Source organism: Gambusia affinis, linkage group LG04, assembly GCF_019740435.1.
Source record: "Gambusia affinis linkage group LG04, SWU_Gaff_1.0, whole genome shotgun sequence".
Lineage (NCBI taxonomy): Eukaryota > Metazoa > Chordata > Actinopteri > Cyprinodontiformes > Poeciliidae > Gambusia > Gambusia affinis.
Window position 1 is genome coordinate 11,871,521 of NC_057871.1, and position 576,716 is coordinate 12,448,236.

Genomic DNA, 576,716 nt, shown 5'->3' on the forward strand with positions numbered 1-576,716 from the left:
CTAGAAAGTCTGAATCCTGGTTTTAAGTCGGCATCTGAAAAAAAAAAAAAAAATTCTAATGACGGATTATTCACAATGGCATACCGATGTGCTTTTCTTTCTTCTTGTGAAAAAATAAAAATAAAATAGAGCATGTATGACCAACATGTTATAATATCTTCAAGGAAATCTCACAAATTAAATACATCTCGCTTTTGATTTCTTAACTGTTTTGTTTCTTACTTAGACCCTGTTGTCTGACATTGGCTTCCTCCATTCAGTGTGCTAAACATGACTAGTAAATAAAGAAGACAGCTAAAAAGCTCATTTTAGGGAAAAGGGTAATGTGGGCATTAGCCACATTAGCAATGTTTGTGCTAATGTTAGTCACTGCCTTCTGATTTTTACTTTTGCAAATGTGAAAATCAGATGTTTACTTCATGGCAATTGGTTACTAGAAAACGCGCTAATTATTGACGTTGCATTGCTACATTTTCTAAATATTTGCCATAACCACTAAAGGTTTTCTTTTGGACCTGTTGTCCCCAAGAGTCAATCTCGGATAAGCAAAGGACAATGAAAAGTGTTTGATGAAAATAACGTGTTTGAATAACTTACCATATTGGGTTTCTGTGCTTATTAGCTCTGTGTGAGTTAATTTATCCCTGAGGAAATAACTGAATGTGCTAAAATGTGTTCCGAGTGTCATTCCATGTGACTACGTGTGCTACTTAACCTGTTGAATTTAACACAACTTTTACACATAATATATATGTCGTATACATATTTAGTTCGTCAGAGATGGGCTACTGTTGGAAGCTAACGGTCAAATGTGAACATGTTGGAATCACAGCGCCAACCAGTGGCCTGGCATGACAACTACAATGTGTCTTGACTGCCGTCTAAACGTAGGACTTCTCCCCACTCATCATCTGAAAATATCAGCCGTTTGCAGACAGCGGTCTTGTGTAAATACTGCCTAGGTGACACAATGTCAATTTGAAAGCCGATTTTAAAAGCAGCTAATTAATTTACTCTGTGGTTCTGTTAAAACATGGGTTGTATGCCGTACCACCAAGACAGTAAAAATGTCATATTCACTTCCAGATCTCTCTTGCAGCCAAGGGTGTGACACTGTCATAATGCTTCAGTGCCAAACACTTTCACTCTCATGCTTAGCTCTGCAGCCAGGGAAACTCTTTAAAAATACATGTTGGTGTCAGTGGAGTTTTCAGTGGGTCCTGATCTTCCTGCAAGTGTTTTTTTTTTTTCTTGCCTCTCACCTTCACATTTGTCACCAAAACACTTGGCTCTCTTCACTGGGAAGCTTTTGAGCAACGATTCGAACTGAAACACAGCAACAACAGCTACAGCAGGAGCTCCAATTTGTGAACAGTAGATGACGACCTTTGAGATGCGGCTAACTGTCAACACATTACGGTCAGCGGTGCCGTTGAGAAGGATGTGACGGGAGATGAAAATGAGAGGCCCTGTTACAGCAGTCCGGGGGAGTAATGATGCTGCTGCAAATCACAGTTTCTCCCACAGGGGTTTCTGCTGTCATTGTGAGGCAGAATATCTGGATATTATGAATAAACTGAGCAAAATTTGGTCTGCAGTTTATTACTTGCCACTCATAGCTGCTTATAAGGGAACATGGTTTATAGGATAGATTTTCTGTAAGACTAACAACCACTTTCCTAAAAACAGGACAAAATTACATGTTCCTACTGATCAGGGACTCTAAACATAGACTAAAGCAGGCTTTAGAAATAAAAGGAACATACATGCACACACTTAACCCCAACAGTCATGTTGTTGGACTCAATAGAACTCCAGGCCAGGATTCAAACCAAGGACATTCTCCTTGCAATGCAACAAACTGCACCACAATTCTTCAAATATGTAATATTTCATTATATTGTAATTTAGAACGTGCAGATGACCCCACATCAGTATGTGATTATAAACTGGATTAAAGAGACGCTATACTGCATTGCTAATGCGTTTCTACAACTAGGCAAGTTGTTGTTTTTAATTTTTGGAATAAAAGGAGGTGGCTCAGTTGTGATCAGAGGGTGAGAGGCATTTAAATTTATAAATATCCACTACTGAGGAAATAACTGAACATATGGATGATGGGGAATTCAACATAAAGACGAAGTACATATTTTCATTTCAACACTTTTTACACAAATCAACAGTAAAAATATCAATCTTTATTCTTTGAGATAGCATATCAAAGATAAAACCTTAACCTGAAATAGCATGACAAATTACACTGGAACTATACAACAGTAAACAAAGAGTTATTCAGTTACTTTTCTATAAGATACAATAGTTCTGTTAGCATTTGCTATGGAAAATAGTTCTGCTCAGGCTTGCAAAGTTGACGGAGAATGGCAGGTAAACTGGGCCTAGAAAACATCACTCGAGAATAAAAGTCATCAAAAATATTACATTTTAGCTGCTGCTGAAATGTATTTGCATCAAATTATTTGCAAGTGTTATTTTAAAATTTCATAGGCACATTTTTTTTTTCCACACACAAATGTAACAGAAATCCTGAATGAAAGTTTCATGAATTGGTAGGAATGTTTCCTCTTGCCAAAATAATTTCATAATCGACAGTGCAGTCCGACAAATATGATAAAACGTGCTATAGGAAAAACCATGACAACATTTTAAACCTAAAGTTATTATTAACTATCATTTATGGCCTATTACAAACTTCAGGAGTTAAAGTTGAATTATACGTACTACATTAAACAACAATTAGATAGCTACTCATAATTCAGCTCTATATGCAGTATGTGCTTCTCTTTAGAACAAAAACAAATGTATTTGGTTTACGGTCAGAAGAATGAACAAAACAACTGCATTGGACAAATGCACCTTATCTTATACAATTAATATTAGAACATTAACATAAGCCATAAAAATACAACAGTAAACAAGCAATGGAAAATGTAACACAGCTGATAACACAATACTATCGGAAATGCATTGACAAAGACAGTCTGGTTTGGCAATAAAGGGATTTGGAACATCCTAACATCATAAGGAGCTGCTCCACACTACTGTTGCATTCCGGATTTGTTTCACAGTGCAGAGGTGTCGACTATATCTTTACCCATAACAATGTAAACCTAACCTAACCCTAGTCCTATTTAACCTCAGTAACAATACAATACTATATACCACAGCACAAAACAGACCAGGCAAGTGGCACGGAAATATTTCTAGCTCAGAGCGCGGCCAGAATCGTCACACGTTGTACTTCATTTAAAATGATGCTGTTTCAACTGATCAGATGGCTTTCTGTCAGAGTTTGACTGAGGGTATATCTGCTCCCCGGAAGGAGTTTTTCCTTTAGTCGCTCCATGAACTGAAACTTTTAGTTTTAACTGTTTTACATCGCCATGTATTGCAGCAAGGATTTTTACTCGAAAATTTAATTATAGAGGAAAGAAGAAAAAAAATGACAGAAAATGTATCTTGTCCATCTGTGTGCTAAGAATGCTCTTCACAGCATCAGTGTGTATGCATGTTCTGTATAGATTTGGGCTTGTTCATGTAAACAAAGCATGTCTGAGTATATGCATTGTGCCTGATATAAACCGGTGCCACAGTTGACATCTACATCTCATGGGACAGGGCTTCATGTTGAGCAGCCACCCCATTGGCCTGTAGGGCAGAGGGCTGCTCCTCCAGCTGACCGTTGGCCTTTGGTTGAACCGCCAAATGGTCAGACGTCTGAGAGATGACATGGCCGTTGGATTCGTTTAGCCGACGGACGCGGTACGTCTCGTAGTGGATGCTCCCTGTGATGTCCTTGATGTTCTGCATGTGAGTCCTGCAAATGAGTAGGGATTATTTTAGCAGGTGAAAGTCTTTGTTTTTATTAGACAACATTTTGTTCTCCAGCTACAGTTCTGATGTGTTTACACACTCATACTGGGTGTGAAGGTCATATTGGGCTTTTAACACTTTAGAACTGCTCATTTCTTTTCCTACACAAAACGCCTGAGTGTTTCTTGGGTAAATAAAACAGCAACACTTTCAATCATTTTAACAATTTGAATAATCTGAATTGATTTGAGATATAATTCTGGCATAATTTCAGATGTATATTAAGCAACAACTGTTATGAGAGTTGGTGCACCCATTTAAATGGCAGAGATCAAGTTTTTAGGCAGCTCTGTTCAAATTTAAATAATCTAGCTGTTGTTTTGAAGTGAAAATGAAGAATTTGGACATCATCCTCCATTATTCCATCATCTATGTGTAATGCATCTCTACCTCTCTCAAATCCTTCAAACATACATGTTGTAACCAAACATCTGACAGAAAAACCATTTCTCCGACTGGGATTTGATTTGTCCATTTTAGTCGTGCTTGGATGATTTTGTTTATGCCAGGTTTTAAAAGAAGCCTCTTCTTGTCAGCAGCCTCTCAGTCGGTCCTGAGCACTTTCCAGTTTATGCTAGGTTTCACAATGACGTTCCTGGATTGTTCCTAAACATTCCCATCAATTACCTTCCATCAGTGTTTGGGTCAGATGAATAAAACTTGAACAAAGTTCGGTGTTCCAACAAGAAAAGGATCACACTAATGTCAAAACTGGTATTTAATTAATCAAACAGGTCAGTCTTAGGCTTCTGAAAAGACCACAATGTTAGCCTTAATGTTTGAGCAATGCTTCAAAGGCAGCCGGTCAATTTAAACAAACTCTAACTTGGTAAACAGGACTGGTCAACTATTTATCCAGAATTATGTCGACAGCTTGTTGGTGGAAACAAAATCATTATGCAACTTGCAAAGGAAACTATACAAGATATTTGTTTTGTTTATGCATAAGTTTGAGCCTGGGTTTAATAAAACCCAAGAGAAATTCTAATTCATGCACACATTTGTAGGTTTTTCTTTTTTACATTCATTCAAGTTGTTTGTTGCACAAAAATCAACTTGAAAAAACAAAAACGGTTAAACTATATTATTTAAAGCTCCAAATTAAACCTAAGACTGAAACTGTACCTGCTCTTTCACTTACCTAAATGATGCAGGCAACAACTTAAGAAAACCAATTCATGGACAAATCCTGAGATGTAACATTATACTAGCAGGCAATCGAAACATTTTAAAAAATTGAATTTCTTTTGATTCTTGCTGGAAGTAAAGCTTTATCGTTTCAGGAGAGTACCTACAATTACCTGAGCCCACAAAACATCTGAGTGTTTCTGACCTGGCAGGAGACTCAGCCCTGAACTCATTTTCATTTAAACCTTCATGAAAAGTCATGAAAAGAAAATAATAGCTGGCATGGATTCCCACCTGATGAGTAGATCTCGCAGGTAAGCAAACTCACAATGTGCAATGTTCTCAACTGCAAAGAGAGATAAAAAAAAATAATAGTGATAGGTGATTAAAACAATTCCGAATGTTGAAAATCCCTAAAACACCACAAGATGGCAGTGTTGGTCACAAGAAACAGAGGAAAATCACTGCTACCCTGAAATCTTCAGCAATTTTCTTAAACCAAGATAACATACTCCTCAATGGAGAGCGTTTAATAATTCCCATGTCTCCTCCACACTGGAGAACTTTAAAATGAGACGTTTTAACACACTCTCCATGACAAGTCACTAGTGCCTCCCTTTAGGGCCAACACATGTTGGAATTAGAGATTGTGTCAGAAGTTGAAAATGAAAAAAAAGGAGAGCACCATTTATGAAAAGCTTTGAAATACTGAGCAGGAAATTAAATTTGCTTTCAAAGGAGGAGAGGGGAGGAACTGCTCGGCCTGTGAGCTCTGATTAGAGGCATCAGGGGAATGTGCAACCCTAACTTGGCTGGCATCTATGCTGCTCTAGTCCTGCTTTAATCTACCACATTTAAACTTCAATAATATAAACAATTTCTCCCTTTTGAATGATATATGAAGACTTCAACTACCAAATCTTTCTGAAATCTCCAGTAGGTTCAACTCTCCCACAGGTTTCAGCTATTGCTTTATCTGCCTCCGTTCAGCTTCCTTGAAGTGTTGAGAGAATCTAAAATGTAATTAATTTGTCAGAAATGTCTTTGCTCAAAAAGGGAGACGCTCGTTTCCGACATGAAAAATCTTTAAAGAATTGTTCAGGATTTTTTAAGTGAGGTTATGTTAAAAGGTTAGAGAAAGTTCATATCTTGCCTGGAGTGAATGTTTAGTCTCAAACATTTTATAGCAATTACAGTGAACACTAATTTAAGGACATTTGCTGAAATTATGTTTGTATTAAACAGTTATTCACACAGAATCTAAAAGAAAATGCACCTCTGTCCATTAAACGTCTTTATTATATAATTTACATTTGGCTTTCTAAAGAAATAAATAAGTGAAATATAATGCTAATTAGTGTGTTTTGGCTTAAAAACACACTTTGGTGCAGCTACACGGATCTTAACACCACCTTAAGCTTCTCAAAGTTTATTCACAGGTTTTTACCCCACTACTAAAATCTGTGTTTAAACCAAATTGTGTTAATGTAAACTGTCTCAAGATGAATAGGTGACAATGGCTAGTTTAAACAGAATATCTTGATTATTATTCCTTAAGCAAACTACACTCAATCGGTTTTACGATAGAAACTCTTGAAGAGTTTGTGGGAAAGGCTGAATGTCAGACATTAAACTTCTTTTCAACAGAGTATTTCTTAAATAAATAATAAATAACTTTCAGCATAAACTCTGATTACTCTGACCAGAAATTGCTTACATATTTAGATCTCTTTACATTTCACTCAGGAATATCACCTCCTTCCTCTACTTCCTGTGTAAAAATTATTATTATTTTTTTTAAATCACCATTCAGTACAGACATGACAGTAGCTCAAAGGTTTTTAAAATTGCTTTAATATAAACAACTGTGTTGTTTTTGAGGGGGATGTTATTAGCTTTAGCCTTTAGCTAACATGGATTTACACTAAATTCAGACACCAATTATCCTCTTAGAACGTTTTAACAAACCCTCACTTCAAAATTCACACATTTTCCCTTTAATCCAATATAATTGTGACAAATACTTTCTCTTCAATTTATATACATTTCTGCCTATACGGTAGCTTGTGACTTGTATCCTATTCACGAAGCAACTTGCATTTCTAGTATGCCTCTGTTCAGCATCTGCACATTTTAATGTATTAAGCTGTATTAGAGAACCAGATGCTATGTTTCTGTGAACCAAGTAATGTAAAAAACATGTGTAAATCAGAGTTTTTGAAAACCCATAAAAAGAGCTTCATTTAAATGTGGGGAAATGCCAGTTCAGGACACACTCCCATCTAAATTGACAATGTCAGACAAAAAAATGTAAAACAACCACACACCAAATTACAAGTGCACTTGTTTTTAATAACTTTACTGCTGTTCTTTGTTCACATGATCTTAAAAAGGAGGAAAGTCTCTTGTTTTTCTTTTCAGAGAAACCCATGTAATCTGTCTGTAGTATCTGTGCAACAAATGGCTAGACAGCTCAGCCACATGTAAAAGCTGCAATATGTTATTTTCCACAGTTTAAAATACTTCAGAAAGAGTATAGACCATGGGTTTCTTTGTAGAGCAGCTTCACCACGTTGGTGAGCGCTGTGGTAAGTGACTAAGAAGAATGTGAGTCGCTATGCTATTTATTTCAATAAAATAGCAGTTATAACATGTGAGTGGGGTAAACAGGTCTAATCAAACAGAAAGGTGCTAATTCTTTAACTAACATGTTTTTTTTCTCTGTCGGAAGCTTAGCCAAACAGTATGGTGGGTCCGGTTGCCTTGGAGTGTCATGTCAAATTTCCTTGACAAAAGGAAAATTAAATCAACACTTTCAATGCGATCATCCAGGACCGGCATCCAAGACTGGTCAAGGAAGTCCCCTCAGTTATTTGCAATTCCACGATCGCAGAAATTCACACAGAAATCAGCAAATCCCCATAATTGTAATGCTAATGCATAATTTTGAGTTTATGGCAGATATTTTCAAATATGGTCAAATACATTGCTACACTAGACTACTGAATCAGACTTACTTGACGTCAAGTAGATATTAATATGTCAAGTAACAAAAATCAAGATATTCTTTAAAGAAAAAAAAGATTTGTTTCCAATCTGTGCGCTTGTTATTTTTTTCCTCATCTTTTTTCCTCTTTTATATACATATCCTGCAAGAGGTAAAAAAATAAAAAATCCTGTGTGTACCGAGAGGGACTCATGTTCTATTACCTTCAATGGTGCCCCATTTTGTTTTTCTTCCCAGAAGCCTCTTCCCATTCACCTGGTACTCCTGGTCACTGCCCACCACAGCAAAAGGGATCATCTCCTGATTTGGGCCAGAACACACACCGATTAAATTTTTTATACTTGTCAAGGTTTGTATTTAGTTTTTTTCCCCGCATAAAAACAGACAGTAGGCCAAAACCATCATGTTTCAGGTAAGTTTTATCCATCTGAATTTAAACTCACCCTGATTTTGTCATTGATCATTCTGTCCTCCGCATCTTCATCAAACTCTTTCTGCGGATAGACGTCGATCCCGTTGGCTCGCAGTTCTTCCCTGATCTACACGCAGCAAGAGAGAAAAACACAAAGTTAGATCTGCTAAAGTTTCACAATATATTATGGACAAGCTATTTAATATCAGCTGAGATTTTAATCATCAGTGAGCACAAGTCTTTCATCTGAAAGAGACTGCACACATGGTTGCATCTTTATTTTCTCGTATGTGATGCAGCTCAAAAGGTAGGAAACATCTAAGCACATTCAAACATTTCTCACCGTCTGTTTAAAGCTGTCCCTCTCCTCCAGGGTCAGTGTGTCAGCCTTGGCGATGACCGGGACGATGTTGACCACTTTGCTGAGACGCCTCATGAATTCCACATCCAAAGGTCTAAGGCTGCAGGATGATTATAGAGAAACTTGAGTGTGAATAATTTCCCGTTTCCCTCTGTCGTACAAAGTAAAGATTCACTTTAAAAGGATTTGACGTAATGAAACAAAACAACCGCAAGGGGGCAGTAAATGTATTTCCTAAAGCTATCCGCTCTGATACAACTCTCAGTCACATTGAGGAATATGCCTCAAAACCTGTTTTAACAGCAGCTTTTATCGTTGATAATATCAATGTGTTTTATTAGATTTTGAAATTGTAAAATGGAAGCAAAATATGATTTTTTTTTTTTAACATTTGACAAAAGTCTGAGAAGTGTCATGTGGATTTATCTTAACCACTCCCAGTCAGAGGACTTACATCACACCTGCAAGTTTTTGTCTATCAATTTTATCTTGTCACAGATTTATTCTTCCATGGGTCCATGCTCCATCTCTTTGTCCAGGAACAAGGGTGCATTAAAGGTGATGTGTTTGTTATCTGACCATTTGGATGACTGAATGCAGTTGATTGTATTTGGAGTCATTTGTCAGTGGTTGAATACATCTGCACACCACACTTTTCTGATCATTTGAGAAAGTTTTTTCTTTTTTTGGCTTCACAACTTAAAAAAAAAAAAAAATATATATATATATATATATATATATATATATATATATATATATATATATATATATATATATATATATATATATATATATATATATATATATATATATATATATATATATATGTCTGTTTATCACATAAAATTCCAATTAAACACACTGAAGTTTGAGATTGTTAAAGGATAAAATGTGAAAATATTTAAGAACTATGAATCCTTCTGCAAGCCACAGTTGATAGGAACGTTATGCTCTTAGGCTTGTTAGATTTTCTATGTTTTATTTTTTTAATTTCATCTCAGCTTTGCCTGCAGCTGATCCTTCACACAGACTCCCTTCATGCAGTCTGCTCTGCCCTTCAATTAGCCTCGGCTGAGCCGAGCCAGCCTGCCTCAAACTCCCAGGGGCGGATTGTAGGGCAGGCCTGACTCGCTCTCCACACAGACCGATGGGCATATCAGCCTTGAAACATGATGAAACACTGGTGAACATGTGTTCCACAAAGCATGGAAAGCAGAGAAAGGAAACAGAGCAGCACAAAGTTAAAGAGAGATGAGTGATGCAGTCCATCAATGCCCTGGGGAAAGAAAGATACAAACACAAAGACAAAAAGGATGAAACATCTAAATCAAAAGATGAGTACAGGAGGATTCAGGTTGGTGGGAAGTGATCAGTCAGTTGATTCTGAGTCCAATTATTGTATTGTAATGGCTGAAAACAAGTAGAAACAAAAATAAACAAGCACACACGACATGACTGAGCATTTCCGAATCCTTTTAACGGCACACGTCATTTTTCCATAACATGTGTCAGGGCAAGAAATATAAACAAAACAATGTGCATGCAGGATCCCTTTACATGTGTCCTCTTGTATGCATGCAATAACTCAGTGGCTGCAGTGATGAAAGAAATGGTAGACAGGTTGAAAACAGCTCAGTGATCACACTAAGTGTAAAGAAAATGACTTGAAAGCAAACCACCATCCTCCTCTACTGTAACTGATCAGAAGGCAGTTCTAAGCTGACAGGAATCAGAGAGCAAACACTGAAATTGAAGTAAAAGCTGCTCTGCTTGGAGGGGGGTTCTGTTGAGGCTTTCATTGAAAATAGTATTTGATGCCAAGACTGTTGTATTTCTGCTTCAGTAGCCCCATATCTTTCATCTGAAATCTATACATGCAACTTTGCAGCAGATTCCTCTCAGACTACTTCTCTACAAGTTAGGATTTTCTAAATCTGAAGAAGTTTAAGATACTAAGCACACTCCATGTCTTAAGGAGAAGGAGTTTTAAAGTAGCTCATTCTAGTTCATCTCCTGGCTCGGTATTCAAAAGCTTCCAAGAATCTCTTGGACCATATCTGTGTCAGCGATTTAATGCTACCAAAGGTTTTGTATTTAATGGGTCAGCTGCACTGTGAAGCATGCATGTCCTCCTTTATTTCTCTTCTGGCCAGACTTGCTGCAATATCTAGACACTAGACAGCTGTGTTTCAGCCTTGAAATGATTCGTCGATATATTCTAAACTAGAGCGATACATTTGACAAGATCTGGAAACTTTTTTTTTTTTTTATCCTGAGCACTTTTAACACTTTTAAATCCAAACAATTTCATCTGTCACATAGGTCATCTATATTCACTTCTGGGACTGTCACCCTGAACAGAAAATAATCTTATTTCCTTTTCTACTAACCCGCCACCCCTTTTTGATATTTCTGCATATTGAACAAGATGACATCCAGCTCAACAACATTTGGGATGAGCTCAAAGAAATGCAAATGCAAAAAATCTTAAATGTTATGGTGAAATTGTAGCTGGTAACAGTAGTTTGTGAGTCAGATGCTTTAAACCTGGACACAATGAATCCAAGCATACATGGCCTCCCCAAAGCCTTGATCTCAATCATTTAATCTTTATGGGCGATGATCAAAAGCAGAGTCCATGCCAGAAAACTAACCAACTTGAAAGAGCTCTACTATTTATGATAAGGAATGTTGTAAAGTAGCTGAAAAAGTCAGAACCTTGTTCACAGACACAAAAATGTGTTGCCAAAGAACATTCAACCAATGGGTGTAATGTATGTGACCCTGCAAGTAGAATTCGAGTCTTTGTGGATTTTTGTGCGTTAAAATAAAATTGTGAACCCAATTGGTGTTTTTCTTAAATTACTTAAGACCACTTGCTGAATCAAATTAACAGTTCAAATGCATTTCAGCCCAAAAAATTAAAATTAGATTCCTGCTCATAACTAAAAATGTCACTGTATTTTCAGTGGGGTGTGGGTTTCTTGTTAGACATAATTTACAAATCTTTAAAGTAAATAAAATGTACCACCCATTCAGAAGACATTTTCATAATGCCATAATAACTTGGAAGGCAGTCCATATTCATAACAAATGAGTAATGACACCCACACAATACCACAACTGTGCCCCACATGACAGCTCTACCTAAACTCCTCTTACCAAACACACGGTCCCAGAAGCAGCAGCTGTGGCATCATGGCTCATTGCTGAGGGGTTCTGTCAAGAATACGTACATGTTTCCCCCACAGCTGCAAAAAGAATCTGTTTTGTAAGCGAACAACTGTGGAGCTCTTGGTGCATAACAGGGAAGCAGCATTGGATGGGTCTGTCTTAGTTACTGACTGAAAAGTATATTGTTATAACAATACTTTCAGATTTTATTTTATTTTATTTTTCTTAAACTCTGCTCCCACAGACGACGGAAAGAGATTTTCTTTGACCACAGTCTAGTAAAACAGCATCTGCTCATAATTTTTAAACCACCCGGTTTTGCATAGTTCTTTTTAATCAGAGACTTTTAAACAGAGAAATGGTCAAAAGGGTCTTGTTAACATTTTTTTTTAAAAGAAAAAGCTCAGGGAGGGATTATTTTCCCATGAAATCATAAGAGTGGTGGATGAAACTGAGAAACTGACAGGGCTGCGGACACACAGGCGGTCAGAGGAGATTCCGAAGAGGCCTGAGTCATCTCAGAGGTCATTTGAGGGAAATGTGAACCAATTGGTGGATGTGGGTGTGGGATGGGGGGCTGAAAGCGGAGCCAATCGTTTTAGGAGGCAATCTTACCAGTGCCCTGTGGGAGGTATGAAGTATATGCAGCAGTGAACCCTCGAGTCTGGGATCCTTTTCTTCCTGTTGATGTTGATTTCCTCCTGCAGGTAGGCTTCATACTGGTCATTGATGAACTTCATGATGGGCTGCCAGCTGAAGTACGAGTGTAAAAATGAGTTGTTTAGCTGGCAAACATGAAAACATCTTGCTATAATGTTTATTTACATTCTTCAAAACTTAAGATGTCGGAAATGATCTCACTGGACTTATTTCAAGCAGTTCTTAAAGATTGGCAACAAGATTCCATGAAACTGTGTCACTGTTTTTATATTGTTTTTATGGTTTTATACTTGTGTATATGTATTACTTGTTTTTTCTTGTAACCAGGTTGTTATGTATTGCAAATCTTTTTGCCCAGGTCCCTCTTGAAAATGAGATCTAGATCTCAACAGGGTTTACCTGGTTAAATAAAGGAAAATGAAAAAAAAAAAAACCTGAAAAATGCTTTCCAAGTTACATTTGGTGGCTTTGAAATATTTCACTAAGATTTAGGCCAACACAAAGTTCTATTTCACAGAACAGTATAAAATGAACTGTTCCGCAAAGGCCTTACTGGTTTGTTAAAGAACAAGAGAGAATAAACAGCATGATGAAGATCAGGGAAAACAGCACAGAAAATTGTGGAAAACTTTAAAGCAAGGTTAGGTCATAAAGCAATCTCACAAGAGAACTACAAACCCACTAATACTTGACTGTCCAACTAAACTGACCAGGAAAGGAGAGCTTAAATCAGGGAAGCAGCCAATAAATCAATGGTGACACTGGAGGATCTGTAGAAATCCAGAGCTCATGTGGGAGAATCTGTTAAAACAACTATGTGGCGTCTACCCCACAGATCTGACCTTACACAGACAAATGTTAAGTAGAAATCAGTTGGAAGTAGCAAACATGTGGAAGAAGAAGCTTAACTGAGATGAGACTGACATTCAAGATTTTAGCCAAAGTGCAAAGAGCTAAGTCGGATGGAAAACTGTGAAACATGGTGTTGGACTGATCATGCTGTGGGGCATTTTTATTCAGCAGAGACATGGAAGATGGTCAGAATTAATGAAGAAATTAATTACATTTTCCAAGGGTTTTAAACTTCCACTCTTGAATAAAGGCTGAAAATGGGGGAGAGTTTCACGTTCCAGCAGAACGACGACTATGAACTACAAAAGGCATGTTGAGATAAAAGAACAGGCTTTTGGTGGAATGGCCCAGTCGCTAATTTATGTTGGTCTATATCATAAAATCCCAAATTAAATAACCTGAGGCTTGTTGCTGCAGCATCAAAAGTGTGATAAAGTATTTTAATAACATTTATTTTTATTTGATGGAACGTGCAGTAATGAGTAACCAAACATAGTCATGGAGGGAACTGACTTCACTCACCAGTTTTCGTTGTTGATTTGATCTCCAAAACCAGGAGTGTCAATAACCGTCAGCTTCATCCTCACTCCCTTCTCCTCAATGTCTAAACAAAAACAAAACAATTTCCTTGTCAGGGAATAATTATGTTGATGAAAACACAATAGCCCATATGGAGAAAAGAAAAACACACTGCATAATTAATAGGACCATATGTGCATTGTAAATGCTGTGGGCTGTTAAACTTGAATATAGGCCAACCGTGACTGATGGATTTAATTTCAACCGTCTTGGGGATCCTCTCCTCCGGGTTGGACTGCACCGATTTATTACGGCTCACCTTGGATTTGAACAGTGTGTTCATCAAGGTGGATTTCCCCAGGCCGCTTTGCCCTGAAAAACAAAAACACAAACAAGCAAGAAAGTCAGATTCCCATCTGTTTTTTTGTTTTCTCTTTCACAAGGATGCAAATGCATTCCCTTAAATTCAACTTTTTGTATGCTTAACCCAAAAAGCCTGGACAAATCATTAGATCAGAGGTATGGGGTGTAGCGTGTGGGTGTGTGTGTGTGTGTCTGCATATTTAAGAGGACGAGGATCGCAAGCTTGAAGCTGCAAGGTCATAAAAGCAACCTGTGGGAGCTTGGAGGAGAGATGTTTTCTACAGACCACACACAACAGAATCATCACCCACCAAGGGATGGATATGATGAATAAAACCTGGCTGTCTTTGTGATACATTGTTAACTCAACAGAAATTCCACATCTTGAAGGGAGGAAGAGAAGCACTTTAACATGGTTCAGTTTTTCTAGTCATTTTCACGCTGTAGTTGAGGAACCACAAAGAATGAGACTAGTAGTGTAAGAAATATTTGTTTTTAATCCAGGGAACTGACATTGAGGGAATTTGTCCCTGAATGCTCCCTCAGCCCAGTGCAGATGGTTAGAAGAACCTTAGCTAAAACAGCATCACTGTTGGACAGCGTCTCCCATCTAATGCACGAAGCTGTTACTGAAATGGAGAGACTACTGCATTGTTGTTGCACAAAGCAGCTTTATCGCAGATCTTCCCGGCCAGCAGCTGTTAGACTTTATAACCATCACTGCTCACCACAAACTCGATATGTCTTTAGAGCTTTGCTGTTATTTTCTACATCCCATTTTGCAGTTTTTTTCACTTCTTGTGTCTACATATACATGAATAGACAAACAAAACTGGTATCTGAAAACAAGATGAGAAGATGTCTCCTTGTTTGCATTTTTTTTTTAAATATAATAAAGGTTTCATAAAACTTCAGATGTATTTTAAGCAATCATATTTAACTAATTTGAAATAATACAGTTCAGGTTCAAACAACCAGATGCTGACAAAAAAAAAAAGCCTTATAATAGCGACACACCCTAATTTAGCATTAAACACGGTTATGGTAACAGATCCAGTGTATGTCAATCTTGAAAAACTCTTAGAAAAGTAAAAGGCCTCATGCAAAAAAAAATGAATTTAAAAACAAAATCTTTATAAAGAAAAAATTAAAATACGAAACATGAAGATGTAAATTTCTTATAACCATTTCTCTTCCTTCTTTAAAAGAAAACACAGCATGCACAGGCAAAACCCGTATTGAGGCTGCAATATTTCTGCTTAACATGTGGTTCAACAGGAAGTAAGCCTCTCGAAATATAAAAAAACTGAATTCCACAATAAGGTTACCCCAAACTAACATTAAGCTTACTTACTGAAGAATAAAGAAAAAAAGGCATTGCACAAATTATTCTCCTCGTCAACTTCTCCTCATGTGTCCAGCCATATATTTCTAAAATGTTTGCCCTGCGTAACAGGCAACCCAATATATGGGAGGTTGTTTTAAGTCAATAATTTCTTAATATTAATGAAAAAGCGCCAGTTCCACTAGCAGATTATTTTCCTTATAACACGGGAAAAAATCTGCCAGTGGAACAAGTACTTTTTAAAATCAATATTAAGGAATTATTGACCTAAAATAATCTTCTTTATCTTGCTGAAAGTTATTTTTTCACTCATTTCATGTGTACTAAGATACATACACACTTAAGACTAGACCAAAACTACTTGGTAAGATTTTGTGTTTTTGCAGTGTTCGTGCAATCATGTACCAAATACAAAGGTTTTAGTGGAGTGCAAAATTATGCCTTAGGAATGTAGCTTTGTTTAAAATGAACTTTTACACAAACTCAGCCTTTTTCCTCCTCTTTGTCATCAGGCCCTGTGGGAGTCAACTGTCATGTGGAGCTTTGCCAACTTAGTAGGTCTTCTGTTGCACCCAGGGTGACACTTGTCCTTTTACACCAACTTCACATTCAGGCCACTCGGTGAATTCGTCCTCCAGCACATGCTCACATTTCCGTAGCCTCTGTCACAGACACACTCACACTGGAGCGTATTAGCTGAAGTCAGCAAGCAGAAGGTGGGGCGGTGTGGGGGGGTTCAGAAAATACTCTGTCTGAATGCCACAAGACTACAGGAGCAAGACGAAGACCACAGCTGTTCTAACCTTTAAAATGACCCGACTCTGACTCCCTGAAAAACCTTTGCTTCTATCCTCGGTCCATTCTTCACAGGACTTGTCATACTTTAATTAACACTCTGGTGTTATCACAATACCAAGCATCACTCTCAAGCATCTACAGGTAACGGAGCACAAGAATTGAGTCATTTTTCCCAGGATTCTTTGAACCAAACACAAATGGCAAGTAAGAACCAGCCTGACTGTGAGAAACTGGACTCCCATGATGCACTTAGGTACGTATCTGCTAACACTTGGTCCAAGGAATCTGACACTATAACTGTTGCGTTGTACATTTGCTCACTCTATAAGAATTCGACGTGGAATCACAAAGTTACTGTCGGTTCTTTTTTCCATCTACTGCTGCATAAATCATATTTTCAGCAGTTGCACAACATTTTATTTCACCACATAAGTTTTGAATTTTCCTTCAGGTGTCAGAGCGCTGCAAGTGTGTACATGCCAGCTGTTTATAGGGTTGTGTAGTCTGCGTACCACATGCAATATAAATTGAAATTATGCCAAAAATCACTTAATTACATTGATGTAATCACATTGATGTCAGTAATACATGCAAATTCTTTGTGTGTGATTACTTAAAACCCCCCCAAAAAAAAAACCAAACTGCATCATTTTTGACTGGACCAGTAGTACTATAAACACCCTCCATGGTGTTCTGGTTCTCCTCTCTGCATCTTTTTTTCCCTCTTTTTTTACTAGTACACAAACTGTGTTTTCTTCCTTGGAAAAACACAGTTTATGTTGCAGATCCTTGCTTGTCATGCCAAGAGATTCCTTTTGGAGCCGATGCTTCACCAACATGTGAGCACAAACTGCTGCCCTCCAGGGAAAGCTGATTGCATTCAATAGAAAGTCTCAGCGTCAACAAAATCAAAGCATAAAAAAACATGATTGTGTTGCCAACTCACTCGCTAAGTTAACTTTGAACCTTATGGATGTCCCATCATTGCATATGGGCAATATATTTCTAGACAAAGATTACATCAGAGGGACTCCACGCATGCAACCAAGCATGGGTGGATCAAAACTGTGGTCTATAACATTGCTTTCAAAACGTTGTGTATTAGTTTCCTATTTCAAAGTCCAACAAGTTAAAACCCGTCATTGTTAAATGAGCGTTTTGCAGATTTTGAGTGGAATTGGGAGAGAGGGCAAAATCCCCCAAGATGTCCACTTATCAAAAACAGAAATCTTAAGGTTTGTTCCCCCAAAACCTCTGGGCCCAAAGCCACTGCCTTGGTAAACATTTAGCAAAAGTCTGGGTCAGTGTGTACAACAGGAACAAGTTAACTCAGGGTATACTGACTTGGGTTTTGGTATACATTCTGCCTGGAAAACCTTTAGTTATTGCCTTTCAATGAATGTGGCTCTAAGATGTGGCACTGACTGTTTCGGAATATCCCTTAACAGAAATGGCAATCTGTTATTTTCATTTTCAGCAGGATATGAAAATGGGTAAAAATTTTCATATCCTGCTCATGCCTCAATGGGTAAATAGGCTGTCATAAAATTAAGACTGACTGAATGACAGATATGGATGTATACAAATGCAATGTGGGGATAAGGTTATCAAAAGTGGACGAGATGCAGTTTTCTTTTCCCACTTGTCATTTTACATCTCAAAGCTTTAATTAATTTTATTGGGATTTTTATTTTTTTTTTATATTTAGCTGAAATAACACCCTGAAGTAAAATCCAGTACAATATGCTGCCTTTAAAAGTCACCAAACTAGTATATACTCCGAGTTAGAAAAAAATAAAAAATACAGCTGCTCTGTGAAGACCTTAAGGTTTTCTAAAGAATGTAAGTGAAGAAACAGCTGCAAGAAGACCATTGGCTACAAGTACTTTTGCAGGACTCTGTATGAGAACAGACAATTTCAAATGCTTTTAAATGCAGTAAAGTAATTGTTAGATGACTACTGCTGTTCCCAAAGTATTTTTTGGCCATTGCATTTTTTATTTTTTATTTTTTTGCCTCCAATGACAAAGAAACAGAAGGTAAATGAAATTTGTTTCAAACACAATAAATTTAGACTGGCAAAAATTGAAAACAGTACCAACATTTTTAACTTGTGCTCTTTCTTGCCATTAGCAGACAACTGTTTATGAAAATTGACACAAATAGATGCATACACAGACTTGATGGAGCGGCTTGATTCATATTGTCTTACAGTCACAGTCAGTATAAGAGCTGCTGATGCGAACACTTCAACTTGTCAGACTAATTGTCCCTCTGAGGCCCATAGTTTCTTTTCATCCACTCAAGCTGCTTTGTTTATTTGGTACACCATGAATACAAAAACAAAAAGAAATCATGTGGATGAAGGGGCCAGGCTGGCAGTTCCTCTAAGAAATACTTAGAAAAACACATTAGAAAATGTTCAAAGACAGTAATGAGAAAAATAATTATGTAATTTCTGACTATGGTTTCGCATGTCTCTTTACTGAGCTACCAGTTCTTACTGTTACTGCATAAAATGGATGTTTTATATGTTATATTGTTTTTTTCTTAATGAGGGTAAACACCACACATTTGGGAGTAATAAAAGCGTCAAGCTCTCTTAGATCCATCTGTGTCAGTTTAGATTTCAGATCAGTCTCTTGTAACATGCAAACATAATCAAATTTAGAGTCTAGTTTCTGCTTGTGCTTGATAAAAATCTAAACAATCAGCGATTACATCATTTCACAAACCAGAGCAAAATCTACTTTTTTCCCTTAAATTTATCTTCTTTTTCCATAGACAATCCATGTCAAAATTTTGTGGCTGATTTCTGATCGCTGGTTTTTGTCGGTGTTAGACTTGCCAGTATCAATTTCTTTAAAACAATCTGATTCATATTTAAGAATCATAATGAATAGAAATGTGTTTTTGTGATTAGTATTAATATTTATATTAGGGCCAGAGGTGATGTCAGAAAGTAAAGACCAAATATTTATGGAACTGACATTTCAAATAATTGTAGCATGTTTAGCATGAATGTTCGCAAATAGCTCACCATAGCCTGGAGAAAAAGCGTAGGCCAGTTTCCAGGATCAATGTATACCACACCTTTAAAAAGGAGCTAATCTCTTGAAACCACAATACTTTTCATAAAACACTTTTCTTATGGTTTACATTTGGATTAGGGCTAGATTGATGCCACCCGCGGCCACTCTCATTTCTGCTGTTTATACAGAAGTAGGTCAGCTGTTTGCAAAGTCATGCCATGGGAAGTAAAGGAGCACCTCCCATTCGTGTTATTAAGATAAGGCTTTTCTGAAATGCAATGGACATGCTAAGAAGACAGAACTACATATTTAGTGAGCAGGAATGAAGGCTAGGCAAGTAAGCCGATAGCCTGGCTAAAGTAAACAAGCTAATTACCCAGTTTTAGCTTGTTAGAAGAGCAGAGCAGCAATTTGCAAATTTACTAAAAACTTGCACTAAATTCAGTGGGTGTTTAGTCCATGTTTTACTTCAGTCTTCCATAATTGCTCATCACTCAACCAGAAGTAAGCTTACAGAGAAATGTAAATGTGCATCACTACTTGTGATGGAAGTTGAAATCAGATTTTCATTTTGGAAGTTTTTTTCTTACAGAAGAAAAAAACTTCCATAATTTGTTAAATCATTGTCACGAGAAAATAAAGCAGACCGACAATAAAATTGTTACTTTCTTGTTGTAAATAATGAAAACCTGATCGTTTCTATGCATCTTTGTGTGACATTTTTAGGTTAAAGCCATGATACCTTGGAACTCTCTTACAAAATGTAGGTTTACCCTGATAACTCATAAAGATCTCTGCAGACTGGAGATGGATCCGTTAACTCAGAAATTTCTAAAATGCCTCCAACATTTCCAAATCCTCTTCCTTCCACAATAGACATAGGTTGAAAGTTAAAAACAACTGACTAGGCTGGCTGCACTCTGTTCAGTTTTCCTGTTTTCTGCTGAAAATCTTACTCTCTATCAGAAGATACTGAGGCTACTGCTCACATGTCCTCATGTGTAAAAATACAGTTTCCTTTTTAAACAACTTGAATTCATCTTAATCCCGACACCGACAGTAAAAACGGGCAACTTTCAGTCTTCTTGCCTCAGTAACAGCAAGCAAACTGAAGAGTGTTGTGTCACCACAACCTGTTAGTTTAGATATGATGCGTTTTCTGATCTGACGTTTTTTTTTTTTTTACTTTCGATCACTCAGTGGCTGATGTGGATTGGCTGAACTGAAAATAATCAGGTTTTGGTGTGATTTTTTTTTTTTGTGCCTCTGTTTTATCTGGCATTTACGTTTATGCTTGTATTAAATGTTTACAACTCACCTACAACCATGAGGTTGAGCTCAAAGCCTTGTTTCATGGCCTTCCTCCTCATCTGCTCCAGGATGGCATCGATGCCAACGTAGCTGAAGTCTCCTCCATGGCTCTTCTCCCCCTTGCCTTGCGGATTGGGATGATGGGGCTTGGCAGACTCGGACATGTTGCTGTGGCTCAGGCTGACCTCTGACCCTGAGGAAAGGCAAAAAGAAACAGGAGTTATTCAAAAGGAACTGTTCCAAGATGCGAATACAAGTGAAACTGAGATGAAGGGTAAAGGCGTCTGAACACTAAGCAGTTCATTTCCTGGGTGAAACAAGACTTCAAATCATACACTGCTGCACCTATGCATTATCCAAAGGACAAAGCTTTTCTTTTTGTCCAGAACTTTTCAATTAAACTTAACCAAAATAAAAAAGCAACAACATAGCTCCACTGCAAAACAGTAAATGTACATGTTTTTGAAACAATGGGTGCAGAAGTTTGAATTCCAGTGGAAAAACTCCAGCACTGCTTTGCACGAGTCTAAAAGAAGCAAGACAAACCAGATAAAACGTGGTTTGGACACAAAACAGTCACTACAAATCAGAACTTACCTCAATTTAGAGGAGGACTGCTGAAATGAAAAATGAAAATGAAGACAGTCTGCCAAGGCAACGCTGCAACAAGCAGACTAAAACACAGCTCGGCTCTGCCAAACTGTGCTAGTGCATGCTTGCAGAAATCGAGTCACTCCTCTCGGAGGAGGAGGCAACAGTTTCCTGTGCTCTAACAGAAACTTTTGGTGGTGTCTGTCTGAGGTTTGAAGTCACAAACCACAGACACATGTTTAAAGCTGAATGGCAGCTTTAAACATATTCAGTCTACAGGTGATTATCGTCGATTCTTCTGGTTGACAAAATCACAAAAGAGAGTTCAGTTTAAACAGTGCACAGTTACAAGCTTTACTTTTAAGAGTGGAAAACACTTTGACAACACTATGTTGTATTTGTCAAATTGGGGGAGGAGAAGCACCTCCTTAATTCAAAAATCACCACAGATTCATAACTAGATTTAAGTTTGCCCTTTGACTGAGCTGTTCAAAAATATAATGATACTTTGGTCTAAACCAGTGGTCGCAAACTGCATTCCTCGAGAGCCAGAATCCTGCAACCTTTAGCTGTGTCCGTGTCCTACACATTTAAATTAAACAGTGAAACTGCCTCACTAGCATGAAGTCAAGCTGTACAGAGCTCTACTAATGAGCTAATATTTGAGCTAGGTGTGCTGAAGCAGAGAGACATCTAAAAATTTCAGGATCCTGCCCTTCAGGACTGGAGTTTGAAACCACTGGACTAAACCATTGCAACTCTGGTTGTAATCTATTTGCTGGAAAACAAAGTCTCTAACAAGTTCTCTTCTCAAGGCAAACTTTATATATTTCTCTGTACAATTACTTTTTTCTTGCAACTCTTCCACTAAAGCTAGATTTACAGCCAGTGCGTGAAAATCTGCATATCCTCCAGAGTTATAATGGAGGATCTTGGCTGCTTCTCTTATCAATGCTCTCCTTACCCGGTCAGACAGTTTAGATGACCTAAACACATCTAAGGGTTTGTAGTTGTGCTATACACTCTCCATTTTCAGACAATGCATTGAGCAGAGCTCTTTGAGATGTTTAAAGCTTTGGATCTCGTTTTGTGACGTATTTCTGCTTTAAAATTCTCCACAACTTTGTCACTAACCTGTATTGTCTTTTTTGTGTTACAACTTTTTATTTCCGAGGTGTCATAAAAAGCAGCACCAGATGCATGCTGTTCGTTTCAGAGAGTTGTTTCTAAAAATACTTTCTACATATTTATGTTTAATCTTCCCATGCATTCATTTTTTGCAGGAACAAAAAAATTACACTACACTGGCGTTTAGGGTTTAACCAGAAGGAAAACATTTGCAAAGCGCTGCACACGCAATGTTTCTGAGGAACATTTGTAATGACCAGTTGATGCAGCACTTACAGTATGGGGGTGTTTTTAAGTTTTTTTCTTACTGAAAAGACAGAGGGCTAATAATACATTTCTAACGACTATGTTCGTCTGTCTCCTCATTAAACACCATAAATCTGCATGTGTCCTGTGATCATAGACTCTTCTACCTCAGACTTCTACATGGATTTCAAATGAGTACTTCTGAAAATCTCCGTCTCTTCCAAGACTCACAGAATAACTGGAGTTTAGATTAGAAGGAAGAGCGCCACACCTTCAAAAGTCGCCGTCAGTCCTGCTAAATTTCAATACTTTGACAGCTTAATGGTTAGCTGATGCACTTTGATACCACAAACTGCTCACCTAAAATGTAAGAGCCCCACTCAGTCAGTAATTAATCTCTATAGAAGTTTTCTTTCCACTCTCTCAAGATGCAATTTCCCTCGCAGGACATTAATTCAAGTAAAAAAAAAATAAAATAAAAAAAAGCAAACATGACATTTCTGGAGAACTGTGTAATCTATAATGATTACACAGTTCAGCCTTCGGTTAGCACAGCATCACAGTGAGCACAGGTTGATTTAGAGCAGCAGTGCTTAAGAAACCCAACACATGTCTTGGATGTTGTACAATATTCCTAAGGTATCTGGATCTGTTCATAATCTTTCCATGCAATATCACAAGGTATCATTTGGCTAACCCTGTACATGCACTGTTTCATACTGAACCCAGAAGGCATTGGAAGCCTCTTGAACAATAAATGATGCAGATAAGCTCTAATGACATACAAGTCTGAAGCCAAGCTGCTTTTTGGGCTCCACGACCCTAGAACTTGTACAAACAGAAAACATACTTTAGTAGAGGAAAATACACAGTAAAGGCATGGTACTCTGCAACAAAATTGACTTCCCCTTCATAGGCAGGCACTAGTACTTTCAGAGGCTGCATCTCTTCCAAGAGACTGCAATCTTCAGCTTCCCCCTACCTGTAAAAACCTCTTACAACAAAATATTTGTTTATAAGCGATTTCGTCATTAAATCTGCAACTCAACATTATGCCATTGATGAGGCCAGTGAAAACTATCTATATTTTCTTCTCAGAAAACTCCAATAAACTTTCGGCTCATGATAGAGGTACAGCATCAGTTAAATCCAAACCGTGCTCACGTGGGAACAATTTAACTGATGCACCAAAAAGGAACAACGTGTCAGCCATGAGAAACTGAAACTCGGCATGGCAAACCAACAAGAAAAAACAGTACAAACAATAGCATCAGTGTATCAATGAGTCCCTTCAGGAACTGAATATGGTCTCTAATGAGTAATCTCTTTAAAATATAATAAGAAAAACTGGCCAGTTGACTAGTTTGGTATTTTTAGCTACCAAAATGTAATAGAAGTAACCAGTAGGCATGGGCCAGTTACAGATATTAAGACATATACTGTACTATTATACAGTATATATATATGTTGTATATTTTCAGTTCTTTTAGATGAGATTTTATAGAAAGAGATGCTGTGATGCACATATTCTCTCTTTTTCTTGTTTATGTGTTGCTGGTCAGCTGGCTAAAAGGCAGCAACTACAATTTACTGACTGACAAAGATAGATTTACTATTAAGAAGTCGTACTGTCTAAATAAAATGGCCTTTGACAATACCTTTTACTAAGTTTATCCAGTTTTTCCTTCCAGATTAGGGCTGAATTGCTACCTCAGTTCAAGGGTTCTGTAAACATTGTGACCTCATCTCATTTGAGTCAAATTAAATGAAAGGCAGATTTTTTAAAACCACATGTTATCCAACTGAGGGACAGCTACACAAAAAGGGAAAATGTTGTAAAAATTATGATGGGTTTTTATTTTTGCATCATAACTGTAATAATGTCGTACTAAATAACAGCAGTTACCAAAAACTACTGCTTTTGTATTTCAAATAAGTCAGATCCTTTTCTACATTTTGTTTAAAATTTTTTTGAATGCCATATCTTGAAACCGTTATATTTTCACTCAGAGTTGCCAAGCAGTTTGAACTTTGTACCATCCCATGATTACTGCAAGAACATGCTACACAACACTAAGCAAATTATTTTATATTTTTTTTACCACAACATGCAACGGGAACATGTAGAGTTTAGCTGGGTTTGTCAGCTTGGTTTGAATGAATGAAGTGGATGAATTTTCTTTGCATGGACGGATAAATCCCATCAAAGAGATAACTCCGGGGGCTGGTCATTTATTTTTAAATGCAGATACTTTGGAGGTGGGTTTCAGGATTTAATCGCTCACATTGGTGAGGATGAAGTTTGCTCATAGGGTTGCATGGTTGTCCAAAAGATTGCATGACAAGTCTTCATGTTAAATAAAAATGAGTTCCTGGTGTGTGTTTTATCTTGGCTTCCTGTTTGTCACTGAAGACCTGACAGCAGAAAAACCACAAACTTCACATCCGCAGTTAGGCAGCTCAGAAGTTAGCAGCTGAACACAGGAATTCGTTTATTTTCTACTTTTAGAAGCACCTAGAATAGCAGGTGCAATGTGTTCTTCAGGAACATACTGAATGATGATACTGAAGTCAAGTTTAGTGCTTCTTAATATGTTTTATTAGTTGATTTTGGATGGAGTGGTGAGGAAGTAAAAGACAATGGTAAAATGCTGCCTCTGGCTAATATTGTGCGTTTTTGTGGGGGTTTTTTTGTCTGAAATAAATATAGATAATAGGGGATTTGACAACAAACTTGCCCAAGAAGACAAAATGTCTGAATCTAATTGCTCATATGTTTAGGTAATGATTTTAAAACCACATTATTCCCAAAAATGCTCCAATAGCAATACTTATGTTTTCTTTTTTTTCCAAACTACCTAGTCAGATGTAGCTCTATTATACTGGAACATTGTTTTGTCAGATGAAGGCACATCTTTGGTTGGTTGCCTAGGTGAAGACATCAACACACCATGCAGCACCCCATCCTACCAGATGTCACAGCAGGAACCATCTGGTCCACATGGACGAAAAAAAAATATGGACCAGTGAAATGCTAGGATAACTACAGACAGCTACAGCTTGACCTAGAGTGGGCAGAGGTTTGGTCTGATAAACCACAGATAAGATGTGGTGAGCTCAATTTTTAACTAAATATATAACCCAGCCTAGTTTTAGAATCCAGGCTTGGGCTCCACGCTTTGGCCAATTACTGAGAAAGACTCTCAACATCCAATTGGTGGAGCAGATTTCATCCTGCAAGATATTTTTCCTAAATCATTTCTTAAAGTTTGTTCAGTTATTTTCCCATAATCATTAAGCAGATTGAATGGTTCCAACATTCTCAGGTGTACCCTAATTTCTGGACTACAGAGCGCACCTGATTATAAGCCGCACCCAGTACATTTTTAAAGAAAAAAAAACATTTTGTACATACATAAGCTGCACCTGTCTATAAGCTGCATGTGCTTACATTGAACACGGCATGCAGAAAGAATGTTCAAAGTTTTAATAATATACCTTAGTTTTTCTTTCCAAACAGTGCCTGTGACGCGGCAGTAACACAGCAGCAACACGGTAGAGTCTCACCATCGATTCATTCATGCCAAGTTTACGTGCAGCAGCTCCGTTTCCTTCTTTATCGGCCAGCTCGATTGCTTTTAACTTGAAAGCTGCGTCATGTGCATTTGTTCTTGCATTTTCCATGATGAGGGTCTGTTCATGCTACTTTTATTCATGTGCGAAGTTACATTTAACTTGCATCTTCCTCGACACATATATTCCGCCCGTCTCACTCTTACCTTTTCTGCTCGAGCGCCCTTGGCGGCCGTTAGAAAAAATGCATAAATTAGCCGCATCATTGTATACGCCACAGGGTTGGAAGTGTGAGACAAAAGTCGCGGCTTATAGTCTGGAAATTACGGTTTTTATACTTTATTTCCTTTTATTGGAAAGTTCACAAGTTACTCCCAGTCATAGACAGTAATGAGCTGCTCTGAATCACTATGTGAAATTAAAGTCATATAATGACAGATTTTGATGTTTTTAAATACCCAAGTTATCTGCTGTGAGTTTTTATATTTTTCTGAAGGGCTGTCTCCCAGTATCAACATATCCAAAGTTTTAAAAATTTTAATCTCGACAGCCTCCAAGATTTTTTGCCAAAGTATTTTAAATTGGGTTGTGTGGAGCACAGAGTAACTCTGCAATGCTCTATGACTACCACTTGCTGCCCAGCTTACTGAAGGAACACCTAAAAGACAAAAATAGGTAACTAGTTACAACAAAACCAGAGTAACCAGTTAATAACATTGCTACCAACTGTGCCACTTTACAGCCCAAATCATAGGGCTTAAAATATTTAAACAAGTATTTAAATATTTGTTTAAATGTTAAATCCCATAAAACTATGGTGTTTTATTCAAGGTTATACCATGAAATCTCATACTTGCCCATGTCTACTTTAAAGTTAAGGTTAGCACAGTACAGTTTGAACTGAGCGCTGGATTATGATGAACGTCATAAACATAATGCAATTGTTGAGTCTGGCAATGCCTTTTGGAGTAACCATATTTAAGTGACTGTCACTGAGTGATCAATAATAAACTGGAGATCAGTTCCACTCACAATGACAAGCAGAACACAAGATCAGCAATAACAAGCTTAAAAGGATTACACAGATTTTATTACATTAAACGGCATGACGGTTAGCATTATGGTGGAGCTACACTGATATTAACTGCACTAGCCTCTCATTTCTTGTCCTACCTACTGCATCTGTACTTTTAAAGCCAAATAAATACTTGGGTTCACATTCCACTGTACGGCATATGAGGCCAATGATGGCTATACGTGGCCCTAAAACAAAAAGAAACTTTCAAAGGAGTCTCAGGAATGCCACCAGACACTGTCACTTGTGATGGCCTTTGGAGAATGCAGCCTTTGGCTTAATGTGGAGCACAGCAGATGGTCTCACACACCCCTAAAAGACTGAAAAAATGTGAGGAGACAAGGAGTGGGGTCATCACATGGGGGGAATCACTGAGATAAAGAGCACTGCCAGAGATAAGTGTTAAAATACCAGAAACAAGCCGCCTGAGCGCAGCTGTGATCAATGGTTGTAAGCGGAGACTGATTAAATGAAAAAAGCAAAGTCCAACACAGCAGGGAGGACACTGTTCTGCTGTGTGCCATTGTGAAAACCCACTGACCACAGCTATAACTCAAAGCTTGAACATTTCTGAGAAACATGGAAGGGAAACTAGGAGGATCCCACCACAAGACCAGCTAGCAGCTGCTGCAGTGGATGGGGTATAGGGAAAAGGACAAACAGAGTCCATAGTGCAGTAAATCTGGAAGCCACTAATCGCTAAGTGGTAAGGGGGTTGACTGGTTCAAATACTTTCATTCTGAATGTGACAAAGCAATTCATGAGGGAATTAGAAGCGTTTCACAGCTGACCGTTGACTTCAACGACCAAAGTTCCTCTTCAGGTCGTGATATTTTAATGTTAATTTAGAAATGAAGGGTGAATTCCCTCACTTAAGAGGTTTCACAGACAGTAACGTTTCCTTTTTTAATGGAAATGTTATTATAATTAAAATATATCTAGCTTTCAGGTACATTTTTTTAGTGGTCAGTAAGTCACTTCAAGTGAATCATTTGGAAATTCAAAAAGCAGAAATTTTGCAATTCTTTAACCTGCTAATACTAACTCTAATTTGTTGATTTAAAATAATAATAAATAACAAAATAGTGCAACTTTTTTTGATTTTTGCAGAAAATATAAAGCCTTACTTTTCTACAGAGGAACTTTGCTGCAATACATTAATCTTGCTGTTATCTGCTGACATCTAATGCAATGTAAATGAACATCAGGCATCCTTCTATAAAAATTTAATAGGCTTTCAAAAAGGCTTCTTATTCTTTTTTTCTCTGACTTCATTTTCATGTACCTTACTGAAAACAGCTGACACATCATCTTCTCTCTGCAATAACATCCACACTGAGAAGTGTTGTCAGCGCAACTGAGTACAACTAGGAATGGCGTGTTGACTGCTTAGAAAAAAAAAAGGTTGATTTCTAATTTCCAAACAAATAATTACTAATCAGGATATGAAGTCATGCACAAAATAATCTAATTTTCTAGAAAACACTGCGAGAAACAATGTTATAATTCCAAAATATCAAGATCAAGTCTAGTTGATCAGAAATAAAATGTACAGGATGTAACCTGATCATTCAAAACAAGAGACAAACTAAAATTAAAAATAACCATGTTGAATTTCTCCACATGCCAGAAACTATATTTTTTATTTCCAGTCATAATTTCAAGAACCAAATCTGACAGATGACCTATAATTACTTAATCACGCTGCCACAACGCTGAAGAAGAGACCACCATAACTATACCTCCCCCAGCGCCGACAAGCTGTCAGCCCTGAAAGAACATGACATGTCCGACTTCCTCCCAGCCATGACATACATGTAGAGCAGAAAGCACTCTCTCCTGTGGGCATCCACACAGACAAACAGAGCAAGACATGTACGCAGAAATGTGTCACCCTTCACTGAACAACAAAAAAATAACCATAAAAAGAAGTACTATGTTAAAGGCGAGGTATAAATGTAACCACGTTCCAGAGAGGAGGAACTTTAGAAAAAGGAGTAATGTAAAAAGCAGCATTTGCAGACAGTCACGTTGTTCACAGTTAAACATGTTCACACCTCGCCTCTTTGCAGCTCGACTGCCTGCAGGCAAATTCTTTGGTCAGAAACACCAAAAGTGTGATGATCGTCCACAACAGCAACAAAACACTAAGCATTTACAGATGTTGTTGTACCATTCAAGATTTCAGGTTTGAAAATGGACATGTCAACCACACCCTATACAGTTTCTAAAAAAACAACTTCTGTGTCTGGAGTTTGGTTAAAAGGAAAGGAGACCGGCCCTGAACAATCATGTTGATGTTTTCAATCACTTGTGATTGAGTTACTCTTTATCGGAAGCTTTATCTGATTAGCAATGCTTTAAACAATAACTAGGAGGATTGAAGTACTTTGGTTATGTAAATCAATGCTTTAAATTACAAATATTTATATCCAATATGATGCAGTTGCAGCACTGATGCAGCAGAACGTCTGTTGGGTATAACACATGTAAGCTCATTAACAAATTCATTAAAGAAGCAGCCTTTGTTTGGAAAATGGTAGAAACTGTTATTAGCGAACCGTTAGTACTGTAAAAATCGAGCCCCATTGAATTTCACAGACAGTAACAGACAGTAGAAACCAACCTTTTTTTTCTAAGCAGTCAACACGCCATACCTAGTTGTACTCGGTCGCGCTGACAACACTTCTCAGTGTGGATGTTATTGCAGAGAGAAGACGATGTGCCAGGCACCGTTTCGTCACTCTAAGATTGAGGTGTGATTTTCACACCATTTCTCAGTTGGCGCCTCCAGGTTTCAAAACCCACTTCAACCATTTGACTGATGGAAACATTACAAAGCTGTCAGAGTGAAAAATACTATCTGAAATAATACATAGAGACAGCTGATCTGCAGAACATGACAAAGTCTAAGCACTGGACAGTCAGGTGCTGATCAGTGGTAGTTTATACTTTTGAAATGTTTCTTCAGTATTTCTACATAATGTTTTTTCCACTTGAAGTCATCCGTTTTGTGATCATGCAGTACAATCCTGCCAATCAAAAATTTAAGAAATCATAATTTCCTTATCTGGGCCTCTGTAAATTTAATTAAAAGAATATAATTTTAGTGACCAAAGAGCTTTAACTCTGCAGGATGCAGTGAAAACAATTCTAATATCCTTTGCCTCATCATTCTGGAATTTTACTCAATTAATTATTATAATCCAAACACAACCTGGAAAATTATTGGGCGCAATATATATGTTTTTTCCTTCTGCACTTTAGGAATTGGACAGGAAGTATAACAATGTGATATTAGCTAGCCCCAGGCAATTAGTTGAGCCATCTCCTGGGGTAGCATCCCATCTTAACAGAGTTGTTGTTCATAACTTGCAAATGATTTTAAAATAAAGTTGCCTAAATCAGCGTGACGAGTGACGCTGCTTACTTTCTGCATGACAGCAGTCTTTCCTAACCAAAGAGTTTACTAAGAGGCAAATTTCTCCTTTTTTTTGGTTAAAAAGCATTTGGTTCTTTCTAGCCTTCTGAATAAGCAGTTCTTAGCAATGAGAGGGGGAGGGGCAGTGCTGCAACCCCAGTTACTCCAAAGTTTTCTCTGGAATTGCAATAAAAGGACTTTAACCGTGTAAATAACTCAACAGTAGCAGTTTTGAATCTGGTTACACCGTGATACTCGTCCATGTCCAGACATAATAAACTCAGTTTGTTAGGACAGGTCTTCTCCGACCTCCTTACACTGACAAAAAAACTTTAGGAAAGAAAACTTATTCTGATCTAAGACTTCTGGGTGTAGTATCCAACAATGCAACTATTCAGGAAAGAGAGGGCAAGTCAGAGAGGTAGACCATGTGACACAGTGAACATGTGGGTGATGGATGATACTTCGAAAGTCTGAAAGCTGAACATAAATCAAAGGTCAGTTCCTATTTTCTGATTAATAACAGATCTGAAAATCTAAAAATAAAACAAGATTGATTTTTTTTTTCTTCTCCCCCATGAAATTATTGTTGAGAGCATCAAAATTAAGCTGCATCAAAACAGCTTGGCTTCACTGATCTGGGCCAAAACTGAGCCTGGAAACTCAAGGGATTGTGGTAAGAGTTGAAGCCACAGAAGAATGACAGACAAATCACTAATAGAGTGAGAAGAGGCTATTTTGATTGGCCAGCTGGGACGGTCAAGCTTCATTTTGGAAGCTTGACCATCTATGCATGTTGCAGAGCAGAGGACACAGTGGGTGGGGGAAAAAAGAAAGAAAAGAAGAGGGGAGGAGGAATGGGAGTGCTGACCCCCCAAACTCTCTCCAATGACTGAACAATGAGAGAGCAGGGGAGAAGATATTCCACTAAGTATAAGGCTGTCAAACAAAATTACGGTCTTTCCACACACCTCCTCCAAAACACGCTCAAGCTTCACCTTTCTGCTTCAGAACTTCAGTCCAAGCACAACACAGCAAAGAACACCTGGCAAAATGAGAAACAAGCAGCCTCAACACATACTCTTCAAGCCCAACACTTTTTTTCTTTCTTCATGAAACCATTCCCAAGTTTGAGCACAAGACAGAAAGAACAGAGCAAACATGAAAAGTGACAACTCACCCAACCCTTTCCTCTCCTTCTATTTCCTTCTCTCCCACTCTCTTCCTTTCTGAATCACAGCTCCAGCTTATGAGGCCAAACTGCTTCTGCTGCTGCTGCTCCCTGGCCACGCCCACATAGTGTCACGTGACCGCCATCCCAAGGCATTCGTCAGCCACACCCCTCATTCAGAGAAAGTCAGTGGAGAACTTTGGGGTAACAGGAGAGCTTTCCCAATCCACATGGGAGCGAGAAAACTCACTTGAGAAGGAAAAGATGTGTTTATGTCACAACTGAAAATGCAAATAGATTTCAACCTGTGTGTGTGCGATTGATTCTCTTTCTCTCCTGTGTTTGTCCATCTGCTCCTTCCCTCCCACTGCTTTGTTTAGCAGAGGAGGGTATTAAATTTTACAAACTGTGAGTGCACAAGCTGAGGAGATTTGGTCAGCTCTCTTCTTCACTAGCTCTCGGTCTCTGGGAGGCACAAACACAGCATCCCTCCAGCTCTGACTAACACATGATTAAACCCATGACTAACTCAAAACTCTTCTATATTTAGAAATTTAAAGAGATCATTTGTAAAAGAGGCTATACTTTAGCTTGGATTAGTGTAAAAACGGGGGGCAAATAAGACAGCTTAGCATGATAAGAAGTCTCATTAAACAAATAAAGCCGACCAAATATACACACCTTTAATGTTACAGTATTCCAAGTTGTGAAAGGCTATTTTATATCCAGATGTGGTGAGAAAAAATATACAATTAATTTTATTTTAGCCTCTAGCATTACATTCTTCAACATCAAATGGATTTGAGATGCTTTATTAGACTAGAATATTGTATTCTGACTAAATTCTTCAAAATTTAGTTCTATCAAAAGAAAAAATAGAGCTTTTTTTGATTGTACCCACAGCACTGAAAAAAATACATACTTTAATTCACCCTCACTTTGATGTACTCTAATCAAAAATGAAATACTTTACTTTGTTGAATGAAAAAGAAAAGATGTGATTGTGGATTTCTATACTTCAGTCACAGATTTCATCTTTGCATGTGGCCACAAATTGCTTATAGTTTTATATTAAAGCATGTTAGGCTCACACAATACACATGGAAATTATTTTCCACAGAACTAGAATCTATTCCTTTAAGAAAGGATATCCTAAAAGCTAAACAACACCAGCTAGACTGAGTGAAGCTGTGTCGAATTTAACATTGGCAGCAAAACAAATGAAACTGCTTCCAAATGTTCCCTGGAAATTTGAATCACTCCTGCATCCTGTGACCCCTGCAGCCCCCAACTGCAAGATTGCAATGTCAAAAGGAAAAAGAAATATAGTCTGGGAATAAACTTAATGACTATAATGAAAGACGGGTTGAGATTATTGATGAGTTTGAGTGACATGGATAACTCAGTGATTTATTTGTTCCTGTGTTGATATGGGTTGATACTTTTTCCCTTCAGCACACTGGCTGAAGGTCGAAAAGACGTTTATAACGTTCAGCAAAAAGGCTTCCTTCCTGCCACGGCTGGATTTCAGTCTTGGTCTTGGTTGTGGTTTTGTTGTGAAAGTCAAAGTAGAAAATTGTGTTTATTGGGCAGCCTACTTTTGGCAACTTTAAAAGGTATGTGCATTAATTGTCCTTATAGACATAATGAAATTAATTTAAAAAATCTCAGAAAATGTGTTGAATCCGATCTGAAAGGACAAAGGTTTGTCTACGTGGAAGGTCACTTAAGAATCTTACAAAAATCGAATCTGTGTTCTGCAGTCAAAGTTATGCAAACTTTTTTCAAGGACACAACTCAACAGTTACAACCTCTTGGCTACAGAGAAGATATCTGATCTGTTTTTGCATTAACTTATTGGTGTTTTATGAGTAAGCGGGGATTTTTCTTCAAACATTTCTTCTTCTTTTTTGTTTAAATTGGCTTTGGTGTCTCTTGAGAGAAATCTTAAATGTTTTCCCCAACATGCATCAACAGAGTAGCCCTTTTGAAATGACAGCATATTGCTGCATATCTCCTCTTATCAAAGGAAATGTTCCCATAAAGTTGTCTCCGCTCAGTAAGCAATGTTCTCCAGATGAAACCCATGACACACCAGTGTCTCAAGCTGCCATTTTCTCTTGTGGGATCCTGAGATCAAATGAGAAGTCTGTATGATGTGACAAACTTTGGAAAAAAAGAGAAAAACTAGCATTTGCCAAAGCAAGGGAATGGATAGTGTGTGGATGTGCATGCATGCAAGTGACCTTGTCCATTTCCATTCAACACAAGCAAGCTAAAGTGTTAAAATAAACAAGACACGCTCCTGACAAATACGCTTTTATATTTACCTTGTTCTTGTGTCTTAAGAGAAAAATGTGAGGATTTTTTACCTTAATCCCAGAGAGGTTGTTTAGAAAAGCAACCAATCATGAAATCCTTTGGGCTAACATATCGGGGTCTCCAATCACATGCTCCAAGTCAGATAACAAGAGAAAAGGCACAAAAGAAGAGTTTATGGTGAGTTGCATGGAGCTAAATACAGGGAAATTCAAGAGGAAAACCTGTTAGAGGCTGTGAAATATTGGACAGCAGTGGAGGTTTACACTCCAGCAGGACAAAGGACCTAAACATAGTGCCGCTATTAATGTGTACAATGATTTTTATCCAATCTGCCTTTCGATCTGTAAAGGTATCTACATAACAATCCCCATCAAAAAATTACAACTTTTTCAGTAATTGTGGAAAAAGTTGGTTTTGCAAAGTGTTGCCTGGAGGGGTGGGAGAGGTCGGGTGAGTAGAAATACACACAGACTTCTAGAATTAGATAAATAATAAATATCCTTGCACTCCCCAACATGCACTACCTTCGATCCATCACATAAAAATCCTAATACAATTGTTTTGAAGTGTTTTGCTTGTAAGAAAACAAGAAGCGAAAAAGTTCTTGGGAGTATGAGTCTTTGTGGGAGACACTGTTTGACCGGTGCGCTATTGGGTCAGTGGGAGAGATCTGCGATTGGTCCAGGTCAGGGATGATTGGTGAGGGTCGATGGTGGAGAACATAAGGAGACGATTAAAAGAGTCACTTTTGTAACTAAGCAGCTCAAACGACTCTGGGACATGTTCTCATAAAGAAAGGGGGAGAACAGAAAGAGAAGGAAAAGAAGGACATTGAGGAAAAGAGGAGACAGGAAGAAAGAGATAAATAGGGAGGACGGGGGTGGGCAGAAAATTATTGCTCGAAAAGGAGAAACGGAAAAGAGGAGGAACATCTGGCTTGGCCTGGATATCTACAGGGAAGATAGTTCTGTTACCGTCTTCCTGTTGTGTGTTTTGTGCCGCTGTTGCTCCACTCCCCTGTGGTGCAAATGGAGACAGCATGTGTGACGAGTGAGGACTCCCCACTGTGGGCCCCCAGGACTCAGCAGCCTCCGTCCCTATCTGACATCACTCCCACATGTTACCAATACACTTAAATTAAAGTACACACGCACATCCTGAGCTTCTTAATACCAATATACACTTTTGTAAAAAAAAGTATTCACTCTCCTTGAACTTCTCCTTGTTACCTCGTTACTTGATAAACTATTAAAAAGTAGTGAAATTATGTTGTGTTTTTTTCATAAATACAAATGTAAAGGTCTGCCGTGTATTTTTCAACAGCGTTATTGAAAAGGTTGTTGATTTTTTTTCCGTTCTGAAAAGTGAACTTCTGACTGATTCTCAAGTCTTGCTATCTCTAACAAGTTTTTCTTCCAGAATTGTTTTGTAATGAGTTGCATCCATCTTTCCTGGACCTACTAAAGAGTAGCATCCCCACACCATGATGCTACCACCACCACACCACTCTTACATGTTGTCCAGTCAATAGTTTCCCCAACATAAGATATGCATCATGGGCCACTTGGTTGCTTGTAGTGTGCATTTGCAGACTGTAATTTGTGCAATATTTTTGAAAACTACAAATATTAATTACAATAACATGCTGCTGAGGACAATTACATCAAATTTTGATAAAACACATGCTATTTGGTAGCAGAGTGACAAAAAAATGAAAAATGTAAGCTAATCAAAACTCTGGGTTTTCTTTTTCACTTGCTGATTTTATGAACTTTAGATATGGTTACCCCAAAGTGGACAAAAAAACTGGGCAGATTTTATGGTTTTCATTGATAGAACAGTGTTTGCTTATGACATTTATCTGTGAGCTCTAAGCCGCCAAAGTTTTCTTCATTTGTATTAAGTGGAAACATCCTTCCAGGACTCAGACAGAGTCTGAGAGAAACTGTAGCCTTAACCAGCCAACTACAATAAGTTTAAATCATGTGTTCTTTAAAATAACACCACAAAGACAGTGAATTGAGAGACTGTTTCTCCAAAAAATGACAGAAACTAAGCAGCAGAGTCTCATAGGAGGGAATACTGCAACTAAATTATGACAGTGGAAAAAAGGGAAAAGCATTCATTAATTTCCCTTATCCACATCTTTACAAGAGTTATGAGGATCGGACATGTTTGGCTTCAACCAGCCAGTGTCCGATTTCAGTTTAGTGAAACAACGCATGAAAGCCTTTGAGATAAACGTTAACAACCAAACTTGATACTCACCAAGCGTGAAATCTGTGTGGTTGCTGTATATTTCCCTGCAAGTAGAAGTCATCGCTCCTGTGAGCCTTTTTCTGTTTCACCTCTTGCTTGGATGGGGATTCAAAGGTCCAACTTCACACTTTATTAGATTAGCAGCTGTTAGTAAGTTTTCTTTGCAACAACAAGATCTAATTGAAGAAACAACCCCTTCCAGGACTCACACACACTTAGATCTATCTCATGATCTTCTCGAGGCAAAGCCTTCCCTAATGAACAATAAACAGAGCGACTCCATGGGCTCTGCCTTCTGGGGAATCCCTGGATCTGCAGGGGCAGGGGACGACTCAAAGCCAGTAAGAGGGAAGGAAAAAAAAAAAAAGCGGAAGCAGCTCTGTAATTAAACTATTTATGTAGTTGCTGCATGTCTTCCAGAAACATCTAACCGAGTTATGATGCTAATTATCTTTAATGGAAACCCCACGAAGACATGCAGGGAGGCAAATTACGGCCAACGGAGAAGTTCTGCTTTCAGGGATCAGTGAGCATCACTTTTACTCTTTTTACCTCCAGAATTTCCGGCTGCCAGTGGTTGTTCCTTTGAAACAGTGTGCCCCCTGTATCCTTTCAGTGTTGAATTCCTCATCCTTGCCTGCCTCCTGTTCTCCTGAGTGATGTTGATGTGTTCAGTCTGCTGAGTAGCATCACCGAGCTTTTCATGCCATCCAGACTGTAGGTGAAAGTTCACTAGACATTTATCTGAGCTCCACCGACACGTCTATGTTTCAAACAGATTATGGCGTTCCCTTTTAGGAAAGAGAACCTAAAAGCTTCTTTTGAATTATCCAAATCCCTAAATTGTCAGCGTAAATCTCTGTGACAACATAAGATCACCCTTCTGAACTGTGCTTTTGAATGTTTAGGCAAGAGTAGCTTCTAAGATGTCATAAGAGGAATTACTTTTTAATGCACAGTCCTGCAGTCTGTTGGCTAAGTACCGTATGTAGTTCACTCTTCAAAGTCTGATTTAAACTGCGCATATTAATTCATCACTGAAAGTACTTGTCCACAACATGATAAAGATTTTAAAAGCTTTTTCATATAACTTTGCAATGTGCATTCAGTCTACATCATACATTTAGATAGTGACTTCTGAAGCTGCTCGCTGTTTTCTGTACCTGTTTACTTCTTGTGCGTTTGTAGTGGAGGGGAGGGCTGCTGTTGGATGAATAATACTTGGCTTTAAAAAAAGTACTAGCTCCACTGGCAGATTATTTTACTTTTAATAAGACATTTTCCCCATAATCTGACAGTGGAACTGCTACTTTTCATCAATATTAAGGAACTATTTACTTAAAACAAGCTCAGTCTAAAGCTCGCTAAAAGGTTACTTGTATGTAGTTTTCTCTCATTTCACCATTCACCAGATATTTGCACCACAAACTAAGCCAAAATTAATTGGTAAGATTTTGTGTTTTTGCAGTGAATGCACCAAAATACATAAGGACAATGTGCATGAGGACTGCGACACAGAGCTCGACCCTGGGGAGATTAAGTTGTAAACCATGCCCCTTTGGTTCCACACTCCCAGCTATATGATTTAAATACTCACATGGCCCTTTATCTCAGCTGATTGTCTTATAAGATGTGAAAGGACAAGTGGTCCATTACAGGCGGCTTGCAGGTGTGTACAGTATAATGCAGAAATACAATTTTAAAAAGGCTTTTGAGGTTTTGAATTGACTGTGATGTCAGAGGGAGCTACATTAACCATTCAAGGTACAATGTGATTAAATGTTTTTATTAGTTTATTGCTGCAATATTTGTGTAGCCCTTGGTTAAATATCTTAGCAGCTCAGTGTTATTGCTGGGTTTGAGACTTTCAAATTTTATTTATGCTCAGAAATCTGTGATTACTGATTATCAAATTGTGTGACTTGAGTATAAGACGTGCAGTAAAAGTGCAAATTTTCCAACTAAGTTGACGCAAAGCAGATACTCATTGGGCCACAGGCGTCTCCATTGTATTCAGTGCAGAAAATGTATAACTATAAGTTCCATTCATATTTTTTCCAATGACTAGAGTTAGATACAGAAATTAAAAAACAAAAGCTGCTGAATCTCTGCTCTCATATTCATCTCAACAGATGCCAGGAATGTGACATGTTTGACCATCTGTCCATGCAGACATTGTACGGTGGCTCTTTTTGAAGCATGTTGTCTGTGAGCTAACAAGTGTGTGAAACGTCATTAGCAAAGAATGATAAGGCTGATTATTACAGAAAATGTATATTTCCTTGTTCTTCTAAATCATATCTGCTTACTCAATTCAAAAGATTTGCATATTCATCATTTGAAGTCAGAAGGAAACCTAACAAAAGGTTTTCTTTAAATACTAAAAATGGCAAACAACAAAGCACAGCTATGCAATGTCTGTTTTTGTTTTGATAACTGACAGAACTAAAGATTCTGTCTCATCAATTTGACTGTGAATATAAAAGACATGATTTCCCCATTAGTTTCTTGGACAAAAGAACCTCTAATCTTTGAATAAACAAAGAGGATCCAAATGGAGCTGGATCACATAATTGAAGATAAGCTTTATCTTAGCTTGCTTTATACAGCCTGAAACCCATATCTACTATCTGCCTTTCATCTTATGACAAGATTGGAGTTTTGTTATGTGTGTAATTGCCAAAAACAAGCCTTTAAGTAAAACCTCCTGTGGAGTTCAGTGTTAGGCCAAAAGAAATATATTCATACAAATGTGAGGGAAGAGAAATTGAATCTGCTAAAGAAGAAGTCGGTATCTGCATTGGGGTGCTCAGCATACACAGGAAGCTGATGTTTGCAGCAGCTGTGGGACATGGCATGATGACTGAATAGGACAAAGGTCTTTCTGCAGTGGTGGGAAACTTCTTTAACCCTTGACTTCCCCCAGATGCTCAAAGTAAACTTCAACTTCCGAAAACCTTATCTGGGAGTGCGGAACTGTGTGTGTATACGTGCATGGATGGGTGTGTGTGAGTCTATTTGTGTGGGGTTGTATGGTCACCCTCCCAGTGCTCAGTTACAATCCCTCCCCCTTTCAGATAAAGACATTTATTACAAATATTCTCAAGCTTTGGTAGTTTCTGCAGACTTCAAAGCAGTGTTAAATATAAGTATATGGAGGAAATAATATGCAAGAGTGTTAAAAAAAAAATCTCATTCCATGAGAGGGGCATGTAATCTCTGTTCTGATACATTTCTCCTGAAGTTACACTCTTGTGGTCCATGTTTCAGTTCCAGGTGCTTCATCAGGCTGCAGCCATAAGGCAGACTACTGTGATACAAGAGATAACGTGTCATTTTAAATTAAAGTGTAAAAAGGAAGGAAATGTGGTTTTGTCCCGTTTATCCTGTTATTGGATGTTATCTATCAAACACTGCCTCCTGGTGGAGGAGAAACACAAGACCAAAATTCAGTTCTGGATATTTGGAAGGGACTGTCGCTGCTCTCACTACAGGGCATTTTTAAACAACATGGATGTAAGAGACTGACTTCCAGAGCGCTCAACCAGACACACTGTCTTTAACAATCTGTGCTTCCCTGCAAAAGCAGGTCTATGCCCTTTATTAGGAACACTCTACTAGTACTGAACTGGACCATCTTTTGCTTTTATAACTGCCTTAATAAGATTAACAAGGTATTGGAATCATTCCTGTGAGATTTTGGTCCTAATTGACATGACAGCATCACACATTTCCTTCACATTTGTCAGCAATTGATCCATGATGATAATCTCTTGTTCCACACATTCAAAGAACCAGTTTAAGATGATCTGAGCTTTTTGGCATGGTGATCATTCTGGAAATAGTAATCACAAAATGGGCACTCTATGGGATGGACGTGGTCAGGAATCAAAAATTCAGCCCATTTGGCACCACAAACCATGTCACAGTTAAAGATAATTAAGTACCATTCCTCTCCCATTCTGGTGCTCGGTTTGAACCTCACCAAGTCGCCTTCACCATATCAATGTGCATAAATAAACTGATTTTTCTACTTGTATTGGAGGACAATTGAACAATTCTACCCAATGAAGAGTCCAACATTAATATACTACGGTCAGACAACATGGGATGCCTACAGACGTCTGGTAAGGAACGTTTTTAATACACAACATTGCTTTTGTGGTTTTATTATGTCTAGCAATCAAAAGTAATTGAACAAGTAAACCTAAACTTCTGTAGCCAGGTTATGTTTTTTAAATACTACAAATAGTTCAATATGTCAAAATGGGTGACTATTACAGTCATATTCATTAAAATCATCCTGTTAAATCTAGATGCTGACTTCTTTCTCTCGCTGCAGCAGTTCTCCCTCATAAGGACCAAGACAAAAATCTCTGCTTCCTCTACTTTGCCTCTCACTTCTTTCTTTCCAGGGTAATTAGCCGACAGGTCATGCTGAGTAATGGTCTGGGATCAGTCCAGAGTAATTACACTGGGAGAGGATTGACCTCGGATATGCCTCTGCCTGAGGGTGCATGTATGGCTGAATGCATGTGTGAGTGTGTGTGGGAGGGCTTGTTGATGAGAGACAATGAAAATCAGCCAAAAAAATCCAAAGATAACGAGAGTGTGTTTGCGTACTCCTTTTTTGACTTGCGGACAAGCAGAGACAAATCACTCTCTGTGGATCCCTCCCCCTCAGTCTCAGAAGGTCAATCCAAATTAAAGACAAATGATTTCACTTGCTCCTTTGACCAGAACAGTTACACCTTAATTGTAAGACAAATGTAGCTGAAGACAGTGTGTTTATTTGGACAGTTTGAAGCCATTTTCCAGCTCTACTTAAAGAATCTGCTGGTCTGACGTGACAATATCTCTTTTGTTCTTGATCAGAACAACAGGAAGACATGACACAATAGCACTACCACTCTTTAAATGCACATCTTCCCAAAAAATATTCTTGGCTTCAGTCTTGTTATTTTTACCCTTGGGCCACTGCTATAAAAGTGGTTGTTTCCCTAGAGTCATGACTAAAGACGAAACTAAATGAGGATGTGATCACAATGATAACCCACCAATCCTCAGATAAGGATGCAGTTTATGGTTGAATGCTGCTCCTGCTGACCTCACTGCTCTCTAGTAGCTGTAAAAATGGAGGAAGTTCATCTTTAATGTTAACATGAAAGCAACTCTCTGTTTCTAAGCCTCAATCAGCCAGTCTCAACCCAGACTTGAGTGTAATTACCTTGTCTTTTTTTGTATGTTTGTAGATTCCTGAACCTACAAGGCTTCATGAAGGGTGATAGCTGGAAAAAGCCAAAACAAAGTGCCCTTAATGGAATAGTATCTATGTCAAACTACTACTACAATTCTGTTCTATGTTTGCTGACGGCATGCTTTCTTATAAAAAGATCTGCGTCTTCCTCCAAAGTAACCATCAGTTTATCTTATCATGCTGCTTATTTTAATGCAAATTTTCTTTCTCTACTTCGGCTAACACTCATCGCTTTCTGCAACAATGCTACCATTTCTGACCAATATCAGCTCTGTTTTAATAGAATAGACACAACTGACCTTCATTATCTGGAGTCAGGATATTGGCAGTCACTGAGTTGCACAGCCTGGACTGGACTTGTTCCCACGCATCCCTAAGATCCTCCATCCAACGGCAATTTGGGGAATTTGTTGGGCCTAAGGTGTTGATCTGGTGTTGAGACTAAAGGTTAGGGATTCTTTCAGGTTCCTTGAGCTGATCCTGAGCAGTCCATGAGTCTCATTGGTCTTTTTGCATGGGACACAAATCATATCTGGACAAATAACAATACCTTCCAGTTACTTCACTAGATGCAGTCAAGCTCATTCCAATTGGATCTTGTTTGATAAGACACACTTCACTTTGACAAGACGTCTAATTATTTTAATAATTGTGAGTTTATATGGAATGAAGTCTCATCATTAGCCACACTATAAAAATAGATCCTTCTGGATGTTGGCAATGGATGCAAGGATTACTGGCATGGCTATTCCTCCCCGCCATGCTGAACAGGAACAGGGAGGTTCAGAAAACAGATGGAGGGATTTCTTGCCATTGCTTTAAAATGTGTCTCTATAATTCATCTAAGTAAAAGTCCCTTCCCATTTTGAGATAGGACTTTTCTAAGGCTTCAACTCGCGTCAGCTCTGCATTTTACTCAGAAATTACTATAATTCTTGCCTCACTCTTGTTAAGTACCACGACCCATTGGAAGAGAGCTTTTGGTCTCACTCCCTAAAAGACAAATAACTACATCTGTCTTTCTGTAACTGAAGTTGAGGATGTGGTTTCAAAAGATGATCAATTGCTTTTTACTGGAAAGAAGTAAGACTAAATTCTTGAGCCTAAATGACCTATTTGCCCAGCAGTAAGCAACCATCAGTAACAGTTCACACAAAATGGTTGCGTGCCCATAAAAATTTATAAGGATCACCTTTTGTATAAATATCCTGATGTTCCAAACAGTACAGAGCACCAGGAGCTGGGAAGCTGATGGACTAATATTATAATATCACAAGACCCAAGAGAGAGGATATACCCTGCAGTGAGGTCACACTGCAGGGGAAACAATCCCAGTTGAAAGAACAAGGAAGGAAGCAGAGTGGACTCTGTGTGCACTTGCTTGTGATGTCATTTTGCCGTGGAAAAACTGAATGGGCAGGAAGGGAGCTTATGGAGCAGCCAAGAAATCCCAATTGATATTCACATAAAAATAACAAGATGGGCGTGCTGTGGTGGCGTAGGGGGTGGCGTGACCCACGTTTGGAGGCCTTGAGTCCTCGACGCGGCCGTTGCTGGTTCGATTCCCAGACCCGACGACATTTGCCGCATGTCTTCCCCCCTCTCCTTCCCCTTTTCCTGTCAGCCTACTGTCATATAAGGGACACTAGAGCCCACAAAAAGACCCCCTGGAGGGGAAAAAAAAACAATAATAAAAAAATTAAAAAATAACAAGATTAACCCAACACATTAAACGTATCAGCGAAAAGTAATAGAGAAATAGATTTCTCACAATCCTTTGCAAAAGTATTATTTATATTCAGCCCCCTTTACTAAGGCACCACCTAAAAGTGACCGTATAAGTAAATAGTCAGTATAAATCGAGCTGATCTGTGAAGGCCATGGAGGTTTGTTAGAGGTCAGTAGTGAACAAAGAGCATCATGACAACAGCAGACAGGTCAGCTCTAAAGCTCCAGTTATGACCTGTCTGCTGTTGTCCAGACATTCATAGCAGTTCTAATGTCAAAGAAAATACAAGCTTTTGACATCTCTGAAAACCCAACAAGACACAGCAGTCTGTCTAAATTCAGAGTCGAAGCTCTGAGATCATTAATAAGAGAAGCCGCCTTGTGACACATGGTAACTCTGGAGGAGCTACAGAGATTAACAGCTCAAGAGTGAAATTCTGAGGGAAGTGCTGAACTTCAAAAATTTTGCCTTTATAAAAGAGAGACAGGCGAAAAGCAATAAGAAGGTCTGTTCGTTTTGCCACAAGCCATGCAGGAAATGGCAAGTGTGGGAAAAATTTAAACCACAACAGTTTGTTTTGTTTTGTTTTGTTTTTTTGGTGAGTTTTCAGCCCGCTGTCTTTGACTGCAAAAGCTAATTCTGCACATCACCCTGAACACATCATCCCCAAGTAAAACATAGTGATGGTAGCATCAGCAAAATAATTAGATCTTGCAGAAGACTAGAGATTCTGCACAATAAGCCAACAGCCAGCTACAAAGCAATGGTTCAGATGAAACTGTATTTATGTTTCCATCCTGTCTGACTGAGTTTAGCTGCTTTACAAATAAGAAAGCTAAACATTTCAGTCACAAGCTGAGAGCTAAAACAGACATAGCCTAAGGTTACTGCCATGACTGCAGTGAAAGGGGATTCTTCAAAATGGACAAATACAATTGCACGCCACACTTTTCAGAATATTTTTTAAAATCAAAATGAAAGTATTTGTTTCATGCCTGAAAAATGCTTGGGTTACATTTTTTAGCCGTTAGGACTCCCAGTCTGGTCACTACTAATTTCGACTCCTGACTGGGCCCCTCCCTCTGGACCAGTAAGTAGCTAGAGCCTAAATAATCTCTGACAGCGCTATGTCAAACCCTCAGCAAAGACAGAGGTAAGAGATTTATAGTTGCTTGCAAAAGACAGCAAACAGGCAGAACACAACATGACATATTGCAGCACTGGCGAACACGGACAGACTCAGACATTGGCGCATTGTTCACAGTCTGAAGAAAAAACATCTGCTAAATGATAAAGTGGGCTATTTCATCTGGAAACACATAATAGTGTGACCCAGCCAAGAGTACAAAACATTAAGTGGCCTAAAATCAGAAAAAGATTATATATTATCAAAAAGTAAGTACAAAAATACCTGAGTAATGCATTTAATAGCAATGCATCTCAAAAAGACCTAGTTTTCCTCTAGTAGCTACAGTCATTTATTTCACATGTTACTTTTGGCAGTGATGAAGATGATTGAACAATATTGAAATGGTCTGGTGAATATCTTTCCTATTTTATATAGTAGAAAGTACATTGTTATTCCCTCATCAAAAACAGGGAATAACATTTACTGTGTTGCCTTGATTATTTCATGCATGAGTTTCCAGTGTTTAGTTTATCATACAAACTTCTTCTCAGTTCAATACTCCTAAAAGCTGTTTCAAACAGCATAAAGGAGGAGCACTGTTTAGATAAGATACTGAAGGAAGAATGCTTGAAAGAGCAGGAGTTTCTGAAAGAAACAGGACAATTTCAAGGAGTCAATCATAATAGAAATGAAATCATATAGACAACAATTTAATATATTTTTTGCTGTTTTTATATTGAATGATTCCAGAAGAAGTGCTGGAATCAATGAGGCTCAGATTGAGCAACAAACACTTGCTGGGTTTGATGTAAAGCAAAGAATGAATGTTTGAAGAAATGCATCAGGTCCATTGTTAGGTATGTGCAACAGTTTTTGAGGAGTTATAGAGCAAAAATAGTATTTCTTAAGATACTTGGTCTGAATTTTATTTATTTATTTACTTCAAATCAAATTTCAGATTGTTCAGATCTTTACTAGTACCGTCAACGCTTGTGTCCACATCTGTATATCTTACACACTCGACCCAATAAATCTATGAACTTAATTAACTTTTATTGCCAAAATAATTTAACATGCATAAGTGTCACAAAAATATATATAGGTCATATAAACTTGCCTATGTGTTATTAAAATGAGGCACACATATCTGTAAGCCATGTAATTGCACTCAAAACTTTTCCGCACTGGAATACATGCAGTAGTGTGGTTTTGAGAAGGAATGATCCATTGTACTCTGCATGTAATTGGATCATGTTGTCATACAGAATCAAACAGAACTAATCCAACCCAGAGGGGAAAACGTTTTCGTTCTCAGTTACATACATGTATAATTTCACTTCTATCATAACTCTAATTAAGAGCTCAACTGCCACGCCAAACTGGTTTTGCCATGTGAGGTTTTCCTCACATAACAAAAATCCCCCAAGCTTTAATATTCCATGAACAAAAGAAATGAATAACCACAAATACAGACAGTCAGTCTGCCTTCTCTTACTGCTGACAGATGGTTCTCCAAGGACACGGTTTCTTGTATTACTGGCAGACAGGCAGACATCCGATTAATCAGACAAGCTGCTCCTGTTGTTGGCTCGTTTCTTGGTGCGATATCTAATACTAGTTCACTCAGTTATAGAATAGTGTGAATGGATGTGGACCTACAGCTATTGTCTTAAGGGGAAAGTTCAAAGAAACTTCACTGGGGAAAAAGCAATGCAGTTAAACCAGCTGCATCCTAATAAATCTGCTGGATATATTAAGGACGCGGCCCTCTGTCTCCAATGCTGAACTATAGTTTCATTCACGCCGAGCTTACATGCAGCAGCTCTATTTCCCTCCTGTACTTCTAGATCGATAGCCTTCAACTTTAAAGCATCATATGAGTTTGAAAACATTTCTCCGTTGTGCCTGCTGCTGGCATGTGTTTTTCTAAATGAAAATTTGCACTTCCTTCTTTGACTTCTAATGATTCACTTCGTACTAAAGAACCCCCTGACGGTTGAAGAAATATCCACAGAAATTAGCACCGGGCTATAAGCTGCATGGTTCAAAGCGCAGAGAAAAGTAACGGCTTAGAGTCCGAAAAAATATGGTAACTTATGGGATAAAAATAAAACAAAAAGTAAAAACTGCTTTCAGGGGTTTGATTCCCAGCCTGGCGACATTTGCCATTTGTCTTCCTCCTCCTTCATTACCCTCCTTACTGTCAAACAACTTTCAAATAAAGGCCACTAGAGCCAACAAAACCTTAAAAAACTGCTTTCAGATGACATGTTCTAGCCATGGTCTAAGAAATTTAAGGTCATACTTTTTCACGTGTTAAGTAGGGAGTGATATTGAATGTGGGGCAGGACTAGTTGTAAAGGTTTTCAAGAACAGTTCTTTGAAAAGGTACTCATGCCCTCAAAGGTTTTCTTAAGTTTTCAATGTGACATACCAGCAGAAAGGAGAGGACAACAGTTTGAAGCTGCATTTACACTGATAAAAGTTCAAGTATAGGTCTTCTGCATTAATGCTTCATTATAAATAATGGTGTTTCTGTCACAGATAAATAATTGACCAGATGTAAATACTGACAATGAAGTTTTTCCAAACGTTTCTAAGTTTAGGACTTACTCCAAATGTCTAAAATGTTTCCAAGTTTCTTTTTATTGTAACTTTTTTCTTATTTAGAAAGAAAATTTTGCTAAAAACACAGTTGTACAGTCATCTGCAAGGCAATTAAAGAAAATTGCTTCTGGTTAAGACAGAAATCCTGCTTGGAGTTGTATTTGGTAAGACAGAACTGGACAGTAAAACAGAATATGACTAAAGCAAGCATGTGTTGTACTGAGATAAAGCTGCACAGACTTACTGTCAGGGTTAGGAGACTTGCGTCCAGCGTGGCTGGGAGAGGAGCAGCGGAAGGTGGTGACGATGGTGTTGTGGTGTGGGTTGGGGTGGTGAGGGTGGTGCACAGCTGGGTGGTGGCCATTGTTCTCTGGGGGAGCTTTAGTGATGTTGATTTCAGGCTTACGCACATCACCAAGACTCAGCGACTCAAACTTGCGTGTGTGATTCTGCTCAGGAGCTCGGATGATCCCGTTGTTGTTATTGTTGCCCTCGTTGCGGCGGATCACTGGGGAATCAGTCAGGGTCTTGGCAAATGTGACCTCCCTCCTGTGGCCCATCTCTGGGGTCCTGGAGTGTCCCAAGACTTCGGGGCGCTTCAGCACACTATTGCTGACAAAGCGCGAGGAGGCAGGGCTGGTGATGTTGTCCACCTGCTTGCTAGGGGAGGAGATGTCAATGGAGAGCTCAGAACGGCGTGACACAGGTTCAGGGGTCCTGGAGCCACCGCCACCCATGATGGACCGTGGTTGGGAGTAGTTGAGGTTGTTGTTGTTGGTAGCGGGGGAGGCACTGCCAAGGTCCCGGTAGTAGATACTGGTGGGAGACATGGCGTTACGGAGCGGGGAGTTGGTGGCTCGGCGAGAGCCGGGTGAAGAATGGGACGAAGTGTCAACATCCTCAACCTCAAAGGACCTCTTAAGGGCTGCATGGAGAAAACAAAGAAATAACTATATAGTAATTGGCATGTATTTTCCTTTTCTTAACATGATCAAATATATCATTTTCCCTTTTAAAGTAAAATTCCTGTTCCTTTTCTAGTGGTATTTTACAGTGTTGTCAGACAGTGATTATTAGACTGTCTGTTAAGTTATAATCAGTAGTTCTTCCTTTAGCTGCATTTGACTGTTACTGCATGATATCAGTGAGTTTAAAAGTAAATAAAGAGCTGGGAGACTATCAGCCTGGAGGGAATTTAAGGGTAGCCAGGTGTGGCTGTCAAAGAAAGCATTCCCTGAAATTAGAGCACAAGATATAAGTTGTTTTTTTGTTTTGTTTGTTGTTTTAAAGCTAAAATGTCACCATGAGACCTACAGTAAAGACTTGTTACTGTGGATATGAAGGCTCACACCTCTACAATCAGAAAGAGACAAACACTTCCTTAGGTGATGTGGAAGGAAGAAACCTTTGATCCCTAAAAAAAATGCAATTCCCGACTGAAGATTCACAAAGTAAACAGAAACAAAAAACAGGGTTTCTGCAGTTTTTTGCACAGATGAGTCCAAATTGGAGATCAGAGGGCATGTTTTGCTCAAATCAAATATAACATTGAAAATAATCTCATAGCAAATGTAAAGCATGCCATGGTTTGGGGATGCTCTGCTGCAGGAGGACCTACTCAGCTCACCAAGGTAGAATCTACCATAAATTTTATTGTTCAACAGAGAGGGGTTTAGGAAATTTTAGGACAATCTCAAGAATTGAAACGTGCAAAATGACATTGATCCAAAATTTCTAATTTGATCCACCAAAGAGTGGATGAAAATTATGAAATACAAAACCCTGGGTTTAGTCAAGACCTTGGTGCATTTCCTTTGAGAAGCTGGGGTGACTTGAAACAGACAGTACATACAAAAAAAAAGAGAGATAAAGAACAATGCCAGAACTAAATAAAAAAATGAACTAAGTGGCTTCCTATTTTTTCCACTTGATAGCATTTTCCCATTAGGAATTAGCTAAAATGTCAAATAATTAATATGTGAGGTTTGACCAGAAATAATTAAATCATGCTCTGATTTTATTTCACCCATAAACACATCCAGGCTTTCATTGCATTTTACAGTTTATTCTGTGCATTGTTGTGACATGACTTGGTTGCTGTGTGTGTGGTGCAATATAATATTTACTTCCACACTTTTACATGGAACAGCTTAAGGTGTTTCCCTCCATGTTCTAATGCAGACAGTCAGCCAAATATCATCCACCTCCAGTCGTAAGAACAAAGAATTTCCATGACTCCATGTTTTTACTTTAATGCATCTTCCCTGCTCTTGGTTTATGCGAGGAAATGGCTGCACTGTCCAAGACGCAAACAAAGAGGGATGGAAATACCCCCTGGGAAGATTTCACTGGGCTGAAAGTCAGCTTGAATCTGACTTCCATTGAAAAGTAGAGGACCACAGCCAGTGGCCAAGAGCTGGCATCGTAATTATATACAAGTTAGACCACTCACACACACACCCCCTAAGAAAGTTTCCTTCAGTTCAAAACACAGTGCTGATTATCTGATCTGTTTCTGGCCTGCGGTGCGCCTATACAACACATGTGCTCATGTTTACTTGTAGAGTTGCGTTCAAAATGCTTGTGAAAACTATGTATGTATAATGAGAATATGTTTATTTTTAAACACTTCTACACCCACAGGGAGGGAAGTTTGCCCCAACCTCTTAGTTTTAAACCAAAAGTGTCTTTGTTGGTTAAGAACTAGACACAATAACATTTCAACTGTCTCCCCACAAATTAATAGGGGAAACTAATCTGATTTTCAGATATGACACAGTTTTTTCCTTTAGTTTTTTTTTTTTTTTTTTTTTTTACATAATTTACACACTCTACTGCAAGCAATAAAATAATCGAGCTCTCCTTAGACCAGAACACAAACAGCTGCATAAAAAGCACAGGCAACAAAAAATACTACCCCGAAATGAAACAAGTTTTTTTTTTTTTCTTTTTTTTTTTACAAATATAACTTCATTACATGCCCTAATTTGAGAATATAATAAATATAATAAAGAGAGAGGAGGATGACCCAGTTGCCTAAGTTAACTCTAAATGGTTGCAGGTTTGAATCTCAGCAGGGGACGCTGCATGGAGCTTAGATACACTCGTTAAGTCTCTGTGGGTTTTCTCAGAGTTCTCCAATTACCTCCCTTGCTCCAAAAACTGGTCTGCTGAATTTAAATTTCCCTTCATTGTGATGATGTGAAGACAATTTTTTCATTTGTGATGCAAGGTTTATCCCACCTTTTGCCCACTGAACACATGAATAATGTTCTGGTCTCACAAGCATTTTTAAATCAGGTGATTATTGATCAATCACTTGATTAATAAAGATAAAAGAGCAAAATCGCGAAGATGTTGAAATTGAACTCCAATTGCTTTTATTCAGGTGCACTAATTAGCAGTTTCTGAAAAAAGAAATAAGAATAATTCCAGAGGAGTGAGAGATTCCTTTAAAATGAAAAATAAAAAGAATAAAAATACAAAAACAAGAGTCTAACTTGAAAGCAGAAAAAAGCTTCTAAAAGATACCAGTGACTTTTTGAAAAGGTCACAATATGTAGTGGGAAAGTGAGACATGTTCTTTTACACAATGCTTTTACTAGCATTGCAGGTAAAACCATTCGAGCGTTACTAATAGGGCGCTGAGGGCCTCAGGTGTTACTGCACTACGTACAACCTCCAACGTGGTTGTTCTGGGTTCAATTCCTGGTCTCCTCCCCCTCTCTATACACCATATTTCCTGTAAATTGACTGTTCAATAAAGTTCCAGGAACATATTTTAGAAAAAAAGAAATCATTCATGAATACAGTAACGCTCATTTTGTCACGCTTACATTTCTTTATTAACTTGAGGGGAATCCATTCCTTGTCCAAGAACTTTATAATCTTACAATTTCATTTTTGTGAAAATGTTGCCAGTCAAGCCTAATAATAAATGTGCAGCTTGTATTTAAGCCCACACTGCCACTGCACTGTGTCTGTCTAACTCATTGCTTTCCATTTTGTTACGTGATTGCTATGGGGGAATCCAAGGTTGTGGCTACGTTTAGCTCTCACCAGACAATAAGCTTTTCTGCCAAAGTTGGTCAGCAAATTATATAAAATGGCTAAAACACTGCAACATATGAATTAGGCAAAAAATTAGCAATCTGTGGCCACACTGAGCTTTTCCTTAGTTTACCAAAACTTAAAGATATAATCTGGGACTCATTATATCTTTAATATAAAGATATAGAATAATGTTAGAATAATGCAGCATTTCTAATGTAAATATCTAAAGCAATGGCAGAGCAATCTTTGAAAATTAAATAAAAATAATCTTACTCTTTGAATATACATAAAAAATTTTTATTAAAACTGTGTTGTATCTTATTGATTTTAAATAAAAAAGGCAATCAATAATTATTCCTACTGCTGCTGCATCACGTATTGGATATAATATATAACATATTAAAGTTATGGTAAAGTTATCTTTTCCACCTTCAGTCGAAATGAAAATTAGTCTCTATGGCTCAATCTTACATGACAATAATAGACATATCTAATGTGCATTGGTCCTTTTTTAAATAAATTATAATGATATAGACTTTTAGACATTTCAAATAAACATCTACTAAATTTTGTAGTAATCTATCAGCAAAAACACAACATTATAATGTTTTGTGATTTTGTGTAACAGAGTATAATTTAACTAATATTATCAGGCCAACTCTTGAACCAAGTTGCTCAGGTTGCTAGCCTGCTGTCAGCTGCTTGACAGCCAGAGTGTTCCTGTCATTTTATAGACATTACTGGATCATATTAACTATACATATAAATAGTTTGTATCTCTGTATTGTTGAGACATCAAGATTTTAGTCTGGAGCACATGAGTCAAGTGCTGAATATGCATTTAAAACAGGAAGCGATTAGGAAACCAGTGATTTTTACAAGAAAATTACAAAATAGGGAAGAAAGGCAATGAAGGTCTAAGTGAGAATAAACCCACAGCTATATCATTAGCTGGAGAAAACATGGGGTCAAGCCACTAATAAACCATGTGAACAACTTACACTATGTGACAGCGCTATTAAACAATTTAACAAAACAACCCTCAGAAAGCCAATTCAGTAGATTATTTAATAAAGAATGTGCATAACAAGCAGCCAATGCAATTTTCTTAAATGGCCGGGTATACTTCACTGCCTATATCCTTGAGAAAATTTGGTTTTGTAGCCACATGCAATAAGTCAACTGATTAGGACTGTAACTCTGTGTTATATAAAACCATTTCATGCATAGTGGGGCTTTAGATGCTGTCAGTTCTCACAGAGTAGAAAAATCTGTGGTCGCACACAGAAAAACACAAGCAACCCTCCCCACTGACAGGACAAGGCCAAACAATAAACGATGAAGTTTCAAGCTATGGTATTTTTCTGGGTAAGAAAAACCATTAATGGTGCACTGTCAAAAAACACTTTCCTCCACTGATGGTGATGGGTGTGAGTGCTGCTCAGGAGCAGCGCAGCTCACTCTGTCAGGTTTACTGCATGATTATCTACAGGACTGGGCAATATGAAAGAGTAATAGATATAGGTGTTCAGTGAAGTAAAAAAAAATAAAATACACAAAGAAGAAGCTTGATCAGAGTTTGTCCAACACTCAGGAACCTGACAACTAAAAGAAAAACACACATCCTCTCATGCTAAATTACTCAGATGCAGATGCAGATGCAGATATGTTTAGCTGTCTTATTTGCTGGTTTGCAGCTTTTTATGCCTCCAGTTACAACAACTTGGTAAACTGCAGCAGCAACTGGCAGGAGGTTCTTAAAGAGACAGACTATGATGACATTTTTGATGTAAGAACAGAAATGAACATAGTTAATTGGCTGTACTATAAAATGACACAATATGCCTATACCATCCCACTTTAAGTTTCAGGAAATATTCAGTCTCTCATTAATATCCAGACATCAAACAAACTTAATTAGTTCCTGTAGATGAAACATTTTCCCAACTACTTTTCTGCACCATCATCATCTTATATAGTTAGTATGTATTATAATCTAATTATGGGCGCAACGATTCATCTGTGCTGATTTCCTTAATTTTGAGAGATCGAACTAAACCAATCAGATCATAAGTCACATCATCAAACAATGAAAGCAATAGACATTGCTTAGCTCCAACTAAATGAAAATTAAGTTTCCTTCCAAAACACATACAGCTATGAAAAAAATTAAGAGACCACTAAAACTGATTAATTTCTCTGATTTTGCATATTATAGGTATATGTGTGAGTAAAATGAACATTGTTCTTTTATTCTATGAACTACTGACAGTATGTCTCTGAAACACCAAGCTCCACATTTGCAGAAAATGAGAAATGGTCAAAATAACAAAAAAGATGCAATGCTTTCAGACCTCGAATAAAGCAAATAAAACAATTTCATATTCATTTGGAAACAACAATACTGATGTTTTGGTTTGGTGGAATAACCAGGAGGTTTTCAATGGGGGTCAGTGCAGTGGGCTCTTACTTTTTTCCAGAACTGTGTATCGAATTTAGTGCAACACATTAGAACATTTGTGAACATAAGAGACTGGACTCAACTTCTTTATTTATTTATTAACTTTTTAATTAGCATAAAGAAGCATAGAAGTTGGCCCATTGCTGAAAAATGTACTTGTATTACTTTTCTGTCAATTCATAATGATGCTCCGCTTCATTTGGTCTGTCACGTTATATTTTGTTTTCTGACAATACGTGTAGAAGTTGAAGAGGCACAAATACTTTTGCAAGTACTGAGTCAGAGCGCTTCTCATTGTTGAACCCTAACCAGCTTTGTGAGTATAGTTCGCGTCATCAGGCCGTGACGTCAAGCACAGCAGGCCGAGCAGCAGCTGGAGGTACTGACAGCAGCAGAAACAGGAAAGGAAGGCCGAGAGAAGGAAGGATGACAGAATACAAGAGGAAAATAGGACAAAGGGAACAGATGCACCACACAAACAAAGCAGGGAAAAGAGTAGGACAAATGTCCGATGTGCCACATGCAGGTGTTTTAACATGCTGAAGTGAAGGCAAAGCTGCGTTTGTTTCTGTTACTGACGTTACTCTCTAGGATAATCAACAACAGATGACAGGCTTATTTGGCGAGCATTTACCCACCGCCCTATTTTTGACAGCCTAACAACCACTCTTGTAAAAACACAAATAAGACAGACTTGAACCCAGCGAGTTCATACCAAGTGGAAAGATTGTGGACAGTATCTGACAGATGCTGGCGCTCACTATAAAAGGCCAGGATAAACACTGGGATTGAGAAAAATAGAGAAAATAAATGACAAACCTTCAAAATCCGAAATAATTCCCTCCAAGTGCGGGTTTACTCCAGACATTTTTTTTTAAAACTTTCACAAAAATCGTTTTATTCCTTGAAGTGGCTCCCTCTTGATTCTACAGAAACTCAAAAATAGACCCAATACAAAACACGACTCAGCCCACAGCTCTCAGTGAAGGGAGCAGCGTTCCCACTAAGTTTGCTCTGTTGCTGCATACGCACGTCAGAGTGAGGGGAAAAGGCGAGCCTCCTCACTTCTCCTCCTCCCTGTAGCAACACACAAACACACACACGCCCATATACGCATCCCCCATGCACACGCACACACTCCCCTCCTCTAGTGTCCTATGCATGAGTGTGTCCCCTGCCCCCCACACACTCCTACGTGCACACACAGGCATTCATGTAGACAGACGCCCTAACAACCTGAGACTCTTTTCAACTTAACAGGTTTTCAGTTCTGATTTCTTTATCAAGCTTTTAAACAGCAAAAGAGCAAAAGCAACTGGAATTAATTACAATCAGAAAAGACACCAGGTTACATGTGTTGATTTTCAGCCGACCGTCGTGGACAATCGAGCAAAACTGATGGAGGAAGAGAATAACTTCTGTCACAGTTGACTCAAAGCAAACAGTCAGAGGTACATTTCCCATTTTAGCAGCTGCACAAGTCGAATAAAAACAAAGAGGCAGTAAGGACTGAAAACAAAGCAATCAGAGTCAAATTCAAAGAAGCAAAGTTTCATGGGGAATTTGTTGTTGTTGTTAAACCCTATTCCAGATTCTGACATGGACCCCGAAGCATTTTCACCTATGACAGATATTTTACCTGCAGCGTACAAATCAGATAAAGAATGCAAGGAAAGTCAGATAGAGGCAAGGGTTCATCATCACATGTTTGAGTCAGGAAATAGCCATGATAAAACAGCAACGAGGGTAATGTTGTCTTAATGTAATAAAGTGATATGCTTGTACAGTAGAACTACAAATCTAATGAAATATACTGTGTAGTAGACACTTGCTTTTTTTAATGGTTCAGCATCACCTTATAAATTTTTAACAGACATTGATCAATTTGTGGTAATTTATACTGGATTATGGATAACACTTTATCTGAAGGGATGTGCATAAAACTGATATGACACTGTCATAAACATGACACTGATGAACATGAAGGAGAGTTCATGAATGTTTACAACTTTTGTCATGTCAGTCTTATGCACACCCCTTCAATTAAAGTGTTACCGGATTACATTAACTGATTAGACTTGAGAAATATATTTTCTTACTTCTTCCCACTGATGCCAGCTTGAAAAGACACTGGACTACAGTTGGGGGTAACTGCTTCGACTGGACCGGTTCTAAAGATCTGCTTAGCAATCATTGTTGGAAGTGAAAGTGGACGTTTTTCAGCTCTTTGGAAAATACAAAGTTGGTGCTTCAGCAATTTCAGTCAACCCCTGTCCTCTTCTTTACAAAACGCCTTCATGTGGTTTTTTTTTGTTACGAAACCTGAAACCTACAGTCTCCTCACATCTCAGAAGAAATGTGAACAAAAATTACACTGATATAAATACATATAGTCTTGCCATTCCCAAAATTAGCCACACTGAGCAATGCTCCGCTCTGCAAACTAGCATCTTTGTTGCTGGATTGTTGTAATCTTGTAAAACGATGAAAATAGCAAAACAAAGAAATAAACTGACTGTGGCATTTTGCTTTTGGAGAGTGAACTACGCTCATCAGGTACATCATTAGGTACACCTGGTTAAATATTTGTTGATATGAGCAGTGGCTCAGTCAATCACATGACAGCATCTCAAAGCATTTAGGTAGAAGTGATGAAGGGGACGATGAACCCGAGCGTCCCTGTGAAGAAAGAACCACATCCAAACAACTTTGAACGTGGCATAGTTATTGGTGCCAGACGGGTCAGTCAGAGTAATTCAGAAGCTGCTGACAGAGTCTCATTTAGTTAGTCTGTAGATGATTCTTCCATGAACCTGTCCTCTGTGACTCAGTTTAAAAAAGGGGGCGGATTCTGAGTTTGCTGTGGACATCTGACGATGTAACCCAATACTGCAGCATGTTTTTGGCAGAGACACCGATGAAAAGCTTGTGCTTGATGTGCCGCCATGGTTTCATAGCTTGTCCTTGAAACTGTTTCTGCAGGTGTAATGATAGATTCTTGAAGTGAAAAATGAAACATTGTTAAAACTGTGTTGATTGAATAATTAGAATTATGAGATATCAAAAGTTTTCAACAAATCCCAATTTAACACACTGCTATGTTCATTATCCACACATCAAATGAAGTAGAGGTACAATCATTGAATAGTTTTCCACAATCTCCTGATTGTCATCAGACAAACAGGAGATTTGTGAAGAAAACATATTGATGCCTGGTTACATTTCAATGGTGAAAGTCTTCAAAAAGTGTTTAAAATATGTGTGTGCACCACAGGGAACTGATATTTCCCTTTCTACACACTCAACAGACATTTGTAACACAATGGATGTCATGACCCAGATCACATCTAGTTTTTCAGTGTGAACGGCGTCAGCTAAAAGGCTCTAAACAGAGTCTGGAAAATTCACTGAGAATCCCACCTGAATGAAAAGCACCGTTCTTAGGGTCATAAACAGAATAGTAAGCACCCCGGAGGCCCCCTGACCCTAACACCTCAGAGGTCACTGAGAATACAGAATAATGCTGTGTGTTTCTGAGCCAGTCAGCTTTCCTAATGCAGCTTCTCTGAAGGTGTGTCTGGACAAAGAACAGTGCATGGCACATGGAGCGTACGGGTTCATTAAACCCAGCAAAAATGACTTCACCAAGTCAAATTCTTGACATCTGTGACCCCTGGGAGATGCAGACGAAGGGTAGATGGTCAAGGAATTTAAATGCAGAAGAGCTACCAAAATACTTTGTAAAGTGTAAACCATTTTGGAAACAATGACACCACAGAAGACAGCTTCCAGTATCGTTGCTCATTGACTGATCTGCCTTCCTGTGGGATTTAACATAGCAACTTGCACCATTACATAGACGAGTGCTGGACTGAACCTGGGATGTTAAACCAACAACCACAAACCCTCCACACTTCCTTCTTGCACTTCATGTTGTTGCGCACCATTATTTTTAATACCTATAAACTTCTTCATTCTCTTGGCAGGTTATTGCAGCCAAGAGCTTTACTGATTGTACATGGTCCCAGCTGCACCACAACAAAGTTATTTTTTAAATGGACATCTTTCACTCGGTTTCCTCAGAAGGCTAATATCATCACATTTTACAGCCAGATTACTGAAAGCTCTTGAAAGTATGTGAGCTAAATAAATTACAATCATCCTTTCCAAAACAGACAAAACCCATTTCTCACAGAGAGAGCCTTACGTTGTTCTTGTATTCCAAAAAAAATAAAATTCTCTTACTTGCAAAAATGAAAAGTAAAGTACAAAATTAAGGAAAATAACACTAAAATAATGTTGTCAAAATAATAATGGTTTAATGTTCCTGACCAGCAACAGCTTCAATAATATGCTACATTAGGAATAATGCAAACCCTAAGGACAGGCCCTCTCAAGACTGTCTTTTGCTGCAAGAGCAACGCTGAAATAAAACTGTACACAATGGCAGTGACACTTCTAAAAGACTATAAAACTGGAAAAAAGGCATATCATTTATTATCTTAGCTTTGGACATGGTAAATAATCCATTTCAGACATGAATCGCAGAGAATCATAAATCTTTGCTCGTGTTGTCATAATGTGCGTCTCCTCAGTCTCCTCCAACCAGAAAACAGAGGACTCTTGTGTTCCTTATTTGTACATTTGAATATATTTTCTTAGATATTTTCATGGTTCTTCTTCTTTGAGTTGAAGTTCAGCTCTTTCTGTGTTAATTAGTTTTGTCTCTCGGTTTCCTAGCTTTCCCCAGATGCACCACATTTCTTCTGATTAGTTCATCTTGTTCTTTTGTCACTGTCCACCCTCACCTCATGTTTTTAAACTCTGAATTTGTATTATTCAGTGCTGGATTCTTCCATTTCAGGCCTGCTTCTTATTTCATGCTCCCTGTCCTTGTTACCCAATGCTAAGACCGTTACGTATTTCACTTTTTTGAAATACATCTTCTAAAATGAATCTTTCTAGCCAATGTTCATCCTTTTCTCCTGCCAAAGAAAGCATGTCTAATTTCAGAACATCGAGTCCTTACACATACAATATTGATTTAAAAAATATATAAATTTTTAACAGCATTTTTAAAATGTATGTTGTCAGAAGGTGCAAATGCAGCAAAAGAGAGTTTTGAGAGGGTCTGTGCCTCTTGAACCTCCAGCCAAACAAAGCAGACAGATGATGGAGATTTGTTTCTCTCAAAATAGAGTTCTTACTTTCTTTTACGCAACTGAAATTGCATAAAGAGTAAAGACTCAAGAAAATACGCATAAAATATGTTTTTATTACATGAAATAAAAACTGTTTTTATGCGTTTCTTTGGAAATGAATTTGATTTAAATTAAATTAAACTCTGGTCTTGATGTGAATGTGGCTGATTGAATGCAATTAAATCTTAGTCAGACCAGTATTACGTCAGGTGCACAGAGATGATTCTATGTTGTCATTTGATTGTAAATAACTGAGCTGAACTGAGCCGAAACAAAAATCCGATGCACCACTAAGCACCGAAATGATGTGAACAGTTGTTTCTGTCTGGCCAGCAGGTGTCACTGTCAAATTTCTAAGCTTTGCAAAACAAGAATTATGCAGTTATCATTTTCAAATTAGAAGCTGCTTTAGTCACTCTTTGTAATGCAGTGCAAGCTACATTAGTTGGCCCCTCTTATTTTCTGCCTGTCATGTGTAATCTTTACATACATGACAAGCATGCAGATCAAATCCAAATAATTTAATTTTTGAGAGTTTTTGCTGCACACTTTCGACTTAAATGAACAGAACTGTTATGCCTGTGATGCTTACCATATGTTATGCTTTGTGTTTGATTATATATGCGTAGGAGAATGCACCAGAGGGGAGCGCTTTTATTTTCACAAGCCAGTGCAATGTTCTGTAAAGCATATGCTTCCATACCACAAGTCTCTGTTGTAGTGAGCTAAAACAGCCTCTTAGGCATTTGTTCCTGTTTGTGCGTGCGTGCGCATTTACTCTGTGAGTAACTGTACTTTAATGTGAGCCTGTACACATGTGTGGTTTCTTAACTGTGACTGGAAACGGGCGTGTTTGCATGTTTGTTCCCTTGAAATAGCCCAGTAAACACTGAGGTCTTTGGATTCATTTAAAGGTTACATTTGTTTACCCAGAAACATTCAGAAACAATCAAAGTGTTTTAAAAGTTTTCTTTTGTTTGTTTGTTGTTGTTTTTTTAACCTCCAATCTACGGCAAGTCTTTCAGGAAATTACTATTAAAATATTTCTGCTCAAGATTTCTAGAAAAAAGAGGTATTGAGTGAACACATTGCAAACCATTATTTCCATTAGCATTAACATGGACAAAATACTGGTTATTGGAAATTTAAGAAATAAAATCAGTTGTGTCAGGGGCATCAGTGGCCATGTAGGCTTCAATCGTTCTTTAATAAATTATATTTTAATGTTAATTCCAATAAAAAAATACACTTTATTTTGCAGATCCAAATAACCCTTTCAGATTGCTCGTACAAGACTGCCAAAACTCATTTTGAAATAAATTCCTGCACTCATCAATGAAGCAATAACTTCATTGATATTTGCATCAATAACGATTAGCTATTTTTCTTTTAATTTTACCTTAAAAGTCAAAATTATTAAAAATCATAGGCACTTTCATACCAAACAACTCTAAGGTCTCTCCAAGGACTTTACAAACGGAAAAACTTTGTCTCTTATTTCTTTGTTGCTCTTTATGTAAAACTGACCATAGGAGCACATTTATGAGCTTTCTCTGCCTCCTCTTAACCAACCTTTGTTCCCAACATCACCTGTCAGTAGCTCTCCCCAGCAGGATGCCTGTAGGTGGAGCTTCCCCTGTCAGCTTCCTTCAGTCACTGCACTGGCTGTTTTACCGGTTCCCTAATTTATCACGACTGAATAATGATCAGAGGAACAATGTGAAGAGAGATATGAGGAGGGCAGTAGGAGGAGGACTATAGGGCGTTTACTCATTGAGGATATCCTGTACACTTCATTTATGGAACATGGAGAGCTGAGTGATTTCCTTAATTTCCTCTGACTTCAGGTTCATGTGTGTTTATCAGTGTGGGTGGAGTTAGGAGGCCAAAAGCTTTAAGGTGTGAGGCTCAGGGCGGCTACAGCACATCAACTTTAATAAAAAATTATCTCTGTGAAGTTGTCCTTGGTTTTATTTTCACTTTGGGTTTGAGTATTTTCCCGGTTCTGTGTTTCAGTTCAATTTACTTCCACTTTTTTCTAACCTAGATTGAGCTAAAAAGTCATTTTTAGTTAGCAGAACCTTAATAAGTGAAATGAGTTTTAAGGGTTTTTTTTATTTATTTTATTTTATGTGAAGATTTTCTTCGCTTTTAATATCCCAGCATGCAGAGTGATTTTCCTCCCATTTGTCTGCAGATTTAATAAATGGTCATTTAAATCCCACCACATTTTCTTCAGGTTTCACTGCTGGGCTTGCAGAATCAGTTCCAGGCAAAGTGCTAACCCAAAAACCATATGAGCTTTACCATAACTATTCGTAAGACAAGAGAGTGTCTCCCCAATATTTGTGCTTCAATCTTTCTATTACCCTTAATGTGAATGAAAAGGCATTTATTGCCAAGACCTGTGGTTGCATTTTAAAAAAAATCTATGGCATGTAAAACTCTTTAAAAGTTTTACATTTTGTTACAGCACAATTAAAATCACCTGTGTATTTTATCGGGGTAGACCATTGCAAATTAATTGACCAAATAAAAATATTAGATGTGTTTCATGTATTTTGCATTCAGTTGATTTTTCTACTCTGATGCCTCCAAATGAAATATAGTGCAACTAATTGCCTTCATAATTCACATAATTAGTCAATGGATGTAATTTTTAAATGTTTGGTAAAACATGGTGGAAGTATCATGCTGTGGGGAGACTTTTCTTCAGCACGGATGGATAAGCTGGTCAGCGTTAACGGGAAGAAACACAGGCTGGACTAATCTTGAAATCCAATTTTTTTACTCATGCAGACATTTTTTGCTAAGACATCCTTATTAATTTATTACTAAAAATATAATTTTCTAAAAACAGAGATTAGTAAGTAACTTGGGGTTAATTGTCTCGCATAGACAGGGTCTTCTGCTAGGGGAGGATGTTTGATTTGAGCCAACACTTTGCAATTGGAAAATGACTATATTTCCCACTGAGCCACAGCTACTGTGTACTTGATACTGAGCTGCAACCTAAACAAACAACTGCGGCCGGAATGGTCATAAATGGTCATAAATTGCAGGACCCAAATGCATGAAGGATGGAAAGAGATTAAAATAAGAAAAACTAAAATCTTACAAAACGTGAGAGACAAAGGGAAACAGTCTGGTGGCATACAGGATGTTAACAAGTAGATCTGACTGACTGGGACAAATTTATGTAGGAAAGTTAATGGCAGAACAAGAAGCTGGTGGTTGATTATAAACTGGGTGCAGCTGTGAGGGAAAACAAGTAGTTGAAGTTGAACTAAGGAAATGGGAGAAATGGCTGTTAAATGTGGGAAACATGCAAACATCTAAATACACTCACATAGATGAATCCCAAACCCAAACACACCAGAATCTACAGGAAGGGTTTGGATCAAAGCCTGTTCATGTGTTTTCAAATGTCCCAGTCAAAGTTCAGACGTAAACCCCATTGAGAATCCGTGGCAGGTCTAGGAAATTGCTGGTGATAAATTATCTGTTTTTATTCTAAGTGAACTTGAGCTATTCAGCAGAGAGTAATCAAACATTTCAGTGTCTTGGTGCAAACACCATCTTATGTCATGTCTCCAAACAGATGTGAGCTGGTTTGAACTAACTTATTTCCTCCACTGGAATGTATTAATTTGTTTTGAAAATAATAACCAATCTAATTTTAGATCTAACACTGAATCCTGGGTTGAATCATTCCCTCACTTATGTTCAACAGACCACGCAAATACTGTAATTGCTCTCCTCAATAAGTTCCTGTTTTATTGGCCAGACTTCAAACAACAAATATCCCTCATCTTTTTTATCTTCTGCACTGTCAATGAGCAGTTTCAACAAGTCAATGTGGTGGCCACATGTGACCCCAGTGTCAGAGCATTCATCGTATTGAATGTATTAAATTAATCTTCAACGGATTTCAAAAGGAAACAGAGAGGAGACTTTGCTTTAGATGGCTAAGACACAGAGACATGCTCAATAAAAGCATATAATAACCCATTTATACCACACAGTCTTAGTTCTTCTGTCTGGAAAACTTCAGATGAGATGGGGCTTCTTCTGTAGCTGTTGTCAAGACAACAAGCTCAAACAGAAGTCCACAGCTCAGCCTGAAAAACCAGGAAGAAACATTGGCTGAGTGCAGCTTCCGCAAATAAAAAGAAGAAAGAGGCGAAACAATGCCAAACTACTGTGTTTTCTGATGGAGGAAAAAAGAAAAGGCTCCATAATTCAGTTCTCCACCTTCATCTCCTATCAGTGTCAGCCTACTACATTCCTCCCCACCCCATAAACAAAAATATATCTCTGTCTGCAGAATGTAAATCATGCACATGGATATTCCATGAACATATAGATAAGGAGCTGCGTGAGAGAGAATTACAACACTGCAACAGTGCCACCCAGTGGAAATAAAAGTGTCTGCAGAGGCTTGGGACAAAGTCACCTATTAGGCCCACAGTTCTCACTGGCCGTCAAATAAAGTCAGAATGAAGCCAACCCTCGATGAACAAACAGTCAATCTGGTTAATACTAAATCAAATACTAAATGGGAATTCCCTAAAAGTACACATGAACTCACATGTTATATCGTTTTCTCAAACCAGAAAGGACTCTAATGGTCTCTACAAACACCAGGAACCATTTTCCTACGATTCGCACTGATGCACACCATTAAGTTTCATTTAAACTCTACAGTAGCAATTAGACAGCAGGGGCAGAAAGCTGAGAAATGTCTCACCTAAAGCCTGACCTGCACCCTAAACCCTAAACCTAAGAAAAGCAACACATGATTTGTGCTGTGAGTGACAAAAAATAGCAAATGCAGGTCTTTAGGTAAAGTCTGATGCTCTCTAACTCAGGAGTTTTGAGCTGGTTTAAAATCTCACATGAGCATTACTCCACTTCCACATAACTTAAAATAACTAAGGCTGGCCAGAAGTAATCTGACAAGAGAAGTCATCATCATCCCCCTCATTTAAGTGTCCAGGCTTGTGATTATGGAATAAATATTTCATTCTGTGAATCTATCTGTGGACTCCAGTTGTGTGTGGGGTTCATCTGTGATTTCAAGGCTGACAATCAAAGTGGCACTTTGGCCCTGGGAGATTAGGACTTGTCATTTCGGGAAGTTAACTCTGACAGCACATCACATGCATCGGCCAGAAATATTCTGGGTGATTTTAAAGTGAGCCAACTGTAACTATGGCTGCCCACTGAATCACACAGAGGGAGAAGGATAAACTGACACACATACACATGTCTCATAACAGCTGCCTCAAAACAAGATAAAAATAAAAAAAATCACAAAAAGGAAGGCATCTAGAGCTAAGCTTGTATATGTCTGAGAAGTTTCCTCCTCTGTTGTAAAAGAGCAAAAAAAGTATAGAAAAAGTAAAAACTTACCAGCTATTCTGTCTCGGTCCATAACTCAACGGCTACCTCAGATAGCCGCATGTAACCTCTCGCTTTTTCTCTCCTTCCTCCCCTCCCTCTTTTCTTTTTGCATGAAGACTTCCCCTTTCTCCCGACTTAGTCATTCTGTCCCCGTCTTTCCACCCACCCTCCCTCTCTCCTCCTCCCCTTTCCTCCGTCTGTCTCTGTTGCTCTCATGTCCTCCAACTTTTAATGTTTTCAGCCTGTCAGAATAAAACAAGTGAACAGAACAGACATCCGCCACCATGTGTGAATCATATGGAGTCGCTCTTTCACTTGTTTAGTTCCTTCTATACCCAAGCTACTCTTCTTCTCCCTTTCCCCTTTTGCCTCTTGTGCCGTGCTGACAGTGAAGAATTTTTTTTTAAAAGCTCTTTTGGTCAGCGAGAAAACAGACAGCACACTCCAGTGCTATGTTGTAATTGCTCTAATGACTTTATTAAAAGGATCCACAAACCCACATGAAGGCTACATTTCAAACACAGCGAGACTGCTGAAATGGACAAGAGAGAACTTTCAACACGCAGCGGATATAAGCACTTCAGTCCGAGAGTCTCATGCATCAAGTGCACCTTCTTCTTCACAGCGCTCTAATAATAGGATCACTCATTCTTAGGTGTGTTGATCTCGCGCCCATATCTGTGAACTTCTCTCAGCTCAGTGCTTAAAGATTTGACTTAAGTGTATAAGTAAATAATGAGAGAGCTTCTTAAACCTTTTCCTCAAACATACACATCTTCAGTGCCTTGCAAAAGTATTCCTACTTTTTCACATTTTGTCAAGTTACAATGACACATTTCAACTTGTTTTATTGGAATTTTACCTAATATATCAGAAAAAATGGTTATATTCAGTAAATCTGAATTGGAGTTTCAAATGACTAAAAATGCCAATTCCTCTCCTTTGTGTTCGTCTGTCATATAATAATAATATAATAATATTGATAATGTTCTGATATTTCTGCTTGAAACGTGTTAAGTTGTGGAAAACTGCGAAGAGTGTGAACACAAACACACATCCCATCCAACTCCCCACATGCTGCTCTTACAAGGTCAAGGACCACTTAGGGAGCTTTTTGACAAGAAAGTCAAAGAGACAATGCCCAGACGCAAACAGACACACACAGATACGCAAATGTTTCTGTCGGGTCAAGCGATCATCCAAGAAAAACAACTCACTGACTTCCTCTTCCTCTTTCTTGCAAAGAACAATCTCTCTCAACACCCTGACCTCAAGATTTACAATTAGCTACCAATTCACTTTGAGCAAAAATAATCAGACTCACACAGTCACAGAATGGTACAGACCTCAAAAATGTTTATGGACATCGAAGAATCCAAGTTAGAACACAGACAAGTTCTGGTTCTGTCCATATTCTGAGCATCACGTCTAAGATAAATAAACATAGTATGGCTGGCAGATCCTACTGCTGAAACCAAGACTGTAGCCCAGCCTTGGAACCCTCAATACTGCATAATGTCGTACTAGTGCATTGGTTGCACAGTTTCCTGGACATTGCAAACTTTTAATTATCCTGTATTGCATGCTACATTTCAAGTCAAGTGGCTATGAGCAGAGTATTATGGTATGCCAAGGTTTTACAAAGTTATGTCTTCAAAGCCACAAACATATTCCCTCATACGTCTGCTATATGGTTAAAAGTGATTTAAATAAGATGCCCGAGAAAGAGCTGAGGGGTCCAGAAATTTCTCTGACTGTGTGTAGCAGCAGCACAGTCACTCTCCCACCAGGGGCTGCACACCATCAGCTGGCTGAAAAATAACTGCTGCTTCCTCACTTACCAAGAGTAATTTGGCCTTTTAGAAACCCTCACAGATTAATGCGGTGTTAAATCAATAGGCACCACAGAGAGCTCTTATGTTTTTAATCAAGTAAAGCACTTTGATCCATCCTGTTTCTGAACTGTAATATAAAATTAACTTGACTTGACTATCAATTTAAGATTGTTTTAAAGCTATAAGGACCACATCTGCTAAAAGGAAGCCCAATTAATTCACCAACTGATATGGATGTATTATTTTATGAAGAGCAGGATGGCAGAAAAGAACAACATTTTACCCATCCATCCATTTCCTTACTCCCTTATCCCATTGGGGTCAGGTCAGATGCTGGTGCTTATCTCCAGCTGTCAACGGGCAGAAGGTGGGGTACACCCTGGACAGGCCGCCAGTCCATCACAGGCAATATTTTATATGCAAGTTTAATAAAGAAAGATGTCCTTATCCAGACTGAAGGTAAGAGCTGATTGGGTTTGAATAGTGGAGGGTGGGAAGAAAGGTGGAATGTAGTATGAAGAAGTTAATTTACAAAATGTTTTCACCATGTGTTCTGCAACGGATATCAGAATGTCAGTGTCGTTATGAATATATGCTGCAGAAGTAATTAAACAAAACTATTAACATGCTTCTGGATATTCATAAACCACAAAAAAAGTGCTTCAAAGAAAGTCTGAAAAGGTAGAGAAACACCTGACCTGCCGCACTGGGAAGTTGTGCTTTCCATTGGCACCATTAACAAATCCTAGTAATACTCACTGCTACAACTAATTCTTCTTGTCTTTCATTTTGTCCACTCTGCATTTAGCCACAGTGAACAGTCACAATGGCATTCTCTACATTTTTTCAGTGTCTGGTTATGCTGACGAGATTCAAGTTCAATTTATTTTAACCGTCCTGTTGTCCTCGGGTCAAAATGACCCGCCACTGTGTTAAAACTCCCCAGAGACCCACTAACATTTAGTGGATCTTTTTCTACTAAAAGATCCACTAAATGTTATTTTAGGACAACCGGAGGGTTAAAGCCTTTTACATATCTTCAGCAGAGGTGACAAGAAGTGTGGAGAATGCACATCTGTGCACGTTATGCAGCAGTCAGAGGGAATGAGAGTTTTAGTAAATACCAGATAACTTTTATAATTAAACCATGGATTTACCAAGACTTTCGATTAACAAAACTGTGGCAAGTAAATAAAATTTTTTAAAATGAGACTAAGTTTCCTGACAATCTTTGCATGTGCAGTTTTACCGTTACACATAAATTATTTGGAGTTAGTCTCATTGGAAAAATCAGTCCTCATCATCTCCATTTATGTCATCATTTTTTCTGTGATGTATATTGATGCATTCTTAGTATAGCTATGAAAGAAGCTACAGCAGGTTTCTATAAATTACCTTAAGCTAAATTTAGTCTGTAATGTTGCTATGCTTATAACCAAACAACAAAATAAAACGTATTTTTCTGCTGAGCACATCGTAGGAAAGCAGGAGGTTTACAGGGTGACATGTGTGCACTTTTAAAAATAGACACGTCTCTTTTGGCCACTGGCTTTTTCTGCCCTGTGATAATTTTGCAGACATATAGGGCAGCAGCTAATCACTGAGTTTAAAAGAACAAACAGGAAGCACACAGCATCAGTGCATGTTTTAGATGACTCAGTCTCATTTGCATGGCACACAGGAAGACACAGGTTCTTAGCACTACATGCACTAGATAGCACTGGACAGTTCAATTGTACATATAAAACATATATTGTTTCGTGTGTTTTTGTGTATAAAAAGAACTGCTGATTCATTCATTAATCTATTCACTTCATAACTAATTTCATACAAACTAGTATAGTGGTACCTGCAGGTCATAGTAGCACAATAATACATGGAACTATCAGAAAGTCTATTGATTTGAAGAAATAAACATCTACTTGGTTTAAAAATTCTAACAATTCCTTGTTACTGCTAGTGATAAAAATGATTTTATTTGAACATTTTAGGATTATGTAAATTCTGCAGTTCATGCAGTGTGTGGTATACACGAGACTTGAGACTGATTTCTCGTTGCTTTTTTTTTCTTTCTTAAATTGGGTTTTCTCTAAAAATTTGAAATCCAGCATCCAAAGATTTTCTCTTGAATCTTCCTGCTGGGTGGTCAAGGATGTTTCTGTTAGAAGCAGAGATGACATTTGCAAGTGTGTGAAAGTGGAGTAACTATAATCGATGGTTTTATTCATGTATGTTGGACACAAATGATTTGGAGTTGATATTTTAAAATTCGCCTTATTTGGGTTATCAACATTGTTTGTATTTCAGTGTATTCAAATATAAGTTGATTCTTTAAAGGTTCTCATTGGCATAAAAACTGGAGCAAATTAAAATAGAAAAGAGCTTCTCTGAATGTAACTTTCCAATTCAAACACCACAGATAATATAATACTCTATTTTAGATTGGAGATTCTAATTTACTAAAAATCTGCTTTACTTTCGCTCCACCTCAGCTGCTGTCTTCATGAATACTAATCTGGATTTATACGAATTAAAGATGCCAAGAGAGTTACCACAAGTAAAATATTAACTTTCAATAAAATAACCTTGTTTTAAAATCCTGCAGCCTTCCCAGAGGTTATAAGGTTGTAGCTCTAATGAGAAAACTGGTTACATGCTCCTGTGCTTTTATGTCATCTGATTCAGAAAATGTTTTTTTGTTTTTTTTCCAACACCTTTAATCACTGTAACCTACAACCTACTGCTCAGTTACAGCTGAGCCTTAGAAAAACTCTCACACACAATACAACGGCACAGAGAGGTAGATACATGCTGCAAGGATAAAGGTATCCAAGATGATTCCACGCATATCAGAGTTCATCCTACACACACACTCAGCCTCCTACTTGCCCTACCTTAGATCCACAAATACCAAACACACTCTATGTTTCCACTCGATGAGGCAGATGCTCACAAGGCTCAGACGGACACGTGTGCTTGTTCACTCATGCGAAACAAAGTCAACCCCCATGCTGAACCAAAACGGAGGGGAAAAAAAAGGCTCCCACATTGACCAGGAGGGGATGGCGTGCCTTGGGGTGGGCATTAATGTAAGCTGTCACTTCAGAGCATGACCTGTGGCAGAGCACGTGACACACACTAGCTAAATTTAGTTACATAATGGTTGGACAAAGGACTCACCAGCATGCCAGCCAACGCTAAAGAGTTGCCTGCAGGGGAGCGCTGCACAATGATGGAGAATGAACAGTGTGAGGAAGGATAAGAGACAAAACGAGAATAGCAGGAATGCATGGTGGAGAGGCAGAAAGAGATGCATAAACGGAAAGACCAAAGGATAAGGTGATGGCTTGAAGCATCCATGCCAACAGAGGTGAAAATATGCCTAGTGGCCAAATGTCGAAGAAAACCTTGAAACATCAATTAAGAGCCATCCTACAGGATTGTCCACTGATTTAGTTGTGACTTTTGTGTGCAGCTACATTTTAAAAAGAAGAAGAAGAAGAAAAGAAAGAACTCATAGTTAAATTTGAATGAAATATTCCTGCTGGTAACTTCACGAAAGGCACCTGCAACTATTTCTCAAGCGAGTTTGAGGATAGCTCTAAGTTTTGAAACAAGCAATTATCAAAAGACAGACATTCACACTGCGCTGAAAACACTCACTTGATCTATGTATATATGTATATAAATACTACTCAACAGCATTCCTAACTAAGCACATACAGATGCAGAATTTCCCTGAAGTCTTTCATCCAAACATAGCAGCAGATATTTAAAAATCCTTTCTGCATGCACAAGACAGTAGGAGGGGACAACAGGGTGATGTGCTGCAGCAAACCACAGAAAGATGACTTCACCAGAGAGACACGTAGCTCTCATCTTCCTCCTGGTTCCTCGCAATCACACAGAGGATGAGAGGAAGATGCTGTCCGTGACACAGGAGTCCCTTCCTGCAGCTGCAGCACTCAGCACACAACCTGAGGCATGTACAGGGAAAATGCAGCTCACCCATCATTGAAAGGCATGTTTAAAAGTGGACCTCACACACTAATGCTAACACTCCCTTCTCCCTTTCTCTTCTATCATCAATGTATGAAGATGCAATGATTTTGTAAATTGCATCCCAGTATCAATTTTCTACAGCCAGTGAAAGTGTTTCAAAAACAACTAGAGCCCAAACAACCCTGAAGATTTTACATTTAATTTTAATGTTTTACTTTTTTCTTCCAAGATAATTTCTTATCCGGTATTCCAAGGAAAGCAGGATCATTCTAATCCTCGCAGACTGAAAGATTTATGGATTTAAAAAGCAGGGTAACAGTGAAAGTTTTCACTTTTGTAATATGCTTTTGAGTTGCTGTTAACGGCTCAAGGATCCAGTTGGGAAAAGGGTTAATGTAAGTTCAAGCCACACAACTTCGGCATTACTTCCTGTTTTTACATCTCTTACATCTCAGCTTCCTTGAGATCAGAACTTTTATAAAGTACAGTCACTTTAACTGCGTTTAATAATGAAGCTTTACTGCCCAACCAGGAAAGATTTAATTTATGCAAAGCTCAGAGCATGAAGGTGTGAAACTATTTTTGGAACAATCCTTCATTTCTTCTTCAGTACATGTTTTTCTGTTCCTGAAAATTCCAGATAGAATAAATTTTCTGCACTTAATTTCTGTGAGAATCTCTCTGCAATCAATCACTCCCTTTTGTGCTGGTAAAAAAAAAAAAAAAAAAACACCTGCCCTGGTGTGACCCACTAACACTTGCCAGGCACTTTTAATGAAAATAATAACAAATGGAAATCTTTGACATTTTCAACCATTTTCCATGACATAGAGGGGGAGAACTGATTTCTGACAGATTATTTTCGTTGACAGAAAATAACCAGTGACACCACCAGTTCTCGTCTTCACTACTGACTAAAAGATCCTGATTAACTGCCCTCGTCAATAACGTTCTCTCAGAGTAGCAACAAAGTATAAGCAGAATGATAAAGAACTTTAAAAGAGACACAGTGTAGGTGGTGGATTTAGAAGAGGATTTGTTAGAGGATAAAGTATTTATTTAGGAAAAAGTAACAATGTGACAAAATGAACTAGCTAGGCTAGTTCATGCTAGGCTAGCTAGGCTATGAATGCTATGAACTATACCTTTGAATAAGTTCAAAGCCTTATCTCAAAGGATTGAATGGCAGGTTTAAATAGTAAACCTACAATTAAAGAATGGCCTATATAAAGGCTCACAAAATGATCAGAAATTCTAGTGTATAACAGATGTCTCAATGACGATAATAGTTTAACTTAAAACTTCAGACAGAAGTTATTACAAAACGAACAAATCAAAAAACAAATCGTGGGGATTCAGAAAGATTGGCAGCACGTGACACAGTGCTTGTGCTCAGGGAGCAACGTGCTTTTCCAGCTTACAAAAAAAACCTCATTCATTCAAGCAATAACTCACACAGGCTCCTCTCTTATTTAAATCCCATTCTCGGGTCATTTAGGCTGTCAGAGGCAGTAAAAGTGCTGGTAGTGCAGTCTGTGTGTCTGTCTTTTCCTGCCTCACTGTGGTAACACTGATGGCTATTTCCTTCTCAGCATAAGGTAACCATTAGAAGTGAAAGAGGATTGGCAGCAGCCTCAATAAAATGGGATATCCTAAAAAGGTTTTAGATGTCTTTCAGGAAATAAAAGGTTTCTTGTTGCAGCTGATAAATAGGTGGATTCTGTGGATATTGCATAAGAAATTCATCATGCAGATTTACTGTTCAGAATTATTTTAGCAGCCCTGAAAGCAGTAATTGGAATAGCCTCGAATATTGTCTACACAACGATATGCAAGATGTGTTGATATAACAATAATGAGGTTTGTGTAATAATGAGCTCTACAAATTATATACTGGATCTCCAATTTTTGAACAGCAATGGCAATAATTTAGCCCATTATAATTTATGTTTAAGAACTACAATTGAGGATTGTTAATAGCGGTGATCAGTACATATATTGCACTGGTAACATCCATTCATGTGAGAGAGTAGTTGCTGTGAAAAGGGTTTTAATAATTTATATTAAGGACGAAACCTTTGAGAAGTTCACATTATAATCTGTCTCCAGTATTTTATATTAGCAATTGGCATAGTTAGCATTAAAACCATAATCATCCTTTGTGTATTCAATGGAGAATGTTGATTTTTTTTTTTCTTTGTTACCTTAAAAGGCTGTTTTATTACCTTATTACAGAGGTTGAAGGCTTCAAATAATAAAACTGAGCAAATGTGTTGCAATATGTACAGCTTTTTTAGTCCCTGCTGTATAAGAAACTCAATGTTCTGAAATAACAGAGTTTAGTGACAGATATGAGTCAGCTTGCTGTTCTTTAAAAGTTGTGTGGTAAAGAGTTTTTAAAATTGTACATGAGAGTGCCGCAGTTTTATTTGCTAGTATCACTAAACCAGTTGTGAAATGGTAAGTCCTTATGCTTTCATGAGTCTACTTTATGACATTTTATACTTCAGCTTCCACTGTATTTTGCTAGAAAGGCAAAGTAATTTTTTTTTCTGCAACAGTTCAACCTGAAATTCAACCTGCCACAGTTCTTGATGTTTCAGCTCGAAACGGCAATCATCCAGTTCTGCCTCACATCATCAATAACTGCCTGGTTTGAGTCGTCCACCTCAAAGAACCGTGCCAAGCTGCAGCGAGTAAAGCGAACAGCAGAGTGGATTACTGGCTCCACTCTTGCTTCTCCGCACTTACAGCTCCAGGGCCATGAAGGATTATGGCAAACTCATAATCATTGACTCTCACTCTGGGCATTACCCTTTAACTTTTTCCATCCTCCTGAAGGCAAACTGAAAACTGTGACAAACAAACGTCTACACTGCGTTGTATTGCTGCACCGCTTTGTATTGCATGGATGTTAACATTTTCAGGTAAAGTTGTTTAAAATATCTAAAAGCATCTAAAACTGCCTGTTAGGTTTTCACTGCTCTTAGAATTTCTCAAAGTTTTTTCACCACTACATTAAATCGTTTTACAACAAGTAAAGGAACTATTGCTGGAAGCAGTTTCACAGAACCTCACATCAGCAAATCTAAACTATTCATTTCTGATTTGTAGTGCTTCCACACTACAAATCAGAATCCCCCATTAACATTTCAAGTGGGTCCAGCGTCTTACCAAGGACGGGCCATGTGGAGGTTTAGAGTTATTTCCTTTCCTTCTGGTCTAAAGCCAAAACCAACCCAAACTACAACCAAAATCCTGCCCATCTAATTGACGGGAAGCATTACAAAGCATAATGGTGTGATTACTATTGACAATGGCGACTTGAGGAGTGTTTACACTGAAAGAGAAAAACCATTGGCCCGAGAAAAACCTACAACTCAAAACTCGATCTTTATAGCAGGTATAATGTAAAACTTAATAACAATATTACTAGATGAGCATTTAAATATTGAACTCTTCTACCAAAGCTAAATGTGAATTATAGAGCTAGAGTTCTACAACACAAGCAGCCCCACCTGTTGTAAAACCTTGAAACCTTGAGTTTGAACTTTTGACCAACAAGAATTGCCACAATGAAGCTGAATCTGCTCCTTTCACTCTCTGGTCTCCACCTCATTTATCCACAACTGCATGTATTCATCTCATCTACAAAGTTGCTTTTCATTACAAAAATAAATGTAATCTTATTTCTTAGTCGTCTCGCAAGTACCCACTGTTACTCCAATGGCACATACCACAAAAGAACTCCTCAGCCTCCTCACAATTCAGTGACAAAGCACTCTGTGCGGAACTGCTCCAGTCTTGTTTTATGCAGCAGTAAAACATTATTTGTTTTTAAATCAACTATTCTGTCTCGCATTACTAGAGAGATCTCTCTATTCCAGTGGAACTGGAAGACAAGAGACCTAATAAGCACTCAGAAAAAGCTCTCGCCACTGAGGCCAAAGCTGTAATTTCCAGGACAGTGATGCCAAACCACATGAAAATTTATTACATCTCTCTTTCGACTACATTTCAGCAGTTTGAGCTTAATATAAAAAATCTTAAGGAGAAATAAATTTGTTGTGTTTTTAATTTCTCTCACAGAAGGTGTGACATCCCACTACATGCACGCTCAGTATGAGGGATTGCTGCAAAGTGAACGACGCAATGCAAGCGGCTGTCTGCTGTCGCTACATGCTCATCCAGGAAGAGAGACTACCGCGCAGTCAGAAACAGGAGTGTGACTAAGATTTTTATCATCATTTTTTCAGAATTATAATTTTCAGCATCATTGTTTACAAAGATGATTTACAATACGATGCATGTCTCACTTCAGTGACGTAAAAGTCGGATAAAATGTGACATGACTGTTCAGATTGGAGATGCTTTGAAAACAAAAGACATCACTGGTGGTTTTTGTGTATTTTCTGGGGTGAAACCATCGTAAAGGGCCATTCAGGCTGCCATTTAAAAGTGAGATATGGGTTGCATTTGTGTGAACATAGCCTAAGTGTTGAACCCTTTCATAAAAACGATATTCACTGATGACTGAGGCCTCTTTCAGAAGGATGAAGCTGCTTGCCAGTTGCCACAGACATAAAAGGGTTCAACAATCATTTCAGGTCCACATCAGTCGAACATTTTGGACATCCATGGTGGCCCACCTTGCAACTTATAAGACTTCTTGAACCAGCTCCAATCTTCTTGAAGCCAGATACAAATATCTCAAATACCTCAAAGGTTTCATTTGCAGCAGCGACAAATAAAATTAGAACACAAACACTGCTGCTTGTCCTACATCTGATATCAAGCTTGTATCGCAGTGACGCTCTAAATACAGTGACCTTATGCTTTTCTGATGGCATCTGCTCCAACATCAGGTGTTTCCTAAATGAACATGAGGCCAAATCATTTACAGCTGACTTGCTGCTCATCATGATAAGCAGCAGTGACATGGCTCACCCTTGTTGTTCACAGGGGGCTTTGTTAAGCATAACATCATCACCGTCATCAACGGCCGCCTCTATTTATAACCAAACTCTTACACAGTGGCAGATGATGTCATGATCGCATGCGTGGATGTGCATACACAAATGCAGGGGGTATATGAGACAGCTCATCAGCGGGAGAGAGGTCTCCTTTGTTGGAGCGTGCATTATAGAGGTATGGGTCAACGTTTCAGAGCCCTGAGCTACGCTTACTCAGATCGGAATCACAGCTGTGAGGACAGATAACCGGGAGACACAACCCCGAGAGACAGAACAGAAACCATATGTCGCTTCAGCCAGTGATGGGAGGGAACGCATTAGGCTATTAGCTTATCTCAGAGCAGAAAGTCAACCGAGAGAAAAACTTTCGCTCAGTAGTTGGGTTTTAATGCAGCCCTGGGGTGGGGCAACAGAATCAGCTTTTCTTCTTAGCACCTATGACTGATAAAAGTGGTTTTATACTTCGGCTCAAGGTCTTTGGGGAGATAAGGGTCAGAATACGCAGCGAGCCGGGCCGCTCCGCACTGAGGTGATGAAGAAAATAGACAATGAACGACAGTTTCATTATCACAGGGGGTTGTAGAGAATGCACTGGCAGACCGGGCCAAAGTGTGACTCAGACATTAGGGAATCCAGCTTAGCTATCACTGAAGAGGCATTGTTAAGCAGAAATAAAGAGCAGTATTGACTCCCCTCATCTGCTCGTTCTCTTGAGGACGCGATGGGGAGGTTTAGTGGGAGGATGAATGATGAGCCTCTGACTACAGTTATAAGGTTTTATGCATTTACACAAAGTTTTTGATACTGTACCGAGACATTCTTCAAAGTAAGTTGGAATATATTGGTCATCATAGCATTTAATGTCAAATGACTCAGAAACAATCTCTCAAACAGAATGTTACTAATAATATTTTTATTTTGCTGGGCAAATAGAATGACATCAGATTTAAAATATTAGGTTTTCTGTTGTGGGACAAACAGGAGAAAGACTCTTTTAGTCTTTTGCAGCTTCTAACATGCATCCCCAATGGATGATGATGCCGTCACCATGTGTCATGAGCCGCAATTGTACTGACCATTTAACTGTGCAATTTGTATTTTTCAACTGTGTATTTTTCCAAAATACATTAGCTTAATGTAAAAATGGCAATTAAAAAAAAAAAATTTGTTAAAACAAGACTGTAGGATGAATTGATCTTCTGGCTGTATCAAAATTGGTTTATTTCGCAAAACTGCAATGAGAATTATGTTTTTTTGATTCACGAGTCTCACGATCAACAACCGGATGTTGCCACTGGCTCAACCCACAAAGAAGAAGACAACAGGAAGTAGGTGGAGGATCACGGTGTAGCATATTTTTTCAATGACTTATCGCATGAACACTCATGTATGGTTTTAATTACAACACCACAATTGTGAAATTGTGTTTTTTCGACATTAGCGTAATATTGACAAAGTTTTGCACAAATTTGTAATGCAAATGCAGCTACTGTGAGGCTGGGCTGTTTAGGGTTTTCTGAAATACATAGAGTGAATAAATGACACGCTTGTATGCTCTATTTACTTCTGAAGAAAGCTAGAATTTATTTAGGGGAATAACAGAAATAGGAGTCAGAACACAAATATATGTTAGATTTTTAAGATTTTATTGGGAAAGCAAATTTAAATACTGCTTCATGTTGGTAACAAAAAGGTTCAAGGGGTATGAACACTTTTGCAAGACACTGTTTAACATAAAGTGTGCAGCTTCACATGAAATCCTGCAGGCTCAGTCGTGGCTGTTATTCCTTCACCACTCTAACATGTTTAGTCCAAACTAAAGTAAGAAATTAGGATCTTAAAAAAGGCAATGCCAAATTGAGAAAAAAATACATTTAAACTCAAACTAATAAGAACAAGCAGCAACAGAGAAGCCTGCTTTAGAAAAAAAGAAAACCCAGCCAAGAAAATATATAGCGCATCTCACTGAAATCTTTCATGCGTAGGAAGAAAAATGGGAATAAAGGCAGGAAAGTAAGAGTGCATTTACTCCCCTGGGTCTGCCTGCTCATGCTCTTTACTCAAGGGTCACATTACATGAAACTGCACAAGAACACGGGCGCATCCAGTTCATTAAGTCCAACAGGCTTCAGGTCTCTGTGGACTTTGCTGCATAAAAACAGCAAATAATTGTTAGAGGTAAAAGGTAAAAATAAGACTTCTTCCACTTTCAGATGGTCCTGGTAGTTTCTGGTCAGATATATGACATTTTAAACAGAGATTAACCATATTTTCAGGATACAACTGAAACAACGTGTTTTCTCTTTGCCAATTTTAGGTGAGTTACCCAAACCTTTACCATTTGGTGAATAAGTTAAATTGACTCTTTTCTTTAGTTTGTTTGTCTACTTTTCTTATTTCAAATTCAGAACTGATTTACTGTTATTTTAAATTCAATCCAATTTTTTAAATCTGTAAACTCCACACTGATCAAATTTTTTTTCTCGGGGTAAGCCAGTCCAATCATAAAAAAATAAAATTAAATTAAAAAAACAATTCAAATTGAGTTCTTCCTCAGTTCAGCCATGAAATTCACCGGCTTGACCAATAATGTGACACCTTGAGGTCATAATGGGATAATGTTTCTGAACTGCAATCTGTGAAAGGCAGCATGTAGCATGTGGTTGCCAGGTCTTGTGCTTTCTCCCCCACAAGGAATAGATCAAAAAGCAGAGTGGCCTCTCATTTCAAAGGTTTGTTTTATCCAGTGAGACAAGATACCCATCCTGCTGGAAACGTGTGTAGATGTGGGCAGTTTTCTGGGGAAAATTCTTGCCAAACATCAAGACAGAAAACTGCTCCCATCATGCATCAGATGTGATGCAGCAGCCAGACCACCCACATGGCCAACAACTCAAGAGTGAGAAAAAAAATCTCAGCCTCTCTGAGAGTGTTTGTACGGTGATACTTTGTCATAGAAGGTGTAGCAGTGAAACTCTCCAGACAGAAACTGGACGTTGGTGATAAGACACTGTAAAGAGGACAGCATGCCACCTTTACTGACCGCTACCAAAATACCAAAATGGGAAAATATCCAAGCTCTAACATTAGCGAAATGCTTTGAGAAATATGAAATTGGAACAACACAGACGTACAGTTACTCACCAGAACCACTTGCTTTAGGACAAGGGACACGCTTTTTGTTGATTTGAACTAACGTCATTTGGAAATTAAAATTAGTTTTTTGTTCTTATTTTGTTGGTTGCTTTATTATTAGCGGTGGAAGTGTTTTAATACTGGTTTATCCAGGGCAGAATGGCCATAATGTCTCCATTCAACAACAACAACAAAAAAAGAGGTTGTGAGATTTTATTTTCTCTTAATGTTTATGAATATACCAAAAAAAAAAAAAAAAACATGCTTGTGTGCTTTCAAATGGCCTCTGTTGGGGGTTGGAACTCCTGCTTTATGTGAAGGAAATCCAAAGGCTGACATGAGAAGACAGTTTTTGGGGGGATAATCTTGACTACATGCTCAAGCCTATTTTATATTACCACTAGGATTATTCTGCAGAATTAGAAAGCCTAAGAGCAACATTTTGTTTGTGTGACCCACATTTATGTGTTTGCATGTCCCCAGAACCAGAAATAGAGCTGTCACTGCTGCTGTGTGAAAAGGTCTGCTGAGCCTGCAAGGATTTATTCTGACATCATGTGAATATTTTTGTGCTTTCCAAACGAACACATACACTGTGAATTTATTTCATTTGATTTAATCTGTCTGATTCCTGCTCTGTTGGAGAGATCCAGCACTGTTATAACACTTAAAAAGCTGAATTAGATTCAGTTTCCTTATATTTCTTCTCTGTGGCTGAACCATGACTGCCTGGTGAAATGACGTCACACTCAACAGTTTTATTTCCAAAGCCATAAGAATGAGGCTAACTCAAAAGTAAAGGAAGGTAAAAGTAAAAGTAAAGGAAGGTGAGACAATGGTCTAAGTTAGCATTGGATTTGTTTGTTAAATAAATCAAATAAGGAACAATAAAGGCCTGGTCACATTTTTCTCATTGTGATTTTTTTTTTTTTTTTTTTTTTTGTCAAAAAGTGGAGCAGCAAAGAGGTAACTTGACCCACAGTTTTGACTTGAGGAGCCATAGCTTCACTTCCCCCCTTTGATCCTTAATATTCACAATAGTGTGTGAAAGCTTTTAAAGCTCAGAAGTTTCACCTTGTTGCTTTAATAAATCATTGCGCTCATCTGGCTGTCACAAAAACAAAAGAGGAGCATATTTTCTAATAAAGACTTGAAACTTTGCTTCTACATCATTTCTGGGGACCAACAGCTGCCTCTTTTACAAGGGTCTGATCTGGTTATTTTTAAAGGAATCACGCACAGAGAACCATCCCTTGATTTATGGAAAAGTGGCAACAAGACAGTCAATGGAGAGAAAAAAGAGCCGTAAGAAGTCCCATTTTCTACTTGTCTAAAGGAGTCCTTATGCAAGTTCTGCTCTGGTCTAATCGACAGAATTAAAGTTTCGGGTTCTCACTGTGAAACATGGTGGTGGCGGCATCATGCAGTGGGTGCTTTACTTTGGCAGGGAAGCTGGTCCAAGCTGATGGTGCTAAATACAGGGCAAGGCTTGAGACTTGTTCACCTTCCATCCAGAGAATTACCCTGAATGTACAGGAATGGATTAGAATACTCCAGAATTAAATCCAATTAATAAACTGTAGCTGCTCATCTAAACTGACTGAGTTTGACCTATTTTGAAAAGGAGAATCTGCAAAACATCTTGAGATTGCAAAGCGTATAGTGTAGTGCAGTGAAAATGTGGTTCTACAACGCTCTGATACAGGAAGGCGTAATACAAATGCATACCGATTTTTATTTTAGATTTTTTTCATCTCTGAAAAATGAAAACCACGAATCCTTCCTTCACACTACGCAGCTGCCTTTATGTCCGTCTATCACACACAATACAACATATGGACGCCTGCGGTTGTAATGTGTCAAAATGAGGAAATCTTTATGGCACATGAATGCTTTTGCAAGTCACTTCCAACTCCTGAACTCTCACAATGTTGCTCGTATAATATCCATGTAACCTGATATTATGAGAAATCAGACATTTAAAAAGTGAAGCCAAACGGACACACAGGCACGCATCATGACTCAAGAGCGCAGCCCGAAGGAGTCGATGCGTTCAAACAGAAGGTCAGGAAGAAAAGGATAGAAGATGATGATGATGATGATGATGACACTCAGGATGACACATAAGACCGCAGAAGCCAAGAGACCCAGAAGGGGTTTCCTGAGGGTCATACACTCATCTGTAAAACAAATTAGCCCAAAACAGCAGAGGTGATGACGTCTAAAAGAGTGTGACAAGTTGGAACCAAGAAACAGAATAGCTCAAGAGAAGAAAAAAAAATAAAGGTTAAGAAGAAAATAAAGGTTAAGAAGAGCGTCAGCAGTAATTTGTGCACATTATGAGTTTTCATAGACATCTCCTATGTGATGTACATTATTTTACTTAAATTTCTGTATTTAATTTAAATTAAAAACACATTTAAATTGGAGTATTATTTACAACGCATTTTATCCAATCATATCAGATCTACTATATTATCAGAAGATTAAAGGCAAATTGAGTCATAATCATTCAATATAGCCTACATCAATTAACAATCAACATAAATACCTGAAGGCACATAATTAATGACTTTCTGCTATATGTTGTCACGAAGTCCTAAGATGAAAAGTTTCTGATAATATTTGTACCTGAATTGGCGGTCTTCTTCATGTTTCCGGTGAGTTACCTTCTCGTAGTCGTCTGAAAAAGCGGCGTCTTTGTCTCCAGAGGAAAACTTTGGACTGTCCCTTTCCTCTGGTTCCTTCAACCCAAAAGCCAGGAGGACTTCACTGTTATACTTCTCTGTTCTGGCTCAGCTGATCCAAGTGCGTAATGACGTCCTTCGACTGCAGGCTAACGCAGATGTAAATAGGATGCGTACTTCAGAGTGAAGCTGGCTGTTTTGGGACCGCGATGAAAGGAAAAAAATCAGAGCGCATGACGAGGAGAGGGAGAGCGCAGCTGACGCGCTTTTACGCACGGATCGCAGTCGGACACAGCTCTGGAGCGGAGCAGCTGAAAACTGCTTCCATGGTCACTCCTGTACATCCTGAATTATAAGCCCGCTATAGTGCGTGTCACATTTACCGTTTTACCTTTACTAGTAAAATAAATCCATCTTTCATATTATAAAAATTTAACTTTTTTTAATATAACAGTTTTGTGGAGGGATATTTCTCCTCTTTGGCAATACGGGTTTTATCAAAATAATAGGCTCTCCATTTATTCCACCACTTTTATTGCGTTGGACACCAGCATTTTACCTACTAGACAGAGAAAATGATTTTTGATTACACGTCTTTTTATTATATCTCTTTGGTTTCTCTTCTACAATCTTAATTTGAATCTGATTTTATTGACATAGGACTATGTACACCGATCTCACAAACTGTACATCTGCACCAGCCACGGGTTAATTTCTATTTTCAATCATTAAGGCAAACCTAACAGAAACAATGTATAAAATATACATGTAAAATTATAAAAATCACAAACATCTAACTCACACACTGCAAAAATATATGAAGTTGTCATATGCATTGCAGATTCAGTTTTATTTTTCTTAGATATTGTGATTTTTTTTGCTGCAGAACATCAAGTACAATCAAGAGTTTCTTTCAGCAGTCAATCAATCTTCATAAACAGAAAAAGTATGAAGCGTTAAGGAGCTTTAAAACTAACTGGAAGCAGTTTTTCTTCCTTACTGGTCCAGAAAGAGCTCACATGGTGTCTCTACATGCTGTAGATCTATGGGCTGAGATGGCCATGGAAGAGGATTATTTTCATGCCTAATTAACCAATTCTGAGCTGATTTGGTTGGACAATTTGGATTGTAAAAAAACAAAAATGAAAAATATATTTCCAGTTTTTAGAGCAACATACTTTAATTTATTCCAAATCTGGTATTTCAAATAGTTCATGATGCTATGTAATCTAACAAAGTTTGCAGAACAAACAGGCCCACAGTACCACAGATCCTCCATTATGCCTAGCAGGCATGAGGGGCTTTTCCACATATTGTTGCCTTAATTCAAATTAAACCTACTTGGAGTGTTTTACTGTAAAGCTTAATCTGTGTCCCATGACATGATAGCACATGGTTCTAGTTGGTCCTGGTTGGGTTGAGAAAATTTCCCACTTACTCTTTTAATTTTGGTAAATTTGTAACTTTCCTAAGGAAGGTGGAATCTACTTGTAAATCAAAATTAAGATAATTAGTTTAAAGAATGTGGTAATTTTTTTGTTTGTTTTAAACATATATTTCTTCTGTCCCCTGCTGAATCCTCCTAGGGTTTACAATTTCCAGTGTGAGATTATGCTGCTGAATTAAAGATGGATTCATTTTACGACTTTTTACATATCTTTGCCATGTGGGATCCACATTTTTAAAGTGTAATCTCAGATTTACAGACTTGCATGTCGATTGTGAAACGTGTTCCACAATCGTTTTCACCAATGTCTGATTTTATGAATGAATGTGTTGCTGTGAAATCACTGTGAAATGCTGCCCTCTTCTGGTTGAAGTCGAAATGTGTTTGGACTGTACTTAACTGGCTCTTATCTCAAGCATAACTCAAATGGAACCTCAAACAAATCTCAGATTTATCTTTTGGTTTGATTTGGTTGTTTTTTGTTTTTCTTTTTTTATACTCTTGTTTTCAAAGACTTTCAAATTACAGAGTGTATGTGGTTTGTCATTACAAGAACTGTTAAAGTGATCTCCTTCATAAAAACATTGTTTAATTCAAAACTTTTATTTAACTCGACGTAGAAATTATATGTTGTATTAATTTCTATTAACAACAACAAGATGACAACAAATATCTCTTCTCAAGTTGGCTTCAGTAGCCTGTACTTGTTTAAGTTGTCAACAGAGATGAAGATAAGATCAACAAAATGATGTTAGCAGGTCATTTTGTGGTATGGTAAAAACATGCAAGGGAAAATTTTGTGATTTTATCTGATTTATTTTCACAGTTACATCAACTGGGTGGAAATTGAAATAAACTGAGACTGTAAGGTTAGTCAGTCTCAAACCTTTTGGCCATGAATATACGAGAGCTTTGGACATTTTATCAAATGGCTGCAGCCTAAATGAAACTTTATCCAGTTCTTGCTTTAAGTCAGTGACTTGTAGTCAGGGAGCGCAGGTGAGGCAGTGTCTCTTCTGTTATCATGGCGAGTAAAATGCAAACACTGTAAAGAGAAAATGAATTTGTCCACTTGACTGTTCTAGAAATTTATTACCCACATGATGGTCAAAATCAATGAATTTACAATTTGTGCTCTGACTGGAGTCAGAAATCAGCTAAATAAAATGACAAAACCAAACACACAACAATGTAAATGAAATTAAAAACTCAAGTAAAAACAGATCAAATAAATACCAACAAAATTTTAGTAAAATCAAGTGTCAGTTGGGTTGAAGGCCAGTGAGTAAAAATAGATTTTTAGATGTTTTTTTTAAAAAAAAGAACAGTCATTGACTTTGTCGACTCTTTACTGTCACATGAAATCAGTCGATCTGTCAGGCTGAAAGGTAAAAGTGTCTTGCAGGAGAGGTAGAAAGACAGGATGCAGCTCTCTGCTGGCAAGGCTCTGCTTTAGACTATAACCTTGACATTTTGTGGCAGAGTGTACATCAAAAAGAAAGGAAACCTACTTCTAAACTAGAGCAAGCTCAATCAGTTAGTGGCATTTTATATGGAGCACGTAACCCAGTCTTTGACCACAAGGCATAGCCTCATACACAAAAACTAACTTCACAATAAGAGTGGTGTAAATATACTCACAAACATCTGCTTTCACAATCTTGACTGGTGCAGGTTTTAGACAGTAAGAGCGAACGCAGAAAGGAAACATATACATGTTCTCTGCTGCCATAGATTTGCTTTATTACTTTAAATATGTTAATAATTTGTTGCTCAAAGCTTAAAGTAATCAATGCATAGAAAGAAACCAAAACAAATGAGTTCTGTGTAATAATGCTAAATAACAATTCAAAAATGCTGAAAGGGAGGTGGGGAAAGCAAAGACTTAGCTGAAATCTATCAAATCAGTACTTATATAGCACTTTATCATGTTCAGAGTCATTCATTCACACGCTGATGTCAGTTAAAAATGATGTGTTCAATACTTATTCCTACTTAGACATCATCAGTGTCTAAGTTTGGGAAAATACATAATTTAGAAACACAAAATTAAAACAACAAATTGAACTAAAATCTGAAATAATCAAGTATCCATCCTTTTTTTTTTTTTTTTTACTTAATCCTGGTAAGGGTTAGGTGGTGAAGGTCTTCAGTAACCTGTCTGCACCACTTCCTGGGATTAAAGTTGGGCACATCTTTGACCCAACTTTAAGGACATCAGTCCATCACACGTCCCACATGTAACCATTCGCATACATCTACAACGGGTAGCGTACAATGTTTTTATTTCCATCTAAAGCTACCAAAACAAGGTCATAAACATCTCAACCAGTGAATCCTTTAACCTCTAGTTGATTTGTTTTGAGTGTATGCAAACGGTGATGAACAGTTTACTTAGACCGGCGGTGGGCAATCCTGGTCTCCCTGGTCCAACACGCTTGAATCCAACAGCTGAATCACCTCCCAAGTGCAGTCAGGTTCTCCAGAGTCCTGCTAATGACCTCATTATTTGACTCAGGTGTGTTGAAGTAGAGAAACATCTAAAAGTTTCAGGAGACCGGCCCTTGAGGCCTGGAGTTGCCCAACCCTGACTTAGACAAACTCAATTATCTCAGCATCACTGCAAACAGATGCCATGAAATAACCAGCTTCATTTTTAACTCCGTTCAAAATTACAACCATGTGAATGTTTCACAATTTCAACTAATGAATCTCTGTCCTAAATTATCCAGGTCAACAATACAGCTAACTCTGGAGTTTTAAATATGTATTATGTATTTTACAGGCACCTGGTGTCATTTTGTTACCTTCTGTTGTAAAAATTCTGTGTATATCAAAGATAACTGAAAAGAAATCGGACTTAAAAATCTGACACTTTAAAAATTGCGTCTGTCTTTTTGAGAAGCTCCTGCTCTGACACTCTGCTTTCAGCATATTATCACAACTATGCTCCGCCATCATACCATTTACAACCATTCTTAACAGTGTTAGATGGAGAAGTTTGTATGATGAGTTCAGCAGATTATCAGTTCCTAGTGCTGCTGCCACTAGTCTGGAGGAGCGGAGTGGGGGATACCAGGAGAAGAGTTGCTCTGTGAGGTGGAAGGTCGGCTGGAGACTGCAGCTCCAAGGTGGAGATTTCTGTAACTAGACGGCACTCCCAAATGGTTGCCATGGGAGATTCAAGGATTTCTCACACACATAAAAGAATGAAAGCAACACTTCAGATATGCTTTTGATGAGGGAAAAGCATTATAACGTGAAATAAAGCCGCCCCCTGCTGCATAAAGCTCACAAAACATTGTGATTGGTTGTTGTTCTCCATGTGGGTCATCTCCCAGCTTCTGATGAAAGCAGTTCTTTATTCTGGCCCAGAAAACAGCAGGTAGTGTCAGGGAAGCATCATTTCTCTCTGCCACAGCCTTTGCCTACTTTACACTGGAAATGTTTTGGTGTAAAAGCACTGTTAGAGTTTCCAATTTATCTAAACTGCCTATTTCTGGACTGTGAGAGAAAATCAGAGTTCAGAGGGAGAGCACTCATGCATGCAGATTGTATGCAAACTCCACACAGAAAGACCCTGAATGGCACTCAACTCAAAGTTCATAGTTACAAAAGAACAAGAAGAGCCCACAAACCTCAAAAGGGTAACTCTCACAGATCAGCGGTTTGGTGAAGTTAAACAGCTGAACAAACAGGCTTTTTTAATAAAATGTTTATTTTTTTTTAGGTTATTGCATTTCAGTCCTCCAGGGATTCCAACACACCTAATAAGAGTAAGTAGTCAAAGCAATCATACAATGTATTCTGGTCTCTGAGGCAAAACATTTACAAATGGGCAAAAAGAAAATATTTTGTTTCATAAAAATGAAAAGTTAGAAAACAGAAATAAAAAGTTGTGTGTGTTGCAAACAAAGACAGTGAAGTTGCTTCGTTGCATGGTTCAGTGCCACCAAACGTCTCTTCTGGTGAGAAAAACATGCCTTTAAGATGACAGCAGTTCAGCGACGCTTGTGGTTTCCTTCTGTTCACATCTGATACACTCATTACCAAACTCAGAGTGGACCTTCAAATACCAGATTCTGAGAAAAATCTTCTTTTGTCGTTCACTTTTTCAATTCTCTAATTAAATTGTGGCTTAAAGCCAAAAATAGCTACATGACAAAAATAATTTTCTACATATCTGACATTTTAACAACAGACATGTAAACCACTATTATATCTAGCAGTTAGATCTGCTGTGTCAATATGTGCAACCATCTGGTCTCATTATTGTGTCTGACTCTTGTTCTCTCTTACTTGCACTGTAGATCATAGATTTGACGACTAGCTTTGAAAAAAATAAAACATTTAAAATTTCTTTTGAGTATTAACAGATGCGAACTGAAGGAAATACGGAAAAAATGTCCCTGTGTGGGATTTTTCGATTGAATTTTTCTGCTTTATTTTTTAGAAAACTCAAAAGTTTACAAGTTAATTAAACAGTTGAAAACCAAACATAGATTAGTTCAGTCGTATTACAATTTTCAAATGTTGAAAGAAAACTTAAAGCTTAAAAAAAAAGAAGTAAATCTTGAAAAGGAAGTCCAGCACAATAAAAACCTACTGCCTGAATTTCTAAGCAGCAGCTTGGCCTCGTGCGTTCCTGCTCATGATTTCATACACATTATCAGTGGAGACTTTCTGGTCGCCTCCCGCTCTTCTCCTTATGCACCATTGTTTCACCTGTAAGCAAACAATTCACAGAGGAAATCTTTATTACACTATCATTGGTGCGGATGTAAAAAAAAGAAAAATAATAATAATAATCAAAGAGTTCTGAAAATGCAACTTAATTGAGGGACAAATTTTGAATAAATGGGAAAAGAAACGTTCACTTTGAGGTAAAGAAACAAAAAAAAAGTATCAATACCGTTTAACTTTTCCTCTTTTGTCTCATTATAACATCAACTTCATAAAATTGTAGACTTTATGTAATAAACTAACACAAAGTAGTATTTAGCTCTGAAGTTAAGGAAAAATTATATGTATTTTTCACAATGCATGGAATAAAACAGTCTAATCTCCCGGAGCTGCTGCCTAGAGGATGGATGGGAACGAACAGCATCAAGTGGGAGGTGGAAGTATTTATACAGGCGGAGCGGACAGCCTGATCACAGCGCTGCTGCAGCTGATGCTCAGTTTAGCTTTATGGACGAACCAGACAATAAAATTACCGCCAAATTCCGTCGCTAACATGGACACAAAAGTTATAGTCGTGCAATGAGTTCATCTATTAAACTGACTGACAACAAATACATAAACTAAAAAATGGTGCAGAGACATTTTAGAAGCATCTCTGCTGCTTTATTATTAAAGGGAATATAATTTCAGATCTTTGTAGAATTTTTCCCAGGTTAATTTAAAAAAAAATTAGTTAATGTTAGAGGGTCATTTTCTAAACTACAGAAAAGTCATTGTAAGGGTACACAAATTGAAAATTTGGGCCGATGCCGAAATCCGATATTAATTCTGCTGTTATGGCAACATTTACCTGTATTTTACTTTATCAAATATTTTTATTAAATTACTTAATTAATTGTCAGAATAATCAATAGATTACTCGACTCTAAAAATAATTCTTCACAACAGTCCTGTTGTTTAGATCATTATCTTTTTTGAATTAAAAGAAAATTGAAAAAAAGTCTCTTAATTTCCCCTCTTCAGAATTATTCACACTAATGTTTTATGTATCACATGCAACTACATTTGTTGGGGTTGTATGACAAAATGTGAAAAAGTTAAAGGGCTAAAAGACTGTCGCAAGCGGATACAAGTTAGTGGTATTTTCATTGTGGGGGCTGTAGTTTGATACGTAATGCCTCTTATATAACCGAAAGCAGCACACGCAAGACGGACAGCAATGGAAAAAAAATGTAGCTGGAGTAAAAAGAGAGAAAGCTGCAGGCATATTTTCAATGTAAACAGAACAGTGGTGGTTTAGATGTTATCTATATTTGAGTTTGGGGGTGCTTGCCGTGTTCCCAGCAGTGAGAAGGTTTCAGAAATCGCTCTAACCCATTTCTGTGACAGAAATAGGTTAGAGTGATCATATCTGCTGATAAACATTTAGAATCAGTGTTGCATTTTAAAGGTTGCACAGGCTGATCAGCCACAAAGTGTTGAGCAAAGAGGTACATTTACCCTCGGAGTGATCAGCAAGAAGAAGATCCACATGGCCAGCACACTGATGACGCAGATTAAAATTATAAACAACATCAAGGTTGTCCTTGGCACAACGAAGGTGGAATCTTTGGTGGGAGGCATCATGGGACATGACTTTGTTTCTGTGTGAAATAGAGGCAGACATTAGCAACAGAAACCACTAAATTCTCTTGACTATTTAATTTCACGAGCTAATACTGCAGTGCCACTCCAACGAGAAATGGAAATTAATCTAAATCTTCTTCTTTTGTTTTTACTGCATTTCTAATTTAGATGTGTTAGCAACAAGTGTTTTTTTTTTTTTTTTGTAGAAATAGATGGTTTTATTTAAAAAAGTGACTTGAACAACCTGCAGATAATCTTTTTCCTTCCATTTCTCCTTGTCTTTATTGGAAATTTTTATACGAGTACCGTAATTCTGTCAAGCTTGAAATGTTTATTAAAGAGCAGCGACTTCTTTGTAATAACGTTTTTGGGGGTTGGCGGTCAAGTTTAGGAAACATAAAACAAGACAAAATTCTCCCACCATTAACCATAAATTTTATCTGCTTAGTTCTGGGAAAATTATAAAAGTATTTCAGAGTGAATCTGTGCAAACACAAAGCGGATGCTCCACATCAGCTTGAAGTTGCAAAGTATCCATAAACGTTATGAGGTGGTCAGTTTGTTCACTTGCCTAAAATTTGCAGAAAATAAACACAGTTGTGCTGTGTCCGAAACTTTCTGTCAGTGCTGCACCATCACTGTGCTGCAACATTTTCATAGAGGAGCTGCTGTGTTGCAGCTCAGGTTGGAAGTTACAATTTACACTAAAAGAAAAATGACAGGAGTCTGCACTGGCCGCTTAATGACATTTCAAATTAAATGCTCATGGTTTCCATCTTCTTCTACAAGATAGTACGTCATCTGATTGAACACTAGTCCTTAATTTTTTTACTTTCAATTAAGCCGAAATACAGAGTACTTCCCCAAAAATGTTACTGGAAAAACTGTGAAAACAGTTTATAGGATTAAATCAAGTTTTGGTTTGTGTTTTTTGTCCTTTTGACTTTTTTTTGTTCTTCATTTAAACTCTTGGTTGGTCTAATCTAGGGGTCTCAAACTCCAGTCCTTGAGGGCCGCAGTCCTGCAGTTTTTAGATGTGCCACAGGTACAAAACACTGGAATGAAATGGCTTAATTACCTCCTATTTGTGTATATCAGTTCTCCAGAGCCTTAATTATTCTATTCAGTGTGGTGCAGCAGAGGCACATCTAAAAGTTGCAGGACTGCGGCCCTCGAGGTCTGGAGTTTGAGACCCCTGGTCTAATCTATAGCCCGGGTTTATCCTCATAAATCCGAGCTATTTTTCTATTAAATTATAAGTTTTTGTTTTCAATTTTGGACTCGGTGTACCTTACAACTGTAGCTTTTGGAAATAGTCTTGTATCTGCAAAATGACAATGAAGACTTTTGCTCTGTGGGCTGATGGGTAGAGGACAAGAAATATGAACTGAAACTGAAACTCATCAGCATAAATGAACTTATTGGAATTTGTTTCACATTTAGACCAGAGGTGTAAATGTAAATACACGACTAAATATATAAAACCTACATAAAAAAAAAAAGAGAAAAAAAACAAACCTGTTATGAAAACTCCATAGATGCTGCAACTGACAAAGACTTTATCTGTTTTTTTGAAGACACATTTGTAGATACCCTCGTCATTCACGGTCAGGTTGCTGATAGTAAAGGTCATGGTAGATCGGTCTGTCTGGATCCTGCGTTCATACTTTCCTCTTGGCATAGCCTCACTCTGAGATGTGAAAGGAAAGAACAGGACCTCATCCTTCTCATGGAACAAATACAGATAATTGTATCCGTCGATTTTGTCTGGACATTCATCAGGGGAGCATGTCAAATTGATGCTTCCACCAGGCTCTTGAGAAATAACGGTGCTCTCTACCGTGAAACAGAAAAATTGTCTCATTAGATGGTCAGTGTTCCAACACTGAAAGCGGCTAAAACGAACTTGAAAATGAAAGCTGAACCTACCTGAATAAGCAGAAAGACAGACCAACAGTATAGTGCAAGACAGTAGCGCCATTGTGGACCAGCACTTGCTTTTACAACAACTCTTTCACAAGCTGTTGTATATAAACCGCTCCACTGCGGTGCGTCACAGCAAACAGCACTTCCCCTCCAGTTTGATGTGGGCAGAGGTTGCGCATCTTGTCACTGAATGTATTTTGCATTCCAGCATCACCTTTACTAGAGGGGACTTTTGTGTCACAAAGGATCAACAAGGGGAATAATAAGCATATTCTGTTATTAGAAAATTATTACTGGGACCTTCAGTATCCATTGAGCAATTTTAGAAATTTAAATAATGTCTAAATGCTTTAAATGTAGATTTCCTATGTATTTAGTCTAAAAGTCAAAAGTTTTGACTTTTAGACCTGTTTTTTACCAAGATTTAATACCTCAAAAAATAAAGCACGTTAAAAAGCAGCCTTGATGTGAGGAACACAGAATGAATAATGGAGTGTTTCCCTAACTCATCCCATCTCATGTTCTATTCATCTCACGTTTTCTACGATTCAGGTTTCTGGGTTGAGATGATCATCGGTGAAGGTTGATTTTGCGTCTAGTGAACCGTTTCCGTGTTGATTTGATACGTTTTGGATCACTATCCTGTTGAAAGATGATGATTCATTTTCGGTCCAATGCTGGCTCCACCAATTCTGATTAAAAATGTGTTTGGTTTGAAAAAGTTAATAATCATGTGTACAGTGAGCATCCACTTACATGGGGACTTTGTTAGTGTATATTAACAAGGTTTCCAACATCTCTGAAGGAGACACAGGCCTGAAGCATTGGAGACCTTCCATCATACTTAACAGCTCTCAAACAACTGGTTAGTTAATTTTCATCCTTTCACCTCCCTGTTCACTGTGGATTGTGGCTAGATAATTACAGGTCCTCATGCAGCTAATGATCAATAGCTAAAAAAAAAATCATAGCTATATAGTCTAAGGCCATTTTTATGCAACACTGCCATCTGGTGAGGTTTTTAGAAATAGCATTTATTTAAAACAATTTACAACCCTTTCAGTGAAATACCAATCACTCAGTACCAGCTTTAGAAAAGTACAGAGATGGATTTGAGAGGTTTCTATGCATCAGGTGCTGAAAACCTAAAACTCCCCTTTTTACCTTACCAGTTCAGTTTTTACTGAACTGGTAAGGTTCAGTAAAAACCTTACCAGGTTAGCTAGCTAGTTGAATAAACTAGCTAACACTGTGGTGATCCACACTTGTGATCAGTGATCTAGAGTTAATTCACAAAGAAGAAAAGAAAAATGCAAGACATTTTCAACAATGAAATTCAATGAGTTTCATTAAAACCAAACTGGGTATGAATTTATACTCTGAAATTAGGGGCATCATCTACGGCATCATCGGCATAAACAGGAAAGCTTAACATGTGTGCTATATATTAATAAATAAAACAATACAAAATATCTGTAATGCCTGTAGGCTAAGGTTGACATAAGTGCAGAGAGTTTGCGGATGATATATACATTTAATGACATTTAATGACAAAATGAAGCAAAGGAAAAGTACATGTATCCTTCTGCAGGGCCGCCTGCAGAATACTTTTGGAGGGTTCACACAAAACTCACTGCATCTAACCCACATGAGCACAACCACATGTCTAACATGCATCATGTGCATGTGGCACAAAACCAGCACAATGCACCCACACAAATAAAAATGCATGCAACACCATACAAGGCCCAATCCGCATAACATAACACACTCACACGCACTTGCATGGCCTACTTTTAAAAAAAACAAACAATTTACACTAACTGATAAAGATAGGTAAGGAAAGCCTACCCACGTGATAAACAGGAGGTGGAGGATAGAGAATCCCAGATTCAGGTGGCGTGCCTGAGACTTCCAGAGGAGGATGAGGTGAAGTAACAATGTTTGCTTAATTTCTACTCTTTTTGGCAAAGTTTTTACTAGCTTTAACAGTTTAACCCTGCAGCAGTTTTAGCTCGACACTTAGGAAGAGGGTGGCAGATGTCACGTTCAGTCAACCAGGTGACCCGTCAACTCTTCAGTTCCCGAAACAAAAAGAAAAGTAAACTGACCAATAACATTTAGGTCAAGTACACAAGTACATGCATGTGCGCACTCCCACAGATGCACAAAGATGTGGGTTATATACAGTAGGTCTGGAAAAAAAAAAAAAAAACACCTTTTTTCTCACCACATTTTCTTTGATGCAACAAAAATACATCATCTGGCTGAGGTATAGAGCCATGCTTCCCATGGAGACAGGCAGAAAATTGGACCAATCTCAGGTCACTGAATTTAGGGTGCAAAGACAGAACAACATACAAACATAGGGTAACATTGGAGAATCCCTTGGAATATTTGGAAGGACAGAAAAATGTTTATACCCAACTTGTATAAACTTGCTGTAACTTTTCTGACAAACCTCACCAGCTTCAGTTCTTTGAAAGGGTATTTTCTATAGTAGGCAGTGGCAGCTGGTAGGGCTTTTTTTCTAACTACAAAATAAACATAAAATATTAGTAATAATAATATATCCAAACATATACTCACACCAGTGTATTTACATGAATGAAAACGTTATAATGTCATATTTTTGCTTCGCCCCATCAAGAGACAAAATTTCTCATAGACTGTGGTTGAAATCATGGGTTGGTTTGACAAGATACTTCTCCATAGAGAGCATGAGACGATCCATTTCATAGCAACAATGCAAATTCACAGTTTTTCTACAAAAACTATTATTATATACAGGACCTCTTAAGGTGTGTTCTCAATATAGCACTGATTAAAAACACTGTAAAATACCTACACCGCATATTTAGCTTCCATCTCACCTCATAAGCCATACCTGTCTTAATCCATGTTGAGTCAGATGATCCTGATGTTTGCAAAAAAGAAGGCAGGTAGCCCCGGCTCCAGACGAGTTTAACAGGGGGTGCATAGACTTATTTTGGGAGGGCAAAATGAATCTACCGTAGCTGAACGTAGAAAACAACATCCGTAGCCAACAGGCTACTAGTTAACAAGCTTAAGGTGCTGTATTGTTATTAGCTAGTCATCTTTTAGCTAACAGTACTAACCGCAGGTACTAAACTAACCGACTCAACTTAGTCGGTTAGTTTTGGGGAAAAACTGTGCAAAGTTCTTTGCGTTTTCCTGGTTTGCTGCCATGATTCTAACACACACCTGAGTAGCTCTGCATAGCAGCAGCAGGTCTCCTTCACTGCCGCACAGGTGTAAACCCAGGTGTGTTGGACCAGGGAGACGTCTAAGAGTTGCAGGACACCCGCCCTCGAGGACCAGGAGTGCCCCCCTGCGCTAGTAGGCAAAAATTTTCATGCCCCAGGGCGGAAATACGTCACCAATCTACTCTTGCAGGTAGGGGTTACTTGTGACGTCAAGTAATCCCTAAAGTCAAATAGCAACTTTGAATTTGAAGAAAATTGCAACTGATGCCCTAGGCGCCCCCTACTGGCCTTACCGTAGTAGGTGAAATCATCTCACGACAGAGCGACCACCTGCCTTAAAACCAGCACTGTGAGAAGTTTCATTTTGAAGTGAAAAAAAAAAAAAAACTAAGATAAAATAAAATAAAAATAGAATCAAAGAGTGACATAAGCATGATTATACTATATGGTTAAAAAAAAGAAAGCACATTCACAAACCTCTGCCCTGTTTCACTTTTCCTTTTGATCCAGACATTGTGTAGTAAACATCGATTAAGACAATATTCAAAATGTATGTGTCGGCATCACAATGTCATTCATTTAGCTACTTGTTCATTGGATTTAAGGATTCACATACCAAAGCCTGTTTAATAGGTATTGTCCACAAGATGGCGCAGAGCAAATCATCATCATGATAGTGTCAAAGTGCGATCACGTCAGACACCTCAAAACAGGAGATGGGCAAGATTAAATAGATCTTTGATGTGTGCATTCATCAGACAAAAGGAGATGAACGGGAGGTTATCTTTCATCAGAAATACAGGTGTTTTCTTGTCTTTTCAATGTCCCACATGCCACTGCTCATCCAGAAAGTTTTCCACAGATAATCTGGCCCATGCTGGTGACCTTCTTTTCCGTCTTCCTGTTGATGTGGTGTGCTGAACAACAACCCCATTTTTAATCTAGTGAAGGATTTTTCTTTACAAAGCTTTCTATAGACCTGGAGCAGAAAACCTTTAAACTTGATTTTTATTATGTCCACAATATGGAACTCCTTTGGTGCTGTTCTCTGCACTTTGTCTAGAATGCAACTTCTGTACCTTTCTAAAGCAGAAGAAGATGATTTTATTATAGTCTGAATGATGGCCCAGTTCAGATCTGATCAGGATATAACGAGGCTAACCACAGATTAAAATCCATCCTGAGTCATCAGATCACAGTTACAAACTTTATGTGCAAATAAATATACACACAGCAACATCACAAAATGTGTAGGTGAATGTCAGCTGAGTAAACAAGATGATTTATTAAAACGTTTTCCATCCAACATACTAGTTTAAGAGGAGGGATTGCTGTAATATAATTGATATGATGCAGTCACCTGAGTGTGTCCTCAAATAGAAAACCTTTTTACCAATTGGCAGAATAAACTGAACTACAATGTTTTATGAATAGAAGTGAAGTGAAATGTCTATAAGATTTTATTAAATGTACTTAATATTTATGTATTTAGACTGCATCTTTTTATCTCAAGTTCTTTAAGATTAAATTTGTTGTGAATTTGCACTGTTTACATAAATCAAATTGAACAAACGTATAACGTCAGATACATTAAATCACTCTTTAAAAGAGAAAGCAGAAACTGCAGTTTCAGTATGAGTCGTTGCAAGTTCTAGCTTGTGTTGTACATTAAAACAGTCTGGAATGTCATGAGGTGGCACAAACAAGGGCAGAGGCAGGAGCAGGGTAGCCCATTGAAATAACAAAGTAATTAAAATGATTATTGTTATTATTATATTTGGTACAATATGCCTAATGTGCTTAAAAGAAAGTTAGGTTCAACAAGCATATTCCGAAAATTACATTTTCCTTCAATCACCATTACAAAATTTCAAAACTACAATTAGGTTTCGCTATTACTGAGAATCTTAAGACATGAAAACCTGCAGATAATGTGAGATGGATGTGGCTTCATGGGGATAACTTGATTTCCTTGGGTGTTTCTGTTTATTCAGTTCTTTTTAGTAAGAGCACAGTCTCTTTGGTAGGACTGTATGGTATCTTGATCTGCCCTCAATATGTATACAGAGGAGTGAAATCATTTTCAATGCAAATCTTTTGCTTTATCACGCACACAAGTACACGTTTGTTTGTCTTTTCAAATGATTCTTCTTGCTGTAGTGGCCTTTATTGGATAATGAATTGACAGGAAAATGGGTCGAGAGAGTGGAGGAAGACATTTGGCAAAGATGAACAGGCCAGGACACGTTGACTGAGTAGAGTATTGATGCCTCTGTATATGGGTCAAGCACCCCACCCCTGCTCTTTTTATTAAGAATGTTTTGGCTCTATTGAGCTTTATTTGACTATAGACCTGGTTATTTGACTCAGGTGTGTCTAAACAGAGACACATCGAAAAACTGCAGGACACCAGTTAAAAGTTTAATTTGACAAATAAGCTTCATCAGAATACATTTCCTAATTGTCGAATGTAGTTGTAGATCGTTGCCTGCTTCATGGGTGGGAAGTAACTGTATGCTCTACAAAAACTACAACAATAGAAGGTTGTCATGTGCTTTTCCAAGTTTGCCTATGTTCATCCTGAACCTATTTCTGTTTTAAACAACGGATGATATCCTGAAATCTTTAACAAGTCCCTTTTTTCCTCTGCCAAAAACTCTGAAACTGGGTTAGGTTGACCAGTCCGGCAAAGAAAATGTCAAGAAAACACTCTTGACATGCTTTGAAACTGAAGTGCACAAGGACCTTGATGCACACTGTCAAGCATTTCAGCCACATTTAGTTGTGTCTACTATCTTCTACTCTTTAAATCAAATAAATTCATCCAGTTTTAGATTTTGAACCTAAATGTGAGTTTGTGAAAGACACACTTACAGCAGTAAGTTATGTTAGCATTTTATTAATATTGTCAAACCTCCAAGAGTTGAATAAACTAGAGTTTTTAGGTTAGCACTTAAAAAAACTGAAAGAAGAAAAAGAGAGAATTAGGAATTATTTCCCAGAATGCTTAGCGGCATGTTTTTGTATCCTGTGATGTGTGTTACATTGATCTGACTCGTGTTATTAACCAAATGTTTTTTTAATTGCTTGAGGATAATGTCCTGTTCATACTAAATGTTTCAGAGCTGAATTTATTGTGATGTTTCATAAAATTCCTTATCAGATCAGAATTTTTGTTCATGCAATTTGAAACAAGAATTTAAATTATTCTTAAGTAAAATAAGTTGTTATTTTAACTTCATATTGTGAGTAAAATAATAGAGAAATGTGGCTCTTTAACCAGGCAACGGCAGTTTTTTTTTTCTTTTCTTCCATATTGTGAAATAAATATTTGGTTTAAATTGCTGCATTAGGTTAAAACTCAATTCAGAATTTATGTTTACATAAATGTCTCTTGTTAAATCAACTTTATGAACTTTAATTTCTGTCAAAACCGAAATAATTTTTTTGTCAACTTAAATTGCATATTCAAGGCAGCAGGGGGCCTTTCATTTTCAAGTCAAACCACCTTCAAATGTTTTACAGTGCACTTCTGATCTTAAATATTTCAAAATCAGCCAGTTGTCAGGCACTAATGTTGACAGTCCAGCACTTGTAGGCAATAAATTCCCGAAAGAAAGAAATGTTTCACAGTCTGGAGTTTATTTAAGAAAGAAAGCCAAAGACGTATCAGTCAGATATGATTCATCAGGAGGAGATATTAGATGTTACAGAAACATATATTTTAGAAGCAAGCAAGTGAAAGTAATTGACTAAGTTTCTAAAGCAAAACAAAAACTGTGCAAGTGTAGGAAATTCCTTAGCAGACATCTGGGATACTGGAGGAAATGTGACAGGAAACAAAACTCATAACAAAGAAGGATCTATCTACTGTACAAAAAGCAAAACCTTAAGGAAAATGAGAAAATCAGGGTGGTAATTAGAATAAACTGGAAACAAATTAAAATAGCCAGAGAAGAAACGGGTAAAAAATAAAAAAATTAAAAACATGAAAAGAACTAAGATTATTCTTACACAAGACAACTCAAAGTACAGAATCATAAAACGTGACAACAGATTGTCCAACTGCAAACAGATCATAACCATATCAATGGCCTATAGCAAGTACAGGCTTTTTATCACTTATACTTATGTACAGATGATAAAATAAACATGAACATAAACCTTTATGTTTACAGTAAGATCCGTATTTTAAAATGTAATAAAGCTCAAAGTCCTTAACTTATTTCCAATTCAGTGTTTCTGAAGAACTTTTAGAAAGTTCTGAAGAAGTTTTAGAAAGTTCTTCAGAAAAATTGCACGTTCTATATATTAAAACATGGATAAACATATTCTTCTTTTTTTATTACAATTGATCAAGAAGGAATGTTTGGCTGTTAAAAAGTGCTTCTCTCTGCACAAGCTCAAACGTGTACTGTGGGAACTAAAAAAACCGCTAAAGATTAAGCTTTTCTGAGAATCAGTGAGATCATTTCTTGCCTAATCAGAGCTTCACATCTGTGTTTAATTTCCTCTGCATTTCTTGCTTTTTCTCAGAAACGTGAGGTTTTATGTCAGACAGTTTTTTTTACTGGATAACTTGTTGATATGAAACCAAAAATAATAAGTCAGCGTCCTGCCTCCTCAGCTGCTGGTCAGTCACCATCTATGGTTGTGGTTTTATCAATATAAAATAAATAAATAAAAAACTTTGCAGTGTTTGGGACTAATAATAAATTTGGTTTTGCTGTAGGAAGAAAGGTCTGTCCTGACAATGGTTTGTTCATGTAAAGTCTGAAAACACAAAACAGGTCATATCTTTATGTCTCAGTGACACATTAAAGCTGAGGTCTTCCTGATATGAGTGATGTAGCGTCTGCAAACAAAAGGACCTTTTGGAAAACAGGTCACATAAAGACAGTGAGTTTAAAAAACAAGTTCATATATGGATTTAGTCTTTCTGAAATCACAAGTAGACAATATGGCCCAGGACCCAAACAAGGTGCCCATGTATAGATTGAAAAACCTGTGACATTATTGATTTTGTCACTCCAACTGTCTAAATTTTGATTCACTAACTCTATATTAAATTTTGGGCTGACTCGGCATTATGATTGGCATCCTTTATTCATGTGTCTGAAATCAAGCCATTAAGATAAGCTAAAGTTTCGAGAAAAAAAAATACCATAGCACATTGTTAGCACATACTGACATTTTAGTTTTTCAAACATCAAAATTTATTAATCATTTACACAACAGACATTACACATAAACAGTGAAAGCTGTACAGGCATGAGGCCCGGTAATTACAAGGAGACCATTTCCATGAAAGAGAAAGTAAGGAAAGAAAAGAAACCAAAAGGGTCATTCTGATTACAGGATACGATAGATGCCAAATTATCAGAGTATTTGGAGAGCATTGGGAAAATCCAGAAACATACTTTAATCAAAAATAGCACAAACAGACCAAAACATGTTTAAAGAAATAAGAAGTTTACCGGTCACATGTGAAAGCACAAGATACAGCTTTTGTCAGCATAATAATTAGACGGGATTTTTAGCACATCCTGGTAATAAGAGCTCAAAAGAGAACTGCATAAAACCTACCAAAACCATCAAAATGGAATATAAAAAAATATATATTTTTCATCAACAAAAGTTTTAAATTCATTTTAATCACACTCAAACATAAACAATACAGTAGATATTAAATCATGTTATGCAGCAATGATTGAAGCTTGATGGTCACTGACCTGTTGTATAAACAAGATAAAGTTATGAAAACATACCATAAAAAATCAGTCCACATGATTTATTAGCCAAGAAAACAACTGAAACCTTGATTTTTTTGGTTGTTTTCTTTAGAAACTGTTAATCATTAGTGTACAAGATTACTGATAAACTTGAAGAGGTGAACAAAAGTATGTCAGAGGGCTGTGTTCATAACTAGAACACAACACTGTGAACCTGCTGCATCCTCCCTATTACTGTAAAAACATCTGTACAATAACTCAACACCGGTTGTGTCTCCTCTTTAAAGAATGTAGTACAAAGATTGGAACCAAACCAACAATGGAGAAAAGATATCAAATTGATTTAAGGTTACATAAGTGCAGTTTCACATTACTCTATACAAAAGACAATCCTTTTGGCTTTAGGGGGGAAGAGGATTTTTTTCTATAAAGATAATGGGCCATCATCTGATGTCTTTTCGGGAGAAAGAAAAAGGAAATGAAATCTGGTCCTAAGCACAATTCACACAAACAAAAGCCAAGCTTTCACCAAAGACTGACATGAACTTTTCTTTGATTCAATAGTGATTCACTCCATAAAACCTTAACAAGCACATCAGTCATTTTCAAAGAATTGGTACACAAATTTTTTCAAGGAACACTAAACAGTGTTGGCACAGTTTTATAGTTCACATGAAGCAGCAGCTGCAGACAAAATAAATTTCACAGAAGAAAAACAATTTCTGATTTGCAGGTTACAATCCTAGTTTTTGTCTAATAGTACTCGGCTCATCTTTCTGAATGACGTATTACCTCATGTAGGAGAAGACTTTGCTGCACAGTTGGTTATAGAGATGCATTCTTAAAAACTAAAAACTTGTTTCAGTGGGTTCCATTTTTAGGAGAAACAAAATTGCCAAAGCTTGTAAAAAATATTACAAAATTGAAAGGACTTCTCATCTAAAAGCACAGACTCTCAAACACATGCAAAATGTCTAAGAGCACTGTCACTGTAAAATACACATAACCTGATTCAGTGCTTTCCTCTTACATAACATCACAAAAATGTTGACAGAAAACAAAGAAACTTCTGCTGAGCTGCCAAAGGCTATAGAGTGTGGGCCAAACTCAGACGTATCTGCCTTCTCATATTTCCGTGAACATCCGCCACTTCTCTGGTTGGACCAAGTCCTCCTGTAATAACTATAATCCAGCGTCCCATTTTATGTTGTTTTAACATGTCTGGACCTAAATTTGTACCCTCTTCCTTTCAGCTTCTTCTCTGCTCCAACTGGCCCATCTTGTTTTCAGACTTGATTTAATCTCTCTTTAACAATATTTCTTCTGCATTCAGATTAATTGGGAATTTACTAGTGAATCACAGTGCAAGTTATCCCTGACTATGCAGAGTTTTACATTGTAAGAAAGTTATGTCATGAATGTGGCGGTTAGCAAAGAAGAAAATGCTAATTTTAGAGCTTGGTAGAAAGTGAATGCAGCTTGTTGGGTCTCCTGAAAGAAAAAGAAGGAGATTTAAGAAATTTACTAAAAACTGGGTAGAAATAAACAGTATTCTCAGTTACAGTTTAAAAGTTTAAGTATTACCTTAGGCCTTGATGGCTTCGATGTCCTCACAGTAAGGAGGAGGTGGATCTGCAGAGAGGCATATTATTTAAACCAGTGTAAATGTTGTGTGAAATTATATAAACCAAATACATTCAAGTGATTCTTATAACATTGGCATGCTTACCGATTTCTGGATCTGAATGGGGAACCATGGCATGTGCCCCTAAAAGAAAGGGCAAAATTTTGTAAGAATATGCAGTTGTAGAAAATAGATGTGAGCCCACCACCACTTAAAGTTTTAGGTAAACAAGAACATACAGATCCCCCAGCACCTGAAGCCTGAGCACAGAGAAAATAGTCCTTATGGAATATCATGATACACACTGTAAAGGTTAAGCACTTACAATCTTACCTGTTAATAACTCTAAACCTCAGCTACCATTACCACAGATACTCCTTCCTGCATTAGTTTTTTTAAAGAATCTGCATCTAAATTTGCTCCAGTGGGGGGGGCGTTAACACCAAGATGAAATAAATTAAAATTCAAAAGAGTCTGAGAATAGATGGAATGAACACTTTTACAAACAGCAGTACCTCTTTCTTAGGGAAAAGCAGGTGCTATGGTTTGAATGAGGTATTTTCTGTTGCAAAAGAGCTCAAAATATTTAAAAACAAAATCTGTTTTTAAATAGATCTGCTCATTAAAAACAAAACAAATCTGTTTTTATATTGGTCTGCTTATTTAAAACAAAAACAAATCTGTTTTTATAATTTAAGTGCTCAAATATCATGCAAGACGAGGCAAAAATTTTACGACGTAGCTACTAGTAACTGATTCACAAAATTATATTGTAACACTTTACAGTAAAAAGACTGCAACGTTTTCTTCCACTAGTACTAGAGTGTTTTTCACAATAATGTAGGAAATGTTATTTAACTTGTCTGCCATCAAATCCAAGAACCTAAAACTCACAAAACACATTTTTGATCCTAACCTTTAGCTTGTATTGCACCAAACCCTCCAGACATTGTTTTGACTCATCCAAGCCACAAGTGCCTACATTTTCTCCTAAAAGGAGAAACATGACCTGTTCCCAGGTTATGTTTCACACAGAAAAATTGATATTTGTAAATAACTGTCCAATGCCAAAGCAAAACCCAAGTTAGCATAAACATTGTTAGCATAAACTTTATAAGCCATTAGCCATTAGCTTCAGCTGAGTGATCTTCTGAAAATAAGACTGTTACAACTTTCAACAGAATCTTACTTTAAAAAGACCTGAAGTATTAGTACAGGTAAAAATACTGGATTTAGTCCAAGGATAGAAGAGATTACTGGTTAATGATGAACATGATTCACGCAAAGTTCCCAGATGGTGCAACAGGACTGGAATGTCAGCATGATTTAACCTTGACTGGAAAAGTCCCCTAACGTGCTTAGCTATTCTTTACAATAGTGTGCAACTAGTTGAATCCGAACGACATGCAACATTAGACGACTCAACAGGTCTCAATGCAGACTAATCTAAAGAGCTGACAGAAGTATTAACAGAAATAAGTACAGAAAGGACCTCCATCTTTAACTTAGTGTTAGCCATTTATGCCCATTTGGAAAAGAATAGTAAGAGCTGTAACAGTTTGTCCAAAGATGGACGTACCCATAAGAGGAACGGTTGAGGGCCTCCGGTTTTTTTCTGTCAGAAATTTGAAAAAAGGCAAAATATCACTCAGAGCAAAATCTACCATTTTGATAACTTTAGCCAACCTTTAACAACAAAAAACTTTTTTACGGTAAAATGAAGTATGAGAACGTTCCTGGCCCTTAAGCTGCTTCATACTGAGTGACAACAGGAGGTACTTTCCTAACCTGAATGGTCACTTTTCAGCCGTTATGCAAGTTGTTCCAGCCGTCAATCTTTCCTCATAGTTCTGTTATTGTTTGTGAGAAGGAAGTGATGAAATGTTACCGCTGCTGAGCACATCGGCTTTAAAGAGTGCAACAAAAATTTGCTGCGTTTGTATCAGGCCCAATAACATGTAGCCTCTTTAACTCTGATTGAACTACTTTTTGCCTATTTTAACAGACTCTTGTTTCATAAGTTGGCACAAGAAGAAAAAGTGGCCATAAATTACCTCTGGGCTTGTCTTTTAAGCTGCTACCAATGTCATATTATTATTATATTTAAAAATTGCAAATTGCATTTGGATAGTGAGTACAAGGTATATGGTAAACTTAAGTTAAAATTGTGACAATGAATACTCAAAAATATGTTTCAATAAATATAAAAGAGTTCCGATAAACTCTGTTCCAAATAACACAAAGGTGATCTGGCAACAGACTTGAAAGAAACTCAACAAAATGAATTGCTACAGTTGTCAGACGACATCCTGAGTTTTGCCTCTTAAGATCTACTTAAGCAACATCTGTGGGAGTATTGATGCAACTTTATCAGTCATGGAAAGAAAGAGATTTGCTGGGTTTAGTTGTAAAGACTTTTATTCTTATATATAAAAGTGTGTGTAAAAGCTAAATAAAAACTAAGCCTTAATGATAGTACAATTAAATATTTTAAATATGGTTTCTTTTATCTTTAACTGAAGCCAGACATTATTATTTTTGGGCGTGTGCAAAATCAGACAGTCATCTACTACTGAAGTTTTCTTGTCCCCTTACCTGATTTAAGATTTAGTGGAAATGGTGGTTCTTATTCACAATAATCAGACAGGAGACAGACACAGACAAAATGGGGGAAGACATGCAGGAAAGGAACCAAGGTGAGGACTGGAACCCCAAATTAATAGCCCCAATATATGAGGCACCCATCCCACCAATACCTCACACACTGCCCCAAAAACAGGACTGTAAAAGTTCTACCAAACTTCTTTAGATGTCATTTATCTTTATTTCAAACCTGAATCCAAAAATTAAACATATACTCACTTTGGGAACGTCTTCTGCAGATAAACAGTAGCAGCAACAGCAACCCCACAATCAGCGACCCGATGACCACGACTGGAGCAATTATTGTCGAATGTGACTTTGGTGGTTCCGGTTCTGAAAGGAGCAGTAAAGCATTATTGATTTTAAATGCTGAATTATGACATAAAACAGAAAAAGGTTTCAAGTACATGTTAAATAAGGTATGCTGCTTATGGTGCTTCACCCCAAACAAATAAAGATGGAGGGCAGCTAACAGCTGAATTACTGCAAACAGTTGAATAACAAATACTAATTTGTATGGCAGATCTCAAAATTTAGATTACAGTTTAGATAGCATCTATTTTCAGAAAAGCTTTTCCATTAGGAAGAGATAGAACAGTTTTTCCATAAAGTGTTACCCTGTCTCATCTTGCATGTGCTGTCTTGCTTCACCTTTATGGCAAATGTTTGTAGTTTGGACTGGCAGATTTGTCTGATCAGGACAAGTATCAGCATGTCTATTTACGTATTTGTGTCTGAAGAGACAAGCATTTGCGAACAAAATGAAACCATCTTGCAGCTTTAATGAGAAACTAATTCAGCACAGTAAGACCTCCAAGTTTTGTAGTTGAACATTTACAGAACATTTGTCTTCATATGGCCCACAGCTCCTTCGCTGTTGAGTTTTCCGTTGGAAGGTTAAACCTTGCCTCAACCTCCCACAAGGCAAAGAAAAACATGTGTGGTTGATCCTGGATTGAGCAATATTTAACCGAAATGTGTTTGTTACAGCTCTGCAAAACATACTTGTGTACTTAGCAAAACATACCTGTCAATTGTGAGCTTACTGCCACTGAGTCCACTCTGTCGCCGCTGGCATTGTAGACCACACATTTGTACTCGGAGAAGGTGGATCCTCTCATCAGAGGCAGCTTGCTGGAGAGTTCAAAAAGACCGTCCTCCATCTGGTTCTCTTCTGGCGTTGCGCTTTTCGTCCACTCCGTTTTGTTTTCATCAAACCAGCGCAGTTCACCTTTTGGGTAGCCACCAGTAGCCTTACAAGTCAGAGTCTTGTGAGCATTTGGAATCTCTTTCTCATCACTGCTGTTTGCAGTTGGGGGATGATATTTGGCTGCAAAAGCAAAGTAAAAACCAAAAAATGATATTGGACACTGATAACCCAGCCAAATAAAATTTATAAAATCTGAATGACATTTGAGTACAATCGTCTTCAACAAGTTCACATAGCTCTAAAATTTTAACACAAAACACAGCTTACAAAGAGTGTCACCCAACTGAAGAAAAATTTCTCCAAAATTACTAATGATATAGAAAAATACAGTTATATCTAAAAAAAAAATCTGAATATTGTATAAAAAAAAAAGTTCAAAATATTTTGTCACTCATTTCAGAAAGTGAATTTGATTTAGGTTAACAACACAAAAAGTGGATTTTTAAAGCCTTTTATATTTGCTATTTTTATTATTTTGGCTTACAGAAAATGAAACCAAAACTTCTTAAAATTTGAATAATACATAATATTCCAAAATTTACTTTTAAACAAGATGTCCAGGCTTCTGAAACTAATGTTTATTTCCATGCACATAATGCTTGGTTGGGTCTCCTTTTGCATAAACTACTGCGTCATTGCGACATGGCACGGAAAAGAGCCTGTGGCATTGCGTAGGTGGAAAGCAAGACCAACTATGCTGCTCACTTGACTACACCCCGTTGGTTCTCCACAGCGTTCAGGTAAGGCCAGTTTGTGGACCAATCAAGAATAGCAACACTTAGCCATTAAAGCAGCTTTTGGTACCTTTAGCAGAGTGGACAGGTACCAGGTTCTGTTGGAAAATAAAATCAGCATCTCCATAAAACTGGTCTGTAGGTAGAAGGATGAAGTGCTCTAAAATATCTCAGTAGATTTCTGTGCTGACTGAACTTCAGTCAACACAGCTGGTGTTGGTGGCAAACCAAACCATCACTGAATATGGAAACTTTACACTGGACTTCAGGAACTGTGAATTCTTTACTTATTCTCCAGACTCTGGGATCTTGATTTCCAAATGAAATGCTACATTATTTCTGTCTGAAAAGAGGACTTTAGACCACAGAGCAACAGTCCAGTTTTCTTTTTCTTAGCCCAGAAGAAGAAAGGTTAGACGTTTTAAATGTCGCCTCTTGTGTCTGGTTCAGGAGTGACCTGACACAAGAAATGCTACATTTGTGGTCCATTTAGAAGATTTTTCGATGCTAGTTGAGCTGGATGTGCTGACCCCAGCCTTAATCCACCTTCCCCAATTTGTGAATGGATATTGCTTGACAATTCTCTTATGGCTGTGGTTATCTCTGATTCACTGTTTCCAAACACATTTTTACTTCCACTTAACTTTTGGTAACCTAGTTACAGATTCCCTAGCTGTGGGTTTTGTGGGTTAACCTCTTTGTGGACGGTGTCATTAACTGTCCTCTGGACGTTTGTCCAGTCAGCAGTATTTCTCATGACAGAGAACTGACCCAGAGTGGGAAAACATTTTTGTTATTTGTAAAAGATAATTATCAAAACTAGAAGGCATAAAGGCTTGAAATATTTCACTGTTTGTAATGAATCTATCTAAAGTATGAGATCCAGTGTCCCAACAATATTCAGATTTTCTAAATACCTGGATTGGCTTCTTAAAATAGTAATTTGTTATTGTCACCTGTCACTTTGAGGTTTACAGATGTTGGCTTCATGCTGTTACCACTGTCTGTCACCACCTGGCATGTATATTCTCCCTCGTCTTTCACTTTAGTGTCGGTGATGACCAAAGATACGGTCCTGTTGTTCAAGGCAACCTCATAGCCGGGCTGGAATTTATTTTCTTTGCCAGCTCTCTTATCAAGAACTGATAAGAACTGATCATCGCCTTTCTTTTTCCAGACAACCATAAGGATCGTTAAATCGGGTATGTCTTGTGTGGTTTCAACCTTACAGGTCAGCACAGACTGATGGCCGACCTGACCAGTGATTGTTTTCTCACATACCACCATGATGAAGGCTGCAGACAGAAAAAAGCAAAAATGAAACAGAAAGTTGTATTAATCATCTGAAGCATTTCATTTTGAAACAAAAATGTTAAACAAATTAATCTTTTATTTGGTTAAACTTACATGATGCATGTCCATAATAGCAAGAGAAGCAAAAGATCAAAAAGAGGAGAACACAGGAGGCCATGTCTTTTTACCTGAAATAAAATAACCAAATCAATTAAGTTTGTTCTTAAAAATTAATCAAGCTGAGAATTGGATGTGCAAAGGGTGTGAAAAGGCACCTGCCAGACATATGTTGCCCTCACAACATGAAGGACATGAAGATAAGATTACGACTAAAATAAATCTATGGTTCATGTCTACGGATTGTAAAAATTTTGAGACTGAGGAAAGCACTGAAACTGACCAACTCAGGAGACGCTACACCAAGATGTCAAGAAATACGGTTTCAAAACCACAAAAATTTCCAGTCATGTTATTTATCTTACTGAGGTGAAGGACTGACTATCGTATTTTCGAGGTGAAGGAACGACTAGCGTTTTTTCAGGTTTTATGAGGCAAAGTAAAACAGTGTTTCTCTTCTCCAAACTGCTGTGCACTGTTGGACAGCAGACTGAAAGACTGCTACCACACTTTTGTCTCAAGGAGAAATCGACTTGACTCACCAACACTAGAATAGAGCACATCACCCCAGTTCTCAAGTCCTTACCCTGGCTTCCAGTAGATCAGACTTTAAAATAATTGTGTTTGTTTCTAAATCACTGAATGGCTTAGCACCAAAACGCATTAAAGACCCGGCTCACTCAGATTCAAAAATGACATCTGGTTACCAGTCCAGGAGAAGGTTCAACTGCTGGAACAGTCGGCTTGGGCAGAGGTCCCAGACACACATGTAGCTACTCTTTAAATGTTCTCTTCAAAAGTTTTAAAAATCCTTTCTGCATCCAACAGCCCAGGAGGGGAACAATTCACGTGGATGTCTCTGTCGAAGGCTCCACAGACAAGGTTTTAGGATTCAGGTCTTGGTTTATGGCGAAGTCAGTTCTTATCTGATCAACTCTGAGTTTACTGCAAGGCGATGTGGTTTGGAAGTGTCTCCAGAACAAGGAGCGATTAGGGATGCGATCTGGTCAGTTCATCTGGGTCAATGAAATCCCAACTTCATTTTGGTGTGAATGATACAATCATATTTTTAACAAGGTCACCAAACCATGAGAATCTCATCCTGCCATAACCTTTCATGAGAACGATAAATCTTAAGCAGAAAAGGAAAAAAATTCTTCTTAAGATTTTAGACAAGATTATAGTGTTTTTGATACCATGACAGATTTAACTAACCTCAGGGAGAGAAAAACAAACCTCTCAATATGCACAAAGAAACATCATGACTTGAGACATATCAAGTGAAATCTGTAATTTTTAAAAAAGTGTTCCAGATATGTTTCTTTGAGACCTCGCAGAAATAAATCTACCATCAAAACTCAGATCTGTACTTTGTCACTGAGTTATGACTATCAAAATAGGCAACTGCAGATGACGGACATTTCCCACCACTACACAAAATAAACCAAAAGCTTTTTAGGTTTGCTGCCTCATTTCCATGAAGGAACTTGCTTGAATGGTGGAAAGAGCCCATAAAGAGTTACTGGACCAATGCGAAGCAAAGGAACGCTGTTTTTTGTTTTATACCAACATGAGTCTTTTGTGAAGGATTTTAAATTTGTCAAAAGCAAGGACAAATCCTGCCTTCTAAACATCTTGCAACAAGCATCGACAGGCCAAGTCGCAAGCCTTTATTCAGTTCTTTGTTTTCACAGTGTTTTTTTCTCAAACATCCCTTTATCACGCATACCAAGGTGCACTTGATATCCATCGGTTCATAGACCGCATATTTTTTTTTGTCCCCCTGAGACAAAACATGAGTTGAAGAAATGGGTTGTCATAAGATGGAGGAGAAAAATGTCTGTAACCGAATTAGAAGATGCGCCTGACTTTTATTGTTGTTTACTGAGATAAAATTATGGGACTCAGCTGGTTCTTAGTAGTAGTTTAGCTAAACAATATTTTATGAGCCTTTAAACCACTGTCACAACAATATCTAACTGGAAATGCAGCTCACAGTTGATATTCCTGTGCGAAACGTGCTGAGAACAGAACATGCAATGTATTTCCAGTTGGAGGAACTTTGATATGCTGAATAAAAAAATAGCAATACTAGTAAAATAGCATTCCCTTATAGTGCTGTATAAGAATGTATACTTTTATTTCAAACATTTACTGTGACCTGAAAACCTTACATGTTCAGTTCTCTGTATGTTTCACACAGGAAAAGCGCACTGTCTTCTCCCTCCATTCCCTTTGTAAATAATTATAGGCTTCTCTGTAAAGAAAACAGAAAAGAAACAACAAGCAACCAATAAGGTAGAAGTCCACTTGGTCTGTCTCAGATTACACTCAGCGACTGAGATCAAACTAATCTGGAATTTTACTGAACGAAGACGCCAGGAGACCGGAGGAGGTTAAATGCATATGAAGTTCTAACAAAACCCTCACACCAGAAACACAAAACTTAGCATAAAAATATAGTGTTCTGAAAAGAAAGGGTATAAATAAAGAGGATGTTTCTGCAGAAACATTGTCATTCATTGCATCATAATTCACCAGAAGAATGCCAGGATGTTTATTTTTACATTCAAAGAGAATTTTCTCTCAAACAAAAAGAAATTCCAGAACTGGGTCAAATTTGCAGAGCCTTGCTGAGAAATGCACGGTCAGGCTGGATTTGGACCGCATAGTGTCCCTCATCAGTTTTAAACTCAGGTTCAACAAAAAGTATGCTTTGACAAAAGATTCATGCAGTAAATATCAACCTTCCCTATCAAGTTCTATGCGAACCGGTCTGACTAGCTTTGCACAAACAAGGTCGTTTTATCTGACAAGTTCATCTGTTAGAAGAGTCATTCTGAAAGAGAAAGTTCTCTTGCATTTTTCCATCCTCACGAGTTTAATTAAACGGGGTGTGTAAGTGGGGAGGCATTTTTTATTATTTCCACTGGCTGGATTTGACCTGGTAGCTTACTTCTGTGATTTACATTTCAACATGTCAACGCCACACAATTGAATTTAAACCTCCGAAAAGATCACAGCTACATAGAAAAACAGTCAGGATCACAAATTGTATATCTTAAAGGGAGGACAGAAACCACACAATCAAGGAGGGAATGTCACTATTTCAGTAGCTAGAGCCAACATTTTTGCTCTTAATGAGAACCATTAAAACAAAGCACCCTCTTCTCCTCACATTCCAGTGGTGTAATGCATTACTGCTGTTTAGCATTATACGTCAATGTCCCACCGTCACAAATGGAGGAGAGACAAGCCCCTATGTGCAAGCAAAAGTATTCACAAGCATATTGTAATTTTTCTAAGGCTGGAGTGTGAGAACACTCCTCCTACTTGACTGCCCACGTTAAGAGGTCAAGAATGAGCAGCTGCTTATACAGAGTGATATTTGAATGAGGAAAATCCTGACGCAGCCTGGGACATGCCAAGATTGGAGCTTTCTCTTGAGAACATACATCTGGACATTCCCCATTGTCTCTTTGGAGTTATCTGATTTCTTTCACACATCCGGCATAATCAGGAGGTCGTTCACACTCTGGAGGTTGGAAAAATAAATGATCTGACTGCAGCACAAAGAATGGCTATACTTTTTTTTTTTTCCCCTCCCCTTCATGGGGTATTTTTGTGGGCTCTAATGTCACTTATTTGAAAGTAGGCTGACAGAAAAGGGGAAAGGAGAGGAGGGAAGACATGCGGTAAATGTTGACAGTTTACCGCATGTCACAGAGTTATGACTATCAATAAAGGCAACTGCAGATGACTTTATTGATAGTCGCGGCTGTCCAACCCACAAAAGCTATGTCAAGGACTCCAAACGTGGGTCGTGCCATCCCCTACGCCACCACCGTACCCCCAGAATGGCTAAACTTTTAACAATTGGAGTCCTACCTACTAGAACAGGGGTGCCCAAAGTCGGTCCTGGAGGGCCGGCATCCTGCAGGTTTTAGTTCTCTCCCTGGTGGCACCAACAACCTTTTCAGCATGTCAGTGTTCTTCTTAGGCCTTCTAATGAGCCATCATTTGATCCAGGTGAGTTAAACCAGGGAGAGAACTAAAAGATGCAGGATGCCGGCCCTCGAGGACCCACTTTGGGCATCCCTGTACTAGAACATGTTTAGTATATTTAATATAAGAGAAATGGTGGCCAAATTACATCCTCAATCCTTCAATTTTCTTCGCCTAATTTTTACATGACTATCAGGCGAGAGATGTATTACAGCCTGCAGAGGATGTCAGTCCATAACAGACAGTGCAGACAGTGTTTGCACTGAGGAACAAAACCTTTTCACACAAAGAACCAGAAGAATCTAGAAACAGCGCAAAACTACTTTTACATGGTCAGACGAAACTGGAAAACAAACTAAAAAGAATTTTGCCTTATTATTAACAGATCTAAATTGGAAATGCACCCAAAAAGTCATATAAGCTTTAATAAAAAAAATAGAATAAAGAAAAACCCATGAATTGTGATTGATTTCCTCAACACTTTTATACGACTTAGATAATTCTTAGGCATTAAAAAATGAAATATTTTCTCCCATTCAGGTGGAAAACATGTAGCTAGACTGAAATATATATGTCACCAATATTTTCTCCCATTCAGGTGGAAAACATGTAGCTAGACTGAAATATATATGTCACCAATTAAAAGTTACGTAACGTATCTCTATTTTACTTTTCTGACTATCATTCATAGACCCTTTCTATTACCCTTTCTATTGCATTTCAAGTAGTCAAACTGTAGCTCACAAAATTTAACAAATCAGAAAAACATTTCTTTATTTAAAAAAAAACAACTAACAAATAATATCAAGATTTACGACCCCCTGTAAATCAGTCCATCTGCTTATAAACACTCTGGAGCAACAAACTGCAAGCAGCTGTGGACACCTGGTTGACCAGCAGGTAGGACTTTGTGACGCATTAGTCTAACGAAGTTCCTTTTATGTAAGTATATCAGCAACAAATAGTGTCATACATGTAGAGTAGATTTTTTTTCCCAGCATGGAAAATTTTTTCTGAAGTTATCTTTCATTTCCACGACAAGGTTCAACGATCAGAGAATAGTATGCAAAAGCTGGCGACCAAACATTTGCCCTTTTTCCCCCCTTTATTGCGTTTGTGCTAATTACAAAATTATAATCTAAATGCTGTAATTGCTCTAGAAAGGTGAACTTAATTAAAAAGAGTGAAATACATTTTTTGTTTACTTCATTAAAATGTGAATCGAAACCTCAATTTTACTGTAAAAATAGGTGGTATGTTTTTTGCTTTTTTGCATTTAAAGGCTGACAGGAAGAAAGTTTCCACATTACAAACGACACAACTCCAACCAGCAGTCGATGCAAAGCATTCAACATTTGAATTTAACATTTGAATACATTTGAAATTGAGAATAGGAGCTTCTTTGTTCTATTAAAATGCACTACAAGCTTATAAATGACGCCTTCAAACAAGTGACCTTCTTTAATAAATAGTCACTTTATATCAAAAGAAAAACCGAAACGGAATTTTTAGTCGTCAGGCTGATTTCTTTTATCCGAATAAAAAGCGAAGGTAAAAATGTACAGCTTGTGAAGGGCTTAGGTGACACGAGGTCAGTTTCACTCTCAAACTTTAGATCACAAAATCGCCGACGGTTAAAGACTCGGGTTAAACTAAACGACACGTTGTTTACGACGGCTTTTCTTTCCCTCGACACTTCAGCCACCTCACACGGTGTACCTCAGCGTAGGGTCAAATGTATGGACCATATGACACATAGCACAGCAGTGTATCATTAAAAAATAATATATAAAGTCTAATATACTTACCACAAGCTCCTCTGTCAACCCGTGAGTTCTACATGAATGGTAATGACACGGCAGCTGCAGCTACTAGACTATGCTCTTTTTACTTTCACTTTCAGTATGAGTCAAATTCAACAAGGAGGATGGGCTTGTCTATATCCCTTAATATAATACAATACCGCAGATGGAAAATGTTTGCTTGAGGTCGTATTTACGTAAACAGGCCTGTTCACACTGGCGTCACCACAAGATGCTGTCGGGGTGGAATGACCACCTGTATCAATTTATCTGGGCAGACTAAGCGGACCTATTATGCTTCATTTAAAAAGTTAGGATAGGTTTGTGAGCTATAAAAAGCATGTTCATTACAGTTTTTGCAACAAATCACTCAGATAATAAGATTTGACTGCTTTCAGAATGCGCTGTTTTAGATAAAGCATCTTGTCACTTTATAATAAATTTCCAAATGAGCTCCCTAACTCAACATTTGCATTCATACTTTTTCTTATACAATTGCAATTTAAAATGGCTGCAAACCGATGCACAATTGTACAACACTCAGACCCAGATGAAGAACTGGGGCCTCCTGCGCAGCCATCAAGAATGCATTTTCTGAATGGTAAGTCAAGAACAAAACACTTGTCTTTTGCAACAACCATTGTACAGCGCATCCAGCGGTAAAACCAGCAGACCAAAGTGATGGTGCACCGCTTGGGCTGCTAGGAGAGGGGCTGGGCTTGGCTGGCATTGCTTACAGAAAGGATAACCCATTGCCCATCCATTGTGACTTAATCAGGAGGTCAAGTCAACTTATCATCAACTAAGTCAACTTATTACCAGAAAACAGCTGGGTGTTTTGTTTTTTTTTTACAAATAGAAATGCAAAAATGTGCAAAAAGATTTTAAGTAGCACATTTCACCCACAGAGTGGTCTCTGCTTCTCCCTGTGTTCAAAGAGAGATCCAGAGTCTTGGAGCCTCTGAAGAAAAGGTTCTGTTTCCTTTTGTTTTCAGTTTAGTATGGTCCTTAGGGAACTACTGGGAATAAACGGAGGTCCTCCAAGAATCTTGAAACACAACAAAACATACAGGAAGCAAACATTGTAGGCCACATTTTGTCAGAAGCTTGATAGATGAATTCTGGAAAACCTGCAACCGGTCTGGGGAGATTCTGGGTTTGGCACGTGAAGTGTTTTACCATAAACCAATTGTGGCAAAACAAAAGCACGAGTTATCATTTACTGCTCAGGCGAGAGACAATGGAACCAAGTTAGTCAACATTTTACCTCACCTTATCTTCTTAGCAATGGCTGAACATAACAACACAGTTTTAGACTGGAATGAAAAGAAGTAAACCATCCAGTTTATTTTTTTTTAATCCCTGCCATTCTCGATTCTTCTCTTCTGCACTCATACTGCTCAGAGGCAGTATGAGTGCAGTTTTCTTTAATATTTTTTGTCAAGCCCACCTTCCCATCCATCGTACTCCAGTTGTGGCCTTGAAATACATCCACAGGTGTTCTCCCAATTAACTCAAACGTGTCAGTTAATCTATTAGTGGTTTCTAAAGACCTGGCATTATTGTCTGGGCTTTCTTTGTTTAAAGAGATCATAATTATTTTTTTATATAAGCTTCTCAATTTGAAGACATTCATGAATAAATAGTTATTCTTTCTCTCGTTATTGTGGCACTTAGCAAATATAAATAAGTTTTGATGATCCTAAATGACCTAACACAATAAGTTTTGTCTGATTTAACTTAAGACAGTGGAAAGTATGTAGTTTCAACTGTTTACACCAAAACGTGGGAATTTTTCTCCACTTTCAGACTTGTCATTAAGGCAGATTGTTTTGGCTTTCTGTACAATCCACCACAAAAAAAAAAAAAGATCCTCCTGATTGGACATAATCTATTTGAAACCAAAACATGAGCAGAATCCCTCAAGCAGACAGAAACATACAGCTGGTCCAGTTCACGGTCAAAACTGATCTTTAATCTTCAGTTCCACTTGTGCCATTTCTTCATTTCAGATTTCTGCAGTGACTTACATCCAGCATGACCACTTTAAGGATGCAAATAGACATGTCTCACATAAGAAATGCTTAAAGAAAACACATCACAGGAGAAAAACATCATGTATCTAAAATGTTTGGTTAACTTTTTTTTTCCCTTCTTCGATGACAGCTGCTGGACACAGCGGTCATGCACACGGGTGCTATGGACTGAATACTGTCACATGAAATGTACAAAACGATTGTTCCAAACTTCCACTGAGCAGGAATAATGAAATATATCAGGGTAAAAGGGTGAACGAAAGGCCGGGCTGTCATAAGGTCACTTTTCAAATCTAAGATACACTTAGAAGTCAGGACCAAGAACATCAACAAAACTGGGTGTTTCAGGTAAGTAGCGGTGTGGCCCAGTTCAGAGTGAACTTACATGTAAAACATGGGACGGTGGGGCTTCAATAATCCAGGGTTAGTGGCTGCAATTTTAATGGAAAGAAAATCTGTTTTCATACATGGGATGAAAAGTACCTCCATCTTTTAGAGTAAAATTTATGTGGCTTCAGTGTGAGATCAATACTATTTTCAGTACAAATTCTTCAACTTCATGCAACAACCGTACAACAAATTATTGTAATAAAAAAAAACCAAACAAACAAAAAAACTTAAGAGGTGAAATTAATTTTAAAAATCTTCACAGTAAAGTTTTTTCTCACATCCATACAGACCAGACAAGCATGCAAGATGGGAGAAAGAAATAAAACGGTACAAACAGCAGTTACTGTGTTCAAGCATATGATCGAATCGCCCAGAGCTTGTGCTGCTGAAGTAACACTAGAGTTTTACGATGGGCTGTTGTTGTAAGCAGAATGAGCCTCGCACCCTGCTTGGCCGCTCTAATTTCAGGGGCAAAGGCCGATTTCCAACCATAAAAAATAGGAGTACATAAAGTGCTTCTGTTAAAATAAACAATAAAAACAGTACAAAAACAGCTTTCCAAAAACAGGTATCAAAACAATGCACTTGGGGATATGGAGGAGGTGGGTGTCTGCTGGACTTTAGATGTTTCCTGAAATATGAGCCGATTTTTGTTTTGAAGAGAAAACAAAAAAGATGAGTTCAGGGATGAGAGGAGGTCAGGAGGAGAAGTTGTGTGGCGTTTAACCCAGGATGAGGCTGGACTTGCCCCCCGGGGGATTTCGACGGCCAAGTGGTCCACCTGCGGCGGGCTCCTCAGCCTGCGGGGCCTCCTCCTGTGGCTCTGGAGCCGGATTTGGTTCTGCAGCGATGTTTTCTGAAAATGGACAGATGCGTCATGTTTGTAGAAAGAAAAGAAGATAATGACACCTTTAATCTGATCACACCGAACACACCCTTCTGGATTCATGCCTGGTTCTATCTGATAATATTCATGGAAATCTAAATATGCCTCTTCTGTTTAACGCTTCTTGAGACTAAACTAACTTGAATGATTTCTTTGCAATCTCTGGGAACAGAAAAAAAAATCCCTAGCTAACTTTTAAAAAGCACTGATTGATATGCTTAAAGCCTTTCTTTAGCGACCTAGCTGGGAAAATCCACAATGTCTTTCATGAAGTGGATGTTACAGAATGGAATGAGGAAAGAACCTGCTTACCATTATCACACACAGAATTATCTCCATCCTAAAAAAAGACAAGACAGAGAGAGATAGAAGGTCAGTATACTTTTTTTAGCCTTTTTTTTTTAGCAGCCCTCAACTGCTAAAAAAAACGCAACAAGTCTGAGAAAGCTGTATACACTGTGACACCTCGGTGTTTTTTACAGTCTATAAATAATTCCCCTGAACGAACAGGCGCAAAAAAAATGACACATCATCAGTACAAGCGTGTTCTCGGAGTACGTAAAAACTTAAATGTCAAACACCCGCCTACAGTGGATCACAAAAGTGTAAACGCCTCTTAAAATGTCAAGTTTAATAATTGACACTAATCGTTTGACATATTTTTCCACCTCTAATTTGACGTGGGGTAGGCAAGCAGATGCCTTTGTTTCAGTCTATTCATTTTTTAGTAAATTCTAGGTTTGCAAAGTAATATTTTGTTTTATTTTCTTAGTGTAATGCTGTTAATTTACCAACATAAAGTGTAACTGAACATGTATTCTGTACAGTTGAGCTAAAAATGAAATAATCTATCAGGTTGTAAATCTGAAGAAATAAAAAACTGCAATAACCTGATGTTACATGAATGTAAACATTAAAACTGATACTTTGTTGAAGTACCTTTTGATTCAGGTTCCGTCTTGTTTATTGTCACGCCGATCAATCAACCATCAATCAACCATCAATCTGATTAACCAGAAATAAACCTCAGCTGTTCAAGTAAGGTTTTTCTGATATTAGCACCCTGTAGCTAATGCCATTAGTAGCAGAGAGAATCACATCACTTTACCTATGACTTTATTAATAAATACTTAGTATTCTGTCACCCTAAATCTCTTCATTCTGTCCCACTCCCACTTTCATTGAAATTGTCTAGGGTTATTACGCATGTTTTAAACTTTCTTTACCTGGGGAGTGACTCTGTAAACATAAGGGATTTATAAAGCAGACACCAAACTGGAAAAACTACTACACTCACCCTCAAAATAAAAAGGAAATAATAGGGTCAGTTATTTGAGGCTTTCCACATCTATTCAATCTCTACAAACATGTTGGGTAAGTCAAAACTTTGATAGTCAGGTTTCCATACAATATTCTGATAATATGGCTATTTTACTGCAGGGGCTAAAATAAAAAAATTTAGAGCACCACTAAATAAAATACCCTAATCTTCCAACTGTGTTAAGGTGTGATAAAACCAGACCCGAACCTTTGGGACCACAATTCATGTCTGCCACAAACGACACTGAGCATCGATAAAGAAAACTTTGTCCTATACTGAAACATGAGATTGACACCATGTTGCTCTGGCGCGCCTTTTCTTTAGCTGCATCAGCTGACATTGTGTCACATTAAAGATGAAACTAAAGAGCCTGGTTTTTGCATGCTTACTTTTAAGCAGAATATCACATTCAGTGAAATATATTAACTTTACTTGATAATAATGCTTAAAATATGTGGTGATTGACTTTTTAATGTTTCCTAAAGTCTATTTTTACAAAACATTTGTGTCTTAAAGCCACAGAGACGAATACTCAACCTGCTGATGTCCCGTTCAAAGGTAAACATTTAGAAATGGAGTGAAAAATATTTACTGCTGTTTTGTTAAAAGAATATAAAATACTTTTTTTCAGTACACTCATCATAAATTTATTCATAAGGTTTAACATAATCATTTACCAAGTTGTTTTTTTTGGCAGCCATTTTTAACGTCTAAATGGTCATGGTTATTGCAATCCACAGTGTGAGAACACTATCAGTTCTACTACTACAACTAGTACAATAAACCTGTGTCACTATGAATGCTTTGTTTTAGATAACAATGACAGTTCCCTTTTAAGATCTCACCAACTATGAAAGTAGCAGTGGATCCTTTTGGCAGTTTCGTTGTTTTCTGTCTGAACATGAACGTTCATATGACTGCAAGCATCAATTAATGTGTCAAACAGCAAGGGGGGTTTTTCAAAGTGTGAGAGAGCAAATAGACAACTGCCCCCCCACCCCACTGATCCCACCCACCCACATGATCACAGCGATTTCTGGACATTTTTTGCTGTGTCGTTGCTGTTTCCATCCATGTTTCACTAATGTTGTGGGGTTTACCCACTTTAGCTACAAGTATCGCCACATTATTTGATGCTTCAGTTGCATTTTCATTCACAGAACTGAAAGTATAAACTACTTTCTGTTGTGACTGAAGTTTATTTATCTTCCTGTAAAAAAAAAATTTAATCCAGGGTCTTTGCTGACAACACCGTGGCACTGGATCTGGATTTGAGCATCTTCAGATCCAGACCATGAAAATACAACCTTCATGGTCACACTTCCATCTTTTTTTTTTTTTTATCTTGCATGGTCTAAACCGTCTCCTTACTCCCCACAGCTTTAGGTACAAACATTTTTCAATTTCAATTTCTTTTTTCAATTTTTTCTCTGGCATAGATTTGGTGAAGTTGACTAAATGTTTGCATGCAGCAGATTAATATCACCCAGCCAGCCTTACTTCAGTGATTCTCTAGGTGGACTGCTTCACTACAGGAACATATTGCAAAGTAACAATGGAAACAAAATATGTTGCACTGAAAGAAAATGGAAGCAAAAACTTGAGATCAATAAAACAAATGCAAAAGAAACAATGCAGCAACCTCATGCAAAATTAAACAAACAACAAACAAAATTCGTACAGGAGATCCAAAGTTTGTTTTTTCTGTTACATATAAATCAACAGGCCAATAAAAGAGTTTACAGCTACAATTAGTTCAAAGTCCATGAGATGTCACTAAGGATACTTAGGAACAACACTTGTGCCTGTTAGCGTGTCACTACTGTGACTAGAAATAAAGTACTCAACTCAACTAGCAGAATGTTCGATAGCTGTAACTCTAACAGATAAGGTCGTATTAGCCTGCAGCAGATTAATATCACCCAGCCAGCCTTACTTCAGTGATTCTCTAGGTGGACTGCTCGTCACTACAGGAACATATTGCAAAGTAACAAAAGAAAAACGCTGGAAACAAAATATGTTGCACTGAAAGAAAATGGAAGCAAAAACTTGAGATCAATAAAACAAATGCAAAGAAACAATGCAGCAACCTCATGCAAAATTAAACAAACAACAAACAAAATTCTGTAACCAGATAAAATGTTACAGCCACAGGAAATAAAATGTTAAAGAAAAATGTTGCAATTAGCAGAAAAACGGCAAATACAAAAACCAGGAAAAGCAGAAGAAAATAGAAGAAAGAGAAGGTGTGTTGTACTTCATGGGTTCTTCAAACACGTCTAGACCAATTTTGTAGAACGGTAGAATATTTATTCCAGGCTTCCCATAGAATTTATCCTTTGTTGTAAAGCTGGCAGGATTTCATTTTTACAATTTTTTGTTATTGCTTCTATTTCCTGTAGTTGCAGCATTTTTCTTGTTTTTTTGTTGATTGTAGGTTTTTGCTTAATTTTTCTATGATTGCAGATTTTTCTTTGCAAAGAAAATGTTATATTTGTCTTTGGCGTTTGTGTGTTTTGGAGATTGCATTGTCCATGTGTGTGCAGCGTGTTTCGCTGTCTGTACACTTGGGGCCCCTTCAACTTTATGCAAAGTTCCGTGAGTTGCTTGCTCACAGGAACAATTGTTTAGCTTTCTCCCTCAGAAGAGCAGGGCTCTCCAGAGCGTCAACTCAGGCAGTCTGGAAATGAAGGAGTTTTACAGTAAATTGTCTGTGCTGTTCAACTGAGAACAGCACAGACAATGTGTGCAATTATATCAATCTACCATTTTATGGCCACAGCCACACTTCAGCAACTTTTTGGCCTGTCTCTCTAAAAGTGCTTCTTCCTTCACTGATTGTATGATTTATTTCTTTACATTATCTTCTCATCCAAGTGCTATAGAAAACTGTGAACCTCATCCAACTTCCAAAAACTGCTTTTTGTACAGTTTTAATCTCCCTGGAAAATTTGGCTTTCGTATCCTGACACTCCCTGGTTGCCTCTGGGGCAGGTTAGTGGGTTGTTGGTTGGTTGACTTCAACACTCTCAGGTCATCCAAGTTGAAAAGCCACCCGATTCTCAGACTAATGTTTATGGTGAAAGAGGATCAGAATGGTCAGTTTACTTCCTTCCTTATGTGGAAGTTCTCACTTCCTTATTTTTGCCCCAGACAAACTCATGATCGGCGTTAAATTCTTACTGTGGCAGGAGCCTCTCCAACGTGATTGGCGCCGTGGTTGACGCCTCTTCTCAGGGGGGCCGACGGCTCTCCGCACAGAACACCTGTGGGTTTTCCTCCTGAAAGAGCGGAAAGAGATGAAAGAGATAAGAGCCGTCATGTCAAACGCCGTCTGATGGATGCTTGTTATAGCTGGGAAGTCTCGTTCGCAGATGAACGTTATCAGAGTTGTTTACATTTTCTGACAGATCCAACAGCTTCTCAAACGTTTACAACGCTGAACACTGAATAACATGCTGACAGCCGTTAACCTTTCACAAACATAAAAACATAAGTTTGCTTTGTGTTTCTTGTTCCATAAGCCAACATTTTTAAAAGTAAAAACAATATCTAAATAAATAAAACTCCACAAAATTAAGTCAATATAAATAAATAAATAAATCAATAATGCAAGTTGCATGTAAAAATATTTATTACCAGCTATCAGTAGTTAACACTAAAAGGGAAAAAAAATGAATCACTGTTTCCTTCTACTAATCTCCAATTTGCTTTATCTGTTCAACTGTAAACTTTATATTTGATCTACATAGAAGCTACATCTGGTCTGATGTTCTTCTTCCTGGAGGGGGGCATTGGCTGAGATAATGCTACATCCTGATCAGCTCTATCTGAAGAAAAAAAAACCCCATCAGAATATATCTGGTTACCACCCTCAGTCTTTCAAGCATGGTGTTGGCAGCATGGATGTTTTTGTTGCAGCAGGAACTGGTTGACTGGTCTGCATTGGCTGTGAGAAGACAGCAGCCAAATTAAGATAAATTCTCAAAGAAAACCTCTTTAAGAGAGCATTCAAACTGAGCATGACAGGATCAGCAGAGAAGAATGGTATAAAACATCCAAAAAGGTGTGGCTAACTTGTGGAGACATATTCAGTAAGACTGTTGTTGCTACCAAATGTGCAATTGTATCAATCGACAGCTGCACCTACCATTTTAAAATGTTCATATTCTTTATGAAATTTTGAAAACCTGTTTTTAACTTTTCATTATCACCAATTTTGAGTGGATTTGTTTTTAAGTTAGGTCTTTCAGAACAATATAGTACTAAAAACATGAAAATATCTAAGTACTATAAATAATTAATCCACAGTGGTTAAAGTACATGGATGAATGAAGCTATTTACATGTATGTAGCAAAAGTAGGAAATAATGAAATGGCAATGTGTAAATACAAAATAAGAGTATGACTTGGCAAAATGATCCGATGCCATTATGACTTGATCAAACCTGAAGAGTTTGTAGCTGTAGGTATTTATTGGAAATGGATAACCACATTTATTTACAGTAAATTACAAAGTGAGTATGAACAGATGCATGGTCTGCAGAGAAGGTCAGTCAGTTACACTAAACACTTGGGCATTAAAACACTAAAACTGCAACCACATGCTCAGCAACCAAAATTCAGTTCTCACAGTCTGACTCAACCAAATTCCTAAAAGGTTAAGCTTTGCTTCGGGTGTTCTAGCTGTGTCTGAGGCTACTCTTGTTTTTTTGTGAATACTGAGAGTTGAGGGCAGCAAAGGGGAAAGTACAGCCCACAAACTCAAAACTCTGAAGTTGAAAGTTATGACCCAACATTGTGACCTTCATTTTGTTCTTTGTCACGTCTCACTTCCATCCTAATACGCTTTGGAAACCTTTGGTTGTTTTTTTTTATTATTAAAAATTCCACTTTCTCACTAGCTGTCATTACAATCAGTATGTTCACAATGCTTATTTTAAACCGAGACAGAGGAGCACTCATTTCCTGTAGTGTAGGTTTTTTCTCAGACTTCTATTAAAGAACTGAGTACTGATCGCACCAGAACCAATCTGTCAATCAATATAAGCCTTTGAAAACTGATTTAGTCCTGATCCAATGTTGGAGGTCTACAAAGGACTTCCCCATTGAACAGAGGTATACCACAATAATTTAGAATATTGCAAAAAACTTCACTAATTAATGAAACTGGTGTAGATTAATTATACAGAAAGTGAAATACTTCAAGCCTTGGTTGGGGGTTCTTTAGCATGAATTAACTTTTTCCGCTCGATCCCAGGACCTTCAGCTTCAAATAAACCGCAACATTTACATTCATCTGAAAATATGACTTACCGTAGATTACTGAGCAACAGTCCAGTTATTTCTATCTTTAGCTTGGAAGGCTGACTTTGTAACTGTCTTCATGTGTATCTGACTCCGGTCTTGGTCCTTTCCTTGTGAAGCTTCCCAAATTCTTGAGCGGATTTTGCTTGGTAATTCTCTGAGGTTATTCCTGTATCTGGTACACTTATTCCAACCACATCTCACAATGTTCTAATTTTATTGCCTACCAAGCTTTGGGTTTTTATTATCCTTAAGTCATAATCAGCAAAATTACAGGAAACAAAGAATTGAAATATTTCACCTTATGTGTAACAAGTTTATATCATATACGAGTGTCATTTTCTGAAATGAGCAACAAAAATATATCAAACTTTTTTACAATATTAAAATTTTTTAAGGTATACCTGCACTTATGATCATATATTTATAATCAGGGAAAAATTTAATTAAACACACAAAGGTTAGTAAATGTAGCCTTAATACATGTGTGTTGGGTGAATATATCTGTCATTTTTCAATCCAACCTATACCTTAGACAATTTTAGTGTCGGCTAAAGTATCCTAGTTCTGAAAAACAAGAACAAATCTAACAGATTAAAAAAATTCCTTTTGACGTCACTTATTCAAGTTTCAATGTACTTCCTATTTTAGATAGAAAAACAGAAGTAAAAGAAGGAATTGAAAAACTTTCTCAGTAAAGTAAATACAGCTAGACCTAAAGGGTACAGCTAAGTGTAAGAGGTTTGAGAAGAAAGGAAATGAAAGATATGTATGAAAGTTTCAGTGTGCACGCAGCCTATCAGAAAATATTCTTTAAATAACCCACGGAAATGTTGTTGTGTTCCTCTATCACACTTTGTACTTGATGCTATATACTACGGCTTTCTAAGGAGAGAACCAGACTGAGGTGTCTGTATTTTAAATTATTCTAAAATGTTAATTGGAAGTGTGTAATGCAATATTAACCCTTTCAAAAGAGAGATAAACTGCGGTGGCTGTACTGATGAAACAAAGACATTTAGTAACTTTAAGGTCAGTTTTATGACTCATTATTTGGTGAAAGGTACTAGAGTGGTTTCATCAGAAGCGAGCAAAAGTAAGATTGTTAACAGAGATCTGACATTATCAAAAAGATCTTTAAACAAACATTCACATGCACTAGAGCAACATTTATAACCATTAAAGGAAATGAAGAAGTTATTTTAATTTGCCTGTATTTAGAAGGGGATTTCTAGCAGTTCAAAAAGTTAAAAAAATAAATACTGCAGAACATGAAGTAATATATAAAAAAAACAATCTACTTGTCTACTTAGTATTATATACCAGAATGCTAATGTCTTCTCAGACTTCAAGTACAGTTTGTTTATTTCTCTGAATTAAAAAGGCACCAACTGTTGAGGAATAAAAAGCTAATCAGGTTTAAAGTTCAAATTTTTAAAATTAAAATCAGACCGCTTGAATTAGAATAGCCGAATGTCAAACAAACAACTGCAGGCATAAGGCATGTTTATTTTGCTCAACAGTTGTAAGAAAATTGTAAAAAGGGATCGGCTCATCAAGTAGAATGATGAGCTTTAGACCTTTGAATGGGAAGTTTAAGAACCTTTACTCTAATGGAAACTAAAGTGAAGTGCCCCCTCTGGTGAGTAAAGAATTTACAAAAAGTGGATTTTGGATTTCTCTGGAGAACCTTTACTTTTCTTTTACAGCTGCAGCACTTTCTCTTCATCATTAATTTCCTGAACAAATAGACTGAACAATAAACCACTTCTTACTGACTCTTATGTACATGTGATAAGAGCCAGTCTTATTGTGCTACACTGATATCCGGTATTTATTTTTAAAGGCTTGGCTCTCTGCGGTACATCACAGGTCAGTGATATTGTCTCTGAATTCAAAAGTATGGGAAACACATTGGGAGTGGAAATCCCACTGGGAAAAAACAGGAAACTGAAGTCAAAGTATAGAGAGCTTTCAGTAAGCTAAAACTGATTAAAAACAAATTTTTACGACTCAACAGTCTTGTCATGTTGTACATTCAAAGTCAGTTGGCTAAAAAGCTAGACTTCAAGGACTGATGAGGGAAATGATAAAGACCTGGGCTCTTGAGTCAGACTGAATGAGAATCAGATAGCTGTCAACTGGCATATCTGAAGGAAAAAAATGGATTTTCAAAAGTTATTAGTTGTCATCTTGTCCAAACATCTGTTGTTTTCCGTATTTTTATAGGGTGATGTTAATATGTTTTAATTTCATTTTAGTTTGAATTTATAATATTCTAAATGTGACATAGTTATAAACGTATCTTTAAATGTCTGGGTGTTTTTTGTCTTTCACGAATGTTTACAGAATTTTTCATTCTGAATTTTTGCAACAAAACATAGAGGCTAAGATATGTATGTTAGCACATTTATGTTCATTTTTAATTTAGCTTTAAATGGAAATTTGCATACTGTATGCAGACTGTCTCTAAGCCATGAGATAGCAGCTCAACGAGAAATATTTTAATGATTTAATATCATGAGACCTTATATAACGTGATCTTGTTACACCCCAATTATATCCTAAACTCAGGACATTGTTCAGTCACGTGAACTTGTTAGGCAACACAAATACTCGAGTTATGTCTTAGGTCATGATACCCCTTGCTTGGAGGCTGAAAATAAAAACCTCATAATTTTTGATAACATTTCCACTTACCTTAGATTTTTTTTGAAAGTCCACAATGAAAAAAGCTGGGTTTTTTTTTTTTTCCTACAATCACAGCAAACTTTATTTATTCAGTCTCAGATATAAAAAAAAAAAAGGCTAATGCTTTAGCAGAAATTGACATAATACAAAGCTGAAAATTAGTACAACACACAAAAAGCACTAGGAAAGTAAGTAAGATAGTACCTGGTGGGTTGTTCCTTCGATTAGCGTAAGGGTCTTCCGGCTCTGCGAACACACTGGACGCCATCTTGTTTTTTCTGACGGGAGGTTTCTCCTCATCTGCCCCAAGTGAAATGTTGGAGCCGCCACCAGGAGGGCGCAAAACCCTGGAAACACATTAAAGTCACTACTACCAAACTCTGGGTTTTTCTTTTTTATTTTCCAATTTTGTCATTTTCTATTTTTGAGATTTCCATTTATTTCAGAGACATTACATAAAAACAGTAAATGCTACATGCAATACAAACAACTTAGCCTTTTAGACAAATATAGGTGTGTTTGAAGAAAAAGCATGATGGCTTTTATTGAGGCCATTGATTTAGTTTTAGATTTTCTTTTGGTCAGTCTTTAAACTGTAATGATGAAACATGGAGCTCTGACTTCCACCTCTGATTTGCTGACGAATGCTAAGTGTTAGTGACATAATGTCCAATCTTCAAGTTCGACCCGTGGGGATTTTATTGATTGATGATAATGCCGGGGTTTTCGCTGTTTTTGGGGCACCAATAAGCATCCTTGAGAATACAGTTCCCGTATTCTCAAACCTAAAGCTTGACAGTTTTGGGGCAAGGAGAGAATTCATCTATTAAACTCATCAAAGATGAATACATAAACTAAAGGCTGGAGTTGAGACATTTTTTATAAGCGTATTTGTGAGCTTGCCTCTTTATTTTTAAACCGAATAAAATTTCAGATCTTTGTATAACTTTTCTTCAGGTTAGCTTAGAAAGCTGTTATTGTTACAGGTTAATTTTCTAAAATGGAAAAAAGTAACTTTTAGGGATGCTCATATGTTAAAAATTGGACTGATATTGATATCCAGTAATAACTATGCTGTTATTCAAGATTTACCAATATTTTATTTTATCAATTTTTTATATCCGATTACTTGATTAACCGTAAGAATAATCGATAGATCACTCGATTACTAAAATATTCATTTACAACAGCCCTAGACGATACTTGTTTAGATAATATTATGTGCCGTATTACATAAAAAACAAGACATTATTTAACATTATGGATGACTGTACAATCAAGTTCAATCAGACCAAGTGGTGTTGACAACAATGACTAAAAAAGATTCCATTGACACATTTGGTTTGCTATTTGGTTTCTACCTGCAAATGTCATTGTTTCTATAGTACTAAAGAATAATGAAAGCGTTTCAAAGGCTTGAAATGAAATGAAATCAAAAACATCAAATCCATATGAAGAGTCTATATTTAAAGTATAACCTCTTCATAACTTTGTTCTGGCATCCTGGATTTTCAACCCCTCCAGGTCTTGACTGGTGACTCCTCCAGGTCTTGACTGACGTCAAACCATTCTTGTTGTCCATTATTAATTCCCCAACTTTAAGAGAATGGATTACATCCTCTTTGTAGGGTATTCATCCGGGAAGACCACCGGTTCAAAATGTCAAGGTTGTAATCATTACCACTTTTGCCTTAAGATACAGTACTCCATCCTGCTGAATCATCCCTAAATCTTGCCTGGACTCGTAGAAAAAGTTCCTCTTGGAGTACATTTTGATCTGCCATTTGTTTGTGGCAGTAGCTTTAGGCAGTTTTGTGAGAAGGCCCTTGCATCAGAACCAAACTCACACATGGAGTGTATCAGGATGTTTCATTCTTGGCACAAAACAGGGTGCATGAGAACGCTCACATTTTTTTCACTGCACAAATGATTTTCTACAATAATCAAAAGTAGATTTCATAGGAGAAACTAACTTTGCATCTGTCTTTTCTGGTATCCGTCCTAATAGTCCCTGGATTTTCAGTCTGTTTTTCTTAAATAAAAGAGACTTCTTTGCTGCCACAAAACCTCTACCTTAAATTTCGGGTTTTACTGTGTGTGGCTACATGTTCATGTAAAACAGAACAAATGGATTTTAATACGAGGTGTGAATGCCTATATTTGTGTTAAGTGTTAGCCTACATTTGTCTTCCTTTCAATCACATCTGACACTTTTCTGTATCAATCAGTTTACCATTAGAACAGAAAATGTTGAGCTTTCATAGAATCACATGTGTTTTTAATTTGATTATTAGGAGAAATAAAGTCAGCTGAGCTCATTGTTTGAAGAGAAAACAGGAAATGGTCACTTTAGTTTGACCTTTTTTTAGCTGACATGACTAAAAATTGCAAAAGCTCGACACAAACAATTTACTGTAATTTTCCATTTTACATGTGGCATCCACATATCCTGTTTCACCTGACTGTTTTTAGTGTTTTAAACAAAAACATTTTTTGAATATAAAGCATTTGATCACACTCCTAAATGGTTTTGAATTATACTGATTTGATTGTATAATTCTTTGACCAGTTTGTCATGTGAAATGGCTTGAGAAAAGATTGATTGTGAATTGTAAATCTACAGGCCACATATACTTTGGTTTACCTCTCTAATTACGTCGTTACAAAGTGCTAACTTGTTCACGTATTTTCAGGGGGAAAACATTAAACATCAACAATCGTTAAACGTAAATTTTTCAGTGCTCAATATTGCTGTAGCGTAAGCAGATTTCTAATAATCCAGATTAATTCAAATCCCACATGTGAAAGAAAATGCACACGTGTCAGGTGTGGCCAGCTGTAATATGGCCCTTGTTATCATCAGGCAACATGCTGGGCAGACTGATTCTACATCAGCTGTCGTCTTGACAACTGATCTGAAATGTGCCGAGACCCCACCCTAATGGAGTGACCGATCTGGTGTATGAAATCTTTCTCAGACTGTAAACACGACAGCTCTCTCTCTCTCTCACACACACACACACAGACTCGCGGAAATGTAAAAGGACTGTAGAGATTGGCACCGAGATGTTAGCTGGGTAGCATTTTTTTTTTTTTTTTACAAAAGGGATGGTCCAAGCATGCTAACTTGCTAGCTATGATTAATAATGCGAATGTTCCATCATGAAATGCCAAACTGCAGGTTTGATCTATCGCATTTTAAACATATTAAACGGTTAGTTAGACATAAAAAGAAGCCGTTCAGAAAAATTCTATATTTTCATTAATTACACGTTGGACCGTTGGTAAAGTACGGATGCTTAACGTGTGGGCTAAAGCCGTCCCATCGGTCCGAATGAAGCCTTTTATTTACCTGGAACTGTTTTTAGCACCGGGCTCCATCCCCTGAAATGTCGTGGTAGTCGTCATTTCTGCACAAAAACGCCGTACGCTTGTAATAAACCTGTCAGGAGTCACGCAAACTGAACTTGTTTAAACAATGCTTCACCACCTCATCATCGCCCGAACAAGCTAACGTTTCCGAAGCATCAGCATCCACCTGCCTGCAGTCTAGCAGGAAACCTAGCCTGAAGACGGCGCCTAACTTCCGGCTAAGCCTTCAAAATAAAACCTAATATACGAGCTTTGTGGTGTTGCGTTTATTGGCATCAAATAAGTGTAAATGACATAAATGTGTAATAGTATTGTTATATCCTTTTGTCTAATTCTCTTTGAAACTTATTTAAAATCTGTAAAGTGTCAGAGCTTCTGAGTTGTCTTTACAGTTCTGATCTGCTGATACCCTAAGTGTTGCAAAGCCTCAGTCATTTTGGAAGAGTTCACTTAGGTTATGAATAATTTAACTTAACAGAATAATATATGAGGCTTAATGATTTTCTAGCGACCAGAGAACGTTCTCCAAAGGTTATCTAAAGTTTCAACATTGTATCTTTTTTGGGAGTTATTAGGGAACAATCATTAAATGTAATATTTTCTAAATGTTCTCTGCAACTTCACAATGTAACTTTAACAAAACATTTAGAAAATGTTATTTGATGGGTAGTTTCAACATTGACAGTGAAACCTTTTGAAAACTTTCAGACATTTTCTAAAAGCCCCTCAAAGGCAATTCTTTGATGAACCAACTTTCACTGAATTTATGACTGCAAATTTTTAGGGCGTTCCTGCAGGTTTTGGACAGCTACAGAGTGTTTACCCATCTTCCTTCACAAAAGGGCTTAAGCAGTTCAGTAAGATTGGGTAGTCATAATCAGTTAATCTAAGGTTTACTGATTAAAAACCTCATGTTTATAATCTGTAAACCAGATTTACTGGGGATATGGTCTAATCCCATATTCCCAGATTTGGATGTGGGGTTAAACTGGGGCGTTCATGACCAATACTTGTCCCATCAACAGATTTGCCAGGCAGTTGTTAATCTTTCCAGCTCCTTCAGTGTGCTGCCACAAGCCTTTTGGCACCATGCTGGATTCTGCTCTCATCTAACTCATCAATTGAGGTGGACAGCCATGTCCTGTTTGATTTGCATTTGAAATGATGGTACTCTGAAAGATGTTCAAGCTTGCAATATTGTGTTACAACCTAATGTTCCTTTGAACCTCTCCATGTTTTCCCCAACTCTCCTGCTGTTTTTGCTCTGTAAAGTTTCTGTGAGGCATGCACAGATCGTGTTTTGAATTTAAATTGCACAAAGATGGACTGTTTATTCATGAGTTGACCTGTGATGTTCCAAGGCCAAGCATCCTATCAAAATGGAGCGAGTATAACTTGCTCAATTTGAATACACTGAAGATCATGTTAACAGGATGGGAGAAATTCAAAGGGTATGAATACTACTGCAAGACAATAGGAAACTGAACACCAAACATTTTATTAAAAAAGTCAATTTATTTCAATAATACACTTTAAAACAACAGATGTCAGCAAATTTAAAACACGGGCTTACTCAACAACAATATTCTATCCAAATCAAAACCCCTGTTGTATGTATAAAAAACAATTACTTTCAGCTCTTGGGGAGAAGAAAAAAAAAATAAAAGAAAAGAAAAAAGGAGAAAATAACTTGACAAGCTGTTGATATCGCCACACTGCACAGTTCAGAGATGCTTACATATTAAGTGTCAGTGCGATGCAGGTGTATGTCAACTCTCCCTGCTGCCTTTCAGCATTTTGTACAAGTATCCCATGATATAAACACTGGTGATGAGCATATGAAGACTGGGTATAACAAAGGTGTTCAGGGACAAAAAGGGAGGTAGGGATGTTCACAGGAAACAGTCTTTAAAGAGCCGATCCTCCAGTTTGTTGTTGGAACACGTCAATTGTATCTTCATCTTCCATTTCTAGCTGTAAGGGAAATAGAAAAGAAAGTCAGTCTAGAGTCTCTGGGTAAAATGGAACAGCAGCTTTCACAAAATGAGGTCTTTACTAAGAAATGTATTAATAATTAAGCATTAATGTGAATGTATAAATTTACATGAGGTTGTCATAGCATGAAATCAAAAACTTCTACTGAGATAATAAACGAGTTAAATAAACTTACTCTTTTATATAGTTGGAATCTGTCTACTATATATATAAAAAATCCTGTTCACTTATTTCACCTGAATGTCCACATATCTATTGCGCAATATATGTAGTGTTTGTCTCCATATAAACTGCATTGATAACTCGATTCATAATATAAGGAATCATCTTATTGTTCATCAAGTTCAACAATAATAGCATAAACTTCAGTTTTTTTGGGGGGGGTTTTGCACAATATTATCAAAAAGAAAACTCAAATGTTCTAAGTTGCAACGGCATTCATAGCTGAACATATTTGAAAAAATACATTTAAAATGACTGTGGCTTGTTGTACTAAAAGGGAACTAAAAGCATTCAGAAGGAGGCTTAATGTTGGTCACACCAGCAACATTACGTACGTTGATGGCTGACAAAAGTTTACAGTCAGCAAAACCTTTTACTTGTGTGCACCAGTGCCCTGACCAGAACTAAGTGGTTCAGTTTTGCTAAATCTGGTCTTTTACTCTTATGATAACTTAGTGTTCATAATATAGATGGTCTGAAATTTAACCTGAATACTAAGTTGTACAAGTTACACAACTTTGGTTTCATAAAAAACACTGCAAGCAAACTGAAATTCAGTGGTATTTGTGGTTGGCACTCATCACCTCGCAGGAATAAAAGTTCTTTATCTGAACCTCAGTTGACTCCTGTGGTTTTTCTGCAGGGGAGAGGCGTCGTTTTCATGCTTCAAAAACACGTTGGAGACTAATCTGAAGTTTTGCTTTTGGTCTTAAAATGTTTCAGGGTTTTTTTTTGTGTCTTTTGAGTATAAAAAGTAGATTAAGAGCTATACAGAAATTAAGACAATCATTGGTGTGATACAGCTCCTGGTTTTAAAATAAACAACTGATTTTAAAAGGAAAAAAAAATAAATGAATGTTTTTAATATTTTTGTCTTTTGACAGTGGTGCTTTATTTTATTCACACTACACCCAAGTTTATTTAAAAGCAGAGTAAGACTACATGAATAACCAATATGAGAGCAACAAGGCTTGAAAAGTCTCTGTTCACACTCCTCTTGTTTCACCACTACTCAACAGTATTGTATAATAACATAAGCCCATGCAACTTAAACAGAATCTACATGAGAATGGAAAATTGTTATCGGTGGACTAGTGTTCTTCCCACAGGGCAGAGTTGCAGTGATTTGTGTTGTAACATTGTCTGGGTTTCAGTTTTACTGAACAGCCTTAGAAATAGGATTGGGCAATAAAAGCATTAATAATAAAACATCAATAAATAGTAATAGTCCACAAGCTGAAAAACAAATCGCCTAGTAACAAAAAGTCAGAATGCAAGCTAAACAACAACGTGTTGGCTTACCTGCGAAGGTGTGTCTGTTTCATTAATAGGCTGACCGTCAAATCGAAATCTTATTTGTCTCATTGACAGACCCTAAAAGGACAGAAACGTATAAATAATACAAGAACAGGAATTGAGTACATACATTCAGATCAGATTAAATGTTTTATTTACAGCACATTTTAAAACTTTTCTTCTGGGAAAAGTGCTTTACAAATTATGATACAGTACAAAGTAGGATGGACAAGTGGGAGTAGGCGTCATCTAGTAACAAATTCCAACTCCAGCCAGTGTCAACGTGATCTTGAATATACATTTAATGAAATGAGTAATATTAAAAACAAACAAAAGATCAAATATTTGCTCTTCTGTGGATCTCAGCAGTTGTGTGGTAGTGGTTACAAAATAATATTTTACCATACTTTGACTCTTATAGCTTAACTTTAGAGTGATAAAATGTGTGCACTTTTTTTTTTAATTCTCTCATTTTCTGGTCAGAGGTTTAGTTGTATTTTCAGCAGCTCGTAGTCATCTCCATCTCAATAACTTAAAAGTGTAAAAAATCTATTGCAGCAATTCAACTCAAAACAGAAAACTCAGGTTAGTCATTACAAAAAGTAAAATAACTGAAATGTTTATTATTGACTGAATCTGGAAGATAAAACCGTATCTCCCATCTGAGTGAACTCTTTGCTCATACTATGTCACACTCGTTCCATGGTCTACCGCTTACATTTCATATTGATTTCAAGTTTATTACTACTTTGTGAGAAAGATTCATGGTGTAATATCCATACTGGAACATTTCAATCAATTCCAAGCCGCGTTAAAGAAGTAGATCACCAGATAAAATGAAGATATGAAAGGGGAGTACTGACACCATCCACTAAGGTGGGCTTTGTTTAGCAAGCTAGCTGTTAGCAGCTTTCCTAACAAATAGAGGGATTGAAAAAGAAGGACAAAAAAAAAAAGGGTGAACCACAGTCTTGAAATGCTTGTTCGAGGGAGAATCACAAGGCAACTGGAGTCGGTGCTTTAAGAGGTACAACACATACAGATATCTACGACATGAACTACAACTGTGACATTCCTTATGTTAAGCCATTCTGGAACCACAGAATGTGGACTGGACTGTTCTCAGTGGTCCAAAAATAATTTTTCAGATGAAAGTAAAGTTTGTATTTCATTTGAAAACAACTGTTTTTGAGTCTGGAGGAAGCGTGGACAATGGGCAATTTGAGGAACCATGTCATCTGCTAGAGTTGGCGCAGTGCATTTTATCAACTGTGAAGCCAGAACGGTCTAAATCCCAACCGGAACTGCACAAATAGTTTTTATTCTGGTTAATATATTTAATATAATGAATATAATTCAGTTAATATAATGTTATTTGGATTCATATTCTAGAAGTGTGTCCGGAACACTCACTACTTGCATTTAAGCCAAATTTTAAACCATTTTAACATATCAGTAACTTTATTTATTGAGAGCAAAAGCATGTTTGTAGAGACGTCTCACCTGCCGTTCACAGTAAGCTTTCATCAGCTTGCTGAGAGGAGTGTGCCTTTTAATCTTGAACTGCACAACCGAGCCATCCTGCCCTGCCACCTTCAGGTTGATGTGCTCATTGTTCTCAGTCTTTACTCCTTCCTGAGGAGACAGAGGAAACAAGTTAACATGGAGTCGAGCAACACTTAAAACCTCCAAACCACCAGAAACGAGGCCCATCTGGATCGACCATCGTCAGTTTGAAACTATATCTGGAGTCTCCAACCCCAGCTAATGTCCTGCAGGTTTTAAATGCAACCCTGCTCCAGCACACCTGAATCAAATTAATGGCTGGTTACCAGGCCCTCGCCAAACTTGATGGCATGCTGAAGAGGTAATGTAATCATTTGATTCAACTATGTTGGAGTAGGGATGGATCTAGAACCTACAGGAAAGTAGCTCAATGTCATCTGTCGACTGATCACTAAGATATTAATCACTCTTAACATTTAGTCTTCCATTGAACGTCATTTAAAAAACAGCTAACTTGACTCATACTCGAACATATAAGATGTCTTTCGGACATTAGCTTTTTGTCCCAACTAGTCATTCCAGCTACAACCGGCTAACTAGCATTTCAACTAGATTCTTGTTAAACCCCTTAGTCACGAAAGCACTAAATTAATTACTTGGTATTGACAAATGTTCCCCAGCAAGACAGTATCTAAACGAAGCACAAAAACTATTCCTTTCATTCTGCCAGGTACTCAGAATCTTTAGCCGCGTTAGCTTATTATGCTAATTTTAACCGCAAGCTTGCTAGCTAAAACAGTAGCTTCGAGTTTGCCTGTTTGTTTCAATTTCTTTACAGGAAAACTGTTAAGACAAAATCATTTATACATCACGTATGCATGTAGCAAAAAAATATACAAAAGCCACTCCGTCCTCACCTTTGGCTTCTCGTCTGCCATCGTTGTTGCTGCTGTTTGTGCTACTTCGGCTAGCCGTTGTGCGCCCGATCTTCAGCGCATGCGCTGTATTGCACTGACGGGTCATGCTCACCATATGCTCCAGCTTTGTGGTGAATCAGAAGAGCCGACTCTCATGGAATGAATTCATATACAACTGTAAGTGGCTCACCTTTATTTTTTCTTTACAGTTAAAATGTATGATCTAATAAAGCACTATGAACCTTCTCGGTACATTTGTTTGCAGAGTTATTTTGTTCATTCTTCGTGCTCGTATTTTGTGAAACGGGTGCAGATCTTTTATACACAGGATTATTTTCCATTTGGGGATTCTTAATTAGAATTTTAATTTAGACAAAGCTCAGTTATAACATATTCAACAATACTGTAAAAAAATCAAGGCAAATCAGACAAAGAGTATAATACAAATAGATTCATCTCTTTTATTGTTTCCATGCACAGAAAAAGCTTCTCAAAAATATGCAATGACAATTCAACAACCCCAAATAAATACTTTTAAAATAAATATGTAAAGAAAGTTGTATATACCACTGACGGATTTAATGTTTTTAAATACCATCCAACTCCCAAAAAACCTATTCATTTTATTGTTTCAGGACATAAATAACAAAAGAGCAAGACATTTCTAATTCGAAGCTCCCACACACACTGATCTAATTCCTTAGCTGAGTTTCCACATCATTTAACAGCAGCGGTAAAATGTACAATATTCATGCCGTTGTATTGATTTTAAACAGTATGATCATTTTGCTTGCGATTCTAGCAGCTCCTTATTTCCTGTAAGCAGATCCTCTTCAGGGTTGGTTAAAAACGCAAACATGTCAGAACATCTGGTGAAAATAAGGGTCACCGAACCCCATTTCTGTCAGGTGAGAATGCAGAATAACGGCACAGTTTGTTTGGGTTTTTGTCTGGAATGTTAACAGATATGATTCTTCCATCCACAAATTAATCAAATGCATAATGAAAATACTGAAAATCATAGTAGTGTAAAACCCCTGAAGTCAAGTCTCTGTTAAAACGTTCAAATAAACCACTGTTTGTCTCTGGAACTTTAGTCACCTGCATTAATCACACATAACGCCAGAGTTTAACTGGAAATATCAAAATTGAGAAATTTTTTGTCTTTTTTGTTGTTCAGTACAGTCAGATGACACAAACAGGTTTAAATATTAAAAATAAATTCAAAGAAAAATATTAATTTAATTATAATTAATGACCGAGTTAAACACCATTACCAACATTCAGATAATAGGTCACACTGGTTTGTAATCACAGGTCGAACTTTGAAGCCGTCTTCACTGGACCATCTTATACCCGTGATGGTTTATTCAAGTTTTTAATTTAACTAAGCCTTCTTAATTTCAAGTCTTTTTTAGCTTTGCGCTAACACACAAAACTGCAAAAGACACATCTTTAAATAATGGAAAAATGTAACTATAGAGCCCCCCATCGATCAGCAGGTGGAAAGTCATTTACCTCCCCCACTTCTGTGAAGGACTGCTCTCCCAGCGTAAACATCAGTTTGTATCTCATCCGAACTTTTTCCTGAGAGACAGAAAAGCATAAACAGGCTCATGTTACAGTGTCTGGCAAACATTTGTATTCCTTGAGAATTTTCCCATCTTGTCACATTACAAGCACAGACTTTGGTGGATTTTACAGGGATTTTATTTGATGTATCAACACAAAGTAGAGCATTACTTAAAAGTGGAAGGAAATCCCCCATAAAATACACTCAAGTTTGTGATTCTAATGTGAAAAAAAAAGTTCAAGCGATGCGTGTGAAATCTACCTTCAGAGGATTGGCAAGCAGCACGACCTGAGAGATGGCAGCAGGAGGAAGAATTGGATTGAAAGGGGCCAGCTCTGCTCCGGAGGGCGGCTGCAGCTTCACCTTCATCGTCTACAGATGTTGTCAGAAGAGAAAGCCAGGCGCTCAAATTTGAGAAGTTTCATTACCCCTTCTCCCCGCCAAAAAAACTATAAGTAGCAACATAAACATATCGGCCGTTACCCGGGGTACAGCAGCCTGGAAAACTATGTTCCTAACAGGCTGTGGGGCGGTGTTGAGCATCGACGCCACCATCACCAGAACGTCGGGCCTGCCGGGGGGACAGTCCGAGGCAAAATGGAGCAGGACACGGACTCCATTTTTGTCATACGCCGTCACAGGACAGAGCGTACCTAAAAACACCAGACAGACAGATGTCAGTCAAAAACTGAGAGTTTTACCTTTTGGAGGACATTTGTCTCTTTCATCTCCCAAAATCTGAAAATCCTCAATTTAGATTAAACATTTCATGCAGCAGCTGATTAATAGCAATATGTGGAATAAATAAATTGATTTTATGATGTGGTGATTTATTCTCTCTTTTTTTTTGTTACAGCATGAACAAAGATATGCAAGACAAATAAAATCCACTCATAAACAGCTTTAGAAGGCAGTGCTGCAAAATTGTTCTAAATGCAATAAACGGTGCTTGTTTAAAAAAAAAAAATTACTCTGCTTTCAAATCACAATTACAGTAAAATACAGTAAAATAAGGTCTACTTGAGGAAAATAAAACCACATTTTCCTTTATCGATTTGTCAATTGCCTATTTTCACCACTAGGTGGTAGTAAAATGTAATATTTTGATTTTCAAAGAAACACTCTCGTTCCAAGAAACACTTTTAATAAATTTACCGTTTACTGTAGAAATCTCTTAATCAACTGGACATTTTGTTACAGTAAGATGTTCACAGATTACAAAAAATTCAATGGAATCTAAGATGTCAAATTATGCTGATTAAGGGTAAAAATAATTTTTTTCATGAATAGCTACAGAAGTTTTAACATGATACAGGAGGTATACAAGTTACCTCTGGACTATGACTGCTTCATTATGGAAAATATTAAAATCAGGATTATTTTTGGTCAACATGGTTATTATCAAATCTATTAAAATTGGGAATCAAATTTTGGACTAGAAAAGAGAACATTCTACCAATTAGAAAACACTCAAAGCATTTATTTGTATCTTTTTAAAAGCTGCCATCCTGGGTGACAGGAAACTGTTATTACTGCGAGACCGTCGCATTTCATTATTAGCACAGAGCACGTGTGTAGAGATCAAATGTTTTAGTTCTTAAAATACATTTGCGGTCTTCCACAACTGAATCCAAACGTCAGCAACTACTGGCACAAAACCAACAGAAATCACAGGGTTCTTTTGAACAAACTCACTTGGTTTGATGGCCTCCAGAGGAACAAAAACAGCAGCCAGGGAAACCTCGCATCCTTTGCTTGGACTTGCCTGGCTCATGGGCTGAACGGGAGACAAGGAGCGCAGCAGAGGGCTGTCGTCTGGGTGACTTCGCAGGGCTGGAGGAGTAGACCACCCTTGCATCCCGGTCATCATCGCTGAAGTCGACGTTCCACTGTGACTGGAAGAAAACAAAAGCAGCGGTCAAAAAATCTGGGGAAAAAGAAAATCATCATTTTGGAAAAGTTAAGAGTCATCAAGAGGTGTTGCAAATGAGGAAAAAGAGAAGTACTTTCCTTTATAAACTTTTTTCTGTTTAAAACGTATTGATTTCTTTTTCACATTCACACAAAAATGGAAATTAAGCTTGCAGTTAAATTAACTTATTAACTAGCACACTTAACATCTCAGTATAAAATATCTTTCTTTTAATGTGCACTGTGGAAGATTTACCCATCATTGTTTTATGGAGCCCCCTAGGGAACATGGGGAATTTTTTTTCTTTTGCGTTACCTCGCAATACTGTACTGATCAGTTATGCGGCATAATTGAACACTGTAAGTCTTTCTTACGGTGGCCGCCGTACTTTCTGATTTAATATAAGGTTATGTAAGGTTTTTCCATGAATGTTAATATCTCGTTGTGAAATATCTGAAGTTTTATATCTTTCTTTAGGATACAAAGGCACCACAAACCTATGATATAAACAGAAACAGTTACCTCGCAAAAGGTTTTGCGAGGTAACGCAAAAGAAAAAAAATTCCCCACGTCCCCTAGGGGGCTCCGTATTGTTTAGATTATTACATTAAGAAATGGAAATATTATTTATTTCGAACTTTTCTTTTCTATACAACAGAAAATTGTGAGTAAAGGTGTAAAGATGTAGACTACAATAGTTTCACATTGTGACTTTTACAACAAGATTTTTTTTTGAAACCAGCTACAATAACACAGCCTTGAAAAGGTATTCATGAACTTTTCAGCATATTGTCATGTTACAAGGACAAATTCTGTCACTTTATGCAATAGGCCAACACAAGTAACAAAGACAAAATAATAATTTGATAACTAGTGTGCAATATTTTGCTGCCCTAGACTTTTTATTATTTTTTTACCAGTGTCAGAGTAAAGGGGGATGAATACAAATGCTATAAAAATTTTTCAAATTTTTGTGTTAAAAATTCTGCAAAACACAAATCATTTTGCTTCTACTTTAAAAAAATGCTTTACTTTATGTTGGTCTGCCAGATAAAGTCTCACGTAAAACACCTTGAGGTTGTGATTGTAGACAAATATATATGCAATGACCACCAGAGGAAATGGGCCTTTATTTTATAGCAGAAATGTTATTAAAACTGAGAAAATATCTGCAAATGCCAGCAAGGATGTAAACCTTTGTTGATTTTGTGGGGAGCTGTGATGGTTATAGAGTCTAATAGCTGCTGGCAGGAAGAATCTATCAGACTGTCACTAAAAAAGCTCTTTAATGTTGCATTTCTCCTGCTAACTCCCTACTATCTTATCTCTCCAACACATGTCTTCTATGTCTTAATCCTAGCAGAACTGAAAGACAGGTGAGCACCGTTTCCAGAGCTGAAACAAGGACAGAGCTCGCACATCATTTAAAAGTGTGACATTTGAATCGAATGGTACTCACTTATCACTCCTGCCCAGATCCAGCATGGCGAGGTCTTGTAAATTGTGACTGAGAGAGGATACAGCGGGCTGGAAGACCCCAGGTAAGACATCCTGACGGCCAGTAGAGAAGGCTGATGTGGTCACACTGTGTGACGGTGAAGGACCTGCCGGCGCCACGGCGGTCAGCGCCGAGCCGAGCGGTGGTGGGAATATGACCGACGCTGGCAAATCTGAACCCGTAGCAGCTGGAGGCATGAAAAAGGCGGGGGCAGGGAAGTTGGACGTAGAGGAAGTTGTGGTTGTTCTGGTTGAATTCACTGGGGCTAGTGTTGTACAGAGGGCTTGTTGAAACAGCGAAGGTGCTGAAAGTGCATCAAAGGCAGGAGGCAAACTGGAGTCGAAAAGAGCCAAATCTTGACCGGAGTCCTGGAATACATTTCATTGTAATCAGAGCTACCTTCAGCAAGGTAAACGGTAAAATGCTCCAGTTGTTGTAGTCTTAAATTAAATACCTGTGAAGGTGGTAAATGATTACTCTGATTTGAGGTGCTTGATTCATTGACTACAGGCCCAGGATCATTAAGGCCTGTGAATTTACACAAATTTCATTCTTAAGACGAAAGAGATCATCAAACAAATACTTAAAAAGAAGACTTAAACTGAAGATTTGTACCTAAAGATAGCAGCTCCTCGTCCAGCAGGGAGAAGGCAGCAGAGGGTGCAGCTGCCGACTTGGACTGAAGCTCGGTGGTCGTCGATCCGCAAATCAAGTCGCCCGAAAAAACCAGGGAAGATGCTTGAGGTTCGTGCTTGGGCTGAGAAGGACTCTTGGTGTCAAGACCCACCAGGTCAATAAGGATCTCTGACTTGTTTGTGCCAGCAGAGCCTAAGAAGTAAAAATAAATAAATAAATAAGATATATCAAGATTTGAACAAGAAAGGCATTTGTTCGAATCAAATCTTGCTCCCATTAACTTTAAAGAGTAATGTCTGCTTTACATACACATAGAGCAGACGCAGAGTAGTGCTAAAAGCAAATAAAAAGAGTTTCAGAGAATTTTAAGCAGTGGTGTCTGAGAAAAAGGGCTAAATGCAGAGTTCCTTGATGTTTTCCTTTTAAAATTACATCCATTTCCTGACTCAGTCCTTTTCAGTCCAATTTTTATTAATTTGTGGTAGATATTCCCACTGCAGTCAGGTTAAATAAAAAAAAGAAACAGTGAGAAAGAGCAAAAAGAAGTAAAAAGGTTTCTTCTTCTATTCAATGCTGTGCAAACTGGCAAAGAAACCAAACAAAATTAAAAAGACATTTTGAATGCAAGAGCCAAAATTTTAAAAAAGCAGAATTTAATATACAGAGTTCACAGTTTGTACTTTGTATGTTTCAGAATGTTTCTGGACAACAACTCTGCTTTTGACATCATGAAGAGTCTGACCTTGCCTGCAGAAGTTTTCTGGCATTTCATCAACTTGTAAACTTGCTGTTTTTTGTTAATTTGGCACAACAAAGTGAAGACAAAGCTAACACACGCAGCACTAAATCAGAGCGAGTCATTAGTTATTTGATCGGTGCATCAGCAGTATTTAGAGTTTTCAGATCTTTTGGTTCCCATCAACTCCTCTATGCAAACTTTACCTTGTGTGGCTGGAGTCTGAGTCCCTTGTGCAAAGTCAGAGTCTCCGCTGATGGACTGGCCTTCAACTATCTTCTTATAGGAATTAATTGCACTGGAGAGGTCATCATTGGCCTGCAAGATCTCTCCTGGTGTGTTTTTTTGAAAAGATTAAAGCGACAGTCAGGATGATACAAAGCAAAACTCTTGGTTCAATGTATTTCTGGTAAGTTAAAAAAAAAAAAAAACAGATCAAAAACAAGAGAATGAAACCAGCTTTACCCAAGCTGCCGTCATCATCCTCGGTCTCAGTAGCCAGTTTAAAAACTGTTTGTCTGAGCTTGTCACAGTCATTGTATAATTCCTGAAAACAATGAGACATAAAGTATAGATTCTTAACACTAAAAGGGACATTTTAAAACACAGAAAAGCAACACTTTTCCTCTCTTCAGTAAATCTTTATTTTCTATATATATAGAATAAAAATGACATTTCTTTGATATATAGATTTAACTCAGATGTTGTTCAGCATTATGGACGTTACAACAGAGCTTCCAGAAAGGTTAATAATGTCAAAGAAAGAACTTCAAAGAACTCTCATCACAAAACACAGACCCTTATAAGCTCCTTATCTTCCTCAGTGGAGTCTTCTGGGCTGAAGTGAGCGAGCATTTCATTAAGGAGTTTCACACTGTTGCTGACGGCCTCCAGAGTGCTTTTTTGCTTCGTGGCTCGCTGTGATCGCACCTCGTCCTGTGACACGCAAATGGGATGCGTTTCTATAAACTGCAATTAATCTTAAAATGACACCTTTGGCTGAAACAGTCAAATATGTGAGGATGAAAGTAGCTCAGATTAAATCTGAGATAAAGCCCACCTCCTTCACCATGTTCTTGATGAGCCGATTCGCCTCTTGAAGATCTTCGGGCTTTTTGCTTTTCAGAAGTTCTGCTAATCTCTGCAGAGGAATTAGAAAAAGCTTTAATCAGCCAGACTCTCCTCCCACAGACGCAGCAGGCAGAAGTAAGATTATCATCTCCCACAAACAACAACAAAAAAATACTGAAAGTACTAGCAAGCCTAATCCGTGGATCAATTGTTGTCAGCACGAGCTAAACACAGTTTGTGTTGTTTACATCAATAATAAACCTAAATCCTGCTCATGGACAAACTCCACAATATTTTTATGTTATATTCTTGTACAGTACATTTCTATTTACCTTATTTTTTTAATCCATTTTTAACACCTTTTCATTTTTGTATCTCAATGCTGCTGAATGCTCCTGAATTTCAACAGCGTGGAACAATAAAGGAAACTTCTATTCTATTTAAATTGGGCATTCTTCAGTCTGAGGCTATAGCAGAGAATCTTAGGTATTCACACAAACACATAATGTGTTAAACTGACCTTGCTCTTTTTCTCATCGTCAAATACAGGATTCTTGGGACGTGGAGAAGGTGAGGGGATTAATGTGGCATTCAGGGAGACTTCAGGGTCAACTACAACAATACCTAAACGAAAAATTTAAAGAAGCTCACGCGATTAGAAAAAGATTTCAAACTCGTACCTGTTGCAATATTTGTTTATTGGAGCCACAGCGATACCTTACCCTGGGATTTCAGCATCTGATAGGCTTCACAGATCTTCGCTTCATCAGGAAGAGACACAGTCCAAGTATACAGCATTTCTATGACCTTCATCTTCACTTTATCTGAAACTCTGTCTCCTAGGTACTGGAAACCAAAGGCTATTATTAGTTCAGCTTAGAATTACACAAAATATTAATGCAGATAATATCATCACGACCAAGGCTGCACAACATCAGGAATAAGCACAGTTGCAAAACTGTTAAAGTTGTTCATGTGGTATTTGTTGGGGCATGTGGCAGGAATGATGATGCAGTGCAGGATTGTGGTGTGTTTAACTCAAGCAGAGAGTGAAATGTCAGAAATGTTGTCTGTTTTTCAAGGTGCCGAAAGAGCATATCAATGCATATTGTTTATTGGCCCTAACTGCATTAGCAGATGTCGATATCAGCACCAATTTTTCTATTGACGCAGCCGTGATCTTTGAGGATCTTGATCACCAACATCTATGCCTACATTCCCACAGCAGGCGGATGCGGCCCAAATCCATTTTTTTGCATATATGCGACCAATACAGCGTACCTTTTCCATGGCAGTGTGGTCGGCCCAATTCTGATCATTTCATTCCCGCAAAAATCTGATTTGTGCCACTTCCATTCTCAGCACTAAATCAGATACATATTCAATTGTTTTCAATGCGGCTATAGTTCGAACAGTCATGTTGCATTTCATCTAACCTTGACGTCATTGACGTGAGACAAGTGTTATAATAATTCTGCACCAGAAGAAGCAAGACGCAGGAAATCTGGACATAAACAGCTGAAAATTATAATTATAAGTTCTAGTTCCGACAACACGTCCAAACAGATTTCTCTATAGAAGTTGCAGTCAATGCCCTACGAAAGGTTGTTGCCATGTGTTGTATTTTTTTTCATATCTTCCTTCTTATAATCTTGTGACATTCCAACTTTAAAATCTATCAATCCATCAGTGGCATCCATTACTATTTCCAAAAACACAGAGCTGCTGTGGGATGGCAATGCCTTGGGGTCGTAAACCTCTCAGACAGATGTTAAAAATCAGATTTCAGCAAAAGATCAGAAATGAGCATCAAGACCTGCTATGTAAACACAGCCATTGTCAGGTGTAGGCATCGAGGACAGCAGAAGCTCATACAAACTGCCAAACACAATATTAGCAAGCAGAATTTTAATTCTTGGTGCCTGAAATTCAAAAGCCAACCAAATATTACATCAAAGGAGTTCTTTGCTGTTTCAATACTGCACACATTGAGGCGATGACAACTGCAACTCGATATATTGTGCAGCCCTGATCATCACGATTTCTGAAGACATGAGTGTTAATGTTACTTACTTTGGGTGAGACCACTTTTATCAACTCGTTTAAAAACTTAAATTTTCCAACTTCATTATGAAATCGCCGTCCACAGTTTTTCATACATGCTTCAAGAACCTGTGAAAGAATCCCAGCACCATTAGCTTCATGCTGTAGGACGTAACAAAAAGGGTGGAAAAAAAACAAAAAAAAACACTGAAGCGTTGTAGCTGCCCACCGTTAGTGCTTGCATTGCCTCCCACTCCTGAGGGGACTGAATCTTGTGTGCCAGCAGTCTGACAGATATCTGAGGACTGAAAAATATCAAATAAAGTAAGAATGCAAAAAGAATTTTCAATACCAGAACTCACAAAACAGCATGTATGCTTACAAAAGGAGAGGTCACATAAAATCTGATTCAATGGCTATGCAAAGAGATATTGAGAAAAATGAAGAAATGTGACAATACCCTTCGAGCTCTTTATTAATTTGATCACAGAAACCCATTATGTACTCCCAGTCTTCCTGTCTGTTAGAGGGATTGGTAGCTTTATCTGAAAAAGAGAAAATACAACTCAAAGGCTGAAACGCATTTCACCTCAGCCCCTTATTTTTAGTCCATAATAATATGTTTCTAAAGTTTGGTGTCTCACTTGTTTCTATGGGGTTGGGACCAAGGTAAATGGCCTTCGAGGCCTAAAAGCTGATTTCTCAAGGGTGCATTTGGCGTGTAAACTGGTCAATATTCTCCAAATTATCATATTTTAATGACACAAGAATAACCACAATGATATCCGTATGTAATTTTATAGTAATATAATAATATAGTCTGAATTTCCTTGATATGTCAGTGTTTTGTATCACAGCAGATTGTTGACAAAAATCACAAGGATAAAAAATATTTCTCTGTTACACAGTCAGAACGTGTAGACTGACTCAAGCTAATAATCTTGTTTTGTTTTTTTTAGCTCTGCTCAAAAAGTTGGGGGGAAAATTATAATGGCTACTAGATGTAATCTGATTCATTAAAGTACAAAGCATTTCAAAACCACATATGTGACTGGTTTTGAAATTATTTGTACTTCATGTGACTGTTATATGCTTGCATAAGGTATAGTGACTGTTTATGCCTGCAGACTAACAGTCACTATACCTTATGTATTAAGATTTGTAAACTGGGAACCTTATTATGGAGTACTGCAATAACGTTTACCATGGATATGCTGATGACTCACAACTTTATGTTTCTGTGTCAACGCATGACAACAGTCACTAAGTGTGTCCATAATGAGTGGAAGGGTTCAGAAATTCCACCAGCTTAATGCAGAAGAGAGAGGAGCTATTGTTTTTGGTCACAGGACTCAACTGGATTCAATGAAGCCAAAAACCATGGAGCATGCATAAATGCACTGGCCTAGTTATGGACTGAAATCGAAATTTGAAAACTCTACAACAACAAAAAAAAGGTCAAACTACATCCACTGACTGTCTTACAAGTATCACCAATGAGGCAAATATTTGCATTCTAAATTTCAGAGCTGCTTGTCAGGAACTAAACACCTGGACCCCTCAGGTTCATAGATGTGGTATGTCAACAATTCCCAGGACCAGAAGTAAACAGGAGGAGCAGAATTGAGTTTCCACATTCCTCAAATAGGAAACAAACTCCCTGAAAACCTTAGATGTGTAGAAACGGCTATCTCCTTTAAATCAGAACTGAAAACAATAACTATTGTTTATTGCAGCTTTTCTATAAAAATACAGTTTTGGGGTTATTTTTTAATGACACCTGAGCCATTGGCATGAAAGAATAATTGTTCCATCATCAAGTTCTCTTGTTTTTACTTTTCTGTCATATCTAAAGATTTTAGAGCAAATAAATTCTAACATCAGAGAAAAATAACTAAACTAAACACAAAATAGAGGTTTTCATATGGTAATTTACTTTATCAGGCGAAAAAGTTATTTGCTTTCCTTGATAAATCTCTACACCATTAATAAATGAAATTTTTATCCAAAATATATTTCTTTAAGTACTGAAGTTATCTTGGTTTGATATTATACTTCATATGCCGATCTGAAACATGTAAGTGAGAAATATACAAATAAAAACAGAAGAAATGCAGAAACAGGGTAAGCACTTTTGTACAGCATTGTTTTTGTTTTTAATGAGCTTCTCAAAATATACTAATATGCTTTCAATGTGTTTCTCATCTTTAGTAAAATTGTACAACCTCTGTTCTTCTTTGAAGGACTGAATAAGCATACAAATAAAGTTGCCTCATTTATGGTTTGATATTTGGAAAAATCTAAAAACCACAAATATTTTTGTTCATATCTTTGCAATTCACTCTCAAAAATATCTAAATTCATTGTAAATATATTTCAATGTGTCAATGGGGTAGACATATAAGCATGTCCTTTCATAAGCATCATATAAAACACTAAATATCAATATTATACAGATGTATATAGGCGGGTACGAGGTATTAAAGGCAGGACTCGACCAAAAACAACCATACAGATGCACTCTCCCATATTTACACTTAACTGGTAGCAATAATGTCATAACTTTGTCATACCTTGACTAAACGCAGAAATAAAGCTACAACTTACACCCTTTGAAGAACACCCAGGGACCCTGTCGTGTCTATTTTACACAGTCATCCTGCTTTTTGGTACAATATCAAGAGCTGTTAGAACTTTATCTGGTTAAGATCGACGATATTCAAAATTTAAAAAAAAAAGTCAAATGTCATACCGAGTCGTTCTGGGATAACACACTCATCACATTTTGCAGCAACATCCATTTAATGCTGAATTAATATGCAAAAGCAGGCAACAGACGAGAATTTAGCTTGTGACACTTATCATCTGCTGTTAGCTGGGTTAGCATCTGATGACAACACAGAGCACTTAGCGTGCTAATATTCAGCTACGGTCATGTCACGGGAATAGAACAATTCATTCGGATAGATGTGGAAATAGAGCACATACATGCACACCAGTAGCCTTAATATCAGGCTTGAGAAAAAATTACGAACTATGTACTCACTAAGCCAAGACTCCAATGACTCTCCATCATCCGCCATATTTGTTCTCTCGAAGAGAAACAACGCGTGACTCCTGCTGCTTTCACGTGCCTACAAAAGAAATGGACTTTGGAGTTACTCTTGATATGCAGCTCATGTCATCGTAATCATGTCTGTGATTGTCATGTATTCTTTGGGCGGGTGAACTCCTAATTTGGCGTCGAATTATACACACTTTAACTGATTTCATTTTACACACTTGAGGAACTGTTGTATTTTTGTATTGTGAAGGTTTCATGTCATGTACGAAACAGCGACAGCGAAGGGTTATTTAAAGCTGTCATTTCTAAATTTAATGAAATGTTGTAAATTATCAATATATTAGAATCTGTGCTTAGAGAGAGAGAGAGAGAGAGAGAGAGAGAGAGAGAGAGAGAGAGAGAGAGAGAGAGAGAGAGATGTAATGTTAGTCCCTCATTGAAAACATACTGGAGTGTTGCTTTGATTCTTTCATGTACATTTGAGAATTCTTAATCTCCCTTGGCAGTCATTCGGGGTTGCCTAAACGCTTGATCTCACATTTAGTAAGAACATAGTTGCATTTTCACAAAACTCCTCGTTGGAGCTGCAGTCTCTAGCTGAGATTCCGTCCAGAGCAGCGATTATTAAACACCCTGTGAAACTGCAAGTCTGCTGAGCTTATTATTACTAACTACTTCACAGTCCAGGAATCCCAAAAAAGGTTGTGATGAAGGCAGTGTCAGAAAAAGTAAGAACTTCTCAAAGAGACAGACACTCAATTTCAGGGCTGTAAATGTAGTAACTTTTACATCCCTGGCTGAAGTTTTCCAAAATTTGAGCCCATTTTGGAAAATTGGCTCAAAATGGACCAATGGTCAAACTCTATTTAAGTCATATTTGACATAGACAATATTTTATGTTCTCATGTATAACAATTGTTGTCATATAGCAATGTCTTGTATTGTTATACATGACATTTAGAACAATACCATGTGCTATGAATGACATTGATTTGTGTCATTTCCCTGTTGTAGCCAGCCTGCTGGAAAAGGGCGATTTTAAAAACAAAGTTTGGAAAACTTTGTGTTCTTCACTTCTTTCATACTTCACTGCAGAAATAGCAGAGAGAATCAATCAGAAAGAGAGAAACTCAATCTCTTTCAGAGTGTTATCCAACAACATCAGAAGCCAAAATTAAAACATAAAAAACTCAAAATTATAACATAAAAATCTCAAAAAGAAAATACAAAATACAAAAGAAAAAAAATATATACATACCCCAGAATTTGAGGACAGTGTGCTCCATTCACACCATGACTGTAAAAACAAAGTTGACCTTCTGTTAAATCCTTTCTTTTAACAGTTAAACTATCAATTACCTCAGAAAATCCTTGAAACTAAAACAACATTTAATTAACAGGTTGGCTTTGATACCAGGAGTCACTGCATTCAGTGGGTCTGCTCATCTTCCTATCATGCACACCTGTCTCTGTCAAAGAGACATAGTTTAATAAATTACATCAGACCATCTGCCAGAATAAAGAAACTTCATTTTAAAACAACAACAATCTCTCAGTGTAATAACAGTTTATTATGTTATTACATTTTATTATGTTATTACATTTTGACAAGATAAATAGGCTACAGAAAGTTAAAATAGAAGCTTTTTCCGGTTTGGTGTGAAAGATATTCAGTGACTGAATTTCGTATTTTCATTTAATGAAGTCTAACTCACATCCTTACATTGGCTCCCTGTAGTTCTCATAGAACTACAGGGAGCCATCACATAAGCCTGTTACATTTCCATTATAAAGTCAAGAACATTTATTAAGCCCTTCCTTGCAGTTTGATAAGTGATGCTATATTTAGTCATGAATCCATCCATCCATTCATCTGTCCAATCAATCAGTCCTCGGGGTGTCTTTACTGCCCTGTAATGTATACACTCAAACATAGTCATTTTAACCAAAGTTTTAGCTGCTTTGAGACTTGCAGTTTCTTTCCTCAAAGTGCTTTTTTGAGTTGTGATCAAATAAAAATGATTCCCAACACCAGTGCAAAGCCATGACCCATGTGGACTCATTTTGGCTGAAGATCAAATATCCATTTTGTTATAATCCTACATGGGGTCTGCAACAGAGGCTCTGGCAACGGCACCCCTAATAATTGACTAGGGTCTTTGTGTACTATGTTTACCAATGTGAGAATATAGATTTTCTGTCCTGGGGCCACACCAGAACCATTTAACTGGGCTGTCCAATGATTTTCATGTGGAGAATCAAGTGGACTCATGTTAAATCAGTCACTGTATTCTGTCAACTACAGCTACTTTGTGTTGCTTCTCCTTTCCTTCACTGCATCACACCATGACTGGAAAGATGTGCAAGTGCTGAGATTGTGAATATGTGTCCCATAATTCCTATTGTGGCATTGTGAAGTAGCTTCTGTGTATATTGTCTGTGCTGCTCGTTGGAGCATTGCATCAGGTGAGCTCAGTCATGTTGATTGTACTGTCAACCAAAAAAACCTTTGCCTTTTGTGCAGTCCAAAAACTCAGATCTTGGTGACTGAGTCAGAAGGGTTATTTACTTTTCTTGTTGTTTTTCTTTTACTACACTGTCTCAGAATTATTTGAACATTAAATTTTTCACTGACTGTCATGTTACAACATCAATATATGACGAGTAGGGAGTGAGAATGTGTTGCACAACCAGAAACATGACATGACACTTTTACTGGAATTTTACACACTAGACCATCACAATAGCACTTAAAAATGAAGCAAAAGTAAACTGATACATGGTTTTGTTGGCTTAGCTATTTGGCTGAAAGTCAACCAAGAAAAACATTCCTACTGAGACAGGCAGGTAGATAGTTTGAAAGTAAAGTGAAAGAGTTATTTTTGCAACAAAAAACATCAAGCAGGCTGTTTCTTTTACCACCTCAGGGACCCTCTGATAAAAAGAAGAAAAATAACAATCATTCCTCTCGACAAAGTTGGCTCAGTCCATCTAAAATGCTAACAGTCAGAGTTTGATTTAACCTTCAGAGAATGAAACATCCTCATCCTTTACGCATGAAATACTTTTTTGTACTAGAGTGGCAAAAAAGCACGATAGTGTCCATTAAACGTTTGAGTGGCTGAACCATTTATAAGAAAACCCCAAGATCACAAAAGATCCAAAGAGCCGTATCCTGTAAGCATTTAAGTAGAATCGTATTTGGTTTCTTCAAACTGAAATCTCCAGCGTTGTGCATTCTACAGTCGTCGACATTTGACTTACAGGTACCTTTCTATCTATCCGCAGAATAAAGTCAATTGAGTAATCTTCAATACTTTTTAACATATTACTCAGCAGGATTTCATACCTAGAGCATCTTTTTCTTTAAATAATCTCATTTAAATTCAAATATGTTGAGTTAGCCTTTGAAAAGCTTACAAACCCATGACAAGATAAGTTGGGCTTTTTCAAATTCAGAGATCTAAAACAATAAAAGTTTAGTTTTATTTAATGTGTGTGTCATAATGACCGTGTGTTGTGATTTTTTCCCTTCTCCCACCTTCTTCTTTCAGCAGCTCTTGGGCACCTTGGGCAGGTGCTCCATGGTGAGAAGCATCTACAGTTAATCTTCTTATGAGAAACAACAAGAAAAAGCTTCTGTATTTCAATTAAAGGTGTAAAGTTATGGAATAAGTTACATGAAGATTTAAAACAAAGCAATAGTTTAACACAATTCAAAAGAAAGTACAAAGAGGTAATTTTCAATAGATACACACATGGGGACAGAAAGCAATAAGGTGTGTATTGAAGATAACAACTTGGTGTAAGGGTTTAGAAAGATAAACCAGCATAAAATGGGAAAATGTATAGGTAAATATTAGTAACTGTTACTTCTGACTGCCACTTTGATTTTGATTTTTTTTTAATGACAGTAGGACTCTAAAGTCTCAAGTGTTTAGGGGTAGGAGTTTATAAGTTCTCACTTCTTCCTACCCCATTTTGAGCATGATATGTTAACTGAAACTAAAAATCTGTATTTTCTCTTCTTTCTTATGCACTTATTGTTACTGTGCACTATTTTATTTTTATATTTGTATCATGTTCGAATAAATTTCATTTCATTTCATTTCATGAGTGGCTGGTTAAAAAGAATCACAATTCCCTTGCTTCATTGCCTTGGTAACACTGAACTGTGACTGGATGAAGAGGTAAAAAACAAGTATTGATGTGCTGATTAAAGTGTTCACAGTGTATGAAGCAGTCAAGGGCTTCAGATGTCACTTAAATGCTTCAGTCGTGATCAAACTTTGACCTGGCGGCCACAGTCAAGATGCATACTTCATCTTTAATAAGCAATTTTTCTGCAAGCTGATATTGTTATAGCAGTGGGCCAAAACACCTGAAGTCTCATTGATAGTTCTGTTGAACCACCATTAAAAAACGATGCTGATTTTCATTTAATAATTAGTAGTATATTTTCATTATTACTTTTGTCTGTGTCAAGTTATTTCAGTGACCATTGGAGGCTTTACCTTCATTAGCAGAAGGGTACCAGGAATTTTATGTCTTGTGGGTTAAAGCTAAAAGGCTTCCCAAGCAGAGAACTCAATTGTGACCTGACAGAAAAAGAGACATTTTCAAAAAGAAAATAAACTCAAAAAAACATTAAAAGTTATAACACACAAGTCAAGCCAGCTGGAAGTCTCATATTGAGAACTAAGTGGTGGCACAAATTCTCTCCACATTACTGGATAATCACAGCGTTAGTGTAGAACTCAGGCTTTAAAAGTGACACACTGAGAATGAAATTAGATTACTCAGAAACTCTTCAAAAAGGTGTTGATTTTCCCACATTTTTCTGTTCCATTTTTCTGTTATGCTGAGTGCATATTCACTTGTAGCTGACAGTTTGTGTCCGACTAAAAAAATGACTGAAATGGTTTCAGACTCTGGAATTGGGACATGCAATCCAAAGATGACACACTTTTTATCCTTTACAGGAAGGAAGAACTATATCTGTCAACACTATTCCTCTGTTGAGAGGAATAGTTTTTCTGTCAGGTGATTTCAAATGAAAAGTAAACTAACTTTAATTATCTTTTAAAATGTATGTTTCCTGAATTGCATTTTTATTTTATAAATTTTTTCCCTGTATTAGCCACCTAAATCTTTAAACCGCAATGATAAAAGTGTTTGAAAAAAGTAGCTGAAAACAACCTATAAATTAACTCAAACCAGAAAGCAGCCAATTGGTCTGTTTTTCAGCTGTCAAAATAAACAGATAAACAAATATGTACATCAGACTTTCTAGTTTTCTATTTGTTGGAAGATTGCATCCTTTACAAACAACTTTGTAAAGCTGTTTTCCTTCAACTTTACAAATATAGGCTGTTTTATATTGCACTATTACAAAAAAATCACTAAATGTGTCATGACAAAATGTTCAAGAGGTATGTGAAGTGTTTCAGGGAAAGATGGTGTAATGTAAGCAGGAGGCAGACTTTTCCATTCACAAGCACTAAAGCACCAGGAAATACACAAAAAGCAGAACTTGACAGAAAAATTTGATGCTGTCAGAGATCACAGCATCAAACTTTGAACAAATGGTTCGCACTTGTCATACATGTGAACAATTTGATCGTAGAAGTAGAAAGGAGTTCCTGAGATATCTACAGAACTTCACTGGCTCAAGTCTGAGTCCTAAATCTTTGAAATGAAAGGTGAGTGGCTCCTACTCCTCAAAACTGCCTCAGGTACTAAACATAAAGAGTAAACATTCATTACATGCTTTCCATATGGAAATGACAGCAGTGTTTACAAGCAATTCCAAGACAGAGTAAACAAATGTGAAGGTACCCAACATAAAAAGGAAAACACTACTTTTCATTCATATGATTGCCTCAAAGTACCGTACAAAATGTGAATAGGGCAAAAACTGTCTGATATCCTCATTATGTACATCTTACTCTGAAGAGTCCCCCTCTTGCATAAATTATTCTCCTAGCACAATTTCTGAAATGAGGGTTCCTCTGCAGCATGTTGCCATGCTTCCACATTGTTCTCTTTCCTGCAGAAACAAAATACATAATCAGCCTTAATGACTTAAAGAGAACAAAATGTCAAAAGGTTGGGATAAAATAGGAACAAGTGGGTTAAATATGGCAGAGGGATAATTTGACCAAAAGCATCTTTTTCGTCATTAAAATAAATAGGAGGCATAATAACCAACTATTACAACAATCGTTTATAGGCATATTTTTTTCTGATAGGCCACTAGACAAAGTGGTGGTGAAGCTTTATTAACTAATTTCCTTCTGAAATTTTCTTGTTTGAAATGTGTCTTCTAATTAGAATATGCCTCCCTTTCAGTGTTTATGCAGAATTATGTAATATTTATTATGTAAAATAGAAACATAGATAATGCAATAGTTGAGAGAAGTAACATGGTCTTCTACCAAAGCCCAGAGAAGAGCTGGATGTGCCTTCAAACAAAAAAATGTTGTGCCACGTCTTCATTCAGTTCTTCCAGTTTTTGAGATTCTTTGATGCTAATAAAATATTTTTCTCTGCATATTCAGTTTGCTTTTCTGCTCAGTCTCACGGCAAATAGAAACTAACTCCAAACACACTGAGTCGTCATAGTTTTCTAAATAAATGGGGTTCAGTTATTGCATTTTTCACATCTCTGAAATATTCTGATTACACCCTCTAAATTCAAACATGGACGGTGTGATCACAATTTCATAGAAAACAATTTTTGGCTTAATTGTGGACAACCAATGACGTTGCCTTGACTAATTTCTTTCACTAAAATATTATGACTCCCTCACAATCCTGCAAGGATAAACATGCTAGACAATGGATGAATAGATAAACTTCTAAAAACTGTTTTGCTTCAGTAGTGTATTCAATTTGAGCATCACCTTCAAAGGCAAATATGCTTTATACCAGATTCCACCTCAAATTTGTTATTATTAAAAATCCACCCACAGTCAGAAAATTATGTTGAGTTATGTAAATGTAAGCACTTGCCAGCTTAGCCTTCACAGATTCTTTAAAATAAATTTACTATTTTAAAAAATGACAGTTTAAATGACACAAGGTGTTCAAAGCATTTTTTTCCCACAAGCAATACACCAACCCTTGTGCTCCATGCTGTTGTGGTGATTTATTTCTGACATAAAGGGATTGATGACTAAACCATAAAATAGAAATGACATTCCCTACTGGTTTTACAGATTTCCAGTGAAAGCAGAACATGAGCTCAGAAACAAGCCTCTAGCTTTTCTGGACTGCAAAATTAGGCTTGTGGGTTGGGTGATGCAAACATTAACTTAACAAAAACCTTGAATTAAAAATTTAGTACCTACTGCGTTAAATTTCTATATGTAATGTGTTCTGTTTAAAAACAAAAGCTAATTCTGAATTTGGTGGTAACCATTTATCTCAAGAAAAATGGAAAGATTCACTAAGAAGTGCTTTTTCTTAACTTACAATATTTGGGAAAGTTTTTTACTTGTGCTAACATCACTAGTACGTTTCACCTTTTACTTTTCTGAATGGTAATTGTCTTCTGAAGAGCATCTAGAGCAGCAAGAGTCACCAAGCTACTTGGAAAGGAAAAGGAAAAGAAAGACATCGATAAGCTACTTTTATCTTACCGCCATAGAGATGTAATATTATTTTCATCTCGTTGAATATTTCTCTCACTTGTAAGCTTTTGAATTTGTGCACTCAGAAAATATGTTTGGCTTGAAAATGAGATGCTTCTAAGGTCAGAGTAAAATTGTATGAATACAGATATTTTCGAAAAAAATGTCAAGATAATAATCACCAAAACTTAAATATTTATTGAAATGTAATTGAGTGTATTGAAGTCAGTTACTCAGTTTGGCCCTGTTTAAACTTACAACAACAAATGCCTGCTGTCATAAGGACGTACTGCTCTGTCTAGATATATTGTTACTGATAAAGTTTATAGAGTGTCTTACAAAGTACTTATACATATTAAACATTTTCACATGTTGCTAAGATACAATTTCAATATATCACTTTGTAGAGCCACCTTTTGCTGCAATTACAGTTACCAGACATCTGGAGTACTTCTCCACTGGCTTCGAAATGAAATAATTCGCCAATTGTCTGAGAAAATTGCTCAAGTAGCCACAATGTATGGAAAGTGTAAGCAAACTGCAATTTTAGAATAGAATAGAATAGAATAGAATAGAAGTACTTTATTCATCCCAGCAGGGAAATTACTTCGCAGTTGCAGCATAGAAACAAGACACAGTAACAACTACCACTGAGTAGTAGTTGTAGATAAAATAAATAAAATATAAAATATAAAATGCTATAAATTGTAAAATGTTGTAAAATATAAAATGCAACTTAAGAGCAGTCCTTGCAGAAATTCAAAAAATGCCCATATGTATATGTAAATATATGTACAGCAAGTGTGCTACAGTGCAGTTGTGCAAAATTGGGCTGATTAGTGCAGAACAATGATTCAGCCTATTTGCAGCTTTAATTGGTGTGAAAGGTGATTCTAGAAAGTACTGATAAAGGAACGCTGCACTTTTAAAAATTTGTTTATAAAATGTTTTTGAAAGTCTCAGTTACACAGTATGTTGAGCAGATTGGAAAATAAATTCCAAATCAAATGCAGTGAACTTTGAATAGAATAGAATCGATTCTGCAACCTTTCTTCTAAACACTCCAGGAGGCTCTGGGGAAGGTGTTTGTTGTTACTCAAAATGGCCTTCAATTTCTTCAGCAGCACTCTTGCTACAGATCCTACGTTCTCCAGCCACCTGCCCAGCACTGAGCTTACACTTTTAACCAGCTTCTCCATCGTCTTACAGTTCTTGTCTGTGAGGCCGCCACCCAAACACACTGCTCCATGAAAAGGTGCACCAGCTAACACTGCATGGTGGAACATAAACGAGAACTCTAAACACGCATAAAATGTCCATACAGAATGTCCATAGAAAGAACCACAGAGTCTGGTCCTTCCTGTAGAGGGCGTCCATGTTCAGGGAACTCTAGAGTCTGGTTATATGTTCATGTCTTAGTAAAGCTGAGACTGCTATGAGTGATCTACACTTTCCACAGATGCTGCCACACATATGGATAAAAACCACGACAGGAAGGTCCAGTATATACAAGCAGTGGTGCCAAATATGGGAAGCAGTGGGTGTGAACCCTGAACCCCTATAAACAGCAGATTCAGGGGGACTCTTTAGCTTTGTCCGTCCGATCTGCCTCTAAATTCTGACTCACTTAATCTTTCAATTCTGGGCAGATATTTGTAGATGTGCACCATCTCAATATAATCAGTGTTTGTTGTGAGACAAAATTCCAATTATCATGAACATTTTTTCAAACCAATTTAGCTCTGTATTATGCCATCCACATAGTGTGTATCCTGTTTTGTGGCCACTAAATATACATTTGGCGTTGGTTTTATTACTTTTGTTTTCTTTTTTTCATATTTATAGATCCTCTGGGCTCAGAGCATCTGTGCACACTGAAGGTAGACAACTTTCTTGTCAGGGATTACATCTGCTTTTGTGTAGCAGGTTCGCAGCTTGTGTGTTGACAAATGGTGCATTTGCTGCAGCATCACTGATGGAGCAATGCTCAGCACCTTTCTCACATCATTCCTTTCATTGTCTGTCATCTCAATGCAGAGGCTTTCAAATGACCATATTATACAGCTATTAAATATGTGAGTAAAGGACTAGATTGGATTAAAGGACTTCATACTAGTGTGTTTATGAGATAATCTTCCAGTATGTTCATTTCATCCGTATGTACAACCACTTCTCTTCTGTTTGTAGATGCTGGCTCAGAGATTTGACTGCGGTTATGCCTGAGAACATGGACCAAGGTGTTTTATCACAATCAGTTTTCAATGAAGTGTTGTTTTGTCAGTATGCAGCAGCACCTCACTGATTGCTTCAGTTTTTTTAATCTGCCTTTACACTTTTTGCAGTGACCTTGTGTCTCTTGTATCTGACTCAGCTCACTTCTTCTTTTTTTTTTTTTTTTTTGGTAAATTTGATCTCCTCCTTCTCTGCTCTATTCCTCACATCCTGCTCAGTCTCATCTCATTCTCAGGAGTAGCATTGATAGTGATGTTGCTAGCTGCTGTGTGGGTTCCTGCAATGTCCTCAGATGGTTTACACTCACACTTTAGCTGAAAGACCTCACTTAGTGACTAGATTCCACAGGATAAGCTTTTAAAACCGTTTCCTCCTCATGGGATGTTGAGCACACAACAGATATTATCCTTCTTCTGACTTTAGCTGTCACTAGAAAGCTTTTACCAATCAGAATGATTGTTTTTTTTTTATTTCCAGGAAGAGTCCTTTAAATGTCATGAGCAGATTGATGTTGTAGCTTTACTCAAATTGCTGGAATCCAAACACATGTATTTGTTTTATTCTTTATTTTTAGTGACCTCCAGGTTGCTAACCTGTAGTTTGTATTTCATCACTTTTGCGATTAAATGAGCCTGCAGCAGGCCATTCAAAGCAACTTTCAGTCTGTCCATTCTCATCAGTGATATTTTTCTGCATCCGGGTTTAATGGGGGATGCTGGGAAAATATCAATGTTTTTACACTGAACTCTTATTTTGCTGCTGGATGCTTTTTTGTGAAACAACATTCACTTTTCTAGCATTCAAAGCTGCCTAAATCATGTGCTCCTTTTTCTTTTTTAGGAAGAGCAAGGGGGAAATAAAGTACAGATTAAGAGTTACCTAGAACCAGCTCTGTTCTGGTTAGCTGCTAATACCTGCTATAAACCAGTAACAAGGGTTTAAATCAGTCTATCTACAAACAGAAAACCAGCGCAGAGATGTCAGACCATTTTCTGTGGCTGGTCCAGAGCCCTTTTATCACACCATTAAAGTAATCAGCTACTGGAAATAACAGCATGTACCAATTTTACTGTCTTGTCAAATGGTGGCTAAAAATTGGAGTCCTTGAACACTGTGTTTTTACAGAAGCCTGTGAAGGCGGCCAGGGTTATTTTTAAAATTACATTGAGAAGGAAATAATACATTTCACCAAGAGAAAACCAAACATAATAAAAAGTAGAACTTGCATATTTTCTAAGTGTAATACCTTACTACCAAACACACATACTGTAGTATATCTGTAGTATATCTGTTGAATTGATTCCACAAGGAATTAAAGTTGTGGGTGCATTGAGGTAATACTGAGGTGTGCCTAATATCACAGTGGGAGGTGAATAAATTTAATATTTTATAAGAGGCTTCAGAAGAGTCAGCAGGGTAGATCTGAGTGGGTGCAGTCAGATTTTTTGTTTCATTTAAAGAAATTAAATAACTGGGGTTTTTTATGGGACATTGCTGCTGAGCATTCAGAGCACAATTTGTCAGTAATGTGAGCTGCACAAATTGATTTTAATTACCTTCAAGCATACTGGCATCTTATGCTAGCATGAGATGATTTTAAATCAGCATCCCAGTGGACTGTAAAAATCACATGTTTGTGTGTTTTTTTGTCTGTGTGTTGCTTTGGTGGCATGGGGAAGCTCTCCATTAGCTAAATTGCTCTGCATTATTTTGAGTACTGAACTCTCTCTGGCCCTGAACTCTCTCTGGCCCTAAACTCTCTCTGGCCCCGCTCTTTCCTGTTTTCTGTTTGTCTGGTTTTATCAAGACAGTTGCATTTGGATCTTGCAATGAAAGAAGCTGCTACCAGCATAATGAGCTTCAGGTCTCAGAGTTTTCTAAGTGAATAGGTCCTGCTTATGTACTGAGGTTATTTTCTTATAGACATTATATCCCGACCTTACATTGAAACCCAGAATCTTGGACTTTGTTCATTTCCAATTAGCTGTGAATTCAAGAGGAGCAGCAGAGGATGCAGTATAATCCCATGAAGAAAAACAAAATGATGACCTTTAGGCTGTTTGGACCTCAAGTTTTTGTTATTCCTCTTCTGATTCTTGATTTTTTCTTATTTCTTGTCAATTTAGTTTACTGTTTGTGTCAGTTCATTTATTCTCATCAGCTCCGTCACATAAACCAGTTCATGTAGCGGATCAAGTGGCCAGGGGCAAAACAAAATCTGTTATTCTATTATCATAGTAAAATATTATAATAAAAATAGACGATGCATTGTAATAGATATATAGCTAAGTAACAAATTTGCTCCAAAAAAATGACTCTCCCTCAGTCTCTCCTGCGGTGCTGCACTGCAATTTCATTTGGCAGAGACCTGTGTTCGATTGTGGCCTCTAAAAGAGAAAAATTAGAACAGTTGTTTATTTCTTTTTATTAGGTTCAGGGTTCATTCCCCGTTTTCTTTCTCTCTGCCTGCCACCTCTCGCTCCTTTCCCAGGTGTTTTCAATCATGTAATCTCTCCTTTGCTCTCCCTCACTCTTTGCTGCATTCACTCATTTCTAACAGTTCTGACCGTTCACTACTTCTTTGACAGTGTATATACTGTTCCCTCTCTCCAATGTTGTTCACTGGCTGTTTCTTCTCATTCTTCATTATGAATGTATGTTTCATAGCATTTGGATTGCTAGGACTCCTTTGTTACTCAGCTGCATTATGGCAATTTGTTCCCTTTAAAATAATGACATCAGTGGAGATTCATCAACTGATTTTCAAACGTTTTATATTTCCTTGAGCCATGATGTTAAGATTAGATTGAAAATTGTCTGATTTCTTTACTGCCTTTTCTGTCAAGAAAACCCTAAATTTGTTCATGATAGATGTGTAAGACAAAAGAGTGAAGACTTTTTATAGGAACTGTAAATGTGTGTCTGAGTGACTGACTATGTCACATGAGCCATTTTCCACAACCCTGAAACCCACAAGTTTCAGGGTTGTATTTTCTTCAGGAGCTTCTGTGCAGAACAACACATTTTGAAGTTTACAGATCTTCAGTCACTGTCAGCCTGCCACAAGGAGATGACGCACCTCGCTAAAAGGGTTCTATTCTATTTCTGTGACAGTTCCTTTTTAAAACTAAATGTCTCCAAAATGAAAGATCTCTGCATAGACTTTCAAGCTAATCCTCTCATCACTGACATCAATGTTTAAAGGGAAGCTTAATATTGATAAAGACAGAAAAAAACAGCACATTAAAGACTACACTACCTCTGCACAGTGTGTGCAAAAATGGTGATGACCATTTTCTATTGACATGCAATCAAATATTTACTTTTTTCCATATCTCTTGGTTTAGTAACCTTAGAGAAGAAGAATCAACAAAGTGAAAGTTCCTGGTAAAATTATCTCCACCATCCTACCTGATCTGACAAATTGTATTGAAGGACGTCACACAAAATGCTGAATACGTTTTCTTTAGCACTTCCTGCCTTTCTGATCACCCTCTGCATTGTGAATCTAAGCTCCTACCATCTGGTAACAGATTCAGATGGAAAAACTCTCATTACTCAGACAATTATTTAGTTAAAATGAAAAGGGACTGTCAACATTTCCTTTATATTTTTAGAGTTAATTAAAATTCAAGCCAGACACTTTACTTTTAGTTTCTTGTGTGTGTGTGTGTGTGTTTACTCTCAATTAGAGAGTAAACACATGTTGAGAATGATTATGGCTGTGATTTTGCTTTCATTGCTTTTACCGCACTTCAAGACGAAATTTCCTTGTTTTCTACAGGGACAATTACGAAGTGAAGCATACAAACAGCTATTCTAAGAAGGTTTCAAGTGTTTGCTAGACAAAGTAAGTAAACATACAACATCATGACCATCAAGAAACATGATGCAGGCCTGAACAAATGGCTTAGAAGGTTAGGGTATTAAATAATACCTGAGCATCTCACAGGGCAGTGATCAATACGTCACACAAAAATGGAAAGAGAATGGCACAAATGCAAAACAAAGACATGGTTGTCAACCTAAACTGCATTGTTGGACAAGGAGAGCATTAATTAGATGCTATAATGCATCCAAGAGATCCATTATAGCATCAAACCTTTATGGCGCAGATGGGAAACTGCCATCAAGACAATTATTAATTTAGGAGTCCACAAATTCTCTTTTGGGAAGGAGAAAGCCATTGTTGAAAGAAAGCCATATGAAAGGGTCATGATTTGTCACTGCAAACTGGGTCCACATGCAGAGGCGTCGAGTACATGGTGATCTTTCAATGGGAAAAAAAATTGATTAACAAGAACTTGCACACAGCTAGGAGGACACCAAACGGAGAAATAAAAAGCAAATGGGTACATGGAGGAACAGTACCAGAAATAATCAGGAGGAACCAGCAGTGAGGGCAAGAGAAGTGTTTAAAGTCTGTGAAGGTGAATGCTGGATGATTAACTGACAGGTTGCAAGAGTGAAAGGAGAAAGCAGAAGTCAGACAGAGGATAGAGAGAGAGAAGAAGAAAGAGAGAGAGAGACACCAGTGGGCGAGGGAGAAACAGGAGAGCTGTAAAACTAGACACAAGTAACACAAGTAAACTGGAACAACTGTTTGAACTTCCTGGAAGGAGGCATCAGCTGAGATAATCCTGCCAACCATGAAAGGCTATCCATCTCCTGCTACTAACTTTTTACTTTTCATAAACATAGAAGGTACTCCTACATCAGCTCTTCTGTTCTGTCTGCTCTTCAAAATGAAGAATTCATTGCCACTGAAAACTAACTTATTCCTATTCAAACATCCCTGGAGCCGAAATCTTCATTCTGCAGCTCATTGTGTCGAGTCTTATTCTGTTCCTGTTGTCAGGATGTGTAAATTATTCTGACAAGAGATTGTTCAAGCAAAATGATCATGTCAGCAGTGGCAAGCATCAGTCTTTTTAACATAACGGCAATCCCACAGGATGTAGGGCAATTAGTTGAGTGCAGGTACTTTACTGACACCCACACACTCTTACACAGAAACACATTTGCAAACCTTTTCTTTCCACTAAGAAAGTGGAAAGACATCAGATTTCCCCTAAATCTGATGTCTGACCGGATCTCAAGAATAAAACAGATCCATTGTTAAGTCCAAATGATGTTGATCATTTCTAGATTTAACGAAGTTAAAACAGCGCCCTCTTGCGGTGCAGACAGGTCTGAAAATTGTTGCGGATGAGACAGCGAGAAACTTTTTTTGTATGAGCCATCAAATAAACATAAGTTAGAAAAAAAATACATACATAAATAAATAAATAAATAAATAAATAAATAAATAAATAATAATAATAATAATAATAATAATAATAATAATAATAATAATAATAATAATAATAATAATAATTACAATAAACAAATTTTGAGTATTTTCTATAATTTTATTTTCCATTAAATAACACTTAATGGAAATATATCGCTTTTTTATTATGGTGTGTGCCAACCTTTTTGTAAAGTTGATGCAGTGTCCGCGACCTGCTTCAACCTTGCTTTAGAGCAACCTAACAACACACATACTGGATCAAATGCATGCCTGGGAAACTGCAGCTCTCCGCACACACACACACACACACACACACACACACACACACGCACACACACCCACACACACACACACGCACACACACCCACACACACACACGCACACACAGCATGGTCAGGTGTAACCAGCAGCGTAATAATTTTCTCCCTTGGTGACTGACACCACGGGAGTCTCTTTAACATCAGAGACTTATTAAATCCATGTAGCGAGCTCAGAGCAGAGCGGAGTCAGACTCTCTGAAGCTGCTCATCGATGAGATGCGTTTTCAATCCATATCTGTGAGGGAAGCGCGCTCCGGAGCGCACGCACTCCGCACACCACGTTCAGACTGGGAAAGCTTCCACAGACGCATCTGGAATCAGGACCAGAAAGGATTTCCGCTGTGGTCCGGTTCAGGTCCATTTACCTGAGAAATAGTCCGCTTTACAAGAGAAATACGAAGAGAAAATAAAATCCTTACTTGAGGTTACATTTTAAGAAATGGATTTTTTGAACGTTTCTTATTTTTCTAGTGGACACTCAAATTTAACAAGAGGTAAGTTAATTGTTTGATTGATTGTAACATTAATTTTATTTTTAGTTCTATCAATACGGCAAGGATTACTGTCAATAAGTAGTTAAAGTAATGGCATGAGACAACATATAATAACAGTAATAACTAAACTCTAATTTTTATTTAATTAAAAAATGTTGCATAAATTGTGTAACTTGTTTTGTCGGTGTTGATCTATTTTAATTAAAGCCACAAGCATGAAAAAGAAAACATAGAAAGATTTAAGTAAGATTTTCCTACATGGTTCAGAGTAATAATATCTTATTAAATTTGATATATAAAGATTGGGTTTATTTTTCTTTCTTTAGAAAAAAAAACTAAGACTAAAAGGTCTTATGAGATAGCTTCTACAATTGTGCAAGAGTATTCTGAATAAAACATAAAATTAAATCATACAAACATGTGGACAAATTTATTGCAACCGTTTAACATGAGAAATTCTATCATGTTTATGAAATAACTATGTGGAATAAAATCACCAGAGGCACAAATGCCAGCACTTCTTCTGTCAGTACTTTGTACAAGTTGTTTGGCCAAAAGGACAAACCTTGCGAACCTTGTGAAGCACTGGTGCTTCACAAGGTTGATGCATAGAGAGAAAAGGATGTCCGTTTTTCTTTGTGTAGTCTCTAAATAGTCCATAGTCATCAAATCCTTCTTTTGCCTCTTCAACTCACCCTACAGGATTTCTAAGATATTTAAATATGATAGCTGACATGTCCATAGAAATACATCTCATGCTTTGGATACCATTTCTTACATGATTTAACAATATTTTTATTTCATCAACAAGCCCAGTCTTAAACCTCATCTGTTCAAGTTCAAGTCCCAGAAGAGTTTTGCAAAACCCATTTTTACATGTGATGGTAGGAAAGTACAGATATTTTCCTGATATTAAAAATCAAATCAAGTCAAAGTTTATTTGTAAAGCACCTTTCATCAACAAGGCATTTCAAAGTGCCTTAATGCTTTATCACCAAACATTAGGTTGATACGTAGATGGCATACAATGATTAGGGATATTGGTGACTGCATTTAGCTTAGTTGCAAATTGCTTTCAGAAATTGGTCTGTGTTATGTCATGTTCATACACTAGGGACATAGTTGGCCATATAATACTAACTTGAATTCCTGTCCAACTCAAAAAAATTATAGATTAAAAGACTGCTTCAGCTTATTGTTCAGGATAACTGTAATTATTATTATTTTCTTTTTCAATCATTGTTTACCATTGATTTTTTTTCTCTCAATATTTTGTTTTCTGCGGTTGTGTTTTCTGGTGTGACATTACTTTCAGTGACTGTTGAATCGCACAGAATTTTATTACTCTGTTCCAATGAGTCAGTAAATGTACTTACTGCTATAAAATAATGACTTTCAGACGATGATAGAGTAGTTTTCTTAGCATGTTTGAATTGATGGTCATTGTTTTGTTCCAGCTGAAGATGATGCCCCTCACTGCGGTGCCAGTCTGCCTGTCATCTTTGGAATCATCTGTTTCCTGGGCATCATCGGGAACTGCATCGTCATTTACACAATTCTGAAGAAGACCAAGTGTCGTGCCAAGCAAACAGTCCCAGACATATTCATCTTAAACTTGTCAATCGTCGATCTCATGTTTCTTCTTGGCATGCCGTTCCTCATCCACCAGTTGCTGGGCAACGGTACGTGGCACTTCGGTGCGGCCATGTGCACGGTCATCACTGCCCTCGACTCCAACAGCCAGATTGTCAGCACTTACATCCTCACTGCAATGACCCTTGACCGCTACTTGGCGACTGTTCATCCGATCCGCTTCAATCACATCCGAACACCATACGTAGCTGTACTGGTCATCGGACTGGTGTGGGTACTGTCCATGTTCACAATCATCCCTGTGTGGATGTACACTGGTCTGATGCCTCTGCCGGACGGACTGGTTGCCTGTGCTCTCCTTCTCCCAGATTTGGTCAATGACACGTACTGGTTTACACTTTACCAGTTTTTCTTGGCTTTTGCAATCCCTTTGGTCATCATCTGCTGGGGGTTCTTCAAGATCCTACAACACATGTCCGCCAGCGTGGCACCGCTGCCCCCACGCAGTTTAAGGGTGCGGACCAGGAAGGTGACGCGGATGGCGGTGGCCATCTGCCTCGCTTTCTTTACCTGCTGGGCTCCTTACTACATCCTGCAGCTCATCCATCTCGGGGTGCAGAACCCAAGCATAGCTTTCTCATATGCGTACAACATTGCCATCAGCATGGGTTACGCAAACAGCTGCATCAACCCATTTCTCTACATTGTTCTCAGTGAGACCTTCAAGAGACATTTCCTCCGGGCGGTGCGTCCAATCAACAGGAAGTTCAGAGTAAACCCGAGCACCACAGACAGTGTTAGCATGAGGATTGTACCTGAAGGCGCTCAGGAGGAGCAGGGCTCCAGGGAGATGTTGCCCTCCAATGATCCCCCACAGTGATAAATCTGTAAATATCACTGATAAATCTGTTTAATCCCAGATTTCTCAAAAAAGGGGCTTGTTCAGCAACCGCATTGTCTAAATATACTAATTTTTTGTTCAATTTGATCTATATTCGCATGAAAGAAAACAATAAAAATAGAAAATACAGAATAACACTAACATGCAGATACAGTCAGAGGTATAAAAGATAAAACCCGCTGCAGGTCTGGGGGTCAAAGGAGAAGTGAAAATTCTCAAAGGACTCGGTAAAGGGTGTTCCAGTTGTAAAGGGTGTTCCAGTTGTAAAGGGTGTTCCAGTTGTACACACACAAACAGGTGTACCTCAAATTCGAATATCATTAAATGGTTCATCCACTCAAAATGTGTGGATTTGTATTTTAGGTGTGTATTTCTGTTGGTTTGGTGGCTGCAGGAAGCCCAGTGTCCAGTTTCTCAGAGAATATAAGTTTTGCTAATGACCACAAAGGCTTTCAGTTATTCCTGTTGCTTGTGAAGCAGAAGTTTTTCATTTGAAAGGCTTCAATGTAGAACTCTGTGACACTTGTGCAGTATCGACTTTCTTTGGCACACCTATCTTGTGGTGTCAGTCTGTGTTTTCGCATGAATGTGTAAGCCATAATGTAACATTTCTGTCATTTTTGGTCCTTTCAGTTTTTCCTGAACCTTTGAATTTTAACGCTGCATTTAACCTTGAATTTTTCTCATGTCATTCCACATTATTTGAAACAGAAAGAATCCAAATAGTTTCTCATGACCACAATTATTAAATGACAATGCAAGCATTATGCTAAATTCTAATGCACAACTGATGCCCAATTTATCATGGGAGCAGCACTGAGAGGTTTGTTTGAGCAACAGATTAAAAAATTATGTCCCAGGTTGCTTTTGAGGTTTGATTATTCTTGTGTTCCTAAGTCTCTTTCTTTGATTAGACAGGTCTTGTTTCTATTACTTTAGTTCAGTCCTTCTTACTGTTTCTGGTTATGTTTATTTCTTGTCTCTAATTAGTCCTTGTTACTCTGCCTTCTGCTCCATCTCCTCACACATGCAACACATTTCTAATCAGCCATCTGTTCCTCGTTTAGTAATCAACCTCCCCAGTACATTTACAACTCATTCTCAGTCCCTCCTGTCTGGCTCCTCCTGTTGTGTCCAATCAGATCCTGTTATACCACACTAAATCCCTGTTTTATATGGAGTTACATTTGTTTCACAATTATTCAAGCAAAAATAAAAAGTTTCAAACAAAAAATAACTTACAAGTTTTTGTTTGAGATTAATTTTTTTTTGTGATGCTCCCTTTTTGTGCATGAACTCAATGAGCTTTGCTTGCGGTTCTCACATGAACATCCTGGGCGTAAAAGTCAAGAGATGTAAGATGTCTGCTGACTGAAGCGACAGACTCCGAGCTTTCCCTTCTCAGAACCACTCCGCCATTTGCTTGCCACTTTAGCAGAAAGCGAATTGTAAGTGATCTTCACAATATTACATTGTTTAACAGCTACTAAAGTGTCCATAATTTATTCAGAGATTAACATCTCATGCAGCTTATGAGGACAGTCTTGTGTGCCGGGATCCCTGGTAGCATATTGTGCTAGCTAATGTTAGCACTAGGTAAAGTGCATAAACTAGGCTTGTGTAATATTTACCTTGTGTTTATGTTGAATTTGTTAACCAGAGTGGCATTAAGTGTGGAAAATACCAAATGTATGTGGAGGAAATATGTGTTAAAAACTGTTGTGTAATCCTGCGTGTGTGTGAGTGTGTGTTAACTAGCATTGAAGCTAAAGTGGGAAAACATGGCGGGTCGCTGCACCAATATTATGAGGTTCACGTTAATGTGCACCACATGTCAAGTGACTGTACAGATTATTTATTTACCAAGCACATAATGGATGAGGGGAGGCAATGTAACTCTTAAATATATATTTATTTCCAGATGCAAAATGAAAAACCAAGCTGGTAGATCACAGGCCGAAGGAGGACATTCACATGTTTTCTGTCCTTTTTATTATTTAGAGTTTATGTGTCTTGTACTTAGTTTTATTTAGAAGTAGATGTATTATGCCTTTTGCTGTGTTATGTTAGAAAATTGTATAGTTTCTAGACAATGACTGGTGATGTATAATATACTATCAACTTTCATCAAAATTAACAAATCTTTGTATTGCTCCGTCAAGAACACAAGTAGTAAATATTATTGATGTTGACATGGTTTATGTTTAACAGGTGATCTTGTTTGTACTTTTGGGAAACTGTTTATGTGCGTTTCAACAACTAGATTTATGTTTATGTGTTGATGTGTGTTAATATCAGATGTATTGTGTTTTCTTGTGTGTATTTCAGCTCAATGTATCAGAACTGGTGTGTAATACAGACTGTACTATTTTTGCAATTTATATAGCTGCTTAAGTATGAACAGAGTCACCTGTTCATAGTGGTGCAATACCTCTTGTTAAAGGTAAGAGCTTTTGATTTCCAATCATGTATAATTATTGATTTCAAATTATTGATGATTTGTGTTTTTAATCAGTTATTGTTCATTTATGTGTGTTGTAATTGCATAAATAATATGAGGGTCAAAGTTGAAATGGACGTTATTAAAAAAGGAACTCCTGTCATCCATCACAAAGTTTCTCCAGTAAACTTTGGGAAGGAGGGCGGGTCTTTCTATTAGTACGGCCCATTTGACCTTTTATATTCTCAGATTTTCTTGTCTTATACAGCACAATCAGTGAAGGTGGTATTTTGTAGTATTATTTGAATAATAAGCTAAAGTTTTTATTGTGCTTTGTCTTTATAGTTGTTATTATCTATATATTTTGTGCTTTTTAAAACATGGCAAATTTTTCTCCACTGAAACCCCCAAAATTGACGGACCCGGAGTGGAAGGCCGACCAGGACGCAGCCCAGCTGGCGTGCATAAGTATAGTAGTTGGTAACTAATTTTAAAAAGTATTGTGTTTGGAAGCTTGTGTATGAGGTTGTGTAGTGTTAAGTAGTTCGAATTACGGTAATTCTTTTTGGATATAAAAACATACCTGTGAAGTTTTAGTTTACAGAATACCATAAATTTCGCCTGGAGTGGGGAAATGTGAACTACGAATGTAAAATGGAGGGGAGGGGGGCAATACGGGATATTTACGGGAAAATAGCAATATTGGAGATAAGGTGGGTAAAGTAAAACCCTAGTTTCCAGGCCAATACAGGAGACTTAACAGGTAAATATTAAAAAGCTATAAATTATGGTGGTCAGAAAACTAAGAGCGGGGAAGGAAGACAACCTAAGAGCAGAGTGGAGTTGTGTGGGTGATATAAATGGTGTGTTTTGATTGTTAGGCGCATGTGGTTTATATTGAAAGTCAGTGGATTGTGTTGAGGATTGTTGCGGTGCGTTTCGTTTAGTGTGGCGCGATTTGAACCGTGTGGAGCGTTCCATGTTTCGAGCGCGTCCAACCCTCCATACATTTGAATGTAAACCTGTCGACCAAAACATTTCGTTCCGAACAAAACGTTTCGAAAGTCACATGCGCTTGGTATCAACGCAACTTTAAATGTGTCTCATGTACGACTTTTGGATATTGCATAAAGATACAATTACAATATTTTGTTGAAGGCATTCATGAGTTGCTGCTCTGCCCCTAAACATCACCAACACAATAAAGCGAATACAAATAGTGATATCTAATAAATTATTTCAGTTTTGGTAGAATTGTGACAAAACGTGAAGCGATATTAGAATTATTAAATTGTTGTAGATGATGAATAATATTTCTAAATAGTTTATATTGTTTTAACTTTATATTGTTCTCCATTAGAGCCAAAGCGCTGAGCAACAATTACGTTGTGCCGCGCAATTGTGGGACAGCGCAAAGATGTGCCCCTTTGTGCAGCTACTCAAAATAATCAAACCTAAATCTGCTGATTCAACCCCGTTTTCTTTCTTTTTTTTTTTGTGAGAATGAAATTACTCCAGAGACGCCTTTCATGCGCTCCGGCACACAGCCCAGTGCTTTACATATTTATGAGGAAAAGTACTATTTACATTTAAGTGACATTTTCATGTCTTTTATTTATTTTTAATTTTTTTTGTCTGCATGTTATGTTATTGTCTGAGGGCAAATGCGGTTCAGTTTCATCATTTACGTTTAAACAATAAAATAATAAAATCGGGTTTGATGCTTCTTGGTCTAAATAACTGAATGCCGTCAAATTTAAGTGTATTTAGGTGAATTTTGATTCTTTATAGTTTGATATTGTCTACAGAAAAAGTTTGGGTGGCTGCCACACATTTTCACTGGCGTGAAAATTTACGTATATTTGTGCTTAAAATATGGCACTGGACATTTTTTTGTGCTCACGCACGCTTTATGCATGAGGCCCAAGATGTTTCCATCCCTGAAATCATGATGCATAGAATCACACATCTAAGTCTAAACTATGATACAGAAAGTAAACACAATAAAGACATGATTTATCTGTGGCACTGTTCATTAAAATGGCAGATTTCTGATGTTTTAAAATGAAAAACAGTAGGTACACGTAATGATATTGTATTAGCAATTAGGTAATGCATTCAGCAAGTAGTTTTACTTTTAATACTTTAGTATTTTTAAAAAGCCAGTACTTTTTTACTTTTACTCAAGTAAAAATGTTGATGTGGTACTTTTACTTAAGTACATTTATGTCTGTGTATTTGTACTTTTACTTAAGCAAATTTTTTTGAGTACTTTCTCCCCCACTGCCTATTATCATGTGATAATTATTCATAGGATGATAACTGTCAGCTTTTGTAAAAGACATGGGAAACATGCTTCCCTTTAAGAGCCAAAGAAGTCAGTTCTTTTGCCTCTGCTTTCACGCAGACAGACTCACTGAAGGTATTCAACATCCTCAGCTTTCTCAAGAGGATTTGAACATGAAGATTTGTTTGGCTTTCATGTCTGGGGTGGACAGCCAAGCCAAGCGCAGAATTTATTTTGAAAGCACTTCAAATCGACAGACCAAAATCCCTGAAAAGACGCTGCACAAAATGAATAAAAACAAATAGAACAGGAGCAAACTCAAAAGATGATACGAAACAAATAGAACAGGAACTCTATCACGATGGGTCAAACGCCGATTAGAAATAGATGAGTTTAAGAAGCTCATTTTAAAAATACACAGTGAAAAGCCGTTCAAATGTGCAGTGGCAGCAAGTTCCAAAACCTGAGAACTGCCAACGGAAGAAGCTTTGTGCCCCGTTAGCTTTCACAGCCTCCTTGGCGTATCCAGAAAAGGCTGGACCGCTGACCTGAGTAATGGGGAGGAGCAGTGCAATTGCTGAAGCACAAAGAGGCAGCGTGGTGCAAAGCCATTTAGTGTTTTAAAACAAATAAAGGAGCCCTAAAATGAACAGGCAGTGTGTGCAGTGAGATAAAACAGGAGTGAAGTGAACCAGAACAGCTGCTGGCAGAAATAAAGAGTCTATTGAGGAAGTGCAAGCGTAATACAAATCCATGGCCTTAGAAGCGACTATCAGACAATTACCTGTTTTTATTTTCTCTCATTTTTAATCAATTGCACACTTTACTGTTTACTGTTACTCTGCAGGGGATCAGGGAGCTTTCTTATTTTTCCGCAGTTCACATCCACATTTTTGTAAAAGCACAACATTTAGCTTTTTTTCTATCCTGGAATCACTTTATATATTGAAGGCATTTGGGTGCCAGGAGCCCGTGTAATGGCGCTGATTCTCCAGACTCTGAGGCGATCCAGGTCAGAGACTTCTTCAGATTTCTAGCAAGACTGACTGCCAGTATCATCACCATCCACAAGGAATCTTTGAATGTACTTACATAACATGACATTCATTTGCCCTTTGAGATAAATGAAGTATTTTTGGAATTGAGCAGAAGGACTCACAACAGGTGAGACATGGACAGTCACCAGTTGCAGTACTCCACCAAGCTCAGTCAGAGCTCAAATTTCTGACAAAGAGTTTTTAATTGTAAAAATGATCAAAATGGGTCAATTAATGTGAGGAGTGGAAATACTACAATCATGAGAAAACTGAACGACTGCAAATATATCAAAGGAGAGATGCAAAGAAGCAACATGCATCGACTGTATGAAGATGAGTGTTTCTTATTAGAGTTCACACTGAGAGGCTGATTTATTCTGACTGATGAGTGTCTTTCTTGCTGCAATGTTACAGACGTCCAGATCACTCGTGTCTAACCTCCACTGATTGCAGGTTTCTGGGAAATTGCAAATAATTGCTGGATGAAATCCAGTGACTTTGATTTCATTAATTAAAAAGATGCATCAATAAACTCTGATGAAGGTCAGCTCAAAGCTCAGCTAGATGTTTGGGTTTTTAACCCTGAATCTCAGGATCAGAGCTGTGAGCATGTGCAGCCAAAGACACAAGATTGTTAAAGTGGTGAAGCCAAGATGGAAAAGGCATATGATCCATCGTTTTTCCTTCAGTGATACAAAAAACGACATCGACATAAACTGTTCATTCTGCCAATTTTACGAAGAACATCTGTCATTTATTCTGGTCATGCAATTTCTCATGTATTTTCTGGCAAGATATTTGTACGTTTATTTCCTAAACAATTCTTGTTGAATTTTCCCCTTACTTATATAAATGTGTTGTTTGGATTCTTCTCTTATCCCACTAATAAAACGAAACATTTTGATATTATCAATATAATTTTATTAGTCGCCAAACATCATATACATGAGACTAAATTCTCAAATCAGAAACCTCACTTTTCAGCCTCTACAGAGGAATTCAAACAATATATTAGATCTCTCCAGTATTCAAAAAATAGAAAAGCCATCAAGACAATGGATGTGTGCTCCCACTTTAATATCTTAAGTTAACTTTTTATTTATCTATTTGCTTTTCGATTCGTTTGTGCTTACTATATAACACCTTGGCATTATTGTCTTGTCTGTTTTGTTACTCATTTGTGTTGTTAATTTTGCTGTTTTGTAAACCTCTTTATTACCAATAAAGACAAAATAAAGACAGAAAAGGCTTAAAAGTAGAGACATGATTTGTTTGCAACAATTACATTTTTGTACTTGCCAAAAACGGATATTCTGCCAGGAGGTTTGCACATTGAGAATGTAATGAACACCACCATTAAGCTGTTATAATTTTAAATGTAGAAAGAGATCACAGAAGATGGCAGGAGAAACGACCGGAATGAAGATGGATAGATTCACCGAGAGCTGCCAAAAACCTGCGTTCAGGCTGGATCTTTGTCCCCAACACCTGCAGAGCTGCCTGCATTTAACAGCGGAGAACGCCGTGTGATAACAAGTTTCCACTGCTGAATTATTTTTATCCGACAGCAGGAGAATCAAACATTTCAAAAACCTTGACATTTTGTAGAAGCAACAGCTAGAATTAATGTGATCTCACTGTCGCTGAAAAGGGTATATTGTGTTTAATTTCAGTGTGTGATCTGACGCTAATTATCTGCCGACCACAAAGGTCTAATTCGCCTCTGTTGTAAAAAAAAAAGAAAAAAACCCAAATGGACTGAAAACACCTACACAGCGCTCCAGTAAGCAAAACTTTCAATTTAATTTTTGTTCTTAATCAAAATCACAGAACAACTTTTTGCCCCCCACAATTTTAAACAGCAGTAAAAGCAGAAGACAGCGTCCAGCTGAAATTGGGCTCAGCAAGAAACCGACAGCCTCTTCACCCCGTGGCCGGCTTGGTCTGTCAGCACCGACAGGGCAAAATTAAAACAGGAGTTTGGAGTCACATTTTCTCCTTGAAATATTGAAACTGCTTTTAGGGTTAAAAACAAGAAAAGAAAAAAGAAAACATTCTGCACTCACATTCTGCTTCGCTCTGTGCTAAATCGCTCCAGTTCATTCGAAGTCTCATGAGGAAAAAGAAAAGAAAAAAGAGGTGCATGCAGAGAAGAATTCATTCAGGAATGTTTATGGCCTCACAAAACGTCACCATGCAGAGACGTTTGACTCCATTACATGTTCAGGCACCGGAGCTGAAAAAAAAGGTGCTTTGTAAAAGGAAAGTGAAACAAAACAACAGCGGAGTATTACATGTGTCACAAAAAACACCATTTTTAAACAAATCCCATCTGTGCTATGTGTTTAGTGCAGCAATGAACAGTCTCCCCTTTTTTTAAACACGTCTTCATGAGTGTTGATTAATTCTGAGAAAACTGTCCACAGCTGTGTGGGGAAATGTTCATGTTGTGGGTTTAAGAGAGCAAAGAACGTGCAGCGAGTGCACATAATCAGCAAACAATAATATTAAACATTATTTATAACCTAAAACTAAATGCAATACTTCTCACATCACTTTTTTCTTATTTAAAACTAAAGCAGCAAAAAGTCCAACAAACTAACACACTGAACTACATAATAATAATAAATGAAGAGTATTAGATAAAAGATCATGGCTTGTATGTGTCATTATGCTGTTTGTTCCTTTCTTGGAGGTACATGAAAGTGACACTAAATGAATTAATTACTTTGATGTTTTATTTTTAAATACAATACTGACAACCAGCAGTGATAATTATTTGCCTCGTCTACCTACCATATAACCACCTAAGGCAAAGGTATATTTGTTTTGTGTATTTTAAGCTTATTACACAGACCAGTCAAAACAAGGCATTGGTTCCCAGTAAAATTGAAGTAAAGGTCCAGACCTTCTGTAGTTGCATTAATGATTAATTTTTATCCAGGATTTAATTTGCAGGACCAGAATTTTTTCTCCCTTTTTTTTTTGTTTTAGATTTTCTTGCAAAATATTATCAAACCTTAAAATTTAATCTGGGAGCTCGTGATTTAATTTCGAGCTCCTCGAAAAAAAAAAAAAATTTCAATTCACACATTATCAAGAATCTAGACAGACTGGATATAACATCTTTATGGAAATGAACTACTAACCTTACTGCTATCAGTGAATCGAGGAACAAGATAAAAAGTACAGTAAAATAACAAGTTTACTGAACCTTTGCACATAAAGCAGAGATAAATTAATTACATGATGCACTTGAAGCAAAGACATAAAAAAGATTCTGAGAAATGAATGCAACCATGTGGGCGTCTTTTTACAGCAGATTTGTTGTTCTTAAAACAGGAAGAATATGATTTTATTCTACTTAAAATATTCTTTGATTTGCCGGCCCACATACTGGGAATTTCTCCCCCTGACACAAAGTGTAATTCTTAGAGTTCATGATGTAAGACTATGACGATTTCTTCTTTTCTGAAGAAAACATGGCTTTTAATTAAAAGTAGAAGTTTACAAAAACTTACGGCACACCTGAAGTCCAGCGAAGTCGATTGTCTTAAGATTAATGCTTAATACTAACTAATAGTGTCCACCAGCGTTTAAAATTAAGTCTCAGAACAAATGTAGCCGTTCTGTGAAGGTTGCAGAGGTTTGTTAGAAAACATTTGTGAACTTTATCAAGACGATCAAGAAACGGCAAAAGACGGGTCAGGAAGAAAGTTCAGGAGAAAGTTGAAGCAGGGTATTGTTATAAAACAATATCTCAATCTCTTATCTGAAAGTGGAAAGAGTAGGACTACTGCAGAATCAGTAAAACATGACCGTCGACCTGAAGTGACAGGCTGAGGCCGGGGAGGGGGAACATTAATCAGAGTGCCCAAAAAGCCCAAGGTAACTCTGGAGGAGTTGCACAGATCCACTCAGGAAGGAGAATCTGAGCAGGAGAACCATCAGTCATCATAGCTGAGGCGTACCGTCCTTCAGCAGGGACAGAACGCCTCTGGATAATGCATGCTGGATAATGCATTATCGTTATTAAATAACGATAATTTAATAAGATAGAGGTAATGGGGCTAATTACCGGATAATGCTGGAAATAACCAACAAAACACCAGAGAACTGGAAGAAGTTCACATTTCAGCAACAACCACAGGTACAGTGAAAAGGGTTAATTAAAGTCATATATGCTGGTACTTCTCTAAACAATCTGCAACTTTCTGAAATGAGGTCTTCCATTTTATTTTTTAATGAATTAAATAATTTTCTCTCAATCTCATGATCACTGTCCAATTCCAATTTTTTGGAATCAAACTGAGGTAGAAGAGCCAATGGTCTTTTTAACAACAGATGAATTGCACTTAAATATGCATATCAATACACATTTTCTACCTATTAATGCTCACAATAAGTTTAAAGAAATAAGTTTAGTTAGGAAAGCTTTGCATAAATTTAATCTGGACAAGATTAGAAAGAGTGCTCTTCTTTTCTCATGCCCTGATGATTGGAATAAGAGAAAGAGGCCTGGAGAAGAGAGCAGCGCCGACAACCGCACGTCTCATGTTGTTTTTTTAAAATGTGCAAATAGGATTTTGACATTTTGACTGAGAATGTCAAATCTAAGAATCCCTTTCATCACACGCAGCTTGCAAAGATCGGAGCCAAATCCCTCCAAACACTCTCAAAAGACGAGCCGGAAACTCTGGTTTAATCGTGTATTTTCAGTAACGTTTACATCGTTGCAGTAGTATTTTCATAAATCCGTTTATCAAAGATGTACAAAATTTTACAAAAATAAATCTTTTTCACAATCTTTAAAAAATAAACACAATGGTACCACTGCCTAACTGACCAAATTGATGATTAATCACCACAACAGTATCACAATAAAATGACTAAATATATATATATAAAAGACAAAATGATCAGATTTTAAGAGCCCTTGTGTTCTGCAGATTAAGAAACAATCATACCAGTAAAGAATCTAAAATGACACCATTTCAGATGTTTGTTCATTTGTCATCATGTTTCAACAATCATCACACTGTGTGTAACATTACATACTGATTTATTTAGACAAAGTTATAACTATTGCAATAATCTTATTTTCAAGGTTCAGAGTTAGGAATCAGATTCTACAAACTATTTAATACAAACTCCAAAATAAATTTGTTTACACCAAACCACCACGTAATAAACAAGAATTTAAAGTAATTCACATGAAACAACTTCATGTATTTAATGACGTTTGTTTTTTTGTTTTTTTTTATTTATTTTTTTAATTGGACACAAACTTTTAAGATATCAAAAGACACCTTTCATTCTGAAAGTTCAAGCCAAGCAAATTCAAAGACTTATTTTAAAATATGAAAACTAAAAATAAATGCTCGTGCAAAGATGTTTGCAGTCTCATCGACTGCAGCAGCTACAATTGAACCTGGATATTGATCATAATCACACAGAAAGAGACAGGAGGTTTCATAGTGGCAGGAAAAAATACCCAATCTTCAGATTCCTTCTCTTTACGTTTTTGGGTCAGGGTTAAGGTTTTTTAAAACGTTGAAAAAAATCTTAAAATCACATTTTAAGAATTAAAGTAATTCACTTTTAAGAAAGGTGAATTTTTCAGTAAATTCAATCTACAGCTTTTAAGGAAAAAATACATCATAAAACCCAACTGGGCCCAGAGTAATAAAATAATTGCATAATTCACCTAATAACTCTCACCCCTTTGTTCTCTTCTGCTTTTTCTGGCAGAGCAGAATTTGTAATTCAATCAGTTAAAGTGAGTCATTCCAGGATTATTATGTTGTAATTTGGCAAATGTGTGGCAGGTCTTTAGTGTTTTTTTGTTTTTGTGAGATGTTTTGTTTTTTTTGTTTTTTACCTTTGAAACTATTCAAATGACTTTTCAACGTGTTCTTAGAGAGATTTTGTTTATTTGAGGATAAAAACTCGCTGTGCCTCAAACTCCAGCTGTAAATCAGATGCTGTAAATCAGTTCCTTATCATTTAATAAATTCTGTAGGTTGGAGCATTATATATTGATTTAGGAGATATTTCAGCCTACTTCATATTGTCACATCAGCATGTTCAAGAGATTTCAATCAAAGTTAATTCAAGTTATAACAAAGGGAACAATCTCTTTTTTACATAGAGCCAAGTTGGTTTGGATAACTTTACTTATTAAATAAAACTATAATTGGTTTTTGGAGAAAAAAAAAGATGGTTAACATATTTTCTGTTTGAAATAAAAACTGCTATCTGGCATTAAGTTGTCAGGTGAGGAGCTTCCAGGTAGAAAATGTTAGAATTGCAGACACGTCTACAGCAGCGTTTGACACTGATGCCGTGCAGCTACAAATCACTATAACATTCACTTAGTTCTTTGTTTTCCTTTTGTTGTGTTAGCTGACTTTAAATATTCTCTTCTCCTCATAAACACAATCTTCATGTCCTACTTTCCAACCAAGCAGGTTGATATCAGGAAAGGAGAAATTAGACGACACAAAAAAGAAAGAAAGAAAGAAAAACTCGTCTTTTTCTTGAGATAAATTCCAGTCAGAGTGAGAAACTAATCCTTCATTATGCAGGATTCACAAAACACTTCCTCACAAGATTTTTCAAAAATACTTTTCAGAGTGGAACATTTGAAAAAGTGCCTACTGCTTATATTCTCTTTTTTTAAAAAAACCCAAAAAAACAAAGACATTAAGTTCCACTTTGCAAATGCACTTTTTGGCTTTTTGTGCTAGAAATAAAATTAGTGCCTTTTTTATGTTGTGTGTTTTTACTGTTTCTATTTCGATTAAACTTCAAATGTACGTTATAAATGTTCTAAACTGAGAGGCAAGGGTAAACAGTAAAAAAAAAAAAAAAAACACATAAAAACATGAACGCTAAATGTCTTGAGTGAAAATTTAGCCCAACACTGTTTGGCAATGCTCCAGATATTCTTTAAAATCCTGATTCTGTTGGCTGATCGCAAGTATTACAGGATTTCTGGTGGCAATCTAATAGACAAGGATGGAAGTAATTAGGTTGAGGAAAAAGTTTTGTTCAGTATTGATCAGTTTTGTTCTGTTTTCTTCTTTTATTGCATGGTTGAAATAAATCAAACTGGAAAATGGTAAGAGTTTTCTTTCCAAACAGAAATTTGCCATTTTACAAAGTATTTTTAAATAACACTTGTGGTGTGCACATGTGAAGTGAATATGTAGAGCAGGGCAGAAAAACAGATTTTTATTTTGGGTCATATCAAGAACATGAATGTCCTTCAGGGGCTGGTTACAGCAGAATACATCGACAAACCATCCGCTAACCAACTGTTAAAATATGAATAAAAATCTGTATGTTTGAGTAGACAGATAAAAAATTATTTCATTTTATTTGATTAATAAAATATTTAAGCACAAAGCTACATCTTAAAAACTATCTATGTGGTCTTTTGTGTTCAGAGGGCCAAATAAAAATCTGCGGCGGACCTTCAGTTTGATAATATTAACAATAATGTCAACAAAAACCTTGAGCTTTTTTCCTGTGTTTGTTCCTCTTATCCTAAAACATAAAGACTTTTTTATTAAAAAAACCCCCCCAAAACTAAAAAAAACAACATTTTTTGAAAATCCTTTTTGATGCGACAATATCGCTACTTGACAGCTGCCCACTTTGGAGTGCAAAGTGATTTTTATGCATAGCTTTGTCCCATTTCTGCTCTGTCTAAGCCTAAAGAATATTAGACTGAGATAAAACGTTAAGCTTTCCAAAATAATAATAAAAAAAATCAGCTACACCCTTGGTTATGTTTTGGCTCCTCTTTGGAGTTTTAATGTATTAAAATAAATGTAAAATTAATTTCTTGAGTAGGGTAACCAGTGTCTAAATAGAAACATTTGGGCAACACTACTGATGACATATTTTCAGCTAATTAAAATATGCCAGAAAATTTCCCAGGTAAATGCAGGAAAAAGTTGTCCGGCATCAAACATCAAAGTTGTCCGAGTTGGCAGCAGCACCGTTGCGCTTACACTGAATGCAAAACACTGTTATTAGTATTCAAAACAGAGATTTAAACATATTTCTTCTTCCTTTAAATGTAAAACCATAGAGGTGATTACTGCTGATGACTGAACCAGTTGCCCGAGGGCTGCAGTGCAAATCTACCAGGGTTTTTGCTACTTTGATGAAGTACAGGAGGAAGCTGCACAAACCGATGGAAGCAGTTTTGTAAAATTATGTGTACCAATGCGAATTTCTTCTTTTAGGATTTGGCTTGGGCTAAAACAGGTTTGATATTGTTTTTTTTTTTTTTAAACTGTTGCAATATTTCCAGCCATTTACTTAGTTTGTATGCAGCAAAACTAAATGCAAAATCATGTGAAAATAGTGAATGGAATGATTTATACAGAAACATTAAATAAACTTTAACGTCTTAGGTTTTGGTGTCAAATCTCGTCTCCGTTTCTCTCAGTTGAGATGCTGACAGTTTTCTTTTGCAGAATGCAATAAAACAAAATTATTTAAGCTATTTCAGAGGAATATTCACTGGAATATTTAGTGGAATAAGGTTCGAAGAGGCACATTTTCTACCACCATAAATAAGATCAGCAGCAAACAAAGAACCAGTATAGCTACATTTCTGCATTTTGAGCAAAGACGGGAAAAAAAAACTCCCGTCTCGTCCAGGTGCTTCACCACCGTACTCCCACAGATAAATGTATGCATCAAAAGATTTTAGAGTTCAAGCAAAACACTGAATTATGAACAAAAAAAACATCATGAAGGGGAAACAGAAAAAAAGCAGCAGCTTAAGTCCTGAAAAAAATATAGTGTTTTGTTTTATAAAAAAAACATTCTTAGTTACATCATATATTAATATCTTTCTTCACAGTAGGCAATTGCTGAAGGTTAAAGCACTGAATAATCACACCCGCATTGTTAACCATATGGAGATGATTCGATGCATAAAGGTTTCATCAAACAATATTTAACAATAATCACAACCTCAAAGCACTGCTGTTAATCAAGTAGAGAAAATACATTCTTATAAATGAATCGTCATTGTGCCCTGATGACAAAACCATTCGAGTTAAAAATGGAGTGATGTCTTTCAACATTCATACTGCATTAGTAGGAAATAAATCCTGTACCTGCGACTCCAGGATGATAGACGAAAATAAATCATTATATCTGCATTTGTGTTGCTTAGGCACTTCTTTTAAATCATAAAAACATAATGTATATATATTACTGATAAAATGAGTTCCCACTGATATGTCTTAATGGGGAGGCCACAGGTTTTCCAGCTCAAGTTCATGTTTCCCAGCTTTATTGTGCAAACTACTTGAGTTGTTTATTTTCCGGGAACACTAAATCACTTCATTGTAAGTAAAGCTCTATTGCTTTGATCAAAAAGATGGTGAGTCGTTTGCTCTCCGTCGGCAGAAGACTCCGTGTCTCTGGGTCAGAAGCTGGACTCGGGGACAGTCTTCTTGCGGCCCAGTGAGTTTGTGCTGTAGCGATTCCTCTGCAGAGTGCTGTAAGACTGTTTGTCTGTGGTCAGACGTTGTGCTGGCGTTGTGGGCATCCCATTACGATGTAAGGACGCTGTCCTGCGTATGCTTTGCTCTGCTTTGGTGGGGATGTTCGAGGAGCTCTGCGAGCGTCTAATGTCAGCTGTGGGGCGTCCTAACTTTCCGTTTGCCAGTTCATCAATCCGACGGCCTGAACTATTTGATTTGCTTCCTTCCACTCCAGTTCTTCCTCCAGCTGCTCCATTAGGTATTGACGTCCTGGACGAAGTCCTCCTGCCTTTCTCCTCACCACCTTTTTTTTCTGACTCGCCATCCTTGGACTTTTTAGAGTTCTTATCCTTCTTTAAGAAGTTGCCTTTTAGAAACGAGAAGAGACTGTCTTGACTCTTGGGCACTTCATCTTTTATTGTCTTTGACTTGTCTGCTTCAGAGCTGTGGTGATCCTTATTCGCTTTGTCTCCCTTTTGTCTTCTTAGAGTTCCATCCTGAAGGCTCGATGTGCTGTAACTATGACGGACTCCGGCGCTGGAACTCAGTTTTCTCTCTGAATCTTGTGAAGATTTAGCAGAGCTCTCCCTCTTGCCCTCCTTCCTCCTGGAAAGGGTGTTGCTACCAGAGCTAGCGCTCATATTCCCTGAGCTCTCTTCTTTTGCCACGTTTTCCTTTTTCCGTCTCAGACTGGCCGTCTTCCCAGATGTCTTTTCTGACGTTCGTTCTGACGGTTTTCTCTGACCCTCTGGAACCTGGGAATAATGTGGCTCTTCTTCCATCTTACCAACACAACTCATACTACCAACTGTTGCAGATCGAACACTGGCTGCCCGGCCTACAGAGGGTTTTTTGCTGCTACGTGACTCATTCATCAGGGTTACTATTGAATCCTTCGTGCAGCGGGGTCGTCGACCAGACTCTAAGTACTCCACTAGTTCTGCAGGGTCGGGGTCTTGCGTTGGAGGAGACACTTGCTCAGGTTTTCGTCTCTCTTTTGAACCAAGGGACCAGCGCAAAGGAAGCTTTTTGCTCAGGCTCTCTTTTGGCTTGGAGGGAACTCTCATACTTACGCTGCGTCCCTGAAGCCCTCGCACAAACGGGCGGCTTTCAAAACCACCTGATGATGATGAAAACAGGAATGTGGTGCAGAGTTAATAATCAAAAGCAAGACCTTGAAAAAAAAAAAAAAGCAATTACTAGGAGAGTGTCACTTACCCCTTTCTTCTTCAAAATCTTTGTTGTGGAACAGGGGAGGCTCTGCAGAGTCTGATAAAGAAGAGATGATGTTGGAGGAAGGAGACACCAAATTGCCTCTCTTGCTCTCCCCTGTTAGTCTGATTAGCCAGTGGTCCGACACTGATGAACTTATGGATCCTAAGATCAAAGAAATAACAACCAAAATGATTATTACAATGATAATGTACAGCAAAAATAAAGAAAAATCTGTAAAGAAAAAAAAACATTACACCCAAACAGAAACTCTGAAAAAGCCCAAGACCAGTTAGAGGACAACTTAATTATGACCAGTTTTCTCTGTGTTGGTCAGGCCTTTGGCAGCAGCATTTTGAATATGTACAATACTCATTTCAACATTTAAAGATGCTTTTGATGAAGGGAAAACGTTATTACATCAATGCATATCCAAGTCATTATGTCCCATCCTACAATTTTAATTGGTCTCTCTAATTTCTCCCTAGATGTGAGTGTGTGTGTGAATGGTTGTGTGTCCTGTCTGTTTCTGTTGCCCTGCGACAGACTGCCGACCTGCCCAGGGTGAACCCCGCCTCTCGCCTGGAATGTTAGCTGGAGATAGGCACCAGAACCCCTCCTGACCCCACTAGGGGCAAGAGTATTCAGAAAATGGATATAGAATAATTTTTTGCCTTGAAATTAAAGTCAAAAGCATTTTGAAAGACATCACTGCTTCCATAGAGATCAAAGAGGGAACGTAGCAGCTAGAGGCTGGCAAGAAAATACTCTTTACTGACTTGTGTTTGACAAGTTTGAATATCTTGATAAAAACATACTTTACCAGATTCACTCAGGGGTCAGATGTTGCACTGCTCAAAGCAACAGGGAAAAATGAAAAAGGTTGATGCAAGATCCCTTTGCTGAATTAAAGCTATCTTTCTGCATTTAAAGCATTCCATGACAGTGCAGGTATGTGATTGGTTGTAGTTTAGCTTCATTTTTTCTGCTGTTTGACAACAGCTGCTGATCCTTGTTTCCTTGTTCGATGATGATCTGCAGTGACCTAAAGCTCTAAGTAAACTGTGGTTCTGGACAGCGGCTATTTGGCTTTAGCTTGTGGTCTGAAGACATTTTCTCTGCCTGCTTACCCGGCGTATTTGAATAAATGTTTCACCAACCCTTTATTCAGCAGTTGCCATACTGGACCAGTTAATTTCCTCTTTTATTACTAGATTATTCTCAAGGCTTTCTGTCACAAACTTTCCCCCTAATGCATTCGCCTGTTTAATTAGTGCAGTTTATCATAGAAAACTTTTGTTCATTTTAAGTGCATTTTGTAACAATTTGCAAAAGATTTTCAAGGTTCTTGAATGTTTTCACATTACAGTCACAAATCTCAAAGCATTTGGTTAGAATTTATAAGATGAACCAAAAAAAGAAAAAAATGCCAAAAAGTGCTAAAATCAATCTCTATTGGAGTTTAAGAAACCAGTATCTGAATATAACTTCTGGGCCATAAAGTCGGTATTTTGGGTTGTTAATACTGAGTCCATTTGTGACTCATATGAATGATTTCGTGCAGTTGCATTCACTAACCTGTGTCTGTGTTAATGAACAGATTTGTAATACATGTGTCTGTTGTGAAGGTGTTAATTATTGTGTGAATTAGTTTTACTCCAAGTATACTGGACTTAGTACATTTTAATTTCAGATGTCGTAACTATTGTTTTGCATTTGTGAAAAATAAAATTTACAATAACAGAACTCCTGCAATATTTTACTCTCTGACTTCAATGTCACAGTTACAAGGTATATTTGCATCAACTACACCTCCATAGTTCAGATGCCAACAAGCTGCAGCAGCTCACACACAGCAGTTTTAATCGGGGAAGTTCCATGGACACATACTGTTCAGGGTCAAATTGACCCGCTGATTAAATTCAAGACAAATGAGTCATGCAGAGAGTATTTATGTTTTCCTCCACTTCTGCTGAGTGTCACTCAGTGTGGGTGGAGTTTATCCACGGGAACAGAAAAGATTCCCATCAAAAGTTGTATGAAATCCTGCTTTCTCGCAGTTTCCTAGTGAAGTAAAGAGAATAGTGAGAAAGTGGGTTTGTGGGCGTCCACATGCGCATGTATATATGTGGTGCCGTGCGTTTGTTTCTAATACCCTGTGGGGACCATTTTCCTGACACATACTACGTTGTGGGGACCAACTGCTCTTTGTAGGGACTGAAGCCTGGTCCCCACAAGGGGAAACGCTGTTTTTGGGTCAGGGGTCAGATTTGGGAGTAAGGTGTGATTTGAGTTTCGGTTAGGGTTAGGTATGTAATGGATAGAGTTAGGGTAAAGGTAAGGTTTAGGCTGTAGAAATGAATGGAAGTCAATGGAAAGTCCCCACAAAGATAGCTGCGCAAACATGTGTGTGTTTGTGGTGAAATATGGTTGATAGCTGCAAGGAAACGTATAGAACTGGACATTTTTTTTAAACTTTTATAACCTTCAACTTGACTGCCGGGTCAAATTGACCTGAACAGTATCTATGTAAAAAATAGACGCAGGGAGGGTTACAAATGTGTAAAATGAATAAATTTTCAATTTATTTGTAGAGTGCACCTAATAAGACAAATAGAAAAAGTTTCATGCAAAAAAATACTTCCATAACAGAAGGGTTAAATAGTGTTATTAATCAAATGTAAACCATTTTTATCTGAATAGTATCAAATTACACCATCCGAAAAGAAGTACTCATCGAATGCAGAGATAGCTATTTATTAATACTTTAAAGGTTTGTTAATGGGTAATGCTGTCACCACTTTCATGTGGCCCAAAATGAAAATGAGTTTGACAGGCTTTCACACGGGTGGAGATTACTGAATGACCCAATCTTAATCCCACTGTTATAATATGCTACTGTGTTTTTACTCTTCAGAAAAACTTAATCCTATTGACATTAAAGGAGTGGTGTCAAATAAAATTGTCATTTTAAGGCAACACATGTAAACCCCTCTTCTGAGTTCAATATTATTACAGTAAAAAGACGACATGTAATTTATCAGTAAAATTAAGCTGTTCTTGTTAGTAAGGCATAATGTTTGACAAACAAGACAACCTGACTTTAATGGTTTTACATGCATAACATACAAATGCTTTATGAACCTGTGTAATCTGCCATTTCCGATGGTGTGTTAGCTTATGAGTGTGTGCTCATAAGCTAACACACTCCTACTTAATTTAGTCCTTGGTTGTTATTGCGGGATCACTATATTCCTCTATTAGTCATTTTACAAAATACCTTTCAGAATCATTTGTGCTTTCTAAAGCTGCATGCCAAAGCTGCACGCCAGACAAACATGCCATTATGAAGCTGTGCACTTGCTTGAAAACTCATTGTTCAAACAAAAACATAGCACTGCCAGAAATACCTCCTGCTGACTTGCAACCTTCAACAAAGAACATTCTTAGAGAAAAGGCTGCAGGAAAATGTTGAGAAGTTGTTGGCAACAAATTAAATACCATTCAGACTAAATCATAAAATGCTTTTCACTGTTCAAATTTGTTAATCAGTGATTTAATATCCATTCCTCAATCTCTTCAGCGGCTGACTTGGATTTTTTTTTAGATTGTTTGTAAATGATATTTTATTCTTGTTAGGTCTAAAACTTTTTCCATCCCTGCGAGGAAAAATATTTCCATTTTTACAGTCAAAGTAGCAAACAGGTTAAATTTGGTCATTTACAAGGAGGACACAAGAGTCAGCAGACATCTCAGAGTCTTTTATAACAGCTGGAGTTTTTAACTCGGGGGAGGAAACTGAGAGGAGGCTTCCATTTTCCTGAAATGGAAGCCTCCTCTCACAGAGATGGTGACCAGCTCTGTGAACCCGATCTACCCGCCTGCAGAGTTACGTCAACTAAATGTTAAGTTCCTCTATGAAGAGCCCAAAATGCATCATTTTATTTCCTCTGTCATTTCGACTTGAAAGCACTTGCTGCAAACCGAACAGAAATTCCTGGGTACCAAACCACTTTCTATGGATGGAAGCAATAATTATATTAATCGGCACCAACTGTTTAAATAAAAATATCTTAAAGTAGCTTTAGACAAAAAAAGTGACACGGATTATAAAAGACTTTATGCTTTGGTGGCAGCACTCACATCAGTGCAGTTTGACTTAATTGACTTTAGCATAATAAAGCAGCTTCTGGTTTTCCTTTTTGTTCCACTTAAACGTTTCAGATCATCAAAAACTAATATAACCTCAAGAAATACAAGAACCGTTTTCAAATTATGATTTCATCATTAAAGGTAAAATGATAAAAACACTATTTGAAAAAGTAAGTGCTCCCTTACAGCAACCGCCAGCATAGAGTGTTTGTAACTACACAGTATGTCATGTTGTAATTTTGTCTTCACTGTACAGTATATTGTTATTAATTCAGTTTTTTTTTTGTTCTGTTATTTTTACTTTTGTGTGTATCTGCATGCCTTGATCGCCTGTCACTTTGCTGCTGTTGCATTTTGATTATTTCTATTCTAGTTTTCCTCCAACAGTCATGAACCAAGCTTACATACATCAGTCTGTTGCACAACTGTCTGTAAACCTTTCCAGTTTTAACAAGTTTTTCTTTGCTGAAGCTGAATGATTCAGGTCACTATGGTTTAAGAAATTAAATGTCACATGGAATAATTATTTACCAATTCATTTTAAATACACAAAGATGTGGATGAATAAATACGAATGAAACAGAGTTCAAATGAAGTCAGGATTCAGTATATGACAGAGATCTATGTTATGTTAATTTATGTTAACAGTGATGAATTTTGGATTTCTCATTATCTTGCATGAAGGTGAAATGATGGAGTGAAAATTTTAATTAAAATATGTTAAGTAAAAGGACAAATGCCTTTGAGGTTATGAAGAAAAATCTAATTAAATTGAACAATCAAACTTGAAGCACCAGCGGGAAAACAAGAAAATACAAAATACAAATTATGTGAGACATGATCCCCTAAAAAAGCGTTTTAATGAAGACATTTTAGTTTCCTATTAATTTATTTCAGCACCAACATGGAAATCTGGTTTCTGTCATCTCCACTGACATGTTCAAAAAGTAAAACAATAAGGACATTGATTTTAAAGTTCAGACAGACAGTGATGTTCAATTCAACTAAAATGGAAGATTTATTCACGTTCACTGTGAAACAGCCGGGCATTCTGAGCTAAATTCACATTTTATGATTAAACTTACCGGTATAAATGTAGCCAATAATTGTGTTGTCATGTTGCATTTACATGCTGGTCTTGGCGAACTTGTAAGCATCTGTTAAATCTTCTCTTTGAAAAACTGATCTCATTCAGACATTCTCCTTCTGTAGCTTATTGAAAGGCAGTCTGACGGGTCTATTTGTATATTGTGGCAATTTTGAATGCACTGTAGTCAGTATTATCCAAACAGCTTTTCTGTTTCCACCTCTCTTCCTGTTAAGAGTTTAGGTGTCATCCTCAATAGCTCAGTCCACAACATAAACCACCTTTTTCCTAACCCATCTCACTTTGTCTGTCAGTGATAATCATAACTCTCTCCTTTTTGCCTTTGATGGTTCAAAATTCAGCAGCTCACATTATAATCACAACCCCGTCTTTCCACCACAGCAGCTGCATTCGCTTCTGGTCAGAATGTGATTCAACAAAGTTTTCAAAACCTATTCACAACCTGGCCCTTCCTCACTACCTCATCTCTCGTTCCTTCAGTCCGTCCTCTCCCATTCGCCTCAGAGCCTCCCAGCTGTCTCAGTACCATGGGGAGTCGAGCATTCAGCCACTCTGATTCGTATTATCTCCCTCTGCTTAAATTCAGACTCAAAACTCACTTAACAAAATCACATTAAGTACAAAAAAAAAGAAAGAAAAGAAATTACAGTGTCTTTTAAATTAGTAAAGACCTGTTTGCACAGTGACAATTATACTGAAATTAATCAATACAGACAGAGATGAAAACACAGCATCTGATCTCTTCTTGGTGGAAAACCTTTGGAAGCAAAGTACTTTTTGAACAAGAATAAAAATGTTCTCATTTCTGAGTGTGTTGATAACCTGAAATCACAATTATCTACAGCTAGAAGCAGGTCAATATATTTGCTGCTGATAAAGGACTGCTGCAAAGTCATTAATTAAAGGCTATCCTCACCTGGGTTTTCGTTTGTCTGATTGCCATTATATGATTATTAAAGCTCTGGGATAAATAAAGAGACCACTTAAAATGATCAGTTTCTTTGATTTTACTTTTTATATGTATATGTTTGAGTGAAATTAACATTGTTCTTTTATTCTATGAACTTCTGACAACATGTCTCAGAAATTCTAAGCAAAAATTTTGTATTTATTTGCAGAAAATGAGAAATGGTTAAAATAACAAAAAAGGTGCAGTGCTTTCAGACCTCAAATAATACAAAAAAACAAGAAACAAACAATTTATTTAGAAACAACAGTACTAATGTTTTAACTCAAGAAGAGTTCAGAAATCAATGTTTGGTGGAATAACCAGGAGGTTTTCAATGGGGTTCAGTGCAGTGGACTCTTAGTTTTTTCTGTAGCTGTAGATTAAGATTGTATAATCAGAAAACGTGTCCAGATATTCCCATTGCAGCAAACTCATCTTCAAATCAGAACGCAAGGAGCTGAAAGAAACTTCTAAAACCCCTAAAATGTCATCACAGGCAAATTAATATTAAAGTGCATAGTTCTACGATCAGGAAGAGGCTGCACAAGTTTTATTGAATGTGTGCAAGGAGGAAAATTTGAAGACTTGCCAGAGAACCTAGAGAGATCTGTTCAACATTGCATTAAATCATGGAAGTTACATATTGTCACCTTCTTAAAAAAATGGCCATGGCTAAGAACAAAATCATAATATCCCCCTATTTTATGAAAACAGAGGGATTTTGCTGTTTTTTCAATTCTGCTGATGTCGTACAAACAGAGTAAAAAATCTACTCCACCATCATTTGTGTTGCTGGTCGTGTTATACTGGAGCCTTTCTTTGAATTTAGTTTGATTTTACAGTGTTGCAATAATATTGACAAGCTTTACATATATTCACAACCCCCTGTCCTCACCAAAAAATCCTAAAATAAATCAAATTTGAAACATACCGTCCATTTCTTTTCAACCTACATGAATCAATATTTTGTAAAATCGTTTTCTGTGCAATTACAGCTGCAGGTGTAATTGCACCTGCTGCAATTACACCTGCAGCTGTGTAATTGCTGCAGGTGTAAGACAGTAGTCTCCCAACTACGAACAGTCAGAGAATGTTTTATTTTGACTCCAAGGGGAGCGTTTACATGCAGCAATTTCTCTGCTTCCTTTTCTAACTACTGCAGAGATTCCATCTGTGTTTAATTTATTTTCTCGGTTTATATCCAGCTGTTCTGTGAAGACCTCAGAGAGCGGTCAGCCAGAGTCCAGCCTAACAAGGTCAAACAGACCTTGTTAGTACACAAACAGCATCACAAAGAGCAAGGAACGGAGCAGACAGATCACAGTTGTAAAACAATAGAGCCATGGTCTGAAACAAGAGAGATCTGTCTGAACAATTATTCAAAAAAAGAAATGAAGAAGATGTAATAATATGCGATGATTAATACAGGCTGAGACGGGAGAAAAACAGAAAAAGAAAAAAATCAGCAAAGTGGCTTCTCAAAAAATAAATAAATAAATGCGGAAAGAAGCCAAAGTAATGTTTTCAGTTTGCCTCGACATTAAGAAAAACACACAAAACTTGGTGACAGTTTTTTCTGTGGTAAGAAAATACTGAACCCTGAAGACAACATCACAGGAGGCACAGAGAAAATTGACTGATGTATGAAACTAAACACGAAGCAATCCTGGAAGACAAACATGACAGAGGCTGCAAATGACTCAAGAGTGGAGTGGAGGTTCAGCTTATAGCAAGACAACATCGTAAGTCAGAACGACAACTGACTGGCGTAAACTGAAGCATAATTATTGTTAGTGACTCAGTTAAAACCCAGACGCAGTTTCAACTGAGCTCTTTCAGGTCCGCAGCATCTAGGCTGTTTAAGCTCAAAGTATCTTGCAAAAACAACAAAAAAAGGGTAAAAATACTCCATCTCAGGAGCTGGTGGACAAACACCACAAGCTCTTTGACTTGTTAACAAAAGGTGGATCTACAAATGGGGACAGCTGGATACATAGCAACTCCAACCATTCAAGTTTTCATTAAAATAAAAGTAAGTTATCTACAAATAATTAGAAAAACGTTAATCATTTCCTTGGGCTTTGGAGCTATGAAATATTTTTCACTGGCCTATTTGAAAAGGTTTTAATAAATTACATTAAGGTTTGTAATGTCATTGTGACTAAATATGAAAACCTTCAAAGGGTGTAAAAAATATTGTTGTCAACCATAAGCATAAAAAAGAAGAAGGTTGTACTATCGTAGCAAACAGCAATCCCAATTATAGGAGTTAGATTCATTTTTCTGTGGCAGTGAAATGTTTATTACTATATTTGTCAAGACAGAACTGTTGAGAGCTTTTTGTCAGATTCAGGATTCACAGTACAGATTCATCTACTGAAGGGAAACATATGATCATCTGTGACGGTTGTGACAAGCATACTGAGCTCTTTTTGGAGTTGACCCATGATTGTGTCTTTTTAAACACATTGTGAATCAATGAAGATTGATTCTAAGCATTGCTTTTACAAATGGATGTGCAATTTTATCACCGAGAGATTGAAAATGGCCAGTTGGTCTCTTGCCATATTTTGACCAGGCAGCGGCATCATCTGCATCACCTTCTCTTTTCGTTTTGTTTAACATCGTGTCATTTTAGAAAGAAAAAATTATATTTGGGTAACATTTGATAAGATTAAAATCAGTCGACAACCAAATCTGTATAGAATGTCTATAAGTGAACTTTAAAAGCTTTGACAGGTACAATATCATCACAGCTAGATTCTGCAAAAACATATGCTTTAGTTTAGCAATATTTGTTAATTTTTATGATCTGAAGTCAGCATTTCAGTGATTTGTGCAACCGCCTGTTTGTGGTTACATATCAGAATCAGCAGAGCTGCTTCAAGTGGCCGTGGTCAAACTCAGTTCTGTGAAGCATCTTCTGCTCAGACAGATTTCTCTTTTAGAGGAGACATGCTTTGGAACAAATTACCTGCTCACTTGAACTTGGAAAGTTTCGTGCTTAAGGACTTACGAAGTTCTGGTTGGCAAAACAACAAATGTTCACTCATGTTTAATGTTACAACTTTTAGTAAATATTTTCTTGCTCTTGTTGATGAAAATCTTAAAAGCGTTTCTTTTTGTCCTCGCTCCTATGAACAGTTGTAAACAGCATAATGTCAGAGCGTTGTTGTGATGAGTAAGAACTTCTTAAAGAGACAGAGGCCCAATGTCAAAGCGTCAAATTTCTTTTCTGTTAGTTTTGATATGTACAGCACTTCTAGAACAGCTGAGAAAATTTCTGAGTTTGTCATCCTCAGAGCATATTAACATTGTCGGAAAACATACCTCGAACAGAGCTACTGGCCGACCACAGAGGAATAACGTTGCGTCTCTGGTAGAAAAGGATGTAAGCTCCCTTGGTACACACTTCGTCCTCTGGCACCAAATCCACGCTGCTGTCATCGTAGCTGTACCACTGGCCATCCACAGAGTTCCTACAGTAAGCTGGATCAGAACATAACATGCATTTATAAAGGCCTCATTAAGTGGAAACTTTAAATCCTAAATGGATGCTCTTTTAATTCTCTGTAGCCTCCAGATGCATGGAGAAAGAAAATGATTTTCACAGTCTTTGCTCTGCCGTTGTGCATGTCAACAAGCAATTTGAAACTAGCAGCATAAAAACTGGAGTGGCAAGTTAATCGCTGTATTAAATCCTTCTTCTGTTTCAATCTTTTTACCTGCTCTGCATTAGCAGGAAGAATCTGCTGTTATTCTCCTGATGAGGCAACCCAAGCTTTAGAAACAGAAAGGACTGTATTCGTCTCTTTCACTGAGACACATACAACACCTCACAATTACTGGAGGCCTTACCCTTAACGTGTAGCTAGGGAAAACAGGGTGTTCAAGATTCACTGCTCTTGTTTAACAATAAACTAGTCAAAACAACATTTTACCAGCCAGCTCTTGAGCAACAACTTATAGAAGTAAAAACCATGAGGAAATAGTCTCATGAGGTCACAGAGACACTTTGAATTGCTTTAGCAGAGTTGAAGGTCCTGAAAATGCGTAACAGTAAACCTTCAGGGCTGAGCTAAAGTAAGTGCAGAAGGACTTAACGCCTTGGTTTCATCATGATGAATATGTTTTAATAAAACCAAAACAGAAGTAAACAAACTCCCCCAAAGGTTGCAGCCAAAGGGCTGGTGTAGGTGAAAAACAAGAGCTCTGCTGTACCTACAGCAGCAAAATGGATTTCTGCTAAAAAGTAATAAATGGGTAGAAGCAGAAGCCAGATACCACTGAGGTTTTTATTTTTTAGACAGACCAGGAGTGACACTTTTGTTAGCAGCTTGTTTAAGCTGATTTGACTTGAATTGTTTTGTTGTTGTAATGTTTTTGTTATGATCTTAACTTAAAATAGGGTTTTGCAGGTGTTTAGCAGATACATTATGTGGTATCTTTACATTTGGAAACTTTGCAATCATCAAATTTGATCAAAACATGCTTAATGTAAGCAAACAAGACCACTGAGTCACCCTGAGCAGTGGTGGTATTTGCAGCCTGCTCACTCTCTGCTGTGAGAGTGAAAATGAACAGAAAACGTCTGAGGACGATAATGACCCTCTGTTGTTTCTTAAAACTGGAGTGAATGAAGTACATGTAAACAAATTTGCTGGATAACAAGGTCGTTATACAAGGCATTAGAAGAACGGCAACGCTTTTTCTTACCAGTGCCGCTTCTGCTTATCGTTTGTATCAAGAAAAACACAACACATTATACTGACTGCATGTTCACAGCATGTGGTGCATCAGTGGAGGGGTGCTGCGTTAGCATGAGAAGATGAGACAGATACTGATTGGTTCCTCCATAAGGACACAAATTTTAATTAAACTCGGCAGTGAAACATTTCAGCATATCTCAACCATAAACAACCTTCAAAAAAGTTTGTTTTTAACAGATAGTTGTGAAAGAAATCCAATTCCATCAGACTTCTCTAGGAACACAGGTTTTATCCTCCCACACCATTTTTACCATCTGACTCAAAATTTAATTCAAAACATTGTTTTTAATGTATATTCAGATGTTTTATTGTTCTTGTACATTCTTGTATAAATCCAGGGGAAGATCCTTAAGGAAAAAACAAAGTTGACTAAGGACACATTTAGGAAAAGTTGGAGGAGAAGCTGCAGAGAAATAAAATTAGTGGAGCTTCAACTGGAGTGAGAGAGATAACTGCATCCAAAAGCAAAACCAGCAGAAAGGTAGCAAATGTTCTATAATTTTAGCTTCACTATTCTTCGCTGCTGCCTTATTTTACCATCATTTAACCTATAACCTTAGTGTTTACTTCTATTCCCCCCCCCCATGCATTGCTCTCCACTCAGCAACTTAATGAGATACTTCTAACTACCTTTGGTCCTACTGACTTACTCTGCAATCTCGACTCCATCATCTTCCCTATAAATGGATTCAGTAACAAGCCAGGAAAAATGAGGACAAATCAGAACAAGCTGCCAGGCAAGTTGGCGTTTGTTACTCACATCTTAAAATGATGTTCCAGGGAGCTCTGTGGAGCACTGGGGAACTTTTTAACATAATTCTCCAACTCCAGAAACACCTAGTGGGTTAGAAACTTCCTTTTCTTGAGAAACCTCTAGACCAGGGGTCTCAAACTCCAGTCCTCGAGGTTCGCTGTTCTACAGTTTTTAGATGTGCCACAGATATAAAACACTGGGTTGAAATGGCTTAATTATCTCCTCCTTGTGTAGATCAGTTCTCCAGAGCCTTGCTAATGACCTAATTATTCTATTCAGGTGTGGTGCAGCAGAGGGACATCTAAAAGTTGCAGGACAGTGGCCCTTGAGGACTGGAGTTTGACACCCTTGCTCTAGACTCTTTGCACTTAAGGACCCAGCATGTTCAAAGCGAAGTTGAAATGTTGGTCACGTAATTTTTGGATGTTCGTTTTTGCACAGACCTTTCACGAAATGTATATTCAATAAAAAAATGCAACTTGAAATTTGATTAAAAAAGCAAGTTGAAGTTAATTAAAATGTAACTTCCACTGTGTTATCTTGTACCAATTAAACCAAAAAATATGTTGGTATATTGTTCACCTACCCACCTGTTCAGGTCCGGCCTATTTTGCTTCCCACTTATTTGGCCTCTGTGCTCATATATAAAATATATCTGTTATTTAAGGGCAACTTTTCACATCTCTAGCTCTTGCACTGAGTGGAGTTGCAACCACGGTCTCTTTAATAATAAACTGCATGTACATACTGAGCACATTGTTTGTGTAAAGCAACGTTCATCTTGGCAGCAAAACGCAACCTTACATTTTCCAGGAAAAGATCCGGAGCAGCTACTAATAACATCTGACTAATTTCTCATAAATGACATTTAGAGTGAATGTCTTAAAATCAGAGAAATTATTGCCAAGCACTTCAAGGTCACCTCCAAGAGTTGAATAAACTAGAGTTTTTAGGTTAAAAACTGAAAAAAGAAAAAGGCAGGAGTGGAAACTATTTCCCAGAATGCTTAGGGACATGTTTTTGTATCCTGAGATGTAAGTGTGTTACACTGATCTGACTCATGTTATTAACCAAATGTTTATTTTAAAGCTTGAGGATAATGTTCTGTTCATACTGAGCAGAATTCATTGTGATGTTTAATAAAATTTATTATCAAATCAGAAATTTGTTTATGCAATTTGAAACAAAAATTAAAATTATTCTAAAGTAAAATAAGTTGTTATTTTAACTTGATAATGTGAGTAAAATAATAGAGAAATGTGGCTCTTTAACCAGGTGAGGGTAGTTTTTCTTCTTGCATATTGTGAAACAAATATTTGGTTTAAATTGCAGCATTAAGTTAAAACTCACAATTCAAGATTAATTAACTTAAAAAACAATATTTAGACAACTTGTCTCTTGTTAAATATAACCAATTGCAACATGTTAAACAGTTTTGTTGCGTTTATTTTAAATATAATGAAACCGTAATTTTTACTTAATCTGGAAAGCTGATCTGACACCAGCCCAATACTGCACATGACTGATATATAAACATTATGATAATCAGCTCCATACCTGTATAGTGTCCTCCATGCATTCCTCCATGATGGTTACACACAGCATAGAGGTCGTACAGGCAATCTTGTGGGAGAAGTGAGTCAGCAGGATGATGAGTTTGGCCTGAAGGCTGTTTCCGGGAAGAGGAAGAAGACCCCGAATGTAGATTCTTCATACTTTGACTACTCTTCGTTACATGAGGGGCCATGTTCAGCGCAGTCAGGGGGAACCGAACCAGGGTAGACAGCTTGTTCCTCCGTTCACCAACCTGTTTGAACAGTTCATGGACATTATGAAATATTGTTAGACAAAACAATCATTTTAAAGTTCATCAAATGGCAACAGGAAGTTCAAGATTGCTTGATTTAGTAACGAGAAATGCATGAAACTGAATAAAAAAAAAATATTCAAAGCAAAAGCACTTAACCAAATCATGCAGTCATTAAGAGTGGAAAATAGGAGGCCATGAAAAGAAATTCCCTTAGAAATCCTTTTTAGACCTATAAAAATTATACTTTGTCTCTCCTTAAAACTTTTAGTGTATCGCAATTCTTCATATATCCTAAAATATATTCCAGTGCTTCACAGAAATGACCAAACAAAAGGGAGAAGGACTTCTACATCTAAATTGTGACCTATTTCGCTTCACTTTTCCATTTGCACATCCTTAAATTTTCATTTCTGATCTTGTATTAGATTTTTAGCTATTTTTTTATTTATACTCTTTAGTTCTTAGAACGTGGGGTGTCCTGATAGTAGTTTTTTTCCCCAGACCAAGTATGTGTACTTTAGTTTAAGTACTTGCCGATACCAAGTTAGGAAACAGATAAGTTAACGAGCTAGTACTTATACTACACCCAGAAACTTTTGAAAATAAAATAAACTTACAATACAGATACAGAGAAAGACAAGAAAATGTGTCATAAAGTTGTTAAGAGTTCTTATAAAAATGGCCATTGTGCTATTGCTTTTATAAAATCTAAATCAAAGCATAAAATTTAATTTCACCTTAACTTCCATGTAGCCTTTAGAAAGATTCATAACCAATTTCAGAAACAAACTTCAAGGAGGTTAAAGTTTGGCCATTGTGCTATTGCTTTTATAAAATCTAAATCAAAGCATAAAATTTAATTTCACCTTAACTTCCATGTAGCCTTTAGAAAGATTCATAACCAATTTCAGAAACAAACTTCAAGGAGGTTAAAGTTTGCAATTTTATGTAACTGTAATAAAACATCAATTCATTAAAAAATGAATACTTAAATTAACACCAGTAAATCTCTGTAACTTTTATTTCTACTGAGGCTTGTTTGACAGAATAAAAGCATCTTTACAAAAAGCATATTTTTTATTAAGCCTGGCTGTAATTTAATGTAATATTTTAATCTTAAGTAGGGTTAGAATCATCATTATTTCTACTGAGGCTTAAACATCAGTCTATGAGCAATTATTCTACAATGTGTTTCACTTAGTGAAATGAGCTGTGGAAAAATAAACTAATAATCCTCAAATTTGTTGAGACGTACATATAGACAATATTATATAAATACAAAAAAGTTCATGGAAGAATGAATTACATACATATACATTTAAAATGCACCTACACTTACTTTTAAACCTATAGAAAAAGCCCTTTAAGAAGCCACCTCAGCCTGACTGAATGGTTTGTTGATACCCTGTTCACACTGAAAACATTGAAGTCTGTACAAACGTTCAGTAATGGAGCCAACATCATGACAGTACCAAACAAAATGTAGGAGGTGTTCCCCCGTTCTCTGAGCTTTCAGTAGTTTTTCCTTATCATATCTTCAGGTCGCACAAAGAGCTTTGTTTGCAAAACGAGCGTCCACAGGGACAGATTCTTCCCCCACGTGTCTCCGATGAAAATAACGAAACCTTACAGCCTGAGTTGTCAGCTACTCTACTTTGAAACACAATAAGCATATTTTCACTATCACAACCTGCCTTCCTTCTTTATTTTCTTTGTATAAAATGGCTGCACATACACATACATGTAGGTACTGCTTCTTTTAATCCTTATTTTCTTTCCCCTGAAGATGATCTATTTAAACTTAATGTCCCCTGTGAATGCCTGAAACTGAAATCAGATTCCTGGTTTGTGAACACAATATTGGCCAATAAAGTTGATTCTGATTAAACCGTGACATTGCTGCTTCAGCCTGAACTTCAGGTAACTGGATGTCCAGTACACAAGTGAACTTCGTTTACGGGCCAAAAAACTCGTAAGTGTGTTCATGTGCCAATCGAGACCTTGCAGCAGCATTCTGTGCAGACTGGGACCGGATAAGATCCTTCGCATTCAAACCTATATAAAGGCCATTACAATAATCAAAACAAGATTGAATAAAAACATGAATAACTCTCTCTGGTTGAGCAGCAACATGTTTTCACAAGTGGTGCAAGTCAAATTCAAGGCAGCAGATGTTTCCATCACCAGCCAGACTGCTGCCTGGGGGCAGGGATTGAAAAACAAATGTCCAGACAAAGCCAGACAAGGTTCATTTCTGTCAAACCTGAAGCTGCAATGTTCTGTAAACACCATGTGTTGCAGGAGTGGGCTTGTTGTGAAGCCCCGGCTGTTTATTTATAGAGGTATCACACCAACAGTGTCAACTATGTTTCCCCATATTGATCCAGGCTCCACACTGAGGATTGCTGGCTGTTTCTGGAGGCAGGAAAGCGTAGTCTAATCGGCCAGATCGAGACGGAAAACCTTAAGGGAAACTGGCTGTTTTAAGTCCATTCACATGGCACACATTTTTTTTTTTAAGTTGGAAAAAACACTAGCATTAGCCTATTTAAAATATTGCTGACACTGTGAAAATGACAAACCTCTCTAATCTCCAAGTTGGAAAACTTGAAAAATCGACAATGTATCAAATACTTTTTCCCCACTAAAAGAAGTTATGTTAGAGTAACTCAAATATAAGAAACAAGCTTTCAATGCATGAATGGCAGGATTTTTTAAAAATGCAATTAAATATAGTTTTTAAAGACAACTAAAACAATCAAAAGATTTACAAGAACTAGAGATTAGAAATCAGATCCATAGTCACTATTCACTCAGTGCAGCCACACAGACACATCATTAACCCAAATAACGTTGACAACCAGAGCAGCCTGGTCTGTGTTGGGGATTAGACAGAATACAGCACACAGCAGAGAGGCAAGCATGATGTCAGGATGCACTTAATAACAACCTCTATGTCGTTAATAAAACTAGGAAAATGATGCTGCTCATGCAGACAAAAACCTAAAGTGGGACGGAGGACAGAGACAACGATCTCTGATGGTTACGTGTGACCACATTTCAGGTCAACGAAGCTCAGCAAGAAACTGGAAACATTTTTAACAAACTTAAAATATTCCAAGAAGCCTCTATGGTTGCGTCATTCAGCTCCTTCCCAACCAAATGCATCCCTGAGGGTCATGATGGCTGCTCACAAGTACCTGCAGAGAGTGGTCGAGGCAATTGTCCAAACATCATTTCCATCACTACAGGACGTCAGCCTCAAAGGAGTGAAAAGCAGAGCCAGCGTCATCATCTGTGACCCAGTTACCTCTAAATGGGAGGTTCTGAAGTCTTTTAGTGTAGAATCTCAAGAGCAAAAAGCAGGTTTTAAACAAAGTCTACACAAGTTTAAAACAAATTACAACACAATGACACTAATTAATAGAATTATGTTGCTTTTTCTTAAGAACCGCTTGTGAATTGCGTCTGTTGTAACCACCTAATGGCTCGTTCTCTAGTGACGAGCCTATTCAGAGTATTTCATAGTGACAGATAAAGCCATTCTTGTTGTCAATAACAGTGAAAAGCCTTCCAGTCATGGATTCAGTTAGTTTCTTGATCTGATGAAGATCAACTTTCTGTGGAGAAGCAACCGCAAACTCTGTTCAGTGAGTTGCTTTCTCTAAGTGGAAATCTCCTGTTTATGAGCGCTCAACTGGGTTCAGCTCATGAAATGGTTAAACTACTTGCCTAACAATTGAGCACAGTGTATAAAGCAAAACTACCAACATTCATTTATCTATGTTTTCCAAGCTTCCTGGCCAATCTTTCATCTCTAAGGAGCAAGCCACCGGCTCTGATGTAAGGGCAGTGAGTATGTTTCTGTCTTTTATCTGCTGGACCGTATCTGGCTGTCCAAATGTGTCTTGCAATTATCAGTCTGACAGACATACTGATGTACTTACTGATGCATTTTAGACCTTCAAAAGATATGTTTTTTTTTTCTCTAGTAAAACCCCCCCCACAGATAATCAAGTCAACTAAAAAATTTAGCTTGCTGAGTGAGACAATCTTTAGAATAATCTAAATACAGAAGAACGGCAACAGAATACACTGGTATAAAGCACATTGGATCATCATTTTCATTAAGCAAACATTGCATCTGTAGTGTCTTGTATAGCTGCATACAGCTGTGCAGATTGCTGCTGGTCATTTTGAACTGGATATTAGTTCAAATAATTTTAAGATATCGCTATGTACCTTTCAAAACAGCGCTTCTTACAAAGTAATGGTTCTGAAACCAACCATTGAGAGAAAACAGATTGAAAAAATCCCCCTTTGTCTAAAAAGCAGCTCTGAATAGAAAGAACCTTTCATGCTCTGCTTTTTATCGGTTGTATTTATGAAACTATTACTCATAAAGTGGACAAGCTTTAAGAATCACAAGGTAGTTTTCATTGAAGCTTTGTGCTGCAAACACAACAAAAATTGTTTGTTCTCTACAAAAATTAGATTAATGTAGAATATGAAAAATCCTGAAATAAAATGTAATTTCCCTTTTGGATAAATAAAATATATAGTATAGACCAAAAGTTTGGACACACCTTCCAAAAGTCACCCGACACCAAGCCCTACCCTTAACTGAATTGAATGCATTATTATGCTCTGTCCTCTTGTACAGCCACAGAAAGTTATGTAGTAGTGCAAATAAGGATTAAAAAGTCAGACACTTGGAGATGCAGCTAATTACAAGAACTAAACCACTGATCCTTAAAACATAATCACTTTATAAACTTAAGCATTAAGCTTCTACCTCCAGGCAATCATCTCAGCATAACGAGAGAATGACTGAAGATTATTTATAGCTGGCAGCCACTGTCTGTTTAAAAGACAGAGGGAGGAAGCTTCCTTTAACCCTTTAACTGTCACCCCAAATACTGTCACATGCAGGTCAATGGGTCAATGGTGACACCGGAATCCTCATGGCAGTTAAAGGGTTAAGAAAAGCAAAGCTGCTTATTGGCTCTTAGCCTAATTAATTGTAGTGTTTGAAGATCTGACTTAACATTTGTACGATCTCACCTCCCTTCCCACTGGTCCTCTCCTGCTCCCACTCCAACCTATCGCCTCCCCCTCACTCACATAAAGTCTTTCTATCTTTACAAGGACTTTGCATTGTTTCACACTCATGTTTTGTTCATTTTTACAACCTAAAACTGACCCCTACTCTAAACATAACCATTACCAGTACATGCTTAACTCCAAACATAGCCTAAAATCAATTCACAGCTTCTTCCTAAACATACCCCTAACACAAAAACAGCACTTCTTGTAATGAGGGCAATGCTTTATTTGGGCCCCATAGAGTAGTGTGTTCTCAAAACATGTAGTATTTCTTGGAAAAATTGGCCTTACATGATGAGAAATTCTAAAATATAAACAGGCTTTCACTCTGACACTTTTGCTATTTCTCAAGCAGCGGTTATACTTTGATGTACCAGCTAAATTGTGAGGAGTCTTAAAGAATGTCCCTTTGGCATTTCTATTCTCCTAAGAGATACTTGGCATTTCCTACAGTTCTATAGTTACAGGTAGATGATGCTACAGATAAAATATGCCAACAAGAAGAAAAATGTACAGAGAAAATCAACGTGACAGAAGATGCCCCTTACATGCAGTGCTTCTCCTGTTTTTTGGTGGCAGAAAGGGTGAGTGTCATGCTCTCTGCATGCATTCTAGCATGTCCTTAAAAGAGCCCTGTATCCCCTGGTGGTTGGCTTTAAGAGTGCATCAATTAATTTGATTAGTTTGCTGAACCAGGCAGGCCAAAGGACCTGATGGCCGTTGGTACTTCTCCATAATACCAGACCATCTTTCAATGTGAATTAAGAATGAAATGTGTCTTATGCAGGATCAGTGGGTGGTGGATCTAATCAAACCCCAGGTCCCACTTTCACAAGCGGTGAAGTGTCTCATTTCACAAGCTAGACAATTTGATTGGATGCAATTAAGAACTGTGCTTTTACCAAAAGTAGAAAAATATTGCTGATATTTCTTTCTACTTCTGAGTACAGAATTGCTACTGCAATTACTCTGCAAGCTGAGACACACAATTGATGTTGCTGTCAAAGAATTTATTTGCAATCCTAAAACCCGTGGCTGTGAAGTCTACAAACGTGTCCAACACCAGAAATGTCATGACTGACCTCTGACAATTCTTTAAATCTGTTTCAGAGCACAGAGTTCTGTCAACTAAGTGAAGTCTAATCCAGACACTAAATAACCTCACACTGCAGAACATGCCATGGCAATCTGGACAGGTTTGCTGGAACAAGGTGGTGACTGATGCTTGTCTTGTGATGTTTTGGGGAGCTAATAGTGTGTGAAGAGAGGCAGAGAGACAGGATGACTTAACATTGGAAGTGGGTAGAGTTCTTCAGTTCCTGTCAAATTCCACAATTTATCCTCTCTACAGCTCTCATGTGTCGACCCTCAGGTGTTCAGGCAACATGTAAATTTCACTGAACAACATTTGGATTGAAGTGCTTCTGGAAAAGAAAGATGTATGAAATACTCTGAATAGTTGAACCTTGTGGGAACACTCACAAACATTCAACATTCAGAGTTTTGGCTGCCTAATGTGAAAGACGGTTAAATACCGATGCTCACAAACCAGGTGTAGGCTGCATGAGGCAAATCGTGTTATAACTGAGAACTCACAGCAGAGTAAATAATGGTACAAGTTCCTGAACATAAACTAAACAGAAATGTGAGAATGCTCAGCAAAATGTGAAACTCTCCCATGTCAGGGTTCAGTGTTTGACAACAACTTTTTGTCTATAAACGTTTGGCTTTAGAGAGCAAATATTTGCTTCTTAAGGGACAAGAGAGAGCAAGATTTATTGCAAATGAGACCTCTCGAATTCTCTGAGCAACAGTGAGAATTAATCAGGTTTTTTAGTTTGGATGGCAGCCAGTGGAAAGAGAAACATTTTTTTGTTAGAGTCATCGCCCAGCAGGCCTTGGAACAAAGACAATCTATTGAAATAAGGATGAGAGGAGAATGCCTTCAGGATAATGATACTACAGCCGATTACAAACCCTATAGGTAAGCTTGTGTAATGCAAACACATACTTGCTTCTCTTAATTGCTCTTTTCTTTTAATTTCTATTAATTTAGAGCCAAAACAACCTAAAAGCCTATAAAGAATAAACAAATTTCAGATGTCCTTTCAGTTGATTTCCAAAGGAAATTAATAATTTGAAAACACTCTTTACTTGTAGGAAACAAAAGAGCCTTTTCAGTTAAATCTAATGCATTTTATGTTTCTCAATATTTCTCAACATAGAAATTAGGATAACTACCACAAGCTGCAAAGGCTGAACACACTTGAAAAAGAAGTTATGCAAATTATGATTAATTTTCATAACATTCCTCTCATTGGAATGCATATTCTAATTCACTGAGATGCACCTATAGTTCCATGCAAGTGGTCCTATTCATAAATAAAACAGGAAGGCTCCAACTGAGGGGATGAGCATCTTGGCTGATGATTATGTCCATTTCTATCAGTGGAATAATTAGATACTAGAATGTAGACAGTTTTTGTATCAAGCAGAGAATATTCAGCTCCTTTGTGATTTTTATGCGGAGCAGCAGTGAAAGCCTGTACAACCAGAGTCTAAACGAGACACAGAGAAACACCGATACATGCCCTCAGTTCTGACTGTGATAAAAGCATATGTCTATGTCTAGTGTCTTTCAAACGCTGTGACCACAGCACAATGGATGAGAAAATGTAATGGTACCAAAGTTGTTTCTTCAGACTGGATGGACCAAATGACGGTAGCACAAAATCCCTTTCATGCCCTGGAGAGAACTGTGTGTGAATCTGAACACTGGTTTGTGGGATATTTTTTTTATTATTTCAGAACTGCATGACTTCCACAAGCTACAGCTTTACAGGAATCTGTCAATCAAAAACCAGACATTGGATCCTGGCTGTTTTGGTGGAATCATAAAAAAAGTTGTGTTCACCAAAGAAATTGAAGCATTCTGTCAACGGAAAGAAAAAGAAGGTAAAAGTCAGAGAATTTAAGCTGAATATAAATTAGCATCTGTAGAGAAATCAGTTGGCTGCATTCAAGAATCAATGTCTCTGAAAGCTTTGACATGAAAATTTATGATTATCTACAGTGGTGGTCTCAAATTTATATCCCTCGTCTGTAAGAATGTCACATAAATTTAGGTTTCTAATTATTTACAGAGAGAGATTTTGTGCAGAAAGGACCAAACTGTAAAAAATTGTCAGTGAATTTTAAAATGTTTGAACATATTTTAATAAAAGTAATATATGCAAACGTTCTCATTAATATTCAAATGAGTCTTTATCAACAAGTTACAGAGAGACCACATTTTCAGTAGCAATAAGCTTCAGGCATCAATTTGGCGAGATGCGTACCACTCTTGTGGTCACAAATTACATTGTTTATTCAAACTGGTTGATTTACAAGAGAAAAAAAGAAGCTTGTGAGGAAAGTGCAAAAATTTTCTGAACAGCTCAGGTCTGAACTCATCCTGAGGCTAGGTTTTGTTTTCCATTCCAAAACCAGATCTGATGCTTTTAGATCATTTTATAGCGCTGTATAAAAACGAGATATGCATTCTGAATACTGAACTGATATACAAGAAATCTGTTAAAAAGAAAACAAATGAAGGTGCATTCACCTGGTGACATATTTGTCAATCCTATAGAACTAACTATATCAAAGCACCTTCACATTCAGTATTAGCGTTTCTTTGGTTGGAGTCTCCAACCTGACTTTGGCAACATTTTCTCTGCAAAATTTTGTTCTGGACTCTCAATTCCTCATCAGGGGATTTTTATTTATTTGGATGCATGCTTGGATTCACAGAGCTAAAAACTAAAAACTATCTTTAGCAATCTAGCAGACACCTGAAGGCTCTCCATAAAAAAATGGCTTTTGCATTTTATAATACAAAACTATAGAAACCCTTCAGACATTCACTTTGATGCTTTCTTTTTAAAGATCTACAGTTTTTTTTAATCCTGCTCTTTTTGCTTATAATTGTACAATTGTTAAAATTTGTTTTCACATCTCCTGTACTCAAATTAACCCTCTGTATTTGCTGACAAATCAGAAAGCATTATATCATTTGTTGTGTCCTTGAATCAATGATGTATTCTTCTAGATAGAGAGGCTCACTAATCAGTTTGTTTAGTTGAATCTGCTTAGATTAGTGTAGCTGTTTTCTAAAATATCAATACTGGGCTAGCACAATAGAAGAAGATAACAAGAGGGGATGAACATTTTTAAAACTGGGAACATGGACATATGCCATACAAATAAATGTGGAGTATTGTGCTGGAAAGAGGTATTTTGTTTTTCCATAAGTGAATTATTGACAAACTTAAAAAACATGGAACGTTGCCAAAACATGACACATAGCGCCATTTAGAGAATAAATGCTGTAAACCCGACTGGTCCAATTAAGTAAGGAAAGAGTTTTGGTGCAGATTCTCGTGAGTGCAAAACAGCATTTCATAAAAAAGTCAGGATAATTTTAATAATATTGAAGACCAACGTATATCAGAGATGGAAAAGGAAGAAGGATATATGGTGTGAGTGTAGCATTGAAATGCAGATTTGATCAAGTTCAAGAAAATATTCATGAGGAATACTTCACAGGAATATCAAAGGAAAGGAAGGTCAGGCAGATATATAGAAAAACAGAAATCTTAATATTAGCAAGCTCAGAATTGGAATCTGTAATTATATTTCAGAGTAGCAAATATAATTTTTCTGAAGAAATAAATGTAATATATCTTACACAAATTCTGAACAAGTCAGCGGATTAATTAACTGAACCATCAAGCAAAACAGAAAAGGCTTTAAAGCAGGCAGTGTTCCTTAAGTAAAAAAATCACATTAATGTGATTATTTGAGGTCATTATTTGAAATCCTGCCTCTTTTATTCGAAACGTTTCTTTTTTTTGGAAGTATAAAGCAGATGGTTTATTAATAAAAAAAACAAAAAACATCTTGAATGTAGCTAAATCTGGATCTGTACCCTGCTTAAAAGCAAAACCACAAGGTTACAGTTTCTACTAAACTGAGGCAGAAACTGCTGTACAATGACATAATTCCAATTTTATGTCACTGCATTCACAAGAAATTATTGCCTACTGTGTCAAAAATTGGAATTTGATAAAATGTGATGGATCACATTCCAAAGCCTCTATTTAATTAGATTAAAATTTAGGTGTCCAAGTACTATCAAAAGTAGAAAAATATAAGTTGAGAAGTTATCACAGCCACTGATGTGTTTAACTTTCACAAAAGGAGATATCTGACACAGTTTATGCATTCTGCTCCTTATTGGCCCTAAGGTTAGACTATGTTGTTGGTTTAGCCTTTATTTTTAAACTCACATGTGTGAACTAATTTAACATCCCAGCTCTATTGCAAATTATTGACTTTTACTCTCTTATGCTGTAACTTATTTCCTGTTTACTCAGCTGAAGGAGCAAGTAATCAAACTCTTTGGCTGTCATGGATTTGATCACATAACTCATACAAAAACATTGATTTCTGCATTTATGCAACAACATGAAATTAGTGTATGCTAAGTCACAGCCCCTGTCTTCATTATGAACCAGTTTTAGCTTCGCCTACCTGACGGAAGCGCTTGAGGTGGAGGATGAGGATGTCAGGCAGCGTCCACAGGCTCATCTTCACCATGCCCTGCTGCAGCTGCTTACAGTGCGGACACTTCCAGGCGTCGTCTGGAGCAAGCTGAAATCAAATGTAAAGTTTTAGGAACTATTACTTGTTCTAAGTCTTACAGTTAATGTGTTAGTTTTACATTATAAGCTTTTAAACACTTGTTGCACGGCAACCCAAAAATATGTTCTGGCCCTTTGAATCCTGGCCAAGGCTAGTTTGCCAGCTTTTTGTAATTTCTCCTGCTTCTCTCCTGATTTCTGAAACTGAGTACTTAAGAAGGATGTTCCACATTATTAAGCAGGCCACAGGTTTCAAGCAATATGGGAAAGAGAAAGGCTCTCTCTACTGACAAAAATCATCAGATAGTTCAGTGCTTTATGACAAGGTATGAAAACATTAGATATTATTACTATTATTTTCATTATTATTAATATTACCTAGATGAGCACTTCTTCCATGATGGTTTCGACAAGAAAGGAAAATGCAGAATACTGTTCAATGCTGCTTAAAAAGCAACATGTCTGTTGGGCAAGAGAAAGAAGGAAGAAACCAGAGATAGCAAAAGATAACAGCAGCTTTTCCATCTCAATTTCTGTGCATCTCCTGACTCCTTGTTGTCCAAGTTGTCACTCAAATTAGCAAGTTTGTACAAACACAAACTCTTTGTGCATATTTTCAGTTTAAATATTAACAATATAGAGTAAGTCCTAAGACTCCCCTAAAACAAAAACTTGACTGGCTTAAGTGATGTGATGTTAAGTATAAACAGAAATGTACCAAATCCTTTAAAACTATGGGAGGTAACAATTTTTACATATTTGTTGAAACAGTGTCATGACAGTACAATATGAGAGCGATCATCTGTGAAAAAAACAGGCTTCTCTATTTTCTCCCTATGGTTCTACTGCTACCTGCACAAAACCATCATTTGGTCGGAAACAACCAATCAGAGCCCTTTGAGCTCTGCTGGGATGCAGCTTCTTCCCCACAATGCAGCATGGTGTGAATGCACAGGGAAGGTAGTTTGACCACCGATGACAGCGGATCAACAATTTTCCTATAATGGGAAGTTGTTTTCCCACCATTAGCACAGCTTTGTGCAAATGGTTTAAAGGTGCTAAGACCTTCCTTCTGGCTCTGATTGATTGCTTTCGCTGAGTTTCTGCAGATGGCAGTGGGACCACTGGGTGTAGGCAGGGAAGATATATAGATTTTTTCATCTGTCTCAATTTCTTGAGTCACAACAAAGTGACAGTTCTTAGCAATAGGTAAAAAAAAATTAAAAGTCACCTATTTCAATTTGAAGTTAGAGAGAAGAGACTAAAGCTTGTCCTTCAACTACTGCATCAATTTCCAGACAAAGAATTGGTATTCTGTCCTCAAATTTGAAATAAAATTGTAACATTTCATATCTCACATTGCACATTTAGACTGAACACACAATGTGAATTGATCTGATTATAATTGAAAGAGTAGTGTTCAGTTTTCATTGAACTTTCACTACTGAACTTTTACTCAAAGTTCATTTAAGAGGACAGACATTTTTGTTAAAGCAAGTTTCAACCAGGATATAAGAAGATATGCAGAAGCAACAAATAAATGAACAGATTATAGTTTAAGCTTTTACCTTGTGCTGTTTTACTTTTACTTTTTTGACACCATAAAGTCATTTTCTCTGATAAAGCCAATAATCATGCCGATTTTATTTAGCATTTTAACAGGCTATATGCAGTAGAGTCACTGTTGGTTAAATGTAATCAAAGATTTACATTAGTTTGTTACAATCACAACATGAGGACACAAATATGTAATCACAAACTATATTTCACAGCTTCAACATCTCTCAGCATTCCTAACACTAATTGAAGTTTTGACATCGAATTCTCACCACACAGCCAAAAAAACCAACTAAATAACAATTATTTTAGAAATATTGTTTTGTGTAATAAAGAGGAGTTATAGAGGGATCACATGCTAAAAATCAGAAAAAAGGAGGCATATTGAAAATCACTTAAAGCTGTCAGTGTTTAGTACAAAGTTACTGTATTTTAGTTCATCTAGTTTTGACTGAAGTGTTGTCACTGAAGTGTTTCTTTTTACCGAGGCATCACACAAGAATCAATTCATCCTGGGTGGAAACGGAAAACTCTCAAGACCTTCATAATTTTGTAATTGGAAAACATAATGATGGAGATGTTCTAGATGCTTTTCTGAACTTCTTAAGATTCCACTAAGAACCATTCTGGCCATAGTTGAGAAGCCAAAAACATTTTGCCATAAATGTTTCCTGCAGAAAATTTGGACATGACAGTCAAAATGTGGAAAAACATGGTCTGGTCAGTTGATGGGGCAATCACTTTATCACACGGATGCTTAGTCTATCTTAATAATAAACACCTTCATTTAAAATTGCATTTTGTGTTGACTTGTGTGGTCTTTTATATTGGTTTAATGTTCTGAAACACTTACATTTTTCATACTACTGTACATGAAAGAAAAGATGAACGTGGTGGACATGTAACGAGACATTTTTCATAAGAATTGAAAAAGAAATTGGGTTCAGCAAGTGTCAACCAAGGGTCAGTCAGTTGGTTTCAGAGAAAGAAGAAAGAGGCTTATTCGACTCGCTCTAGCACCCAACTTAAAACATTATTTAAAGAAGTAAAGATCAGAGAGAACAAAAGGTCCTTAACATTTAACATCTGAGGAGCCTGTATGGAAGAAGAGCTCAAAATCAACTTCAAGCAGTGAATGCAACAAACTTCTCTATAAAGAGGAGACTGAAAAATGTCATTACAATTTTTTTTGAAAGTATTTAAAGAAAAATTTCTAATCTCACTGAACATTCATTCCTTGTATTATTCTGCTTTATTGCACATGAAAGATAGACTGAGTTTTTCTGATTTCTTTGTATGAGGATTACTTAGGCTGGTACGTCTTGGATCGATAAAACATTCTGGTGTAATTTTCACATCAGTAAGTTTACTCACAAAAATGAATCTTTTTGTCTCGTTTTTCTCCAAATATATATTGCGAAGTCCCTTTTTTATTTTTACAAAAGAATCAAATATTTTACTCTCTTTTTTGTTAATCCCATTAGTACCTCAACAACATCACACAGGTAAATCAAGACTGTCAACTTCTAAATTATTCTAGATTTTCACATTGACAGCCCACAATTTGTTGTGTACCAACTTTAGTCTCATAAAGTTGGAGTCAGATTCAGGTTTTCAAAACAGAAGAGTTTCCCTTTAGTAGTGAACTTCATTAACTATACTACTAACGCATTTCAGACATGCCATTTAAAATGTAAGCTTTTTTTTTTCAAAACTTGCCAGTGGCTGATCTCTGCACAGCTTGTAACGGATAACTTATTTCTGTCTTGGAGCAGAAAAGTTACTTATAGATTATTTGATTCAATTTCAACAGAAACCTAAAGTTGACCATTTGTCAGTTCAAACTGCAGAGGTAATGTTAGTAAAAGTTCAATTGTCAAAACTTTTAATCACTTCTTTATATAAAATTTTTCTTTGGGAACTTCAATATGGGGTGATTAACTAAATGTTTTCACACTATTTTAACAACAAATATCTAGCAAAACTGTTTCAGGTGTTTTTGAAGTTATTTTGCATAGATATTCCATTTTAAAATAGTATATTTTACAATTCAGAAAATATGAAGTAATGAACAACTTTGGCCGTTACAGCAAGTCATTATTTATATTAAAAACTAGCATAAATTATAAATTGTAATACCAAATTATTTACTTTTTTCTGTAAAATCTGTCTCACCTCATGTCTGGGTTCATTGTCTGCCTTTAGACTTTCAGGTTTTTTAGACCCAGTCTCATTTCACTGATCCTTTTTAATCCCTCCTGCTTTTCCTCTTGGCCTCCTTCCACCTGCCAGCTATCTAGTGACCAATCAAGAACCGTCTGTCCATCACCTCAATCTGCCACCTGACCATTTGTGATTTTTTTCCATCAGCTCTTTCAGGTAGTTTTTACTTTAATCACAGAAAATGTGTAACCAATATTATCCTGACCTTTAAATGCAGTAGAGTTGTTTGCTTAGCATTGTTGGCTCTAACAACAGCGCTTTCCCACACTATGCTAGAACTCTCTAGAATGCCAGCCCTCTAACGTTATCCTACAAAAACCAGAGCAGATGCAGATGAGAATTATTACCGTTGCTGAGCTTTCACAAGGAGATAATAAAAAATATTGAGAGGACATTTTAACACCTTTAAGGAAACATTTGTAAAATTCGCAGTTTCTTGTTTCTTTTAAACAGTGTAAAAGTTTTACAAAGCGCAAAATGTTTTAAAGAATCTGTGGTTAATGTAGAATACCCCACTGTAGGTCTGACTAGTTCTTATAATGTGTTTTATTTTATTTTATTTTTCCAATATCAAGGTGCTTCTAAAGCCAAAAATAACTGACAAGGCTATTTTTACATTTTAACAAAAAGAACAAATATTTTCAGAATCCCACAATGAGATGCATAGAGCATTTTATCACATCAGTATCCAATGATTTTAGTATTTAATACATTTATTAGGGTTTCACATTATCTATAAAAACCAAATTCCAACAAAGAAGAAAAAGAAAAAAAAGATATGTAGCAATAAAAAAAAAAATGTAAGACCATAAATAAAAGCAATATCAAGATTTATGGAAGCACTGCTCAGTCAAAATTTAAAGGGTCTGCTATTCCTGGAACCTTTGTTGAGGTTTTATTGAAAAATAAGTAAATAAATAAATAAATTCTCTTTTTTTAAAATCTATTTTTAGAACCTCTCATCACATACCTTATTTTCTCTATAGTTTTAAGTTAAGTAGTACGTCCTTTAGTATCCTTGAGCTCCCTAAAACAGTGGAAGCAACCTTTATCTACTCTGACTCCAATAGTTAAACAATAAATGCAAACTTTAAAGTCTTTAGCTCAAAACATAGCATCAAATGGTAATTCTGATGCCGCTGCTGTTTTCCGCTCCCTTGTGAACAATTTCATAGCAGCAGGGGAATGTCTCTGTTGACTAAAACAGCAGAGGAGAGCAGATGCAAGAGCACAAATAAACTTTCTCTTAGAATATTTATTGTTTCTTTTTTAAATGACATTCTGAAATGTGGCGTTTTGTTCAACAGAGAAGAAGTTGAAGTTGTTTACTGCCATCTTTCTCACCTGTTCTTCTTTGGTATAAAGCTGGAAGCATTCGTCCAAGGTGCAGTTGTGCTGCTGCAGGTGTTGCTGCTGCTGGCTCCTCACACTCTCTGCGTCTTTCACCACCTCCTCATGGATGCTGCCAAACAGACTGAAGCAAACACAGTGTGTGTTGTTGGCATGCGGTTGCTAAATTGTGTTTCCGCTGTTAGAATCAGTGGGGGTGTACGTCTGCTCCATCTTACAAAGATAAAACTGATCAGTTAGTGTTTTAGCAAACAAGACCCCTCTGGACAGCATCAGAAAAAGCTCATTACTTTGTACTAAAGATGGAAACTTTAGCACAGTGCTTACCGTTCTTTAGAGGTGTGGTCCCACTCAATAGCAAGCTTCACATGAGGAGGTCCTCCTGGCCCACAAAACTTTAAAGCTCTGGAACAGAAACATGTTTTAATAAACCTGGTTTACACCTCAATAATATTTGTTCTTTAATAGTTCTTGCAATTTTGTCACCCAAATGTTTCAGATTACTAGCTTTACCACAAAAAGCTAACCTTATCAATATTAAAACTGCTTTCAATTATTATTATGTTTCAATTAAATACAATTTTAATTAATTAGGAAAAAATGTTTCTCAAGCCAAACTGTCCTTGAAAAACTCAGTTTAATCAATTAATTGTTTAAAATAACTGTAATTGACAATATTTTTGGTTTAGGCCTGAGTTAGGCAGGAACTTTAGAAAAAGAAAGTAACCTAAATGAGACCTGTCTGACAACATGACAGAACATTTTCATATTGTTTTTATCTGAAACATTGTTATAAAAAAGCAAAACCAAAGGAAATCTGTGAAAACAGGAAACAACCATCTGTCAATGCTAAACGAGAAAACGAGCTTTGATATTTGCCATAGTCTTTTATTTAGACCTTATTTTATTTTACGCTGAACCATCCAAACTGGCCCAGTTGAGACCTGCTCTAACATGATGTTCAGCATTCAGATCTCACAGTGGGGAACGACTGTTGTTGTTTTCTACAGCTCATCTGCACAGCTTTTATCTCGGGGACGATAATAAGTATTAGTATTCAACAGCTACACGATGTCATATGTTTATCTTACTGGTCCAGGAAGATCAAGGGAAATATTGGCAAATTTGTCCTGCAGATAAAGATGTGTTGAACTTCCAGCAGATACACACATTTATCCCTCAGTACATCTTTTTGCTTCTGTTCAACACATTTTCTAAATACAGAATGTTTGCTAATTTTACCACTGCAGTGATTTATTCAGATAATAAAAACATCTTAACTATCTGAGGCTAATTTTTGTCAGCCATTTTTGTAAACATATTTTTTCGTAACTGATACGACTTTGTGTAACTTTCATTTTTCCAGTAAGACTAAATCAGACCCTTTTATTGATGTTTTAGGTAAGTTGAGATAATCAAACTTATTATTTTCCCAGGGACAGAATAATAGAGAATGTTTGGAGATGTTTTTGCTTGCTTTAAATTCAGATTTTTAGACACACTAAAACTACAATCTAAAAAAGCGAGGATAGTTTTGTTTTATTGAATTTTGCTGTGAGCTTCTAAAATTCTGGAATTTAGTTTAAAGTTTTAGTCACTTTTAAAACAAACAACAAAAAAAGCAATAACAAAGTACTTCAAACAATGATAAAATGTACAAAAAAATGTGAACACAAGTTAACTGTCTCTTATGGTACTGCCACTTATCTCTAATGAACTACTATGTTCTTTAAGTTGTTCTCCAAGGTCTTTTTAGCTGCTGTCTATGTGTTTAAATTATATTTATAAGATGCTGCATACACTAAACTTAATCTTAGCAAATCATTTTCAAAGAGACAAAGAGACTGTTTCAATCAGCAAACATGTATATACTAGAATGGTCCAGTAAAGACCATTCTAGTATGTGGTTTAAAAAAAGACCTAACTTTACTTTTAAAAAAAAAAAAAAAAACCTTAGTCAAAGTTAAAAAAACAAAGTACACAGTTGCTCTGCAACATATTTGAGTTATTTTGCCAAGCAGAACGGGCACAAATGTCCATCTGTAACAGAGCACAGCTGATAGAGACAAACCAAAAAATAACTGCAGCTGTAACTGCAGCAGACGGTGTTTCTACAAAGTACTGAATCAAATCGGCTAAAATTGATTGTACATCATACGTTCCTATTTCAATTTGATTCTCTTTCACTTATCTAATATACATGACTTTGTGTTGGTCTGTCACATATAATCCTAATAAAATACACAAACATTTGATTGTGAGGTGACAAAATGTGGACAAGCTCGAGTGTTCAATATACTTTCAGAAAGAATTATACATAAAATCCTCATTTGTAGATTACAGATGTTAATTTCCATGAATTAGAGATAGGCAGAAGCAAATCAAACAGAAGAAGCACACTTATAAACTTACAGCATATTCAGTTTAATCTAGCAGAAAATCTTAAATTCTTGCTCCCATCAGAAGAATGCCAAAACATTAAAGGGGTGATATTATGTATTTTACAGGCATATAGTGCCAAATTGCTGCTGCTGCTGCTAGTCTAGAGCACTTTTGTGTGAGCAAGTGTTTATATTGGCATGGGAGAATAAAAAATTTATCAAACATGGATGAAAGAATCAAAGAAAAACTTCAGGTCCATCTTTGGTAATGGAATAACTTCAGAACATGATGTAAAGCTAAAGGAATAGTTGATTTTCCATAACACCCTTCTTTTAATATCTTATTTATGCTTCAGCTCTTTCTTTGATTTTACCTTGGTGCTTTTAGACTTAAATCATTTTCCTTCACCTTGTTCATTCCCTCTGATCTAATCCAATTAAAGCATCCTGGTTTCCGACTAAATGAAATGACTGTGATTTTATTTGCTGATATTGATTTGTGTGGGTTCCTAATGATGTAGAATGTTTTTATTTTGTCATGAAGGTTGGAGAGATTCCGTTAATGATGCAAATCCTGATGTTGTTAAAGCTGCTTTACCAGAGTATGAATCTGTTTGCCTACCTGTCGACTGCAGGGTGGCACAATGGTCGACTGTCCTTTGGGGACAAGTAGCTGTAGGCTGTGGATCCGCTAACCACTCTGACCTTAAATTCAATGCCAGCATTCTGCAAAAGGAAACACAAACATAATCACTCCAGGAATTGTAAAAACAACATACGGGAAAAAGGAAAATGAAGTCTGGAAAGGGTATAATACTCATGTCTGAAAATATACAATGTCCTATATAAGCTTCGAACAAAAATGATTTGTCATGAAAAAAGCAAACACCTTCTTCTATGTACCATAAATCTGAAAAACTCCCAAAAAACTGCAAAACAGCTGAAAAATCTTGACTAAAAACCTACCTGTTTGAAACATAATCAATAAAACATTAACAACATTTTGATGTGTAATGGTGGCAACTGGCAATTGTTGACTGTATTCGACAACTTTATATTTTTTGTGTGTATTTATGATGTAAAGCACTTTGAACTGCCTTGTTGCTGAAATGTGCCATTTTCAGCACATTTCAGCACAAATAAACTTGATTGGTTGATTGATTGAATTTTAAGTGGAAGCAACATTATTCACTTACAAACATCTGGTTACAATTTTATGTGGAACTTTATGATGATCTATATATAATAAATCTCCAAAATACGTCCAATATTGTAACAACAACAAGGTACACTGTCAACAAGCTTGGATACTTTTGCCTGGTTTTGTAGATGACACTTTTTTTTATTTTTACTGATGGATGATTGTGTTTAGAGTCAGGTTTTCACTAAAAGCTTTTTTTTTGGCTGTTATTTTTCAGTCTAACCAGTTTGCTTCACATGAGAGGAGGCTTTGAAGTCCTAGTGGTGGATTTCCAGCAGGGAGTCGCACTCCACAGGGTTTTTCATTAGATCTACCCCCTACCTGTCGACCTGATCTCAACACCGCGGCTACAGCTTTCATGAAGAGAAGTTGCTGATTTTCTCCACGCCTCTTCTCTCTCAAATCTATTACAACATTTTCTGCTAAGAACAGTTTCCTGAATCAAACATGTCCACGAGTCTAACACCTTTGAAGCTTTCACATATAATCAATTTAACCCTGGATCAGGTTCACATTACGGGAATTAGTCTTCAGTGTTGTAATCGTCAGTGAGGCAGAAATAAAGGCATTTATTCACATCAGTTAACATTACAACGCAATGCAGTGAAGTAGATCGTTGGCAATCTGGAAGAAAAATGTTATCCTGGCACCAGGGAGTAAGTAAACAAAGTGAAGTATCCTCAGGAAAAACAAAGATTATTTAAGTGTCTCAGTCTGTTAGAAATTGAATGCTTAAAATAAACTGTTTTTAAGCAAAAAAAAAAAAAAAGTTTAATTCTACTTCTGAACTGAAAAGTGGGATGTGTGCCACATTTTTCCCAGAAATGTTTATTTTTCAGCTTGTGGAGTTGTAAGACCAGTTGGACTAGGTTAGCCCTTTGTTTTTCTCTGGAACAGTCTAACCTAACAGAGGTATGTAAAGTTTGTTATCACTTCCTTAAGTAGACTTGTGCCACAGTTACTTAGAAGAGTGGAACAACTTCAGAGTAACACTGCTGGCATGTTTCTGTCGAAGGCTTTTATTTTCTTGTATGGGTATGAACAATGGGCCGATCAGGTTTCTTGAATAATAATGGTGGATAAGAAAGAGGTCACACACCCCAATCTGACCCAGTTATGTGGTTGCGGTGCTGAACAGATTATTACGTGAATTCCTCGAGATTCCTCGAATAATTCGACTACCTCAATTATTAAAATTCCTTGAGGAAAATTTAGTTGCCTTGAGGCTTTGTTAATTTATGTTTTATTTTTTAGTGCAACCGTGTTCCGGCTGGAACATTACTTGTGTTATGTGTAGCTCTGACTTCCGCCTCTGAGTTGTTGACAAAAGCTAAGTGTTAGCGGCGTAACGTACAATTTTCAAGTTCAGCCGTGGGGATTTTATTGATTGATGATAATGCCTGGGTTTTCATCATTTTTGGGGGACCAATAAGCATCCTTAAAATCACTGGCGCGATGCCTGGGAGCTGCTGGCTCAGAGCGAACGGCGGGAAGAGAGCTGCAGGAGTATTTATACAGGTGAGCGGATAGACTGAACACAGCGGGCAGCTGAGTAGTTGTTGGTTACAGTGTAAGTGTAGCTTTACGGACGAACCGCACAATAAATTTTATATCATCCCGGTCTGAACAAACGGGTGGCGGAGTGCATTGTGGAGGTACATGGCTGTAGATGAGTTTCTGAGAGTGACGAACGAAGGTGCCGCAAATATCCCATATTGCTGCCCCCATTCTTACATTCGTCCCCTGGTCTACAAGTTGTTTCTCCCCCATCCCCACATTAGGTTTGTTCGTTCATCTATTAAACTGACTGAAGATGAATACATAAACTAAAAGCTGGAGTACAGACATTTTTTCATCAGCGTATTTGTGAGCCTGCCTCTTTAAATCCTCTCTAAATTGAATAGAATTTCAGATCTTTGTATAACTTTCCTTCTGGTTAATTTAGAAAGCTATTATTGTTACAGGTTAGTTTCTAAACTACAGAAAAGTGATTGTTAGGGATGCTCAAAAATGAAAAATTGGACTGATATTGATATCCGATAGTAATACCGGTGTTGTGCCAGATTTACCAATATTTTATAATATTTTTGATCCAATTACGTGATTAATCATAAGAATAATCGATAGATTACTCGATTACTAAAATATTCGTTAACAACAGCCCTAGTATCTGGGGTAGGTGTGTATGTAAACCTGTCACCTAAAGGTGCAAAGGTCGGAAGGATACAAAGTTTTCAACACTCAGCACCAAGGTTCAACAAAGCCTACTCACCTCTAATAAAGAGGCCACACAAAATTATCCCACGGGCCACGAATGGCCCCCCAACTGCACTTTGGACACCCCACATTTATGCCAATGGGGAAAATCTATTCACAGATGGAATGTACTTTCAGGCTAATGTTGTCAATCTTACAAACTGTGAACAGAAACTGTTGCCAAGCATAAAGAGAAGCTAATTAATCCGTGAACTGGAGCCTTGGCTTTATGATTCTGAAGGAGACGGCCCTGCAGAAATGGCACTTCACACTAATGACTAATTGAGCATAAGTATTTAGTGTTTTTTCAATGAGCCAGGAGTTTTACATAATTTTCTCGGTGAATACGATTTATTTTCCTTGATGATTTTCTGATACCACATTTATGGGCCCATGTGAATGTGAAAGAGACGTCTATTTAAAGCACCTTGTTTTCAACACACTCCCATTCCTCTTGGTGACCGTGGCAGGAAGGACACAGAAGACAGCTCCGAGCAATACAACTGTATTCTCCATCAGTGTTTTGGAACATTTTATTAATTTGAGTTAATAAATAAATTTAAAGCTGTTCAAGTCGATTTTCTGATTTGGGTTATAGCTGTATTTATTTCCCTGATTTTAGTAAATCAAAGTTGGCTACAGAAGCATGATAAGCTCACATTTTCCTGAAGTGTTTCCCTTGTTAACTTATTCATTTAGTACATATGAAAAACCTGTTATAATCATCAGAATAAGAGCTGATGTTTCAGTGAAAACTGTAGTGGATATTAATTTATAATCTAAACAAGGAGATTACAGTGAGATATTAAACATAGTAAATATGTCTTCCATTCTCCTCACCGGCAGAGCTATTAAAATTGCTAGTAAAACCTAATAATTTGACAATTAAAATGATTATTGACACTATATTATGGCTCATTATTTGCTATTGAATTTCTGAATAGAAGGACATTTTTAGAAAGATGATTACATTTCATTTTGTTCACATTTTTTTGCCCATCAGCGTCTCTCATGGATAATTCTGAAGTTGGTATCTGGATATCACCAGCATATAAAACAGCTGATGACTTATGAATCCTTTATTCCATTTGTGAAAACCAAAACAACAAAATAGGTTATGAAATTGAGATTCATAAACAGAAAAGAGGTTTGACAGAACGCAATGTTTTTTTTTTAAATTATCTGACTTTAGTTGAACATTCAGTCTGCTTTCAATTAGAGATCAAGAATTAGAGCTGATTTAACGTAGCTCAGATTACTCCAAGGCAGGAAAACAGACCTTTACCAAAGATACAAGTAGGACGCTAATTTAGGCAACCGGTCAGTGTGAACTTGTTTCACATCAACAACAGTCAAATGAGAATGAGGATGACCATATACCTGTAAATGTTTTTATTTAAAAAAAAGCTCTATTGTGTGTATTCTTTGCCTTTACCATGACCCAGGTCCCAGTTTCAATGCTTTGAGACTCCTTTGATGTGAAACAAGAAAGGAAAAAAATAATGGAATAAAAGTAGATGATAATAACGAAATTAACTGAATCTACAACTGGAAAGAACTCAAAACATTTTGGGGTGTTTAACACGGCTTATCCTAATAAACCAACTGTGCTAAACCAACCACATGAGGGCACCAAAAAACATCTGATGGAAAACGTGAGCACCAAAGTAAACTACATTGCCAATACTTCCTGGATGTTGACTGTCAAAACATTAAAGAATTTTAGGGACATTTTCTGTGTTAATTTTTGCATAAACATAAGATTTTAGTTTATTCATTTCTTGTTTTTGTTTATATTGTTTCTGTCTTTTTATTAATATTTTTCATTTAATATATCAGCACATATTCCAGTAGGTGGCACCACAACACAATGTTAGGAGAGGGCAAAAGCCAGAAAAGTTAACTGAAAAAAATCTACACAATTACAGATATTCTTTATAAATAAAATTAACTAACAAGAAAAAGAAATGCTATTTAAGTCTGGTTGATTACTTCTTTATTGTAGCAAAGCTTTTTTCTGACAGTATGGTTACTAAACCTCTTTATAGGCTTTTTATTCTGCATTTGTAGATTGAGCAGCAGAGTGAAGCATGTAAGTTTTATCCATGGAAAAATGGCCAAATATTCTCTGTAAATAAATACATTTTGTCCATACAGCATCTTTTATACACAAAAAAGTGCTTCACACAGGGCATTTACAACAAAATCTGATTGAATTAATACAACACTTTATCTGAAGGGATGTGCATAAGACTGACATGACACTGTCATAAACATGACATAACACTGATGAACATGAAGGAGTGTTCATGAATGTTTACAACTGTTGTCATGAAGTGTCATTTGGCAAATAATGACACTATTAATGAAAAGTTGCACTAGAAGCTGCATAAAGAATCCATTCAAAGTGTCAACTTTGCATTATTTGGTCAATAGGGACCCTTTTAATGCAAGGTTCTATTAAAATTTGCATTTTTTTTTTTTTGTGGGCTCTAGCGTCCCTTATAAGGGGGAAGGGGGCAAAGGGGGAAGACATGCGGCAAATGTCGCCGGATCCGGGAATCGAATCGGCCGCGTCGAGGACTCAAGGCCTCCAAACGTGGGTCATGCTGTCTTCTACACCACCACAGCACACCCTAAAATTTGCATTATTAAAAGTGTCAACTTTGCGGTGTCTATTGAACAAACACAGAGCAGTGATTTGTGGCTCACAAAGCAAAAATTAAATGTTTTCATATGAAGCAAAATAAGCTTTAGCTTCCAATTTAGAGCCGTCACAATTTTCAAAACCTTATTCAGACAGGAAGGTGGAGGAAAGTTTTCAGATGAAACAGCAGCCGATCAGAAACCAACATGCTGAGATCAGAGGATGCACAGAAGAATGACTGGGACGCAGCAGGAATGAGCACAGTTCAGTTTGTACAAGAAACCAAAGGAAATCGTCTTGTTTTCCTAAGTTGCTGCAACGACGTTAACAGCAAACATTAAACTAATGAAACCTTAGTGCTCCTGGTAAGACCTGCATGTGCGCACTTGTGTTTGGACAGGATTTTAGCAGCACAACCGTGCTTTACGCAAGTATTTAGTGCCCAACTAATGTGATTTCATTTTAAATAAAAATACATTTAATTTTTGGTATAAAAATACTTAAAATATTTTATTATTCATTAGCTAAATTTACCTTAGTCCAAAATATTGTTAATATTTTTGAGCAACAAATAAAATTTGTACGACTGAAACTAGAAGTGTGAAAAATGTATATATATATTTTTTAAATAAAGCTCTGAAAAAAATTAACAGATCACTTAAAATGATCAGTTTTTCTGATTTTACTTTTATAGGGATATGTTTGAACAAAAATATTGTTCATTTAGTCTATGAACTACTGACAACATTGCTCCGAAATTCCAAGCAAAAGTTTAGTCTTTATTTGTAGAAAATGAGGAATGGTTGAAATAATCAAAAAGTTGCAGAGCTTTCAAATCTCAAATAATGCAAAGAAAACAACAATACTAATGTTTTCACTCAGGAAGACTTCAGAAATCAATATTTGGTGGAATAACCAGGAAGTTTTCATGGCACAGTGGTCTCTTAATTTTTTTCCAGAGCTGTATATTATAAATAAAAGAGGTCCAACTTGTGGGTTTAATCTATATTGCATTTTCAATCAGTTTGGCTGTCAGAAGTCAGTGACTGTGGGACCATGAGGAGAGCGGGTTGGCGTGTTACGTGTTGGTGAGGGTGCAGTAAATACCTGAGCCTGGGATCCATTCAGCATGAGATAATACTGCTGGCTGAGGATGCTCTGCTGCAGCTGCTCCCACGAGATATTCCTGTCTTCAAGCATGAGAAAAGGAGGCCCAAATCTGAGAAGAATAAAGGAGGATTTTGTACGGTTTTTTTTTAATTTTTATTTATTAAATAGATAAATAAATGTTTATTTTTAAATATATATACATTAATTTCACTCAGAAATTACCAGCAATATGCATTTTTTTCCCATTTTGAAAGTTCAATTTGTAAAGAAAAGGTTTTCAAAGTACGACCTATCCAGGCATTATGTCAGATTCTATTGAGATTCATAAAAAAAATAACATTCTGTGAATTTACCATATCAACCTCAAGTGAAAGTATGTGCACAATATATATAATAAAAAATAAGAAACCAGCTAATATGTCATCAAGTCTTAATAAAAGAACATTTCAGTCCCTGAAAGTGCAGCTCTGGCTACCTTGCATATTTGAAACGCAAAACATTCATTGATGTTATATCTGCACCAGCTCAGGAATGGAATGCATTATGTGCTGCAGGGACAGTTATGGAGCTGAGATGATGGGAATGCAAGGAGCAGCTGTTGTTTGGCGGATCTCTTTATAAATTGATAAATATAAGTTAAAAGCAGAAACATCTTGTTAATTCTGTTTGATAGACTCAGCTCCCTAACACAAACCAGAGTAAGCAAAACAAATTATTCCTGTAGAAACTTAATATATAAAGTACAATTATCAATTATTTTTAGGATGAGTTGGAGTCCAACAAGCTAGAGATTTATTTGGAAGCTAAAGAGATTTATTTTTTTTTCAAGGAGAACACCAGTTAAGGTTGTTTATTAAAGTGTGTCTGCAAATTCTTAGAAAGCTTTTCAATTACACTAATGCAACAGATTTTTCCTGGCTATTTTTCCAGAGTCACGTTCAAGTTGATGACAAACTTGAATATTTACAACTGGAGCATAACTGAGCCTTACTAGTGGTTTGTGAGCAGATGAGATTTCAAATGTCAGATCCTGACATTATCCCGCTTTTGGAAGCATCTGCTATCTGCTCTCATCTAAAACACTATCCACGTGTGAGTATTGCATTCATGTTCGCACATTTGAAAGCAATAACATCATGCCCCAGAGGAGCAGATGGTGTGAGAAACTGGAGACAAATACATCTGGCTCTCCATCTGTTAGTAGCAGGTTACACATCATTGATATACACAGAGATTTTGCTGTAAATTAAGGACAGTAATTAGATGGAAACTGCTCGGTTCCCAGTAATTTCCCAGATATCACACAATTACTGTAGGAATGCTGCTAAGACTGCTAAAACAACACCGTCTCCTCTTGTAATTACAAAAGATTTACAAAAAGAACAAAGACTTAAAGCAAATAACTGTGGATTGTGAAGCTCAGAAAATGTGAAAATGTTCTCACCTGACATCTTAAAGGCAAAATGTTAAAAAACTAACGGCAGAAATTGAGACATTTATCCAGTAAAGTATGGATTTAAAAAAATTAATTAATTAATAAATAAGACCTCCATTATCCCATTTTTTCTGGCTTACCTGGCAGCTTGCTGTCCAGACCCAGTTGTATTGCACATGAGCAGGAGAACCTTGGAGGAGCTGCTCTGATTCAGGTACTCTGAGGAGAGTCGTCCTGATGCAGGTAACTTCTGACCATTGGGCCCTCTGGTGGAGGAGTACGGAGATGATGGGAGGCTGTGGTGATACCCTGAGGAGAGCAAATGAGACACAGACAGATGCACAGGTCAGATTTGAAAAAGTTACACAGCTACATCAACTTCCACCAATATGTGATTGTTTGAAAATAAAACAGATTTGACTGCATCAAATACTTTCGTACATTTGCTGCTTTAAATAACACAACAGACACAGAATTTATTAAAAATATTAACAAAGTTTCCCCACGTTAATCAGAAACCTATACTTTAACATTTGTAGGTCAGGACATGTTTATATGATTTGAGTATTTTCCTGTACAATAATGACAGTGAAGAGTCTCTGTGCCCAAATCCACAGGCTGTGGGAGAAAGCTGCACAAAGAGGAGCTAAAACACTCACTATTAATAAAAACAAAAAATCCTAAAGGATATAAAGAAAAGGAATTATTTCTGTGAGCTTTTGTGTGCACACACTTCCCTGGAGCTGCACTGAAATATGTCATGATCCAAATTAATGAGCCATATCAACATATAAGACTTTTCAGAAAAAAAGCAGATCAGAAATGTTCTTGGGAAGCCATAACAATAAATCACTTTTGTAGCCATCTAACCCGAGTTAACTTCATGCTGGAGCAGCATATTAGGGCTGTCATGAGGAAACTACAACTAGAACAAAACTTAAGCATATACAATCAAGTCCTAAATTATTCATACCCCTTGCAGATCCTTCATCTGACTGAAAGTAATATTACATTTGCCATTTTGGAGTGTTCTGAATCAAATCAGATACAAAACATGTGAAAGGAGGTGAAATGGCAAGGATACCGTCCAACTTAAAATATCATCAAAATAGCAGATGTAAAAGGATGTTCAACAAAAATTGGACTGGTATAATGCCAATATGTTTTTCTTTTTATTGATTACTCAGAATATTAACTCTTGAAAGACACATGTTGCATTTCCTGTCAGAAACAAACTTCCTGGTTGAATAGAAACAATCTTAGATCTGTCAAGGGCAACAATATTGTTGGCTTATCTATGTGGGGCATTGATGTCATTATCTGTTCTGCAGTTTCAGCCACTAAAGTTATTTAAGCCAAAGGGTGTTACTCTAAGAATAGCAGAGTTGGCATTTTACCTCTTATTTATTAATTAATTTTTGTTTTCATTTTTACACAATTAAAATGGATTCTTTTCCAGAAGTACAAAAAATAGATAGATATGTAAACATTTCTTTTGGAATAGCAGAATTTTGGGGTGTTAATTTTTTCACATATTTATGAGTCAGTGTTGTGTAACTCACTTGATTTTACCGACAGGTTTCATTTTGTGAACAGTAATTAAGGAAGTGCATATTTTGGTTTAGTCCTATTCTCTTTCGAAGCATATCTCATTCTGAGCAATGAGGAAAACTGGTGAACAATTCTTACACTGTCACACTTCAACAAGCCGATGACTTCATCCCCCTTAGGTATTCAAGGTGTTGCAAAGAAATTCATTTCGAAATTGATAGAGATTATAACAATATATCTGGTTGCACCTTCTGTAGTAATGAGGTGCTCCAGCTTTGTTTTCATTTGTAAGGTTAATGTTGCCAATCAATTAATTCAACTAAAAGCTAGAAACAACCTATTTACCTCTGTGCTTTCATTTTCAACTGTGCAGCTTCTCGATAATAAATGAATCAATAAGATGTGCTCTTTTTGAAAGCATGCTAAGCTAAGACGGACGCAGGAATAAACATGACCAGGTAAATAAAAACAGCTTCAGGGGCCAAAATGTGAAATTGCTTCACAAACATGGCTATCTAACGTGACGTGATTTCACAATGGTTCAGAAAATATTTTAGAAAAATGTCTATTAAGGTAGAGTTGCCCTTTTGTTCTTGTTTACCCTGAGGAGCTGTAAAAGGAATTGGATCTTGTATCGCACACACTTCCACGCAAACTAAAAGATGTGCCGCTGTGATTAATAGCTGGGTAATAGCTGGAGGGGATACAGAAGGCGCAACCTCTCGTCTCCAAGGAAACATAAACTTTGACACAATCAAAAGGACTTAATTAGACAGTGCTTGTTTGATCCCTAACATGCAATTAATCACTGCCATTTTTCTCAAGAAAACAGTTTAGCATACACACACAGAAACTGAATACACAGAGGTAAGCAAGCATTAAGAGCTGTTAGGCTGAATTGTAAAAGGCTCAACCAAAGTGAGCACATGGCTCTTGAAAGCACAAATATTTGATAAAAAAAAATCTACAAAAGCAATTAAATTGATTTTGGTGGTGTTTGTGGCCATGAAGTTACACACAATCCAGGTAAGAAAAACAAATGAGTACCTGGTAGCCAATCTCTATTTAGAACCTAACTAAATAGAGATTGGCCAAAAAAAGAACCAAGAAACAAATTTGATTAATAGTTTATTGATAAACTGAATAATGAATCTGTGATGAGTTGTTAAGAAGCTACAAAGGCTAATATGTCAATCTGTTAAAAAACAAACTGTGGGGCAGCTAACGTAGCTAAGTAGCCTGCTAGCACCAACTTGTCATTCCTTCAAAATAAAATTATAAAGAGCAAAACAAATACAATGATGCTAAATAATTTCTTTGGCTCATTTCTTATTTTATTTTGTTCTATTTTGTCTTCTGAAAATACCTATTGTCTCACTGGAAGTTTACTGAAATCAACTTATTTTCCTTCAGTAGGGAATTTCTGATACATTTACCTTAACATTTAAAATTTCAGCTTCAGTTTTTGTTTCAAACTTTTCCACTAATATACAATATTACAGAGAAACCACAGTATTTTTCCTCAGTATTACAATTCAAAGCCTCATTGTTTCACCCTAGATGTGACTTTATATCATTGTCCTGACAAACAGGCAGTACTCCAATTGCAAAGTTCCCCACTACAAATAGTTAATGTTGGGATATCAAATTAACTTAGATGACAAAATACCTCCACAAGGAATGTTATTGCAGTCAACTAAGTAATTCCTTCCAACAACTTCTCAGGCAAGTATTTTAAAACCAAAAAAAGTGCTTGTCATGCTTGATAGGCAGTGTCATTCCATCCACTCATCCCAGGGGATGATGTAAGAAACCTCCTGCCAGACTCAATCTCACACCAGTTTTCTCACCCCTTCTTCATGAGATGGACAGATGAGAACTGCAGGAAAGCAAAGGCGTCAGAGCAGAGGGAATAGAAACGAGCTAAAAAGACTAACCTGGGAATGTTAGGGAAAAGGCATGAAGGCAGAGGCCTTTAAATTTAGGAAATAAAATAAATCTCACAGGTGTGAAGACATCATCAAAACAGATGATGAATGCAGTGATCACTTGACATGAGATTAGAGTTTCTTGTTTTACCCCAAGATAGCTGGTAGCATCTCCATAAGCTGCAATCTCTGATCTCTAATTAAAAGATAAACACTGGGCCTTAAGTGGACAAAGCTGAACTAAAGGGCAAATACATAAGAGAAAGAGAAAGATGATTTAGAAGAAAATTTAAATTATTCTGCAGACTGGATTTAGAGTGTATGACAAGATTAATTAAACAACGCAGAGCAAATGAAGATACTGAGCCCCTTCTGGCATTCATCCTCTTTTTACAACATCATCATTCTCCATTCCTTCACCTTGCTTACTATCTTAAACTCTAAATGCTCGAAGACCTGAAATTTATTGACTGTCAGTGAAGAATCGGCACACAGTTGTGTCTAAAGCAGTCAGGTGATTAAAGACCAAACGAAATAACTACAAGAACAAAACATTTTGTAATGTGATTTATATCTTAATAATCTCTGGTCATCTTTCACATTCTTTAAATTAATACATACATACAATTTTTTTTTTTTTTATCAACGTGCTTCGAAAGGTTGGACTCCTGGGTGATGAAGAGGACTGCACAAACTCAAGAGTGAGACGAAGGTGACATTGAGAGTGACAATGATAGAGAGTCTGAGGAAGTGTGAGTGAGGCTGGAACGCCTGCAGAACGCACAAACACCATCACCGCTCCTGACCCACACCATCACATCCACAACATGCACCATGAGAGTGCCACACAAAACCGGCACAATTATGCACCTAATGGTTACAAATGAAACTAAATAATAATAAAATTAAAAAAAGTAGAGCTATATGAAGTAAACTCTCCTCCTGTCAATTCCCAGGCTCAGGACCGGTGTCTGCGACATCCAGAGGAGCTGACGTCACAATACTGACAAAAGGTTTTGACGAGATTTAACAGTTTAAAAATCTGTTTACTTTTTCTTTGTTAACTTCACCACACAATCACTTTTAGCTCATGGAAAAAAGAACCACCTGCCAAGTAAACCAAAGTAAAGTAATCATGTAAGTCTTTATTTATGATGCATGTGTGGACACCTCGACAGAAGCACACAGAAACGTACAAAATGTTTTACATAAAATCCCTTTGTTTGTACAATTTTGTTGTTAATATAAGTGGAAAAAATAAAAAGTCAAATAATTATAAAACACTAAAAAAATAAAAAAATAAAATAAGGTATGCACAATGTGGACACTTACGGCTTATAGAGAAGTGTGGCTTAAATATGTTCTTTCTTTTTCTTTTCAGTTAGTGGTTGCGACAAATGGTCCTGACGATACATAGTCCAGACATCACTATATGACCTAAGGGACCCTCCAAACTAAATGAAGAGCATGGCTGGTTTCTGAAAGGTCTTTATGATGCACTAATGTTCAGAAGGTTACAAAGGGACCATGGGGAAAGTCTGTAACGCCGATTTCAAACTCTTCTGTTTGTCATCACCAACGTTGATAGGTGCACAAGGTGAAAACTAATACTCTAAATGCAGCTCAAATGGAAGACCCCTGCAAGTAGTGTGAAAACAATTGAGCAAAATCACATCTCAGAATGGCTTACTCCAGGACAATTTGATGGCCTGGAAGCAGGAAGCACACCATAACCGTTTTATTGTTTTTGCTAACAGCAGATTGTGAAGAGGAGCAATTAAACACACCTGATTCAAACATAATCTTCCCTCTCTAATTAATCCGATTTCTTGATGTTCACCTATCCCTCAACTGCATCCAGCTCATCTCCCACTCCCCCGTTTGATCCACAATAAGGCTGCGCAACGTTGCATCACCAGCTGCTACGACATCTGCACTGCATCCATGTATTAAATGAAAACAACACATAAGAGCAACAAAGCTGTAGTTATTTGAGTTGCCCTGGGAATTTTGCACTTAGTTGCATCATGCCTTAAATATTAACCCAGCATTCCATAACCAGTGAGGAAGTTTATGTATAAGTTACAAAAATTGTGAAAATATGCTGTTGAAGACACTCATGCTTACCTCTCCATTAGATTCATCCAAGTAGTAAAGCTCATTAATTATTCATGCTGTCCTTTTAGGAAAAATTCAGTTGATAGTTGTTGATTTATCCGTGTTCCCTCAAAGATATCAAACATTTATTACAAAAGGAAATGGAATGACTCATAAAATACATCTAAAGAGTAAAAGGTAGGCTCTGTAGTATCCGTGTCTATTGTGTACAGTCACTTAAAGAAGACTTTTGTCAGCATTTACATATTTATGGATTTTACTTTTTAATTTCAAGGAGAAAGGGTAGGTTGCAGGTGATTTTAGCAGACCACACTACCCTTAATGGAGTATTTGGAGTCATTTTCTCTTGCAGTCTTATCGCTCCATTTATAATATACGCAAATTGCCTCAGTTGTTGAGGATGAAATCGGATGCGAGCCTGGTGCTTATTCACCTAATTGATTTTTCAGGGTTTTTTTTGGTTTTTTTGTAAATCACACAACTGCCGGCGGTCGTTTCCCCGAAACACAAAACCTCACTACTGCACCAGACAGCGACATCCATTCAACATCAGCCAAACATTTAGTGACAAGCACAGCCTCTTCAGACAACAAAGGAGTTCACTGCACACAATCAACTTTGTCCAGCATGGCTAATACAAAATTATACTACAAGATGTCGAGGTTACATGATTTTCTGTTAATAGTCTTGTCACCACCGTTTACTCTGGGTTTACTGAGAGAAAATCTGGATCAATTTAACAAGAAATATGACAGTTATTGGTAGATTTGTGTGATTCAACAGAAAAATAGGAGCATTGTTTCTTGTTTTTTTTAATATATCTTATTCATAGAACATAGAATTTAGCACTAATGTCCCAAAACTGCCATTTTCCTCCTTCATAAAAAGGTATCAATACGTTGACATTTGTGCGCAGAAGCCTTTAATAAAAACCTCCTTTAGCCACCAGGGCTGCAATTTGACAAGTAAAGCATCATTTCATGGAAGAAACAGAACAGACCAAGAGTTAGGAAGATTTATTCCACACAAAAGAAGAAAATTATTATCTGTTATTAAAGCCCATTTTCAGTCATAAAACACATATATGTGGGTTTCCAATTTGAAGATGGGAGATTGTGTTTCTGGGCACAGTTGAGTTTGACTGTAGGTTTTATCTTAGAAGTAACTTGTAAGACAAATTTCTAGTCTTTCACAGGACTATATAATGTTCAGCATTATCCGGCGACACATGTGAAGGTGACCTTATCTATTTAGGCAGATGTCTACAAATCAGCCGCTGTCTTCTACTGCTCTGGTGTGAGAAACGATTGACTGACAGACAATTTGACTGTCTGCATGTTTGCAGTTAACAATATTCAGCGTAGCAAACTCAGCGACTTTCTTGCTACATTTAGCAACATTTCAGACAAATAAAATTAAAAATAAGTATCAGCCAAAATCAAAATGGCAGGTCACAGCTGAGAAAACTGCAATTGGTGCAGCCCTAGTATCAAATGTGCAATAAAAATTTTAAAAAACTTTAGAATTTCAAACTTGGACAGCTTCTAAAGCAACTGTTAAGCAGTTATCTCTGTTTCAGTGGGTTATTTGCAATAAAAGTAACAAAGTACAATCTATGTCTTTGTATAAGTGTTTTATCTGTGGAAAACTCAAAAGGTAAATACACCTGTGTATTTACCTTTGCACTTTTAGCACAAATCATATCAATGAAATGAGACATGAAATGGGATTTTGAGCCGGCATTCTGCATGTTTCACACTAAGTCCGTCTGTTCATATATTCTATCTGTGATGAAAATTTCATCTAGTTTGCATAGTCAGCTTTAATGGTTTTATATTTATTTTTTTATTTTTTTCTGCGAAGAGTTTTTGCGGCGCTAGTGGCTCGTATTTTTGTGACAGTAGGCAGACAGAAAAGCGGGTGAGGAGAGGGGGAAAGACAAAGGTTGTCGGGACCGGGAGTTGAACCCGCGACGTCCGCGTTGAGGACTAAGGCCTCCAAACGTGGGGCGTGCTAACCCCCTGCGCCACCACAGCACGCCCCATGGTTTTATATTTATAAGCCTTTCACCACACCTCACCCAACCAGGCAGGATATTCACCATTTTCCACAATTCATTTGTGTTCAGGAATCAATCAACCAAATGGACAGATGATAAATGGAGATAAGGATTGACAGATGTAGAATAAATGTATGTAGGGATGGATGCTATGTTAAGCATAAATAGATAATTATATAAACAAATGGACAGAGAAACAAACATTTTCCCATATTTCCCTTTTCAATAAGAGACTGCAGGTGCAAAATCCTCTCCATAAATAAATGAAACAAAAACACAAGCTTCACCAGAGCGACTGATCACAGTTCACATGTGAGACAAATGTTCTGTTTTTGGAGGAAAACAGCCTAAGGTGGCTCCCATGTGTCAGCTATCCATGACTGTGTTAAGCCTGTAGTCTTTCTCCATGATCATCAATCATGTGGCAGGACTTTCTCACACAAGCCAAATGATGGACAATAGCAGCACCGTGCTTCTCCCAGTTAAACCCCAAACGTCTGATAAAATACAGAAACACTGACAATCTGAAGAAAGAAATTATAAAATGCATTTGCTGTTTTCACTTTGTTGTGAGAAGTAGTTTACTCAACTCCAAATATTTAGTAGAGTGATATAATTCCTGAAACATTTTCACTAGTTTTTCATAGTTCTGACTTTTTAAGCATTCCATTTTAATATACAAATGCAGTTCATAATGGATTTAATACCAATATTCTCATATGGGTCGGGGTTCAGATATGAAATCTGCAAATAAAAACACCAATTGTAAAAACGTAGATGGATGAATGGAGAGAGGAACTGATTGATATGTGGACGGATGGAATGAAGGAAAAGATGGGAAAACCTTTCAAGCAAATGAATAACTCTAATTGGCTGGTAATTGTTTGACATTTATCAGCGGTAACATCCTCTCCGATGAAACAAAGATGATGGATATCCATCAGTATGATTAATACTAAAGCAAAGACAAGTGCACGTTTTTACAAGGGTGTAATGTAAATCTGGAAAGAGTTTCTACATAGAATGTCACACAACAGTCAGATCAATGTAACGCACTTCCATGTCAGGATACAAAAACATTCAGCTAAGCACTCTGGGAAATAGTTCTCACTCCTGTCTTTTTGTTCTTTCAGTTTTTCCTTTCAAGTGCTACGCTGTAAGTTTATCTTTCACAAACTCACACATTTAGTTCAAAATCTAAAACTCACTAAATTTATTTGACTTAAAGAGTAGAAGATAGAAGACATGACTAAATGCGGCTGAAATGTTTTACAGTGTGTTTTGTTGGTTGCGGTTGGATATGGTGCATTCCCTGCTTAAAGAAGATAGGACTTTTGAGTTATGTTTTCGTCCAACTGTCGTAAAAAAGAAATGTGAATTAGGCGTGTTTTCCATTACTGGTTTGAAGTGACTCAGTCAGGCTCTGCAAAGTGTCAGATACTGACGTTACGCATGACTGTAGTAAACAGGAAGTAGAGGTTGCCAATTAGCATGGACCACACATCTCAAACATGGAGAGAGGTTTTCAGGAATGTGTCAGGCAAGTTGTAATTGTTGTGTCATGTCAACCAGTATATCTGATGTTACATACTAGAGACAGAAGTGCAATATCCACAAACACAACAGAAACAAGTCATCAGTCATGTGAGGAAAATGTTAGAATTTATTCAGCACGTCGTTTCCATCTCCGTTTTAGTGCATTAACTCTTCTGAAAAGGTCAAACACCACCTCAAGCAGGCTTAAAAACTGTTTTGCTATAGGCAAAATTTAGGGGATTATTTCAAAATGTGTCGTTTCAATCAATCTTTTCTAATGCAAAACTTCAAAATGAATATAAAAAAAAAACATTTGTTAGTTTCAAACCAGTATTTGATACTAAGGTTATTTGATAGGTTATTTGTCTTAGGAGTGAAAGAGAAGTAAAATCTGAAGGAGTAGGGAATGCATCTGAGGGTGTTTATGTGTTTTGCTTTATTTTTTTTTTCTTTCTGTCTATAATCATAAGAATACATCATGGCTGGTTAGACTTAAAATCATCAGATTTTGGTCTAACTGCAGCTTCTCTATTCATCTGCCTAAATTGTTTATTTAGTCCTAAACTTGAGACTGATTTCACTGAACTGTCAGATCATCTAATTGTAACACAGAAAAATCAGAATCTCAGTGAATACAAAAAGCTGTTTTCAAATGATTGTTTGATTTATTTAAGGACAAAAGCAATCCAAACCAGCCTGACCCTGTGTGGAAATGAAAATGGCCCCCTGAACCTAGTAACTGGATGTGCCATCCTTAACAACAACAGCTGCCAATCAAACACTTGCGATTACTGGCTTAGCAGAAAACACTTTGATGTGATTTCCTCCCAGAGTATTTCTGCTTACATGTCCCAGTAAGGTCGGCTTTCAAAGGCTGAATATTTATGACCGTCTACACTATAATTCTGGCAGATTTATTACCGACATTTCTTACTAAGTGACCGTGGATGTGTCTCCCATTTCATTCATAAATATAAGCACAGTTTTTTTGTGGAGGCCTGTCCTTCTAGGAAGAAGTCTGAAAAAGACAATCTGGATGGCTCTAGGATAACAGCCTCTTACCTCTACACTTGACCTAAGTTTACAAGACGTGTAAAATTTCATGATGTTGATAGAAAACTCAAAGGAATCAACATCAGTCTGTTTATAGGATGCTAAGTAACTGGCAGCACAAGATCGTTTCTCTGTGACAGCAGTAGACCAGTCCTCTTATAACTGTGAAGATGTTGTGGTGTATAAAGGCAAAATAGAAATGCCACCCACTGAGAAAGTTAAGAGCTTTTAGTTTTTATGAGCAGAGAATTGAATTACAGTTAATTATTCTTCCTCAGTGGGAGCTGTGCTCTCAGTTTCAGAGAACTGTGGCTGTAGAGTTAAATGGCAACAACAAATTAACCACAGAGCGTACCACTAGCATCATCTCAGTGACTGTAATTACACAGCACCCCTGAAGTCTCTGTCTGACACGGTCACTGATCTGTTAAAGAAATGCTTGTTTAGCTTTCAGATATAATGCATTTATGTGTCTACAGAATGAAAGTGAAATGGTCTTGATGCACACATCTCCCTGGTTTCTGTATGAGCAAGGTGAAGTTGAAACATAAAATCCTGGAAGTGTAATAAACACTGAAATGTTAAGGCAGTACAACAAATTCAAACTATTTGGGGCTGGAGGAATGATCTATGCCGCACTATTCAATTTAGGTACGGTAAGCTTATTTTATGATTAACATGAAAAAATTCAGTAAGGAAATTCAAGATTGGTGACTGGGTTGGAAACAAAACAAAGTAAATCCATTTTAATATCTCATCTGTGTGCTCTTCACATCCAACAGGTTGTGCAGGGAAAGCTGTTACTAAACGAGGGACTCAAAGGGAAAAATTTTCAGAATCAGTGAGGTCAAATAACAAGCAAACGTTGCGAGAGGCTTCTAAAGAATGATTTCTGCAAAGGCATACAGCTGAAACTAGACACAGAATAGAAAGATGGACACCTTTTTTCCCACTGTCTGAAGTTAACTTGGATGAAATTTCAATTTTAGGCAAATTGGAATAATCAAAATAATCTAAATGAGACAAACAATGTCAGAGATTTACTTATCAATACCTTCAAACTCAGAAGTTTAAGAAAAACCTGACATCAGAAATTGGCAACAAAACTCTAATCCATGCATCTCTTTTAGAAATAGCTTAAAATATGAATTAAACTAATTAACAGAATACAGGGAAACTATAATGTTAACTCAAAGAGACTAGCACATTTATTTTTTATTTTCTCAGGAACCCGGGGACAGAACCAGCTCTCTGAAAGAAAGACAACAAATTTTCTACTGCTTGTTATTTTAACAACCAGATTTTTTTTTGTTTTTGCAGTCTGAATTTCTTTCGGAAAATTTACACAATAAAAAAAAAAAACAGTGGATTATGAAGAATGCGCTTTATGGGAGGAGTGGTTGTTTGTCTGGTTTTGTGTACAGACAGAAAAGGACGAAGAGGAGGTGCACTCTTCGAGTTTTAGGAAATAAAGTTCTGGGACAGTGCAGAGACCTCAGAAATTTTAACTTCAGCTACATAAATTTATTCAGCAGAGGCTTTCATGCGAGATGTGACTCCAGAAAACTTCATATTTTGTCTGATGCCCCCCATTCAGACATTAAATTGAATTGAATTTAATCTGTTAGGATGCAGCAGTGCATGACCAAACAGAATGAGAGCTCTTTCATCTCCAAAGTAAATTGTGTGTTTTCAGAAAACAAACAGAGTAATCGCAGAAATGGGCTCAATGAGAATAAAGAAAAACATCTATATATGTAATCATTCATTGAGACTGAAAGTTAATCAGAGGTACGAAGGAAAGAGGAAAAAGTCAAAAATTATGGATGAATAACTTTGCTGGATCAGTGCACAAATAAATGGATTTATAAAGAATGTTGCCAGGTTACCTGAGTGAGGAACAGAGCCTCCACGACTGCTGTTTGGAGGAGCCTGGAAGGCGTAGACGACGTCACTATCGGCGATGGCGGTCAAGTCGTCGTCATCTGAAAAGGAACGCTGGAAACCGGTGGAGTAAAGTTCGGACAGGATGACCTGGACCACAGATGGGAGGACATTAAATGTAAACATCAAATGTTTTTGAAACAGATCTTATAGCAGAAATTCCTTTTTAATTTATAAAAAGAAAAACCCAACTCGAAGTAAGATTTTTTATTCCTTATGAATGGATTATACAGAGCATTAGGTTTATTGTTTTAAAAAATCTAACAATTTTTTAGTGTGGCATACTGCTGAACAAGCCTTTTAAATAATAGCATCAACTGTTTAAGGAGCACAAACGCTGCCTTACAAGGCTCCTTAATGCTTTCCAGGTAAAAAAATTCAAAGGTTACCATGGTTGTCCCACTTTTAAAATATATATGCAACACTTACATCCGGCACAAGTATTTCTTTTAATATCAGGCATTAAATATGAAACCCTCAAAAAGTGAGGAAGGAGATTTGTCCTATAACTTGCTGGTTCAAACCCCTGATTTATATGGGGTAATGGACTGATAAATGGACAAATGGACAGGCAAATGATGGATGGACAGATGAATGGATGATGTGTAGACAAAGAAATTGTGGGAGAGACGGGAAAATGGATGGACAGTTCTGCTCCGAACTTGAACTATCCTGGTGCCTGAACACTCAGCGCAAATGAAGAAGAACGCTCCAAGTCTGAAATGTAACATTTATGTTGTTTTTCCCAAATAAACCCACCTTTACCTGGATACAACAAAGATCATAAATCACTGGGAGTTTTGCTTTGACCCATGGGGGTCATTTTGCAGCCAGCTCACTAAACAAAAATGACAAAACTGACACCATTCATCATCTGCAGCAACACAAGTCAGAAGCTGATGAATACAAACAACTCAGGAACATTTTTTTAAGGCATTTTTCTGACCAGAGCAACGTCAGTATGTGCGTACCTGATCAGGAGCGATGTTGCCTTCTGCTGCTACCATGGCTCTCAGGGAGGATACAGAACCAAACAGAGGCACAGCAAGCCCCACCCGCAAGTACCTTTGACCCTTCGTGCTGAACACCAGTGTCACACACAGCGGCCTGTGGGGCGGAACACAAACACAAAGAGATCACACAGATAGCAAATGTGTGTATGCTTGTGAATATAAAAGTGTAAAAGGTGAAAATATGGGAAGTAAGAAAGATAAATGACAAGGCAAGGAAAACTGTTTTGCTCCTACAGTTCATAGAATAACTAAACCTTCATACCAAGGCCTGTCACACTGAGCAGGTTACATATTTGTATGCAGACGCAGATACAGGTATTTCATAAATATTGTCAAGCAATGCACATTCACAGTAACTATGACCTGTCACAATGCCAAACAGAGATTAATGTGTCTGTGTGGGATCCAGTGAAGCCAGTGGCAGCAAAAAAAGAAAAAAAATCATGTTTGTTCATGAGACGTTTAGGCTCAACTGAGTCCTGCTCCTTAACAAAGAAATTCAAAATTTAATAAAACATGACTGACTGATTTTCTCTATAGAAATTTTTCAATTAGGAGCCATCTAAATCTAGTGAAAAAACAGAAGAGGTTTAATCATTTTCTAGGGTTGACTGCTCTCCCATTAACTCGGTTTGCTTTGTAATGTTTTACAAAAACATTCCTACATTCCTACTTGGAAATGTTTTCAAGATATTGCATTACAGCTTCAAACTTCAGTGTATTTTATTAAGGCCTTATAAGATAGACAAAGTGAAGAATTATAAAATTAAAAGAATATCTATAAAATCACTTTGAAGTAAAAATTTGAAAGTGTGGAGTTGATGGGAGGGCATGTCTCCCTCATCTGAAGCCCTTAAATAAAATCAAGCACAACCAGTTCCCTCATAAAGTCACCTAATTTATAAGTAGTAAATAATTTAGTTTCAGTAGACATTCAGCTGTTCTGTGAAGGCCTCAGAAGTTCATTGAAGGACTTCAGTGAACAAACAGCATCATGAATACCAAGGAACACAGCCATGAGGTGCATAGGGAACACAGTAAATATGAATGTAAATACTTTGCTCTCAAAGATGCAACGTTTAGTTCTTTATGTAAAGTTTCATGTGGCCACAAGGTGAAAAATGATCAACACCTGGAACATACCACCCCTATAATGTTGGTAGCAGCAGTGTGTTTATAGTTCTCTTCAAAAAATAATTCAGCTATTGCTAATGTGAAGCTGGATGGAGCTAAATAAAAGGAAATTCTGAAAAAAATACAAAATAAAACGTCAGAAGCTGCAAAAACCTTGAGTAAGAGTTTCACCGGTGACCCAAAATCTACAATTACTACAATCAGAGCATTTTCATCTGCTGACCAAATGACCCAAAGTTGAAACATAAATAAAAGAAAAAGCCAAACAGAACATAAAAACTGATGTTCAAAGATACTCCACATCCAATATGTTCTCTTTTATAAGTAAGAATGAGTAAAAACCTCTTTCCATACACATTAAAAAGGATAGAGACATATTCTTGGGTGAAAATCATTTGTGGTTCCACCAAGAATTGACCCAAGGAGATTAAACATTTCAGATTACTACTTGGAAAACCATAAATCTTTTTCCATCAGTGTCATAAATATGCACTACTTTGCATTTGTCTATCACAGAAAGTCTACAGGTCTGTGTTGCAACATGACAAATCATGAAAAAGCTCAAGAGCTGTGTATACTTTGTGTATATTTTGGACACTTTCTTCTTTTCAAGCATTTTCACAATACAATATGCTTGACTAGACATGTACATCTAAATCAGTAGAGAGCCATTGTCCAAAATGAAGCTTCTGTGTGCAGAGACGTGTTGTTTTTACAGCAATCACCGACACGTCCGAAGATGAGAGTGATGTGAGGATGCTCTACTCGGCACAAAAAAGGACAGACAGAAGGAAGGAAGGCGAATAAAACAAAGAAAACAAGTATGGAGAATAATGATAAGTAGAGAGGAAAGCAGCTAAGATTATTATGCCATTTCACTGAAGTTAAAGACTGTGTAATCGCTGACACCACCAACACTTCCCGTTTCCCATCATGCATTATTCAGGTGAGCATCGTGTTAGTAGTCACAGGGCTGACAGCCGGAGGGGGGGGAGCAGGATCTGAGTCGCTGTTTTGTTTAGATGTGTAACTTCAAGATGAGGCACACGGGTGGAACAGTAAATAGGGATGTCATCTTATAAATGAGGATTTTAGACGCTCTAACTCTGCTGGCTCTGAGACACATTTTCCCCATCAGCCCACACAACTATTACCCTGAATTGTTGCAACAGCAAGTAATTAAATTATAGCTTGAGAAAGCATGCTACAGCTAGAACATGCCCAGATGTAACCATTACTAAGCTATTTAATGATTATTACTGGAAGAGATGCATTTCTGCAGCGATGATGGTATTTTTCTAGCAATTCCATTGGTAACTCAGACCATCTAGGTGTTTGCTTTTGTGTCCAATATATATATAAAGCAGTCCAATATAATAAAAAAGTCATTTTTTCAATATTTAAAGCAATTAGGAGTAAATATGTTATATGGTTTGACTGTCTCCCGTTTTTCCTCCTTGTACTCCAGCATTATCTGCAGCACCCAGCCTTGATGCCATGCTGGCAGCCCAGCTCTGCGTCCTCTCAGGGGGCCTCAGACTTATCAGGCATTCAGCAGGGATACCGCTGCAGCAGGACAGTGCAGTGTGCGCTTCTGGTCAACGTGTTGCCAGTAACGCCCAAACTGAACCAAAAAGAATTCCCTCCTGTGCTGGAATAAATTAAAGTGGCCAGAGCCCAAACTGTCAGAGAACTGCAGCTGCAGAACAGAGTTTGGAGACAAGTCAGAGGAAGCCATGCAGAGAGGATTCAGAGTGGTGGCATCTGCATGCTTGCAGATAGGAAGATTCCTGGAGGACTTGCTGCACTTAAATTAAGGAACGGAATGTAAGAAATCCATGTGCGTTGTTATTTATTAGTTGATTACTTAGCTATTTATTGCTGTGTGACTACAGTGGGAGGGGGAATGTAAAGTTATATAACTGATCCAGACATAATAAAGTTTTTTCATATGTAAATGACGTGTAAAGCTTTAAATACCTATGTGGTTATTGTGGGTGCTTAGTTCTCTACTGTAACACAAGCTAAATGTGGGCTTAAATTGGAATACATAGTGTAATACATTAGAACTGTGGTCCCCAACCACCGGGCCGCGCAAGAAATAATTAAATATGTCCGTTCTATGCATTGAGTCTGGAGGAGCTTTTATTTTGAAAATACTAAACCGGAAGGTGTTGGTTACGTCTTGCGCACCAACATGCAGCAGAATGAGTAATAAACAACGGTCTCGATCCTTGGTCTGCAGAAAATCTACGAAGGGTTGACCAGGCCACTCTACTACAAAGGCTGCATTGGAATACAACTGAAATGCATTGGAATATATACATAGTGAATACATAGTGCAGAACATGCAATACTGATGAAATGTAATTTTGCTGCACTTAATAAACTGCTACAATTTTTAACATATAGATTGATTGTTAAAAAGTTTCAAGCTATTACTAGTTAGTGACAGATGCATATTTGCAAATAACTTGTCAGAATTGAGATAAAAAACAAAACAAACAAAACACATCTATAATTGGAGGGTTAATGGTAAGTTTAGGAAGTTGGGGATCCAACGAGCAATTTTGGAATTACAAGCAACAGCAGAAACCAGCCAAAAGCAACCATAGTGTCAGAAGCATTCTTCATATAAATACTTTGAAAAATCAGTTTGCCCGGTGCCTTGCTGCTCTACTGCCTCATAAAGTGGATCTGTTGTCGATATATAATGTCTGTATTTTAAATGTCTATCTTCAGTGTTACATTGTTTTCTGGTTAAAGTGTCAAAGTTATGTAGTCTTACTGCACAGTATCCGACTTCCAGTGCAGTAAAAAATGGAGACAACAAACAGAGGCTGGTCAGGGACAGTTTTTCACTTAGTATGACAATGACCTTCTGCTGGAGGTGTATAATGCCCATTATATGTGGTTGACAGCCTTAATAAGGCTCATTTTAATTGCAATGCTACCCTTTGTGTTGCACGTTATACATTACCTAGTCTGTCGCAGGGGAAGCGGTAGAGAGATGCATAAAAATGGGTCAAAGGTGTTGCTTTGCTTAAGGCAGTGAGGGCACGTCAGGGAAGACCTGCAAAGAGACAAGAGACAGAAAAATTACATATTTTTCATTTGGCATAAATATCCTTTAGCCACATTTCTGTCAGCTTCTCCCACTGATGCAAAAAGGACTGGAAATTCTATGAACATTTAAGCCATAAGAGCAGTCCAGTAGGCTTTGAAAAATGTACAAACACTGTCGCAATGATAGCAATTCAAACAGCATCACTTTACCAAATTCTAAGTGCTTCCAGTGAGAACAGGATGAAGGAAGTATGCAGCCTGCTTGGAAAACCATAACAAAAAAAGCAAAGGAAATATTTAATTGGAAAGAAAATAAAAAAGAAAAGTGAAAATAGGAAAAACAAACACACTGTCTACAAAAACAAAGGTCTGAAATGACAGCTCTAGAAAGGCAGAGGAAACAGTTGAGAGCAAAGACAGAAGTTGTGAGGCAATAAGGTGGAAGGACACAAGAAAAATGAAGAGATGGTTGGCAGCAGGACAGTTTAGCTGACAAAAACTAGAAGGTAATGCTGACAGAGAAAAGGCTGAGATAGGGTGCATCGGGTTTTAAAGCTGACAGAAGGGCAGATGATAAGAGCATAAGACTGACAGGAGGATAGGAACCCATCCTGTGGGTTTCTATCAGAAGGCTCCACATCCTGACACTGTTCTCCCAGGCAGGAGGAAGCCGAAAGGACGAAATGCAAACTGTCCGTGGCAGAAGCTAGGAAAACCATTTGGGATCTTGACAAAAGAACAAAAAAAAGCTTTAAAAAAAAAGAGAGAGAGTTGCACCAAAGAACTTTTACCAATATTTGCTGTTAACCAAGATTTGATCTGCATGTCTCCACTTTAGCCACCTTTGATTTTGCAACTGAACCTAAAAATTACAAGGGGTATGGATAGTTTTGGGCTTAACTCTATATTAAGTTATTTCTTTCTTTTAGAAATTGCAATAAGACAGAGTCTGTTCAAGAAAAATAAACTTTCCCATTCCAGCTTTTTCAGTTCTCAAATAAGAAACTTACACAAAAAAACATTGTTTAAAGGGTTGCTCAGCTGGTTCAACAGAATCAGAAAGACTTTAAAGAAAAAATAAACTGACATACTGGGCTGGTTTAACACATGATTATGAAACATACAATGGTGTCACAGCAACATTTTATAATTTTTTTTCTATCAATCACAACAAATAAATATCTAAAGAGTCCAAAATCTTACATTTGTCTCTGGTTAGATAACAAAATCCATTATTAAGAAGCCTAGCATGATTTTCAGGGTTAAATGTTGATGATAAAAACATAACACAATGATACAATCCAAAAATGACACATAGCACAATCCAAAAAGAAACAATACATTATAGTGTTTAATTAAAGAGAACGCTGCAATCCAGACTATATTTAATCTTTGTTCCAGCAGTTATTTATTACAATCAGCTCTAAGCAAAGAGGTTTTTGCCTTCTTATAAAGGAACTCTGTGTTTCTAGCAGTTTTTAAGCCTTCTTTATGTTTGTTCCAGAGTACTGGAGCACATAAACTGACTGCAGCATCTGCATGTTTGGTTCTGACTCTGGGGTGAAGAATAGCCTTGAACCAGAAGAACTGAGTGAGCTGGTAGGTTGAACAACAAATATTTAATATATTTTGGTGCTAAAGTATTCAGTAGCTTATAAACTAACTAAATTATTTTAAAATTTATTCTGTGAGATATAGGGAGCCAGTGAGAAAGTTAGCAGCAGAGTTCTGGATCAGTTGCAGCTTTGAAGAGACTTTTGCAGTAATCAATTTGACAAAGATAACCGCAGTGACGAGATTCTCGAGATCTTGTTGGGACATTAGTCCTTAACCTGAATATTCTCTTCAGGTGTTAGAAGGCCAACTTTGCAATTGTCTTTTTGTGATCCTGAATGTTCAAGTCCATTTCTACACACATATTTCAGACATGATCAGTTTCTACTGCTAATAACTGCAGATGTGCACTGACTTTTGGTCTTTCTCCTCAAGTTCAAAAATAATTACTTTGGTTTTGTTTCTGTTTTTTTGGTTTTGTGAATTTTGGTGTACCAAATAGTTGAAATTTAATCAACACGTTTACAGTCAAAGCCATGCAAAAAAAACAAAAAACATTTTGAAGGTAAAGTGTGATGGTAAAAACAGGGTATATTCCTAATGCTAAAACCAAATCATAGCTAACCTTCAGTTTTTTGTAAATGGTTTCAATTTTCTTCAAATGAGTGGAAACAAAACTGAAGTAAATGGTTAGAACTTTTGCTTCTAATTAACTTTGATCTCAGGGTGGATGAAGGTCATATTATTCATCTGCAATCTATTGAATTTCAAAGACTCTTTCACTATGAGGTTTTAGCAAAAATCAAACCACTCAAAGTGAACTTAATTTTGTTATGTCAGTATGCTGTAGCTACCAAAAAACAAACAAATGTACTGACACAAGTTGTTGTATTTTTCCTGTAGTGGTTCACTGAAAGAATTTCAATTTCTGGACACTCAGCAAACTGCTTTATTTTCAGTCTTGTTTTTGTTTGTTTCAATGATTGTGCTGGTTCTGGATTATGCCCAACTATCACTACCAAAAGTGTCTTCACCACAAGCATCTTGAAACATTATGCAGTGTCGTGCTGATTCCAACAAGCCTTTCCAAAACGCTCTAAACTTAGCTGTTTCACACAACCAGAGGAAGTGGACTCATCCTTCCTAATTAGGATATTAATGATTTAACAAAAATATGAGGAAACAAAAGTAAAGTAATGGATTTTTTTTTTTTTATTCAGCCATGTTTCAAGCTTGGCAAGTGTCAGAACTACTTCACACTTGTGCAGGAAGTAAAAGAACTAAAGTATGTTTAAAGGGTCCATTGACATAAAATTCACCAGATCTTGCTATGAAAGAAAATCAAAGCTAAATTATGTTAAATTATTTTATAATAACAAAAAGTTTGTTTGTAAAAAAAACAGACTTTCCTTGTCAAAAAAAGGCTAATGATCAATCAGATGGAGTCCCTGTCAGAGCAGATTTTAGACATGGGGAACCTAAGCAAACAAAAAATTATAATAGTCTGAGCCAATTAATACTGACAATACTCTAAAACTCAACAAAGGTTAAAATCCTCCCTATAAAAGGCACTGTTAAGCTACAATAATGTCTCTTTCTACAGACTCACTTCATTAAAACCTGCAGCCTATCAAAGGACATCCTCACATCATCCCACTTCCAAAAATCAGAAAGGTCCTTTTAGGAGTCCTGTCATCTAAACACAATCGGACGAATTCTGGTGCTTCACCAGACATTATTGTTCCAAAACGGTCAGTGTTTGGAGACAGCACAATAAGTTACTTTTCTTCAATAATCCAGCCAGTCAGTCATGCGTCTCTGGCTTTTAGACCATAGGACTCTCTCCGTTCTCATTCTCGGAGTCTGGTAAAAGACATCTTGTCAGGGGAAATCAACTCTGCTAAAAGGTCTGGAAAAAAGAAAAGCCTGAAAGTCTGAAAACATGAAGTCCTGTTTGTTGCTATTTTGTTGTGTTAAAGCTCTACAACCATCAAAATGTTTTATTTTGTACTCAGGTTTTTTTTTTTTTTTTTTTTACCGTTACGATATCATACTATATAAAAATTATTAGACAGTCAAAATCTCAATCATTGTCAGATTGTTTGTTCCGATTTTTACTTTCCACCTCTTTAATCTGCAAGTAGGAGTTGCAGTAGAAATACAACCGAGTAAAACCTCTCAAAGTTAAAGCTTTATTTATTAAATAAATAAAATTTATTTGCTGCAGCGGTATTTATTTTTTATTTAAATTCATTTATTTCCTCAGAGACAAAACAAAAAACAATCATATACTTTCAAAAGAGCGACCATTGTCCTGGCCACAGTCCCTCTAACTGCATGCTAAGTGGAAAGCCATTAAAATTATTTGACTAAATATTGTTTGGCTCAATGAAGTTGATTTTATATAAACAGATGCATGAACCTAACAACACATTAGAAACACATCACTCAGTTTGAGTATGTTTGCACAAGACCAAGATCAAAGATTTTGAAAATGATTAATCAGCTTGGCTCTTCACATATTATTGTGTGAGTACTGCATTTCTGCCTCAACATATGAAACTTAAAGTACAGCATAATTGATTTTTTTTAGATGCCTTGTCCACTCTTACGTGTACAATAATCCCATTTTGTTTAAGGAAGAATATTTTATAAGGGAGAAACTGTTTTACTGCTTTTATATTTGCAGTTGAGAGGTTATTTTTCTTACCTCTGCTTAAGTGAAAAGTGCTTTTACACCAAAAACCTTCTTCTCCATTCCTCAATAAAATGACCTTCTTATTCACATGAAAAGAAATAATAAAAAAGAAAATAAAAGTGACTATTTTCACAGAATAATGTCATGCAGTCGCTGGCTAGCATCCACTTCAAAGTCTGCTTCAACAAGGGAAGCTGGTGTGTCAGCAGGAGGGTAAATGTTTGTGAAGCTGAGCTTTAAGGAAACCTCTGCAGGTGGCAAAGCATCAAAAATCAAAATGAAGAAGGTCAGTGTCTGGAAACATTCTTTGATGCTACTTAGCTGAACACCCTGGAACAGCCAGACATTTCCCTCAGAGGTCAGCAAGAGTGCACCTAAGTCCAGCTGCATATTTAGAAGAAATGCCTTAAATTAATGAAAAGATGTTTGTCTCTGGCCTTAAAAAGATAATCAATCCGACTGCATGAGTATTCCACCTGCAAACTGTTGCTGGTCTGCTGTATCTCAGCAGCTTAGCCAGCGTCTCTCCAAAGCAACATCAAGTCAAGTCAAAGCTTATGTATATATCACATTTACAACAGCCTCAGCTGACCAAAGTGCTTTGTAATAATTGCAGCATCATAGATAGATATATAATGTAAGAAATACAATTGAATAACAAGACACACTTTATAAAGTCAGGGAGCCATCACAAAGACGGCTCTGTCACCTCTAGTCTTTAACCAGAAGCTGGTCGACTGATTTCTCACAAAGAAATGTTTTACACAGACAGGCTTAACACGCAGTTTGCCTTGGTGGGATTTAAATGGAGTAAAGCCTTCCCTTGTCAGAATACAATCAAACTTTAGTTTTAACTGTATGCAGGACTGGATATTGGAACATTTAATCACAGGTGATATTACTAAGATGAAATATTCACCCAGCTTTCAGACAATTTCTTGGTGTTGGAAAGTTTCATTGCTCTCATAGTGTCACAAAGTGACAAATTTGGTAATGTTATGAGACTCTGCTTGAAAAAGTTTTGATTTTAAAATGGATCTTATCCAATTTTTATTTTACCTTCAAAACATTAATAATAAATAATTTTTTCAAATCTTTGAACAGATTAGCTATACAATAAGTGGGATTTTCTCAAAAATAGCCCCAAGTTAAACCAGTGATAACATCTTATATACTCATTCACACTGACTATTACAGCTCATCGACTTTTTTTTCACACATGCATAAAACAGTCAAAGGTTTTTGATTTCTCTCTATATCCAGAGACAAATGACTCTCAGTAATATTCATCAGATCATCTTAAGAAAAAAATCATCCAACGCCTTTTGTTCATCAAATATTGAAGATTTTTAGTTACGTTAAGATATTCATGATTAGTCTGTTACTTTTTGCCACTGTTTTGTTTGTTTTTGTATTTTAGTTTAGAGGAGTTCGAAGAATGTGAATAGTATAACAATTTGTTATTTACAATTCAAGTATATGTAATATTATGTAAGACCTTCCCATCAAATCTACTTCTAAATAAACTGCACTGTAGAAAAAAAACAAAAAACTTCCTCGACTGATTTGCCTAGAGAGAGATTGAGCTTGAGCTTTTCCACTGTCTCCTCTGCTATTAAAAATAAATACAGCAAACAGAAGAGAGTGACAGATGGAGACGGGAGGAAGGTTTTGACAAAGACTCATTTAAAAACAAAGGGGCACAATGGAGCGTCTGCAGCACAAAACTCCCACATAAGCAGCCCAAACCACAAGACAGTCCTCGGCTCTAATCACAAACATTTATTCAGATCAACCAACTCAACCAAACTCCTTTGAGGAGCGTCTCTGTGAGATATTAAAAGAATCAAGAGGGAAGGAGGAGGAAGAGAGCGAGACTGAGTAAGTGTTGTAGGCAGAAGGAGAGGGGAAGGCAAGAGAGCAAAGCGGATATAAACAAAAATCTTTAAAAATGCAGGGAGCAAAACAGCATCCAGTGCGATCAGTCATGTTGAGATTGGAGGAATGGCTCTGTTAGCATTTAGATGCAAAGTAACTCCCTGTTGAAAAGATGACTTTAAAAGAAGCTTTGCACTCATCACACTGCAGCCAGCTCAGAGTAATGAGATAAGAAAAATGGATATGAATATGCATATGTGCACTTCAGGAGGCTGGATGAAACCAAGAGCAGGAAACAAATTTCCAAACATTTAAAATATCCATTACTCATTATCCAAGGGGGAGCCGCACAGGAAGCTTATTCCTCTGAGCTTGAAAACAAACCAACACAAAGGATTCACTGAAAAAACTTACACTGTGATCATGTGGGGAGAGAGATGATGGGCTTAAAGGGCTGGTTCGAGCTTTTTGAAGTGACTGTGAAGATATTGTTGGTAAAAGCTCTCCAACCTGTAGTAGGAGGATGTCATCTCCCTCATGTTTAATTCTTTCCACAAACTTTCTTCCAAATTAAAAATCAGGAGTCTGGCTGGACCAATCAAATCATTAATACTTCCAGTCAAAATGTTGGTAAAATTGAAAGATCAATTCAAATCTAAACCTGCCACGAGAATGAAAAATTTTGGGCTCGATTGTTTTACTGATGACTTCACAGAACTTCATTCATTTTTTTTTTAAGGATAAGTAAAAGAATCAAGCATTTTACAAATAAAAACTGCTACACAACGTTTTTATGGATTCAAATATACTATAACGTTCCCACATTGTTCCTGCAGTTTGATGTTCCTTTAATGGGACGGAGTTAAGTGACAAATTACCAAAATTTGGACAATCCTTCACCTGTTTGCACACAGTGTTGGTTGATTTACATGGTTCTCTTACAAGGAAGTTTCAGTTAACTCTCTGAAAATGGATTGAAACTAAACGAGCACAGTTATAGTAACGTCCTCAAAGCTACAAGTAGTAGTTGTCTGCTAAATCCGTATCAGTAAGGTCAGTAACAGATAGTATTGTTGACATGTCTTGCTAAAGTGCTCTGATTTTGATTGCGTTCCAGCTGTGATTTGTTGCATCAAAAGTATCCACATAATGAACAGAACAGGTTTAAAAAAAGGTGGATAAATGATGCGCCTTACAACACCAGCCCTCAACCACACACCGCCGGTGTGGGTTTCTTAATTAAAAAACATGTCTGCCCATGTGTGTTGCCCTTTAAGCAAGTGGCTGGCAGGTAGATTAATTATCAGCTTGTTAGACCCTCAGGTTTATTCATTAAAGAGTAGAACATCACATCACTACAATAATTCAAGTGCTATTGTAATACTAAATATAACAGTAAAATTTTGAGAGCAGTGTACACTCTATAGCCAAACATACAATAAAGTGCAAGACTGTTTTTTTTAATCCCTTCTCCAAATCCCATAAACACCAACCATAAAATTGGCAGGTGTAGCACAATTTTGTCTTTTCTTTTGATTATATTTTATTGAAGGAAAACTAGTGTCATTAATGGATAAAATTTTTTTGTGATTTAAAAAGAATGGTTGTCAATACACTCTTTGTATCAAGTCAAAATAACAATAGTATTACTTAATGTTTTATTAGCAGCAGTAGGAGAGATTGGGAGCATTTTTAACTGGATAAAAAAAAGAGATAAATAATTTTACTTATATATACTTTTATTATAATAACTATGAGAGTTGAATTGTTCCAGTGAAAATCTCACATTGATCTAAAACACAAATGTCTGTTTCATCTTAAAATATTTAACTGGATCCATTGAAAGAGTTCTGTTTAAATTTACAAAAATTATTCACTGTATGTATCTGTAATAAATTTGTACAACAGGTGAAATATTAAACTTTTTTTGTAATATTGCTATACTTTCAGCTTTAACTATTTTTTAAAAACGTGAATATTTCAACCAGTGCATTAAGTGAATTGTGGTCCTCACTGAGCAGTGATTAAAGATCTGTGTAACTGCATGCCCTATGGCAGTGCTTTTCAATTCCAGTCCTCGGGGCCCCCCTGCCCTGCATGTTTTAGGTGTTTCCTTCTGCCACACACCTGGATTGAATCTTTGGGTGATTAAAAGGCTCCTGCAGTACATGGTGGCTACAGAAGATGTCATGCAATCATTTGAATCAGCTGTTCTGGTGTAGACGCACATCTAAAACATGCAGAGCAGGGGGGCCCCGAGGACTGGAATTGAAAAGCACTGCCCTATGGAATCCAATTACTGCTACTCTTCTGAAAGGAGGAACCATTACCTTGCTTGCTCTAAAAAGTATATCTAAATATAGCCAAAATTGTTTCTAGTGTGGATGTAAAAAGATCAGAGAGGCAGTGTGTGTGTCAGAGATAAGAAATAGAACAAAGAGCACAAGAACATTTTTGTTCATAAGTGTTTGTGGAAGGCATGGACAAGACATTTATATAAAAATTCACTGTTTTTGGGTTGAGCAAATTAATTCTCAGCTGCTATATTCCAGTTATGTCTCAAGCACTCAGGCGTGTGCAGTATAGCAAGGAAAACCAAAGAGAAAACACAAAGGGGGAAAAAAAGACGACACTCAAGATAATCTTCACTCTTACTTTAGCACTCTGTAAACTCCCCAAAGAATAGGCTTAGTGCGAGTCTTTTCAATTAGCCAGTCTGAGAGCATCATGAGTATTTACGCTCTCAGGGATATGGGCCATCCCCAGACATTCGATCCATGATTGAGCAGACAAGGAAATGGATAATCACAGGACACAAAGGCTGGTTAACCTAACACAGCTATCATAAACATCACAGTTGTGTCAGAGTCTGACCTTTTTATTGATTGGCTAGCAGGTTAATCGGCTGAAAGTCAACATGTGTGAGATAAACCAAACACGACAGGAAATATTCTCCAGGGTGACAGACTAACTACACTGTCATTGCTATTTATCTGGAGAGATTTTCTCTTCTGTAAAACACTGAAACATCATCAATGTGTTTTGAACAGGAAATGTTGTTTACTTCCATGGAGATGCATCGATCGGAGCTTTGAAAACTAATATGTGATCTTTCAAATTCAGCATGCTCCAGCACAGCCCATTACAGGGAAAAGGTGGAAACCTCAAAGAAGATAAATTTGGGACAACTTTGATCTGATGTGCTCAGGTCTCTGTGTAGCTGCTGGCTGTACACATGGTCAGCAATAATACTCAGATAGGTTGTGAATTGCACCACCTCCACCAGCCTGAAGTGTTGACACAAGACAGGATGGGTCTTCGCTGAAATGGACCAGGCAACACCTTCCCTGTCTATTATTGTCCAATTTTAGTGATCCTGTGTGAATTGTAGCACATGCTCTGTTTTTACCAGACAGGAGTAGAACCTCATGTGTTTTTCTGCCTGCCTTTTTGCCCACACAGATGCTACACAATGGATATTTTCTCCTTTTCAAATCATTCTCAGAGAAGAGGTTGTGGATGAAATTCCTGGCCAGACATTTCTGACACACCCAGACCAACCCGTCTGGCCCCAGCAAGCAAGTCACTTTCTTGTTACGTAAGTCCCTTTTATTCCACATTTTAATGCTTAACATCAGCTATTTATCTTAGTAGTATCAATTTGCCTGAATGTACTGATTTTGGTATTTTGATTGGCTGACTGACTGTGCTGAAAACCATCTGAACAGAGGTACGATGGACACCTGGTGTTTGTGGGGGATTAGGGACCACATTATACTGCATGATGCTCTATTTTAATAGCTCAAACATGACATTTACTTTAATATGTATTAATGCACACAGTGGAAACAGTCTTACCATGGTCTTTCTTATCTCTGGCTTTGGAGATGTCACTTATCCAATTGGTGCCAATTAGGTGTTACAGCCAATTGGCACAAAGGGAAATAAAAGCAGCTAATTGACTGCATTGCAAGCGCCACCCACAAGCATGACAAACAGCATTGTGCAAAGATATTTTAACTTCCCAAACTCCATTGTCCTCCAAATATCTTGGATATGCTCTATGAAATATATCTGCTTTTAAAAATGCTTTTTTAGTGTTTTATGCCTTTTTTTCTTCCTTTTATTTATTTTTAAATATCTCAGTAATCCTAAAAATAGTCCTCAGCCTTCAGTAAAAGCTTCCCCACCAAAGTGTGTAAACAAAAAAAATTCATTGTTTGAGTTTTTAATTGACTGCTCACTGATAATTGTTTTATATATTTTCTTTTGATTTAAATTTAAGAAAAAATATTTGTGTTTTTCCATTTATATGCTAACAGCACCCTCAACTTAAATTTAACAATCATAATTAAAGTGATTACAGTTTGCTTGGAACAAGTCATAATTACAGTGCTAACTGTTAGTTAAGTCACACCTTAGAAATTTTTATATTTGACTCAAGCCTTACGTTTGAAAAACAAATTTGTTCAGGTGTACAGCAGTTCAGTACAGAGGAAATCAAGTGTTTAATGTTGCAACTGTGGAATAAACTGAACCTACACATCAATCCAACTCTTGATGGTTTAAAATCTTATTTATAAACATATCTTTCCTCGCTGGTTTTCAATACAGCATGAGATATGGAGTTGTAGATGAGGGACTGTTGTTTATTTTGTCGTTTTCTGCTTTGTTGTTATTTCTGTATAAGGCTTGGTCAAAGTTGTAGTTGTCTTTAAATGTGTCTTACAGATAAACTGGGATACTCAGATCTCAAGACCACTTTTGGGTGCATCTTTAGACTCAAATCCCTTCTATGTCATCTCTTCTACTGGGTTAATAGTGCTGTACACTGATGCAAGCAAGATATAAAATGGTTTGTTTGTTTGATCCACATCATTTAAGGTGACCTTTTGAACATTGTGTTCTAGGCGGAAGAGGATCAAAAACATCCATGATATTACACAGAGCATAGTGCAGAACGTGGTATCCTTGACGACATAGGGGTGCAAAAGTGTCTTTGGCTTGCATCACTTACTCCTTTGTAAAATGGACCATGTGAAGCTGTACTATAAAAAGATGTCTTTCCAGGCAGATACATTGTTGCGTAAAGCATAAGTGACCTGTGGTGCCCGCCGGTCGGTATACTCATGTAAGATCCATTAGAAGACAGGCTGAGCCACAAAAACAGCAGAAACTAGCACTAAACTGGAGATTACTGGACATATTAAGGGGGGCGTATAATATAAAATCTCCTTTTTTGAGCTCTATTTTATGTTGTAATGTAATTACGTCATCAAAAACATACATGGGGTTTTTTAGTTCTTTCATGCCTGTTTGAGAAATCTTTGAGTCTCCGGGATACTTAAGCACTTTCTCTCATAAAACACTGCCTATTTCCAAAACGTTCCTCCTTGAAGTTGCAGTCATCAGCCGAGATCCTGCCTCAGAGTTTTCATCCCCTACACCTATTTCCACTCAGCTCCTCCAGATTAGTGGCACCAAAAGTTAGCAAATGTCTGGCGGAACTGCAAGTCTGCTAAGCTTATTAGAAAAACTACTTCTCAGTCCAACACTTGTAGAGAGTATAATGGAGATTGTTGTGATGACGTGCTGAAGGCAGAGTGTCAGAAAGAGCAGTAGCTTCTTAAAGAAACAGAAGCCTAATTTCAAGACATAAAACTGTAAAGTTACAAATCTTGTAAGTTAGTTTTTATATCCACCGCATTTTAATAACCAAAGGTAACAAGTTAGTTGATTGTGTTATAAAATGGCAATATGTGCCCTGAAAATATATAATACCTATCCTTCTCTCCCTTTTCTAAAACTGCTTATCCCTCTTGCATAAAAGGCACATCTAATTTAGATGACAAACTAAACTTCCTGTGAATTAGAACGTAAAATTTGCAACTCATTAAAAAAAAAGGTTAACGCAAATCCTTATCCTCAAGGAGAAAGTAACTAAATTCTCCATAGAAGAAGGCAGCTGACTTTGTATTGCAAGTGAAGCAAGCAGAGCCGAAGCTGTAGATAAATCCCATGGATCCTCCATACGTCTGTCTGACCTATTTCCATCCATTCCCACTATGACTGAATAGATATACTCTCTAACGGCATGTACTGCCCTGCGCTTACTAAAAAAAAATAATAATAATAATAATAAATAAAAATCAACCCTAACATCTTATCTACAGTACACAGCAAGCACCATGAATAATTCATGAGATATCCAAGTTTTAAAAGTAGTCCTCCTTATTCTCACTTTCCATTCTTTTGCCAGAAACACCTACAGGCTGCAGAGGCAAAGCAACATTCCGTTTGACATTATTCTCAAAATATAACAAGTAAAAAAAAAAAAAAAAACAAGGAGCATGTCTACAAGAAGTTCTGGAGTCTTTGAACATATGTATTAGGGATCCACCGATATGAATGTTTGGGCTGATATTTTTATCTTATGTCAATGATGCTGTTATGGTCAACAACCAACTATAATTGATATACATTTTCCTTTCAACACCAGAAAAAAGACCATGCAGCTGAAATTGCTTCTCTGCCTCAGCTAAACACCCAATCCTGTACTGCATCATTATTACAGCCACATGCCCAAACAAACACCACATGGCCAACCACTCTCTTTTCCCTCCCAAAACATACACACAAACAGCAACAAGATGGAAATAAACCTGGATTGCTAATTTTGGCAGAGTTGTACATTTAGGATCATAACCACAATGTTAAAAAATGACTAAAACCAGTCAATACTGATGCTAATGTAGATGTATCTCCCTGCTGTTTATCTCAGCAACACTCACCTGTACTGAGCCTGAAAGTGTTCTTGGACAAAGCTGTGGTGACCCCGAGGCTGCTGTGTGCTGGGTAAACTGGAAGGATTCTCTGACCCACTGGTTGCCTGTAGGCAGAAAGATAGAAAAGTGGCACATTAAGGAAACAATCATAGTAGGTGAGATTAGATGGAGAACTCAAGCTTGCATGACATTGCTGTTGAAAGCAAATGCACAAATACAGGCAAGACAATGTCATTCTTTTTGTCTATACGAATCCAGAAGCTAACATTCTGTCTATATTACCTTTGTTTTCTCAAAATTAGAAAAAGGAAAACTTCCGAATCTTCTCCTCTCACAAATTTAGCATTAAATAAATAATTGAGGCAGATAATCTTAGATGAATAGAGAAGCAGACTGTAGAACAGAATATGTTGCTTTTAAGATTGACCAGCCATAGCCGCTGATTGGTTGCTCAGACAAATCTTCTTTTACCCAAGCACAGATTCCAACAGGCCCAAGAACAATGCTCTTCAGTGTGGAAGTCATTTATACAAGAATAAGTATCAAAGTTCCCAGTTTTTCCCTATTATGAACAAGGTATGTACAACTGCAGTCTGAGTAAGCAGTAGTTAGAAGTCATTTAAAAATGTAAATATTTTCAATGAAGGAATCTCTTCTGTTCCTGGAAAGCTGCTTTAATGGGTACTACTCATTTTACTCACTTTCTACTTTTGCGGTTTTGATTAATTACTAGAGCTACACAATATCAGGAAAATATGCAAGTGTGTTATTGTTCAGAAGTGCAATTTCAGTATTGTTGGTTATCATAAAACCCACATTTTTCAGATGTGTTTCCTTAGTTACCGTGACATAATGTCCTCACCACACTTTCGGTTTTAGCAATAAAACCAAATCTGGTTTGGCTAATAAGGGGCAGTTATAGTCCAGCCACGTGGCGACTGCAATTCAATATAGTTTCTGTTTTAATGCCCATCATTTTTAGGTTGGAGCAATTTACCTGTAGTTGACTCCAACAGATACCAGAAAGGCTGAAAGGATTACAGACTACTTGCTTATCTTTATCCTTTCAAATCTTCAGCCTGATTCTGTTATGTGACATTAAATTTGCAAATGCTGGCAGCATTTAGGAAATTCTAGAGTTAAGGTAAGGGTCTGCAATTTCTATTGAGTAAACACAGAGACAGATATTTTCAAGCAGGACAACCATGCTGACATGGGATTTAAAAAAAAATCTGTTCTAACCAGTAGCTGTAAAAGATGGTTTTAATACTTATAGCATTGTGTTAATGTCCAGTGAAATAAAAAAATAGCTGCACAGGACTGAACAAGTAAGAGATACTTCAAACATATCAAGAAATAAAATAACAATGCAAATCCCCCCCAAAAAATAAAAACAGCAACAGACTGATACATTTATGCTATTTCACCAACAATGTTCCAGTGTCAAGCCATGGCTGCAAAGGCAAAGAACATAGCTTCTTCAAAGTATACCTAACTTCATTTTTTAAAAAGTTACTGATACCTAAAATGGCTACATTTGAGTCATCTTCACTCAGTAATAACTTTCTCAAACTTCATCAAACAGTGTCATCAGTGCAACCTGACAGTAATATTTGATCAATCACCTGGCCAATCTTCCATTACCATCAGTCAAGAAGAAAATCCTCCGATTTCAGTCATCAGCCATTTTCAAGGTGCAATAAAAAAAAAAATTAATATAGTGTTTCATAAGATGTCAATGAAGATTAAATTTTCAGTGATAACCGATAGTTTTCAAAAATTAGCTAAATTTGATGGGTTAAAATGATGGTGTGACTTTTTGGAGGTGGACATTCACTATTGTTTACTACTCCACATGTGACCTTTGAAACTCATTATTCAGGCTGTTTTGTAACTTGGGCAACAGACACTAAAGTGTCCTACTAAAACCGTCTGTGTGACTCAGTACAGACACACCAAGGTACCAAGAACTCGTCTCGCCCTCCCTCTCTGGGGAACTGAGACTTTCTCTATTCGTCTTGAACCGTGTCGACAGAAAAATGACAATCTAACTTTGACAAGACTGTTCTTTTGTTTGGACAGAAACCAATCATTGCTGCATTAATTTTGAACAATAAGCTTCTTCTTTGCATCTGTATAAACTTCTCCAAGTATGACTAACTTAAATATGTACCAAGGTAAAAAGGCACAAGGACCAAGAAACACATCTGGCTGTTCCCAAGCTCCCTTCAGTTTTAGGTTTGACCTCATGCTCACTTTGATATGTGGCTCAAAGTATTTTGACAGAAAAAATTTAAACATTTTCTGGGATTTATTTGTGCAATATTAAGCGCAGCAAAAGAGGATTTAAAAAAAACACAGAAACACTAAATGTCTTACTTAGGTGAAGTGCAACAGCCAATTATTTTATTTATGAGTGCAACAAAACAAAATAAAATTTTAACCTTTATTTATAAAACAATCAACTTCAACTAGCAACTGCTTCTGATAGCCATTTCCTCTGCTTTCCTCCATGTTTCCACAATTTTTTACCCATCTTCTTCTAATTTCAATGTTACACAGAATTTAAAAAGATCAATGCTTATAAAAAAGCTACTTTTAAAATAAAAAGAGAAATCTTTATGTAAAAAGTAGTTATTGACACACCCCAAAAGTCCTTGTATAATCCCACTTCCTCAAACTGTCACCCATTGCATCAGGCAACATTCCAACCGTCAGCAGCCAACTTCAAGGGGCCAGATGACGTTAGGTTGCAAGGCTAACATGAGCTCCTCAATGAGTTGAAATGATTTCTTATTCTCAAACTCTGAATTTTTCTTCCCCATGAATCTGTGCTCTGATCGGTTTGAGGAGTCAAATATTTCTCCAGCCCAGCCAGGGGAAATTTTCTTTGCCCCAGATGCAGCCTTTGTCTGTCTGGTGGTGGGAGCTCAAGTTCCCTCTGGATATCTCTGCACTCCAATTCCTACATAAAAACATATGCTAGTATCAAAGCCCTGCTGATTTCCTGAAGCACACACAGGCATGTGGACTGTTCCTGAGCAACTCCACAGAGCCTCTCCATCTCACAGGGTTGGTCTAAAAAAACTGGAAATCAATGCAACAGAGAAAAGGAAGACGAATGTAGTTTGTGTAGCTGGGAAGAACATATAAGATAAGATCCTTCAGCTGGAGATATAAGGTTTGATCTATAATTAATTGGGTGCAGATTTCAGTCAAAAAATCAACTTAAGATGGATTCTTGGAAGATATCTTTGTGCAATGGGAAAACAAAAAAGTGAACCTAATTAAAATGTGTCTGAGTTTCCTTTAACAATAGTAAAACTACTCATTTAAACTTGTTATATCCAGACTTTGGTTAATCAATTTTAGATGTCACTAATGAAAATTACAGCCTATTAGCCATAGAGTGTAATAACTTTCAAACCACAGAGGCAACCCTGTCATTGGAATTTGGAAAGTCTTCCATCTTAAACAAGGGAGAATGAGATCAAATAAATGTTGGCCAAACAAAAAGATACAGAATCTGTTATCATCCCAAACCACATTTCCAATCAACATGTTGGCTCAGAAGGCATCACAAATTCACCTTTGCTGCCAGCCGCAGCTCTGAGTCATCCTTACACATTCAGAAAAAACGCTGCCCGCTCACTCACAAGCATCCGGGACTGAGTACTTATTAATAACTTGAATGCCACAACACTTTTCACCTCATTTCCTCATATTACTCACTTTCTTTGCCACAAAGCAGAAGGAATGATGCTAATTGCTTTGGCTAAAAACCCAAAGACAGAAAAAGATCCAAATAAGATGATGATGAAGCTGATGATGTGATGATGTTTATTTTAATCCAACAAGGGCAAATCTGATATTTAGGAGGCAAAATTCAACTCACCTACACTCAAACCATAAGAGTCTGAGAAGATTTGCCAATAATAATAAAAATATAAAACAGAAAAAACAGGAAATCCATGGCGTGGGATACAGGCAGTTCCAGATAGCATTACATGACAACAACAAACCATGAAATGGACAAACCCGGCCAGTGTGACAAACATTGAGGAACTACCAGCAGGCTGAGCGTGTCCAGCAATTATCCCTGCAGAAAACATGGCTGCCATTTAGTATATGTTTTAACATCTTGGCATGAAGGTATCGTCCCAGAAAATTATAATTGGCAAATGAAAAGCACAACATCCACCAATGAAAGTATTGATGCTTGTTAACAATCCATGTCAGAAGAAATATCTGAAATGCAAAATTTTACTTTTCTGGACTTGAGTGATTCAGTAATTTAACTCAAGAGTTTTGTTTTGAATTTTTCCCAATCCACACAGGTTCATCTTTGTATACATTCCTAAATATACACATTGTGAGGGTCCACATTATATCAAAAACTCTACAAATAGTTGTTTGGAGGACATTAATTTGCTTATGTAATCCCTGTGATAGATTGGTGACCTGTCAAGGGTGTGTCCAGCGAACAATGCAGACAGACCAACCAGAAATAAATACTTAATATGACAATAAGATAATCAGCCTATTGGATGGAGTCTCCAATACCGTTTTCACCTGGCACAAATGGTCAAAACTAAAATGCTGAAGCTAATAAATGAGAAAGAGAAAAGTACATTTTTTGATTTAAGGCAAATTGCCACTGTGTGATTTAGTAAAATCTAGCAGCCTTAATATGGATAGGCAAGTTTGTTTGTAAGGCCTTAAGAACCAGGGTGATGTCCTTTATTTTTCTAGTTTTAGTGTAAATGTGAGCAGCAGCAGTTTGGATCAGTGAAAGCTGTCTTGACTTTTCAGAGAGACTTGTGAAGACACTATTGCAGTTATCAATGTGACTAAAGATAAATGCAGGGATGCGTTTCTCAAGATTTTGTTGAGACATTTGTCTTTTTATCTAGGAAATGTTCTTCAGGTGGTAGGAGACCGACTTTGTAATTGTCTTTATGAGTTTTAAATGTTCAGGTCAGAGACAGACATTGGAAACTAAATAGGGCTGATTTTGTCAATGATCACGCCTCATTTTATGCCATCACTCCCACCACAGCCTAAAACCCACACACAATTGAACTTGACTGGTTATCAAAAAATCTTTTAGATTTTTTACCTGTGCCAAGCAACAATGAGTAAAAATAGTGGGAAATGCAATTTCCTGTTTATACTCAACGTAACCTTTTCAGCCAAGACATTTCATGTCTTTGTAAGGCCGCTGCTGGTTGTCAGTCCTCAGGTTTAAAATTTTGCACCAGCCTTACAGCAGGGGCTTCATGGTGACACATATGTATCCATATTCCTTTCAGCATAGAAGTACATAAACATCTATGGCAAAAAATGAGCGGAGACACATTCGTGGAAGTCTAAAGCTCTGTCTGTGAGCGTTGGCTTCTTCAGCCGGTGAACTGCAGCAGCCTTGTGCAGAACCAACAGATGGAAACAATCAAGATGTCAAGATCCAACATTTTTCCTTTGAACTTGTCAAAATTGAACTCGACTAACATGTAAGTATACTTTCAGTGGTGGGGATGGTGAAGTTTACAACAAATGGTGGGACATGATGAAGGAACAAACATAAAAATATATTGTTATTGCCATGTTCAGCAATAGTGTTAAAATTACACGTTTTCATTACATCACGCAGTCCTATTTGCTCGGTTATTTCACTAGGGGGTAAGGGCAGGTTATGCATGAACTTGAGTTAAAAAGTCTATTCTTGCAAGTGTGATTCCAATCTTACCTAATTATTGTTGTGTGGTGGTTTTACTCCATGATTCCTTTTATTCAGAAAATTCATCTTAGAGACATATTAAAAAAGGTTCTAAGTTCAAAATATATATTCTCTTCATTCCCACTTTGCTATGAAAGATGCCAGCTTAAAAGGTCAAAAGTATTTATGTTAACCTCTAGTTAAAAGCCAATAGTTGACATAAAATGATGTGTTGTCGACCCAGAACTATATAAAATATGAATTATTGATTGAGTAGGTGACAGAACTGCATGTTTATGTTGCTATGATGTGTACGCAGCTTCTGTCTCCACAGTTTTGTCTCTGTACATTTTTGTTTTCTGAAACCTTGTACCCCAGTTTATGCTCAGTGAGCTCCTGGGAATCTGTCAGTGGAGAGGAAGTAGTCAGCTCCTGGTAGCAGCTTGATGCCGTCAGTCTCCAGCAGGATAAGTGACGATGTCTCCTGCAGAGCATGTGAATTAGACGAGCCGATGTAGACATAACTCCTGGCTGCTTAAGGAAAAACAGTCAGATCACCCTCTGGTATTTAGAGACGATGGAGTATCAGTAAATCTCTGGTAAAAGACAGCATGCAGTTTATGAGCAGGATTTTTAAAACAAAGGAACTCTTCCATTTGAAGTCCCTAACAACCAACTACCAGATCCCAAATATCTAATTCTTTGAAGTGTTGGTAATTAACTAATTGCTTTTTGCATTGATCTTGTTTTTATAAAGTAGAAATGTCTGACACAAAGAGAAACTTCAGTAGTTCCAATAAATTGTATTAGTCACTGAATGAATAAGTGGCCATAAACCATTTGTATTATGACAATTTATAGCAAGTTCTACCCCAAAGTATTGGAAACTGGAATATTGTGGATTTTATGAAGTGGATCAGTCATATTCATCTATATGCACTACAATGAAAATGTCCTCATAACATTAAACCGATATTTTGTATTTTACAGAACAGGAATTCTCTCATTTAGTTGTATATTCAGAACTGTTTACATCTCTGTGTCACTCTGTACAGTCACTGCATTAATAATTATTTATTATTTAAGATAGCTGTTGGCAGAATAGCAATGCAATTAAGTTTACTGATTTCTCTTGAACATATATTACGGAATATTTTGGGTAAATTTTAAAGTCCTTTGTATCCCAAAGATAATCTACTGATGGACAGGACTGTTTGAAGCATAGAGTACCATATTGCTTCCCCTCCCCCACCTGTTGCCTGATGGCTAGCATAAAGCTGCCTCATTTTACTCTTTCTTGTAAGAAAAATATATTTGCCAACTAAAAAACTCTATGGTAACAAAAAACTTGACCTAAAGGAATGAAAGTTGTGGAACCACCACATATTAATTATGGTAGCACTGTTTCCCAGCAGACTAACACTCTTAACACACAAGTTGTTTGTTGTTTGCTTGCTACCAAATTTAGAAATTAAAAAAAATTATAATATGTCTAAGCATATATTACAGAATATTACGCATCAGAATCCCAATAGCTAATATAATATTCTTGGTTCACAGAACTAACTAGGCACCCTTAAATAACTTGAGGTTGAATAAGGGAGAGGAAACAAACGGAGAAACAACAGAACGAAGTCCAGACTGACTCAAAGAGAGATAAGGGAAAGCATTCCAGAGGAGAGGAGGAATGAAAGAAATGCTGTCCGCGCAGTAAACCTGCTGAGTCACTTTTATTCTTTCAGCTGGGGGCAGCTGCTAATTCGGCCCATTCAGACCTGGCTTATTGAAACAAGGCAAGCTGGGAGATAACGGTGGAAACCCCACATGCACACTCAGCCCAGCTCCTCTGCCCTCTTCCACTCATCAGCTTTCTCTTGTTTCATTAACTTGTGCCGCTTCATGTGGCTTTCTCCTGACAAACTGATGAAACTTTATTCACGGTTTCTCATTCTTTTGTTGCCAAAACGCAGCTTCAAAGCATCTTTCTCTGATCTCAGACCTGCCCCCTCAGGGCGCTGCGTGCACCCACTTCATTTTAAACGGTGCCAAGTGCAGCCGGCCAGCCTCGTCACTCTGTGGCTGTTACTATGGCGATGCTGGCGAGCCTAAACAGAAGCAGCACAGAAAAATAAGCAGCCTCGGACAAGCGCTAGAGGCAGAGATCCGACGGCCAAATCTGGTTTGGCTGGAGCCATCTCTCTCTCCCTTTCTTTCCCGTGTGTTCAATCTGCATGCTGGAGGTGTTAATTCCCCAACAAATATTGATTTAGAGAAATAAAGGAGTTGATGTCACGCGTTTCGAAAGAAAGGGGGAGAATTTATCAGAGGCCTATCCTTCTACAAAGGATAGGCCCTGTACGGCTGTTTGTGCTCTCTCAGGAGGCAGGGGAGCATGACGATCATCACTGCCAGAAGCGTTGGACCCATCAGAAAAGAAGCAGCACAGCTGATTGGTGCTTGGCATCCGGCAAACGATTTTGAGAGAGATCATGTGCAAAAGAAGAAACTGAGAAAACTCTAAATTTAAACTAGCAAAAATCCCCCAGTAGGAGAAATAACCTTTTGGCCATTGACAATTCATATGTCTATAATTTTGGGAGTTTATTGAATTAGGTTTGATAGCTTCATTGTTTCATTGAAGTCATAAAAGTCATTGGTTTCTTCCCAAAAATTGCAAGGTCAGAAACCAGAACATAAATAAACTCTGATGGGTTAAAAACCACAGAGCAAGCAATAATACAAGACTTGGATCTAAATTTTAACAAGCATATAAAGTCTATCAATAACCAGATGATTACTTTAACATTGCCAGAATTAAGAGCTTTGTGTCCAAAAGGAAACAGGCAAAAAACATACTTTCATTTGCAACAACTTAGATTAGTGTAATGGTATTTATACAGGTCTCCATAAAACAATAAAGGAACAGCTTCTACTCATCCAAAGTGCCCAAAACCAGAAAAATGGATCACATTACACCGGTCTTTAAATCATTAAAGTGAATACATGTTTGCAAAAGGACTGCAGCTTAGCCATAAAGGTCGCACAGAGCTTTGTCATTTCTCTCATGTCTTAATTTTGTTTTCCTGCTGTTATCTGAGGCCTTGTTCATTTTTGATGCATTTGTTATTTTCTATCTCCTGTCCTTTGTTGTTTGCAAAGCACTTTGTATTGCACTATTCATATACACAGAGTACAGTAATCCAAAGAAATCTGCATGCCTTCACCTGGAGTCTTCCGATCATTTGTTTTGTCACTGAGCCAAATAACTGAATCCTTACCTACTTTGTCTTTTTAAAACAAACAAAAAAAAAAAAAAATTCTTGGTCCCTCTATGAGGGAAGCTGCAAACTTCAGTCAAGCTAGAGAGTAGATTGTGCAGCAGATATTTGTTTGCTTTTTTTTTTTTTCATGTTTGGCACGCACCCAGTCCAACTTGATGCTAAAAAGGTCTTTTTGACACCTTCTAGTTGATCTGGAGCCTTTGTGGTCCTGGGTTGTTAGGGTTGTTAAATTAAGATTAAGCCACTTTATATAAAAGGGCTTGGGTTAGACATTTAAAACTTGGACATGAAAAGACAATGATCCCAAATACATGGCACGACGGGGTTCAGTTTATTGATGGCTTCAAGAAATGTTTCTCTGTACTTAAGAGACAAGCTTCAACTTATGAAGTACATTCTTGTACAATTAAGCTCAAATTTATTCATACCTCTGGAAAATTAAAGTAATTTTACCAATAATGTTTCTATCAGGAGATTTATTGTTTCTTGTCAGAAGAAACATATTGATTAGGGTGATGGCAGATGTAAATATCTGGAGCATCTCAACAAAGATAAGTAATCAAAATGCCAGTGGAAAAATGCAAAAAGCTGCCCAGGGGTTATACAAATGTTTGATTGCTATAAAGTTTCCTATTAGAAACAAACTTCCTGGTTGAATGAATTGAATTTAAATCAGAGGTTTGAATCAGTTGGGGCTCAAAAAGAATAAAATTTCAAATTAACCAATTTATATTTGTGCATACGTCTGGTGCATCTAAAATAAAAGTGTACAGATGAACTCTACCAAGCTTGCAGCATGCCTTCCATTCACGTGAACAGCTTTCGCTGTAATGATCCACTGCTAAGAACAAAACATACATTATCAACATCCTTCTTTGATTTGATAGCTTTTGTTTTATGTATACTAGTTCATTAGCATCCATCTGAAAAGAGGCTTTTTTTAAATGTTTCCCTCACATTGCAGGGAGAAATTATACTACTGTTAGTGTCTAAACAGCTTTTAGTTTGAGCCACACGTCTGGGTCAGTTTTCTAAAATCCTTTATCCCTCTGAAAAATCTGTCACACTGGTACATTAGCACTTAAGCTGTAGTAAAACCTTTAAAAAAATAAATAAATAAAATAAAAAAAAAACTATGAGCACCAACAGAGATAGACACACAAAACGCAGCAGATGAGTAAATACTATGGATATTCCTTTCTAAATTTCCTTTTTTAATGGTTGCAGATCTTTGTTTGCATTGTTTTGTGATAAATACGAAACCAGTGCAGAAACAGGTGAGAGGAACAGGTCCGACTGCATAGCAGTGACAGGTCCTGTTTGACAGGAAGACACAACCACTGAAAGCCTGGCAGGGTGGGCGTGGAGCAGCAAACAATGAACAACAAGCCAGAGAGAGCTTTTTGTTCACCTGAACCAACAAAAGATTTGTCCACATTTCTTTTCAGTTTTCCCCAGTGGGACCAGTTCTGAGAATAAAACGCTGATCATACTGATAACAACGTGTGACGATGGCTGCTAAATCCCTCAGAGGATTTCACCCTCATTACTCCTGCTGCGTTCCTGCCAGTGTTAGTGACTGTATGAGCGGCCGCTGGGAAACAAGGTGTCCTCTCTTCATTTTAATTATTGCAGTAGAGCTTTCATTATCTCATTCTAGTCTCAGCCCTGAAAGCTCGATTTTACATCGTCCATCCAATCTACAGCACAAAGCAAAAGTTTTAATACACTTTTTCCCAGTCTTGCAACGTTACAACCACAAATATCAGGGTATTTCATCTGACCAACACAAAACAGTGAATCCTTGTGAAGTGGATGGAAAACAATATGTGGTATTAAAAACCATTATCAAATGATGCAACAAGCTTCCCATTTTAATGAATAATTTATATATATATATATATATATATATATATATATATATATATTTTTTTTTTTTTTTTCAAAGTGGTTCATGCTCCAACAGAAAATGACATTGTAAGTCAGAGTAAGTAAGAGTAACAGCTTAAGAGTTTTACTGGGTTCAATTACCAAGCATTGGAAACATTGTCAGTCTAGATATGCTGCTAAAGCTGAACTTTTGTAAATCATTAATAAAGTCAAATGTTAACTCTAAGTAACATTTGAGTTACTTAGAGTTAACTTAAATGTTAACTCTAAGTAACGTTTAGAGTTACTTAAAAAACTTCAGAATCAGTTTTATAAGGATGCCAGAGAATAAATCATTTTTAAAATTTCAGAATGCTTTGAATGTAAGATACAGTAAAAAAAAAATTGGACTGATGTTGATTTCCAATGGTAACACTGGTGTTATGCTAGATTTACCAATATTTTATCAATTTATTTGTCCGATTACTCGATTAATCATAAGAATAATCAATAGATAACTCGATTACTAAAATATTCATTTACAACAGCCCTCGTGTGTATTCTCAGCTGATAAAATGAGGGAGCAAGTGTACACATTAAAAAATTTGTCGAGTCGTCTAAAAGGAAAGCATGAAAAATATTTAGAGACATAATGACTTCTGATCCAAGGTAAGCTGGAGGAGATAGACTTCAGCAACTAGACTAAACTCAAGAGAACAGGAAAGTGTTTTGTCTGCATAAGTTCTCTTTGTCGTCCAACAACTCAGACCCAGAAAGTCATGAAGGATGAGCAGGACACACCAGCTAGTCAGGCAGCCCCGGCTACAGACGAGTTTAACAGGGGGGGGCATCGATTTATTTTGGAGAGGCAAAATGAATCTACGTAGCTGAACATAAACAACCACATCAGTGGCCCACAGGCTACTTGTTAACCAGCTTAAGGTGCTGTATTAGCTAGTCATCTTTTAGCTATCATTAACTGTCCATATTACAGCATTAGTCAACTCAGTCGGTTAGTTTTGGGGAAAAACTGTGCAAAGTTCTTTGCGTTTTGCTGGTTTGCTGCCATGATTCTAACTCACACCTGAGTAGCTCTGCACAGCAGCAGCAGGTCTCCTTCACTGCCGCACAGGTGTAAACCCAGGGCGAGCGTATCAGCGCTCATGTTGCATTTAAAGGCGGCTCGGAAAAACAGGTTACGACATGTTAACAACGGATTAAACAGTTTTAACAGCTGGGGGGAAAAAATTGACAGAGGACACAGATATGGGAAGTGCAGAAGCCCCGACTGTATCAAATTGATATAGGAATAACAGAAAGTTGGTTATTCTAAGATAAATAACAAACAGCTTCCAGTCCAGGGGGAGGCACAGCTGACTCTGTGGGCGGGCAATGCCCCCCCCAACGCCCCCCAATGCCGACGGGCCTGAGTCAGGATGACATACCTGCAGCAGCCTCACATTAAATCAATCATTGGACTAATGCTGCTGCCACTAACAGCTCAGCTCTTCTTTGTGAGACAGTTTTCCTCTTCAGGGAACATATTGAATCTTTCATAAATTAAACATATCCCCAAATTTATCTCAACTAGGACCTTTCTTCCCCTCTCTCTATTTACATGTCTTTTTTATTTACCTCATTAGATTCCAACAGGTTAATAAGCTGTATAAAATGTACCGACTTCTGTCAAAGTGAGCCAGGAGAAATAAGTCTTCACTTTTCAGCGACCTTTTCTGTAGAGCCTTGCAAGAGATTCAAAGGAATACAAAAGAAGCCAGCAGAGGTGGTTTCATCTGAATAACTCACAGCATCCACCAGAGAATTCACCTTTCGTCTCTGTAGAAGAAACCTGTTCAAGTGAGCAGTGAGGATGAAGAGGCCATAGATAAGATGTAAGAATATACAATATTGAATGAAGAGTTTCATAATTCACTATGCCTCACCCTTTTATGACGCAGAAGTAAGGAACTACACACACAGATGTCTTAATTCCAATAACGCACAAGACTTGTATGACTTGTACTTAAAAAACCCACATGAACAGGCCTTGTATGTCTTCCATACAGAGAGCATTATGTAAAGCTACTTTTTCTTTTTTTAATGACAGAATATTGTAGAAGAGTTCCTGTAAAGCATTGTCCTTCCAATGGCAGTGGTCTTAGTCAAAATGGATTCATCTTTAAATACATCCATATTTAATATATTAGAATAAGGCTCATCTGTCAAATGTGTCTTCTGAAAATGCCATTTAATCATGTTTTAAACATACTTTTTATTAAAACTACATTTTTGTTTTTAAAATGTTTATTAACGAGATGTAATACTCAAATCTTAAAAGGTTTCAATTAGCTATAAGCAGAAAATCCTCATAATTAATGGAAATAATGGCTTAAAAGCATAGATCTGTGTGTAATTAAGCCTTATAATGTGTTTCACTTGGTGAACTAACTCACTGAAATTAATCAAAATTTCAAAAATATTCTAAGTGATTCAATATGGCTGTATAACCTGTGGGAAAAGCATTAAAATATATTTTTCTACTCATCACTAAAGAGTGACCATTAATTATTCCAATTAAGAGCAGAGGAGTGCAGTTGCAGTACTATTTGTGATTAGTTTTATGAATGTTTTAAAACAAAGATAGCGATTAAGACATTTTAACTATATTTTGCTGCTTTTTAGCTAGTTGTGCTAAAAACAGCAGTAGCTGTGTGTACTTCAAAGAAAATCCTTAACCTAATACAAATTTCCATACATGCCACCATTTCTAAATCCAAGATGCTCCATCCAAGAATATAGAGCAGCAACTTCACTGTAATATGTTTACCCGACAGTTTTCTTTTAAGTATCTCACTTATACTGAAAATATCGAAATCTGATTCTTCTCCCCATAGTAGCAACTTTTACACCAAAGAGATCTGGCAGTGCATCCAGGGAGCTCATAGTGTGGTGCCCTGAAGACTCAAAAATGAAAAACTTCACTATCGACTTAGACTCGTGACAAACATTTAAACTTGACCCCAAAAGATGTGAGGCAGAGCTTGGAAAAACTGATCTGTAAACAGCAGGTTCAGTGAACAATCAAGACATTTAAAAAGCTTACATTTTATATTGAGCTTCACTTCTAACATTAAATATTTTAACTCCCTTTGCAGCATGACTTTTTCTGGAAAATATTTTAAAACACCCTCTCTGGAACACTTCAATCAGAAAAACCCCAGGACCCTGAAAATGTCACTTCCTCAGGTTGCCGAGTGTGGGGTCCCAGCAGTGGCAGGGGTTACTCTGCTTTGATCTTACCTGTGTCAGAGGAGAGAAATAGAAAACACTGAGCACTGAAGGGGGAGAGTGACCAGATGGTAACCCCAGACTTCACCTCAATTTCACAAACTGCTAACACCAATGGAATTTCAAATTTCTTTCCGCATCAGGTCCTTTTAGACCACAGTTGACAAAAAAGAAAAAAAAAAAAAAAAAAAAAAAAAAAAACATGCCATCTGAAAAAAGTAAGTTAATGGTTCACATCCAAGCCAAACGTGTCGTCCTGTTGCTCTCGCGTAGGATTCACAATAGGACCCTGACGTAGACCAGGTGAGTCAACAACCCAACAGGCGAACTCATTGACTGAAGTCCCAGACGACCCCACAGGAGGTTAAATTGCTGAGACGCTCCATCAGACAGAAAGAGCTAAAACTGCCTTTAAGTCCAGAGCTCATGGCGAACCTCTTCTCACCTCTGGTAAGAATCTTCAGTTGAAAAAAGAAATGAAAATGTGACAAATCAAGCTGAATAAGTTGCAAAAAATTCCACGACATACGATAATAACTCCAATCATCAAAGCGTAATCCTTTACAGTGTCATCTAACTCCACTATTGCTGACTCCCTGCATAATATACAACAGGAAATTACAATTATATAAGACTAGATAGTCTATGACAGAGGCTGTTGATCAACACATCAGATCATGGATCTGTCATCCTCCAACTTTCGCCCCACCTTTCAGCTGACTCACTGTATTCACCAACATTTTCTTTCAACTCCCAGAAGAACTTACGCTAAAAGTTCACAGAGATACATCAATGTTTGGATCCCGGAGTTTTCCCTTTCAACTCTTCAAACTCAACTCACTTCAACTTTTAAAAATTAAAAAAGTACTGATTTGTTTATTTGGCACTGCTGTCTCATTAGCAAATAATCCATCCTCCTACTGCCAGTAGGGTAACAAAAAGATGCAATTTATAATGTGCTTGCTCTGGAATGAACTTATAAAAATGCCTGTGGTGAACACCATGCACTCACTGAATTAGGCAGTTTTCTCACCAGGCAAATCAGAGCAGTTAAGAAATCGTCTTCTCGTTTTCAGAAGTGCAGAAGCCTGGGGGCGGGGGGATAATGTAACACACTGGTTATGAGACCTTTAATATTATCTAATCGGCCTCGTCTCCCAAGCAGCAGCAGTTCTGTTCAACTGCAATCTAGCAGGTCAAGAGGAAAAAAGTTTCTTAACTAGTAATTAAAGCTATTTAATGTGAAAGGCAGACGTTGCAAAAAGAATATTTTTTTTCCCCATGTATTCAAAGGAATTCTTGGTCCATAAAAGGTCATTGTGCCGAGCACCATGACTTCCCAATGAAACGGTTTTAGTGAGCACCGATTTAAGGGAGGATTAACATTACTGAACTGCCTTTCCCATGTGCTCACATTCATTTGTTATGTAATGCTACTCAATATAAGCTGATGGTCTGGTCATCATGAATGTAGAGTTAAAAAAACTAGTTCATTAATTCAGGAAAGGTAGGAAGCGGATAAACAGTTCCAATCTTATTGAGAGAGGATAATTTTCCTGTGGCATTCCTTGGATATAAATCCAGAGTCTATGGACCCAGAGGCTAAAACTAACAGCTAGACTGAGAATAAGTTTAAGTGGTCAGTATGATTACTTTTTCACAATTTGATTTCCAAACATACATCTGGCAAATTTGATGGTTCACCTCCATCTTCACAGTGTACAACAATTCCTTAGACAACTCATAACTCAGGTTTAGAAACTTGCAAGTCACCTGAAATTAAAATTTACTTGATGCACACCAATAATTCGACCTTTTGAAAAAGATCAACAATTTTTTGCCACAGCTGCAGTCGCTGTCTTCAGACACTGTTGGGAATGAAATGAGAAGCCCCTCGCTGCGTCAGTTCGAGTTAAATAACTTGCTGCCAGCAAAAACATAATCATCTATGCAGTAATTACCCAATGGGAGGTCCTTACTCATTTGTTTTATGAAATCAAGGTGGTGAATTTTGTTTGGGGATGAAAGGCTGTATGTTTTCAGCACAAATGGTAAAGGTAAAGAAGTTCCATTCTTTGAACAGTAGGAACTCCAAATCGGCTACTTGCAACAACCTGAGCACTGCCTGCAACATGTTTGCATCAGCAGCTGAGTAGGCAGCAATGCAGAATCAGAACCTCAGTGATTTTCCTCATGACACAGCCTGACGATGTTATGACATTTTCGCCGGACTCATTTCTATTCCAATCATGAGTTATTCTCTGTATGGATGTTGAAATGTATTGGAAAACTGGCCAAACCAGCTCCTTCAGAAGCAAGTACAAATGTGTGGGTGTCCGTTTCATTTCATTCCTTGTTTTTAACTGATTTTCAGGACATATGACAATAATACAAACCATGTTTTACTGCACAGCAAAAGTACTCCGATAGAGCTGGTTGGCAAACATATTCCTCAATTATTGTGAGAGACAGACGGAACAGCTGACATATGGTAATGCACTGCTACACATGTGCACATTCCTCTGTGAATGCCAATTTCATTTTATCCAAATGTTGACATAACATAGGTACATCTAGATGATTTCTCTGGCAGCTTTGTAATTGTAAAGGATCAAATTTCAGAGTAATTTCCAAGAAAACGGCTGGGATCAACTCGTGTGGGCATGCTTGTGAACGTTGGTGTGCACTGCCACTGACTTGTGACAAGGCTGTGTTGTGTCCTGTCTCCTATTTAACTCATGCTGGCAGAGAGTTTTTTCTCCTTGCCAGCTTGAACATGAAAAGCGGTTTAGAGAATGGATGGGTGGATTTATTGATTTATTTGGATTTCCATTAGCTAGATTTAAAGAGACAGGCAGCCTTTGTGAGTCACTTTTCCTGTAATATGTGAAAAAATGGATAAAGGAAAACAAATTAGGCATAATATTACAGGAACATACAAGATAAGTTACAGCCTCCAAAATGACGATGGGTCTAAATTTATCTGACATGGTGTTCTCAAAGAACAGTGATTATAAAACTAGCATTTAATACAAATGCTTGTTTAGATGATGGACATGTGGCCTTGATATTACTTAGTATGCCAGCAAATCAGCTCGTTATATAAGCTTATGCAAATGTATCTCTTGTCCTTGGAGTCCAGATGCCTTCTCTGTTAGTTGTTATTGCACTGGACATCAGCTACAGCGTAAAATACTAAAGTAGAAATGAGAAACTGGCTGGTGACCAGAAACTGACATCTTTCTCCAGTCCATGAACCAAACATACTTTAAAATTTGTGTTAACAGGGTATGTCAAACAACAAGCTTTAGTATAGAAGTTATTGAGTAATCAAGATAAAACGTTAGCTACAGTATATGCATTGATCACGATTGCTAATCCCCGCTTTTTGTATGATTTTACTGGCCAATACTGATTTAACTTGATCTTCTCTTGAAGTTCTATAATAAAATGATATTAGAACAAACAATGTATGTATTTTACTTATGATTCCAAACAAAAACTTTAATTGATACAGCGTTTCCATTTAAAAAAAAAAAAAAAAAAAAAAAAAAGCCTGCATACATAAAATACAGCAAATCTCCATCTGTGTTTCAGTGTAGATCTTTACTGTAGTCTTAGTGCACAATCAAGAAATTTCACAACAGGAAGGATTTTGTCAACTGTTGCATATTTCACTCATTGGCATGAATTTTCAAACAAGATAAAGAAAACCTGGATAAACTTCTGCAGGAATGCGTTCAATGTTACATCTAAATATCTGAAGACAGTGCATTGACAAGCTGCTACTTGCCATTTTCTGGTGAAACAGTAAAAAATAAATAAATAAATAAAAACTATTTAAGACTGCCAGGTCCTGCTGTACTCTGGAATCCATTTTTATTTCTGTTTAATGTTTATTTTGGTATATTTTACAGCACTGCTGTTCACACATAAGATGAAATGGAAAGAAAATCCAACCCTAACCTTTGGAAAAGAGTTGCCAGTATTCATTTTAAGTGCCCATATTGTTTTGAACAAAGCATACTTGCAGATTACCAGAGAAAATTATGCACAAATTATGACTGCAACAATTAGAACAACAACAACCATTTGCTGACCTAATCTCAATTTCCTGAGCTGCATTATTGTAGATTCAAGGCTGTAACACACCCTTTCTCACTGCCAAGTAATTTTACTTTATTGTTTGTTGTCCTTGTTCTCCAACATGCTCCTATTTTTATCTGGCAAAAACCATTTCAGTCTTATCTTTTAAAAACATGCAACTGTGAGCAGCCATGGAATTGAAGGCTAAAGCCTGAAAGATGTTAACACTTGAAAAAACAGCACAAGAACAAAGGAGAAAAATAAAAATCTATTAATAAAAATGTTAGGCTGGCATTTAATGATTAAATATATACTTAATTTTGAAGTGTGAGAGTCATTCTGTAAAACAATAATTTTGTAAATGTCCGGAAGTATTATTTATTGTTGGGGGTTTTTTAGTTGAAAAAACAGACTTGCTTTGAGAAGAGGGGAAATCTCAACAGCTTCAGGTCGTTTTATTGTTAGATAATTTATCCAGGGATTGGCTATGCCCATTTTATATATATATATATATATATATATATATATACACACACACACACACACACACATATATATATATATACATATATGCGGCCTTACATACACACGCATATATGTAACAAATTCCTGTATGAAAGCAGTATACTCTTTACTCTTATCAATCCAGTAATAAAAATAAAGACGTACAATAACCAAAAACAAACAAGAAAAAATATATAATTATAACAGCAAGTCTGGAAAATGATCCATAAACTGATTACACTGCATTGAGTACAATTTCCACTTAAGGATGGTATTACCTTTCCGTAAGGGCATAGGTGGCATACTAAGAAACTGAGCGAGTTTCGGGGTCGACCTTGGATTGAGAAAGATAGTCCAAAACTGGCTGCCAGATACTACAGAACTTAGAGAAACCCACAACATCATATCGTAGCTTCTCCAAATGGAGAATCTCAGTAAAGTTGCTCAACCACATTTTAACTGAGGAACCTTGTCAGTTTTCCAAAGTCTCAATATTACTTTTTTGGCTATAACCATTACATACACCACCGTCGTTTGCATAAAAATGCTGCAGTTCCTCAAAGAAGGAGAATGTCCAAACAATGCACATTGGGTGTCGGGAACCAACGCGCATCCATAAACTTTAGAAAACAAGTTGAAAATTTCACACCAGAACAAATGAGATAGGGAGCCATTCACGGACTAACATTTATCACATTTTGAAGAAGTCGAAGGAAATATTCTGTGCAATTTAATTTTAGAATAGTGGAATTCAATTCAGTTAGAATTTAGTTCTTCACTAACCACTCTCTGAAGTTTTGATTCACAATGAAATCTAACCATTTTTACAAATTAAAACAAATTGTTCTTTGTTGTGGCATCAAGAACAAAAAGTAGTTTCTTTTGATTGAAGCATACAAGAAGAATGCTCTTCTTAAAACTGAAGAACATCCTGAACCGGGATTGTAATTAGCAACCCAAAGATGCATCAGTGTCACATCCTCAAATGAATACCACATGGCCAAGCCACCTTCTCCCCTTCAAAAACACACACACAAATGGCAACAGGATGGAAATAAACATTGGTTATTATTATTGACAGAGTTTCCCTCAGGTTAAAACATGATCATCAGCTAACATCACTAATTGCAACCAATAAATAACAGACACAAGTTCAACTGGCTGTACTTGCTTGGTGACTGGAACTGGAATCCATTTTCAGTCCGATCAGCTCTGAATGCAGTACAATTTAAACAACAAATATCAGGGGGGGTTTTCCCCAGTGAACTCATCATAGTAAGGTCTACTGGACTGTGCTGACAACACTCTTCTGTGTAGATGATTTTACTGGATGAAGAAGACTGAATTTTAGATATTTTTTAAAAAAGAAAAAGGTAGATGCATTTGCAAATTGTAACTACAAATGGTCAGGACTGTAAAACAACAGAACCATGAGCCTAACACTCTGTAGAAACTGAGTGAAAAATAGAATACCTACAAGTTCACTTTAACAGATAAGCAAGGGGAAGAGAAAAAGGTCTATTTGTCAGTGCATTAAGATGGAGACAATGCCTACTCTGAATTGATTACTTCATTATTTTAATGTTAATCAACTAAATGCACCCTCTGTCCTCCCATGTCCTCTTTTTGAAAGAGCTGATTGATGGGATGCTCAGCAGTGACTCTTAAACACCAACTGTACTCATTTATTTATTTAAAAATCGCAGAACACTGGGAAGATATTTAATACATGTAATCACACAGTGGAAGTTTGTCACAGTGGGTGCTGATCACAGCAGGTTGCCACATCCAGTAAATCTGATTGTGATACAAACAATAATCACAAAATCAATCCAATTAAGAGGTCAATTAGGAGATCCAGGTCAGGACAAGAGAATGCTTCATCAAATTCCTCTAGGAATTACTTTTAGTATTTTTAGTCCTGAGAAAACCATGAGATCAGTGGATAAAGACAAATCTGTAAAGAAGAACCTGTATAAACTCTGATTAAATTAATATCAAATTTTCATCATCTCAATCATGTCATGTCTGCCCTTCACTTCCATCCTCAGCACAGCATATCCAATCCTGGCTACACTCCAACAGCACAGACCCAAGGTGAGCACTCACACACCCAGAGATGGAGCAGACGCTTCCCACTTTCCCAGCTGCTTCTTTTACATCTCAACAATAAAACAAACTGCTGAACACAAAGATTCGGATCAGACCCGGCAGCTTCATCTGAACAGCAGGCTAAAGAGTCTTAATCTTTGATTTTCCTAGACATAGCACCAACTGCACACAATCTGACATTTTTGTAACTGTTTTTTTTATTATTATTATTTTTTCTCTGACCAAATAAAAACAAAAATTTTGTCCTTTTAAAGGATTCCTAAAAGATGGATCTTCACATGGTTCTTTACAGAACATTTTTAGTTACAATTACACATATATTGGAATATCAGATGCATTTAAAGGATAAGAAAAGAGAAAAAAAGAATAAAGAAAGTAACAAAAGATACAACTGCAAAGAAGAATGTTTGACCAGTGTTAAAGGACACGCAACTCATTTTTGGTGGTGGCAGCACTATGCTGTGTGGATGCCTTTTTCCAAGTATGGACAGTCAAACTGACTTAGTGTTGATGGAAAGATGGATGAAGCTAAATACAGAACAATCCTATAAGAAAACCTGTTAGAGGTTTCTCACTGTGGATATCAACCCCTAAATGTCTCAGATGAAAGCCTTTTCATGTATAAGAGCCCAGTCAAAGTCCAGATGCAATTTCAATTGAAAATGTGAGGCAAGATTAGACTGAATATGAAAAAACTTAAACAATTTTGGAAATACACAACAGACAGAAATGCCAGGAGTGAATGTCCAAAGCTATTAAAGATAAAAATCAAAATATGTCTTTATACAAAAAACTAATTACTTTTCCTTTATATAGGGAATTAAAAAAGAAAGAATCACTAGAAAATATGTCAGTGTAACACATATTATATACAAAATCACAGGATTTAATATTTAGCTTTTCCAAGTAGATAACTGCAGCAAAAGGCAGTTCCACAAAATATTGATTCAATATGGCTGAATACAGTTGCATTTGAAAACTTTAGATTTTTTTTCTTCCACTTAAGAAATGTGAAGTGCTTTGTGTTGGTCCATAATTTAGAGTCACAAACTGGTGGAGTTTGTTGTAATACAACAAAGTGCAAAAAACCTCAAAGGGTTTGAATACTTTCACAAGTCGAGCTGCAGAGCAGAAGATATCTGTCCTTGTTGTCTCATAAAACATCTGTGCAGTGTGGAAAAACGCGAGACTCAACATATTAGCTAGATCCTTCAGAATTTCAGGCTTTTATAGTTTCCAGCAAACATTTCAAAGAAAACCTGGCGAGATAGAAAACATGAGGGACAGCTGAGATTTTTTAAATTAGTTTAGTGGGAAATTTTCAAAGGAAATATATTGTAAAAAAGTAAGTCTTTGTGTGAATTGAGTCACAGCAGGTTTTTTAATCATCTTAAACATACTCAACATTTAAAGTCAGGCAAGGAAACAGAGCAGTGTGAACTCACCTTACTGCTGGCTTTGGTCTTGCCGCTGCTGTTGTTGTCAGGAGTTGGATTGGCATCTTCATGAACTCTGTCCAGCAGCCAGAGGAGAAACTCAAGCGCATCATGCTGAGAGTTTCCCCGAAACTGAGAGGCGTATTTTGACACTATGCTCTGAAAAAGAGGAAAAAAAAAATTAACACCTAATTGTTAGAGTAACACACACATTTTCCCTGGCAAAAGTATCTGAAATAGTCCCAGAGCAAAGCAATTGTCTGTTTTGACTACACAACAAAAGCTGGATTTTCCAACCAGTTTTTACTGTAGGGTTGTGCTCTAAAACCACCAATGCTGTCGTGAAGCAGTATTTTCTGGGTTAAAATCTCTGCTATATTATCATTATACTAACTATATTGAGCTGTGTTTAAAAATAAATATTACAAACATTATTTTGCATTCATTGTCGTTTATCCAAGATTGACTTCAAGGAGAAAAAACTCCAAACTCTCTCTAGAGAAACTCTTCAGCTCCTGCTGAGCTATCGCAATGTATTTATAGGCCAGGAAGGCAAATATAGTTCTGGGTCTGCCCTGGTGTCTCCCCCCTGAGGAACAAGCCTGGGAAACTTCAGGTATCCAGGTTTGTGTATATTAGAGGCATCTTAGACTCATGTGAGAATCACCTCAATTAGCTCCTTTCTAAACATATAGTAGAAATGATCTACTGAATGAGGATGCTTCCAGCTACCTTACAGAGAGGTGGTTCTGCATGTTTTAGATGTTTCTCTGCATTAACTTTAGTTCAATAAAAGTCTATTAATCACCCATCATTGTGTGTTGAAGCAGGGTAACTGCAGGTTTTAACATGTCAAAATACAGACTTAGGATTCTACAAATGTATGTGATGGATGAGTGATTCTGTTGCATTACAATCAAGCATAGCAAAAACTGACATTTTCTGGGGTCTGTCTGTGGCTCTTGGCAGCCGCTTTGTCTTTCTCAACAGTTTTAACCCCCATAGTGCCAAACTTGAAACTTTCTTAGTATAGAACAACCCTAGCCTTGTGTTTGTTGGCAACAGAAGTAAGCCAGTGGTGAAAACAAGCCAACTGGTGATAAATCTGCTTTTCTAGGATTTGTCTCTCCCTTTCAATTAATTTTATACCAGACTTGCACCATGATTCGACAATTGCTAACCGTTCTCCAGCCAAGTGGCCAGTGACATTCATGCATGTGAAATTTTGCATATGTGCACAACACGAACACGCTAGCTTGTGATGGAACACAAGAAAGCTGAAAAATGTTGTCACCATTGCCTCCAGTGTGTTGGGTTTCGCTCCAAGTGACGATGACTTCAGCCCTTTGCTTTTGTTCATCACACTCCATGTGTGGTAGATGCAAAAAGCTAGTCAACTAGCAAGGGTGTTGGCAGCTACTTAGTGGGAGCCTCTAGTAGCAAAATGCAATGAAGATGTCTGAGCCCAACTCAAACTTTTGCCTGACAAAAATATTACGTATGTATGAGATTAAATAGAAAAAAAGGGTATAAGTTCTGGACTGGTTTGCCTAAAGTCTTGAACTTTCCCCATGAGTGATTGTTATGATAATCAAACAAAGAAACAAAAGGTAAGTCCAAGTATCTTCTAACAGAAATCAATTACACATAATTGTAATGTGTAATTGATTTACACATTACAATTATGTGTAAATCAAATCTGTTTAGTTTTGTTGGATAAACAGGCTGCAGAGTGACTGACAATATGACACCTGACTCTAATGGAACCATTAACTCTACAGTCGATGGCTACTACTCTATCTCTTCTGCACCATCTCTGTGCGAGACTGACATGATCCAAACTCTGCTGTGGACCTCATTAAAAATCAGCACACCATACCTGCAGTATCCCAGGATCTAAATATAAACACTGAGGGGAGCCCCCTCCCGGCTTCGCATTCCTGCTCCATCCTACCTGACAGAGAAGGGCTGTTAATGAGCTTCATCACCATGAGGGAGTGCTGACAGGGGATGAAGGGACGTGGGACAGATGGGAGAGAGGGATGCTGAAAAAATTACAAGGAGCGTTTTTTTCTGTCAAACAGACAACACAGCTGTGAAAAGCTTAGAAAGCAGGTTTATAAAGCCATCAACAAGGAAAAAGACCTGAAACTGCAACGGATAAGAGCGGATAAGAAACTACGAGGACAGCGCTGAGTCTGGGCAAAGGTGAGATAAAGAGGTTAGGACTTTGCTGAGGAGGGGAAGTGACTTTTGGACCGACTTCACTGTCACACACTTCTTTCCCAACTTTATCACTAACTGAAGTGTGCATGTGTGTGTGCGTGTGTAGGTCATAGCAGAGTGTGTCATTTTTACTCATCACTTTGATATCAGTTTGCAAGAGAGTCAGTAAATGTACCACACAATCTCAAGGACACAAAGTTTTCCTTTTAATTAAGGAATGAAACGACACGATAGCGTGGCCTCGCTAAAGTATTTTGTCACATTACTGACGGAACAACAAACTTTAATGCATTTAAAGGGAGGTTGTGACAGAACAGCCCATTACTTAATTGTTTAGTGGAAGGAAAATGTGTTGCACCTTTGTATTTGGTCTCCTATACTCTGATACCATTTAATAGGATCCTGTGAAACCAATTGCCTTCAAAAGTCAATTAAGTAGTACCTCAATACAAGTGTTTTCCTGAGGAACATTAGCAAACCAACGGTCTGGGAGAAAGTCGCTAATCTAAGCTATTTTTCAGCAAAGAAAAGGCAGAAAACAGTTTTTATGTGCAAAGCTGATAAAACTTCCAAATCCTGCAACTTTACAAATCCTATGCTTTTCAAAGCTTTACATGAAAATCTATGGAAAACTATCCATTCCTACAAATCCACTTCACAATAATGTGTTCAACCGTGTTGTTCCATCACATTCAGCCCTAATAAAACGCATAGCAAGCATTATAAAGCCAACAATGACAGCTACTTTTTTGCTACAGAGAAGAGAAATTGAGAATTCATGGAGATTCCCGCTTCCCATCTCTCAGCAAGAGGGACAGGGCAGTTAGACTCAACTTTGTTGTTTGGTTCCAGTAGAAAAAAGGTTGACTGGCACATCTGCAGCTTCCCTTCCTCCTCAGCTGGATTTCTGTCAGGAGACTGTACCTTTCAAAAATGCCATGCACCAAACTGACAGAGCAGGCGACGTCATGATCGTTGGGGACATAATAATGGTCTCTCAGAGAGAGGCAGAGATCATTTTCTTTTTCTGTGTTTAATGTATTTAAAACATTCGCTTAAGATAGTGATTCTTTTTATATGTATTTTTTTTTTATTCTATCAGAGTCAGTTAAGCAAAAATCTAAATGAAAGTGTCATCTTGTGCAAAATGTGTCAACACAGAAGTAAACAATATGGAAATAGAAAAAAAGAAGGGAAAAGGACAGCAGCTGAGACTCAGACCAGAGAGTGAAATTAGGACAGCAGGAGGGTTGAAATGTCAACTTTCTCCAGATACCTACACTCCTCAAAGACGAACTGCACTGAGGTTAGCAGGGATCTGAAGTGTTTGTTGGGTAAACACTTCTGAAGTAGTCAAGGAGAGGATAAAGGTGAGTGGAAGTCTGAGGCTTGAGCGAGCTCAGAGATAAATCTGAGAACTGTTGATCAGCCCACACCAAAACTAAAGTCTCAGACCAAAACATGATGGATCTGTTGGAAGCAACATGTCTATCTTTTAGTCAACCTGTTCATTTAAACTTTTAGAAATTTAGCTTGTCAACGGTTTATCACTAGATCACTGTACTTTCAGGAATGGAACAATTCTCATTTTGAGGAATGAGTATCCATTCCAGTACTAATCCCAAAGGGAACCAGCCACTCCCTTGGAGAGGAGGTTTTTTTATTGAACTACACAGCAAAACTATGTGAGAGCACAAAAGGTAAACAGCTGGGTTCAGTTATTAGAAACTTAATAAACTGGACCCAGTCTGGAATAGAGGAGCAGAGTAGCCTTGATTTTTATTGTACAAAAAAAGAAACAAATATCAGAGCAAGGAGAGAAAGAAATGTTTGAAATCATTTCATACCAACATAAAATGAAAATATTTTGGGGCTTTGTGCCAGTTGGTAAGCAGGTTTGAATAGAATTCAACAGCACAAACATATAAAATAAAACTCAACTGTTTTTTGACAAATATTAAAAAAAAAATATTTGAGGGAAAAAAGCTATTGAAGTAAAAATATCTGTGTTGGTTGAAAATTTCTTTGTGGCAACAATAGTGCTTAGTAGTAGATGTTGGAAGTACTGTTGGAAAGTTGTTCGGTTCTCTTTAAATTGGTTCATATTTGAAAAGAAAATGTGTTTGTGGGTTAAGCAGCAGAGTTTAGCATGTGAGCCTCACCACTCAAAACCTCATCAGATCCTTCTCCAACACCAAACTGTTGTGGTTTTGTACACTTCCACCACTCACTACTAAGGTCCCAGTATGTTTTATGAATGAATTATTTTTCAATATGTCTTGTTTCTTTAAACTGCAATCATCTTAACCAATACTAAGTTAAGAAATATTTGACCAAGTGCAAAATTTTCTATTTTCTGTGTTGAATTAAGCTGATCAAACGAGGACCAAAATTATTGAGTGTATATTTTTCTTCATTCTTTCATCGCAGGCATGATGACGTTTTTATGCGACTTTTTTTGCACTAAAGACAAGTTCAATTTGGGATACAACAATTTTTATTCCTCCCATAAACATGCACTCTCACTTTTTAGTTGCCAATGTTGGCTTTATTTCTTGAGATTTTCCCTTATTCACATTAATAAAGAAAATGCACTTCGTTGACTAAATTATCGAATTATCCATCCGCCAAAGTCTGACTGCTGTGTGAAAACTTTTTTTTCCTCCCTGCCTACTTTGTTTAGCTTGGATACTGTTACCAGCGGGAGAGTCCTGGTTGACGTAATCAGTCAAGTTTTTGCCAACAAATTTAGTCGGTGGGAAAAGGTTAATTTGAGAGAAATGTTACTCCTCAGCACTAAGCATTTTCTTATCAAAGCAAACATATGGGCTGAAGGCTGGAAATAATATGTTTTTATTTCTGCAGACGACTGGATTCATGCTATACAGATGAAGGCAACACTCAACCTCGATATACACACATGAGCAAATCAGTAACTTGATCAGTTTGTTGACAGAAAACAAAAGACATAAATAATCTAACAATTTATTTGTTATCTACTTCTCATCTGAAAAGTATAATAAAGCTTAAGGATGCAGGACAGTGAGTTATCCTACAAACAGAACCAACAACAAAGGAAATAAAAGAATGAGTGAAAGATAAGAGATGATAAAAAGCAGAAATGTGCCTGGGTAGCCCCCACTGGTGGGGGCATGACCTTTCTGTGGTCAGCAGAGGCAGGGCTGCACTCTGCCAACATCCCCTGCATCCACAACCTGATGTCTGCTTTGGAGTTTCACCTTTCGACCTTTACTTCACCTCTCACCATTAATCCCCCTCCCCACCCACGTGCTCCCCATGTCCATCCTCTTACTGGGTAAACATTGACGGATCAGAGACCTGGCAGTGCAGGAATTTACTATAAACATTCATCAAGAAAATGAGCTGCCTCTCACCCTCCCCAAAAGAACTGCCTGCCAAACAGGCCTGAATGGATTCCTTAGTGGCAGACTGACTGATACTGACAAATTATGAGCCAGGATAACCTTTGGAGATTCACAGGTGTGGCTGGAAGCAGAACGGACTGAATCTCTCATTACCGGCTGCTTTGTTTCATTCTTCTGCTGCCTGGTGCAGTCCGGTCATCTCTGCTGCTACAACAAACCAGCAGTTATAACTCACAGCTGCTACTTCTGCCCTGTATTCATATATCTGAGTCTTTTCACTGAGCACCACCAAGGTCCTCTTAGTCTTATCTTTAGAGATGAATCAAGAAACCTGTCTGGTGATTGGAACCTGGCCCTTGTCTAATCCTGATTAGTAATCAGATGGTTGGAAACTAAGATTATAACCCTTTTCCCAATCAGTGAACAACTATAAAGCACTATCAGTGCAATTTGGTGTAAAAGTTTGCACTACAGGACCAAGACCCAGCCTTTCAGGCGAGCAGACAGGCAATATACCTAATCTATGGCAGCAGGTCGGCTTTTCCTTCTGGCTATAAACCAGTCAAGAAGGTCTTAGATTCAAATCCCAACCAACATGGACTTTGCATATTCTCCTTGTGCATGCGTGGCTTCTCTCCAGGTAACCCAGCTTCTTCCTATGATCCAAAACCATGACTATTGGTCTAATCTAAATAACCTTTTGAATGCATTGATTGTTTGTCCTGTGATGGACTGCCCCCTGACCAAAGCGTATCCCATCTCTAATCAGATGGGTACCAGTCCACCCGTGACTTATAACCTATTGCCTCTCAGCACTACAACATGCGACTTTTACCCCCCATCTTTTTGTCCCACGTCAATTCTTCTTCTGCAGCCATTGTCCCTGGGAGCTTTGGATTCACCTCAGGAACAGCGGGGAACATCTCACACATTCCTCGTGGCAAATTGTTGGAGTACATGTTAAAAATCAGACATGGTCCATAGTCGAACCACTTTGAAAATCCTCCAACCTACTCTGTCTAACTCGGAGGTTCCAGAGGACAGGATTCTGCAGCTGATGGGTCCAAAAGAAGAGGGGATGAAATGTGTCGGAAATGATCGCCTCTGAATGTTTTACAGACCAACGGAAGGCTCTTTGGGCTCTGCTGAGACACAGAAATTGATTCTTTGAGGATTCACAGCCGAGCCTGTAAATTCACTACTGGGTAGGCAACTGACAGCTCAGGGAGCTGCAGCTTTCCCACGTTCCAAAGCATGGATAAGCACACTGTTTTATCACTTCAGTGACTGAGCCTGAAGGAGGCTCTTACTCTGCGATAATGTTCCAGCAGGGCAGAATATTTCAGGATTGATTTATTCCCTTACATAAATTAGAACAAGAAGAACCTGATCGGTCTCATGTTGGAGAGCTCAGCGAAGCAGCGCAGACACACTCCTCCTCATGTTTCTATATTATCTGTTCTCACAGCACGGATGTGGGACTGAGACAGGGACATCTCAACGTCATGCTGCTGTCCACCAGCATATGGCGGCTCTTTTATCTTAAATACAAGAGGTCTAATTTCTGTGCAATAGGCAAGAAGCGCTGTCCTGTTCCCCGAGGCAACAAAAACACGTGTAGCAAAGAATGAAATTTACATGCAGAACCGTTAAGCTTCATAATATGAACTATGCTGAAGTCTTAAAAACGAACTCGGCCTCCCATCTGCTGTGCTGAAAAAGTGCAACAATCAAAGCGAAATTAGAGGCAGCAGGGTCGAGCATTTCTGTGCAGCTCAGCACGGAGAGTCCAGGTGGTGTATATCCTAACTGCTTTATGGGTCTACAATGTATACACTGTCAGCACTTAGAGTGAGAACGGGCACGGACCTCAAAAAAAAAAAAGAAGAACTAACGTGGTGAAGCTATTTCACTGCACTTCATCACTGTCACCCGAGCCAGGACACGAGGCAAGTGGCTTCATCCTTTTCTGATTGGACGTCTCTGGTGCTAAGAACAAAATCCTACTATGAAACAAAAATGATTTCTCTTCACAGTTTTTAGATGAAGTTGTTGCATATTAAGCTAAGAAAAGAAACAAGATATTATAAAGCAGATATTTCCATCCTAGTAAAACATCTGAAAACAACAACAAGTAATCTCTGCCCTGTAAAATGTGATCAAAAGGGAACCCAATTTAATCACACACTAGGGAACAACATAAAATTATTTCCCTGATTATAGAAAAAAATGTAAATTAAATAGGAAAATTATCTAAATGTTTATATTCCACAGTAGAGAAAATGAAATCACTGTTATTGCTCTGTCCAGCATTAATGCAGATTCAACATGGTTGGATTTGAGGCTGCAAACTAATAAGCAGGGATGCACCAATCAATTGGCCAAAGATCAAAATCTGACTTTTCCTTTAATAAGCTCAAGATGTCAGATATAGAAAAAAACTGTTCTCTTTTCCCCATTTAATAAATGAATCCAAACTACAAACTCCACTTTTAACCATGCTGTTTGTTGATGCATTAACAGTCCGACCCCACTGTGGATTCAAAAGCACTTCATTTTGGACTAGATTCAAAATGATGCATTCATTAGAATAGTATGAGAATCCTTTTCATTTCTGTTGAATTCAAAACGTGCCCTTATATCAGGGAACCTGCAGTACATTTATTTCCTTCATGTTTAAAGTAGAATTTAATTGTGCTGTGAAGACAGATGAGTCTTCACAGTACATGTTAGAATTAATCAATAATGGAATCAGCAGGTCAGACCTGAAAGATAGGTGAGGCCATCTTTAATAATAAAATCAGATCAAATACATGAATGCCTTACACTGACAATAAAAACCAATGAGTCATTTAGCCAATCAGATCAATACCTGATAAGAAGAATGGCAGTGGCTGATAAGTTAAAAATATAAGATTTTCCTTGAAATGCATCAAAAATTTAGAAAGAGAAATCGATATCCATTATGAATATCTTCAAACATCAGCAATTGTGCTATATTTAACAAAGAAATTGATGATGAATGCTCTAATCCCAATGTCAAATAAAAAAAAAGAAAAAGACAAAAACATAATTTTTTATAAAAAATCCAGGGGTTCCTCCCAGACTAGACGCGTGTTTGTTTGGTTACGAGCAATGTCACCTTTACTATGCTGGTCTCGTTCTGTCCCACCTTCTGGCTGAACACCATTATTGCCTTCCCAGCAGGGGGCCTCCCTCTTTTTCCAGACTGAATACACTTGCCACAGTAAACATCCCTCTACAGTTCCACTGAGAAACAGGAAAATATACACCATTCTCCATGCTGTGGCAATGGGACATTTAAAGAAGAGAAGGTGAGTAAAGGACTTCCCCTTCAAAATTGGGAGGCAAATGTGAGATATAATCTGAGAAATAAAACTGGTTTTGCTCACATGCCTGCATACAGTTACCTAAATTTGTGGGATTTACAGCTATTTTTCTGTCTGACCAACAAGAACAGAGTCATTATCTTCAAATTTGCTGCTGTATTTAACAGCGTTTAATGAATGTGTGTCCTCCAAGTCTGCTATGGAGTAAAAGTCACTCAATGTTTGTAGTTATATTTACTGTTTAAGTGACAGCAAAAAGGAAATGTCATAAAAGCACATTTGCAGTGATGTACCTAAAATGTTTCATGGCAACATTTGAATTAGTAAGTAAAACGCTTGCCCAAAAGATTTTAAAAACTTATTTGTAAAAATAAATAAATAAATAAATAAATAGAAAGCCATGAAAACATTTTCTTCCACTTCACAACTTATGCTGGTCACATAAAAAGTCTGAGATTCTAACGTAAACAAATGTATTAGATATGAAAACTTTTGCATGCATTCAATACAAGCATTCAAGCAATTTTGCAATACACAACTCTAAATAAAAAGGAAGTCTTAAAGAGATTTTATTTTTACTTAAACATTGTGAAAAATGTTGAATCATTTATCTCAACATTGTCTGTATTCACCTCCCTCGCACTTTAACCTCTGTGTGGCTCCTAACCATTAAGCCAACTGGTTCACGGAGTCACCAACTCTTCTTGGACACCTGCGGCTGATGAAGCTATTTATCATGTAAAGACCTTAATGTAGAGTAGTCACCCATCTACAACAGATTGTTTATCTTCGATACAGATTCTTGTCTGATGTCATCACCAGGAATGCAGTCAAACCATTCAGAGGACTGGAACAGGTAGGTAAAACAAAGATACTCCAGACAGAGTAGAATCAGTAAACAGATTGAATGTGCACACAAAACTACTACTAACTGAACAGGTATAAAGGATTAAAAGCCAGGTTCAAAAGCAGAGAGGCACCGAGTTGTCTAAATCACAATCAGTAATCTTCACACCTTACATTTATCTGATAACTGTGCAACTTACAAACCTCGTCACTGATCAAAATCTTCTAGACAAATAGCTACATACATACCTGTCAGGCTGGTAAGGCACTGAGCTACAAACAGGGCTGTATCAACAGGTTTCATCTGTTTTTTTCTCTCTCTCTCTCTGAATGAAACTAGATGCATATGTGAAGAAACTGTGTGAAAAATCCAAGCTAGGATTTCAGAGAATCTTCTCTCTATGGATCCTGATGACATGGCTCTGTTCAATACGTACATTTCATTTTAGTGGAGCTGCTAAGTTCAGTCCACAAACAGGACAACTCAAGACAACTCCAGTATGTTTCGAGAAACACAGAGATCCCTATAAGCTGCAGGCTTAATGCATTTCAGATAGATTTACAAAAGTAACTCACAGTCATAGTGGTACTATTCAGTACCTATAATTAAGCAAATAGCACCAAAAATATTTGATGATGTTTTTGGTGATATTTCAGCCATCCTTCCAATCAACATATGATCTAAAATGTTTGGACAGATTCTTGGAATTTAAAGTGTATATTTTGTTTCATTTAAAAATTAAGATGAAAAAATGTAGTGATTTTAGATTAACTAGTGAGCTACATGATAATTAGGATTGAACAGTTATTGTAATTCATATCAATCTTTACAAATACACAGAACTGAGTGTCAAAGCCAAATCGCTAATGTCTGCATTCCTAAATTAAACCAAAGCAGAGGAAAAACAAAATAACACAATTTTTGTCCATTTGGCTTTTGTCGAATAAATCGATTGTCTACATAGTTTTTCTCATGATAAAACATGATGAACAACAAAAAGCACAGATAACTTCAATACAAAAATTGGGCAATAAACATACAGAAGACAAAGACTTTCTTAAGGTGTGTGTGTGTGTGTGTGTTTATTTTGCTTGCTAAATTTTGATACCAATTTCTATATCAGTCTGTACAAGATGTTTTCTTGCTCTGTTCTTGTTGTTACGAAAAAAGTATACTTAGGAACAGCTTGGAAATTGGGACTTTGAATCAAATGATTTTTTCCAGTCTCTTTAAACTCTATTCCAAAATCAGGGCAGCGATTTGGCCATGTTTTGAAAGGACACCAACTTTATCACATAAAATGATGAGTATGTTTCTGTTGCTAAGAAAGTGACCCTTTTTAGTAAAGCAACAAGCTAATTCTTCAATAAAAATAAACTTACCACATGGTCAGTATTTCTATTTGTTTTGATTAGTATGTTGTAAAACATTTATTTACAATAAAATTGACCAAACAAAAACAAGCTTCTGTGTGTACAGGCCAGATACATTGCATCAGGCATTTAAATCCTTTATTTATTTTTCACTTTTTATTTTTACACTTTTAAAGAAATTACTCTTTCAGAAAAGTTTATTTGTATTCTTTCTGGAGGCAGGAAAATGCTTGAACCAAACATGGGAAGTCTGCATAGATTTCAGGACATTTTGGCAACAATAAAACACAAAGTAGCCTTTTGTGAACATGACCAGGGCAATCTAACGTCCTGCAAAACAGATTGCTTTAAACTCCATGTGGACTGGATGTCCAAAGGTATTTAAAGAATTAAAAAATGACAGTGGTCCCCTTGGCATATACCCACTCCTCCTTTCTTTCTGTTTTAGAAAATACAACAATGTTATTTTCACATGTTTCCTTTTGTCCGCTTAGTGTCTATTAAACTTCAAATGTAGACTTAAGTTACAAATGACTGAGATGAAACGATAAACAACATCAAGGAAAAAGTGGACTACTACTGTTTTAGGAAAATCTCTAACCTAACTAGAGATTTTCAGACGTGGGAGTGTCTCAGACAGGACATTTTTGAAACATATAGGACAATCTTCTCATCTGCTACAAAATTGTGCCTATTTAGTAGTGGGTATTGTAGTGACATCTCACATTTGCATATTTTACTAAATAGATAAGAATTTAATACACAACAGATTACATTGCTGTGCCTGTTGTGTGGTCATTAACCAAACTATAAACAAAGGACAATGAGAAGTTTGTTCTTTTAGTAAAATCTTCAGACTTGAGAGAAAATATGTAGTGGAAACCCTGTGTCATTAAACATGTTCTGTTCTAAGTATACATTTGAAGTGGGGGTAAAAATACATCCTAGAATAACGTCTTATCTTTTCGTTGTAACAGTTTGTGGTCTTGTTTACCCAGCAGTGTCTCATTTTAGCTAGCTCCACCTCCACCTAATTGTAAACTTGTTGGAGGAAAACAAAACTCAAAACAAATTTCCGGGCTCTTCCACAGACAAAACACTTATTAGCAGCCCCTGTTCTCACCTTGAACTCTCCAGACATCTGCGGGGTGTAGTCCAGCGTCCATAGCGCTCGAACCAGCGACGCCAGCTGCTCGGTTACTTCACCCTCGGAGCTCCGCGCCTCATCCGCCCTCACCTCACCGTTCGTCATCCCGCTGCTAATATCCGACTTGTACTGCCCCAGCCCCAGGTATTCGGCCAGCAGGTCCGTGTTGCTGAGACACTGGACCACGGCATTCATGAAGCAGGTGTTCCCGTGGTTCTTCAGTCCCAGCACGCCGGGAGTCTTGTCGCCGTAGCTCCACGACAGCCTCTCCTTCACCGAACCGTGATAGGAGGACACCGCGGAGCTCCTCTTCGCGGCTCCCTCCCTGGAGGTCTGCGAGAAATCGTCCCTGAAGCCGCCCGAGGCGCTCCGCACGAAGCCGCCGTCGTCCTCCTCCGCGTCCGGCGGCTCTGCGTCGCCCAAGTGCGCTAAAGTGCCCAAAGTTTTCAGGATCCTTCCCATAAAATTCCCTAAAGAACGCAGCGATTTCCTCCTGACGAACTTTCCACTTCTGAGTTTCTGCTCCTTCGACGATTTGGATTTCATTGACTGTTTTCTTGTGTTGCTCTCCTTTCGGCTGTCCATGGCTCATGCAGTCGCTGAACGGGACCGAGAGAAAATGAAAGAAGATTGAGAACAGGAGTGCACCTGTCTGCCAGGCTGTCCACCCCTCCTCCTCAGCTTTACTTCCCCCTCCACTCCACACACCTTACGGCTCAGCAGCCACCGGCTCGGTGCCAATGAGGCACATGATCACTGACATGATCCCCCAGACATCTTATCACATTTCGATGGGTCACGATCTCCGCACCGAGCAGAGCGCCTTGTCTTCCCGCACAACGCAGCTCCAGTGAGCTGCACTTCCTCATCGATGGCTCTCCGTGATGAATGAGCGTCTGGCGGTCTTTGACTCGCCTTACCCCGCTGTTATCCCTCTCTCCTAGTCTGCTCATGGACCCGCAGGGAGCTATTTGAAGGTCTCATTCTTATGGACATTCTTAGGACAAAGAACTTGATCACACACTTTGGCCAGAATAAGTTGTTCCAATGAACTGCTGAGTTTACCTTCAACTTTAAACGTTTGTAAAACACTGGGAAGAAGGAAGTTGATTAGATTAGGTGTCAAACCTCTGTAGCCTTAAGCTGCCCCCTGTAGGATCAATTACATCATAACCTGCCTTGATTTTCCAAAAAAGTAGCGGATAAACCACCAATGAACTTTCTTGGTTGAATCTATCGTTCAGCGTCAGAGGAACAACATTAAAACTATTTCTGAATTTGTCCAAATAGGCCTGGCCTAAAAAAAATGCCTCCTTAGTGCAACTGAGTCCCCCAGCAGATAAGTTATTTATCCCCAGCTGATGCAATCTTAAACAACCATGTGGAAAGATACATCCTGTGGTTGTGTAGAAGATGTTAATCTGTAGGGTCAAATTATTGTTATGAAGCATGAAAACATCTGAGGGGATTGCACAAATTTTAACACTGAGTTAACTGTCTAACACATTATTAAAAAGCTAACTGGAGAAAATAGTTTCAATTTGCATGAGAGTATAAAGATTGAACTCTAAAGCGATGTAAGAAGGTCTTGTGATCTGATGAGTCCAGATTTACCTTCTTCCACAGTGATGGCTGCGTCAGTATAAGAGAGGCAGATGATGTGATGCACCAATCATACCAAGTGCCTGTGGGGCAACGGCTATAATCTGGGGTTGCTGCAGGTGGTCAGGTCCAGGTTCAGCGACATTATGAAAGCATTGACTACCTGAATATACTGAATGATTAAATTAGTCCATCAATGGATTGTTTCTTCGCTGATGACATGGGGGATATACCATGTATAGGAATTTACCAAGATGACAACGCCAAGCTTCATCAGGCTGAAATTATGAATTACCATCAGATATTTTGGATTGATGATAACAGAGTTTAGACCTTAACCTAGAACTAAATCTTGTGACATTGCAGAAGTGCATTGAAACACTACCACGCAAATGCGTTCTATAAACATACCGTAGTTAAAGGCGGTCCAATAAAATATGAGTGTGTGACCTTTTTTGGGTCAGGTAATCTATAGGTGATAAATAACGCTAAGGCTATGTATGTATCCCTAAAAGGCTTAAGATCACCAGTAAGGATCAGACTAAATACAAAAAGCATCTTTCAACTGATTATTTTACTTCTAGGTAAATAATTCAAACCAACCTGCCCATATAGGAAAAAAATTATTATTCCCTAAACCTAATAACTGGTTATATCAACCAGTGTGCAACAATTGGCAGTGAGTTTTTTGGCTTGAATTTCTTTGTTTAAGAGGAAGAGGCAAGGTGGGGGAACTTCCACAGCCAAATGCCTCCATCTGCGCTGGTGCTGACCAGGATGCGGTTCAAGGTGCAGATTCTGGTGCAGGTAATAACAGCTCCAGCAGGGATACTTATGTGGGTTATTTTTCCTTGCATATAGTCCCACACCTTCACCCGCTTGTCTTCTCCACCTGCCAAAACCAGGAGAAAAATGTATTAATAACATGAAAGAAAGCTGTAAAATTGTCTTACGGTGTCAGCAGGGGAGGAGAAAACATGGGCTCTGAATAGATGAAACACGCTCAATGAGATACAAGAAGAAAAACAAGCCAAATCAAAAATATCAAGAATTAGCTTAGGACAACTTTTTTTTTCTCTTAAAACCCCTGTGATTCTGTAGGCACAAAAAAATGACCACAATCTGGTGGAATGAAGAAAGAGCAGATGCATGACGATCATAGCTATCTACAGTTCTTTCATCAGTTCAGAAGTTTATATACACTTATCTTGGGCATGATTGTCAAATTAACTAAGGGCTTTTAACAATGCAATTTTTTAAAGCAAGCTTTTAAGTACACAAGTTTGAATTTACTGTGGTGTTTTTTCAAAGAATGGCCTTTGGTGATGACATCACAGAAGCCTAAAGTTACCCTGCTACATCTAATCTAAAGGCAATTTTGATGTTTATTTGGTATTGTTGTCCAGGTTCTTATTATCTGATCCCAACGATTGCTCTGTGATGAAAGGAATGCTGGGAATAATCAGGGAACCACCAAAACTTAGGATGCCAAACACCAGTTTAACATCAACATGGGCTGAGATGGCCCCAACCGTCATGACCTGGATTATTTGCCATCGCTGATTGAATCATAAATCCTGATCTCTCCAAGAAAATCCTGAAAAAAATTCTCTAGTCTTCAGTTCATGGCAGAGCCCAACACCCTTTGGATTATGCACCAGGGCAATGAACTAAAGCACACCAGCGGCTCCATCTCTGAAAAAACCTACATGGAGGTTTTAGAGTGACCTGCCGAAAGTTGGGGTTTAAATTTGATTCAGATGCTGTTGCATGAATGTTCCACAATCCTCAAATGTGGATCCTTTCAACAATTTGCATTAAAGAAGAAATCTATAACAGAAAAAAAATTATACTTTTTCATACTACTGTATGCAAACTTCTGACCAGAACTGCATGTGATTAGCAGTAAACTCCAAAAGAACAAGCACACTCGGCTTGGCTCAGATTAGAAATACTGCTGTTACAGTGTAAGAGCAACAGACCTGTCACAAAGTGGTTGCCTTCCTGTGTGGCATGTATGCTGTTATAGACCCCTGTCTCTGCGTCCTCCCGTTCTCTGATGTTAGTGCCACCCATCACGTCCCAGTAAATGACCTGAGAACCAGATTAGCACACAGACAAATCGAGGTTACAGTGGGTGCAATGATAGAGTCACCTCTTGAACTCGCTCTGAGAAGAAAGAGCTGACATTAGAAAAGCAAAAGTTCTAGTTATCAGTTGAATTTTGCCTTCATTTTAAACAAGATCATAAATATCTAGTAACTTTTACTCAAAAGCTGACCTGGGTGCACCCAAATCTGAATTTACTTAACTTATTTGGCTACATGCACTAAACATTTGTTGCAGCTTGTTGCTGAGAATAGACAGGAAGAATTAAAATTAGTCGAGACACCCGAAACAATTTGGAATCTGATATGTGCTTCTTTATAGGGCAAAGCTACAAAACACTTTTTATATTTTAGACCTGTAAAACAAAATGATTTTGGCATGTCTAGTTTATTGCTGAGTGGGTAAAAAACCTGATTTTCATCAAAGAGAGCTCCATGACATGTTGCAAGCTTAGGGCATCGCTTTATATCCTAACCCTGCTTCAGACATCTACAGAACGTTCTCCCTAACATGTCTGCTGCAGTTTCTTGATCTATTTGATGCAGGTTTTCATTAATTTTCTTTGGCAAGCCTTTAACCCCAAGGATTTTATTGGGTCCCATTTTTGTTTTACTTCGATTTATTGGAATAAAGAGGGGATGCACACAAATACAGATTTGGCAAACCACATACATTTAAGTTTGTGGTCGACTTAAATGTATGTTAACAAAATGTGAAATAAGTTAAAGGGGTTTGAATACTTTTGTGAGTTTGTTTAGTGGAAAAGCTAAAAGTTCTCATGACGCAGAGTTTACATAAAAGAGAGTCTAGCTTCTCAGACAGGATTTCATTTGTCTGTTCAAGACCATGTGTAGAATGCAACTATGACAGAGAAATGCAATCCCAAGACAGAGACATAAAATGTTATTGATACAGAAAAGGATCCAAAGGCATGGTGATAAAACAAAAATAGTTTATTGCTAGAGCGCGCAACGTTACTCTCAAAGCAATAATCATTTCATAAAAATCCAAGGAACATTGGTATGATGAAAGTGCAGCATTTTTCAACTTATTAAGTCATTGAAATAATATTGCAAACATAATTTAGACACAGCCACCACCAGAAAGCCTTTGTCAGGAACACTAAAGTGAGACTTCTAAAATTTATATGCATTTATATACTTTCTTACTGATGCAGTTGCCATGGCATAAAAAAGAAACCCATGATACATTATTCCAATATCTTCTAACAGTGGAAAATACACTATGTTTTGCATCACTCAACTAAATCATGTAACTCAGGTGTAAATGGGGAAGTCATTCAAATATTACTTGCACAAACATTTGAATGACCCCCTGAAACGCAGTAATTTTCAATATAGTACAATGACAAGATTCCACCTGTCCAGTAGGTAGAGTTGTAAAATTTTCTTGCTAATACATTTTCTATAACTATAATAAAGTGGGAATGTTTAGGAACAAATCTCTGCAGAAGTCACCAACTTTCTTCAGAGTCAATAGCTACAGATGTGGAAATGTTGATGTAATCTTCAAATTAGCTCCAGAATGAGCTGTAGAGTTTCACAGAATTGTTTGCCATGACTGACATCTAACGTACACTACTAGTGGATTTCAATAGAGATGTGTTCCCTGGAATAGCAAATTCCCTTTCTGCTTATGAAAAGAACAAGTCGGGGTTTGATGGTTTTCTGACTTCATATTGCCAAGTGTGAAGCTTTATGTGAAGAAGATCATGGATTATGACTCAGCCCCTCTGTTCTAGCAAAAGGAATTGCTATTGTTGCAGTATACAAGACATTTTGGACTATTTTGTGCTCTTGACCCTGTGGGAGCAGCTTTGAGATGTCTGCTTCAATTTCAACAGAAAAGCATAAGAACATAAATGAGCAAGTTTGGTGTGGATGAACTTGACTAGTCTGTAGAGTCCTGAACTCAACCTAATAGAGCACCTTTAGCGTGAAGACTGAGAGCTAGGCTTTCTCATCCAACATCAGTGTCTGACCTCACAAAAGAATCATCAAAGGTAGGAACTTCTATCCTTTGCATCTTTAAGAGTACCAGAGTCACTGTTCCTAAACTCAAAAGAACTATCAAAAACCAACATGGTAGTAAAAACAGAAAGGTTTCTTTCTCCCTTTGCCCAAGAAGAATGAAACCAGGACCGGGGAAAATGAGGACTCTATACCAGCAGGGGGCAGCAGAGGGACACCCCTGCTTCAACTCCATCACCAATGAGCTATTCTGTGATTAATGGAGTGAAACCTCAATGAATTGTGGCTCCCAGTTCATGACGTTGTAGTCAACCAGGTGTTATTATTGGGCATTTAAACATTGTGACGGGGTGACCCTTCAACCTCTGTGTTTTCATTCGGTATTTGCTACAACATCCTAAAGCTATACCCTTCCACGAGTGACCACTATTACAAGCTATAACCTTCCAAGAGTGACCACTATTACAACCTCTGCAGTTCTCAAGGACATTGCATAAGTAAAGAAAGCAATTAGATTTTACTGAAAACATGCAGAAACAGACCCTGTGGAGAGTTTACACAAATAAAGAAAGCACTCTGGGTTGGTCACATAGATGTGCTAGTACTGGAAGACTAATTAAGCAAACAACTTCAAATTCTTAACTTCATAGACCACAACCATTTATTATATTATATTATATTATATTATATTATATTATATTATATTATATTATATTATATTATATTATGTTATGTTATGTTATGTTATGTTATGTTATATTATATTATATTATATTATATTATATTATATTATATTATATTATATTATATTATATTATATTATATTATATTATATTCCATCATACCTCTTGTTCTTGGTAAAGCATTTAAGATCTCAAATTTTCTTGTTAAAAACTTAACTCTGTAAATACCACACATATTGGCATGTAATTGAGTAATTTGGCAACTTGTTTGCCAAATTACTCCAAAAATTACTCCAAATATGTGGAAACATTATATCCACATATATCATAAAATTGGCTTCCACATAGAAGGAAACAAAAATGAGCTCCAACATAGAACAAATTACTGAAAGTCAGTGTTAGATAGGGAATAGGACACTTGCATGAAGCTATTGATTCAAAGACAATTATGAGAATTTTAGAGAAACAAAACAGGCAACATCTTTTCATCCAATGTTTTTTGTTATTTTTGAAGGACATGAACTAATTGCACACAGCTTTAAACACCAAAGCTTCAAAGACATAACATGTGTGCTTCACTGATTGCTGATGTCTAGATCTCTCTCATTGAAAAGGTTTGGCCTGCCTGAAAGAAAGTCTAAAATAAAGTCTCACACAAAACAGGGAGAGTGAAAGTAAAAGGACACATTCCTTTCTCAGACCTTCATTAATGAATAAGCTCCGGAACATTTAGATCCAGGAAGAATGTAAATGTTGCACATTCCTCACTGCTACCTTATTAAAGCATAGCACAGTGTTAAATTTGACATTTGTTTGTGTTTTTTACTTAAGATGCATTTAAACATTTAAGTTTCTCTTTGAGCTCAAAGGAAGCAAGATGCTAAATGAAGTTACTTTGCTTCTTTGTCGCCTATTTTTCTGTGAGGAAAATGTTTTTTTTAAATTGTTGAGTTTTTTTTTCCTGTACATACATATTTGTATCTTCAGCATTCATTTTCCATAAAACCCCAACTGAATATTTTTTTTAGAATTAAAACAATTAAAAGCTATAGTCCTAAAACAGAGTCTTGTGGTGTTCCTATTTTTAATTGTTGATGGATCAGGGCTGGGGGTAATGTTAACTACTGCAGATAGGACATAATCACTTTCCATTTCAGCAGAATCTCACTTTAAATATTGTGAACTATTCTTGTGACAGACTGAGATTTTCCTTTAGTATTTATGCCTGTAAGCTGTTGCATCAAAGAAACAAAAAGTGAGAATTTGAAGCTTTTATTCCATTTTAGAAAGCTCCCAAAGCCTAAACAAAGGATAGTGGCAGAACATTAGCAGGTCTATATTCATCATATGGTCTCCCTTCACTGAATCATCAATGAACCATTATCATGGTCATTAGTATCACAAATGTCATCTCATAAATGCAACCTGCCTGTGACAATAAATTCTAATATTAGACATTTTGACCACCTTTCTGGCTTTTCTGTTAGTCCTTTTCGTCCCCCTTCCCATAATCTTCCTTCAGAGGGAAGGTGGGAGGTGAGGAACGACAGAAACGCAGAAGAGGAGAGAGAGTGTTGCTGTTTGTTGTCTCACACAGAGCGCCTGTGTCTTGGAATGAGCAGATGGTGGATCTGGCTGGCACTTGGGTGGCACATGCACATCCGCAGGAAGGCAAAAACAGTCATCCACTCCCCGCGTCCCCAGCTCCCACTCCCTCGCTTTCTCTGAATGGCTCCATCTCACTCATTCCCCACTTACATCCACACACACAACGCACAGTGACACTTTAATCAGCACAACTTGTCCTCACCTCTCTGCATGCAGGAAAGACAGCAATATGTGTGCAGCGTGAGGCTGAGTTGAAGAGATGAGGGTAAGGTGCACGATTAGAAGCAAAGTGTGTTGCTCTCCTATAGCGTGTTTGACCTTTTGCAAATCAGCAGCACCCGGTTAATCAAACTTGCTCGCTAAATAAAGCATGCCTGTTTCTTTGTCCCAGTCGCTAGTGGCCAGCACAATGGCTTAATTATGTGGAGCAGAGGAACAAACAGCAAGCTATTGAAACTGATGTGTTGACATACTGTTGTGCGTGATTGTGCAAGGTTATTACTGTGCTCTCCCTACTGCTCTAAGCAAAGAGAGCTAGGGCAGCAGAGAGAAGCACACTTTGATGGAGATTCTGAATGAAAAAACAGCACAGTGATGTACGTGCACTGTGATCGTTTTTTTTTGTTTTTTTTTTATTGAATTAGAAGCTCATTTTTGTTCTGATACATTTCAGTTGTGTTGTACAACCCATCAAAAAAATACAGTAAATAGCTAACTTTAATGTGACTGGTTGTCTTGCATTTGGAAAATTGTAGGTTGGATTTTCAAAAGACAAAAGCTCTCCATATCATCTATATTGTTAGTATCACAATTTCCTCCACGGTTTATTCAATAAGAGCATCAATAAAAAATAAATAATTTGAAAATATGAATTAACGTAGTTAGCGTGTGCATTTTAGTGATGCTCACCATACTTCTTTATGTGACATGCTGTCCTATAGAAGCATAAATCTAAAAAAACGTAGTGATGAATAGTTTCATTATCAATTTTATTGTTATTGCAATAGTACCACAAAATATCGTGATAAAACTTTTTGTCCCTGGGCAAGACACAAACAACCCAACTTTCCAACCAATCTGCATATTTGTGTGTGTTTGTGTGTGTTTGCAAGTTGAATCTGGTTCTACTGTAAAGTGGTTTGAGAGCTCAACCCATTTACTCTCCAAGCCTTGGTTCAATCCCTGATCCATCGCTAATCAATCACATAACATCTCTTTGAAGATTGTGATTGTAATGTAAATAAATGTGAAAAGCTACAATGGCTGTTAACACATTTGCAAAACATTATAAAACGGTTTCAAATATCTCCTTAAAGCGTTCTAAACACACCTTTCCGTCAGTTCCACAAGTAACAATCTGGTATCCGTCTGGATGGTAGCACACAGTCCGGAAAAGAGTGTCGGTTTTGATCTTTTGACGGGCATGAAAGTGTCTGAACAAAGGCAGGCATAGAAGAACAGTTGAACAGTTTAAAGAATTCAAGAGCAGTAGTTTTACTGATTTGCTTTTGAGCTAAAACAACATCCAGCCTGTCACATAAATTCCAAACAATGTGAACCCTCAAAGTCAAGTCTCTTAAAATGGAATTGTTAAAAGTTAAAAGCACTGAAGGTGGACAAAATAAATAGGGTCAGTGTGGAAGTGGTGTTGTACTATGGTCTCAAAAACTGTGGTTTCTTTTCTAATTCCCAATAGGAGTTAAAAGATTCCTGTTGAGACGGAGGAGGACAGTTCAGATGACAAAAAGAAAAAAAAAATCACAACCAGAAATAATATATTTTTTTTTTTTTTACAGAAGCAAGCATGATGTCAAAAAATATTAAGCATGGGAGGGCTGTGTGGATCAGTTGGTCGTGCTGCAGTCATAGACTTGGTTGTCCTGGGTTCAATTCCCATTCTTAGCACATGTGCCTCATGTTTTCCGTATGTCAATTTAATTTTCTGTTTAATGAAGAAAACTAGTGGAAAAAAATTATTTAAAAACAGTTATTAAGCTCAATAAGTACCATTATTGTATTCATCCTCTAAAGACCAAACTTTAGCAATTTATTCTTATAACAGACACAAAGTCTCATTTACGTTTACATTTACATTTACATGTCTCATATCAAATTTCTAAAGCTTTCTGGACTACAATTTATTGAGTTCTCATTCCAAGCGTCATTTTTAAAGCAGGAAAAAAGGTTTTCTGTAAAACTCTTGCACATATTTCTATAGTGATCATATAGTTCAAATATGGAATCTGATAAAAGCTGACGTGCATGCATCCATCTACGGACAGAAGGAAAGCGGACATTTGGAATGTCTAGGTGGATGGAAATACTTAAATCTTCTCTCTGGCACCATTAAGTCATGTAAGGGTGGTTTAATTGAACCCCATGTTGAAATTATGTAGCAATATGCTTTGACACATCTTTTCCACTTCACATGATCTCAACAGAATCAAATTTGTTGTGGTGTAAGAGTAAGTATGAAATATCTGTGTGCGTGTGCGCGCATGCTCTTTCCAGTGCTGAAGTGTGCAATGTAGTCTCCAGATGGGGTACTTACTCTAAGTCCCAGATGATGCAGAAACCGTCAGAGCTGACTGTGATGCATTCTTTGTCATCGCTCTTCATTCTGAGACAAGACACGGGCCTTCTGTGCCCCACCATGATCTTCAGTATTTGGTGGGTATGAGGCAGCAGTTCCCACACATGCACCTGGAAATGAGATGCAAACACATTCATCTTCATTCCTTAGTCTTATTTTGTTAAACTGATACAACCTATTAAAGCATTTCATTTTCCAAATTTGTAGCATTTTGTAAAAAAAAAAAAGACTTCAATTTGTGCAACCACAAAAGGCGCCACTGTCTGAAAATGTTATCTTTTCCTGTGTTCATCTCTTGAACTGAACATTTTATCTGGAGAGTGAATAACGGAATATACTGACCTTCCCTTCTCCTCCTCCACTGATAATTCTTTTACAGTCCTTGGTGCCAGCGATGGCTGTCACCCCCTGTCTGTGAGCATTGTTAATTACTACCATCAGCTGCCCTTTCATTCCAAACCTACGGATATTGCCATCGCTCCATGCTGAACAGAAGAAAAATTTTAGGTGTTGCAAAGGTAAGAAATACTTCGGACTAGAGGGCAACTTCTGCATAGCCGAGACTGAGATGGATGAACCACAGCTTTATGTTGCTTTAAGATGGATACAGTGTCAAACATTTAGAGTACTCTCACAATGCAAACCAGGGCTGGCCTGATTTTAATTAAATTTTCATTTCTCATTTGCTTTTTTACAAACTAAATAACAAATGCCAGAAAATACTTTCTAAAAATACTTTTTATTTCGCTCTTCTTTTCTGGGAGTTGATGCAAATTCAGGGCTGACACTATACAAAGTTTTCTAAAAAGTAAATTGCCATAAACAAAAAAATTGATTTAGCGATAAAAACAATTTATAACCCAGTCCTATTACAATCCCAATCTTCAACGTGATTTATTGGACATTCCATGTCCAGTATTATAGCCAAAGACCACGTAATGAACAATTTGAGATGCAGAGGAAAAAAAAAACATTAATCTATGTGTCATGTTCCTCCCACTTTACACTCTGTGTTGGTTAAACACATAGGATCCCAACAAAAGATGTTGACGTTTGTGGTTGTAATGTGATAAAATGTAAAATGCATCCTGAAGAATGAATACATTTGAAAGACTCTGTAGATGCACTGTTTGAATCTTACCACTGATGATACTGCAGTCATCATGCATGAAGTTTATGGCGTTGCAGGTCGTGCTGGGAACAGTGATGCGCAGCTGGTCTTTGGGCTTGCCTACCATCCACACTCTGATTTCTTCCTCAGAGCAAGTTGCAAATAGCTTAGAGGTGGCACTACCACACAATAAAAGTAACAGCGAACGTCAGGTACTGACCTGACATTCGCTTGGCTTCATAATAGATGTTGCATATGTATGCCACCCTCTAGTGAGCAAACTAAGGAACTGAGGTAATGTTGAAGAAATGTTTGGATTATTGTAAAACAGGGAACTCAAACTCTAATATACAGTTAGTCAAACAGAAGAAGTTCAGATATTACAGGGTGATACACAATAAACCAAACATTCAATGAAAAACAGAATTTTAATAATCTTGTGCAGCTATCTCTAGTTGTAATTTAATTGGCATCCTATTTTCACAAGCTCACAATAATGAGATTAAGTTCTCTGCATAAGAATTCAAACATTCACACGCGAGTAGAAAGGAAATGTGAATAAAGAAAACATTAATCAAAGCTCATTTTTCTCCACTTTGATCTACTGTAATAGCCTTCGGTTCAAGCAAGATACCTGAAATTTCTTCTATCTATTTGACTGGCAGTAGCATGAGGTCACTATTGAATGCACATAGAAGAGGGGACGGGGGCTTGAGGTTCCTGAATGACATCCGAATACATCATTGATTTGTATTATTAGTGGAACATGTGCTGTCCAGCAGTAGGTCAACTGTAATAGACATTTAGGATTATTTTTTGGGCAAAACATAATTGTGTTGGAATGACTTTGACCTGCAGCTTGTGGAGGTTTATGAATTCCCATGCAGGAGAAATGCATCATTAGGACCTTTTCCTTGGATGTAAGATAACTGCTGCGACTGAAATTGAGAACCAAATCTGTTCCTGTCAAAATGTAAATGTGAGACAGGCCAAAACAAGACGTGAAGGACGCTGAAACTGATGTTCTGCAGCTTTCTTCTAAAACACCGTCTGAAAATTGTGGCAGACATGGAAAAACAGCTGGAAATCAGAAATTCTGACAACTTCAATAACTTTAAACACTTGAACAGAGAGTTGATAGTTTTTGTTTTGTTGGGAGCTCACTCAGACATAATAGAGGTATTAGACATGATAGGCTAAACCTAAACTCATAAATAATTCCAGACAAATTATTTTTTTTTTATCCTCAGTGATGTCTTTGACTTTCCCTGCCTGAACCGCCTGAGTGAAACTTACTGAGGAAGGGCAATGTCCTTGACAGCGTTCCTGTGGCCTGTGGATACGAGCTCAGCTGTAAAATTCTTAAAACGGAGCCGGTACATCTGATCCTCCTCTGTGCCGACATAGAACTGCTCTCCCCCTTCACTGATGGCGATGGAAGTCACTGCGTTTTCCAGTTGAACTTTCCTATCGGGGGAGACGGAATTAGCAGGCTTTACTATCATCTGAGAAAGATCCAAATGGTGAAAGATGAGAATCACCTGACAGGTTTGAAGTTAGTCTTGGAGCACAGAGCTAAGATACCAGATCCAGAGCCAACGAGCAGGTCTCCAGATTCCAACAACTTAAGAACATTTATCCCCTTAACACAAAACATGACTTATATCATCTATCAAGCTGGATAAAGGCAATCAAGATAATGAAGACCATGTAACACAACAGTTGTTGAGGAGAAGTTTATAAGTAGCATTCAATTTATCCTTCCAAAATAATGAAACTATAGCAGTGTCAGGCCTAAATTAGTACATGGCCGTCCACCTGACAGGACAGGAAATATGAACTAAGATCTGAGATCTGATGTGATTAATTCAGAACTAAATTAGTTATAAAAACCTAAAACACTTGGAAAGACAAACTGTTGAGGAATAACGTAAATAAATTGCGTCATTCCCATAATTCATCATTCATTTGCAGATACAATAAAATCCTGGACATGAGTGCTTGCTTGTATTTCCTAATGAGCATTTCATCAGGATAACTTTACTTTTGGAGAATGCAGCAGTAGAACTTAAAGAGAACTGGATGTGAAGACTTACACGGATGAATTTTGCTTTACTGGGACCACAGATGATCAGAGCTTTCCCCTCTACGTCGATTTTCATTATGTCTCCACTTGAAGTGGCGCAGTACATATATCGATTATCCTCTGAAATCTGTGTAAAAAGTCTTAGAATTTCAAAACAGCACAACTGCACGTTTTACCTAATTACCTCGTATGATTTCACTAATATTTTAATTTCTGTGCAATGGAAGCATTTCACAGATAACGTAAATATGGCTTCATACCTCGATACATGACACATATCTCTTCAGCATGTTTGTCCAGCAGTTGGTGGGCAAGATCCTTTCGTTGACAAACTTCCAGACTCGCAGTGTTAGGCTGGCATAAAAATAGCAGTACCAATGAGACACATTTTGCTGATTGAAAACTATATGGATCTCATCATCACTGACAAGCAGAGCAACCAGCCAAACACTAATATCAACTTAGTACACTGTGTCTGTCTATAAAAAACAGTACAACTGAAATGCTAATAAAATTCAAAATTTGAAAAAAACCACTAATATAACTGATTTTCTAATTGAGGTACAATTACCAGTGGTTACATTGGTTGCCTTTAATAATCCCCAGAAGAACTCTTTCTTAATATTACAGTATCTGACTGTGACGTAATGATTATAATGAAATGAGGAAAATATGGAGGTATAGCTACTTATACAGTTTTTTCATTTACCGCCGCAGCTCAAATGTGGACCAGACTGACCATCTTCTAGTTTCATGTTTAACAGTCAGTGGGACTTTTTTGGGAGGTTTTGGACACCAGGCTGAATGCTACTAGTAAAACTAACTAATGACATTGTGTTTTCTGCATTTTATATCTTCAAACTATTTAACAACAAGTTTACTAGATCAGCATGTAGTGCAAGTGCAAGGAGGCCATATTGGATTTTAGATTAGATTTGGGGAGAAATCATCCGACTTTCCAACTCATGATTCCAATTTCTAAGAACTTAACTGGTAATTTTTTTTTTAAACTGTTAACTTGGAAATCGGAGTGAAACGAGTCAGCTTATTAAAGTGCATCATTACAGGATCATCAGAACCAATAAATAAGAAAGTTGTTTTTGTAATAAAATAGGAAAACAAACTAAATGCTTCAAGTGTTGTTGTACTTTACAGAAATTCTATTCATTATGTGCTTCAGAATGGTTAGACCAAGGTATTTTTATTCAGCGTTATCAGAGCATGAAAACATACCTTATACAGTTCCAACACATCCTAGAATGAAAGGAAATACCGTCCACCCACCTGCCAGCCGAAGCGAACAGGGTATCGTCAGTTTTGGAATATTCCACCACGAGGCAGTGACCTTGAGCTGTAGCTTTGTTCCTACAGATGAGCTCCTTGGTCTCAACATTCCATACAAAAATCCTGAGAAATACACAGCAAATACCTTGCATATATCTCATTCATCAAATGTTCATCCTGCTGCTCTTGTTTCTGCATGGTACTCAGATTTTACAAGGCTTTCAATCTTTTAAGACTTTACCGGCAGTCATCTATGCCCCCAAGAGTCACCAGGTATTTTTCACTGGGAGAGAATGCGACCGATTCAACCTTGGTGTTGTGGATCCGCAGCTCGACGTGGATTGTTCTCTCTGCATAATTCCAGATAATCACTGGAGCCTAGAGAAAAGTAAAACTGGAAATGAAGAGCATAGAAAATGCTATACAGTACAAAGACTTGTGAGTGTGGCTACCTCAAAGCCCAGAAAGTTGACCTGCCCAGAGGCGATGTACGATCCACTTTTGGACACAGAAATGCAGGAGACGTTGTTTGAGTGTCCATCCAGAAACTCTAGCTTCCCATCCTCAATTCTTTTCAGGACAATAAAACTTCCCAGAGGATAGATAAGGTGCTTCCTGTCTGGATGGAGCTTTAGGCCAAAAGGCACTTGTCCTGATAAGCAATACAATTCATGAAGATAAATACTGCGAAGCATAATTACTCTCAAAGCTAATTTAAATCAGCTTTACTTGAAAATTGATACCTCTTAAATGTCCCACATAAAGATTGGAATATACAATATATTTAAAAGCATACTTTGTGAACAGCAGAAGTGTCTGTGCTCTTTTTAGCATTTAAAGTTCACAAAGTCCATAATTGTAGTGAAATTATTGTTTTTATTGTATAAAAAATGTAAGTTCGGACACTACATCAAAATCCAAAATACTCTATGGTTTAATGGTAATTAAGGTTCAGGAAGCAAATAGAAAGTACATTATAACACATTTTATATACAGAAGAAATTTTAATTGATGGCATTGATGCCAAAGGCATAATGTCTTATTCAGAGTTTTGAGATCTTTTTGGTTTCCCTAAACACTCGTCAAATCCAACACTTTGCTTGCAGCATGTACAATCTAAGCAGAAAAACTGACTTTTTGTCAAAGGAAATATAAAGGGAAAAACTCTAGAAATAAAAACAGAACCTTAAAAAGAACTATACAACACAGCAATGCTTTTAGTAAACCTATGGAAAAAAAATCTATTGTAATATTTTAGGTGAATTAATGTATTTTCTGAATGTAAAACTTCAGGGGAGTATTAACTACAAATGAGAATTAATGTTGGTAGGAAGACCTACCGTTGAAACCGATTAGAGCATCTAATTCCAGAGGAATGATTTTGCTTCCCATAGCTCAACAACTGAACATTTCAAACACGACGTGTTAAAAAAAACTCTCGCTAATAAGTAAGTTAACTTTTAAAATATTGCTTTCTATAAAGAATAACGCGCTCTTTTATCAACATGACTCAAATTGACATCTGGATTTTGTGCCAGTCAAATGGTTACCTAGCGACGAGAAGCAAAGTTAACGGCTGCCCCAGTGGTTTCAACGCCGTTGTTGTAATGCACAGGCTTTCCTGGACTGACGCTCAGGGGCTCCCGATGTTTCGTTCTTTTTCACGACAACCGGAAGCTGCATCTGAAAGGACTAGGGCACTTCCTGTTTTGGTGACTGTAATCCAAATACTCTGAAAAATGTCTCTCCTCCTCCGGTCCTTTTCATCGTCCTTACTTAATTTGCCAGCACTTTCTTTCGCCCACCAACAAATGTATGAAAGGATACAAGTTCTTCCACGAAGAACATATCCACAGTTATCAAGGTACATACATAGCTTAGCGAGCTAACCGCTAGCTACAATAAATGAACTACATAAACATCGTAATGAAGCCTAACTTAGTTTGCTAAATTATGTGAAATATTGGATACAGACATAGTTTAAACTTTTAAATTATATTTTGACATTTTGAAATGTATTTGCCAGTACAGTTTGTGAAAAAACAGCATGCTAGAACTTAGTTATGAGATACTAGATGACGCTTGATGTTGAAACTATGCTTTACTTCTGCGTGCCTGTAGTGTCAAATATTGTCCTGGGACAGGTAGTTGTCAGAGCTAGATGCTTCAGATCCATGAAGAAAAATGAGAAACCGCACAAGCTGCAGGTTTGAAAGAAAGTCAGTTGGCTCTTATTCGTTAGTTCGAGTTCCTGTTCATATTTGACAGCTGAAGAACTTTCGCGTATGACTTATGGACAACTCAGAGTTTATTCTAACATCTTCCTGTTCAGTGGTTACTATTTGTTTTCTGTTTCTGTTGCGGTTGCAACATAGTGTGTGTTTTTTCCCGTTGTTGTTGAACTTTACCTTCAAACTACTGTAGAATCTATTACTTGTTTAAAGCTAAACATGCTATATGTATTGATGTATATATGTGTTGCTAAAACACTTGTCTATTTTAGATATCACTGGGTGTTGGAAAAGAAAAGGCTGAATTATTGGATTATTCCTTTAGCTGTGCAGCTGGTGAAGGTTTTTGCAATCATGTAGTTGCACTTCTTTACCAGACTGCCCACTACTCCCAACTCCAGCTGCCAACTGTTCCTCCTGCATTAGCCTGCACAAGTGATTTACAAAGATGGCACAGACCAAGAACACAGGTAAGAAAAAAAGAGTGGAACACATTGTCCTATGGTATGCGATATCCTACCATATACTAAATGTACTACATATTCTAAATTACATCTACTGTCATATATATCATCTTGCCACATAATCATGGTCCGCAGTGGCAACTTCAGCCTGGCTAGCTTTCTGAGAGAGGACAAACTGCTGTTTCTTAGCACAGACAGTGAAGTTATTCCAAGCAAAAAGGGAAGGAAGAGCTCCACTTCTAAGGCGGTTGGTGGTGGATCCGCTAACAAAATCCTCCAGTGTGAAGTGGCGGCTACATACAAAAGTGCTCCCTGTCTTTATGCAAAAGTCGGGACCTTCATCTCTACGGATCGCATGGATCCACTGCCTTCGTTGGTCCGGGTCCGTTGGGAACGCATGATAGGACAGATATGGCTGTTTTCTTGCACCACATGAACAACCAGGGACTGAACAAAAACAACTGCGCCGAGATTGAGCCATTTTCCAAGCCTCTTAACGCTAACGCTGTAGCCACCGGAAGTTCTCAAACTCCACATCCGCTTTAAAACCCGGAAGCGTGAAAAAGGGGTTTGCTTGCGTGAGCTTTCGTGAATTCGAACACTCTTGTAGTCCCTGGCTCACAGAACAAAATTTTGGAAGCACTGCAACGTTATTGTAAGGCACAGCCATTTCCGGTGATCTGCAACTATTTTAGCCTTCAGTCTAGCTAAGTAAAAGAGCCGCAGATATTACATGACCTTTTAAAGAAAGTCAACTTATATTTTTTTATAAATATCTACTATAGAAAAGTTTGCTATTTTTAAGAATCTACCATTTTATTTCTGTCTTTGCGTTTTAAAATAAAAATATTTTAGTAACACTTTATTTGACTGGTTGTGAATAAGACTGACATGACACCGTTATAAACATAACACCTGTCATGAACATGACTAAGTCTTCATGAATATTTATGACTGTTGTCATAAAGTGTCATTTGGTAAATCATGACACTTTTAATACAAAGTTGACATTATTCAAAATATCTTTGTTATGACAACTTAACATTAACCAAGAAATCATGATCTGACATAAATTTGTTATATTAATATAAGAATCTACCTTTAAGACCTCTCAGGTCTTCTGGTTCTGGGCATGCAGAGCAGACCAGAACAAGGAGAAGCAGCATTCAGCTTCTACGCACCACAAATTTGGAACAAACTTCCAGAAAACTGTAAAACAGCTGAAACACTGACTTCCTTTAAATCTCAACTAAAAACCCACTTGTTTAGAATTGTATTTGAAACGTAATCAATTGCAAGTTTATTGACGGAAACTGACTTGATGTTGTGTTTTTATTGTTGATTCCATGTTGCATTGTATTTTTGTGTTTGATTTGATCTAAAACACTTTGAAATGCCTTGCTGCTGAAATGTGCTATACAAATAAAGTTTCATTGACTGATTGATTGAATATTTTATTTCCATGTTGTGCACTTCTGTTAAACCACCATAAAACTAAACAGCCTGGTAGAGGTTTGCCATTGTAACACAATAGGTGAAGTATTTCACAATTTTGTGCAACATTGCGTTGGATTATTGTAAAATTACAGTGAAATATCCTGACGTTCATAGTTGCAATGTGAGTAAATGTGAAAGAAAAAAAATTTAAATATGAATACTTTTTAATGCAATGTATAAACTGTAGAGTATACTTCAAGATTTAAAAAATCTAAGCTGTCAATATTTCAATGTACTATTTTCATAACTCAAACAGTTATTCACACCTTGCCAACATGTTTTTATGTAACTGAATACTGTATAGACTTACTACAGACTTACAAAATAAGTGTAAAGAAATAAAGCACATATGAGTGAGCACCTTCCAACATTGACTACATAATGCATAAAACTGCATTTTTATTCGTGAATATTAAAAACATGATTTGGTTGCAACAAAGAAAACAGTCAGTTGTATTTGGGCTCACATAAATACACTTGAAATGTCAATTAATGGAACAAAGCAGAGAAAGATGGTTCACTCTAAAGCTGAATGGTACATGTGAACATTAAGTCAATGGTCCATATAAGCGCAAAAACTACAAGCCACAGAGCTACTTGATTGTCTCTCAAGGAAATCTAATTAGGTTCACAACTTTCTGGGTTTCCAGAAGGTCCTGCCAAACTTTCCAAATCTTCTGAAGGTTCTGACGCCGCCTGTTTGTGAGCGTGACTCCTTCTGTGCCTGCTGAGGGAATGGCTCCAGGAGAACCTGATGCCACATGTAAGGCACATGTAAGGTTTTTCTCCTGTGTGCACGCGCTGATGCTTCGTCATCGAATTGTACCTGTTGAATGTTGCGCCGCACTCGTTGCAAATATATTTCTCAGACTTAATGTGGACGTTCTGCTCGTGCTCCTTCATGTTGCCGAGCTGGGAGAAGCCTTTACCACACACAGGGCACAGATGGGGCTTCTCTCCTGAGTGAGTAAGTCCATGAAGGATCAGTTCCTGACGGGAATAAAATCTTTTGCTGCAGACAATGCACTTGTGGGGTCTTTCTCCTGTGTGCTTCTTCATGTGTCTTTTGAGTCCCTCTGAGCGGGAGTAGCTGCTTTCGCACAGAGTGCATTTAAAAGGTTTCTCCCCTGTGTGGGAACGGGAGTGGCGTCGCAAGGAGGAGGCCTTGAAGAAACACATTCCGCAGTCGGCACAGCGGTGAGGTTTCTCCGGCTGTTCCTCATGCGTTTTTTCGTGGGCTTTGCAGTGGCCTGCCTCAGAGAATCCCTTTCCGCAGACAGGGCAGGTATAAGGCCTCTCCCCTGTGTGAACCCTTATATGGCGAAGAAGTTTATGGAGTTTATTGAATGTCTTCATGCAGAATGAACACTGATGAGGTATTTTTGGCGTTCTTGAGTGCGTGCGTTGATGTCTCGCTAACCTTGAAGGCCTGTTGAACACTTTCCCGCAGTCAGGACAGGGATGCTTGTTGGTTCTGCTGTGGGTATTTTGGTGTCGAATCATCCTCTCCTCCTGAGTGAAGTTCTTCTGACAATGCTGACATTGATAAAGCATTCTTGGCTTCCTCTCGTGGATAGGTTTATGCCTCTCCACCTTCGATGGCCTGTCAAACATTTTACCACAGGTGGGGCAAGGGAAACACTTGTTAGATTTGTTTATTTTTGGTTGTTTGAAATTCTCTGGGTCAGTGTCAGTGGAAGAGTCGCTGGAATCTGATTCCAGGTCAACGTTCACCTCCACAACTCCAAAACCTGTGGATCATACAGAGCAAAATTAATATTTAAAAAAATTCCAATGTAAAACATAAATCTGTTTTCATCAGAATCAGAACAAACCCAAAAATGCTTTAGCAGCAATTAAAATGAACATTATGCTACATACAGTATTTATCCCAGTTTTCCTTGCGAACATATGCCATAATTTATTCACACGTTTTGAACAAATGATGCTCGTGAACATTTCACAATCCTAAACAGCCGATCTCTCATACAAACTACCTGCACCGGAGAAAAGGACAACAAACATTTTAGACACAAACGAAAAATTAAAAGTCCAATGGCATCTAGGAACTGAGTGAAAAAAAGTGTTTATGAATTCATGGGAACATAATCAGAAGTGAACACAGCTGTATGGTGCTCTGACCCAGCCAGCTTGTGATATTCTGATGCTGATTCTATTTTCATCGAAGAGTGATGTTTTCCCTGTTTTGTGTTTGATATTTGACAGATGAAAACTGAAACTAATTGCCTGTTTTAAATGTGGTTTGGTATATTTTTAATGGCTACTGCTGAAAGAAGTTCTTTTGTCTGGTAGAGCAGCATACTGGAATCGGGTTAGCACTAGTTTTTCAGGGCTGGGGTCAGCGTTTGTATCAGTTGGAGCACAAAGAACTGGTGGAAAAGTCCCTTGTTCGCACTTCAAAGGGCCTTCACACAGAGTGCTAAGTTATTTTTTTGCAAGCATGTTTGGATTATTATCTGCTACACTGTATTGACAGGAAACCAAAACATAACCATCTCTACATACTGTCTTCAGATTCAGATTTTGGTTCAGGTGCGGCGTCTGGGCCCATGGCTGCAGACTGTAGATAGACAACAGAGAAGCACATTAGGTCAGTACATCATAGAGCAACACGGAGACATATAGGACAAACACTCCTGCTCACACGTATTTGCACATAAAGTAAATTAGAGTCTCCACTAAACCTAATTTAATTTCCCTTTAGAATCAATAAAGTACTTTTGAAATAAATTTCAATATGAACCTACCATACAGACTTTTGTACTGTGGTAGGAAACTGGAGGGAAGCTATACAACACATTTACATGTAAAATGCAAAGACAGCAGAAGTTTGAATTCAGGACATTTTTTGCATTGAGAGGACAATGCTAACCATAGTTCAACAATTTATTTTACTTAAGTGAAGTAAAAATGTATTGCATCAGTCATGTGTCCTTCTATTGTAAAATAACTCAAATCAAGAAAAAGTCTCTGTATGCCATTGATTTATTCCTGATGCTTATTTATATGGCTGATATTAGAACATCACTTTTAACTTTTGAGGCATAAAGGGGAAAAAGGGTAGCAGCTTATGTGTGAAAATCTAAGCTTGACTGCACTCTCTGGTGGACAATCTATGCAACTGCAATATTACTCTAAAAATCCACCCATCCATTTTCTGTTCACCCTTTGTCCCTAATGGGGTCGGGAGGGTTGCTGGTGCCTATCCTCAGCTAACGTTCCAGGCGAGAGGCGGGGTTCACCCTGGACAGGTCGCCAGTCTGTCGCAGGGCAACACAGAAAACACACAGGACAGGACAACCATTCACACACACACACTCACACCTAGGGAGAATTTAGAGAGCCCAATTAACCTGACAGTCATGTTTTTGGACTGTGGGAGGAAGCCGGAGAACCCGGAGAGAACCCACGCATGCACAGGGAGAACATGCAAACTCCATGCAGAAAGCTACTCTAAAAATAATTACATCTAAATTTGGATTTCTGCACTAAAGTATTTTACTATCACCAATATACATACATGAGAAACAGCAAAAATGTAATGTAAGCTGATTTGCTTTCCTTGTGTTTTTACTTAAATGAATTTGCATATTCCTGAACACAGTTGTAAGGAAAATATATGTGATTCTTAAATTATCACAACAAAAATGAAACATTTTTCTGCAGTAAATATTTTGACCTCTTTTCTTATTTGACTGCTACATGGGTGCGAGAATGAATTCTAAATGAAGTGATACATTTCATTTAGACAAAATGTGTAATACATTTATTTAAAATAAAGTGAGGTATCAAGATACTAAGAAGGTCAAAAAGACACCCAGGTTAAAAGTTCTGTAAAAAGTTTTTGTTTTTTTAAGCCAGTGTGTATTTAACAATCACATTGCTAAAATTGTAATAATAAAGATTATGTTACTTTAGCAGCAGTGGGAATCATTGTTCATTTCTGATTTTGAATAAAAGCGGTCAGATCATGGTATAACTTTTAGTTTCAATTATTATCACACCACCATGAAAGAAAGGCACTTTGACTTAACATTTATAGTTACCATACCCAGAGAAACTAATGTAAAATCCATCCCTAATGAATGTGGTTTTTATTTTGACTTAAACCCTAAACATTTTACCAATTTCTTTGTAAACTAGGAATTTCAGAAAGTGGGGAGAAATAACATCTTGCAACACTCCCCGAAGCTATAGTTGTAGCCATACGAAATGTAAATCACAAAATCGAGGTACTAAAGAGAGGTATCATGATAGCAGCTTATGTATCATTAGGTGCTTTATAATTGAATAAAATGACATGGACATATCTTCGACTACAAATGTAGAAACCCAACTGTAGTCTAGGCTGCTTTAAGTTGTATTATTTTTTATTCTGCTTAACATAGCTAACTGTAAACAGTTAGGTTTCGGCAATGCAGGCTGCGTGCGGAGCTAAATTGAAATTATGAGCTAATATCTATAAGTTAGCATCTGAGCTTGCTAGTAAACACAATGAGGTCATTTGATAATTAAATATAAACTCAATAGCAGGTAGCCTGTCCTGCGGATAACACAGATCCCTACGCTAGCCAGGATGACAGTATCTTGGGATACAAACAGAGATGAAGCTACAGCCAAGCTACGCACGCTAAAGCTAACGTCGACGTGTTAGCTAAAACAATATAGTACAGGAAGGACAGAAAACCAAATCCCACCTCTTGGATAAACCTAAAGAAGGCTCCGTTATGTATACTCTCGGCTGCAGCTTAAATCTAACCTCCACCAAAAGGAGGAAGAGAGAAACCGTAGCAACTCTCCAAAGGGTAAACCACAACAGCTCTGTGTGGTGCTCGTTTCTCAACGTGAAACATTTGTGGCTCAACGTAAATTCAAGAATCACACGCCGGTAAAGAGCTAGTTGGGTCCCTTTTGAAGTATTTTTTTATTTGTTAAAATTTGTATAATGTTTAATGAATTCACAAGTCATTGTGACTTGTTTAATGAATTCACAAGTCAACGATTGCCCATGGAATTTCCACCATTTTTCACTCAACACTTTAGATACTATCTTTTAGTTCAAATTGTCTTAGAATGCAGCACAAGCTTTTGAGCAACGGGGGAAAAGTAATTAAACATTTTCCCTCTTGTTCTAGCATTTAAAAAACAGAAACAATTTCATTACACTTCTTTAGTCTCATTAAATGTTAGAGTGAGAAAAAGAGAAGTGTCCATCTATAGTGTATGCGTAAGTATTTCTTCAATAGTGATGAATTCGCATTTTTCACACGTATTTAAATATGCATTGAATAAAACATTCAAATATCTAAATAATTATTGATAGATATATTAAATTTGTAAATGTTATTTATATAGTCACATTAAAAATATTTATCAAATGTGTTGATAATTGAATTATGACATTTTTGTATTGCAATATTTACATTTTATTTTAAATATTATTTTCCAATCCAATCTAACTATATCTTTTCTATCTTTACAACGAACAAAATGTAATCATGAGATTCAAATGACGTTTTCACACTGTACTGAATTTTGTTTATTTTGAGCTAAGTTTAAATTCTAATATTTTATATAAAAGAAATCCCATAGAGGTATTTGTTTTACCACACAATACAAAATGGAATTCAGCTTTATTGTGTGAATAATAACAACATTAACTGAAGAAAATATTATTGGAAAAAAGCACAACACTAAAGTGGAAATATACATATGCTTTATTTACTATTAAACATTTTGTTGTAGAACTTACATCTCAGAGAAAGTTGTGGAATTTCATCTATAAGTCAAACATTTTTTATGAGATTATCATAAATGCATTAAAGATTCACAGTCATATGTCTATAATTTAGAACAAATTGCAAAGATTACACTTTAAAGAAATGGTTTACATGTTCAAATGATACTAAAGCACAAAATCACTAAATAATATATAGATGTATGAGCATCCCACGCAGGTAAACAGCAGCATAAGACAGAGTTGTGGAAGTTCCACCGATGCACCATGGTTACAGTGACCGAAATAGAAAAATATTAATTTTAAATAATTGCTTATTTCTTCCTTTTTCAGCTCTAAACTCATTTTCACTTTTTCACATAACAATATTATAGAAATAAATATCTGAAAGTTATATACAAGACACATGCACCTTATACTAACTAGTCCAATAGACAAGACAAGATAAGATATTTTATGATCTCTAAGTGTATATAAAATGAAAATGTCTCTTATCTATGAGGAGAAATAAGAAAAGATGATATAAATAAAATCTCTAAATACAGGAACCACATAGCCAAAATAAAAAAAAATTATACATCGCTTACTATATTCATATATACATTACAACATTTTATTTCACTGTTATGCAGACTGTTCAGAAGAAGAGCCAATATTTCTCTTGTGTTAATGCTTTGACTGCCTGTTAAATGTAGAATTGATCTTAAAATTCACTTGCCTGCAACAGCGAGACACTCTACACTTTAGTAGCTTTCCAATGCATGGGCTCATCATATAATTTCTTTAGTGTTTGCTGGTTAGAGATAACAAACTTATTGACCACCTATTATACAATACACAAAGAATAGATATAGAAGTGAAAGTCTCAGCAAATTATATTCAAACCAAGATTAGTTTTTTTCTCTCAAATCCAAAATTATACCACTCCTGTTGTTAATCTATTGAGAATGAAAGCTGTGAGATAGGTAGATGGAGTTCTGAATGCCCCATACTTCCAGGGACTGGATCTGGAAGTGTCCTTTGCAGAGTGGGTTGCTGCTGAATGTGTCACATGGTTCTGAGTTTCCTTCCTCTAAGTTATCACACAAGCAGAGTGCGTGGCCCCCATCACCACCTGAAAAATGACATGCAAGTCAAATAAACAACACACAATGTTCTGGCCTGACTATCGTTAACACAATTTTCTCAGCATGTGTAAACAACGTACCAATGATGAGCTGACTGTTATCTCCTGCAATGAAATTTGAGGCATCTTGCTCCTTTGGTCTCTTGGCCTCCTTTGCAGTTCTGGGATTTCCTAATGGAGCACTGAGGGGGAGTGTCAGGTAGGAGGGATTCTGGGGAGTCTCATTTGTACAGCTGACAGTTTTGGTGGTGAGCTGAGACTTGCTGCTGTTTGCCAACTGAGATGTGGAACTGCTTCCATTTCTGTGCTGCTGAGGAGAAGCTATTCTGGTCATAATGTTGACCATAGCCCGCTGGTAGCGCTCCATGCTAGGGCGAAGCTGAAACAGTCAGTAGAGTTTAGTTAACAACCTGTAAATGTAAGAGGCATTCTGTGTGATAATATTAAGAGGTTAATTCAGATTTTCTGAAGGTTGTAGGCAGCTAATACTAATACTTGGCATCATCACTGGTATAAATCCAGATTAGCTGCTCCCAAAGGCTGAAGCACACCATGTTTGACAATGGACCAGAAATCCTTTTTTTTTTTTTTGCCATTTTAAAATTAATTAAATCTCATAAAACCTAATAAGGGTATGCCAACACATGTTTAATCTGGATGTTAACTGTCAGTCTATTTGCATTGAAGCAGTGAAAGTAAGGCCCTGTATAAATCAATACAACAAAACGTCTAGGCCTGTGTAACATTTTTTGCTTCACACACCGCTTTGCTTTTCTAACAGCAAATCTGACTGGAAATGCTTAAGATGTTTCAGCACCAGTTTATCACAGAACACTGTGATAAACAGTGTGACCCTCAACCGCAATTCAAGAAAGGTACCAAGTTGGTCACCAGCAGTTAATACTGAGGGACAATTTTATATTTACCTACTTTGTAAGATTGAAACCTTGTTAAAAAGGAAGATGTTGGGCACAACACAAAGTTTTCTGTCTTCCATTAACAAGATGTTTTTGCTTTCATTTAATGGTATAGATACTAGGACTGAAAACATTGAGCAATTTTTCCTCTAAAACAAACTGGGATTTGTTAAACTTTAGGAAGCAACAGGTGAACCCTTTTTACATTTAACATCTAAATAATATATGTTTTTAAGACTCTTTTTTGTTAGTACATCATATTAAAGAGCAGATAAAACAAAATATTACAAAAATGTTCTTTTGATTTTTATTCCTAGAAAAATAAACTACCACAGAACATTTTTAATCAATTTAATGCTGTAGTTTTCTTATACCAATTTATTGTCATGATAAATGAACAGAAGCCTAAAAATAGGGTAAAGTTGACTTACCACAAAAACAAAACACTCCCCAGTTCCAAAGTATGTAAGTCCCTGAGAGTCGTGATTCCGTCTTTCCATCAAATCCGTTGACAAGAAAGCTCCAAAAACCTAAGAAAAGTGTCATGTCATGTTAACATTTTAATTGAATCTAAATATTAATATTAAAAATATTGCCATAAACAAATTAATTTGAGGTTCATGTAGACCACTCAATTCAATTACCTCTTCGTCCATTGTTTTGATGATGAGTACTATTGGCTCATGTCCTTCAACACGTGAATACAATCTAAATGAGAAGGAAAGGAAAATAAATACGTCAGTCTATCCACCCAACATTTTTCCACACCAGGCTAATATGTAAAAGTTTCACTGGGAAACTTTTAGTGGCTGTACAGACTTGTAAACAGATGTAACGTGAGAGTCATTAGTCATCACGCTAATGATGTGATGTTTGATGTCAAGACAAATGTGTTGATGGTGAAAATATACCACTGGTCTCTGGTTGCTCTTTTTCTACTAAAACATAGGCTTGAGTTTATAGGAGGGGAGACAATAGTGTGTTGTGATTAGGTACCAACACCTAATCACAACACACTGGTGCAAATAAAAAAAAAAAAAAACATTACTACTGTAATTTATAAGGATGACTGTGGTTACGGTGGTAGGAATTGGCTCCGCAATCAGTGGGTTGTCAGTTCAGCTGCAACTCTGTCCAGTTCTGTTGTGCCCTTGGGCAACACACTTAGGGCCAGTGCATGGCAGCCTTGCCTATGTCAATGTGCCCCAGTCACCTGCCGCCATGTGTGTGTCAATGGGTGAATGACTGAATGTAGTGTAAAACACTTTCGGATTCTATGGACTTGATAAAGCGCTATACAAGTATGAGCTATTTGCTATTTTTCTAAGCAGTACTTTTATTGGAATCAATAAAAGTCACTTACGAGGAAAGATTTCTTCCATGTTCTGCAATATGAAACAACCGAACGGGGTTGAAAAGCGCAAAACGTTCAGGAATCCAGGCCCAGATGACCCTCATCTCTGTCACTGTGACAACACTGGAGCTGAAGTTGCTTAAATCCACTGATTCCACCGTCTGCCTTTGGGACCATCAAGAACATCAAAGATAACAGCAACATTAGATGTTTTTTCTTGTTTCTGGAGAGTTCCATAGCCAGTCAATTACAATGCAATTGTAAACATACCTCTTTTGGTGTGTGCTGACACCTTTTTGTTTTAGGGCATCCTTATTTGCATTGAACAGAAGGTTAAGTTCATTTCGTGTAGCAATTGGAATCTGGAAGGCTCTTTCCAAAAGCTTCTCAGCTGTGCAGTGGCGAGTTACACTTTGCACAAAACGTTTCATGTCAGTTCTAAAGTCTTCGACGTCTGCTACCCGAGACGACACGGACACTTTGTAGAGGTCAAGCAAAGCTAATGCAACCCTACGAACACAGATTGTGAAATATATTTACAATATTCAGGCCAGAAAACAAAAAATCACATTTTCAAATCTAAACTGGAGTGGCGACCAACCTGAAGAGAACCTTGAAACCCTCCAGTAAGTAGACATCCAGAACTCTGATTGCATATGTAAATGGAAGGTCAGCAAAAATCCACATGATCCAGTCAGAGTAGAATTCAAAGAGGTTTTGGTGCGAGCTGGCAATCAGCTTTCGGATGCCTCGGCAACACCTGTTGGCAAGGTCCCCGAATGTCATGCAAGAAGCACGATAAGTAAGAAATGTCTGGTCGATGTAGCGCTTGTTAGGATCTTTGTAGCAGATTAGTTGAGACACGCTGTAGAAACACTCTGCTTCATCCTCACTAAAGTGAAGTATGAGAGAGACCAAGGCAGGAAGGATGGGGCAGTAGCTCATGTCTGGATAGTAACTGCCAAGGCATATAAGTATCTTTTTAACAGAATTCATGCCTGCTTTGTTGAGGCAGTATCTGCAAAGAAAGAGAGGAACCAAAGTGCCCACTGGTCAGAATATGAAAACTAATTGGTGTATGCTTTTTTTGCTAGACTGTATTTAGTGTCTTTTACTCATTCATGCAAACAGGTAAGATCCAAAGTTAATAATTTATAAAGAAGTAAATCGATTTAGATAATCATACAATTGAAATACATTTAATTTTCAGTACCAAAAAACAACTTCACTTTTTCACAACATGAGCATTTTTGAGCTAATGTGTTTTAAGAGTGCTAGGCTAAAAGTAATCCCTATGAGAGTGATTTACATGAATACTACTTTGCTAAACTTAAGTATGTTCATTATATATTACAAGCACCAGCTTAAAGTTCAAAGCGGCTAAATAAAAATGAAAGGCTCAGGGAAGTTAGTTTAATCTGAAAATATAGTTAAATACCAGCTGTTTTTTAAGCATTCTGTTTTTACTCTGTCTGTACCATTCCAATTAAAAATTCTGTAATATCTACATTTTACACAAAATATTTTGTGCAGCAGATTAAGACTGGAGCTTCTTGACAATAAGAATTTCAAAGCACTTCTAATACTCATTGTACACAATATATACACATTAAAATACACATCAAAATGTTAGTGTTTTACACTCGGGGGAAATAGACTTACCTTGGTAAGTCCCCATCCTCCATATACTCCGGGACTTGGTGAGTGCTAACTTTCTGTTCCCCAAAAAGTTTCTTGGCCATTTCGTAGTAAACATCTCTATCTGGTGTAATAGCCCTGCAATTAGTGAAATAAAAGGTTGAAATGAAAATGACTACATGGTCTTATGAAAATCTAATCTTAAAGAACATTTCTGACATGACATGATATTTGTGTTAACCTGGAATTGATGTTGTGGATGACATGATAGTATGCTTTGGCCCTCAGTGTGTGCGAGGTGGCCCAGAAACCCTCTCGGCCCATTCGTTTCAGCTGCTGATGCCCGCTCTTCAGGATCTGCTGGTATTTCTTCGCAGGTTCTGGATCAATCTTCTCCCAGTCCACAAACTGTCCATACTTCATACCAGAGCTGGAGCAAATCTCCCAGTTGTCTGACTCAGAGATGGTTATCATGGACACTGTCCTGGCACTGCCTTTACTGCCTGAGTGAGATAACCACATTCATTTAGCTGTTTTTTAAATCTTTTTTTCTTTTACAGTGTGCACAATTTTTTGAAAAAAAAATTTGTAATACATTAAAAGGAATTATTTCAATACCATTAAGATCTTTTGAGAGCTTTTTTGACTTAGACTTCTTTGGGTTGACAGGAAAACCATATTGATTCCCATCTTTATCATTAATTTTGGACATTTGATGTCTTAACTGTGAGCTTGCTCTCTGCTTCAGTGGACAGGACCACGAAAAGTTTTCTGTGTCAAAATTGGAGCACAACTCTGATGTCTCATAACTGTAAAATGATCTAAAGAAGGAAAGATTCCTCAGTTAGTAACATTATTAATTTGTCCTGTTAAAAAGCTGAAAAAACAAACATTTGGATAAGTACAAGAAAACACACAAATTACTACCTTATTTGTAATGTATTAAGAATAACTGAACCACAAAGCTGAGAATAAAAACAAACCTGGAGCGCGGTCTTGCATTGAGTTCCTCTGTTTGTACTTGAAAGTCACAGTTTTTACTGTCCTCTGGGTTGTTATAAGAACGGGACCTCGGTCTTCTGCCTGTCAACAAGGAGTTCACATCTTGTTCAGGAGATGCAAAAGAAATCATGTTCATGTTCCCAAAGTTTGAAAACTCTGGTGTTCTTGAGACGTGAATCATCTCAACCCTCGAAGGAAAGTCTCTCGAAAGGTAATGTCTCTTCTACTCTTAGCAAGCACCTTCTGAGCATCAGCGCTTTATATAAACCTGACAACTAATGGCAGGTGAGTTAGCCACGGTTTGTTTGTGGTGACACTCGTACCGAAAGGAAAAAGGTCCAGTGATTTTCCTGTTTTAACTTTCGCACCACAGGGTCTGTTTCTGAGAACTGTTTCCACAATGCCACCATCATTTCTTGAGCTGAAGAAACAAGACATTAAGATGTCTAACAAATGAACCAAAATAAAGGCCCTTTCTATGGATCAACTGTTCAGGAGTAAACCCTTTTCTTTAGTTGTTGTTGTCTGGTAAAAACATAATCACCCTTCACAGCCTGCTTCCCTTTCTTTTGATTTATAACAACCTACTTGAAATATAGTATTTCCTTAAATAATTTCCATCTTTATGTTTACCACTAGAACATTTCCCTCATGTACTTTGGGGGAAAATAGACTCTCTTTGAGGAAATTACATCATGGATTTAAATTACTTATTATCCCGGTTTGCCTTTCTGTTGCACTCAGATCATTAAACAAATTTTAATCTTAACCACAGTAAATACAGTTTTCAAATGAGGATGTAATTTTTCTAAGTAAAAAATCTATCTAAACTAGAGATGGTAAATTCGGTTTTGTTCCTCTGAGTGACTCTAACCTGCTTCACTGAAGTATAAGAATAAAGAAAGCATAAAGGGATTGTTTTACCAACAAATGGTTCCTAAACTGGTTGTATTACCCAATACATGAACCATTGTTGTCTACTCACATGCACCACATCTGTGAAGATAATTTTTTTTATTTTGAATATTTGTTGCAGGTTGCTCATACTGCTCCACAATTAAAAATATGCCAGCACTTAAAGTCTTATTCTGGTGTTCATTCAGTCTCCTCGTAAATTTTGTGGCAGAGACTTGTTTTTGGTATTTCTTTAACTACAGCACACTACCTAGTCCTGAAGAAGCAAAGCTACCCCAGAACATCATACTATTACTATCATGTATGAGCTTGTCTTAAATGTTGTGTTAGTTTTTATGCTAAATGCAACAGGACATACATTTTCAGAAAACTTTAATCTCAGTCTCATCATTTCACTACATATTATTCCAAAAGTCTTAGGGATCATAAAAATACTTTTGGCAAATTGGAAAAGGCCTTTATGTTCCTTTTCCTCTGCAGTGGTTTTGGTCATTTTTGTCCCATCTGTTACTCATTGTTGAATCATGAACTTTGACCTTAAATCACACAAGTAAGGTCTACAATGCCTGAAATGTTGTTCTGTGTTTTTTTTCTGGCCTCCCGGTTGAGTTGTTAATATAGGACGTAATCTCCTATATTCCTTCCTGATTTCTTCATTTGTGTATAAGAGCTTTTGGTGTTTTTCAGTAAAGTCCTAAAACCAAAATTGCTATTAAATGCTTTCCAGAACAATAAATGTTAATGAGTTAGTTTCTCATCTATTTTTGAATTTCTTTAGTTTATGACATGATGAGTTGCTTTTTCATTTTTTGTTACAAACTTTATAGTGAGAGGTTATTTTTGAAAAATTTCTTAATTCCATAGATTATAGAGTATAATCATAATCCCAGTTCAAATAAAGCTTGGTTACAGTTGGAACAGGATTTAGCTAGGTGTGAGCAATTACTTTTTCCTAAAGAGTAAGGTTAATTTGAAATTTTTTTTTTCCCTTTTTAATATATAAAATTGGAAACTGGAGTTTAAGCTTACTGTGGTTATATTTGTGTCATATCACATTTTGTTTGCGTTTGAGATTTAAATAGACAACTTTATCACAGCTAGTCCTCTAAATTATATTTTATTGTCATTTTCAAAACAATATTAGATTAGACCTTGCAGCATATTTAACTTGTTCATTGGTTGAAAGCATTCTAATGGCTTGTGTTTGATTTACAACTTATCAAAATCAGTAAAGGTATTGCTAAAAATGTATATTTATTTTGGAGCAAAACATCTCTCAAGGTTACATTTTAGACAGAATAGGCCAATCAGAAAATGTTACTTGTTCTGTGAAATTGCCTCATCTGTGGAATCAAAATGCCAAGAAGGTTTCCAAGAAGGCTCCTGAAGTTCCTACGTTTGTTGCACCGAACAACACACATGTTATTAGTCAAACACAAGGTTTGTTTGGGTCTGAAACATCTACTACCCCTTACCTCACACGTGGGGACTTCATGTAGTGGTACCAAAGTTTACTCTTTTTTCTGCTGGTTGTATCAGTTCACGTCTCATGAGGAAAAATCAAAATGCACATATACGGTCAGTGTTGTACCAAAAAGATGTTCAAAATTCAGGAAAGCCAGGATAAAAGGAATTGATTTATGTTCATAGTTCTCTTTCATTAATCATATCTTATCTGAAATAATACTTAAAACAATATAAGTAGCAAGTTACAGAAAAAGATGGTAAAAATTAACAAATAAAACTGAAACCAGAAACCAATACAATGATGCAGTTATATCACAGTTTAGCTTGAATATGTATGGTGGAATCCAGAAGTTTATATACACTGAACAAAAAGGCGCGTGCCTGTTTCATTAATGAAACCTTTGAAATGATCCAAGTTGAAACTCATTTTAACTATCATCAAAAGCAGAAAAATGTTACAAATTAAATCTTTAAATTTTAGAAATATACATTGCTACTTCTACCAGTCATGCATTGAAAAGTACTTCTGACCACTCAAGTACCCATCCTTTCATAGCAGTCACTGCAGTGGACAGCTATCTAAAAGCCATATTCTTGTGTTTCTTGTGGATTTGTATGTTATAATTGCACACAGACCACTGAAGTGGACAATACACTATCAAGTTCATCTGCTGGCCATTCACTGCAAATCCAAGAAATTTTTTTGTTAAATTTTATGGCAAACAAACAAAAAAGCAACTCAGGAATATTCAGTCCCACCTTCTACTGTAGAGGACGGCAGGTAAATAAAAAAATATTGTGACATAAAGTGAGCCCTAAAGACTAAAACTACTGATGTATTTTCCAAATTACAACTTTGTATTAAGAGAAAATTAAAACTAATCACATAGAAATACATTCTATACATTTTCACAAAAAATGTTTCTCACCATTTTTATGCTTTAAAAAAAATCACAAACACTTTGGGAAAAAATGGTTATTATATTTGTGTGACTTTTTCTTTGAGAGACAGGAGTTTAGTTGCCAGATGAAACTCCAGAGTCTTTATATGTTTGTTAGAAAAATGTGTAAAAGTTAATTGGATAAAATGTGAATGTAAAAGATTCTACAACATATCATATTATAGCATTTACTATCCATACACTGTTCGAAGTATTTATAGAGCTTGAAATGTGTTGCTTTCAATTTTGTTGTCATTTTTAGATTACGCATTGGTCTAATAAACCACAGAACAAATCGAATAGAATAGTATACAGTTATTTGTTTGAAAGCAAGTAGGTAGATGAAAATAATTTTATTGAAATTTAAGTTAAAAGGTTGTGGCATTATGCGATTGTTGTAGTGACTGGACCACAGAATGTAGCTCTTATTGTTATTTGTTGGTTTTATACGGAACACGATTGAGTCTCTGTAGTTAAATGGCCCTCGCCGTTCGCCGTAGTGACGTCGTTTCCAAAACAAGAAACGGCTTGTTAGTGATTACTGCTCTGCTTGAATCTGTGCTATTTCGAGTCAGTTAACTTTTATCATGATGTCTCAAGATCCCTGGTAGGTGATTATGTCTTCTAATAAAATGGACCGTCTCAAATGTATTAATAACAGCAACATATGTCTTCTTTGTGCCCGGCTGTTTCGTTTTTGTGCCCAGTTAGCTTCATTGGTTGCTTGTTCCTTATCGAATTCAACCAAATACATAATAGTGTTTATATTTTGTTGCTATGAATTCTTTGTTGTTGAATTTACAGGGGGGAAAAGTTGCAATGGAAACGTTAGACGCTTATTTTTCGCTTAAAGTGACACAGTACTGCGCATGACAATTGGCAGGAATGTGGTGTGGTTCAGCTCCACATTCTTAGTAGATGATAAATATGTCACAAGTGGCTTGTTTTTTTTATTTCACTGTTAGTATTTTTGACAGTATTATTGGTGTATTTCTTACTTTAGGCAGATCACATCTGCTCATTAGTTATTAGGAGCTTAATAAATATTGCAGTAATTAGAATGAGTGTCTTGTTCTGTAATTGTAGGATTAATTAAGCAGGCAATTCTCCAGATTCTGACTGTAAACAGACTCGCGTCTCCTTAACTGAAGAAACGCACTAAGCACAATATCTAACATAGTTTTGTTAGTATCCTTGTCAGGAAATCCTGACGGGATTCCAGTAAATACAAACTATTTCACTGCATGACACAATAAAAAAGGAAAGCTTTCAAGTTATAAACTGCTGCCAGATATTCAAAACTTTTCATAACTGTGAAATGTTTTGGATCAGTGAGTTTAATGTCATCTCATAGATCCCGCCTTATAGATTTCTATTGCTATTGCATTTTTGTCGAAATCATCGTGGCTTTTTGTGAAAAAAATAATTACCTCATCATACTTATAAGTGGTTCTACGCTTTACTGCAGCATCTGCCATCAGGTGTTTGCAACAACTGTAGAGCATTTTACATTACTGGGGAAGAATTCTGATCCACTCTTTACAAAATAGATTTAATTCAGCATCTTAGTTGAGATTTTGGCTGTAACACACTGTTCTGCTATTCTTTAAATTGTATTTGAGAAACATATCTGTTGTTGCTTCATGTGTTACACATTTTCCTTCCCATCCACTTCTCATTTAGGTTGCAGAATTATGACGCCACCTGCCGCCTTGCCCAGGAGATAGCAGAAAATATCCATGAAAGAAACAGGCAGCAGCGAACGGGGGGAAACCCTGCAAAGGTGAGGCGCTACCTTCTCTTCCTCTCTCTTGAGAAAATGTGCCTCCACGTTCACCTGCGTGCATGTGCTTTTTTCCCCCCCAGATAAATATGACGTTACGAGCGTCCCTTCAGAAACTTAAACAAAATATTGCTCAGCTCAAAGAAGGCTTGTTAAGAAGCTCCTCGTCTCGACGGATGTATCCTTTTTTCTGACGATTACAAGTTCTGAAAGTCATGAGATTGAAATTACTGTCATTCCCGGAAACCTGGTTCTGCTCGCAGTAACGGTCGTGATCCTGTAGGGGGTGTTAGTGTTCTGTGAAAAGGAAACTAACACATTGTGAACAGTTTCACTCATGATCAGAAAACCTCATTGAGTCTGTGACAGATGGTGTTGAAAGGGGATGGTTTGATCTTAACTTGCTCTTGTCAGAATGCAGTCGGAAACTGACAGGAGGCAGAACCTGATTGATAATCTGCTAACCAGAGAGAAGCAACTCAATGCCACCTTCAAAGGAGACATCACAGAGCCTGAACCATCCAGGTATTAGAGGGACTATGTCTATCTAATCAAACTTCAATAAAATACAGTGTGCAGACTCATTTCACATGATTTTCAGTTTACGTAAGTGGCTTTTGATTTTTAGAATACAGATTACTCCGGGGCGTGCTGTGGTGGCGTAGGGGATAGCGCAACCCACGTTTGGAGGCCTTTAGATATTTTCCTGTTACTTGCATGCCTCGCAAAAAAAGTATTTCCTTCCGTTGAATCTGCATTACAACCACAAGCTTTAAAGCAGTTTATTTCCACTATATATGATAGACCAACACAAAGTAGCACCAAGTTGAAAGTGGAAGGAAAGGTTGCATGATCCTTGTTGGAAGAAAGCAACACAACCATGTTCCACTGTGGAGATGGTGTGTTCAGGAGATGTGCAGTCAAATTTCCTCTTTTTTTTTTTTACATTTTGAGCTTGCGTGTAAACCAAAAGCAATCAGATTTTTGGTGTCATCTTTTATTTATAGAATGTGTTCACAATATTGTGGTGGACAGTCACATAAAATGTGAGGTAAGTAAATGGAAGTTATTTGCGTTGCAGTTTAAAAATGTGTAAAAGAAGGAGATGGTCATAGTTCAGTTTATTTTGTAACAGATTTAATAAAAAGAAAAACGAACAAATTTTATTTGACTTTTGAAAAGGATCAAATTGATCCTTAGAAAAGTCTGGAACCTTGAAATTGGAAACGTTAGAAAGCCTGTTCAGTCCGCTTTATAGTGTGTTGTATATTAATTTAATATATATTTCAAGTAGGTTAATGATTTTTAATCTGAAACCAAAACAAATGTTTATTAGCAGCACCTTATGGTAAGACCAGTTCATAGAATGACTGAGATAGTTTTAATGGTGATATTAAGCACTGCAAGTGAAACTAGCAAACAGAATTTTAAATAGTTTCGGATTTTTATTTTTAATGAAATATTCTTGCATTTTTTTATGAGTTAGAATAATACTTTCTAGTTATATTTATTTTTTTCAGTATTTAAATGTATGTCATGATTTATGTGATACTTCACTTGAACTTCATGTAAGTAGTTACATGCAGCACAACAATGCGGTGGTTGGGTTATAGTCTTCATGTCTTTACTTTTGCACATTTAATTTCAAATTTGTTTCTTTTGCTCAAAAGGATTTTTATTGACCAAGATTTTCAAAGACTTTCTCTGTGTGATTTAGTTATTTTTTCAATTGTAAGATTCTATGGCTATAAATAATAATAAAAATATGAATCATCATCCTGTTGACCACTGTTTTAACTTAAGTTGTCACAGGATCTGTACTTGGCTTTGATGAAGTGTTACAGACCTTCACACACATAAACTGTGTGTGAAGGTCCTCAGCTTTGTGCTTTGACCTCTACTAGCATCATCACTTGGACTGAAGCCCATTTGTCTGGAGTTTTGGTGACTTTCCAGGTTATTTTTTGTCATTAGATGTATTTGCTTACTCATCACACATGGTGGCCCCTGAAAAACCCTCCCACACTTTTACACAGGTGATATCCATTTGGACAGGAAGAAGAAGTGATACTCTGGTCTTAACTTTTCCCACTTTCTATTCTTAGTGAAATTTTGGAATTCCAAACTTTTTTAGTCCTGTGGAAGAGAAACACAGGAAAAACAAAAGCTAAGTTAATGATGTAGGTGATTGATGGAAATTATATAAATTACAGCGGAATCAGTTTAATCAGATCAGTCACATTAAAAGGAGCTCTGCCGCCGAGTTCTGCCTGCGAGTTTCTCTGATATCTTTCACAAGCTTCGGGTATGGGATTGATCTATTTAGTGCTGCTTTGCACAGACTTTCATCTTTTTACAGACCACACACTCAATTACATAAAAGGATTCCTTGCAAAAAAAACCCAAACGACATTCGCTAATAAGTTAGCTCGGCAAACTGTAATCATGTGGTGGAACTGCTTTCAGTTTGCTCACTGAGACCTGACTTTAATGGCAATATGTGGTGGGTAATTTGGATTTGAGGGAAGGCATCAGACCCCGTTCCCACTGTGTGGTCTGAGAGGACAGAAGTGTGGGAGGGGATGAATTTGGCCATGCTTCAATGATCTAAGCTACTTTTTGGGGGGTTGAAAAAAATTGAGCAGAATGAACAGCATCAAGCCTGCCAGGAGAACTTTAACTTTTAAAGAAAAAAAAAAAAGGACATGGTGCCACTTAAAAACTTGGCACAGGGCGTTGCCCTTTGGAAACACTTTTACACCTCTAACCTTCCTGTGTCTTTGGTTACACAGGAAATAGTTGCAATTAGTTAAATCTCGCCTGTCCATGTGGCTCAGTCAGGAACTGGATGCTCAGTGATAACAGTCATCTTACTTGTGTCTGCCAAAAGATGTGTCTGACTGATTTTGGTACTCCCTGACTGTTTTAATTGGATCTCTACACAGTAGGTGCAAGAATGGAGGAAGTTTATGTCTGGCACTCGGTTTAATAATAATCAAACCTGTTAGACAGATTCGACTGAATGCCACGTCTCCTCTGCTTCACTGATTGTATCAACCTTTGCTTGCATTCTTCATTTCTGGAAGAGCTGAAAAGATCCCAAGCTTAGGTGGAACATCTGTTGACAGAATTATTATTAGTAGTTGTATGCTCCAGAAATTTGGCAGTTTCTGAAAAAAGTACCAAGACAGAATCTACTGTTGGAAGAAAGGCAGAATAATTTGTGTTAAAAGATAGAAATCACGTGGAAGAGTGTGCTGTGGTTAGATGAGAACAAAATGCAGCATTTTGGACAATATGCAAAACACTTTGTATGGGAAAATGGCCACTGTACATTATGCTGAACACAAAATCTTCACTGAAGATTGGCGGCACAGTGAAGATTTTGTTTTTCTTCAGCAGGGGAGCTGGTCAGAGTCGATGGTCAACCCTGGAGGAAAACTTGTAATATACTCTATCAGATCTGAGAGGTTCACCTTTCTGCTGAGCAACCACAAAACACATTAGAGTTACAATATAATGGATCACATCTATTATTGTGTTAGAATGGCCTTGTCAAAGTCCTGACCAAAATTAAATTCAGAACTTAAAGACTTCAAAAATGATTCTACTGAGCTTAAAAAGATTCAGAAAAATTTGCACTCTGTAAAGCTGGTGGAGGCGTACCGCAAGATTTTAAGCTTGCAGAAATATTAGCTTTGCTATTAATTCAGAGGATGTGAACAAAAATCATGTCACACTTTTCAGAATTTTATTTTAGAAAAAAAGAAAATAGTATCCATATGAATTTGCCGATTGATGAAAATTGCCTAAGATGTCAGAGCTTTCAGACAAAACAAGCATTTCCGTATACTCTAAAGTCTTTGTTGACTTGTTGTGCGCAAAGGTTTATTTTCTCTGAGTGCAAGCTGACTGCTAAAAACTGTCGTCTTTATGAACCTCAGATCCACGTTGATGAGCGGAGGAGCAGCAGCAGGTACGCCCAACCCGTGGCTCATTGAGGAGTCAGAGGAGACGAAGGGGCTGTCCTTTGGAGAGATTAAACAACAGCAACAGAGAATCATTGAGGGTAATTTCCACTTCATAGATACAACATAGATAAAATATTATTTTAGGATCAAACAACTAAATCTAGCTTTTAAATTTGTTGTGTGTGTAGTATATTTTGAACAATTTAACTGGCTAAGCCTGTAATTAATTTTGGATGTATGTATCTATCAACGTCAGAGTTTTTAGGACTTCACTTAATCAGTTCTTTTAAAAAAGAAGTTTAGATTAAGTAAAGGTCATATGAGTCATGATGAGATGTTTAGTGAGTGCTGTAAAATATAGTAGTTTAATAAAACTTGATGGATGCATTAATTCACTGCATTGCTCATGGATAAGTTTGAAACGTAATTTAAACATGTATTCATCTATGGGTTATATTACAAAACAACATATGTTATTAGTTTTTATCTTATTTTTTGATTCCTGTCTGATTATGATTTAATCACTGGGATGTTTTTTGCCACCTGGCTCCCTGCCTTCTCCATAGTTTCCTTTATTGTCAGTTTAAAGTCAATGAGTTGGGTTAAAACAGTGAAATATTACCATATGGAAATTGTGACACCAATGTTGGATTCCTGGAAATGGCTAACGTTTATTTCTGAACATGTGGCTTAAAAGAAATTCCCCTGGTGTGGAAAATGTCAAACCTAGACACCTACAGAAGCCTCGATGTATTTCTCCCGTAGTTTTAATGTTTTCACGCCAGTCACATTTTACATTCTATATTTTCTTTTTGTTTCCTTCTCTCCTACTTAAAAGAAACAAATGAATCAAAATGGATTTATTGAGTGATTTATTTAGCGTCTTCTGTTTATGTTTGTTTTCTTTTCCTCCAGTCCAGGACGCAGGCCTGGATGCACTGGCAGCAGTCATCAGCCGACAGAAGATAATGGGCCAAGAGATCGGCAACGAGTTGGAAGAACAGAACGGTAAAGTAAATTATCCACTGCTTCAATTTTGTGTATTTCTTTTTCCTTCCATATTCCCAAAACATACCAGAGTGTGAAATCAGACGGACAGATGTTGCTTATAAATAGAAGCAGTTGCCTCATGGACCCAGACGGGAAGGAATATGCTGTGACATCACCACAAACACTGAAAACCTTTCCACATTTTGTCACGCTACTCGCACAACGTCAAGGTATTTTGTTGGGATTTTATCAGGTGTCCCAACAAAAAGCAGCGCATCGACGTGAAGTGGGAGAAAAACGATACATGTTGTACAGATTGCATGCAAATACAGTGAAATTTTAAGTTGTAACAACACAAAATGTGGAAAACTTAAAAGAGTTTGAATATTTATCCCTGCATGTGAACACGTACCCGGACACATTAACACATGTGCCCTGAAACATCTATTGTGGAAGCATTTGTCCTTACAGTGAGGTCATGACCGTGTCATACAACCCACAGAGAAATGGGATCTGGCTGTTTGTGCAGCTCAAAAGGTTGGAGTCATGGAATCAGATCCGATCAGAGCTAATGGTCATTTTGAGATTTTCCTGGCAAAACAGTGAGGGAGGCTTCTCCATCCTCAAATAGCTTCTGTCGCTGGTAGAGCGTGCTGCTCAGAACGGAGTACAGTGGCCTCTGGTTGATTTTTAGACAGGCGGCACTCGAGATGTTAGATTTCCAGAAGATCAGCTGTCAGCCTGTGAACAATTAGATACTTTAATGCACTGCCCCTGGAGGCCTGGAGGAGTTGATACGCCAGCAGTAGAGAGGGTTGCCTTACCCACAGGAGATGTACTCTTGTCATTAATTGCAATTACTATCTGTATGTTTATAGCGATGCTGATTATCATCTTCACACCTTCATGACTCTTAATGGCAAAAAGTAAGAAATCACAGTTAAGTCATTAGAATCAGCCATTTTTAAACCTGTAAAATATGAAGTAACTGTTAAGGTTGAATGTAAAAACGTTATCCTTAAATCTGTGATTTCTCTGTAGTTTGTTAAACAAGAATAGTCTTCCCATCTTGTTGGAGTTCCTTTTCTGCCCTGATCGTTGTACTGTAGCGGTGTTTTCCTATAAATAGATTAAGCTCTCTGCAGCTGGGCTGCTCCTGTCTGGCTGAAACCAAGTGGTCCTGTTTATTTCCTTTTTGGGAAACCGTTTCAGGTGAGGTCAGCAAAGAAGGTGAGCCTTTTCTTTAGAGGTTAAGAAATGAACCCAGAGAACTTGGATATTAAATACGCCTCTTTCAGTCCTGGTCGCATCACAATGGAAGGAAGTGTCAAAAAAACAGACCAATTATCCTAATTTTGGTCTTTTATATGGCTGAGCACTGATCCTCTGCAAACAGCAGAATTTCCTTGTTATTTGCCAATCACAGCAGAAAGAAGGAATTCAATCGCTGCTGCTTTGTTGAAAGTAGTTGAGCGATTTGCCATCACAGTTTTTCGTTCTGTGTTTCAGACGTCAGTGTTTTTATTTCCACAGTAAATGTTGCTTAAAATGGTCTGACACATACCAGGGAGAATGGCCTGCGTTAGCATCTGATTCCCTTACCAAGAGCTAATGCTATTTTGACTTTATTGGTGTTGATATTTGGCATTTTGCGGCCTGGAGCAGTGGCTCAGGCTCAACAAGTGCCGTGTCGCGCACTTGACTCATGTCTCACAAGTGTCAGACAGTGGTTTGTTCATTAAATGTATTCCCTCTGAAAAAAAGACCGGCAAAAATTAGAAGCCGTCTCATTTGTCTGATTTTAATGGTTCTTTCCTAATTGTATATTTTACTGCTGCAGCAGTGAAACAGGCTAAGTAGCTGAAGGGTGTATTCTCACGCTGCTGTATTATGACCATATGTAGTATGTGTAACTTAAAAGCAAACTATTTTAGTTCTTGTTTGTATCAATTATGTTTTATTGAAATCACCAACTAAATCAAATAGAAAGCCAATCACAGCTCTATTTGCATAAGAATCTATAGTGTATGTTTTGTGGTTTATTTTGTACAGCACCCTAAACTATTATTTTACTATTTTATGGCAGTCGCAATTACTGATTCACAGCCATTCCAATTAGTGCTGGAAACTCAAGCTCATCCCTGCAGCAACATTTCCTGCATTGTGATTTCTGTTAAAACTGCATACAATCTCATTACTTTTAACCTTGTATAGGACCCTCATTACTGATAACTTTTTTAAAAAGCAGGAATAAATGGGGAGCACAAGGCTTACTTCAGTACAGTGACATCACAATAAGCGCACAGGGATCAGTTTGCTTCTGCTTTTAAAAGCAGCTGTGTGCAAATAAACTACATTGATGCTGGGAATAGACATGTAGCCTGCATGTTTTGAGTTTCAGATTGATTGATTGATTGTTTGCTTCCTTCTGCCCCTAAATGAAGTTGTTAGGAGTGAGCCATGTTATGCCATAGAAATGCAGAATCATGTCATGACAGTCAAAAAGCATTTCATCAGACAAATGTCAGGCTTGTAATGAGCCGGAGAGGGGAGCTTGATATTTTGTGACCACCAGACTGGATGGATGGAATTTTACAAAACATTATTAGATCCCCGTGCCACCAGTGGATGTTTGAAAGGAGTTTTATCTTGTACAGAACATCAGTGTTAAGGGGCATTAAAATCAGCATGTAATGGGAACATAAATAATAGGCAAATAAAAGCCAAGGGGTTTACGGTCAAACATGTGAACCACTCTAACCACCACACAATTAATCACAAACCCTCATGGTTGCATTTCTCTGTATATCCATGCAGGAATGGGGCCTTTTAAAGCCACTCTGATAAAGCTGTGGATAAGAGCAGGCGAACAATGGCATGAATGACTTGGGTCACATCAGCCAGCGCCAAGTGACGAGCAATGTAGTTTAGGCACTGTGAAGAAATTAACATTTTGAATAAAGAAAGTTGTCTCAAGGCGTTTCATTTATCAAACCTTCTGTCAGTGAATTCACAACCCTTCTCTTGTTCGTCGGTCAAGGATTGACACTACAGCTTTCTTATTGGTTTCTTTAAGCTATTCCAGTTGGGAAAAAAAATCCTTAGATAATCCTGAGATTCCTGAAGGTATAAGGTCCAATGAATGAATTGGGGTGTGGTCAGTCCTACTCAGTTCATCAACACACCCTTTTCCACATGTCCACCATCAAGTATGTCATGAGAATGGGTGGGGTTGTTTTTCCTTCTACTCCCAAGTACATCCATCCTTCATAAGTTGTTGGCAGAGGCCAGATTTCTCACAAACTATCAATTGTGAAGGAGGGTCTATTCCTCCATTGCTTGAAGAGAAGATTTGACAATTCTTGGAGACAAAGACTTGTTGGCATATCTAGACTCTCTTCAGAATATTTAACCATTTTTGAGTAGGATTCCCCAGTATGAACAGTACAAAGTCCTATTTTGGCTAAAATCTGTTGATCTGTTTTTTCTTTTCTTTTCAAGCATTATATGAAAATATGGTTTCTTTTAAGTTAATTTCAAGCTCAAGTGGCCTTTATTTAACAGTGGACAGTCAAAAAAGCAGGTTGTGAGAGAGGGGGAAGTCATTTGTTGCATGTCAAGACTCGAACCTGTGATGGCCGTGTCGAGGACGTTTATGGATTCACTTTACTCATGGGCTATCACCGCACCTTAAATGCTTGCTTTTAATATTGTTTCTGTATATGCATGGCCGGCCCAAGGCATAAGCAAACTAAGCAGCCGTTTAGGGCCCCAAGGCCACTAAGCTGATTTTTTATTTTTTTTGTAATAATTTTTGTCATTATAATATCAAATCACTCAATTTCACTATGAAGTGATTTGTTTCTACAATAATATATATTTGATAATGTATGTAGAAATAATTATTTTATTGAAATAAAGAAAAAAATTAATTGCTCTTGGGGGCCCCCTGGTGGCCGCGGTAGGTACCGCACAATTCGCCGGTATTATGAGCTGCCTTGCAGTGCACATCCAAACGTCCAAAGCTCCAGTCAGAAGATAAATAAGCAAAACAATGTCTCAAAAAAGGACTTTTCCTTTGGAGGAAAGGAGGAAAGAAAGAGGAAGAATAGAGAAAAGCCAAGATAAAGGTTTATTTTAATATGTCTTTGTAATGTAAAAGATTTGTAAAGCTGCTAATAGAAAATTAGCGTGAACGGTCAAGATCAACTGCCAAACATTTATGCAATGGTATTTGTGTGAAATTGAGTTTAAACTTTATGTGAGTTGATTCTCATCGTTGGCTCTGTACATTTCTGAGGTGTTTTTGGCTTCAAAACGGAATGTTTGATGACGTTTGATAACAATAATTAAAACTTCTCGATGTTTGATGTTGTCTAGCAAAATGTTTTTACGTCAGGCTACATGGCTGCTACGTCGATGAATCATTTTGTGGCTAAAACAAACCTTATTTTTACATCTAAGTTATGTGAACCTTCTGTTAAAATAATTTGAAGGCACAGAATCAGTTCAGTACCAATCCACATTCTCAGGCGAGAAAGACTCACTTGGTATAAATAATATTTTTAGCTACTGGTGTTACAGAGTTAAGAGAAATTTATTTAATCAAAAAATGTCATGAATATGTGTGTAGAGCTGCACCAATTAATTTTTTTTGGCCAAAACCACGTTTCGCTTAGGGCCCCATGGAGGCCAGCCCTGTGTATGTTAAAAGTTTTTATCGTTAATAAGCCTGACCTGCCGATTTAGATTTTGGCTGATATGATTTTTTTTGCCTGAAAAGTCACTAAATATAGCAAGTAAGTCGCTGAGTTGGCCACAGTGGGGTGAATATTGTTAATTGTAAACGTTCAGACCTGACCGGGTGGGTCGGTCTGTCAGTCAAACCACTCACTGCAGAGCAGGAAAGGACAGTGACTGATTTTTAAACCTTTGCTGATAAAGATGAGATCAAGAGATAAGTTCACATGTAAGTATCAGCCAATCACGATCCCCCAAAATTAAGGAAATCCGTGCCCAGAATTCAACTGGTTGATGAATCAGTATTCCAATAAATGTATCCTATATTATACATGTATATCATGTAATCAGCACTGCCAGAGATGCAATACGTTTATAGCAAATGTGTGAATGATCTAATGATCGGACTGCTGATTGCAGCCAGTCCACATTGTTAACAGAACTAGAGGGCCCCAAAACCACATTTTGCTTATGGCCCCATGGAGGCTTGGGCCGGCCCTGTGAATATGTTAAAAGTTTGATTTTAAGTACGAGCTTTTCTATGTCTATTAAAATTTTAAATAAATTCCAGGTTCAAACAAAGAAGCTGTGATGTTGCTGAAATTTGTTTGTGCAGCAAGAATATCCTACCGATTCTTGCAGGGAGATTTGTCTACAGTGAGTGGTATGTGTACATTCAACAGTAATATAATGTTACAGCTGTGTAACCTATCCCTACAGAGCATTTGTGGCTGATTTTTGTGGGGAGAGCACATTAGCCATATGTGTTGGCATTATTGCTGTTTGGGAATCTCTGTAGTTTCAGCTGCCAGCTCTGTTGGCTCAGAGCAAAGGATTCCTTTCCATTTAACGGTACCTATGACTGACTCCGCCATGGTGTGGCAGGTCTTTTCTGGCTAATTCAAGTGACAACGGGTACAAATCCCCCTCTCTGTTTATTTAATCGCTAACCGCTCTGGTTTGGAAGTCGTCTTGAACGTGCCGACAAGCAGAGGGCTGATTTGCTTTCTCTTCAGCTTCAGGGAACCCTGGGCCATACCACATAATGAATGGAAGGACTTACTTTACCAAGTCTTCCACAAGCATGCTAACACGTGGTTTCCATTTCAATACAGGAGGAGACTGCACCTTCATTTTGAGGATATTTTGATGCGTTTATTTGTGATGGTGTGTAAATGTGCAGATAGCACTGTGCAAAAGTCTTATGCCACCTTTTGTAAACTGGACTTTATTATATCATTAAGGGGGTCCACAAGGAAGAGTTTTCCAAATTAATACTTGGATATTAGTTGCTTATTTTAAAAGTTACTTTCACTCTTCTTAGTGTACTGTTTGATTTTAAAGGGAAATGCTCATGATGATGATTATTATTGGTTATAACTGAAAACCCTTATTATAGCGCTGTAAGGACAATGACCCCATATACTATGTTTTAATGTCGGTTTTACAAGAAATGTGCAAATGGAGTGTTTGATTTAATATTTTCAAAACTTAAGTAGTGGTAGCATGTAAGAAGGACACTATTTATTTAAAAGAAGATATCGAAGATAATTAATACCTGAGAGATAAGTGTTTAAATATGAGCATGTTTTTAATTATAGTTCTTAAAGAAACTGCACAAAACAAATGTTAGGCTTAAAAAAAATCTTATGAAAAAGCAACAATTTTTTTTGACTGTTTGTATACACAGTCAAATGGGTCACTGTATATAAATATATTGGTTTGACAGAAAATGCCTCCTGTCTGAATATGACATCATTGTTTTTTTACTTTGAGCAAAAATACATTTGAGTCTAACAAATACTTTGTGATTGGCATTTCAACTACTACATCTGTGTAATACTAACTACATGACGAGTTATTACAACACTATCCAGAGAGGAACATCGCACACATCCTGACATATGTAGATATAAACAAGAGCCATATAAAGTCATACAGCCATTCCTGTAATTACTGTATGACTTTCAGAACACCTATAGGGAAAACAAAGTATATGAAATCCACACCCTCTGCCTTCTAGAAGTATTCACATTTCACACTTAGAGTTTTCCACAGTTTAAGTTACTGTACTTTCTTAAGATTTTATAAGAGACCAACACAAAATTTACTCTCCCTCTGATACTCATTAATTTGCTGTCTGTTTGTAGTCCTACTCATTATGAAATGAAAACAAAGATGAAAACCCAACATATACTTTGTGGTACATTTTCCACTTCAAGAAGATTTTAAATTGCCAGTGAAAATCTTACCCTAAGAATGTTACAAAGTGTCCATCTGCATGAACCACCTGTGCTGGCGATGGTTGAAGTGATGTGGTAGTAATTGTTTCTATTTGAGCGTCTTAATGAGAACATTCAGTTCTTGTCCAATAGGAATTTACCAGAGAGAGGAAGTGGCCCTAAGTAGAAAGCATTTACTAACAACCATTGGCTGGATAATTCAAAGAGAACAGAATGCATTAGCAAAATATGTACAAACTACCTATAGACATAACATGAGCAGAGTTTTATTTGGATTAGGTAACAGGTGGATTTTTAATGTCGGTAATCTTCAAAATTTTCTTAACATTCTGAAGTAAGTCTTTAATCATCTAGGAAAAGAAATGAAGGTGTAGCTGCTACGTTTCTTTAAAAACAATAAAAAAAACTTTCCTGTGGGTAAAACTCTACATGCTCTCCATTTGATCTCTTATCTCACAGCACACAATGTTCCAAGTCAGACACAAACACAGGAACCACAATCCCTTAAAAAAAGAGAATTTCAAAACCTCTTTTGTTCCACAAATAAAACATGGAGCCCCTTATTGCCTGTTTTATGACATTAATGGTTGACATGTGTCTAATCTATCTTGTGTGCCACCAAAGTTTTTGAGCCAACCCCTTATCACCTCAAAAAATAGACATTTGATCTGTTATCTAATATTTTCCTTTAGCCTGAAGCAGCGTGTAATCTGACACGCATCTTTTCTTCCTAAGTGGCTATTGTTACACATTAGAGACATTTGGAGTCTAAGGAATCACACAAGAGCCCACTGGTGGGCAGTACGGGCAGTTGCTACACCTCAGTTATAGTCCTCGTTAAAAAGCTTTTGGTAGACCTTCACGCTGGGGTGATTCAAAGCTGTCTAGTTACTGTTTGATCCAAGCAGGTGAAGGGAAAGTCATAAGACCTGGCACAAGATTTAATACATTTAGTCATCTGGGGATTTCTGGTCTTCCTCTGCACCAATCAGCACCTCCTCGTTTGGATCGTCTTTTGGAGGAACTGTGTAATTACTAAACAGATGGTGGTTCACTGTCAGACCTAATAGGTGCAATGTGATTGTGTAAAGATGAGTAAAATATGCAGCTAGAAGGACTACAGTCACAATCTTCTTCTGCTTTAAATAGATTTTAAAAAAACCAAAAACAAACATGTGCTCTAAGCAAAATTCTTAAATTAAAGACTTTCAAAACTTTATAACAGTGTGTGAGTCTTTGGAAGCAGACTGAAGGAAAACAAAAACAGGCTGGACAGCTTCTGAAAGTTTGATCCCTTCACCATTTTGTTCTTTTGCAGTTTTGGTTTTTCGACCAAACCTTCATTGCTAGCTTGGGAATGTTTCATTCCCGCTGATGATTTAAAGGTGACTTAGTCCACTATAGGAAAATATGGTCATTGCAACTTTAGCAAGTCGTATCTGTCACCAGGAGATCACTCATAATTTTCCTGCCTTAAGTGAAGCTTTTTAATTCCAAATTTTCCAAAAGTTAGGTAGCCCAAATGAGGATCAAAGCTACTGGGATTTCTCTAATTGAGCATGATTTCTCAGGATGAATGCCATGTGAGTCAGTCCGCGAAAAGGAGGAGAAGTTGTGAATAATGATGTTGATTTTCTGCGTTGTTTGCATTGTAATCTGCCTATGGTTGTAGTTTGGCAATGGCAGTGGAGAAAGTAAAGTAAAGCCATTGGGTCCATTTTGGCCACTCTATTCTAAATTTAGCAATTAAAGTCAGAGCAAGACGAATTATAGTACTTTAATGCTAGCAAATATGTTGTAGCCCCTCTCGTTAATAAACATCTTGTTCGGCTCGACACTTCTCTTCTCGCAGTGAAAAGTTGCGCACTCAATTCCTGGTACGCTTCATGGCATAGCTTCCTTAATGATCGAGCTGGCGCATTTCATACATCATGGCCAAATGCAAGCTATTGGGTAAAATCAGATCCAGTTGTTTCAAACCTCAACAGAGTCCACGTCTCCAGCAAGCAATCGTTTCTCAACAGCTCAGGGTCCAGATCTGCTGCACAAAGCAAAGAGTAGATTTGCCTGTTATTTTTTTTACCGTCTATTTAAATGCTGTACTACCAAAGGAAATAGACTGACATGGAACGTTTTTACACGTCTGTGTGAAAATGGAAATAAATTGGGATGAAGTGGAATGTATGGATAAAGCATGGGATTATGAGAGTTGATGTTGGGGTAAATTAACCCAGTCACTCATAGTTGGTGGCACAACACTTTACTGCTTATCGCTCCTGTTTCCCCTTAACCCATGGTATGAGTTAACACTTTAAATGTTTATCCTTCCTATGGAAGACAAATGCTAGGTTGGTTTCTACCTTCCTCTAAATAATTGTCCAATGAGACTCAGTTCTTCTGGGTATTGCTCAAAGACCAGAATGTGTGAGGGTGTGTGTTTTTTCTCAGCGTCTGTGCATGGGAGCATATGTGTCCTTATGCGTGAGTGAGCGCATCATGGGTGAAACCACGTCTGGCAGGAAGATCAAAGTCCCACCATAACTCCTCAGCCAGCCAGCCAGCCAGCGTATTGCCGGGAAGCTCCGCACACCACAGGGGACGTCGAGTTATTGGACTCAGATCATTTCAATTAGAACAGAGTTGTTCAGTTTAGGAAACAAGTTCATGAACACTCACTGTTCCTTAGACTTTTAGGTAATTATTTGCAAATTTAAATCAGTATTTTAAAGAAAAAATCTATCTGGAGACTGCTGCTTGGCACTGTAGCAACAACAACAAATCATTTATAGATCCTTTCAACATACAGAAAGAATTTTGATTTTCATTATCTATAATCGCTCGTCTTCAAGAAATATAGGTTTGAAATATGTTACTCTTTGTGTAATAGACCAAAATGAAACGCAGGTTTCACTTTAAGAAATGAGTGTCAAAACCATAGAATTTGTTTCATTGTTTTCATGATGTAGCTTTTTCAGATGTGCCTAATCAGCATTAATTTGCTGATTCTATTTGAATCGGCTAGTTTTCATGTACAATTAGTCAAAGCTCATAACCTAAATCCAATGGAGAATCACTGGTAAGGAGATGTTCAGAGATGCTCTTTATCATTACTTGCTGAGTTTGAGCTATTTCACAAAGAAGAATGGCTCTCAGTAGAGATTTAAAGTATGGATGGATGTACTTTCACTGAAAGGTGATTCTGCAATGTTTTGACTCAGGGGGGAACCAAAATATGAATTCATAGCAAATCATGTTCTTTTTCTCCCTTTCATTAATTTCCATTTATTTCATCTTCCACTCCCCTCCCAGGTCCCTTTGTTAATGAAGTGTGATGCTAGTGATGAAGTGTAACAAGGGCTGTTCTGGCGTTGCTGTGCCATTGACAGGGTGGTCCCTGCCTCACACTGCTGCTGCCGGTACCCTCATGCTCATCACACTCACATTGTTCAGTGGCACCTGGCCATATAAATGCTGATGGTAAAAAGCCAGGAATTCTTCAGACTTCACGTCTTTTGTACTTTTGTACTTTTTAGGATTTTACGTGATTTTTTTTTTTTTTATTGTTTCAAAGACGACATGGTACATTAGACTTGTATTATTTGTATGTAATTCAGTAGTAAATTTAGTTCAGGGTCGTTGTGTTTTTTGCTTGGTGAAACCGATCAGAGATGCTGGTGATTCTGGCTGCAGTATAGTTCTTTTTCTTTCAATATGGAAAGAGGAATTGCTTAATTTTTTGGCATTCATCTTTCAGGACAATTTTAGCTACAGATAATTCCTTAATGTTCAATTAGAGATGCACTGTGATTAATTATATGGCGGATATTTGATGAACAAGCATGCACGTCCTATTTTTATTGAAAAAAAAAAAATAATTTTTTTCTCCGAAGAGTTTTTGCGGCGCTAGTGGCTCGTATTTTTGCGACAGTAGGCAGACAGAAGAGGGGGAAGACTTGCGGCAAAGGTCATCGGGACCGGGAGTCGAACCCGCGACGTCCGCGTCGAGGACCAAGGCCTCCAAACGTGGGGCTCGCTAACCCCCTGCGCCACCACAGCGTGCCCCATATCCTATTTTTATTTTAGGCAATTATCATTCCTAAGAACTGTGAAAACAATGAAATATTTTCTTCATTGATTTAAGAGTTCAATGAAAACCTTCATGAAAAAGCTCCAAGTCTATCAATGTATAAAAATGTAGGTTGCTGGATAGATGTTTCTGTACAAATAAAATGATTTACTGCTTATCCTATTTTCTTCTTTAAAAAGCAAATCAATTTGTATTGCAGACCTCAAAAAGTGATGCATCTCAAGATATACTTTTTTTTTTACAGGTTGTACTGAAAGTAAATCATGGCATCTTAACTCTATCTAAGAGAAAACTTTAAGTGACTTATTGTAGCTATACAATAAGTCACTCATTGTATAGCTACAATGGAGCACTTTTACAAGCCTGTTTTAATTTGTACTTGGTCAGGGCATCTCCAAAACTCCAACTCTTGTGAAGTGTTCAAAACAGTAAATCAGAAACAAGGGCACTTTACTCACTTGCAAAGCGAAGACTGGTCTGTGTGGTCCAATCCAAGTTTCTATAGCTTACATCGCTCATGGTAATGCTGATTCTGAAAAGAAAGTTTCATAACGCATCACAATTTGTTCAATATGGATCTATAAACCTCATATCAATCAGGTTCAACCTGATTGCTGATTGCTTGTTTTTTGTATTGTTTTTATTTGGGATGTTTTTCTCTGCAGCATCCTAATGCTCATTCTTTTCAAACCAAAATAGACAGAGAAGAACTCCAAACAGCGGCTTTTAAGAAAGACGGCGTCACAGGATGTTGGTTGCATATTTGTGTTTTATATTTATATTTTGAAGATGCTTTTTATTCACACTTTTTCTTAACCGGTAAAGCTCCCGCTCTCTTTACATTTCCAGGATTAGTTTATTTACAATATGCAGCCAAGATTAGGAAAATAGATAGGAAGCACTTGCAAGACACTGTATATTTGAGTAAATGCCATAATTGCTCTTGAGTTGTATCATCATGCTGAGCGCCTCTATGTTTGCCATGTCAAGTTCCAGTTAGTTCCAGAGATCTGTGTGTTTTGGTTGGCAGATGAGCGATACCGTCCATATACAGCCAGTCACACTCTGGCTGGTTGCTAACGCTTATGCTCAGAGCCCCTGGCGTTAAAACAGGAGATACAGAGAAAGGTTTGGCAAGTAAAACAACATTCTTTCCCATAACCTCTGGAGAAATCATGCTGCAGATAATCGGAACAGAATTAAGCCCACTGTCTTAGGTTGTGTTTAAATCATTGGAAGGAAACTCTTTGCCCGTTCTGGGAAGGACGCCCACTAAAACACTGGCTTACACGCCCACTAAAACATACTGGTCCACCAAATACAGACACCCTGAACTCTCACTGCTTATGATAGTACCTCCATTCTCTCATGCACATATACAAAATAATAATAACCAGCCGCAACTCTTAGCGTCTTTTGGGATGAGTATTTCCAGAACTTAGGACTAATAAGCTTCAGATCTTTGCTGTTTAAAAATAATATAATAATGATTCACTTCCCTAAGCTTTAGCTCTGATGTTTAACTTGAACTGGACTTTGTAATTAATTATCGATTACTATAAAAAAAAGTAATTACCTCACTTTAAAAAAAAAAAATTCTCATCTGCTTCTTTACTTTCCTTGTTTGGCCCTATTCCAGTTTTTCTCCGATTGTAGTTGCATGGCTTTGGATCTGTGTAATCTGTCCTGGCTAAGTAGTTCTATAATGACATTGGATCATGTCCACTAACTACTCAATGTGGTGGGTTCTCAACAGTACAGGTTCTAACTGAGTAAATGGGAGCAGAAAATCACTGTAGGCCATTAAACATGAGCAGAAGAAAGAAACATCATGCTGTCAGTGTTGTCATTGTGTGCAGATGGTCTTTTCTTGTGGTGTATTGCTTTGTAGTTGACATTGAAAGTGCAAGTGGTTACATATAGGGTACTGAAGGGGACTTTTTGATCATGTGCATTGTGTGTTGGACTGATGAAGCGGATCCGTTGTTATCAACAATAGAGCCTCTGGTTTTAATGAAGACCGTGTTGAGATATAAGTAGGTGTGGGTGCAGAGGCCCGCATAAAACCATCTGCTTGGAAAACTGGTCTTTTCTCAAGCAACTGCTGTGCCATTTGGTGTAAACCTTTAGGCAGTACTGCTCTTTTCTTAAAAAAATTTGTTTCCTACATTATCGTCTTCAGATCCAGAACATTAGTATATGCTTAGTTATCTGTTTATTAGCAGTCAGTAACAGCTATTTGTGATGGAAGAGAAAGGCCATGGTGTTCTAATCCCAATAAACCCTATTGTTTCTTGAACATCTTTTTTAAAGCGCTTTGGGTTTTAACAGTTTATAAGGTTAAATAATCTTTTTCTTTGTACCTTATTAACTTTATACTTTGATTATACAGTTTTGAAGTTATCTTGTAGACTACTATTAAATAGGTTATCCTGCAAAAACAGTTTGTCATGGCCATCTGTCTACCAATTTGATCATTTTCTTTTGCGTTGGTAATAGGTTAAAAATTCAACTAAACTTCTGATACTGACAGAAACTTTCACTGAACCACTTTGGAGATATGTTTTATTGAAATTTCATTAAACTGAAGTGGTCAAACCCTTTAAATTATAGACTATTTGCCTTCCATCATGCTAGGGATGCAGACTGATTGGTTCAGAAACAAAGTGATAAGCAAATACAAATACAGAGCCCAGCAAACCAGCTAACATGAAGACCACACATTGTGGGATGAAATTAAGGGAACATATACAGAGGGAAGTGGAGCAAAATGAAAGGCAGGTTTGTACATTGACTTATGGGAACCAAGAGAAAGAAACGCATCAAATTATGCGAGGCACAAACAAAGTAAAGCTTGGAAGTACGTCCACCTCGAAAAACGGACACTGAGGATCAAATTGAAGCGAAAGATTCACAAAACGGGAAACAATCTATGATGATACTTACAGCAAATATGTTAGATAGTTTGCCCCAAACTGCATAACCGGCCACATGGACAGGTATTTCATATAAACCTTGTAAGATGCTGGAGCCCAGATGAAATGCCGTTGAGCTTACTCACAGATCCGGCAACATGAGGTCGTTGGTGACGTCATGTAAAAGCAACATCTGTCTTCCATTGATGTGTGCGAGCTTAATAGCTCCCATGCCTTAAAAGAGACAGGTTTCACACATATAGTTTTTATTTTGGCCTGTGACCGAAAAGCTTTGTAGGTAGCAATAGACCAGGACAGGGATTTCTGCCATTGCCGTCCTAGAGTTTTCTTATTTTAGGACCGCACTTACATGCTGATGCTACACTGCCTTAAAGTGCCTGAAATCTTTTTTTAAAAATCACAAAAAATTTAGAATTTTTGTAGCCCACCACAACTTTCAACTTGAACCTGAAAATATATGTCACATTTTCTGTAAATAATTTATAATCACATTGTGTGATCACTGTGGCATTTCAGCATTTTTATGACTGTTCACGACCATACTTCAGTAAAATACTTAATCATGAAATATACATACCTGTATGCACAAATGTAGTTTGATGAACTTAAAGAATTATTTACGATTACAAAATGAAAATATTTTGAGATTAAATAATATTTAGGTCTGCGACAGACTGGCGACCTGTCCAGGGTGAACCCCGCCTCTCGCCCGGAACGTTAGCTGGGGATTGGCACCAGCAACCCTCCCGACCCCATTAGGGACAAAGGGTGATTAGAAAATGGATGGATGGATGGATAATATTTAGGTATAAAATAGCCTGGCTAAGTCTGGATATGAAGAGATGAAGGGGTAAATTGATATTACATTTAAACATTTAAAATATTTTAATTTGAGGAAGCAAACAAATGAAGAGGATCCTGAGTTCAGCTGCTGTTTCAATACCAATGGTATGAAAACTATTTTCATCACAGGGTTTATGCATATTGTTTCAAGTCAGGACTCTTAAGAGAGATAGATTTTGTTTTATAGGCAAAATGCTCCAACATTGACAGAAGCCACTGGAGGAGTGGGCTGTCTATGGAGCCATTTTGCAGAACTTGGCTGAGAAAGGCATTGGATGTAGGAATGCATTAATTGGTAATGCATGAGTAATAAGGGAATGATAGACAGGAGAATGTTTACATTTTCTTATGTAAATCAAACAAAATAAATGTCCCAGTTGTGTTAATAACTTTAAAACAGGTTGTCATTCATGTTATTTGATCAATATTGGCACTTTGGTTTGGGCTGTTTCTGCTGTGTGCATATAAAAATGCCTCATAAATAATCAGCTGTTGTTTTGTTTACAACAGTGTGTTGAGTAATTAGTCCCCGGGCCAAATCAGAAAGCTGATTTTTAAGTTGCACATGCAGTAAATATAATTATGAAAAGGCACAGTTTACTTCTTTCAGAGCAAATGAAATCAACTCATTGTTTTTCTTCGTTTACGTTCAGTCACTGTTCAGAGTCGAAGCGGGACATTCTTTAGAGACTGCGCCTTAATTTATTTTATTTCAGCTGATATCCTGAACGCGTCTTCAGATGGCAGATCCAAACCTGAGCCAGAAGCTGTCATATGTGAAAGAGAGAGTTGTAACTGGAAACTGAGAATTATGTTGTTAGACATAGCATAATAATATCCTGAACTGAAAGGCTGTTTATATGAAAAACCAGTAAGTGGTTTTTCATCCTTGCTGAAATAAATAGCATGTTTCATTTCAGCTACAGCTAGAGACTGACTCACATCTCTTGTGAATTTAAGTTATTCATCATTGAATCGAGATGCTACGGTTTGGCCAAAACTGAATCAGGAAACTTGGCGCCCACTCAGTATCAGCTTCCTTTATGACTAGTTGGAGTGGCATGCAGCACAAATGGCTCCATATCTACACCCTTTCCCTGACAGTAAAGGAAGAGGTTTCCTCAGTCTAAATTGCTGCCTGATGCTTACATGATGAGGTGGGAGTCTCCAGAGACACAACATACCGCAGTCTCACATCTCCAGTCTCCCCAACTCCCTCGTATTCCGGCACTGCCACATGTTTCACTTTATTTTTTCCACATTTGTGCCTCTTAATTATGCCATATCAGTCAAAACACAAAATATCTTGTGTAATAGGGATGACTTATGTTTGGACAAATGTTCTGCAAAGGGATGAAAAAAGAAAATGCTGGAAACAGCTTTGGGCTACATAACTGGGAAATCAGTCATGTCGCCCAAATTTTAAGGAACAATAAAACCTTGAATCATGCAGATTTTACCATTAAACAGCAAAAAGTCTTTTTAAGTATATTTCCAATTAAATGCGACTGGTCATATTTTAATCTAAACTTTAATGTGACGCTACAAACAGCCAAGCTACATTGGGCTGAGATTTGTTTTTTCCTTGTCCTTTCAAGAAAATTGGCGCTATAAAATACTTGCTAAGACCAATATTGCTCCAGCAGGAGGCGATAATGTCAAAATCAGCTACATCAAAATTCAGAAGTAGATTCTACAATGCCAGGTTGTCTCAGACATCGGGGCTTAGATGAGGAAATTACATCATATCAGAGCTGAGTAGGTCAAGGTGAAATTCGGAAAATAAGGGGATTTATTGATTGTTGTAGTGCTAACTACTTTACTAATAAAACCCAATAAGGGTATTTCTCTCGTCTTTATGTGTTCAAATTGTAAAAGGACATTTTCACAAATAGAAGTCATACATTACTTGTTTAATGAAATATAAATTGTCAGACATTTTAACATATATTATTTGGTACTCTGAAGTCAAGTGTACTGAGTTCTCCCTGAAGTTGTAACTCCAAATGTGAAGATGCTTGCCAAAAATGCCCAAGTTCAGTTTTCCAACATGGCTGCCGAGTATATAAAATGTAGTGGAAGTTGCAAGCAAAGAGCCTTTTACTATTATTAAATCATCATATATCATAATGAATAAACCACTAGTACTGGTTTTGCACAACCTTTGTTTATAAATAGGTTTGTCATGTGTTTGAACACACAAAATGGAGCAAAATACTTGGTTAGTGAGTTGTGTTACTAGTAGTTGTCACTGCATCAATTGGCAACTATAACTGGTTTCCAACTTGCTGCTAAAATTTGCACAACGTGGGTGTGTTGTCATTCCCAGATTTAAACTCTAACCTCTGGGGAAAAATCTAACACACCTCCAGCTCACACCTGCACATTTCTCTGCTTTAGAGGTGCAAATATTGATTGCTCTGCAACCTCCAACTTTCCCAGCCAAAATTCTGACTTCATTTGGAGTTCTTGTTGCATTCCTGACTGGAAGCTTGAAAAGTCCAACCTCTCTGTTTAAGTGGAGTCTTAAACTAAAGCAGTGTGGAGCAAATTATTTGTAGGACTTCTTCCAAAAATTTGTAGTTGATATTCTTTTTTTTATTTTTATTTTTTTAATCCTTTCATCCTTGTTATAGGAAGAACAAGGAAGAAAGCTCAAAGCCAAACCTTTCGAGCTTGGCTTGAAGTGTAATGAAATTAGAGTCACGACAAAACGAGACTGATGTGGATCTTTATATGTTTTTAGAAGTTTATTTTTAAAAAATTCTTCCCTTTAAGAAAATGTCTGTCTTCAAGTTCTCTGATTCATATGGAAATACTTCTGTTATTGCATTTTGTCACAAAAAAATCAGCAGGAGGTGCTGCCACAGAAAATTTGTTTTGTAAAATACTTCAAAGCAAAATGTAGCTTTATATTCAGAGTCCTGTATTTTCATCAAAGGACCAAGCATGCATTTAAAAATATTCCTGTTGTCCAACATGGAGAAATTTTTTATTTTTATTTTTTGTGAAAATTTAGCATCAGGAATAATTAAAAATTGCCATCGGGGAGTATAAATAATTTTCTTCTTCTTTTTCTGTCTTTGTCTCAGAAATCATTGACGACCTTGCACATCTCGTGGACAAAACAGACAGCAGGATTCGGAATGAGACACGGAGAGTGAAGCTGGTAGAGACCAAGTCGGCATCATGTGGTGAGCCTCACTTACATCCCTTCACAGGACCCTGGATAAAGATGTGTACCACTTTACCAAATGATACAAAATCACTGGTGTCGCAAATAGTTACACTTATAAATAGTGTCCAAGTTACACTTTATGAATTGATTTTTTTTCTTTTGTCTCGTTTTAAGTGTCTATGAGCCTTTATTTACCCACAGCTTCCTATTTCCCTGGGTAAATGACATGAGACAGCGGCCTATTTCTCTTTACTACTCCTCAAAATGGTAAAGACAAGAGAACATGCCATTAAAGTGAGGCAGATGCACGCTAATTTTCATAAGCCAACGAATGGCTACAAGAAAATAGCTCTGACTTTGCTTGAGCTATTTTTAAAAAAGATATGCACATCAATGTGTTAGATGAGCTTGTATTTAGCTTAACTAAATACAAGTTAGTCTGTAATTAAAAATTGTTCTTTACATTCACTCCTTACCCAATTTAACTGCAAAAAAGTTTTACAAAAATGTCAGCTTCTATATGAGCAAAGCTGGTAGGGACAAAATCCAAAAGATTTGCTGGTGTGATTCTCCAGGTTTTCATTGTTGTGGGAATAATATAATGTATGCCACACTGTTCAGATGTTGATTCGTAAATAAATTATTTTCTTCATAATAATGCCCAAATTTGGGTTGGTCTGTCACATAAAATCCATTGATGTTTGTTGTTGCTACAAGATAAAACATGGGTACCTGAGCAGAACACTGTAGCTGTACAGACAAAAATGTGACCAATTAGTTAAGCTAGTGGTGGCGGGCTGTTGTTTAGTTGGCCGAAAGCAGAAAGCATGTTGGGTGATGAACCTGAGAACATGGAGATGATGAGATCAGGCCTTGGCGCATGTTGTTGCTGGATGGTGAGCTCTGCTTGTCACGCCTCCTAACATGCTGCAGGCATTTAAAGGAGATGTCTTGATGAATCCCACAAAGTCACACATCAGGTCATGTCATCAACTTCTTTAAAACTCTACATGTTGTAGGGCTGAGGAGTTTTCTGAAAAAAGTTTTGTAAAGGCCTTTTGGCCTCTCTACCATAGATCACATTTGTTTTATCATTTTCACAAAGAGCCTTTGTGTTTTTTTTGAAAGAGAAATGCCTTTCAGAGGGAAATGGCTGTGATAGTTAGCTGACGAACACCAACCTTTGGAGTAGGCAGTCTCAGCAAAGCTCTTGTTTTCTTTTTTCGTCTTGTGAAATGCTAGTTTCTGTTGCCCTGGCTGAGGCTGCATTGTTTGGAGCCGGCTAACGGTCTGTCGCAGACAGAAACAGAGCTCGCGAAGGGAAGGTCAGCCTGCAGAATTCCTCTTTTTGTTGCTTGTGTCCCCATGGTGGCTGAGTATTGGTTTGTTTGACAATCCCAGAGATCCGTCTGTTGTTTGGTTCAACATGTTTCTTTTTGTTTTCCCATCTACTGCCATCTTTCTGTTCTGTTTGAGGTCGGAGAATATTTATGGCTCTAGTTTGTGCAAGTTTAGTATGTTTAGGTACGGTTCTGTGAAAATATTAGGACAATATATGGAAAACATGTATAACATATTGGAAGTTATACTAAGGGCAAGTGTGACTCACTGGGAGGAGAGTCATCTTTTGATTAGAAGACTTGATTTCAGCTTCCTGCTCCAGTACAGGTTGATGTGCCCTTGAGCAAGGCACTTAACCCATTTTTTACTAAATTTAAAGTAAAATTAAAAGGGTCTTTCTTTCATTCTTAATAATTTTTCCTTCCTGAACAGTCTAGTCTACAGTCTTAATTTTTGGTTTTTCAAAGTTATCCATCTACTTGCAAATCATTGGAGTGTGTATGAATGTGTGGTGTTAAAGGGTTTTAAGTGGTCAGTATGACCAGATAAAGCTTAATCTGTTTACCGTGTTAAAATAAGTTTTAATAGCTCTGAAAAATTCAAGTCATATAATCCAAAAAATAAAAAATAAAAACATTCTAAAAGTCATTTGAGGCTCCAAAATAACTTGAAATCAGCCATTCTTCTGTCTAAAAAGTTGTCCCAGCAGGTTTACCCTTAAAGCAGACAACAAGATCCTAAAGGAAGTCTTCAAAGTCCCTAAAATGTTGCTGTTGTAAAGTTCTTACAGAATCCACAGGAGCTGTACAAGCTGAAATAGTACAAGTTGAACTTTAATGAAAGATGTACAGCTTATTAGGACAGGTATTCACATTATTTGGCCCTAGGAGCAGGGGACATGTTTGCTGTGGACCAAACGCAGCATTTAAGGCTCTATTTAAGATAACTGTGGGACACAGAGGTGGAGGTGTCATGGTTTGGGGATGTGACTAGAATCCACCATGAGTCCTAGATGAGGTCATAAGTAATAATACAGAATTAACCTGAAGCAGAACTTAATCTTAGAACATAATAGTAATAATAGTGACTAAAAACTTAGTAGAAAATTGACTGTCTGAGGAGTAAAAAAACGAAAAAAGCCCAGATCATGATTTCATGCCAACGCTGTGGTGTGACTTGAAACACATCCCAGGTTGAGCAATGAAGAAGTAAAGGCTTCTTGAGGAAGCCCGGGTTTTTTCAAACCTTTCCATGTGATCTCTGTATGTTGGTATTGCATTTATGTTTTATGCTGTTTTTCTGTATTTAAAAAGTATACATGCACATGTCTGCTGCAGTTGTGGGTTTTATGCCGCTTGCCTTCGGGGATGGAAAATTCCCCTTCTGATCCTCTTCATTCTCACCTCTACGCCTTCGCTCATTCATCTCTGTCGTCCCTCTGTTCACCACCTCAGTTGTTTGACACTCATGTCTGTGTTAAGCAAAGAAAGAAGTGAAAATACTGCATGCCACAGATTGTTCGAAGGGCTTTCCCTCTTTTGCTCCAGCAGTGTGTTTATAATTCCCTAGCTTTAAGGCTTTATTTATTTTTAAAAGCTCTGTTCGTCCAAAGGCACTGTTTGATATTATGTCTGACGCGTCCCTGCAAAGGTAGGATAGTCAGGCTATGACAGCAGAGCATGCTTAGCATTGCTGTTGCTCACCGTAAATGCTTTAGTAGTTTTGCTGCTCTAACCGTGTAATGATGCTCATCATCTTTTAAGTCAGGAATCAATTTTATGGCCATATTTCCTCTTGCAGAAATTTCTTCCCTAAAACAATCATTTTACTTTGATACGTTCAGAAATTGACATTAATATATTTTGGTTTCTTCTTATTACTTTTTTTTCTTTAGAGCATACTTGGCAATTTCAATTTCTAATATGGTAAACAGTACCATGTTAGTACAAAGCAGTATAAATCAACCTTCAGGAAATTCTAGCATAGTGAATTAAATGTTAAAAAGATTCAACTATTACTGTTATTAATTAATAAGAGATTGAAAAAATAATTAAGATATGTTCATGCAGTAATTTAGGGCTAAGGAAAAACAATAAAGGTGTGGAATCCTAACCTCAGAGTTTAGAGGTGACGTAGGTGTTGGGGATTTGTTTAGAAAGTATTTATTTTAGTTGGTAGAGTCTTAACTTTGACTTGTGAAAGGCTTGAGACTTGATTTGGAAGAAATGACTTGTGATCTGTGTTACAAAAACCAGATATGCTTCAAATCTCTGATTGTTGTACCTGCTAATTTTCTTTCAGCTGAAGGTCAGGAATAAATATCACAGACATTTGTCTTGTCATAAATTGATCTGCTAACACGTTTCACCAAACAGCAGTGGTTTGAGAAACGACTATAGATACTTTACATGCTTCTGTTTCATCCTGCAATTGGTTTTGATTCAAAACCAACAACAAAAAAACTTCTGATTCTAGAGCCAGAGATGTTTACATCAAGTCTTTTGAACATAGGTCTATGTTAATTTTGATGTCATTTTTGACTTTTCTTCTTTTTTCTTTTTTGCAACACAAGTGCAGCTTGAATCAGAGTCTCAAAATGAATATGATGCTATCTTTAAGTAACAAAACTTCCTTCAAAACACAAAACCCAATTGTTTTTCTACAGACATTTCAAGCACAGATCTACTCCTGTTATAATTGAATGAACTGAATATGCAGTCATTACTACTTCTGTCAGCTTTGGCAGAAACTAAGAAGTGTTTTTTAGTTTAGTTTGGATTAGTGTGTCAGATTAGTCTGTAGGACTACAGGGTCTGTTGTAGTGCAATGTGAGTTAGAAGATCCTCAACACACAGCATCACTTCATGATAACTCCAATTGACTTAGCTAATCCCCAGCTTGTAGAGAGCCACTTCAGCAGCCCTATAAAACCCAGAGGCGACTTGAATCCCAACTATGTTACACACTCAGTACTACGGGAGATTTCCAAGGAAACCTTCCCCGAGTATTGCTGTGATTTGGATTACTTTAACTACAACTGCAGCACTAATGTTTGTGTTGATTTAATTGTCTCCTAACATTTGTGTTATTTCTTATGCATGTCAGGATGTGTCGGTGGAGAAAAAAAGAAGCAATAATATTTAAATGTTTAAGTTGTTTTATAATCTTGATTAAGTTTTCACACCGGTGATGTTTTTATGTAAGTGAGATTCTTTCATAGTTTAGCCTACTTGTGAAATACTGGATGGACTAGTTTAGTTTCTACCTGACTATGCAATAGTTTAGGCTTGGTATTAAGTTAAAGTGAGGCTTAATGAAGTAATTAATGAAGTAATGGCATCCAAGCTGCTCTTTTTATATATATATATATATATATATATATATATATATATATATATATATATATATTTATGCTTCTACTCTTTTTTTTTTTTTTTTTTTTTTTTTTTTTTTTTTTTTTTTTACTATTTAAAGGAAGTTCCTTAGAAGGTACCAGAGTGACCAGTGTCTTCTATGGTCATATGGAGCAGAGAAGACATTCATTTCTACACCTCCTCTATCTGTTGCTGCACACTGTCGACAGGCTGGCTGAAAAACATCCACTATAGCTGCTTTTTGGTTTATTCCAAATGTTATCCACAGAAATTTTTGAAAATGAGCCCTAAAAGCTACATGAGCATCTGTTTAAAACAAGTCGTTGGTAAATTTAATACAGTTTGCAGAAAACTCCGAAACAGAAGATCCTTGACTTAAATATCTGTTGATTTGCATGTGTCAGAGAAAATATGGATAATTTAAGAACTTTTATTGATACACCATCTTTTTCTTAATGCCCTATGAATGAACAAAGAATTAAAAAAAAACTCATTAACGTTTTTGTCTGTTCCAGCTTTGTTTCCAGCAACACCCCCATGTTAATCTTAACAGAAAGTATGCCCCCTTCCTTTAGGGGTCATGGTCGCCTTTTGTGGTCCAAAAGGTCTTTGAACTCTGAGCGGGTAGGCAGCTTCAGGGGAGGAGGGTTGTCTCTGTATGGTCAGGACTCTCACCAATTATCATTTTCTTTCTGTGATTTGTTTTACTGATGCGTCTGAAAATTGCTAAGATGGGATGAACCCAGACTTGTTCCTGCAGGACTCCTGGGTGGTCAGTCTGTCAGCAGACACCAACCAACTCCCTCAGTGGGACTGTCACAGCACCGCCCTAATCTATCGGGGATGCCAGGCCCAATATTGTCATGAGACCCCCGGGGTCCCTCTGAGGGCGAGGAGGGCCATGTTTAGTTGCCAGGGCAGACAGTGACGGTGCAAGGACAAAAGAAGGGTGGGGTCACTTTGGGTGTCAACTGTGGCTTTATGAGTGACTATTATGTGAAGTTGAAGAGTGTGAGAGCCTAGCTCCACAGTAATGCATGCATAGCTTGCAAAGCTCATTCCTTAATGCTGTTGTTGCTATGGATTGAGAGGTGGAGTTTCTGTCAGATGTTGGATCAGGATCAATAAAATTCTTAAGCCTGAATCCAATAAGCATTGGGTTTTGCTTGCATATCATTTACATGCAAACAAGGATAATTTCAGTAAATTCTGATGTGTATTTTGCTTTTAGCTGGAGGCGTTTAAAGAGTCATCACAAATGTCGAAGCAAATGTTTCTGCTTTGACATTTACATTTAGCTCACATATGTTGGGGATTAGTGGGGAGAGGTGTTGTCATCCGGCGATAACGCCTAACATGCATGTCTTGTGTGAACACCTTCCACTCAAACAGAATGAAAACACAAAATGCTGGAGTGATTTCCTACATATGGAAAAACAACAAAACATAAGCCCTCCATGTTTTACTTTACTTTAAAAAACTAAATAAGTAAGGCAACTTGCAGTCGAACAATAAGACTTTCAAAGCCATCTGGACCCCCTTTAACCATAGTTTATCCTGCATGGCTTAAACCTTGCCTTGACTTTTCACCTGTGGGACAAACAGCCAATTAGGCAGCAGAGGGGGGAGTGGGAGTAAAATGCTCAAGAATGAGAGAAATGTAACACTAAAAAAATGGTTGGGTGAAATACCAACCACATGCTGCAGAACGTTGGGCAGTTTGAGTGAGACAGCTGTGATCAGTACTTCAGCACCACAGTAAAAGTCACATAAAAAGGCGACATCAATGCAACCTTGCTATAGATTTGTTGGCTTTTATCTGTCCAAAATTGTCATAAGGTCCCACAAACTTATTTAAGTTAGGCTTGAGGTTTGGGCTTTGACTGAGCCTCTGCAACCTCTGTGTAAAGTGTAAAGTTTGTGTTGCTGATGACTAACTTGGAGCCAAGCTTCAGCTCATGTATGGCTCTATGATACTTTGCAGGAATTATTTTTGACATCTGATCTAACAACAAGTTTTTAGCTGAAGTTTCAAAAATCTTCTCAACTTTAAACAGACTTTTATTTTTATTTTTTCAAGAAATCACTGTATTGGAATTGGATGCTACTTTCAGATGGAGCAAATGTTGAGTTAAAAAGTCTCATTTTACACACGTACACCCCTCATAAATATCCGGCCGTCTCCTGCAAATTTAAAACTCAAAATGTTTGTATTTTAATAACTGGCATGAGGACGCCGGTGTCCCCATTGACCTCTTGACTACAGTGTAAATGGCACACTGAAAGCACTGCGTATTGGAGAACGTCAAACTTTCCAACTCTGGTGTCTGTTTTTTGTTTGTAATAAAAGAATCTGTGCTGAATCTGTGCCCAAATGTGACAGTATTTGGGGTGGCAGTTAAAGGGTTAAGAGAAATTAACATATTTTAAGGAGACTCTGGATCAGTTTTCAAATAGTTGGTGTAAATGAAATGTTTCATTGGACAAAAAAAAAAACAATAAAAATGTTGGTATTTCAGCTAAAGAGGTTAGTTTCAAATCCTAATGATAATTCCTAGTTAAGTTTCAAGAGATTCGGCGATGATCGGGCGATCATCCTGATCTCCTCATTGTATCTGGGTTGATATGAGATAATTTCAGTTTTGATGCCTTTGGTAATCAACAGAGGTTTGTTGCCTTCTCTTACTGCCTTAATCTCATCCTTCTCTGTTTTTCCTTTTGCCCGCTCAGGGATGCTGGTGGTGATCGTGCTGCTGCTCATAGCCATCGTTGTGATCGCTGTGTGGCCCGTGTAGCTGATGGCGGCGGTGGACCAGTTTAAATCACAGATGCTCACTGAAATACTGTCTTTGGTCTTCTGTTTATTCTCTCCTTCTGATCACTGGAAACTATCCAACTAAAAGAATGTGAAATAAAGTTTCCTTCATTTAGCAGCACAAATGCCTGTTTTTTATACTGTGGGCCTAAGAGGCGTGAGGACGTTTCCTTTTCTGTCCTGTAAATATTGTGTGAAATCATCTTTAACTGTAGTGAACATAATGTTTGAATCATTGCATCCACTGATCATCTGGATGTTAAATTATTTGGCAGATTGAGAACTATATTTTTTAATATAATTTGGTCCAAACAGCAGGACCTCCTGCAGGTCTACAGTCTTTCTGTGGCTGGACTCAGGTTTACTTCAGGTACAGTAACCTTCCATTAATCACATTCACATTTATTTACTCGTGCATTGCTGTAGCAGCTGTAATGATATAAGTTTGCTAGGACTTTCTAATGTTTATCAGACAGACTGTAGCCAGAACTAACAACTCGACTGTGTTACTAACACGCCTCTGTTACTTCCTGTTAAATCAGCTCTGCTTGTAATATCTAATAAATGACATTTTCAGTTAATAGTCCCTTGATACCAGTCTGTGTGCCTTCATGTCAGAGACTCGTCATGCTACTCTGGAGTACTGGAGGGTTTGGTAATGTGATATTTTGTTGGAGTGGGCTGCTGACATAATTTCTGCACACACGAACTACATCTTCATTCTACAGTGCCTAAAAAAATATGCAGACTCATTCACATCCTGTCACATTATAATGCAAACGATAACATAGTTTGTGGGGATTTTAGTTGATATACCAGCACCAAATAGCCGTGAAGTAGAAGCAAAAGTCTGAAAAAGTCTGTATTCATCCACTTCTATAACAACTCAGGAGACGCCTAAGTTGTAAATATGATCCACATAATGTAATGTTAGTGCAAGTACAGCTGTTGTAGAGCAAATTGCAACATGGTGGGTTGTGGGGAATCTTAAATCAGGATTAGATTATAAAACAATATGCCAAACTATGAACATTTTGTTATTTTTTATGCGTAATCAGCAAAATGGAGAAATAAAGAAAACACAGCAAATAAGACAAATAATCTGTCAATGTAACAAGTTTATTTCAACTGATAATCTGAATTTAGTTCTACCAAGTTTGTGTTCAGTAGTTATTTTCCTTCTTTAATGTCAACAATCTAAACAACCACATACAGGTAATAAAAAAAATAATAAAATTGAAAAGACAAAATCCACAATGTCTTGTGTCATTAAATATATTCATATATAATAACCATAATATATTAGTAGGCATTGTAAAACAACATTGCTAAACGTCTGCAATGGTGACAAGAACATTTACAATTCATAGTATGAACACAAAGCAATGCTTTGATGTGTTTATGGCGTTTCATCAGGGGGGCTTGTCAAACCATTGCTCTACAGACTGCTGGAAAAAGTACAGCATGAGGCTACAGAGATCCGAGAAGTCTGATTAGAGGTTAAAATTCATCAGCTGACAATAAAACTAGAATATTTACCAATGAAAGGCAGGAGTATGTAAATATGCTCCACGTTCATGAACAGCACTGAATCTTTAGAGCTTTACGAGCATGATCATTTGAATACAAATCAAACACTACATGTATAGTTATATCACAATGTCAGTCATCTGTTTGTCAGGCGTCTATTGCAGTCAAACCTCTGTTATTAACACCATGGCTTTATAAGGATGAATAAGGCTCTGTTATACTAGATCTCCTCTGTCGCTCAAATATAACTGAATCTCAGTTAATTCAGAAAACCCCATTTTTGTATGTGTGATGCTCTTACACTTTGCAGTGTAAGAGCATCATCAGAAGGAATCATGCAGATTTTGATTTCTCTGTTGTTCTACAACTACTGTATAATTGTATTGTAAACCATATGAGCTGCTACTCAAACTCGTTCTACATGTGTGCTCATCTTTCTCCCTTCTCATTGAGAAATATCACAGCATCTATTTGAGAGCATGGCAAATATATTTCTGCATATTTTGCCATGCATCCTGAAAAACGTTCAACTTCCTTCGATCTCTCAGAAGGCAGATTAGGTGCAATTTGGAGGTGTGCATGCTAGCAGAGAGCAAGTAGCGACCTGTAAACGTTAGCATTTGTAGTCCGCTGTGAGCGGGGCCTAATTAAACTTCACTGACGAGGTTATGCATGTGATTTTGAGAGGCAAGAAACTGTTTATTCCTGGGTTTGTCTGTTGATGTTGTCTTTCAAAGATCAATGCATTAATTATTTATGTTTTACATAACCTGAGCGCTGCGACTTTCTTCCTCTCAAGAATAGTGAAATGTGTACAAACAGATAAGCAAAGTGGTATCAACAGGAAGGTGATTGCGACCCATTCCACCTTGTGCAAAATGTTGAAGTGAATGGACTTTGTCCTTATTGTCAATGTGCATTCTTGCATTGATGTCTGCAAAAACAGTAATAATCTGAGATCTGATAATGAAGAAAACATTGCAAATGAAAGTGGAGATAAATAATGTTATCCTCTTACTAAAGGTCCTGTATAGAATGTATATATGCATCATGAGGTACGAAGATAATCCTTTTGTGGTTTCAATTTTCCTGCTTTTTGTATCTTTGTTCCTGTAGTTAGTTACTTTTCTACTTCTTTTAAACTAATTAATGTAAGTTTTAATAATCTGCTGTCAGCAGTAGAGTATTTATGAGTTTGCAAAACATCTGAACCCATACAAATGTGACATGTAGTACTGTTTGCTTTTTGCTGTTTACTGTCTTCTTTATAGCAAAGAAGAAGTATGCACCTGCAATTAAGTATTTTTCACTTTCTAAACTGCATCATCATATTTTGTTGCAAAACAAAGACTGTATCCATGTCCCATATTCTTTATTTTGTTATCTTTACTGTTTCAAAAAATATTTTAAGATCTGATGTAAAAACTCATGTAAAACTGTGAGTGGCCTCTGGTCGATAAGCTATTTGAAAAAGCAAGTCTTCTTTAAAAGCCAGTAACGAAAATAAACTGATAAGAGATGAAGTGCATCAACAGCAACTCTTCAAATATGAATTAAAATACAAAAGTACCTTAAAGGAGTAGTTCAGGACTTTTCAAGGATGTGCCAATGTTTTCGAACAAATGCATATATATAGATGGGGAACATAAAACATCGTTGGGATCAGGGCCTAAACATCCTTAGGTGTCCAGAGAGAGTGAACGCCTCACTCTCAGCTTTCACTCTCAGGACGCTGAGTGTGAGGCGTTCTCTGATTCAATATCAATGTGTGACCTCACAAATGCACTTTTCAAAGAATGGTAATAAAATCTCCTAAACTGACGAGGCTTCAGAGAGAAGCTCAAGCTGTTATAGTTACAAATGTTGGACCATCTTATGAAACTCTGAAGAAGAAGTCCACATGTATACAAAGACAGATAAGAACATCTTTAAGCAACATACAGTGGCTTAGTTTAAATTTTTGATGATTATTTGAGATGCTCTGACATATTGTCTGCTTAGAACCTATCAACAGAATCTCACTTGAAAAATCGTGAATTATTCCTTTAGCAGCCACCTAAGTGAGTTGACTGTTCTCAAATAAGAAGGGTGAGTATGTACTCTTAGCATAACACACCATAGCATTTACGATTTAAGATGTGTAGTTGAGGAGTTTTTATAAATAAAAACTAAACTCTGTCCCTGTTCCTCTTCTTCCACTTGCATATTCTTAATCTTAGGACTCACGAAAAAGAAAACGGAGAGATTTATGATTGTTTAAACTGCAAATATTTCTGACTCAGAGCACACAAAAGACAACTACATGTATGTTGGTTTGACATAGCAACAGTAGCTTTCACAGCACGTACCTCAGATAAACGACAGCTTTCCATGAAACCAGTTCAGTTCTCTGTGAAAAATACAGTTAAAAAAAACAATACATGCAGAGGCAATATTGCAGCTGTAATTGTCTTTTTGTCATTTGCACCAGCGTAGGATGTCCATAAAAAATTGAGCATTCAATACAGGGTTTTCATACTAGAGTAAAGAAAACAAACACAAATAATGTTATATACTGGTAATAGGTGCAAATTTGCCAAATCCACAAGAGAGACGAATCTCAGGGTAAAATAAACCATGAAACCAAATCTGCAAAGTGACCTCCTTCAACAAAAGTTCACTAGAAAATACAAATCATCCTAAATAATTCTCTTCATGCTTCTACACAATAAGCAGCGATATAAACAGTATCCTGTGTCCAGGGTCCTCTGTCTCTCTCTGAGCTCACTTTCTCTCGTTTTTTTTCTTCTTTTTTTTTTCTGAGAACCTGTTGAGGATTCCTCTTCGTTCTCCAGCTCCCTCTCTGCTTGCTCCCCACCTATGGCTTCTTGCACTTTCCTTTCTTCTCACGCTGCTGGAACTTTCTCAGTCTGCGTGCCCACGTGTCCCTCCACTGGATGACCAGGCTTCCTTTGTCCGCCACCACTCCGGTCTGACCGGGGGAGTCCTCGTCGTTCCCTAGCAGCAGGTACTTCTTCCCGGGCTTGATCTTGGGACACTTGCAGGCCACGTCTTTGGCACGGACCCATAAGAACTGATCTCCCCTGCGGATGCGGCTTTCCCCCTGCTTGTAGACGGATATGATGTTGACGGTAAATTTCCACCACTCGCCAGCTTTGTCTGCCTTCAGGATGTGCACCTGGACAGCTGCAATGTGATATTGGAGGACAAAGCATTCTTGGTTAACGTCAAATCGATTTTACAGCTTTCAACACATGCACAACATATTTCTGTTTACTTATAATTCAGGCTGGGGCCTCTTGTGATTTTTATAAAGCCTTGAAGCTACTTACCAATACATTACAAAAAGAAGCCTGTTGACGGAAAATAAATCTGCTGTAAGAGTAGACTGCAAAAAACACAAAAACTAACAAAGTACTTTGGTCTAGCTTCAAGAGCAAATTTCTAAATGCACTTGAAATAAGACAAATGAACTTACAAGTAACTTTTCTGCAGGATGTAGGAGCTTGTTTTCAGTAAATAATTCCTTAATATTGTACTTTATAATTCCATATAAAGTACTATTTCCATTGGCAGATTATTTCAGTTGTTACAGGAAAAATGTCTTGTTATAAGTGAATTCATCTGCCGATGGAACAAGAAATTTTTCATCAATATCAAGGAATTATTTGCTTAAAACAAGCCTCTATATTTTGCAGAAAAGTTACTTGTAAGCCAGTTTTCTTATTTCAATTGTACTAACATATTTGCACTAGAAATTAGAGCGCAATTACTTGGTGAAAAAAAGATTTCAAAAAGATTTAGTGATTTTGCAGTGTACATGCGGTCACAGTATGTACAATAAATAACGGTGAACTACACTAAAGCAAATATGATCCTCTTTCAAAAATGGACATTTTAGTTTACGTTCTTCTCTTAAACCAAGTGAAAAAGCCAGGTATGCAGCCCAGCTATCATATACAGCTCCACATGCACTTTGTCTATTATACTGACACAGCAGTGTGACCAGTAATGGGATTAGGAGGCAAGAGACGGCTATTAGAGACGTTAGCTGAGCAGACACTCAGGGATATTACGTGAGGAATGAAAGGATGTGGCCCTCAGGGAGCAGATAGACGCTCATGGATCCTACGCCAGAATGTATCAATATGTATTATATTGACCAGATCTCTATTAAGTTCCATTAAGCTTCTCCTATAATTATGAGGAAGTTTTAAAGATGAACAATCATGTGATGAGGTCACTGCTTTCACCTTCAGCATTAAAGGGAAATCCGAGCACAGTGCAGGATTTGAATCTACAATCTCCAATCAGTGATCTAAAACTGCACATTTTCTTATTTTTAAAAAAATCTGAAACCTTCTTTAATATCACACTCTGAATATAAGAATTAGATATAATATTTTCTGAGCAAGAACTTTAATTTTTAGACTACCTGAGGAGCCCTATAAGCAGGAGAGGCCCTCTAGTCCAAAACAACATTGTGTTGGTACGAGGACCGATCCCACGTTTTGGCTCAGGGTTTCCAGTCAAAGCATTTTTAACATATATAATTCAATATAGTCCAATTATATTGAGTTATATTCAATACAACACAATCATATTGAATTATAGTAAAATGTGTTGCCGGTCTAAATATCAATGAGTCACATCAAAACAGACTAAACATCCTAACTTTAACCTTGCACTTGCCTTGCTCAACATGAAAATATCACCAGCAGGGCCAAGATATACGCTTTTTCAAGACTGTGTCTGAAAGTGTTGAGTCTGATATATTATATTATAAGCTTAATAAATTACTGGTGATATTGAGGTCATCCGTATTTGTACAGTAACATTTTTTGCATTCATTTCCCTATTCAGAAGCTAATAGGCTGGGTTTGAGCATGGCTTCAATCGGCTTGTTGTCTGAAAATGTCATGCTCTAATTTCCTAAAGCTCTCTCTCTTTTTTAGGCTAAACTCCAGCATTTTATGAAATCATATCAAAGAAAATTGTGTGTATCCTTTATTTAGCTCTATATGTAAAACAGGGAGCTATGTATTTCCTATTTTTAAGTTTAGTTTTTAGTTTGCATTTAATTCTCAAGTTACGGGTGATCTGAGGGTGAGCCATGCATGTCATTGTGTCCACCAGATCATCTTTGCATTAGGTCAACAGCTACTGGGGAGACTGGAGTGGATAAACTGGTTATAGCCGGGGTTCTGCTGAGATCAGACATTTCAACCCTTATCTTGCACCCCACGGTAGCTTGTAATGCTTTCCATGGGCCCGGACACAAAGCATCGCAGCATGGTCTTCTGGCACAGCATGGAGCTCCAGCTCCCTGCTGATCTTTTTAAAACACTCCAAAGCTTTTCTTCTTCGGAGACAAATTCAGTACATCCACACTGAGTTTGACTTCTGCTCAGATTTCCTTAATTTTATGTGACAATTACTTCACAAGGATTTTGTTCCTCTCCTGAATCACATTTGAGTACGTTTTTGTAAGCTACTATAGCGTGCATTTCAAACCTAGATTGCGCTAGTAAAGGCAAAGCAAATGACTGAATCTGCAGCAAAGTCTGTGACCTAAATTTGATTAAGAATCTGTGGAACATCTTATTCACAGATGCTCTAGGTCCAGTCTGACTCAGCTTCAGCTGAGTCACAAAGAAGAGTTTCTGTATCTATGCATGCAAAACCAGCAGAGACACGCCCAAAAAAAAAAAATACTTGCAGCTGTATTTGCAGCTACAGCAGGTTTTACAACATGTTTACTCAGGGAGGCTGAATCTAAATGCACACCACACCTAGACCATCATTTTTGTTAAAATTATTTAATCTTTCACTTTAAAATTAGGCAGCAATTTTGCATTGGTTTGTCACATAAAATTCAAAAGAGTTACATTGACGTTTGTGGTTATAATGTTCCAAAATGTGACAAATTTATAGGGACTTGAATACTTTCACAAGGCGCTGTAAGACCAGTAGCAGAGAGATGGATTAGTGAAAAAAAAACAGCAAAACCATCTTTTGTGTAGATCTGATCTGTTGTGTGCCAAAGCTAAATTACACTGATCCCTAGAGTTTGTTCTGACGTGAGTTACGCAGCTGCTATTACCGGTCAGTCTCCTTAATACGAGCAAATATCTTGTATAGCTGCACACAAACACTTTTGTGCTTCAGCAGAGCCTTTACTTTTCTTTTCTTGATATTATTACAGCCATCAATCCTCTGCAGTTCACACGAAACACATACCAAATCATCTGAGAGCTGTTCTTCAATGCATGGTTATCTTGGGTTGGGTGGACAGATGATGGTGCTCTGGGTTGACTGATGGTTCTGCTAGCAGAACATCATTTTACTATTTTTAAATAAATGTCTTCTACTAATGGTAACTGCCAACATTTTGTGTTCATTTTGACTAAAATTGATATAAAATTTCCCTTTAATGAGACATTTTTACAAAATGCAGACTCTCACTACTGCCCCGATTTTGATGTGGTCCCCCCAGAACCAACAGCAAACGATCCAGAGGCCCAGCTTTTCTCACGACACCACCAGTGAGGTAGACCCGGGTTGAAGAGGAGGTGTCTATAAGCTGACCCCTAACTCCTCCAAATCCCAGCGGAACAAAGCCCAAACCTATCCGTCAAGCTCCTGAAGTATGCTGCGGGACGCCCCCGGTTTGGTTCAGTGGCTCTGCAGCCTGACTTCAATCAGGGGAGGGGACGCGGGCGACGGTGGGAGAGGGGAGAGGTCATATGTCTTATCCACACCTTGAATGGTGTGGCAGACTGATGGTCGCAGGAATGCAGCACGGGACGCTCTGGTTGTGGGGGGAAGTAGGCTGATCCTTAATGAGGATCTCTTAGTGAGCCCCCACTGTCTATCTCGCTGCGCGGATAATCCCCCCCCCCAAACACACACACACACACACACACACACCTCTGTCTAATTTTATTTCCCGCTCCTTCCTTCAAGCTCCCTTTCTCCCCCTCTGTTTGTCTGCTCATCTCTTCATTGCTCAAAGATCTGTTTGATTCTTTATCTGTTTTGATTCTTTACTGAGACCTAAAGAAGTAAATCGGTAAAACTGTAAAAGCTCTTTTGAATAAACCGGGCCTGTGACTGCGAAAGAAACTGAAAGGAACTCTGTGGCTTAGAATAAAATGTAACATTTACAGAAAAAAAATGTAGATTTATTCAGCGATATCTAAGGTTTATTCTACTTGCTCCAAATTTTAAAAAATTCTGCTTAGAACGTGTTATTGGCAGACTAACAATAAAAATGAATTTAATGACCAGTGTTTTGTCTGACTCACCATAATCCTTCTTGCAGTATTTCTTCATGTTGATTTTCAGTTTGCCTTTTGATGCTTTGCAGTAAGAGTCACAGTCTGTTGGAGTAAAAAAAGATTATGCATCAAGGACACTAGGAAAATAAAGACATCAATAACACAATTGAGTATTTTTTAATAATCTATTGTCGCTAATGCATGACTTCAAAATTAGTCAATGCTGAATTTACATAACTTGATTTCAGCAAATGAACATAAAGAGCATAAAATATATATATATATATATATATATATATATATATATATATATATATATATATATATATATATATATATATATATATATATATATATATATATATATATATAAATAATTTATTTATTTCTGATTAAGTTATGAAACAATACAAATTGTATTGGTTCTATGGTAAAATCAGTGAAGTTGAAAAAATTTCCAAGTTATAAACATATATTCACAATTCAGTAGATTAAATAACAAACATATTTTTAGATGATAATATAAAATTTTCAATCAAGATAAAAGTAAAAAATATAAAAAAAAGTCATAGTAATATAAAAGATAAGTCTATCACTGTTTTTTCTGTTAAAATGTAGAAGTTATAATAATGTGCTGTATTTGTATTTTTGCAATAAGTTTTAAAGATTAATAAGGTGTGTGTGTGTGTGTGTGTGCGTGCGTGCGTGTGTAGGTGTGTGTGTGTTTTGTGGACATTTACAATAGAAAAATATATTACATATCTATTACAAAATAAGTACACTAAAGTGCATTAATTAATAGGTTGACAAATGATTTATTTTTGTTTGCTTTGTCTAACGTCCTCAGCATTGCTTTATGATATAATGTGTTCAGTAACAATTGTGCCATTGAACATTTACCCAAAGATTAAACACCACTTGTTCTCACTGTGTCTGAAGGATCAGGTCTGTGCAGACCTGCCTCACATGGCTTGTCACCGAAACTCCCCAATAAGAAACATAAAACTAAAAATGTCTCCCAAGGAGGACCATGTCAAGCTTTCAGTTTTGCATGTGTGGGGGTGCCCAGAGTTGGCAGCTATTCCAGGGAGTGGAAGGTGTTGGGGGGGCGGTGAAGTGGGTCATTGCCACACAAAGGGAGGTCAGGAAGGAAAAATTAGCCATCCATGAAGCGTTAGGCAGGGGAGCCTTTTTTTCGCACTGGGTTGGGGGAGCGGCAGGCGGGGTGTCCACGTTGGAGCCGTGAACAAATAAATACCTCAAGCAGGCTGTGGGCTTACCCACACTGCCTCACAGCTCCATGCTGTAGAAAAGCTGTCAAACACCCAGAGGTGTATGAATGAACACACTCTGAGAGCGCTTGCTGAAAGAGTCCTTGGAGTTTGTCATCTGGTTGCACAAGGCAGCAAATTTTCGCCTAGAAATACACAAAGGGCCTTGATTAAACAGTGCATGTTCTTTTTGCAATGATGGTTTGGGCCTGCTGACAAAAATAATTACCTGTGATACTGTAATCGCAATGTGTGATGAAAAATAAAGTTAAAACTAAAAGTATGAACTTGGGCAATATCAAGTTATGTTTTAAATTGAGCAAAGTTAAAGCATTGCAGTAGTGGGGAAAAAAACAACGTGTTCTCCCTGACACTTTAAAATACAATGTTTTGCTCAGTGAGCACACAAATGCCACCAGTTCACTTTTCATCCACAAAACTCTTCAGTGTGGATGTTGCTACTAAGTAGGGAAGACGCAAAGTTAAGCATATTCAAAAGCAGTCAAGGAAAAATAGAATAATTCATTTGAAAGGAAACTGTATTGTCACAGTGCAGACATGTCTGCTGAGGGTCGTCAAAAGACACAGAAAAGCTAAACATGTTACTAGTAAGTCGCTCTCACTATTTACAGCTTTTAACCTCTGACTGTCATGGAACATTAAATATTTGCAGATGTTCCCAGTCTTCTGGAAATCTCACTTCTAGCGTGATGCTTCTAATTTCTCAAGGCATAAACACTAAAACTGACGTTTGAGTAATGCTAGCTGTACTCATTTTTAATATGTTTTCTAAGGAGAGTTTAAAATAACAAAAACAAACTAATATTTTCTAAAACATTAGCAAAACCCTTAGCAACTTCTCTGTGAAACACACTGTGTGACATCACCTCTGATCCTCATGTAAAGAAATAATGATTGTTCATTCAAATTCAAATTCAAAAATACTTCATTGGGAAATCCCAAATGGAAATAAAATGACAGGAAGGCCAGGAAAAAAAATATGCTGAATGCCTCTTAAGTTATAGTTTGTAATGAGAAATTGGAATCAGGCAAAACTGCTATCCTCACATCAAACCTTTTTCAAAAATTGGAATTTCAAAATTGCTCAAAGAACTTAATAACTTATAAATGCCGGGCAGAAATCCCTTAATCTCAACTCCCTTGGTCTATTCTCACCAGCTGATACAGATATGGTGAAAGAAACCTAAATGGGTTGTTTTGACAGAAAGTTGTAGGATGTTGTTTGGCTGATGGAAGAAGGATTTGAGCTATAAATATGAACAAACCTCACAGATATGAGCAAATCTTTACTACTCTTTATTGGCCATCACAATGAGGTTGCCTGGGGAACGCCATGACAGAAAGAAATGCCCGAGTGGAGAAGTGGGAGGAGGGAGAATGAATGGTGGAAGACAGGCGGGCAGCAAAACATGATGAATGTAATTTGGCAGAGGGGGAAAGAAAAAGAAGAGAGTAAAAATGAGCAGAGCCGCTGGTTGTGTTACAGTGTGGTTGGGCTCAGAGCTGGTGCAGGTCGTAGCAGAGAAAGTACAAACCGAACAGAGGAGTCTATAAAAGCTGGAGCTGATTACCATGTAAATGATGGAAGAGGGGGCTGTGGAAGGGCAGCTTTGTTTTCTCATAACCCCCCCTAGATGCCATCATGATACTTCCCTTTGATAGCCTTTCGTTCCCCATTAGTGTACCCATGAGACACGGCTCCGGGGCCCGCTGAGAGCGCCCCGAGATGCCTGTTTAGGGCCAGGCAGTCCCCTACTGCGAAGACAAATGTCCCCTTTGTGCCTGCGTTACAAGCAGCAGAAGGGGAAGCGGTCTTGTAATGCTGAGCTAAAATGTGCTCTGCGTGTTCTAAGTAGATGTAGTTACTACAGCGCTTTGTTTTCTGGCCTTTCAGTGCACTAAGAAGTTGGTAAGTGAGAGGTGGACCTTTGCCCCCTCTATCAAAGTACCCCGCAGCCCTTTAAACTAATCGTTTTCATTCAAGCTCCTTCCAGGCCCAATACAGTTCGTCCTGGAGCCAAAACTTTACAGCGGCAATGAAAAAGTCGCAGTACCGTCAACAGCCAGTAGTAGGTTGAATGAAGTGGAAGGGAGTTTTTTTTAGATGTTGAACATGAAAAACATGGGTCACTGCAACGTGTTGAGGTGAAAGCATCTAGTCGTTCAAAGACTGTTCTCCTATAAATCAAGACGAAACATTAGGAGTGGGGAAGTTTTTATTGAAAAAAGAGAAGTTAGCTCACCTGTCGAAATAAGCATATTGAGGTATTTTCCAAGTGTAGCCAAAGGTACTTTTACCTCCCTAGTCAATCCAGACTGACTGTCTCCAATTTTAGCGTGTAGAGAATGTTTTGCCACAATTAGGCACAAAAATGATGGACTTGAGGCCAACATAAGTTACAGTCTGATGGAAATAAAACTAAACACGCAAAGTCCGTGTTTAAATTCAAAGAGTTCAATAAAAGTTGATTTGAATAATTATTATGTTTTTAAATGTTTATTAAATGTTAATACAGTTACAATGATATCTGAGGTTGCATTAGACTCTTTTGTTTTCTGTCAGTTTGACTGACAGCGTCAACAAAAATTCTGTCATAATCTATTTTTATACATCAGTTCTTGAAATAATAATTATGACATGAACTATTCAGTTGCATTTCATTATCATTTGGTGTAATTAATATGAACAGAGAACCCAGATCCCATCACATTTTAAGCAAATGAACACATCAAATGTTTCTCTGCAGTGACAAAACCCCCCCAAAAAATAAACACACTGGCTGTCACAACAATAGCTGCATATGAAGAATGAAATTAAATGAAGGGACTTAAATTATGCACGCTTCACCTGCTGTGGTCTGAACACGCAGCCTCACAACTTCCTCCTGGTCCACATCTGGAGGAGGAATCTACACTAGCGTTTAGGTCAGGCATGAAAAAGTCTGACCCGTGTGGATTTTAGGGAATGTGTTAAGGGTGTAGTCAAGTGTTCATTTCTTGCCACAGACAGAATTGTAGTAAAACATTTATTTTTGGTCTCCTCTGATAAGACACCCTTTATCTGCATGTTGGATACTGGGATTGAACCACACACAAGTGGAGTTTATTTACTAATTAAGTGACTTTTGGAGATAATTAATTGCACTTGATTTTAATGGGGGCAATAAAAACACTTGCCACACTTTCCAAATTTCTATTTGTTCACAATTTTAATCTTCTGTATGTGTCCTTTCATAGTTATGTGCTACTAAGAGGTGTAAGGTTTGAGTCTGGATGTGGGTCGGCCTGCAAAACTTGTCAAGAAAAAGTTGAGTCGTTCCTCTCCTGTCAAAACATTCGGGTCACAATCAGAGCTGCTCTGACATATTTGCTGCAGATGATCAAATGCAACGCAACGTCCAAGTTTCTAAACTACAAAACTCTCACAACACACAACAAATGGCTCCACATGCAAAGTGTGACAAACGCTATGCAGAGTTAGAAGAACGGGAGCGGTAGAACCAGGAGGTGTAAATGATGGCTCCCAGGAGGAGGGCTCTCTCTCATTTAACCAGACTGATTGAGAAACAAACTGCAGCAAATAAAGCACGTAATTAGATTAGAGAGCTGCTGTTCTGCTCAGCTCCTCCTCACTGGGCTGCTCACATTCAGGTTGCGAGCCTGGATACTGTCTTGGAAGGAGACACACAGAGAGAGAAAGGAGAAGAGGAAAAAAAAGAGACGCTCCCCCCTCCAACCTCTTTTCTTACTGTATTACCACTGAGTAAAGATAGTTTCTCTTTAACAGGAAACCAGCAGAGAGGAAGCTGCTGTACCGTGAAAATGTTTTCACCCAAATGCAAAAAAAGAAAGGATGTAACCACTTTAGTTTTGATTAGGGCCATTTTAAATCACACTATCTACTAGTCTATCACTCTAATGTACTTCAGCTTTAATTAAACAATCTAATTATTAATCAGACATAAGAAAATTGAACTATGTCTGTCATGTTAATGTTTTACACACCTGAAGTAATCAAAGCTTCTATATCCCAAATTTGTCTGCTAGCCAGAAAAATAATTTGTCTCTTCAGAGTCTTAGTCTGAGTCTCTGCAAAAAAAACAAAAAACAAAGATGTTTTGTTGCAAAACTAAATGTCCTGCAGGTGACTAACCTGAAAGGGGGAATCATGCCCTCTGACCTTTTTGACTGTTTATATCCAGATGGAGGTCTTATGGGATAAAGCAACATAGGATACTCCATAGCTGTGAAGTGGATGGTAATGATATGTATCATTAAATGTGTTTGTCTTCTCAGGTCATTCAGCTAATTCATAACACAATAATTTGATCTATTATAGGATAAAAGTTACCAAAACCACCCTAGCTATATGTACAAACTATCATAAACTAAATTATAAAAAAGCTTTCATTATCATAGTTTTTTTTATTTTTATTTGGGGGTCATATTTCTGCAGATTAGAAAAATAAAAGTAAAACTAGCAGACAATTTCAAGAAAAGTATCAATACCCAAACGTTGCGGGTGGTGATGTGAGAATCTGGGGTTGCTTTGCTGGATCTGGATGAGTGTCATTGATGGAACCATTAATAATCAATAATTTCAGATTATTTAAAACTGTTAAGTGTTTTATTACATAGCATTCTAATAAAATACGGTTGTGACTTGACAAATTGTGAAAAAGCTCAATTGGTTTGAATATTATAGCACTACAAATTTTAGCAATACAGGGGTCATATGTTGATTATGACAATTTTATGCTCTGCTTGTCTACTTTTACCTGTGCTTCCTGCAGATGGTCATTCAGTGTCCAAACCTTCTCTTAGCATTCATATAACTGAGTAGTGGTATAAGATTCATGACCGAAGCGCCGCGGAGTCTGAGGGAACCGAAAAGGGTGTGCGAAGAAAGACTCATGTCCAAAAAATCCGAGGAGGGGTCCGCTACAGATTCTGATCACTTCCAGCCTCAGTCGCGACACACACACACTGGACATGAACACCATCATCCTCATCAGTCCAATTCTCCATCTCCTCATCATCATTAGTTACTCTAACATCCTGACAGGCCCGCGCGGCCACAGCTCAGGTCACCAGCGGTTAATCTCCTCCACATTTCGTTGCCATGCAGACGTCTCTGTAGTGACCCGTGGGAGTGGCGATTCACACCATCCGTGACCCACCAGCACAATGTGTGTTTTGTCTGGGCCACACCATCGGCGCTATTCTCCACGCATTCCAGCCCTCCGTGTGGTCGAGGTGTGGGGGAGGGGGGCCTCCAGCAGGAGACAAATTAATATCCATTCCATCTTCCCTCCTTTCCTTCCATCCCAGCAGACCCCCGCTCCCCCGCTTCACGTAAGCCGCAACGAGACACCTGCCTCACAGCTGTCGGCGTATTTTGTATTTTCCATCGTTTCCTATGTCTCGGTCGAGTCACAGATCTTCTGTCATTTGTTCCACGTCTCCAGTCTGCTTTAGACTTCACATCCATGCACCTCATCTTTTACTCGGCTGTCACGGATCTTCCTATAGTTTTACTCCCTGCTTTTTCCTTTCATCTCTTTTGGCCAAAACTTCTTACCATTGCATAATCAGTAAATCAGCAGTTAAATTCACCCCTGGACTTCATTTAGTTGAATTTTCTGTCAGTCTAGCATGCATCTGAAAATAACGTACATCTTAGGCAGTCATTTTGCTTAAAAAAAAGGAGGTTAAAACATTCTCACACACAAACGTGCATGCACACACGCCACATCTGTAAGCAATCACCAACTAGGTGATATCACAGCCGCTGGAATACCAGAGGTACTTTTGTTGTTCGACCCTCTCTATAGGATCTGTGGGCGATGTTTGCATCTTCCACACGTCAAACCTGGGTGGGCCAAAGGGCCCCCTGGCTTTGCAAGGTCTCCATCATGGTGCTACAGCTAACAGCCTGTGTGACTTCAGCCGTTGGGATGAAGAAAGCACAGAGAAGCATCCCTACTGCATGATGCGGCCATGTTTTACCGTAGAGATGATGGAATGTCAGCCAAAAGGTCCAGTCTTGGTCTGATGAGACCTGAGAACTGTCTTCTGAATGCCTGCTATTACTTCTACTGCAAAAAGGACTTCTTGTGACTTCCTTCTTGCCACTCTTCCATAAAGGCTCGATTTGTGCAGTACATGACCAGTATGTCTCCTCCTTCCTTCCATCATTCATAGATCATGAGATCTTAGTCGGATCATTTCTTCCTATTTTATAAAACAGTCACTTTAAATCACTTTTAATCCAAATAAGTTGCAACTGGCAAATAAATTGCTATGGTTGAAGCTATTTAAACTTGAAAATAGCTGCAAACAGATGGGCAATTATACAACTGCACATCTTTGAAAAGCAGAAGTGGAGCATCCTGCATTACCAAAAAGAAAGTGGTTTCTGGACAAAACACTTGCCTTTTCCAGAAGCTGTGGTACATCAGTAAAACCAGCTGACCAAACGTGCTGGAGCTTGTTTGGGGTTGCTAGGTGACAAGCTCCTTTGTGCTTGAGTTGCTGTGTTGATTTGTGATATCATTTAGAAGATCTTTGAACAGATAATTTTCTAAACATTAACTTACTGACAAAAAATGGCTGGGTGGGTTTATTAAGTGCTTGGAACTGCTTTTAGAAGCAATAGAGACCCAGATAAAAACTGTGCAAAATGTGAATTTTGCATAATAGGTCCCCTTTAGACCTTTCTATAACATTATCCCTAATCCGTCAGCTATGATGCTATTTAAATAATTTTGTTCCCTTTTCTCTAGTTATAGGACTTCTGAAGCCAGGTGGTTCAGAAGTTACATCAAAGTAAAACAAGTTCATTGATCTGCAGTCAACAGATTTTATTGCGAAACGTTCTCATTTTTGTTCCCTTTCTCAGTTATTTTCTACTTTGTGATGGGCTATGGTATAATGTCCTAATGAAGCAGACTGAATTTTATGGCTGCAAATTTACAAAATGTAAATTTGAAACGATTTCTAGGCATATGAATAATTCGGAAAGTACTGTATGCAAATAAATGCAACATTCTACCTTCACTTTTTTTAGGTGAATACCAAATCCCAGAGATTTTCCAATTCCTGAGGAGTGAGCCCAGAGAAAGCCCCCATATATTCCAGCGCCCCACCACCCACAGTGTTATCTGAAGACAAAGCGTGAAACAGAGGGAGACGAAGGAGGTGGAAAACGCTGAAAAGAGAGCTGAAGTTGGGGGGTTGAGAGAGCAGCGATATCCTGAGAGTCCACTCGAGGCCTCTGCGGGGAACAGCTGCTGGAGCCTCTCGTGCACGCTCACACGTGCACAGAGCAGTAGCTGGTAGCTTCATTAAAGAAGGTATAGGAACACAGTGAGTCAAATGACTCAATTTGTTTCAGCTGTTACTTAAATTAAAAAAGAGAAAATATTCTGAGGTTATATTTCACCTGTTTAGCTGCAAAAACTTCAGGAATATTCTAATGTTTGGCTAATAAATGCTGATATTCTGATTTAACAAGTTTTAACAAGACATATGAAGACAGTGAAGGAAATGTATTCTATTAATATCAGTTCTTAAATTCACCCAAGTAATAAGCTTACAGTTTATTCCAGAACTACAGAATCCTATAGTATTTTCTTATCACCATTATTGATTATGGATTATTTGATTAGGTTTTTCTGTTGTCTGTTTCAGAATTGATAATGTTCATGATGGCAGCATGTTGGAGATGTTCTGTTATGATGGTTCTGATTGGCTGTTTTTTTTTTTCATTCCTAATTGTTTTTGACATTTTTCCATGTTTGAACAATTCCTTCATTTTCATTTTAGAAAATTAGGATTGAGTACACTTAGTCACCAGGTAAAAAAATCCCATGAGATATTGGCTTTTAACACAATAACCAGCCACACAATATTTGGTAAATCTAACATTTCTTTTAGTCTCCAAGGCAACCATGTTTGGGAGGAAAAGCAGTAGAAAGCCTTTTTGTCCTACCTACCCTCACAAATGTAAACCTGTGGGGTTTGTTAAAGTCTGATGGAACTGTATGCTTTGATCAGATGAGATGACTTAGATTGAAGGGTTTGGAAACAAATGCTCCAACATAATGAAATAATGAATGAAAAAGTGGTAAAAGAGGTCATTTTGAAGTACAGTAGACAATCTGTGATGCTGTGGGCCTGTTTCTTGTCCAAATAGCCTGGAACTCTAGTTAGAGAGTGTGGTGTCAATGGATCTGAAACAGAAGGAGATTTTAAATAACTATCTGGTGGATTCAGCCAGTATTAGTTGTCGTTAGGTCTGTCAGCAGGATGCTAATTCAAAATTTGTCAAAAAACAACACAGAATGTTTCACGAGGCACAGAACAGTCTATTTTGTGGTAATACATGTCAAAAAGTATGGAGAGCAGGGTTACCAACCACTGTGCCACTGATTGGTTTTATTGGCTGAGGTATTTTTTCTCCTACTGAGAAAAAACACTCAAAATATAGGCTTGACTTTTTTCATAGTGAGATTATGCTGCTGAAATAAAGGATGGTTTTACTTTAAGGTGTTTTACACATCTTTACTCAAGGTTTTGTGTAACTCAAGTCCTGGGCTGTTCTGGTTGTGCTCATATGCCGTCAGAAAATCATCTGCAGCGTGAATGAAAGAATGAAAGCTGTTTGGATTCCTTCTCATTGCATTGCAAGATCAAAAGTCCCTCCATCTATTTCTCACTACCCTGGAGAAGGAAGCCTGGAAAAGCACTGAAGTTCGGAGCGATAAAGTATCAATCAGTCAAACGAAGTGAAAAATCCCAGTCCCATGCAGGGGCAAAAAAACACCCCACTGTGCCACAGTTAGACTGATTAATTGTGAAAGTGTGAGAGATTAAAGGAGGCACATCCCATGGTTGCTGCTAATGGCTTTAATATTCATGAACCCTTCTAGTAATGAGGGAAGAGGCAAGTGGGATCCAATTTATCCTACAGTCACTTTTTACTGGAATCAAGAGAGGAAGTGAAAGAGGTGAGAAATTCCATTTGCATTCACTTACATTTTCACCAAATTCTGTGCATATTTTACTGCACAGCTGGTGTGTAAACACGAATACACACACCCACATGCACACGCACCCACGTATGCACTCACATTTAAAAATAAATGTCCAACGCTCAGCTGTACTCACCTGATGGCTCCTCTGTGATGCTGGACGGAGTCGTGGGAGGTGAAACTGGAATCTCTACTCAGAGAAAATGAGAGAAAATAATTGATTTATTCATTTATAGAAAGCACATGTGATGGATTTATTCATTTATAGAAAGCACATGTGATGGATTTTTTGTTTTTGTTTATGTAAAGAGCGTTAATATCTAGAATAGTTCAAATATGTACTAAAGTGGTGAGGTGCTAAAGCAGATTTCCTTTTTCAACAGACAAGTTTTTGATGGTCACGCAAATTTTCTATGATCTAAATTTACAAAAAACTGCAATGGACAGCTAGGTAAAGTCTTTATTTATTATTATTATTATTATTATTATTATTATTATTATTATTATTATTATTATTATTATTATTATTATTATTATTAATAAACTGGATGTGTGAAAGATTAAATCCCCATAATATTGAATTGTCTTCACAATCCACAAGTTTTTATTCCTTAGCATGCTTTGAGGAAAAAAGGATTAAAAAATGTTTTTGTAACATCATTACATCTATTTGAAGAAAACTGTGGAAAAATATACAGTTTTATCCTTTACTAACTACATTAATTTACAGATATATATATATATATATATATATATATATATATATATATATATATATATATATATATATATGCATATATATATGCATATATATATAGCCAAATCATCAACAAGACTGGCTACGGATACCGACTCAAGAATGGAGCCAACATCAGCCACCTCCTCTACATGGATGACATCAAGCTGTATGCCAAGAGCGAGCGAGACATAGACTCACTGATCCACACCACCAGGATATACAGCACGGACATTGGGATGTCATTCGGACTAGAGACGTGTGGTCGGATGGTTACAAAGAGAGGAAGGTCATCCGCGCACAGAAGGGATCTCACTCCCAGAAGGAACAATAGCAGACATAGAGGAAGGTTACAAATACCTGGGAATATCACAAGCAAATGGCAACCTTGATGAGATCACAAGAAAAAGAGCCACAACCAAATACCTCCAACGAATAAGACAAGTCCTGAGAAGCCAGCTCAATGGCAAGAACAAGATCCGTGCAATAAACAGCTATGCCCTACCAGTAATCAGGTACCCTGCAGGAATAATTAGCTGGCCAAAGGAGGAGATACAGGCCACAGATGTTAAGACCCGGAAACTACTAACAATGCACGGAGGGTTCCACCCCAAATCCAGCACACTGAGACTCTACACGAACCGCAAAGAAGGAGGCAGAGGACTAGTGAGTGTGAGAACCACTATCCAAGACGAGACATCCAAGATCCATAGATACATCAGGGACAAAGCCTCAACAGACAATGTGCTCAGTGAATGTCTCAAACAATGGGGAACAGAACCTGAGGTGCCGGAGGAACCATCATGGGAGGACAAGCCCCTGCATGGGATGTACCACCGGCAACAACCAAGTGGCTGACATCAGAAAGTCCTACCAATGGCTGGAAAAAGCTGGACTGAAGGACAGCACAGAGGCCCTCATCATGGCACGCCCAGGAACAGGCCCTAAACACCAGAGCAATTGAGGCCCAGATCTACCACACCAGACAAGACCCAAGGTGTAGGTTGTGCAAGGAGGCCCCTGAGACAGTCCAACACATAACAGCAGGGTGCAAGATACTGGCAGGGAAAGAATACATGGAACGACACAACCAAGTGGCAGGCATAGTGTACAGAAACATCTGTGCAGAATATGGACTGGAACCCCCAAGATCAAAGTGGAAACACCCCGAAGGTAGTGGAGAATGACCGAGCTAAGATCCTGTGGGACTTCCAGATCCAGACAGACAAAATGGTGAGGGCGAACCAACCAGACATAGTCGTGGTGGATAAACAACAGAGGAAAGCCGTTGTGGTGGATGTGGCAATACCAAGTGACTGCAACATCAGGAAAAAGGAGCATGAAAAACTAGAGAAATACCAGGGCCTAAGGGAGGAACTGGAGAGGGCCTGGAAGGTGAAGACCACAGTGGTGCCTGTGGTCATCGGGACCCTCGGGCAGTCACCCCCAAACTGGAACAGTGGCTACAACAGATCCCAGGAACAACATCAGACATCTCAGTCCAGAAATGTGCAGTCCTAGGCACAGCCAAGATACTGCAGAACCCTCAAGCTCCCAGGCCTCTGGTAGAGGACCCGAGCTAAGAGGAAGAAGAATCACCACCCATGTGGGTGAGAAGGAATTTTTTTTTTTTGCATATATATATATATATATATATATATATATATATATATATATATATATATATATATCTATATATATATATATATATATATATATATATATATATATACATAAATGATCAGTATTGCTGTTGTTGTTAGGCTGATTTTAGGCATAACTTTGGCCAATAGATGGCAACAAAATGTGAACTAATTTTTGTTCTTTTAATTTCATTTAGTCCTTTCTGTTTAATTTTGAAACCTAGAATTTCAAATTAAATTCTTACCTGCATTTAGGCTATTGTTATGAATTTGCCAGCAAGCAGCCAATGGAGTTGTGAATATACTGCTAATGCCTGTTGATGCATTTTCAACACATATTAATCAAGTATCGTTTTAGAAGTTTGTAGTGGTCTGAATTATATCCAAGTGTGTCTAATTTTGGTCATTTTCAACATGAAAATAAATACAGTGTTTATTGTATGTTCTTTAAAATAAACAATCTCTACGTAATTTGCAATTTTCTTGACATCAAACACATTTCATTTTTATTGTGATTTTATTCATATAATTTTAAGTAATATTTAGTTTCTTTTTGTTTTTATGGCATAACACAACAACACTATGAAGATGATGTCTCATTTTGCTGCAGTTTTTAAAAGTCTGTTACTTGGAAAAAAGTTTGAAAACCAGAGGTTTCAGTCTATGCTTCAAAATGACAATAAATAAATGTAGTTTACTGAATAATAATGTTGTACATCAATAGTTGCAGTACAAATAACCGTTGCTTTTATATATAAAAGGAAAAACAGATCAAATTATCTGTTTTTGTGTAAATAACTAGATCCCATAAACGTGGAATATTTCTACTTAAGGTTTTCCTGCTGTGAGAATCTCATGTCCAACCCAACGAGTTGAAACATTAGGAAGAGATGTTCTTCACCAACACTGGGAGTGACCAAGCGTCATGTTATCAGTGATGGCTTTTCTGGGTCGTTCCACCATGACTGTAACCGGCGTATAGCCATTGTTAAGCCTCACATTTAACTTCAATTTAATAAAACAAAATCCACCAAACATCTTCTTGAGTGTAACACATTGGCACAGATGGATCTAGTTTTTGCTTAGTCCCTCAAGAGTTAGTATTAAACTGAGCACTGGATAAACCTGGCTACTGTTTAAATGATCAATTTAATCAATTTACACTCTAAGCTTGGGTCCAGAGGTAAAGACAGGTCAACAGAGCTGCTAGCCATTTGTATGTCAGGAAAGTTTGCTTCACTCAGTCACTTTGTCATAAACTGTCTCTTTAAGAGTGGGTACACCGTTTACACACAGGGAAATCATGCATAGGTAAGAGATCTCTTACTAAAAGAAACAAGAAGGCTAAAGAAGGCATATTAAAGACACATGCAAAGGAAAAGACACTGCGGGAAAAGGTGTGTAACAGTGAAGGTTTTGGATCTCAAGTAGGTGCTGGTATGTGATTCTCACAGAATGATGACCTTGAGTAAAAATACTCACTTTTCTAAGATTTGAAATCAAATGTAAAACGTGGTTTAACAGCTTTTATTTAAAGCACATCAACTTTTATTTCAAACATTAATTTGAATGCTGCTGAACACATTGAGACAGTTAGACTATTTTTATCTAAGCAATGATTTTACTGTTTTTTTTATCTTTCATTTTTAAAGTACATAGCACTTAGAATAAGATACATTCTTACCATTTTGCTCTTTATAAAATAACAGCGTATAACAAGCTTATAGTAGGCAGTTAGTTGAGCTATCTGCTCCGGTAGCCATCCTGAACTTTTAACTGAAACCTTTTGAAGCTTTAAAAGATAACTTCCCTAAAACTATATACCTAAGTAATTTACCAAATGAACTCAACACTCAAGATAAGTACCTTCTGAAAATAATACTGATAGCAGGAAAGCAATCAATAACAAGAAGGTGGCTCAGTGGGAGCCCACCGACGTTGTGTGACTGGTCAGCCATTGTTGAAGAAATACGTGAAATGGAAATGCTTACCTTCTCTATTAGACTCCAGGAAAACAAATTCCAAAAATGTTGGTCGAAATGGTTAATGTATAGGAATTCGAAAGTAAATTGAGTTATTGTTAACTTCATTATTCTGGGTACTGTAAGGACTTGGTAAGTCTGCAAATAAACTCTCACCTGTTTGACTCTTCATGGAACTCTACAAGCACTGTAATCTGTACACCTAAAATCTCTGTTTTAAGTTAATTTTTTTGTGATGTATTGCTGTCTTCACCCCCCCTTGGTGACCTCTCTGTTCAGATTGCTGTTCACTGTACTTGTGATTTTTTATTTTATTTTTTTTTTTTCATTTTATTTGATTTTTGTGTGTATGTGTTGTTTTGCTATGTATAAAAACTTTACCAAAAATAAAGTATAAAAAAAAAAAAAGATAACTTCCCTTTGTAGGACTGATGGATGGTGTTGTTTTAGTTTCCACATTTGTCTATTTTGGAGGAGAAAATGTGTAGTCGGTTTCTTTCATCAAAGTGACTTTATATCGCTACACATTAAGAAGGAATAGAAAGATTTTTACATCGAAAGGACTGGAAGACTGACACTCATAATTTTAACAGTTTTGAAATAAACTGTATAAAACTGGGATATAATTTGATGTTATACCCTGATTTTATTGAGTATTGATACCCGATTCCAACTTTCATCATTTCTAAATGCGATGGTGTGAAATGATCCCACACATTGTTTGTTCGCTCTTATTGACTATTTGATGAAAACAATCGCTGATGTACTACAAGGACCGGAAGCCCAAAAGTGACACAATGCTTCATCCTTATTCAATCACTGAGCCTATTATTGTCTCATGTTGATTTTTTTAAGTCTGCACAATCTCTGAGATACAATCTACATCTGTTTAAAATATAGTTAGTAAAACTTTGCTATAATAATAAAAGTCTGCACTCATTTTTAAATCATGTTTAACTCAAATATTAAATTCTTAATTTAAATGTTTAAGTTGATCCTAATCAAAGGAACTCCAGCACCTTGTCTATTATGGGAAGATTACCTGATTAATTGGATTAGATTTATTTTTATATTGAGTTTAAACGTCAGGTACTTTCTTAGATATTATTGGTGTAATTTAATTTGTATTTATATATATATATATTCTAATCATGGCTGCAACAGCCAAAATTAGAATATATTGAAGTTTAAAGTTGTGTTTATTACAATCAAATACTAGTCTAGTAAGAACAAAAGACATAATCTCACTGTACATGTCGATTTGTTACAAATGCTTGATTGTTTGAGTGGGTTTTGAATAAGAATGTATATACAGCGACAGAAAGCAGTTTCTCGTGTGCCGCCCATAGTCCATAAAGAATTTATTTAGGATTATTTAAGTGATGCTCTGTTTTAAGGTTGAACGATATTAACCTCTTACTTGAGTCTTCATTTAGCATAAATTCAGAGTAGTGAGTCCTAGAGGCTGAAGGCAACAGCTAGTCTGAGTGAGATCAAAATCAAAACAGACTTCTACCTTCTTAAAACAACTCTCGTCTCAAAATAGCCACAGAAGTTTATGTGAACACTAACATGTAACCTTTAAACTATTGGCACATTTGGATTGGTTGCTTATTTACATAGAAACCAACAATAATTTACACAGTATATGGAAGTAGGAGACCATGAAGTGTCCTGTGTGAAACAATGAGAACGCTAAAAGTAAACTGTGTCTGGTCAGATTAACTGTCTGATAAAAACATAAGGCAATTTAAAATGCTATAACATTTTTGGTTTTTACTCCACTTTATGTTTTGAGAGGATGAGTTTGACTAATGCTTGACATGTTTTCATTCTCAGTGTCACACAGGAAGATTACAAGCTGCCCCCATTTCATTTCAAATTCAAAAATACTTTTGTAACTCATATTATCCAAGATTCTTTAAAGAGTTTTTGAAGAAACTGATGATTGTGGACAGGAAGGATCTCCATAGTAGCCATAATTACAGCGGATCTGAAGAAGCCTCCAACTGAAGACACTCTGTTTTTGTATGGAAGAACAACCTCAAGGTTGTCTGTAATTTTCTTGGTTTTATTTAAATAATCATCTCATCTAATCGTCAGTGGTTTCACAGTCGTCCCCAGAACAGAATCAGCGTTCTTTATCAGGTTGTTGAGCATTTTTAAGTCCCTTTCTCTAATGCTGTTATCCCAACAGGTGATGGCATAAGAGAAGACACTCATCAACAGATTTATAGAAGATATGAAGCATCTTGTTGTGAACAGTGAAGGCCCTAACTGTTCCCAAGAAGCAGAGTCTTTTCTTTTTCTTCTGGAAGATGGTTTTATTGTTGCATTTCCAGTTCATTCTGTTGTTCAGGTGAACACCAAAGTATTTATACTCCTCCACTACTTCTCCTATGATGGAAATGGGGTTTGACCTAAACCTGTTTCTTTTTAAATCTACAGTCATCTCCTTTTTTGTTCACATTCAAGAAAGAGAAGATGATTGTTCCCACCTCAGATCTCTGTGCTCAGTTTATTGGCCATCTCTAGTATACTTGAAGACTGCAGAGTCATCTGAGTATTTCTGCAGATGACAGACGTCTGACTTCTGTCAGACTTGTGTTGAGAGTCTGAAGGACACTGAGTGAAAATAAATGGTCAGAGACCAGTGCCCTATGACACTCCTGCACTACTGATCAACCAGTTAGCCACACAATCCTCCATTCACCTTTGGTTTCTGTAAAAAAACTAACCAAAGCAAATGTGACAACATTTCATCGAGGTCGGATTTAAACCTATGACCTTAATTTAGTAAATAATGGACTCTAAGCTAACTCAAAACCTCCAACAAATGAATAGCTTGTATTTAATTTAATAACTCAAGAGCGCTGGCTCATTTAGTCACTTAGCTTCTGGTTATCACGTTGTATTGAACTTTAATAAGTGACTGCCAACAAACTACCATCAGGCAGGTTCAAAACCATATACTTTCTCTCAGATCATAAAAATTTGTGGAGGAAGACAAAAATTGGTAAAATACAAAAATGCTACAGAAATGTTTGTTTTCGTTACAGTTTTGTGAAATAACAGCCTAATTCATTTGTCAGAACCAAAAAAACTCAGAAAGAATGACTACTACCAGTACACACCCCGAAACAAAAAAACAATCTAATTAAAACATTTAAAAAGGTAAGAAAATGCTAATTTAAGGTGTAACTAGAGGAAATGTAAAGCTTACAATGCAAAATCTGGTTATATTCAAATAATTGACAAAATAAATCCTTAAAGTGACTAATGTCAACACAATGAATTATGTTGACATTAGTCACTTTAAGGATTTATTTTGAATCAATTAAGATGGACGGAGACAAAAGAATGCAAAATAAGACTCATTTGTACTAACTCTAAATGATTTCTAAATAAAGATGAAATTTTCTAAATGTTTTTACTTTTTATGGCATAAAAGTAAAAATGACATAATCCAATGGATACTATAATGGCACTGAAACACTGAAGGTTCATCAACAGCATCCAGAAAAACCTTTGATATTGTTTTTGAGGTCAGAGTTATTTTATGATGGTAGATGCCTGCTTTGGTTAAGCTAGCTGCTAGCATCAACTAGCATGAAACTGCAACACGAGTATTATGTGTGGATGGTAAAATAATAACTGCTTAAAGCATTTTAAGAGCTGGAGTTAGGCAAATTTGTGTCCTAACTTGATGTAGACTGCTTCCACGTACTTATGCAGGGGGCAATGGGCGAGCGGCTCTGCTGGTAGCCTTTAGCGCAGCGGTTGCACGTGATACCAGTCACGCCATCTTTACAGGGACATTGTCCTGTGGTTTGGTTACAGGTTTTGCCAGCAGCGCCCACGGGATGGCAATCACATGCTGTGAGGAAACAGAGGAAGAAAGAGAGGAACAGTAAGTGGTCTCACACACATACACACACACGCACACCCACACACGCCCACCCCCACACACACACAGGCACGCGCACATGAGGGAGTGGGGGGAACTAACAACAACTATGCAAAGAGAGTGCAGGTGGGTACACAGCATCGGTGCGGTGGCGGCAACAGGGTGGTGAGAGACATAGTGGAGGCGTTCACACAGAGGCACATCCAACACAACCAGCGTTACTACAAGACTAAATGAGAATCCAATTCTTAAAGGTTTACAGACGTCTTTGAGGTGTTTGTTGCAACAGCACCTCATCAGAATTGCATTAAGGCAAAAACATGTTGGTGTGTGACTGGTGTGTGTCGGGGGACGAGAAAAACTTGTGCATGTTTACCAAAATGATCAAATAATGGGGTATAATTCTGATAGCCTGTTTCTGATCAATGTCAGGCTTTGAACGAGAGCCCAAGACATCCTTCACTCTTCCTCCAGAAACTGGTTGGTGGGTGTGGGTGTGGTGAGTTGGTGGGTGTATCTGACACATATGCTCCAGGAATGTAATCATGTCTAAATTCCTCAGCCTAATCCAATCCTCTTTATTCATTTCGCGGCCAGGTTTGAAAGGAGTGTGCTACAAAAGTTCATTATTTTCTTCTATTCTGGGACATAAATAACTCTTAAGTCATCCTCAAAGTCGGAGCTGACATATTCATGTCTTACCATATTCCCCCCGCAAATCATTCATCACCAAACTTTCACTACTCCATGGCTCACACCATAAGTGTTTTATTTTCTGCTGATTTCCCAGAAATCCTGTGATGTTAAAACGTTCAGCCTCATTCACTACATGCCCCCCACCCTCTTCCTGCCATAAGATTTTCCTCTACGTTTTGTCACATGTCATTCTGTGAGCTTTCAGGGCTGCAGACGAATTAATGCTCTGTTTTTTTTTGTATTGTTGCTAATGATGGGACCTTTGTAAATCTTCTTTTGCTTTCTGAGAACCTAACTGTGCAGCTCACATGCAGACTTACAGCTTCAAAAACAATGAGTTCATTCCATTGGACTGACTTCAGTCTTTAATATGTATTAACGTCAAAAGAAATTAATACTGAGCCCTGTCCACATGCTTAAAATTCCAGATCTCTACTGTAGTTGCCCTGGAGTTTATGAGGGGGCTTAATCTGAATCAGAGAAGATAATATTATGCAACTGCTTCTGAATGAATTAAATCATTTTAATAAAAGTTGACATGTCCAAATGCAATGTGCTTTTTAATCTTTGCTTTGACTTAGTGCAGTGATATCACTGCCATTCAATATGCTGCTTAAGGAAAACAAAACTCACAGGGTGATACATTATGTCTTTATAGTTCTTTGGCACAAGTACAACTAGTGGTAGATTGCCTTTAGCTGTATGTAGAAAAAATGTTGTAAACTATGTGCAGAGTAAAATGCAAACAAGTTAAATGTGATGTGGGACTAATGAGCAACATGAGCCAAAAAACATAAATTGTCTAGGCCAATGGATCTTTGCTTTCCAGAAATATCTGAAAGCAGAAGAGGACATTTCTAAGTAGAAGCTGAAGTAGATCAGAGCAAACCAGGAAATTGTAATGGTGGCTGAATGTCATTAAACACAACTATGTGCTCTAGTTATAAGTTTGATTCCTAAGATTAATGTAGTTCTCTTTGATGAGGCTAACTTCGCTTAGCTGAACCAGCTAATGTATGTCTCTACTTTCTGTACTTGGAAACACTGTAGCTCACATAATAACTATTTAAAACTAACAATAACTATATGAAATATATAATTTTCCTTCCACTTCACATCCATGACCTGCTTTGTATCTGTTTTTCATAAAAACAAATTATACATTAATACATATTTATGCATACATACAAGCTGAGCAGTTATAATGCAAAATTAAGGTGTGGTTCAGGTTACATAATATTTTTATTTTATGACAAAACAAAACTAACTGAAAAACTGGTAACAATTCATTTTACGGGATGTCAAATAAAAACTGACATGACACTGTCATAACATCTGTCATGAAGATGAAGGAGACTTCATGAATGTTTATGACTGTTGTCATGAAATGTCATTTGGTAATTAATGACACTTTTAAAGCAAATTTGCAATAAAACTTGGATTAAATGTCCACTCAAAGTGTCAATTTCGCATTACTTGGTAAATAATGACACTTTTAATCCAAAATTGCATTAAAACTTGTATTAAAAGTCCATTAAAATGGTCAACTTTGCATTATATGTGTCATTATTTACCGTCAAATAAAGTGTTACCGGAAAACCCAAGTGGATTGTAGTTACTTTTTAAAAATGTATAGGTTTCCTTTATGATCAAGTGAATGCTATGACACAACTCTGCTTTACGTTTGTGGAAGTGGTCTGTGTCCCAGCAGGCCTCCGACTATCTATAAAACTCTCTTTTTTTTATCTCTATTGCCTGTTTCCTGAGCTTCAGCTCCTGTTGCTGCTCTTATCAGTCCTTGGTGTGTGTGTGTGTGCTGTTCACCCCTCTTATCGCACTCATTCTAGTCCTCCCACAGACTGTGTGCCTACTACTACCTACATCAGACCAATCTGTCACCGCTTTCATTGAGCGCGGCTGGGCAAACTGAGCAAACTGAGCAAACACTCCCAGGGAGCTCGCTAAGCAGCGTTTAGACCAGCACGGCACGTCCTCAGGCCAGTAAATCCAGGGGAGCATGTCGGGAGGAGAGGTTTTGAGGATAGAGGGAGTTTGCGGTGGGTTATGTTTTTAGGAGCATGTGATGGGAACCATAAAGCCCAGCATCGAGCCTGCTTGTAAATCAAGAAGCACATGGCATGCAGGTGGAAAGCGCTCCCTCTCCTCTTCTTTCGTCACCTTTGGTCTGCCTCACTGAATGACTCTCCTCTCTGTCCTGTCAGATGCTCTACGGCTAGATGACACAGCTGCTGTGTCAATGACTGGCTCACTCCAGGGGTGTGAGTGAGAGTATGAAGTGTGTGTCCACTTCAGGGGCTAAGTGGCTGATTCATGGCTACCACTCCAGATGGCTCGGAGAGATATGGGAACCAGAAAGGAAAGGTTCCCTTTCTCTCTTATAAGGAACAAGGCAATGACAAAAAGCTAATGCAGGGGTTATATCTTACTGTAACTACAAAAAGAGTCTCTTCCTGCCAGGAGTTGTGCATAAAAAAAGGGTGTAGAGACCTTTCCAAAATCGGGCAATGTGTGATTTCACAATATGCCCATCATTCACCATAAAGTAGATGTTTGAAGTCTGAACTGCATTCCCGTTTTGGTTTGAGCTCAGTGTGCCAGTAAGAGGAATTTGTTGGACCTGGAATGCAGCCAGTCGAACCAAGTCTGTGTTAGATTATAATTAGATCTCAGCTCCTCCCTAAAGTGTCTGTAAAGAGCAAAAAGAAAGAAAGAAAACTGCATCGACTTCAAGGACGGCAAACTTTCTATCTGCAACAACTTCAGTATTTTATTGATGACAATAAATGGCCTCAAGACTGATTTCTTTTGGTAGCAATAAGTAGCAAGGTAAAAAAAAAAAACCTTAATCAAATTGAAGACCTATAGTGAAGATTTCACTCTGATTAAGACATGAACCATACCTTAATTTTGCATTATCAGGCTGCTCAACGTAATAAAAATAGATAAGCTACATGCTACTGCCAAAAACTATGTATTAAATTGGTGTTTTACATGAAAAACAAACACAAAACAGGTCATGGATGTGAAGTGGAAGGAAAATGATACATGGTTTTCAAATCAGTTTTAAATAAAACCCTGAAATGTTAAAAATGCAGAATTATTCAGGGGTCAGTATTCTGTAGACGCACCCTTTGCTTTATAGTTTCTTTTAGTTATCCCCCCCATTCTTCTTTACAAAATATCTCTAGCTTAATCAGATCAGACAGAGAGAATTTGTGAATATTGATTATCAACTCTTGCTAAAGATGCTCAATTGGGTTTGGACCTGGACTTTGAGTAGGCCAATTTCAAAAGACGGCACTCCACACTCTACGGTTTGTCACAAGATAAATCCTCACCGCAGTCTGACTTAACTCCATCTACCAAGTCCAACCAGCTTCTCTGCCTCTGCTGAATGAAACCTTTCTCATAGCATGATGCTGCTATCACCATTTTATCATGATGAATATGGACTTCAGAAAGTGGTTTGCAGTATTGAGTTAACTCTTTGCACGTGGACTAAAAAGGTTTTGGGTTGGATCTGACTAGGACACTCTGCTCCAAATGTCTGTTTGTGAAAAAGCAAAACTTTAAGGTCTATAAAAGTCTATAAAAGTCAAATTTGTGAAGAAAATGACTAAGAGCTTCCCCATTAACAGATTCCTAACCCCACTTTAACTTCTTCAGAACTTTCTCCCCGGCCCATCTTCTTTGTTCGTTGGTCTTCGTGATGTTGGCAGTTCACTAACACTCTTTAATAAAACTCTGTTCACAGAACAGCTGGATTTATGCTGACGTTACTAGTTGCAATTAGTTGCAGTGAATTTTAATTCAAAGCATCGTATTAAATGGGGCTGAAATGCAAAATTGAATTGTGTATGTGTAAAAAATCTTTTTTGTTGTGTAAGACAATAAAATCACGTCATTCATTGAATTTTGTGGTTGTGATGTAAAGATATTGCTGGCGTAGCAGACAGCAGATTTAAAATCGTCTTTAAGTAAAAGCCTTAGCTGTCATGTTTTTGATTTTGTATAATTCTGCTTTTAAAATCAGATAAGAACACTTAAACTCGAAACTGTGGAGTCTCCGCTTTAAAGGTGAAGGCAGCATAATTTTTTTTCAGGTTTTGCTTATCTTCCTTTTTCCAACCAAACTTTACGTATCTGTCAAATCCCATCAGTGTGTTTAAATCCAAACCCTCAAAGAGTCAGAAACACGAGTAAAAGACGACTGAAAACTCATTGGAGTTTACGCTCTCACTCTAAGAGGGGTGAATCTCTAACTCTTGGCATGTGAATGAAGCCACCAGGCAGGGTTCGCTATCCGCTCACTGCGGCCTCCGTTGGAAATGAGCCACTTTTCTGAGGGGATTATATTACCGCTGTGCTCCCTCGCTTTCTTGCGGGTCCCTCAGCACAAGGCTTTCTATTTTTGATTTCAGTAAATCACCAAAACCTCTTAATCGATGTCACTTTGTTCCAGCTTCCACACTGTTTGAGGAGTGGGCATGAAAGTAGTTTTGCAGCCTGGGTTTCATCAAATTATCTTGAGTTAGAATGTGGTTAAACTGAGGCGGGAGTTCGCCGGAGCATGAAAGTGTCCAACGCAGGGAAGAAAGCAGCGTGTGGTAACTTTGTTCACCAGCAATTAGACCATGTAAAACAGGGATCTCCGAATTTGTTAGCAGTAATGCTCCAGATTTAGCTAACAAAAAATGTTTTGTTAGCCCATTTATGTTTTGTGTCATTTGTCAGTTTGGGGTAATTGCAGTCGATTCTTTATTATAAGTCTATTTTGATGTAACTGAATCCCCGGGTTGAATGTGGACAGTGTTTGCTTATAATCACACAGGGCCAGGGAGAGGTGGGAGGTGCATGCACTCTGGCAATTTTCATAGATTAAATTGAACAAAACCGTTTTGGGTGAGCCGATGATTTCTTAAACAATGATGAAATCTGTTTATGCTTCACTACGGAGCAAACGTGAACGAGTCGAGGGGAAATAAATCCCAAGTGTGGGTGAGAGGATTTAGTTTTTTTACATCGCTTGTAATGAGAGTATGCCGTGACCACGCTCTGGCTGCAGGCCTGCGGGACTATCATTATCCCAAAGCAATAACATTATTTTAAATCATATCCGAGAATGGTGCTGGTATTCTGCAAAGGTTCTGGGTAAAAGGTTTCTTTCTCTTTTTAAATATTCTTTTTATTCAGATTCAGATCATGTAAAAAAAAAAGGGTAAATATACCTTAATATTTTAATATATTTAGAGATTGTCAGAAGCCAACAGATTAATCCAGAAGCACATACTCCGCATCTTTTTCCCTCCAGATGTCAGGTGTACAAACCAGGCACATTTTTCACCGCTTTCGACTCGCTGTTTTGACTTCCTGTCAGGACTCATTTCTCCATTTTCCCTAACAGCATGTTAGTAATCTGACTTGTGTGAAAACAAATTTCCATGTTGGTCACTGGTGGTTCTTTCCTCATTCCTGCTGACATGCTGGGGGCAGTTTTATTTACTCCAGTTTACTCCTGTCTGAACTTTCCCTCCTGTTTTGCTGTGAGAATTTGGTCCGTCTGTAAAGTGGTTATGTTCAAAATCTGAAGGGATCGCTGGGAAAAGCAACCACATCATAAATCAAACGCAGCACGTTTAAATGGAGGAACATCTAGAATAAACTCAGTTGATTAAACTGAGTTATAAAAAAAAACTGTGCCATCTAACCTAAAACCACGTTCTTCATGTTGTTTCATAAACTCATTTGGTGAATTAATGATCTAAAAAAACTGCTGATGATTAATTTATTTACATCTGAGAGACAGTAAATGATTAAAAAGCTATCCGTTTAAATACTTTGGCAGAATTACAGTCTAAATTGTGTAAGTCAGCAAAAAGCAAATAAATTCTCACTTTTTCTGACGAATCCTTTTATTTTTTTTTATCCTGTCTGGTATGAATTAAACGTAGTGAACTTTGCCTACAATCACAACTTGACCAAGAAATGACTGAAAATTAATCAAATTTAATTATTTGGCCCATTAATCATCCAAATTGTCTAAGGAGTGAAATTCTCCTTCCCCAAAAAAATATCTTCGTTTATGATGATCACTTGATTTGCTTACGTTTTAACAGATTAACCAATTGAATACAATACATAAATAAATAAACACCAAACACACACAAAAGCATCTAGCAGAATGATTCCCTGAATTACTTAAAGCTTCAAATGGCGAAAAAAAAAAAACTTCACTTATGATGACGACTATTTCCATTTTATCTTTTTTATGACTAGATATAGTACATTTTTTAGCCCTTCACAACTTGACTGCACAACAATTAAAAATGAATAACATTTGATAATTTTGCACATTCGTCATATAAATTATGTATGGCATCAAATGCCCTCACTTCTGCTGATGTCTACCTCAACTCACCTCTTAATAAACCACCGAATAAAAGCAAAAACTAAAATATAAAAATTTTACCATTTGGCAGAAAAGTTCTCCAGGCTTTGCAAGTCATTAAGTGACAAAGAGATTTATTTTGACTACTTTTTTCATTCTCTTTGGTAATAGTATATACAGTGAATTTGGCCTCCAAACCCAACTTGAAAACAAAATAAATGAAAAGGAGAAAAATCTGATCATTTTCAGGTTAATCAACTAAATGATGTAAGGCCTCAAACAGCAAAAACAGGAAAAAACCCAGAAAAAAAATGCAGAAAAGTCACTGCCTTGTCTGCCTTGCTTACTTCATGTATGGTATTTAGTAAATGGAATAAATGAATAAAAAAAAAATCTAATTATGTCTTTTGGCAGATTAATCATTTAAATTAGATAAGAAACCTTATTTATGCTAATGACTAGATAATCTACATTCTGTCTGTTGTGTGTTAAATACAATAATTTTTCACAACTTGACCACACAAAAAACAATAAAGTAACAAAGTGAGGAAATTCAGCTGATGGAAATTCAGATAGTAAAACTATTTACATATGCTAACGACTATTTATATTCTTTCTGCTATATAGTAAAGATAGATTAAATACAGTCACTTTTGCCAACGATTTGGCAAACCTTGCTTCATTTTATTGCAGCGATGAAAAGCACAGAAAGAGCATAAAGCTGTAACTTCACTTTTATAGGAGCAAAACTGAATGTGAATCTTGAGAGGCCAACACATGAGACGGGACTTTAACACGTAACACACACAGAGCAAGAGTGTGTTACCAAAGTAACACACTCTCCTGCAACACGCAGCAGAGGATGGGGTTAACAATACACTCTGTCCTGTCGTGATGAATCGTGTGTTTGCATTCCTGGCCGGCAGACTAGGCCCAAAGCCACAGAGGGTGTTAAAAATCACCTTAGGAATATTTATCATGAGTGACTGAGCTGAGGGTGGATAAATCTAAAGAATTGTGTTGTGCAAAAAAAAAGGAAAGGTGTTTGATATGCTTGCAAGAAGCAAGGAATCCGGTGGAGCCGAGTGCAGCGCAGGTGATGCTCCCTTGCGTTAGTTTGATTAATGTTCTGTCACTGAGGCATGAAGCGTGTCAGACAGCTGTGAAAAAAATTAAATTTCTAGCAGAGAAAGGTTGAAAAGGAGGAACATCTCCTCCGAGGACGTATCATTTTCTCCAGAGCTGGATTACTCTTTGAGTACAGCTGAATGAAAAGCCCTGTCTCATCTAAACTAACATCACATTCTTCAACCTGTTTCATTGATGTTTTCCTACATGATGTCTTTCAAACTGACTGATGGCTCCGTTTATTTATTTACTTCCTGCTGAGTGACAAAAGAAAACTGGGGCTTAAATTGTCAGCAGGCAGCTAATATTTCTTCGTGGGGCGCCTTCAGAGGCGGCGGCTCTGAAATCCTCCAGCAGGTATCCGTTTCTTGTGTATGCGTGCACGAGTTCTGCCGTGTCCCTCGGCTTGTTTGTGCAGGGATCGGACTCCTGTTATCTTTCCCTGCAGCTATAGAAGAGGTGAGAAAACACATTCTCCCCCTCCTCCACTTCTTCCTCTTCTACCACCTCTCTGTCTTTGACCCTTATTAGCCGCGGTGAGGGTTGGTGGCAGGCGATTCATTCAGTGGTGAGTTGTGAGCACACCTGTGTAGGGGTGTGTCCCCCTCTCCCATCATCCTTCCTCCTGCCATCTTTCATTCCCTCGCTGCTTCTCCAACCCTGACTTTTGCTTTGTTGCTGCCTTTTCCCACCACTGTTCCAGTTGCCTCTCGTTCATCTGTGGTCCGTACGGGGGATCACTTAGCGCCCCTGCTCTATTTGTTTTGCTTGCCCTGTCATCCCCTCACCCCGTTCAAAATAAGCCAAATTACTCTGTCAATGAGGGAATGCCCGGGCTGATCCCACCCAATGCCACCCTGACCTCCCCGATCCCAAACGACCCCCCAGCTCATCGCTGTTGATGGAAGAGGTGAAACTGGATCAGCAATTAAAATCCTTCCTCTAAAACTCTAACTCATCAGGGGGGGGAAAAGGCAACAAGGAAATCAAATCATACTGCTTTGATACGGATTTGATTAAAGCTGCTTTTTGTTCCTTCAGTCTCTGGAAAACCACACACACACACACACGCACACGCACACCCACACACACACACACACACATGATGAAACTTTACTGAATGGTTCAACAGCGCTCCTGTAAAAGACTGAAACGGGCCCTGTACCTTTGCAGGCCTTCCTGTGTGTGATGGGCTTGGACAGGTCTCTGTAGTAGCCCTCCTTGCAGTAGTGGCAGTGCCGACCTGCTGTGTTGTGCCGACAGTTGAGGCAGACTCCTCCGCTCTTCCTCCCCGACAGTTTGTACAGCTCCATGTTGAATCGGCACCGTCTGGCATGGAGGTTGCAGTGGCAGGCTGTGTAAGGAAAGCAACAAGGTTCAAATCTTTTAGTGAGAGTTTTTGAGACTCGGATCACAGAGCAACAGCTTTTTTAAATTAACTTCTACTCTTATATGTTGCTGCTGTGTATTTTAAGAGTGAGAAGATTAAAAAAACATATATATTGTTTAAACTATCGTCCCAACAAGCTGAAACTAACTAGTATTATCAAGCTTTTTATTATTCTTTTAAAAAATCTTTTTTGGGCTATCGGTTGAGGTGTGCATAAATCCTGAAAAACATGCAACAACAAAAAAAAATGAAAGTTAACAATAACTGTAACATTTATGATCCTAGAGTTGTGTCAATTTAACTTCAAGACATTAATGTCTAAAAACTTGGCTTAAAAAAGCAGAACCAACAACACTCCAAAGTCATAAAACTATCTGCTCTGGTCAGATGAATTATTTGGATCCAAGTTTCCTCATCTGTTAGCCATTAAGTCTAATTTTAATAAGGTGTTTACAAAGTATTAGATAAGAACGGGCTGAATTCAAATTCACAACATTCTTTGCCAAGTTTTATTTGTAAAAAAAATAAATAAAAAAAATATTTTCATCTGTTTCACAATTATGTTCTAGTCTCTTTATCACATAAAATTTAAATAAAATACAGAAATTATACGAATTAAGCTCTCATACTAAATATGAAATTTATATTGATAAAAGGTTAATTCTTCAAGATTTTCCACGAATGTGGAATGTAAATCAATTTAAACCACCAGGATAAAAAAAGCTGCGATTCAGAAACACCACAGTAGATTCCCAGGAAGTTTAAACTTGGGGACTAATGAGGTGAAGGATTTCATCTTCTTCCTAACTCTTTATCTCACTTTTTCCTTTTATCAGTGTCCTCTGTTCCTCTCCAGAGTGCATGCTGTACTGTACCAAACAGAAGACGAAGGCCTGGAAATACCATTCCTACATTCCCACTGAATCCCTGTGAGCGTGTGCGAGAGCTCCCTCTCTGCCGCTTGTTTACTGGCGAGTAAAGTTGCCAGAGCTGAGTTTAATTAGCCAGCTAATGTTTATTCATGACTTTTTGGCAGAGGAGAGACGCAGACATGCCCAGCTTCATTAGGGCCCGGCCGTCCGAGACTCCAGTCTTCCTCCACTGGCACCACAGACAGATTCATGCATTATTAACAGCTGTACTTCTAATACGGTTTGTGGCTCAGCTGTGTGTGTTCACGCACATTACCTCACAGGGATATAAAGTTGGAATATATTGATCCCAAGTTATAGAAGTTGATCGTTTCATCTGTCCATAGTTTTTCAGTGTTACCTCTTTATGTAGGAAAACCTGAAGGATAACAAACCAACGCCTCTTTGAAGCATTTCTCTTCCTGATGCCTAAATTGTGCTGACTTTTTTTTTCTTTCTTGAATATTTGTGTCTGTTTGAGACGTACGAGATATTTTCGCCCCAAGGACCCAATTACTGTATCTAAATCTCTCATACAGTAAACAAACAGACTGGCTCTGTGTGTTGTCAGTAGTACCTTCTGTATGACTGCAGAAGTTTAGTCAGTGAGACTTATGGACTTTTCATGCTTAACTTACAACAGCTAAGATTTATAACACAAAAAAATATCTTAAAAATAGTTTTTTCCTAGATGACAGCTTGAGATCACGGGTAAAGAATATTTTTAACCCTCCTGTGGTCTTAGAGAGATGCGGGGAAGCAGCGGGGCTGTCCCGTCCAAATGACCCCATCTCTTAAGACCGTGGGAGGTTAAAGGGCACATCAGCTGTGTTTGATACTCTTCCTCATGGTGTCATCTGATTGGACTGATGGATTAGATGCTTATAATTTCTGTCCTGTGCCACTTTGCACCTTTAGAGTTTAGGTCTAGACTTTTCTGGCTATTATAGCTGATCTTCTACGGGACATTTCATATTAAAAAAGGCCTCAGCTTTATGCATGTGCTAGTATGAGATTCTTGTGGCATGCCAACATTGAATAAAAATAACATTCCCTATTAGTGAATTTGCCAAATTCCATGTGCAAAAAATGTAAAACATGTTAGCATTGAACATTCTTAACATTTGCTGTGGGAAAGTACATTTTCCCTTTGCAGATTTTCTACAGTTTTTGCTTCTTTTTTTTAATCACAGGTAAATGATTCAGACTCTCAAACAAATTTTAGCACTTGTTAAAGATGCTTTACTAAAAACAAAATTTAACTTTTAGGGAAAAAAAGTAATCCAAAGCAGCCTCACGATGTCAAACAGTAATTGCTCCCAACACCCAATTAGTGAAATAATCAATTTCCCAGGAATCCCTGGCTTACCAAAATTATTCCAAGAGCGCACCAATGACTCGTGCAGTAGTAGCTACATCTGAAGCTCTGCAAGTTGAGTTGCCTCATTGACTCCAGTGTTTGTGATTAAAAGCCTGTTCAGGACCAGGATGACATGCTTTACTGATGACATGAATAATCTTGCTTTCTAGCAGAAAACACTGCAGGAAGATGACCCTACGACATTTTAAACTCATGAACTCTTTGTTAATGCAGCAGAGGTATAATCTGAAACACACCAGCAAGCCTGCCTCCAAACAAAATGAAGAAGTTGTTGTTTTCTGATGTCGCATGTGCATCAGATTTATGGGCGAACTAGAAACATGCGAATACAAAGGTTCTGACAGGAACCTTAGAATGTAAAGACAAAGTGATTAATTGGGTTTATATTTTTAACACCTTATTATCTTAGTAATTGAGTAAGCATTGTTATTTAATTACCTTTGTATTCCCGCCAGAATGCAAAGGTTCTGGCAGGAAGCTTCGTATGTAAAAAGTGATTGTTTAAATTTTTAACACCTTATAATTTACATAATTAATTAATCAAAATTAGCGTGTGAAATTCCCAGTCCTAACTGGTAACAAATTGTAACACAACCAGTTATTTACTTTAGTTTTTTTACATGGGGCATGCTGATTTTACTTTTGATTTGACTTTTATGCACTTATCCTTATAATTTATCATACTGGACATGAAATGGTTTGTTAACAGACACAAAATGGAGATAATTTGGGACAAATTCCCAATGATAAGCTATAAAACAGGGAAGGGCAAAGTTGGTTTTAGCATCTTATTTTATAATTCATATTTTTTCTGTTATTTCCAGGCATGTAGTGAAACAAATTTCCAACTTTTTTTTCACAGAAACATTTCACGTGTCCAGTGGAATCCCCCTCAAGCCCACCAACAGCCACAACCTGATACAGCCAACCTCACAGACGCTGATGAATAAAAATGCACCTGAGTTTTACTCATAGATATTGTGTGACCACGCTGCCTTTTATTCCACAATGGATTCAATTCTTTCCAGTTTGGACAGCGCTCAAGTGTCTCATTGTGCTGAAGACATCAAGCCCAACACCAATGTGGCCTGGGAACGCCATGAAGCGGGCTCCGTCTTTCTCAGACTCTGGCTGCAGGGCGCAGCTAGTCAGCACTACTCTGTGCATGCCTGCAGGTAACAGGGATCCCTGCAGAAGGTGTAAAGCTGGTGGAGGATCAGTGTAAAGCCTTAGACCAGCAGACAGGTTTCTGTTACACCTCAAGGATTGTTTCACACCCTCACTCAACAGGGCTCCAGAGAGAATAATGCCGTTGTGCTGGAGGGCACGGCGGTTATACAGAGGAGCTGCTATTAAAATTGCTTGAGAAAGTGTGAATCTGAAGTTCACATTGTGTTTCAGCCTATTATGACTCTTAAGCATGAACAATGAAGAACCACTTTATCTTGGCAATAAGCGTCACGCAAGCTCTTTTAAATGTGACGTTCGTCTAAAGCCCTTCAGAAAATAACTTTAGGTTCACTTTTCTTCTTCACTTTCATGTCTGTCATAGTGCAGACTGTCTTAAAGACGATCCTGGTTTTATATCTTTACTTTTATATCTAATTCTTTTGTTACCCTCTATGGAACAAAGAAAACTGAGACCTTCTGATTAAAACAATTACATTTTATTTATTGACCTTAGCATTCCTCTTTTGTGCATTTGCGCTGAAAGGAAACAGCAGGATTTTTTCAATTTAACCACTGAAAGAAGACAATAAACTGTCAAAGCATTTGTTGAATGACATGTAGAGGATTGTTCTTAACAAGGTAAGGGGTTGGCTTGCTCCAGAATAAATAGTCGAGAATCATACCCACTATGCACCCGGATCAGCTGCCACATCACAGAACAATCGACTTTAGTTGTCAACGCACTCAGATGGACACAGACGGGTCTGAATGTTGTTCAGAGCAGCTTTGTGTGCCTCACACATAGCCGCTTCTCAAAAAGCAGCTGGAAATACAACGTTGAACTTTGGAAATGTGGCTAAAAGGGAGACGTTCACATGAAGATATCTACTGATGTCTAAAACTGGTTCAAAAGTTGCTCAGGGTTGATAAAAATCTGTCACCAACAAGTAAATCAAAACTGCACATTTTGTTAGCAAAGCTGTCCTTTGACAAGCCAGAACTGTTTTGTTTGCTGCACCCTGTAAATCAACATAGCCACATTTCTGTCTTTTAAACAATATTTTAGTAAAAGTTATGTGTGCTGTTTTAATCAAGTATTATCATCAGCAGTGAGAGAATCTATGCTGCTAAAATAAGACATATACCAACAACTTTAAAGTAAGAAGAAGAAATATGCACAGTTTTATCCCTTAGTGTTAAAGGTAAAGTCTACAACTCTTCTGTATGGCAAAAAGTAATATTTTTAAACTTGCAGCCATTTAATATTTTAACCCCGAGTAGCTAAATGTTACAGGAAATGAATTCTCAGTTATTAATAGTTCATGATGTCTTTTCCTGTGCATGCTCAGAAACCTGGGGCCTCTTCACAGTGTCCGAATGTGTTTTGGAAAGCCGGTTAATTAGTCCCTTTGAGTGGTTTCCAGAAACCATCAACTGACCTCAGTCATGTAGCCTCTGCTAATTAGAGGGAAAATTCAAGCCACAGAGCTGGAGGTTGAGGTTAAGCTCATCGTCTTTACGATAAGCCTGGTAATTGAGGGATGTTGGCAAGCGCCTTGATGCGTTGTAAAGAGACACTCGAGCAAGTGATCTCTGCCACTCATGGCCTAAATCGACATGCTGGGCTGATTCCAGCTGCTGGTTGTGAACCAAGCAGCAGCAACCTCAAAAAAAGAAAACACTCATTGCTTATTCTTTACACCTAAATAGCTACTTATAAAGTTACTTCTCAGTTGTGTTGCGTATTTTTAACTCAACCAAACAGAACAGATAATTAAAACAGCTTACTTTTAATTATGTTAGTGGCCTGATAAACACTCAATCGAATTTACTTTAGCATAATACAGAAGATTAGTTTAGTGAAGAAAAAAAAAATTCAGACTTTTGATCTCAGAATATTAAATTCAGACTGCTGATAAAAAGTCAAAACACTGAGAAAAAGCCTGAAACCTGAGATGTACCACATGCTTATTAGTCTGCCAAATGAGAACACAACAGGGTAACTTCCTTTTGTACTTCAAAATAAGAGCCTCATACATAGCTACTGTGTTATTGTTCTTCCAAATGGCCTCTGTGAATGTTACTACATCTATCAGCAAAAAGCTAAATGTTATCTTACTGCTATGGATCCAAAAATGACTCTGGAATATACAATATACAATATACAAAAAGCTTTAACCCTACCACACAATAGTTCATCCAGTTTCTTTTCAACTTATAAACCATAAACAGCAACAATCTACTATTTTTAATATTTCTGTAACTGTTGTAGAAAGGTTTTAGAAAATACACGAGGAGAAGAATATATCATATGCTGTATATTGTAATTGAGCTGAAATAATGGTGCACTTTGAAAAAGGCTTATGCAAAAAAGCTGTACATAATGGTAGAGAAGGCTAAAAAAAATCTGAAATATGTTTGGAATGTGAGAGCAGACATTGACAGCCATCACTCTGCAGGTAAATTATTCTTTGTTGATATTTTCACAGAAAGGGGGGATTTAAAAACAGCAACAGTAACTCTGGATGCTTTGTGTTTTGGTAATTCACAGAAAAATGTCCCCCAAAACAGTGGAGGAATTTTATTTTTAATTACCACATATTAGCTGCTGAAGCTCAAAGAGTGACGTAAAAATTACAATAATATTTATGCTCATCCTGTAGCCAGGATGTCTATTATTATAGGCATTATAAATCACTTCTGTGACTGCAATTAATATAATTGTTCACCATCTGCACAAGACAGATTAATTACTGTTTAATTTTTATTTTCATAAATTAACAAATCTTTTTATTATTATTATTTTGAGCTTGTTGATTTAGACACTGAGGTGATGAAGGCAGAAATATGGGAAAACCCAGGGATCCTATCATATTACACTAGTTTCTTCTTGATTTAATCACTGTCTTACATTTAAAAAAGAAATAATGTCTAAGCAACGTTTTAAATAAATAATTACCCCACATGTATCATCATAAATAACGGCCCAAATTCTCAGCTGTTCCATTTTGAAAATACTAATACATGTTTAAGAGTTAAAAGCTGTAAAACAGATCAGAACCAAAGAAAGGCTAAATAAAACGTCCTTGTCTTTGGTCGCATTAACTGTTATTCACATCAGTTCATCTTTCCGGGGTTCAGTGGTGGGAAGAGCGAAGCGCTTCCTGAGGAGATTATATCCAGCTAACGTACTTCATTTATTGCAGCCAATTAGCCGTAACGCTTCAGCTCTCCATGAGCCCTTTGGCCTTCTTTTTTGTCTCTAATGACCCTGACTAAATTCTGGATCTCTACCAGGCCCAAAGGAGGTCCTGTTCTGTTTCAGGGTTTTCAATAAAGCAGTTTGTCTTTTGTACAAAAGGTGACAGAGGAGGAAGAAATCGTAAAGGAAGCAGAAAGGAGATCAGCGAGAGGGACAGAGATCCATCTACTGTTTCTGCTTCTTAGAGCCGTGGCTTGACAAGACTTGGCCAAGTGAGATCAAGTCATACAGAATATTCATCACTCCATCGGGAGTTTCAAAGACAAATTAAATATGCTCACAGTACCGATTTCCAGTGGACACATTCCACTTGCTGTCAAGCAGCCTTTACTCGTTTCCTCAACATCCCAAAACACAGTTTTTTTTTGTTGTTTTTTTTTGTTTTTTATTTTACTTCTTCTGGTAAATCTGAAAAGCTTCATTTATTTCTCCCCGCTCTGTTTCATTATTCAGCACCCAGATGTTTTCTCAGATTTGGACAAATTATGCGATTCCCTGAGCGAGCAGGCAGAGACTTCAGTGCGTGTTCTGTCAGCGGATGAAAAAAATGCAGCTCGATTAATGAAGAGCTGTGAGAACTGCTCCGCTGTGGAGAAACCAGGGATCCCTGGTGAAGCTCCGAGCAGCAGTGAAGGTTTACGCTAAGCTGAGGATTTATAGCAGTAACCAGCAGAGAAGGTCCACCACTAAAAAGCTTGGGAAAAGTCTCTGAAGAGTCCATCAACATTAAAAATGAAATTCGAAAGTCATTAAAAATAAAATTTAATGCTGCAACTGCACTTCTAAAATATCTACCAATTAAACTTTTTAGGTTGACAACTTTTTTTTCTGGGCATTTGCAGCTCTTTGCACTTTGTCAGTTTGCATCTGTTTTCACCAGATTATTCAGAATATTATGCATTTTTGATCTGTTAGTTAACAGTAAATAACTTCAGAAAAATTAGATTTAGATAAAAACGCAAGAAAGTAGGTCGTTTTACATATACTTAAAATTGTTTGAATAATTTACAATTTAATATTTTATGAAACTTGCTACAAATATAATTTCACAAATAAATGGAGTAAGATTAAATAAAAAAAAAGAAATTGCTGTCAACTCACTTCAGCCAAGTTTTACCAGATTTTAATCCTTTCTCTCATCTAGAACAGGTGCAAAAAACCAAGTTTAGGAAATACATCCACTTCAGCAAATAATTTTAGTCTCTTTTTTCTTGAAAATAAAAAAAAATATCGACAAATTCTTTGTGTGTTTTTTGATGAGATATTGTGTTTCCTATGACAACAATAAATTCCAAATAATGAGATTTGAAAACCCCAAATCTGCCTGAATTGTTATTTTTATTGTTTTCTCCACTGTTTCTTTCATGAGAGGATCAATAAATATCAATAAACTCCAAAAATATGATTAAATGCAGTTACTGTGTGCAGTTTAGTTACAATAATGACACTTTTTTAACCTCACTGCTGTCCTGAGGACACATAATTAGAAATGTGTAGGATTTTAAGAGCTGTATTTATGATTGTGAGGTTATGATTGAAAGTAACTTGGAAAAAGTCCAAAAAGTTTTTTCAAAATCACAGAGAATACCACACAATATCACAATACAATTTTAAAGTAATATCACCCATCCCTACTCTACACTATTATTAATTTTCTGCCTTTTTGACGATTATAAAAGTAAAAGTATAAATAGCCTTTCACACTGCGGCGGCCCCCGACTGCAGCCCATGTTGAGCTAAATGGTCCGTCTGCATGTGGGGGCTAATAAGGCCTTTCCCTTTTTCAAAAGTCTAACTAGCCACACTGAGCCACTCTGACAAAGAAAGGCCTAATAGCCTCCAATTTCCCGCATTAGTGCCCATTTAATGGCTGACCTGCCCTCTCGTTAGGCAGCGCAGCATGGGAGCACTTCGCTGCATTCATGGATGCGCACACACACACACAGGCATGGACATTTGGCTCTTCGAAGCCACACCGCCTCAGGCCTCCGAAACACTTCCACCCCACGCTGGGACCACATAATAGGCCAGTTAGTAAAAGGGCTGCCCTGTGATCAGCGGTGCATCCAGTTCGCTGAGTAATCAACAAGCTTTTGTCTGAGTCGTGTGTGTGGAGCTAGAAGGTGTGTGAATGTGTGAGCGAAAGCGAGTGCGTGTGCACGGCAGAGATTCTCTCCAGTTTGTCTTTATTTAAGCATCCGTCTCATTAACGTGTGTGTCTCCTTGCGGGTGTTTTGGGTGAGTAATTCAAGTGATGCTCCCTGGAGAAGAGTTCCCTGTGTTGATGGGAAAAAAACAAACAAAAAAAAAACACCATCTGACATACAGTGAGGGGATAAAGGGAACCTGCCTGAGCTACGGCGGGACTGACGGGAGCGCATTGTGCGTATGTCAACTATGCCATAAAAATGCCATGGCTGGAGGATGACGCTGGCAGGTCCTATTCAGCACGACAGCAATGAAAGGCCCTTTTTAGGGTGAATAAAGATTCTTTGGCCTGTCAGGTCCCCCATCACTCCCTGCTGAACAATAAACTCTACAGGCACTTGTCTTAATAGGCGGAGGGACTGACAGCTTTAGGAGCGATCCGATGCTCAGCCACATCCACATAAGCTGGGTTTAGACAACGATCTGCTGTGTGGTAACAATCACGTTCTGAGCCACAGAGCTGGAGGCGTGAACACATCCTGTACATTGAGTCTTTAGGGAACCTGAGCTGACAGCGTTGGCAAAACCACATCACCTCAATGTTCAGGAGTATCAGTGTGTGAAAGGATGCTGTGGCACGGCGGGAAAAAGACTTTCTTGCCAAGCGTGAAGATGATTGGAACTAAATGAGATTTAAAAAACGCCAGAAATCTTTGCGCTCGCTTAAGAGGGCTGTTGAGTTTGTAATGAAGTGGGAATGCAGTATGAATGTGTAGGAGAAGAGTTTACTTCTCTGAAGGAGGGTGGAGATAATTGCAACAAGTGCTTGCTGCTTTTTTCTGCCGTCACTCTCTAATTGGACAATCTGAGACTTTACTAGGATTCAGACCTGGACGGTTAATCACTTGTGCAAAAAGTTTGGATCTGTGCAACATGCCTGTCAAAGCTTAATAACATCTTTCCTGCTTCACGCACTCGGTTGTTTTACACTCAACCATTATCTAAATCTGTCTCCTCTGCTTTAAGCATCACAGTCCACGGTCTTTTCTAATGCAGAGGACATATGTGGATCGTAGGTGATAAAACCGAGGGCTCCTGCTCCTCGTTTCCAACATCATCTCCAGTCTGTTTGTTCTGTGAGCTTGGTTTCTATGGGACTGCCAGATCCGTCATGTTTTGGGTTCACGTAACTCCCGGCGCGGCGTCATGTTGTTGGCCCGGAGGCTGACAGGGATGGGCTGGCGCTGTCAATGCGAGACAATGAGACAGAGCTCATGAGAGGCTAACTCCCGCTCTCCTCTGTATCTGTGATTCAGGCTGGCCCCACAGCCTCTGCAATTACAGCCATCACTCCTCTCCGCCAGCGTGAAGTGAAAGGGCTTAAATCCAAGGTATTATAACAGAACGCAGTTTGCCAACACTAACTGGTGGCTGTGAGCTGAGAAAATAAACAGTGTTTGAAGATCTGATGTTTAGAAGATTAGGAGGTAATTTGGCCCTCAGGGCAGATAAAGACAGAGTGGATTTTTGTTTTTTTTGTTCTTATGGTCCTGAGAAGTCGAACAGAAAACTGTGAATATCTCTTTCAGCACCTAGGAGATTGTTCTAGCTTAGCTCTTACTCTACTTGCTTCTTCAAACAAACTTTAGAAGACAGTATTCTCAACCTCTGTGTCTGACGCAGAAATCTTGTTGAAATATCAGCATTTTTTGGTTGTTTTAAGAAGTGCAATGAAATTTATGAAATTATGTGGTGAACCATTTAAAACTTATGCAACATTTTTCAGATGAGTAAGTAACAAGTTTTAAGCCTTTACCGTAAAATTGTAAATCGGATTTTCACTGTGGGTTAATGTAAAAACCTAGCTGCTAATGCTAATACATAACTTGTATTAGCATTGCTTTAATATTAAAAGGGCGTTTAGGCTCTTCAACACAGATTAAGTTAAGCTTATATCTGTTTAATGTCAGTTTGATGTACCATTGAGCTCATGGTGTAAAATGAGAAGTGAAGTATACGCAATGATGACCTGAACGACCACAACGTACTGAGCAAAGGCTTGTTTAAAGGACATACAACAGACAACTTTGCCTTCCATGAAAACTACAATTTAAAATCACCCACAAGTGCTTTAACAGGTGATAGAGTTGCACAAAAAAGCAAGCCAAGCTCAACGTTTTTGTTTAGGTTAAATCTGGACAGGACATTTAGACCACAGAAGTCTAAATCTTGACATTTTCCTCTGGACTGGACGGGAACAATGTCTGATTGAGCAGAAACAGATGTGAAAACAATTTTTTGGATATTGAGTGTTTTCCATCCATCCATCCATTTTCTGTTCACCCTTGGAGGGTTGCTGGTGCCGTTCTCCAGCTACGTTCCGGGCAAGAGGCGGGGTTCACCCTGGACAGGTCGCCAGTCTGTCGCAGGGCAACACAGAGACAAACAGGACACACAACCATTCACACACACACTCACACCTAGGGAGAATTTAGAGAGCCCAATCAACCTGACAGTCATGTTTTTGGACTGTGGGAGGAAGCCGGAAAACCCGGAGAGAACCCACCATGCACAGGGAGAACATGCAAACTCCATGCAGAAAGATCCCCGGCCGGGAGTCGAACCCAGGACCTTCTTGCTGCAAGGCAACAGCTCTACCAACTGCGCCACTGTGCAGCCCATTGACCTTCAAATTAAATTTAAATTTGCTGGATTTTATGTAGCCATTTGTGTCGCATTGGTAGCATTGCAGTGAAGCATTACTTTAAATCATGATGATCACAGAGACTGTGATCTCATCATACTGGGCAGTAAATGTTTACTCCAGCCTCTACAGATAGCTGCTTTATTGCTCAATGGGAACCACAACGCCATGGCCGCGTTAAGTAGGTGTGAAACCTTTGACCCCCCACACACACACATCCTGCATTCCTTTGTGAACTTCCCATCACACAGCTACCTCTCCTCCAAACCGCTCTGTGACTCTCCTCCACATCCTGCCTCCTCTTTTCCCTTTTGGGAAAAACAGGCATTCCCCGCTGCAGATATCATTAGTGACCAGCACTCTAACAAGTGTCTCTATAAAATGTATTATCCATGAAGGTGCCTTCAGCTAAACAGTCAAACAGAAGCAGGAGAGCAGAGGAAATCAAAGTTGATGTAGTGACAAATTGGAGTGGAGGAGCGGTGAGATGGAGAAATAAAGAAATAAATCTTTTAGTTTCCTCCTGTTTTCTGATCCTCTCGTCACATCAAATCCATCTCTATTGCTAACGCTCATGACGCTTTAAAGTTCTACTACTTGGCGGCTTGACCTCTTTTACAACCAGTCAGTTATTAACACTTAGCTTTAACAGGGGGGAGGGTTGCTACATGGACAACTTCTAAAAATCATTCTATGTCCGTTTATCCTGCGTACAACAAAAGATATTTGTTCCCACTTTAACAGCATCCAGGCTCAGGTAGAGGTACAGCAGTCCTAAAAAAAAAAAAGAGCTCTGTTCTCCACATGAAACCCTGAAAGTCCCACATTCCCTCAGTGAAATTTGCACAAGTCCAACACAATTCTTCTTGTGAAAAAATAGCTACAACTGCTTAATAAAAAATGAAAGATGCTAACTTGGGAAGGTTTTAAAGAGTGTAATCAAAGTGTTTTACAAATGATTGGCATCAAAGTTCTCACCTAAACTCCTGGCACCTTTTGTTGGTGTGTGAGGTGACATCATGTTAGGTGCACCAAAGCAAGCCATGTAACGTAATCAACTTTTAATAGTGTTGAAAAATGAAATTATAAAATGTGCGCATTAGTTTGCTGAATTAATAAATAAGATTACTTACCCAAACAATTTTTTCTCAAACATTTCTCACCTTTGATAAAGATAACAGCTGGTGTAAAGCCTCTCAAAGTAAAAGAAAATAAAAGAAGTATTACCTAGGATATGCAAACTTAACCACATGTTCACACAGTACAACGTTCAAGTATTTATTTTATTAAGTTTTCTTGTGTTTTCTTAAATCCCACCGTTTTGTTTATTTAATGCTTGGCGGCCCACTAAGCTTATAATACTCTGGGGGAAACACTGATATTGAAATATGTTGAGTGTAATTTTATCAGCATGCCATCTTGAAACAGAGAGTTAACTTGCCAGAATTGGCCTTGCACTTCAGAAAACTGGTTCACATTAAATCTTTCAGCAGGAGGAGGAAGTGAATTTATAAAGGATTTTCTGCTGTCCTGCAGAAACGCCTGTTGGAATAAGATGTGTGTCAAGAAGGACAGATTGTGTAGAATCTAGAACGTCAATGGTGAGGGAGTTAAGTGGAAAACTAAGAGTGCCATGTAATACTAATGACATGCACTGCAATTTAAATCCACTGCATTTTCAAGTGTTCACAAGCCGCATGTTTTAATAAAGGAACCTGTATGCTTAATTGACCAATAACTACCTACTACAAGGCTTTCTGCCAATCTGTAATCTGCCCAATGCATAACATGACACATTTACTGCCTCTTTCTATCCTTGAAATCACACTTTCAGCAGACAGAACAACCTTGAGGAAACTGAGGGGTTTTTTGAATTGCCGTCTATGCATTCCACAGGCTGGAGCAGGATGTCACTGAAAGCCCCACTCCTTCTCTGTGACACATTTATTGTCGTCAGTTCACATCCATCTCCAAAACAGCGGTTTCCTAAACTTGAGCCTGAATTCCCTCATGTCCTGCACTCTTCATTTAACCCCCCTCTCACACTGTATATTAAGAGCGCAGGGAAAAATAAAGCATCGCTGTTGCAGACGGTGTTTTTTTTTTACCCGTAATCTGGAATTGGTCTGCAACGGGTCACAAATCGAACGTGACGCCAACAGGCTAGCATTGCTTTTGCCACAGCTCATGTATTTTTCTTGGACGATGCTGCAGAGAGTGGGCCTGAATATCAAACAAGCTCAAGAAGAAAAAAAAATAAAGCATTTTGATTTTGGAAACTTGCAGCAGATAGCTGGATAAAGAATAGAGACCAATCAACAAGATAAACCACATTGGGTCAGAAGAAGCAATACATGACAGACATGACAAGAGGGACAGGATGTAGTTTGATCTTGTGCTTAGGTATGATTTTCTTAGGAAACTATGTGAGGGAGAGAAAATCCAAATGACCACAATCTGGTAAAAGTGTGTGTATGCATATGGATCTTTTTTATGTCACTTATTATCTTTGGACTTTGAAAATAGATTCAATCTATACTTGAAATACAGCTATCATCATAATTATGCCAGATCATGTGGAATAGGAGGATAAAAATGCAAATTGGTATTCTTTTACTGGACTATTTTTTGGACTATTTGATCTGATACAAAATGTGTTTGAAAGAAATTCAAAAAGCAAAATAAAACGAAGCACAACTGACCACATGATAAGGACAACAGCAAGATTATGTCATGAATCAACTGCAAACTAGGTCTACAATGACAGAGTAAAACATTGGATACAATATAAATGATTTTCAAAGTAAGAGCAGGAGGGAAGGGAAGAGCAGGAAACAAAACTAGCAGAGACTCTGTTGAATACTGAATCCTGTTACACTCCCATATTTCCTTCAAGTAGAGATTTTTCTGGGTCCCACTTGGAGTTGCATTGAAAGTTGTTGTAGCAGAACATGTTTCAATTCATATCACTCAATAATGAACCCGGGTTGTAAATCCCATCCTGTATCGGCTCCCTGAGGTGCTGTGGCAGCCTCTTTGGTCCATATTGTTTTTGACACTAATGGACCTGATATATTTTTACAGCGAAGGCTTCAGAACCACAACCACCACACTCATCTGCTGCAGCGCTGTGCTTACTGCAGAGCGTGAAGCATGTTGCAAGCATGCACCGTGGTGTGCACAAATATTTACTTACACCCCCTGGTCTTATGGCGAATTTGGATCTGTTCTTCATGGAGGTTACCTTGTATCAAAGACTATAGTATTTCATTACATCTAACATTTAACTCCAACGAGAAAGATAGATTAGAGAAGAGCAGCTAAAAAGAAATGAGGCGCGAAAACTTGAAACATTGTTGTAATTTAACAATTAGTGACACTGAAAGAGCAAAGTGATCTTAGAAACTCTTAACCACATGCTTGGTTTTACTTTTCATAACTAACCTTTATTTCTAAAGCCCAATTTAACCCATTTAACCACTCGCAGTAATGACATACAAGCACCTTATTTGTGTCACTTCATTTGCTGCCACCACACAAACAACGTGTTCAAACCCATTTAGTCTGCAAACAGAAAAAAGCAAAACGCTCTCAGAAATGAGCCATCTGTCATTCTATGGCATGTCTCTATTAAAGGAAATAAAACACTAACAACTCAGGACTAGCATAATGAGGTAAAGGCAAGGTATTGATTTTATGTTGTGGGGAAATTGCAATTAATCATTTGTCCATTAAAGTGAACACTGCGTATCACTGGTCATATATTACTTGAAAATCTCAATGAAATGTACGTAATGCATACATGCAACCTAAAGCATTTCATATGCATAGTTCATACAAGAACACATGTTTTGTTTTTATATTTGCTTTCTTTGCAAGTTGGAAGAAAATGTAGGTCCAGATCGTTACCCGTCTTTGTGTCAAGCTTCATTTATCATTTGTTCAGACTTCAGACCTGGACCAAAATCATAATGCTTTCATAGCAGCTTCAGAGTAACAGGACTCATAATTCTGTTTTTTTTTTTTCTAGCCAAATTGATCATTGTAACAAAATGTGGGTACGTCAATATGGATTTAGTCTGGTATAAAATTGCTGAGTGGGCAAAGGAATTAAAAGTGATTGGATTAATCTCAAGAAGAAATATTGAAAAGGCTTTCTTGACACACTGCAAATTTTAAAACACAGCGACGAACCAACCAAAGAATCAGAAATCGAATAATACAGAACATTTATTACCATATATTATTAGAGTATATAATAAAAGGTACTTTTAGAACAAAAGGTAAAACAGAGGAAGAAAAGACTTGTCTTACTAGTTCAGCAAAGCCTATGACTTCAGAGGTTACTACAGTTTGGACATGCCAGGATTTACAATATTAAATGTTCAGCTGCTGGAGGCCAATTAAAAAAAAAAGGTTAACAACTTGTCAGAATGATTATTTTGAGGAAAATCATTTTCTTTCCCCACAGATTTCACTCTAAAGAGACCCATAATGAGACTCACACTGAAATTCACTGAATTGTGAAATCTGTGTCAGGAATATTACCCCCACACTGCGATCTGTCCATTGTGTGGATATTTTTTTCATATTTGCTCTGGCAGGAGGTCGACTCCTAGCTACAAGATGATTATAGCGCCTCGAAAAAATGGATGGCAATTATCAAATAGACCATTTAAAGCAAATCAAATGAAAATGGCTTAAGAAAATAGACTGGCATGTAAGTGCAGGTGTGTGACGAAACGTTGGGAAGGTTGTTAACGAAGAGACGAAAACCCGAAAAGATGACAGTTCAGATCCTTCTAAGTTGGGTGTTCACATTCACACCGTGCGTATGGTGAAGTGATGAAGACCATGTAGAATAAAGTGCTGTGTTTTGGTAGGACAGCTGTCATTTCCTGTGAGGTCACAAGTTAATGACCTGAACACGAACCAGTTATTCTTTTTCTAAAGTCAAGCTGATCAGTTTCTTTCTTTCTCATTGTATTTGTTTGTCATCGCCTCTCGCTTTATTTTTTCACAGACCTTGTTTATTATAAGTTCATTTAATTTCCCGACCACTCGTATGGGCCCCTCTGCGTTATCCAACACATTTCTGTTTCTCCCTAATTTTCCTTTCGTTTGTTGCCGTTTCTCTTTGCTCACTCTTACGTAAACCCACAACACTTTGGTTTTCACTAAACTGAGTTAGGCTAATACTGAAGCTGTTTAAGCCTGTAACAGCATCTCAATGCCAAACAGCAGACGTCCCCAACGCTACTGTCAGCATCTACAGTCCACATTTCTAAAGAAGTAATTTTTCAAAGATGTACATAAATGATCCTGCATACCTGAAACACTAGAAAACTAAATGGGTATAATGGGACTTTGGACTAATTTGATGGTTGAGTAACCAAATAACAAAAAAAAACAGTAAATAGTTTTGTTCTTGACGTGACGTTTATGCTTTTGAATTGAAAATGTTGCTTATTTTATCAATTTTGAGATGTCAGCTTATTGTGTGTCAGAACACATTTTTGATAACCTTGCCTGTTTCTATAGAAAATGCCTATTATAGTTCTAAAATCATCAGAGCTTACAGTACATTTGGATCATTTGTTTTAGATCACTAAGTAACATTATGTCCTCTTTGATTGTCCATTTATGGTGGTTCACTTTCGGTCAATGATACTTCATCTTCCACCCTGATGATAGGTGGAAAGACAAATATGTAAAACAAGTCCAAAGTTACATGACCTGAATATATAGACACGCAGGAAGGAAGAGAAACAGACAGGAAAGAACTTTTCAATTTAGAAATTATTCTTAAAGGATGTTTGTCACATTGAATATGCAACCGTGATGGTCAAAGAGGGTAACTGATTAACGCATATGGTTAAAGCATTTTATGTCCGCTATGGGGGCTTTCACATATGCATGCAATGAGCCTGCTGTGGCCTGTACAAATGAGCACAGAGAGCATTTATTCAGGAGTAATCAGCTGAATAAGCTGTTCTTTATGTGATGGATGGACTTCAGTGGAACAGAAAGCTACTTAAGAGCAGTCTGGGAGTGTACAGCTCAGCCTTATTCAGCCATTTACTGACGTTTTGCCTTTGGATCAGTCTTCTGTGCTGAACCCAAACCAAACTGTGACATTAAAACCGAGACACTTTTTAAGCCATAAGCATTCCCTACTGTTACGGGCTTACTGTGATATGGACACAATGTACATATCACCCTAGAACCCTAATAGATACCCTAGAACTTTGTCACATTTAGTTTTGTATTTCTTTGGGATTTTATGTGATTGAGCAAAACAAAGTTATCAGTGATTTCTACGTGTGAAAAGTAGATGATGTTTTACGTTTAAAAAAATCTGAAATGTGTCATGCATCTGTATTCAATACTCTACAAAGCAGTCCTTTGAAGCAATTACAGCTGCCTTCCCTGTGGGGTCTCTTCCAGATTTGCACCATTAGAGACCAAACTTTTCCCAAACTACTTTGGCAAATACCTCAAGCTCAATCAAATGGGATGGAGAACAACTACAAACATAATATTTTGTGGCTTTGCTAGGGATTCTGGTCTTTAACTGGACCATTTTAACATATGAATGAGCTTTGTCCCTACCCACAACATGGTGGTTCTAGCTACATGATTAAATTTAATGTCCTGCTAGAACGTGAACTTCTGCCCCAGTATGGCACTTTTGCAGCTTCAGACCAGGGTGGAAGTCCAGGATTGTCCTGTATTGAACTCCATAAGCTAACCTGTATGCACAATGATCCTTTCAATCCTTTTTTTGTGTGTGTTCAGGGATATGGAAGTCTTGCCATTACACATACATGCTTAGATGCTGAATTTTGGCCTCATGTGACCTGAACAGCTTCTTCCACATGATCCCTACACGACCTATGGCAAACTCCAAATGGGACACTTTATGGATCTCATTCCACATTACCTTTTAAAACAGTTTTCCCACATAGGTCAGTGTTCTGTCATTCACATAAACACAGCTGGGCTCTATTGACTAAGCAGGTGACTTCTGAAGGTCATTGGTTGAACTGGATTTTATTTAGGAGTATTAGAGAAAAGGTGGCTCAGTGAATACCACCCTTCACAGTTTCCTTAAACATTTAGAAAACCATGAATCCTTTTCTTTATATTTCATAATGCCTTATTTCCATTTTATATTTCTAATGCATTGAAATGTGCAAAAGTTCAAGAGGGTAAAGTTCACTTTGTAAATTGTATCTATTTTTAACGCAGAAGTAAATGAATATCATTAGATTTTAGAAACGGTCCAGAAAGCAGTTGGTGTTACTTTTCACAGATTGCTAAGCTTTGTAAAAAAAAATAATAATAATTTAAACATTAGCTACTATTGCAGCTAGATGCATAAAGAAAATATTTTTGGGGAATATTTCTTGAACATGTATTTCATTTAATTTGTAAATATGCTTACAAATGGTTGCAGACAATGCCATCAGTTTCATACCCTGCCTAATCATCACAACAAAGTACTTCCAATGTCTAAACCATTTAGACCCAAGACATTTTTCTCTTATTTAAACCAACACCATAAACCTTCAAAACATAATGATGGCCCAAACGCACATCTGTGACTTCCTGCATATCTGAGCTGTGGCTAATATACCAAAAGCTCCAGGAAACTGGAAAATATGAATAAGAAGAGCTATTCCCTATACAGCCCTCCATCCATCCACCTTCTTCTTTAGCTCAGGTTTTTGTCTCTCCTGGGAGACAAGACAATCAGCTTCCAAAAGCTGTTCCTCATGTTCCACCTCGACTTTCATCCGTAGCCAGTAACCTGTCTAGGCTGTGCAGAGCAATGCATCAAATGAAAATAAAGAGAAGTAAAAATATGAAAAGCCTTTGTCAGTTTTTCTTCCTCTTCAGACATCTGATCATTTTTGCTACAGGATTATTTTTGCTTCATGCTGATTCAGACAGAGGTCAACTTTTCCTTCATGTGTCACACAGGTCCAGGTCTGAACATTAGAAAAAAAAAAAAAACACTCAGGGGCCCCTTGTGAACCACATACTCTCATCTCATAACAAAAATATTAGCATTAATGACTCAATTTCCTTATCAACCTCCATAATTAGGACCATTTGTTTTCTTTGTCATTCTCCAGTGATACAGGCCTTTTGTTATGAGAACCAGAGCGGGCAGTCACACAGGAACCTGATTATGCATTCAGCAGTAGGGGTTGTATGGGGGGATGTTCCCCACTGAGCTGCAACAAGCTCACATCCCAAAGTCTAATTCTGCAGCCCTTCAGCAGTGCAAGATGTTTAAACATCAGCCGCTTGGAGCGTGGGCAGTCAGGATTCTCTGCTTGTCTCGACGTCTTCTTTGCTCTGTTTTTCTTCAGCTCACACAAGATCAGTCCAAAACTAAAGTTCCTCCTTTCCTGCGTCGTCTCTATAATGCGGCATATATTATAGCCCAGCACAAAGTAGTGCTTTATTGTGAAGTGGGCAAAAAAGTGAAACATTATTGTGAAAAATGTTTCAAAAAAGATTTCAAAAAGCTTTAAAAATGAAAATAGAAAAAGTGTACAGTGCACATGTACAAAAATAATTTACCCCCAAAGGGTTTCTCCAGTTTTTGCATTTTTGTCAAATGTGAGTGAGAATCACAAATATGCTATTTCATTTAGTAAAGGAATAAATTACATTTTTGTTAACTGAGTTTTGAGTTAGTCGGCGGTACACATTGTTGTTTAACATGACGGGAAAGTCCAACAGAATCTGTCAAAATATTAGAAAGAGAAATGTGGAGCTGCCAAAGTCTCTGTCATCTGTGAGAACAATTTCCAGAAAAAAAGGTGCTCAGATCATTTTATTTGGTGTATGTAAACTTAGAATGTGTTTTGTTTTGTAAAGTCAGGCAACTATTCATTTCAGTACATTATTTTCTTTGCTTTTGTTGGTCTTTATCTGCAGCCAGTGAATATAATGTCAGTCCCTGGGTAGGAAGAGGAGATACAGAGAGAATGGATCCTCAGCCCCTCACCCCACTTCGTGCCTTATCTGTGAGAGCTAATGAGTGATGGATTAACCTGGGATCAACCCCTGGCAAATTGAGATGACCCTGCAAACTTTCCCCCCCAAAAAGCCCTCTTCTTCGCTCACACAGCAAAACTGCATTCTAATAACAGTCAGACAATGCTGGGTAACTTTTTCACCATTAAACCCATCTGGTTAGACTTTTCTGTAGAATAAATCAAACTCACTGTAGATTTACTGTCACTTAAACATAAAATCATAGTCAATGTTTCTAATTGTTTTGCTAATTGTCGTAAATTTCTTCTGGACTAAAAATCCCACCTGACCTAATTTTGTGGTAGATTGTTTTGATAAAGATCAAATCTACCTTCTCAAAAATAAGATTTGGGCTTGATTTCATCTATAGTAACAATTTTGTCAAATATAATCTGAAATGCATCTACTTTGCTCTGCAAAGCTGAAAAATTCAATTTAGGTCGTTTGTAAGAGGACTGATGCCCAGAAAATTTAACCAATATAAAACACCTGGAAGAGGTTTGTGAAGGGCCAGTTGAGATTGAAATGACCTGACAACTAAGATCCGGATGATGAGTTCTGTTTTAGTCCTAATGTTTCATGCATTATTCCTCATTTCTGCTAATAATTATGGTTTCACTTCCAGCAGTTGGCCCCACCATGCTGTCACCTGTACACACAAAGCATCACCAGTATTCCAGTCAACACAAGGAAGACTGCCAGAAAGAAAGAAGTTGTTTGCTAATGGATTATGAATTTGGCAGTAATTCTCTCACTGTCCTGGGAGAATGCCAGTGAGAGTTCAGAAGATGTCTCGGCTCTGTCAAGCACAATTGTATAGCTATATGTTCTAACACGTCAGGCTAAAACTCTTGCAGCTCAAGAGCATTCCTAATGCTCCAGAATAAGTAATAAAGTGAACAGAACACCATAGATTTGATGCATTTAACCACTTTCACAAAATATCCCTGGTGGACCTTTAAGGGTTAAACACAACAAACTTTTGTCCCATGCAGGAAGCATCTTGATTTCTTCAAAATGTGAATGTTTTCATGACCTTGAAATTTGTTGTTTGAATATCTGTTAAAACATTCAAGGCATCGTTTATATAAATGATCTCACTTTTTTTTTTTTAGACAATCAGAAAAGCCTAAAATTATAAATTTATGATTAGCCATATTTGTAAGTGTTTATAAACCTCTAAGGCACGAGCCAGCATTATCTTCAAGGATAAACATCCAAGTTTCTTATCCTGCCGAAAGTGTGAAAAAATGATTAACTCATTGTTTAGGCCACATTTCTAAAATGTAAGAGGACATGCTGCTTATTTATGAGACCGTCAAAACGCTCAAACGTTCCTTGACCATTATAGTGTTGCTTTGCCTCTTGTGATGTCATCAACCTAAATTTAAAATTTAAATAACCCTTATTGAACCAGGACAAACTCTTTTTTTAATTAAAAACCCTGTTTCCAAGCTAGATCTGGCCAAATACACAAGAAGCAAGTTTTTCTTTCTTCCTTTTTTTTATGAATTCACTGTCCTTTTAATTTTTTATTATTATTTTTTGGAAACACTTTATGGAAATCCAAGTTTATCTTTTTTTTTTGTCATTGTACATTCTTTAGAAATAAAGAAATACACCAACCGATAGCATCGCTGTTGGAAATAAATGTAATTAAGGCTGGGAAAGAGTATGACTTCTGGAGGGAAAAAAAAAAAAAACAACATAAAATGTAATCTCTGAAAATTAAAACCAAGTCATCTTTTATCAATCTTATCAAACAAAAAAGAGTAGAACAAGTCTCATATTTGATCTTAAACATCTGATCCTAAGCTTGAAGCAACGCTCTAATCTTTCTACTTTGTGCTGACCTCTGCTGACTGTGATCTCATTGTGCAGTTTCACTAACCAGCTGCGTTTACCAGCCTCCAGGATAAAACACACAGAAGTTATTGTACGACTGTTCGCTGCCTCTGAAGCGACTGGCTAGACGGTAACAGGCAAACTCACTCTGACACACACAAGCACAAGTGAGATTTACAGGCCTCCATGACAACCAAGTGCTGCAGACCTTAAAGTGCACACACACTCCCCCATACGCACACAAGCAGCCTGCTTCATGACTTATATGGAAAAGACAAAACATTGCTGATAAATCACTGTCAGCTATTCACAGACACACACACACACACGCACGCACACACACACACACGTTGGAGGAGCTGGAGACAGGGTCTTTGTTTCTGGCAGCATGTGAGTGTGTTTGACGCACAATGAAATTGTTTAACTCAGCTTGATCTGTCACAGGTGCTTTCTCCCACTGTTTCAGACTGCGTGTGTAGGTGGGTGTGTGGGTGTGTGTGTGTGTGTGTGTGTGTGTGTGTGTGTTGGTGAGACATGAAAGTTGGAGAACAATCACTCTTAAACCACGTGCATGTGCAGCTCCACTATGTGCTATCTTTGACTGGTTACCAAGCTCTCCAAACTTTATCCACATCCAAGCGTTTGAGAGTTTACAGCATAATTAAGTCCCACTGACACATTAGTCCTCAACAGCAGGCTCCAGCTGTTTGCAGTTGCCTTGGATGACGACAGATACAGGCGGCAGGAACAGCGGGGGGCGCTCTGATCTGCCCAGTGGGCCGCCGTACGGAGGTGTAACTGCATCCAGGCATTAATCATTTCTTGCTGTGAGTCTTAAGGACCAGCGCTTTGAGCTCAAAGCGCTCACACTCGTGCTTGGTGGTCCTGTCGGCGAACACGGCGGCTGTTGCCAGAGGAGTTTTTTGCCAGGGCTTTCACCTTGAACCAAACGCTGAGCTGCTGCATGGACAAAAGCCTCCTTCTCTGTTGTTTTGCTCACTCTTGCACACACATGTGCAGGATGGAGGGCATCATTGTTTGCTTTTGCTTCATTGTTCTTCTTGCTGGTGCTGAAACAGCCCTATCAGGTATTAGATTTGGACCAGTCGAAACAAACTGTTCCAGGGCTTTCACTTTTAACTGAGAACAGATTTGGGTGTTTACAACCAAACATAATAATACATAATGCTGTAGATGCAAGACACATATTGATGTCTTTTTAAAGCTGGAAGTGCAAATAAACACATTGTAGTGTAAGTTGTTTTTGTTTTTTTTACATTTGCATCATATTGAGATTTGATTTTGAGAGCCAGCAGAAAGCAGCATGTATTGGTAATGTGGAAGCACACATAGTTTTCAATATTCCAGTGCTAGCATGTGTAGCTTAATCTCAGCATAAATGAAGTTTGGAGAACATTAGTGAACAAACAGCATCATGGGGATCAGGAATACAGCAGAGAGATCAGGGAGAACGTTGTGGACAAGTTTAGAGGTTCTGCTTTCAAAAGGAACACTGGAGCTCTGCACAGATAATTGGGTTTCTGGTTACGTCTCTAACTACTGCTCTTTTCCCCTGATTGCTCAGTTCCAGGAAGAATTCATAAATTTACCAATGATGGAGTGTGTTTCCAAATCCAGTCCAATCAACTGTATTTACCACAGGTGGGCTCCGGTCAAGCTGCAGAAACATCTCAAGCCTGATCAGCTCAATTATGAGTTGTGAATACCAACATAAATGTGATTTCTTGTTTTTGTATTCTTAATGAATTTGCAAAAATCTCCAAAATATTTTTACACATTGCCAGAATGGGGTATTTGTGTGCAGAGGAATTTTGAGGAAAGAGAATAGTTTAATACAATATGATATAAAAACTGTAAAACAGCAGAATGTAGAGAAAGTGAAGTGTAGTGAATACTTTCTAGACATTTTATGCACTCTACAACTTTTATGAAATATAGCCAAGAATAAGGATGTTCTGAAACAAAGCCATCAAAGGAAATGTTTGTCATGAGACATTTAAGAAACTCAGCAACATGCACAAGAAGTTTAGGAAACACTGAGATAAAACTTGAAACTTTTGGCCTTCCGATAAATTACTATAACTGGTGGAAGTCTAACACCCTGAACACACCATCCTCACAAAGAAAATGGTGATGACAGCATCTTGCTGGGGGGTTGAGTTACTTCAGAAAGGACAGGGAATCCGGTCAAAGTTAATGGGAAAGTGGAGGAAGGTAAAATGAAATGGTTTAGATCAAAGAGCATCCATAGGTTAATATGGTCTAATCAAAGATCAGACCGAAATCTGAGCTAGATTCTGCAGGAATATTCAACAATGGATGTTTTAGACACGCTCCATTGATTGTGAGTTTGAGCTATTTCACATAATTATGAAAAATGTGCAAAAAAGTCAATCTCTACATGTGAAAAGCTGGCAGAGAATTAGCCAAAAGACGTGCATTTGTGATTGAAGCAAAAGATGGTATTACAAAGCTTTAACTAAAAGATACAAATACAGAAAAATATAAAAACTGTGCATCATTTCCATTCCGGTTCGTAAATCTGGACTGCTTTTTCTAAATTTATCATGTAAAATCCCAATAAAATACTGAGGTATGAGGCTCAGATGAAGCAAGACGTGGAAAAGTTGCAAGTTTTCTTCTAAAGTCTCTTTCTTTCTTACTTGTCCACAGTTTTTGTCATATTCCAGTCCACACATTTTATTTGTTCTGGCTGCGTAAACGTGACCCTCTCTTGGTAGCCTGCTGCCACACGGAGGTGCTGAGGTCATCTGCCTTGATCCTCAACAGCACCGCTGGCCTCAGCCTCAGGATCAGATCTCATGTAAATAGTCGCTTGCAGAGTTTTAACTCAGACTAGCTGCCAAATGCACAAACTCTATATTCGTCCATTATATACACTCCATTTTCCTGTGCTGTTTACATCTTTCCTTATTATGTATGCTTTGTGACACCTTTCTGCCCAGGATGTAGTGGTAGTGACCAAAATTGTGTGCATGAAATGGTCTGACGACTGTGTAGTGATAGGATCTAATATGGAAAAGAAAATCTCTATAAATAACGCTGACAGTCCTGATATGACAGAAAACAATCTCTAATTGTTGTGCTCGGTAGCTATGCTAGCTGTTAGTAGCAATTATAAAAAACAATCTAAAGGTACAAATTGAAATTTTAAACAATTTTATATTGGCTTGTGCAGTACTGTATGTTCATTACTCTTATTACTGGAACAATTGCCACTCATTATGTCCAGTGTAGCCATTTTTTATTTTGAAGACAAGGAGGTAAGAAAAAAAAATCACTTATGCTCCAACTCTGAATTTCTATGTTCAGGGACATAATACTTTATTTTTTTAATTGTTGATCCACTGTGAAGACAAGTTCATACATGATGCTGAGTTTAGAATGAGATTAGACAACATTTAAGAGTTATTTGGGAAAACAAACGGTCCAACATAAAGGTTTCACAAGTTAAAAAGTGTATTGTTTAAAAGAATTTAGAATTAGTGCAGAATATTTTGAACCAGGTATGACAAGTCGCTAAATTTAGTTTTTTGCTTATCTAATTCAGATGTGTTCCCTATCCTAACAAACAAAAAAAAAATTAAAAGGTTTTCAACAAATCTGTTCAATCATGTCAAATTTAACAATAGACTGATATGAAGAGCTAATAGTTTTAATACATGCACATAATTAATAATAATTCTTATTTTGTTTTTAAAGTAATTTCTATATATATGCTTGAGACAATTTATGCAATAAATGCATTGTTTGCCAAAAGTCAGTACTGGTAAGTAATTATTTTTCACTCATCATGTTTCCAGTATTAGGCAAAATTATCTCAGGTATGTATTTTTTTTCCACATTCCTGCAGACCTATGCAAAACATCTGAGTTTTCTCTAAGTCAGAAAACCAAGAGCAGGCTAGCTGTTATTAGCAACACAAGCTGAATAAAATTAGATTCAGTCCTAAAATAAAAGCAGAAGTGTTAAACTGTTTATCACAGTCAGAACAGTCAAAAATTGCCTGGAGGTGTTACGGTTTAATTTGAATTTAATTTGAATTAAAGAGATAAAAACAGATTTCACCAAGCACATTTATAGGAGAAATTAGAGTCAAATACAAGAAGTTTCCAAATCAGTTCCTCAAGGAAAAAGTTGGCATTTATAGAAGTTTTGAACAGAGTTCTATAGGAATATTTTCATAAAAATTAAAAAATTAGATTAGCCTGATCAACCTCAGTCTCCTTGCACATTAGAGCATCTAGTAATTGACGCAGCTCAAGACACATGAGAAAGACAGGCATGTTGTGATTCATGCGATTTATGAGCCATGCGGTGGGGTATTTTATATTTATTGTGTGAACACAAGATGATTTTGTCTGCTGTGGGTTTTAATTACCCCTAATCATTTGGTTTCCTTGAACTAAACCCTTTCCATTGCACACAAACACCTCCCCCTTACTCACGATCCTTCTGAAACACACACCCTCACACAAACACTTAGATGCATTTGGTGCCAAACCCACAACACACAGAGAACCACTCTGTGCTTAAGATGAGCTTTCACTGCGGCAACAAGTCACCAATTAATTAATTAACAGACGCCTCTGCAGGCGCTGAAAAGCTGCATAAACACCCACTGGCACATTATGTGGACTAAGAGAGACACGCAGAAACAAACAAACTGTGTAATTTCAATTTCAACTGATAGAAAAAAGAAAGTACAGCAATTAAAAAGAACAAACAAACAAAATACAAAGGATAAACGGTGGTAAACAGATACTAGCAGAAACGGGACTTCTTGTTGCTGTCGGAGGAAAATATCAAAACCAGTATGTTGAGAACTGCTTAAATCTTGTTTGGCTGGAAATCAGTGATGTACTGAGAAATCGACCAATAGATCTAAACATTTTTGGTCAAAAATCAAATCCTTCTCTGAGCAACACGCGTGAACTGACATCAACACTTTTTGGTGTGAAGCTGTTGCTTGGGAAGAAGATTAAATGTTTGTTATTTTCAGTACAAATGAGGTATTTCAGAAGAAAATCAGAGGATATGCAGACAGAGAAAACTATTTGAAACACATCTTTATTTTCTACAACATGTCCAGGCGTGAGTAGGGTGTCATTACGGCTGCGAGAGAGCAGATAACAAGAAGACTGAGCAGAGTACAGCAAAGATGCTCAGTCTTAGCCTTTTCAATATCAATCTGTCAGTCATGGAATATGCCGGCTTTGAAAATGCCTCTTAGAAATCTCACAGTTAAGGTAAAGACCAAGAGTCTGTTCAGGGAATTCAAACAGAGAATGGCAGCTCAGCACACCATGTTCACATTATGGCTAATTTAGGACGTAATTAATGTTTTAGTTTAGTAAAAAACTGTTTCACCACAGCTGCTTTCACACGCACTGTGACATTCCTTCTGTTTCCAATATAAAGAATAAATTTCTGGTTCTGGTACGAGCAAATGGTCAAAAATAATATCTTCAGTGTTTTCTTTTATCATCTCATCTTATTATTCTTCAAGATAAAAGTCAGATATCAAAAAGTTCTTCTACTTATGTCAAAGCAACTTTGTATCCAAAGTGTTGCCTAAACATGGGTTGGAGATTCTCACAGTGTGATCAAGGTACCAGTTTTGCAGTATCCCTATATTTCTACAAAGATTTAAAACTAAAATATGCTGCATTATATTAAGGAAATATGCAATGTGCGAAAAAAATTGGAGGAATATTGGTAATGATAAATGAATAAATAAAATAAATTCAACAGTTTCAATGTCTCCCTGCTTTGAGTTTCTATCAAGTTGGGGAACAGTTTTTAAATCTCTAACAATTCCTAATATGTCTATATAAATAATGAATTATCACAATTATAACAAATACTTAGAAAATTCATTTATTGATACAATTGATTTTTATAAATAAAATAAAGCAAAAAAGTAGAATAAATCCTTTCTGACTAAGAATACTTTCTGTGCATAATATTACAAATTTTCTGGCTGTTCTGCTTATTATGCAGTGACACTTGGTGTCTAATAAGCTGATATTAGGCTAATGCTCTCCAGAGTTGTAGCTTGACAACTGTAGTTTTAAAACAAAGTCACCTTCATAAAAGAGATAGATGGTGCTTCTACATCTTCCAACCTAAAACTGTGCATGTTGTCCAAGACCAAAATACTTTTAGGCAGCCAATTTTGCAAGACAACACTATCCTTCATCCAGCCATCTGACCAGCAGTGTGCAGAAAGGTTTTCTACGACACTGTAGGCTTTTGAAAATATTTTGCGTTTTTGAAACTTTTAAAGAAGGTAACTGTACCCTGGTACTCATAAGCAACGCCGACCATGCACTGCCAAAACTACCTGCCATGACGGGGGTCACAGCACTGCTGACCTGGACATCTTCCATTGAGAATAACAAACTAATTCTGACATTGTTCCATAGCTTTTCACAAAAAAAAAAAAAATCATTTATTAGAATGTTCAAAAGTCTTCAGGATGCAAGTAGATTGATCGCATTTCTCTCTAGAAAATATAACTGATGTTATTAGAAACACGGTTCTGACATGCATGCGGGTGCCAAGTCCTAATAGCTCAGGTCAAGTTGAGTAAAGGCATTTATGTGTTCTTCCACAGCTTTAGAGCAATAATAATTGTGCTCATAACAAATAATCTGATATCAATAAAAAAAGAATAAGCTCCAGGCGTGTTTGGATGTTGTAATAAGGCAGCACAGTCCATGGTGAGTCCAAGCCGAAGTGAGGGTGACAAGAGGAAGTGAGTCCGGGCCAGAAGCCAACAGCGTAACGCTATATGGCTTTCTTTCACAGGCAATATGGCTTCGTACCAAACTGCTTCTCAAAAACCAAACCGAGGCCACATTTCTGGTACGAGCAGAGACACAGGACTAAAATGCGGGCTCACGCTGCAAGCTGGATCTGGCTTTAATTACGTGTCGTAGCCAAAGCAATGAAACAAAACCACAGCCCAGAACCGCTCGCTCTGCCCAGAGGACGCTGAAGTGAACAACAGATACACAGCCTGTGAAACTTCACAATGAGTTCTTGCCTTCGCTGACATCTGAACACATTCCATCACCTCATGCAGTGCAGCCTGAGCTTCATCAAAAAGCAGGTTGAAAACAAAAATGGTAGTAATGAAAAGAGATCTTTCGGACCCTGATACTAATACCGGACAACTCAGAGAAAATTCAGGAAGAACTCATGGCAGATACGCCCATCGTATTTCACTTTGAGCACAAAGAAAGACGTGCACACTTTCTGTCAAATTTGTTTGTCATAAAAACTCATCTCTAGTATTCAAACAGAGCTGTCAGATTTTATTATCTGTGCAAAACTAAATTCCATCAAAACTGAGTGGCTTCTTGAACAGGCTGCAAGACAGGCAATAACAAGCTCCAAAATTCCTTCTCAATAAGAGGCCAGCTGCCAAGCCCTGACTTTAATAGCTTCAAGATCTGCCATGATTTGACATATTCAACAGTATCTACATTAGCTGTCATATTGAAATCATTTTGCCATTTATGGCAAATTAATTTCAAAAAGAAAGGAGCTCGCTCATGGTGACTATGTTGCTTCTGGATGGAGAGATTCAAATGTGATAGTTTTCTATTGTTTTTCTTTTTTTACTTTGTAAAATGTAAAAAATGTAAGAAAAACAACAGGTCCACTTTGTCATCAATCTACCCAGTGATATTTTTATTAAAAAGCCCAAGAGCAAGGCACAGGATTGTCTCACTGAAAGGAGACAAACAAAGGGGGAACACAGAAAGTCAGAGACAAAGCTTTGTATCTTTCAGTAGATCTAATCAGAGATGCTACTGGGCCACTGCTGCCATTAACTCTGATTTCTGCTTTTCTTTCCTATAGAAAGTCCCATCAGCCCAGTGCTTCTCTGCGTTTTTGCAGCAATAATGCAATTGTTTCCCTCCACTGTTGCCAAATGCTTGCCATGGATGAGTGACTCCTGCAAAGCCAGTGATTCCAGGCAATACGCTGTTTGCCTAGTAAACTCTTTTGTAAGGAAAGTAGCTTCCACATACAGGTGAAATCCCAGAGCCATACCTCAACACCATCTCCTTCATTTCTACCTCCCTCATCTTCTCATTTTCCTTCATACAATTGACTCAGTTTCTTCCTTAGGGTTGCAGGTTTCATTAGTGTCTGTGTATTGTTGGTGTTACAGCCCAAGGCCTTTTTTGTGGTCTCTCTAACATCTCTGTTTCAGAGCTCCTCATTGGTGCTGATTGGAAATGGAGGCAGTTGGCCAGTGTCTTCAGAACAATTTGAGAGCACCACTGTCTCTCTCTCACCCTGCCTGTTCTCTCTCTTTTTGTCACTCTCTCCCCTTTCTCCCTTTGCGTTGCCTTAGCTTCTACATCCAGCCATGATTTTTTTTTTTTTAAATTAACCTAATTTTAAGTTATCCCATGCGTTACATCCCTTTATTTGTTATGGTTCTAGAGCCAGACCATAACAAATTGGGGGCTCGTCCGGGATAACTTAAAATTAGATTTAACAAAATTCATGGACCCCTAAGCAGTGGGAGGATTGATACTAGGTCAGGTCCAGAACTCCAACCCTAGAGCCATGTTCTCATCCCTACTGCCTAGGAGAAAGACTCCCAAGCTGATCTTGACTCTGGCCCAGTGAATTAGAAAGGTTCAAGCACTTTGACAACCTCAATGAGGAACATTTACACATCAAAGGCTTACTTGTACATACTTTCAGTCAAATTTGCATGGAGCTGGTAGAAAAGCCAAGTCCACATCTGCAGAGCTGTGCTACAGAAAGATTTCCAGCATTGCTCCCCTTTGCGCTTTGCATGTGAGTGTGTTTCTCCATACATATCTTCTGGCTGCCTTTTTTAGAGTTTAGCTCCAGCAGTTGATATACCGTAGGCTCAGGTTTGCTTACAGTATGTGCTCGAATGGTGACTGGTGTTTGTCTGTTTGGGAGATACAGCAGGTCTCTGGATCTAAAACAGAAGGCTGAGCCAGTTGTCTGGACTGTGCTCAATTTATTTCTATGCCGGTTTACAAAACCAGTCATAAACACTGATAAGAGCTCACGGAAACAGGTTCTTGAAGTGAGAGCAGGGCAAACCCCCCCCCCCCTTCTTCTGTTTGAATCTACGACCTGAAGACCTGAAGAAAAGTGTGAGTAGAGTAATACGGTGCAAAGTGCATGGCTTCTCTATCAGTTTATTCCCAGCTTTGTTTGCCATCACTGTGTCTGACCATGGATTTGGTCTCCACCTTTGAAGATGAAGGAGAGCGATTTTATAAAGGTGCACAACGAGCTGTTTAAACATCAACCAGGCCTTTGGTGTTGAAGGTTCCAAATAAACAAAACAGAAGCAAATCATCTGACAACAAGAAGTGGTAAGAAATATTTAGAATCAGATTCATCTACCTCACAATATGCAAATTAAAATTGATCTCTTCTGGGTTTTGTCTAGTCTATCGCCAGTAAAAGTATTCACATCTCTTAACATGTTTCACAGTGTTTCACTATAAATAAAACTTGCTTTTTATTGAGATTTCTGCGATAGACCAGCACAAAGAATGATATAAATGTCAAGTGCAAGTTCCATCCTTCAGAAATAAAAATCTGAACTGTTGGATGGACAACTGCAGTGTCGGCACTGAAAATATTACTAATGTTAATAGAAAACCATAAGTGAAGTTTGCTACACACCATGTATAGAAAACATGTCAGAGACTGCAAGACTCCAGGGTCAAGTGGAGGTTCCCCTTTGAGCAGGTACAGCTATGATAGGATTAATGCCTGTTCTTGTGTCAAAATGGCCCAATCAAAGTCCAGACCTAAATCCAACGTTTCAGTCTTCAAATGTGCAAAGCTGGTACAGAAATGGCCGAAATAATTACAGCTGAAACTACACAAAAGGATTTCTCTAGAGATAAAAGACACTTTTTAGAATTTTACTTGAAAAGAACAACAAGACAAGAGAAGCACATATAGTTTTTATGGTGACAAAATGACAAAAAGGTCGAGGAGTATGAATAGTTCTGCCAAGAATTGCAATATTTATGAAAAGTTAGAGTAACTTGGAAAACTGTCCATTTCAGTTCTGCTTTTGAAAAACCCAGAACTCGACAACTGAACGGGGGGAGCAGAACTCGCAAAATGTCTGGTGAACGCTTCAGCTGTCGCACTTTCTCATTGTTGCTCTGGAAATGATCTGAAACCTCATTAAAATTTGGGCAGAAATACATAAAATCCTCAAAATGTTGAGGGCCTCACACAAAGAACTAAAGCAGCTGTCTTTAACCATTACCACATGCGAATACCAACATTTAGCACAACACAACAGTGTCCTATCTTTTTAAGACACCGATAGAATATCACAGGGCTTAAAAAAAAACAAGTGAAAATGTTTTGCTCTGTCCCAGTGGCTGTGTCTTTAAAACAAGTTTTAATGCATACTACTAACCACTCTGCAGAGAATGTTTTGAGCTTCTGTCAGAACACCACCTCGGAGCAATATTGCAAACAACACTGTGTGCTTTCTATAAAGTAGACGGATAAAACTGGACAACGTAGCTTTACGTCTGCTAGAATCATGTACATGAGCAAACCCTTTGGTGAGTGCATTGATTCATACACTTAGTCTGCAAAATCTAGGAGTGTATAGTAAAATATATATCTGATGTGTTTTCAGATAAAAATCAATCAGGCAGCATTTCAACAAATGTGTGATAAGAATTTGTAGTAAAAATGAAAGGGAGATTCACATATTACTCTTGCCACATTGAGACGTTGAACACTTTGGGTACTTTTGAACTAATCTGTCCGATATTGTGCCTGTCATGCATCATTATAATATGCACAGTGCCTTACTAAGTTATTCACACACATTTTATAATAATCTTGCAAAAAAAAAAAAAAAGCAAGAGTTAATGATATGGCTAACTTCTACGCTTAGGTGTGTGCAAGAAAGAGAAAACATTTTGCGACCTGCAATTTCTCTTGTAAAGACCTGTAACCGTCTTTAGTTGTATTATATTTGAACAGGTTCTAAAACCTGGAGTTTATTAATGTATTTGTAGATTTCAGTGATGCAGTGAGAGGTGACTCTGTGACTCTGTGATGTCTGATTTAACTATTGTTCTATTTTAATTTACACCTTTTCTTTTTGATGCAGATCAGTTTTCAGCAAATGTAGAAAGCAGAAATATTCTGCTGTTACTCATGATGCTAAATCAGTACAGCTTCTGAGCTTTGCAGAATTGGTAATCGTAAAACCTGGTTAGTGAATCTCTGCTAAAAAAAGAGGGGTTTTTTGTACTGGTACCAATAAAAGCGAATAATGAACAGGATGGACGAAAAAGTCATTTACTACAACATTTTGTCTTTGCATGCCCCTTTTTTAAATCAAATTCCTCTCCTCATTTCCTTTACTCCTGCGTTTTTAGCTGCCATTTAAGCCAGTTTGCTGTTGACAACTACTCCACTGAACCCCGCTGCTGTGTGGAGAGCAAGTCCCTTCATTCAACATGCCTCTCTAAGCCATCATTTGATTATCCTGGATAATTCAACAAACAGTACTCTCCAAAACACACAAAAAAAATCCCTTTTACATCATAACTGGCATCCAATGCGATGCAGCCATAGTTTGCCTTATCCTGCCTTTACTGCAGCTCCTAAGATCTCCTACGGTCTCTGATGTGCCAAAGCATCTGCTGGCTGAACTCATTGCATTAGAAGCTGTTGGTTCGCCTCAGAGAGTTAATAAGCCAAATGGATTGAGATGCACAACAAAGAACACTTGAGCAACCTTTAAGATCCAGGTGGTTGCAATCAGCAAAGTGCTTTAAAAACAGGGGCAGAAACGCAATTGTTTAAAAGTTCTCTGTGGATTCATTGTCCCCGTTTCTTGATCTTTGGTGGAAGGAATTAGGCAGAATATAACACCTTCACACATCAACAGACACTGCAGCACTTTCTCGTGCGGCGGCAGACTGATTTTCTAAAACTCTCCTCAAAAACTTTTTTTCGACACGTTTCAGATTTTTCCGCAAACTACGAGTAAAAGCATACCTCATTATTAGATGTTTCATTTATTTATATTGGTGTAGAGGAAACGTGTGTTTCATTTAGATTAGCATAAAAACAGCAAAATTTGAACTCTTAGTTACAGATATCAAGCTGCAGTCCTTAAAGATCAGTGCTGACTATTCTGTTGCTGCCAACTATAAATCTAAATAATATTCTCTGATATTAACAGAGTTCTTGGAGCAGACTTTTTCAAGAGCTTAAGTAAGACCCCTTCTGGAAGGAGATGCAGGCTGCAACTTTAAAGTACAATAAAACCTTCCTCTGTATCTTGTTTGAGGAGTAACTGTTACAGTAAATGCACATTTGACCACAAATGCTCCTTGTTCACATTTCACCATGTTAACATCAGCCATCAGTAAACAAATCCCTCTTAGGCAGCTGCTGTGTGTTCTTAGAGCTGCAGCTGAAAGGAAAATTGTAGATTTCCCATTGGCTGAATTTGTCTTTCATTCGTCATTTTGCACGCTCTGTGTTCATCTCATCCAGAATTCTGATCACAGTGGTGATTCGTCTTCATTTTAATGTTTTTTTTACATAGAAGTTAAAACAGAATTAGACTGGAAATATGTACACTAATATACTAATAAAAACTATCAGAATGTGATTAGAGATGAGCTCATTGCCAATATCTAAACATGGCAGGGTTTTAATAAATTACAGTTTTAAAACCACCCAAAATGTCCATCATACAGTTTAACATCATTTCTATTAGGGGTCAGAGAAAATTTCCAGATTGACCTGAGTTTTCTTCAGCCACCAGGAACACAATGTAGCGCAGGATTGCTCCTCCCCCACCTGTTTCTGACCACTGCTGGCTGAAAGAAGGCTATTACACTTTTTGCTCTTTTACAAAAAAGATAAATTTTGCTATTTGGAAATATCTCTCTAGACAGACAAAAAGGACAGTCACCCATCACTCTTATTAAGTTAGCACTACTAACTACACATTAACAAGCCAATATCAGATTCCTCTTGTGCCTGTGTTATTTTACTTAAAACAAGAATAATTGCTGCTATTCTCTTAAACACAAAAATTAAGGTGACTACATTATATACATCTTAGATTTATGTTTACATGAAGCGGTTGTATTTTTACTCAAGATCTATGAAAATAGTACAAGCTGATGTTTAAATGTGATTAAAGGACAGAAATGGCTGTAAAATATAATCTCAGAAACTCCATGAAATGTTTTGCTTTGCTTTTTGGTGAAATTTGGTGTTTAGCTTTAGCACAGTTTTGGAAGGTTTTCTCACCCTAAATCTGAAACCAAGAAGTTAAAAGAGCCGGCATTATCAGTAGTCTACTGCTCACTCTCTGTGTTCAGTTTATAGGATAAAACGCAGTAACTCCGTTCAGACTGGCCAGCCAGCGAGGTGTGAAACCGTTTTTATCTCTGGTTAAGAAAGCTGTTTAGATGCTACACTTTATGGCTTTAATTTGGTCCTTATAATAAATAAAATTAACCTTTAACAATGTAGAAATACAGGGGATACTTGGTGCAGTCTTCATTTTTCAGTCTGTTTCTGTAGGTTTGTGTTAAACCAAACACTGACTAAAGATGAACCAATTAAGCAGAGATTGGATTAGGCCAGTTTTTGTTAGATTTGCTTTAGTTAATGATCGGCAGATCTGAAAGCTAAATAATAATAATAAAAATAATAAAAACTTAGGGGTTTTTCTAATTCATTTTAATGGATCAATCTGAAGAACTCCGTCCAATTTTGAATATAAACATATAAAGCAACATGTACTGTGTTGCACTTTTTCTTAGCTGAAAAAAAAAATTTAAATATCACTGACTATAATTGTCTTGTAAAAATATCTATGATTCCCTAATTCTTTAGTTTTCTGCTACTAGTATGTTATCTTTTCTACATGTTTTAGTTCTTAAAAAATAGAATGGTCAAAAGTAAGAAAGTAAGACCTCAAAGAAAACCAGAAATTGGTATCGGCCAGGAAAAGACTGATTGGTGCATCACTAGATTATATTTTAGGATTTTTGTATAAGTGTGGGTTTGCATAAATTATGCTGAATCCCTTAGATTCAAACAAATCTCCCCAAATTACAACCTTAATAATATTGATATTAAAGTCCATGAAAAATATCTCAGAAGGGCTATATGTCACAGTAATCAGGTTAGGGGATTATTTATTTATTTTCCTCAATAGATCAAATTAAAATGAAAAAAAGTGGCTTTCTGGTTGGTGATGGAAGATCTTGGTTAGGTGATTAAGCTCGAACAATTCAAAATGCACTTTATTTTATAATTTTTTTAAATAAGTGAGGTTTTGATCCATTTTTTCCCCCTGAAAGCTTATTTATTTCCCTCCACTTTTGTATGATTTCAACCACTGTTATTATTATTTTATAGATTATTAATTAATGTCATTATCGTTTCAGTTTCCCTCTCAAGAGAAACTGAAAAATCGCTTCTGATCTGCCAGTCGCTCCAGGATGGAGGACCGTGGACGGACTCACCGACACACTCGTTGGCCTCCCGGGCTGTGGCTCTCTGCCACGGCCTGTCGTAGTGGAACGGCTTGCACCTGTCGCACTCCGGCCCCGCGGTGTTGTGCTTGCACTCGCACACCAGGCTCCCGTCCCGGTCCTTCACGCAGCGGGATGCGTGCCCGTTGCACTTGCACCGCCCGCCGACCTGCAGGTCCGACACGGCGTAGAAGTAGGAGTCGCGCGCCAGCTCCGAGTCGTCCTCGTTCTCGTCGCCGAACGTGTGCAGGCGGCTGAAGGTGACTTTGATGTCTGTGGCCGTGACCCAGTCCTGCAGCACCGGGGAGCTATCGAAGTCGTGTGCGGACGGGCGGCCGTCCAGCGTGCTGAAAGCGATAAGGCCGCCGGTCAGCGGGTACATGTCGGTGTGGGAGTCCGTGCAGACGGCCTCCTGCTCGTTCTGCTTGGTTATCGCGGCCCGGTTGGGCTTATTGTACATCTTCCTGCATTGCGCGGAGTAAAACTGAAAGGGCACCCAGGTTTTCCCGTAGTCCATGGATTTGTAGATAACCATGGATTCAGGACGGGGGGAGCAGAACTGCAGGCTCACATAAGTGACCTCAAACTTCTTTCCGAGGGACAGGTTCAGGGTGACGTTTTGTGGAAACTGGATGAAGTTTTCGGACTGCCAGCAGGTGAGATTGTGCGGGTTATTCAGGTCCGTAAGGTACGCCGGCGGGTGGTACTTCTTGGGGTCCGAGGCATCGCAGGTGTGACAGTTCCGGGTCTTTTCGTCCCCCTTCTCTGCGGAGGTCACCACGCAGTAGCGGCTCGGCGTCCTGCCGCAGGTGCTGGACACCCTCACCTCCTTCCCGAAGGCGGCGTTGACAAAGTCCGGGATGCAGCGCCGCGGGTTGCCGTGTTCGTCATAGCAGGGGTCCGGAGGGGAGGTCTGCGCCGCGAACAGGCTCATCCCGTAGCCACCGAAGGCGCTCCGGGACAACAGGGTGGCGGCGAGCAGCGCAGGCAGGACGGCATCCAGAGCCCTAATCATGGTCGATCTGCTGGTCCCCAAAGTGTCTGTGGCTGGAGGAGAGAGGAAAATCTGAAAATTAATGGGGGGCGGGGGGATACGCTTCTTTAAGAATAAATTGCACGATATTGAGGTAAATTTGGAAGAAAACATAAAGATCACCTCACCTGGAAAGATTTAAAAAGATATAAGCTACTTTTCTTAATTTTCGCAAGCCTCCTCCTGTGTTGTTGTTTGTTTCTTCCAGCTGAACTTAAGAGTCGCTTGCGTCCTTATAGCGAGTCCCGCTCCTTCTGCCGGTCTTTTCAAAACTCCTTTCTCTCCCCCTACCGCTCTTTCACTCCGAGATTTTAGCTTGGATCCATGCATGAGGTCAGCGCATCCTGATGGAGTGAGGAGCTGAGGAGGGGGTGAGGCACCGGGCGGAACAACGACGTCCACTGGTGGTGCATCATCAGAAGACATCGGGGACGCGCTTTGCCTCTGGAGGAAAACAGCTGGAGCAAAATCAAAACGTTTTCTCACGAATAGAAAAACCTCATTTGAATATGCGTTCTGATCAGTTTTGTATGGTACCATATATCTTTGTATTTTGTTCTAAATCTATATGGATGAGCAATTGAGATCATTAAATTATGACATTAATAAAATAGCATTTTAGACAATTGATCTCCTTGAAAAGTTCCTTTAAATAGCCAAGCAGGAGTCTCTTCAGTTACAACGTGACCCTAATGTTTTATTTCTCTTATACAAAATAAAAGCGCAGACTTAAGACACCTGCTTTGGTCCTTCCATTTCTTGAGTGGCAGCACCATAAAGTTCTGTTGCAGCTCCGCTAAACCTGTTGCAGGCCTCCTCCAGACGTAAAACCGCCATCTGGTGGCTGCAGAAGAAAACGCCACCTTCGAAATACAAGTAGCTGTGTTTTAGAGTTGAGTCCAGGCGGGGGAGACACAGCACAGTTTATTAAAGAGCATTCAGCCATTGGATGGGACTGAAAGGAGATGCTTTTGCATGTTTGAGGAGATAAGTTAAGACTCTCTTTCAAATACCCATAAACTGCATAAAAAGTCAGTCAATTTCTCCTAATTGACTGACATTAAATCAGTCTAAATCTATTCAGTTTTTAAGTCGATTAGGATTACCAAAATAACTTCTCTCTGCAAAAGTTGCAGAGTAATGAGAAGGAATTTAATTTATGCTCTTTAGAGGTTCATGTACTCTTCCTTTGTGCTAAACTAGCCTTAAATTCAAATTGTTTAATGAAATGTTTTGTGCAACATTTCTCAATAACTTGTTGGAGTTTGGTCCAATCATCCAGGCAGAAATGGTGTAACTGAGTCAAGTTTATAGACGCACCTTTTCAGTTCTGACCACACATTTTCTACAGTCCTACAGAATGATGTACTCCCCAAAACTCTGACTTTAATATTCTTAAGCCCTTTTGTAACTTACTGCCTCTAATTGTCTTTCCATTTGACACTATTTTAAGAAGTACACCAACCCTTACTGTAGTAAAGCATCCCCACAGCATGATGCTGCTGCCTTGGTACTTTATGTTCTCCGGGTTACAAGTTTACCTCTTTTCTACCCAATTTAATGCTAGTCCTTATGGCCAAACACTTCAGTTTTATTTCAATAGAAAACAGAAAGCTTTCACATCTTGTAATATTAATGATTGTGGACAATGACAATGATAACCCAATAACTAGTGCTTCAGAACTTTTGAATATTTCATAAAAAGCCTTTATTTCTGAAATGTTTTAATCTGACACTTTTTGTTCTGCTGCCATTTGGTCAGCGCCCTGATGACTTTTTGGTCTGACATCTGAGGCCATTTGTTCTAAAGTGAGGACGTTTCCTTGAAACCTGAGGATGTCCTAAATGTGCATCACACCTGCCCAAGTTTACATATTGTGTGAAAACTTCAGCTCCTGGAGATCATTTTTATTTTGTACAATCATGATTGAAAATTGTTCATAACTTGCCAAGAAATTTCCTCCCATCCAAAAGACTTGTCTGGTTCTAAAGAACTATTTGATCATCAAGTTCTCACTTTTTCTTTAGCACTGAAAATATTCAAGTCAGTGAACTGCTCTGACATGTTTTTGAACAGTGACATCAAGTTCTCAACAAATAAATTAACCTGAATTTGAATATCCTCTCAGTTAAACCTTATGTGTATGTTAGAGCTCAATCAACCAATAAGAAATGATTAAGATCCAACTGGTCTTGACATCAAACGCGTCATCATTATGCGTTTTTTAAAGCCACATGAGTGAAGTCTTCATGTCCTTGACTTCTACTTCTGAACTTCTCTATTTCAGTGGAAACTTCTCTTTTCTTTTTTTTTTACTGTAAACCCTTCACAGAAATGAGAACAATATAAAAATTTACAATAAATTTCTTTTGAATGATTATTAGTTCTGCTAGACTGATCAGTAAGGACAGCTCTACTGATGCGACAATTTATGATTTATTTTTATTTTACAACCTTGAAATGCACATTTTGTTCAATATCAGATTTTTTTACTTCCTTTTTTGCTTTTTGCAAAGTGGTGCACCACTTCAGGATCTTTGCAGGAACTCTGCTTTGTTTGCCTTTTACTTTTAGTTATGTTTTGACCTTTAAAAATATATATTCACTAGTTTTTCATATTGTTTACTCAGCTGATTACTTTGCAAGAATTATTTCAAGAATATATCGCAAAAGATGCATTTTATGGCTTCCTGGAAGTCTTTTTCTCTGAAACTTAATATATTAGGCAGGCTGTTAAAATATATACAGGGAATAAATGCATATATGCATACAATTTAGTTTGCATTTGCAAAAGAACTACAGCTGTATTTTCAGCAAGACAATGACCCAAAGCATCAAGCTAAAACTATACAGAAACAATACGAAGACATGGTGGATTTAATTCAGTTCAATTCAAAAACTACTTTATTAATCCCAAAGGAAAATTAAGAAAAGCAATAAAAAGGGGTAAAATACCCAAAGGAGTGGATACTTTTTATATGCATTGTATGCAAATGAGTTTGAAGCCAAAATAAGGTATTTGTGAATGCTAATAATGGATAAAACAAAATATTCCAGCTAAAATTTTTTATTATTATTATTTCTTAGTAGAAGGTCATTTGAAGCACAGTCTTATGGAACAATGCTGGTTTTATAACAGGCGGTAATATTTGGAATAACAACATTAAACAGCAAAAGGTCATTTAAGAAAAAACATGCTGGTAGGCCGAGAAAGAAGTCAGATGATAAGGATAAGAGGCTAAGATCACTGTGGAGGAGAAATACAAAACAAAAGAAATAGACAGAAAGAAGCAGGAGATAAACCAAGTTTAACCATAGATAGACGCTAAAATTCGGCCTTGAATAGCACACTTGTTGGGTTTCAGATTCAGCCCTAATAATCCAATCATTCAATGACATTAGACATCATTCTGTAGTCATCCTTTCTACAAATGAGAGTTGTCTTTTTTTTGTTGTTGTTGCATTATAGGCAACAAGGATTTTTCCATTTGAATAAAAGATGGCTCATTCCCTTTTCTATTTAATCACATTTAATCTTTGTTTAAGACCAGAGGCTGTCAGAGGCTTTATGGAACCAAGAGCATCATTTGATTTGAGGCCATTCCAGCTACTATCAATCGCCTTCATTAAGCTAATACATCCGTTATATTGTTAAATTATTCATGGATCACACATCTAACATGAGATTTTTTTTTTACATTAATAATTGCTTATGAAAAACAGATAATTGTGGTGTTTTAAAGTTTCTTGTAAATCAGAAACAAAGTTAATACAATATTAGATTTCGGCTGAGTACAAATTCATGTTTTCTATGTATTTTCAGCAAAATCTTGCTTATTGTGAAGGACTGTTCTTCAACTAAAGAAACAGGTGAGGTGACATTAATATCAGTAATAATATAATGATGTTTCAATGTGTCATTTCCCCAACAATCTGCACTAAAAAGGCCTGGAAAGACGTCAGCTTACTGGTATGACCGGCGAACCGTTTAGCTTGACATTGCCCTGAAAATAAAATTGACTCTTTCTTCCATATTCTGAAAAGCAATTGGGATTCAGATTAAATACATTGTATCAGATGTCAATGAATTGAGAAACCATGAAAGTTGAACCTCTGTCGTGCTTACTCGGGTTTGCATGGGTTACTGTAACTGCATTTAGAGTCCTTTAAGAGAAGGGGAATTCACAGAAGCCCTATTAGAATAATATGTAAACAGTAAGCAAAGCAGCATGGGAGGAAGTAGTGTTTTCCTGACAGAGCTGAATGCAGACAGAAAATGGAGTCAAAATGTTGAATTATCAAAGTGTTTATTGCAGGATTACAGGAAGAATAATGCTGACAAGCAAGTGGCATTACAGGAATATGATTTTGTAATTAGTGAAAGGAGCAATCGGTATACGGTAGCTTCCAATTAGTTCAGTGTGAGGATTTGCTTTCGTAGGTTTTCCATCAGTACGACTGTGATACCACTTAAAAGTGAGCAAATTACTGGAACCAAAAATCAAAATGGCTGAATTAAACTTCATGTTGTGAAATGTTCATGGCCATAATCAGAAAAACAAGGTATTCCTTCATTTGTTTTCACTTTTTGCTGCCAAACTTCAATGCATTTTCCTGGGATTTTATGTGATAGAACAACACACAAAGTAGCACACGTTATGAAGTGGAAGGAAAATTATACATGCTTTTTTTTTTCTTTTAAGATTTTTTTTTGCTACAAATATTAATCTAAAAAGTGTGATGCAGATATTTATACAGCCCTCTTTACTCCGATACCTCTAAATATTACAGTGCATTTACCAACTGAAGTCTCTTAATTAGTAAATAGAGTCCATCTAATCATACAGTTAATATTATGTGGAGCTCACAGAGAACCAGTCATAAGACAGCAGACATTACATATTCGTGCGTTAATCCCCACAGCATGATACTGCCATGACCATGTTTTACTCTGGGTATTACATGTTTACTAAAAGTTCAAAATTTGCCTCATCAGAGCAGAGGATCTTTTTCCATATATTTGCGTCCCTTGATTGACTTATTATAGCTAATCTCAAGCAGAACTTATTACAGATTTCTTCTAATGATGACGTTCTTCTTGCCCAGTTTCCTTAAAGCCCAAATTTATGCATACAAATTCTGTTATTCCCCGCCTGAGTTATGAATCTGCAGTTCTTCGTGTCTTAATGGAAACAACAATATTTATATATTACCAACTGGATGACTTGTGAAACCAAAGTGGATTTAATTTAGAGTTATCGCAGTCAAAGAGGCTGAACACCAGGCCTATCAAATTTTTTCTCTCTCTCTTTTTAAAAATATAATTAACAGTTTTTTATTGGTTTATCACACAAAACCCTAGCAAAGTTATGATTACAGCAAAACATGAAAAAGTTCAAGGTAGTGGAATACTTCTGCAAAGCACTGCGTGTTCAGAAAACTGTGAACACAGGAGTTCAAAGACTTAAATGAAAATAGCACAAAACAAATGACTTCCTTTCATTGGGGTTGTTCAACATCCCTGCAAAAATCCGCATGCAACCTTATGGAGATACGCATTCACACGCACGCGCGCACACACAGCAGCAGCCTCAGTCATTGTGCTCACATGCACCTCGGTGGTACACTTCCTGTTTCCTTGAGCCGCAAGTGCTTGTGAAGCGCAAGCAGTCAGAAAAGCGGCGAATTGAGAGCACAACGGGCTGATCCCTCTCTGGTTTGACCTGAAACTTCTCGGCTCGGCCCGGCCCGGCTCAGGATGTGGCTCTTTGAGGCTGTTCGGTTGTGCGGCGGGCGGTGAGTGAATGAATGGAAGCGACGCCGATAAGGACACACTTTTTGCGCGGACTTATTTGATTCTTCAGCTACACGCAGACAACGATGGAGGCTGGACAGTGAAGAGCAGGTAAGGTGATGAATTTGTATCGTGATGGTTGAATGAAAATGACAGCTTGTGTTTAATAGTTAACAGGATTTAAGTTTGGCTTCTGATTGCACACGATTTGTTGCAAAAATATACTTTATGATGGCTGCTGTCATCTCATTGTGTCTCATTAAGGATTTTTTAAAAGCCAGCGCTCCTCTGTTGTTTGTTTACTGTCAAAATATTAAGTGCCGCTAAAAGCCGTGTTGTTACGGGAAAACGGAGAACCCCCCTAAGTGCTACAACAATTTTGGAGACTTCTGCTTTTCTCCATTTATGATTCACACTTATCAAAGAGAGGAAGTAGAGATGATGCAGAAAAAAAAGCACGTGTAAGTTCAGTGCCAGGACGTTGTTGCGTGGCTTACCTGCAACAGGAAAGAGGAGCTGATGGGTGACACAACTGGGCATTTCTGAATAAATTGTGACTATTGTCTTGTACCTGCCTGTTGGTGGGTGGCGTCAACTATCTGATATGTTTCACTGCTTGGAACATCAGTTAGACTTGCACTGACCGTCCACTTCATGAGGTACACCTGTTTGAATTGCATTGTTGCCACAAATGGTGAGTCAGACAATATTGTGGCAGGAATCAAAGCATGTAGTCTTGGTGAAGACCACTTGCTGGAAGCAAATGCAAGCGATGGAATGAAGAAGAATGGAGATTTCTTCCATCCAAGGAAGATTCTTTGAGATTGCGATAGTGCATGCACCGATTGCTGGGATGACTTTAGTGAAAATCTAATTATTGTAGTAAAAAAACAACACTACAATAATTGGGACTGACTGCTTACTCTTTATATGCCTGAGCCTTCCAGGAGGACTTGCTATTTTTCAATATCAAAGGTATTTTAAAGGGAAGGAACTCTGTAACTCTGGTCCCCAAGAGTCTGATGTCCTCTATGTTTTTGGATATATGGTTCCAGAAAAGGGATTGCTTCATCTGAGTCAGTCTGCAAGTGGAAGAGAGGAAGATCTGTGGGTAGGTTGTTCATAAGTGATGACATGATGGAGCAGAAAATGAATGCATGTATTTTGGTTGTTTGGGTTGTTATAGTCTATAATGGGGAAGTGCTATAAATCACGACATATGCATCTCTTTTGACCTATATTTCCTCTCTTGAAAAGTCATTGTTGAAAATTTGCACATAGACCACTGAATCAAGCCAAGACCATGTGGTACCAATAAGACTGATTTTTATTTGTTGTTGCTGTTTGTAACAGAAAACACAACAAACTAGGAAAGTTTACTGCCATTGGACTTCAGTTTTAAAATGTCTGGCACCATGGAAGTGCTTGTAAAGCTTAAAAATTGACTGAGGTGGTTAAACGTTTGAGAACCACAGTTTTAGATGTTTTCCTTCTTCAACAAATGGAAGGCTCTTTGACAGGCCTTTGTAGAACTTGGTACATTTGCCTAAGAGTTAATTAAACTGTATATAACATGTACTAGAGTCTGAGGCCACGCGTATAGGACTGTTTTTCAGTGAGCTGGCCATTTTTCACGTGTGCGGAATGAAACAATGCAAGGCACTGTAGGATTGAGAAGAGGTGAAGGGAGATCTTTCTTGGATAAAGCACTTTGAAATCTAGCTGTAATTAATACTTTGTTGTAGAATACTAAGTTGTTTCAAAATCCACATAACTGAGCTGTTTCATCTTCCCAAGCTTGTTCACAATGTGGCACAGCAGCATTGCTGACACAAGAAGACTTAGCCTGTCCTGTTCTATTCAGAAAAGTCATCCATAATCCTGCTGATGATCTATTTGATTTAGATGTACTGAATCAGAGGCACATCTAATAGCTGCAGGTCACTGGTCGTTGGACAGCCCTGCTCTAATATTTATAGGAAATTTAAAAAGGTCAGTAAAGCTCCTGTATGTGCAACAGCAAAGAATTAAACATGCAGAATAGCATATGTTAACATTATCCATTTAAATCCCCTCTACTTCCTGTTCTACCCTCTGTCACTGCTGAACTGATGCATGGTGGTACCACCCACCATGATAGATGGTGGGTGGTACCAACACCCACTACTTCAGTAATACATCTCTGTTGGTTAATAAAGCTACAGGTTGCTATGGCTCACAATGAATTAAGTACTATTTGACAACAATTAACTGAGATAATTTAGAAAGTGAAGAATTTTGTGTCTTATTTTAGTAAGATCCAGAGTGAACTGGTCACAGCCCATGGCCACCTTCTTTGTTGACTGCAGTTGATCAACAAAGAATTTATGATTCAAAATGACCAGGAATAGAACAAGGCTGCTTTGAATACATTTGCATGAGACAGATCTCTGTTTACACTTACTAAACCATTAGGATATTTTTTTAGACAAAGTTCCACAATGTGTTGGCTATATATTGCTCTAGCTTTAATGTAGATATATACTGTTAATATAGAAACAATCCTGTGCAGAAGGATATTCTTGTTATCAGCTTAAAATGTTGATAATGTGACAACCCTTATTCTAACCCATCACTTTATTGTTTTTCTGCTGCCAAAATCTGATAAAATTCATGCACCAAAGCTAAGCCAATGCAGGAAAGTAGACTCGCATTAATAGATTTTGTAACTGTCCTCTACCATTCCTTTAGACCTCTGTTGAAGTACCTTGTTACCTGTTATTGATTGAGCTCTGAATAATGCGTTTGACATTGGTGTTGGTGAAAGGCCAGCTGGCATTGATCAAGTGTCCTGAAGGTTGTTCAAAAAGAGGTTGACATACATTATGAACTTTCAAATAAAGGTCAGAATGTGGTAAACTGTTTGAGAGAACATGTTGGTAAACCATGCTACATTTCTATGTACAAGTTTAACCACAGTTTTGATAAACAACTTTCTCATCACCGTGGTTAAATACAGAACAAGTCTCAGTACAAGACTTTACCATAATGTCCTCAAAAGGACACAGTTACAAGTTAAAGGTTCTACAGGAAGGGATTCTAAGAATTTTCTGGATTACACAATCAGCTTGAGTACAACCATCTCCCCATGTTGAGAAATAAAAACTGTAGGCGTCCCCTTGAGTCAGGACAGGCAACGTTACCATAAATCCTGTTTGCATGAGATTTTGACACAGTTTGCGCGTTTCTTTATTTTCTCACCACAGATATCAGATTAGGCGAGGAAAGGAGGTTGCCACACTGATCCGACTAAGGTGAAGGCAGCATCCAAGTGCAGCACCGTGTTATTCACATAAATGCTTCCTGTTTGTCGCTACAACTGTGGTATCAGTTAAATCTTTCACGCTCACCTTTACGACGCATACTGCTGTGGTCGGCGCCTCCGTCTGTGTGAACATGTGCATCTGTGCACATGCACTATGTACATCTGTTGCTATTAAAGAAAATAATAAGCGGTGATGAAAGCGTGCTAAATTTTTCTCCCACATCACTCTGAAACAACAATCATGTGTCTTTCTGACATGATTGTGTTTCCGTCATTTGTTTCATTGTAAAGTTTTATGTATCTGTAGAGGACAGGTTGTCAATCCTGTTTTTGCCTCTGTCCTGTTTGGGATAAGGTTGCATGACTCGATATTCCTGGACACAATATTTGCATTTAAATTTTCATGTGTTTATCAGTCATTATTGAGGAAGTAAAGTCAAGTTATACATAGTAGCTTTCTGTCCTCAGTAAAACAAGCACTCTTTATTGTCTTTGCTGTCAGTACAGAAGTCCTTTCACTGTAAAAGGAGACCTCAGCACACTTTCACATCCTCTGTCTGTTATAAAATAAGCTTGACTCAAAGATCTTTAGTGAGTTTATTTTAAAAAATACAACCTGCTTAAAAAGATTTTAGCATTTTTTTTTTATTGATTTCATATCAGTGGGAATCAATTCAGTCCAGATTTGACAAACACATATATGTTGGATTATTCTAAGGTAGTGTTAATATGAATAAAAATGCTTTAAAATAAACTTTTTTGCTGTATTTTCACAAACTGAGGACATAATTTAATAATTTAATACTGCGTTTTAAAGAAGCCCTATTCATTGTTGAAGAGAGCTGCAGAATAGATTCAACTGGAATTTGGCATTGCATATGGAATATTATAATCACTAAGGAGTGTTTGAATGCAATATTTGGAATGATACTACATTAATTTATTAGTATTAGGGATTCAAGATCTGCATGTGTGTTCAAGTTTCAGACACTGGAGACTGAATTCAGAATTTCAGGGTTAAAAATAACCAGAAGAGGTGATGGCAGTGGAACAGCTCTTTCCTAGAAATACCTCACCGGGATGAGAAATGTGTGTTTTAATGTTGTGGTATCTCATTGCAATTTTCCAGTGGATTTGTTTGTAGCACCGTAATACCACTTTCCCTTTAAGACGTCGTCCATGTAGAGACGTGACCAGGTTCATCTCCAGAAACGAGCATCAGAGTGTAAAACATTTTAATCGTCAGTTTCTTGTTTCGTTGTGTACATGTGAGGCACTTCTTTTTTGAAGTTATGACATCTGAGCTCCATCTCTCTCTGTTTATTGGATGTGGTTCATTCTCACAAATAACAAAAATGGTGCTGTTTGTGGTTTTTTTGCATTGTTTTGTGGCAGTGTCACAGTGCCACCTTTTGGCCCGGAATACCTACTACAAAATTTCTCTTTTTACGAAAATTTACTTGTTGATCTCTGTCTTTCTGTCCCTTTACTCCGTTCTAGTTAATGAAAATTCCCACAGTTAGCAGTTGTTATACTGAAGGGAAGCCTTTAATTACAGACAGGCTTTGGCGTTGGACTGAGGTTATTTCCTAAAGCTGTAGGAAGCCAGTTCACATCCAGCAGAGTGAGAAACGGGGTTTAAGAGCTCTGTGGGCCGACAGAGGAAAGGGAAAAAAAGGCAGCGACACTTACTGTATAAAGATCTTGTCCTTCTAGGTCTGTGGGAGCATATCTAAGAGTACGATCACATTGCAACAATAGAGAAGCACCTGCTTCCCCAGCAAAGCAGGGAAGTCGTCTTCCTGTTAGGAAGCAGTTGGTAATTGCATCAGTGGGAGATGTGGGAAGCTGCTTGTGAGGAGAAGAAAGAAGATTAAACAGAAAGACAGAATGAGAACGAGAAAATCACACCGGGAGATGAAGGGCTGGAAAAGTTCAGTTAGACTGGAAAATAAATTTCCCAATTATTATAAAGCCCAACAGAGTCATGTAGATACTTTACACTCTGCTCTGCTCTTTAATATGGGACTGTGTAATAGGGAATCCAGAAAGGATCTCATGTTTGCATTACCGCCTTTTATTCCTTTGTTGTGTTTTTATTCATGGCTGTAAGAATGCGGTCTTACAACATTGCCTTTAGCACTTTTGGCTGTATAGCAGACAAATTGTGATCTCCAACAATGCCAGGCTGCTACAGATTTGTTGGTCACATGGATCAGTCCTATGGTGTGAACCCACCATATTTGTGACATCATTAATAGATCTAAAAAAGCAATAATGTCAAACAATCCCTTGCAAAAACTCCATCTTATTGATGTAAATATTGTGAAATGGAGCCAACATAGAGTTTTACACCCTTCATGCCCTTGCACATGTACTATACCAAACAAGGATCACATTTAGACCCATGTAGAATGTCACTGTATGTATACCAATATACATGGAGAAATATACAACTTATTTTTAAATATTCTTACAGTGTACTTTTCAATCTTAAATCCAATATGCGTATTTGCAAAATGGAAACAACATTAACTGGACACATTGGACCTAATTGCAGCTGGACCAGATGTTTAATTTGGTTTGGACCCATGTAAACATACTTTTATAGATACTAACATAACACAGGAAAATAAGAAGCAATTTGAAAGGAGCTCAGTGAAATCCAAGTCATTTGAAAAGAAAATCTCAGACTTTAATCTATGTTAACTTTAAGGGGTTTGCGCTGCCTTGGATTTGCATTGAACTTTAGTAATTTTGCTTGGTGTCTGGGGCTCTGTTTGAATAAAGATGAAGTAAAAAGGTGTGTTTAAATCCACTGCTATTAAAATCTCTCCCCTTTCAGCATTCAACCAAATATGTTGTCTTGTTTATGTAATGCAATGTCGAAATGGATGGCTTTGATTGATTTGGCAGATGTTTGCATCTGTGAGGTGCAAAAGAAAATGGATATCTAGGCCAAGCATCCCTCTTTTTCCCAATGCCAAGAGCAATATTAAGAAATTAATTTCAAAATCACAGTCCATTCCACAGTTTTGCAATGCTCCTAGTAAACCTTAGTGAAATCTGTCACATCACAGGCAGCCACATGTTTTTGTCTGACTTCTGCAGAGTGTAGCTTATAAAAAAAGTGGAAGTGAGCTTGTTGACTGTCAGGGATGTACATCGTACATCCTCTTATGAAACGCCACAGACTCATACATTTGTAGCTCAAAACTCTGTAAACAACCTTGTGATGACAGTGCTGTTTAGTCACCGATCCAGGTCATGTTCAGTAGGATGGGTGTTTTCGCTTTGAAAGTGACTAACAAAGATTTTTACTACTAATATGTCAATTATGTTTTGTTTTTTTTAAATCTGTTTGAGAAAGCTTTCAAAGAAGTTGCATAAAATACCAAGTTTACCCAGAATCATACTTTGGTGACTGTACTTTCACTACCCCATTCAAATGCTTGTCGTCTTTATTATTTGTACATGTCCTCATTGAACCCCATCCTGGATGCAGGAGTCAGAAGAGCTGTAACTTAATAGTTCCTTCCACTCTCACCGGGCTCGTGTCCAGCTCTGTCCTGCCCTGACAATGACCGGAGCCCACAGCAGAAGTGTCCGCCACGCTCGGCCGGTAGGCACTTCTCAGAGCCATCCGGGACGAATCTCAGACACAATACAACTAGGGGAGGAGGGACAGCACAGAAAAAGTGCTGCTTTTACCTGCTGTTTACATACACAATTGCTGTTTACATACACAATTGATGGTATTGTTGCTGAACAGTTTTGCTGTAGGAAAAAAAGAAATAAAGAGTGCTGATGGTGGGATAGTGTCGTTTCGGTTCTTGCGGCCTCTTGAACTTGAATTAGCAGACACTTCCTGTCCTGCTTCTGCATTGAGGTCTGTGGCTGGGATGTTTTTACAGTACAACAATAATCTATGTGTACAGACAGCTTATGTAGAACATGAGGCGTGATGATTAGGAATTACAGAGAATTTCAAACACAGCCCATTTTACACGTTACAATTTTAGATTCATTATCAAAATGGGGAAGAATGTTTAAACTATGATCATTGCTCCATCTTAGCAATCATAAACTTGATGTGGTAGTAAGAGGTTGATAAGCAAAGACAGTTTCACAGCTGTCTGATTCAACTTTGTGTTCTTCAGCTATTTCACATCTGTTAATAGTTCACAATAGCCACACAGCGTGTGTAAAGCTCTTAATTTTATTCCAGATGAACCGATCCAAACTTCGTGGCTTATTTTAAATCTTTGGTTTAGTTACACTTTGTTCCATAAAATCTGTCAACACTTTAGGATTTCTATTTAAGAAATATAATAGGATGCAAAATATTTTTTCTACCTTTAATAATTGTCCATGCCAAGAGATTTAGGTAAAAAAAAAGTCCAAATGATGACAGAGTTCACATTTCAAACTCTTTTTCTTATAATTTTAGCAATTAGCATGGGTAATGTATTTAGCAATTAAAAACAAAGATAGGGAATTCAGAACCTTACTAGACACCAAATAGTCGCTAAAGATGCTAAAGAAATTCATTCTACAAACATTTCCTAATCTATTAATTCCAGAACAAAAACTTAAGATAAAACAAAGCACATTCTCCTGTCTCACTGTCTTGCAGTCTGAATGAACCGCGGACATCAGCTGCCATGTAGCAGAAAAAAACAGTTTGGGTTTTGATTGGTTCTTGTATCTCTGTGATTCTGCTGACTTTATTTTAAACACCTGACTAAAACTGGAAATGACTTGCATAAATCCCCATGCTGTGGAAATAAACATCTCAGCGAAGATGCTAACAAGATTGTTCTTGTTAGCGTTAGTGGTCCTTTCACTGTTAGCTAACATTTTTTATTTGGAGTTTTGGGTATAGTAATTGTACATGAACATTTAATATCTGCATCACAACTTAATTGTGCTGTACAAAAGAGAAGAATGTTTTAAATGAATCTGTTGCAATCTTACAAAGCCAGAAGAAGGAGAATTAGAAGATTGCAGGGAACAATACTTAATAATAAAGACTTACAAAATAACATGGCAAGTACGGGATAGAATGACAGGAGATATTATTAGAAGTGGTAATGTCCTCCAAGATCTGACACAGGATCAGTCAGCATCAGGTGACTGTTGTTCAAAGACACAGAACCACATCGGAACCCTGTTTGGGTCATTACCTTCAAATGACTTTTTAATGTCCCTTCCTTGTTGACTACAAAGTCCGAGCTTAAATATTAAACACAAAGTTTGGCATTTGGAGCCAACAGGCAAATACTACCAACCCACAATTTTTGCACCTCTAATATAAGCCACCAATCTCTTTTGGCTATGTCAACACAATCATCTGCTGGAAGTTTTCTAGTGAGACAAGGTTGTGCTTTATCTCTAGATTTTGTTTGTATCAAGGTTTTGAAAGTAATACTTGGATGTATGTTTAATTACTGGAGTCATGCTTCAACTTGTAAACATAAAACATAGAATTGCTGAGGTAATTTTTGGATTTTAAAGTGGAACCAGTACTTTCCCCAATAGTGCACTACATTAGGACATCAAAGATGACATTTCTGTGTTCAGAAAAAGACAAGGGGCAGAAAAGGCAGCGTATGGCATGCACTGCTAATCGTAGTTAATATGGCTGTCGATCACAACTACCAACAAAAAAAAAGCTTTTCTGATTTGTAAGAAAAACACATTTTCATTTTTTTTTTTTGATGTTAAGGTTGCTAGTCAAGATACTTTTTAGTGTTTTGTGGATGAAAGCAAGACTCAATATTACAATTTATTTTATAATTTGTTTTTTTAGAATTTGTACGAATGAATTTTAAGGGCACTAGTGGCCTTTAGTTAAAAGTAGCTGGATAGGAAGAAGGGCAGTAAGCGAAAAGGAAAGATATGCAGCAATTGGCCCGTGGGTGGGAATTGAACCATGGGCAACTGCATTGAGGACTCTTGCTTCTCCATATGGTGCAGCTGCTCTATACTGAGGCATTGGACATATTGCAGTTGTTACTTTTTTATGATTTGCTTGGACTTGTAAGGTGTTTGTATGCAGATGATGAGATCCAGGTCGATCTCTTTCTGTTTTCAGTTTTACTTGCCAGCTGATCTGTTTTTCTCATATGATGATGTGCAGCGTTTCGCCAGAGGCCAACCTGCTTTAGCATAAAGCACATGTGTATGTAATGGTTTTATCTGGCTGAGTGGGAGTGTGTAGCTCGTGTGAGTAATTCATTTACAGTTTTCATTTTCCAGTCACGCTTAATGTCCTTTTCATGTAGTGTGGGGAATTTGTCAGTGTGAGGGGAAATTTTGAGAGCACAGCTTGCCACGATTGTTTTTGAAGTGATCACTCATCTCTAAATCTGTCTCTGTGTGTCTTCACACTGTCAACTGGTGCTTTAGGTGTGATTTCTAGCTTGTATTAAAAAAGAAAACTTGGACTAATAGTCATTCTCAAAACAGAGAATGACTCTTTTTTATTTTGTCAAAATAAAAAAAGCCAAACAAATGAGTTGTTTCACTTCTATAATTCAATGTTTTTAAAAGATTTTCTTCTAGTTTAAGGGAGTTTTTGTTCTGCTTCTTAGTTCTGGGCAAGTATTTATATATAGAATGCATTGCTTTGGGAATGTTTCTATGAGTCACCAGAAGAGTTAAAAATATACAAAAAAGTCACCAAATGCACCATTGGGTCTCTTACTCTTAGACTTAGAATCAAAAGGGCAGCATTGTGTAAAATCTACTTTTCTGTATCATATTATAATTTTTTCCCTCATCCAAAACATACCTGGAATGTTACTTCATGTTACTTCATCTGTTTGAAAAATCCTTTAACCTCAGCTGTGCAAAACGCTGGGGGAGCAAGTGAAGCTTTTAAGGACAAGGCTCCTCCTCGGACCTGAAGTTTCCAGGCTTCTCAGCTGGAAAGACCAGCTCGCAACTCAGTCAGCTCCTTCAGAAGCTGACTGAGCAGCAACTGGCAAACACCTGTGGGAACTGCACATCTGCTGAGCTCATTAAACGATCTACTTCTCAGTGAAACACTGGTAAAAACGTTGCCAAAGGAGCAATGTTGTGATGACTTTCTGAGGGCTGAGGCCCAATTTCAAGTCAATTTTCTTCTAAGTCATATTTGATTTATACAGCATTATTATAACAACTGAAAGTGACATTGTTACTTAATAGTGTCATTATAAAATGACACTGTCCCTTTAAAAATTTTCCGATAGTTTAACAACGGCTCATTTGTGTAATCACCACACAGATCAAACCCAAACTAGATACATGTTTATGTACATTCATAAATGGAACACAATCAGAATTTTATTTTATTTTTCAATCAGCTTCGCAAGCCGACAATATAAGGATCAGATTTAAACAATAACGAAACCTCTACTGTTGCTTGGAAATAAGTGGGCACTTGTGCTCTTCTAACAACCTTCTGTTTTTACCCAACCTCTGTTCTCCCCTTAGACGTATGGGTTGGTGTTTTTGGTCTGGATTTGGAAAGGTTGCAGCAACCGATCTGCCGCACTAAAGCCTTAGCTGATGGTTTCAGAGGGATGAGCAAGATTGAGAAATCACTGTTTCATATATAATGAGACGTGTTCATAACAGAACCGAAACAAGTTGCCACACCTGGGTTTTCCTCAGTTGGTGCATAGAAAAACAGACAGATGTAGTGATGGAATAAAAAGTAAAAAAAAATAAAATGTGAAGTTCATCACATATGTGAGCTTTTGCTCTGGAAGTATATCCAGTTTCTCCTATATTTAGCAACTATTCACTTCTTAATTTTTTAAATATACAACACTCTTTCATTTTAATCTTTTTAAAAGGCATAAAATAAGTTGCAGAAAGTTCAGCTACCACACTGGATGGAAAAGTTCAAACTAGTCAACTTAAAGCTATTTGGATTGCTTTAGGATGATATGGCCTTTGCAACTATAGCAACAATACTTTCGAATTAAGAAAACATATATATTTGTTCTTCCTCTCACTGAGCCATAACACTTTATGGTTTGTGTATCAACATGGCCTCATTTTCATCTTTACCGGGTGCTGTGCCTTTATGCAAAGCGGTGACGATAGCACAAGAACGTGGCCATGAAAAGGCTGTTTTTAAGGTGACACGATCGATGACTGCAGCGACATTTACCAGATCATATTCCACTGAAAACATGAGTGGGCCTGGCGCTATTTATTTTGTTGGTTAATAACGGCACTTCTTTTCGTGCTTCACTGCAGTACCTGAGTGGTGAAGATGCAGCACACCACATGCACAGAGGACCGGATCCAGCATGCTCTGGACCGCTGTCTGGACGGACTGAGGCAGAGTCCCACAGCGGCGCACCACTGGAACGGTAAGAATCCAGACACTAATAAATGTTTATCAAGTTAGCTTTGGTTCAGGTGGGTTTAACAAGAACGTTTTGCACTGTTCCTATAAAATAAACCACATTGTGACTCTCATGACCCTTTATATAAAAAAAAAGTAACTTGATTTCAGCTTTTTCTGAGAGATTGTTGAAATATGTAAAGCTATACACAAAAGTGCAATTGCCCGGGGGCAATGCATGGGCTTGAAACAGGAGAACAAAGTGGCAAATTGACCTGTAAACAAGATGCATCTCCACCCATACATGACTTTATTTTGTTATCTATGAAACTTGTGTCCTTACTTTTAAATTTAAAGACAAAATAGGTAAATTTAAATCTTAACACCGCCGTGTTCAGTCTATCCGCTCACCTGTATTAATACTCCAGCTCCCGTTGGAGAAAAGCTGCCGTACTCCAGGCATCGCGCCAGTCATTTTAAGGATGCTTATCGGTCCCCAAAAAACAATGAAAACCCAGGCATTATCATCAATCAATAAAATCCCCATGGGCCGAACTTGAAAATTGGACATTATGCCGCTAACACTTGGCTTTTGTCAACAACGCAGGCGGAAGTCAGAGCTCCGCGCAACGCAAGTAATGTCCCGGCCGGATCACGGTTTGCTAAATAATAAAATATAAATTAACGAAGCTTCAAGGCAGTGAAATGTTCCTGGAGGAATTTTAATAATTGAGGTACTCGAATCATTCGAGGAATCGTTTCAGCCCTAGTTCTATGTCGCTGCTGTCAGCCTGACTTTTTTTTAGTAGAGTGTAGTCTATGTCTATGGGCGCCAAAAATGAGGGCGAGGTGGTTTAAGCTTGACAGTATATTTATGTCTGAGAGATTTTAAAACATGCAAGAATATTGTTCCTAATTGTGAAGAAATATTCTATAAGCGGATATGTTAATTGAAAATCAACAATTTTTAGCCGTTTGTGGCAGCGTGTTATATTCTCAGCAGTGACGTTGTAGGTAATGTGAGTAAACAAAGCAGCTTATAACTGCTTTCAAGGGTAAAGTTGGCATCTTCTTCATGACTTACAGTTGACATGTTGTATGAAACAATGCTTCTCCAATAGTTGAAGTACCACAGTGGATATTTGGAGAGCCAAATAATTAATATTGCGTTGATATTTCAGATGAAATATTCATAATACTTTATATGAGCAATTTTTTTAGAATGTAAAGCCAAAAGCAGCAAGAGCCAAAATGGATGACCTGCCAAGCACTTTGAACTTAGCTTTGCTAGAGATGCAAAAGACGAGTGCCAAGGAGAAAATTATGAGAATTTGCCAAATGGACTGAAGGAACAGGCTACCTTTACCTGCTTCTACTATGTTTCACTTACCTCTGAAGTCGGGACTTTGATCTAGGAGTAAATTAAAACCCATGCTGTTTTAACCCCAGTATCAACTATAAAAAACAGTTTGGTTTTAAAATTGACATCTTTAGTGAACGGGCCAACTATTATTAGCAAACAATCTTTCAGTTTTGCACTTTGAAACTTTGAAACAGCTGTCTCAGTGCTGTATATGTATATACAGCACTGAGAAACCATATTGGATTTTGAGTTTGTGGTTGGGTGGAAACCACAGACATTTCCCCCATTTATTGGACTTTTTGGCATTTGGTTTTCAAAATGTAAACCTGGCCTTTTAAACTAATTATAATATGCATAATTACACTATATAATTCTACCAATTAGGGAGTACATGTGCTAAGTCACAGATGTCAAACTCCAGTCCTGGAGGGCCGCTGCACTGAAACTTTTAGATGTGCCTCTGCTTGACACCCCAGGCTCTGGAGAACTGATCTACATGAGGAGGAGGTAATTAAGCCGTTTCATTCCAGTGTTTTGTAGCTGTGGCACATCTAAAAACTGCAGGACAGCAACCCTCGAGGACTAGAGTTTGAGACCTCTGTGCTAAGTAATGTTTGATTATATGACACAACACAACAAGAGTACAAAGTCAAACTCCCAATACACTACTGTTTTTGAAATGTGTGTCAAGATTGCACTGTAGAGGAAACTTTGTACATACTGTGATGTTCGGGCCTTAGGCTGTTTTTAAAAGCATTGTAGCAAATTTGTGGGATTGCGCTTCTGTTTCTCAGAAATTAAAAAGCTGTCCATTTTCTGAGTAATATTTACACCCTAACCTTGAGTTTGACTCACGCAAAAGGCAGCGGTTTGCTCTCTCTTAGCACCCTATGCTATCGCCACAGGCATACCAAGCAACAGCTCTCACTGCATATCAACACATAGATGTTTGAGCTTGTTGTTGTTGGCGGTGACACTGTTGCTTTCAGATCTACCGAGCAGCGTATTATTGGGGGTAGGAGGAAGTAGTGTGAAATAGACAGCTGGGAGGAAGTGGTTGGCACACACCGCACTGAGTGAGGCGTCATGAGGTAGGAGTTACAGCGGTGTATAGGATAACAAAACATAGGCGGAGGATCAACATTTTGTCTCATGTACGTCAACCAGTGACACAGAATGAAACACTACAGAAGTACATAGCAGGGTTTTTACCTTGATCGACCCAAATCTGATTGAATCTCGAGCTGAAGCTTGAGTTTTTTTCAGGCCATCTTTCTAAGGATGTAATGTAACCCTGCACTGTGATTACTTACTTGTTTGTACTATTCATGTAAAGTGCAAAACTGAACAAATTTAAAGAGTACCAGTATAAGGTAAAGGTAGAAGTTTAATTTTTAAATTAGGCACCTAACAAGCTGCCAGTAAATCGGTGATTATGAAACAGATTCTTCAATGTTGTTGGAGATGTCAGATAACCATTTTAAGTATTTATAGCAGAAACATTCTGATGTGTCATCTACAAATATTTCTGTGTAACATCAGTAAACTAAGTTTTGTTGTTCCCTTGGAATCTGAGCTCTAAAGATACATGCACACTTAGAGAGTTATTGTTGCAAAGGTACTTTCACCTTTCAGCTGGCTTTGTAAGTGTGAAACATATCAAGGGAGTGTGGTTTTAAATGTGATTCTCTGTTGTTGTTTTCGACTTTCTGTTTCAAACTGTTGAAACACTTCAATTGCTCGGTAAAACATAAACATTTGTTCATTTATCAAGCACAGGGTATTTCTTAAAATTTTGTAAATCTTTGCTGAGAGGGTATATTCTAAAAATTTTAACTGTCTTCTACTCACTCAACATGTTTTATTGTAGCGCTTCTTTATTTTGCAATCTGTTGTAAATCTGTATGTTTAGATGGTAAACGTCTTTACAATTTTTTGCAACAGGAAACACATCTAAATAATCTTGTACAATTAGCTATATAGCTAGATCTTGTATAGGTTGCTATAAAAAGGTGACAAAACACACCATTAAAACATGCTGCTGCTGACAGTTTGATCCTTAAAGACTGTTTTGATGTTGTTATGACTATAAAATTAATTGCAATGTTCCCTAACATTGGCAATCTACTTGTATTGCTATTTAATTTAACAACTGATTTCAAAGAAGTAAATTTGTTCATGTGATTGTATTTTAGTCTAGCCAGTCCATTGTCATTCATTGCTAATAGACATCTACTATAAAAGAGTAGCTGTGCTTCAAAAATGAAGCGAATATGTCAAGATAAGACAGACGGCAGTGTAGTGAGTCGAGGAAGAGTAGCTAATGCTTCCAATTATTCAGCCCAACTTATGGTAATAGGCCGCCCCAAATGGTGGCAAAATGCTACAATGGTCAAGCGGGGTGTGCCAAGATTGGCAAGGTTGCATTAATTGGTCATTTTTAATGTTCTGGATAAATCACAAAGAATGACATGTGGAACAGAGAAGTTACTGCTGTCACATTACAGATATAAAACAAAGTCTTCTAAACATGGTTTATTCTTTGTCATGCAAACTTTGCATTAGTCTCACAATTTAATACTCTATGTTAAAAAAAACACTTTTTATCACACATATGTGTCTTTATGTGTGATAAACATATGTGTTATGCTCTCTATCGCATTTCAGTGCTGATGTGTTCTGCGGGTCAGTCGATGAATCGCTGGAGCTTGGAGGAGCTCGTCAAAAGAGATCCTGAGAACTTCCTCATCCTTTTGCAGCAGATAATCAGGAAGACTAAAGAGGTGACCACCCTTTCAAAGAGATCCTTCACACTGCAGAATGATATTAATTCAGTGGTCACTAAGCATCTCTTTTTCCCTCTGTGTGTGTGTCCAGGCTCAGGAGCAGTGTCAGTATGAACTGGTGGCTCCCCTCGCCATTATGTTCACTTCCACTCTGCTGCAGGTACGACCTCTCCAAATGCAAATGTATTCAGCACAGCTAACCTTTTTTAGCCAAAGAAAAATGATTTACCGTCCAAAGCACACGTAGGAAAACTCTGTTTTGTAGTTCCTCTACTGAAACCATCATGAGGTTAGTTAGAAGTGTTACACACAAGCTAGAAAAAACAATTCAAAGTGAGGCACCTAAAGTAACTAATTACAACAAGCAGTGAAAACATAAGAAAGAAAAATATAAAATTGCACTTTTACATGCTAGTAATGTAGCTAATATGTTCATCCCAGAGCAATAATTTTGCTTAGCTAAATATCTCATTTATGTTTTGGTTGCAGACTCCATATTGTCCCCCAGACACTGAGCTCCTGGAGGAAGCCTTGGAGGTGTTTTACAGCTTCCTGACTTGGCCAGACCCGTACTGCAGTGTGTGCAGAGAGCTCCTCTCCATGCTGCAGATGGAGATCAAGGCACCTGGTAAATACAGAGAGACACTAGTCACAGATTCTTTTCGTTTCTAACAGGACAACCTTAATAAACGTTTGTAGTTATTAGGAGAGCACTCCCCCTGGTGGCAAGTTTAGCCTTTGCATTTAAGATGATGATTTTGTGAACTGCAGCTTCAGGGCGGGACAGAGTGACGTCCCAGCTTCGGGATTTGTGGGCACTTCTTCTTCTTCTTCTGTGAAAGCGGATGTATCTGTAACCTCCATGGAACAAAAATCAGGAACAGTGGAGCAGTGAAGTTTACAGAAACAGCCAATGGAAATGCCATTAGATAAACTGAATGAAATCATTTGAATAATCTGAATGAATGTCTGTTCGGTAGTAGGTAGTGTTACCTTGCAGGTGGTTGTACTGAACTCAGCTGATTATTTGTTTTTTTTGTTTGTTTTTTTTTTTACTTTTCTCACAGGAATTTCCTTTCAGAGGCTGGTTAGAGAAGAACAGGGTCTGAACAGCTCGGGCTATACTTCAAAGACCATGTATGTTCACACTGTATAGTTCCTAACTGGAACTTAACATTTGCTAAAGACTTTATGATATAAAACAAATTCCTTTTGCTGTAGCATATTGAAAAATGTACATAAGAATCTATGGTGTTATTCTCACAGGCTTAAAATTTATTTTAGGTGACAGAGCAACAACAAAATCTGGCAAATTTCAATTTATCCATTTTTTTTTTTTTGCAATGTTGTAAGTTGAGCATCCAGTCCAGGCTCAAGTGTTTTACTGCCTCCAATAAGTTCCCCCCCCAAAATATTTTTCCAGTTTTTAACTTTATCCATTTTTTCTGTCAACTCTGAATTTGTTGTCCCTACTGAACAAAATGTGTCCCCATAACATGGTGGTGCCAGTGGCACCATTCACTATTGCAATGGTGTGGGAAGGATGGTGTGCATTTTCTTCCATACTGTGTTTTGCATGTAGGTCAAATATTTTGCATCTCATTTGATCAGAGCACTTTCTTCCCCTACACAACTGCTTATCATTTTCTTCTTACCACACCAGATTTGTTGAACACTCAGTTTGTAGATCCCATGTTTTTCATTGCTTTAGACTCTTTTTCAAGGGTTTAAGGCAGAGTTTACAAAAACTCTCCCTGTCTGCTGTGTTCTTTGGTCTTCATGATTCTTGTTCTTTAATATTCTCTAATAAACTTCTGACACCTCCAGCTGAACTTAAGCTGATGTTAAATTGGAGACAGATTGACTCTGTGTGCTAATCAGGTTTCTTCTGAAGCCAGTTGTTAGAACTGGATTTTATTTGAGACTATCAGAGTAGATTCACCTACCACTTTTCATTTTTTACTTGTTGATCTGTCACCTAAAATCCCAACATTAAAGCTTGTGGATGTAACATGACAAAATGTGAAATGCTCAATGGGTATGTATAATTTTGCAAAGGACTATTCATGTTCTGTCCAAATTATGATATGATTTAGCTCTGCATCATCTGCTTTCTAATATCTCATGGTCCTATATCTGATCTGATGTCATACTTTAAAACATTAAAAGGTGGAACTGCTGTCCACACTGTTTTCTTGAACTACTTTAATAGTATCTCCTTTTTTTTGGGAGAACTGTTTTGATCTTGGAAATCCCCCATTCTCACCCTTCTTCACACATAAAATCTTATAACAACCATGTAGCATCCTGTTTGCATCACTCCCTGCGTGACACTGAACTCTGCCTGACTCTGCCTCTCTGCTGCCAGCAGCACTGTGCTGCTGATGAACCCCGATGAGGTTCCTGCCGACTTTCTCGCCGTGGCCGAGCAGCTGAGTCGCATTCAGCACTCGCAGAAAGACACCTACATCACCTTGATTAAACACGCCTTCCAGTCCGCGCTGGGCACCAAGTATCCTCTGCAAATTATCCACAAGGCCCTGGAGGTACACTCCCAAAGCTGGACGCCAAGTCCTTTATGTACCATAAAACATGAGAGAAAACACGTTTAATTTAATATTTTTGCTTTTGTAGCCAAAAACCGAGAACGAGCTGAAGGAGATTTTCTCCTTGGTGAACGACATCTTGGAGACAGCCGCCGTGAGTGATCCAGGTACAGCTCGAAGTCATGTCATCCAAGAACTGGAGCGTTTGAGGAAGACGCTTAAAATCCCTTCGTCTAATGGGAGGAAGTCTGATGGTAAGATGATGCTTAGCAATAAGCAAGAGGTTCCCCTTACAAAAAAATCCCATGAAAATTTTTACATGTGAATGATGTGAATCACATGTGAAAGCACATGAATACGTGTGATTTTGGAACGTTTCGTGGTAAAATCACATGTGATCCACATGTGATCCACACATTTCCACATGTGATTTTCATGGGATTTTTTTGTAAGGGTCAGGATATGGCTAGAAGGATTGCTAACATTTTCCTAATCCAAGGAATCAATCCAAGATCCATGACAGAAAGAACTGGGCTCTTCAGAAGAGTAAAACCAATTAACTTGGCTGCAATAGGTTTAGCTTCCTATTATTTGATGAAATCTCACCTCCTGTGTAAACATAGCTGTCTAAATGAATACCTGGCATTCTTCTGTAGAAGCTTCTAACACCTTTCTGCACTTCCTGTCGCTTCATTTTAAAGGTAAACACTTTTTGTGTTTTGTTTGACATTGAGTTTTTAAATTGTCTTTTAATGTAATGATTTTGCATAAAAGTAGATTTATCAAATAATAGTAAGTTGACACTTCTAATGCAACTATTAATGCAAGTTTGCATTAAAAGTCTCAGTATATACCAAATGACACTTCATGATAGTCGCCTTCATGTTCATGACAGGTGCTATGTCATGTTTATGACTGTGTAATATCCGTCTCCACTGTGTTCATTCAGTGGAAAAATATCCAGTCCTTAATTTTGGACACACCGATTACCAATCTGGACCACATGATTAAAGTCAGTTGATTTTGGTCATCAGTAAATTTCTCTGTGTATCTCCTGATCTAAAAATAGAAAGATATTACCACATGAGCTGGAATCTGACCATATTCCACTTGTCCTTTGCTCATTTCCAGGAAACCTTCAGACTTTACCTTTACCCACAGCCAAAACGTACATGTTTCACTGGGAGAAGGACAACTTCGGTAAATTCTGCAGCTTAATACAGTTACAATCTAGATGCGTATATAATATTTTCCACAGCTGATGTGAATGTTTTTGACTGGAACAGATGTTCTCCACACCATTTTGGAGCTTGACGTTGATGAATTTGACGCCTCTGAGGAGGCTGTGGAGGAGAAGGAGGATGATTTTGATGACGAGCAGGATGGGACCGAAGATGACGAGGAAGGTCGAGAAATGGGTTCTGCTCTAGTCGTCACAGACGACTGTAACGGCAGTCACCGTGTCTCTACCTTTTCAACTATCTCCTCCACCTCTACCACCTCCAAAGACTCCATGTTCTCCACCATGTCTATGACCTCTGAGTCCTACCCGCCTTCCCTCTTCTCTTTCACGTCCGGGGTTGACAGCGACGACTCCGACGACTACATCAGCTCCTCTCCGGTAGCTGAGAAGCATTCTCCGAAGTCGAGCAAGGTGTCCGGTCGCCTCAGCCAGCACCTCTACCGACTATTTATGAAACCCAAGAATCCCAGGATGCTCTCCAGGGCTAAGAGCTTGGGCAACTCTGAATCTAAAGACATTCTGGTGGTGCGGGAAACTCGCTCCAACTCTCTGCCCCAGCAGGTGAAATTATTCAGCTCTGATTCTCTGCCAAGGCTCCAAAACCAAGCTCTACGACACATCTGCTTTCGAAGGAGACCCATCCTGAGCAGCGATGAGGACAATAAGAGTACCACGTTAAGAGTGGTAGTGTTCGGTGCGGATCATGTAGCGGGGAAGGTGGCCCGGGCTTACAGCAGCTTGAGGAGGAAAGAGAGCACATGTCCTCGTCTCACAAGAGCCTTTAACCTGCAGTTCTACTTTGTGCCGGTCAAGAGGGACTTAGGACTCGGTCATCGGAGGTCTTCCACTCCTTTTCCTCAAACTGGATCTCCAAAAGGATCAGGCCATCCCTGGGTGAGTCGTGGAAAACTGATTAAATTATTTAATATCCTATGTTTTTCTTATCTGTTTATTCATAGATTCCGTGTAAAAAAAAAAAAAAAAAAAAAGATGGGAAATTCCCTGTTGTAAACACAAAGTTTTTCTGTCGAGGATCAGCCAGTTCCGGTTTCCAGATAAGAAACTGAAAACTATCTACTCCACAGAAAGATGAGAAATACCTTTTATTAAATGCAAATATTGTGCAATGCAAATGTTAAAATAGTTTTCCAGGAAATGAGAATAACAATTTTTATTAATAGATAACCCAGTTTACACAGAACCCAAGTCAGACGAAACACTTAAAGATGAGGTGTTCTTGCCCTGATATTCTGGAAGAGTGAAAAGTTTGAAAACGAAGCGAATATTTGAATAATATATTTAATAACTTTATTTGGTAAGCCAGCCAGATTTCAACTGAAATTTCTTCTGTAAATTCAAAATTAATGTTATGGTTGTATTTTTAAAAAAAGGATCATAGATGGACTGAGAACTCTGTGAATTTCAGTCTTTTCTTTCTAACCTTTGCTACTGCTGCCTCAAAATCATACAAAATAAAGGAAGACAGGACACCAGAGTTTTTAATTTTAACTTTAAATTAGCTCATGAAATATGTCAGTCAGTAAATCACTGCTGTGTAAATTTCAGGCATGAATGTGATGTTTGAGGAAAACCAAAACTCAAACATAAAGTGGTGAAGTTGGATTCAGGGATTCCTTCTCTGACCCCATGACAGACTGAGCTGGTCGGGCTTTACCAGGCCCAAATGATCCAAATATGCCCAGGTCATTCAATAACATAGCAACAGCAACACAAAGCAAAACCAATAAACGGGTTGAAAAAATAACTAAATTTCACAAAGCCTTATACTACTGATGCCGACATAACATGTAAAAGTGAAGTAACCCATGTTGTTTTTGCCTTATTAGGATCAGAACCACACAGGCACAGGCGACAGCACTAATGACATTGCACATCTCCTGGGCATGTTGGACCCGTGGTACGAAAGAAACACCCTCAGTCTCCTCAAGTTGCCTACCAACGTCGTCTGCCAGGTACAGAATGTCAACGTTCACTTGTTGTTTTTTTGTTCTTCTTACATTCTGTAGAAAGAATGTAAAAACACCTCGGTATTTATCATAATGAGTTATAAATACTGAGGTATAAAAACACCTCGGTATTTATCATAATGAGTTATAAATACTGAGGTATAAAAACACCTCGGTATTTATCATAATGAGTTATAAATAGTGAGGTGTGCAGTGGCTTCATGTCATGTTGAAACTTCTAACATTAATGCGTTTAATTGGAAATATGTAATAGAGCAACACAAAGTAGTTGCTCTAAATTAGGCACACATGGTTTTCTAATTTTCTTTAGACACATTTTCCCTCTTACCCATTAAAATAACTGGAAAGTGTATGACACAACTTCAAACTCACCAGGACATGACTTTCCACCTAAATTAGAGTGGATCACTGTGAGATTTGATGACAAAAACAGTCAAGATGTCTATGGTAATTCTGGTTAATTGTTCAGAAAGAAGAGTTTGTTGAAAAGACTACTAGTTGTTGTGAACTGCACAGATCTTGACTTTATGCAAGAGAGTCCTGAAGAGATCCACTTAAAAAAAATAATAATAATAAACCACAAAAGTCCCATTTGTATTTTACTAACAAGCCTTTTAGGGGACTCGGTGAACAAATGGAAAGTTATGCTTTGGTCAGATGAAACCAAAATTAAGTTTTTTGGCATTTATGGAGACTTTTGTTTTTGAGTTAAAAAATGTTTGAAGTTGATAGGAAATTTGAAAATATCACTTGATAGTTATGTTATTAAAAGATTGGAACACCTGAACATCAACTATAAAGTCTTAAAAAATGCTAACATTTTAAAAAGACTTAAAAAAATTTATAATGCTTAGCCTGTTGGGAGTACAAGAAAAGCCTGGTGGCCGGCCAGGTTTATAATCCAGGCCTTTTAATTCCACTGTTGGTCTCTCACATAAAATCACAAAAAAGGCTGCAACATGACCAAAATAAAAAGTTTCTGGGTTACTACTTTTGGGATGCACTGTGATTTAGTGATATCTGATGTCATGCTTCAACCTTGCTTGCACTGTTCTGCGTGGAACTTTACGCTCATATTTAAATGTTGTTTCAGCAAACCTCAAAAACTGAGTCGGCCTCCTACGACAGCTCCTATGAGCAGCGTCTGCCCATCCTGGCCGACTTGGTTCTGTACTACTGCCGCTATGCAGCACGTCCGGCTCTCATCCAGCTTTATCAGGCTGAGGTAATTTACGCTCACTCAGCTGTGATACACACCCTTGTTTCTTTAAACATCCTCCTTAGTGACATGCTTCACTCCAATCCTCTGAGTAATTCTCATACTTTGGGTTTTGGAGCTGATGCTGGCAGGTGGAGAGAGGAGGACCGAGGTGTTTGTTCATTCTCTGGAGCTGGGTCACACCGCAGGAACACGAGCCATCAAGGCCATGGGTGAGAGTGGCACGCAAGCAAGCACATGACCTAACAACCTCTACACATTTTCATGCAGTTAAATGCATCATCGGTTAAAAAATGAATGGGGGCTGTATTCATAGGAGAGGAACAACTCCTTTTTGTACGACACCATTAGCATCACTTCTTCTTTCACCGCTCTAGTTACTGCTGCTTGCACTTCTGGTTTTTCGTTTCCAAACAGAAGTAAATATTCAGGGAAAGTTGATCACACCCTTTGCTTTGCAGCAAATATATGGAAAAAGAACTTTGGTACCAAACATTGCATAAAAACCTATTTTGGTTTAATAGATAGTATATTTAATAATGGAATGCGTTATGCTTTAATATATAATCAAAACTGTTATTGTGATGGTGGTTTTAACGTAGGTCCTGTTTTTTTTTTATTCCAGGTGCTGCCAGCAAACGCTTCGGCATTGATGGAGACAGAGAAGCAGTGCCTCTTACTCTCGAGGTGGTTTACAATAGGGTAAGGCAATCACAAGTTAAAACTGCATTCTGTAAAAGCTGTAGTCTTAAAAGTGTTTTTTTTTTTTTTTTTTTTTCAATGATAAAGTACACCACTTTTTAACTCTTGCCGACTTTCCTCTTTTAATAAAATTAGCTGCTTTCAGTTTCTGTCACTTTTACTAAACTAGCAAAATCACATCCTCAAAACGAGTGCTCTGTCCTGAAAAAGGTCGTGCTCACATGCTTTCAATGTTTTTGAAACATTTTACTAGATGTGCGCTGAGAAATCTGATTAGAAGCAGCTTAGTTAGATTTTTTTTTTGGTAAACACACCTAAAAGCTACCAGACCAGGCCGACAACAACACTCTTCTGTGAGGAAGCTGTTACTGAGGGAGAAAAACTACTATTGTTAGTATCAACATATAAACAATAATAGGAAAGCCAAACAGAAAGTTGCTCTTTCTGTTGTTTAAACGTCTCAGTGTTACGGTGGATTTGAAATGTTTCAAATATTTTCTCTATATTCCAGCCTATAAAATGTGCTAAGAAGAACCATTTTGAAAGGTCAATGTTTGATGTTATATTGATAAATTCATGCTGATCAGATGTGAACAACACCAACATTATATGCATGACCATTACATTCATGCATCCTAGTTGGGTATTAGTTATACACACATTTCAATGATAACTCCAGCTTGTGATTAAAAAAAATCTCTGTTTCACCCATCCATTCCCTACATGTTGTGTCCATCACATAATGTGACACATTGGCTGTGTGCCGTTACTCACTTAGTCAGAACTCTGTTTTACTGATTCCCATGTTACAGTGTCAGTGTTCACTGCTTTAGAGTGTCTTCTTCATCCTTCTTTCCTTCTCATTCAGGTGGTTGTTAGTGGAAGAAGCCAGTGGAAAAGAGAAACCAAAGTCTGTACTTCAATGAACTTGATCAAAGCATGCAAGAACCCTGAGGAACTGGGTAGGCCACTATTTGATGCTCTAATGTATGGCTGCAGATTAATGCTTATGTATTTTTGTTTCTATAGAAGATTTAAGTTTTGTGTTTTTAAATAGCAGTATTGTTCAAAACCTTTGAGCCACACTCTGCTCTTTTCTTTTATCCTTCTAAGTAGTCTGAAACAATGGTTCTTCAGGCTGTCCGAAGGACATTTTATGTTTTTCATTACACTTTTGCTACTTTTTGCACTCATTTTCAGTCCTGTACAAAAGATCATATTTAAGTTAATGCCAGCTAGCCTTTGCTTGAATTGTTCTAGAAGGCTTCTATAAGTAAGAGATGAGCCAGTTTCATCTACTAATAATGGCAAAGAACCAAATTAGGCATTTTGCAACTAGTAGTCTGTCAGAAAGACCCACTTTGTTAGAATTTCCTTAACTAAATACCGGACAAATAGCAAAGATTCAATAGTCTGATAGAATTTAAAGAGCATTTTTATAGCAACAAGGGGATTTCCAAAGCGCAACCAGCTGAAAACTTGCACACAGATGTCTGTGAGGTCCTGGATGCTTCAGGACTGACTGGTTAGTGGTATCAAGCCTTGCCAAGGTTATAAAACGTAAATTTTCTATCACACAGTTACTTCAGTTTAAAGTTATATAATCATACGCCAACAGTTTTCTCTAGCTGCATGAAGCAAAGAGTAGTGCATGTAATTACAGGAGCAACAGTTGGATGCAACAGCTTTACTTTTCCCTCGCTCAGAATAAAATTTAACCAGATTTAACTGGCTGGTTTAATCTAAAGTAGTTTTCTGTTGTTAGGGTGCCTGACCTCAGTATAGTCGATAGCTGTGAGCCTGTTTGGCTTGATAAGACTTATTAACAAACTCTAGTCAGCTTGTTGTACTCGTGTTACTCCATAATGACCAAAACTGGGAAAACGCTCCCATCAAACTGAGAAACTCAAATTAATTAAAGGTTTGATTTTTGTAGCATTTCTACAGCAAGGTTACGACTGAAACAAGATATTTATTTGTGAAAGGACTCCAAGTATATTTGATGAATATACTTGGCACTTTTTAACATATTCCCATGTTGAAGGCCTTGAAGTGTGTGAAACTTCTGTCAGAGGAGAAAGTGTTCTAAATGTTTACATAAATCTGTGTCAGATTCGAAGATGGAGTGTCTGCAGCTCACCATGACTGAGGTCCTGAAGAGACAGAATGGCAAAAGCAAGAAAAGCTACAACCAAGTAAGCTTGACGTGACATCAGCCCGTCTCAGTGGTTTGTGGTTTGAACGGCGTCGCAAACAACGTTGCAGCGCTGAGCCTACAAAGATGCAGACCTGAATTTGACTTTGATAGCATCGCATGCTCTGATTTCACAAATCAAATGAAAGCAGTTTTTCACACAAACGGCTCGATAGAGCAAAAACCCACAACACAGAATATTTGTTTTTGCACTTTTGCAAATGAAAAAAGTTTTCTCAACATTACAGCTCAGATTCTCATCCACTTAAGAGTTTTAACAAATGATGTGCGAAGACTGGTTTCAATTTCCTATAATTGACCAAAGTACAGCAAATCTGTTTTCTGCACAGTCCCTTGAAAAAGTATTCATGTCTCTTAAAATTTTCCACATCTCGTCTTATTAAACCACAAAATGCTTTTCACAGGAATTTTAAGAAAACCAGTAGAAATTTATAATAATTCTGAATTGGGACAAAAATGATACATGGTGAAATTTTTTTTTACAAGAAATAATCTGGGAAGTAACAAGTGCATTTAGATTTATCCTCCTGTACTCTGATATCCATAAATAAAAACCAGTATAATCTGTTATCTTGAGGAGTCAGCTAATTCAAACATCATTATGAAGACGAAGGAGCACAGCAAACAGGTGCAGGAGAAAGTTGTTTAGACGTTTAAGGCAGGGTTAGGTTATAAAACAATACCTCAAGCTATGTTCAAAGGGTTATTCAAATAGTATGGCATAATTGCAAAACTCTCTACAGATTCAATAGGAGAACCTCTGACAGGACATCTATTTGCTGTGTGCTTCAAATCTGGGCATCATGGAAGTTTCCCATTGTTCAAAGAAAGCTATGGGAAGTTCTCTTTGCAAATTTGCCATAAGCCATTTTACAGCTAGCATGTGAAAAGAAAGTGCTCAGATAAGATGGAACCAAAATTTGACATTTTGTTCTGCATGTGAAACACAACATGCCAGAGAAAAAACTAACATTGCTTGTATTTCTTTCACTGCACAGTTAAGCACAACTTTGTGTTGGTCTGTCACCTACAATCCAAATAGACCCCCTTGAAGTTTATTGTTCTATAATGAGAAAATGTGAAGCTTTCTAAGTGATTTAACCAACCCAAAGATTTATTGCTTTTGTTTGGCTCATCTTTGTAGCAGCTCACTGTGACTGAGGTGAAGGTGGACAAGGTGCAGGTCAGTGGAGCTGGAAACACGACGTTTGCTGTTTGTCTGGACCAGGATGAAAAGAAGATACTGCAAAGTGTCACCAGGTATGGAATCAAATGAGAAATTAATCAAATAGATTCCTTGATAGAAATAACGCTGCTACATGCTAAAAAATTAACATAATTTCTCAGATAATTTCCCATCTGATCTCATTGTATTGTCTCAAAGTGCGCCCTTTTCGTATCTGCTGACTTATGATCAAGTGTTTTCTAACCCTTGTGTCTCATCCAGATGTGAAATATCTGTGTGCTACAAGCCTGACAGCTCTACTGACTGGAGGCTAAGAAGATCCCAGTCCTCTGCTCAGATCCAGCCTCTCAACCCAACCTTCTGCTCTCTGCTCTGCCTGCCCATCGTAACCTTCAGCGGGGCTCTGCCCTGAAAACGTTCATCACTGGTGTCACTGGATTCTATCGGAAAGATCTTCAGCACTGTTATTCGTTGTACACTTTGCACACACAGCAGGAGGAAAATCACTCAGGACTTTAAGTTGTCTGTGCCTGTTTGTTGTTTTGTTTTTTAATAGTTGGATTCAATCCAATATGGCTGACTTTGAATGCAGGTTTTGGAAACTAAGCACTTGCACAATGAACTCCAGGCTTGGCTGTCCTCTGATCACACCAGTACTCTTAACTCATGTTAAACCAAGAGTGTCTGGAGACGGGATGGGTTTTATCTGTGCAATGCAGGCCTTTGCTGTTATAAAAGAACGTTTTAAGTTTGACTGTTTGTTCTCAGTTCCTCTTTTTGAGTTTATAGACAGAACTGACTTTGACCACATTTACAGTCGAACATATAATGGTTGATCAGGGTAAATATTAAAATTAACAGGTAAGATGAGATTTACACTGGCATCACCATGACAACATGTTTTGGTCAAGCCACATGACCATCGATTCTGACCTGTTGCAGATTATTTGACAAAATCTGAGAAAGCACACTATAAGATGTACAACATGTAAATTCTTTACTCTTAAGATATTTCATATTCCATGTACTATAATTTTTATTTGATTCAATTATGTTTTTATGTGTATCATAATCTGATAATATTTCTCCCAAGGAGCTACTTCTGTCGCAGTTTTAACCGCAACTATAAATATGACCACTAGGGGTCTCTGTTGACTTTTCATTAAACCTCCACTCTATGGCACATGTAAACATAATTTGAAATCTCTGTAAGTACTGTAATATATCATGGGAAAAATAATTACAATCCAACTTTAAGATGATAAAATGATCAATAGATATGGATATGATGGTGCTGCAAAATGCACTTACATGGACATCTTCCTATGTAACTGATTACCGATAACTGCACTTTCTAAAAATGTAACACAGCGTGTAACAATAAAATGTATTTTGTAATTTTTGTGAGTTTTTTTCTCTAATAGGAAAATGATGTATTTATTTGTAAGTGATATTGCACCCATCATAAAAAAATCCATTTTTTTTCAAAAGGAAAGCCCTTCACACTTGCTACCGTTTTTACATCGCTAACCCCTAGTGCCTGGATTTATTTACAATGATATATTTTCAGGTTTTTACCATCATATTCTATATAAGGCAGAGATTTTTCAGTTTAATTATAGAACTTAGGATAGATATACATTTTGGCAAGCACTCTGTACAATCAAGTATAATTAGTCATAACTGACTCCTCAGAGGCAGGTAAATATTTTTTAGATGCTACCTGTGGGTCAACAGATACTACTGGTAGAAATATATCACCTTTTTGAGTGATAGTTTTGGATACATTTGCAATGGCAGTCTACAAGGGGTAAAACATACTTCCTTGAAGCCCCTTTAAAAGCCATACTTGATCAGTTTTCTAATGTGCTGCCATGAACCTTTAACTCTTAATATACTGGGGGCTGTACAGTCTGAGTTGGAGCTCTGGGGTATTTTGTAACTTCTTTGAGTATTGCATAATGTAACTGGTGTACGTTTTTCAGAATATTGAGAACATTGGTCTGTGTTGGAAAGTATTTGTAAGGAACGTTAGTGAACTCCAAGTAGAAGAGATAAACTTCTAAAAAGTCCCAGACAGATGGAGAGGAACAGTTGCTTCTCTAAGGTTAATGCTGATGTATTCTCAATGACAGATCTTCAACCTCTGAACTGACAACACTCCTGCTTTTATAGAGTTACTCACACATAGTAATACTAATTTAATCAAATGCATTCGACCAATAGGATTTAGCTACTAAGTTATCTCTTTAATCAAGTGAAACTAATCTTTTGCATACAGTATCGGTGTTGACAAACATGAAAGCCTTAATTTGCTCATTACCTGCAACAACTCCAAGCTAAGCCGTAAGACAAAGAGTGTCTTCGTTTGTAATGGTGTTGTATTTTAAGCTTCTCAGAAAGAATAATAATAAAAAAATTGTACAACACATAGTAGATATCAGAGAATAGACTTTAACTTTGAGGACTTTATTACGGTAATATATTCTAAAAGTAGAACAACATTTTTTTCAGGGCAATAATGGACTAAGTTAAAGTCCATTATTTTTACTTAGACAAGCCAAGTGTGGTAAATCCTCTGAGTTTCAGCTTCTGCTTTCTTATGATTTAGTAGTCATTTTTCGGTTTCAGCAGCTATGCGTTAGAAGCAGCTGCACTTCCTTCTAATGTTGCCTGGATTGCACTATATTTTAAGTGAAATCAGCTCAAATAAGGCTGTGATTTCTCCTTTTTTTCTTTTCTTTTTTTTTTTTTGCCTTTACAACATTTTCTATTAAGGGTGTAACTACATCTCCTTGGGTTGCCACCTTATTGTGGTGGAGAGGTTTGAGTGCCCCAATGATCCTAGGAGCTATGTTATATGGGGCTTTATGCCCCTGGTAGGGTCACCCAAGGCAGACAGGTCCAGGGTGAGGGACCAGACAAAGTGCAGCCCGAAGACCCCTTATGATGGACAAGAACTTTGGACTTGGTGTTCCCTCGCGACCCGACCCCGGATAAAGCGGACGAAAATGGATTGTAACTCCAAAGCGACAACACTGGCACGGCTTCCTTTTGATGGGCTCTTTATTAAACGGATAGATGGGTGTAACTACTCTGCAAACATTGTAACTATGTAGGACCAAATGTGATACAGCTCACAAAAATAAGTAATTTTTTTGTGGATTTTAACTACAACTGAACATATATACACACAAATCTGACAAAAACAATTGAAAATCCTTTATAATTTAAAATAAATATATGATTACATGTAAAATTTCTACACTGGAATTTATATTCACTGTCGTTAAAACATATTGAAGGATGAGGGTAATAATGCTGCAGACAAGGTGATTGATCAGCAGTTGGTGCCCTGTGAAACGTCACTAATCAGATTATGCTGCATATTTGATAAGCCTAACATCTCAAATCATTTTATAATATTCTATAAGACCTGAACTATGAAATAACTAAATCTCATTGAATTAGTGTAGATTTTTAAAATTGATCTTAACTTTACGCTTTTCATTGTGTTGTTAATTTGTTAGGTATCTTCTAATCAAAATATATTTTTTTATTATTTGGGACTGATTGGAGTCATGCAAGTTATCTAAGAATATAACTTTGCTGACATCAAGCCCTTAGTCTAATATTTTGTTAAACTCTATTGTCCTTTCAATCAGTATTGCATGAGTACTGCTATTATTGTAGTACTTTGCTCACTCACCAATATAGTCTAAATACAACAATATCATTTTCTCCTGACAGCCAGAAATATATTCTCATCCAATTCCTCCCAGATTAACCGCAACATGCTGTTTCAACAGATGAGCCACTCGGTTAAAAAAGTGAGGATAAGAGTTTGATAATGAGTCACCTGCATCACACAGAGCTTTTTCATTCGTTTCTAAATTTACTGAAGCAACAAGCTCATGTCATTGTATTTAGTCTGGGTTTTGATAGGACATATTCATAATTCAGCTGGTGTCTGACATCACAAACAAAACAGAAACCTTTGGTGTTTGGTGCTCTCACTGAACACTTGCACCTATGAAAATGTAAGATAGTCTATTTAGTTAATCATGTGCAGGAGAAACTGCACATGATTAAAAAGATGTTCACAAACTTTGTGTTTTATTTTAACCATAGTAAAACAGACAGACATGACATGGGCAAGACAGGTGAACACAAACAATGGACTCTTTCACCACTTTGCTCATCAATAAATAGCACAAAAGACATCTGAAACCTCCAGCTTGCTAAATTAGTACAACCTAATACACTGTTGTGCAATCCCTGCTCATAAATGAAAAAAAATAAAAATAAAAAATAAAAAAAATAAAGAAATAAATAATAAAGCAGACCATTTTTAGAGAAAAAAAACACAGGAGAATTGGAGATTGATCAATTTAAGTAATCACAAAGAATTTTTGTTATTGTACGTACTTATTACAACTTCATTTAATTTTTAGTCATATAAATATTCATTAAATTTACTTTTTGGATATTGACACTTTGTATGTTGAAAAGCACCTGACGTGAGTGTTGTAAAATAAATTTAGTAAATCGAAATCAATTCAAAAAAAGAAATGCAATGTGGTGTGCTATGAAGCGCCGCACGAGAAAATGTGCTGGGGAAATGAATGGCTTTTCTTCTGAATAATTTCGAACAGTAATAAAGGCGTACTTCGGTCAGTGATTTGATTGGCTGTCATCCTGTTGTGGGCGTGGTTTAGTGTCAGCTCAGCGTTAGCCTGTCAGTTGGAGTCAGATGAGCAGAGCAAAGTGTCACAGATAGATACCTTCGCACTAAAGTAGCCTGCTATAAAACAAATGGAGCTGTTTAAGCAACTTCACTCTAGGTAAGTGCTCACAACCTCTGAAATATATTACGTAAGACTTGTTCGTTTCTTTAGAAAGCTTTTTAGGGCCTACTTTCCCCCAAAAAATTGTCGACCAATGTACATTTTAGCCTCTTATTTTAGGGGAGAATGCACTTAATACACAAAAGTGAAAAAAAAAAATGCTCAGCTTTCTTCTGTTTAGTGTAAATATTCGACGATGTTTTACCAATTTTGCTGTCATTCATTTCATGTTGTTGTTTGTCTTGCTGCCTGGATAAGCTGAAATGTGACATTTTAATCTTGATAGCGTAACTTTATCGAAAAAGTAACCGCACATCGCAGATAGTCTTACAGTAGTTTACAACAGCGCCTGATAGAAATGCCTCTGCAGAGATGCAGACGCCGAGGCTCGTGTTGCACTCTGACTGTAAATGCCTCCCCTCGTCACCGTTTTACTATGAAAACATTAAAAGATTTTTCAACCCTGTGGCCTTTGATACGGAAAGAAACAGAGGTGGGGGATGGGGGTCATTATTTCTCCTCTTGAGATGATAATAATGACTAGGAAAAGAGTGCTTGGTATCACCAAAATCCCTGTTGTGTCTGCTGGAACCTGAGTGCACCGCTGTTTATTTCCCGCAGCTTCCTTGTTTTAGATCTGAGCTTTCTGGTGCCGTTTAGGAGATTTAGGCGATCCAGGATAGCTTAATGTGTGCAAGAGATCTATTTGTTCATAAAATAGACAAGGGTTTCTTCCTGGTGAGCTGTCAGTGTTATTCTAAATTCGGAAGTGTTTACATTCTGCCAAACTGAGTAGATAATGCTAGTTTAGCTCCATAACTGGTTCCACTTCTGTCAAACTATTGGGTGAGGTTTTCTATCTGTGGTTAGAAGTGGATGACATAACCTGCTACAAATTTTGTTATTGTTATGAGTTTATTTTTAGGCAGTGATTAATGGGAAGAGATTAAACATTTAAATACTCTGTTAAAGCTGAGTTGACATGATGTCAAGTGTAATCACGGCTGCAAAGATCGAGTTCTGCTGTAAATACCACATGACTGTTTGAAATTACCTCCGACCTCGTAAATTACTAGAATGCAAATTTTTGCTAGAAGGGGCAACAGGTGAGTGCAGCAAATGCAAAATATGGTAGTCAATAAAACAGGTAAGGAAAAAAGCCAGGTTCAAATGGGTAATGAGCTTGTCATTAATCACAACATGAGCTCTCTTATATTACACCAACAAAAGCAATGCTATTTCCAAATCTAAATTTGATAAGTTACATAATTGTTTTGTTTTTTTTCGGGACAAAAATAGTTGTCTCATCAGTCCACATAGTATTATCCCAAAAGAATTGGATATAGTCCAGTTGTCTTTTGGTAAATGAGAGGTGGGCCTTTATGTTCTTTTGGGTCTGCTTTGTGTCTTCCATGGTAGCCATTTTTGTCAAGTTTCTTAGTTATTGTTGAACATGGAACTCTGACCTTAAAGGAGGTGAATGAGGCCTGAAGAGCCTGATGTTGCCCTGGATTCTAGACCTACAACTCCTTGGAAGATCCATCATATTTTCTCCATATTGACGTTGACACTGTTGTTCTCAGGAGTTCAGGAGCCTCATTATAAATGGCTTTGTATCCCTTCCAGATAGGTAGATGTCCCTTACGTTGTTTCTCAGTTGTTCTTGAGGTTTTTTTAGGCTGGGGCATGATGTGTTGCTCTCTGAGACATTTTTTGCCCAGGTCGGCTTGAGTTTGTGATTTTTGGGTTACACAAGTATGACTGCAATCAGGCCTGGATTTGGCTGGTAAAATTGAACCAAAAATGTTGTTAGTCACAGGCAAATTATAATTTAAGAAGGGGGTGATAACTTGTCACAGGAACATTTATCCCTAAACCCCTCCCAGTTTTTTTGTTTGTTTGATTATCTGAAATGTCTAAGTAAGATAAAACAAAAAGCAGAGGAAATCTGTAATATATAAGCGCGAATCTAAAGCTTTATAAATGTGGAGTATATTTGTGATAGTGTTATGCATGTGAATGTGATGCATTAGTATACCCAAACTATTTTCTTTCATCTATTCTGCAACCATCATTCAGTCAGGAGATATACCTGGTGAGCAGGAGTATTCAAGCATTTCATACAGACAGACTACTTTTTGCATATCCTCCTTGTGCCGAACTCAGATCTGTAGTGACCGTGTTTCTCTTTCTGTCTTATCTGCTAATGCTGTTTGTCACCGTGCTGTGCTTGTAGATGTACCTAACATAGGCCTTAAATCTGCAGAAATACACCGCTCCCGGTCAGAAAGGAGGAATAGTCACACCCTTCCCCGCACAACGCATGTGAATGCTAATGGTGGAGAAAAAAAATCTAACCTAACGGGAAAGCTGTTTATCTGCTGCCACCAGTAACCATGCTTACTAGTCTAAGCATTCATGGTGGGCTCCACTATGGGAGGGGGGGAGCTGTTGCACAACGGAAAGCAAAGAGGAGGTTGTGAGCAGTGCGTACGCAAGTTGTGTTTGACAGTCATAAGTCTGTCATAATTCTGGATGTGTTTGGTTGTTTCTGACTGGGAGTATTTCTGCAGATGGCAGAAGGTTTTCAGGGAGAAGGTGAAGAGGTAAATTTTTTTCAAAAGAATATCTGTTTGTTATGATACTGTCTGGACATAGTGACGGTTTTAACAAATATGCAAAAAAAAATAAAACAAGCCTTTTCAAAAACCTGCCAATAATTAGGTCAAAATCAGATGGCACTGCCCCGTTTCTTGGCAACTCACCTGGAGCTGCTCAGCTGGTTTTATTGCTGTATGCGCTGTACAAATTTATTGTTGACTCACCTGCTTTGGACGTGATTTTCTGATAAATGGTCAGAACCTGATTGTATTGATGGATAGCGCCATGTATGGCAAGATTTTTGGGCAATAACCTCATTCCCTCAGTGAGAGCTTTGGTCATGGGTCATGATAAAACTCTGAAATTTGTGGAGTATGAAATAGTTACTTCCCCCTCTGAGTTCTTTTTATCTTTGAATAAACAATGTCTGAATTGTCTTGCAAATATAGTTGTACTAAACCCACCAGTAAAATCCATGAACGATAATATAAAATGTTTCTTAAGGTAAGACTTTGTTTGTCTTCTCACTGCAGATTGTACTCGAACTAGACAGAAAAAAAATTCTCGGAAAACATGCTGAAATGGTCATATTTAAAAAGGTGTGAAAAGTATTTAAAAAGCCCACTCAGCACAATGTGCATTTTCAACAGCGAAAGTTTTACAGACTTTATTTTTTCAGTTTGAGTTATCAGAAACAAATGTGTGCACTTCTCGGCATAGTCACGTACTTGTGAGCTCCTTGGAAAGCAGAGGCAGCAGCCAGCTGCAGTAAGTCTTTAGTGGTTAGTGAGCATAACAAAGTTTACTTCAACTGCTTATCTTTATCTTAAAAAGTATGTGCTGTGGTGATAAATACAAATTAGGTTTGCTCTTCCTCGCTGGAAACTGTAGCTGCAATTGCAGTTTCCGACGATTACAAATGTTTCGTCAGAGAAATATAGAAGACGTGTTACATTTTAAATTTAAGTCGTATAAAAAAAGAAAATACCACAAGGAAATTTGCATTGAGAATAACACTGATAATAGGAGTATGTAAACAGCTGATTTTTATCTGTAGTCTGGTTGAACAGTACTTTGAAAATCCTTGCAGACAAAGAAGATGTTGGCTAAACCTGTAACAAAATATGAAGCACTTGTAACAGAGCCAGCTGCTTTTCAGGGAACTGAGCTAAATTAGTTTTCAATACCGACTTCTGTGGCAACTAATTTAGTGTTGCAGTCTATGAGAAGGTCTGTTAAACAGGCAGTATTATGTAAATCGACTTTTTTGAGCTTTACATCATGTTGTAATGTCATTCCCTCATTACAAACATACATGTTGTGTTGCCTAGAGTCTTTCATGCATGTTTCATAAATCCTTTTAATCTCCCATAGCAACCATTGAGTTGTGAAATACTCCTGGGGGGGAGCAAGGCAGAGCTCCAGTTTCCTCACAGAGGCCCCATCCCTATGACTACCCCACTCTGCTCCTCCAGACTAGTCAGCAGCAATTAGGCTAGTCTGGCAGAACTGTACCTCTGCTGCGCTCAAGGTACTTCTCAGTGCTTCTCGGTATAGCATGTTAAGATACCGTCAGTGATAACATACATGGTTTTGAACAACAAGCTCAGCAGACAGAAAATAACATTAAATTGGTGAATGTTGAACATACAGTAAGCCACACTTTAATAGAAACTGTAGGTGTCTCATGAAAGTCTGGTTAAAGCAAGCTTGTCCTTCATTCAGTAAAGTTACTCACTGCAGGAGTAAGAATAGTGATCCTTTATAATAATATTACTCAAGTAAAAGCTAATGTAGGGGTCGTTGGGAGTAGAATGACTTTTAGAGGTATAGTTTTTTTTTTCCCAAATGTTACTGAAGTAAATGTAACTTTACTTGACTAAAGTAAAGTTATATTTACGGAGTAAAGTTTTTGAGTGCTTGCTGAGTTTACAGTCAAGCATAAACTAGTTTCTACCCACCTCTGCCTGTATCCGACGTCAGTATGTACCAGGAAAGTTTTGTTGTTTTTCTCAAACATGCAAAAGAATGTGGCTTCCGCTACTATCATGAATAATTAATGATCACTCTTGGCAGGAAGGCTAAAAACAAAAAAAAATATTTTCCTAGAAAACTTTGAAATATCTAAAATAAAGTTAGCAGGTAAAAAATTTCAACATTCTGAGATTAGTAATGAAACTAATTTGTGCACTTTCAGGTTTGCATCAGTGCATTAAGCTCTGTTTATAGCTACAGGTGTTACAGTGTTTAGATCTGTAGTTGTGATCATCCAGGGCAGATGTAAGTGCTAGGTAACATCTGTTCTGATCACTCACTTCTTTCCACCATGTGTAAACGTACTGCACCAAGTGGCCCCATCTACAAAGTCCTAGTGGATCTGCTGCCCCTTCATCTAAACATGCACACATATTAACCCTAACCCTACCAAAACTAAATTCACACCAGAAAATGTCCCCACAACCCCACATTATTGACAGAAATAGGTCCCCACAAAGATATTAGAACCTGGTTCATGCACACATGTACACACCATCATTGGTGGAGGAGAGCTTCCTCAGATTGTTCAGTATCGTAATACAGGAACTCTCTTTGATTGATATCCTCTGCAGCTCGGACATGTTTGTACTGCTCTTCACTATCACCCCATAGATTGTTTCTTTCGCTATTAAAAGAGTATCAACTTTCACTGTTAGCCCATAAATACATTTCAGACACACTTTCCTGCCAGGAAGCCTAACTGCTGTCTCTCCAGGCCAGTTTTTCAAGTCTTCCTTGGCATCTGTCAAAGGTGCAAAGACCAGTCCAGGTCTGGATGTCAGCGTCAGTGAATCCCCTCAGTGGCAGACACTGCAGGGGATTTCCAATGAAAGAACCAACTATAAATACAGTTCCACCCTCCCTCCCCCGTCCACCTTAAAAAACACCACTTCTTTATTGCTCTATGAACGCACTTCCACACAGCTCTGCCGGGGCCTTCCTGTTTTCTGAGATGTCTGCAGCGTGCCGGAACGGAAATGAACTCCCCTGTTTGCTGTTTGGTTTCATTGTTCAGTCTGACCACTGAGGTGCACGGTGACAGCTGCCTGTGCAGGAGAACGAGCAGATAGATGTTTGTTGGGGGGCCGAAAGGTACATCAGGAACTGATTCACATTCACTGCAAACAATCAACAGTCGTAGGGGGAAGTTTGTTTCACTGGTGTGGGGATTTGGCATCTCTAACAGTGCTTTTAGCTGTTTTTGTATTCGCTGGCAGCTTTGTGTGTCATTCAACTGATTCTACCAACAATTCTGGTAACAAGAACTGTAGGATGAGAGTTTATTAAGACGTCATCCAGGTTGCTGCATGCAGAGCACCAGTCCAATGAAAGAGTTAGCTTTCCACAGTTTGGAGTGAGTAGGTGCAAATGTCCAGCTGGGTGAAAAGTTTGGCTTTCTCTGTTGGCTGTAGCCACATTTTTCACTGTTTCTGTTACATTTGTACAATCTCTCTTTCCTTCTGTTTTGCTGCTAAAATAGAGAGAATTTTGTGTTGATGCAGCAAGCTATGTCTCTGCCATGCAAATATCTCCACATACTCTGGCTTTTAGCAGTGTTAATGCATTTCCTGCTCTGTGTATGAGTAAAGAGATTAGTTCAGGATTAGGGAAATACTTTGTGCAAGAATTACACTCAGAATCACTTGGATTTAAAAACAAAAGTTCCCTTCAAAGCAGTCAACATGATTACATCTAATTAGACTCTTGAAAAGCTGTAAATTACGAGTGGGATCTATTTTTAAATTTTTCTTCACCAAAGCGCCATCTCGGTCTCAAATTCAGCATCTTTTGGCCTCCATCTAAATATAGAGCGTCATCTGCCCACTCATTTAGAGAGAAAGGAAGTGTTGTGTGTGTCAGTTTCTGCACTGGATTAGAACTTTTTTTAAATTTTTATTTTTTAAATAAACACACAGCACATGTTCATGGAATCAATAATGCATGTGCATTTGTCACCCGATTTATTGAATTTGATGTGCAAGTAGTAAATAGAGAAAAAGAAAAAAAAAAACATTTAGTTACAATATGCTTTGAGAAAAAGTGAGAGCCAACAGCGAACAGAGTTTCAAGACAACGTAAATCAACTTGTGGCACCCGGAAACCTGTGGTCACATAGGTTGCGTTCACGTCCTAAAAGAGAGTGATGCTAACCATGTGTCAGTCTGCAGCTTTTCTTACATGATGCAAAGGCAAAGTCTTTCTTTTGTTCTCAAATGAACAATAAGTTAACTATTTGAAGGCGAACAACGAAATAAAGACAGCATACCAGTTTGTGAAAGTTTGGAAATGTGAAACATATATAGGCAAGTGTACTTTACAATACACTTGCCCAGAAAAGTAGCCACTCCTCATTCTTGCTCATGGAACTCTGATAGTTGTCATCTCCTTCTAATGAACTCACACGTCTTGTTAAAAGAGGAAATGAAGTCACTAATTCATTCTCACTACGCCTCTGTTTGGCTTACATGTTGCTTTTAGTCCATGATGTGTATTGTGTGAATGAATGGATTGTGTATAGTCCAGATGGATCAGGGTAAGTTAGAGCTTATCACTGTCACCACTGTCACTTGCAGTCTCTTGCTAGTCTTGGCGATTTTATCAGTTTTTGAAGTCAATGTGCTTCATTTTTCATTTTCTATTTAAATAACATTTATACTTGTGGACTATAAAGGCTGTTTCTATTCTTAATTATATTATGTTTGAATATTTGGATACATTTAAATGCATTTAGAGCTCATTGTCTTGTGTAAAACTTGTGGATTAAGGAATTTTATTTTGGGACATTGTAATAAACAGTATATTTAATTCAGTGTGACCTATATATTATAGTTCTCTTTGGATCTAAATGTATTACGGAAGACTATACCACAAAATATGTCTTTGCTGCAATTATATTTAAGAACAAACATACAAGTCCTGTGATTAGTACTATCCTGATAGGTAGATCTTTATTGCAACACAGAGTTTGCAAAGTTGTGTTGTGGGTGTTTGAGTTGTGACTCATGGACATGTGTGGGTCTCGGGACAAACAGAGTAGTAAAAGTAGGCACAGGGTTTTTATTTATAGAAGTGCGTTTTAGCACCTTTGTGGAGGAAGAGTAGCCACTATCCCGTTGTACGTGTGAAGATGTTTGTGTGGGTCGACATTACCTATTGTCCTTATTTAGATATGAAACACTTTGGAGTGCATAGAGACGTAAAATGACTTTGAGAACTCTGGAAGGTTTGGTGAAATTGAGAAAAATACATTTTTAAAGAACCTTTTTAATTTCAGTGAAACGCCTATTAGACTTGGGAGCAAACAACTGTTTTATAACATTGAGTTATGAGTTACCAATGTTAGTGAGCAAGTTGTAAACGGTTTTGGAGTTCACTAAAAGTCTCTTGACATCAAATCAATTGCAACGAAGGTTGTTTTAAAAAGTCTATTTTTTTTCACAATCATTACTAGAACAATTATTTATTTAAGGATACTCATTTACGACAAGATCAATACAAACAGACCTATTCACATTTGCACAAATTGTTGCAGCTGAGAAATAGAAACCTGTAGTAACTTGATGTCAGTAGTAACTAAGGAAAATATTGTGCAGTTACCAGAAAGACAAAAAATGTACAGGCCGCTGCTGAATACATCTACATGGATCAGATCCTTATTTTCGCTGTAAAATATATATCTTTTACGTTTCAGATCCATATTTGTACTGACACAGATTATTTTGGTATGGAATGATCTTTAATTTGTTCCTCTGTTGTAAGGTTTATTTCAGCAGCAAAATGGAAGCACACAGTGGCACACTAAAGATAAGCATCTATAATAAAACACAGAAATCACATGACTGACTCAAAGGCATATACTTCCATAAAAGGTGTTGAGACCTGTACAAAGTTTATATTATCTACTGTTTTAAGCTGTTAAAGCTTTTGTTGTCTTTTAGAGTCATGCAATATTTCTGATCACAATTATCATTACATTATCACTTGTGTGCAGTTCTTTGATAATTGGTTGCCTATACTATTTCAACTACGATTAATTAATAACTGATCTTCCAGTAATATGAAGACGAGGACAGTTAATTGGCCTCCTGTTCCCCTCAAAACCTACACCTTTTCTGAAATACAAATAGTCGAGGGGCGAACTGGTTGGTAGGTTGTGATGATAAGGAAAAAAAGAGGAAATCATGAGTTGAGAACAACATATTAACAGTAAGCATGTGTATTTAGAAGCAATGTACAGTTTGAACATCAGATTGTTTCCAGGTTTCACCCACTTGACCCAATCTGTCGCTTTCAAATGAAATCCTTGAACCACTAAACTTCTGTAGGCTACATAAGTGAAAGTTGTAGGAGCAGAAGTGTTACTCTCAACAGTGAAGCAAGTTTAATATTGCTATGGAGTTAGTCGGCACATTGGAATAAACCTACAAACAACAAATCAAATGTCTTCTATAGGATCATTTTAAGCTCAGATCAGACAAGCAAAGAGTGAGCTGTTTGGCCACCATAAATTGAAAGATTGAAGGTGAGATTTTTACCCAATAACACGATACACCACTATCAAGCACTTTGGTGGTGGTAGCATTATGGCAACAGTCTTGTTCCCTGTCAGTGGTACTGGTGCATTGTACATAAAGAATAAAGGAGGAGGAAGGCTACCTCCTATTTCAGGATGACACCAATTCTAGACACATCAAAACAATTTTATGAATGAATTAACATTAATCTTCTGGAATAGACTTTCCAATGGAAACATAAAAAAATTAATGATAAAAAACCCTGACACAAAAGTCAACCAGTTCATATGAAACTATGAATTTTGATTTAAAAAATGTTGAAACAAAAAATCAAAATGTTACCAGAAACTTGTTTAAAAAAATAGTTCAGGTTCAACTATTTGTTTAACCAAATGATATTTAATTGTCTGTTTGTATTTTTGCCTAGACATTTAATTCTCATTTTAACACTTTGTTAATTAGAGAATAATCATAGTAAAATTTTTGGTTTGAAAGGCCATTGCTGTTGTAAATAGTGTAACATCACACTTCTAAAAGAATGGTTTTGAATTGTGAATGTAAGACCAAAATAGTAAGAGATTCATGTCCATACTGTGTGTGTCTAAACTTCTACCCAAATCTATAGCTAACCACTCAAACAAGAAGCAAAAACCTCATATGTGCATCATGTACAGATGCATGGAAATACTGAGAATCGTATTAACCCAAATGATTACCACAGAATTGAGCTTTTAATAGCTGCACTCATCACTTCTGTGTAGTCATACACTCTTAAGTAGCAACCAAAGGGAAAGACCAGATCACCAATCCAAATTAGGCTGTTTGTAGGAGGACTTGGTGTGTTTTCATAGATATGACAGAACAAAGGTAACACTTAACATTTGTTTTTGCAGCTGATTGGACCAAAATGTACGTGAGTCCTGACCAACATGGCCCATTGGGATAGTTCGAGTAGCATGGAGCCAACAGGTAAAGCATCAGGTTTTAGCAGAATTTTTTTTTTTCCTTTTCAGACACTATATGCATAAATATTTATGTGAATGTTTTTTGAGCAACAAAATTTTTTTTGTGACAAGAAAAACGTGTGCTATTATAGTTAGCTTTTGTCCTAATGCTTAATCTTGGTTGCCAGGCGACCTCTCCCCTACAGTTCCTGAGTCAGAACTGTACCGAAGCCTCCAGGCTGTGCTGCCCCGTTGTACCGATCAGCAGCAGGGCCCAGACTGGTGTAACAAAGGTGGGCTCTGTTCCAATAAAATGAAAATAACCAGCAAATTCATGTTGTACCTACTTATTAGTCTTTATAAGTTTGAACATAGATCTTGTCTTTATTGTTTTTCATTGGGTTTCAGCATATGGCCATGTCAGGATACCATCTGCTTAGGACTTTGGTTTCTGTCTTGTTTTCTTCAATAAATGATTCCAGCTCATAAACTTTTCCTCTGTGAACAGACATTTAGTGCAGACAGTATGACTGTTCCTGTAAAATACAGCCTTGTCTGTGGTGTAAAAGCTGTTGTTTTGTTAGTCACCAGACTAACTTAGCTCAGTGTTATAACAGATAGAAGTGAGATACAGTCACAATGTTTTTTAGTTCTTGCATTTTGTGTCTGTGTGCAGGAATGCTGAGATGGACACTTCATAAGAAGGTTCAAAACAACCCTGCTAACAGCTTATCTCTGCTGTGGGTGCTGATAAAGGAGCTGGAAAAGGTACTGTTCACCAATTCCTGTTTAAACTGAAATACTTCACCCTGGTTTAGTATTTGTTTCTAATCATTTATTGAGCTTGCATTTTCGAAGAGAAAGGAAGCTTTAGTCACCCTGGGATCAACAAAGACAGATTTATTTTAGTCACATGTCATCTGTGCATGTTTCTCTTCAGGCGGAAAGATGGGACTCTCGCAAATCCATCATTCCTTTGCTCCACACGTTGGTGCACGCCATCATTCAGGTACAGTTACTCTGTGAAAAGCTCCAACAGACTTGCTTGCCTAGATGCATTTGATGTTTGGAGTTTTTTGCACTGAGCAAGAGGAATGTCTTTAATTCCTGAGACTAACACCAACAAGAAAATTGGGACAAAAAATGTTGGCATTTAGCCCATGATAAAGTTCATTTCCTCATATTTCATTACTGGCATTGTGATACGTATCATTTACCATCCTTAAAAGCAGCTTTTTGTATTCCCGTTCTACTCATTAACCCACAATTTTTATTCATGATTTGTCATTTTAGACAGCCTACATCCCAGATGAGCTGTACAAACGTGTGTATGACTTCTGTAAGAGGCTACTGACCTATCCTCAGCCTTATTGCACCGTGGGCCTCAGCTACACAAGACAAATAAAAATGGAACGCTTCATTCCAGGTAGTGAACCTCTTCTTGTGCAAATATCACTGATAGCTCAGCTCATAAATCAAATTCTGCTCAGAACACCGTCCATATTTTAGCCACATCACATCTGAAATAAAGGCCAAACTGTCAAATGATTAAAAAAACATCTGTTTGAAAGCAGAATGGCGATGGCAGTATTCAAAACTTTTCCCTTATTTAATTTCATTAATTGTTCTGACTGAAGGTGTTATGTCATTATTAAATATGTGAAATGAATAATGACCCACAAAATGCTTTGAGTGCTCAGTTTGTGTTTATGTTAGGAGCATAGACAACATCACACTATGAGAATCAGAGAGCAGTAACTATATAAACAGAGGTTCACTATTTTAAAAATAAGCCACAATGATTACAGAGGTGACATTTCAATTGACTTTAGTGGCTTTTATTAGCATTTAATGCATTATTGCAATAAAGCTTAGTAACCATAAGCGTCATTCTCTGCATGCTTTCTCTAAAAGATTATGGATCCACTTGTAAAATTTCCAAATGACTGCAAACATTTTCAATTCCAGTATGATTAATGACAGACAAAATCTGAAAGCTTAAAATGACGGAGCTGTTATTCACTATTATTATTTTTTTTCTCACACTCTTCTGCAGCTTCAATAAATTGCAGACAAGTCGAAACATCTTACAGAAAATTATTTTTTTTAATTCTTTCATCTTTGTGCTTCCTCTGCTTGTCAGTCACACTGAAGAAAGATAACTTTTAATTTTCCTTACTCACAAGTATCACATTTACATTTGTGAAATAAGACAACTTAAGTTACTAGGAGACATTTTTGAATAGATGCAGCTTTCCATGATTTGCTTGTAAAACTGATTAAATGAAAAAGGAGTTAAGGCTGGAGACACACACACACCTAACTATAGTGACTTCTTCACAAGTGAAACAACCTCTGTGATAAATATTGTTCATCAAAGCAGATGAACATGAATTAGAGTTGCTTCAGCCCTGGAGTTGTTCTTTAATTTGACATGTTGAGAGGGTTGATGATGTCATTAAATGCTAATTTGCTCAACAGGCCTGATGTACCAGAGGTTGATCACAGCAGAGCAAAAGCTAAAAAATGAGCACTATCCTTTTCAAGAGAGGTGAGTTATCATTTAGTAATAATTGACTCAACAAAATCTGCCCTGCAGTTTCAATGAAACCAATATTCTGTTAGCTTGCTAACTTTATGACTCTGTTTTAAATTATCTACAGGGTTTTTGTGTTAGCCGATCCAGAGATCTTCTCTGGTTCCTTGATACCCACCATAACGGAGGACTTTGAAGTGTCTGCCTCGGGTTCGACTGGATTCCAGAGTCCGCTAGAACACATGCGCAGTGTGGTTCAGCACACCATACAGGCGGCCTTAGGACCACAGTGTTGCCACGGTCCAAAACTGGCTCAGGCACTCAGGGTCAGTAACTTTACATTTGTTTAAATGTTGTCCGTTTTGCCTTTCATTCACAATTTTCCAGTTCCTTTTTCTCTCTGCTGTTATCTTGTGTGTTTTGTGTACTCATTCCTGTTCTGTTTAAGTGACTTTGCAGCTTTGCTTTCTGGCTTTCCAGCTTCTGAAATATTTTGTTTGACCATCTGCTGTGATGCAGAAAGTTGAGTCACTTTAGTAGCTGGAAAATAAAGTGAAATCAGAAACAGTATTTTCATTTTTAAAAAGTAACCAAGAGAAAACCCTTATAGTTCAAAATGAATAGGTAGCGTTCTACTGTTGACATTATGTACAACTTTATGTTCTGTAAATCAATAAAGATACTGTTTGTTGCCTCTGGGAGATCATGTGGGGTAAAACCATTTGTTATGCAGGGGTCACTAATAAAGATTAAGTTTGCTTCTTATGAGTGGAAATGCTTCCAGAAATGACTGAGGTTAATACTTGCTCCAACAGGTCAGATTATATATTCTGGTGACCACATCAGTTTTTGCTGCCATGGCTAAACATCTTCACTGAGGGTGTGTGGTGTGAGAGCTTCATCTCGATGCCTCAGCAAGAAACATTCAGTAGCAGACAAATGAACATTTTGACTAATCAATGTTTTACTTTGAATCCATCCTATGCATGCTTAGTTTCCATTTTTTCACCGCTCTGTTTAATCAAGGCCGATTGTTTTTGTTGTGGAGCAGGACATGGGCCAAGAAGTGGAGCCATACTTTCAGGAAGTGTTGGCAACTCTGGAGCAGTGTGTGGAGGATGGCTACAGAGGAGAAGGAGGAATGCTGAACAGCCGTCTTCAGCAGCTGTACAGCGAAATTGTCTCTGATTCTGATGCAGGTATGAGCTCCTTGGCACAAACCTGTGTAGAAGCAAGGTGCAGCTTTTCTGTCAACACTGCTCTCTGGACTCTCAATCATCTTACCTCACTGGTTTTGTAAACATATGCAAATACCAAAAACACTCAACCGCTACCAGGAATAAAGACAGGAATTCGAAGCTTACAGAAGGCGGTGGTTATACCCGTAATCTAAAATTCTAACAGACTTGACGGTAATCAATACTTTATACTAAAACCCTGATATCCTGGTAAGGTTCTGCTGTAAGTGAGAAACCATTGTGATAACCTGTGTTAAACTGCTTTGAAATACTTGACATGAATGCAATTCTCAAACTCTAGATCCTTCTGCAGTTAGTTGCAGTAATGTGCAGCAGGCAGCATATTTAAAAACTTTCTTTCCAAGTTTTGTCTGGGCCTTTGGTACACACAGAGAAATAACATCCTGGGAATGCAGACTGTAACCACTTGAACTTTGCCTTTGGATATGAAGGAAAGAAAAAAGTAAACTGTAGTTTTCATTTTTCCATTACTATGATTTGGGATCTACATTTTTGTTTTTAGGTAGCAAGCCTTGTGTGGTCTAATTTCTCTCTGCTGAGTGTAACATTACCTGATTTAGAAGTCTGAGTTATTTGAGGATATTCAAACACTTTCTAAGCTGTGTACTGTCTGCAATCAGGCTCTGCAGTCTATACAAATAAATGTATATACTTTACTGATTTTTTTAAAATTTTCATTTACCCAAAAGTAGTGACTTCCATCATCACTCTCAGATGGGACAACATGGGCCAGGTTTAGCACATACCAAAACTCTACAACCTTTACATTTCAGTGGTAACAATGGTCTCACTGTTAGTCAATGTGGCTAAAGTAATCAAGTTCACTTTGTGGACACAAAAACATCAGATATGGTTTTGTGTTGAATGGCCTGGCACACAGGCTGCTACAGAGATCAAACACATCACAATTTCCTCCATGTCCAAATCTGTTCAGTCAGCTGTGTGTATTATTAGCATTTCCGGATATCTATTTCCACTCTTCCCTCCCGCTCTTATCAAGTCAGCGACACATCCAGTGAACCTCCACTGAGATCTTTCCGGTCGGAAGACAGAAGGATGGACAACAGGGGAAATTGTGGATGTTGGGTACTGCTTTGTTTTAGTTGTTATTCCTACATCTTCCTCTGTGTGCTGCAGAGCCTTTGTGTGGAGGACCAGTGTGTGACTGCCCGATTCCCAACCCTGAGATGAGCTTCCACCTGTGGACAGAAGATCTGGATATCTGTGAGTGACTCAGACAATGTGGGGGAAAGTAGTGAAAAAACTTAATCCATGTTATCTCACAAATTCACTGATCTTACAAATGTGACAGCATTTAAAGGAAATAGGTTGGCTTTTTAACAGCAAAATATTTATTTCCAAGATGCATTGTTACAACAAACAACTGGTCTGCTAAAATTATGTAAATCCTTTCTAACAGTATAGCATGAGTTCATCACTGTGAAGGCTGAAATCACTGCAATATGAAACCATTTGATTGGGTTATTATTAACAGTGGGGATTTATTGATCTTTTCAACAGAGTTGACCTAAATCTGTAACAAAGTTATATTTTATAGTGTTCATATTCTCAGAATTTAAGGGAGTAATTATCGCCTGACTGAAGGACCGTGTATGATGAAAGGTGTTAATATGCAAAGTTTCTGGTCCTAATGACATAACTTGAAAAAAACAGCTTGAATGCAAAACTCATGTCTCAGTAAGTTAACAGAGAAAACAGTTTGGACAGTATCTACCATAGTGCTTTTGTTTTGCTTTAAAAGGGCGGGAGCTGTCCAAGTGGTTCCGGTCCAGCAGCGTGTCAGATCACTTCTCCTTTAGCCAGGAACAGGAGGACTTTGAGCTTGGCGAATCACCATTCACTCCAGGGGACATGCCTCGCTTCTCTATTATGTCCAACGACAGTGGCATTGAAAAGGACTTGCCCCCCAGTTCGGATTTCTCTCCATCAACGTCACTGGACAACCCTTGTATCGTTTCAGCGTGGGAACAGTGCAAAAGGTAAATTATTTATTTTTTACACCCTCAAATTACAAAAATCATTCTTCAGAATTTTTAAGCCAAAACTTCTTGATCTTCTCACCCAAAAAGAAAACGTACGCAATTATATACCAAACATAGTTTTAGATTTTAAAATTTTAGGATCAGGTATCAACCCGTTGAGGTTCATCGGTTTTTAAACAAAACATATTCTGTCCAATTATGTATCTTGTCAAAAAGCAGACAGTGTCTGCATTACTCATAAATTAGTTCCCCATATTACAACTTTTAGGATGATTCAGTTTCTGCTATTGTCAAACAAGATCTGACATGCCTTGAATGTTGTAAACAGAAGAGTTCATGGCGGGGTCAGTTATTGTAGCGTCCGTCTTCTGTGGTTGTGGAACAAGCGCATAGCACTTGCTTTCCATCTCCAAGCTTGACAAATGAAGATATGCTTCATCTGGTTTTCACCAACATGGCATGGTTCGATATGACTAAACATCTCCACTGTGGTCTTGTCTGTTTTTCCGCTTGTCAACTTTCAAGCCAAGCTGAGATGTTATTTTTAGTAAAGAGATAGTTTCCTCTTCTCGCCAGCCGTTAGAGCAGGCCATTAAACATTTCACTTTCCATATTCAGTTTGTCAGTGTTGTGATGTAACCCCATCCCTATCAGAATCTGGATTGTGCCTTAGACCTCCTCTTTTCTCTCAGTGAGCAAGACTCGAGTAGGCTGTCACGGAGACGAGGCATCAAACTGAAACCGACGGCGAAGGACGGTATGGTGCTCATGCAAGACACACTGGAGGACAACCCAAGTACAGCAGGTGGAGGAGAACCAGGGACGGGAGGAAGGAGAGCGGCCACTCTGCAGAGGCGAGCGGGGATGAGCATGATGGAGAACCACTTCCCCAAGCAGCAGCGACACTTTATCGCAAAGATTGTAGTTATGGGAGATGACAGAGTAGTGGGTCGCCTGGCTAAGGCTTATTACGTCTACAGGTAAGAGTGTCATACAAAACGTTTTTTGACAAATGAGTTAACAATTGTGGGACTGCTGTTTGCTGTCCCATTGAATGTGCAATCATATTCATACTAATGTTAGTGATAAAGCCTAATTATAATTTATTTGACAGTGGTGTGAAAAATGATTTCTTGATCTCCTTTTATTTGCAGATTTGTCACACTTTAGTGTTTCAGAACAACAAGCCAATCTAAATATTAGTTAAAGAAAACACACATAAACCCAAAATGCAGTTTTTAAACAATATAGATATATTCTTTATTATTGAAACATTAAGATTACAAAAGTTTAATATCACCTCATGATCACATGAGGTGATATTAAACTTTACTTTAACATTTCCATTTATAACAACAAAAATCAAAACAACAACAATTTAAAAAAAACAGAACGGGAACAAAGAGATTCTATTGTGACAAAACATTACTTGAAAATAACCAAAAGGAAATTAGATATCCAATCGAAACTTCCTGCAAAATGAACCAACTCTTAACTACAATTTCCTTTTAATCAAGCCAATATTCTTACATGTTGTGTTAGAATAATACAGGATACCCGTACTGACCACTGGATTGTAAACTTGCTCATCTGTAAATGGATTGGGAACATTAATCTTTCTATTTAGATTTAATTTCTTTCCATTCTTCCAGAATGAGGGTTTCAGGACAAAATGCAGTTTCTAAACACATTTGTTTATAAACCTATATGGTGCTGTGTAAAATAAAATGATTGCCCCCAAAGCCTAATTACCAGTTGAGCCGCCCTTAGCAGCAACAACGGAAATGATTTGCAACAACCTGCAGTGAATCTTTTACAGCTGTGGGGGAATTTTGGCCCACTCATCTTTGCAGACTTGTTATAATTCAGTCACATTGGATGGCTTTCAAATACAAACAACTTTTTTTAAGGTAATGCAGCCACATCTCAGTAGGATCTAGGCCAGGACTTTGACTAGGCCAGTCCAAAGTCTTCATTTTGTCTTCAGACACTCAGATGTGAAACTGCTGGTGTGTTTTGGATAATTTTCCTGCCATATGGCCGGACGTTCTCTTTCACAATTTTTTTGGTTGACAGCAGAATTTATGGTTCTTCCTGAAGCAGCAAAACAGAATCATACTATCACGCTACCACCACCATATTTGTATGTTTTTTGTCTGGAATGCATTGCTACTTTGGTGCTAGATGTGAAGTGTCACCACAGCTCCAGGTTGTCATCATTTGTGATGACAACCTGGAGTCCCAAATGCTTAGAAATGGCTCTGTAACACTTTCCAGACTGATAGATCTCAATTAGATTCTTTCTCCTTTATCCCTGAACTTTGTTAGATCACTGCATGATGTCTAGCTTTTGAGAATCTTTTAGTGTACTTCACTTTGTCATCCAGGTCCTATTTGAGTGACGTCTTGATTGAGAACTGGTGCATCACTAATCACACCTAGATGTGGCTAGAGACAATGATACGCCACACAAAGTTTTAACAGAGAGAGGTCAATCACCTTTTCAAACAGGGGCATGTAACTATCTAACTGACTAATAATTAAATTGGTTTGGTCTTCTGAAACAGATAAGTGGGACAAACATGCAAAAAATTTGGAAATCAGGTAGGAGGGAAACCATTTTTGACTCCACTGTATTACACTGTCATGGGGTGGTTTTTGTTCATGCATTAAACTGTTAAACAGCTGCCTGATGAAGCATACTACCATATCTATATAAGGTATGAAGAACTTCATAGCTGAAAAGCTTCAAAAGGGGCAGCAAATGTTATGTGTGTTGTAAGTTTCTGCCTGCTTTAGCAGTTGATGTAATAGCTGGCTCTAGATTAAGAAACAAATGTGGTTTTCTAAAGACACATGGCATCAGACTCATGATGTCATCTTTTGACCCTAAATCCTAAGATGAGCTTTCGGCTCCTGAATTGAGAAATAAACAGAAGTTCTTTGACTGCAAATGTAACTTCCTGAAACGCACCACGTGCTTAACCACAGTTGTCAGAACTGAGGGGGCCTGACACTTCTGGTGAATCTATTCTGTGGCCTTTACAGAAAGAGAGAAGCACGGCGGCTTTTTCTTACAATGAAAGTCAGTCTCCAGTTCTACTACATTCCTGTTCGCCCTGCTCAGCTGCCAGTCTCTCCTGTTACGGTAAGACAACCTCTCTGGGTGAAATCCAGCCCACTTACATAAGAGTAAATAAACATGCGGGAATTGTGAAACATGGGGAAAATCCTAATTGTGGGTAATTGTGACACAGACCTATTATGTACTGTAGTTGTTGAAATTACTTGGACATAATTTTCTTTAAAAAACCTTCTATACATATACTATATTTCGCTCTAATTTATGGAGATTTATGTTTCAGACTACATACAACAGGTTTTATTATCATTTTGCAGAAAAATACCCAAAAAGGTTATGTTAGGTTGTGGCCTACTCTCTCCTACTATCTCTGTTGTTTTGTAGCTCTTCTTTCCTACAACCATTTTTGTTGCTTAACAGTGAGACCTTCCTCTTTTTAATGTGGACCATTTCAAACTTAAAGCTCTTCCGATGATTTTTACTGATTCTTCTATGTTGTTTGAGGGATTTTTTGTTTCATGTTCCTTATTTGTAGGTAAACCTCAGTCAGTCCACGGGGGATTCCTGTACTCTTGGTTCCTACTTGAGCAACGTGGATCCATGGTACAACAGCAACATCAACAGTTTGGGATGCATGATTCATAAACTGGCTAAATTGGTATGACATCTTAAAATGTATCTTTAGAAACTTTTAGCTTACTTAGTGTTGCCAGATTCTTTATGAGGCTCACCTTACATATGTATCTTATGCAAATATCACTGTTTTACCCTATGTTTAGTCTGTCAGCATTGCAGCTGCTCTCTTCTTGTGCTCAAACACAGGAAGTTGCTTTGCAACATTTCTGTGAGGAAAAGAAATGTGCTGAATTTACCAAAACCACAAGTAAAGAAACTGTAAGCACTGTTGAAACTGTCCCAACTGTATTCTTATACAGGAAACAGAAAAATTATCGCATGGGGAAAAAAATGCAAATGACAATACATGTGAGTTAGTTTGTCAGAAGGCCCAGAAATCCTCTGGATGCTAATCCAAACATGTTCTTGTCTAGATTTCTTGTCATTTTTAACCAAAGCTTCTTGTACATTTTCCAAATATCCGTCTCAATAAAATCCAGCATCAAATTAAAACAGAGAGGAGCATCCTGGGTCTTTTGAGACATTTAGAAGTGATTTGATTGATTTGATTTTTATTTTCATTTATAGAAAGTATTTGATTCTTATTTTATATAGTCTTCTGTGTCGCTCATAGTGTTTTTATGGCACATTGATATCCTGAGTGTGACAAGGCCCAACATTGTGCCGTCAGGTGGATTCATCTTTCACGATTTTTTTCTTTCAGCAAGAAATGAATACTGAGAGACCTAAAGACCCATTCATCTCTGATGTCATTGCTTACTACATCCGCAGCGGCCAGCAGCCTGTCTACTTCACCATCTATTTTGTAAAGGTACAGACATTTTGACTTTTTTTATGTTGTTCATCTAAAATGTAGATTTATTTTTTTAAATAACATCTTCTGTAAATATTTTATAGTTCTAATAAAGTTTCCTTTTCTATTAGATTGTATTCAACAGCATGACAAGGGATCCAGTGGAAGATGTGTTCCTTACTAACCTGGAAATAGAGTTTCCAGAATTCAGACATATTGCAGCTTCAATGAAAGGTGACTGGACAACACATGGCTGTTTTCTATTGCTTTTCCTCAGATATTTTACACAGTCTACCTGCAGGTTCAATACATTGTGAGCTTCTCTTTGTTAGTCACCAAATCTTAATCACAAATATAAAAAACTAAAAAGTAAACCAGACTCCACCTGCTCTCTCTTCTCTTTGTCTTGTTTTTGACATGCCACAAACCCTGACCCACTGATGAAACTACATAAATCATATTTTCAAACAGATAAACATAAGAAGAGCGTGGGCTCGGCTGACGTTTGCGGAGCTGTTATCTCTATGAATTACAAAAAGGTGAGCTGTACTTTTTGACATCCAGCATTTCCTCATAAGATTCCACTGACAGGAATCTTTGCCAGATGCCTTACCAAATGCCAAAAAGTGCTGGTAAATTCCTATCTCTACTAATCTTTGTGATCTGGCATTTGCTTCTATTTGTGGCCTCTGATACTTACTTGTTGTTCTTGTGTTTTTCCTCTGTGCTGTCCAGATGACATTAAGTGGGCGGGATGTTGACGTAGGAATTTCAACGCGAACAACAGGCGCTCAGATTAATGCCATTCCCTCCTGCGAAGCAGAAGGTTCAGTTTTCAGTTTAGCTTTTCTTCTACATAATGCTTAATCACAAATACCAGCTGTCCGGTTTTCTGATTCGCCTCATTCATGTGCTGTGAATAATCTCTTACCTTTCTGTTTGTAGATCTGAACTGTTTGACTCTAACACTGAATGAAGCTCCATCAAAGACAAAAGGCTCGAGTGGGGTGAGTCAAGACAGAACCACCGAAGTGATGAACACCGAACTAAAATAAACTGCCTTGCAAAAGCATTCATGCAGTTTTGTCACATAAAAACAAAAACATTAGTTTGGATTTTATCACCAAAACAAGGCAGTGCCATTGTGAAGCAAAATGAAAAATGATACATAGTTTTCAACATTATTTTTTTTAAATAAACTGTATACTTAAAAGTGTGGTGTGCATTTAGGTTGATTCTAATAGCCCTAAATAAAATACTTTGATTATCACCTAATTATTAAAAATAGTCCGTCTGTTTCTCAGTATAAATCCAGATTTTCTGTGAAAGTTAGAGAACAATAGTGAACAAACAGCATCATGAAGACAAAGGAACACGACAGGCCAACTAGAAAGTTGTGAAGAAGTTTAAATAAGAGTTAGATTATAAATAATACACTTTTTTTGTGTCTGAATGACTTTCAGGGTTTTTTTTTAGATCTGGGCAGGCAGATTAGTGTGTAGATGTCCAAAGCTGGTAAGGACGAAGCAGCTGTAACAGCAGTGAAAGTGCAACAGCACATTCACTCAGTGGGATGAATTCAAATGCCACAATTTTCACATTTGTATTTGTCATAAATTGGAAGTGCATTTATCATTTTTCTTCCATTTCACAATTGTGTACTGGTTGGTCACATAAAAATCACAATTAAATGCACAGAGGTTTGTGGTAACACCACAATGTGTTCAAGGTTTTGAGGAATGTGATAGTTTTATGTGCACTGTATGTAAACATTTCATGAAGCACCTAATGTGCATTTTCTATTTTATTTTATTTGGACAGGAATCAAAGATTCGAACAAGCAATATTAAGATTCGTACCTTGGAGAGGCGATCGTTTACTATCACGCTGGACAAAGACAGTCGGAGGATTTACAAACATGTGCAGAGGTAACGATTTGAACTGCTACACACCTTTGAATGAAGATCAGCCATGACTGCTGAGTTTAAATAAGTGACATTAAATTTTGATGCAGCTTACTCTGAAGCCGTAAAAACATTCCGCACATTTTTGTGCAGTTCAAACTGACCGACTATTTTGAACATTTTCATTGTAGCATCGAGATCTCTCCCTGTCTGGATCCTGGCTACTGCGTGCAGAAATACATGGGGTCCAAATTCTGCACTGACGGAGCTAAAGATGCTGGACTGAGCAAATACATGAGCAAAACTCTCCCTCTGCCAGTCAATACATTTGCTGGCATTATCAACTGATGTGTCAAAGTTACCCAACTCATCATGAAGGAGTAACGCTATTCTCACTTTGCTTAGTGAGCGGGAATGATGATCGTCTTCCCAATCTGATCTTCTAAGAACAACAACAAAAGAAAAAACAGTTGCCTTTCAGACCTAATGAGCTGCTCATGGACCCAAAGTGTTTCACATCTGCCACTTTGCTCTTACTGACATTGATTGACATTGAGAGAGACTTTTTTTTTTTTTTCAATTTAGAAGTAACTTAAGCGCCACATATGATCAAATTCTGCAAGTGACTGCCTCATCAAGTCCACTGGTTTTACAGTGTTAAGAAGTTTTATCATGCTGCAAGATGGGATTAACCTAGATCAGCATTGTGCTCTTCATGAAAAACCTGCTGTGCACACTTTAATGATCACAGATATTCATTACATTTAACTGTGCCTAATACCAATGATCAATATTGTCCAGAGAGACCAGCAGAGAAAATTAAGTAAGCAAATATACATTTATATTGATCAGCCACAAAAAAGCCACTTAGAAGTTCAGGGTGCGGCCGTCATGCATTGTGCTTGTTCTAGAGATGGGAACCTGCGTTTGCAACTTAGGGAGCATTTTCAGCAGTCCTGTTTGATCCACTTTTCATTCAACCTCTAGTTTGTTTGCAGAGAAAATCTGGTTCATTTAGCAAGGAATGCATCAAACTCTTATGCAGACCAAAAAAGCTTTTGTTTTTGTTGGTTAAAAACAACCAACACAGGTGTGTGAATCTAGTGCTAGTGGGAGAAACGGCTTGTGGTCTTTTACCAAAAAAAAAAAAGAGAGATCCTACAACCCCTAAAATCTGACGCCATTCCATATTTGATTTCATTTTGTGAACAAGGGAGTTGTGCTCATGTCGTCTTCAGAGGTTTTTCTGTTGTCTCCTACAGTTCTTGGTGCAGAGCCACCACAGGTGGGGGAGGTAACAGGTTTTTTCAAAGGATTTGGTTCATTTAACACAGTTCATTATAAAAGCAAACCACAGTCAATAATCTCTGACAAAAGATTATCCTATTAAATGGTGTGTTTGAATTGTTTACCAGGGATCTTCATGGACTGTTAGCTGCTAACAGTCTGTAACAATCTGTTCATGGTTGTTGTATTATTGTAATAATGACCACAATCGTGATCGTGATGAGAAAATGTTAATTTCAGTCATTGCCCTTGAGACTTCACTTGAACTCGCAATGATCTGACATCTGTGTTTGGCATTTGACAAAACAGTGTTATACGACATGTCCTGCTGTTTACTATGGCATCATACTGACGTTAATCAGTTTTCATTACCTGTCAGAGGTTTAGTTTTGTGGCTGATCAGTGTTTGTATTTCAGTGCAAGAAAAAAATTTATCAGTTAGTAATTTGGAAGTTGTAATAACAAATCTGCGGGGAACATGCTTTATGAAGGCATCACAAAATGCAGAAGATTTGAAGAGCTGATCTTAACGCTTACTTTACTCCTATTTACACACTACCGTCAAACCTTCTTTCTGACCCACACAGACACACACACACAGATACAAGAATGCACTCTCAGCTGACCTGCCACCTGCTTGAACATTGCTCTTACTGCTCTTATCTCATCTGATGCTCAGGATCTTTGTTACTGCTATCATTCAGACCATCTAGACCTGTCTTATCTGCTACGTAATGTACACTCTTTTCAAGGTGACATGACTGACATTAGTCTCTATTTTGATTGCAGATATTTTCCAGAAGCACCTGATATAACATGGTGAGACTAGAAGCATGAGCATTGTCAGGAATTACTCAGGACAGAAGCAACTATTAATTACAATCAAATTAATAGTTAGGAAGGTGCTGTTAAACCTCTGATTTACCCTCTTACAAGGCAATATGCACTAACTACAGGGACAGTTTTTTAGGGTTGGAATTACACAACACAGACATGTTCAAATCTGTGCATAAACACAAGTAAAAAATCTTGCAGCATTGAAGTGGACCTGCTATACATTAAATGGTATATTTTAGTGTTTAAATTATATGTTGCACTAAATTAGCATTTTTAAAGCTGTGTAAAGTATATATTTAAAGCATAAAATAAGACTTATAATTACTGTGAAATATTCTATTGATGCATAATCACCTTTTGATATCTCTCAGCTTAGCGAGGGAAGATGTGATCTGACACAACTATTGGTTTTGTTTTTCATGGCAAATGTAAAAGTGAAGCAAAGGTTGTATTTAAAGATTATTAATGGTTAGTTACCTGCAGCAGTAAGCTGTTTGACCTCTTGATTTGACACTGAAATTGAATCTATCAGCTTGTTAAAGAGGTGCTAAGACCTAAATGGATTTCTAGCGTCTTAAAACAACCCCAGTCTCAAAAATGCCATAGCAATTTAAGTAAACTGGGTAGTTATTTATACTGATGCTGATGACTAAATATAGAGGAGACAGCGGTAGGAAGTCCTACACCACCATCAATGAACTACTGAGAACAGGACATAGCTGATATGAAGCTAAGCAATGTTTGAACCCAAAGCTTTATGGCAGATTAAAATTTATCATCATTTATTTTTATACTTCTGTACTAAAATGAATTGTTATTTTGGGTTTTAAATGTTACATTTTCTGTCAAAGAAGATCATCATTTGTGCACTTCCTCCTACTTCGAATCATTGGGTTCTGTGTAGATAATGGCTCAGTACATGATTATGATGTGATAAAAATATTTATTGAAGTGTTTCCATTGACTGCTGTAACATTTTTTAGATTACAAGGTTTTTTTCTAGATGGTTCAAATCTGCTTTGCTTTTGGTTTCTCACAGCTTACTAGAATTAGATACCAATATTTATATATTGCAGGTATCATATTAATGTTTTTTTTTTTTTTCCATTTTTAACAGTTTCACTTAAAAAAAAGATGAAGTTTCCCTTTAAATTACTGTTTAATGTATTTGTTTTTACAGGTTAAAATCAAGTATAATTTGCACCATAATGAGTATGATTTCTGTCGCTAAAGACCTCAGGAACTGGAAGTGGTGTGTGTATAAATGAATAAGATTCATTAACCAATTAGGTGCATGTATATGTGTATCTGCTGATCTGGCAGGGGTTTAATCATGGGTTTGAAATTCATGATGTATTTTGCACATTATTTCTTCCTGATGTTATGAATATATGTTGTATTCCGACTTTGGGAATGTTATTGTCTAAATAAATGATTTTGTTTTCTAAAAAAAAAAAAAGAAAAGCTACTGTTTCATGTCTTTATTTATTGGGAGAAAGTTGGTTGCTATAATTATGTCCAGAGGTCACCAGATGGCGCTGTTTGTTTGGTACACATTGACACATTAGCATTCTCCTGCCAGAGCTGGAGGGAACCTCTGGAACATCTTGCCGCCTTTGCCTCCGTACGTTAGTGACTGACTGCTGATGACTCACAAATACATCAACAATCCGCCTGCAAGACCCTCCCCTGTAGTTCTCTGCTGCTGCCCTGCCTCTTACTACCGGAGAGCAGCTGCAGCACCGATGGAGAAGAAGCAAGGATCCTCTCACCAGTATGGTTCACTGGAGCACACCACATGGAGCGGAGACGCCAAAAAAACAGGTCATTTTTTAAAAAAACTTATCCTTCTGTCTCTATTGACTAGGCTGAATCTGACATTTGTGTACATATATGATGTCATATTGACTAGCACTATTGACTCCCAAAGCATTACTGTAGAGTGCAATTTAACAAGTACTGAACCGTGTTTTCAATGTCCTGTCTAAAATGAATATTGACTTCAGTGTAATTGTATATTAAATGCCCACACTAATCCAACGAGTAAGAGTGCTTTGGATAAACCAGTCATATAAAGCCAAAAAGAGAAATTACATGATATAAAAATTGCCAAGGCTTTTATTTTGAAATTTTTGTTAAGCTTCATTTGAAAGGGTCAAAGTCATCCCAATGTAACAGTGACTGAGTTAAATGAGTTATATACAACCCATAACAGCAAGTAGTTCTAAAGGCCAGCTCAGTCCTCCTCTGTTTTAACTGAGTCTTCCAACATAGTTCGAACTACAGTGATGCGTATTTGTAGTCCAAAGCAGCTCTCCCTGCTCTGGGTTCTGTTGCTATGGTAAATAATCCTCTCTGCCACCTGCCAGGCGTGAGTGAGACATCCAGGGGGAGACAATTCTCTGTTTGAGACAGCCAATTTGACTAAAAAAAGCATTGCAAACAACTCCTTCTCGTTCGGGAATACATATTCGGAAACTGTTTGAAGCATATGAGAGGGCTATTTGTGATCTCCGATAGTCCCGCCATTCATATCTCTACCTCATTCACAGTATTAACAGCGATGATATAAAGAAGGTGTGTGCCAAGGTCTGAATTTTTTCAGAAATACATGGAAGTGAATCAGTGAGATCTGTCAGATACCCTGGCGCATGATTTTGCTCTGAAGCACTTTGACAGAAAACCATAAGCACTAGATAATTTTTTAAAACATTTGACCGGAGCAGGCATGCGTATCAATGTCATGACCGAGTTTGATACCAATCATGTGATATTTGTGAGCATGAGGGCGAGTAAAAAAATGATTTGGGGTCAAAATGTCACTATGAATCTCACTCTGGCGGAGCGGCATTTACACTCTGATTTTTCAAAAAATCTAAAACTTTGGGTCGCTTAGAAAGAAGTTGTGGACAAACCATAATACATATTGACGTGCTGTCTTCACTTTAAAAGAGAATAAGAGGGGAAACCGGAAATTCCACACAGACTGTTTTGCGCTCTGATGTGGTAAGTCATCAAATCCGGTTCTCCTCTGACTTATTTTTGTGGTTTTGTTCGGGGACTAAATTGGAGTGTTGTTGCGGTACACAGAGTGACTGTTGACAAAAACTTCCAGGCTAACTGGAAGTTTTTGTCAACCAATCATTACAGGTAAAAATGTCAATAATTTAATGTGTCAGTTATGTTTGTCAGTTTGTCTGTTGTATTAGCCTGTGTCCAAACGTTTGGTCTATACTGTATCTATATATATATATATATATATATATATATATATATATATCAATAGATATATATCTATTGATATATATATATAAGTTAAGTTATATATATATAAGACTGACGTTTTGTGTCGCTTTTGGACTGATGGCTTCTCCCTCGCAGAGTGGCCCTTTTGTTCCTCTGTTTCAACGTAAAATTTGATTACAAAATGTATTTTTGACATTTGCTTAAAGTAGTTTTGACCCTAGTAGCCAAAACAACTTTAAGCAAAACCACGCCCCTCCAGGCCTCACTGTCATTGCCCACGTGAGCGTTGAAGTCCCCCAGCAGAACAAGGGAGTCCCGAGGTGGAGCACTCTCCAGTACCCCCTCTAGGGACTCCAAAAAGGGTGGGTAATCTGAGCTGTCGTTCGGCCCGTAAGCACAAACGAAAGTCAGGACCCGTCCCCCCACCCGCAGGCGGAGGGAGGCTACCCTCTCGTTCACCGGGGTAAACCCCAACGTACAGGCGCCGAGATGGGGAGCAACAAGTATGCCCACCCCTGCCCGACGCCTCTCACCTTGGGCAACTCCAGAGTGGAAGTTTGTCCAGCCCCTCTCAAGGAGACTGGTTCCAGAACCAGAGCCATGCGTCGAGGTGAGACCGACTATTTCTAGCCGGAACCTCTCAGCCTCACACACTAGCTCCGGCTCCTTCCCCACCAGAGAGGTGACATTCCATGTCCCAAGAGCTAGCTTCCGCAACCGAGGATCAGACCGCCAGGGTCCCCTCCTTCGGCTGCCACCCATCACACAATGCACCCGACCCCGTTGGCCCCTCTCACAGGTGGTGGGCCCATGGGAGGGGGGACCCATGTTTCCTCTTCGGGCTGGGCCCCGCTGGGCTCCATGGGTAAAAGCCCGGCCACCGGACGCTCGCCGTCGTGCCCCCCCTCCAGGCCTGGCTCCAGAGTGGGGCCCCGGTGACCCGCGTCCAGGCGAGGGAACACATAGTCCAAAGTTTGAATCCATAATCGGGGCATGAGGCCTTGGGTGACCCTACCGGGGGCATGAAGCCCCGGACAGCATAGCTCCCAGGATCATTGGGGCACTCAAACCCCTCCACCACGATAAGGTGGCAGCCCAAGGAGAGGCCCTTTTGTCCCATAAGTTTAAGTCAGACCTTCAGAGAACTCTCGTCTGGAAAGGAAAGAGATGAAACCAACAAAACCAAAGCTTGTGCTGTCACTTCAGCTACAGCTTTGGCTGCGAGGTCAGCCGCAGACAAATCTTTCCCAGCTGGGTTAGATTTTTCTGCGGCTGTACTCTCACACTCACCCTATACCATCGTCTTTGAACAAACTTCCCCAGCCGGATCAGTTTGTTCGAAGACAGTAAGATTCTCCTTGGTACTGTCTCGTACAGTCTCAGTCAGAACTAACAACCGACACACTAGTTGGGGACAAACCTGTTTGTCCAGAGACAGTACAGTCGTCCGCTGTACTGCCTCATATAGTCCTTGTCTGGTCAGAGTCTGCGGTTCCATAGCCTTTTCCTAACAAACCTTGCCAGCCGGTTTGGTTTATACTTTGTCATTGGATGGAAGACCTTGCCAAAACAAATCATCCAGATAATAACTTTTGTTGTAAATCTTTCCTGTTAAACTAAACGCTTCAGGGAAGACTTTCTTCAACCCCATGGTGACAGCATATCCCAGGCCCCAACTAAGTGGGATAAACAAGGGAACGAGGACATTCGAAACACTAAACATTATTGCTCTGCACAAATCTGAATCTCCACAAAGTGTCTGGATCCTGACTGAGGCTTTGAGATTCAAGCATTCAAGCTTTAGAACTTCTTTGATCTACTGTGATGTACATGATGTCATCTATGACCTCATCGGTGTCCTCACTGGACTTCTGATGTCTTGCTTCTGATTGTTGCTATGGAAACAATCATATCAGTTTTGCATGAATCAAGCTGACATAAATACTTAAATAAAAAGTAATATTTTTAAATTTATTTAACATGAAGAGATTAACAGATTTATATATGATTTAATTTTTGACAAATTCAACAAAAATCCATTTCACTTGGGAGGTTTTTAGACAACAACGGTGAACAAGCAGCTTTTAGAATACAAAGAAGCAAACTAAACCTTTTATGACTTACATGCAAAATGTGTAGAAAAAAACTAACACTGCACATCACTTTGAATAAACCATCGCCATATTCAGTGGTGATGCAAATTGGTCATTCACAGTATTAACAGCGATGATATAAAGAAGGTGTGTGCCAAGGTCTGAATTTTTTCAGAAATACATGGAAGTGAATCAGTAAGATCTGTCAGATACCCTGGCGCATGATTTTGCTCTGAAGCACCTTGACAGAAAACCAAAAGAACTAGATAATTTTTTAAAACCTTTGACCGGAGCAGGCATGCGTATCAATGTCATGACCGAATTTGATACCAATCATGTGATATTTGTGAGCATGAGGGCGAGTAAAAAAATGATTTGGGGTCAAAATGTCACTATGAATCTCACTCTGGCGGAGCGGCATTTACACTCTGATTTTTCAAAAAATCTAAAACTTTGGGTCGCTTAGAAAGAAGTTGTGGACAAACCATAATTCATATTGACGTGCTGTCTTCACTTTAAAAGAGAATAAGAGGGGAAACCGGAAATTCCACACAGACTGTTTTGCGCTCTGATGTGGTAAGTCATCAAATCCGGTTCTCCTCTGACTTATTTTTGTGGTTTTGTTCGGGGACTAAATTGGAGTGTTGTTGCGGTACACAGAGTGACTGTTGACAAAAACTTCCAGGCTAACTGGAAGTTTTTGTCAACCAATCATTACAGGTAAAAATGTCAATAATTTAATGTGTCAGTTATGTTTGTCAGTTTGTCTGTTGTATTAGCCTGTGTCCAAACGTTTGGTCTATACTGTATCTCTCTCTCTCTCTCTCTCTCTCTCTATATATATATATATATATATATATATATATATCAATAGATATATATCTATTGATATATATATATATATATATATCAATAGATATATATCTATTGATATATATATATAAGTTAAGTTATATATATATAAGACTGACGTTTTGTGTCGCTTTTGGACTGATGGCTTCTCCCTCGCAGAGTGGCCCTTTTGTTCCTCTGTTTCAACGTAAAATTTGATTACAAAATGTATTTTTGACATTTGCTTAAAGTAGTTTTGACCCTAGTAGCCAAAACAACTTTAAGCAAAACCACGCCCCTCCAGGCCTCACTGTCATTGCCCACGTGAGCGTTGAAGTCCCCCAGCAGAACAAGGGAGTCCCGAGGTGGAGCACTCTCCAGTACCCCCTCTAGGGACTCCAAAAAGGGTGGGTAATCTGAGCTGTCGTTCGGCCCGTAAGCACAAACGAAAGTCAGGACCCGTCCCCCCACCCGCAGGCGGAGGGAGGCTACCCTCTCGTTCACTGGGTAAACCCCAACGACAGGCGCCGAGATGGGGAGCAACAAGTATGCCCACCCCTGCCGACGCCTCTCACCTTGGGCAACTCCAGAGTGGAAGTTTGTCCAGCCCCTCTCAAGGAGACTGGTTCCAGAACCAGAGCCATGCGTCGAGGTGAGACCGACTATTTCTAGCCGGAACCTCTCAGCCTCACACACTAGCTCCGGCTCCTTCCCCACCAGAGAGGTGACATTCCATGTCCCAAGAGCTAGCTTCCGCAACCGAGGATCAGACCGCCAGGGTCCCCTCCTTCGGCTGCCACCCATCACACAATGCACCCGACCCCGTTGGCCCCTCTCACAGGTGGTGGGCCCATGGGAGGGGGGACCCATGTTTCCTCTTCGGGCTGGGCCCGCTGGGCTCCATGGGTAAAAGCCCGGCCACCGGACGCTCGCCGTCGTGCCCCCCCTCCAGGCCTGGCTCCAGAGTGGGGCCCTGGTGACCCGCGTCCAGGCGAGGGAACACGTAGTCCAAAGTTTGAATCCATCATCGGGGCATGAGGCCTTGGGTGACCCTACCAGGGGCATGAAGCCCCGGACAGCATAGCTCCCAGGATCATTGGGGCACTCAAACCCCTCCACCACGATAAGGTGGCAGCCCAAGGAGAGGCCCTTTTGTCCCATAAGTTTAAGTCAGACCTTCAGAGAACTCTCGTCTGGAAAGGAAAGAGATGAAACCAACAAAACCAAAGCTTGTGCTGTCACTTCAGCTACAGCTTTGGCTGCGAGGTCAGCCGCAGACAAATCTTTCCCAGCTGGGTTAGATTTTTCTGTGGCTGTACTCTCACACTCACCCTATACCGTCGTCTTTGAACAAACTTCCCCAGCCGGATCAGTTTGTTCGAAGACAGTAAGATTCTCCTTGGTACTGTCTCGTACAGTCTCAGTCAGAACTAACAACCGACACACTAGTTGGGGACAAACCTGTTTGTCCAGAGACAGTACAGTCGTCCGCTGTACTGCCTCATATAGTCCTTGTCTGGTCAGAGTCTGCGGTTCCATAGCCTTTTCCTAACAAACCTTGCCAGCCGGTTTGGTTTATACTTTGTCATTGGATGGAAGACCTTGCCAAAACAAATCATCCAGATAATAACTTTTGTTGTAAATCTTTCCTGTTAAACTAAACGCTTCAGGGAAGACTTTCTTCAACCCCATGGTGACAGCATATCCCAGGCCCCAACTAAGTGGGATAAACAAGGGAACGAGGACATTCGAAACACTAAACATTATTGCTCTGCACAAATCTGAATCTCCACAAAGTGTCTGGATCCTGACTGAGGCTTTGAGATTCAAGCATTCAAGCTTTAGAACTTCTTTGATCTACTGTGATGTACATGATGTCATCTATGACCTCATCGGTGTCCTCACTGGACTTCTGATGTCTTGCTTCTGATTGTTGCTATGGAAACAATCATATCAGTTTTGCATGAATCAAGCTGACATAAATACTTAAATAAAAAGTAATATTTTTAAATTTATTTAACATGAAGAGATTAACAGATTTATATATGATTTAATTTTTGACAAATTCAACAAAAATCCATTTCACTTGGGAGGTTTTTAGACAACAACGGTGAACAAGCAGCTTTTAGAATACAAAGAAGCAAACTAAACCTTTTATGACTTACATGCAAAATGTGTAGAAAAAAACTAACACTGCACATCACTTTGAATAAACCATCGCCATATTCAGTGGTGATGCAAATTGGTCATTCACAGTATTAACAGCGATGATATAAAGAAGGTGTGTGCCAAGGTCTGAATTTTTTCAGAAATACATGGAAGTGAATCAGTAAGATCTGTCAGATACCCTGGCGCATGATTTTGCTCTGAAGCACCTTGACAGAAAACCAAAAGAACTAGATAATTTTTTAAAACCTTTGACCGGAGCAGGCATGCGTATCAATGTCATGACCGAATTTGATACCAATCATGTGATATTTGTGAGCATGAGGGCGAGTAAAAAAATGATTTGGGGTCAAAATGTCACTATGAATCTCACTCTGGCGGAGCGGCATTTACACTCTGATTTTTCAAAAAATCAAAAACTTTGGGTCGCTTAGAAAGAAGTTGTGGACAAACCATAATTCATATTGACGTGCTGTCTTCACTTTAAAAGAGAATAAGAGGGGAAACCGGAAATTCCACACAGACTGTTTTGTGCTCTGATGTGGTAAGTCATCAAATCCGGTTCTCCTCTAACTTGTTTTTGTGGTTTTGTTCGGGGACTAAATTGGAGTGTTGTTGCGGTACACAGAGTGACTGTTGGACCAGTAGGGGAGGCTAACTGGAAGTTTTTGTCAACCAATCATTACACGTAAAAATGTCAATAATTTAATGTGTCAGTTATGTTTGTCAGTTTGTCAGTTATGTTTGTCAGTTTGTCTGTTGTATTAGCCTGTTTGTCAGTTATGTTTGCCAATTTGTTAGTTTGTTTATTAGCTGTTTCCATGACAACATGGCCGTTGTTTTCTGTGAAGCACTAGAGGGTGCTATTTAGTAATTTAATAATTAATTTTGATTGCTATCTGTATTTATTTTCTAGATTGTTTCATTTATAAAGGAAAGATGAAATTTTATAAAATTCATATTAAAGATGTATTATTAATTATAACCACTATACGGTCACATGTTGGAGAAAAATATATTGTTAAACTTCATTGTAATAATTATCTGTGACACAGATTGTTTCGCGCTCTGATGTGAGTGACTCGTGGACCAGTAGGGGAGGCTAACTGGATGTTTTTGTCAACCACTCATTACAGATTGTGAATTAAACAACTTACAATTAAAAGAAGTTAAACAAAGAGAAAAAACTAAGCTAATTTGAGGTAGCAGCATCATCCTTCGGAAATGTATTTTTTTCTCAGTACAGGGTCAGAGTTGACAGGAAGATGGATGGAGCTAAAGAGAGGGCAATATCGGAAGAAAACCTGTTCGAGGTTGTAAAACCTTTTAGACTGTGCCAGAGTTTCACCTTCCAACAGGACAACGATGCTAAATATACAATCAGAGTTAGAATGAAGTGGTTGATGACTGAGCTTGAGTTATTTCACAAAAGAAATAATGAAAAGGACAAATAATTTAGGGGTTGAACACAAACAACTTGTGAAATATGTCAGATTTTACTTTCATTTATCTGTAATTTTTCTTCTTATACACAAATATTCATTACTTTGTGTTGGTTTGTGACAAAATGTCCCCCAAATATCCTGGCATTTCTTATTTAATGAAACAAAATATAATAGACTTCAAGGGGTCTAATTACTTTTGTCCAGCCCTATAAAGCAATGCAGACTTTATTTAATATGATATTTTCATTAAAATTTCCATTTGCAAGTTTTTATTTGTTCATATATCTCATATTAGTCCAACACAACATAAAACATTTAGTAGCTCTAAATGTTTTATGTTGTGTTGTTTTTGAAGAAAAGCATTCTTTTGTCTTCCTGACAAGTTGTAACTAAATCATATTCATAAAGTTAAAGAACAAAGTTTTCTATTGCAGTTTAACATTGTTGATCAGTTCAGTGTCTCCTGATGATGCTGTAACTCTGTCAGTGGAAGCCATCACTATATGCCCTTTTTTTTTTTTTTTTTTTACATATTTTTGCATTGATTATCATATTTTCCTCTTATTTTTCTTACTTTCCCAATCCAGTATTTTCATCTCAAGGTCATTGATCACAGAAAGCTCAGATCAATTTACAGCCATGTAAAAAAGAGCTATAGAGTTTTGAAAATGATTTCATTTTGCCTCACTAGATCACTGATATTTGCAGGAGTTTGGATTAAGAATGGAGCCATGGGGTGACATTATGGATGAAAAATAAAAAGAAATGGTAAAGGGAGAGTGAGTGAGAAAAAGCGTAAGCCTGGATGAAGCAGTGAGAATTTCAGAAAGGTCTGGTGATGACTCATAACTGCTTAGTGACAGTATTAGCTGGTCTACAGAGCCTCTGCAGCATGCTGTCTCCAGTAGTGTACATCAATAAGTATAATGTGTGTGTGGCACCAGGCTTTCTGATGCATATGCTTATGTAGTCTTTGTAACAAGCTAACATGTTTGTCATCTCTACAATGGAAAATTATGTTTCTAAGGAGCAAGAGATCAGATTATTTTCTCTCTCAGATGGTCCATGTGTGTAAATTTCATTCATCGCCTTTTCTGCACACAGAATCTTATTTTATTTATTTACACACTATATAATTGTGTCATTTCAATAAAAGATATTATGGAATTTACTAAAGCTGCTTATCCAATATAGTATCTTATTTTAATTCAGCTTAGCTATATCAGTCCGAATGAAATCAAAAAACATCTACTTTTTCATGAAAACGTCGAGATCCAGTTAATTGTGAAATGATGACGAAATAGTTTCAAATAATCGGGAAAGGGTGTATTTGTATCTCTAGACCAGGGGTCTCAAACTCCAGTCCTCCAGTCGCTGTCCTGCAGTTTTTTGATGTGCCACAGGTACAAAACACTGGAATGAAATGGCTTAATTACCTCCTTCTTGTGTAGATCAGTTCTCCAGAGTCTTGCTAATGACCTAATTATTCTATTCAGGTGTGGTGCAGCAGAGGCACATCTAAAAGCTGCAGGACTGCGGCCCTTGAGGACTGGAGTTTGAGACCCCTGCTCTAGACCCTTCGCCATTTGTCAACCATCTTTCATAGCAGCTCCAACTACAGGCTTTGCTCATATAGAAACAGACATTCCTGCTCACTGTTTTTATTTTTTAACATAAATAGTTCAGGTTCAGGTATGTTGGCTAGTCTCAGAGAAAATCCAATTTCAAGTCATCTTCTCTTCTGTACTTTGACTGGGCCACGTATTTTGTCCTTAATAAATACCCGCTGTCAGTCTGGTAAAGACCGTTTGATTGTCAGCTCAATAACATTTAAGTTGTGTGTTTCTAATCTAAGATGGTGAAGGGGAATCTTTACAACAACTTGGCATTAACCAGGTTTTTCAGAGTGGCCTGCAATCTGTTTGCTTAACTGTGTTTTTCATTCTTACTGCCCAACGTTTATGTGTCATGGAGTGCAGCTGTAAATTACAAAAATGAAGACTCCATTCCAGCAAATATTTGCCAGTTCACTCTAATTCTGATCATGAAGTACGGTTAATGCATTCTTCAGAGCTTTTTTTGGCAGCCTTGAGTCATACAGATCTAATTTTACTGAGAATTGCACACTCCTATTCTGCCTCTTTACTATAAAGCAGTATATTTGCTGCACTTTAAACCTCAGTTGTACCTCGATCAAGGTTCGGTGTGACTTGAATAGAGATGATATATTAGAGCTATGCTGAATAGTGAGTTGTGTAAATAAAAAGGTATTAAGGGCTCGACAGAGTCAGAAAGTGAGGTGATATTGGTGTTATTTGTTTGCGTCCTTCTTTACCGCCGGCTAGCCGAAGCTGCTTGATGAATGAATTCACACACAGGAAGACATGATTTCCTGAAATTGCTCAGTCTGGGCTTTTGTCATGAGCTTGTAAGCATCTAATATAATTTTTTTTTATATCAAAAGGTGCTTAAAAATTTCTAAAATCTAAGAGGAGATAATAAAATATAAACCTTAATAAATACACATAATCAGCTACTGATAGTGATTATAAAGTAAATATAAATACGGTAGTAACCATTGCTAAAAGTGAGGCACAGTTTTTTAAACCAAAGCTTTTTTTTATTTGATTTTAGTAAGATACCCATTAGAGCAAATGTGACAGGAGTAACTGTGGCAAAATCTTTCTTAAAAAAAGTTAAGAAGCTGAAGGAGGGAAAGTTTGGCTCTTTTGACTCGGCTCCCGAATGGTTGTTAATCTACAGCCTCAGATTTTACCTTAACTTAGTGAATATGAATGTTTTCTTTGTTGTGCTTGTTACTTTTGTTTAATATTTTAATCAAACTTTTCATTTTTATTTAATAAAAAAACAAATGAACAGAGCCCTGCTAGCAAATCTACCAAACAGAGCCATAACCAAAATTAGTTATCATCTATGTCCTCAGTGCAGATTGGCATTCAAATAAAATGGCAGGGCTGATGGATGAGCTGATGGCGTCCTCTTCTTTTTTTTCATTGTATTTGTCCTGTTTTTAAAAAGAGAGGTCACCATTCTGTCAATCAAATCAAAGTTCTGAGCAGGAAGGAGCCAGTGAGAGTGAGAGCTGAGCAGTGAAAGGGGGAAGAAGTGGGAACCTGATCTCACAACATGGCAGTCGACTCTTTATTCACTACAACCACTCATTGAGTTGATAATTATGAGCATAATCCTTCACTAATTGTGAACCGTTTAAAGTACAGAATGCAGGGTGTTTTGATCGGCATCCAATTTGATGTTTTTTTCATCATAAATGGTTCAATCTGCGATTGGTGCAGGCTGCAGCACAGCACAGTTTGCCCTTTTACACTAGAAGAAAAAATTATTCCTTCATGATAAGGATGTTCATCAAACTTTGATTTGATCTCCATTACCCAAGATTTGCTTCCTCCTTATAATAACCACTCATTTCAGTCAGTGTGCGAGAATGTGTTGATTAATACTGAAGAGCATTCAGTGTAAAAATGGGCATCCGTACAAATTATTATTAGTATTAACAGAGAATCTTTGAAGCAGAACGCCTGTGCAGACACAAGTGTGCAGCTCTATTGCCTTGGCTTTTTGCAATTGAACAATTTTTGTGTGCGGTCGTGTGTGTGTGTGTGTGTGTGTGTATGCGTGTGTGTTGGCATGTGCAGGGGTGAGTGGCGGCGATGTGAGCCGTGCCAGTCACTGACAAACTGGGATTTGACTGTGACTCTCTGCTCTGCTCTACAGCGGGGAGCAAATTCCCAACTCCACCTGCTGCAGCTGTTTAACATGCACATTCATACTGGGTAATTGTTTTGCAGTGCCAGTGTTGATTATTTTTGAAAACTCTATTACCCACCCTGTCTGTGAGCGGTAATTGAAACAATTTTAAACTCCCCTGATAAAAACAGCAACACTAACACTCCATGAGACGTTATGTATGTTTTTTTTCCCAGCGATAAGACTTTTTCTTCCTCTCTTTCAGAGGACGATGTGGTGTCCATGGCGGACTCCACCATTACTGTGGATGACATTGAGGGGGAGCTCTTCAAGATTGAAAGGATCAGGGACATCCTGGTCAGGAGGGAGTCAGAGCTCAGATACATGTGAGTGGATCCCTGCAGCTAGCTATTAACAATTTTTAATGGAAAGAAACTAAAGTGATTTCTTTTTCTTTTATTCGTGCTAAATGTTATTTACACATTCTACCCCATTTATTGCATCTTTTTTTTAAGGTAAATTCAACTCATTTTTCCTCATCTGATTTTTTTTCAGTGTAATCTACCCAGTCGATAAAAAAATACTCAAAATAATTGGTTAAGTGCATTAAAAAAATCTTCAGTGCTGTGAAACACTGTGGTGCTTTCTCTGAGATTGATTCTGCTGAGAACAACAACAGATCTCAAAGGGAGGTCAGCATCAGGGAGGAAAGACAGAGGGAGTCTTTTAATTAGCTGCTTCTGAGGAAAGCCACTCTGTAAAGCTACCAGAAATAAAAGCAGGTGTTGTTAGTGAACTGCAACTCTCCATCACTTTGAGCATTCACTTTCAGCTCCCTGATGTCTGATAATGCTTAACATCCACTTCCAAATCCACTGAGCCCAATCCTGGTGCTCCAATCTGTACTATTCCTCCTTCTGCAAACCTGGACAGGAGGAACAGGTTTAGGAATCCACTGAACTGATGGTCACGAGTGTTATGGAATAATGTACTTAAATAGGGTTTTTTGCAATGACCTAAAAAGGCTTAGATTTAATATCATGTTTAGAAGTTAAAAAGTCAGAAATGCATCCATTTTTTTTAAACTCTTGGTCTCTGATTAGATTTCCTTTCATTTGTCATTTATTTTTATTTTTGAAAAAAAAAAAATTTAAATAAACCCACACTATTCATTTGAGAATGTTACTAGTGGTAACAAAACTACAAGGCCAACAGTGCAGAGCAGCAAACATTCCTATATGAAGTCTCCCCTCAAAAGGTTTTGTCCTCAAATTGGGGTATATTTGTTTTGTTTTTTTAACAGAGGTTACATTTGTACATATATGTAAGTTAACTTAGGTTATTTTTCCAGGATTTATGTACAGGTAAAGAATTTAAATCATAGTTATCCTAAAAGATATTTAGATGTCCTAAATTGACCCTTCTGAAACCCTTTAGATGGAGACTTATTTTTCTGAAAGCTTTTAATCAGTTATTATGCATTTAATTTAGCATAAATCCAGACTACATGTCCTTAGAGGGATAATCTAAAAGCTAAAATAAGATGGTTCAGACCAAAGGAGACCTCTACCTTCGTAAGTTGTTTTATGAGCTGTTCAACAGTAGTTAAGATTTATTGTTAATTACGCAGATACCGCTAATTATTTACAGCGGAAACATTGGTAGGAGATGGTGCTTCATTGTTATCTTTCTGAAATGAGCATATAAAGCATTTCCTGTTAAAGTTGCAGTCTCATTTAAAAGTAAAGTCATAAATGTATAAAATGGGGTTACAAAAATTATAGGTGTTAAAGTTGTCACTATTTTATTAAGAGAGTTACTCTTGAAGCAACTTACATGCTTTATTCTCATAAAAACTGCAATTAAATATATGCCTCCCTGAACATATTGTGCTTAAAGCTGGTCAATATTGCAGACAGCACTCTATTTTTTCACTCTTACTACTGTCTTCTTTGCTTTCATTTTCACCCAGACAGCCCTCTTTTCAAATTTCAGTGTCTCCACCTTTCCTTCCACTGTGCAGGCTAATGCATGGATATTTATTCATACTCTCCTGACGTAGATAGACAGCAGCAACATTCAGAGTGGAGAGAGAATGTGAAGAAAAGTGGGGGCAGGAAGGGAAGTGTGACCAAAAGCGCAGCATGTGGATAAACTCCATGTTTTCTTGACCGTGCTGCCATTTCTCCCTAAAGACCTGGAGAATCCACAAGATAAGAGCCGAGGAGCAGATCTGGCTCAGATGACAGAGATAAATGTGTGTGATAGTGTGTGAGCATATGCAGGGTCTCCCACCTCACCTCAGTGTCACTAATCATCCACCAATTCCATGAAGGACAGAGCATAAAGAAGTGGAAATGATCCAGGTAGACATGGTGCGCCTACATTTCTACCCAGCTCTCATTCCTTTAAGGAATTCCTCGCTGTTTATGTGCTGAGTTGGGCAAAGAAATCTCTTTTAAAATAAAATAAAAAAATCCTCAAGAACTTCTTTTAGAGGTTTTCTTTCAGCTCCGACAGATTTCCCGTCCAGCTTTCAACTCACGTCACCTGAATGAGTAAAGGCTGCTGTGCATCCATCGATAAATTAGACATTTCCAAAGGTTCCAGCAGATTCAAAGACCTGGTTTTCAGTGCCAATCATGCCTATTTATTGCTGCCATTTTGACACGGCTGTCTGACATTTTCACACTGCTGTCAGTAAGACAGAGACTCCTTGGTAATCTCCTCCCCACTTTGCATGAAGGTTGTGAAATGCATGAGAATCTATAAAAACAAAAAAGCTGGAAGTTAATTACCAACCCCGGATGAAGTGATTGCCAGTGTCGATACGCTGCCTGCGTAGAAACTTGGAAGTCTCCGTGATTAAAGATGTGATGCCGTGTGTAAAGTGTGCAGCACTAACTTGTAGATTTGTACGGTGTGTGTGTCATGTTGGGGTGTGGAGGTGAGGCAGAAACGCAGCTGGACTGGATTGAATGCAAAATAATGAATTTAATGAAATAAACCAGATCACAGGGAACAGGACGACGGAGGGACGAGACATAGACGTGACGAATGACGAGGATCCAACAAGACACAGAGACACAGGTCACACTAAATACACAGAGGGTAATCAGGGAACGAGACACACCTGGGAACTAATCAAGGGGAGACAGGACAACACGGAGACTCAGACACACAGGAAACTTCAAAATAAACACAGGAAAACACAGAACATGACATTACCCCCCCCTTAAAGGGCGGCTCCTAGACGCCCCAAAAAAAAAAAAGCCAAAAACACAACATGGGTGGGGGTGGGGGGCGCTGTAGGGTGGGCCAGAGTCCAAAACAACAAAAAACACACCCAACCGAGTGGGTGGAGGCCAAGAGTCCAAAACACACAAAAACAAACCCAACCCAGTGGGCGGAGGCTCAGGAACAGGTCCGGGGCCGACCTCGGCGAGGAAGCGGGAGCCACGGAGGGGTCCGGGGCCGACCTCGGCGCAGGGAAGCGGAGCCACGGAGGGGGTCCGGGGCCGACCTCGGCGCAGGAAGCGGGAGCCACGGAGGGGTCCGGGGCCACTCGGGCGCAGGGAAGCGGAGCCACGGAGGGGGTCCGGGGGCCGACCTCGGCGCAGGAAGCGGGAGCCACGGAGGGGTCCGGGGCCGACCTCGGCGCAGGAAGCGGGAGCCACGGAGGGGGTCCGGGGGCCGACCTCGGCGCAGGAAGCGGGAGCCACGGAGGGGGTCCGGGGGCCGACCTCGGCGCAGGAAGCGGGAGCCACGGAGGGGGTCCGGGGGCCGACCTCGGCGCATAGGAGTCGCGGGGGGAGCACTAGGAAGGAGCTCGGGACTGGCACTGGGACGGAGCTCGGGACTGGCACTGGGACGGAGCTCGACTGGCACTGGGACGGAGCTCGGGACTGGCACTGGACGGAGCTGGGACTGGCACTGGGACGGAGCTCGACTGGCACTGGGACGGAGCTCGGGACTGGCACTGGGACGGAGCTCGACTGGCACTGGGACGGAGCTCGGACTGGCACTGGGACGGAGCTCGGACTGGCACTGGACGGAGCTCGACTGGCACTGGGACGGAGCTCGGGACTGGCACTGGACGGAGCTCGACTGGCACTGGGACGGAGCTCGACTGGCACTGGGACGGAGCTCGACTGGCACTGGGACGGAGCTCGACTGGCACTGGGACGGAGCTCGACTGGCACTGGGACGGAGCTCGACTGGCACTGGACGGAGCTCGGGACTGGCACTGGACGGAGCTCGACTGGCACTGGACGGAGCTCGACTGGCACTGGGCGAGCCGGGCCGGCTGCGGCGGCGAGCCGCCTCGGGCCGCTGCGGGGAAGTGCGGCGAGCCGCCGGGCCGGCTGCGGGAAGTGGGCGAGCCGCCGGGCCGCTGCGGGAAGTGCGGCGAGCCGCCTGGGCCGCTGCGGGAAGTCCGGCGAGCCGCCTCGGGCCGCTGAGGGGGAAGTCCGCGAGCCGCCGGGCCGGGTTGCGGGGAATGCCGGGCGAAGCGCTCGGGCCGGGCAGCGGAGGAGTGCCGCGAAGCGCCTCGGGCCGGGTAGCGGAGGAGTGCCGCGAGCGCTCGGGCCGGGTAGCGGAGGAGTGCCGGCGGCGCTTCGGGCCGGGTAGCGGAGGAGTGCCGGGCGAGCGCCGCCGGGTAGCGGAGGAGTGCCGGGCGGCGCCTCGGGCCGGTAGCGGAGGAGTGCCGCGGCGCTGGGCCGGGTAGCGGAGGAGTGCCGGGCGGCGCCGCCGGGCCGCAGCGAGGAGTGCCGGCGAAGCGCCTCGGGGCCGGCAACGGAGGAGTGCCGGCGAAGCGCCTCGGGGCCGGCAGCGGAGGGCGTGTTCCCGGAAGGCGACGAGGGGCCGGATCCACCGGCGGCTCACGTCGCTCTTTCCGGGCAGGCAGAGGATGTGGTGTTCCCGGAAGGCGACGAGGGGCCGGGTCCACCGGCGGCTCACGCCGCTTCATCCGGGCAGACTGTGGAGGTGGTGTCTTTGGGAAGCGACCAGGGGCCGAGTCCACCGGCGGCTCAGGTCGCCTGCTTCCCTGGCGGAGGTAACGGAGGGGACCGTATCCGGGGGGTGCCAAGACCAGTCTAGTCCCCCGAAAAACCTCCCGGTCCAGCTGGGCCAAAAATTTAGCGACCTCACCTCGTTTGTGGTTGGATCCTTCTGTCATGTTGGGGTGTGGAGGTGAGGCAGAAACGCAGCTGGACTGGATTGAATGCAAAATAATGAATTTAATGAAATAAACCAGATCACAGGGAACAGGACGACGGAGGGACGAGACATAGACGTGACGAATGACGAGGATCCAACAAGACACAGAGACACAGGTGACACTAAATACACAGAGGGTAATCAGGGAACGAGACACACCTGGGAACTAATCAAGGGGAGACAGGACAACACGGAGACTCAGACACACAGGAAACTTCAAAATAAACACAGGAAAACACAGAACATGACAGTGTGTACTTCTTCCGTGTTATCTTGTCTGAGCAGGATGGATGACGTTCAGCTGTGTAAAGAGATTACGCGACTGAAGAAGGAGCTTCACAAATTGGTGTCTATACCAGGTAGGAAACCTTCACTCAATATGATGGTCAAAAAAGGAAAAAAAATATGTTTAGGTGTAGTTTCATTAATTAAATCTTCAAATTTTGATGTGTTTTTGTTGGATTCATACATAAACCTAAATGTAACACCAAATCTGATGGTCAAACAGTGTTTTAGAAATGAGCAGAGGAGTTTTCTTTGATTCAAAAATTGCCTAAAAAATGGCTCATTCAACTCCTAATTATAAGCAAAAGGGGACAGTTTTTTATAACATACCCCAAGACAGTTGGGCCCTTTTTACCCTAAAGCCCAACTACCCACCTTTCATATTTGCTTTAGGTACTGCACCTGAAATACTTGTGTTTTTTTCTTAGAACAGACCAACACAAAGTAGAGCAGAAATGTAAAGAATTATTTAATGATAAAGAACTGAATGATAATAATACATGGTGGTGGCAGTGTCATGCTGTGGGGAATTGAGCTGAATACAGGAGCATTCCTGGAAGAAAACCTGTTAGAGGCTGCTAAAGGCTCAGAATACGGTCAACTCTAATCAAGAGAGTAACACTACAGAGAAACTTAACAGGCGGAATGAAAGAAACTCTGCCTGTATCTCACACAACTTTCTGATTATTAGTAAGAAAAAATAGTTATGAAATGACACCCTCATTTGCCACCCCGCTCCCTAAAAGCAAATTTCTCAGTGATATAACACCCTTTTGCCCCCCGACTCACATTTCTCAGGGTTTATAACACAGTGTGCACCATCACTTTGATTCAAGGTTTTTTTTTTTAAAAATCAATAGTCCATTTCAGTTTTACTCAAACAGAAACTCACAGTAAATCAAATTCACACCAATATTATCAAATTGTGTTTCTATTCTAGATAAGGACAAGTCCAACGAAGACCGACAGAAGGAGGACGAGCTGCTGCAGCAGATTCACAAACTGGTGGAGACCAGAGATTTCTTAGTGGATGATGTTGAGTTTGAACGCCTCAGGTGTGTGTCATGCTCCAAAGTAACCTTTTAATGCATTTTGTTGTTGTCTGATTTATTGGAAAGTGATAGATAAAATGCAACAAGTAGATCAAGCTAAAGATAAAATGCATAGAACACACAATACATACAACATAGAGGCGTCCAAACGGAAAAGGCTTCAAAAGCAAATTTTCATTCACAGGAGCAAAAATGTAAGACATGGAAAGAGGATGGTTTTGTAGATATGCACACTTCCAATAGGCCTATTTAACAACATTAAGGTAAGAACAGCTGTATATACATGTAAATTTAAGGCAACAAATATACATCGATCAAATTTAGAGAAATTAGTCAACATATTAGGAAGAGAGGTGTGGACCTCAACAGCTCTGTCTCATTTATCGGAAGGATTTCCAGATGCCTGTATCAACATGGGATTAAAGGAGAAGCAGCCATTAGTACAATTCTGTGAGAACTGGTGAAAATGGACATTTCACAATTATGCGTTTAACATTTTTGAGGGCCAACAATGTTGTTTTTTTTTTAAAAAAAAAAACATTCAACCCAGGAAAAAAATAACAGACATGTGACCCCAATTTTGTTTTCAGGGAAAAAGAAGAAGATAAAGAAATGGCAGAGTTTTTGAAATCCCGATTGCCAAGAAACTTGAAGAAATCAGGTATTTAAGCAGGAAAAAATGAGAAATGATATTATTAAATTATATATGTGACATCTAAATACATCAAGAATTGGAGACACCCAGAATGTCTAAAGTCTGGTGGAACTCGCTCGTCTCGGTTAAAATTAGTGTTTATGATTCAACAGTGAGAAAATGACTGGGCACAAATGTTCTAATAGACTGAATTTATACAGCGCTTTCCTAGGCATACATGCTGCTTAAATTGCATTACACTTGAGCCACATTCACTAATAAAAAGCCTGAGTGGCAACTTATGGTTTCCTTGCCCTGGGGAACATAGATATGCAGCAGGAAGTAAACTCAAATTATAACATTTTGATTGGAAGACATATTCTTCTCTCATAGAGCTACAGTTGATCAGAAGGAAACAAAAAAAAACTGTCTCACATTTGCTAAAAAATAAGAAAAGAAAAAAAACTGAATGACTTTTGGAAAAAATATTCTTTGGATTGACAAAGCAGAAGCAAAATTTACACGTCATTTCAGAAATAGAACATCATACCTGCAGTCAAACATGGACCCAGTAGCATAATGCTACTTGATTGAACCGTGAATTTTGCTCTCCTGAAGGAGAAAATCCTGAACGAAAATGTCTTGTTATCAATTCATGGATTTAAGGTCAGGCAGACTTGGAATGTGAAGAGGTTTCCAAACCACACCAGCAATTTCACTCCGGAATGAAAAAAAGGAAAATGAAAACCTTTTAGTGACACGAAATCAAAGCATTCTTGAAAAGATGAGCAGCTCAAATTTCCTCCACAGTGTTGCAAAGGAAAAATATCTGCTCCTGCCAGGGGTGAAACATTTGAAAGCTTTGAAGGGGCAATTCCATCTATTTTTTATAATGTCTTTGCCTCTTTCACCTTCCTATCCGGCGCTGATAGCAGCTTACCTCACCAAACAACACCACATGCAGGCAGTGAACAGATCGCACTCTGCAGGACCAATCATATTGTTATGGTGTATTTATATCATGAGACTTAGCTACATCCGGAGTGGTGACTTGTTTTATTCGACTTGTGTTGAATTTTAGGTGCATCATCAAGAAGGGTACCAGCCAGAGCTCAGCAGACTTCCTCCCCTTTCACCAAGACAGGCCTCACCCTGCTGAAGGAGTGTTGTGGCTTTACGTGCTCCATCATGTAGACAGTAGCCAAAGCGAAAGACTCACACACCAAGATCACCATTCCAAGAGAGATGTGTATAACCACATTCACCAATTAGGTTTGAGAAAGAGACGCAAAGAGACATTAATGGAGTTGTGCACATCTGTGGAAACTATTTTGTTGCAAAAATGATCAGAATATTTATTTTTGCCTCTATGTCTGTGCTTCTCATCCCAGTGTAACCTACTGTAAATACTTTCTTTTATACCCAACTCTAGAGGCTCAGAGCAGCCAAGCCGGCAGCAGCTGTTGGTGTGCACACTAATTGGATTCAACCATCATGACTCAGCCACGAGTTGTATATTCAAAGTTTTCATGCATCTCCGATAATTGTCATCTCCTTTTCAAAGAGTTCCCATTTTGCATTGAGCAAGCCAGACTAGACACAGCTAGAACTTTATAATTAGTGTTAGGGAGATAATGGTGATGAAACTGACCGTGAGGTCTGTCAGCACGAAGCTGTGTGAAGCTTGGCGACAGACGAACGTGGGTTTGACCTTTAAAAAAACGCTGGTGTATAAAAGAGGAAACCGAGTACGGTATTTATGTTCCACTTTTCCCTCCAACATCTAAATCGATTCAGAAGTTTAAACTTTTTTTTATTTGCTTTTGAATGAAGTTGAAATTGGATATCTACCTATATATATATATATATATATATATATATATATATATATATATATATATATATATATATATATATATATATATATATATATATATATATATATATATATATATATATATATATATAGACACACCTCCTTGTGCTGAGCTGCTCTCAGGTTTGTATCATCTGTCATGGTTCAGCACTCAATTGATATGCTGCATTATCTTCAGCCTCAGCATGACTTTATCACGTCACACTTCAGTGCTCACACATTACACATAAAAGTGGTTTATATAAAGTGCATATATACTCTTTATCTGCTTGCCAACTGCACAGCTCTTTAGTTCATTGTCAGGAAGTTCCCGTGGGAAGTTTAAGCACACTCATTATGGAGGTATCCTCCATTAATTATTTATATTAACATTATATAAATAATAATATATTATTTATGTCTTCTTCATTCATTCAACTTCACCATAAATCAGCATTGAAAGGTGGATACTAAGAGTTTTCTACACAAAAACTATGACTGTGCCAGAAAACCAACCAGTTTATATAAGTGCTTCGAACTCTGGCAAAGTTTATGACAAATACTGTTTATTGTCTTCATTAATTCAGTGAACATGGTGTATTTTACTGAAAGATCTTTAACGGTAGTGTATGTATATATTTGATCTTGTATAAATATCTTAAATTATGGAAAGTCTACAATGAAAAATAGCTAAATTCTAACTCCCGTTTTTAATCATTGAGGTTGTTTGTTGATTTAGAAAAAAATTAAAACCCCAAAATTGGTTTAACGTTTATGGCCATGATGAGTGTTTATTAACTTCTTTTCAGAGCTGTGCATATTGTTAGATTTTTCCAACCAATTGCAATGTTTTTATGTCATTACCATGTTTCTTTATATACATGCTACAGTGGTCTACATATGCAGCAGTACATGGGCTGCAGGGACATATGCTCTAATTTATTGTTTTTGTTTTTCACTGCCCAGAATACAAGTTGCCATGGAAACTGTTTAATTCATTCAGTAACTTTGAAGTTAAAGGAAAAGGAAAAAAAAAACTGTTGGACAGTTCAGTGAAAGAAAGGACTGCAAAGAAATACAGGCAGAAAAAGCACAAATCACAAAGACACAGCTGACAATTTTGGCATTTTAATATTGTGGAGTAACTTCGGGGTCCCTCGCATAATGTTTGGTATAGTGCTGGAAGTCGGACGCGTTATATAAAATGTGGTCTTAGATATTGTTATTCTGTTGAAGACATTTTAAAGATTCATAAAAAGCGTTTGCATAAATAACAGTGTTTGTGTTGATCTATCACATAAAATCTCTAAATCTAGATTTGTTTTGACTACAGCCTGTCGAGCACAAAAAAGCTGAGAAAACTTCTCAATTTCTAACAGCGTCGTTAGATGAGCTAAACATCAGCACAATTCATCACCTTCCAGTAACATACATGCAGATGGGCTGTTTTTATGTCAGTTGTGGTTTTATTGTTGTTGCTATTTAAATAATGACTTTTGAAAATGTAGAAAACTTTCTTACAATGCAAATTAACCTCTGTTGCATCTGTGTACTATTATTAAGACAGTCACAAAGCTGCTGCTGAGAGTACAGCTGTGGTTGGAAACTGTGATCCTGAATCCCTGACTGATGATTTTCCTTAAAAGAAATTAAAGCAAACATGGTCTCTTGTAATATTCAGGAAGGGTCTCACTAGCAGCCTGTACAGCATCAGTGTTCAGTGACACTTCACATAGAAATGTGTGGAGTTTCCATTTGCCAGAATAGTACAAATATGTTGTCATATTAACAGCATTTCCCTTCATTCATCCATTCATTCATTTTCATGTAACCAATAAACAAACTGCAAAACATTTCTGAGCTTTTAAAACATCAGAGCAGTAAAAAAAAAACAAAAATGTGGACAGAAATTCTAAAAGCCGAAATTTGTTTTTGTATAACAGGGAAGAGCAGAAGAGAAGCTACACTGTCTGAAAGTAAAGTAGACTAGATGAAAAGAAAGAAAGAATGGGAGTGGACACAGAGATTGATAGGGGCAGTGTGTGTGCGTGTGTGTGTTTGAGGGGAGCGCCATTCTTCGTTTGAGTCACCTTTGGTGGAATCACTCTGAACTCCCACAAGGACAACTCGTGGTTGAAAGGGTCAAGGCTGTCAGTCAGATTCCACAGTCCTGTGTACCTTCCTCACATCTTGCAGTTTATGCATACACTCCAACATTTGTTTGTTTAGGAAGTGAATGAACAGAAAGTATGTGTGTGTACTTGTTTATCTATCATATTTAGGACCATTTCTGGCATATTTACTAGCCCTCTTAAGACCGACAAGTCTATTGGGGAACACAACCAGATACAGATGACCCAATTATTGAGTTTTGGTAAGGTTGAAGGCTATAGCAACAAATGGAAGCAATAGAAATGGAAACAATAGAAAGCCCCTGTAAAGATAGAGAACCACAACATATGTGTGTGTGTGTGTGTGAGAGAGAGCTTGAATGTTCAGTGGTGGGTCTGAGGAGAAACGTCCCCAGAACTCGAGGCAGACATGGAGGAGATCAGAGCCACAGACATCCAAAAGCCTCCCAGAATGCCAACACCCCAGGAAGATCAAAAAATTAACAGAAAAATTCTAAATTATTCAACAAGCAGGTTTGCATCATTACATAAAAAACACATTCATTCACATAAAAAGGTGGCAAAGACCTTGTGGATAACAGGTAACCAAAAATCTAACTGTTCAGATTTTTCTGAGTGCTTTTCACTCTGGATCTTTAACATTCAGCTTAGAAAAACCCAAGGTCTTTGCTATCATCGAGATTTATATTATGTCAAGTTAAAACACTGGAGATGACCATGAATTCATCACCTGATGAGAAGATAAAATGTCACATCTTATGGTTTATATTCCAAACATTTGGGAAGTTTCAAAATCTAAATTTTAATGGTTGACTGCCTTGTTTACTTCATTTAGTAACAGAATCCATCTTTTTGAGTTTAAATTTTTTCATGTATCTGTATTTTTCTTTTGAGTTATTTATGTATCATAGGTCTGGCCATATTTCTTTTATTTCTAAATGGTAATTATTGTTGCTAGGGTATTTCCACGTAATTATTTTATTAATTTCTTAGCTTATGCTTATGTTGTGCTTCTTTTATTTTTCTTAGATGATTGTCTGCTGTTTTCCGTTTTAGTTTCTAGCTCTGTTAAATGGTCTCCTTCCCCAGTTTCCTGCTTTCCTCTTGCCCCAGGTGAACCACATTTCCTATAATTAGCTCATCTGGTTCTATTGTCACATTACAGTAATTTAGATTTTTTTTATTGCCCCTTGCTGAATTTCTCTGTCCTACTGCCTATTATTTTGTCTATGCTCTACCTCCTGTTTGTCACGTTCAAGATCTGTTTGTTTCTGTTTTGTTAATAACTTTAAAGTGGACAACTTGAATGTCTGTCTGCGCATTGGCTCTGCTTTGACCACGCACAGCATGACAGAATGAACCGTGTGTAGCTGACATTTATTCACATAGTATGTGATGAAGTAACAAGGATGCAGAAAAATGAGACTAAATATGAAGTCCCCAACAAGCACTTGCTGCCATGGATACCAAACACGTTGAATAACTACGAGCTTAATCTGAGAAGCCACGATCTGCAGTCCTTCCTTGGTTACAAGGCAGATGATTGGATTTTCAGCTTACATTGAGTCCTTCATGTTTTCAGTATGAGAATTTATTTCTAATTGTGGCCCTGATCATATTTCCATCTCTTTCAAACAAAAGTGGAGTAAACATTAAGTACACAGAAAAATATTGTTTGCAGGTTCTGAGCAGGGATCCATCACACGAGCCCCATCACGTCCGCATGCTAAAGCTCCTGCTTACTTCTGCTTGTCACGCAGAACACTGCCTGGCAGCATATGATTCATCACTATAGGAACTGATCAAAATGATGCTATTATTTGCTAAGAATAAAACCATGTTATCAATAGCTCCAATGCCAAGCTGAAAGCAAAACTGACACATTCACTAGAGTGAGAATCTTACAAAGGTATTCAGGTTGCTAAAAAACAAAACTTGTGACGGCAGCATTAAACTGTGGTGAACACCACAGTTTAAGGGATATGAAGACTTGTACAATGCACTGTATGTGCCTCATTCACGCCACATGGAAAGAAAACCTGTTGAAAATCATAAACAATCTTGTAACTTTTGAACCATTTCCTCACGAAAACCTAAGACTTCCTCTTTACCTAAATGTAGCCGTATGCTGTGGTGCACTTCAAATGTTTTTAGTACAGAGATAATTAAATCACCACATTTAATTATGGTGATTAAATGTCAGCCCCTCTATATTACATACTAACATAGCCATAGTAAATCCCAGGGGGTTTGGGGGGGGGGGGGGTCCGGACTCCACCAATCTTGGAAAAGTCTAGAATTGTCCCCCCAAAAAAATAATGAAATAAATCTTTGTATTTAAACAACATCAGTATAAAAAGGCAATAGAAATAAAGAACGAAATAAATCTGCCATTTATCTAAGAAGAAAGTAAGAATTAATTTTAAGGTCCCCCCCTACCAATATTAGAACAATAGTTCAGTCCAAAGTGTAGCAGGAGCAACGCGCTGCACAGCCTCCGAGAGATGCTGAATGAGAAGCTAGTTGTTGCTGTGGCTCTGCAGCACAAATAACAAACCTGGCCTCCAGTAAGTAAATACTTAAAGCGGCGGTTTTCAAAGTGTGAGGCGCGCCTCCCCTGGGGGGCGCCAGAGCACTTTAGGGGAGGCGCGGTGCGAGGGAAAAAAATAAACCGGAAAAGCTATCTGCTTGCTGTCTACTGATGTGAGAGAAACGTCTTTTACGCATTACCCATCAACTCTGTGGATTTAGGAAAAAGTTGGTACTGTGGGGTGCGCGTGTGGAGCGGGGATCAGTGGAAATGTTTCCCACCTTAGAGGATGTTTTGGCCAGTGATGTCAGTAACACTGACGTCGGACCACTTTTTTCTGTAACGAATAATATAACGCGTTGCTATTTCAAATACAATAGTCAGATTACAGTTACTTATCAAAATCATTTTTGCGTTACTATCTTCTTTTGTTATTTAATCGTATTTCCTCTACTCGTCTTGTCGAGTGACCGACATCTCTATGCGACAGAAATGTAAACAATGGAGGGAGATGCGCATTTTGTTGGTGGAAAAACTGGAACTATTTTCAGTTTCTGTCGCCAAGTCCGATTATTATAAACGGCTTTGGGCTTCATCTTTTAAAAGTCGCTTGCAAATTTAATGAGCGGCGGGTTGCGCCTTTTTGGGCTCGTTTTTGAACGTGAAGTTGCTCATTTGGGGTTGGGAATAAGCAGAGACTCATAATAAATCCCAGAATTTGTCCGTCATTAAGGTAGTCTTACTCAGTCTCTCCCTGTTCATCATTTCCCGGATGATCCGTCCCGCTGAGTCTTTGTTAATGTCAAGTTAATATATTACCTCTAAATGACGTCGAGCTTCGTGTTGCGCTCCAAAAAACTGCAAATATCGAGACTAATTTAAACAGCGCAATAAACGTGAAAACAGCCACGAATGAACGTGTCCGTAGTTGGAAATAGTTATAATGGCAAGTGCTGACTAGCACCGTTATAATTATTAATATTACGATAAGTGTCGCAGCCATCTGAGCTGTGGAGCTGCAGGAGGAGCTCTGTGCGCTGCGACATCAAACTCAGGGGCGTAACGCAGAATCTGGAGGCTGGGGGTTGGGGGGGCTTTAAAATCCTTCTTAGAGTTTTCCAGACAACAGTGGACCACACAAATTACTCATGTTTTTTATTTTTGTACAATCTCCTCTTCAGTTCAACCTTATCAGTGGAGACACATTGTTGATGTTACCATTATAAAATAACTTACAATTAAGTATTGGCAAAGATCAATGTGATTTTCACAGGAGGCAGAGCGTTGTTGTTAGCAGCTGCTGAAAGTAACTAAAAAGTTACTTAATCCTGCAGTTAGTTACTACTTGACTTGGAAAGTAACTTAGTTACTTTCCAAGTCAAGTAGTCAGTAATATAACTAAGTTACTTTTTCAAGGAGTAATCAGTAGTCCGATTAAAGTTACTTTTTCAAAGTAACTATGCCATCACTGGTTTTGGCCAGAGCGGGGCTGAAGGTGGAGTTTTTAGAACTCCACCCCCTCCTCCCCTTCACGGGGAAGCGCAGCGGGCATTAAGCTCCTTGAAGGGGGGCTCACCCTTTCATACTTTGAAAACCCCTGACTTAAAGCAAAAGACATGTTACACATTTTATTTGCTTTCACTGCTTAATAGGAAGAAACACCATCCATCCATTTTCTGTTCAACCTTGTCCCTTCTGAGGTCGGGAGGGTTGCAATAATGAGATGGGATTTATACCCGGGCTGCACAGTGGTGCAGTTGGTAGAACTGTTGCCTTGCAGCAAGAAGGTCCTGGGTTCGATTCCCGGCAGGGGGTCTTTTTGCATGGAGTTTGCATGCGTGGGTTCTCTCCGGGTTCTCCGGCTTCCTCCCACAGTCCAACAACATGACTCAGGTTAATTGGGCTCTCTAAATTCTCCCTAGGTGTGAGTGTGTGTGTGAATGGTTGTTTGTCTTGTCTGTTTTCTGTGTTGCCCTGCAACAGACTGGCGACCTGTCCAGGGTGTACCCCGCCTCTCGCCCAGAACGTTAGCTGGGTTCAGGAGGGTTGCTGGTGCCTGGGGACTGGCACCAGCAACCCTCCTGACCCCATTAGGGACAAAGGGTGAATAGAAAATGGATGGATGGATGGATTTATACCCTGGAACATACCATCTATATTCTAGATCAGGGCTGTCAAACAATTTTTTATTTTGGGTCACATCAACATCATGAATGTTCTCAAAGGGACGGTTGTTCCAGAATTACCTATTGACAAACTGATAAAATATTAATAAAAAATTAGCTCATTTGATATTTCACAAGTTTATTTGCGATAAACTGGTGAAAAAATGTGGGAGTTTGTTGATTTTGAGTGAATTTCCAATTGATGTAGTTTGGCAGTATACTGTTACAAAATTGCTTTGATTTGATCAAATAATACTTGAGCACAAAACGGTGATCGTAAAGGTCCTATTTATGCACCCCTCTGGAGTTTCACATAAAAAGCTATGATAGGCCTGGTTTGGCCCCTGGACCTCGAGTTTGACACTTGAGATCTAGATACCAAAAGAGACAGGTACCTATATTGGAATATTAGGCACCTTTAAAACAAAGAAGACAAACTCGTTTAAGGTTACAAGGTAACGGCATGGTCAACGACAGTCAGGAGAAAAATATCTTCATGTCTATTTACTGGTTGCTCTACTCTGAAGCACCTACAGGAAACAGTCTTTGATCCCAGCAGGACGAGGACTGTGTGTCCTGACTAATTAACAGTCCGCTGACATCTGAGCAGAGAGTTTGGCAGCAGCTGGGTTCCAGGCAGCTGGAGCTTGCCTGCTTCCTATTCTTTCATGTGCATTACCATGGTGATGAGTTGTACTTACACAACACATATTGTATGCAGCAAAGACAGATAGCTCTTATCGCACTCATTTCTTTTTGTCTGACCACCTTCAGCTGATCAGTGTCAGAGTGATGCATTGTTTCCTGCCGGTTTACTGTTATGGCGGCTGTCATTTCTCTTCCAAACAGAGGAAACCTTTACCATCACTGACAGGTTAGAGGGCGTACACTGCTCTGACTCATGCTTCACGCATTTATTCCCCTTTAACCACGTAATTATAATAAAGCAGGACTCTATTTAAATTCCTTTAATTACATTATGGAGAGTGCACCTTGTAATAAAAATAAAACCAAAGTCAAATGAAATATGTCATAATTTTGAAATTGGTGGAACTGCATTTAGTTCTCTTCATTTTATTATGATTATGTTGATCCTTAATTGTAATGTACTGTACTTTTGACTGGCTCTTTTCTTAAAGTGTAGTTCTACAGAATTCACATGGTATTCACATTAATTATTGATCAATATTCACATTGGTGGGCCGGTCTGTCAGTCAAACCTTTCTCACCAGAGAGCAAAAGAGGACAGTGGTTGATTCTTAGATCTTTGCCAAACTAGATAAGATCGTTGGATAAGATTGGATTCATATGTAAAAATTGTTCGATTACCGATCACCCAAAAGTAAGGAAATTGGCACAGATAAATTGGCTGGTCGATAAATCGGTGCACCCTAGTAATAGCATCACACTGTTTTGCAGATTTGCTTTCTGACATTTTTAAAGTGAATTTCCCGTTTGAGCAAATTTCAATTTAGCTCTATTGGATTGAGATCTGATGACTGTTGAAGCCAGTGCAAGTAGAGCAACTGCCCATTCAGGTTGAAAGAAGTCAGTTCAGAAGGTCAGACATCTGGTCAAGAGCAGCCTGGGAAGAAAATTTGGGGAAAACACAAAAACTTCCCTTCTGGCCTGGGAAAGACTTGGGATCCCCCAAAAGGAACTGGAAGAGGTCGCCCAGAGACAAATTTACAGGACAAATATGCTGACATTTTTATATGTGTTCCTTGTCCATCACACCTGAAAATAATTGAATTGCCTCCTAAGTATGTAGTTCAGTTCTCCAGAGTTCTTCTAATGAGCTGTTTATTTGACTCAGGTGTGTCGAAGCAGAGATATTTTAAAGTTTAACACCCTGGACTTGTTAACCCTGTGACCAGGACTTAATGTAATCCAATTAAAATATAACAGACTATTTTTATGGCAGAATTCTGGAGTTTTTGTGTCCTCATATTTGTTGTCAGGTTGTGGATGTACGTTAAACACTGGGCAACAGAAGATATTAGTTGTTGCTCGATCCCGCTGTCTTTATGGGCATTAACAGCTTTCCGGCTCCATCTTGTGGTCATATAAAATCATTACAAGTTCAAGAGAACAGCGTTGCTCCTCCGCCAAGTTGGCTCACACGTCAGAGTGAAACCTGTACTGGTGAGTGGACGTGTACTGTCGGCGTCATGCGGTTCCCGGATGCGCCGAACACAAACATGGACCGGGTGGTGGTGGAAGTCCCGATCAACAACGGTGAGATTTTTCAGAGTTCCACCCCTGGCGCGTCTCGGGAGGTCTAATGCCAACATGTCCAGCGCCGCAGTCGCCACCAGTGCACTTGTGCACAGATGCTCCACCTCCTCTGACGCAATGAAAGTGCTGCTGCAGCCGCTGTGGAGGACTGGCTGTTGTTCATGCTGAGTGCTTACACTGCTGTATCTGCAAGTCGTATACACAGAATGCAAAGCTGCTATTATCAAACATGATCTGCTTTCTCTTTTTAAAATCACTTATGTGGTGCTAAGTCAGTAGAAAGGAATCAAATAAAGCTTTTCTGATTGGATTCCTCTCTAACTTACATTACTTAAGCTTAAAGCCAGGAAATATGGTTTCTGTTTTTGCGAGAGCACCAAAACTCTATAAAGTTGTATTTTCATAGGCCATTTATTTATGATCATTATACACTATCTGTGACTACAAGCATTACTTTTATAATGTTAGAGTTCTTTATATCGGGTGAGATCAGCATTATTCTTTTTAAAAACAATAATAAATTTCTTCACAACTCAATCAGAAAAATTTATTTATTTTAGATGATAAACTAAGACAAATACATAATTTAAGAATTGCTATTAATAATCCTATAAGTCCATTATTTATCCAGCTTTTAGGAGTAAAAACCTTGGAGAAACTCATTTCAGATTTGCTTGGATATGTCTCTGCTAGAGTTGTAGCAACTGAATTTGTTTTGCTTAAGCTCTTTTTAGACTGGCTAGATTGTGTATACGAACCTGAATTTTGAAGTGGTACCAGAGATTCTCAACTGGATTTAGGTTTGGACCTTTATGCCATTCAAGTCACACAAAAACCTTTTAACAGATTTTCTTCTAGGATTGCTCTATATTTAGCTCCAACCATCTCGCCATTTACTCTGACTTGTTTCCCTGTCCCTGCTGATGAAAAGCATCCCTACAGCATTATTTTTCATGGGGGGATGGTGTGTTCATTGTGTGGTGTTAGCTTCTCCACACAATTATAGCAGTTTGTGTTTGCATGCCCTGACCAAAGGACTTTCTACATATTACCTTTGTTCTTTACATGAATTCTGGTGAACTGCAGACAGGCTTTGTATGTTTTTAAAAGGATGACTGTAATGGTTGTCATTCTAACTCTCCCACCTGAATTGTGGACGGCTGGAGAACCTCCAGAAGTACCATAGTCATTTTGGCTGCTTCTCCAGTTAATCCTCTCCTTGCTATTCATGCTGAAAAAAAAGTGATCTGCCGCCATTATGTTTTGTGGTGGGAATGATGTTTTCAGACTGTGCACAAAAACACAATTGTCTGTTTTTTCAGACATTTTCCCATTATGATACATTGTGTTCTAATAATTTCTGCTTTTAACTGAAGAGTTTTCTATTTCCTACCCTTTTGCAGCACCCCGAAAGCGTCAGGTGCGTTTCTCAGCGAGGCATGACATCATCCTACTGAGGGAGGTTATCGCCCAGAACCCATTTGGTTCTAAAGAGCCAGGTGGGTTTTTGTTTCTTTGAAGATACTATTCTACTGTAAACACAAACATGTTTCAAACTGCAGCCTTTATTTGATATGTTCGCTATGTTGTGCTGCCATTCACTTTCTCAGGGCGGATGTGGGCCCGGGTGGGGGAGATCATCACCACAGCCCTCCAGGAGGAGAGCTTTGAGGTAGATGCCAGGAGATGTCGGGAGAGAACCATGTTGCTGCTAGACTACTACAAGAAACAAGATTTTCCCAGTTTGCGCAGGTTGGTTTACTTTTATATCTACAGTAAGTGTAATGTTTGACAAGGGAATGTCAAACATGTGTCTTGACATGTTGTCAAACTTTTACTACTTGAATGACACAGGTTTGGAACAGAGAAGTTGTATGCCCAAAAGGAAGATTTGCTCCACGAGGTTTTGGAGCTGGAGGCTGAGAAAGGGCTGCTGCTCAGTGGTGACAGTGCAAAATACCAGGTGAGCATCAGTGGAACCATGTTCAGTAATAAGACATTTTTAACAATTAGCACTTTTGCCTTGCAGTAAAAAAAAAAAAAGGTCTCAAGTGTTGAGGTGCCTAGGCTCCTAAATTCTGGCATTTTTCCATGTAGAATTGGAATAATCTTTGAGTCTCTGCTCCTGATTTCTCTTTGTATTTATCCTTACAGCCTAAAACAATCATGATATATTTGAAATGCAGAAATAGTTAGAACTTAAATAAACTAAAATGGACTAAAATTATCACCTTGAACTGCTTCTGATCTTAATGTAGCTGAGTTGGCATATGTATCCGACTAACGCAGGTTGGTGCATTTATCACACAGAGCACCAATTCAGTGCATGGAGTTATGTGCACATCTGCCTCATATTGCTGATTTACATGTTAGGTATCCAAATTAATATTTATTAAAATCGATCTATTTAAGTCAACATCTACTTGGAGCAAAAATATAAATAGTACATTATTTCATGTATTTGTAAATTAATTAGGGCAGTTAAAGCAGTGGGTTCTATTTCTTTAGTTTCACGCTATCACTGTCTCAACTGGCAATATCTTAAACAACTGAATACCTAAATTTGTCTTGTTGTTTGCGAACCACATTGCAGCTAGCTCATAAGCAGTGAGGAGCACTGTCTCCTTCACTTGAATTAAGTAGAATTTAATTCACAGGAATGAACTTAAGGAAACCTCTCGAGTGTTCAGCAAAGTATTCCTTGACACCCATCGCTAGCCTATCCCTGTCGGGAAGAGCAGCGGATTCACTCCATAATTTGATGATGTGTAATTTTTCTGACATACTTTTCTACAAACCTACATTTAGAAAAAAAAAAAGTTTTGTTTGTAAAGCATTTTTTAATCTGTCATGTTCAGGATGAAGAGCCAAGGAATCATCTAATAGAGGAACTAACTCTTACAGAACCAGACAAACCTAACATCACACGGCTGCCTCCTTTAGGTAATACAGATTCACTGTGCTTTACAACACATTTTACTTCAGTGGTCAAAATAAAGGCCTTTATTTGGTACATTTAAAAAAAAAATGGAGAGACATATTGAGAAGGGTTAAAAATTCAATATGACTCTGTACAAAAAAATCTGATATAAAAATAAAGTGTTTGTTGACTTTTTAAAAATTCAAAGCTTTCTCTTCAGGTGAAGCACCTATGTATATATTTCTTCGTGTTCCTTAGATATTTTGGAATGATCCCTGCCTGCTCCGTTCCCTCCAGATTCTAAAGTTTTTTCTCACAGTTACAGAAGCAGAAGAAGAGCGTGAACACATGGCAGAGCTTTCAGCAGCGCCCACAGCCAAGCGGCCCTGCCAGTGTTGCTGCCAGACCTACTCAGAGATCCTGAGCTTTCTGGAGAAGCGCTCAGAGGCGGAGCAGCGGCTCCGAGAGGAGGAGCTTTCTCTACGTCGAGAAGAGCTGGAGATTCAGAGGAGTGGGATTTCTTTTGCTGATTTTAAATTCAGCTTTGCTTTAACAAAAATTGGGGTTCAAAGATTTGTCTGTGCTGTTTGTATGAAATCACTCACAGGGCTGACCCCAGGTCTTAGTGGACCTGAAACAGAATTAAATTCTTGTTTAAAACATTAGTCAATTTGTAAACAATCTTAAATAAAAAAAACAAACAACAACACACATTTAAGTTAAGGCTGAAACCATCAAATCAAATTAAATATAATTCTCAAAAAACAAAATGTGACAATTTTACTTCAGTGTTAAAATTCAGCATTTTATACAATGTGCCAAGTAGTGGCTCTGTTCACTCATCACCTCATGCATTGCTACTGGAATTAAAATAGATGTACTTTGTCACTAAACAAGCGTTTATGATTCTTCATTTCAGGTAAGATCGCTCTGGAGAGAGAACGCCTGGAAGCGGAGAGAAAAGAGAGGGAGCGGAGGTTTGAACTGGAGAGCCAGGAGAGGCAGGTCATTTTGGACCTGCTGAAAGATAAAGTGCTGAAAGGCTAAAAGTGAGAAGCCACTAACTGCAGCATTCGTAGGTGGAGGGTGGGAACATGGAAGGCGGCGCAAATTGCCGTGAAGAGGAAGAAAGACAATAAAACTAGAAGTGAGAAGATCAAAGAGAGGAACAGTGAGTCGAAATTAAAAATTAGAGCAGGATTGTTCTGTTGCCTTGACCTCTCTGAACAGAAGTAGTTATTTAGAGTAACTACATTGCTGTAGGAAGTTCCTCAACTGATAAAATCATTAGTTTCTGGAGCCCTTTGCATGGATAGATGCATTCATGCCACAGCCTTTTTCTGACAAACTGTGAGAGAATTTAAATATGATATAAACCTGAACACACTGTGCTAAGGACTTCAGACAGAAAACTGTACAGTTTCAGTACACACACAGTTTTATTTATTAAAACATTAATGATGGGTTTGTAGACAAAGTTAAGGTGAAAGTATATAAGATGTCCTATTTTTTACTTTTAGTGGCAGCCATAGTATTAATATTAAGACTTCATATTTGTGTTACACTGCTTTGGATAACATGCTGACATTGTTTATTTCAAATGTTATGCTGATAAAGAAAAGTGTTACCACCAACTTGAAGAGAATCTTTTCCCCTTTTGTCTCATTGCCATTTACTAGAACCACACAGGTAAATTCTCTGTTGGACGTTAGAGAGTTTAGATTTGCAGTTAACTCTCCTTTGGTGTCCCCCAGGGCTGTGAGCTTAGTTCCCTGCTGGTTACTCTTTACACCCATACTGCATCTTGCAAACACCTACATTATTACTGCAAACCTCCATGTATTTTTATTTATTTCTTTATTGCCATTCAGACATCCATCTATTATCTTAATTCAATTCAGTATAATTTATAATTCATCTCAAGGTTACAAAAAAGTTATTTTAATCGATCCTAGTTATCAATTGGCCAGACAAGTTCAGTTCATTATTCAAATTAGTTTTCAAACCTTTCTATCTAAAGAAACCTAGATTCCAGCAAGTCATTGACTTGCAGCAATCTTTTTGCAAATAATTTTATTATAAAGTGACAAGAAAATATATTTATTGAAGAGATACAAAGAAGGGCAGGGATGTGAAAAAAAACTGTGAAAGATTTACCCCTAAGAGTTTGCCTTTTAGGAACACACATAAAGGAATTTGTCGAGCTGACCGAAAATTCTGTGTCCTCTGAAAAGCACCAGCAAACACAAGCTTGAACACTGAATAAACAGCGGAGTTTTGCCACTGCAGTAGATGGCAGTAGCGCAGTAAAACGTATAAAGAACACTAGAAAGAAGAACAAGAGAAAGAAGGGAAGTTCTCTGATTGGCTCTCTTTAACGTCACTCTTTGCATCATCCAATGAACGTCTGCCTGGGGGCGGTGTTATCACCGCAGCTGAAAGAATGCTGCGTAGTGAACAGATTTCAATTCTCCAAACGAAGTTTAGTTTCAGTCAAACTTTACTGGATATGTATTCATCTGAGTTATCGTTCAGATTCAGTCCAGTCAGCTGTTAAAACAGCTCGTCTCTTCTGAAAGCCTCACCACATGAAAACACTCAACTCAGTTTGCCGTTAGCTCATGATTCAGTGTTGGTTCAGCCTTTTTGTTTCTTCTCTATCAAGCGCTTCACCTCTGACTCCACGTGACGTGGGAAACATGTGGCCTTTGTGTTTTTTAGTTTACTTGCAGAGCTAAGGACACATACTGTTGGTTTCCTGACATTCACGGGGGACTTCTTAAACAATTCTTTTCGGCTTGCTTTTGGGGTCAAACCTCAACACATTTCTCATATTTGCCAAAGCAAAGCAGAATGCCCATCAGGCGTTTTGGGGGTCACAGGTCCTTGGCTCCTTACTCTCAGACCTCCAAGCTGTCGTATGGCTACACAAAAATGAATATCTCAAGAAGCGACTATCGGGTTTTTTCTGCCAACTCTTCCACTGCCTGCACCGAGCTGGCCAAGAGGATAACAGAGTAAGTCTGATTCTTTATGAATGTGGTTAAGAAAAAAACCGAGTGCAGTATTTTCAGTTATTTGCCCATTTTCTGACATAAGTACCCTATTGCAGCAGAGTATAATTTGATCAAGAAACAAAGGGACGTCATGTACATAGCATGGTAACGGCATAACTGTTATAGTACCAACAGTGGGAAAGAAGTATGGTGGATTTCCAGGTAAAATTCCTGAATTAGAGGACACAGTGTACGCTCTAGTTACTGCATGTTTGCTCTTCTATTACTGTCAAAGGTTTTGCCCTTACAAACAAGATATTCCGGGTTTCTAACTAGTGTGAAAAAGTATGAAAATAACAAATTGTTCAGGTCTGAATTAACATGGAGAAATACATTTGTTTCCCGACTAGAGTTCCACAAAATACTGTATGCACAGTTATTAGGCAAGTAGTATTTTTGAGGAGGATTAATGTTGTAATGTATATAATACGAAAGTCTCAGTTCAGAAATATTAAAAACACCTCAGATGTGAATGTTTAGTAAAATAAACTTGGCTTTCTTACGATAATATCTGTTGGGAAATTGTTGTGCAAAATTATTATCCAGTGAAATTAAAATGTTCTAATCCCAGGTTCTTTACTAAAGTGAGAATAATAAGACACATTTCACAAATGAACAATGAAAAAGATTTCTCAGTGTTTAATCAGCTGATCACCAGTCAGGGCCAATCTATGGCTTATTTTGACTACCGACTGGTGTACTGCTATTTCTACCTGATCTGGATCTTGAATCTGCTTTATTTAATCCTTTACTTTGCTTATGGATCAGCATTTGTTCTTCAGACTTCTAAGTCATTGTGTTAACCTACTGTGAGATGTTACTTTAATAAAACGTCTCAACTCTGATGATTTAATGATCCAATGTAAATTATTGTAATAAAAATATTTCTGGAACTGTTTTAACTTATTTTGTCTATAGGGATGGTGAGTTTCTTGTGGTATTTTAAAATTAAAAGGAACTGTAGCGTGTTGTTTTAATGTAATTAAAAATCATGCTAATGATTCCAGTAATATTAAATCTGAAATACAACTAATTGTAGTAGTAAGAATTAAAAAAAATTTTAAATGAAATTTTTTAAACTTTTGAGCAATTGTTTACAATACAGTGCAGTAATAAAAGTTGGGTTTGATCCTTGTTGTCTAGACAGTAAATTATGTCAAATAATATCGGTGACAGTGATTAAGATGCTGCCTCTTGCCATGTACTTAAGAACAGTAACTTTAAAATAAGCTTTTCTTTTCAAGAGGTTTTTGTGACTCTAGTGGCCTTTATGTCCTGTCATGACATTTCAGGTTTTCAGGATTTCTTGCTGTCTGTTTTCACAGTGAACATGCTTGGTCCAGACTCTGGCACAGTGGGGGCAGTTTGATTATGCAGCATTTGTAGACTGTTTTCCAGATTCATAAGTAGGTTTGGTAACTTGAGGCACTTTAGGTTCTTAACTATTTGATTTGATTTGATCACTGTTGCAAGGCTGCAATGCGATAATGAGTTGATCACATACCCATGGTATGTTTCCATGGTAAAGACATTACACACACCACTTGTTTAAGGTTAGAACTGTAAAACGATCTGAGTCCCTGCCTAGGAATTCTAGCTTAAGTGATTCAGTCAGCTGCAGAGAGCACGGAGACAAGAGAAACTCTTAGTGAGGAAGTGTGGTTGATCCTGTTGCTTGGTGTGACGCTGTCTTCTGTGGACTGATTGGTTGATGCACGAAAGAAAATGAGACCAAAAATGCTCCAGTTATCAGATGATAACCCGAACATTAAAATAATTGTCTCGATGATTACACTATGCTACTAATTATATAGTTCCACACGGCATCAACATATTTGATCGCATTTTATTTACATCCTCATCATTATTGTGATTTGTCACATCGTCTTTCCATGCAAGTCATTTTACTACATCATCTATTTAATATTAATCAGCTCTCTGTGCAAAAAAAAAAAAAAAGATTTTATCTTACACCTTTACCCAATCTGAAGCCAGTCTGCTGATTGGTAATGCACCACTTGGTAGTGATAATAACCCTGTTGGATTTCTTTTTAGGAATGTTACCATTCTGTTGATGTCTCTGAAAAACACTTATTTCTCTTAGAAAACAGTTTAATCATCAAAATGTCTAATTTGTGTTTATTTTAAGTCAGATTTAATATTTTATTTTGACAGACGCCTAGGTGTGCAGCTGGGCAAGTCGGTAGTTTATCAGGAGTCGAACACAGGTAAGGCTTAGCTGTGTCCAGATAACTGACCCACTCTAAAAGGACTTTATCGTATCTCAACCCACAGTGATTTTTTTTTCTTTTCTTCAGAGACTCGAGTAGAGGTGAAGGAATCTGTCCGAGGACAAGACGTTTTTATTATTCAGACCATTCCAAGGTAATTTTAGACTTTTAATCCTGCAGCTACACACTACTATGTTAAAACTGAATTATTAAGCTTATTTAATGAGCACCAAAAGAAACTGAATAAATTATGGAAGGACATTCAGGAGAAAAAATAAAATAAAATTAAGGACAAAAAAAAAGTACAAACTTGTAGAATTCTTGTGACATGTACTAGGATATAACAATGATCTGATTTGAACTGGAGCTTTCAAATATATCAAAAAGCAAACTTCATAACTTATCATCTCAAAGAGCTACTTGCCTGCATTATTTGGTACGGTATTATCAAGTGGATGACATGAATGCTTTGCATATTGACAATAAATCTGGCCAGTGGGATGGATTGTGACCATCCTTAATGTTCACACCTTAAGTATGCTTAATAGCTAACCTGTACTGTTGATATTGTTATTGTAAAAAATAGCATATTATTGGGAAAATATATGTAGGTAAATCTTTTTAGTAATTGTAAGTTTCAGCAATAATCATGATTATGATGAAATCGTATTTGTTTCCTTTTTCTTTATTTAACTAGCTAGAAAGCAGATAATACGTTGCTCAGCATTTATTTGTGACTCTCAACCTGTGATTTAACCCCAGCTTTGATTTTTCAGGGACGTCAACACAGCCATCATGGAGCTGCTGGTGATGGCTTACGCTCTGAAGACATCCTGTGCCAAGAACATCATTGGGGTCATTCCCTACTTCCCCTACAGCAAGCAGTGCAAGATGAGGAAGAGAGGATCCATCGTCTGCAAGCTGCTCGCTTCCATGTTGGCTAAAGCCGGTGAGACAGAGCTGCACATTACAACTAGGAAGCCAGTCACTGTTTGTATGCTGTGGTAAGGTTTGCACAGCTGTGAACTAAGCTAAGTGATTACTTTACTAATATTTGTGTTCATAACCAAAAAACTCATTTTAAATATAATAGATCAAATTTCAATTAATTTTTGTGACTTCCTTTGATGTCAAAGGTATCAGTCCAGTATCAGAATAAACGATAAACTCCAAAAGTGTATCACTGCTGTCGACATGTGACTAAGTGCAATGCTTTTGCATAGCTCAAAATAGCTCAGTTTTCACAAAGCAAACTACTGAAGCTCCTTCTGAATTGAAGTCTTATTCTGTTGCAGGCCTTACTCATATCATCACTATGGATCTTCACCAGAAGGAGATCCAGGGATTCTTTAACTTCCCCATTGACAACCTCCGAGCTTCCCCTTTTCTCATCCAGTATATCCAAGAAGAGGTATATCATGCTGTAGGCACAGATATTAAACTGTGCATTTTTCTCTGAGAACCTCAGTTTTACATTAAAGGCATTTTACATTACATTGTATGAGTATTTCACTTTTTTATTTCTTGGAATACAATCATAGTTTCTGTCTCTCTCTCTTAATAGATCGCAGACTACAGGAATGCTGTCATTGTTGCAAAGTCTCCATCTGCTGCTAAACGGTAACAAGAAGCTCAGAGCTTAATAATAATTCAAATGGATTTCCTGATAAAACATAGTGAAGCTCACATTTATATAACTACAATGCCTATTTAGGTGGTCTGTTAAAAAAATTGAGTTCTGAGAGTTTTAATAAATACCCACGTCAATACTTCTAAAAGAAAATCTGGACAAAAGGCTAATTTGCTGGTGGTTCGCTGATGTAGTCATAACCTGGAATATAAACTTTTTTTTTTCTACTTTTAGTTAAAGAATGAAACCCGAATTTGTTGAAAGAAGGGAAAACTTAAGGCTCATGAATTATGGGAGTAGAATCTCCTGTAGTGCAAATTTGCTTTTCTATTGCTGTGCTGACAAAACTCAGGTTTGTGCACTACGACCCTCTGCAGGTGCTAAACAAATAGCCCTTGAATGTGTGAAAGCTTGGACAGCAATGGCGACTTTACTGACAGAAGGGGTCAAGGGTCATAATGCAAAATGACTTTTTTCCACCTTTATATGATATTCCCTCATCAAACAGGTCATGTTTATATATAATGTATACATTACATTATGTATACATATGTAATGTGTACAAACAGAAAAATAAAGCTGTTTGTTTTTGTTTTTTTCACATGGAAACCTTCTGAATGGTAAAATCATCTTTGAATTTGGGTTTTGGCTGTGGAGAAGGAATTGTAGATGTCATTTCTGTCCTACATTCAAATGAGTTTCCTCAGCATGAGGCTTTAACCTTCCTTGTGCTTTAACTCTTCTTTGCAAGCGTCTTTTCCTTTGCCAACCCCTTTCTTCAGTCTTTGGCTCGTCGGATTGAAAGTTTCTGTGGCCATTGTTCCCTTTTGACTCCTCCATGTCTGCCTGTTTATCTGTTCCAGGGCCCAAGCTTATGCTGAGAGGCTGCGACTCGGCCTGGCAGTGATGCATGGGGAGGCGCAGCATTCCGAGTCGGACATGGCAGACGGCCGGCATTCCCCCCCGCTGTCCCGGACCACAGCAGGACACACAGGCCTGGAGCTGCCATGTAAGACAGATGAAACACTATGTTAAATAGACTTAGTTAAAATTTGAGAATTACTGAAAGACAGTCATGGAAGTTGATCAGTGTAGAAGCACAAACTGAGCGTGTTCTAATTTATCTGTTTCTCAGTGATGATGCCGAAGGAGAAGCCTCCTATCACCGTCGTCGGAGACGTAGGAGGGAGAATCGCCATCATTGTGGTAAGATTTCCTGGCTGCAAAAAACATAAAAAGCATTGTTGCATGCATTATGAAAAATGAAACTAATCTGGGATTTTATGAACTTTGCATTAATCTGTGCTGTACTTTATTTCTATAGTGCTGCTGGTTTTACTCTAATTTCTCATAGAGTTGAAATATCAGAATATTGCAGTCTGTTGGAGCCTTCTGCTGCTCATTTCTTTTTTTGTCCAGACTGTTAGAAAAAATATCTGTGATGTAAAACAAGTCTTTGCTCTCTAACATGGGACCTCTTCTTCAGGATGACATCATAGATGATGTCGAGGACTTTGTTGCAGCAGCAGAAAACCTGAAGGAGAGAGGAGCATACAAGATCTACATCATGGCTACACATGGGCTGCTGTCTGCAGAAGCTCCCATACTAATAGAGGAGTCTGCTATAGATGAGGTAAAGGTCTCATGTCAAGATCTGACAGTGAAAGAAAATCTTTTGCAGCTATGAAACGATGTGCAATAAGTCAATGCATCTGAAACAAACCATGAAAAGTGAGATTTCATGACAACCCTTAGCAGAAATATGGAATTGCTGCACTTGACGGGTTGTTACTTTATTTGATTTTTCACCAAAAAAGGAAAAAAATCAGATGTATCACAAAAGAATTTAATTGAAAAAATAAACATTCTGGCTTTGTAAAGCATGTCTTTAGAAAAATAACAGTGATTTCATATTTAGTGGCTCATCTTTTTTCAGACCAGCTGAAGAATATATGAAGTCTCATATTGGTATTTCTAAAACGGGTATCTGAACAAGTCTTATTCTGGAATTGAGTCTGGAGCTAAAACTGAGTGATTGTAGAGGTCTAGGATATTTTCCACCTGTCAGCCATTGACAGAAAACATGGCCCAACAACACAACTGTCAGCTGAAACAATGGAAATTACTCTGTAACTCTACTGGAAAAAGGCAAATCAACACAGTCATTGTTAGAAGGCCATCTGTCCCCTGCAAAAAAGGTCAGCTTGGTGCTCATGACCAGCAAACAATCCAGATCTGAGTTTAACTGAACAGTTAAGGAGAACTTTTCATGACAAGACACAAACCATGCAAAGCTGGTCTGTCAGTTACTTTGCAGGAATGCTGGAAAGAAAAGTACTGATTGTGATGTTTTTGATTTATTTCTCCAGACTGATCAAATGTGTAGCATTGGTTTTACTGACATTTAGTTTCTTCAGCTGTTGATAAAAATGCATATATATATAAACACCACCTAAGCAAATGTTTAAGTTGTTTTATTGATGGACAGTCTCACAACATTATTCTATGTATTTATATTTTTTTTGTTTAAACATGACGTTCACATTGTTATATTTATTTATGAGCTCATTATTGTTGAACAATTAAAACAGGAGACACGACAAATGTCGGAATTTGTATTAATAGCAGAAGTTCATTAATGACTTTAATAACACACGTATGGAAGTGCTTTATTAGTGAATAAATAAATATATTACAGAAGGTCACATTTATTTTTTAAATTAATATATATGCATCATAATATTCAAATATAGCATCATTTTAGAGTAAACAAATAAATCTATAACAACATAAAGGAGGGAATATCAACCCAAACTTTTTACTTATTAACTCAACCGAAACCCAATCATTTCTAGTCATTTTATATGTAAATATGTTTCAAACAGTTAATTTCTAAATTCAAATATGCATTTTACAAGTTAATATTTATTCCCAGTTAAATGGTTAGAAATAGTTGGTTTTGAAATATTATTACATTTTTAAATAAACATTTGTAGGCTTTGAGTGTGTAATGATGATCCTTTTGGGTTATTATCCCATTTACTTAGATTGTTAGAAATAAATCACACTGTACATAAAAGTTTAGCAAATTATTTATTGACTGATTGAATTGTGGCACCTTTGAGCCTCCATAGTTCTGCTCCACACATGCAGGTGGTCGTGACCAACACGGTTCCTCATGAGGTGCAGAAGCTGCAGTGTTCGAAGATCAAAACCGTGGATGTGAGTCTGATCCTGGCTGAGGCCATCCGCCGCATCCACAACGGAGAGTCCATGTCCTACCTGTTCCGCAACATCACTGTGGACGACTGAGGCGACGCAAAGAGACGTTACATTTCCACTCACAAACTCAGGGCAGATCGCTGTATCAGTCTGTTCTTCCTGTCAAGGTTGCTGATAAATCTGTCAGTTTTATTTACCAAATGTCACACACGAGGCAAGAACAATAAAGTTCATGCACAATATTACTACAGGGTCCGCACTAATGTCTTTTTCTGTACACTGCAACTTGTAGCAAATAAAGCTGTTACTCTTTCAAAAGTGTTGTCTTGTTTTTCTCTAGCCTGAAGTGGCACGTCTGACTTTATCGGCTGTAAATATAGACGTGATAGCACAAGCGAAGTGCGAGTACGTTTCAGGAACAAGAACTACTTCAGTTTGCCATTTTCACACCTGAACATGAAACTTTCAGTCATGCTTCCTGACTGAAAGCAGGACCGAAAGACCAAATGTGTCAATGTCCAGCTGGATGTGAATGTTTAATAATCATTATAAAGGTATTAATCTCTACCAAACATCAGTTTTTATTAATTATGTTGTATCACTGCTCTATGTTTGACACTGCAATTGATATGCAGTAAATTTTGGAGAAAATGTTGATTTCTATTTTTCTTTTTCCAGATTTTGAATGCCTCCAACCACTGAAAAGACCATGCAAAACATCTGACTGCTCTGTCTTTATTTATGGCCATAAGTTCCTGTGCAGTGTTTTACATTAGTTCACAGGACCATAAATAGCCCAGTGTAAATGTAGACATGTGACAGTCAATGAGAGAAGTAGAAGATATTTGAAACTCAGACTTTAGTTATGCAAATGGACCATGTCCTGCTATCTCTGGGCTTTCTTGCACCTGTAGCTTTTGTGTCCCAAACCCTGAACTTGTTCCAAACGCCTCAGGGTGATTTTACTCCGCTGAGGAGCTTTGACCAAGTCCAGGGGCAGAGACTTCATCTGAGATAACCCGAAAAACCGCCTGAAGATCTCCAAGTAAAGTCTCCTTTACACGATAAAACACAAATCCTCTGACCGTTACTCTGAAATCTTGAATTTATCTGACATCTTAGCTATGGAAGCGTGTAACAAATAACAAAAACCCACACACCTGCTTGACTCTGAAGCTGTCGGGCCTCCTTCCTTTTGCAACTGAGAGAGCACACTGCGGAAGAATGTTTAAATGTGGACGGAAAGAGGAACTGCCCGCTAAACGTTAACCGAGCCACTTCCTCAAATTAAAACAGGAAACTTGGTGCAGTCTAATCTGATGGACTGGAGGAGAGAGTGGGAGGTGGGGCGGCGGCGGCGGAGGGACCTAAACCTGAGCAGTAATAACTGTCTCTTCTCTCCGGGTTGCACTCAGAGGAACCAGGCATCGCCATTTCAGGAACTGCACACTGACCTATTTTGTCAGCTGGCCAACATGGAGAACAGCTGAATTGTTCAGTATTCAAATGTAGCGTTGAGAGGAAGATTCATTTGATTTGTTCAGCTTTAAACTGTTTTCCCCTCAGGCAGTGAGGCGGTGAAGTTGGTGCTAGAACTTATCAAACTTGTGTCTCTCAGAAGGAGTGATATTTTCAGAGGTTATGCAGAAACATTTAATGAGTTCAGACGTGTAGAAGCTGAAGGGAGACACCTGCGCTGGATGATATGCCTCATAAACTCTAATTCTACCAGTCAGCCTTGACGCAGATGTATGCTGATAAAATCAGAAAACCTTTTGCTGCTTGGTTAATGAAAGGTGCTTGTGTTAAAATAATAGCTTACAATTCTTATCCATGCTTCGTTCTGATCAGGCCAGAAATCTGAGCCTGAACATCTTCAGCGTCAACGGACTAATGTCCCAACAAGACCTTGAGAAACTCATGCGTTTATCTTGATTCAAACTGATTGCTGTAAAAGTCTTTACAGGCTTGCCTGAAAAGTTAGACAGCTGCAGTTGATCCCGAATGCTGCTGCTTGAGTTCTCACTAAAACCAAGAAAGTAGAAAAGTCCTTACACTGGCTCTTTGTAACCCAGACAATAGACTTTAAAATACTTCTGTTAGTTTATAAATCACTGAATGGCTTAGCAACCGAAACACATTAAAGACCTGCTGTCATATCAACCCTTCATTCCACTCAGGCCTTCTGCTTCAAGTCTGCATCCTCAGAATCAGAACCAAACCTGGAGAAGCAGCAAATCAGTGCTGCAATAACCTTGAATAAACTTCCAGAAAACTGCAAAACTGCTGGAACCCTGAAGTGCTTTAATGCTTTAAATAAATGGCTTTAACTCTAGTCTAAAACCCATCAGTTTTAGACTAGAGTTGTCTTTAATAATAACTGGAATGTGGATTCATTCTGCTCTGGATCACAACTTTTCATTACTTCTCCATATTCTGCCACTGCAAGGTTTCTTTTTTGTTCTATTTGTAAATTACATTACATTTTATCACTGCACTGCGTTTTTTGCTGAAATGTGCTGTCTCGACTGATAGCTTTTATTTTGACACTCAATTTCACCGAAAATTTTACTCCAAATCAATACAATAAAAAAAAATTATAGATTTTTTTTTTTTATAACATCTTCACATTATATAAAGTGAGGTTGTTAGGAAAACACTAACATTTGCATTTTAATTTAAAAACCTCAAATATTTAGCACATAAAATGAAAAATGTTTTTTTTTTTTTTATCTATTTACAGTATGTATTTTTTCCCTGTGAATTATGGAACCAAGTACTTTTGCAGTTCACATGATAATGTAACATTATCATGTGAACATCTGACTGCAACAGATGTTCACACCAGCCCAAGTGACCTTACCCAAAATGTCAAAGGTCACAGAGGGATAGAAGCACAGATCAGAAAGAGGGGAAAAACCATTTAATGCACCTGGCATTGTCGTTGCATTTTTTCTTTCATTATAATCATCATCATCACACGACTTTCTAATATACTACAGCCCTAATTTTTGGTTTTATATTTTTGCTTTTCTGCAGAATTCAGAAAAAAACCTAACGTATGCTAACCGTTTACACCACACGTAGTAATGATTAGTCGAAAATGTATCAGCGAATCAGCAACACCTATTGATGTTTTAGCCACTTGAAAGAGGGACCCATTTCTCAAAGGGACTTTTTTTTTTTTTTCACCATTGTGAAATAGTAAAAAAATAAAATAAAATAAAAAAAAAATGGGGCAGAAGGAAGAGTAAATCCAAGAAGTGTATTTCAACAGTTATGTAAAAAGAAAAAAAAGCATGTATTTGTGTTTTTCACCAGCAGATGGCAGCAAGTTCCATTGCTGGGAACTTGATTCAGTGGAGCATGAAGTTTGTGTGCCAGGGATCGGTCCAGTGCACATTAACCAGCTGTTTTGAGTCACCTTCACAACGAAATGTAAACAGGGACAAAAAGGGATCAATTTTTGGCAACACAGATGTGGTTATTATTGACATTTTTAGTATAGATTTTGGCTCATTGACAGAAACCGAACAGCTGTCGCTGATAGTTAATGTGCTTAAGAAAATCAATACCAGCAGTGTCTATGTATAAATAGAGTTCAGAGATAGACTTATCTTCACAATATCTCTCCTTTCTTGTTTTTGGGAGAGCCTGGTTTTATCTCATAATGTTGCACAAAATATAAAAGTACTGTTTCATAATTTACTGGAGTATTCTCAAGTGTAAGAATTTATTTACAAATCATTCTAACCTTCATATGAGAGAACATATTCGCACATATGACGCTAATTTGTTTTTATTCAGCATATTTCATTCCAGCATCGACTTGAATCAACATTTTTATCATTTCATGTTTCATTTCTCCTAAATCTCAGTTTAATCCACTCAGCCACATTAAAACCACCTCAAACAAGTAATCCAGCAAGTTTTTATTCCACATTTATGTACAGTACATTTGTAAATAAATGGCTACAACATTAATAATTATTAACAATGAACATTTGTGATGGTACCTTTAAGAAAAAAAAACACATTTGAAAAGTGCATTTATGTTAATAACAGTATTTTACCACGGCTCACTTAACTCTCAATAGAAAAACAACATTTTGAATTTAAAAATTGTAAACACGATGTGCTACATGTCAGTTGCTTAATTACAAAAACGTATTTACACAAAACAGATGCTTATGCACAACATATAACAGACACCGTTTAAAACACTCTGCCAAACAGTCTACGGGCTGCAGCCTGGATATTTTATCATCATTATTCGACATGTGAATCCCATAAATTGAGCTAAATACCAGCAGGTCACTAACAAGCAGCCAACAAATGGAGTTAGTTTAACATCTCCTCTCGGGTATAAGTCAAAGCGTCTCTTTGTCCAGGGTTACTGTTGGATGTTCGTATGACTTAAGTCTCCAGAGTTTATCCTTTTTCTCTCTCTCTGTCCAGCAGAACTTAATTGGGCTTTCTCCAGGTTGTCTCCTTGTGGATCAGAATCTCTGCCCGTCTCATTATGACAGGATGCAGCTGTTGGTTTTGTTCATCGGTGGCCGAAAGTCGGTGCCCTTGGGGAAAGTCTCCCTGCGCCTGCGGAGCGCCGGGCTCAGGCGGCTGGGGAGGTTCACCTGCTGCAGGAGCTCCTTGAACACCTCCACCACGTTGGAGTTCTCCTTGGCGGACGCCTCCAGGTAGCTGTTGTTCCAGTCCATCTCCACGGTAGCCAGCACGTCGTCGGCGGACACCTGGCGCTCCTCCTCCCTGTCCGCCTTGTTCCCCACCACCACGATCGGCGTGTACTTGTCCTCCTTGATCTCCAGGATCTCGTCACGGAGAGTTTTGACGGCCTCCAGGGACTCGGGGTCATTCACAGCGTACACCAGGGCGAAGGCGTCGCTGTTTTGGATGGAGAGCTTGCGCATGGCGGGGAAGGAGTAGCTGCCGCTGGTGTCCAGGATCTCCACGGTGACTTTGACCCCTTCGATGTCGTACTCCTTGCTGTGCAGCTCCTCCACGGTGCGCCTGTGTTTCGGCTCGAAGGTGTCCTGGAGGAAGCGTCTGATCAGAGCCGTCTTGCCTACCCCTGCAGCCCCCAGAAAGACAACCCGCACTTGAGTCTTCTCCTTCACCTCCAGAGACATGTTTGCGCCTTTTTGGGTCAGCTTGTTGCAGAAAAGTCCAAGTTTGCTCCTTTTCACTTATCTGTACAACTACAAATTGCAACGCCTTTCCCCCCACTTGAAATTCTTTAAAACCCCGCTTTTGCAATCACACCTGTCTATTTTTATTTTGCCTGCTGATTTCTGACTTCTCCCATCAGTTGCCTCTAAGTTACTCATTAAGAATGCGGCTTCTCACACTTTCCTATTTATCCCCGCTTTCCAGAGCTCCTATCCCCTTCCAATCACAGCGAGGCAGCCTGTTGAAGCGCAATTTCCACTCAGCCAATGGCTATGGAGTATGCAAATCCGCGTGCGCACGGCCATCTCAGCAGACAAGGAGCCGATCTGAGAGCGAAATGTTCTGCAAGAATAACATTGAAAATGTAGTTTGAGCTGAGGCCTGATTATAATTTCAGACAGCTGCAGAACTCCTCGGGGGAATGCATCGTTTGTATGCATCAGCTCTGGCGGTGCAGACAGACTGAAAATGAAAGGAAATCAAAATGCGTTGAGATAATTGACTGCTTTGTAAAGTTTCTCTCAATGTGACAAGATCCGTTCCTGAATAAACAGCTCTCTGTGTCTCTCTCTGTGAGGGGAATTCTGAGTTATGTTACACCAAACTATTTATTTGAAGTCAGTGTAGAGCCTGCAATGCTTCACTTGAAATCAAAGACTGTGAACGCGCCGCGAGTTAAGTCGCATGCCAGGATCAGTTGCTTATATGAATTAAAATGAAAATAAATCTGGGTGTTGGATGTAATCTAGATAGATGTGTTATCATGGAGGAGTTTCTGATTTTATCTAGAAGGTTTGATCAGTTCTGACAATGAGGGGGAATCTGAGATTTACTGTAGTAGAGACATTCACACTGAGATTACTGCAAAAGATTGAACACCACTTGAATTTTTTGTGCATGTCTACGTGCAACAAAAAACTGGGCAACCAAAGTATTATTGTGACATAGGGAAGAAAAACAAAATGGCATGCATGCTTTCCAAATCTTTCTAACACCAACTACTTTCAGAAATCACTGTTAAGTGTGTGATAATTAGTGTAGCAAAACTAATACTGAGTACACCCTGAACTCATCATCCTCACTGTAAAATACTGCAGTGCTGGCATCACGGTGTCAGGTTCATCTTCTTCAGTGGGACAAGGAAGCTGGAGTTGTTAGGAAATGGATGGAGCAAAATCTGGTACAGATTTACACAGTTAGGTTTACATTAAAACCATGATTGTGGCAGTTTTATATTTAATCTGTGAGCACATTTCCCACCAATACTTTCTCTACCAGAAGTGTCAAACTCCAGTCCTCAAGGGCTGCTGTCTTGCAGCTTTTAGCTGTGCCTCTGCTGCACCACACCTGAATAGAATAATTAGGTCATTAAGGCTCTGGAGAACTGATCTACACAAGGAGGAGGTAATTCAGCCATTTTATTCCAGTGTTTTGTACCTGTGGCACATTTAAAAATTGCAGGACTGATTAAAAAGCTGTTTTACTGGCAGGTGTTTGCAGGTTCTGCATTATTTTTCACTGGTCTGGGTGAGTACCAGCCTGGTACTAGCAGGTCTCTCCTCAATTTCAACTGAAGTATTGGCATTTGAATGCTCCTCTGAAACCCTCTGTGGCTCTGGAACCAGAAAAAGCACAAGAGCAGAGACGACACCAGAGCTTAATCATTTCTGGAACCTTAAAGGGTGAGTGAATTTACAATGTTAAAATGTCTAAATGGATTACAGCATGTATGAAATAATGAGAATACTTTATAAAATTCACCACACAATTCGAAGAATTTATCAGTTTTGAACCAATATAGCAGTTTAGATTATTGCATTTAAAAAGCAGTTAAGGGAGAGTAAACTGTGAACAACGGACAAAAAACGTGCAACTGATTGACATTAAGAAAAACAAATGATGCTACGAAACAACTCAGTCATTAATGTGCATTGGTAGAATAGAAGAGTAAAATGACATAATGTCTGCTTTGATGGAATTTGATTGGTCAGTTTACCAACTCGTATAGTATATGAGCAGAAAAAGCCAAAATCTTCTACATGTTGTGTTTAATGTATTCATTAATCATACTGCCGATTTTCTGTTTGAATAAAAATGTATTCTAGTATTTATCAGTAAACTAATAACAGAACCAAAATCTGATGTTATAGATCTGCTGTATCCACAATCCTTCATTTGAGAAATAACAGAATTCTGTCAATAACATACTTGACGAAAAGAGATTTTCAGAAAATAAGTCATTTTAGTTAGAACTTTTCTTGGTGAATCTGTTCTGTATGTAGGAATATTTTCCATTTGAGGAAACAATCTGTGTTGTCCTCCAATAGTGTTGGTGCAAAATTTATTTAGTCTTTCTTTTTTCAATTTCAATTTGATTCTCAATTTTAGTCCACTTTACCAGGTCCCTGAAGTGCAATTCATTAATAAAACAAACCATTAATAACACAAAGATGAAAAGATCCATCTAACGCATATCAAAAAATAAATGCATGATTAAAACTTGAGCTAAAAATAAAACTAAACCACAGCAGTTCAACAGCAACGTTAAGTCAGGGAATTAATTGTACTTTTTTTTTTTTTAATATAAAAACAATGACTGTAGGAATATTTTCAGAAAATTCAGTCTAGATTCAGAACAGAAACATGTAGCTCAGTCACACGTGGCAATGCATGACTCTGCAGTCATACTCTGCTATCCTTGGTGCCTAATTAGATGCGATGCGGTGTCTATCTCCAGTTAGTCAGAGTTTGTTCACAAGAAGCAAGTCTAGCTCATGATCCTCTTAGATTTCCCAAGAGAGGCTTCGTCTCATGGACTGCGATTGCGCCTGCCCGCCTCAGTTCTGCAGCAGCTTGGAATCTTGACAAGTCCCGGGGAAAATGGTAACACCTCCCTGCTGTCCAACAGCTCTCGCTTTCAGAATGCACACACACACACACACACACACACACACACACACACTCACACCCCCATGTGCCCACACACATGCACGGTGTCCTCTGGGAACAGCTGTACCTGAGCTGGGCAGTGGTGCACAGCTCATCACTGTGGGAACAGTAACTCAAGATACCTTAGGCGAGAAATATCATTGGTTCTCCGGTTCTTTGGAGAGTGATTCATACTTCTGGAACTGTTCTGCGTTTTATCACATCAAACCCACAAATTTCAAAGTGTTTTCTTGGGAGTTTATGTGATTAAGCACTCCACAAATTTGTCTTTTATTGATGAATGACAAGAGAAAAAAAGTTAATGTTAATATTACAAATTAAAATTCTTGCTTACATTGTGTCAGAACCCACATAAAGAACAGAGTAAACATGAAGAAGGAGCTTTGGGCAGACAGGACTAAGATCTAACCTTTTTGGACAATATGCAAAGAATTGTGGCAAAAAAACTGACTGATTTATCTCCCCTGCTGCAAAGCATGGTAGTGGCAGCATCATGGTGTGGGGATGCTTATCATCAGCAGGCATGGGGAAGCTGGTCAGAGGTCATGGATGGAGCTAAATATAGGATAATCCTGCAAATGACCTGAGCCTGGGACACTGCTTCCTTCACAGACAGAACTACAACGGGATGGTCAAGATTAAACATTCATGAGTTCTAATTTTTCCCATCAATGTCGAATATACATGCTCACCACATCAGCCAATTAAAACCATTGACATCTGAGCTTGTTACATGACAAACTATGAAAGATTTTGATGGGTATGAATACTTTTTCAAAACAGCCTGAAATTAAGGATTTATTATGGAGTGTTTAAAATACTGTCTTCTTGTTATGTTGGTGAATAATCAGCTTTATCTTGTGTGTCGTAAACATTTCATTTAACATTGTAGCTTTATTGAGTTACAGTATATGAAACATCTTTTTGTTTTATCTTTCTCTCTTTCCTCGTAGTCTATCAATGAATAGAGTATGAGGCTCTTTATTTGATTAAGGGGAAAAAACTCAGTATAAATTTTTCTAAAAAAATGTTACATTATTGGTATGGATGAATTATTAAGCCACTCTGGCACTATGTACTCAATTTCTGACACATTCACATAAACAACCAGATTCCATGCATCATAAAACATTAAATCTCTCCAACAGGTCCTCTTGGTTTTGCACTTGAGAGTTTTTCATAGTTTTCCACGTTGCCGTCTCTTTAGGTTTACGACCAGATGTCGCATCTTGCTGCACTGAAATAAGCTTTCAAGTCTGATTTATGCTGGCAGAAATATTCTTAAATATTGTATACAACTGCATACCCTGGCGGTTTTTATTGCTGGTTGACTCAGTCAATATTTTCTGCTTTAAAGCATTCCTTTTGTTCACAGCATGTATTTATGTCCACTGAAAGCTTGTGAATTGGATCTATATCAGAAATAGCTCAGAATGAGCTCACTGGAGTATTTTTACCAGCCTTTCTCAGTTCCTGCTCCACCGGTGGCTTTGTTAACTGTGTCGTCGTGACACAGTTGTTCTGAATGTGCCTTTGTGTCTCAGTGGGTCCTTTGAATATTCACCCAGCCTCATTCAGAAAGAGATGTTTTATTCTGTTGTGTGTTGTTGCCGGCACACCAGGGACACGTCCTTAAATTTATGATACATTTCTTTAAACACTGGAAAAATACAATACACTATCGCTGAAAATTCAATAATATTGTAACATCATGCAACACATAAATATACAAGGGTTGGAATTGTTTTGTAAGGCAGGTTAATCATTATTTTGTCATTTACTCAAGAAAACAACTCAAAGATCTCTGGAACTTTTTTTACGTAGTGGTTTCAGATCCATCTTTCCAGAAAAATATCACAAGTAATGACACAAACTATTATTAGATTATGTGTCATTAAATGATTGCTTTAAGGCCACAAGCTCCTCGTGTTCAGAGAAGAGCGTTGTGTGTGTTTGTGTGTGTGTGTTGGGACAAGCTGGCCTGTCTTTCTCAGCCTCTGGCTTGTTCGTCTGCGTCCACACTCCTCTGGGAAGCAAATTCACTTCAGCGGCCATTCTGTCAGAAAGATGACAAGATGATTCTTTGGGAAACTGACAGATGCCAAACAGAAGTTTTGCCCTTAAGTGATAGTTGACCTTCATTGGCACTGAAATTTGTTTCCCCCTTACATTTCTTCTTAGTAGATGAAGGAAGGCTGTTGCTGTTTTGCTGCAGGCGCAGAGGGAGTTTAAATCCTAAAATCCCAAGAGAAACCTCAGACCACCTGCTGGTTTTCCAGCAAACATTGACAAGAATGAATTATGTACTGGCGATTCTAAATGGAATGTTCCTCTTTGACAAATGTATTTATTTTTTAAAATTCCACTTACTTTGATGCCACTGCAGTGACTCTGCAGGTGAACTCTGACAAGATCAAAACTCTAATTATCTCCCCAGAGAACCAGATGACTGAAATCAAACCAGACCTCAGAAATGTTGCTGTTATGTTTTGATTCTGCCATGTCACTGGAGTAACATTCTCATGGATTACAAACTTTTTTTTTTTTTTAAGCTAAGAAATATTTGCATAAAATTAACAACTTCAGGCTTCAGAACATTTTTGGCATCAGCTCATGGTAATCAGTGCTGCTGATTAGTTGTTGAAAGTCTTAATGGTCTTTGTTTCCCCTCCAAAAGCAGGAAAGCTGCTGTTAAAGTGTTGTGATCGTAACACTAAAATTTACTACCAGTTTTGTTTCAAATGATTCAAAGCATCCTTGATGCTATGGGGCGGTCTTTGTCTGGTGTGAAAAATATATTTTTTAAACGACTCCAAAAACAATATTTGTCTTTTCAGGAAAACAATCCTCAGTATAAAGATTTGCTACGCATTACAGAACATCAACACAACAACCTTGGCATTACTTAATATTACAGTTGTCTCACTAATACTTTCTTATCTTTAACAAACTGATAGTTTGATTGTTTCTCTCGGCTCCTTAGAGCAACAAAAAAGCACCTGTTGAATCTCCTTAGTTGGTGTCCTCTGTTTATTAGTACAGTCCCAAATAATGTAATAATGCCTTTTAAATGGAGCAGTGAGTATTATATGAACTCGACACATGACCAGTTGTCTGTCATGATGGGCTGCTGCCGCCGTCGTAAAAATCTCCCGTCTGTGCATTGATGACACTTAGATGATAACAGTGCCTCAGTCTCACCTTGTTGAACCAATTTCGGTTACACATACTAGGTAAATAGTGAGTAGGAAATGTTAATGGGTGAGATGATCCAAACTTTATGGTTATGTCTGGAGTTTATGGCTGTTCAGGTGAAATTTGCCGCTCCTCCTTTTACTTCATGACTTTCTTTGGAAGACCGTAAAATGAATTTATCACTTAATGTGTTAAATCATGTTAGAAACCCAATAACATAAGGAAAGATGGCTTTTTGTATTGTGACTGGATTTGTTTTCTCATTGTTGGACAGACAGGTTAGCTGCTACGAAGCACCGTTGCTGTGGTCCTTTTAACTGAGACGGAGCCGTGCAGATAAGGATTACCCAGGCCAGGAGAGAGAGATAACAATTCTCAATCTGTAACCATTTACCACAAGCATATCCGTGTGTATCATAAAACTTTGCTATGTGCTCCATTTTTCATTCAAAATGTGTTTAATGTTTGCTTAATTCTTTATGCACTGCAACAATTTATAAATGAATTTGAAGACATTATGTCTTCAGACTCATTCAGTTTGAGGAAGAATAAATTAAGTTGCATGGGAGAAGATTGTTTTTTGTCCTTGGTGTGTATAATGTGAAAAAATGTAATAAACAAAACCACAGTTGCATCCATTGTCCTTGTAGATGAACTCCAACAACAAACTCTGCTGTTCTCCAATGACCTCCCATCATATCTGCCTAATTAGTATGCAACTACACTTCTTTCAGGTTCAAGAAGATTTATTGCGTCTCACTGAAGATTGTTCCATAGTTTTTCAACTAACCACTTCAGATCCTCACTTCATGCGCCAGATGGCTTGCTCTACAGGACAATGTAAACAGTCCCAGGTCAGGCACTTCCAAGAAATATTTGCCAGGTGGCTGGATGAGGCATCAGTCTTTTCCCAGTAGCCTTAAAAATGCATTATGCTACAAAGCCAACTCCTGATGGACACAGTGAGGAAGGATAAAAACTTCCACATTAAATTTAAGGAGGGTTCTGGATCAGTGAGCTGTTCTCTTGCAATCAGAGTTGGAGGTTTTGAGTCCCCATTTCACACATTGCTGTCCACTCCTGCAGCTTCATTAAGTTGTATACAGGTCTGCCTACAGATTGAGTTTACGCTGGTTAAATGAAATTCATAACGCTGTGAGCTAGAAAAGTGCAAAATGACTTTATTGCATTTTCTATTTACTTACTACATAATTTATCTGCACTAATTCTCTAACCCTGTTTGCCAGCCATTTTAAGGCACAGCACTGTTCAGTGTCATCATAAATCTTTGCTAAACAAAACCAACTTCATAAAATCACAAACAAACATTGGCAGTTTAACAAGAAGAGAACCGGAGTCAGTTGAAAGACATGCCTGTTGCAGCCTGGATTGTCTCGACAAACCAGGCTGCAATTTCTGATTATGTAACTTAATGCATGAATTAATGTAAGCGGCTGATTGCTCCTGAGGACTTTGTCCCTGTTTAATGACAGCTGTTCCAGTTTAAAATGAAAAACTTCCTTCACTTTTATTCCACACCATCTGACCTCCTTGTCTGACATCGGATAATTATTGTTAAGGTGACCAAACCTTAACCTACAGAGTTCATTGCTCTGCGTGTCATTATTAAGTGAAATGTGTGAAGTATACTTAACTGTCATGAACTGCATTGAGTATTAGATGGTGACTCAAGTTATCGACGTCATACTTAATTTAGACTCCTACCCTGGAGACCTGAGACTTGATGTGGTCTTCATCTCATGTAATGAAGAGTAAAGGACCATTCAGTTGGGCTTTGTTGGTCATTTTATCACTGACTAATTGTGTTCATCGGAGCTGTAATAATGGTTTTGAGCAGCGACTGGGTCAGTAGATAAAATCCCACTGACCCCAAATTAGAGATGGCATTGGCTGCGAGCAAAGCACTGATTTTCTTCACTGCCCTTTGATTTTTTTCCTATCATGTTTTGCCTCTTGTGCACTCTGGAGAGATACTTTAGTCGCTGTTTCATATTTTACAGCAACGGAAGATTTCAAGGAGCAACTGGAGAAAATGTATGGACCAAAAAAATTCTCCAAAATTCCTGTACTGTTTATGTTTTGGGTCTTAATACTTTAAGAACCTCCTTGTCATTCCAATGTTATCAGCAGAATACAGGAGGATAAAAGTTGATCCGTTCTGGATGAACTGACTGGATGTTTTGGATAAGAAAACCTTTTGAAAATTTTGCAGTGATGGTCTACAAATTCATTAGGTTGGACCAGATCTTAGCGCATACTTGTAGAGCAACCAAAATTATAGGAATTTTGTTCATAATACATTTTTAAGTGTCCAATATTTTTTAAGAGCAAAATCATAGTGAGAATGTAATCAATCTCATGAAAAGTTAATAGATATGGACTCTACTAGTTTTGTGTGTTTTTTTTATTTTTTCAAAATAACCTTATGGATTTTGCTGTATTTTGAATTAGATTTTCAGTGATGCAAAGACAGACACCTCTGTGGGGTTTGTAGAGGAAACAAATAAGACTATTTGATTATAAAATGTAGATATATAGGGATATTAAATTTACTGCTAGTCCACAAAGTAGAAAATACATTCCTCTAAGTTGTAAAATACAATCTCTGATCTCTCTAGATTTTAATTATTACTAATATTATTGTGATACAGCAACAAAAACTATCCACAGCTCCCAAGTAATCAGATTTAAAAGGCTGAATAATATTTTATTTCCCGTTGCACTTTATATTTTACACTTGCTCTCTTTTCTCCTCACCACATACAGACAAAAAATAAGAAAGAAAAAAAGTCTCCTGATATTTTTCATATATCCTGCAGGTTGTTTTGATTCCAAGTTTCTATTTTGGGATTCCATTGCTCCTTGTCTTCTATCTGCATTGTGAAACAGTCAGTGATGCACAATATCACCTCTGCAGAGATTTTCAGTGCACTCGGACGAGTACCGTCTCTCTTTTCAAGACATTCATACTAGACCAGATTAGACTTGTCTCCTGGAGCTACGCACACTTCTTCAGCCTCGGTTGCTCTGTTGTGTCCTGCTGACGTACGAATGCTAAATGCTGAAATGGTTTTCTCTCTGGCAGCCATCTGTAGTGCCGAGGTGGCTTTTTTTTTTTTTAACAAACTTTTAAAAAGTTCACATGGAGCTCAAATCATGATTGTTGACCTCAAATAAACTAAGATTTTCTTTTATTAGTCAATGAGCTACAATGCACAAAACAAAACGTATTGGGATTAGAATTTTATGTGCACTCATCAGGAGACTGAATATTAATGATTTTCATTAATATTCAGTTGAAGTCTTTGTTTTTCATTCTGTAATGATTAAACCACATAACATTTAAACTTTAAAGATAAGAATATATATATTTATTTATCCACATGGGACATAATTACACATAGAAGCTCAAGTTCATTCAGTTATTTACTGAACTCTTTTAATAATTGGTGCTGTACATTTTTAAATGTCTATTGACATTGACCAGGCCTCGACTTAATAATGTCTTATTAGTGATTATGATTGACGGCTGCTGATGGTTTCTTTTATTTTTTATTTTTTTGGATTGTTTTGGAAGCACAAGAATAATTTATTTAATGACACTCTTTGAATTGCTGCAGACTCAGAACAGAGGGAAAGTCCAAGAGATTTCGAGAAAATTCAAGAAGGAAAATGAAATATTAATAAAATTTTGGAACATGTTTTGGATTCATTTTTGAACATGAACATAATTATAGAATGGTATGTAATTTTAAGATATTTAGACTACTGTTCACTTTGCCAGATCTGGAGGAGGACCCAAACCTTTTTGTTTAACCTAAACCCTTAAATTAAACCCTTAGATTTGTGGTTCTGGGGAACCAGGTGATTACAAAAAGAAGAGCAGAGATGCTACTCCCAAGTTGTCCACCTTCCGAAGGAGATTAAACTACATACAAGTGGGAATGCTTGTACTGAGTTTATTTGAGCCTCCATGCATGATTTTGACCCTGAATGGAATAAATAACCTCCCAAAGAAATTCAAAATTCACATTTTCAAAGAATATTGATGTTGTGTGTTGTGATATAATGCTACCCTAAAACCACTTAGCTTAAATAAAATCAATATGACAATTGTGTCCTTGATGACTGAATGTTAATAATACTTTACATTTCACTGTGATTAAAATGCTATCCTTGACTTCCTGCAAAGTAGAATGGTTGGGTAACAAATCAACATGAAGCTTAATTACACACAAACCCTTTTAGTTGAGATATATGTTTACTGACTGAACAGTTTATAAAGTATGTGCATGTCCATTCCTTAAATCGTATTAAGCATCACTCCTGAAATTATCCATGCTAAAATGTATGCCGTAGACACTATTTTAGATCAGTGCCCTTTAACGTGATTAAATGTTGGTCAGATGATTAATAGCAGTGGTCAAGTGTAAAGAACGAAGACCCAGATTAAAATAGAGGAGTGACAATCAATTAATCTCTGAATTATGTAAATCATATTACTTTCAGAGGACAATATTCAGAGAGGATATTGCAATGACAATGAGTGGGGTGAGCACCACTCATCTGGAGGTAAACAAGGCATCAGTCAAAGAAAATACTAGCAGATGAATCTCTGTGAAGACATGAATCTTAAAAGAGCTGAGGACACTCTTCATACATTCAAGCTATTTTAACAAATGTCTACATTGTTTATGTTTTACATAGGAATATTATGGAGAAGGTTTTACTGCTATTTGCTGCGTGGTAATATACAGTCATGTTAAAAAGCGCTTTCTTTAAAGATTCCTTCCTTCTGACTTTTTCTTTCAGATTCAGTGATGTCAGACAAAAGTAACTTGAGTAAATCTAAAAAAAAATAAATAAAATGTAAATTTTTCAAATTGAAATTTTGCTTTTGAACAAATATTTTTAACACTACTATTTGGGATTTTTATCCGTGGGAATGAACTGTGTTTGCTACTTAAAGTACCCAAAAAAAGCTTGAAAATAGAAGATGGAGTAAAGTTCTCACAGAGACACAAATCTTTTTCAAAACATGAACTAAATAGTTGGATTATCCCATTAGTCTGATTTACCTCTGAGTCTCCCGCTCCAGTCTGTGACCTGGAAACCAAACTCAGCAAAACATTTGGGAGGCTGTCTCAGTTCCTAACAGGCGGCCAGGGGCGAGAGGAGTGAAAAGGCTTTGTGAAGCTGCAGCATCACGCAGCAGATGATCAGGGATGTCTGAGGCTGGCATCCCACTTTGAATGTGAATTAAAAATAGAGATGTTGTCACAAACATCATTATGGCTTAACTGACAGACATCCTAAAATACAGACTGGAACAAAACAGTGGACAGGGAGTGCAGCTGTATCACTTCTGATATGTAATTGATGCTGTTCTAAAATGACGGCACTAATACAACGATGCCTCATGATATTAAACGCTGCCATTGTCACACTACGCATCTTATGTCTTGCGCCTTCCATTAATTATTTCCATTTTTCTGGACTCTTTTGTTTTCTGTTTATGAAAATAAAAAGAATCGGTAAAAAATAGATTGGGATCTCTTACAAAGATGATTTTTAAGGTTGGTGCTTTCAGAGAATTGTAAATTCAGCTTCCAAACATTACTTCAACTACTGTTAAGTTCCGAGCTTCCTTATTTATTAAACTCTATTAAATTTTAGTGAAACGAGACACTCTTTATCATCCAAGTGATATTTTAGTTTGAAACCAAAACCCCTGAGATGCAAGCCCACTGATCAGACGTTATCTCTGTTCCACTTAAATGCAGAACTCTTGATGGATAATCAGATGAAGTGAAGCCACTCAGCCGGGCAGCTAGATATCATGACTCACCTCAGAAACCATGGATTAATCTATTGGCTTCTAAAATAAGCCTGTTTGTATGACGGTGACTCACAGCCAAGACATTTCTGGAAAGCCAATAAGTAAACCTAGTCAAAGTTTGAACAGGAAGTCCTGGTTACTTATTATCTGAAGTTTGTTTTTAATCACAATATCAAAAATATTCACAGCACTTTAACGGTTTCACATGTTTTTGAGGTTACAGACGTCAGTGTATTTTATTGGTGTTTGATATAACGGATAAACTAAATGCTGAGTATAACTGTGAAGTTTGAGGATAAGAATATATGGTTTGATGTCAATGCAAAAATGTTAGCTTAGTGTAAAATAAAAAGGTTACTTTCCTCCTGGCAAACTCAGACTATATTTACATCGCAATTCTTTATATTTAATGTTAATATTTTTGCTTATTTTCAAGCCTTTTCCCCAACATTTGTGCACATTTTAATTTAACCGTGAGCTCCATTAAACTCCAGTGTGAGCCATCGACAGCCATGAAAAGATGCACACATTTGGCATGATTTATTTAGTTCAAATAGGTTTTTAAGAACCAGACAAAAAGAAAACGCAATCAGTAGGATAGAGAAAACATGTGCATACATTACCAAGAACAAAATAATTTGTTTACCATTATTTATCTGTTTGAAAAAGAGCAGGAGGAAGTGAACAATTATTCAGTCCTTCCCCTTATCTCAATTTAAATAAATATATTGCCTCCTGACTCAATAATTATCAAAAATTTGTCATTAAACCCATGTTATAATATTCATGACGTCAGATGCAGAACACTTTATACATGGAAATAAACATGGATGCTACACATATCAGTGTGAGTTTATACATTCTTAAGGTTGTGTCCCATTTTGTAAATTCTGTTTTGTATTTTGTCGTATTTATTTTTATATTTTGTGTATTTACAAACTTAACAATACCCCACCTTTAATTTCAAAGCAGAACTACATGCTATCATGAGGCAGCATGGAGATTAAATAATTTTCAAATCAGACTGAGACATCTCCTGTGAACCCAAACATAAACTATCAAGTCGTGACTTTAGGTAAACTTTGTTTGATATTAACATTGATTTAGTGGAAACAGAAGAACTAAAGAGAAAATATTTTTTCCCTAGCACTGTCTGCTCCGTTATCAGTTTTGCTTTTCTGATCTTACCCATTTAATTTATTTAAGAGTCAAAATTTTAGTTGCCAATATTTCCAGATAACAGGTAGGATAAAGATTTTTTTCCACTGCACTCAGTCTGTCGGATCTATATCCTCACAGAATGAGTCTTCATGCATTTGTGCGCTTGTGAGTCAGTCGCAGTCAGATGGTTTGTCGGTTTGCACTTGGCTCAGCAGTGTGACAGTTGGATAATCAGCCATGTCACATCTTGTTGGATTCATCACTGCGATGGACCAAAGTTTCACATGATAAAAAGATGACAAAAATGACTTGAAACAGGATTTAAAGTAGTTATACATTACTCACTGTCATTCTTGTTATTCTTCTACTGACCGTTCATTGACATGCAGATAAATCTAAATATTGTTCCTCCCTCCAAAAAAACACTAATAAATAAAGCAAAAAGAAGGTATTCCTATATCAGTAGTTTCAAATCCTATGTTGGAACTTGTTAGACAAAAATCATGATTTCCATTTTTATGATTTTGTGAAAACAACTTTATCGGTGTATTGATAAACAACTATCAAAAAAGAATGTGAATCAATTTTCATTTAGACAAAAGACACTTTTCACTTCCTAAAAAATTATTTTTTTTCCAACTGTGGGTATATTCAAATAGGGAATTATTTGTGTGTTTATTTTGACTTCTAAATGATTATGTATTCTGCCGTACAGGTGCAAACTTAGTCAGAGCTCAAGCAAAGCTGGTGATGACTCATCGTAAACCTCTCTGTTAATCTTAAAGCCTGTGGTGGTTTGACAGAAGATGGACTGTTTGCTCCTAATCCACATATCAACACATTAGGGACTCATCAGTTCCAGCTCGTACTGACATTGGAGAAGGCGCTTCTTTTAATCATGAACATTTTAAGGTCAGCTTGGTTTGGTTTCATGCAATTTTAAACAAAAGAAGAAGTCTTTTGAGATTTTTAAGGCACATGATCAGGATGCCTCCAGGTTGAGTCCTGTTTTATGTTTTCTAGCCATGACACTGATGAGGAGACCCGAGAGGAAGACCAAGGTTACGCTGGAGAGGCAGCATGTTTTCTCTGGCTTGGCTATACCAGGCTCATTCTGGAAGCTCATCTTCCAGAATGAGCTTCATGGGTGAATGCATATCTGCTCTTTCCTTCTGCACCTTTTGCCCAGTATCTCATTTAACAGAATGGGAGATTAAGATGATCTCAGATATTGAAATCCTCCATCATAAATTTAATTATATTGAATACTACCAAAACATTAATCATTTCAGTCACTCAGATCATCAATTGAAACACATAATATAGATTATATAGACAGAGATATAGCGATTATTGTGTATTTTCCAGGCACACAGTGCCATTTTTAACACAATCAAGTAACTGTTACCTTCACTTTTTATGAAAAAGCTATATCATGTATGACTTGACATCATAGCACTATCTGATACCTTGAATTTGGCCTTTGTCTCTTTAAGACTGTTTAAATCTACTCAAGAACTGAACACAACTATTTTAAATTTCACTCAGTAGTTCAGTTGTAGCACTCTGAAGGAATTTAATGACTTTATAATTAATAAAAGACACATATCGGCTTAGCCATTCTCTAAGGAAGACAAAAGTATCAAGAAATTATTTGTCACAAACCAAGCTAAAAAAAAAAGTCCCTAATTTACAGTAATATACCGGCAGCTGTGGTTGCTAGAAATGTAGCGTAAAATACAGTACAATCTGTATTCTAAATTAGGATTTAGAATTTAATATCAATATTTGTTGAAATAATGTCTCTGTAAAAAACATATTCAAACAAACTTGAAAAGAAGAAAATAAAGTGGAATCTGTGGCATTTTTGCTCAGGGACATGTTACTTTCAGAATTTTGTTTTTGATTTGAACATTGAAAGAAAAACATCCGTTGATCAAAATAACAAAAAACATTTAAAAAAAAAAGAAAAGAGAGGAGCCTTTGAGCTGCTTGTCCTAAATTACACAAAGCATTTCATTTCAACAACTTTGTATAAACGATAAGTGCCTCAGGATCAGGTAGGTACATTTGAAAATCAGCGTTTCCATGGAAACTGAGCTTAGCAAACTTATTTACGAAGTGGATAAAAAAAAGGAAAGATAAAGTGCAAAATGTCAAGCATAAGGGGAAAAAAAAAAACCCCGATGTTGCAGCTGGTGCATATTTTCCACAGAACAGCTGCGTTTATTTTGAATCATTTTCAGCTTATCTATTAATTTTTATTTAATTTTATCCATGCTGTCTTCTTTGTCAGATGTGTTCACAACTAAAACAGTTATGCCAATGAAGAAGGTATAGAAAATATGCAAATGTTTGATGGGTATAAAGACCAGCTAAGCTGTCTGTCAGCTGTTTTTGTTGTCTTTTGTATTCACTTCTGCCAATCTTTACATGTAGACAAGATGTGAAATAAAATTAAAAATCAAAATCCTTGAGGTTTTTATGTTTTTCATCATTTTTATTTTTCATGTTTCCATCCATATAAACTGTTCATGGGTCTGTTCTCAGCAACCTGCTCTACCTGGAGGGCAGGAATTAAAGTAATGTACCAACATCTCCAGAGATGTATCCACTTTCTGCATGTCAACAGAGACAGACCCCCAGTAAATTAGTTTATTGTCTTCCTTTGGGATTGTTCACAATTTTCCTCAGTTAGTCTAATGAAACCTGGAACTGACAGTAAGCTGTTTTTATTATTTCCCACCAAGTTCTGTATGAACGCTGAGCTCATCCTGTAAAACGCTCATGGAAAGTCAGGTGGAAAAAAAATTAACTCCACCCATCACAGCTGAACATTAAATCTTCGGTTCCATATTTTGTTTGGTGATGATAATTTAATTCAAATCTAACAACATTGAGGAATGTAGGTAATTTTCTTTAAAATGTAAGTGTTTTTAAAAACATATCAATTTAGTAATAAACTAATTTCAGACACGAAAAACTTGAGGAGCTGTTCAGAGGCTAAAGATGTTTTTAGTGAACCAAGCCATAAGAGAACCTGCTGAATTCCCATCATTACTGTGATTTATGATGGGTGTAGCTTTCCTTTTGCCCATTCAGCTCCCCATGACCACAAACAGGATTAACATAAAAAGGAAGACCTATCATAGTGTTGAGTGAGCAAGAGTAGACAGTGTCATTATGGATGGATAATTTATTGCACCTGATACAGAATTTAAACATAAAAGAAAGCAACTAAGGGAACTGGGACCAAAAGGTGAGCAGCAAAAAGAAACCAGCATGGAAAGACCAGGGAGAAAAGACCACTGGAGTGCTTAGTAGCTGAGTTACATAGCAGAATGAATGTCAGCAATGGGACGGTGGGTATTACGCAGAAAGAAAACACAAGGATGCAGGAAAAATTACATCCAGGAGTGTAAGCCATAAGACAAACCAAACACATAATAAATACTGGAAATAAGGAGGATTTTCAAGTATTATGAAGAGAATAGAATACAGATCTTAAAATATAAACATCAAGAATAAAACAGAAACCCTGGTTTACAAGAGAGAAACCAGAGACCGCATCATGACAATTCAAGCAGGAATACATGTGAACTGTGCTTATTTAAGTGAGGCATCATCTGCTTGTGTTTCACCTTATAATGTTGACCTTTTCATAATAAATTTACCATCCATTCAGTGCATCACATAATATACTGAAGAGTTTTGTTTCACTGAAGTTTTGCAAGAATAATTCTTTATCTTCAAATTAACGAGGTGAAAAAGCAGAAGCGTTTGGACTTATGTCGTCAAACTGTAAAATTCTGATTTTATTGTAAATTGGTCTTAAATCCGAATGTGGTTTCCAAACACACATCTGTCATGTAAAAACTTTAATTTACTAATTCTGTTAGCAGATTATTCTGATATTTTTCTGATCACCTAAAATCCACTTTAATAACTGGGTTTAAATCCGTCAGTATCAATCTGATGCCATAATCCAAAATCCCTTTCATCATAAACCACCTATTGTAGGATAGTTTGACCATATCTTTTTAACATTTATGATTATTTCTGATATTTATAGTGGGGAGCTGTCCTGGGTGTTCCCTGGCACTCACCCATTCACCAAACTCCCCTCCATCTCCTAGCTTCAGATGACAGTGCATTTCTAGCAGCAAGAAAATTCTAATATTGTGACCCACATGTTTTCCCCTCAAGTAGATGATGTATAAATAAATATGAATACGCAGTTCTGATGCTGTGACCCAGAAACTGAGTCATCAAGAGTTCTTGTTCAGCTTCATTTTCCTCACACAAACGTTCCCTCCTGGATCTCGTTGTTACGGCGCCATACCAGGGTGAATCACTGCAGCTGTGTTGAGCTATCATTGTTTAACTTTGTGTGATCGCTGGATAATTTCATGTCCCTAATGGTGACATATCTGGGGCACGTTGTTGCGGAGTTTTAACTGTGGATGCTTTTAGTTAGTGCCAGTGAGGTGATACAGGCTCAACGCTACCAACGAGTCATTATCACCTCAAATATTTCACATTAGGTGATTCTATCTTCAGGGGAAACTTCAGTATTAAAATCTTTAGTGAATGTAACATGTTGAACTAAAGCTGTACCAGTGAAAAGTTTGACCTACTTTTCTCAACCAAAAGCTTCACAGACTGTGAACTGAGATAAGATGTGATGATTGAGGAACAGATTGCAGTGTAAAAGTATGTCAGTGGTTGTTGATGTGGTTTACTTTAGCATAAAAAAATAATATTTATTAAGATGTCTTCTCAAAGTGTAAGGCTGTCTATCAAGCTAATGACCATGTCTGAATAATTAACTTACATATTTGGTCATATGACTTTATTAAGACTCAAGATTACGACTTTGACTTTACTATGTGAATGTTGACTTTTTTCTTTGGTATAAGGAGCATCTTAGAATTTGACTTGCATAAATTATGAATTTATGCACGTCATTATGGGAAATCATGAACTATTTGCAGTCTTTAAAACATATTTTCTTTACTTTATTTGTGAAAGTGACAAAATGCTGATTCTCTCAAAATCCTGTACCTTATTGTATAGTATTTTGTCTCGTCTTGAGCTGGATATAATATTACACCCCTCTGAGACACTGAAGTAGATCTATATTTAAAATTTGAATATGCTTCAATAGAGTTTTGAATACTTATAAAACCTTTTTTTGTTTTCAGTGTTGTGGCCAAACTTCTTTCCACCACTTTTTCTTCCATTTCAGTTTTTCTTTCTCCCCAAGAAGGCGTGTGCTGTTTTATTTATCACACGTTGTACTATGCTTTTTTTGAGTTCGTTGCATAACATTGGATGAGTCAATACTGAGCTTTGATAAATAATTCTGTTGATAATTTTAGATATTTCATACAGAACTTCTCTTTTTATTATGTATGAGGCTTTGGCTCTGTTCATTCTCTTGAGTGGAAGGGAGAAGACTCAGGATGACAGATTCTTCTTGTGGCTTGCAGGCTTTTATTTTGTGCTCGATGTATGAATCAGAGGGAAATGTTTCTCCCCGCCTGTCTCCCTGTCCTTCATGTTGACCCTTGGCCTTTACTGTGCCGGTGACCCAGACTGTGCAGGACTCTCACATGTGCAGAGTTGCTACTTCAGGGCTGTCACAGTATAGCTCATTATGAGACAAGCTGATAAACTGAAACGGTGACTAACACTTGAATGAGTGCGTGGAAGTGTGTGTGATCAAATTACTGTTGTTGAAAGCAGGGTTTTCAGGGCACATGTTAAGCAAAATGAATACCTTTGACTTCAGTCGATAAGTCATGGATCCACATCATTAGAGCAGCTTTATTGTTTCATTTGAACTGCCAAAAAAGTTACATATTGGACACTCATCCATTGTTCTACACTTTGCTACAGAAGCGTACAGAAGCTTTGGATCCGTGGCTAATGGAAAACAATTACTTGCTGGAGGCATAGACTCAGTTGAAGTTTTAAAATTATTACATCTGATTTTACTCAATTACTAAAGTTTGGCTGTGAAATATCATGAAGTAAGCTGTAGCTTAGTCCTACTGTAATGAACATTTTAAATAACCATAAAAATAAATATCAAACATGTTCTAAATAAATTCTATTTATTAATAAAATCCTATTCACATTGAAACTTTATCTTCTTTTTACTTACCATGTCTTATTTCAAGGAGAAATAAGGAGAGGAGAAGTCCGATATGCAGCAGTTTTCAACAGTCTTGTTGAAAATGGAGGCATGTGAAGAGGGGCGTGGCTTTTTCCAAGTGTCGTCTTTAACCCAACCGATTGGGTAAATCTACCCAAACCCTGAGCCAACAGAAGTTTTCAAGCTGTAGAGCTCCGGTAAATTTCTGACCCAACTCTTGAGTTATGAATTTTGACCCAATATTTGGTCAAACTGACCCAACCTATGACCCAACAGTTTCTACCCAGAAATTGGGTTATGAAAATAACTCAGCATTTTTTACTGTGGACGCTATGAAGCTTTCCAGAAATTGTGAAACTATCCTGTAGGGAGTAGGGCCACAACATCTTCAGCAATAAAATGTCATAAACATTCCCTCTTGCTCCGACTTTAATTGTTCAGTATTTGGAAGCTTGACCAACATAGACTAAATGTTTTTATTTCTTGACTAAATGTCTTTATTTCTTTACTAAATGTCTTTATTTCTTTACTAAATGTCTTGGTTCACTTCCTCACTTTAAAGATGCTTCGCAAATATTATCTGAATGTTTCTAAAACTGGAATACAAATTGTATGTTGGACAGGTAGATCAATCTCTGATCATTGTGTCTCTTACTCTGAAGTGAGGACAGTAGAGTTGTTTTAACAAAACAAAATCGTCTTTGTGTGTCTGTGAGATCACAGATTGATATTTAAGAGAAAGTGAGATTCAGTTTGACCCTGTGAAAGATCTGTTCTCTTATCCAGGCTCAATATAAGGTGTGTTGCAAATATATTCACTCCTTCTGAACATTTCCAAATAAATAATGTATTTTATTGAAAAGTGATTTTGACATCGGAAAATAAAATAATGCAAAATTGTAAAGTAGAAGGAGAAAGACACATGGAAGTCACTAAAACATTAATTAGATTTCACAACTAAAACAGCTCTATAAAGACTTCAACCAATACACTATCCCTGATAAATTACACAGAAATTTCTGGATTTAAGGTAAAAAAAAAAATTCCAGAGGTTTAAAACAAAAACTTTTGCACCTCATCGAAGATCAATCCTCCCTTTTTTTTTACATTCTGTTCCAAACTTATGAAGTCTGTGTCTTTTATTCTCTTGTTTACCATGTCCTTGCATCTGTATCCTTTGATTTTCCTTTTCTTTATTTCCTCTGCGAATTTAAAACTAGAAAAAAGAAATTGTTTTTTGCTGTGGTAATGTGTTTGGTGAGATATGCAGCGGATGTTGGAGCATGAAAGTGTGTGTGATGATTGGGATCCTCTTCGTTCAGAGTGCTGAATGCTTTGTACTGGGCTCTGAGGTACGTGTCAGACAGAGATATGTCTGTCTTATGCACCCGAGTCCTTCTAGTTTTCAGGTGTAAAACAGAAGCTTGCAAAGCAGATACCACAGCAATATGTTTCTAGAAAGAGGTTCCTGTTATATAATAAGAATATAATAAGAATATTTCATACCTGCAATTACTGTTAGTTTGACAGAAGGCTTTAATTTAGTTTGTCACATTTTTTGACTAAAATCTATTGAATTTTAGTCAAATTTTAGTCTTTGATTGTTTTACTTTTAGCCTACTCAACAAAGAGATACTTTATTAGAGCCTTTTATGTATTTAATCAAATTATCTGACTAAATAAACGTAGAAAATAATTATCCTGCAACAGAATGGATTTAAGTATATATTTTGTAACACATTTATAACAAAATCTAAACTAAAAACCATTTAGTTTTTAAACAATTGTATTTTTTAAATTTTTTCTCCAAAACCAAAACAATTATAAATCCTAAATAAGATTTTTTTTATTTTTTTTTAATGGGATATGCATCATCACCATCAAGCCTGTTCTACCTGTAGTAGAGACTGAATTCAAATAGACACCTGACAAATTGTTCCACACTTTAGCTCCTGAACAAGGCTAATCAACACTAATACGCTATAAACTATTTTATTATAAACATGAAGAATAGGATGTCATTTTGCTGAGCAGCCGTCTGATTAGAACAAGCTGGTGCCGGTTGACTCTGTGTCCTTCAGCAGGGCCTCCTTCAACATACCGATTAATATTTATATAGGTTATTATTTTAATTTTATCAATGATCAATAATGTAGCTTAGGGATTTATTAAAGCAACCTGAGCTTTGTTAACACATGAGCAGAGTCACAAGCTGCTTCCGGAATGCCATGCAGCATTAATGCAGTAATTCATTCAAAAAGAACCACATAATAACTTAGAAATCTCAAGAATCCTCCTAATTGAATAAAGTCACTGAAATATATTAACTTTCCAATGAAAAAGCGGTTACTAACACGCACCTGCACTTCTGCACTTTAATATGGGTTTATCCCTGGGACACAGAACCCATCTTCCTCAGTGGTATGACAACTGGACATTTCCATTGGGTGTGCAGACGAACATGGCTCCTCAGGCATCTGGAAACTGGTTCATCCAGTGATAAACCAGTCTTCAGAAAGTCCATAATTGTTTTCCTTATATGTTAGATGATCTTTTTATATTTGTTTTGTGACGTCACACAAGAAAGCAGTGATTTCAGTTCATGTGGTAGACTTTAAATAAAATGAGCCAACAGCAAAACATAAAATCTTTCTGGATCTGAAGAAACCCCAAGAGTAAAAAAATCTTAACATCTCTGAAACTGGCACTGTTAAATGAGAAATGTTGATCTTGCTTTTTCACAGTGTTCACTTCAAAAGTTTGTTGCAAATAAATGAATAAAAGCTGTTGTGAAATCATTCTCTCATGCGTATGTAGATGTTAAAAAAAAACTCAGCACAAACTAATCAGATTGTTTTCCAGCCTCCACAACATGAAAAGTGGTATTACTTTGCAGAAACTGTGCCAGGCAGAGACTTACTGCTGGCTTATCAGTTCATGCATGGAAGTGCAGCAGGCACACAGAGATTTGAGAAGAGGTAAAGTGGGCCAGATGGGACCTTTTGGAAATATAGAAGTTAAGAAGCTCTGGTATAATCCTAGTAAGAAATGCTAATTAGAACCTCAGGCTGCTTGCTTCTATTAAACTAAATACTCAGATGATATGTGTCATTGCTCTGTGACTTGTAAATACATACAGGGGGAAAAAAGCACTTTCCTTGTCCTCAAATTAGATTTAACTTTGAAATCTAGTTGTTTTTATTTCTTTTACGTTTTGCTAGTACTTGCATGCTCTGTGGGATCTATTTTGAATCCCCAGGCCTATTTTTTCCCCCCACATATAAATATTTCCTTGTATTGACCTCTATTGTTCAGAGAAGTACAAATAAAATATTCTTGAGGGTACATTAGTGCATTACTGGTGGCTGATTGGTAACATGCTGCAGCTGAGGTTAGACAGCAGACAGACAGGATGATGTAGAGAAAATGATTTTATGAGGCGCAGAGGAGGAGTAAACAAATCTAACGGTGATAAACAATAAACTCAATACAAAAGAATGATCTAAACATAAGTAAATAAACCACAGCTAAGGCAAAATGATCTACAGTAAAGCAAGAATGGCAGAAAAAAGAAGCAAAGAATAAACAAGGCAGAGTGCAAATAAACAAGTGATTGATGAGGCAAACACTGGAGAAACATGAACAAAATGAAAACACAACAGAACTTTACGACCAGAAAGCTAAAAAAAAATAAAACAAGATGAACTGAGCAAAGAAGTGATGACCTAACACTGAGCAACAGTGAAAACCAGAAACTATTGGGTCATATGTGCATTGAGAAAAAAACCCATTAAAAACTTTCCATGCAGTTTGGTTCAATGTCAGCATGCAGATTTTGTCCCCATGAAAACAGATTTCTTAGTTTCCCCTTGCTAAGACTGTAACCATTTTGTGCTGATTGTAAAACCAGATTTTCTGAGGATGTCAGAATGTGCGCCACCATCTGCTCAGTCTAACATTAGAACATGCAGTGATGAGACACAAGACGTAGCACTTTAATTCACTCACAACGTTGATCATTTTGATAGTTTCTCTTTTCAGTCCAATGCTAATAAAGATGGTAATAAAACAAAACCAAAAAAACGTTCAGTTTTGAAGTCTTTTTTATTTCAACTTAAACTGTTTTCACACAAACTTATTAAATTTTTTAGACAATTAAGAAAGATTTTGTTGTGCATCTAAACACAAAATGTAGCACCACTGGCAACGTTGTAGCTACTTTTGGCCTATTGGTGGCGCTGTAACACTGCCACACAATGATATAAAAACCATCAATCAGTGCCACATTTATTAGGGAGTGAGGAGACAGAGGGAGAGATGGAGCTTCAACATCAATTTGAAAATAAAATTTGGCTCAAATGTTCACACAGGAGACATGAAACCAAGATTGTGAAATTTGCCCACTCTGGGACCTGATTTCACAAATGATTGGTTCTGGTCTCACAAAACGCCAAATCAGTGTGAGTTCACAGCCTAAATGACAAAAATTCTTTGCGGACACATACAGAGCCTTAAACAGCTGCATCTTTGCTATGATGGCCCACCCTCCACTAACCCCAAGACTTAAAATATATACATGAATCCCTTCAGGTCCAGTGAAATTCCTTCAGATTGTTTTTTTTATGTTTCAGAATAAAGTGAATCCTTATAAATTTACATTAACACAATAAAGTAGTTCTTGTACAGCACACCTGTGTACACACAGCATGCAGCACATACTGTATATGAGGCAGGCTTGCTTTAGGTGGAAAGCCATCCACTCAGATGAGAAAAAACACAATCACATTTAGTGTTCAATATTACCATATATATGACATATTTATCACTGTGATTTGGATACCGCTGATATCTTTCAGAGAAAGGGATTGGATTCATTGACCAAGATGACTATCACACACCTGTTGCATTTGGCTGCCAGTGGCTTGAATAATATTGACTATAATATGTTTGCAGCAGATATACATTCCCTCTGTAATGTTTCCTTTTGCTAAGCGAAGCAGATGTGCTATTATCAGATTTTAAATAACCTCAATAAATATAAAGAAGTAGCCAGATGAGAGAACCCTTCCCTTTCATATTTACTGAAATAAAGGCGTGTTGGAAGTGAATGTGTCGTGAAACTGTGTTTAAATCATCCAGCATCTGGAGAGAAGTTCAGAGACGTATGTGAAGCTTCTAGTTACTGCTGATAAACAATTTTCTACATGATAAAACAGAACAGTGACTTTAATCAAGTATGATGGACTTTCCCTCCTTCTATTAATCCCGGTGATCGGCTGCGATCTCAGTAGAGCAAAAGAATGAGCTGAAAACAAAAGAATTAACAACGGGGGGGTGGCATAAATCTTTATAAAAATCTCAGAGTTGTGTTGCAATTATTGTGCACATAGTTGAGGCTATTTTGATCAAGTCAATACAGTGCAAATTAAATGCAATGCTACTTCCATTTACTGTCGAGTTATGCTTTTTTTATGTTCCTTATTAAAGTGTCTTGCTAATGTTTTCACATTCTTTGAACTTTGAGACATTTGAGTTGATACAACTACAAAACTCAATGTAGTTTATTGGGTTTTTATGCAATAAACTAACACAGAGAGAAGCATAATGTCACACAAGGATATAGAATAACTTCAGATCTGTTAAATTGGTATACAGTTGCATTTATAATCTTGTGATAAAGTTATGATAATAATAAGAAGAAACAAAAGAACAATCTTATATGGAAAAACCCTAACATAAATAATAAATGACTCTATCTTTCAAATCTAAAGAAATGTCTGAGAAAAAAATGTTAAAGTATAAAAACAACTGAAAATCAAAACTCAAGCACCCAACGATCGTAGCAATGCCAGTTTTGCAGCTGGTATCAAACAAAGAAAACATGTCAGCATCCCCTCCATCAGTCTGTCCTTAGACTTCAGTCAAGCAGAAACATCAAATGTCAAACAGAGAAATCCTGTCTGACTCTGACTTTCAAAACATACATGAAGAGTCGAGACCTGAGGTTTGGCAGCTCTACAATTTCATACATTATATAGAAACGTAAAATTTTTTCCCTCCCTGTCTAAGATTAAATCAGCCCACACTTCTCTTCCTTTAGGTGACTTAGAATTACCAAATTGATTTCAATTTGCTAAATGTCACTACCGTACTTTGTTTCTGTGGTAAAGAAAAACAAACTTTTCCCGAAGAGATTTTGTGTCTGTTGAATTAGACTCTGTGACTCATGAACAGTCACAGGATATGACCGAGATCCAAATGCATCAATCTGCTCAATGACCTGTTTAGTCACAAGAAAAGGTTTTTCTGTCTCAGGCGGCAGACATCTCAAGATGCTTTAAAAATAAAATTAGTCTAATTCAAATCCATTCAGTTCAACTTCGTCATAATTTGTGTGTTGTAGAACTAAATTATAAGATCCTTATTAGTGGGAAGTTAATCCAAGGAAACCATCAGATTGCATCAAATCCTCACTTTTTTCATTAACGTTGCCTGAGTGAGCACAGAAATCTCTACTAGAATCAGGCTTAGTATGAGCAGCAATGTGACTCGACTGGATGGAAGGAGAGGAAAGAATAGAAAAATGCTACCAGAAGAAAAAAAAAATACATCCAGTATTTTACAAAAAGCAGTGTGTAGCATCTTCCCCCTCTGATATTGATCAGATTTAAGGTACTTTTATTTTTCAATGTCCTACTGTATTTACAGTAAAATAATCCTCCACTACCTATCAGTATAACATGATCTACCACAAATAATAGTCGCATGAACAACATATTTGAACACAATAAAGGTGAATCGTTTAATAGATATAGGATGAAAAATCCAAAAGCAATAACTAAAAGGGCTTATTTTTTAGTGATTAATCAAGAGTAGCTTAGCAAATGCATTAATACAGTCATACAATATCAAACTTGTGGACATGCTTTAAACATTTGTCTTTGCATGTACACATAAATTAAGTCATAAAATATATTTTATGCCTCTGACTCCAATGCAGATGGAGTCAGATGCTTAAAACATCTGTTTAAAAAAACATTTTGGGAGCTAATAAGATATTTTAATTATCTTAATTTGCATAACTTTGGCATGTGATAACTCATTTTTCAAATTAATAGAAAGTTGCATTACTTACAGATCTCAACAGCCGTCTTTTTAAAAAGATCTTCATGGCATTTGATTTTAATTTGTGACAGTTACATAAAACAGCCCACTGCATGCTTATATGGGCATCTGAAGTCCACCAAAAATGAGTCATCAGCGAGCTGAGGGAAAAATATAGATGAAAATTCAATCTCAGAATTGCTTTCTATGCCATAATGTGATGCGATTCAGGCTAGCATTTCAGAATGGTTTTTAAATTGGCTCTTCCATCTCCAAACTGATCCCCTCTGAAGAGAAAGCCACCTCCTTTCAAGGGCTGGAACCATTATTATGACTGGAAGCACTTTACATTCAGCCATCAAATAACTACCTCCATTTTATCTAAAACACTTCAAAGGGCTTGGTTCCACTTGAGAAATACACACTTATATGGCACTTTGCAAAGGTTTTTATATAATCATAAATGCATGTGACCAACAAAAGTTGCACATGAAAGACAAATGATGCATTGCTCCCAATTTTATTCATAGATAAAAAAAAAATTAACAAAGGAGTTCAATTCTTAAAAAGAGTTCAGTCTGTTGTTAAATCTCAGTGTAAATACAGTTGAAGATAAGAAGAGTGTAGTACAACTTCAAACCTATAGGTGGCCATTAGAGGCTGGAGTCACACAACTGTTAGACATGCCTCTTGTTCATCACGATTGAGTCAAATATTTAGGTCATTAGCAGGACTCTGGAGAATTTGACTGGATTCTGAGGAGGTGATCAGCCATTTGATTCAGGTGTGTTGGACCAGCAAGATATCAAAAAGCTGCCTGACACCAGCCTCCAAAAACTGGATTTGGCTGGCTAACAAGAGCATTAACTAGCCAAGCAGCTGTTAAATCTAAAAAGAAAAACAAAAAAAAACACAAGCAGAGCAGGACAAACATCAGTAGCATTACAATGGAATAGTTTATATCGAGGCATATTCAGATGTTAATGTCCAGACCTAAAAGCAGCAGCATTTAAGCTACAAACTTGAAAAGTTATATAAATGTTCCAATATGGACAGAGCTTCATCTATGATTTGTGACGCAATAAACAAAACTCTGGCATTATCATAATCCACTATTTAATATTGTTGTACCTTCATTAAGCCACAACCAGAGCAACAATCTGCAGCTTCTTGCCAAACACAAGTCCACAGAGAATCCCTTTATGTTTTTTGAACATTTTTGAACTCTCACTTCAAAGAAAGTTCAGACTGAATGTTGGGCAACTTTTTCAGTGATTCTCCTTTGGGTTTGAAAAATGAGAGATCCCAGAGCTCAGTCAAGTCTATGATGTGTTTTAATAGTGAAAGCAAACTTTGTAGAGACAATCCTTGAAATTTGGGAATTGAGCTTCTATACAGCTTCACAGTTTAGCATCCATCCATCCATCCAGTTTAAGTTTCTCCCAAATATTGACGTCTTCCTTACTTTCCTTTTACTGTATGTGTCTCTGACTTTGCTTTTGATAATATCCAAATGGAAAATGGAAATGCACAGCAAACAGCAAAACGTGCTGCCAATACATTAATGATGCAACTTTAAAAGCAACAAACACAAATTCATCCTTTATGGCCCTTTTCACATCTTTTGCACTTGGTACTTCAGACTCAAGAAGAAGCTTTACGTATGGCCAAGGGGCAAAATCAATTCCAGAGAAATTGTGCTGCAAAGGCCCTGATATAAATTAGAAAATAAAGTATTTCGAATTAATTTAATTATTCAGATTTGCAGTGTGTTCAGAGAGGCATGCTCCACAAATATCATGAGGCATTTCTGACCAAGATCTGCAGAATAGTAACAAAAACCTGGAAATCTTAAGTGTGTTATTATGCACTTTCAAAAGCCCAATTATTACATGCACATTGAGGGGTATCTGTCCAATCTCTGTCTTCCTCTCCACACACTCTAGCTTTCTGAACAAACTTGGACATGACCTTGTGCTGTGGCACGTGGGCTCTAAGCCCTGGGCATCACCTTACTAGACTGCCAAATGCCATCCTCACGTTTCACTGCATAAAAGGAGCGAAAATGTTATGGATTGAAAGTCAGCTTCCATACGCCCTCAAAAACAACAATACCGTTTTTTGAATTGTCCTTCCTGAAAATTGTTCCATAAAATATGTATTTATGTCTTCACCAGACGTAACTCTGTCCAGTTGTACTATTTTGTTACCAAACCACGGCACACAGAATGCTGTAATTGTTGAAGATCACCTTTTATCTCACAGAGGCAATATTTTTCACTGATGCAAAACATTTGTGAATAGAGCGAATCAGCCCTGAGATAATCGTTGTTGTTATTAGCACGTACATCTGCAGCTTCTCCTTATGTAACTTTACATGTCAATACTCACTGAGGTGTTCGTGTATGGATTTCTGTAAAGCTGTTATATAAAGCCTTTTAGGAGTGTGCATTCACACTGAACACTATGAAATGATTGAGCTTCTTGTTGCCTTCCAAGCTACAAAAAAATATTCAATAGAGAATAACACACTTATGTTTGAACTTGAAACAACCAGTAATACTCCCCGATTGGCTGTATAGATACATATAGATTAGAGTTCATTATGGCATATATTGTATTCACTATATCTAAAAATCATTCCCTATGGATACTCTGATCAGACATAAAATTATGTCCATGGATTGGTGATGTGAATACTGCTGATTATTTCTTCATTGCATCAGGTAGAGTGTGGTACATAGTAGGCAGCCAGGGGACATTGTGTCTTTAATTGGCCAGGCTTAAAGATTTGAGTAAGTGTGATAAGCACTAAATTGTAACTGCTAGATGACCGAGTCACATCTCAAAAACTGCAGCTCTTGTGGGGAGTTTGCTGGGGGTCAATAGCCATCAACAGTTGTCCATGGAAGAAGCAATAATGAAAGTGAGACAAGGTCAAAGGTGGCCAAGGTTCATTCATGCAGGTCAGGAGCAAGTACTCTTCCAACAGATGATCTTCTGTAGCTCAGATTACTGAAAAAGATAAAACGTACACCATGCAACTTTTACAAACCAATCATGATCAACAAAATTGAACTTTTTGACAAATAAATATACAAAGGAAAAACTCTTTCATGTCAAAGTGAAAACTAATTTCTCCAAAAATAATGTCAAATAAATGTGTGAAACATGAAATAAGTGACTCCATAAATACTCATCTCATTTGACTAACTAACCTAATTCAACAGAAGTCCAGTGAGTTGCTAGTAGTTCTTACAATGAGAGGCATTAAAATCTCCTGAGAGCAGTGAGTGCGTCTCAAGTGACCGTATTGTATAGACACCTGTACCTGGAACGTCCATTAATCAGTATTTACCAGTGTTCTTTTGTACTTCATGCTACCATGACAGCATGAAGTACAAAAGAACACCCCAAGTAAATCAGAGAAATTGTTCCTGAAATGTGTAGGTCAGAGGATGGATTCAAAAAGTCTCTATGGTACTAAACATTAAATCGTCAAGAACTGGAAGGAATATGGCCCAGTGAGTAAATCTGCCTACATCAGGCCGTCCTCACAAACTGCGTGACAGTGCAAGAAGGAGACTAGTGACACCAGGACACCCATAACTACTCTGAAGGAGTGACAGTCTTCAGCCGTTAAGACGGGAGAGACTCCCACCAATCACCATCCATAAGGAGCTGAGAGAAGTCCAGGGCTGTGTTGGCAGCAAACAGAGACGGACTCACTAAAGGGCAGGTGGGCCATACCTGATTGGTGTGTTTTTCTTACTCTCCATTAATTTGTGTAATTTTACCCTTTGGTTTAGAAACTCCTCCTCACTTTGTATTTTCTATACATTTAGAAGCTGCTCTGGGAAATCAACATGTGTGCATAGCTCCTGTTATGGATTTACACCACTTTGAAACAAATAATTTTTTACCAACAAAACACTCCACATGTTGCCAGGTAACAACAGATTTTCCAAGGTGAATACTGGTTCTAGATTCAAAATCTCATCATCCAGCATTGTTTTGAATAAAATATGCGTATTGTGTGTGGGTAGATTGCTCAGTAGGTGTATGATTTTAAGTAGAAAAGTCTACAGAAACTATTACTATTAACACTATACTGTAGACTTCAGAGGTTGGAACAATTAATCCAGATTGAACTCAGATTTGCACTAATGTTTGGTAAAAGGCTATGAGTGCTTCACATAAATCTCTGTGGTTTGTTGACATAAACTGGCTTTTATCTCTCTGATTCACTTCAGTTGTCCCTCCACTTTTTTTATTCTGTTGCATCCTTCCATCCCTGCTCACTGTTTCCATCGTTCATGGCTTTTTATCTTCGTTTTGATACATTTGGTTCCCCCCTCCCGCTGTTCATCTGTATTGTACCCTACTGAGGCGACTCACCTGAACCTCAACCAGCCGGCTGTCAGGGTGATGAGATAAACCTTGCTGGGAGGAGATAACACCCCACTGGGATATTTGGTTGTACATAGACACACAAGTGCACACACGCAAACACAAATTAAGTCGGGGGCAGACGGTAAAAAGCCTCTCAGTTGCCATAGGAACTTGACCAGAAGCCTACCATACACGCCTATCATCGTAAATTGACCTAACAACCCCCACTGTGTACACTGGCCAGATGAGGTGCTTACAGGAGAAACCTCAAACACAGGGATGCTTTTTATTTAGGTTTCTTTTTATTAATTACAAATGACAAATCTTTAAAGTTCAGCAACAGCAATTTTCACCTTCACCACCAGCAACTCCAGCTGCACAAACTTAAGAAATAGCGCAGTAAAAACAAAAGACTATAAACTGATAAATGTCTAAACTTGAATCCATGTTTTTGTGTTGTAAAATTATTCCTGCCTTATAAGAAATAAAATTGTTGGATATCAAAAACAGTGCTTTAAACTTGTCAACAAAACGTGAACATCTTGTACCCAAGATCATAATTCTCAGTCTGCAGCTACAAAAACTGTTTCATGGCTCCCTTGTTCCATCTGGTGGTCACAAGTGAATGCTACAGTTCTATGCAATATTTAAAACTGAAAAATATACATACATGCACAATTATTTTGGTCAGTTTTTGATTAAAAACAAGCAATGTTTTGTTCATTTGTTTTTGTTTCTAAAAATAAAAAAAAAATTAAGTTTGAAATAACACAAAAGAAAGAATGACTGCTTTCACAACAGAAGAAATACCTAAAATTAGAGATGCATAAAAAACACTGCAAGCAAATGGATTTATTAACATTCAAAATGTTTATATTTACCAAGTTAAACTAAAATATAAGGTGAAAGATGATAATAGATTAAGATTTGGGAGCTGAAACAGTCAGCTCTGTTTTTGAGAGCCATGCAAAAAGAGAAGAACTTCTCATTAGTGTTGCCAGAATACTTTTTTCTGCATGGCATCAGTGAAAGGAAACACACTTTTTCACACATAATCGGTCAGTCTTTTATTTGTGCAAGCTAAGAAAGAGACAGTGAAAATATTATTCCAAGGACAATGTCTATCACCTCTCTCCATGAGTCCATCTCTAGTTGGTTTTTCCTTGCATTGTACGCAAGCACGCATGCTAAACATGGATAGGAATTTACAAAACTGATATGCAATCTGTCTATTGTTTCACTCAGGCACTGGAAAAGAAATCACTGATGCAACTTATCGTGAAACATTTCAGGAAAGCATCAGCAGATTTAAAATCGAAAAACTCTTAAAGGCTGATTGATTTTGATCCACAGCAAAATGTTATTCAAGTTTTCTTAAAGCTACTTCAAGATTTATTTAAGGATCAAATTATGTTTCACAAATTTTTTACACATTTTCTTCTTTACAATTAACAATGATTAGAATATGGCTTTATTGATAGTCTCTCTAAGTTTGAATGACATTTTAAGTGACAAAATATTATACAGTACTTTGGCCTCCTGTGATATAAAGTTATTTAGGACAAAATAAAACATAACTAATTTCTCATGTCTTAAGAATCACAGCGGTTACACACATTCTTTAGCTAAAACTAAAAGAAATATACAAAATAAAAAATAACAATCAGAAAACGTACAACTTTTTTTTTTAATTACAAGATTAAATAATTCATTCTTGATTAAATTCCCTCTCTGCACAAATTAAGCTCAGAAATCAAACACATATCTGGTTGGATATTGGTGGTTAGATATTGATGAAACTTGTTTAGAAACCAAAAAAATACTTTCAAAGTGAAAATCATTTTTAAACCATTAAGTGATCTGGGTTCAAACTCAACGTTAGTTTGCATGTCAGGTCTGTATGAGGATGCATCTGTGCACCTTGCACTGGTAAAAGTCACCTTGAAGTATTTCCTCACAGTGACTCTGAGCTGCACTACAGTCTTGCCATATTCAATGCGTGTGACTAATCTGGCCTTTAAAAGCTCAGCCTTTACCTTTATTCAGTGACATCACCGGCAGAGAGCTATCATGACTTGACCAAGGAGCACTGAGGCGTTGGAAAATAAGAGCTTTTACCCTGAAGCTACATTTGTCTCCTGGTGAAAGCCTATTAAAATTTTTCAGTTCTAACAAGGAATTTTACAATATTTTCCAAGAGTACTAAACAATGTTTCCTTGCTACTTATCTACTTTTGTGTCAGCCAGGATAATAATGTAATTTTAGTTTGTATATTAAAATCATTATTCATGTTGATTGTGGTCTAGCGAAGAAAATCAGGCTGTGTTGGAGAAATATTAGACCATACAAGGGCAAAACCCATGTTCAGCAGCACTATGTTTAAATGTACATATTTACTGTCAGTTTTATTTAAGCAATATTTTTTATATAATCAGTTCAGTTTAAAATGATCAGTGCCAAATGGATCAAATATCAAAATCAAATATCTTTAGCTTCACAAATACGAAATATTTTTTACTTAATTCAGTTTATTCATATTGTGCTATTTCACAACAAATGTCATGTCAAGGCATTTTACAAAAAGTCATCTCATGTTAACCACACATGCATTCCAATTGATCACAGTTCTCATAGAGTGCATCATCACTTCACTACTCAACTGAGTTAGTTTAAAATTCAAATTAAAAAGGAAATTAATTAGATAAAACAGAGACTTGTGATAAACGGTTTTAGGTTTTATTAGTGGATTTCAATGAGTATACTACTCAGCAGAACTACTTATAAATCCAAAAATATTTCCTTTGTAACCACTGGTTCATCAGTGTAGCATAGTCTGCTGGTGAGTTAATCAAAGATATAAAAACAAATAATAGGAAAATTATGTTTCTAATATATTTTTAACGGCTATATTGTTACTGGAATATAATTTGGTGAGCAATAGGAAATCGCACACGAACTTATGAGTATGCACCAGTTTTCCATAAATGAAACACCAATTTCTATTCTGTTTTTAATTTGATGCTACAAATTATTGGACCACCAGAGGGCAGCATCGTTCTGCATACCACAAACAGGTCGGATCATTTACAGCGCATGTGTCCTCCTAATAAGTACTTTATCCTATATGTCTGTGCGTCTGAGAGTGATATACAGTGGAATCAATCACCCACGTTATTATTACCGCAGCATATACAATGCAATGCATCTTATTAAAATGATACTTGATCTGAAGACTTACAGTGCAGAAAATGAGTATTTGATATGCCACAGATTTTTCAAGTTTCTCCATTTACAAAGAATGCAGATGTTTCAGGTCATTGTCACGCTGAAAGCCCCAGTTATAATCCATGTTGAATAGTGTTACTGAACCAAGGCATTTGTAGGGCAAAATGTCATGGTTGGTCTCTCCATACATCCTTTCCTCAAAAAGTTACCCAGTGAGTTTTACAGAAAAAGCATAATGTTTCCGCCCACATGGAATGGTTTTCATCCAAACACACTTATGGAGTTCATGTCACAAAGTTCTATTTTGGTCTCATTTGAACCAATGAGTCCTCTGAATCAATCAGACGTTCATTCACTGCCGGATTTTAATCCATGACAGCAGAATGTGTTACTATGGTAACATTTGAGACTAGGCTGATAAGTCACCTTTTTCATGATTACTGATATTCCACAAAGTGAGAACTTGCATGGAGCCCTAGTTTGAAGGAAATTAACAATCATCTTCTGTTTCTTCAATTTTCTAATAATTGCACCAACAGTTACTTATTGCCTTCTGACCAAGTTCCGTGCCTATTGTCATCTGGACCGTTCCTTGTACAGCTTTGTGCAGTTCTACAGTGTTGTCCCTGTCCTTAGACAGCTCTTTGGTCTGAGAGGTTGGGGTCTGATTGAGTGTGTGAAAATTTGTCATTTATACAGGTAACAAGTCCTAACAGGTGTAATTAAAGGACCATTTTTTAAAGATCAACTAACAGATTTGTGAAAGCCTGACGTTTTGCTGGTTGGTAGTTGATCAAATATTTATCAACCATAGAATGCAATTTTCTATATATATTTTAGATGTTTAAAAAGTCTGGGTGTATCTACAATTAATCACCTTACCTCACAGTTATAGACCTCTACATTTTTAAGCAGGCAAGCTTAAAAAATACTTATTTCCTGCACTGCACAGCTTTCAA

General features: G+C 37.7%; 19 protein-coding genes and 1 long non-coding RNA gene across 39 annotated transcripts; 8 read left to right on the forward strand and 12 right to left on the reverse strand.

Moving 5' to 3' along the window:
* Positions 1 to 2,178: 2,178 nt before the first annotated feature.
* LOC122829274 (septin-9-like) lies at positions 2,179 to 81,246 on the reverse strand. 6 transcript variants are annotated; one of them, XM_044113706.1, is made up of 11 exons: positions 81,059 to 81,246; positions 47,606 to 48,286; positions 20,861 to 21,046; positions 14,245 to 14,376; positions 14,008 to 14,089; positions 12,589 to 12,726; positions 8,782 to 8,899; positions 8,470 to 8,565; positions 8,230 to 8,326; positions 5,314 to 5,365; positions 2,179 to 3,835 (listed from the first exon to the last, which is right to left on the reverse strand). In XM_044113706.1, exons 1-11 carry the CDS (start codon positions 81,078 to 81,080, stop codon positions 3,619 to 3,621), a joined length of 1,821 nt encoding a protein of 606 aa, XP_043969641.1. In that variant the 5' UTR covers positions 81,081 to 81,246; the 3' UTR covers positions 2,179 to 3,618. The 6 variants fall into 6 exon arrangements, with proteins under 6 accessions (XP_043969641.1, XP_043969642.1, XP_043969639.1 ...); XM_044113707.1 differs by lacking the exon at positions 81,059 to 81,246 and adding an exon at positions 64,492 to 64,585; XM_044113704.1 differs by lacking the exon at positions 81,059 to 81,246 and adding an exon at positions 54,695 to 54,915.
* Positions 81,247 to 86,259: 5,013 nt separating this feature from the next.
* On the reverse strand, positions 86,260 to 94,008 carry LOC122830156. Of its 5 annotated transcripts, none has more exons than XM_044115287.1 (4): positions 90,800 to 91,961; positions 90,389 to 90,706; positions 88,745 to 88,887; positions 86,260 to 87,286 (listed from the first exon to the last, which is right to left on the reverse strand). In XM_044115287.1, exons 1-4 carry the CDS (start codon positions 90,849 to 90,851, stop codon positions 87,179 to 87,181), a joined length of 621 nt encoding a protein of 206 aa, XP_043971222.1. In that variant the 5' UTR covers positions 90,852 to 91,961; the 3' UTR covers positions 86,260 to 87,178. The 5 variants fall into 5 exon arrangements, with proteins under 5 accessions (XP_043971222.1, XP_043971221.1, XP_043971223.1 ...); XM_044115288.1 differs by lacking the exon at positions 90,800 to 91,961 and adding an exon at positions 93,684 to 94,008 and having other exon boundaries at positions 86,265 to 87,286; positions 90,389 to 90,560; XM_044115290.1 differs by lacking the exon at positions 90,800 to 91,961 and adding an exon at positions 93,670 to 94,008 and having other exon boundaries at positions 86,301 to 87,286; positions 90,389 to 90,560.
* A 5,207-nt stretch (positions 94,009 to 99,215) lies between these two features.
* zgc:174863 (uncharacterized protein LOC100136852 homolog) lies at positions 99,216 to 113,301 on the reverse strand. 2 transcript variants are annotated; one of them, XM_044115338.1, is made up of 9 exons: positions 113,190 to 113,301; positions 107,374 to 107,447; positions 106,923 to 107,261; positions 105,050 to 105,352; positions 104,242 to 104,355; positions 102,959 to 102,994; positions 101,485 to 101,523; positions 101,340 to 101,387; positions 99,216 to 101,246 (listed from the first exon to the last, which is right to left on the reverse strand). In XM_044115338.1, the coding sequence occupies exons 2-8, from the start codon at positions 107,435 to 107,437 to the stop codon at positions 101,341 to 101,343; spliced, it is 942 nt and encodes a 313-aa protein (XP_043971273.1). In that variant the 5' UTR covers positions 107,438 to 107,447; positions 113,190 to 113,301; the 3' UTR covers positions 99,216 to 101,246; position 101,340. The 2 variants fall into 2 exon arrangements, with proteins under 2 accessions (XP_043971273.1, XP_043971274.1); XM_044115339.1 differs by lacking the exon at positions 102,959 to 102,994 and having other exon boundaries at positions 113,190 to 113,300.
* A 1,835-nt stretch (positions 113,302 to 115,136) lies between these two features.
* Positions 115,137 to 129,402, reverse strand: LOC122830185 (jupiter microtubule associated homolog 1-like). The gene is made up of 5 exons (XM_044115340.1): positions 129,167 to 129,402; positions 126,019 to 126,161; positions 121,000 to 121,097; positions 116,808 to 116,835; positions 115,137 to 116,465 (listed from the first exon to the last, which is right to left on the reverse strand). The coding sequence occupies exons 1-5, from the start codon at positions 129,220 to 129,222 to the stop codon at positions 116,332 to 116,334; spliced, it is 459 nt and encodes a 152-aa protein (XP_043971275.1). The 5' UTR covers positions 129,223 to 129,402; the 3' UTR covers positions 115,137 to 116,331.
* A 1,279-nt stretch (positions 129,403 to 130,681) lies between these two features.
* On the reverse strand, positions 130,682 to 135,247 carry LOC122830186 (small ubiquitin-related modifier 2-like). The gene is made up of 4 exons (XM_044115341.1): positions 135,123 to 135,247; positions 134,203 to 134,334; positions 132,706 to 132,777; positions 130,682 to 131,160 (listed from the first exon to the last, which is right to left on the reverse strand). Exons 1-4 carry the CDS (start codon positions 135,141 to 135,143, stop codon positions 131,095 to 131,097), a joined length of 291 nt encoding a protein of 96 aa, XP_043971276.1. The 5' UTR covers positions 135,144 to 135,247; the 3' UTR covers positions 130,682 to 131,094.
* Positions 135,248 to 135,558: 311 nt separating this feature from the next.
* gga3a (golgi associated, gamma adaptin ear containing, ARF binding protein 3a) lies at positions 135,559 to 147,723 on the reverse strand. 2 transcript variants are annotated; one of them, XM_044115176.1, is made up of 17 exons: positions 147,638 to 147,723; positions 145,052 to 145,136; positions 144,821 to 144,896; positions 144,622 to 144,720; positions 143,271 to 143,394; positions 143,069 to 143,172; positions 142,538 to 142,618; positions 142,276 to 142,413; positions 141,943 to 142,024; positions 141,684 to 141,809; positions 140,721 to 140,933; positions 140,560 to 140,633; positions 140,067 to 140,473; positions 138,391 to 138,590; positions 137,179 to 137,348; positions 136,957 to 137,067; positions 135,559 to 136,709 (listed from the first exon to the last, which is right to left on the reverse strand). In XM_044115176.1, exons 1-17 carry the CDS (start codon positions 147,672 to 147,674, stop codon positions 136,599 to 136,601), a joined length of 2,238 nt encoding a protein of 745 aa, XP_043971111.1. In that variant the 5' UTR covers positions 147,675 to 147,723; the 3' UTR covers positions 135,559 to 136,598. The 2 variants fall into 2 exon arrangements, with proteins under 2 accessions (XP_043971111.1, XP_043971110.1); XM_044115175.1 differs by lacking the exon at positions 147,638 to 147,723 and adding an exon at positions 147,344 to 147,533.
* Positions 147,724 to 163,503: 15,780 nt separating this feature from the next.
* Positions 163,504 to 166,101, forward strand: LOC122829796 (melanin-concentrating hormone receptor 1-like). Its single transcript, XM_044114648.1, has 2 exons — positions 163,504 to 163,628; positions 165,086 to 166,101. The coding sequence occupies exons 1-2, from the start codon at positions 163,574 to 163,576 to the stop codon at positions 166,099 to 166,101; spliced, it is 1,071 nt and encodes a 356-aa protein (XP_043970583.1). The 5' UTR covers positions 163,504 to 163,573.
* A 12,466-nt stretch (positions 166,102 to 178,567) lies between these two features.
* usp43a (ubiquitin specific peptidase 43a) lies at positions 178,568 to 288,904 on the reverse strand. Its single transcript, XM_044113802.1, has 17 exons — positions 288,752 to 288,904; positions 288,020 to 288,642; positions 275,724 to 275,873; positions 253,429 to 253,526; positions 240,422 to 240,514; positions 236,266 to 236,401; positions 235,240 to 235,384; positions 223,246 to 223,414; positions 221,668 to 221,779; positions 215,079 to 215,182; positions 212,403 to 212,480; positions 212,070 to 212,199; positions 206,836 to 206,955; positions 195,903 to 196,152; positions 192,153 to 192,311; positions 182,620 to 182,778; positions 178,568 to 182,521 (listed from the first exon to the last, which is right to left on the reverse strand). The coding sequence occupies exons 2-17, from the start codon at positions 288,626 to 288,628 to the stop codon at positions 181,344 to 181,346; spliced, it is 3,690 nt and encodes a 1,229-aa protein (XP_043969737.1). The 5' UTR covers positions 288,629 to 288,642; positions 288,752 to 288,904; the 3' UTR covers positions 178,568 to 181,343.
* A 1,296-nt stretch (positions 288,905 to 290,200) lies between these two features.
* LOC122829338 (cilia- and flagella-associated protein 52-like) lies at positions 290,201 to 304,654 on the reverse strand. Its single transcript, XM_044113803.1, has 14 exons — positions 304,451 to 304,654; positions 303,563 to 303,762; positions 303,352 to 303,488; positions 303,111 to 303,233; positions 302,087 to 302,180; positions 301,837 to 301,953; positions 301,282 to 301,382; positions 301,037 to 301,207; positions 299,771 to 299,919; positions 298,972 to 299,114; positions 298,588 to 298,739; positions 297,367 to 297,469; positions 291,628 to 291,739; positions 290,201 to 290,537 (listed from the first exon to the last, which is right to left on the reverse strand). The coding sequence occupies exons 1-14, from the start codon at positions 304,500 to 304,502 to the stop codon at positions 290,353 to 290,355; spliced, it is 1,839 nt and encodes a 612-aa protein (XP_043969738.1). The 5' UTR covers positions 304,503 to 304,654; the 3' UTR covers positions 290,201 to 290,352.
* Positions 304,655 to 307,237: 2,583 nt separating this feature from the next.
* Positions 307,238 to 312,164, reverse strand: LOC122829948 (zinc finger protein OZF-like). Of its 2 annotated transcripts, XM_044114887.1 has the most exons (4): positions 312,021 to 312,164; positions 309,829 to 309,883; positions 308,723 to 309,053; positions 307,248 to 308,614 (listed from the first exon to the last, which is right to left on the reverse strand). In XM_044114887.1, the coding sequence occupies exons 2-4, from the start codon at positions 309,872 to 309,874 to the stop codon at positions 307,921 to 307,923; spliced, it is 1,071 nt and encodes a 356-aa protein (XP_043970822.1). In that variant the 5' UTR covers positions 309,875 to 309,883; positions 312,021 to 312,164; the 3' UTR covers positions 307,248 to 307,920. The 2 variants fall into 2 exon arrangements, with proteins under 2 accessions (XP_043970821.1, XP_043970822.1); XM_044114886.1 differs by having other exon boundaries at positions 307,238 to 309,053.
* Positions 312,165 to 313,022: 858 nt separating this feature from the next.
* LOC122830127 (TBC1 domain family member 24-like) lies at positions 313,023 to 319,328 on the reverse strand. Of its 2 annotated transcripts, none has more exons than XM_044115232.1 (11): positions 319,079 to 319,328; positions 318,714 to 318,916; positions 318,337 to 318,598; positions 318,120 to 318,233; positions 317,059 to 317,475; positions 316,728 to 316,967; positions 316,467 to 316,622; positions 315,748 to 315,811; positions 315,535 to 315,633; positions 314,268 to 314,565; positions 313,023 to 314,174 (listed from the first exon to the last, which is right to left on the reverse strand). In XM_044115232.1, exons 1-11 carry the CDS (start codon positions 319,276 to 319,278, stop codon positions 313,999 to 314,001), a joined length of 2,229 nt encoding a protein of 742 aa, XP_043971167.1. In that variant the 5' UTR covers positions 319,279 to 319,328; the 3' UTR covers positions 313,023 to 313,998. The 2 variants fall into 2 exon arrangements, with proteins under 2 accessions (XP_043971167.1, XP_043971168.1); XM_044115233.1 differs by having other exon boundaries at positions 317,059 to 317,217; positions 319,079 to 319,312.
* Positions 319,329 to 322,908: 3,580 nt separating this feature from the next.
* stx8 (syntaxin 8) lies at positions 322,909 to 355,304 on the forward strand. Its single transcript, XM_044114001.1, has 8 exons — positions 322,909 to 323,027; positions 324,104 to 324,203; positions 324,287 to 324,381; positions 324,618 to 324,728; positions 328,148 to 328,272; positions 329,090 to 329,182; positions 347,106 to 347,207; positions 354,637 to 355,304. Exons 1-8 carry the CDS (start codon positions 323,008 to 323,010, stop codon positions 354,699 to 354,701), a joined length of 711 nt encoding a protein of 236 aa, XP_043969936.1. The 5' UTR covers positions 322,909 to 323,007; the 3' UTR covers positions 354,702 to 355,304.
* A 518-nt stretch (positions 355,305 to 355,822) lies between these two features.
* Positions 355,823 to 430,358, reverse strand: ntn1a (netrin 1a). 2 transcript variants are annotated; one of them, XM_044115109.1, is made up of 7 exons: positions 430,001 to 430,356; positions 428,831 to 429,886; positions 391,525 to 391,713; positions 381,947 to 382,096; positions 373,995 to 374,048; positions 363,559 to 363,633; positions 355,823 to 359,437 (listed from the first exon to the last, which is right to left on the reverse strand). In XM_044115109.1, the coding sequence occupies exons 2-7, from the start codon at positions 429,852 to 429,854 to the stop codon at positions 359,109 to 359,111; spliced, it is 1,821 nt and encodes a 606-aa protein (XP_043971044.1). In that variant the 5' UTR covers positions 429,855 to 429,886; positions 430,001 to 430,356; the 3' UTR covers positions 355,823 to 359,108. The 2 variants fall into 2 exon arrangements, with proteins under 2 accessions (XP_043971044.1, XP_043971045.1); XM_044115110.1 differs by lacking the exon at positions 381,947 to 382,096 and having other exon boundaries at positions 430,001 to 430,358.
* A 5,134-nt stretch (positions 430,359 to 435,492) lies between these two features.
* Positions 435,493 to 463,964, forward strand: pik3r5 (phosphoinositide-3-kinase, regulatory subunit 5). Of its 4 annotated transcripts, none has more exons than XM_044115077.1 (18): positions 435,493 to 435,778; positions 447,228 to 447,343; positions 451,349 to 451,464; positions 451,559 to 451,627; positions 451,957 to 452,095; positions 452,535 to 452,604; positions 453,836 to 454,013; positions 454,102 to 454,267; positions 455,145 to 455,213; positions 455,300 to 456,150; positions 457,104 to 457,229; positions 458,338 to 458,469; positions 458,582 to 458,675; positions 459,089 to 459,165; positions 460,034 to 460,127; positions 461,278 to 461,360; positions 462,525 to 462,640; positions 462,828 to 463,964. In XM_044115077.1, the coding sequence occupies exons 2-18, from the start codon at positions 447,244 to 447,246 to the stop codon at positions 462,976 to 462,978; spliced, it is 2,631 nt and encodes an 876-aa protein (XP_043971012.1). In that variant the 5' UTR covers positions 435,493 to 435,778; positions 447,228 to 447,243; the 3' UTR covers positions 462,979 to 463,964. The 4 variants fall into 4 exon arrangements, with proteins under 4 accessions (XP_043971012.1, XP_043971015.1, XP_043971016.1 ...); XM_044115080.1 differs by having other exon boundaries at positions 453,839 to 454,013; XM_044115081.1 differs by lacking the exon at positions 435,493 to 435,778 and adding an exon at positions 436,298 to 436,778 and having other exon boundaries at positions 453,839 to 454,013.
* A 3,311-nt stretch (positions 463,965 to 467,275) lies between these two features.
* LOC122829970 (phosphoinositide 3-kinase regulatory subunit 6) lies at positions 467,276 to 493,305 on the forward strand. Its single transcript, XM_044114956.1, has 21 exons — positions 467,276 to 467,410; positions 477,459 to 477,534; positions 477,698 to 477,802; positions 478,186 to 478,277; positions 478,450 to 478,518; positions 478,803 to 478,935; positions 479,991 to 480,060; positions 480,173 to 480,371; positions 481,097 to 481,244; positions 482,442 to 482,528; positions 483,067 to 483,304; positions 484,000 to 484,287; positions 486,356 to 486,455; positions 486,925 to 487,047; positions 487,729 to 487,836; positions 487,950 to 488,052; positions 488,290 to 488,357; positions 488,554 to 488,644; positions 488,764 to 488,825; positions 489,640 to 489,746; positions 489,914 to 493,305. Exons 2-21 carry the CDS (start codon positions 477,495 to 477,497, stop codon positions 490,068 to 490,070), a joined length of 2,388 nt encoding a protein of 795 aa, XP_043970891.1. The 5' UTR covers positions 467,276 to 467,410; positions 477,459 to 477,494; the 3' UTR covers positions 490,071 to 493,305.
* A 151-nt stretch (positions 493,306 to 493,456) lies between these two features.
* LOC122830206 (bMERB domain-containing protein 1-like) lies at positions 493,457 to 514,416 on the forward strand. 3 transcript variants are annotated; one of them, XM_044115378.1, is made up of 7 exons: positions 497,744 to 497,761; positions 500,811 to 500,870; positions 505,619 to 505,739; positions 510,859 to 510,932; positions 511,799 to 511,913; positions 512,501 to 512,571; positions 513,626 to 514,416. In XM_044115378.1, the coding sequence occupies exons 3-7, from the start codon at positions 505,636 to 505,638 to the stop codon at positions 513,736 to 513,738; spliced, it is 477 nt and encodes a 158-aa protein (XP_043971313.1). In that variant the 5' UTR covers positions 497,744 to 497,761; positions 500,811 to 500,870; positions 505,619 to 505,635; the 3' UTR covers positions 513,739 to 514,416. The 3 variants fall into 3 exon arrangements, with proteins under 3 accessions (XP_043971310.1, XP_043971313.1, XP_043971312.1); XM_044115377.1 differs by lacking the exon at positions 497,744 to 497,761 and adding an exon at positions 500,703 to 500,726; XM_044115375.1 differs by lacking the exons at positions 497,744 to 497,761; positions 500,811 to 500,870 and adding an exon at positions 493,457 to 493,670.
* An 8,690-nt stretch (positions 514,417 to 523,106) lies between these two features.
* Positions 523,107 to 528,014, forward strand: si:dkey-45d16.4 (trichohyalin). Its single transcript, XM_044115379.1, has 7 exons — positions 523,107 to 523,464; positions 524,868 to 524,963; positions 525,075 to 525,216; positions 525,319 to 525,427; positions 526,323 to 526,407; positions 526,704 to 526,895; positions 527,304 to 528,014. Exons 1-7 carry the CDS (start codon positions 523,254 to 523,256, stop codon positions 527,429 to 527,431), a joined length of 963 nt encoding a protein of 320 aa, XP_043971314.1. The 5' UTR covers positions 523,107 to 523,253; the 3' UTR covers positions 527,432 to 528,014.
* Positions 528,015 to 528,790: 776 nt separating this feature from the next.
* On the forward strand, positions 528,791 to 536,841 carry LOC122830208 (phosphoribosyl pyrophosphate synthase-associated protein 1-like). Its single transcript, XM_044115380.1, has 10 exons — positions 528,791 to 529,401; positions 531,616 to 531,668; positions 531,759 to 531,825; positions 532,448 to 532,620; positions 532,967 to 533,082; positions 533,236 to 533,291; positions 534,165 to 534,310; positions 534,437 to 534,507; positions 534,788 to 534,934; positions 536,455 to 536,841. The coding sequence occupies exons 1-10, from the start codon at positions 529,238 to 529,240 to the stop codon at positions 536,611 to 536,613; spliced, it is 1,152 nt and encodes a 383-aa protein (XP_043971315.1). The 5' UTR covers positions 528,791 to 529,237; the 3' UTR covers positions 536,614 to 536,841.
* A 3,594-nt stretch (positions 536,842 to 540,435) lies between these two features.
* LOC122830210 (ras-related protein Rap-2a-like) lies at positions 540,436 to 542,997 on the reverse strand. The gene is made up of 2 exons (XM_044115384.1): positions 542,793 to 542,997; positions 540,436 to 542,172 (listed from the first exon to the last, which is right to left on the reverse strand). The coding sequence occupies exon 2, from the start codon at positions 541,668 to 541,670 to the stop codon at positions 541,044 to 541,046; it is 627 nt and encodes a 208-aa protein (XP_043971319.1). The 5' UTR covers positions 541,671 to 542,172; positions 542,793 to 542,997; the 3' UTR covers positions 540,436 to 541,043.
* Positions 542,998 to 543,149: 152 nt separating this feature from the next.
* Positions 543,150 to 548,489, forward strand: LOC122830211. The gene is made up of 3 exons (XR_006370494.1): positions 543,150 to 543,392; positions 544,448 to 544,593; positions 548,129 to 548,489. It is a non-coding gene; the product is annotated as an uncharacterized LOC122830211 (long non-coding RNA).
* The last annotated feature ends 28,227 nt before the right edge of the window (positions 548,490 to 576,716 follow it).

Bases quoted from the DNA above. Each gene is read 5' to 3' on its own strand.
- LOC122829274 (XM_044113704.1), bottom strand. From the start codon at position 54,743: ATGTCTGGAGTAAACCCGCACTTGGAGGGAATTATTTCGGATTTTGAA. The intron at 12,727-14,007 runs GTGAGTGAAGTC...CTCGTACTTCAG, and splicing joins CAAATCAACAACGAAAACTG to CTGGCAGCCCATCATGAAGT. The intron at 8,566-8,781 runs GTGAGAAATGTT...TGCTGCGTGTAG, and splicing joins GGGACAGCTTTAAACAGACG to ATCAGGGAAGAACTGCGAGC.
- LOC122830156 (XM_044115286.1), bottom strand. From the start codon at position 90,851: ATGGCGCTACTGTCTTGCACTATACTGTTGGTCTGTCTTTCTGCTTAT. The intron at 88,888-90,388 runs GTTTGTTTTTTT...TATTTCACACAG, and splicing joins CTATGGAGTTTTCATAACAG to AAACAAAGTCATGTCCCATG. The intron at 87,287-88,744 runs GTAAATGTACCT...GTTTGCTTACAG, and splicing joins TCTTGCTGATCACTCCGAGG to GTGAAACAATGGTGCATAAG.
- zgc:174863 (XM_044115338.1), bottom strand. From the start codon at position 107,437: ATGGCCTCCTGTGTTCTCCTCTTTTTGATCTTTTGCTTCTCTTGCTAT. The intron at 105,353-106,922 runs GTGACAATAACA...TTGCTTTTGCAG, and splicing joins TGTAAACCTCAAAGTGACAG to CCAAATATCATCCCCCAACT. The intron at 101,388-101,484 runs GTAAGCATGCCA...GCCTCTCTGCAG, and splicing joins CCATTCAGATCCAGAAATCG to ATCCACCTCCTCCTTACTGT.
- LOC122830185 (XM_044115340.1), bottom strand. From the start codon at position 129,222: ATGACGACTACCACGACATTTCAGGGGATGGAGCCCGGTGCTAAAAAC. The intron at 126,162-129,166 runs GTAAATAAAAGG...ATGTGTTTCCAG, and splicing joins GGTGCTAAAAACAGTTCCAG to GGTTTTGCGCCCTCCTGGTG. The intron at 116,466-116,807 runs GTAAGCAGGTTC...GTCCATTTTCAG, and splicing joins TAATTCTGTGTGTGATAATG to AAAACATCGCTGCAGAACCA.
- LOC122830186 (XM_044115341.1), bottom strand. From the start codon at position 135,143: ATGGCAGACGAGAAGCCAAAG. The intron at 134,335-135,122 runs GTGAGGACGGAG...CTGTCTCCTCAG, and splicing joins TGGCAGACGAGAAGCCAAAG to GAAGGAGTAAAGACTGAGAA. The intron at 132,778-134,202 runs GTGAGACGTCTC...CTGTCCTTTTAG, and splicing joins AAGCTTACTGTGAACGGCAG to GGTCTGTCAATGAGACAAAT.
- gga3a (XM_044115175.1), bottom strand. From the start codon at position 147,392: ATGGATGTTGCTGCAAAATGTGATGAGTGTGTTATCCCAGAACGACTC. The intron at 145,137-147,343 runs GTATGACATTTG...TCTCTTTTTCAG, and splicing joins TGTTATCCCAGAACGACTCG to ATAAAGCTACCAATCCCTCT. The intron at 136,710-136,956 runs GTAGATTTCACA...TCTGTCTCTCAG, and splicing joins TGCTTGCCAATCCTCTGAAG to GAAAAAGTTCGGATGAGATA.
- LOC122829796 (XM_044114648.1), top strand. From the start codon at position 163,574: ATGGATTTTTTGAACGTTTCTTATTTTTCTAGTGGACACTCAAATTTA. The intron at 163,629-165,085 runs GTAAGTTAATTG...GTTTTGTTCCAG, and splicing joins ACACTCAAATTTAACAAGAG to CTGAAGATGATGCCCCTCAC.
- usp43a (XM_044113802.1), bottom strand. From the start codon at position 288,628: ATGGACAGCCGAAAGGAGAGCAACACAAGAAAACAGTCAATGAAATCC. The intron at 240,515-253,428 runs GTGAGTGTTGCT...GTCTCTTTGCAG, and splicing joins CACTTTCAGGCTCAGTACAG to GTCTTCCCTGACGTGCCCTC. The intron at 196,153-206,835 runs GTAGGCGAAGCT...CTGTTCAAACAG, and splicing joins ACCTCAAGCGCTTCCGTCAG to GTTGGTGAACGGAGGAACAA.
- LOC122829338 (XM_044113803.1), bottom strand. From the start codon at position 304,502: ATGGGAAGCAAAATCATTCCTCTGGAATTAGATGCTCTAATCGGTTTC. The intron at 303,763-304,450 runs GTAGGTCTTCCT...ATTGCTTATCAG, and splicing joins TGCTCTAATCGGTTTCAACG to GACAAGTGCCTTTTGGCCTA. The intron at 301,208-301,281 runs GTGATTCTCATC...CTCCCCCGATAG, and splicing joins ACTAACTTCAAACCTGTCAG to GAAAGTTCAACTGGAAAACG.
- LOC122829948 (XM_044114886.1), bottom strand. From the start codon at position 309,874: ATGGGCCCAGACGCCGCACCTGAACCAAAATCTGAATCTGAAGACA. The intron at 309,054-309,828 runs GTATGTAGAGAT...TATGATCCACAG, and splicing joins AAAATCTGAATCTGAAGACA to GTTTTGGAGTTGTGGAGGTG.
- LOC122830127 (XM_044115232.1), bottom strand. From the start codon at position 319,278: ATGATTCACGTCTCAAGAACACCAGAGTTTTCAAACTTTGGGAACATG. The intron at 317,476-318,119 runs GTAAGTCTATTT...CTTTCTTTGCAG, and splicing joins GAGGATGGGGACTTACCAAG to ATACTGCCTCAACAAAGCAG. The intron at 314,566-315,534 runs GTAAGTCAACTT...TGACTGTTTCAG, and splicing joins GGGAGTGTTTTGTTTTTGTG to CTTCGCCCTAGCATGGAGCG.
- stx8 (XM_044114001.1), top strand. From the start codon at position 323,008: ATGATGTCTCAAGATCCCTG. The intron at 324,382-324,617 runs GTATCCTTTTTT...TGCTCTTGTCAG, and splicing joins AGCTCCTCGTCTCGACGGAT to AATGCAGTCGGAAACTGACA. The intron at 329,183-347,105 runs GTAAAGTAAATT...TCTTTGTCTCAG, and splicing joins CGAGTTGGAAGAACAGAACG to AAATCATTGACGACCTTGCA.
- ntn1a (XM_044115109.1), bottom strand. From the start codon at position 429,854: ATGATTAGGGCTCTGGATGCCGTCCTGCCTGCGCTGCTCGCCGCCACC. The intron at 382,097-391,524 runs GTACAGGGCCCG...GTTTCCTCACAG, and splicing joins ACACAGGAAGGCCTGCAAAG to CATGTGATTGCCATCCCGTG. The intron at 363,634-373,994 runs GTGAGTACAGCT...TTACTCCAACAG, and splicing joins CATCACAGAGGAGCCATCAG to ACTGTGACTCTTACTGCAAA.
- pik3r5 (XM_044115077.1), top strand. From the start codon at position 447,244: ATGCAGCACACCACATGCACAGAGGACCGGATCCAGCATGCTCTGGAC. The intron at 458,470-458,581 runs GTAATTTACGCT...TGGGTTTTGGAG, and splicing joins TCCAGCTTTATCAGGCTGAG to CTGATGCTGGCAGGTGGAGA. The intron at 460,128-461,277 runs GTAGGCCACTAT...AATCTGTGTCAG, and splicing joins CAAGAACCCTGAGGAACTGG to ATTCGAAGATGGAGTGTCTG.
- LOC122829970 (XM_044114956.1), top strand. From the start codon at position 477,495: ATGGCCCATTGGGATAGTTCGAGTAGCATGGAGCCAACAG. The intron at 486,456-486,924 runs GTAAGACAACCT...CCTTATTTGTAG, and splicing joins TGCCAGTCTCTCCTGTTACG to GTAAACCTCAGTCAGTCCAC. The intron at 487,837-487,949 runs GTACAGACATTT...CTTTTCTATTAG, and splicing joins TCACCATCTATTTTGTAAAG to ATTGTATTCAACAGCATGAC.
- LOC122830206 (XM_044115375.1), top strand. From the start codon at position 493,493: ATGACTCACAAATACATCAACAATCCGCCTGCAAGACCCTCCCCTGTA. The intron at 505,740-510,858 runs GTGAGTGGATCC...TTGTCTGAGCAG, and splicing joins GAGTCAGAGCTCAGATACAT to GATGGATGACGTTCAGCTGT. The intron at 510,933-511,798 runs GTAGGAAACCTT...TTTCTATTCTAG, and splicing joins CAAATTGGTGTCTATACCAG to ATAAGGACAAGTCCAACGAA.
- si:dkey-45d16.4 (XM_044115379.1), top strand. From the start codon at position 523,254: ATGGGCATTAACAGCTTTCCGGCTCCATCTTGTGGTCATATAAAATCA. The intron at 524,964-525,074 runs GTGGGTTTTTGT...TCACTTTCTCAG, and splicing joins ATTTGGTTCTAAAGAGCCAG to GGCGGATGTGGGCCCGGGTG. The intron at 526,896-527,303 runs GTGGGATTTCTT...TCTTCATTTCAG, and splicing joins AGAGCTGGAGATTCAGAGGA to GTAAGATCGCTCTGGAGAGA.
- LOC122830208 (XM_044115380.1), top strand. From the start codon at position 529,238: ATGCCCATCAGGCGTTTTGGGGGTCACAGGTCCTTGGCTCCTTACTCT. The intron at 529,402-531,615 runs GTAAGTCTGATT...TTATTTTGACAG, and splicing joins CTGGCCAAGAGGATAACAGA to ACGCCTAGGTGTGCAGCTGG. The intron at 534,311-534,436 runs GTAAGACAGATG...TCTGTTTCTCAG, and splicing joins CACAGGCCTGGAGCTGCCAT to TGATGATGCCGAAGGAGAAG.
- LOC122830210 (XM_044115384.1), bottom strand. From the start codon at position 541,670: ATGTCTCTGGAGGTGAAGGAGAAGACTCAAGTGCGGGTTGTCTTTCTG.